The 576,716-nt window shown below is 41.2% G+C and overlaps 6 protein-coding genes, 1 long non-coding RNA gene, 1 other non-coding gene and 1 pseudogene across 11 annotated transcripts; 7 read left to right on the top strand and 2 right to left on the bottom strand.

Moving 5' to 3' along the window:
- The first annotated feature begins 3,577 nt into the window (after positions 1-3,577).
- LOC123648088 lies at positions 3,578-8,341 on the top strand. Its single transcript, XR_006738482.1, has 2 exons — positions 3,578-3,832; positions 8,168-8,341. It is a non-coding gene; the product is annotated as an uncharacterized LOC123648088 (long non-coding RNA).
- Positions 8,342-52,993: 44,652 nt separating this feature from the next.
- Positions 52,994-70,547, top strand: C1QTNF3 (C1q and TNF related 3). 2 transcript variants are annotated; one of them, XM_045565811.1, is made up of 6 exons: positions 52,994-53,524; positions 59,406-59,517; positions 61,574-61,728; positions 64,205-64,334; positions 66,841-66,940; positions 68,501-70,547. In XM_045565811.1, the coding sequence occupies exons 1-6, from the start codon at positions 53,222-53,224 to the stop codon at positions 68,658-68,660; spliced, it is 960 nt and encodes a 319-aa protein (XP_045421767.1). In that variant the 5' UTR covers positions 52,994-53,221; the 3' UTR covers positions 68,661-70,547. The 2 variants fall into 2 exon arrangements, with proteins under 2 accessions (XP_045421767.1, XP_045421768.1); XM_045565812.1 differs by having other exon boundaries at positions 53,113-53,305.
- A 6,890-nt stretch (positions 70,548-77,437) lies between these two features.
- On the top strand, positions 77,438-91,964 carry AMACR (alpha-methylacyl-CoA racemase). 3 transcript variants are annotated; one of them, XM_045565808.1, is made up of 5 exons: positions 77,438-77,782; positions 79,706-79,849; positions 80,834-80,994; positions 86,231-86,411; positions 91,201-91,964. In XM_045565808.1, the coding sequence occupies exons 1-5, from the start codon at positions 77,536-77,538 to the stop codon at positions 91,608-91,610; spliced, it is 1,143 nt and encodes a 380-aa protein (XP_045421764.1). In that variant the 5' UTR covers positions 77,438-77,535; the 3' UTR covers positions 91,611-91,964. The 3 variants fall into 3 exon arrangements, with proteins under 3 accessions (XP_045421764.1, XP_045421765.1, XP_045421766.1); XM_045565809.1 differs by having other exon boundaries at positions 77,449-77,596; XM_045565810.1 differs by lacking the exons at positions 80,834-80,994; positions 91,201-91,964 and having other exon boundaries at positions 77,449-77,782; positions 86,231-86,406.
- A 4,192-nt stretch (positions 91,965-96,156) lies between these two features.
- SLC45A2 (solute carrier family 45 member 2) lies at positions 96,157-130,619 on the top strand. Its single transcript, XM_045565807.1, has 7 exons — positions 96,157-96,651; positions 98,434-98,610; positions 113,358-113,680; positions 122,917-123,060; positions 123,767-123,890; positions 127,744-127,955; positions 130,363-130,619. The coding sequence occupies exons 1-7, from the start codon at positions 96,267-96,269 to the stop codon at positions 130,585-130,587; spliced, it is 1,590 nt and encodes a 529-aa protein (XP_045421763.1). The 5' UTR covers positions 96,157-96,266; the 3' UTR covers positions 130,588-130,619.
- Positions 130,620-137,001: 6,382 nt separating this feature from the next.
- Positions 137,002-138,807, bottom strand: RXFP3 (relaxin family peptide receptor 3). The gene has a single exon (XM_045565805.1). It carries the CDS (start codon positions 138,453-138,455, stop codon positions 137,079-137,081), a length of 1,377 nt encoding a protein of 458 aa, XP_045421761.1. The 5' UTR covers positions 138,456-138,807; the 3' UTR covers positions 137,002-137,078.
- A 22,892-nt stretch (positions 138,808-161,699) lies between these two features.
- Positions 161,700-407,356, top strand: ADAMTS12 (ADAM metallopeptidase with thrombospondin type 1 motif 12). Its single transcript, XM_045565804.1, has 24 exons — positions 161,700-161,826; positions 170,603-170,964; positions 254,002-254,152; positions 301,979-302,175; positions 302,977-303,060; positions 308,934-309,058; positions 311,286-311,435; positions 316,355-316,498; positions 317,098-317,242; positions 319,376-319,468; positions 320,887-321,032; positions 323,466-323,635; positions 330,565-330,698; positions 337,388-337,508; positions 343,167-343,411; positions 345,226-345,364; positions 359,809-359,935; positions 369,194-369,404; positions 376,431-377,552; positions 381,549-381,701; positions 388,715-388,891; positions 391,918-392,061; positions 398,478-398,637; positions 405,938-407,356. The coding sequence occupies exons 1-24, from the start codon at positions 161,700-161,702 to the stop codon at positions 406,114-406,116; spliced, it is 4,806 nt and encodes a 1,601-aa protein (XP_045421760.1). The 3' UTR covers positions 406,117-407,356.
- LOC123648712 lies at positions 164,747-164,853 on the top strand. Its single transcript, XR_006738734.1, has one exon. It is a non-coding gene; the product is annotated as a U6 spliceosomal RNA (small nuclear RNA).
- Positions 340,625-341,137, top strand: LOC123648372 (annotated as a pseudogene).
- Positions 407,357-427,110: 19,754 nt separating the features above from the next.
- TARS1 (threonyl-tRNA synthetase 1) lies at positions 427,111-449,397 on the bottom strand. Its single transcript, XM_045565803.1, has 19 exons — positions 449,206-449,397; positions 445,519-445,599; positions 442,042-442,232; positions 441,152-441,275; positions 439,862-439,983; positions 439,243-439,360; positions 438,925-438,989; positions 438,764-438,842; positions 437,909-438,055; positions 436,671-436,769; positions 435,490-435,656; positions 433,992-434,154; positions 433,762-433,899; positions 433,317-433,394; positions 433,047-433,147; positions 432,846-432,950; positions 431,495-431,567; positions 428,144-428,258; positions 427,111-427,637 (listed from the first exon to the last, which is right to left on the bottom strand). Exons 1-19 carry the CDS (start codon positions 449,260-449,262, stop codon positions 427,489-427,491), a joined length of 2,172 nt encoding a protein of 723 aa, XP_045421759.1. The 5' UTR covers positions 449,263-449,397; the 3' UTR covers positions 427,111-427,488.
- Positions 449,398-576,716: the final 127,319 nt, after the last annotated feature.

Raw genomic sequence — 576,716 nt, 5'->3', positions numbered from 1 at the left:
TATGGTCTGAAAGATTTACCCTTTGAAATTTTTTACATTGTTAGATAATTTAGAAAATCCTTCTCCACAAAGAGACAAATACTCACTCATACCTTATTTGTGTGTATGTGGGTTGACTTTTTAAATATGTAACTCTTTAATCTATCTCTGTTTATTATGGCATATGGTAATGGATAAAGATCTGATTAAAATTATTTTCTTTCAAAATAGTTATCTCATTGTCCTATTAACATTGCAAAAATATCCATTGTACACATTGAGGTTTGTCTTCTGGGCTATTTTGCATTTTTGGCTTACCTACCTATTTCTTGTCCCAATATTATATGTGTTATGTACCTGCTATGCTTTGGGCATTGTGCTAGGTACTGGGGAATAAAACAATTAGCAAAACAGGAAATGTGCCACACTTGGGGGGGGTTATAGTGTAGAAGATGCAACAGACATTCATCTAGTAATAATTTAAATATATCGTCTGTAATTGTGATGTGAAAGGAAGTATGAGAACATAGTATTTAGGCCTAATCTTTTTTTAGGAGGTGATGTTTAAGGGCCATGCTTTGGGCGTCACTATCCAGGTTTCAGTTCTGGATATGGCTGCCGTACCAGTTAACGTTCTAGCTGGAAAGAGCTGGCACATGGGACCAGGTAATTTAAGCCTGAAGGGGGAAGAGGAGGGATTGAGAGAGGACTCGAGCTGCATGGAGAGACCAGCTTGGCAGCAGCCAGGACCTTGGGTGGAGCAGGAAGAGAGCAGGCAGCCTGGGGATGTGCACCCCAGCCCTCTCCTCCCTCTCTCTGACCTCCTGGCCTGCTTCCCACCGTCTGAACCCACCTGGAAGCCAGAGAGCAAGGGAACCTGCTGATGTAGTTGACCCCTAGGGGCACAGAAAAGGGTGGAGCAGGGTGGAGAGTGGGTTGGGGAGACAACCAGAAGATCAACAGGTCAACTGCGTCTCAGAAATAAAGACCAGAAATAATCTGAGTTCTGTCTTCTGAGAAGTAATGACTACTTAAGCAAGACTTTTAAAAACTGAAAATGGAGGAAAAGACTCTCCTTAAATGTGGAAATTAAAGTGAAAATTGTGTGTTTGTCTATAAAGTCTACATTTTTCTGCAGACACACACACTCATACAAACACAGACACACACGTCACACACACACAGGCAGTCCGTATAAGTGACTCTGGCTAGAGAGTTAATGGGACAGTGATTACTCAGGAAATACGCTATCAGACAATGGGTGGCTACATCTAGGTCCATTTCCTGCCCCTGGATTATTTTCACGATAACCCAAGAACTTTTGGAAAACACAAAGCACAGTTTTTACTTTAGCAACTTCTTATCAGCTTCCTTGAAAAATATGCCCAATAAAACATCAATACAATCAAGCTGCGAACCTATTCTCTAGTCCAGCATCACCCAGGTGATCCAGGGGGTCCTTGTAGAACCATCTTGACACCTTGAGATGCTAGTGGTATGTTACTAGGCATCTGCAATGCCAGCCAGATAAAATCCACAACACCACTTTGCATTTATTTAGCACCTTACAGTTTCCAAAGAAGTTTAATAGGACATGAGTATCCAGGAGTATTCCTTTGCCATTTTAGGAAGTAGAGACATGACTGCCTAATTTGTTTCTCTAACCCATCGCCCAATGCAATTGTCCAACTTACAGTAAATGTTTGTCAATTTGAATTGGCCTAAAAAGCCCCAGCAGAAAGGGGAAAGCTGGAAAGTTGAGCACGTGAAGCTTTTGTTTCTTCTCTACAATGAAAACTATTATTCTACCATCCTTTAAAGTATTTCTTCTTCTCCATGGTCAAAGTCAGGCTCAGGCACATTCATGTTCCACATCACGGGTAGGAGAAAAGGAAGTAAGTCCAGGCAAGTCATTCCCTTTAAGCAGGTGAGGCAGAAGTTGGACAAAACATTTCCACTCACAATCTTTTGATGAGAACACTTCTCCCGACTTAACCAAGCATTCTTTCCCACTATGTTTGTACTCTGCTTCTGGCACATACTAGCTCCTCCATCACACTAGTGCTCCCCGTGTGCTTACTTTCCAGTTCAGCTGGTGTCCCAGGGAGCCTCCTCCTGGCCCATCCCTTCACTGGCTTTCAGGGTGGAAGGATGACAGAAACCACAGTGGTAAAATCAACAGGACTTGACAATTTATTATAAATACCTGGCGAACCACAAGGGGGAATTGAAAATTTGTTGTTGTTGTTGTTTTAATTTTGAGCCTGAGGATGACTTATGATTTTTATCACATGAACCAATATGGGAAATACTGAAAGAGAAGCAGATATAATGAGAATAAAAATAATAATAATGAAAATTGAAACAATATGTAGCATAGATTATGTACTGAGAACTTTGAATGTATTACTCCATTCAGTCCTCAAAACAACACTTACTGGGAAGTCCAAGTTCAAGGCACTGGCAGGTTTGATGTCTGGTGAGGTCCCCTTCTTCACGGACAGCCATCTTTTCAGGAGCCAGGGAGGGTCCTGGTACTTGGCAGCCATCAGCACCATTAGCCATAATCCTGTCGCAGGATGAAGCTACTCAGCCAGGCTCTGCCTTTTCCTTCACCCCTCCTCTTCCAGGCTGTCATTTGCTGTTAGAAAATCTTGCCAACTGGCCTGGAAACTAAAGCCTGTGGGGGACCCCTGGGGGAAGATGCCTATTACCAAGTGCATGACTTAATTACTGCTGTCACCTGAAAGCAGCCATAGAAACAAAAGCAAGTATGTGAACCCAAGAAAGCATGAATATCTGTATCAGACCATCTTGTGCCAGGAGTTCCTGAGTTCTCCGGGTCAGGGCTTTTCAACAGAGTAGGAAGGAGCCCCAGCTATTGTCTCTCATCCTGTAAATCTGCCCAGTGTCTGTCACATAGTTGGCAAAGATTCTGATTTCCAGGGGCAGCCAACACTGGCGGACAATCAGAATATCTAAAACCCTTTTCCTGTTGGGAATGGCAAATACTTCTATGCCTCACTTCATGCTGATCTCCTCCAAACTGAGTCTATTAGTGACATTTCTATTATAAAGAGCAGTTAAAAGGTACAAGGCTAATTCTTGGGCTATGGATGAACTCCTTCTAAGTACCATATCTGTGCTTTGGGTAGTTGCTACCTGGTGAATGCTAACATATACCTATCTGTTCAGGGCGATTTAGAGTGTGGTTTCTAAACCAGGCTGAATAGCATTTTATAAGTATAGATTATCACAGTGCTGGAAGATTCTGATTTTGGGTGGAGTGTAGAAACATGTGTTTTGAAAAGCTCTTCAGGCATAGTAGTTAGGTACAGTTCGTTGCTGTAAGAAGTAATATCCATATTTTAGTGACTTTGTGCAATCAACACGTCTTTCTTGCTCGTATAACAGCTTGATGACTGTGTTCTTGGTTGGTGGGTAGCTGTCTTTCACATTGTGATTCAGGGACTCAGGCTCCTTTCATCTTGTGCCAAAAAGAGAACACCATGTAATCATGGCAATGCCATGGCACAAAGAACCCACTTCCCCAAGGGCTGGGAAAACAAAAGAGGTTGACATCATTAAAACTTATGAGGGCTCCCACGGAGCAGAGACTCAAAACATCGGAGAAGGGGCTGCCACCAAGCTGCTGCTGCTGCTGTCCCCAAGCTTAGAGGAGGGCTCCCGCAGGGCTGGGACTCACTGAGAAGGGGTGGTGGCCGACTGCTGCTGGTGTCTCCAAGGAGGCATGATGAAGCTAGTTCTGCAAGTGTTTGAAAACTGCAGACTGGATTCAACTGCTGCTGCTAGAAGGAAGTGTCTTCTGCTGGCGTGAAGAAGCGAGGCAGAGGTGAGGTTGGCAGGACCTGGAGGCAAACAGGACACTCACAGGGAGCAAGCCAGAAGGAACAAGTCTCTTCTTCCTTGCCACACACCCAGTTTTCCTCTAGCGCCCCTAATAGCAGAAGCGAAGAGGGAGCCAGTTAGCAAAGTGGAAGCCCAGCCCCAGCATCCCAGAGCGGGCAACAGCTGAGTGGGTTTGAAGATGAGAGGCAGTAACTCAGCAGGTGGCACCGTGATGTGTCCTGGGGTTAGGAACAGTGAGTGGCCATTGCCACCTGTGCTGAGTTCCTTCCATTTGCCCTTTCTGATCTGCTCTCCACCCTTCCCTGCCTTTGCAGTGTCCCCAGCGGCTGCTTGTGCGATGCACGACAGCTGCCTGGTGGTCTAGCTTCTGAGCACCACTAAGAGATGGGAGGAAAGGAGCAGAGTGCAGATGGGTCACCCGTTTCCCAGCTGTGGGCTTGCCATGTCCTTCCCTGGAACTCCTCCTCCTTGCCCCCTCGGACCACAGTAGCAACACGGTCTTGCTGTCATTAGCGCCAGAACACTGCACCATCCTTAGTGGGTTCCCAATAGCCTGTTCCCATCTCTGTAAATAGTTTCTTTGTTAAGACTCTCTTCACAGCGTCCTAATCTCAGACTGCTACTGTTTTGCTGGGACCCTGACTCATAGGCAGTCTAGACCTGAGAAGAAGACGAGTGGGCACAATTACAGGGAACCAGAGAGGGTAGCTGTGGGCAGACAGCCACTTATTGGAGCGTAGCCTTCTGTGGAGGGGCAGCCAACTGGGTGACCCAACTGGGAGGCAGGTGGTAGAATAAATAACCCAACATCATCTCCCCTCTTCTGATTTCCTGACTTCCTCTGACAGCTCCCCATTGGCCAAATCCAAGAGGCAGCCTAGTGTGACGTTTCAGGGCCTGAGAGCTACAGCCAGGCTGCCTGGATTTCAGCCCTTCCCAGCTGTGTGATCTTGGACAGGTTATTTTAATATCTTGGTGCCTCAGTTTCCTCATATGGAAAATGAGGATATTAATATTACCTAATTCATGGAATTGTGAGGAGGATTAAATGTCTATATTTATCAAGTGCTTAGAGCAGTGCTCTGTGCATAGCAGGAGCTATGTGGCTGTTAAATAGATAAAATATTACCTATTTCCCCCATTATACTATATCTTTATAAAGAAGGTGATCGTATCTGTTCTTTCACTACAGTGGCTAGCACAGTGCCAGACCATGTCATTGTTGTTGTAGCTTTTGTTTTGTGCCTAGTGGTTATTAATACTCCTTGAACAAAAATGAATAAATAAATGAATAACTGAGTGATGTTCTAAATGCGGGAGGGGCAGAATGACCTGGTTACCAAAGCCAGCACTTTGGCCGGGCGCGGTGGCTCACGCCTGTAATCCTAGCACTCTGGGAGGCCGAGGCGGGTGGATCGCTCAAGGTCAGGAGTTCGAGACCAGCCTGAGCGAGACCCCGTCTCTACTAAAAATAGAAATAAACTATCTGGACAACTAAAAATATATATAGAAAAAATTAGCCGGGCATGGTGGCACATGCCTGTAGTCCCAGCTACTCGGGAGGCTGAGGCAGTAGGATCGCTTAAGCCCAGGAGTTTGAGGTTGCTGTGAGCGAGGCTGACGCCACGGCACTCACTCTAGCCCGGGCAACAAAGTGACACTCTGTCTCAAAAAAAAAAAAAAAAAAAAAGCCAGCACTTTGCAACCTCGAATGTTAATTAACAAGTACAAGTCTCCGGCTCAGTTGGGCGTTGAATTCTGAACCTGTCTCTGGGGTTTCTTAGAGACAAATCCTCTATGACAAAGCGTGTGACTGGCATGGACCATCACCCGGAATCATCCTTCCTCCTGCCTCCCTGCTTACGAGCACGGTGATTGCTGCCTGCACTGCTAGGTCTCAGATGTCGTGGAAGTGGAGACGAGGTTGCATGGTACCAAGGGGCATGCTCCACCCGTTTGGATGGCTGTGACATTGATTAGATGTTCGGTTTGCTGGCCCCACCCCCTGTGATAGCTGCTTCCCTGAGTAGCCTGAGCTCCGGCCCCAGTCACAACGCAGGGTTGTTCTGACCGTCTCAGAAGAGAATTTTCTAAACCTCAAACAGCAGTAGTTTATGGGCCAGCTGCATGGCGTTCCCTTTCAGAGCCAACCAGGCCTTTTCAATCGCACAGAAAGCACATCCAAACTGCACCCTGGGGACTCACATCAGACAACTGGCCGCTCTACTCATTCCTGTCCAACACTAGGTCTCCGAGGAGCCATTAGAAACCTAGTAAAAGAGACCTCGGTCAGCCTGGCTGGCCTCCAGAGCCTGACGCTCCCCTGCCTTCCCAGCCTTTGCAGAGCCCTTGACAATTTCCTGTGGCCTCTGCTCTCCCCAGCCGACAGTCAACGTTCAGCCCCCCTGTCTTCTGGGTCCCCCTTGTTTTTCTGTTTTGTTCGGTGAGTGGCCTCAGGGTTTCCCCATTCCTGCTCCAGCCCATCTGGAAATCTCTTTATTAACATTTTGTTTGCAAGCTCATGGTGGTCTATGAACTTGTCTGAAATTTCCTGGAAAAGAAACAACTGCTTGAGTCCCGGTGGAACATTCTATCAGGCTCTCCTCAGACAATTCCCGCTCACGGTATATGGCGATTCATCCCCTTTCACGCGCCTTGGAAACACTCCCATGCTCCCAGTGAAACCCTTCCATAGGTCCTGACAAGACAGCAGAGACTCTGTCCAACTCCCGAGAGAGTAGCCTGTCGTGGTACCTGTTGTGTGGGGGACGTTGCCTTCCAGGAGGCTCTTCAAGGATAGTTTGAGGAGAAACGTTAGGCCAGCTCTTGGATGCTACTTGCTGTTTGTTTACTTATAAACCAGAATTGCTGGGCCCCAAGGAGGTCTGGTCTGAGAACCAAGCCATTAGCTGGGGAGGAGGGAGAAGGACGACAGTGCTGAAGGTTTGCCTTGGCCCAAATGCCTCCAACAGGGCTTCTTCCTGCCATGGCTGCTGGGTCGCTCTGAGCTCTTCCCGGGAGGGCACCACAGAGGCAGCCAGCTCCTGAGATCCGCTCCCTACTCAGCGTTGGGCATCTCAGTCCTCAGCAGCAATCTCCACTTTCTGCAGGAGGCCCGACCTGAGAGAGCACCAGGCATGGCTGGCTGCCTCCGTGGTAGGTCGTGGCTAGGAGCGCAGGTGCTAACACCCCCACTTTCAGCCAAATCCCATAGAAGTTATCAACAAACCCTTGCATTTCCTCAACGTGAAGGGGATGAAACAAGCCCTAAAATGCAGATGGCTTTTTGACTAGGAAGGGAACTCAGAACAACCCAGTTTTCTGGGGTTCAGGCTTTCTGAGCCACAACAAGCTCCCCCACAATGAAATGTTACTGAGAAGCCCAGAGGTGGCCCGTGAAGAGGAGAAGGGTCCAAACCCCACATACTCGCCTCTTCATCCTCTTGGCAGTTGCTGAGGCTTTTGTGCCAAATGCCTAGAACTCTCTAGAGCCCACCTTGAAAGTCACTCATAACCATGAAGCAAAGTATGACCCAGAGAACCCAACGGAGCTGCCCAAGGTAACTGTTACTGGAGACCTGGGCACAACTGGACCCCGGTTCTCTTAGAACCAGGTTTATGCACTGAGAAGTGCTCTGCCAATGTACGACGTATTAACCACGCTTGCTTTAGAGTTGGTCCTATGGGAAAATGGTTCAGTGCTCATCCCTCTCTTTCTTCCCATTACTTTCAGTAATTTCTGCTGGTTGGTATATTAGTCAGGTAGGGCTGCCAGAACAAAGTACTGTTGACTGTGTAGCTTAAACAACAGGAATTTATTTTCTCACCACTCTGGAAGCTACAAATCCAAGATCATGTCGGTAGGGCTGGTCCCTTCTGAGGCCCCTCTGCTTGGCTTGTGGATGGCCATGATCTACCCCTGTAATTTCCTCTTCTTATAAGGAGGCAGCTGTATTGGACTAGGGCCCATTTATTTGACCTCATTTTACCTTAATTCCTGTTTAAAGGTCCCATCTCCAAATACAGTCACATTTTGAGGCACTGGGGTTTAGGACCTCAACATAGGAATTTGAAGGGACACAGTTCAGCCCATAGCAGTTGCCTAAACTTCACCTTTCCTTTAGTGGTTAATTCAAACAGAGCATCTGGAAGCTATAATATATTCCCCAAATTCTTGTACATTCAAAAACATATTTCTGTAGCCTTATTTTTAGGTCACATTTTTTCTCTTGAAACTTGGAAGACATTGCCCTATTGACTTCTAGTCTTGCAAGTTGTTATGGAGAAAGTCTGACTCCGGCTAAATTTCTTTTTCCAGCTCCAACTGCCGGCCATGTGAGGGAGGTCACATCCAGACAGTCAAACAACAGGAAGACGGCAGCCTCATGAGTGACCCCAAGCGAGACCACCCAAAGAACTGTCCAACTGAACCCAGCCCAATCCACTGACCCACACAGTCATTTGCAAATAAAATGGTTGTTGTTTTAAGCCACTATGTTGTGGGGTGGTTTGTTACACAGCAATTGCTATCTGACACACAGAGCTTGCAGGAGTTTTCTCTGGATCACAGTGTGGTTTCCTAAGACTCAGGGTTGTCTGGGTGGGTGAGAAGTTTAGCCTTTGTTTTTCTCCAGCCAGTTGATGTTAGCAGGTACTGGCTGCTCACAATGCAATGTGGAAATTCTTGCTTCCATCCTGTCTTACCAACAGATTGCTTCCCCAAAATACGGGGATCCTCTCTCAGTACCACATTCTCAACTTCTCAGAGGGTCAAACCTGGCTCTGCAAACTCTGGCACCCACATCTCTCTGGGCACCTCTCTGCTCTCCTGTTTGCCTTGCAGAGGGTGTGGCAGCCTTTTATCAGATGCTGCAGTCCCGGTTGCAGATATTGCCTACGTTTATCACAGAAAGAGTTGCATTTCGCTTTCTCAATTTTTTGGAGGTGGGGGCAGGGTGGAAGGGTGTGAGAAAAAGGCAGTTCCATAATTTCTGTGCCATTAAAAATATTAGAACAATAGGCATTTAAAAATATATTTGGAGACTGTCTTAGTCTGTTTGGGCTCCTACAGCAAAATACCATAAACTAGGTGGCTCATGGACAACAGAAACCTCTTTCTCACAGTTCTGGAGGCTGGGAAGTCCAAGATCAAGGTGCCGGCAGATTCAGTGTCAGTTGAGGGCTGCTCTCTAGTTCACAGATGGCACCTCTCTGTGTATCGTCACACTGTGGGAGGGACAAACAAGCTCCCCTGGGCATCTTTTACAAAGGCACTAATTCCATTCAGGAGGGCTTATGACCTCATCACCTCCCAAAGCTCCCACCTCTTTAAAACACTGCATTGGGGATTAGATCTCAACATATGCATTCAGATCATAGCAGGGACTAACATAAGATTGTCAACTTTTTGTTTTGTCACATAAGAATATTTAAAGAGTAGCTATTCTTTATTATCATCCTTTCAAAAAAGAAAGTCATTATAACACCTAAATAATTATAAGAGCATAAACTCAGAAAAAAGGATAATCCTTCTTAAGAGAGAATTAAGATATAATGTATCTTAATATTTATGTTTATGAGAAATACTAAGGTTTGTAGATACAGAAAAATTGCAACTTCAAATTAGATTTTACACAATTTTTTTTTTTTTACTAGCCTGTCAAAAAAGTGAGCTTACGAACTGTAAAGGAACATTAAGCTTCATGTTTAGGAAGAGACTTGTCTCTTTCCTTTCCCACATACAGTAATTTTTGCTATCTTAAAGTAACGATGATTATTTTGATGCTGAATTAGGTTTCACACTTGTTTATCTTAAAATAGTTAACTTTGATAATCTCCTGTGGCTCACACTATTTTTGACTTTAGACTCTGTATGCACTTTGACCAAGCTCCATCGTTTATGTACATGGGGAAGCTAGCAGAGTTGGGGGGCATTTTGAAGGATTTTGCTGCAGCACTAAGGTACCAGAACTCCACCACCCTTATTTTTTCCTTTTCACCTGTCGCTGCCTGGCCCCATCTCTGGACAGAGTTCGCTGCGACACTCGGGCTGAGCCTCAAGGCACAGGGCCTCAGATTCTCAAAGCTTTACCTCTGAATTCAGTCACCAAAAAGTTGTGGGGATCACATCACATCCCTCTCAAGCATCTAGTAGCTCCTGAGTAAATGTTTGTGGGACAATAAATGAACAGGTCGCTGCAGGACCTGCTAAGGTCTCCCTGGGGCTGCATCCTGAGCCGGAGGCCGCCTGCCGGGCTGGCCCCGCATCCCGCCCAGGGCTGGCCCGTACAGGCCTACGATGCACGCCTGCAGCATGGATTCAGTTCCACACAGGCAGAGCTCCCAGAAGGGGACACCGGTGTGAGTGCAACTGAGGATACTTTTCTCTTCTTTTCAGAGAAAAGGAATGAAGAGTCAATTAGAAACCTAAGAAGAAGGTCTAGGAGGGGCTGATAGAAGAATGGCCAGTGCTGCTGAAGACTGGCGAAGATCGTGCAGTTTGGAGGGAGCCCTGGGGAACTCCATTCTATCCTGTGTGTGATTGGAACCCCCATATCCAACACACACACACACACACACACACACACACACACACACTCCAGAGAAAGGCAAGCCCTGCCCTCACCAGGTGGGCCTCATGGCTGTCCCTCTGATCCGATGGCCTACCAGGAAGAAACAAAGAGACTAAAAAACAAAGTTTGTGTGTAGAACACAAAAGTGAGCTCTCCTGTGGGAAAAGAGGCCAGGATCTTTGGAGCTCCTCCAAAAGACCTAGCGTCTGGCTCAGCCTGTCCCAGCTGCTGCCTCCTGCTGCTGCCTTTGTCTCTGGCTCCACTCACTCACCCCGTCTGAAATCAGACCCAGGCTGATTGTCCTCAAACCCCAGGGGCTTGGTGCTCAGGACAGGGACATGGACAAGTGGGCTTTGAAGGCTGTGCTTCAATTCAGGCCTGCCTCCTGCCCAGTGTGTAATGATGGGCAAGCCACTAAATCTTACTGGATATTAAGTTCCCTGCTCTGTAAAAGCTGACCAAGCCTAGTACCTGGACTGCCACCCCACAGTCAACCTGATCAAGGAATCACAGTTAGTAATGGGATAACCAGGGTGCTAACTGCACCTACCTCTCCTCTCACCTGAACTTACCTTAATGACCAGTAGTCAAAAGGGAATGGGTAAGGAGGGAGAGAAGGAAAGGGAAAGAAAAAAGTAGAGTGATAAGATCATTCCAGAGTACTTTAAATAGTTTCCACTACTATGTGGTTTTAGCCACTGTAAAAATTACAAGCAACAAAAAAGACTGGAAGAAATCCTAAGAGATTAAGTAGTAAGATTGTGAGAGAAATATAATTTTCATTTTCTACTTTTATAATAAAAAATACATTTTTCAGATAATACCTGCCCCAATTCTTCCCCCACCCCCACCCCCAGTTTCCCCAGTACTAAAAAGATTTTCCATTAGAGAAGAAATACATATTCATTATAAAGTGAAAAAAACATAGAAAAATATAAAGATCACACAAACACCACCAAAACTCTATCACCCAGAGATAACCCACAGTTAACTTTTTGGCACATTTCTTTCAGTTTATTATCTATTAAAAATAAAAAGAGTCTGTGTGTGTTGGTTCACGCTGTAATCCTATCACTCTAGGAGGCCAAGGTAGGAAGATCACTTGAGCTCAGGAGTTTAAGGCTAGCCTGAGCAAGAACGAGACCCCAGTCTCTACAAAAACTAGAAAACTTAGCCAGGCATGGTGGCGAGCGCCTGTAGTCCCAGCTACTCGGGAGGCTGAGGCAGGAGGATCCCTTGAGCCCAGCAATTTGAGGTTGCTGTGAGCTATGATGGTGAGCAGATGGTGCCACTGCTCTCTAGCCAGGGCTACAAAGAAAAACTCTGTCTCAAAAAAAAAGTAATAATAAAATAAAAAATAAAAAGATAAAAAGCACATTATTGAGAGCATTTAAATTTCTTCTAAACGTAGACCAATTGCATATGTATTAATATTACATAACAAATATTTACTTATATCTTGAAGACATCTTTGTAAACAACATTTTTATTGGTGGCAAACATATTTTATCAAATGAATATATCAAAATTTATGTAAGCATTCCCTTACTGTTGGGCAGTAAATGGGTTTCAATTTTTTTTCAATTATAATAGTAATGAGAAAAATATCTCAGCATTCAAATCTGTGTTTATATCTCTGATAATTTCTGTATGATAAATTCCTAGAGTAAAACAACTAGGTCACTTACACACTTTCTATAATTTTTCTGTGTAGCTTAGCCACTCTCTGATCTCACTTACCTGCCAAACTTGGTTTCTTAAACAAAACAAAACAATACAAAATGAAACTTTGATAAATTAATAGACAAAACCAGTGTTGGCATACATTTATCCTACAATGGGTGACAGAATCAAAATCCAAATGATTTTGGCAGGCTGGGACAGCATCCCAGATGTTGCCAATGAAAATTCTCAGGGATGTGGTTTGGCATTTTTAGTCAACAGACTGAATGACTAAAGTATAAGGTGGAAGAGACGTAACCTAACAACAGCCAAGACGAGTACTATGAATTTTAAAAAAGCTCACTGTCTTTGCCCATCCTAATAGAAACATAGAGCCCAGGAGAGCGATCGTCCTGCTCTGCTCTGTGTGGTCAGACCCGCCCTCAGCACTTGGCCCCACTTTCAACGGAACATTAACAAATGGTCCATGTTCAGAGGAGAGATCAGAATAACAAGAAACCAGAACGTGAGTGTTCCCTCTTCTCTGCATTGGGACTCAATAGCCATGTCTAGGTTATGTGATGCAGGCCTTCTGCCCTGGGCTGGCCCATCCAGGGATGGGCCTTTGGTCCCAGGTAAGTCTTCAGTGTCTCAGTAGGAAGTTACATTTGGAGTCGAGTGGCACAGGCGTGACAGTCACTCATGAGTTACATGAGTGGCAGGACTCTAGTTGGAGGACCATGGATTCCTGCTCTGAATCTCCAGCCACTGCTTGCTCAAGTTGTAGATGTTCAGCTCTTCTCTTGACTCGATGAGACGTCTCAGGGGAAGCTTACCAGAGCCCATTTCTGTAACTTGCAACTGAAAAGAAAGAATCGTCATTAATAATATACTATGAGAAATGTTGAAACAATCATGCTGTTTATTTTAAAGACTCAGAGGGAGCATGAGAGCTGCAGGCAGATACTGGAAGGACTGGCCGTGGAGAAGCAGGCTCAGACTTGTTCCATGGGGCCTCGAATGGCAGAACTAGGAAGGTGCAGAGCCTATCGCATCTCCCAAAGATAGAAGTAGCTCTTGGGAAAGAGCTAACTCTCATTTAGTGCAAATGTCCACATGCTTTTGTGCAACCTCATGACAGGATCACTGCAGAGGGGTTCCAGCACTAAACGGTACGGCTTTCCGAGAACTCTGATCTGGGCAACCCGCTTGCTCACCCCTTAACTGAAACCCATCCTTGGAAGGCAGTTCCTGGGATTTTGGTGCCCCCTAGTGGATGAAGTTAAAGATATACACAAACGGTCCCCAATTCATCAAGGTTTGACTCATGATTTTTTCAGTGTTACAATGGTGCAAAAGCAGTATGTGTTCAGTAGAAATCGTACTTAGAATTTTGAATTTTGATCTTTCCCTGGGCTATCGATATGCGGTAGATGCCCCCTCATGATAGGCGCAGCTTTTCATCAGCCAAGCGATCAGGAGGACAGACAACCGACACTGTACTCTAGAGTTTACTGTAGTCAACAAATTACACGAGCTATTCAGCACTTTACCAGGGCATTGAAGCAGGCCAGCCCAAGCTCCGACGTTCAGGAGGCCAGGTGTAGTCAATGCATTTTCGACATAATGATGTTTCTAGCTTAGGATGATGGGTTTATCGAGACGTGGCCTCATTAAGTCGAGAGCATCTTTACTCTTGGAAGTCACTCTTATTTGAGACCGCAGGAAGAGAGCAAGCTGTTTATTAAATAGTTCTAAACATTCTGTCATTCTTGACTAAATGGAACTCAGTACAGGATGTTTTTATACTTCAAAGAAACCAGCCAAATGGTTTTGTGAATTTTGGAGTGGTTTGCTTTGCCTGCTCAATGCTTTGATTCTCTTCTGTATTTTCAAGACGGTTGACAAAATTGTTTGCCCTTCTCACTCTCGTGAGTGTGCCTACCCCTTCCTCCTACGTACCCTCTCCAAGCAGATGAATTTGTTCTGAATTGCATCTGATGAAGAGACAGTCCTACACCTGCTCCATCCCTGTTTGAGCTCACAGAAAAAAGAACAGCACTACCTATCCATCTAGCAAGGACTCTCAAGCTGATTTATTTTACTTATTTACTCCTGTTGTTGCAGAAATAACCTTGTAAGAAGTCACACCACAGAACCCAAATGACATAATCTGAATCGCCACTGACATTCTCTAAAAATCTGGAAGAATTAAACATCCTACCATCAGCTGGATAGGGTTTCTGAGGGTTGTTTCTAAAGGGATAGAGGCTTTTAATAAAATAGGCTTCTTTGACAATATATTATTCTCCAAGTTTACAAAGACTACCGATCAGTTGTTCAGTTGGGAACATTTTGAGAGAACCCATGAATTTTTGTGAATAGGGCATCACATTTTCAACCCAGAAGCCTTCCCAAAACTCAAAGGACAGTTTGGGTCTGGTAAGAACTTTGCTTGGCTAAAGAGTTGTTTAGCCAACAAATGAGAGGGAAAAACATACCAGCAGGCCTCTTGTCTTCAGCAGTTGCCTGTTAGCAGGTTGATGGATTATCCTACCGTCTTCTGCTAATGCCTGGGAATCGGTAACTGAGTGGGAAACTCAGTCACTTAGAAAAGAACTGTGCTGTGTCTAATATAGTATAAACTGTAACTGCTTTGGAAGTTACAAACGAAACAGCTGCGAGTGCAAGGGTAAAGTTCCTGTGCTCAGTTTGTGTACATATCTGGGGAGATTCACTGAAGTGTCTCAAGGGCCTAAACTATGATGATTCACAGTAGGGCTCAATAAATATTTGTAGACTGAATGAAGGGGCTGGGGTGGGGGTCAGCGTTGCAGGGAGAGGCAGGATCACAGACTCTCAGACCACAAGACGCTTTAGAGAATACATAGTCCTGGAGATTTCAAAGAGTGCTCTGGGAATCCCTAGGGCTCCACAGAGGAGCTTAAAGCCCTGTTCAAATGCTTTATTCCAATTTTCTTTTTAAAATTTATTTTAGCCTGTGATAAAAAGTGCTAATAAAATGCATACTCAAACTTATTGGTACAACCAAATGCATTAACTTATACTGCTTGGTTAGCTAGTTTTTTTGGATTTGTTTTGTTTTTGATGACTTCAGCTTAAAACATGCTATACCCTAGCCCAGTTAGTGAGTACCTTAGCTGGCAAGGCAATTATTACAAAAGAGAAATGTCAGAAAGAATGAAAGCAACTGTCAGTATTTGCAAGCACTCCCTTGTATCAATGAGAACTTTTTGTGATATAGGGCAACTAAAATAAGATACACAAACAGCCTTGTTTCATTATTTTGTAATAGTCAAATATGCATTTGAGGTTTATATATATGAACATATATTTTATATCTACATGTTTTTTTTTACATCTCCTTTTTAATATTAAAATTCTGAGGGGGGAAACAGGGGGTTGCCAACAAATAATTATAAAACCACCCTGTTCAAATTCCTTATTTTGCAGGAAAGGAAACTGAGTCACAGAGCCAGGATGAACTCCCTTAACCTTTCATGATGGATTAATAGCAAGGCCTAGAATTTGAACCTCATTTTTAGTTCTTTCTCCATGCAAATTGTCCTGATTTTTTTTTCTGTTAAATATAGTCTCATTTTGTATGTATCCTCCTGTTGGCAAATAAATTCAGTTCTCTAATGTGAATTTCCTTTTGTTTGGGGGCAGGAAAAACGTTAGTGAGCTGCTTTCATGTAATGTTAAATGGTTTTTCGAATTAACGCACACAGGCTTAGAGGACAATGGTTATGGACGCAGAACCACCGAAGCATCGCGCAGCTGGGAGAGAGTTTCAGCAGCAGCAAAATCACAGGTGTATTGTCGGGCCCCTGCCAGCCTGCAGCGGGCAGGGAGGCAAAGCAGGCTCCGCCAGCTGCTGAGCTGAAAGCCCTTTAGTGCTTTCTGGGTTCAATCATGTTAGTTTGTGTTTTTGCTCTCTGGCAGCGTGATTTTGAAGGATGCTGCAAACACATGCACCTAACACTCCCCCACCAAATACTGTACACCTGCCCACCTTCAGCCTATCAGGTGCTTGCTCTTTCCTTTCTTCTGAATCGCAGATGTGGAAACTGAGGCCGTGAGAGAGTGGGTGATTTCCCAGCTCACAGAGGCGCTGAGTAGGCAAGACAGGGCTGGGGTGTGGCAATCAGGTCTTCTATCATCAAATGGGCCCTTAAGCAGATGGTCTAACATGGCTTTTCAGAAATGGGAAGTTGATTTCAGATAGCCTGTAGGAGTCCTGTTAGACCCAGGTGGGCTACAGCAGAGTTTTGTAGGAACAAAATACATGTTTCTAATTGGAAAGTGGAATAGGTGGGGCTTCACTTTGTGTTCTGCCCCATCTGATTGGGACCCACTGACGCCAGTCAGACCCATGGATAGGCGTGGAAATGGATCCCACAGCCTTGAGACCCCTTCCCAGGAAATTTCCCAACTGAGAAGATAATCTCTGCATCCCAGCCCTATGAGTTCATCCCCCACCAACCAGCAAACCCAATTCCCTAGCTCTTTGCCTGCCAAACTATCTTTGAAAACCTTATCTTCCAAATTCTCGGGAAGACAGATTTGAGAAATTCCTCCCATCTCCTTGCATGGTACCTGCAATATAAAACTCTTTCTCTGCTGTGGCCCCTGCTGTCTCAGTGTATTGGCTTCCTCTCGAGCAGTGGGTAATGAACCTGATTGAACTGTAACACTATGACTAAATTCAGTCCTTATTTGTAACTACTTCTGACAAGCTGGAATGTTGGTATGATAGCTGGAGCTCACGGAGCCATTTTGAACCAAGAGGTGGAAGAATTTGTTGAAGTTGGCAAACCATCAAGATAGAAGTTTCTCGGGTCCTTGGTAATTGATAAGCTGCCATGCCAACACTAGACTTTATTTCCAGACTTACTTTCTACGAGAGAGAAATAAATTTATATTTTGTTTAATACAGCATTTGATACCTGAAAATGATTTTTTGCACAGAAACTAAGTTATTATTAATAGTAATGAGATATTGAAAATGGTAAAGAAGAGGGCAGTGAGGACTCTGATAATGCAGACTAAAAACACACTGATCTTTGTTCCAGCACAGCAAGAAGTTTAGTTAAATTTTCACCTGCTGCACTCTGAAAGGTTGCAGTGTGAAGTAAGGCTCTAGCATCTCCTATTAGGAATTCTCTGCCAGGAGGATCGCTTGAGCCCAGGAGTTTGAGGTTGTAGTGAGCTATGATGATGCCACTGCACTGTAGCTTGGGTGACAGAGTGACACATGTCTCAAAAAAAAAAAAAACAAAAACTTCTGCCAGACTATGGAAGTCAGCCCACTGTCAAAAATCAGCTGCAGGAAGCTGCCTTGCTACCCACACATCTGATTTCAGAGATTATAAGGTAATATCCCTCCATTAAGTTAAGAAAGACACAGAGTACAGAAACCAGTAAGTCAGAGCCAGAGTTCTCAGGCTTTGAAACTGTGTTTAGAAGAGTTCTAATGGGCCCTAGGATAATGGTAGCCCCTTGAATTTGAATATTTCCACCCATCCTTCCCCAAAACTATAAAGTCCACATGGAACATAAGTACAACCACACATGACCCCTACCCACAGAATTACTAGGGGACAGAATCTATCACAAACTTCAAATTGCCAAAAGAAATAAACACCTAATTTCAACAGAGATTCTGCGGGGCCTCCTGCTGCCCTTGTGTTCAGTGTGAGTGAAGAGGGGGTGCTCATGGGACTGAGGAAAAGAGGAGGAGCGAGGATGGAGACAAAGCCTAGACAAAGTCAGCCCCGCAAGCAGGATGTCCAGCACTGAGTGCTGACATTCCAAACACGGGTCCGGGACGTGGGGGTCTTACGGTGCCAGCTGCAGGGAAGGGCTGTGAAAGTCAGGGGGCCAGAGGCAGCAGCCTCAGAGAGGTTGGCTTCTAGGGAGAAAGAGATAAAGGAAGAAATGCCAGAGAAGGGAGAGAATAGTTTGGGTGTGAACACTGGAAAAGAAGAAGTAAAACTATCCATTTTGGTAGCTGACATGATAACGTAACTGGATAGTACTAACACACATAAAAAACAACTCAGCAATGTAGCAGGATGTCAGATTAATGTGCAAAGTCACTTCCCTTGAAGGGCACATCAGCTCTGCGATATTCTTCCCCAAACCCACACCACCAGTCGAATCATGCGAGAAATATCAGACAAACTCACATTGAAGGACATTGTACAAAATGCCTAACCAGTGCTCCTCAGAACTGTCATCATGAAAACCTCTCACAGACCAGAGGAGACTAAGGAAACATGAGAACTGGATGGCATGTGGTGTCTTGAGTGGGATCCTGGAACAGAAAAAGGACACTAGTGGAAAAACTAGTGATATCCAAATGAAGTCTGGATTTTGACAATAATAATGTGGAAATGTTGGTTTGTTAGTTTTAACAAATGTGTCCTGGTAATGTGAGATGCTGACCCAGGGAAAACTGGGTGGGCATGTATGGGAACTCTGTTACTTTACAACTCTTATGTAAATCTAAAACTAGTCTGAAAGAAAAAGTTTATAAAAAGGAATAAATAGCCTTCAAATACAGAAATAATAACCAGTTAGAAGAGAACCTCATGAACAACAGCTATAAAAAATACAAAATCCTTAGAATAAACTTAATAAGAAATGTACAGAGTCTATATAAACAAAACATTAGGCCCCCTCTGAAAGACACATTAGCCTCAATTGAATTAAGGCTGATAAATTCCATGGAAAGACATACCTATTCTTGAACAAAAGGACTCCACTTTATCGAGATGCCACATCTCCATAAGTGAATTTATAAATTTACCTCAATCTCAATAAAAATACCAGAAGGTTTTTGTAATGGAGCTCAACAAGTTGATACTGAGGTTTATGTGGAAAAATAAATGTGTGTGAATAGCCAGAAAATACTGAAAAAGAAAAGATAATGAGGGTGGTGGTGGTAGAGGGTTCTATCAAACATTAAAACATCTAATACAGCTTCTACAATTAAAATGCTGTGGTACTAGCGCATGCATGAACAGGTAGACCAATGAAATAGAATAGAAGGTCCAGAAATAGACTCACATGCATATGGAAATTCAGTGAATGATAAAGGTGGCACCTCACATCACTGGAGCAAAGATGGAACTCCAACACAGTATTCTCAGTATTCTTGAGCAAGTTACTTTGGCCTGATTGTCCTTGATCTGTAAAGTGAGAATGATAACATTGTTTAATGGGAAGAGAAAGAGATGTGTAGTATTGTCTACCAACTTTGAGTAGGTCCCCCTTAGTCCCTTTGATCCTCCTGTCAACTGTGAACTGGGAATAATAATAGTAATATCAAATCTACTTTCTGCCCAGGGGAATTGCTGATATCCAATGAGAAAACGTTTGTGAGCACCTTCTGGGGAGTGAGAGAAGCTGTAGAAAAATGAGAGACTAGTAAGTAGGCTCAACACTCACCACAAATCAGACTGGAGCTTGACTGTGCTGGTTTCTATTCTAGGACTTAGTGACATCATCCAAGCTACTCAGGTTGGAATTTGCCAGGAAAGTGGGAAGTAGTGGAGAAAATTTTCAAGTGAATGTTAACGAGTCTGGAAAAAAAAAAAAAGACTTTAACACCGTGGAGCTGGTGTCCTTGCTTCCCTGCACCAGCAAGGGGCCATCTGCACTGCGTCCTTGGTGGATAAAGGTCAGCTGTTGATCTCTAGCCAGGCAGGGCCTGAGGAATCTTGAGGTCAAAAGGAAATTTTTACAAACAAATCTCTAATCTTTTAAAGCTTCAGCTTCTAATTCAGGCAACGTGCTCAGTCATTTCGTCTGTAGTTTAGCTGAGCTATGAATTAAAGAAGGATTTCACTCAATGAGAAAGAATTTGGGAAAGCCAGGTTTGTGTAATTCTTGAAGACATACCAAAACCATCCATATTAAAATAATGTAGAGCCATAACGTATAAATGGTAATCAAAGTCTCATTTTTATAAAAGTATAGACATAGGCAGAAGTTAACCAGCCATTTTCCCCTAACTTCCTTACTGCTGTAACTGGTTACTGCTTAATGGCACTGTCCTCCCTGACAGGTACAAGATTTCTGACTTCCCCCACCACCCCTATAGATAACATTGCTATTGTAGAGCCCAACACTGGTCTTTGAGATATTTTTCAGACTCTGCATTCCCAGGGGATCCATTGATGCCAACTGGACCCATGGAGAGGCGTGGGAATGGATCCAACAGCCTTGAGACTCCTACCTAGGAAATCTCCCAACCGAGAAGATAATCTCTGCATCCCAACCCTATCAGTTCAGCAGACCCAATTCCCTAGCCTTTTGTTTGCCAACCACCTTTAAAAACCTTAGCCCCCAAATTCTAGGGGAGATGGCTTTGAGAAATTACTCGCATCTCCTAGCCTGGTTCCCTGAGAAATAAAACTCGTTCTCCGCTGCAACCCTGCTGTCTCAGTGTACTGGCTTCCTCCTGAGCAGCGGCAATGAACCTGGTTGGGCTGTAGCAATATCAGAATGTCATGATGATGTATCAGAGAGCACCGTGAACTCGCCAAGGGTAGCACCACGGAAGTCTCTGACTCTTAACAAGACGTTTTTCTGACATTGTTCACGCCCCATCACTGCAGAGTCATGGCTACCTCCTGGTTTTCACTTGAGGAACCTTTTAGAAGTTTTCTTCCTTTGGTCTAAGATCTATGATACTTCCCTCCCTTCTTTATGACCCCAGGTCCCTTCCTGTTCAGAGCCTCTGGCCAGACAGCAAAGGCTGGGCGTCTTTGTCTTAAGGAGATTAATGTCTTTGGAGGGATAAGGGAGCTGGGAAAGGCTCTTTCGTCTTGTTTGTATCCATCAGTTCCCACAGATGAATTTCTTCAATGATCCCACAGAGGCCCAAGGCCTTGGACCACAGTCTTGAGGAGACGAGGGCCGGGTGGGTTTCAGTAGGAAGGAAGGTCGTCACGTGGGTGGGGGAAGGAGAGGGACAGTCCCTGGTGGGAGAGGGGTGGGGGGAACTCGATCGCGGGTGTGGGAAGTCAGGGTCGCAGTGCTGAGGCGGCTGTCACAGGTGTGGGGTGACATCTGGGGACAAACTCCCTGACAAATGCCTGAAAACAAACCATTGGCGTGTCCCCACCAGGACCTTGTTGTTGAAAAGTGATATTTAGCGCCCCTAATGTTGAGCTCTCAAGAATGCTGTCTGCTTTCCTCAAAGGAAGCAAGAGAGGGCGCTGTCGCCCAACAAAAACGACATCCAACTCCTGCTAAACCACTTTCCCACTGGGCAAATCTTTCCCTTCCCATCCCAGTCTATAAAAATTCATCTTTTTGAGCAATCCCAGACTGATTTCTTTCCCCAGCATCCTGATTAGCCGTGGTGAGGTTTGTTTACAATAGGATCTCCGCTAAGCATGTGCTGAGCAGACAGGGTAATCTAACATCCTGCTCCAGCCCAAAGAAACCCATGAAGATGACAGTTTTGGCAGCATTATTTTGTTGTGCACTGAATGCATATGGTTCTTGTTTTTAGGAGGCCAAATACGCAAACATGTTCAAGGATGTAAAGGGAATTTGGATAGTGAGGGAAATAGAAAAGCAAAGTCTGTGTATCCTACAATAACAAACACATTAACACACACATGCACTCTCACACACATACACACTAACACTGGTATACACATGCACACTCACATACCTACACACTCACACTCACACACACATACACACATACACACTCATACACACACACTCACACTGATATACACATGCACTCTCACACACCTACACACTCACACTCATACACACATACACACTCATACACATACACACCCCTCAGTTTTTAGATTGGTCAGAACAGGCAGGGACTTTGGCTCCCTGCTGATGGCCCCATCAACAGTGGCATTTGTGCCCACCACACAGGAGGTGCTTGTGAGTATCTCTGAATCATAACTGATATGTTTGATACCAAGATTTATAGAAAAATGAGAAATGTAATCAACTGGCTGTTTAGTTTATGCAGCACTAAATGTTTAACTGTTTTAACAGACTTTTTAAAAAACTCAGCCAACTGAATTGGCTCTTTGTTTAAAGATTATATAAATATAGGGGAAAAGTCAGTAAATACATTGACTGAATGCTGCCTGTTTCACCCCAGCTTTCCTGAAAGCCTCCATATTCCCTATTCAACTGTCCTCCCCGTGGGTGCCCTCGGAGCCCGGTTACGGTGAGCCTCGCCCTGGCTGAGAGCACGGCCGGCCTCTCTCCCTGGGCTTCAGAGGGGACTGTGCACACGGCTGGTGCTGCTGGTGGTGCTCCAGGGGGACTTAATCTCCTCCCCCCATTAAGTCCTTGTCCTCGCTGCTTCTCCCCTGCAGGCCCGGCCCCAGGGAGGCGGCAACGTGAGCTGGGCATTTCAGAAGTGATGTCTGTGTTGGGTTTCCTCCTTGGAGAAGTGAGACCTGAATCCAAGACACTTTCCCCTCCACCTCCAGGGTCTCTGCTCCTAAGCCCCCCACTCCCAGCTGTGAGTCAGGAGGCATCTGGGCAAGGGGGCCTGAAGAGTGGTCCCCAACCTGCAGCCCATCACCTGGGGGCCTGTTGGAAATGCAGGTTCTCCCGCTCTCCCCAGGCCTAGGGAATCAGAAAGCACTGGGAGGGCATCTAGGAGCACAGCCCTGCCCCCCGCTGGCCCACGTAAGAGCGGATCGGCCTGGAGCACTTCTTTACCGAGAGACACGAGCGGCGCCTGTGTGGGAATGTCTCTCAGACTCAGTGAGTGTGTATCCGTGGCCCCCAGGCACACCCCTCTTTCAGTGTTTCAGACGCCAGAGAGGAACGGTCAGGTCCTTTCTCTGGGGCACGAGAGGAGAGTGCATAGGTAGATTGCCCGTCTACACTGATGCACACTATTGTGTCTTCTCTACCTAATAAAGTGTTGTCCCATTCAATGCTTGACTGTGCTGTGTTTTCCTTGTGATTCCGATACCAAGACCGACAGGTAGAAGTGTTTGGCCCCCACCCCTGTGCCTGGTAACCCGCGCGTGGTCTTCTTCCGGACTGACACTGCCCCCCAGGGGATTGTGATGCATGCAAAATTGAACCACTGGTTTAGCGCAGTTGTGCAGTGGGAAAGGGGATGTCCATAGACAGAGAACCACATGACCTTGGGCACCCCAGGCCAGAGGAGTGGGCTCAGGGAGTGGCCTGGAGTGGGGGGAGCTTAAAAGCCCCTGGGATGCCTAGGGCATGGAAGAGGCAGTTGCAGGTGGTGAAGGGCACAGGGTGGCCAGGAGCTCAGGCTCTTGCTCTGACTGCTTAAATCGAACTGTGTGACCCTGGGCGAGAGGCGTAAACTCTCTGGCCTTTGTTTCCTCATTTCTAAAACTAAGACGGGTCTCACAGTAGCACTGTAGCAGAGGCAGTCCGCACCCACCCACGTGCCTCAGTCCCTCCCGCATTCTCCTGCCCGACGTCTTGGCTCCAGGCTCTTCCTGGATGTGGAAGCTGCTTTGCCCGCCCAGCTGCCCTCCCTGCCCCCTCCAGCACCACAGGGCCTCCCCCAAACAACCTCCCACGGGACTGGGGTGTAGAACCCCAGCTCTCTGGCCCCTTCGGTGAGTAACCCTGAGGTGTGCGTTCTACGCCGGTTCTAGAGTTCCCTTGACAGGAGCAAATTCCACTCACCTTGGTGGAAACTGGCACCCATTGTCAGCTTCCCCCTTCCTTGTCTCACTTCCCCACCCCCAGGCCACTTTCTGTGACCACCTTCCAAATAAACAACTTGCACTTGAATCCTTGCCTCAGGTTTTCTCCTGGAGAACTCAAGATAACCCAAGAACTGACTTTCTAGGGTTGATATGAAGATTAGCGGAATTAATGCTGAGAGCTGGGCTTGGCACGTAACAAGTACAGTCACGTGCTGCATAATGAGGTTTTGGTCAATGACAGATTGCATATATGACAGTGGTCCCGTAAGATTACAATACCGTATTTCTGTTTAGATACACAAATACTTACCACTGAGTACAGTTGCCTACCGTATTCAGCACAGTAACGTGCCGCACAGGTTTGTGGCCCAGGAGCCGACCCATACAGCCGAGGTGTGCAGCAGGCTCTACCATCCAGGTTTGTGTAGTACACTCCAGGATGTTCCTGCGACAACCAACTGCCTGATGATAAATTTCTCAGAAGATGTCCCCGACGTTAGGTGATGCATGACTGTGCTCAGTAAATGGTCGCCGTTGTTATTAGAACTGAGCCCTGAGCTTGGAGTTAGGAGACTTGATTCCACTTCACTCTGCAGTTTACAGCTATGGGAGCTTGAGAAACTCAGTTAACTTCTCTGAGCATCAGTTTCAGCCCTTCTAGGGCTGTTTGGAGAATAAAACAGAACAGTTCCACAAGCACTTGCAAACTATCAAGGGTTACCCTGAAGGGAAGGAAAAGGACCAAAGGCTGAGAAACAAGTACGATTAAGTCCAGCTGTTCACAGAGGCAGGACCACCTTGGATCCAGACAGAACCTTCCTGAAACAAGCTCCCGACCAGAGGTCAGCTGCCACCACAGCTCCCAACTGACTTGGGGGGACAGGAGTGGAGATGCCGAAGAGGATTTCTCAGCCTTATGTCTTTGTCAAAGACAGCCTATGACTTTGACAAAGCAGTACTGAGTGCCATGATAAATCAGGCTCTTGTATCCATCCACTTCTGAGCATTTGGGACACAGTATCTTAGAAGTCATGACGCTCTTATTTTGGTGTACTTAAAAATGAGCATATCAGAAATGGGGAGCAATGCATAAATGGGGTAATGAATACAATGCTACAGTTTAAATATTTACCTTTTATGATTTAAATGCTGTAACAGAAAGAGTGCAATGCAACATGATTGTGCTGTTTATATCATAATTAAACTATATATTAAAGTGTTATTAACTCAGTGCAAAATAGGCCCAGGTGTAGCGGTTCAGGGTAAGTTTAAGAGGAAGTCTTCTCACCTGAATCCAGTGTGTTTTGTCAAGGAACACACAGGCTCATTTGGCCATGATGTCTGTTAAAAGGCAACTTTAGGCACATTAAATTTGTAAAGAGTTTATTTGAGCAGACAGCGCTTCATGAATTAGCCAGCACCAGACCACATGTGGTTCAGCTGCCCCCTGGCAGGCGAGGGTGAGAGGACTACTTTTACAAGGTGTTCTCCGAAGCAAAACAAACATATTTGACTGGCTAAAGCGGAAAGTCCCTGGTTAGAGGTTAATTGGTGGTTTCTGATTGGTTGAATTTAAGTTTCGTTTCACTGTTTACATTGGGCTTTGGTCTGCTTAAGTAGGAACCCAATGGGAGCTGTCTCAGCCTAATGATATCCTAATTAAATGTCTTTTTAACTTATCAGAGGTCTAATCGTGGGCCCTTTGTCCTCCACCTGAGTGGGGAAGGCCATTTTGAAAGTAGAGGTACAAGAAGGGCCTTCTGGGGACCGCATAGAATGTGGATTGCAGTGCGGAGAGACAGAAGGTGGGGAATTTATTTGGAGATAGTGGTGGCCATCTGGACCGACGGAGTCCCCAGGGCTCTAAAATAAAGCCACAGCAATGGCTGTGAAGAGGTGAAAGGGACAGAGATACTTTGAAGGGGGAATCCTGTGGTTTTCATTTTTTCCCCTATGTGAGATAAAAGAAATGCAATTAGAATTCACAAGGGCCCATTTTGAAAAATGAGCAAAAGGAATTTATGGTTTACACAGGCTTCCCTCAGGGTACTGCCTCCATCTGCTCAGGAAAGGAGAGATTTTCACTGGGGCCGACAGCATGCCATTCACTCCTCCTCCAGTCATGCTCACTGTGTATTTTCCCCCTGATGAATGTTTTTGCTAAAACATCCAGGCAAGAGCCACTGGGAGACAATGTGTCCCAGGGCAGCTGATGTTGCTGACAAATGTCCTTTCCTTTCCTGTGTTCTTTCAGCCTCAGTCCTAGATGGTGGGAAGACTGCGTGAGACACAGCAGCTGTAACGTTCCCCATCGCTCTTATCTGGTGCAGGAAGGGATGATTTGTCTGGAACAGGAAGAGGGAGTAGAATTCTCCTCTCAAAGGTTGAAGGTCAGATTGCAGCAGGGGCGGAGCCCTGTTAGGATTCCAGAAAGGCTGGCCCAGGCCCCTCCTCTCAGACACAGAGCTTTCCTCACTGCAGGGGAAGGCTAGGCAGCCTAATTCTCATCTCCTAGCAGCTGTTTAACCTTCAGAACCTCAGTGTCACCGACTAAAAAAGAAATAATGTGGCAGACAAATTGAGGTTTTGATTTTTGCATGTATGTTTTGCTTTGTTTTTGCACTTGCTTTGTAAGATATGAGAAAGACTAAAAAGTGTTTCTCCCTATTTCTACCCTAAGACAGTAGTCAAAACTTCCTCTCTTGAGTTGGGGACCCCTGAGGGTTTAACAGATTTTATGTCTTATAACTGAAGACAGAGATTCCTGGGCATGGGGAACAGCTCCCAGCAAGGCTCCTGTTGGAGGAGGGTGAGCCCCCAAGGGGGAGGGGGGACAGTCAGGTGCTGGGAGTGGAGGAGAGGCAGGTGGCTGGGCCCAGGGGAGAGAAGACAGGCCTTCCAGTGACTTCAGAGGTCACTTGGCTTTTGGGGGGTGTCTAAATTGGTGGCGGCTTGTGCCCCACTACCACATAGCTTGCTAAGACAAGTGATGGGGTTTCTGCAGGGGTCACGTGTGGAAGTGGGAGAAGAAAGCTTGGAGTGGAGGCCTTGGAGACTGAAGCAGAACATCCCTATTTCTTTGCTTGGCTCGGGGAACATGAAGGCAAGGCACTTGACCTTTCTGACTTCAAATGGGGAACGTAAATCAGAGCACCTCAGTGATGACCAGTGAGGAATTGTGTCTAGAGTTTCTGGTTTCCAAATGTAAGCTCTTTGGACTCTTAGATGACCCTAGGAAGGGGAAGGGATTCCCTAAATATGACTGGGGTTCCATTTCCCACCGCCTTTACACAAATAAAGTAACACGATACTGAATTTCACCTTGGTGTTGTGGGACTAAACTCATGCCTAAAATAGTAACAACATACACCTCCAGTTTTTATGGGGTCTGAAGCTTGTAAAACTTAGAGGGCCCTCTTTAGGAAAAAGAATACAAGGCTACGAATATACAATTAGGCATGGAAGTGATCATTCAGAATAAGAGCAAAAATCATAACAAATTATAACATTTTAAAAAGCTGACTGTATTAGTGTCCTGTGGCTACTGTAACAAATCACTACAAACCAGCTGGCTTAAAACAACAGAAATTTATTCTCTTACAGTTCTGGAGACCAGAAGTCTAAAATCAAGCTGTCAGCAGGGCTACACTCTTCAAATACACTAGGAGAGAATCCTTTGCTTCTCCCAGGTTGCGGTGCCTTGGCATTCCTTGGCTTGTGGCTGCATCACTCCAATCTCTGCCTCTGTGGTCACACTGCCTCATCCTCATCTGTCTGTCTCCCCTAGTGTGTCTCTTGGAAGGCCACTTATCATTGGATTTAGGACCTTCCTGGATAATCCAGGATGATCTCATCTCAAGATCCTTAGCTTAATTATATCCGCAAATAAAGTAATTTGCCAAATAAAGTAATGTTCACTATTTCTAGGGATTAGGGTTTGGGAATATCTTTTTGGAGGCCACCATTCAACACACTACACTGACAAATACCACTGTTAAAAAAGCATTAATTGGGAGTCCATCAGGCTGAGTTGGTTCCAGGGCTTTGGGTTCCTACATAAGTAAACTGAAACCCAACTCCATGTCAACAGGAAAACGAAACTTAAGTTTAACAAATCAGAAACTGCCAACTAACCTCTAACTAGAGACTTTACCAGTCAGACACTGACAACTAATCTCTAACTAGGGACTTTAACCAATCAAATATATTTCCTCTGTCTTGCTTCTGGGAACACCTTTTAAAAGTTTCCCACTTGGGCTCCCTCAATGGAGCCCTGAACCTCTCGTGATCTGGTGCTGTGTGATTCATGAATTGCTGTCTGCTCAAATAAACTCTTTACAATTTTAATGTGCCTAAGTTTATCTTTTAATACCACTAACATCACAAATGTCAAGGCAACAATGTAACATTTTTATTAAATAACAGTCTCACACACCTCCGAATACTTTTTCCTATACTCTTTGATTGCCTCTCCATACAATAATGATTTTATAATTTCATTTTATATAGTAACAATAGAAAAATTCAATATTTACTCTACCATGATCAATTCAAACATGTGTATTACGATTGCTACTTAGGATGCACAAAATATGTATTTCCATACATTTGCTGCTTATACTACTTACCACTATAGATTTGTGCCCTAAAACACAGGAATTTGGGCAAATTTTATTTCATGTGATTCCTATCAAACAAGGGAAAAAAGTAAGGTGTTTTATTAGTTTCCTAGGGCTCCTATAACAAGGCAACACAAATTGAGTGACTTGAAACAACAAAACTTTATTATCTCCCAGTTCTGGAGGTTAGAAGTCCAAAATCAAAGAGTCGGCAGGGCCATGCTTCCTCTGAAAGTCTGGGTGGAATCTTCCTCACCTCCTCTTAGCGTCTGGTGCAGCCATTAATCCTTGACATTCCTTGGCTTGCAGCTGTACCATTCCAATCTCAGCTTGTCATCGCATGGCATTCTCCATATGTGTCTGTGCCCAAATTTCCCTCCTTTTATAAGGCCACTGGTCATCTGATTGGGATGCACTCTACTTCAATATGACCTTCTCTTAATTTACTTCTTAACTATATCTCCAAAGACCCTATTTCCAAATAAGGTCACATCCACAGGTACCAGGGTTAGTACTTCAACCTGTCTTTTTGGGAGACGTAATTCAGGAGCATTTATGTCTGTACGTGGTGCATTATTCAGTATGTACTGAGAGAGACATCTCTTTTGACTATGCACCAATGAGAACTGAATCCTCCCTCCACTTGGAGTTTTACCCATCTGATGACCAGGATAATTTTCCACAGATTAGTTTCTGGCTCTGGACATTTTAAACTTGGTTTATTGTGGTTGTCATAATTTTTTGGAGGGATGGACATGTGTAATGAAATCCAGAAACCCTAAATGAAAACCCCAGAGAAGGAACCCCAGAAAAAGGCTGTGATGTAGAAATGAATGTCTTAGGTGGACTAGTGTTGTCTCTCTGTTAGGTAGCTCATGAGGGACTCCGACCCTCCTGGGGACAAAGGCAGTAAGGAGCAATTGCTACTGCTGGGGGAGGAAGGAATACCCTACGAATCTGCCAATCAGAACTTAGAACGCCAACTGCAAAAGAATGCAAAAGTAAAATAGGGTCTGGAAGGTGACCTAGGAAAACCTAAGGCTAATTATCATGACATTAGCTTAAATTTACATTGCAGTTCATCCCCCCAAATGGGCTTTCAGAGAGGCTCATGGGAGATCCTCATGTGCAGTAAGACTCAGGTCATATAACTCCCAACTGTCCATCAAAGTGGTTCATGGTGATGTCTGAACCCTGGGGAGGGCCAAATCCAGACTCTATGAAACAAGACCCTAGACCATAACCAAGGCCCTTTTGTTATGATAGAGGGGTCCATTCACCATCCTGTGGCAAATGTATCTTGTTCTTGCTTGTAAACCTATTAATATATCTTACTCTTGCTCTGTAAACCTATTTTGTCCATCCTCAATAAACTTGGTTTCACCCTTGTCTTGCTTTTTGTGTGTCTGGTCATTCGTCAGCTAAGAGCACACCAAGAACCAAGAACAGACAAGATTACCACCCCGAATCCTGACATCTCCATGGAAGACAAAGAATGGGCCCTTAATTCTTAGAGATTCAAAAGGACACAATCTTAATAATCTTAACTTGCTACCCAGTTTATTGTTTTGCAATGTTTTCAGTCTAGAAGTTCTTGACAATCCCATATGTCTCCCCACTTTTTGTGTTTAAAAGTTTTGAACAGACAACTGCTCAGCATGCTTGTCCTTACATCCTCTTATCTGCCAAGATGACACGGAGCCCAGACAGACTCCTCTCCAAGCCCGGGCTTCTGGGGCTGCAGGGGCTCCAGCTGCGGAATGACTTCATTTACATTGCTATTCAGAAGCAAATGGCTCAGCTCAATGGAAAGTCTTTCATTTCTAACAAGCAAGCCAGTATATGGCATTTTTCTTTTCCTTACTCTGCGGGGCAAAATGAATCTTGCAGATGTCTCTGTAATACCAGGAGAATAAGCTTCACCAGTGGGCTGCTGAGAGTGGCTTGGCTGCGCTGCCAGGCTCACCAGATGCCATGTGGCCTGTGGTCAGGTCAGAGGGAGCAGCTGTGAATCACATTTGGGACCTGACTTCATGGCCATGGTCAGAGTACCAGAAGGCCCATTTGTATAGAGCCTTCTTTGACAAACTGATGACTGCCTCCCTTGATTACAAGGCCTGAAACAACAGGGCTTAGATAAGAGCATCTCCTTGACCTAACAAAGCTGTGGGGAGCTTTCTCTGATGGCCATGGGTGGCGGAGGAGAATGGGCCAATAATCTGTGATGGTCACTGGGCTAGTTTCTGAAAGATGAAGAAGGCAGGACCCCTACCCATAAAAACTAGGGGAACCAGAAAAATAAAAAGACAATTATTCAAATATTGGTTCTTACCACAGGATGTGTTTAGGGGAAAGAAAAAACAGAAAACAAAACAGGCCTGGCGTGGTGGCTCACGCCTGTAATCCTAGCACTCTGGGAGGCTGAGGCGGGCGGATCGTTTGAGCTCAGGAGTTTGAGTCCAGCCTGAGCAAGAGCAAGACCTCGTCTCTACTAAAAAAATAGAAAGAAATTAGCTAGCCAACTAAAAAATATATAGAAAAGATTAGTCCCAGCTACTCGGAAGGCTGAGGCAGGAGGATTGCTTGAGCCCAGGAGTTTGAGGTTGCTGTGAGCTAGGCTGACATCATAGCACTCTAGCCCAGGCAACAGAGTGAGACTGTGTCTCAAGAAAAACAACAACAACAACAACAACAACAAAATATTGGTCCATAATCACTGGGGGCATGGCGATTATCTTGACAAGCAGGACAGGCAGATGCTGGGTTTGTACATTTCAGGGCACACCCATTTCACCAAAACACTGTCAGAGGAACATTCAAGCCAACCAATCAGCTGCCTGCCACCTGTTTCCACAGTGGTGTGGTCAGACCAACCCCAGGCCTCAAGCCCGCTATAAGCCAAAGTTCAACAAACACCAAGACGGCATATCTCAAGACAGTGGTTCTCACATTCAAATGTCAGAAAGGATCCCTCTGAGAAAGTTAATTTGCAAATAATCATTAGCTCTCTGTTCAGCAAATCTCCTTCTTCTCACAGGTGATACTGACACAGGTGGGTGACACTCCCCTTCAGAGATCCAGCCTGTCCTTTGCCCTTCCTTATTCCATGATGATTTTCACCTTTATTTAGTCATCATGGGACTTGGCCATGTGCTGGCACCTGACAGGTGGGCATCACAAGAAAGCCAATACCTGGGCTGTGCATTAGACATTTTAAATAATTTCCACAGCTACAGAGGCATTTGTTGTCATCATTGCCACACTCTTAATTACACAAAAATCCACTATAATTTAAATAATTCAATAAGAGCTAACATGGTAGCAGATTGAGCCCAGGAGTTTGAAACCAGCCTGGACAACATAGCAAGACTTCATCTCTAAAAAAAAAAAAAAAAAAAACAACAATTCAAGAAGAGAATGTGTAGAAAGTGAGTAATACAAGGCCTCAATTATCTTAAAACTGTATCTGCATGCACATATGCATATATAAATATGTCTGTAATTATACACTTGTTGAAAATGAATACCTGTCTTTCCACTAAAGTGTTAACTCTTTGAGTGCAGGGATAAACTCAGCTGGAGCCTGGAAAATGGGAATGACTTTCTGACCAAATGAACCAGCGAAGCATTTCCAGCAGCCACATGTAGTCTAGCTCCAACTCCTTATCATGCCTTAGCTATAAATGGCTTCTCAAAATATCTTGACCTCTTTTTCAATCTGGATGATGCAATCAATGCTTTGTAAATACTTTGGATCTTGTTATTTATCCCGTAAGTGACCAACAGCCCCAGCTACTGTGCTCAGAAATCCATCATCGGGTTCCCACGGAGACTAGTCTTCCGCCGGCTACTGCCAGCCCAGGGCTGAGTGTGGCAGGGACACTAGGCAGACCCATTCCTGGTGTGGGTGACTGTGATCAGAGGACTCCCCATCAACCCTGCCAAACTTCCCTAGAACTCTCCTGCAGTCTCAGGCTCTCACCCCCAGCCTTCTTTCCCTTGCTCCTTCCCAAAGCAGAGAAAACCTCCACCTCACTCCTAGGGTGAAGCACATGGAAGCAGCCAACTAAGAGACCAGAACATGCGGGAGAAACAGAAAGGGCTGCCAGGCACGTGTAAGCGGCCGAGGCCTGAGAGAGTCCCGCAAGTCTCCCCTGGCCCCCGAGGAGCCCAAAAGAACACTTGGGTTTTCTCTGGCCCCAAGGGCATAGCTTAGCTATGACCTTCAGATATAAACTTTCTCCCAAGTACTTAGTTGTCACCCTGGGAAAAAAGGATAGGAAAAGGCAGCCTCCTGAAGCTGAAAGTGTTCGTGTTTGAAGTGATTGAATTATTACTAAATTAACCAAATATGTCTTATGTTGACACTATTGCTCCTAGTTCCAAGGGTAATGGCAGCTCAAGATACAGATTTAGTTTAGGTTTGGAACAAATTAATAAAGTGAGGATTTGCACATTAGTTTGGTGACCTTTAAAAACTGCACACTGTAGACAACACACGCATGCTTACTGGGGCAGTGGAGGATGCAGACAGACACACGGGACCTGCCTGGCCAGGGATACACATAGAAGGGCGGGGAGTGCAGCAATGCTGACAGATGCAAGCTCTCTGAGAGAAGGGTGTTGACTTTGGTGTCCCCCCTGCCTAGAGAGTACCTGGTATATTAGGGGTGCCCAGTAAGTATTTGTCCACGGAACTGGTGGAATAAATGGATGGTACAGAAAGGACATTTGCCTATGGGGCAGCCTTACTGGCGTGTAAGACGTGAAGTGGAAGCGCTGAACACTGAGGCCAAAAACCAGCAGATCATGAAACTTGTGTTTTGAAGGGGAAGCTTCTAGAGGCCTTTAAGCAAGTATAATGGCTAATTTTATGTGTCAACTTGGCTAGGCCAGGGTGCCCAGATGACCATGTGTTTTATCATACAGCAGTCTGACGTTGCTGTCAAGGTATTTTTTAGGTGAGATTAACATTTAAGTCACTAGACTTTGTGTAAAGCAGATTACCTTCCATAATGTGGGTGGGCCTCATCCAGTCAGTTGAAGGCCTTAAGAGAAAAAGACTGAGGTCCCCAGAGGAAGAAGAACTGTCTTTGGGCTCGACCTACAGCAGCAGCTCTGCTGTGGGTCCCCAGCCTACCAATCTTCCCTGCAAATTTCAGACTTGCCAGCCCCCACAATCCCACCAGCCAATTCCTTAAAATAAATCTCTCTCTCTATTGGTTTTGTCTCTGCAGAACCTTGACTAACAGAGCAGGGAAGGGATGTGATTAGGCTTAGATTTGGGGATGGGCAGATCCTGCTGACACAGTGGAAAATTAAATTGATCAACAAGGTCAGAGTGCACATTAAGGAACGGATTTAAGAGGCCATGGTCCTAGTAACAGCAATAGAGCAGGAAAGAACAACTTTCTTCATTGGGCAGGTATTTATTGAACATTTACTATGTGCGAAGCATGAATAAATAAAATTCCATCATAAGGCATTTATTCTTTTGAGTTAAAATCACCATGTCATTTCCTCTGTAAAAACATAACCAGTGTGGGAGGCTTAATGCCTGGTTTATCGGCAAACACAATGGTTCTTTCTTCTCAGAGGAGGAAGGCTGCAGGGAAACATCAGACTCTGTGGGGAAGAGGGAGGAAGGAAACTCTGAAGTAATGACGGGGTCTGCAAAGGCCAAGGTACACGTGAAGAAGTACAGTCACGCGCTGCGTAATGACGTCTCACTCAATGACAGACCACATCTACGACAGTGGTCCCATAAGATTACAGTGGAACTGGAAAATTCCTATTGCCTAGTGACATTGTAGCCATCATAATGTCATAGCACAACGCGTTACTCATGTGTTTGTGGTGATGCTGGTGTAAATAAACCTACTGCACTGCCCATGGTATACATATAATTATGTGCAGTACATAATACTTGATAATGATAACTCTACTGGTTTATGTATTTACTATAATGTACTTTTCATCATTAGAGGGTACTCCTTCTACTTATTAAAAAAAAAAAATTAACTGTAAAGCAGCCTCAGGCAGGTCCTTCGGCAGGTATTCCAGAAGAAGACATTGTTATCACAGGAGATCACAGCTCCGTGCATGTTATTGCCCTGAAGACGTTCCAAGGGAGACAAGACGTGGAGGTGGAAGACAGTGATATTGATGATCCTGACCCTGTGTAGGCCTGGGCTAATGTGTGTGTTTATGTCCTAGTTTTTAATAAAAAAGTTTAAAGAGTCAAAAATAAATTTAAAAATTTTTAAATGGAAAAAAGCTTATAGGATAAGGATATGAAGAAAGAATATTTCTGTACAGTCGTATGTTTGCATTTTAAGCTAAGTGTCATTGCAAAAGAGTCAAAAAGTTAAAAAAATTAAAACATTTATAAAATAAAAAAGTTTCCATCAGTAAGGTTAATTTATTGTTAAAGAAGGAAAACTATTTTTTTAAAGATTTTAGTGCAGCCTAAGTGTTCAGTGTTTATAAAGTCTACAGTAGTACACAGAGACGTCCCAGCCTTCGCATTCCTCACCTCCCACCCACTCACTGACCCACACAGGGCGGCTTTCAGTCCTGCAAGCTCCATTCATGGTAAGCACCCTATGCAGGTGTACCATTTCTCATCTTTTACACCATATTTTTACTGTACCTTTTCTATGTTTAGATATGTTTAGAACCACAAATACTTCCTATTGCGTTACAATTGCCTACGGTATCCAGTCTGGCAACGTGCCACCCAGGTGCGTAGCCTAGGAGCAATAGGCTATACCACAGAGTCTGGGTGTGTGGCAGTCTGTACCATCCAGTTTTGCGTAAGCACACTCTAAGATGTTCGCACAAAGACAAAATCGCCTGATGATGCGTTTCTCAGGAATATCCCCTTGCTAATGGAAGCATGACTGTCCTTTGTTTGCTCTATCAATTTGTCAAGGCCAATCCTATAGAGCAGTGGTCCCCAACCTTTCTGGCACCAGGGATCATTTTCATGGAAGACAATTTCACGGACTGGCGGGCGGGAGGGGGAGGGTTTCACGATGATTCAAGCTCATTACATTTATTGTACACTTTATTTCTATTCTTATAACGTTGTAATATATAATGAAATAGTTATACAACTCACCATAGGTTGGGGACCCCTGCTATAGAGTCAGACAGTGATGTCATTTAAATTAGGGAGTATTTGCTTGAGACACTTCTTTGGGAAAGCTGGTATTAAATACCGTAGTCACATTCTATACAATGATAGTGTCTTTAGAAGAATATAATTTAATGACAAGTAACCCTCCAATCAGGCACTAGAGAAGGTTCCCACTTCCTTCTTTAGTAATACCCCTAAGGGGCCTGCCGTGTTCTGGGGAGACAGAGGGGCCTGAGCACAGAGGCTGAGGTGCTTGTGGTAGACTTGGCCGTACGTTGCAGCCAGAGATGCTGGGGCCTGAGGTATAGTTCAGGCTCTTCCTGGGCCATAGCTATTTTTATTGGCTAAACTGTGTCCCCCTCATAATTCACATGTTGAAGCTCTAACCCCCGTACCACAGAATGTGGCTGTATTTAAAGATAGGATCTTTAAAGAGGTCTTATAGACTGAATGTTTATAGTCTCTTAAAATTCTTTTTTTTCTTAAAATTATATAACTTATCTGCAATTTTCTCTCAATCACTCTTACAATCTGACAACCAGCCTTACTGAAAATAAATGTTTTCAGTTCATAAAGTGTAACTTTGGATTTCAGAGACAGATTATAATGAAAGTAGGAAAATCAGACGCAAGAGTTTATAAGTTTTTTTCCTTCATTTCCTCTCAATTCTGGCAAACACTGGAGATATATACACTATTCTCTTAAAATTCTTAAATTAGATCCTAATCCCCAAGGTGACGGTATTAGGAGGTAGTTCCCTTGGGAGGGCTCTGCCCTCATGAATAGGATTAGTGTCCCCATAAAGGAAACCTCAGAGAGCTCCCTGGCCCCTTCTGCCATGTAAGAACACAGAGACAAGACAGCTGCCTATGAGCCAGGTATGGAGCTTCACTAGATATTGAATCTGATGGCGCCTTTTTCTTGGACTCCCCAGCTTCCAGAACTGTGAGAAATAAATGCTCGTTGCTTAAGCCACCCAGTATTTGGTAGTTTGTTATAGCAGCCAGAACTAACTACTATAAGATAGGAGTCAATTAAGTTAAAATGAGGCTGTTAGGGTGAGCCCTAATCCAATCTGACTGGTACCCTTACAAGAAAAAGACATTTAGGCACACAGAAAGACACCAGACAGATACATGCACACACAGACAACCTCTGCAAACCAAGGAGAGAGGCCTCAGGAGACCCCAACTCTGAGACACTTTGATCTTGGGCTTCTAGCCTCCAGCACTGTAAGTAAATAAAGTTCTGTTGTTGAAGGCACCGGGTCTGTGACACTTGGTTATGGCAGCCCTAGGTGACCGGCGCAGCTATTAGGAGGGAGGAAACCTGCTTGGCATCTCCAGCTTCCCCACTGCTCTCCTGCACCCAGTTCAAGCCTCCCCCAAAACTTTTCACTTGGCGGAAATTCTTTGTTTCTCCTCTTGTCCGTGAGTCACTGGAGGAGAGGGACTATGTGTTGGTCAACTTCTGTTTTCATCACCTAATACTTTGATTCCATTGTGCAGACTTGGGGGAGGTATCACTGGGCATCTTTGTGGCTGTCTTGCTGAAGGTATGATCATTCATTCTCTTTTTTCAGTTATTCAAAATATATCCATTGAAAGCTGGCTTTGTGCTGGGCACGGTGCTAGATCCTAGGGAAGCAAAATATATAGCGTGAGTTCCTCACTTGAAATAATTTATGGATTCAGAGTAGTAAATACAGTCTTCTCTCAGTATTCATGGGGGATTGGTTCCAGGAGCCCCTCATTCCAAAATCTGCACATATTCAAATTCCGCTGTCCACCCTGCACTACCTGTGTATACAAAAAGTCAGTCCAGCATATCTGCAGGTTTTGCATCCTGAGAATACTGTATTTTTGATCTGCCTTGGTTTTGGATGGGGAATTGGTGGATATGGAGGGACGACTGTATTTATTGAAAAAAATCTGCCTATAAGTGGAGCCATACAGTTCAAACCCATGTTGTTCAAGGGTCGACTCTCTCTCTCTCTCTCCACACACACACACACACACACACACACACACACACACACACACACATATGCTATACATGTATATATAGCAATGCAGTATGGTAATGCTATTATGGATATAACAAACATCTGTGGCCAGAGAGGGAAAGAGAGTGAATGGTGCCCATTTTCCACCTCAAAGAGGGTGGGAGAGGACTCTGTGTATGCCTTAAAGGGTCTCCTCTCAGATGTACTGGTTGAAATAGACAGGGCAGTTGGCTGTCTCATGCAGAATGACAAACAGCATGTTAGGGCATTTGTGATTTCAACAGTGGCCTTTGAAAATCTACTTTCTGCAAGTTAACACATGGACAAAGCCTGTGAACTGGACCAGGTCCTAGTGAAAGGGGGGAACTCAGAGCTTGTCTGCCGGTGTCATTTCCACCTCCTTGCTCTCCAGCCAGCCCTCTCCTGCCAGCCCATCATTTGTCTTACTCGGGTTCTCGTCTGGGCTGAAGGCTATCATATTCTGATGAGAATGACATGCCTTTGGGACCACTGAGTGTGTGTAAGTGCACTGAGTAGCTGCCCAATGAGCCGTGGAAGCAAAATGTGTTAAACAGATTGATCTTGGCAGGAAATAGGACAGGAAAGCGATTAAGCAGGTCCCGGTCTTACTCCTTGCTCCTCCCTCGCTGTCTCTCCCCCATTCCTTCGCTCTACTCCTCCACCTCCACCCTGAAATCAGCAACTTTCGGTTGTCAGAACTCAGAAAACAATACTGCAAAATGAAGTCCTCAAAAGCAGCTTCAGAAGCGAAGGTTTTTCTCTGAACTTCTCCTGCCTCCTCTCAGTCCTATTCTCCCCGAAGCCTAGCCACAGAAACTATAATTTCTCTCCCCCAAGGGGGGTCATAGAAACCAGAACCCCTTTCCTCGAAAGTCAGCCATAAAACCTAAAAAGATTCTGTGTAAAAACTGGCCATAAAGAAATGACCTGACCTACCTTATTTGACAGTAGTTCATAAGATCCACCATTTCAGAGAACGTCCTGCACCATCCAGAGGGAAGGAACGCCTGCTCGGAGAGGCCAGGAAGAATCGAGACAGACAGGCCTTGCTGGGTTTCCCTGTCTACTAGCATTAGATCATACCCTTTTGTGCGATCCTATTTCTATACAGCTGTCCATACTTCGTTGAACCTAAGCATACACATGGATAGTTTCCCCTGTATCTTTGGATCTTCATTCTGAGGGCTCCTGTGTATACACGTTAAACAAAATTGTATACCTTTCCTCCAATGAATCTGCATCTTGTCAGTAATTTTGCTACGAACCTTCAGAGGGCCGAGGGGAACGTTGCCCCACACAGTTGATGGTGACAGAATGAGAATTCAAGAAGAGCACATGGTCTTTAGAGCACTTCAGAGAAAATGAGCAAACGTAAAGGGGTGGGCTGGGGAATTGGGCATGAAACAAAAAGAAGACTCAAGTGATCCACAGTGGGAAAGAAAATATGACGGGAAAATAAACACCGCTGAAACTTCCCAGAGGACTCCCTGATACCCTTCTTCATGCTGAAGCAGCGTGTCTGCAGACTTGCGGGCACATGCTTGGGCAGGCTGAGCCCTCGTAGAGAACCAGCCAGGGCAATCCCTTCCTTCCCATCAAAGATGATCCAGGACTGGAGCACAGGAAGCCGAGGAGCTGAGGCCCAGAAAAACAACCCAAGGCGCTTTTCCTGGAAGCATCCCCCAAGACTGGCATGTTTACAACGGGAAGAAAAGTGTTTACCTGGCTGTGCTTGAGGAACTGTGGCCTCTAGGAAATTGAGGTACCTCCTGGCTCACTTCATAGACAGAGATGCCTCATTACTGAATAAAGTTGGCCAACTTGGAAATATACTCCCGGCCTCCAGCCTTTCTCACTGCTGTAAAGCCAGATTTCCCGGACTCAGAGAAACTTACCCAGTCATCAGAAAGAGCTGTCTATTAATAGTAAAGGATTTTTGATAGAGTAATTAGAAAACACATTAAATATTCTAGAACTGTTGAAGGGCACGTCTTTCTGGAGAATGGGTTATAGGAACAAGAATTATGGGGAACAGACTGGAAAAAGTAAACTAGGAAGAAATGTCTTAGAAACAGTCAGATATTTTGGTCCCCATGGCATAATGAATGTTCCTATGTATCATCTGTCCCCAAGCCAACTATTTCTTTTGTTTGTTTGTTTGTTTTTGAGAAGGGCCCCGGCTAGAGTGTAGTGGCGTCACCATGGCTTATTGCAACTTCAAACTCCTGGGCTCAAGCGATCCTCCTACCTCTGTCTTCTGAGTAGCCAAGACTACAACCACGTGCCACCATGCCCAGCTAATTTTTCTATTTTTTGTAGAGACAGGGGCCTTGCTATGTTGCTCAGACTGGTCTTGAACTCCTGGCCTCAAGCAATCTTCCCCCCTCAGCCCCCCAAAGTGCTAGGATTACAGGTGTGAGCCACCGTGCCTGGCCCAAGCCAACTATTTCTCAAAGAACAAGGCCAGCCACGTCTAAAACTCTAACTGTTACATGTTCATAGTCATCCTTCTCTGCTTGACTCGGTTCCACACATTCATCCTTGGTGACTCTGAGTCACACAGCCTGCAACCTTCAACAGTGTTCTAGATTATCCTTATAGTCCCTTTCCACCAAAAGCCAGTGATTCTAGGGCTCAAACATTTCCACTTATATTTGACACTTGACATGAAGCCTGAGTACTTCTTAAAGTGTGGTCTTTGAACCACTCTTTGTCACATGTCAATCAAGTGGTTAGCAGGTGCTTTGATAGTTTCAGGGGAAAATACATTGGTGGGATTAAAGTTTGAAAAATTTGAAACATGAGATTAAGGGTTATCCCAGAAATTCTTAATAAGTCTTCTACTTTTTAAGGGAGTCCAAGGTCTGTGTTCAATTGGCCTCTGCTCACATTCCATTAAGGGTGTGGTTTGAGTCTGTTGATGGCATTAGTAGGTTATTATTTGAACTTGTTAAATTTGCATTTTTTCCTGTTATTTTGCTTTCTGTATTGTATCTCCAATTCATAAAAATGCATCAAGCACATAGATTGGTTCTTTAAAACATAAAAGTCATGATGAAAATTAATAAGCAAAATTCTTCAGTCAAAAATATTGCCAAAAATAAAAAAAGGTGAACTGCACCCCAGTGCCAGCATTGGGTACAAATATGTATGTTCTGGGACAGGTAAAACCAGAAGTGATAAATATGCATAAGCATAAGCATGTGTAAGAGACAGTACAAAGAAGATGGATCATGATAAACATCTAGAATTGTATGCTTTTGATTCTGTGTTTCCCCTTTCCCCCATCTTTCCCCTCCCTGTTGTGTTGTCTATTGTGAAACCATAAAATAATGACTTGGAATTCATCAAAACCTTGCATAATTTTCAATCAAAGCAGAGGACCTTTTCTAGGAAACTAATCAAATTTTTCTGGAACAAGTGTAGAATTGTGCATTTCAGGGTGAAATTGATAGATGCTGCTCCTAAATTGGAGAAGGGATGTGTCTGAAATTCTAGTGACAATGACCAGGTTAGGTGATACATCCCAGAGTAGCTTATGATCCAGAACTGCAGCTATTTGAACAGAGGGACCAGATTTTGAGGGGTGTCTGTCAGGGATAATGAACCCTATTTCCCCAAGGCTGAGCAGCTGTCCTCCAGCTGCTGTGTGTTTCAGAGCTGAAGACAAATATATGCAGATTTCCCACTGCATATTGGAAAATGTGAGATTTGCATGGGCATAACTGCCAGAACATTGCTTCTGTCCCTGGGGTTTCAATTTATTGGTAAAGTCCCCATGGACTTAGAAAACAGATGTGGGCCACCCACTCACCTTCTATGGGGGATAAAGCCATGTCAGTGATTAATCTGTAGCCTTATACTTGCTGCTATGAATTGAAAATCCTTCTACAGCCAGGGAACAGAAGTCTGATTAGGCTGGCAATTTATACTTCCCTCCCACGCCTGAGCCCATAGGCAGAACACGTGTAACAGTACTGTGGTCAGTTTAGAATCAGCCCCTCGTATGTTGGCCCTCAGATGTGAAGTGGGTGTTTCACACAGGGGTCAACTTTGGCTTTGAATTCCTCTTCTGTGCTGACTGACTTTTGTCACTGTGTTGGCCATGCAAATCTATATCCTTTTCCTATAGTGAGAATTCCCCATTGTGTGAGGTAGTAGTGGGAGTCAATGCCCTACTGTCCAGTGTAGAGTTTGATTTTGGAGATTTCCCCTTCTCCTACCCTGTGGAGCTATGCCATGGGCATGTGGTTTAGAATTAGTCAATCAGATAGTCAGATACTCCCACTGAGGGCTTGAATTTCGAATAAATGACAAAGAACAAAGTGTCAGTTAAGAATTTGTCATGGTGAGTTATAAGTGTCCAGGAGTATGCAGGGTCTGACTCCACCGGCAGTGGCATTACAGCCCAACTGTTCCTACTGAAAAGTAAGAGATTAGCTTCCTGTGTGGGACCTTCTATGCTGCCTTTCCTGTATTTTTCCAAGTCTGGTTCTCTAGCTGCCAGTCAATGCTGTGAGCACCTCGCAACTTTCCCATGCAAACCTTCTCTGCCTAAGATCTCCTGTGATGATTTCTGTTGCTTACATTCAAATCCCTAATTGATAGGCATGTTTTATGGTCTACAGATGGCAGACAGCAGTCATGATGATAATCAAAAAGGAAAAGGAGGGAGAACAGGGGGAGACAGAAGAGGTAATAAAAATAGACAGATGTAGAAGCTACAGACAAAAACAAAAAGAAGACAAATAGGGAGGATAGGAAATAGATGGAAAGAAACAGATTCCCACAGCTGTTGAGAAGCATCAACTATTGCCCTTTTTAATTAATTCTATCTTGCCATGTGCTGATAGGTTTTCTTAAGAGTTACAGAGCAACAACAGTGAATTCCCTGACAATCTCATCCATAATTCAGTCAAGAAGACCCTAGAGGGATCAGGCTTAGAATAGACGAGGAGTCTGCAAATTATGGCCTGTGGGCTGCCACAAGTTTTTATAAATGAAGTTTTATTGGAACACAGCCTTGCTCATTCATTCCTGCATTGCCAGTGGCAGATTTTGAGCTACAGTGGCAGATTTGAGTAGGTAAGACAGAGATTGCATGGCCTGCAAAACCTAAAATATTCGCTCTATACAGAAAGGTTTGCTGACGCCTGGGTAGAACATCTGAGTTTCTGGGAACTGAGGGACCGAAATGGATTTTCCTCATTCTTCACTTCTGTCTTAAATACCTTCCCTTCCCAGCTAAAGTTTCCCATGTTGAGGATTAACACAAGAGGCCTGCACTATTTCAGAGCACTGAGATCCATTTTCCCAGAGGATAGGCACAAACCAGGAAGAGAAGATGAAAGCAGCTCAACTCTCTTTCCTCCTTTTGAACATTCTGTTCCCCAGGGCCTCCCTGGAGGCCCTGTTCTGGGGAGCTCTGAAGGGCCTGTTTCTGGAGGAGTGTGCGGAAGCAAAGTGCTGAAGGCCACACGGCTGTTAGTAGAGCAGAGCTGAGACCCAAAGCCACGTCTTCCCATACTCAGCCTGTTACTCGCTCTGCCTCGTCAGGGAATTCTTAATGGGGGTGGTGGGATTTGAGTCCAGCTTAGGAACCTGAATGATATCCAGCCAGCAAAAACCATGAATTGATCTGCCTTCAGCCCCTGAGGGCTGAAGAGCGGCATTTCATTGTACATGACATATGTCACCCATTGTGAAGCAGGAAGATCTCTGGTCTAACAGTCATCAGACCTATGTTTTGGTTCTGGAACTTGCACTAACTGTATTACCTTGGGCGTGTTATTTCTTTCTGGGCCATTATTTGCTAAACATAACAGGGTGGGAAATGGATTAAATGTGCTGCAGCTGATTCCACTTTTCTTAAAATCCTTGGTGCTTTTTATTGCTCATAAAACAGGTGACCTCCCACATTCCAGTTAGGTGCATAAATACTGGTTAATTTTGCATCAAAGTCCACCCTACATGGGGCCAGGCAAGCATGCAGTCATGGAGCACGAGCATTTGATGGGATCTGTGGGAAGGCATGCAGGCAGATGAGGCAAGTGGGTCTGAAAGATGACAGCCCCATGTCACACCAGCAGACAGGAACCAATGGGAAATGGCTGGGTGGACTCCTGGCTTAAAATCCAAGAAAGCCTTTTCTCTACTGCCTAGTTTAAGGCTCAGAATAAAGAAATGCGTTTGGGATGCCAGCCCCAGCTCTGCTCCCTTTGTGGTTCGGGTGGAGTGTCTGGGAGCAGCATTACTCATGTGGAAACATTCTCCTCCTTAATATTTTCAGAGTCCTGGAATGGGCTGCGGCAAACCATGAAAGCAGGAAAGACAGAGCTGCCCCATTATTTGCTGAATCAAATGATTAATTTTCAAGGCAGACTCAGGTTTTATACGGATTATTCATGAATTTATAGAGCTTTATTCCTCCGAGATGTTTATCTCTGTTTCTATATAGGAATCTATCCTTATTTTTTCAAATGTGCCTTTGGGAAATAGAAGAAATTAAGGAAATATCTTTAAAATTACAAAATCTTCTCACATTATTTACTGGACACTAACACCCTATAGTACCTGGAGCTGAATTTAATGGAGGTAAAATTTCTTCTAGCCAACTGAAAAAAAAAAAAAAAAGGAAGAGATTGGTTTTATTGATCTGAAACCTCTTAATAAGTTTAATGATTCAAATCCTATTTTTTAATTCCTTAATCACTAGCAGGAATTATTAAAAAAATTATGTAGGCTTGATGTTTTCTTTCTACTAATTTTCTTTAGCTCTACTCCTTTTTCCTATCCCTCACCTGTAATAAGGGCCAACATTTGATAGGTAGTGAGTGCCAGGCATTGTGCTGGGAAGAGAGTGTTTTACTGCAACATGGTCTTTTTTAATCTTCACAACAATGATGTAAGACAGATATGAACCTCATTTTACTAATGAGGAACTGAGGCTTAGAAAGGTTAAGGTAACACAGCTAGAAGATGGAAGAGCTGGAACTCAAACTCAGGTGGGTGTGCAACTAAAGTCAATATGCATGCATGCGTCCATCCTTCCATCTGTCCATTCATCAGCAAATACTTACTGGCATTTTTCATATGCCTAGTTCTATGATAGGCATTAGACATACTGATGAAACCAAAGATCTCATCATGGTACATATTGTCTAGAAAGGAGAACAACACTAATAAAAGAATACAAGAGATAAATATAAACTTTAATTTGGAAAGTACTAAGTACACAGAAGACATTTTAGTACTCTGAGAACTTGTAAGAGAGGAAACATCTTGTTAAGGATGTATATTAGATGAGACATTATATAGACTGCCTGTAGTAACCAATTAATTCTGAAAGCACAGTGGCCTGACACAGTGAAGTTTATTACTAACTGAGAGTACATGTATTATAACAGTCAACACAGGGTTCTCCTCCACCTAGTCACTCAGGGACCCAGGCTGACAGAGGCTCTGCCATCATAGCTCCACCATCTAGAGCACATGGCCTCCAAAGTCACTGTGGGAGGAGAGGAAAAGGAGGGTGATCTCACTGCATGTTTTCAAAGGCTGAGCTCAGAAGTGGCTTGCCTCACCCACATGCACTGGCCAGAATCCAGCTGGCCTCGACTTAACTGCCAAGCAGGGAGGCTGAAAAGTGTCTAGGAAGAGAATGTGAAGTGAAACTATAGGGCATTGTTTCTGTTGTGAGAAGTCATGGAAGGCTACCCTGAAGAAAGAACTGGAGATATAGAGGAGGTACACTGCTTCCTCAAGAGGTGTCTTGGGACACCCAATGGGGACAGGATTTCCAGCTGTCTAAATCCCTCAGCTCCTTTATACTTACTTTATTTGAGCTCAGGCAGCCTTTAACTAATCAGTCCATACTTAATCTACTAATTAGGTTTATATTTTCCATTTATTCTACTAAGGACAGCCATTTGTGGAGTATTTACCATGTGCCACTTGCAGAACAAGATTCTATACAGCAGTACCCATGGTATTGTTATTTCTCTCAAGGATATTTAATCTAGTTGAAAAGATAAGACAGATATATAGAGAATACTAAGTAATAGCACAAAAACGACAATGTTGAACCACCTCAAAGGTGTAAACAATAGGAAATGTACCATCTCACAGAGAAGACAATTGAGTGGTTTGAAGATCGAGTGATTCAGCGGCTCATGGACACCACACAGGACTAGGTGCTTCCCATCCTTCTGCTCTGCCATCCTCAGAGTAGTGTCCCACTTTGTATGTAACCATGACACTATTCAGTGGAAGAAGAGACAGAAAAGGTGCATTTCCTCTTTGTGTGTTCCTTTTTAGGAGTGAGGAGTCCTTCCCCCAAATTCCCCAGCAGGTCCCTTCACACTGTATAATGTCAGTCTCTATGCCTAAAATAATCACTGGCCAAAAAGATGAGAGCAGTCATGATTTACTTCCTGTGATTAGGACTCAGCTCCTCAGAGAGATAGAAGAACAAAATTAAGGTTCTGTTACAAGGAAAAAAGGAAATAATAGTTGTTGGACCCCAACGAACAGTGTCTGCCATAGAGGTGATGCCAAGTGCTAAAGGAACAGCTTGGACATGTATTGCAAGAGAACTCACCATGGAATTATCTGAATAAGCCGAGCAAAACATCGTGAAGAGAGAGTAGAATACGGGGGCATTTTAGGCAAGGAGACAGGACCAGGAGAGAGGAACCCATCAGAAGGATTGATGGGCAATGAAGGTAGCTGTCCAGATGGGGTGGGAAGGCCTACAAAACTCTAGGGAAGGCTGGGCTTAGGAAAACTGGGGAGAGGGACAATGAGGTGACTGCAATGGGCCCATTCCAAATTGCTTATCCCATCTTCTACAGAATATTGAGAAAGTTATCTTCTGGAGTCACAAGTATCATTGGATTATACTTGATGGTTATCAAATGTTCCCAGCTCTCCTGGAATATTTATTTGCATTTCATAATGTGAATTTTATGTGTCAATTTGGCTAGCTTATGGTGCCCACTTGTTTGGTCAAACCCTAGTCCAGATGTTGCTGTGAAGGTTTAGTTGTGATTAGCATCTAAATCAGTAGACTTTGAATAAATTATATTACCCATCATAATGTAGGTGGGCCTCATCCAATCAGTTGAAGACCCTAAGAGAAAAGAATGAGGACCCTCGGAGAGGAAACAGTTCTGTCTTCAAGCTGCTTTTGGACTCAACACTGCAACATGGACTCTTGCTGGAATTTCCAGCCTGCTGGCCAGCCCTGTGGGTTTCAGACTTGCCAGCCCTCAGAGTCACATTAGATAATTCCTTAAAATCAATTTCTTTCTCTTTATGTATATGTATATGCATCCTATTGGTTCTGTTTCACTGGAGAACCCTGACTAATACAACACCTCTGATGACAACAATTTCCCATTTTGAGAAATTAGCTTGGATCTTGCAGGACCTTGCTGTAGCCCAGCAAGACCTTTGAGAAAACACTTGTCTCACTTACATTATGTGAACACAGTTTGCCTTGTCACGTGACTAGGAGGCCGGTAGAGCAGGGCCCCACTGGGAATCTGGGCTCCTGAGAGTCAGAGCTGCTTCTATTCCAGGCTTCTTCCGGACCTGGATCGAGCCTGGTCTTCACTCCATCTATAGACATCAACCTCAGTTTCTGAATGAGCAGAAGGAGGTTGGGCAGGCTGGCCCTGGAGAAGATGGAGAAGATCATTGTGCCCCAGGCTGAAGGAACAGAGGAAGAGGTTGACGTTATCTGAATTTAAAAGCTGGAAGAAGGGGCCCTGCAGAGCTGGGACTCAGACTTCTGAAGAGGGTGCACCACCCCACCAAAGCTGGCACCTTTCTCAGGGTACAATGAGGCTAGTCCTGGGCATAGAAAGACACCAACCTAGAACCAACTACAGCCACCAGTGCCCAACATGTAGTTAGCAGGTCACCTTCATGCGGAAGACTCAAAAGATGATTGTTTGTGAATACCCTAAATCCAATTCAGGTATTTCCGGGAGAAATAAGAAAGCTTTTGTGTAAGTAATTACATTGTCCTCCGTCTGAAGAAATAAATTGTTAGGACAAATGGAGATGATCTGAATAAATTTACAAAAGGAGAATTCAGACAGAACAACTTGGGTGATGTGTTCCAAGTGCTGCCACAGGAACATTCCTAGAGAGAAGACTGCTGCATCAAGTTACCAAAACCATGCTATTGTGTCTTGGCTCCAACCCAGCCTTCAAAATTCTGCCGTGGGATGCTGGAACTTGGAACCTGCAAATTACTTTCCTTCTTTGTCAATGAATGGTGTGTGCTGGAAGAAGGTGCTAGAAGGTGGGGGGCTGCAGAAGACACTTGCTCTTCCTTTTACTTGCTGTTTTGTGACTGTCAACTGAGCAATGGCCCTTTTCCTGGTAGCTGTAGTTGGTTCAAGGTGAACATCTTTCTATATTCCCAGAAGTAATCTCATTGTACCCTGATAAGGGTACCAGCTTTAGTTGGGCAAAGCCCCCTCCTCAGAAGTCTGAGTCACAGCTCTCTTGGGCCCCTTTTTCCACCTTCTAAATTCCGATAACATCAACCTTTTCCCTTGGTTCCCCAGCCTTAGGAGATGGTTACTTCATGCTGTTACTACCTCTGTGTTGTGTAATTTCTTATATTAAATTTTCTCTGTTAAAATATCTGATGTGGTTTCTGTTTCACCAGCCATTAATATTATCCAACAAATTCTCTTTCTCTCTCTCTCTCTCTCTCTCACACACACACACACACACACACACACACAATATCATACTTATCATACAAGTCTCTGATTAGAATTTGGCTTCCCGCATAGATTTGACTACTGAGAGAACTTGTTGTTCCGTAAACATGTAATCACTTTAAGAGTTATACTTTTCATTAAAAATGAATACATTTGGATGCTGGGTTTTGCACATCAGTCTCTGAAAGCTTTGTTTCGGCCATTGCAGATAGATCCATTCCTGAGACGCCGACAGTGGGTTTCCTGCTCTTGCTTATTGAGGATCTGCCCCTAAACACGTAATTCCACCAAAGTGACAACATTCTCACTAGCTGACCAACTTTCCTTTCATGTTCCTGCCATGATATTGTTCCATATTGGTGACAAGCACAAACCTATTTTTCTTTGAATGGCAATGGCTAATATCTACAGGCAATGTTCTCTTTCTGAACACACTCTGATTCTTTCTTTTAATTTTTCTTCAAATAAAACTTCTCTGGAAATGATCTGAAAAAACCTTCAACATTAAGACATAAACAACCAACACAGTTAAACTACCTCAACTTAGGGAGTATTTTAATTTTATTTGTATTTTAATAAATCTCTGATTCCTTTAAATCAAAGGGATTAAGCCTTGATCTTAGAATCCAGGAATTCAGTGCACTGAATACAGGGAGTATCTTACAGTGGGAAGAAGTAGGAGAGAGGAGGGTCACACTCCTACTGCTCCCGAAAGTCATGCAAACAGATGCCTTCTTTAGCTACTCTTTAGGTTGGCACTGATATAAAGACACGTTCAATCTAACACAGTTCTTGACTGTCCCTTGGCCAGACCATAACTGATCTCCTTCTTGCCCAGGCCACAGTGAAGCACCGTGGGGTAGGCCACAGGGCACCTACACATCTCATAACAGCCTCCCTTGTAAAGCTAAACAAATATTTGCCTCTGCCTTGCAAAGCTGAGTCATGGGACTGGGTTCTTACACGTATATCCATATGCATCTGCACCTCTGCCGCTCACATTAGTGGCTGTGCCAACATCCTGGCCGGACCGTTGGGCCCGCGGCAAGCCAGATACAGTAGCAGTCTCAGTCCCAGCGTGTCCTAGGAGACCGATGTCCACAGGAATCCTCTGTGAGCGCTCATAGCCAGAGATATCTATGCAGAACTGGGACTCCATGCCCTCCTGGGAATTTACCTGGCATAGATTCTAGATGTTTTTAATATTCAATCCATAGGCAAGAAATTACGTCCAATTCTTATTCACATCTTTGAAAACCAGATACAAGGGACATCCTAGATCATAACTCTAAGTTACGATAATCACACATAAGGTTTAATAATCAACTAACCTTTAAATTGCACTTAATGGGAAAGTACTGGAGGGAAGTAAAAGAGACCTGTATTGAGAGGCTGGGGACTCTTCCTCGGCCTAGGTTTGCCACTCGTCATCCGTGAACTTGAGCAATTGGCTAAATATTTTCAGATTACCATCTCCTTATGCGCAAGATGGTAGAGCCTGGAGTTGTTTTGTTTTAAGTTTTCATACACATTCTGTATTGTCTGCTAAGACTGTCATGGTAAAGTGTCACAAATGAGGTGACTTAAAGAAACTTATTGAGTTACAGTTTGGGGGGCTTGAAGTGTGAGATCAAGGTGTCAGCAGGTTGGTTCCTCCTGAGGGCTGTGAGGAGGTGATCTGGTATATGCCTCTCACCTACCTCCTCGTGGTTTGGGGCTGGCGGTCTTTGGTGTTCCTTGCCGTGTAAATGCATCCACCTTAATCCCTGCCTTCATTTCCACAAGGTGTTCTCGGTGTGTGCATGTCTGTCTCTGTGTCCAGATTTCCTCTTTTTATAAGGACACAGTCATATTGGGTTAGGGTCCACCGTAATGACCTCATCTTAAGTTGATCATCTATAATGACCTGTTGAAAAGTAAACTGAGGCACGATAAAATTTTAAAGCGTTTATTTGAATGAACAGCAATTCATGAATCAGGCAGCTCGCAACCAGAAGTTCAGGAGTGTCGCTAAGGAACCACAGACATGGCAGGGGGCCTTTTATAAAAAGAACAAGAAGTAAAGCAAAGAAAATATTTGATTGGTTACATTATACAGTCGTCTTATTTAGTCTATCCTGTTAGAAAGCATCTGATTGGTTGAGCTTGAGTTCTGTTTTTCTTCAATATAGGCATTTACAAAAAATAGCTCAAGTTACATTTTGCTTACGTTTGCAAATCAAGCAAGGTTAAGGTCACTTATGGGGCCTAACTGGCTTTGTCTGCTCAGGGATCTTTCAGGCCCAGTCTTCATTTTAATTTATTTCAACAGACACTATGTTCAAAAAGGTCACACTCACAGGCACTAGGTGTTAGGACTTTAATATCTTTTGGGGAGACACAATCCAACCCGGAACACTCTCTGACCCCAGATTCTTGAGAAAAGTCCCCTGGCAGGTCTCAGACCGGCCTCCTGGTCTCTGCTGCCGGCCTCTCACTGCTCTCCCCACTTCTCTGTAGGAAGCAGGAGGGTACCCGGAGGAGAGACGGAGTCCAACACTGGGCAAGTCACATTACCTCTCTAAGCTTCTGTTTGCTCATCTGTAAGACGGGGTGATAGATGGGTTCACCGAGAGCAGTCAGTGAGATTAAGCAAAGGAGGACTTGGCTGGTGCATGGTAAATGCTCAACAAGTTATAGACATTGTTATCATTTATGCCTTCGAGTCAAGAAGAGGACCAGTTGGTGAGTCCTAACCGTGGTGCACGCTAGAATAGCCTGCGGGAACTTTTTAAAAACTAATGCCCAGGCTGCACTAGTGACTCTGACTCAATTGGTCTGGGATGGGATCCAGGCACTGATATTTTTAGAAGCTCCCTGGTTTTTTCCCCTATGCAGCCAGGGTCGAGAACCACTAGAATAGATGACAGGACTGAAAAACACTCATGGAAAGTCTCAATGCGGTGGAAAGTCAGAGAGGCTGATTTGTAGTTACTTAGCCAGAGGGTCCATGTTGGGGGAGAGACCTGATGGCGAGACCCAGAGACAGCACTGAAAACACTTGTGAATTAGGTGACCTAGTTTTCGGAGCCATTGCTTGCATTGTGGCATTTTCTCCAGGCCTCTCTGATGAGGGAGCACACCCACTGAGACGCTGCCCCGGGCCTTCCTTCCCACAGCAAAGCCCTGTCTGCTTGCCTACCCTCCAAACATAGGCGCCATCTTTCCCCCATCTCTTGATCCAGGTCTGTGAAAAAAACCCTCAGTAGGAGCTAATGCCAGGAACAGCCTGATGCACTGCCCTTGCCCAGGTATCTGCCTTGCAGCAGTGCACATCACGGAACTCAAGGAATCCTCCAGGCAGGAGATTTTAGTCGCCCCAAGGTAGACTGGTGGAGTGGGGATGGCCTAGCTTTTTCTGCCCCCCTAGGCGGGAACTGACTGCTTGGACTAAGCACCCAGGTCCCCTACATTGTGGCCTGGAGGGCTTTTATTTCACAGAGTAACTCTCACTCTGTCTCCAGCACCGGACCCTTTCTGCATATAAACGGGCTCTGGGGACAGCTGTTCTGGCAGTTTCGGGAGTGGCCAGAACTGGCCAGTTCTGGCCACTTGTGGAGGCATCTCTTGGTTCTCAGGCCCTCAGCTGAGTGAGGAGGGCAGCTGTCCACAGCTCTGTGTCCTCTGCCCTTTCTCCAGCTGCTGTGTCTCTTCGCCAGCAGGCGGGCTTCTCCAAGCTTCCTCACAGTGCCACCCTCGCCCCGCCAGGCACTTGCCACTCATCCTTCTCAAAGTCCCAGGGTCTCTGTAATCCTCTAAGAGAGGGCCAATAACGTTTTCTCAAATGAGTGAATGAGTAATAGAAATATTATAAAATCATATGTAAATAGAAGCATTTTTTAATGACAAAGCTGTATAAATTCTCTTAATTTATTATTGTGAAGAAGTTAGGAATGTCCGTTTGGTTTTTGGCCAAATTAATAAAAGTATGGCAACTAAATCAGAGGAAAGGATCATTCTCTCGATCCTGTCTTGCTGTGTTGGGGACAGCGTGTTTGGTTGGGCGCTCTCCATTGCTTTGATTTTGCTCAAGAATATCTCACAAGGAACTGTAGCCTGAGACAACCTTCTCTTAACACAGAACAGGGCTTTGGATCTTCATCTGACAACAAGTGACTTGGTTAACTTCGATTTCACTTTGGCTTTCGAAAACTCAGAGGAAAAGGAAATAAAGCCTAGGAGAGGGAAATACTTTTGCTAAATCCAGACACTCTGCATCTGAATTCAGCTCAGTGTTTCGTAGGCAACCAACTGCCTTCTGCTGCTGGCATCCGGAAGGGGAAATGAGTTACTTTCAGTGTGCCAAAGTGGGGAAACGCTAACCGAACAACCTGAGAGCGAGAGCTCTCTTGATTGCCCTGAATGGGTTCCCACTGCCATTCCAGACGGAACTGATGCAGTTAAGCCCGAATTTCCTGGCAAGCGCGAGGGTAGGTTTTTCCAAAAGGCGTTTTAGACCACGCATACACAGCCTTTCCATGTCTAATCATGAAAGCAAACCACTGGACACATGCTCTCTGTTTCCAGCTGGTTGTGTATGTTTTCTTCACGCTTTAACAAAAAACGTGCCAAGGTGTGACATTTACGAACCCCGCCAACTGGGAGCTGTGCACACAAATCCGTCCTGCCTGTGGTGTGGGAAAGTGATGAATGGGGGCTGTTCTGCCCGGGGGGAGGGCTGCTGTCACTCTGGCGAGGCTGCAGCCTTATTTATTACACACCAAAGTATAAAACCACCCAGCTGCTGCAGCTCTCGGCTCCAGCCCTGGCATTTGCCCGAGGAGACCACGTTCCTGGAGCCCCGCTGTCTTCTCCAGGACGCTCTGTGGCTCTGTTGAGAGAACCATGCTCGGGAGGCAGCTCGTCTGTTGGCACATGCTGGCTTTGCTTTTCCTCCCATTTTGCCTGTGTCAAGATGAATACATGGAGGTGAGCGGAAGAGCTAATAACGTGGTGGCAAGAATAGTGCAAAGCCACCAGCAGACTGGCCGTAGCGGCTCCAGGAGGGAGAAAGTGAGAGAGCGGAGCCATCCTAAAACTGGGATTGTGGATAATAACACTTCTGCAGACCTAAAATCCCTGAGACCAGATGAGCTACCGCACCCCGAGGTAGATGACCTAGCCCAGATCACCACATTCTGGGGCCAGGTACTCGGAATTCTCTTCTAAGGGTTTCTGTGAAAGCTTGATGAGTTTTGTGGCTGCTGTTGTTGCTATTCTTTCTTTGGCTAAAGTTCTTAGGATCAGTGCTTTGGAGAAGTTTGCTATACTGCTTGTGGGTCTTCTTCCGGATTGCTCTGGGGTACAAGAGGGACTGCCGGCTTCTGTTAGAAAGTCAGCAGAGGTAGCACTGATGTGATGGCATAAAAAGTGGCCGTGGCATCCCCTGTCAGAAAGGGGAACCCAGGCAGCCAGCTTCCTGCCATGCTGGGCTTGATTTCTTTCTTGCTCTGCTGGTGAGGAAAGGAGTGCTGACCTAAACAGATAGACAGACAGATAACCATTTGCTGTTCTTGAGAGAACTAGGCTTTCTTAATCCTTTCCAACAGAGAGAAGCTGCTCTTTGAGTTTGTCAAAAGCAATCAAAGTTTTTTTTTTGTTTTACTTTGATGTGTGAGTTCACTGTGACATTTCAGGCCAGTCTTGTTTATTTGATTTATAGCATTCTAGGATGTTAATCCTCTATGTTGAGCCTGTTTAAAAAGATAAATCTGAAATAGACTATGTATTTAAACACAAACCTTATGATATGATTTTTTTTTCTGCTATGCTTTGTTTTAATTATTATAGTTTGATCTGATGCCTGATAGTCACAGAGGACATCTCAGGGTATAAGCTCAGCAGCTAAGAAAATATCTTTAACTCTTTTAGTGTAGCTTGTGAGTGAGTTAAGCTTTCAGTATGGTGAATTGCAAACTAGTGAACTCAATTTAATTTAAAACATTAAGAACAGGAAGAAACAGATTTGACTTGCCTTCTAGGCATTTAGTATCCTAAAAAACAAACACACGGAGGGGGGCAAGAAAAGTTACTTTGAATTATATTTGAATAAATAGGTTTGACTACAAAAATTGATAACTTTTAGGCATTAAATAGATCCTAAAAATTTCACATGGTTGAAATCTAAACCTCTCCTGCCATGAATTGGGAAGTTAAGTTGATTATTTGGTTATACATAGAATCAGACACAGATCTGGACTAACCCGGGACTTCTAACTTGACCACACAATGCAGTTGCTCAAACCATTCTGTGGGGCCATGTCAAGAGAAAATTGCTTCTTTAAGGAGCCATGGAAGAAATTATAAACTTGAAATATCCTATTTTTTGAAAGTCACTTTTAGAGATTCGTCCATTCATCTGACAACCTTTTGGCTAAAGGATGATTAATGTTAATTTGCATGTTCCTTAGTGGTGAAGATATCTTCATTTTTATCCCGGACTTGATCTGAACTTCCCATTTCCATAGATGGTGTCCTTCCTGGCTGCAACAGTGTGAGCCCCCAGAGAGAACAGAAGGCAGTCAGTTAGAGGTTGCCATTGGTCGTTATTTCCTAGCAACCAACACGTAGCAGGCAACTGAAATCCAAATCACAATTCTCCTTCCCCCTTCTAATTCTGGGTTCCTCAAGTATTTTCAAACAAACCCCAGTGGGAGATATTGAGGAGATTTAGAGTCACTGATATTCTAGAAGTTTTCAGTACAACTCTTCTACCCATGGATGTGGAGACAGATTCAGTTTAAAATTGGTCGTCATAAATTCTTCCTTCTTTGCCTACTTCCCCCAACCCTCTTCTTTTATTTTATTTCTCCTTTTTCTTCATTCATTTCTTCTCCAAGCATTCCCTGGGCTTCCACTTTGTGCCACCCTGTAGGATGGGGACCATGATGTAAAGATAAACATGCCTGCACTCCTATCTGCAAGCCATCGTCGTGTGGGGCTCTAGTGGGGATAAATTTTTGCTAAGTACATTAAGTTTAATTAAACACCGTGTGATGAACAAGGTCAATACACAAAAGGCAGTTAGGAAAAAGTCTCAGAGTGGTGGTGGTGCCTGAGTTGGATCCTAAAAGATGAGACAAAAAGAATGGCCATCCACAGCAGGGATTTAAAAGAAAAAATAAATGTGTTACAGAAGAGACTCAAGAGAGCCCGTGAGGAGTTGGCTGTGTGTGCGTGGTGGGGGTATATCACACAATGTTAGTGCCAGGCTGGGAAGGATTCTGCCAGCTGGTTAAGGAGCTTAGACTTTGCTTTGCTAGCAAAAGCTTGTTTGTTTGTTCATTCATAGCAGGGCAGCAAGGCAATCAGATGTGTGTTCTAGAAAGATAGCTCTGGCTGTAGGGTTCGTGGTGGAGTAGAGCGGGCAGAGATCTGGGGTGGGCAGACCTGGACTCCCTTTTCCTGGCATTTTCTTCTCCGCAGCGTCTTTGTCATTCACTTACATCAGTCTCCCCTACTCTTCCTGGACACCCATTCCTCTCTCCTACTTTTCTCCCTTTTTGTCCATCTTCTTTGGGTTAAAGAAGGAACCATGGACTCACTTTCCCAGCTGTCACTTACCAGTAGCAGACCTCAATTCTAGGTCACTAGCCCTAGGCCTCCACCTAGTAATACAAAATGGATGGAGCTTGTCCTAGACATACCCCTCTCCTCCCATGCCGCAAATGTGCACGCCTTCCATGTACAAATTCGACCTGATTTGGGGGAAGAGGCTGATAAACTTAAGAAGATCATAGATGGTAACTGTCCAACTTGTCCAACTTGTTCTGAGAGTCCAGCAAAAGACTCACAAGCATTGTTGCATTTGACTGAACTTTGAAAAACGAGGTCAAAGGGGGAAACGTGTGAGGAAAGGGCATAGGAGGGTCTCAGGAGGTGTCCGAATAGTAGTAACCAGCAGTCTCCCACTGTCTTGGTGGCAGCTGTATGCTCTTGAAGTGCCCTCAAGTAGCCTGAGCACGCACCCCCAGTCCTAGTTAGCTCTAGTACCAAGCAACCCCATTGGCTGGAGCTAGCTTCTTGTGTGCAGATACTAGGCTTTGAAAACAAAATCTTTCTAAATTATTATTTGAGGCTTTGGGAAAGACTTTAGTATTTTTGTTTGTATCATAGAACTGGAATGAAAATGCATGACCATTGTAAGAGGGAAGAGGGGAAGCTTCCTCCTTCATACTCTGAAGTTTCTCTGAAAATGGACTGAGAAAAGGCAGATCAATAGGAGAAAAAGGCATGCAGATTTATTTAACATGCATAGCACAGGGGAGTCACACCACAATGATAATCCATTTACCCAATGGAGTGCAGATGCAGATGCTTATATGCCCTTGTATATAGGAGAGGAGGGATGTGGGAATCCAGAAGTTCCTCTAAGCCCTGGGGAAGATGAGGGTGGAACCTCACGGTGAACAAAGGCTGTCTTAGTATGCATATAAAGCCTCCCCGGTCATCTCTCTGAACTGCCTCAGGAAAACAGATGAAAATTCTGGGCTTGGTGACAACTCCCAATCTCTGGGTGGTTAATCTTTCCTGGTTATTTGATGAGATTCCTAAAGAGGGGGTCTTAAAACAATTGCATCTCTTTTGGAAAGAAGCTTTCTCGGTAAGATTAAGGAAATTCCAGAGAGTTTCTCTTGGTGCTTCCAGACAGAGGATCAGAGAGACCAAGAGGCAGGAGAAGATCAGAGAGAGACCTTGTATCTGAGACTTCTTTCTCTCATTCTCTCTTTCCTTCTTTTTTAATAAAAGATTGGCCATAAGCCAGTTATCCCTGGGGTAACTTTTCTGACACCTCCTGCTTAAAACCCAAAAGTTCAGAAGAATTGTGGCTCCCGGCTTTCACGCTTTGGATTCACATTGAAAGTCAAAATCAAGCCAGTTTTTGCTCTTCTGCTCTGTGGGATGTTTCTGTCCTCCCTTCCCCTTAGATCTGAGGCTTGTTTCTGGGGCCTTTCCATTTTCAAAGCACTCAGCGTGCCAGAGCATCATATTTTGGGGAGTCAGTTTCTGTGCCTCAACACCATCTCATCCAATCCTCTAATTTAGTAGACAAGAAAAACGATGTCCGGGGAGCAGTGACTTCTCTGAGGTCATGCAGAACCGAGATGAGAATGCTGGTTCCAGTCTGGTGATTTTTCCAACATTCTTAAGCATCTCAGTATTTCCATTCTGTTTTACACAAATGGTTTCGCTTCAGGACTTTCCCTCTGTCTCCTCCCTTCTTCATCTCAAAAATTCATCATTGGCAGAGCCCTGAATTTCCGGGGTTTCAAAAACTGTATTTCACATTAGCAAAATCATAACAGGAAATATGGATACTTACTTCTCAGATTGCATTTTTGGATCGAATGTGGGGTGGTGCCGTGATGTCTTTCGCTTTCCAAGTAGCCTGAGTTCTCTCATCTCAGAGTGATTGCTGTAGTTGATTTTCTTTTCTCTACCAGTTTCACAAAAGGTTTTCACAGACTCTTACCTGTCCAGGGTTGGGCCTGGTAAACTGAAGAAAAGACTAGGAGTTAGCTCTAGATTATAGCTCCTGATCACTCAAGACTTGAATTCTGAGCTGTTGCAGGAGAATGCCTGGACTACAGAAGCTGTTTGGTGTTTTCCTTGAATAGTTTGGTGGAAAACTTTAGGAAAAGGGATGAGAGAATGAGGATAAAGTCCAAGCCCATTTTTCATTTTAAAAAAAGTAAAAGTAAGGCCTAACTGTTCAACAACGTGAAGCCTTGACCCAGTTTTGTGTTTGAATTTCTAGTGATAGAGAAAACTTGAATTTTAAATTTTTTCTTCCTCCCTTTCCTTTGTGCTTTCCCTCCTACCCTCCCTCCCTTCCTTCCCTGATGAAAACCCTTAGCAACGACATGCTACTTTAAAAAGACCATTGAATTATGACTGATGTCCAGGAAAGTTTTCAGAAGTATTTTATATGACATAATTAAAAGGCAAGTTGCCAATTTAGATGACAGTTCAAATTTCATGAGCAACTTGAACTCTTCTGCCAATCAGCTTCCACTAGATCTCTGGCTCCTTCATAGGAAGTACAAATTCTAGAAATTTATCTTTGTATAAATATGCATTTAGCTCACTGTCATATTTGAGCATACTTCATACCCACTAAGTGCTCATTAAATATTGGTTCAAACAGTGGGATTGCCATCTTACATTTTGAAGTGGAATGTGTGAAGCAGAACTCTTGTTAAATACTTATGAAGAAGTAAAAGTTGTTTTGAGATGTAGGTAATCAATAAAACTATATTGAACTTATAGTTAATAACAATGTATCGCATTCTTGAAAATTGCTGAGAGTAGCTTTTAAGTGTTCTCACTGCAAAAAAAAAATTGTGGGGTAATGCATATGTTAATTAGCTTGATTTAGCCATTTTACAATGTGTTCATATTTCAAAACAGCATGTCATACATGATAAATATATGCAGTTTGAGTTGTCAATTTAAATAAATAAATAACTCAATTAGACTACAGAATATTTTATTTCCCCAATTTCCTAAGGCATAAGTGTGTTGTGGCTGTTTTGAAAAACTAGTGTATACAATTCAGGGTTTCCAAAACTCTTAATCCAGCTCTTAACCCAGTATCAAGCAGGCAGTGAGTGCTTAGTAGCTATGTTTGAGGTAGATAATTCTTGTAATTTAAGGGTCATCTACTCAATCTAGCTCCATCTGAGGCTATTTGCAGTTGGGAAAGGGAGGAAAGGCTTCCAAGTCCACTTCTGAAGAAGTTGCCTCCTCTGCTGTCACTGCAGCAGCAGGAAGGAACTTTCCAGAAATACCACCCCTGCTTCCACCCCATGCTACTGACTTTCTTGTTGCCTCTTCCTGTGATCACTGACTCACCTGAGCTACTTACTCCCTGACCCTGTGCCATGGATACATCTCCCCCATCCCATCTTTTCTGATGTTGTTGTGGGTTGATTGAAGTTAAACTTACCTAAGGACCAAGAGGAAGTATAAAAATCCTCATTGCTCACAAGTACCTTTCCCTGAAGCTTCTCTTTCTATCTTTTTAAAGTCTCCACAAACTGGCGCACTGCCCCCAGACTGCAGCAAGTGTTGTCATGGAGACTACGGCTTCCGAGGCTACCAAGGCCCACCTGGGCCACCAGGCCCTCCCGGCATTCCAGGTAAGGATGAGTGAGACGTGCTGCCAGTCTAACTGCAGACTGGGCCAAAACAGGAGGCAAGGGCAGACCTAGACAATCCGGGCCCCTGTGTGTGATGCGAAGGGTATGCACGGCAAACCCAGCAGAAAGAGAGTTGGGTGGGGAGCTGGGTTTTTTAAGCTAGTGTAAGTAGAATAGTATAAACCCTGCAGTATTTATTCTCTGAACCACTCACAGAGTCCACTAGGCTCTAGGCCCCCTGGGGTACCAGGTTCATAGGCTGGGATGCTTTTCACCAGCACTGAGTCTGAAACTACTAGATCTTCACTGGGACATTGTCTTAGCTCCAGCATTTCTGCCATAATGGGCTGTATACAGTACACTGTATCTGTTAATAGCTTTCAGAGGATTTATGAAGCCTGGCAGGAGAGAGGGAAGAGCTTACTGGATTGAGCTGCGGTCACCTTCATGGTGCCGTTCACTGGGCTGTGCATCTTTCTGTGTGACTCCAGGTTCAGTTAAGCTTTTCTTCCACCAGTTTCAGGGGCTCCACGTACTCAGCTGTCTCTCAGTTGACTCTCGTGCCTCTCCTGGGCCTACGGAAACATTTTTCCACTCCTGGAACTCGTGGTGGCACAGGGAATGATCTGGAGCTACACTGGGCCCCTCTGGGCCAACATTTTGGCCATCTCTAATGCGCCGGTGTCCCCAGCTCAGAGGAATCCTGGGAGCTTGCTACTACCCTGGGTCAGCTGGGGAAAGGGAAGCCCAGGTCCTCTCTATCCTAGAACCCCGAAATCTATCTGGGTTGGATTTTTTTTTTTTTGTCCTCTTCTTTCTCAGGTCAATTCCTGGGGGTAGGACCTAGTCTTAGGGTTTGGCCAAAGTCCACCTGCTCTTCTCTGACTTACCCCCATTGGTGTTAATATTTATCAAATGTGGTTTAATTTTTTTGTAATTTTGAGTAGCTTCTCACACAAAACCAAATTTATGATCAGAAAATCCTGTGTTAGACTTTAAACTATGATTACTGGCTATGTCATTGCCCCCCATGGAGGGCCAGCAGCCAGCAGGTGCAGTGATGTAGAGTGGGGGATATTTAGACCCTTCTAAAATCTTCTCAGGTCTCATCTCTTCTGAGGCTGCAGGACAGGCTGGCCTTGGTTAAATGTTTCCCATCAGGAATGGCTTTGTTACTGAATACATTAACTTGTCAAACAGAGTTCACCCATTTGGAAAGATTGTAAGCCTAGTATGATGCCTGATCAAAGGTAGCATGCAAAATAAACAGCAAAAGGAACAGGCAAATATAAAAATAAGGAACAGGCACAGAAATCATCTCTTACTGGCAAATTGAAGAGTTGAAATTATATTGAACTCTTGCTTTCAAAATTATTGGTATGACTTTTTTAATCAATGAGTTTACTTTTTCCTCAGTTATAAAAATGATATGTATCCTTTGTAGAAAACTTCAAAGAAATAGAAAATATACATAGAATTGCATGAAACTCACTCACATTTTGTCTGTTTAGAAAGGAATCACTGTAAATATTTTATGTAATTTAGTTAATCTTTTTGCCTTATGGATGTAATATATACATACATAATTTTTCCAAATAAAAATAGTATTATGCTATCTCTATTTATTCATAGCATTTTAATCTAAAAATATCATGAATATCACTATATATCATTAAATATTTTTGCTTAGTATTATTTTTTAATGACTATATAGCATCATTTACTTGAATATGCCATTTAAAAAAATTTAGCCCTTCCAGTATTGGTGGATATTTAGGCTTCTAATCTTTGCTGTTTTAAATTATAATGTGATAATCAGTCTTCTACACAGTATTTCATCCAAGCTTTGCTTTACAGGCTGAACAGGCTTTGGAGCCTTAGGATCTCTAAGGCTATTTTCAGAGCCTAGTGCCTTGTTTAAAAGAGGTCCCCTAGGCTGCATTTGGGATTGTTTCAAATGGTCCGTTTTACAATTCCGTTTGGACAGTTTGTCTAAAAATAAATGGTGAGCATGAGCGACTGGGTTTTCTCACACGATGCTCTCTGGTTGTTTAAGGAAACCACGGAAACAATGGTAATAATGGAGCCACTGGCCATGAAGGGGCCAAAGGTGAGAAAGGTGACAAAGGTGACCTGGGGCCTCGAGGGGAGCGGGGGCATCACGGCCCCAAAGGAGAGAAGGGCTACCCTGGCGTTCCACCAGAACTGCAGGTAAACCATCTCCTGACTTCTAAACCTTCCTGACCACAAGTGGCCAGGAATCAGGTCTGAGTACTTCCAGGCACCACCATCAATCTTGAGTAAATCTGAGTGTGCATTCGCTCACGCACACCACGTTCATGCAGGATGTGTGCATGGGGCCTGTGCTGTCCAAAGAGACGGTTTGAGATCATTCTTAGGGAGGCGAGAAATTTAAGAAGAGTGAAATCCAACCTCCTCATAGAACCCAAATCCAAGGCATCCCTGAATATGAACTCATCTATTCTCCAATGAGAAGATATGTTAGATAAAAAGGATTTGGGCCAACTTGAATATATAAATATTTAGATACATAAATGAAATGGTGAAATGTCTACTTATAAAGTTTTATTGATTTTATTATATTTACATATTTAAATCACATACATGGATATTAATACATATTGTTTTCTGTCAACTCAGATTTTGTGATGCAATTTTTATTTAAACTTTTCTTGCCAGTATCTTCTTTATCAACTGGATACATTTTATTTTTGAGTTATCTACTCAGAGTGTTCTGGACAAGGTCATACTCACTTCAGGATAGCTTTAAAAATCCATTTATGAGGTTATAGCTGTATATTTTACCCCAAACTCAAGTAGCTATTTATTCACTGTCCATTGCTCTGTTAAATGACCTTTAAAATTCTTGTTGTCAACAATATCTTAAACTTGTAAATGAGAGGTTTGGTCACCAAGAAAAATTACTAAGTTTGTGTTAATTTTTTTTCTTTTTGCTAATATTTTAAAACTGATTCTTTCAGGGACTTCTATCAATATTGAAGACTAGCATTTTTAAAATTAAGTTCATTTTTAGCTAATGTCTTCCCAAAATAGTGACTTGTAGCTGAAACAAAGTAATTGAGAGAAAATCCTGTAACATGAGAGACTTCAGAAAAACTAGAATATGAAGTGATTCTTGTTTGAAAGCTCAAACAGAGGAAACTTTGCCTTTTATTTGGGCATACATGGTTGTTGTTTGACCTTGGATAAGTTTCGTCACTTTTCTGGGCCTTGGTTTTTCAAGTTTAAAATAACTTGAATAGTTAATGTGTTACTCTAATGCTTTTTTTGGTTTTTAGTAACTTTTTAATGAATGCCATTTAGTAATTTCAGCAACCTGGGATATATGTGCCAGTATAAATTTATAAAGAAAAGGGAGAGAGATGGCAGGTTAAGATATCTACTAAGGTGGACAATAAAGATCTCCCGGCTAGAAACTGTAACCCAGAATCTAGGAATAATGAAACCATGGCTAAAGGGCCCTGGAGTAGCCAGTTTGGTAGAGAACACTCTGGGCAATTATTAAATTTGCTCCATCAACTATTTTACCCTAAAACCACAATACAATCATTTGGGTTTTAGGCAGAATGTGAAGGAGGGGACTTCACATTCTTTGAAGACAAATAAATTCAGCAAGTTAAAGAATTTATTAATCTAATTCACACTCAGTCCCAGTGACTCATTTGGACAAAGGATTGGCACTGACTTTCAAAGTTAATTCTCCTGTGGAGGTTTTGAGCAAAAGCATTTCTTGACAGGTGATATTATCCTAAGGCTCTTCTATTATTGTCAATTTTTAATATTTGAAACTTCAACACTGTCTTTGGACATCTGTAGTACCGATGTAGTAACAATAGTTGTAGCAGTAGCAGTAGGAGGAGGGGGAAGAAAAGTAATAGTAGTGCCCCATTTTCCACTTAGGGGATATAAAAATTTGGTGCTCAAATACTAAATGACTTGCTAAGTGACAAAGAATTAATAGAGCTGGGACTCAATCTCATATCTTTGAGACATGCTATTAATAATTTTGTGGATATTGTTGCAGTTATTTTTCTCAATTTGCCCAAACAATAACACCACCCACACAGACATCCTTAAAAATGTCCATTCTCAGGCCATTAATGACCTTGTGTGCCCTGCTTTGTAAGTAAACAATGTATTAAAGATATTTTCCCATTATTTACATACATATGCTTAGATCAAAATCAAGAATTCTCAAAGTGCATTCAAATAATTTATTCCATAAGAATTAATAGACTTCTTTTGGGGAAAAAATAATGCAGGGTTAACAAAACTAAAATGATGTTTGATTGCTGGGTTTCTCCGATCCTTTAATATGCCAATGTGCATTTAATAGCTATCAGCGGAGAATTTATCTAAATTTCTCCAGTATTATTTGATAATAGAATTTCAAAATTTCCAAAAGCATTTCAAAGACTAATGATCTTGGAAAATTATGTTCAGAACTGTTGCTATACATTATCATTGTACTGGCTGCATGGCATAAAAATGTTAGGAATTACCATAATTTATTTACTTTTCTCCATAGATTGACATTATTGCCAATCTTGCTGTTATGAATAATGTTGCAATAAATTAACCTGTATAAAAACTTTGTTTCTGTAAGATAAATCGCCAATTAATTGGCCACCAATTCTTTCTGTAGATTGCGTTCATGGCTTCTCTAGCAACTCACTTTAGCAATCAGAACAGTGGAATTATCTTCAGCAGTGTTGAGACCAACATCGGAAACTTCTTTGACGTCATGACTGGTAGATTTGGGGCCCCAGTATCAGGTGAGATGTAAAAATAAATGAATGACTGAATTAATCAATCTAGTAATCAAGAAAAAGAAGGAAGAAAGGAAGGACAGAAGGAAGGTGGAAGGGAGGATAGGAGGGAAGTATGAAGGGAGAGGAATAAAGGAAGACATTAGGATAGTTAAACATTCTTTCTGTTGCAGGCTAAAACAAGCAGCTCATATAGGTTTCTGTTGGATTTCAAAGCAAATGAATTAGACTCTGAAAAGACAAAAACGCCTTTAAAAACTATGGCCGTGGTTATTAAGATTATTAGCTCTGATTTGAACTGAACCAAATAATCCCTAAGAGGGCATAGTTTTCTCAGCTTTTGAAAGTCCTTAGAATATAATTCTCATAGTATAAATGTCATAACTGTGTCCTCCCCTTGCCACCACCCCAAGGAGTGCCTGACCCTATTTTTTTGAATCGGTCATGTTAGATTTGTCACAAGCACTTTTAATGTGTGCCTGGATTTATTTTTCCCCCAGCTTAAGTCAGAAATGAACAGACATATGAAGTAGTTGAAGCAATTTTTCATCACATTTCAATCAGCTTTGAACATTCTCATATGCTCTGCTCTGAAGCTTTATGTTATTATAATTTTCCTAGAACTATTCTGTTAGACACCATCAGTGCCACAGATTATATTAGTGCCTAGCTATACCTGGTCAATGGTTTCACAGAGTTCAATGGCTTCACAATCACAGCCTAAGGGTTTAGTTTAGTGTTTTAGAACTCTCTTGGGTTGGACATCATTCTGACAATAACAGCCATCATTTGACTCTCATAGTTTTCTGTTTCAACCTCATCCAATAGATGGCAAAAAGGCCATTTTATTTTATTTTATTTTATTTTATTTGACTTGGGGAGTGATGAAACAGAGAAGGCTGATTTTTGCAGTGACAGCAATACACAGGCCTGGAACTACAGTGCAGGTGTGTTGCCTCTGGTTTCAGTACCTTCCCTTGCAGAGGAAAGCCATGTGTGGATGTAATATACATTCACTTCTGTATTTCCAACTCTAGACGTTTCATTTATTCACCATCTGGTTTCTTAATCTGCTCTTTCTAAAACGTTTCTGCAATCTATTTTTCATAGTACTCATCTTTCTTTAGGAAAACCAATATATTTTCCTGTCATTTTGATTCCAGCTGTATCTTCCTGAGGCACTGAAAATTGTCATGTGTGTGTCTAATATGAAATTGTAAAATGTGAAAAACTAAACACCTATCAACTACTTTCTTTGAGTTCTTTAATTTTTATCTGCCTTTACTTTTCATCTGTGGGCCAATCTCTAGGCATATGAATGAGCAAGATGAATTTTTATACCATTTCCTTTGATCCCAGCAAGTTGAATATGCATTTCTGGTACTAGACAAAGCATAGTCATACTTCCTCATTTGGTTCGAATTGACTAAGAACTAGATGGATCAATGTGGCACATTATAGCTTCTATCTTACTTGATTGCACTTTTGGAAAATAAATAAAACTGTTCAGTGCTTTTTTTTTTTTTTAGATGTTTCTGGGTTTTTCTCTTGAAAGGCCATTAGTTTGAAAATATAACATGGAAATCAAGAAGAGCTTGATGACTTATGTCCATTCACCTTTCCAAAATGCACACCCAAATCCAAGATCATTTAGAGTTGGAAAGATTTTTCTGGTGGGGTTGGGTGCAAAAAAAAAAAAAGATTTATCTTTTAGCATGTCTCTCTACTATTGGATTCTTCTTAATCATTCAGTAAAAGTATCTTCTGCATTGGCATTTAGAGTATATCAGGTCATATTAACTGCTTTCAATTAGGAACCCTAGGCTCTTATAAGAAAACTCAAATCTCTTAAAATGTGTTGGTCTTTTTCAAATGAGGGGGATACCAACTTTTCATGACAAGGTCCTATTGCTGAATCCAAGTTGGACCTTTCTGTTTATTGTACATAATTTCACCGACTTACAATGAATAACGAGAAATTACTGGAGCTATTTCTTTAGAACTAGTAAACATTTATTCTGTGCTTCAGTATTTCCTTATCTTTGGCTGGTTCCTTTGGCAAGTATAGTCATCTGTTATAGTGTTATACTTCGCTCATTTTGTCAGGCCATGGAGCATCACGTGCTCATCCACAAGGCTCTGTACCTTGCCAGTCTGAGTCCTGTGGTAGATGCTGACGGCAGTTAACCTATACCTGAAATAGCATGTACTTTGCTCTAAGCACTTTGTCAGGGGACAAGGCACTTACAGCTAAAGTAAAGTAGACTCCTTCCCTTAAAGACTTTTTAATCTTATTAGGGATACACAATGTACACATTGAGAAAGTCTCAAAAAATTTTGAAAGTGAGCAGAAAAAGGACACTCATGCACACAAAGGCCAAGAAGAAACTACACGCTATGTAGAATATCAACAAAAGAAGTATGAAATCATTTGGCCTATCTCTGTGCTATCTTCAGATACTCAAGGTAAAATATGTTAATAGAAACATGGATAAATACTTGCCTTTTTCAGGTGTGTATTTCTTCACGTTCAGCATGATGAAGCACGAGGATGTTGAGGAAGTGTATGTGTACCTCATGCACAATGGCAATACAGTCTTCAGCATGTACAGGTAGGTGGTCTCTTCTGTGACAGGTCTCATCGATGTCCCCATTGTTTGCTCAAAGAATGCCCAATGACAGGAAAGTGTATAGGAATCACAGAGCCTGGCATAGCCCCTGTCCTAAGTGAGAGCCTTCATATACCAGTATATGGCCACGTGCCAATCATTACTATTTGGGAAGAAATAAATCTGCTGAACTTGAGTATCAGCAAGGTGATAAGAGGCCTTGAATTGATTACTAGCAGCATTCCCCATGGCCAGTCATTTGGATTCTTTCTCAAGTCATTATTTTTTCCCTCTCTCTACCATTTTTTCTTTCCTACTGTCCTGCGCCTTTTGCCCCAGGCTTAGGCTTAGCTCTGTTGATAGCATCTGTTCTGGGCCAGCAGATTGAGAGAGCTGGGAGTAGGTTCCCTGCTTCACACTGTGCTACTGCTCTGATCCTATCAGCCTAGCCCCAGGGCTCCTTAGGGAACACATATTTCAAAAAGAAATATTGCACTTTACTCTGATGTTAGCTCAGGATGTGGCACAGAGGCAGAGAGCCAACACCTTCCCCACAGTTAAATGGGCTATGACTTATAATTGAAAAACGCTGTGGCTGTTACCTTTTCCCTATTATTTTTGATGACTTGTGACAATTGATATGTTTTCTTCTGGAGCCTGGCCTGAGTGGGCGGGTGTATTTGAAATGCCAAAAAAGAAAAGGCAACATTTTTAATCCATCAGAATGTGCCATAGCTGTGTCTATTTGATTGACTGAGAAGTCTTTATCATCTTTACCTCTGCTCTTCCAGGTATAAAAACACTTGGCTTTTCCAACCTTGTTGTGCCCCAGCTGTCTAGACTCGACTTCCTCTGCTTCAAACATGTCAGTTCTAGTCTAAGCTCATATTTTTCAGAAACATCTTTTCAAAAGCAGCGGAGAGTATTTTGGCTTTTCCAATCATTCCTTTACTAAGTGTACGGGCAATAGGCCTATCTTCCAAGTTATTGCGTTTTCCCAAATGTTTTGCCACAGCATAACATGGGTATTCTGCTTTCCAACACACAATATTTGTTTCCTTGCTGCTCCCTGCCTGACCATCAGCCAATGCAACATATTTTCATCTGGGTCATGGCAGCACTGTCCTTTAGTACCAGAATCTAGATTAGTTGGGGGAAGCCAAGCTGTTGTAACAAATACCTAACGTAATGGCTCAAACATAATAGAACTTTCTTCTCCTCAAACAGCCCAGAGTGGATGTTTCAGGTTGGGGCAGGGGAGAGAGAGTTCTCTTCTATACAGTCTTCAAGAACCTAGACATCAACATGTGGCTTCCAAGGTCATTCTAGTCATTGTCATTAACATTCCAGACAGTCATAATGAAGAAGAAGCAAGGACAGGTGTTTTCAAGAGTGTTATTGGCCAGCACTAGAAGTGGCACACGTCATTTCTGCTCACGCTCCATTTTGAGAACTTAATCACAGGACTATACTTAAGCACATGAGAGGAGGAAGACAGATTTTGGTGACGAGCTGGCTGTCCACTGCAAAGACTAAGTAGTTTTTGCCTCTTTTCCTTTCCAGCTATGAAACAAAGGGGAAATCAGATACATCCAGCAACCATGCTGTGCTGAAGCTAGCCAAAGGGGATGAAGTTTGGCTGAGAATGGGCAATGGCGCTCTCCATGGGGACCACCAACGCTTCTCCACCTTTGCGGGCTTCCTGCTCTTTGAAACTAAGTAAATATATGAGTAGAATAGCTCCAGTTTGGGGAAGCCTCTTAGCTGAGCTAGTGAAGTTATGATCTGAGAAACATTAAAGGTGAGGGTGTTACATGCCGTATTTAAAAAAAATGTATTAGTTACATTGATAATCATGCTACAGGTATATCAATAATGTTAGATGACTCAGGGGCTCGGAAGAATAAACCACAGAACAGTCTTCCCAGATGACCTTGACTAATACACTCAGCATTTTTATCACTCTTCCCTAGGCACCTAGAAGAGAATTCTCCTCTGACACAGGTTGGAAATAATTGTTCCCATCAGAGAAGTCATTTGCAAAGAATTTTGGCTGCTTTGTTTTTAATTTAATACCAGCTTTCAGGAACCCCTGAAGTTTTGGCTCATCATTCTTTGTAACACTTCAGAGATTGGGTGCAGTGATCACGTTGGGACTGGGGCAAGAGCAAGTGCACTTGCCAGGACCTAGGTACCAGAAACATTTGTAAAGCCTAAACTGGAAAATAACACTTTGATCCAGTGGGTCGATATTCATGAATAAAATATAGATTCTTTTAGTAATTCCAGATAGTCTTTAGATAGTGAAAGTATTTACAATGCCCACAAATAATTGGCTCCTCCTTTTTTTAAAATAAAGATACTTCTGTAATTAAATCTTGACTTTTAATATTGTATTTTTAGAAATAGTATTTTCTCATGATCCAGAATTGGATTTATCAGATCTGGCTTATCAGATTGACTCTTTGCTATTGTGTTTGTTGAATTACAATAGATCTTTGTTGACTCTGGCCTATGAAACCAGCTGAGGTGAGCTGAGGTCCATATAGGACAGATGTCACATTCTTTTCTCTTAATTTTGAAATTACCGCAATATATTTATACTTTAGACACACCATTGCATGTTGAAGGGGCTTTAAACTAAATTGTATACATTCAAACTAACGAATGCAAAATATAAGAGTATTTCATTGAAGAAACGTACAAGAAAATGTTTTAACCTTTTATTCAATAAAAAATATGATTTCCTTGATTACTGTATTTAACCAGTATTCACAGAGCAGCTTGTTTGTAACAGGCATTATAGGAGGTGCCACTTGGCTTTGGCTCATGCCTCCCCATTCCAAAATTGAAGGATTAAATTTGCTACCAGAAGGATATTCATAAGAATGTACCATAAGTTCTGAAGATAGTGCCCCAAGCTAATACCCCATATTGGTTTATTTTAGGCAAAGAAAGCATCACTGGAATATGTGTTTACCCTGATGTTGAATCATGTTTAAAATGCACTAGATAACTTCAGCTACACACTTTTAAAAATAATAAAAAAGCACTAGAGAGATGCCTATCTGAAAAATATTATATAATGAATTTCCTTTGAAGTAATGAGTCCTTAATTTATTTTCTATTACAATCTGAATTTCCACATAGACTTTTAAACTACAGGTTTACTTGTATTGATTACCCCTAAAGCCAGAGGCAGAGAGAACTAATTAGGGTTGCCCTATTGGCTAACTCAATGCCCTCCATACCTTTGACCCACAATTATTTTTAAACTCTTCTCCAATCCACATATAAAGCTGTTTTAAAGTGAATGGATATTACACTAGTGTTTGACCAGTGATGATTTTGTATATGCCCCCCACCTCCCCTGGGGTGTGGGATCATGGGGTTAAGGTTTACTATTGCCAAATGTTGTAAATATTTTGTAGAAGTATATTGCCAAGAGATATTTGAATGTTGCATGTTGACCAAAGGGATTCTGTATCTGAAGAGCATATGCTACTAATACGTGCCTTAGAAGAAGATTCTGAGCTGGGTTTAGATAAAACTATGGCAAGAAAAGTGTAATAAGCAATACATGGAAATAAACACACCTTTGTTAAATGCATTGTTTTTTTAATGTTTTTAATAGTCATACATTTGCAAGTCACTATGGTTAACACAAAGTTAAAATATTTTCATGCAGATGATGTGAACAGCCATGCAAATCTGTGACATGGGTATAGAGCAAGGTCATCTGTCTCCAAAAAACTTCACTTTTCAATTATTGTTATAATTTCAACCTTTTAAGACATTGATGTTTAGAGGATCCCCTGATACAATCTGAATATCTCCGAGGGGAAGGGGTTTTCATCACACACCTGAAGTCTTTGCATGTTTTCACCTTAGAAATGCCCAAGGTTTGGTTGTGGGCAACTGGAAAGCATCTTAGGCTTGCAAATAAGTCCCAGGTATGAGAAAAAGTGATTTACAAGCGTGATGGGAGATGGTCAAGCTGATATTCAATGCTTTCACAATTTTATCTATGACCAGAATTACACCTGGAAGGCTGATTTCACAAGTGTGAAATCAGGTGAGGTGCTGAAAGTGAGGGGCTAAAAAGGAGACAGTAGGTAAGTGGCTAGGAAATGTCAATGTCTCATCTAATAAACCAACTTTTAAATTCCAAACCTTAGGTAAAAGCAACCCTGCAAGCGAAGCACGTGGGTTGCTGCAGAAATGCAGTAACAGTGTAGAACTGCTTCATATAATGACCAGTGTGGGTAATTTTCCAGTGTAGAAATGCAGATATTTCCAGTCAAACATCTACATTTGACTTGTGGACAACGAATGGATAATATAGAAGGAATTTTATTGAGCATATCATGAATAAAAGCTGAAGTAAAAAATAATAATTCTGAGGATGGAATATGCAAATGTAAACTCCAAAGGACGGGGCTAGAATTGATAAACATCTATCTTATGCAAGATACTGTGCTACTTCAGGTGCTACTATGGCACTTAAAGTGCAATTCTTAACTTCCCTGAGTTTTCAGCCTCATAGGGGACAGTAGGTTAAAGGTACATGGATGTAGATGAGGTATATGGACGATATAATGTAAAGTAGATTGTTTTACCAGCTGTAGAAGGCAAAGGGCTGCGGAGTCGCAGGGGAGAGAAATAATATCCAGCTGAGAGCATTAAAAAAGCTTGTGGAAAAGGTAATATTTGGTGGCCAGAGACAATATCTTGCTTTGTTATGCTTGGAGTGTTATATTTTTTAAAATATCTTGTTCTTTTCTGATTATATAAAAATATCCAATATGGAAAACTCATATAATACATAAAAGTATTTAGGATAAAAATTATACTAAATTAATCATCCCACCAAATGTTAAATAATACTAACATTTTGAAGTATTTATTTCATTCTTTCTCTGCATATATTTATGACTTTTATCCTTAAGCATAGTAATGAAACAAATCATTTGACATTAGCTTTTTACATATTTGTTGTATCTTGCTCTCTGGTTTGGCCTACCATATTAAGAGAACCCTCAAATGCTATTAAGGACCATTTGTAAACATAATTTTAATGGCTGCATAATTTATTTAACATTTTTGTTTTGGGAAGTATTTTTGCTGTTTCTAGGTTTTTTTTTTTAATTAAAAATAATGTATCATGACTGTAAGGTTTCTTTGAAGTAGCCGGCGCCAGAGAAAGAAAGACGAGCCAAGTAGAAAGGGATAGTAAAGAGGATTTATTGGAGCGCTCCCGGGTGGGGGTAACTAGTCCCTGAGAGAGAGGGACCTAGGAGAGCCTTAGGGGACCCACGGAGTGGTACCAGAGAGGCCGCGCCACCCAGCAGTCTGAGTGGGTTTATATAGGTTCTTAGGACTGGGGGGTGGGAGTTTCTTCGGCCAGGAGATGTCGGTGCAAGGAGTGAGGAATTTCTTTGTTTCAGCTTTAGGGTGAGTATTCAGGAATAGGAGGGGCTTCTTCTTTTTTCATTAGGGAGGGGAGGGGTACCTGCCACCAGCCTTACAATGACCATTCTTTTGAAAAAAATAAATTGTATGCATTAATTATTTTCCTTGATTAAATTTCTAGAAGTGGAATTATTTGGTCAAAAAGTCTAGACATTTTTAAAGCTGTTAATAGTGTCAACTAAAAAACTGACTTGGGCCGGGTGCAGTGGCTCACGCCTGTAATCCTAGCACTCTGGGAGGCCAAGGCGGGTGGATCATTTGAGCTCAGGAGTTTGAGACCAGCCTGAGCAAGAGCAAGACCCCATCTCTACTAAAAATAGAAAGCAATTATATGGACAACTAAAATATATATGTAGAAAAAATTAGCCAGGCATGGTGGCACATGCCTGTAGTCCCAGCTACTTGGGAGGCTGAGGCAGCAGGATCGCTTGAGCCCAGGAGTTTGAGGATGCTGTGAGCTAGGCTGACGCCATGGCACTCTAGCCCGAGCAACAGAGTGAAACTCTGTCTCAAAAAGAAAAAAAATTAAAACAAACAAACAAACAAAAAACCCCCAAAACCCAAAAAACTGACTTGGCCTTAGGTAAGAAGAGACTTTATTCAAAAGGATTATTCTGATTAGGGGAAGGAGACTATTGCAATGGGAAGAAGGCTCTGAGATCTATGAGATCCTTGAGACCATGACATCTGCAGCTCAGAGGTCTGGCAGAAACTGGCTTTCTTTTATAGAGAGATGTAAACAAGGCTGGAAAGAACCAAGTGTGGGGGAGGAGATGAGTGGCAGGCATGAAGGGACAGAGGACCAGGGAATGCTTTTCCCTTAGGTCAACCAGTTCTCCAGAGGGGCCATTAAGGAGAGGTTGTTCCATGTCCCAATGCCCAAGGTGGGCCAAAGTTGAGAGGCCTGAGCAAAGGAGAGAAACCTTAGTAAAGTTTGGCCAAGTCAAGTTAGCTGTCATTTTGTTCACATTAAACTTTTCAACAAACATGTCAGCTAATGTTTATGAGACAAAAAAAGTAGGAATTTAGAAGGTCTGTGTCTGGCCCTGTCTTAGGCTAACAAGAAAGTTTTAAGTCATAAAAGGAAGAGTGATTTTTTGCAGCAAGCCAAGCATTTCTCAGAACAAAAGGATGGCAGGATTTCTTAAGTGCTTTTCCAGGAACACAGGGCTCAGATAACGTTCAACATTGCCAATAAATATTGCTGAATTGCCCTCCAAAAAATCTGCACTCCTACTAGCAATATGTGAGAATGCCTGAAAAACTGCAGATAAGTAGGATTTTGATTCATCACTATGAGACACAAAGTGTTCCACACAGGGGAAAATATTATGGAAAAAGACAGAGAAACAGGGAAACTACAGTCTATGTATAGAAAACAGCATACTGTGCAGTCTGTCTGGAATGAATTGCTCATGGACAGCTAAGGCACATAAGGCTAGAAGTAGGGGACAGAAAAAACATCATAGGCTTTTAATGCCAAGGTGAGGCCTGCACTTAAATTAGCAGCTAAGGAGTCACTGTTAATTTGTGATCAATGGATTGATATAATCAGGGCAACGTTTTAGGAAAATCAATCTGTTGAAAACTGGGGGGTTTTGAGGGAATCAGATTTTCCTTCTTTTGGAGCTAAGGATTGATTATGTCAACCTTATAAAAAATACTAGAGAAAATTATCTCTAAATATGTTGGGTTTACTTCAGAATAGAAAAAAGGATTATAAGTGGAATGCACAGAATGACAAACCACCAATCCATTAAGTAAGGGAAGGGTAAGGAGAGCTTTTATTATCAAAAAGAGTTACATAAGTTGCTTAGAAACAGAGGTCATTCCTTCCAGAGGTTCAAAGCCAGAGCTGTTGTCAGTTCATTGATGAAGACTCCTTTACTGGGCTAGTGTTCTTCAGAGATTTCTTATCTGAATTACAGGGTCCTAAGGAATGTCTAGTGATAAAACCTTATCAAAGCAGGAGATGTGTGAATGACATGAGAGGGTCACGGTTAGCTAATGCTGATTATACATCCCCCATTTCATCTCCAAATGTTTGTAGGACCCATGCAAGGTAAAGAAGCATGCCTTCTATTTGGATGGTAAGTGTTAACCCAGTGAAATGGACATAGTAACACCTTGCGTTTGTATACTGCCTTACAACTACTCTCTACCCTCACTTCCCCTGCATCAACACAACAAAAACACACCCATACCATCACCCATCTTGACTCTTTGGTGTCACAGCAATATTGTGGAGTAGAAAAAAAAGACCCTCCCCTGCTGGTGTAGGTGAGTTACTTTGGGCAAGTTATTTAATGTCTGTGCCTGAGTTTCCTCATTTGTAAAACTGGGCTGTCTATTAGCATGATGCCCAAAGCATTGTTATAAGGAATAAACTAGTTACTGCATGTTTTAATTATCTACTGATACATAACGATCACAAACTAGCAGCTTAAAATAACACACATTCATTATTTCACAATTTATGTGGGTCAGGAGTCCAGAATAGGTGTGGCTTAGCTGGAACTTTGCTTCAGAGTACCTTCCAGGGCTGCCATCAAAGTGCAGGACCAGGGCTGGGTCATCTGAAAGCTCGACTGGGGAAGGATCTGCTTCCACACTACTTAAGTCTGCTGGCGGAGTTCAGTTCCTTGAGGATTGTTGGACTGAGGGACTCAGTTCCTTGCTGGCTGTTGTCTAAGAGCTTCCCTCAGCTATTCAGTCATGTAAGCTTGTCCAAAGGACTGCTTACTTCATCAAAGCATACCAGCTGAGAAGGCAACAGAGAAAGTCTGCTAGCAAGACAGAGGATACAATCACTGAACTTAATCATGGAAGTGGCATCCTATCACCCTGTGGCATTCTACTGGTTAGCAGCAAGTCACTAGGCCAGCCCAGATTCAAGTTTCACAATGGCATGAATTACAGGAGGAAGGGTCATTTAGGGCCTTCCTAGGGTCAGCCTGCCACAGAACATAATGAGAAGCCAGGAAGAGTACCCTCATCAAGAACCGAATCTGCCAGCACCTTGATTTTGGACTTTCCAGCCTCCAGAACTGTGAGAAATAAATATCCGTTTAAGCCCCCCCAGTCTGTGGTGATTTGTTATAGAAGCTGAATGGACTGAGACATTCCCCCATTTGCTTTTTGCCTAATGTTTTTGGCAGCCATTTATAATTATAGCTTAAATCTACTATTTCATTGGGAGTTGCAAAATAGTGAAAATGTTAAAGAAAGACATTCTTTCATCAACTGGTTATCCTGAAATACTATTCATATGGGAGACAAGATAAATGTTTGATTTTTAGAATAACAAGTTGGTGCCTCTTGAACAGTGGGGTGAGGGGGCACAAGAAAGAGACACAGTTCAGCCATGTGTCCCATGCAGGAAGAAAGGATCTGAAGAGTCATGTGAGATTTCCCAGCCCTCTCTCTGCCTTGTCTGAGCCTTTTGATGACCCATATCTTTATTAGTAAAGCTTGATGCTAGGTAAGATATCTGATTCATATGCATCTGATCCTAGGTGTTAGCTCAAGCTCAAGCTATATCTGTACTATTTGGATGAAATTTTTTTTTTTTTTTTGAGACAGAGTCTCACTCTGTTGCCCAGGCTACAGTGCCCTGGCGTCAGCCTAGCTCACAGCAAACTGAAACTCCTGGGCTCAAGCGATCCTCCTGTCTCAGCTTCCCGAGTAGCTGGGACTACAGGCACACACCACCACACGTGGCTAATTTTTATATTTTTAATAGAGAGGGCTCTTGCTGTTGCTCAGGCTGGCCTCAAACTCTTGACCTCAAGCGATCCTCCCGTCTCGGCCTCCCAGAATGCTAGGATTACAGGCATGAGTCACCACGTGCACTTGGATGAAATATTAATGTATCAATCTGGGTATCTGCTGTATCATTCTTTGTAATTTTCTCTTTCTAAGTTTCTCAGAATAAAAACAAAAGAGGTGGGGGTAAGGAAACTTATGCATGAACAAGGGTAGAAACAAGAGATAGAGACAGGCAAGGAGGACATCAGAGATGGAGGAAAAGGGAAGGTCCATGCCTCTAGTGGGAGGCAACTCCTCATAGGGAAAGCCACAAGAGACCTGAAGTAATTCTAAAACGCATCAAGTCTTGGCTAAAAGATCTTGATTGCAATTGTGCCAAGTTTTGCTTTTGATTTTATCACCTGGCTCAAAATACATAAACCCATCAATACTAAGGATTAGTGCAGAGATTTTCTGGCACCCACTTCTGGCTCAGTTCAAATTCCTAGGGACATCAACAATTATGCTAGGCCACCTACACACACACTGTACCTACAAGAGAGAAAGTGATTTGTAAACGCAGTGGGACTACTGATTTGCGATTATTTATCTTATTGTGTTTTTTAAAAAGATCGTACATTAAAGTTGAAAACTGGAAATCGTTAATTATTCGTACACAAGGCAGATGACAAATCAAAAAAGATTTCTAATGTTCTCATTTAGCTCTCATGAGCATCAGCTACACCCTTTCAAGTTCTTCTAAGTTTCCCTAGTGTAGCTTGAACTTTTTTTTTTTTTAAATACATATAACCCGCAAAGTTTGTAACTCAATATGATCGCATCTAGGAGGGATCCCAAATTGCTTCTGGATGAAATTATAGGGTAGCTAGCTAAGAAGTAGGGGCAGTGAAGGAGACAACCTGCAATATGGAAAGAATGCCTTTGCATTGTTTTTACGTATTTATGTATTAATACTTTCATTTCTCTCGGGTCAGGCAGGAGTAGGGGCTCAAATGGCACAAGGGCTGGGAATCGCCACGGTGAGAATCAAAGCGTCTTGAGAAGGCGGTAACTGGGCAGAACTCCCCAGGTCAACCCCTGCGATTTAAGACTTGAAGGCTAGAAGACAAGGAAAGCAGCCAACGGCCTTAGCAACCAGCGACCAGCCTTGCAGTCAAAGACTCCGACAGGGGGCACAGGGAAGCGCGCCAGTGCGCAGACTCCGCGGGCGCGCGCAGGCGCACGAGGGAGGGAGTGCGCTAGGGGCGGTGCGCCGGGGCGGTGCCCCGGGGCCTGGGCAGGGCTTTGGCAGGCAGGCGGTTGCCGGGCGGCGTAGTGGGCGCTGGGGTCTTGTCTTTCAGGTGCGGCTGGAAGCCGCTATGGCGCTGAAGGGAGTCTGCGTCCTGGAGCTGGCCGGCCTGGCCCCGGCCCCGTTCTGCGGTATGGTCCTGGCTGACTTTGGGGCGCAGGTGGTGCGCGTGGACCGGCCCGGCGCGAATGGCGACGTGAGCCGCTTGTCCCGGGGCAAGCGCTCGCTAGCGCTGGACCTGAAGCGGCCGCGGGGCGCGGCCGTGCTGCGGCGCATGTGCGCGCGGGCGGACGTGCTGCTGGAGCCCTTTCGCTGCGGTGAGCCCGTGGCCCGACGCGCGCTGGACGAGGGGAAGCGTCCCGCAGAAGAGAGGGGACCCGGCCGTTTCAGAGGCTGCGCCCGCCACACATTTGCCCTGTTGCCACATGAACCCCTGTCCGTCCTAGCCTTTCTGCATCTTTCTGTCTCATTTGATATTGTTGGTGATCATTCGTCCCTTGAGACGATTCTCCAAAACAGGTTCTGAGATACTGTTGCTGTTATTTTCTCCTTTTGCCGCTCTGACTTCTTCCCAGGTCCCTCCATTTTTCTCATAACCCTTCTGTATTTGCCTTTAATTATTTGAGGGTCTTGAGCCCTTTGAGAATCTATTGAAAGCCATAGATTCTCTCCCCAGAAGGTTGTACATAGGCACATAGTCATTTAGCAATTGTTTGGGGGTGGTGTACCTTCTCAAACCACCCGGGAGCCAGGCTAACGCTCCCTGCCTTAAATGCTGGTGTTCCCAAGTTTCAGCATCAGCTCATTTCTCTACTTTGCGCTCTGCTCCCTGGAGCCACCTTATCCATTCCCTTTGTTTTCACCTATTATAGACATGATTTGATGGTCAAATCTGTAACTGTGCCCCACTCTTTCAGATCTGCAGACTGCTGGCATACACAGGCCCTGGACGGTGCCATCTGGCCCTCCCCCAGGCGATTTCCACACACCCCAAACCGGGCCTTTCCTCTTTCCCCCTAAAGTGGCATTTCCTCCTGCTGTGTAATTTATCTCAGTGAATGGAACAATATCCCCCAAGTTGCCTGAAGCAGAAACCTGTACTTCATCTTTGACTCCAATCTTCCTTTCACCCCCCCTGATTTTAGTGATCATTAATCCAGTCATTCTTTCTTACCAGACTTGGGATTCCTTCTTTCCATACCTGCTAAATCTGCCTTGGTAGTAGTGTGACAACATTTTAAAAACTGGTATTTGGGTTTAGTATCACTCCAGTTCTTTCTCAGACAGCTGCCAGAGTAATTTTGCTCCAGTACAAATCTAAAGCATTGCCTGGTCTATAGCAGGAAGTCAGTAAATGTCCAGTGAATGAATTGAATGTCTGCTATGAAACACCAAGCTTATTGAACTGTATTAACTCATCTAACCTTCACAACCGTATTTGAAGATTGTAACAATAATCATTTAATAATTAGGATTATATCATGATTTAATAATGCCCTGTTTGAAGAAGGAGGCTCAGCATGGTTAAACAATTTGTCCAAGATTTTATAATTATGAGGAAGGTAGAGCTGTGAGTAAGGATGTAGCCTCCAGGTGAGGGGTTGTAGCTGGTATTTATGTAGTTGGCGTTCTTGTGATTTATTATCGCCTTAGAAAGATGAAGACAGTTTATTATGTAATCTTGATTACCTTTAATGCCAGGAGACTTTAGGTGTGAGTTTCCTGGGTGTTTCGCAAATAAACGGCTAAATGCTTGTTAATAGCTTGAAAACTCTCAGGTGCTATTGTAGCGAACCTTTCCAAGGGTATGTACTGAGCCTTTTTCGGGAAGGTGCTGATTCTAGGGGCCTGTGTGCTGGAGGAGCTCCTGAGCTGATAGGGAAGATGGGTATGTGCATATGTAAGCACAGTGTGAGGTAGGAGGTGGTAGATGCTGATGGAGACTTAGGGGGAAAAGCTACTGACTAAAGGGATGAGATGGCTGCTCAGGGGATTGAGTGGGTTTGGCATACCTAGAGGGAAATAGGGAAGTGCCAGAAGAAATAACATCCTGAAACTACACTTTCCAGAAATGTTTTTTTTCTCTTTTGCTCCTTAACTGCTGGAAACATGCTATCAGCCCATAACCAATGTTGTTGTTATAATAGTATTACTTGCAAGAGCACTATTTTATGTTCTCCTCAGAAAGAAATTATTCCTATCCTCAATTCATCTCTTAAAATTGTTACTTTTCTCTTAAGGTGTCATGGAGCAACTCCAGCTTGGCCCAGAGATACTGCAGCGGGAGAATCCAAAGCTTATCTATGCCAGGCTGAGTGGATTTGGCCAGTCAGGAAGATTCTCCAGGTTAGCTGGCCATGATATCAACTATTTGGCTTTGTCAGGTATGGTGAAAGAAAAAATAATTTTTCTACACTTTATTTGTTCCTAGTCAGGATCTACAGGTACATTGATTAACAAAAATTTTTAAAGGTGAAGATTTAAATATTTATCAGAATCAATAAGGAGAACATGGTTGTTTGACATGGGTTGGTTTGGGTCTTGGAACAATCATTCTCAACCTCCCCACTCCCCTATCTTGACATATTTAGAAGATAATAAATTCTCACTAGTAGCATTTGTGGAGTCAATTCTCAGACAAGCCCCGGGGGGAATTAAGAGACTTAGTGGTAGTAGGGATGGTTCCTCTGGAGTTTGAAAATATCAATATAGTTTCACTCTGACAGCCCCCTACCACCACCTCTGTTGAGAGTCATTGCCTGAATCATCACTTCACACTTAACGTGAACACTGGATTGTGGTTTTTGAGGTCCTAATATCACTTTATTAGGATTTTTGCCTGTGAGAATGGCCTGATTCTAGAATTCTAAGAACTGTGTGTTGTTGACTAAAGGAAATCTCAGATTTTCTGTGAGTATACATTTAAAGGTTGAGGAAAGCATCGGGTCTAGAATTGGCTTTTCATATCTATTTTAAAATTTAATCCCTTTTTCTTATGTATGATTATTTTCTTACATCTTTTTCCAATGAGAATGAAAGTGCATTATACTGTTTTCAAGCCACAATATAAATTGACAATAATTATTTTTTCCCCAGAATTCAGTAAATGAAAACTTAGCAATAAGATTTTGAAAATGTCAGTTGGAATAAAGTTTTAGAGAGGAATGAACCAACAAAATAAGGAGCCTGTCTTGTGCGAAAGCCTATTTATAAGTTTGCTGAATAGATTCAGAGTTGGAAAAGTGTTATGTACTAGTTTTCACTTAGGTCAGTGACTAGAGAGACTGGTTATTCCTCTAAAATGTTCTTGTATTTATTTAAAAGAGACATTACATTTGAAAGAGACAGATTTATTTTTAATGATGTAGGTGTTCTATCCAAAATTGGCAGAAGTGGTGAGAATCCATATGCGCCGCTGAATCTCCTGGCTGACTTTGGTGGCGGTGGCCTCATGTGCGCGTTGGGCATTATGATGGCTCTTTTTGAACGCACACGCTCTGGCAGAGGTCAGGTCATTGATGCGAATATGGTAAGTATTAACTGGGGGAAATGATAGGCCTGCCACTTATTCCTAAGTACAATGTATGGTTGCCTCAAATCTGTTTTTGAACAAGAGATAAATGAAATTTGAAGTTTGAATCCAAGTTACCAAGGATGTCCTTTTCTTTAAAATAGCCTCATATCCTTTAATATATGTCAGAATATCATATTTTGATAATCTGTTTGTGGAGTCATTTCTCAAAAATTTTTGTGACTTACGTGATTCCTATATCGTATCGTATTATATTGTATTTCCCCCAAGTTATTTCTTGTGCTTAGAACATAGTTTTCAAGCAGTCCTCATTTAAAACTGAGTTCAAGAAGTCTCCCTTAGTAGGTAGAGAACATTCTTGAGGATGCCAAAGTAAAATGGCCCTTCCTGTCTAGACCTTCCTGCTGCGTTTTGTAGGGGATGGTCCAATATCATAATGCTTCTGTTTGTTAACTCATACATCAGGTGCTTGCCTCATGCTCTACTCAGCTCTTTCCTTGTGCGATTTCTTCTAATCCTTGAAACAACAGCTTCATTTGGAATACATTATTTTAAAGACGAGGAAACTGAAGCACAGTTATTTGCCCAAGGGCTCACAGCTAGTTGGTAAGAGAGTCCAATCCAGTACCACTACTTGTTTGCATTTTCACAGACATTTGGGGGTAGGATGGAGAAGGGATTTGAGGGAGATGAGGCTAGGGGCAGAACAACCAGTTATTGGGTTATTGTTGAAGAGATCAGAGCAGTACTAAAGCAGCTAATGGTAGGGTTGGTTTGGATTTAAGGGATATTTGAGCTGTAAAATTGCTGGGAATTGGTGATGGAATGTCAGGGAAGGAAGAGGGAGAAATTAGGGCTGGTGCCCATATTTCTGGCTTGGGTGACCTGGTGGGTGGGTGTTGCTGGCATGCGGCAGGAAGACTACTGCAGGACGAGGCAGCGTGGAGCAGTGGTCACAAGCACAGACTCTGGCAGCCAGCTGCCTTCATCCCAGCCCTGCCAGTTACCAGCCCTGTGATCTTAGGTAAGTTACTAAACCTCTCTGTGTCTCAGTTTCTATTGTAAAATGGAGATAATGACATCTACCTCATAGCCTTGTTAGAGAATTGAGTTCATCCATTGTCCGGTGTGTAAACAGTGCCTAGCATGGAGCAGGCACTCTGTACGAGTTTGTTATTGTGATTATTTTCACTAGAAGAAAGGGAATTCAGTTTTGGTCATTTTGATTTTGATGTGCCTTTCATATATCTGGGTGGAATCCTTGAGGTTAGGGACTGGAAATAGATTTTATAGTCATTTGGGAGTAATTTGGGAGCCATGTGAGACTGTGTGGCCAACTAGGGAAGAGGACAGAACACTTGTGTTTAAGGTGCACTGGGCAGAGAAGAGAAGCAAAAGCTGAGGAGAGTGAAGTAGACAACCAGAAGGAAGCGTTGTCCTGGAAACCAAGGAAAAGGAATGGGCATAGCTTCAAATGTTGGGGGAGACCTCAAGAGTTTTAAGACTGAGTTGGCCGGGCGCAGTGGCTAACGCCTGTAATCCTAGCACTCTGGGAGGCCAAGGCGGGTGGATCGCTCAAGGTCAGGAGTTCAAGACCAGCCTGAGCGAGACCCCGTCTCTACTAAAAATAGAAATAAATTATCTGGACAACTAAAATATATATAGAAAAGATTAGCTGGGCATGGTGGCGCATGCCTGTAGTCCCAGCTACTCGGGAGGCTGCGGCAGTAGGATCGCTTAAGCCCAGGAGTTTGAGGTTGCTGTGAGCTAGGCTGACGCCACGGCACTCACTCTAGCCCGGGCAACAGAGCGAGATCCTGTCTCAAAAAAAAAAAAGTTTAAAGACTGAGGTATCAGTTGGATCGGGTCATTGGTGACCTTTGCAATATCCATTCACCAGAGTGTCCTCATCTCTGAAGCCTTGACTCTGCTCCCTTTGTCTCCTTGTGGGTGAATCACGCCTAACCCTGTACTGAGTCTGCCTCGTGATACTGTCGTCAGGGCGCAGCTCTCGTTGCCCTTTGTGCCTCCTTCTGAAGTGTATTTCAGTAGTAGCAGAGTGGGTTTATCCCGTATGTGCAGCTCCTGGTGCGGTCCTGGCACAGTCTCAGTGTGAGAGAGCAGCAGAGCAGCACTGGCTTGACATCGCTCCCTGCCAGGCTCAAGGCTGGTGCCTTCCCTGTGGCGTCCCTCCCCTGATCCACACAACTTCCTGAGGGAGATGCGCTCACTGTCATATGGCATTGAAGACTTTACAGCTCAGAAAGGTCAACTGCCTTCTTGTAAAGCAGGTGGAGGGCTGGGCACGGTGGCTCACACCAGTAATCCCAGCACTTGGAGAGGCTGAGGCAGGAGGATCACTTGGGCCAGGAGTTCGAGGTTACAGTGAGCTATGATTGTGCCACTGCTCTCTAGCCTGGGTGACAGAGCCAGACCCTGTCTCTAAAAAAAAAATAAATAAACAGGTGGTGGAAAGGGTCAGAAGCACTGCCCCCAGGCAGTTTGACCCTAAAGCTCCAGCTTTGAATCACTTCCCTCTATTGCCTGCAGTGGGCATAGTCCCTGGAGTCCAGAAGGAATGAACCGAGAGCAAACCTTGTGTTCAAGGGAATTTAAGGCTAAATACTTATCTAGTAATAGTTTGAATAATTTACTAAATGCATGCAATTGATTATTTATAGTCCAATATAAATAGAAGGTGATTGCTGCTTTCATCAGAACATATCTAATCAGAATTAGATAGGCGATAGTTAGGTGTTAGCCTATTTGAAACTTTCTTCAGGTTCATGTTGGCTAATTAAGGCCAAACTGATCAGTAAATTGTATTAATTACTTCTTCGTCACTGGGAACCCTTATGACACAGTTGTAAAAACTGATTAGGGGAAGGTGGATACTTTCTTATAGGCCACTAGTTTTCAGAAATCCTTGGCAGCAGAATCCTTGACCCAGGCCTGCTTGTGAAGACTTTTTGTAGTGCTGTTTCCTTGGAAACCATAGTTAAGATAATTGTGGGATGTGGGGTCCATTAGCTGTACTTACCCCTGATCTAGGGAAGCACACCTGACCTGGGAGGTGCTGGGGCTTGGACTGCTGGGTGCTGGCCTACGTGCTGGAACAGTTTCCAAGGTTGGTGGGAATTGAGGGAAGTTTCCGTGCGTCAAGGGACTCTCGTCTGTGGTGTGTGGGCGAGGGGGCAAGAGAAGCCAGGTGCACGGGTAGCTACTGCCAGGCCTCACGATGAGATGGGGATTGTTTCTGCTATCTCTTGTCCTGTACCTTCCTGTGACGCTAAGTAAAGACAGGATTCAGTCACAGCCTGTTTTTGTCCTGAGTGGGCCAAACTAGACCTGTAACTGTTAGTGCACCTGCATCTCATCAGGACATCCAGGGTGCAAAAGAGGTTAAAGGGGTGTTTTATTAGCATTAATCTGTTTTATGTTCTGTTTACATATTCATTGTTTATATATTATGCTGTCAGACCAATGAACCTGTTTTGATGAACACAAACACTTGAAGTTAGGGCTTATGAGTGACGTTTTCATCACTTTCTAAGTATTCAGTTTGTTACTTCATTTTGTTTTGGACCCAATGTTAGGAAAATTCCGAGTCACAGGGATTAGTTAGAAATATCTATAGTCTTTAAGTAGCTTGCTTCAAATTTCAGATTATATTTCATTTATGATGAAGCAGAAGAGAAATGTCTTGTTTCACTACAGTATCTAAAAACTTCTCACATTGTTTGGCCTGAATACAAAAGTCCAATAAGCAGTATTCAGAACTCTCTGTCAAAACTCTCTCTAATATGACAATCTTCAAGTTTGTTTATTATTTCCCCATTGACTATGAGGCTTTGATGGGGGTAAGGCCTGAACAGAAAGCAGGTACTAAGTACGTACTAAATTATTGGGTTTTGTTTGAGCAGCCCCAAATTAATAGGGTAAAAGACATATGCAGAACAAAAGTTTTCCTTAATAGTGTTTCAAAGGCAAGGTCAAATTTATGCAAAATTGGAAGGAGAAGCTAGTAATAAATGTTAATAAGTTGAGGCTCTGATGTTTCGGAATTTGGTATAGGACACATCTAAATATATACTTAGTGTTAGACATAAGCATCAGAAAGCATCAAATATATTTAAAATAGTGTACATATGTATGCATATGTCTATGTGTGTGTATAAATGTGGAATGCTCTAAGATCTGTGTAACCCAGTCTTAAAAAAAAAGCACTGCCATAGGCCAGTTTTGTGAACTCAACTTTGGTGATGACAGATATCACAGCCATAAATTCAGGTGTGCATGAGATTTCAAGTTGCAGGGAAAATTGGAATGTATCCAAAGATATATTATTTTATGGTTGTTTCACAGCAAGTAACTGAGAAATTTCAAGCTAGCAGTTGGAATGGTGCCCCTTCTGTTGGTAACCTCTGAGACAAGGATGCTTTGATGGCCTTCTCCCTGGGGTACTGGACTCGTTAGGATCATAAAAGCCATAAAGATCGGAAAGTCTTTAGGTAGCTCAGTGCGTCCAGCCTTGGAGTTTGAGCCTTGTGGCAATCGTACCTGAGCGTGTGGATTTATTCCTGTTGGTTCAGGACTCCCTGGGAAGGTGACGTGCCCAAACTAGTTTGTCGGGACTCAGAAAACCTGTACACCTGCCACCCATATTGCTAAATTTATTTTGTAACTTTCTAGCGATTGTTAAAAATGAGGTATGTTAAATACTCAGATATGGTTTTCTTGGGATTGGAGTCAAGCTCGAATAAGCTAAATTTAACTGTAATGTGATTTCCTTTAAAATGTGATATGCTTCATGTATCTGTGTGTATGTGTTTATAGATATTAAGATCAGAAGATGGATTTTTCAAAACCCTTTTGCTTTATTTTTAACTTTTTATCCTGGCAGTTTTTAACATATATGAAAGTAGAGAATAATGAACTTCCAAGTACTCTCTCCTAGCTTCAAAAATTACCAACATTTTGCCAATCTTATTTGAAAGGGAGAACAAAATAAATTCCTTCTAAGTCTCACAGAAGGCTGAATAGAGCAGCCAATTGTTATTCTGCCATAAACTCGCTCTAACTTGCTTTCTAGAAATATCAAAGAAGTTGTATAATCTTCATATACTCCAAAATAAGCATTTTTACACAAACATTTTTTAAAAACCCAAATAGGAATTAATCATGCTTTTCACTTTAATTATCTTGATTCATATTATATTTTGCTTCTTCAAAGGTGGAAGGAACAGCATATCTAAGTTCTTTTCTGTGGAAAGCTCAAGAATTTTGGGTACAACCTCGAGGACAGAACATGTTGGATGGGGGAGCACCTTTCTACACAACTTATAAGACAGCGGACGGGGAGTTCATGGCTGTGGGGGCGATAGAACCCCAGTTCTACAAGCTGCTGCTCAAAGGTGGGTGACGTTGCTGTGGTTCTTTAGCCTCTATTTGGGGGCCTTTTAAAATCCATGATGTCTTTTATTGTCTTTCCACTTTCTAATTAACCTAATTCTATCCATCAATATATTATGGGACATTTTCCCCATCTTTTAAATTGACAGGTAATTTTACTAATCTATAAAACAGTTGAGGGTTTTGAAAACCTCTCCTTTTGAGACTCCCTTAATACATATTTTGGTATATTTGATGGCATCTCACAAGTCTCTGAGGCTCTGTTCATTTTTCTTTATTCTTTTACTTCCTCAGACTAGATAATCTCAATTGCTCTCTCTCTGATTCTTTCTCCTGCCAGTTCACATCTTCTGTTGAGATATTCCCCTCTAGTGAGTTTTTTGTTATTGTTCTTTTCAATTCCAAAATTTCTGTTTGGTTCGTTTTAAAAATAATTTCTATCTCTTTATTGATATTCCCTATTTGACGAGACATTGTTCTCATCCTTTAATTCTTTAGATATCATTTCCTTCAGTGTTTGAACATATTTAAAATAGCTGATTTAAAGTCTTTGTCTACTAAGTCTGACATCTGGCTTCCTTAGGGACAATTTCTGTTGATTCCCTTTTTTTCTGTGTGTGAATCATACTTTCCTACTTCTTTGCATGCCTTGATTTTTTTGTTGAAACTGGACATTTTAAATAAGTTAATGTGCCAACTCTGAAAATCAAGTCTCTCCTTTCCTCCCTTGGACTCCCTGGTCTTAGATTTTTGTTGCTGTTTGTTTGTTTGATGACTTCATTATACTAAATCTGTATTCTTTGGCATGTGCAGCCACCAGAGTCAGCTCAGTTAGCTAAGTAGTTGGCTAATGATGGGACAGAAATGTCCTGAGATGCCTTGAACCAGTAAATCTCCCATTGTTTTCTGAGGCATTCTGTGTCTTAACTTCTAGCTTGTGAAGAGCCTCAAGGTCAGGCAGAGGTAGGACACAAGGGCTTCTCAGCTCCTTTCTGATGTTCACCCAGCCCAGCACGTGTGTGTGTGTGTGTGCACAGCCCTCTCAGGAATTCATAATACATTCTCAGGAATATGTTGGCAGTTTTCAAAGCCCCCTGTAGATATCCTATTCCCCAGTTTTTTCTGCTTCTCATTAACCCCAACAAGTAACACCACCTCCGACAGCTGCTAGATTTAAAAAATTGCCACTTGTGTTTTATTTTAAACAAATGTTTTAGGGGTAGAGCAGAGTGAGCTTTGAGTTAGATCAAATAAAGACAGGCCCTGAGAATAGAGCCTTTCAGGGCACTGCCAGACAAGCCAAATAATGATGCTTCTCTGGGGATGGGGCTTTTGGGGAGCTCCAAACTCATTCTGCCCCCTCCAGGGGCTGTTATCCAGATGGTTTTCACATCTCCCGTAGTTGAGAGGTGTTGGTTTTCATGACTGCCATAGAGCTGGGGAGAGAGGGATGAAATTAACATAAGTTCCTAACACCACAAAGCTCACTGTCTTACCAAGATTCTGCTGTTTTTCTTGAATAAACGCACCTTGGATTGTTACAAGCTTTTAGTTAATTTCTAAAATTATGAAAAAGTTCATTCTGACAATTTTTGCTATTGTGCTCATTGCTTTTATGCAGGTTTTTGAAGTTCCTTATTCTGCCATTCTAGAAGTTATCTCCCCTCCTTGGTGTAATTTGTTATTTTAAAATATAGACAGTAGTCCCCCCTTATCTGTGGGGATATATTCCAAGCCACCCAGCAGATACCTGAAACCATGGATAATACTAGGCCTGATCGCTGTCACTCAGGACAGATTTCTGTTCACGTCTTCTACCCACAAATTTAATGCCTTTTCTATCTTCCACTAAGCACCTGTCACACGCTGTGGCTTTTGCAGTTCGAGGTGTGACAGCAGAATTAGCATGAATTTCTTTTTCCTTTTTCACAATTTTATGGATAGAAGATTCATTCTTATCATAGATCTTAGCAACCTCAGCATATAGTTTTCTTCCTTTCCTTATCACGTCAAGAACTTTTACCTTTTCACTTAAAAGAAGCACTTTACAGCTTCTCCTCGGCGTATCTGAATTGCCAACATCACTACTCTTGCGCTTTGGGGCCATTGTGAAGTGAAATAGGGTGACCTGAACACAAGCACTGTGACACCTCCACAGTCGATCTAATAACCAGGACAGCTCCTGAGTGACGAAGGGTCCGTAGTGTCTACGCTGTGGATATGCTGGATAGGGACAGGGCAGGATGGTGGGAAATTTCAACACGCTACTCAGAACGGCACACAGTTTAAACTTATGAATTGTTTATTTCTGGAGTTTTCATTCAGTGTTTTCAGACCTCCATTGCCTGAGGGTAGCTGAAACCACAGAAAGCCAAGCTGCAGATAATGGGGGAGACGCCTGTGTGTGTGGAGTGCTCATTTCCAGCATCCACGCTGCACCTCAGTGAATGAGCCTTTCTGGAAATACTGAAGAATGAAACAAGACGTTTTTCAACAGACTGATTGCTCCAGCCCCTCACCTCCTGATCACCTTCTCCTGCGTTTTCTCCTGCTGAGTCTAAGCTCTGTAATCCCCCTGATTATTTGTACAGCCACCTGTCTTTGCATCCACAGCCTTTCGTGGATAGGATGGGAGATTGTGGGCTGAGAAGGGATGATTGACAGTGGAAGACCTGGAGTGTCAGAGCTGGGGTGGAACCTGGGGTCTTTTGATTTCTAGTATTTTTCCAGCATATAAACTATGACCTGTGTAATCTCAACTATAATATTTGTTAGACAACATACTGGCTCCAGCTTTATTTAGTGTTATGATTGTGATTAAAAAATCTGTTTAAAAACCATGCAAAGATGTTTCCAACAGTAGCTATGATCTATATCACTGCTTTTAACTAACTGCTCATTTTATATGCTTTCCAATCATAGGGTTTGGGGCAGTTAGGAAAGAGAAAGCCAAGTGAAAGACATTCTTAAAAACATTTCTTTGTAAATTTTAATGATAACCTGAAACTATGGCTTCATATCTGTCCTGTTTTTTTTTTTTTTGTTTTTTTTTTTCGAGACAGAGTGTCACTTTGTTGCCCGGGCTAGAGTGAGTGCCGTGGCGTCAGCCTCGCTCACAGCAACCTCAAACTCCTGGGCTTAAGCAATCCTACTGCCTCAGCCTCCTGAGTAGCTGGGACTACAGGCATGCCCAGCTAATTTTTTCCATATATGTTTTAGTTGGCCAGCTAATTTGTTTCTATTTTCAGTAGAGATGGGGTCTTGCTCTTGCTCAGGCTGGCCTCGAACTCTTGACCTCGAGCGATCCACCTGCTTTGGCCTCCCAGAGTGCTAGGATTACAGGCATGAGCCACCACACCCGGCCCCTGTCCTGGTATTTGAATGGGATAAGTGGCTACAAAGGAAAATTTACTTATATCCCATAGGTGGCTGTTCACAAACATCCAGAACTAAGTGAGTTCTCCTTATTTTCTCACATCTCTCAAAACCCTGAGAAGAGGCTGCAGTATTCATGTCTTCTTACCTCTGGAGGGACTTTGGCATCTTCAGAGCACCTTACAATTAGCCATTGATCTTTAGCATGATAGAGAAGGACAGGATGATAAAAGTGAGAATTATTTGATTAACTTGGCTAAACTTACGTAAAATATTACGCGTAAGGAAAACGTCTTTTCATTATCACTTGACACTTAACCATCAACATTTAAAAACCCTTTTATATGAGGGAAGAAAAGTGACACTTACACCAAACTCTTGGACAGTGGCCCTTTGGGCATAATTTAATGAGCACTGGAGTTCGGGTATCTCTGGGGGGCTAGGCTCACATGGTCAACAAGGGAAGCACAGGTGGAGTCCTGAGCTGGAGGGACTTCCTGCTAAGTCCCCAGGTGGCTGCTTCCTTCTGCCCTGCACTGTGGTGTTGGTGGCCTTTCAAAGCCTTTTCATGCCGGAGAGGAAAGTCTGCATGCTCCGCTGCTGAGTGGCTGCTGATAATGTTCTGTTATATCTGCTGTGGGAACAGTTTACGTGAGTCTTTGGCTATCTCACAAGTCCTTTGTTAACATACAGCCTCTTTCAAGCTCTTCTTTATTTTTTTAATTTTCATTTATTACTTATTTATTTTATCATTTTGGAGATGAGAGTCTTGCTGTATCACCCAGGCTGGTCGCAAACCCCTGGGCTCAAGTGATCCTCCCGCCTGAACGTCCCAAGTAACTGGGACTGTAGACATGGGCCACTGTGTCTGGCCATGCCAGTTCTTTTATTTTACCAAGATAAAAAGAAATGGATACTATTTATAGAATTGCAGTCCTGAATTTATTCATTTGTCTTCAGGCTTCATCCTTAAAAACTGAGACAGTCAAGTATAAAATTGTTTGAATTTTATTTTTTATAGGGTTTGAGTGCATTATATAAAATATGAGGTTGCTTTAATTCAATAGGACAGATAATAATGTCCTGAGGAAATTTCTTTTTCAAAACCTACTCAGAGAGGAGAAATCAATTTCTGTAAAGTAGACCATTAAAAGTAGACTACTTTTGATGAAATGTAAAGAATAAAATCTTGGCAATGACTAGTCTGATTCGAGTCCTGCTGCACCTGCTACCTCCGTCCTCTCCAGCCTCGGATCCAGCTTCAAACTGACTTTGAACTGCTTTTCTTGACTCATTTGAGAAGCCCTCATTGAATATCTTACTCGGGATAGCATGGTGGGCTCAACATTCATTTTTGTGGACTGTAATCACTCTACCCAAAGCGTAGCAATTTAAGGAATTGTATTTTTCCCTCAGGACTTGAACTGAAGTCTGATGAACTTCCCAATCAGATGAGCATTATGGATTGGCCAGAAATGAAGAAGAAGTTTGCAGATGCATTTGCAAAGAAGACAAAGGCAGAGTGGTGCCAAATCTTTGATGGCACAGATGCGTGTGTGACTCCGGTTCTGGCTATTGAAGAGGTTGTCCATCATGATCATAACAAGGAACGGGGCTCCTTTATCACTGACGAGAAGCAGGGCGTGAGCCCCCGCCCTGCACCTCTGCTGTCCAACACCCCTGCCATCCCTTCTTCCAAAAGAGATCCTTTTGTAGGAGAACACAGCAAGGAGATACTTAAAGAATTTGGATTCAGCCAGGAAGAGATTGATCAGCTTAACTCAGATAAAATCATTGAAAATAATAACCTGAAAGCTAATCTCTAACTTCCAGGCCTGCAGCTCAAGTGAATCTGAATACTGCGTTTACAGTATAGAATAGCACATAAAATTGTATGCATGGAAACATGGAAGAACAGAATCACAGTGCTCCACCAACTATTCTAATCAAGAAACAACTAAAGACACTGATTACACAATAATGATTGAATGTTGAAAATGCTTATCATCAGGGCTTTTGATTTTGAAATGTTTTGTGTATTTATACTCAATTGTGGCAATTTTTCTGCCTTCCAATTTACTTGATAGAATATATTTGTTGTTATTAAGATACTTACGTACTTATTTTAAATGAATTAATATATGTTTTTATTAAATAAAACTCTTTTTCCCTGAAGTATACCCCTGCTTTTAAGTCTGTAAACTTTCAAGAAAGTCCTTTAAATACCATTTAAATATCATTTTGTCAGTCGTTGAAATAGTGTGGGCTCTATTGTTTACCAAAATGAATGTCCTTAGATAGAGAAGTCTGACCGTTTTAATTTGACAAGGAAATCATTCAGTTTGTGTCTTTGAACTGGAATATTAGAAAATGTTCTCGGGGTTTCCTTCACGTAAGTCCCAGCCCTCCATCTAGCTGGCTCTGCTGGGTGCCTGACCACCGACCCAGCACCGCCGACCACCGACCGTGCCTCTTTTTCTTGGCAGATTGTGTCATCATCCATTTGAAAGTCCTGCCAGGCTTTTCCTCTTCCCATCAGTCTCCTGCTTCCATTCCCCTGTGGGCCCTCAGCACACCCCTTGCTCCACTTAGGTGGCTGCCCAAGTGTCACCCTGTGGGGAGTCCTTTCCTGACCCTGTCTTAGCAGCGCCCTCGGCACTCACCATCCCCCGACCTGGCTTACCTTTCTTCATGCCACATATCACTCCCAACATCATGTTTGCTTGTTAACCCCAGCCCTCTTCCCCCAGCCCACCACCACACACTAGAATGGAAGCCTGGGGAAGGATTTTGAATGCTTTATTTATTACTAAGTCCCTAGTTCCTAGAATAGTGCCAGGGTCCATAGTGGAAACTTAGTGATTAAACGAGTAGATCTCAACAGTGAGGTCCACCTAAGCAGCTCTTAACTCCATCCCCCTGCCCTGCCCCATTGCTGATTCCACCCGGGCCCCTCATCTCTTCCTTGGGCTCCTGCTTGGTTGCCCTAACCTGTCTTGACCTGTATGTAGTATCACTGCCTTGGCTTTTTTCCCACCATGTTACTCTACTGGTAATCTTTGTGACACCATACTGGTTTTTTCCTGCAAAATTCTTCAGTGGTGGTCTTCTCCCCTACAGAATAAGATATAAACTCATTTACATAGCATGCCAACCCTTTATTTACAGTCTTACTTCTCCCTAGCTGTGTAGTCCCATCCCTACCCGCCGTTCCCCGCATTATACTGGGCTGCCTGAACTTTCTGAATGTGCTGCGGCCTCTCGTTTCCATTCCTTTCCATACATTGCATCATTTTCCAGGAATAACAATAACCCTTTTCTGGTAAATTCAGATTTGGCTTAAACACAGTCTTCTTTGTGAAACTTCCTGTGCTTCTCATCCTAGCGTAGTTCTGTACAGTGATTGTGAATGGTGGAGTCACAAGGGTCTTGGGTTGAAATCTCGCTCACCATTATGATGTCTAAGACAATGCTTGTGAGATGCCTGAACATCCTAGGTGCTCGCTAATTGTTAGCTCCTTCCCATTGCACTTTGTACATATCTTCAAGGATAGTAATTGCTTTTACTATAGTTTACAAAACTCTTCACTAGGTCATAAGTTCCCAGAGTAGTGGCTCTAGCACACAAAAGAATCATCTGGAAATACTGTTAAAACACAGATTCCTGGGCCCCATCTGCAGAGATTCTAATGCAGTGGGTCTAGGGCAGGACCCATGAATGTGCATGTCTACCAAGCTTCCAGATGATTATAATGCTTCCAGTTCAACGTCTGCACTTTGAGTAGCACTGTCCTAATGGATATGAACCAAGTCTTTTTACCTGGGCTACTGTTAGAATAGGTGCTCAGAAAGATACCTGTTGAATGGATTGGTGAGGGAAAGGATATAAGCAAGGTGGCAAAAATCTGAATAAAAATATGGGCTAGCTTAAAATACTGATTAATTGAGTTTACACAAAGTGTTTGAATGAAAAATTGGATTTTGTAGGTTGTGAACTTTTAAAAGAATGACTGTATATAAGCAAGGTTAATAGTTTTTCTAAGTAACCCATACTTCCCTTCTTCTGAGGAGTCTAAGATCCTGTGCAGAAAATACTACACATTCTCCTTTTTTTCTCCTGTCTTTTAACTGTAGATTTAGAAATGGGCAAGGGAGCAGGTAAGGAGGCAATAGGAAGCTTGCAGGAAGGTCGAAGAGAAGCAGGCAAGGGAAGATGGCAAATTCTAGTGGCAGAGGAATTATGTTCTTGAAGACATAGTTTGATATACATTTATTTGTACTCTTTACAATCTAGCAAGTGATGAGATGCCACAAACTGTATAGTGATAAGTAAAACAATTTACATGAAATGGGTGATTCGTTGCATCTGGGCCTCTTGTCTCTGTGTCCATGTTTTCCCTCTAAGCACATTCCAGGCTTCAGCAGCAATTACATTGCACTTCGTAATTTGCAAAATACTTTCACCTATATCAAATCAGGATGGCTTCAACTGCAACTAACAATGCCCAAACCAAGACAGACATGTTTTGGCTGGCAAACTAAAGTCCAGGGAGATGGTGAGTTGTAAAAGGGCTGCCTGTATCCAGTCACTCAGGCCATTTCCCTACAATTCTCTGGGCTGCCAGCTTTCCATTCTCCATGTGTTTGCCTTATCCTCAGGCTGGTAACAAGTTCTGGATCTTATACCCAAACATAGCAACATTCAGAAGAAGAGAAGATGTCAGGAGCCCTCAGCAAACATTGTCTTGTGTCTCCTTGGACCGAGTTAAGTTACAAGTCGCTCCTATACCAGTCTTGGGTGGAGAGCATCCTTAGATAGAGCCAGCCTGCTCCTGGAGCTGCCCCAGACTCAGCTTCCCAGAGCACATGGGCATGTGAGGGAGAGTTGGATTCCAGAATCTAATCCAGGTTCCATCAGGTTGGACAGAGTGGAGAATGGATGTTGGGTAAGCAGCCAATGAGGTCCAACACATACAGCATCTCAGTTCTTCAACAGTCAATCACAAGGGCATTTTTAAACTTCTAAGTATCCTGAGAGACCTCTGTGAGTTCACTGTAATGTCTGGGGTACCTTAACACATGGTTTGAGAAACACCAGTTGAAGTGATTTGCCCAAGGATAAGCAGCTTGGAAGAGGCAGCATCAGAATTGAAGCTTTAATATTCTGACCCCAGGTCTTGCTCTTAAACCATTTTTAGGGCCCTTCCTGTAAGATCATGTTTCCTCTACAACTCAGACTTTTCATCTGAAATCAGTGCCAGCAAGAAAAATACGACCCACTGGAAGTCTTTAAAACAGAGGAAGTTGAATATGGAGAATTACACTAGTGGTGAAAGAGCAGAGAAGCCTGGGGGATAGTGAGGCAACCCAGATGGGAGCAAAAACAGGAACCAGGACCACCCCTAGGGCTGCAGGGATGATGGGAAAGGTGGTGTTACCTGGACCCGGAAGCCCAGGTTACCTGGGGGAAGCTCTGGCTCTGTACCTCAGCGGGGACGCTGTTATATCAGGCACGTGGACTGCACAGGGTGGGCGGGCAGGGGTACGTGTCCTACTGTGCAACTCCGTAGCAGGAGAACGTGAATTTCTTTGACACCTCATAGAAATTGGTTAGAACAGATGATCTTGCCTAGGTTACAATGAACTTCCACCCTTGAATGAACCATGTTCTGTGGTGAGGGAGCCCTTACCTCAACAAGTTGATTGGCACCACAAAATGTAGTACATATATTTTATTCATTCAATAATCCCTTTAGCAAATATTTATCAAAAACTTACTAGGTGCCAGGTATCACACCTATCTTTCTAGGTGCTGGGGATGCCAAAATGAGCTAAACAGACCTGATCTCTGCTCTTAAGGAGATCAAAGACTAACATAGGATATGGAATAAGCACAGAACTAGCTAATTATAAAATGCATTAAGTGCAATGAGGGAAAAAACGAGGGTGCTACAGGAGAGCGAGTCATTTGAGGAAGGGTGTGGCCTCCCACCATTTTAAGTCTAGTTATTGGACTCCTGAGCTGTGTGTGTAGAAAACTTTGGAGTCAGGAAAAGACAGAATATCTATATCCATAAAAAGAAGTTTATAAAAAGATATCAACTCATTTATATTTTGACTTGACCCCTGTGTAATAAAGCTTTATTATCTCAAAGCCATGTGTGGGATCATGTGTCATTTTGAGAGAGCGAGAGAGAGGAGAGAAAGAATGGTGCAAAGGAAGATCCCTTTAGAAAAACATTCAAACTTTCAAAGGAGCCGGAGGGCTCACAGCAGCTAATCCCTGTCATGCTTTCCAGCACCCCCCTCCTCTCATCATAACTTGTGATCTTAGAAGCACGAAAGAATTTGAGCCCCTCCTCCAGCCCGCCCATCTCTGTTGGCGGCCCAGCCAGGCTCCACGTCAAATCCAGTTCAGTGCACAAACCCGAGAACCACGCAGGAGGCGGTAGGTTCGCAGGAACGCTCCACACCCAGTGGCCATGGGTGGCAACAGTGGGCAGGGTGACCTCCACACCTATAAATCCCTCGCTGAGGTCGGCCCCCTGGGCTCTGTGGAGCCACCTAAAAGACCCAGGAGCAGACTGATCATGCACAGCATGGCCATGTTCGGCCGGGAGTTCTGCTATGCGGTGGAGGCAGCTTACGTGACCCCAGTCCTGCTCAGTGTGGGTCTGCCCAAGAGTCTGTACAGCGTGGTGTGGCTCCTCAGCCCCATCCTGGGGTTCCTGCTGCAGCCCGTGGTTGGATCAGCCAGTGACCACTGCCGGTCCAGGTGGGGCCGCCGCAGACCCTTTATCCTCACCTTGGGGCTCATGATGCTCTTGGGCTTGGCTCTCTACCTCAACGGGGACACTGTTACGTCAGGTAAGTAAACTGCATGAGGCGGGCAGGCAGGGATACGTGTCCTACTGTGCAACTCCGTAGCAGGAGAACGTGAATTTCTTTGGCACTTCGTAGAAATTGTTTAGAACTGATGATCTCGCCTAGGTTACGATGAACTTCCACCTTTGAATGACCCATATCCTGTGCTTAGGGAGCCTTTACTTCTAGAAACATCAGCATACATTGTCTTTTCTTGTGAGGATTTTAAGATAGAATTAAATTATCTATTTTACCAAATTAAACATTTTTACATATTTATCAATTAAGTTTCTTTTTGAGCCCACTCTGCTCTATTTAATACTTCATCAAATTGACCAGCTGCCAAATAGCTCCATAAAGACTTACCACGAATCACCTGTGTGTCCAAATGAGTGTTAATTCTGTTCACAGTTTTATGTAGAGCCTTTGGTGGGTACAGGGCATCAACCTGTCAGCTCAGGGGAACATTTTTGCATTGTAGATTCTGGACAAAACCAAACCTGATAGTAGGCACTTTTCCCAGACATTAATCAGTTTCCAATTAACCAGTAATTGATGGTAGAACATAAAAGCTGCACTGAAAAAAAGAATCGTTCAACTTAAAAATAGCACACATTTTTAGATCATTAACTCTCAGACTAGCAGAACAGGTGATTATGAGGCAGGATAATCAGTCATCATTTGTATAGATTTAAAAGAAGGCATAAATGTGTAACTGTAGGATATTTTTGGAAGAATGAAGAAAAAGCTGATGAGAATCGTTGCCTCTAAGGAGGGGTACTAAAGACTGGAGGTGAGAAGTGGAGAATAGGCTTCTTTTTCACTTATTTTGATACTGTAATTTTTAAATGTGAATATTTTCCATGCCATTCTTAAGTTTAAAAAATAAACTGACAGCAAGGCTTCAATAGGAGATTGGGTGAATGAATTGCAGCATATCCGTAGGATGAATATGATTTAGCTGTTAAAAATTTCGAGGGAGCGCTTCGTTAACTGAAGTGAACAGGTATAAAGGGAGTCGGCTATCGATGAGCCTGTACTACATCTCTCCTGCATCAGTGCCATCGAAAAGCGTGGCCTCTGAGCTGCAGCAGCAGCGTCAGCAGGGATTATTGGACCCACAGTTTCTCAGGCCCACCTCAGACCTGCAGAATCAGAGTCTTGGGCACTGGGTCCAGCAACCACCCAAGTGACAGTTAAGCACAAAGCCTGAGAGGCGCTGCATTCGGGTACCGCCGCACGCTCGCATCTGTGTGTGCAGAAGTGCATGCAGGGATGTCTCAAAAGATGACCTTTGCCGGGGCTGCGATGGGAGTGTTTGCCTTGGCTTTTTCTATATTGTTGGAATTATTTACATAATTCTTTATTTATAGAGATATTTCACATACCAAAAATTGTACTATTTAGAAGTGTACAGTTCAGTGTTTTTTAGTGTATTCACAAGGTTGTGCAACCAACCATCACCACTCTCTAATCCCCAAAACATTTTCGCCATCCCGGAAAGAAACGCATTACCCATTAGCAGTCACTCTCCGTTGCCTCCTGTGCACCAGCCCTGGGCAACCACTAATTTACTTTCTGTCTCTATGCATTTGTCTTTTCTAGACATTCACTTGCATAATTTTTGAAACCTGAAAAATATACGTAAGCTGTTTTTCCTTGGAAAAACAAGGCAACATGAAAGCAAGGGAGATGATTTGATGACAGGCAGTTTAGGTGGAAATAAAAAAAATGCAGATCATTCTAAAGCAGGATTTAGGAGACTGATGTTTATTTCTCTTTTAGCTTTGATTGCTAACCCAAGGAGGAAGCTGGTTTGGGCCATAAGCGTCACCATGATAGGTGTGGTTCTCTTTGATTTTGCTGCTGACTTCATTGATGGGCCCATCAAAGCCTACTTATTTGATGTCTGCTCCCATCAAGACAAAGAGAGGGGCCTCCACTACCATGCCTTCTTTACAGGTAGGGAATATTCTAGAAAGTCTCTCCTTTGGCTCCCCAGACAGGGAGGTGCTTCCGCTGAGGCCATCCGGCGTCTCTGAACTTTTTGAATGAATGGATCAGTTGACGGGCTGCTCCCATCACACGGGCTCTGTCTCCCAGTGCATCTCTCTAAACAAAGTCAGCTTGTGACGAGGGCTGCAGAGTTTTTGCAAAGGAAGTTTACATAAGAGCAGTCTTAAGAAGGCTTTGTGGAGACAATTACAACTGCAATGAAAGGAAGCCTTGTGCACTTTACTTTTGCTTTAGAGCAGATCTCATAGCATCAGCAAGGTAGCATCAGCATTCCCTAGGAGATGGTTGAAAATACACTTTCCTGGGCACCTCCTCCAGCTATTATGATTCAGTGGGTCTGGGGTGGGGTCCAGAAATTTGCATTTTATTTAATAAGGACTCGAGATGATTTTGTGTCAAGTGTCCTAAGAATAACATTTAAAAAACAAAAATAGAAACAAACCACGCAAATAGAACCCCCCACATCTTAGAGATTTCTTGTTTATATAAAGAGTTGGCATTTCCTCAACTTTCTGATTTGAAAAAGTCCATGCCAGGAGAATACTGGGGGCCTCTCTTGATTTCTTGGGGCTGTTGCTGGCCTCCTTTGGTTGCTGCTGACCTTTCATTTAGAGCAACATTATTCTGAGCACCAGTCAGCACTGTGCTAGAACTGGGGGTGATGTATAGGTGACAGCGGCATCCTGGCCTAGAAGGATTTTTCATATGTAAAGGGGACTCTATCAGCCCACAGATTTGATTGTCTTCATAGCTCAGCCAATGTATTTGTTTTGTGTTTTGATGCATTCTGTATCCTTCCATGGCCAAGTAGGTCCATGAGAACCAAGATCTCGAGTTTTGCTCCCAGTTTCTATCTCTAGAGCCAAGAATGGGGCCTACACATGGAAGCCATCGGGTTAATATTTGTCATTTGAGCAAACATTTAAATAGTTGAAAAGAACAAGGGTCGCACCAGCGGGGCAAGTAGTTCCTCCTCCATGGAGGGAAGGCAGAGGGGCAGGAGGAGTCCAGCCCCATCTGTCCCTGGCCCTGGACCACCACGGCTCCAGAGATATTAAGGCTCATAATACATGGCCAGGGCTTGAGACGTTTCCCCACCTCACCTCTGCTGTTGGCTTCCATTCCCACACACTTTCCACCTGTGTCGCCTCCCGCAGGTGCTCCCACCCCGCTGGCCTCCTGTTGCCACTGGGGTATGCCCAGCCCACACCTGTCCCAGAGCTTGGCAGGAGCTCTCACCTTGCCTGGGACACTCTTCCCCAGATAAGCCCATGGTCATGCCTTCATTCCACTCAGGTTTCTCATTAAACGCATCCTCATCAGTGAGGTCTTTCTTGGCTACCACATCTAAAACAGTATGACCACTCCTCTTTCCCCTTATCCTTAACTGGTGTGATTTTTCTTCCTAGTACTTATCACTACCAGGCTACTGACTGGCTATCTACCTAATCTATTAATGTCTATCTATCTATCTCTACCTATCTATCTACCTACTTACCTGTCATTTATCTACCTGTCATCTATCTTTTTTCATTATTATTTATCTCTCCCATTTAGAACGTCAACTCCAGGTGAGCAGACCCCTTGTTTTGTTCTCTGTTGAATCTTTAGTTCCTGGAACAGTGTCTGCTACATAGTAGGTGCTCAGTAAATCTTGAATGAATATTTATCAGATACCTCATATCTGCTAATAACCTTGTATTGAGTATTTTCTCTTATATTATCTCAGTTTTGACAATGGCTATGTGGAGGTGTGTGATTCCCATTTTTCAGATGTGAGAGCTAAGCATTGGAAGCAGTGGTGTATGCTAGCGCTGGCTCATGCTGGCTTGTGAGAATCAATTGTTAAATTTTTAGGAAGTTAGTGAGATGGTTGACATCACGTTGGTGGCTTGAAATAGGCCACGATAGGAGTATTGAAATTACAGAAATTGGCAAAACTACAAATTATGGCCTTCTATCCTGGAGAGCCAGTGGGTTAAGCATTTAGCTGAAGCTTGCAGATTGGGATGGAAGACAGAGGTTAACTGATTAAGTAGCTTGTCCATGGCATACGGTTAGAAGGTCCCTAAATAGAGATTCAAACTTCATTCTCCTGACTTGAACCTCACAGTTCCTTCTGTTTTATCATAATTTGCTGAAATTAATTAGAAGGTCATAGGAGCCTTTTTGGCTTTTGAACCTGACACAGTGAGAGTTTATTGATCAAAGGACACTGGGTGATGTGATCACCACTTCCAGCTTACAACAGTATTAGGCCAGGGCAAATGACCTCTGCTTTGCTGCTTTGCTGCCTCTGATATTAGAAGATAGAACTCTGTATTTTGGAAACTTTTCCAAAGACAACACGATAGTATTTCTATGAGTTTAAGACAATATATCCATTTTGAGATTTTCTACTGATATTAGTATATGGTTTGATGGCAGCAAACACGTTTAATTTTGATGTTACCTTGGTTCAGGCTCTCACTACATCTTGTCTGAGCCTTACTATTTATCCTTCAACTGTTTTTCCAGTCTCTAATTTCTTCCCACTCCAATTGAACCAACTGACGGCTTCCAGATGCATATTCCTAAAAGCCAGCTATGACCAGGGCACTCTCCTGCTCAATGACCTGCAGTGGCTCCCTATTTGCTTTCTGGATAAAGAACAAATTCCTAGACAGGGTTTAAAGCTGCCACAGTCTGTTCCCATTCTACTCTTCCCATACTCCCTCCACATTCTCTGTGCTCTGAATAATTTCCCAACATGTTCCCAGAAGCAGAGGCCAGGTCTGTTTTATTCACTGTACGTCTCTCTCTACCATTGCCTGGCACATCATAGATGCTCAAAACAAGTACTAATGGAACAAACGAAGAAGCTTGCCCTTTCTCCTCTAGGTTCTGGGTCTTTGCTCACACTGAAAGTCCCTTTCTCCTTTTCTGCCCATGGAGACATATAACACATTTTAATTTCTAACTTGGTCAGGGGCTCCATCCACAAAATGATCAAAGCACAAAGTTTATCGAGTGGATGAACATAAAGGCATCAGTAAGGCAGATGGGTCCAGAAGGAAGAGACTGTCAAGGCTGTAGTTTACCATCTGAAGTTTCACCTCCCCTTTGGGCCTGTATACTCTGCCTGGGCTGCCATGGCAGAATACCACTGCCTGGGTGGTTTAAACAACAGACATTTATTTTCCTGCAGTTCTGGAGCGTGGAAGTCCAAGAGCAAAGTACCAGCAGGGTTGGTTTCTGGTGAGGCCTCTTTTTCTGGCTTGCAGACAGCCGCCTTCTCACTGTGTCCTCACATGGCCTTTCCTCTGTGCACGTGTTCATCTTCCTATAAGAACACCAGTCCTATCTGAATTAGAACTCCATGCTTATGGACTCATTTAACCTTAATAACCTCCTTAATGGCCTTACCTACAAATACAGTCATATTAGGGGCTAGGGCATTGACATATGAATCTTGGGTGGGGGGACACAGTTCAGTCTATAACAGAGCTCTTTCACTCTAACCCTCATTGCCACTGAGCCCAGCTCCTGAAGCTTGGGAAAGATGGGAGGTGGATGGAACATACCTGCTTTTCTCTCTTTTCCCTCCTCTCTCAATCCCTTTCCTTTTCCTTCTTTGCATACTAGAGATGTTCTAGAATTTTCAAATAAACAGAAAAAGCATAAACGTTCTTTTTGTGTTCATAAGAATTGCTAAAGACCCTGAATATTGCGTCTCAATCTAGCAGGTCTCCACTTCTCATGCATAGTGTTCCTTTTAAGGTCTTCTAAAATCCCCCTAGCCCCTGTCCTGGGCTGGAGGAAGTTGTTGGCAAGGGGGAATTTGGCCCACTCCCTGAGGAAACCATTCTACTATTTCCCAGCTTAAATTTACAGCCCAGTCCCAAAGGGCTATTTTCTTATGTCTTTCTTGGTCTTTGCCATTTTCTACCTTCCATTGTAGTTATTTGTATACATTTCTTTTTGTAAAATTTTAAATCAATTTATTTTGCCTGGAGTTTCCTTTTTTTAAAATTTCAGAATATTACGGGGGTATAAACACTTTGGTTACATGTATTGCCTTTGCAACGCCCAAGTCAGAGCTATAAGCATGCCCAATCCCTAGACATTGCACACTGTAACCATTAGGTATGAATTTACCCATCCCCTCCTCCCCCTCCCACCTTCCTGATGCCCTATAGATGTTACTTCCATAAAGCATTGATCAATTAGCAGCAATTTGATGGTGAGTACACGTGGTGCCTATTTTTCCATTCTTGTGATACTTCACTTAGAAGAATGGGCTACAGCTCCATCCTGGATAGTACAAGGGTGTTAATTCATCATTTTTTATGGCTGAGTAGTACTCCATGGTATACATATACCACATTTTATTAATCCACTCATGTATGCATAAGCACTTGGGTTGTTTCCACATCTTTGCAATTGTGAATTGTGCTGCTATAAACATTCGAGTTATTTGCATACATTTCTAATCACCCTCATTACATCATAAACTCTTTGAGGGAAGGACACGCTCCAGAGATAACACAGGTGTGAGGAGTGAGAGGATAAGAGATACGCGAGTGAGCGAGTGTGCTCTGTGCATATGATGACCTCTTTGGGGGACCAGCACTGCCGCACGAGAGGCCAGGCTGACTTCCTGGAGACCTTGCCGGGCCCCTGGCCCCTGCCCCATCGTCCCTGGCGTGTGCTCCAGGAATGGACTGGTTAGGAAGGGGTTTGGTTGCAAGTAGCAAAAGCCCACATAACAGCAGGTGAAAGACATAGGGCTATTTTCCTCACTGAAGAAATCTGGGAGTAGGCGTCTGCTGGCTTTCGGTCTGCAACTGGATGTCAGAGCTGGCAATTTTATCTTTCTTTGGCTGCTTCATTGGTATGTTGCCTCCTGGATACAAGGTGGTTGCCGCAAGTCCATTAATCATGTTGGTTTCCAGACAAGAGGAAGGGAGAGGCCATTCGGGAAGAAGGAAAGAAGATGGGGAAAGCCTACAGTGTAGGTCCTACACTCTCTCCAAGTGACAAAGCAAAGGCTTTCCGAGAAACCCCGCAGACTTCTGCTCGCTTCTCACTGGGCAGAATCAGGTCATGTGAGCATCTGGTGGCCTGGGGAGGCTGGAAAAGCGAGGTTTGGATGGGATGGGGACGGGGATGGGGTGGGGGTGGTCCTCAGACCAAACTAGGATTCTGTTAGCAAGGAGGAAGGGGTAATTATTTTTGAATAGGCAAAAGCTGGTAGCTATCACATAAAATGCAAACACAGCTGAGTATTAGCCTAATCAGAACAAAGACCAAGACTGCTTTCAGAAAATGACAACCAGAGCTTTCAGAGTCCTGTATATTAGTAAGTAATTAAAAGATAATTATATTTGAAAGTTATATGCCTGTTGAAAGTTTTAGATGATACACATTTATTCACCTTCTCCCCTGTATTGTAATTTACAGTGGATTTACCTCTCTCTCCAACAAGACTTGTAGACTCCCCTGTGAGGGTTCACCTGAAAATTCCCCATGGCTTCTAATTCCTTGCCTTGCTGATAACAGGCACTTAGAAATGTTAGTTGTGTAAATGGAGGCCTTAGGGTTTCATAACTGTGCTTGTATTTTGTGCATTTTTACATCAGATTAGATAAACTGCATGACAAATTGCATCAATGAGACCAATATGCTCATTTGATTACTTTACTTTGTCTCATGACCAGCTCTGAACGCTGAGCCTCAGCCAACTGTCTCCAGTGTGCGTCTGTGATCACATGTGAACCCCTGGGGTGTGTGGATGGCTCAAGGCAAGTTCCTTCCCCTACTATTAATAGAAAAACAACTGGGAACAACATCTTCCTCTTGTAGGACAGGGCAGTGTGGCCTCACCTTGTTTAAGGCTTAAATTCTAAAGTATTTAAGTGATAATGCCAGATAATATACATCTTCATAAACATCTCTCAGATCACTCATAGCATACAATGTGCCTAGTTTTGTGTGTACCAACATGCATACACATGTATTCATCTCTCCTTTAATGTTTACTCCTAGGCATGGGCTCAATTAATGGAGTAGAGGATAGGATCACGCTTGCTACTGAAGATGTTATTCTTGTCTTTCTTGCTCTCTCTGTCTCTCTCTATCGCTCTCCCTCTTTTCAAAGTGTGGTAGTTGAATTCTGGTGAGTTAAGTGTGGATATGAGACCCCAGTGTAGCTTCCTCGCTCTGAATAGAAGACCACGCTAAAAGATAGAGTGAAAAATAACAAGCAGGAAAGCAGGGCCTCATCGCTCTGCCCTGTCTTTGCACACATGCCAAACCTCCTGAATGTGCATGAACTTGGCAAAGAGATGCCTTCCGCATTCCACGTGACACAAGCATTTTCTGACAAGGGCATGTTCAATGTCAGGGCACATTTTGGTTTTTATCCACAGCAAGATACCATTCACCCAAGGAATCTAATCATCACAGTAAATTGAAATTCTGTTTATTTGTTTCAGAGCTGTACTTCTGGCCCAACAATTCCAAATGCTTTACAAATAAGGGTCAAAAGGTTCATTACCAAAATATTTCCCAGCATATTTCTGACATTTTGGGTTTTCTTTCTTTCTTTCTTTCTTTTTTTTTTTTTGTAGAAAAGGCTCTTTTTAAAGAAAAGACTCTACTGGCTCTAGGGAGACATTTTATTCCTCCGATTTCTATCTCTTATACTTAAAGGTAACTCCACCCTTCTCCATCCCTGGCATGTGTGGTAGCCATGGTGGGGTTGGTGGATCCACCTGCATCTTCTCACGCCCAGATCCTTTGCTGCTGGGTGCATCTGAGGCTGTGCAACCCCGGTGAGCTAACAGACCCACACTCACTAGGGAAGGCAGGAAATTCCTCCTTCGTGCCCAAACATTCTAACCCAGCACCTTTCTGCTACATTGAACCTAAGACCCTGCTATTGGCAATGGGCTGTATCCCTTGGCGGGAGGCTGGGATGAGGCACGATGGGAAAGGCCATTCCTGTTCAGACCCTGACTCTTCCTCTTAACCCTCCAGCGGGTTAGCATTTCTGAACTTTCGCTCCCTCACAGGCATGTGAATCTCTCCACCACGGCAGTTACTAACTACCTGGCAGATGGTCACAGGCACAGAGCAAGGCACCATCTGAAAGGATTAAACATAAAATGTTTAATTGACTTGATTTTCTCTATCCCCACCAGGCCTGCAAAAGTTTTATGTGTAAATGACTCAGTGAGGAACTTGCCCCACTTACATCTTTGGAAGAAGAATGGGTAACTTGTTAGGCTCAGTCTCTTTTAACTTTTGTTTTTGTAATACTTCCAAGTATGCACCAAAATGCTAACATGTAACAAATGCACCCATTAGCAAATCATGTAGGACTAAGAAAAGAGTCTTAAAAGTAGAATTGAGACATGAGACCCTTTGACTAAACTCTTTGCACAGCAGAGAGGAGCCGTATTTCATGTGTGAGGCTACTTTAAGCTTTCCTCATTCATGAATAATTGCTGGGTGAGCGGTTCCTTTCATCGGCTGGGTTCCCTTTGAAGTTTCTGCCAGTGGCAGACTTTCACATCTCCTCATTCTGCAGCTTGGAAAGAATGTGGCCAGGGCAGAAAGCAAGGATAAAGGAATTTCAGCTTGTGGGTGACAAGGGTGACTTAGGGCAAAATGGTTAATGTCACCAAACTACCATCTCCTGTCCGTTCAAATGTGATCAACAGGACTCTCAAAGAACTCAAAGGCAGGTTAGAGAAGAGGAAATCCAGAGGGCTTTTCCTCACCCTTTCCTCTGCTTGAAAGCTCTTTCCCACATGGCAATTGTCTTGGTTCATCTCCTTGCCTTGTGACCAAGTTACAGTGTCTGGTCACATAGCCCTCCTCACAGATGTACTCATCATCACCTGGCATTGTATCATTTACTCAATTGTGTATTGTTTACTGTCTGCCTCTCCAACAATATATCTTCTCTCCTGTTTGTTGCTCTATTACCACTACTTTGAATAGTGCTTGGAATATGGAAGGTGCCCCCAAAATACCGGTGGGATGAGTATTCTAACATCCCCCATTTTACCAATGATTAAGCTGCATTGCTGGGAGGTAAAGTGGCTAAACCCAAGGTCACACAGCTAGTTAGTGGTAGACTAGAGGCAAAAACCAACAAACTAACCCGCCAACCAGCCAGCCAACTAAAGATGTGGTTCATGTCTTAGGCTGGATTCCTCTAATAGTTGAGCCCACGAGAAGGTTTGTATGCAGATAGGTTATCTGGGGGCAGATTCTAGAGAGCAAGGGTAAGGAAATGGTGGAGTGGAACAGGCTGTTACAGTGCAAACAGGTTCATTGCCTGCTGCTCAAGAGGAAGCCAATACACTGAGACAGCAGGGGTTACAGCAGAGAAAGAGTTTAATATCGCAGGTGTCATGCAAGGAGATGGAAGAAATTTCTCAAATCCATCTCCTGGAGAATTTGAGAGAAAGGGCTTTTAAAGATAGTTTGGCAGGCAAAGGGCTAGGTAGGGAATTGGGTCTGCTGGTTGGTGGGGGATGAACTCCTAGGGCTGGGATGCAGAGATTATCTTCTCAGTTGGGAGATTTCCTGGGCAGGGGTCTCAAGGCTGTGGGATCCATTCCCACACCTATCCACGGGTCTGATTGGCATCAGTGGGTCCCCATGGAATGCAGAGTCTGAAAAATATTAATACTTCAAAGACCAGTCTTAGGCTTTATGTGGTAACATTATCTGTAGAAGCACAAGTCCTTGGGCTTTACAATAGCAATGTTATCCATAGCAGCAGTGGGGGAAGTCACAAATCTTGCCGCTGTCAGGGAAGACAGTACCATTAAGCAGTAACGAGTTACAGCAGTAAGGAAGTTAGGGAACAATGGTTGGTTAACTTCTGGCTATATCTATACTATAAAAATAAGACTTGGATTGCTATTTATACCTTGTGGCTCTCCAATATTTTAGTATAGATGGTTTCAAGGCCAATGAAGAAGCATCTGTCGAGCAGGGAGCAGGACCATTGCCTTGGGGACTCACCAATATGTGTGCACCTGTCACAAATGCTCTGCTTTGTCTGGAAGCCTTGTTCTTAAAGCACATTTTCTGCTGAATTAACTCTCTACGCCTTTGCAGCCTAAGGGCTTTGGAAACTTAGAAGCAAGGGAACCCATTCTTGTCTCTCTGCTCTCTACTGGCACATCTTGTCTCCAAAGCAGCGAGGCACCCTGGCCCGGCTTGAATGTGAAGGAAGGGCTCGATGGGAGGAGGAAATACTGGGGTAAGAGGGAAGTGGATGGAAATAGTGGGCAATATTTTAAACATACCTCACCATCTTTGAAAAGTTGCTTTGTAAATCTAAAGAAATATCAGATCAGCTCATGTCTTTCCTATTTGACCAGAGCACATGTATCATTTTGGTTGATTTCCCTGTATTCAGCCTCCAAGAGGACAGGGGTCATATCTGTCTTTGCTCACTGCCGCATCCCAAGTATCCAGCACAGTTCCTGGTGGGAGTAGGTGCTTCACTGCTTTCTGTTGATAAGAAAGTGAAGCCAAGGGCACACACACTCACACACACTCTCTCTCTCACACACACTCTCACACACACTCTCTCTCACACACACTCACACACTCACACTCACACACACTCACACTCTCACACACACACACACACACACACACACTCTCACACACTCTCTCACACACACTCTCACACTCACACTCACACACACACACACTCTCACACACACACTCACACACACACACTCTCACACACACACTCTCACACACACACTCACACTCACACACACTCACACTCACACACACTCACACTCACACACACTCACACACACTCACATACACATACTCGCACACACACACTCACACACACACACATACTCTCACACACTCACATACACTCATATACACTCACGCACACATACACTCTTATACACATACACTCACACACACACACTCACACACATACACAGCAGCTGGTACCTATGTTAACTCTCCAGGATTCGGTGTGTTTATGGTGGGCACAGGTAGGCACCATACACCTAATCTGACACTCTCAATGCTATTTCCTCAACATGGAGAGAAGAATCAGAATTGCCATCTCATGAACCCCAGGGATGTGCGGGACCTTTAGTCTGGCCGCCTTCAGAGTGCAGCAGCCAGCGGCGGGGTTAGCTCTCTCCACTCGAGCTGCGTCGCCATTGGTGCTGAGCTCACTAAGCCTGGGCAGGGAGGCAATTACAGGTGCATGGTCAGTGCAGAGTCGGACTGAGATAGACTCTTTACTCTGCTTGGTCCTGGCAGTTCCCCAGTTTCCCATTTTACCTATTATAGTTGCGGACTAAAGAAAAAAGTTATACGTATTTCCATATCCTTGGACGTTCCAGGATGAACCATTGTTCAAGTTGTATCCTTAGTTGCAAAATGTGACATCTGTCTACTGAAGTGGTCTATTCTCATGAGATTAGCACTGGTCTGAGTTTGACAACACAGCCTGGCTCTGTGCGGAAGCAGCCTGCTGGATCGCTTCTGGATCCTTCTTTGTAAAGACTTGTCATCTAAGGCGGCAGCAGGTGTCCTTTGAATGCTGTGGCTTCTGGCTTATTCAATAGCCTGGTGATTGATTCCAGGGACCCCAGTGAGGCTGATCTTGGCAGTAGAGATAAGCAGGCTGGATGTAGATGTGGGAGTCGGTAAAATGGTAAAACTATTAGCCTTTGTGCAGCTAAGATGACTGCGCTTTGTTTGGGAGACAGTCTGTGGAGATAAAATCCTTGGCTTAAGCAGAGGAAGCTAAAGGAAAGCCCTCCGTGAATTCACACAGCCCTCTACTGGCTGTCATCGTATCTGAAGGTGTAAACAGATAAAGTTTAAATGTTTCTTTCCAGTGCTTTAATATTCTGTTAGAATAATTTCCCCAGTGGCCCACTATACCTTCCTGGAACGTCCTGTTGTACTGTTGTAACTTGCAGCTACATTCCACAGTAGCTTTGGGACAAACAAAGCAGTTTTGCTGTTTTTTCCCTTCCCTAAGAGAAGAGCATGTTGGTAACGCTCTGAGTAACTTACAGCACATGTCAAGGTTTTTACTTAACTAATTAATGGGGAAGCCGTAAGAACCGTTTCCTCAAGTTCTTACCGGCAATGTGTGTGTGTATGTATGTGTATGAATGGGCAAAAGAAAAAATACTAGGTTAAATACAAACCTGGTTAACCTACAAGACAATAAAGCTGTAACTCCTCTGTGATACTTTAGGAGTAATTTCTCTATGAGACAACACAAACTTAATGCAAATCATAGAATCTTATTAATATTAATGTCTGCAAACTACCTTAATTTTAAAGGACTTCAAATTATCATGCTTTATTGGTTGTATTAATAGATTGTTGGTCAAATATCCTATGACAACAAAATCCCATTTCTCAAGAATGTCAGATGAGGGTGGAGCAGGTTTGTTGGGAACGGCTCTGTCACCTGGCTGCTCTTTGGGCCAGCAGCACTGGTGTCCCAGAGGGCGCGAAAGGGATGCAGAATCTCAGGCCCCACCTTACAGCTTCAGAACCAGAACTTGCATTTTAACAAGATGCTCACATGATTTGGATGCACATTAAAGTTTAAGAAGCATGCTCTAGAACGCTATTTTAAAGATTGGGCAGTTGCAATTTTTACCCCTTCCAAGTTTGAGATACATTTTGCTTTCACAATACTTGCCACATGCCATAATAGGGTCGGGGTAAGCCTGAGTCTCCACCCTCAGAATGAGCCACTGATTCTAATCACTGGTCCTGGAATGGCTATGTCTTCAGCCAGTTCCGTGCAGTAGCCGTCTCCCCCTGCTTCTGCGGGAGGCTTCGGAATTAGGATTTCAGTAGGAAGTTGACAGGGCGATTGGTCTGGGGCTTGGTTCTGCCACTATATTTGCTGGTGCTTGACGTGGATTATTGTATTAACCCTCACTAAACTCAGATAAGGAGGCATCACCACCCGCATTTGTCAGAAGAGAAGTGCCCAATGACTAGACAGCATCAAGGTGGGGTTAGATATCAGTCACGATTCCCAATTCCTTCTTCCTTCCATGCTGTCTTCCATCACTGAACCTGTGGCTTTCTTATCTAATTTTTCAAAACTCTTTCTACCTCTGAAATCTTGGGATTCAGTGATATACTGAACTCTTATAACTTTCATTGTTAATTAAGAGGAATCCTGTAATAATTGTCAAAAATCAACATCATCTTGATACCACTAACTGAGCACCAACAATTGACTCTTTGGAACTCTGCTATACCCTTCGAGTGCCCAGCTCACAGTTCTGGCTTATCGTTTATTATAGGTTTTTGAAAGTGGCTTCTCCCACTCATCTGCTTTTCCCACTTGAAACCATCTTCTGAGGAAGAGAATGGGAAACCATGTTTTATTTATGTTTATATCCCCAGAAACTAGTAGAGTCCTTCACATATATTAGTGCTCAGTAAATATTTATTGAACTAAACCAGTAGACATACAACTGGACGAGGAAAGCCTCCAAATGTAGAGCTCAATTGTTCAAATCAATCTCTAATACAAATCCAGCACCATATTTATATTATATATTTTTATCTATAAAATAAAATTACCATCCCATTGCACAGTAAAGGATTTATTTCACATATTGTTTCTTTCAGATGGGCAGGGGGTTTTCTGTTCTACATTCCTCCAACCAAAGGTGCTCAGTGGAACAATAAATTCAAAGATTGAGGTACAAGTGACAGGAGAATTGGATGGCAATAGGACAACCATTGATCTGGTTACAAACTATAAATAGTTTCAAAAAAGGAATGTGTAAGTTTGTCATAGGGTTGACTTAGCTCAGGAGTTCTCAACTAGAGGCCATTTTACACCTGCACCCTCCTACCCCTCAACTGGGACAATGGAGACATTTTTTGGTATCATAACACGGGAGAGGGAAAAGGTTTAATACATTCTTATTGGTTAATTGCTTGGCTTGACGCATGACTTCTGACATCTTCTGCATATCCACAGTTGAATAAAGAGAGTCATTGTCTAATAATAACCAGAGGCACCATAAGTCCCAGAACTTCCTTCCGAATCAGCCGTAGGGCTATGGCTGCCTTGGGGACCTCCCCTTCCTCTCAGATCCTGGCATTTCACCATCATCTGTCATGTATCTTTTTATGTGTATGCCCACCCCCCATAACTGGACTGTCAGCCATATTGCTTCCAGAGAATATATCCCTTGCTTTATTGCTCCCCCCTTGGTCACAATTTCTTATAATCTGCCTAAAAACACTTTTACACTCAGGCATGCTAATGGTGCTTTATTTTTGTAATCCCGTGATTAGATATTTGTCATCTGTAAATAGTCTCTATGTTAAATTGCAACTAACCAGAATGTAAAATGACCCAAATCATCCATTCTCCTAGTATTCTGAATAATTAGGATTCATGGTACTTGGCATTCAGGTTTGTGTTCTTGGGATCAGAGTTGATATAAGTTAAGGTGTTTGGGGTTAGAGATAGGAACTCCTTAAATTCTGTTCTCTTCCTTGATTCCCTGGTTTGTGAGGACATTGTCTTTACCTGAGAAATAAAATGGAGACTTCACTTACACAAGAGAAACAAAAATGAAAGCTGATCTGTTCAGGTAGATAATTTGTGTTGGGTAAGGCATGATGGGGGTTTGACTTTTAGCGTTTTGACAGGAGGATCAGCCCTACATAAGCTTTTGTTTGGCATTCAGTTCCTTAATTCCGTAGACACCCTTTGGGATGTCTCCCATGAGACATGCCCATCTTCATCAAAAGTCACTGATGTCTATACCAGAAGTAACATCTGAGGAACAATTACTACTTTAGTGCTGAGTAGTGTAATGTCTTACCCATACTAAGAACATATGTATTTTAAAACAGAATCTCAAAATGGGATTTCAAATATTAGATCATTAGTGTGGCATTGATTTTGAGAACCTCTCCTCAGTGTCCCTCCGGCAACACTGTATTTAAGCATGAGCAGATAAAACAAGTGCTAAAAAGACTTCAGGTTGGAGTCCTGTGGGATGATAGTAGGATTTTTAAAAAATTCATGTTTAAATTTTTGTTCTTGTTATTTCTGTAGCTATCAACTGGGAACAAGCACCTTGAGCTTCTAACAGCAGAAAATCTTTTGAGGCTGTTTGATCTTTGCATACTTGCACCACCCTAGGAAGATTAATAATAGATACGTTACAATACAAATAATTTAATTTTATTGCTGTCAGAAATTGGTTTTGGAATTTAAGTTCAAAAGCAGTATAGAAAGTACAATTGGAAAGGCCACAGTATCTCTGATGGTGGCAATATTTACTAAAAACTTGCCATGTGTCTGGTGCTTAGTAAGTACTTAGTAAACATTGATTCTGAACACTTCCTGTTTTCAAATCATGAACCTGCTAGTAGGTTACACTTTTATTATTACCCCTATGTTATAGACGAGGAAGCCCAAAGTCACAGCAAGTAAATGCTAGAGCCAGGACTTGAGCTTACACTACCTGGCTGCGGGTGTCTCAGCCTCTTGTTGTATTGCCTCTTCAATCATATCCAGGTTGCCCATGCAGTCCTCAGGGAGTTTTCCCACTGAAGGGGAGGGTGTGTGTGTGATGGGAAACAAAGATAGTTTGCTAAATATGCTAATACAGCTCTTTCTTGCTTTCCAGGTTTTGGAGGTGCCCTGGGTTACACTTTGGGTGCCATAGACTGGGCCCATCTGGAACTGGGAAGAGTGCTGGGCACAGAATTCCAGGTCATGTTCTTCTTCTCTTCCTTGATGCTCACTTTGTGTTTTACTATTCATCTGTGCAGCATCCCTGAAGCTCCACTTAGAGATGTTGCAAAGGACATTCCCCCACAGCAAGTCCCCCAGGACCTTGTATTGTCAGATGGAATGTATGAGTATGGTTCTATCAAGAAAGTTAAAAATGGTTTTGTAAATCCGGAGCTGGCAATTCAGGGAGAAAAACCCCAAAATCCTGCTGAACAGGTAAAGATACAGATTCTTTTTGTTTTTTAACTTGGGAAAACTATTCTTACTCTTGCTCTTTCTTCTCCTCCTCCTCCTTCTTCTTCTTCTTAAATTTCTTTGTTTTGTTTGCTTGTTTGATGTGAAAAGTTTTGTGGAGTCTAATTGAATCCTCACACCTTTAATAGCTATTATCCTTTGGAATTAAAATTTTGCACCTCAAAGAAAAAATGTCTGTATTTTCCTCTGGTCCTGCTGTCTCTTACTCCTTTCAGAGCATCAGACCAGGGAAACTAACATCAACTGTAAAAGGTTAGATCATAAGAGAAGCCTGGAACCATCCTCAGACCAGAAGAAATATCCTCTTAGATTAGGATTATAAATTATAAATTTGTTCCTCCAAATGGCAGTATCGCTGGGTTGGTGACTGTGTTGAACATGTTGAATTTGTGTATTGTGAGTTGATTGAATATTTCTTTTAGCCCATTTTCAGTGAACTGTACAATGAATTTGTTAGCTTAAAATTTTAAAGAAAACTCAACTAAATGCCAGAGAAATGGGACCAGGTTCAGAAGAAATGGCCAGGGAAGAGACTAGAAATTTGCTGACCAATATAATAGCTACTAACCTCGTGGGGCTATTTAAATTCAAATTAATTCACATGAAATAAAATGAAAACTTCTGTTTCTTAGTTGCATTAGCCACATTTCAAATGCGCAATGGCCCCATTGGGCTAGTAGCTACTGTGTAAGACAGTGTGGATATAGAACATGCCCATGATTGTAGAACGTTCCACTGGACAACTTGATGAAACAATTGTATCCTCCTTCAAGCTGAGTTTGAATGCCAACACCTCAGAGATATAGTATAATACAAAGGATTCCCTTATTGGCAAAGAGGTTGTAGAAAACCTGGGTTCAAATCTTGGTTCCTCTAGCTGTTGACCTGTGTTACTCCTTCAACAAATCACTACCAGTTACTTGCTGTAGGATAGACTAAAGATTAAGAGCATGGGTGTTCAAATCCTGGCTCTAGCACCTGTGGAATGTAAGAGCTTGGGCATTTACATTTCTATTAAAGGAGAAAATAATTCCATCTGCCTACAGGGGTTTTGTGCGGGTTACATGGGATAATCCATGTGAAGTTGCTTAGAGTGTTTCCCACCTCATAGTTAAGTGTTGTTATCACATAGCCTGACAAAATGCTGGCTGCTCTAAGCACAAACGGGGAACACAATCTGACCTCTTAACAACTTTCAAACAAGCTCAGTGAATCTCATCTCCCCTTTAAGCTGACTTCTCTTGTTGGCTTGGCCAGTCTATTTTTTAGGATTATTAGAATGTTCAGCTAAGATAAAGCTTGTAAAGGTGTTTTTTTAAACTTTACATAAGTATATAAGCATTTTATAATTATTATTCATTAAACACCTTTGGGTACTGAGTTTTTGCAAAGCACTGAACTAGGTATTTGGGAACCATAAAATTGACTAACATCCAGTCCCTGTGCCCATGGATTAATAGCCATTACTTATAATCCGAGGTGGAACATGGTAAATGCTGTAAAAGCGATATGTCAGTTTAGATCTTCTAAAAAGCAGGCACCAAGACAACATTTGACATGCAAGAGATTTATTGGGACAAACAGCATGAAGGATAACAAGGGATGACACAGAAATAGGCAGGGGACATCTTCATATTGTGATGCAGGTCAAATGCCTGTGAAAGAAGGGAAAGGAAGGAGCATGTGGCGGGAAGCCTCCCAGATGCAGTGCAGTTCTAGGAAGGTTTCAGCCTGGACAAGAGGGAGTCCTCCAGCCAAAGTTGCCCCTTAAGGAAGTGCCAAGTCTTATAGGAACGGGCTAGCACTAGTGCCCCTGTCTTGCCTAGTCCCTGCCTGGGAACAGCAGGGAAAGGTAGCCTTGGCAGGAAGGGGTGGTGGATCCAGAGAGGCAGCAGCTGGGGCCGTCAGCCAGCTGTGCTTTCTCCAGCAGGGGATCCAAATGGCACAGGTTTCCAGGTGGCCACACGCGGCATGATAACGATTGCTATTAGTTTTCACAAGTGGGAAAGGTTGTACATAAGCAAAGCAGAGGAAGACTTCATGGAAGAGATCACCTTTGAGTTGTACTTTGAGTGATGCTTAGGATTTGAGTAAATAGAGATTTAGGGGAAGAATATTCCTGATAGAGAGAAGGGCATCAGCAAGCCATAGATATAAAAAAAATTTTTTTAAAAAAAGAAGATATGAAGCATGTTTGGAGGATGCGTAAGTGGTATAGTCGATCCTAGAGTTTGTAAAGTTAGAAATATAGTTAGAAAAACTTTATGCCAGCATAGAAACTGAAACTTTATTAGGTAGATGACTGCAGTCCATCAAAACTAGTGGAACAGAGGACTCCTGGTTTTTTTTTTTGTTTTTTTTTTTAAATACTAATCTGGCTGCTGACTGTAGGAGGCACAGAGATACCCAGGAGGGTATCGTAATGTCCCCAGATAAGAAGTATAATGATAATGGGCCTGGGTCAGGGAAGTGGCAATGAGAATAAAAGAGAGGTGAAGCAGCAGCGGCATTTGGGAGGTAACGCAGAGGACAGGGCGACGGGTCATAGGCAGAGAAGCTGCAAAATGGAGGCATCAATGAGTTTATTTCTGCTGCGAGTGGAAGGAACACCAGGTGGACATGCCTCGAAGTAGGAAGAAAGGTAAGTTTTAAGCTCAAGGGAGTCAGTGCAATGAGAGATTCAAAGATGACACCTAAACCAGGGGAGGTGATTGAAATTTCCAAGGAGAAGTAGAAAGAGACAATATGGGAGGAAGGAGAAGTGCCAGCGACTGAGTCAAGGGAGGTCAAAGGAGGATGGGGTGTGTGGCTGCGAAGGTCAGGTGGAGGGGGTGGTCAGTAAAGAGCTGGACAGTACGAAGACTGCGAGAATCCCGTGGATTTGGTGATTAGGAGGTTGCTTCCAAATGCAGCAAGTTGTTTAGGAGATTTGTAGTTTGGAAGCCAAGTTAGTTGTAAAGGGGTTAGAGGGAAAACTGGCAAAAATCTGGGGGAGCCAGTGAGTGAGTATAGAAGAGATAAAAGTTGCCAGGAACTACGAAAAGTGTCTGCTAGTGAAGGGGCAAGAGCTTTGGAATAATCAGGTCAGAGTCCCCAGCATGGCTCCTGAATGAGTTAGGATACAGGAGATCCCAAACAGCAATGGCTTATACAAGCTAGAAGCTCATTTCTCTTCTCCTGTAAAGGTCCAAATGGCTGCTTCTGGGCTGCGGAACTAATGATTCCACAAGGACTCAGACCCCTTCTCTTTCATCGCTCTGCATTTTGAACACGGAGCTTTCATTTTGAGGTCCAAGATGGCTTCTCCAGTTATCACTGTTAAGTCTACGTCTCTGCCAGCAGGAAAGAGGAAAGGCAAGAACATGCTCCTACCCTTTAGGGACACAACTCAAAAGTTACAAACATCACTTCTGTTTACTTAGGCAATGGGCTAAAAAAATTTAGCCACATGGCCACACCAAACTGCGGGTAGCATAGGGAATAGAGCCTTGAGTTGAAAGCCATACACCCAACTAAAACTTCCATGACTCATAAAAAAAGGGAGAACAGCTATTGGAGGTCATTAGTCTTTGATGGCTCACTATCACCTCATCCTGGTGGCTGTGCAACCTTCAGTAAATTAACCCAGTTGAGCTCAGTTTTTTCATCTGTAGATTGAGGATAATTACTATCTCCCTTATAGAAGATTTTTAAGTGTTAAATATAATATTGCCGGTGAAAACACTTGGCTCAGTGATTTCCAAATAGGAGGTATTGCATAAGTCTACTTTCTTTTATAAAGAATCACAAATTCAGAATTAAAATCTAGGCAAATTTGGTGTGCTGGGGAAGACAGGATTTGGACAGTGCATTTTTAATAATTAAAAATGATGGAAAAGATGGATTACCAAACATTTTCAAATGAATGCGGTTCTATTATCTTCATACCCTCCCTGTATTGCCCTCCTAGGGAATCCCTAACCATATCTGAGGACTCTGTATTGCCTGCCCTGGCCCCCTAATGCCGGGCTCCTGTCCTGTGTTGGAGCCATTACACACCTATGCGAGTTTGCTAACTCGTCTGTGTCTTCCCCACTAGATGGTGGCAAACTCCCTGGGGGCAGACGTCCTTTCCCATCCGTGACATTTACCTCAATAACTGTTATGCAGGAAGCTGGCAACAAATATTCCATCACTTGTTTATTGAATGAATGGAGCAAAAATGGTCATGGCTCTTGCTGGAATTTATTCGGGTGCATAATAAGAATGATCAGAATAAGTCACACTGTATGCATGGTTCATTCATTTATTCCTTCAGTGACTATTAATTACCCCTGCTAGGCCCAGTGCTGAGCACCAGGAGACTGCAGCGAACACCACAGACCCTGCCCCTGCCCCGCCCCGCAGAGTTATTGTTTAGCAAAGTGTGACTACGTATTGTTTTACTTTCTTAATAAATGTTTCCATTTTAGATTTACAAAACAGTTACAATGATAGGAAAGTTCCTGTGTACCCTTCCCCAGCTTCCGCCTAATGTTAACGTCTTACATAACCACACACATTTGTCAAAACTAAGAAATTAAGACTGGTAAAATACTATTAAATAAACAGCAGACTTATTTGGATTTCATCAGTCTCTCCACTAATGTCCTTTTTCGGTTCCAGAATTCAATATAGGATATCACATTGCATTTAGCTAAGTGGTTTATAAAATTCGAAAACTGTACTTTCTTTCAGTGGTGTTTTAAGGAAATATTTTTGCTACTCATAGTCAGTAGGAAACTTCATTTCCTTTTATTCAATTATGTATATGAATAAAAGCAACAAGTCTTAGCTGCTAGTTATTAAAGTCTGTGAACAGTTTTCTCAAGGTTAAGGGCTCCCTTAAGTATTGTTTGCTCTATTTATTTGCTCAGCACTTTTTCAAAATTAATTCAAAAGTAAACTTCAACATTGCTTGTGTTTGAATTGGCAAAATGCTTACTTAAGTAGGGTCTACTGAAAGGAGGCCTCACTCTATTTTGAATTGAAATAAAATCTTAAGCACCCTAGCTGAATAAATAGATTCCCTCCTGACCAAGGGCACCCCAGAAAAACCTTAAAGCTGAGTTGCCCACCTTGAGGAGTAGGGATGCCCCCTCCCTTTTGGGGTTACTCTTTATAACAATAAGATTAATAAGACCTAAAGCCCTGCAAGACAAAGTGTAAACCACACCTGTAGGCCATCAATTCACTTAATAGATCATTTGAGTTTTGGTAAATGCTGGGAAAGCTTCCTGTCTTTAACCAATTACAAATCAAAGAATCTTTAAACCTACCTATAACCCCACCTTTTGGACCAAACCAATGTACACCTTCCACGTTATTGACTTATGATCTTACGTGTAATTCTTATCTCCATGAATATACAAAACCAAACTGTAACACAGCTACCTCTAGCACATTTTCTCACAACCTCTTGAAAACATGTGCTCAGCTCAGAATAAACCTCTTTAAATTATTTTACAGAGTTTGGGCTTTTTTCCGTTAGCACTATGAACACAACCGCCTGGCCTGGGAGTGGAGTTGCAGCAGTATACCAGCCTGCCCTCCCTGTGCCACAATGGAAGACAATACAATGGAAGAGAATAATCTTTTATTCATCGGATTCCACCAGTAGCTCCTATTTAAGGATGAGTGCAGTGTTTTTTTTATAACTGTTGCAAGGAAGAACTAAGAGGCCATTGGGAGGAAATCTTCATTTTATCTTTATCACACCACAAATAGAGAAAATAGGAGAATTTAGGTCTTCTGAGACCTTTCCCCAGGCTGCCTAGGGGAAATACCCACACTCCCTTCCCTCCTTCACAAACAAATCACAACTCTGAGACTCAGGTTGGCCTGGAGCCCTCTTGCGGTGCAATTCTGCAGGGCAGCAGAAGAATCATGGAATGTCCATATGTTAAAATCATTAAAAAAAATGTGTTTTTGAAGATTTTTTCTTAACTTTTCAGGTAAAACACACATATATATACATAAAACAATCTCCATTTTGGGAAAAAAGCTGCACATATGGAGAAAAAATAGAAAGGAAATCTACCAAAAATGAGAAGTCTGGGTGATAGACTAATAGAAGCTTTTAGTTTTCTATTTTTAAACCCTGCAGTAGTATATCCAACATTTCTATAATAGACAAAGACTTTTAAAAAATGAAATAATGAAAAATTAATGAGAATAAAGAAAAAATAATGTGACAGCTTAAGGAACAAAACAAGGAGGGGTTTTACTACAGATACGTACATATTACCCTGACAGATGACCTGCCTCTATGACTGCCCCTTTGATAGACTGTGACTTCCCTCCAGGTGTCACCCAGCGTGGCTTGTCTCATCCACTCAGAGGCTGTTGTGAGGATCAAATGAAATCAAGTGAGTGGAAGCCTTTTAAAAGGCACAAAACCCTCCACAACAGTAAGAAAATAAATACATCAACTGCAACTAACTTTCTAGCATGTGCTACATACACAACACTGTAGGCTCCGAATGGTTTTGTTATTTGGTTTTAAAAACAAAATAAAATACGAATAAAGAACAGAATAACATATCTTAGGCTCAAAGCCAAGCACCCAGCACTTCTCTTTCAAATGTGCATCTTTGGGCGGTCTCCAGCTAAGCAATGAAAGTTTGCACTTTGTCAGGGCCAGGTCCAAGGCTGCAAGGCCTGTCATTGTTTGTCAAAGTCATCGCTTTCCAAAATAAGGGTGGCTGTGCAATTTGAGAACTGAGATTTTTCTTTTTAATGGCAAGAGGCCTGAATTATTTCAGGGTTCAAACCGGATCCCATAAAATCTACCTCCAATTCTTCCATGCCTTCAGTTGCTCCCTCCAGCATTGAAATAGTCTCCTTCTGAGAATATTTTTGTGAAGTTCTCTTCCTCCACCCCCATGACTCTGCCTTTTTCTCTTATAAATCCATAACCACCCAATCTCCAGCTGACAGTGGTGCTAAGTAAATCCAGTAAAGTAACTCCCAGGGGCTTGGAACCATTGAAAGGGATTTACCAAGGGAATTGATGAGTCAGGAACAAGATACCAGCTGAATTTTCATTCTGAAATTTAAAATATCCAAAGGGGCTTTGAATATTTACATTCTTGGCTTTCATAGAAATCCTAGGCACATTTTAAAAGCTTGTATCTATTTTTGGGAGAAAGGAGAAATTAGGTTAACAATGAAAGCAGTCTGAAAATTATGTATGAATCACAAGCATAAATTAATATTTTGAATGAAGCTGAATCCTTACTGGCCAGATTCACTTCCTCAACTGTGCATTTTTTGGAAAGAGGAGAAGGAAAGTGAATATGAATCACTTAGTTTGTGGCATGAAAACCAGACTTTGCTCCCTGGGCTGTACCTTTAGCTGCTTCTTCCTGGAAGAAAAAGTAGTAATTCTGTGCTACATTTCTGTTATAATCATCACTTATTTTGACAGGTCCCATATTCTATGCAGAACAGTTGCTTTTCCTACCTCCAAGGGAATGTCTATAGTTTTTTAATATTGATTAAGTATAAGAAAATCAGTACAGTCTATAGTCAGTGGGTTACATAGTAAAAGACTGATGAAGTTTTAAGAATTGACTTATCCAACAAAACTAAAATGAGTAAATATAATTTTCTACAGCAAAGAAGTAAAAAGCATTATCATATAAGGTTTAAGAGTTATAAAACAATATGCTGTTCTAGTTATTGAAAATCTCAGCAGACTGTCTTATAAATAAATGAGCCAGGACTCAATTTCATGATGTCAAGATTCAGAATAAATAAAAATCTGACAAGAAAGACCCATTACCCCACCAGGTCAATGTTTATAGTCTAAGGATCTTTAGGGCAGCTGACTGATTAATATTCCTAAGGTTTTATTCTTCTCTCATATGACAAGATGCTAAAGGCTGTTTCATTCTTTGTATTTCAAAACAGAATGTTAATAGCTTAAAGTTTCTGATTTTCTCCAGGTTTCTGAAACCCAAAAATTGTAGCCTCTAGTTTTAACATAATTTAAATCTAATTTAAAGAATATGGGGCTTATGCATTTATATTTATGTGTGAGTCTGTGTGTGTATAGGTGTATATGTAAGTGTATATATTTAAGTTCTACATTGTTCTCACTTCTGACTTAACATAGGGCTCATTAACATGTGTCAGCTATTGGCAGGATCCAGAGAGATAACCTAGGAGGAGGTAGCTGGCCGAGAACAGGGAGCTTCTGTATTCTGATGGCTTTCTGTATTAATTTTCTATTTCTGCGTAAAAAATTATCACAAAACTAGCAGCTTTAAACAACATCCATTTGTTATCTCAAGTTCTGAGAGCAGAAGTCTGGGTGGGCTCCACTGGGCTCTCTGCTCAGGGTCTCACCATGTTGAAATCGAGGTGTCGGCAGAGCTGCGTTCTCACGGAAGTCTGCCTCCAAGTTCATTCAGGTTGTTGGCAGAATCCAGCTCCTTGTGGTGGTAAGGCTGAAGTCCCTGCTTTCCTGCTGACTATTGGCCAGGAGTTGCTCTCAGCCCCTAAAGGCCACTCTCAGGTCCTTTCCAGGTGGCTTCCTCCACATTCAAACCCAGCAATCCCTGTGCTTTGAATCACTCTGACTTCCCTATCCACTACCAGCTGGGGAAAACTCTCTGCTTTTCAAGGGCTTAGATATTGGGTTAGGGTTACCCATGTAATATCTCTTTGGATTAACTCAAAGTCGACTGATTAGTAAACTTAATTATAGCTGCAGAATCCCTTTGCTATGTAGGATATAATTGCGGAAGTGACATCAGGGGACAGACATCATGACAGCCATCCTGGATTCGGCCTACCATGTTCTCAGATCAAGAAATCTAAGAATTACAATCACCTAAGGCCTGGCTTAGGTCTGTGAACTTTGTCCTCGTGCAGCAGTTCTGTCATTCAAAGATAGGATGCTAGATATCGCTTGTATCTTGCCCCACGCTAGCATCATTCCCAGTCCCTTTGCCTTTAGGGTATCAAAGCCCCATTCTGGGCTTGAAACTGTGAAGCAGCCACACATGTCTTAACAGAATACCTCCCATGAGTCTACTCCATGGAAACCTAGAGCTATGCCTGGGAAAAGACAGCTGACTGACAGATATGTAGCATGGGTGTGTGCTCTGGCTGCCAGAGCTGGCAGAGTGTCTGCACTGAAGGTCATACCACTGTTTCATGTTTTGCTCCAGACTCGTAGGCGGATGACCATGAAGTCACTGCTGAGGGCACTGGTGAGCATGCCTCCCCACTACCGCTACCTTTGCATCAGCCACCTCATTGGATGGACCGCCTTCCTGTCCAACATGCTCTTCTTCACAGATTTTATGGGCCAGGTGATGAACTGTCTGTGTACACACTCACTGACTCACACATCAACCTCTCCATCGCCACCTGTTGAGCTTCTTTTAGGCTAACCTCTAGGATGGGCACAGTTAGAGTGTAGTAAAGAGTACTGTCAAGAAACTGGCTTGCAGGTTCTAGAAACACACTACTACACCCTGGACAACTAGAGGACACTATGGAGCCTCCTGCTCTTAACCTAACAAATAGGGAAAAATCAGCATGAGCTGTAGTGATCAGGGAAGGCTTCAAAGAAAGGAGGCACAGTATGGTCTGGGCTTTGAAGGATGAGTAGGAGTTGGAGAGATACAGAAGAAGGAGAAAGCATTCCAAGCAGGAATAGGAATGGTATGTGTGGAGATGAGTCAGAAGCCAGTTGGCTGTACCAGAAGATGGGTGGCAGGGTTGCCTAAGTCAAGTGGGGCCAGATGTTAGGAGGAAGGAGGGATGTTAAGGATCCAGGGGAGAGTTGTGTTGTTTGAACTTGAAGCAGTAGGCATTAGACTTCCTGCTCGTCCCCGAATGGAGGTGTGATAGGATGGAAGGGGTGGCTTGGTCATGACAGAATGAGTTCTGTGCCCTAGAAAGGGCCCTTCAGGCAGGGACATTTGCTCCCCAAGGGTGGAGAAGCAGAGTGCATGAGCAGTAGTTCCTACCACACTGCATTTGTACCCTAACAGCCCCAAACCTCTCTTTCAGATTGTGTACCACGGGGATCCTTACGGCGCACACAACTCCACAGAGTTCCTCATGTATGAAAGAGGGGTCGAGGTTGGGTGCTGGGGCTTGTGCATCAACTCCATGTTCTCCTCATTTTACTCTTGTAAGTCTCCCTCTCCTAACAGTGTCTTCTAAAGGCCTCTGGAATAGCAGAACTTGGATTGGATATTTCTATATTTATTAATATTTTCTGCTTTTTAAAATACCAGATTCTTGATAAACATACGGAGGTCAGGAAAAACTATTCCTTTAGAAAGGGCCCCATGAAGTATCCTTTTTCATAGTGAATTTTAAGTGCCATTTTCCTCAGTGATTTTTTTTTTTTTATACTTGGAATCAGTGGGTTCCTGATCAAGGTTTCTGGAAAATAAAACGGAATCTTGTAAACAAAATGAAGTGTTGGGTAAATGAGGAATAGAGTCCCAGCAGGTCCATGTTCTATTGGAGCAATTTCACTGGTGGCGTTTCAGATATGCTTATCAGGCTTGTAGATGACACAAAATAAGAATGGTTAATTATATGATAGGTGACAAAATGACCATGTAAAATGACCCTAGCTCAGATATGCAGGGTGGTATGTTACAGGAACACTGTCCCAGGATTGAAAAGAACTAGTTTTTCTTCTCAGGTGCCAGCTTTCCATGGGGTCTTACGCCGCTTAACCCCCAGAGTACCTAAGTCTCAGCCGTGGGGACACTGAACACAGCGATTTCTGCTTCTGATTTTCAATAAGCCCAAGCTGACGTGCTACAGCTCCAGAGCGTCGCACGGGCTCCTGTTGTGCTTCCTTTGCTAACGTGTATGGAAATCTCCCAGCTTCGTGGACGCTGAATTAAGTGAAAAATCTGGCCTGAAAAATGTATGCAATTCCCCTGCTTGCAGTGGAAATTTGGCTCCTAGTAATAAGGAGCTCTGCTCATCCAGGGTTGTGAGGAAGAGCTGACCCCCAACTCAGGGCTCTGGGCCTTAGGCAGGTGTAGGGACAGCAGGGGCACAGCCCAGGTTGGGGAGGTGCCCTGTTACTACTCTCGGGGGCAGGCACTCTGTCCCTGAAGTGCGCTTCCCTTGGGGGAAAAGGGTGAATTTATACAAGGGCTCCGTCCTACACTTCACCTACCCATAGCACAGCAGGAAACCTGCTTCAAGATCTCTTGAAAATTTAACACTGTTGGAAAAAGAGGACCTAATATAAACACATAAGAAGTTCATGATTCCCCAAATCATGTGACCGTAAAATTCATTATTCTAAAATTTACGATAATCAAGTGGTAGCTCAAAGCTTACATTTCTTTAGCAAACTCCTTTCTTACCCTCAAGAGTGTGAGCTAAGAAAATTCCAGGGGGATGATTTCCAGCACTTAAAATAGAAATCAAAGAGTGTTAGACCAAAAGGGTCTAATAAATTATCCATTCCATTCCTTTGTGATTGTAAGGAGTGAGGGGACAGTTTACTACTATCCTCATTCTTGTGACAGGAATACATTGTTCCACACATAATTAGTATTTTAATTTTGTGTCAATTTTAATTTTTTTTCATCAAAAAACCCCTACTAGGTAATGTTCTATTAGTCTAGTTAGAGTTCGTGCATGAATTTCATGGCATTTCAAAATTAAGAAGCATGTTATTTTTAGGCCCTTTCTAGTTAAAAGCTCTGTGTACAAAATAAATTATAATTTAAATAGTTTTCCAAAGTTATATTAATATGTAAATCTACAGGATCCCTACCATTGTGAATTTGAACCACAATTTTATTTATAAAATACCAACTGGTCCTGCTCCAAGACCTTCAGGCACTATGTCTGCATGTCCCCAGGATAAAGTCAAAGTCCTGAGCTTGGCGTTCAAGGCTTTTCACAGCTTGGCCTAGTTCACACTTTGGCCTCTCTCACTCCCACACCAATTAACTACCCCCGATGGATGACCACTACAGACTTTCTCATCTCTGTGTATTTGCTACTGCTTTTAGTTTCCTCTTCTACCTCTTTCTACTTTCCCACCTAGACAGCTCCTAGTCATGCTCTTAGACCCAGAATAATTTTACTTCCGCAGTGAAATCGTTCAAGTTTTCCCCCTGTACCCTAACCCACCCTAGGCAGAATCAGTCATTTCCTTCACTTCCAGAGCTCACTCTATTACCGTCTATTTTGGGCTCATCACACAACAGCAGGTGCCGATCCCAAGTTTCTGTCCACTTGGAGCTTGGCAGGACGATCTGGCTGCTGGAGTGGAGGATAGTCATGGGGACTTGTGCCCAAGCTCCTTTTGCATAGCGAGCACACGCACGCCCATGCGAATAGCGATGCCGAGTATGGGGATACAGACAATTGTTCATGTCATAGCCAGTGCTTACACCTGTCATCTCCCTCCAGTCCTGAAGAGAAACATTTGTGAGGATGTGACCACCGCTGAGCATCAGACCTGTCAGAGGGCAAGGCAAGCTCGGCCCTGAAATTTATTGATTGCTCTTCATGAATAAAGCACTCTTTGTCAGACATTCAGTCTTTGTACTAAAGTTTCTTAGGTTTCCAAATATCTCTTTATCCTTCTTTGCCTTCTTCTCAGTGGCCTACACACTTGGATAAGAGCATTTCCCTAAGGAGTACTGATGGTGTCGGTTAAGTACTGAGACACCTTAGATTACGTTTTCTGAAAGCAGAAACTGACCTAGCTTTACGCTGCTTTCATTCTCCACCTCAACAGCGGCCCTCCAGTAATGGGATAAATTTAATAGAGGAAGCAATGTTGCCCGCTTGTCATTTCCAGAGCTTTGTCTTCCATCAGATGACCTGAGACAGTGTTAATTTCATAGTTGATTCAAAGGTACTAAGACCAATAATTATTTGAATGGAGATATGGCAAGTTTCATTCTTGGATAGGCATCTTTCAAGTATCTATCATTTATTCCCCCAGTTCACGTGTTCCAGTAGAATGGGGCAGGGGAGAGATAAAGAATGTGTAGATTAAAAACATTCTGATTTAAAAAGAAGATGAAAGATTTTAGGGGATTTTCCTTACCATTGTGGAAAACATCGTAAAATGTTTTATAACAGAATTTTTCATTTTTTAAAAATCAGCTCTACCACTATACTTGTATAATCAAGCCAAGTTTACCGGCTGGGAGGGGAAGAGCCAGCCGTCTTCAGCCCAGCCTGTGTTGAAACAGCAATACCCACGTTATTTGGATGCCTTCTGTGTGCTGGCATTGGGCTGGGTGCTTTCACAGGCATTTCATCTCATTTGGTCCTGACAACAACCCCGAAGGAGGATCTTACCATTCCCAGTTTTCAGTTGAGGAAGCTGCGATGAGGAGCAGTTAAGGAGCTTGTTCACCGAGAGTGAGGGAACCAGCTGGCGAGGGGCCACGTGCTGTGGGGGCCCCTTACCAGCCTGGGAAAGTATCTTTAGGTAATTGCATATCCTTTAGCTCCTTCTTAGAAGTGTGCACTACATTCTGATGGGGGCTGAGAAACGGTGAGTGACTTGGATCATTCTGCCAGATCTGGTTGTTTTCATTTTCCACAACCTGAGTTTGGGTGGTAGGGCCACGACAGGCCTGTGTAATTATTTTGGTCCTGTTGGGCCAGAGCCCCTCTGCGTTAGCATAACCCTCACTTTTCTCCCATGTCTTGCAGCCCCTGGGGTCCCATAGCCAAGGTGGGCTTTTCTATTGCCTCTTTTGTGTCTTTTTGCTACCTGGCTGTCTGCTAAACAGGGCCAGGTCCTTCTTGGTAGAAAAGAGAGTCAGCCTAGCAAGGCAATTTTAAGCTGTCCTTTATGCAAAGGATTCCAAAAGCCAGCTGTTTTCAATCCACAGATAAGGAGGTTCTTTTGTTCCTGACTCAGTATCAAAGGAAATCTCCTAAAAAAGTGAATCTTAAACAGAAAGGGTTGTCTGAAATTATTAAATGTTGTGAGGCACTGCCGGCTCTAATATCTCCCTCTCTTCTCCCCACAGACTTGCAGAAAGCAATAGGATCATACATTGGATTAAAGGGTCTTTACTTCTTGGGATATTTGCTGTTTGGCCTGGGGACAGGATTTATCGGGCTCTTCCCGAATGTCTACTCTACCCTGGTCCTGTGCTCCCTGTTTGGTGTAATGTCCAGCACCCTGTACACCGTGCCCTTTAACCTCATTGCTGAGTACCACCGCGAGGAGGAACAGGAGGTGTGTTGTCATTTGAACCTCTGCCCTGGGCAACATCCAGACTAACCTGAAGGCCAGGGTGGATTTGGTGGGCATGTGTAGAGCAGAGCTGGAAGATAAGTGTTCTCAAAACAGCAGCACTGAAATGCCCCACCAGTCATAACTACAGTCTGGAGCAAGCGTGCCCAGCCCAGCCCTCCCCTCCACCTCACTCTCAACCCCTGTGCACCTGGGGAGCTGGAGGGGAAGGAGTGTTATTCCCATTTGTCTGATTAGGAAAAAGGGGCTTGGTGATGCTGAGAAACCAGCCAACAATCACATAGAGCTGAAGAAAGGGGGACCCGGGTTTTCTACAAACACCCCAGGTCTCCCAAACACCCCAGGTATCCAGCAGTTCTGGATGCCACAGTGAAGGTCCCCTGCCCCCAGCCACTGCAGAGGTGCACAGTGGAATTTCTGGGAGTTATTGATGAGGGTAGAAATTCCCAGGTGATGTTGTCCGTGGGAGTCCAGGTGTTGGTGCGTCAGACCCTGTGTGCAAGGAGGAACGCTGGAGCCACGTGTGTCCTCCCCCCTGTGCTGCTCTGAGAGGGCCCTACTCCATCTACATTCTGAAACTCGACTAGAGGGGAAAGCATGAGCAGTCCTTATAAGAACACTAAATCTCAGTATTTCTGCTAAAAAAAATTACCACCTCTTCTTATCAACATGTACAGCTTTCTCCCACGTGAAAATAGGCTTGCAGTTCCTTAACTGGAGCAGCAGTGTGTTAATAAAAGGCACAGAGATAACATCGCGATTAATCCATCCCAGTGTGAAACTGTAAAAACATTGTGCACATGTCCAGGTGGCTGCAATTCGGACCTTCTTTTCCACCATCTGATCTGGCAGCAGGGCAGAGCCACACCAGAAGTTAAAATCTTTCAAACAGGAGTTGTGGCTATCCACACCCCCTGGCAAACATTGTCACCAATGTTCCAGTGCATGACAGGCATGTTGCCATTAAAGAACTGTCCCTCTGAGGATGGTAAGGCAGAAACACCCATGCTTTGGACTTGGAGAAGGCTGGATTCAGATCTGGCCTCTCCCACTCAGAAGCTGGGTGACACTGGGGATGTAACTTGCTTGTTTGTTAACCAGCACCAAGAATGAGTTGTTTTTAGATGAAGTGATATGTTCACATGGTTCAACAACCCCAGTGACAGGCAAAGTGCACACAGTAACGTGTCCCCTGCACACTCTCCTGTCTCTCCCGAGCCCCGACATGCTGTCACTGGTTAGCTTTTTGTTCATCTTGCCAGGATTATTTAATGATAATCAAATAAGTATGATTTTCCTTTTTCTCCCTTCTTACTTCAAAGGATAAATGCATTTTTCTGCACAAAGCTTTATTTTTAATAACTTAATAGTTTAGAAAAACATCAAACTCTCAGAGCCTCAGTTTCTTTATGAGGCAAATAAAAATATTAATACCCACTTTATAGAGTTGTCAGAAAATTAAACAAGATAGTGTGTGTAATGTGCTTCCCGTAGTGCCTACCTAGCACCTAACACAGACTCAAAATATGGCAGCTAGTATTATTATTGTTGCCATGGGGATAATGATAATAACATGCACATCTAGGGAGGTGGTGAGAACGAAACAAAGTAACAAAACAACCTTGTACAGGCCTAGCACCTACCTAAGAGCTACCAATAAATGGAAAAGTATCAACCAGTTCAGACCAAATACCAAATATTACCAAATATTAGTATATTAACCAAATACCAACCATATTTTGAAAGGTTGAAATGCTTTTTGATGTTGCTTCTCTTAAATATCAGTGATTCAATATCCTTCTGCAAATACTTGAATTTTTAATACTAAGGAAGAAAAAGAATGGGATATTTATTGAGTTTCCAGTACATGTATTTATTGGTTTCTTAGGAAGAGATAATATTGCATTTATTAACCATTCAACCCTTATATGTGTTAATGGTGGAATTTAAGACTTTGTCACAGGTAGAGAAAACAGCATCAGGCAGGAGAGTGGAGCTCCCCCATAGCCCTAAGTCAGGGGCTGGCAAACTACGGCCCACTGACCATATGTGGCCTGCCACCTGTTTTTGTACAGTCTATGAGCTAAGAATTCCTTTCAAATTTTTAAATGATTGAGAAAAATTCAAAAGAAGGATAACATTTTGTGGCAAGTGAAAATAACATGAAATCAAATACCAATGTCCATAAAGTTATATCGGAATATCAGTTCATTTACAAATTGTAGCTGTTTTTGCACAGTAGCAGAGTTGAACAGTTACAACCAAGACTGGGTGACCCACAAAGTGAAAGGTATTTACTACCTGGCTCTTCATAGAAATACTTTGCAGACCTCTTCCCTAAATGAAAATTCCTTGTAGATTGAATACCGTTCCTGTGCTTCCCTTGCAGAGGCAGCAGCTTCCCGGAGGGGGCCCAGACGGCAGTGGGAGAGGGAAGGGCGTGGACTGTGCCGCCCTCACCTGCATGGTGCAGCTGGCTCAGATCCTGGTCGGAGGCGGCCTGGGCTTTCTGGTCAACATGGCGGGCAGCGTCGTCGTCGTGGTGATCACAGCCTCCACAGTGGCACTGATTGGCTCTTGCTTTGTGGCTCTCTTTGTTAGATACGTGGATTAGGTCAATAAAGAGACGTGGACCCTAACTTCAGACACAGTGGGGCACGTGGCAGGAAGCTAATCTTTTCTGGAGCTCTGCATCTTTAAGGTCTGCCCACTGGATGCCCAGTTTTGTGACTTCAGCCACACTATCTGCCCACCTTTCACTTTCAGCCAGTCTTCTGCACAACAGTCTCCATGTTTCAGGCATCATTTTTCTGGGCTGTGCCTCCACGCACTGGTGGTAGCACCTATCCACGCCTTCCTCACTGTATCTCAGTGCAGGGGTAGAAGAGGCCGGGTCTGTTTCCCACAGATCATGTCAGGCTTTCACGAGACCCGAGAAGCAGACTCATCTGACATATGATGCATGGATGTGTTCTATGACATGTTTTTTTATTTTTTTAACCAGGGATCCATATATGCAATAGTTGGAAAGTCATAAATGTCACTAAATTCACAAATATTCAAAATATTGCTAATTATTTATATTAATTTTTTCATATGTAATTTGCTTATAGTTAATTCCTATTCATTTATGGTACCCCTGACAAGTCTGCTTGAACACCTCATGCTGGTGGATTCACCACTTTAAAACAGTTCATTTCATTGACACAGTAAAAATACTTCTCTATATTTCCCTTGTTTCATCCTCTGGAGTTGACGTGAAAGTCCTCCTAAAAGCAGCCTCTCATTTCTCCTATGATCTCTCCTCCAAGCTAAGCAGTTTTTCACTAGCCACACCCTTCCACTGCTTCTCTCGTGGTGAGGGTTTCAGCAGCCTCGGGAGACAGCATGGTTTAATAAAAGTCATGAGCTTTGGAACCAGCAGGTTTTGAATCATGGCTTTGCTGCTCAGCTGCACACTAATAAGCCTCCCTAAACTATGCTTGCTAATCTATACATTTGGGATAAAAAATCCTATCTCAGAGAGTTGTTGACGATTGCAACATAACACTTACGGAGTGCTTACCACTATTCTAAGTGTTGTACCTGTGTTAGCACAGCAATCTTGGGGGTGGGTGCTGCTATTGATCTGCATTTTGTAGGTGAGGAAACTGAGGCAGAGGGGCATTGTATAACTCATCTGAAGCCACACAGCTTTCGAGAGATAGAGCCAAGCTTTGACCCCAGGCTTTTTGGTTCTGCTGCATTGTGTACAGATAGCATTTGGCCTGATGGCTGGCACCTAGTGGGAGCCAGCTATTGTCACTACAGTTAAGGCTCATTGTCCTGTTCCCATCCCTAAATCTGCCCCAGGCTTACCTGTTTGCCTACACAACTCCAGATCTGTCTGATCAGTACAGAATAGAGATTGGTCCACCTGTGTTTAGAAGTTAAAAGAAATTAGGTAGTTCCTTCTCCTACTTCATCCCGAGTCCTGTAGTATATAGTCATTGCCTTGGGTGAACTAACTGACCACAACCCTTGGTGCTGGAAAGGAATTGGGAGAAAGGACGTGAGCTACTTGTGAGAGCTGGGACATTTGGGATTTAAGGTATTGCTTTTGTTTGCCTAGTGCACAGTAGAATGGTGGGTTCAGTAGCATGGCCAGGCCCCTGCCATGTCAGCTCATTTGGGGTAGTGCTCCTGAGAAGAGAAAGGAGGCTCTGTTCCTCAGCAGGCTGTGGGTCCTCTTTCACACGCCTGTTGGGTGTACAAGCGGTGCAGGCCCACTCCTGGCATTGGCAGGGGCAGAGGCAGCAGTATGATTGGAGGCCACGCCCTCAGCCTATCCCTCGTCCCTGCTCCTCCCACCCTTCTTTGTCCAGCACTGGTTGAGTCCTGTGTGTACTTTGGTGTCCGCACATCCATAGACTTCTACCCCCTCCACCCTTTACCACCCCAACAAACGAACCCCCTTAGGCACCCCTCATACCTAAGTGGGCACAGATGCAGTGGTTGGTCTGCCCTCTGGAGGGTGGACTCAGGAAGGGACACACGAAGTCCTTGTAAATAGATTTGGGGCCATTTGGATGGGGAATTTTTGGATGGGGAATTCTGAGGTCTCAGGTACTGGAGCATAATCTAGAAGGTGGGAGAAGGTGCAAGGGCAGAGCAAGGTCCTCTAATGGTGAAACCCAGGCAGGGGCCTGGCTGCCCAGGTCTAAGGGCAGCTCTACCAAAGACTACCAGCCTAAGAGCTCAGCCAGGGAGTGGATCCACTGTCAATCTGGGCTGCAGCCTCCCTCCCCCTCCTCATCTCTCCCACAATCTCAAAAGGCTGATCCCGGATGTCTCACACTCACTGTTCCTCTTGCTCCTGCTGGGGCTCCCACTCTCTGCTGCAATTCTCCCGATTGCCTCCTGTTTGTTTAAGGAGTCTGCTCTCTGCTGCCCCCTGGTTATCACACCTGTGACTGGCGCAGTGCTCAGTGGGGCCGGGTATCTCGGGCTCTCCTATGGATCTGGCCACTTCTGCTGTGTGTGTGCAGGGGACGGGAGGGTGGAGGGCAGGGGACTTAAAATGGAGGGGCCACTTCTTCCTGCCCACCACTCACCCTTGTCACCAGCAGGACACACAGCGTCCTCATCCTGCACTAGGTGCCCCAGGCTCCTGCAGTTTACCCCATTCTCTCCAGATCCCTGGTGCTCTCCAGAGCAGGCTAGGCTGTCTTCTCAGGCCTGAGGGTGGTGACGTTTCACTTATCAACCTCCAAGCCTTGCTCCCCTCTCTGCACAGGGACTTGTCGTTTTCTGCCCCCAGTCAAGTCCCCCTATTCTATTAGCACAGTCACTCCCAAATGAAATCATTTCACTTTTCTCATGAAGCATATGAAAAACTATCCTGCCTCCCCCAGTTTTTTCCCCCTCCTTCATCCATCCTGGAAAAACAGTTCATGGCTGACTTAGAGGAGTGATCAGGAAAAATACCTGCTCCCAACCCGATAGCATGGGCAAATGCTCAGAGGACCCCACGTCACACAGCCCTCAGCATGACAAAGGAAGCAACACCAAACCAGCTCTGTTGCTTCTCCTACCTGTACCTGGCCTCTGCAAGGTTTAGGATTGGAATCATCTGTGAGGTTCTGTGTTTACTCACTGATCATTTCTCCAGATACTGTTCTGGTGTGTGAAGATTTGGAAATGAATCGATGAGCAAGCTGGGAAAGTGACCCACAGCTGAAAGCCTTCCTACCTGGACCCCCAAGAAATCAAACATAGCCATCCTTGACCAACTACAGGGCATGGGCTTTATTACAAGTGAAGTTATTTTTAGATGGAACATTGGATAGGCTATGGGGCTGAGGAAGGAGGCTAAAGCAGGCATGTCTCTCTCTCTCTCTCTCTCTCTCTCTCCCTCCCTCACACACACACACACACACGTACATGAACACACACATGCACACTCAAATATGCAAACACTTTACTTATTGAACTCAACTCCATAGAGTTTTGAATGACTGGATGGAATCCAATTTAAAAAGCCTTTAACCACCTTTGGGAACCCAAGTATTTGTTCTCAGTATACCACCAATAGCATGTTCTTTCTGGCAAAAATAAGTCCTGTTCCCAGACAAACAAAACAAATGCAGGGGCACATATATTCTCAATAGAAATCCCAGGAAATCCTAAGAGAAAGGAAAGCCACACAGCTTTGCTTCTTGCTTCCCCAACCAAGCATTTGACATTCTAACCTCAAAGCTTTGGTCACCACATTTCCTCATCTTCAAATGCCCCCTCTACCTCCTCAGCCCCAGCCTCAGCCCAGCCTCCATTCTGCCTAAACTGTGCCATATTTCCAGGCCCATCTCAAATAGTATTTTGACCAGGAAGTCTCTGACTCCCCAGCAGAACCAATCTTTCCTTCCTCTGTGTTCCCATAGTACTTTCTTTTAGCCTCACTATGTCACTCTACTCATTGTTCCCTGTCCTACAGTACTGTGACCATGGCTGTCTGTCCTACACGTAGAAGTCAGAAATGTGTCTGGTTCATGCATGTGACCTGAGCACCCAGCACAGGCTTTGGCATACAACAGGGACTCAAAAAGTAACTGCTGATTCCAACTGATTTGAGCATTTCCTTGTTGATACTTTTGTCCTTTAGGTAGACAGAAGTCATGGTCTTTGATCCCTCCTGTCATGTTCTCAGAAGCTCTCAGCTTTGGATTTGGACAAGGTGACCCTCTTCATAGAGGTTTTTGTTTTTTTCATGAAGACCTTGCCTCCACTCCTTCTTTTTTCTAGTGTCTGTGGTAGCAGAAGCAACACTTCAACACACTTCCCTAAGAATTCGGAGCTACCCACACATTACTGTATTGTCAGAATCGAAATGGCAAGTTGCTTTAATAAGAATCTCTCAGTAAGAGTCCAGTATCAGTGTTATATATGGATATGCTGCCATGCTACTGTTAGCTCTTTCCAGTGTTTGCTTTTTAGTTTATTTTGTATTTTGGGGACTTGCAGGGCTTACATTACAATCTTTCCTGGCCCAGTTGCTATTTAATATCAGTATCAATAAGTTTTCTTCCCAAAGGGCAAAGAAAGATGAATTTCACTATTTCAAGGCAAAAGCACTATTCTGTTTTCTAAAACAGCTAAACTTCTCAAGACTGCTCAGGATTGAGATCAGGCAGTTTTGTGTTTGTGGGAAGAATGAGTTTCAGAAATTGCACTGTGTCGTGTTACAGAAAGCAGGATAAGAGATGTGGGAGTTGAGCCTTAAATCTCAGATACTACAGTACATTTTTAACCAAATTACTAAACAGTTGTACTGTTCAAGAGGCAACTTAAATGGATATGTTTTTCTAATGATTATTTATTGTATTAAAATAACCATGCCAGTAGGTGCCTGCATTTCCAGTTTCTTGACCCCAAAGTTGCCAAAGAGAACAGTAGCACCTCTATCAAAGCTGGTGGATGGCCAGATGTTTGATCCTAGTTCCCAGAACAGCCTCAAGAAAGAACTTTGTGAGGGTCTTAACACCTTAAACTGTTGCAACCAGACCAGAGTAGTCATGAGAGAGATATGAGTCGCTCTTCAGAGACAGCCCCATAGACTGGAGGTTAGGGAAGAATTCATCATGTTTGCTCAATGTGCAAAGCACTCTTTAGAATAAATGAACTTCACGAAGGTAGTGTCCAATGAAAATTCTTATTTCCTACCTTCCCTTGTCAATAATATGAGCAATTAAGAACCCCACACCTGAAATTCTAGTGATACCCTCAGAACAGCTTCTCTCGTACTCTCTTCCCTCTAGGACAGATTTTACTTGAGTCTTCTATTCTATTTCCCACTCCACTCCTCCTCTTGAAAAATCAGACTCCAGCTTCTAGGAATTTGGCTTCCAGGAACCCCTTGTAGCATGCTTGCTCTTCTATCTAAGCCTACTCCCCCAATCCCCCACCCTCCCCCCGCCAAAAAATGATGGAGCCATTCCTCTACTTGCTGGTCCAGAGCCTCAAAAAAGGGGGATTTTGATTCCCAAAGAGGGAAGAGGGAGGAGCCGCAAAAGTGCCCCTACTCCCACTGGCGCTTTAAGGATGCTCCTGGGCCCAGCTCACCTGCAGCACGCTGACTAGAGCACACAGTGCCTCCAGGACCCCAGACTGCTCTCAGGAGAACTGGAGCTCCCAGGCTTCCGGGGCGCACGGAGCGCTCCACTTCCAGCTCTGTTACCCAGTGCGCACGTGAGCCCCCTTCTCCCTTTAGGGGCAGTAGCCTGCAGTGGTTTCTCTATTTAGCCCCTCTGAGCACACCGCACCCACTCCCTCCCTCAGCAACGCCACTGTCCAGAGCATCGCTCTCCCACGCTGGTGACAGGTGTTTTGGCCCTGGTGACACCAGCTCAGAGGCCGTGCAGTCTTGGTCGGGCTCAGCCTGTTCCCGCTCGCCCAGTACGAAATGATAAAAGATACAATGGCTCCATGGGAGGTGCCTCTCCTTCGCCATTTCTCCCAGGGGCCGACCAAGATGGTCACTCCTATCTTCCAACTCCGGAAAGGTTTCTTGCCTCCAGGCTCTAGGCTCCCGCAGCAGCCACGCGGCAAGTCAGACCTTGGCGCAGCGGCCTCGCACCCGCCAAGGCGCAAAGGAAAGTTGTGTGGGCGGCTCCCGGGCTGGATGCCCCTCGAACGCCCTTTCAAGAGCTTCATAGAAGTCGCTGGAACAAATGCCCTCAATTGTGTACGCATCGTTTGGCTACACTCCACTCCCTCGTGCCCTAATTTCTCTAATTCCTGATACTTCTCTCACTTTCGGGTGCCCCCACACCGTGGGCAGAGGAAGGAGAGGATGGGGGTGGGAGCGGAGGCTGGTGGCCTGGCCCTGTGGGGGCTGATCCCCCCGTCCCTTTGCCGGCTTCCTCTCTTCAGCTGATTTCGCGGCACGCCGTCTCCGGGGAAGGTCCTCCGGCCTGTTCACAGGCTGCTTCTACACGTTTCTCCCCATCCTCGTCCCACCTACGTCTTGATTGGGGATGCGAGGGGGCAGCGTCCCCTAGTCCGTTCGCCTCTTTCCCCGCCAGGGAGGGCCATCTTGCCCCGACAGCGCGCCCTCGGCGGCAGCCCGCGTCAGTACGCAGAGCTGCTGGGCAGCAGGTCGTAGCGCCCCCCACTGTAGACCACCACTCCTGGCGGGTAGTAGAGCAGGTCTGGTTCGGCGGTGGCGTGGAGCGGCGCCAGGGCCTGCAGCCCCAGATCCTCGGGCTCTGGTTTGGTAGAGGCGGTGAAGGGACGCATGCTGGTGAGCGACGGAGACGCGATGCGCCACAGCAGGCTCTTGAGCGCCTTGCGGAACTCGCGGCGCACGAGGCAATAGAGGATGGGGTTGAGGCAGCTGTTGGAGTGCGCCAGGCACACGCTCATGGGGAACGCGTACACCTGGCACAGGAAATACTCCTGGCTGAAGGGCACCGCGTTGAACTTGATGAGGATGCTCCAGGTGGTGAGCGCCTGGTTGGGCAGCCAACACAGGAAGAAGGATAGGACCACGATGGTCACCGATTTAGTGACCTTGGACCGTCTGCGGGCGCTGGCTCCGGCCGGGCCTCCCCGGGCTGCTGCGGCCCCGCCTCCGGTCCCCACCACGCGGCGGTCGGAGATGAAGCGCACCAACAGCAGGTAGCACAGACTAATGATGCCCAGCGGCAGCACGAAGCCTAGCAGCACTTTCTGCGAGTGGTAGAGGCCCAGCCAGAACTGCCTGTCGTGGCCCAGCAACTTGTCCGGGAAGCGCACCAGGCACAGCTCCTCGCCCATCACCTTGACAGTGGTGGAGAAAATGGCATTGGGCAGCGAGGCCAGCGTGGCCAAAGCCCAGATCAACACGCACAGCGCCTTGGCAGAGAAGCAGCAGCTGTCCCTCAGCCTCTGGCCGCAGCATCCCCCCCGGCTGTGTCCTTGGGTCCAGTGGCTCTTAAGAGCCGAAGCCACCGAGTGGTAGCGCGCCACACTCATGGCAGTGAGGAAGAAGACGCTGGCGTACATGTTCATGGACGTCACGATGGACACGATCTTACACATGGCCTTGCCAAAGGGCCATTGGAAGTCAAGCGCGTTCTCCACTGCCCAGAAGGGCAGGGTGAGCACGAACTGAAAGTCCGTCAGCGCCAGGTTGGTGACGAAGAGGTTGATGGAGGACTTGCGCCAGCCCTGCTTGCTCTTCATCAGGTAGAGCACCAGCAGGTTGCCGGCCAAGCCCAGCGCGCAAACCACCCAGTACACTACGCTGATCAGGATCCGCACCCAGGCCTCCGTGTCAGCGCTGGCTGCCCCGCCGCTGCCGGGGGGATGCCCCGGCTCCGCGCCGTCCGGCAGCTCCAGCCCCAGCTCCCACCATAAGTCCTGAAGCTGCAGCGACGCGTTGCCGCTCGTGTTGGCCACTTCCAGAAGGTCCGGGATCACACTGAAGAGTTCTGCGAGCTTGTCCCCTCCAGTGGCCTTATTCATGGTGGTTCTCGCGGCTGCAGCAGCCACTCGAATGCGCAGGTGCTTCTGGGGAACAAGACGTAAGGGAACACGGTTCGCCCGGGTGTTGTCCCCAGGTGAGCGCGCGGGGCGTGCGCGGGAGCTTTCAAAGCGGCTGCTGAAGAGGGAGCGGTCCGGGCGCGCAGCACCGCCCCGGGCGCAGGAGTGGAGCTCAGCCTCCGCTATCGAGCGGAGCGGAGGAGTGCAGCTTCTCAGGCGGGAGGTTGGCGCCCCCAGGCTCTCGGGCCACGTTCGGAGTCTCTAGGTTCCCACTCTACAACTCAGACTCCCCTCCCACCTCTGTTTCCGCTGTCACTTGGGCACTGGCACATAGCTCGCCCCGCGGCTCCAGAGCGCGTGGGGCCGCTCCTCATGCAAAAACCTTTGTCGGTTTCCTCCGCTGCTGTTGGACTCGGTTTCCGTCCTTCGAGAGAAAGAGCTCGCAGATTTCGCCCACCTCGCTCTGCTGCCTGGAGGTGTGCGAGCGTCTCGGTCTCTCAGCTGTTGGCTACTGCGAGTGGGCTGCGCGGGCGCTCGCGGGGATCCACCGGCACCCGCGCTGCCGAGGCGGCGGCCGCAAGGAGCATGCGTACCCCGCGCGGAGAGGGGCGCTTTCCGAGGTGCTGACCCAGCCGCGCCCCCGCCGGGGGAGGGGGAGCTCGGCGGCGGCAAAGCCCACTGGCGACACTTCCCTGTTCCTCGCCAAAGTTCCGGTAAGAAATGGGCGTAATCCGTATTTTCCTTTGTTGTGGGAGAAAGTCTGCTTTGACTCGCGTTTCCTCTTCCTTTCTTATTCCCAAGCATTACGATTAGAAAAAAAATTTTTTTCTTTCTTCCTCAGTCCCACTTATCATTTAAATTATTCCATTTGGGCCGGGCGCGGTGGCTCACACTTGTAATCCTAGCACTCTGGGAGGCCGAGGCGGGTGGATCGGTCGAGGTCAGGAGTTCGAGACCAGCAAGAGCGAGACCCCGTCTCTACTAAAAATAGAAAGAAATTATCTGGCCAACTAAAATATATATAGAAAAAAAAAAGTTAGCCGGACATGGTGGCGCATGTCTGTAGTCCCAGTAACTGGGGAGGCTGAGGCAGGAGGATCGCTTAAGCCCAGGAGTTTGAGGTTGTTGTGAGCTGGGCTGACGCCACGGCACTCACTCTAGCCCGGGCAACAAAGCGAGACTCTGTCTCAAAAAAAAAAAAAAAAAAATATTCCATTTGGTCAAGGATATTTCTAAAATTGTGGGGTCTCCTGCCCACTTTCCTTTTTAAAAAGCAATGACCGTGGCCTCTTTTCATTCCTAAATGTGATGGTCGGTGCTTACTGAGAACACAAACGCGAGCTCCGCGTTTCCTTCTTTAATTAGCTGATCGATTATGTGGTGTCTGTGATTGTCAGCATTTTCGAAGGCTCTTCATATAACAGGACTCTGGGTTCAGTGTTGCCCCCAGTTGGTGTATTCTGAGAAGTGGAGCTAAACAGCATATAATTGGCGAGCAGACGTCGTAGACATTAAATGCCACCTGTCTAGCCCAAAGCACTTCAACAAATTGATCACATATATCCCACTCTCTCTTTACCTAGACTCAGGTGGAACAGAGTGATACCATAGGGCTGGTTTTGGACCATCAGATCTCTATTTTCACTACTATTATACTCAGAACCCTTTATCAGATATTTCTCAGAACAACAGAAGTAAATTCTAAGAAGTCTTCTAAGGGAATGAGTGGAAACCCCTTTGGATTACTTCTCAAGTTACAGTTTATTTAAATGCCAGGTCAACTTCGCTAGTGTAAGTTACACTTCTAAGGATTTGCTTAGGAAATTTGAAATGTTTTCACAATCTGGGACTAAACTGAAACAAAAGTATCTTAAGCATAACTGTCTTCACTCCTGGGGTAATGCAGAGTTCCTGGCTTTACCTAGAGAGATGAAGAAGATGTGACCTTCAATAAGAGGAGATAAAAACACTTAGTAAAAAAAGAAACATGGTATCCAAAACTTATAAAGGGAAGCAAACAATTTTGATTGCAAAGCGAGAACAGTTCCGAAGAGAACACACTCCGCTACAGACACTACTCTGTCGTCCCGCTAGAGGGCGCCAGGGCTTTAGTTAAAACCAAACCAAACTCAAGACTGCTTCCTTCAATCAGTTCTAAAATGAAGATCAGCCCTGCCCTGATTATTCCTCCTAAACCACAGGTTACTTCTATGGACACCTCTTATCCCTGTTTTATTTGACTCACCTTTACACTCTTTTTTACTAGTTTTTATCTCCATGAAATTTCTCCCTCTCTCACTTTCTCTCTCACTCCTTCTCTCTCTCTCTCTCCATCCCTCCCTCTCTTAATATTTCAAGGAGCTATTGAAAAGCAAGAAAAACCTAGGGCGTACCCTGAAAGCCTTCTGCTGTTAAATTTTTGGTATGTTCACCCTAATAACCTCCACCCCACACATACACAGCTTTGATGTTTCAGTGCTTCTAGTCTTACCCAGGGACGTGATCTGCTCCAAAAATACATGTATACATTCACACATTATGAAGAATATTGTGGGAACTTGATTCAATTCATCTCACACTCATTGGCTACTTGCTCTTGCCAGGCAGGCTGAAAGACCAGCTATAATGAAAGTCCTCTACTTTGATCTTCTCTGGAATGCTCACTCTATTATTATTTATTTATTTTTAGAGATGGGGTCTCACTCTGTCACCCAGGCTGGAGTGCAGTGGTGCAGTCATAGCTCACTGTAGCCTGGAACTCCTGGGCTCAAGTGATTCTCCTGCCTCAACCTCCTGAGTAGTTAGGACTACTCAGGAATGTGCACCACCACACTCAGCTAATTTTTTTTTTTTTTTTTTTTTTTTCATTTTTCAAGAGATAGGACTTCACTATGTTGTCCTGGCTGGTCTTACACTTGTGACCTCAAGCAATCCTTTGTTGCTGGGATTATAGGTGTGAGCCGCCGTACCCAGCTGAAACCCTTAATCTAGATGAATGTGCAATTTACTAGTGTCTAAGACTATATTTTTTGTTTAGTCTTGTGCATGACTAAGTTATCTAGAGTGTGATTATTCATGCCAGATGTATGGACAATGATTTTAACTCTTTTATTATTTCTCTTTTATTTTTTAAGGGGTGAGTGGATAATAAGTGGTTATACCTTGATGGGATATTCCAGTTTTAGATTCTTTTTGTTGTTGTTGTCTCAAGGCTACTCTATGTTGGTATTTGAATAAACCATAAAGGTGGAAAGTTCAGAGTTTGTTATATTACATACATATTCTTCTTCTTTGTCCTCTTTCTCACCTAAATTGAGACCAGGAGGGGGCCTACAGGTAAATTCTGTTAGCAGTAAGAAGCACTGTGTCCTTCATGGTGGCAGAATATGGGGTCTTGAAACCTTTTCTTGGGCTGCTTTTGTGTTCCTGAAGCCATGTGGGCCATGTGAAGCCATGAGTAAGGACAGAGTAAAAGCATAGCCTAGCATATAACCACTGGGAACCCATAGTCATAGAATGTAAGAAGTCACCTGCTTTGGCCTGGCATTTTGCAGAGGAGGCCTGAAGAGATGAAGGGATTTTACCCAGAGTCTTGCCACTAGGAAGTAGCCACACCAGATCGAAAACCTAAGTCTCTTGACTCTCCTGTGACATCTCTTGGTCTATGCTTCATTTCCCTACTTGGATCCAACTCTTCCATATCCAGATTTTTCAACAATGGGGTGGGTGGTAGGCTGAATGATGGCCCCGCCAGGTATGTCCACATCCTAATCCACAGACCCTTGGACGTTACTTTATATAGCCAAAGGAGCTTTGCAGATGTGATTAAATTAAAAGTCTTGAGATGAGGGAGATGGTTGTCGATTACCCAGATGGGCCCCGTATAGTCACAGGCATCCTTACAGGAGGGAGGCAGGAAGAATCAGAGTCAGAGGAGAAGGCAAAGTGATGACAGAAGCAGGGACTGGAATGATGCTCCTTGAAGACAGAGGGAGGGGCCACAAGCCAAGAACACAGGCAGCCACTAGAAACTGAAAAAAGCAAGCAGATGGATTCTTCCCTAGACCTCAAGAAAGAACCAACTCTGCCAACACCTTGGCTTTACTCCAGTGAAACTGGTTTTGGACCTCTGATCTCCAGAACTGTGAGAGAATAAATTTGTCCTTTTTTAAGCCACTACATTTGTTGTAACTTGTTACAGCATCAATAAAAACCAGTACGGGGTAGGTACATGAGCCAGGCTTGCACATTATATAACGGGAAATTGAGCAATTCTGAATTATTTAATAAACATGTTGGTTCATCTTAGCATACTATTCACTTATTAAACACATATTTATTGAGTATCAACTTTGTGCCATGTGCTAGACATTTAGTGGTCAATACCGTCTATCAGAGCTCAACATTCTAACAGATGAGAGAGACATTTAAAAAATTAGAATTCTCATAAATTGTATTATTATAATTATAATAAGAAGGAAAACAAAGTAAAATAGAAAGTTATAAAACCATGTGAAAGGAAGTAACTTTTAACTATGAGCATATTTAATTTAATTCTAATCTAATCTTTACTTTTCAAAGTAAAGATTTTTAAGATTAATATGGATTTCCAATTGCTATATGTATATTTAATTAAATAGTATATTGTTCTCTAGGAAGCTGCTAACAAAAGGTGTACCTTATAAACTACAGTATCTTTGAAGAAAGGAAATTCAGTAGCCAGGTAAAGGGGGGAAGAAAAGGGAAGGGAAGGAAAGAGCACTCCAGAAAGAAGGAGCAGCCATGGTGAAGATGCCAGGCAGGAAGGAGCACGATGCTTTTGCAGGACAGAAAGAAGATGAAGTGCTTTTAACACAGGGAGGTGGAATGAATAGTGCTTTATAGTCTGGTGAGGTGGGCAGGAGTCAAACAATTCCTGACAAAAAATTTGATCTGTAACTTTAGAGTAATGGAGGACATTGGAAAATTTTAATCAGGGGAGTAATGAGATCAGTTTTGCATACTCAAACCATTCTGCTAGTTGCAGTATGGGGAGTTGACTGGACAGGGCAAGAGTAATATGAATCAAGACAGGAAGCCAGAGCAATAGTTCAGAAAGGAGATGATTGTCATCCAGTTGAAAGTGGCCCAGGGCAGAAAGAGGTTTAAATAAATGTTTAAGAAACTGACTTGACAGTCCGTGGTGGTGGATTGCATAGCAGGGTGAAGATAAGGAGGAATCAAAAGCCCTACTCTGTAGGTCTGGGCAGATGGGCACACTGAGAAAGTGAGGTGGGGGGAAGAGGACACCCCCCCATTGAACATATAAGACTGTGAATGCCTATGAGATTGTCAGATTGAGATGTCAAGTAGACAATTGGACACATGGATCTGTAACTCAGAGAAGTCTGGATCCAAGATAAAAATATGTGGTTCAGCAATATATAGTTGACAATTGAAGCTTTGATATTGACAAGACTGTCTGGAGAAAAAGTACAGATTGAGAAGAGGATGGATTCCTGGGGGAACTCTGAGGTCGAATGATCTGGTAGAGGGTGGCAAGTCTCTATGTGACAGTGAGAACTAGAACTTTGGAGTGGGGGAGGAAAATTAGGAGCATGTGAAATAGAAGCCAAGAAATCTAAGAAATGTAAGAGAAAAAGACAGAGGCTGTGTCTAATGAGAGGTCAAGGAAGAAAAAGAACAGAAAATGCTAATTGGGTTTAGAGATATGGAAACAGTTGATAACCCGGGGGGGGGGGGGGACTATGTCAGGAGGCAGAGGCTGGAAAAGGGGATATGAGCACAACTAGGAAGTTATACTCACAGACTTCTGACAACTAAAGAAACCAAGTTGGGGGGAAGTACAGCAGCTTATCCAAGTTCAGCTGGCAAGTCAGTGATAGAATTAGAAAAGAATTCAGAGATATTGGCTAACATTCCACTCTTTGGAAATCTATGGAGTAAGCTGAAAGAGTCAATTAAATAACAGCCCAACACACGAAAGAGCCTGAGCCTCTTGGGGTCCTCAGGCTGCATCGCTAACCTGAGTAGTCACTTCAGGCTAAATTACAATTTCTCAACCTTGGAACTATTGACATTTTGAGCCAGATAATTCATTGTTGTGGGGGCTATATGGTAGGATGTTTGTTCACCAGCATTCCTAGCCTTTACCCATTAGATGCCAGTAGCAACCCCTACTCCTGCTGTGACAACCAAAACTGTCTCCAAACGCTGTCAAATATCCCCTGGGGGCAAACATCTCCTTCCCCAATGTTGAGGACCACAGGTCTAAACATAGGCCATTTGTCAGAAAGGGAATTGATAGGAGACTATGAAAGGATCTATTATGAACCCAATAGCTGGACCCTTTATATTTCTTCTTCCCATAGGCACATTTGAATCTTTTAACCAAACCTTTTGCTTCATATTTCAATAACTCTGGTTGCTTTTTTTGTCTCCATTGGAATTAACAATCATCGTGATTTTTCAATGTAATTATAACTAAACTATTCCCAAACTTTCTTTGTGAAAAATCTTTTCTCAGTATTTTAAAAAGCACTATATTGCTCTCCATTGGAGGAGGTTAGCCTCCTCTTGCCTAAAGAAAGTGTGATGTCCTCCGCTGAGGTAGGTGCCTTGCAGGGGACTCTTGGTCCTCCTAAGGACCTCCCTCCACTGGTATAAGATGACAGTGCTGGCATAAGATGACTAAGTGCTGGCAGGCCCCAGGGAGTAAGACACAAAGTGTGACCCATGAGGAAGTGCACTGCACACAAAAAGACTTATAAGAGTTTGCCAATTTTATTGATGGAACTTGGGAGTATTTATGGGAATGGATCCTAAGAATGCTGGATCAGGGTAGAAAAAACATAATGTTGGTTTGGTCACATTTGTTGATATGAGTATACTATGCAGAGATTCTAGACTTGGTATGGTACCTCAAGCTCCAGGAAGTGCCTCTAACAGTATGCTTGTTGGTTGCCTGAAACAGGGACCCAAAGTATCCTAGATAAAATGAAATTGAAATGCCAGAAATTCCTTGTTACACTACAAGGGACAGTACTGTGAGGCTTGGGACAATAGGAATCATAAAGTAGATTTACCATGTAAGATCTGCTCACCCACCTCTAACTGCGTGCACAGGGAGGTTGAAAGGACACTCCTTTCAACAAGGCAGCAAGAAACATATTCATGAGAGGACTCTGGGCATCCTTAAAGACTTCTGTGGTAGCTGCTGTCAGCAGGACAGAGATGGAAGTGGGAACTCCCCTCATTGAACTAGACTCCTTGAATTCAGTGGCGATAGTGGGGCTCCAGGGTGGCAGGGGCCCACTGGTGACACTGGATTACCAGAAGTGAGGTAGGAAAAGTTAAGACGATGAGCAGCAAAGTGGAAGCAACAGTCAGAATGGTTTGACCTACAGAGGTCTTCAGTGTTGTCTAACTGACCATTGCCCTGAGAACTGAAATTGGTGGGCAACGTAGTATAAAGTCTTACTTATACGTATAAGCTTAGACAAACATAATAATCAATAACTCTCTCTCCTCTATACTGAATATTTCTTTTTTTCCACCAACTCCCTCAGATTAAATTTTTTTTTAAGAGACAGGGTCTCACTCTGTCTCCCAAGTTAGAGTGCTACGGCATCATCATAGCTCACTGCAGCCTTGAACTCCTGAGTTCAAGCAATCCTAGCCTCAGCCTCCCTAGTAGCTCGGACTACAGGCCTGTGCCACCACACCTGGCTTAAACTGAATACTTCTTGAGAACTATATTCATGTCTAATCCATTTTTGTATCCCCAGCTCCTGACTTAAGGCCTGTAAAATTATATGCAGCTTGAACCCACAAATGAGTCATTAATTCCTTTTCTGACCACTAACGTAAATTTAACAGTAAGAAAGCCATTCTCAGTTGGAATACCCTGCAGTATTCCGTAAGCTCCGTTTCAGACGTTTTTCTGCTCCTCCTCTGCACATTCCACACACTCACAACCTGGCAGTGGCCATTCTCCATGCGTGGGGGGGAATACTCCCGTGACCTTCGCCCCAGGGAAGGGGACCTCTGTAGTCAGGGTAACAAGCAGGGTTCCCGGTCAAAGAATAAATGGGGACTTGTTTTGGCAGAAGATATTAAAACGGGTCTGGATTACTTCACAGCATTCTGAGGGCAAAACTGATCACATTTCAGTATTTTTCGAAATCAAATTAAACCTGGCTTAAGGCTCCCCTGACTAAGTTGGAGAGGCAGTAAGACCAATCAACTTTGGTGACCTCCTCCTCTTCAGCTCTATCCTAGGGCTCACGTAGTCCAGAGAAGAGCAGGAAGGCCCTGGTCCCCTTGCCATGCTGGCACCCTGCCACTGTTGCTTGTCCAGGTCTGAGTGGCCTGACAAATTGGGCAGCTCCCCCAGCAGCCTCTCTCTTTTCATGCTGCGCTTAGCCCTGGGCCCCTCTGTCGAGTGTCTCATCGTGAGGGTCCCTGATGCCCAGTCGTCACAGACACCCACCCAGGCGTCCTCACTCAGGGACACTGCATGCAGGCAAGCTTGGAACCTCTTCTGGAATCTCCAAACTTTCTCCTACTCCAGTCTCTAAGGTTCATGATCTGGGCTTAAGCGTTTCCTTTTTTTTAATTGTTGAACTCCATCTCTTCTACTGTTGAGAAATGACTCAAGCTAATCATGGCAAACCCTCTAAAATAGTGGCTGTCAAAATGTGCTCCCTGCAGGCAGCATAAACATCACCTGGGAGCTTCCTAGACGTGCACATTCTCTGGCCACACCTGATACCTACTGGATCAGAAACTCTGAGGCTGGGACCCAGCAATTTAGGTTTTAACAAGACCCCCAGATGATTTTGACATATTGAAGTTTGAGAATCACTATTCTAAAACAAAGAAGTAGCTTTTCCCAACTCCCACTCTGAAACACATTCAGAAGGAAAGGGAGAGATAAAGAAAGAAAGATAGTTGTTAGCTCTTCTTCCCCTTTAAGAAAATCCTGATAAAAAGACAATAAGGATGTGGGAAAATTGGGGGAGGCGCAGTTATAGGGATTGACTACTTTTCCCTTCTAAGGTTATGGATGTGCATGAGAAAAAAAAAAAACACCACACAGTGACATTTCCAATTGGTAATTTTGCCACAGAATAAACTCTTGATGCATTGTTTCCTTAGCTGTTTTAGAATCTCTTGAAAAGCTTAAAAACATTCCAATCCCTGGGTTCCTCCCTCTAGGAATTCTGATTTAATAGGTCTGGATTGAGATCCAGATGTTGTTATTTTTGCAGAGTTCCACAGGTTATTCTAATGTGCAGCTGAGGTTAAAAAACATTGCCCTAGATCCCCTATTGTTTTTTAAGGACAACACAGGTAATCTTAACGCCCTGTTACCTTCTAGATTTGCATGTGACTCAATGAGGAATGGACTAGGAACATACAATCCTAGGTTCTTCTGGTTGTCTCATAGTCAAGAGTTGGCATTCCTACTCCTTTCCTTGCTTGTTTACAATGTTCAAAGGAGCAATTGTAGCATTCAGACGTAGGTCTAACAGTCTTCAAGGAATGGTTTTGAATATCAGCCCATATGCTGTTCCTTCCTCTATATTATTGCAGACTAACTTGGGATGACTTTTTATGTATAGCTTTTAGGTTCTGCTTTTTATTATTTTATTGTAATTTTTAAAATTTTATTTTTTTTAATGGACAGATAACATTGTGTGTTTTTATCATGTACCACATGATGTTTTGAAGTATATATACATTGTGGAATGGTTAAATCCAGCTAGTTAATAAATGTATTACCTTACATAGTTATCACTTTTGTGGGGAGAGCATGTAACATCCATTCTGTTTATGTTTTTCAAGAATACAGTATACCATCATTAACTATAATCACCTTGCTGTACAAGAGACCTCTTGAAATTTATTTCTTCTATTTAACTGTAACTGTGTATTCTTTGGCCAACATCGCTCCATTCCCCCTCTCCCCTGACCACCGCAGCATCTGGTAACCACCATTATACTCTCTACTGCTATGAGATCAACTGTTTTAGATTCTACATAGGAGTCTTTTTGTGCTTGGCTATTTCACTAAACATAATGTCCTCTAGGTTCATCCATCTTGTCCCAAATGGCAGGATTTCATTCTCTTTTTATGTCTAAAGAGTATTCCATTGTGTATATATACCACATTTTCTTTATCCACTCATCTGTTGATAGACACTTAGGTTGATTCCATATTTTGGCTACTGTGAATAGTCCTACAATAAACATGAGAGTGCAGATATCTCTTTGACATACTGATTTTATTTCCTGTGGATATATACCCAGTAGTGGGATTTCTGGATCATATAGTAATTGAGACCTGAGTAGATATGCTCAAAAGAAGACCTACAAATGGTCAGCAGGTATATTAAAAAATGCTCGGTAACCAATCATCAGGGAAATGCAAATCAAAACCACAATGAGATATTACCTCACCTTAGTTAGAATGGCTATTACCAAAAAGACAAGAGATAACAAACATTGGTGAGGATGTGAAGAAAAGGGAACCATTATACATTGTTGGTGGGAGAACAGTATGGAGATTCCTCAAAAAGTTAAAAATAGAATTACCATGTGATCCAGCATTTAGATTCTTTTTGATAAGTCAATAGTCACCCATAATTAGAAGTGGGAAAGTGATGATCTGGTTCCCTCTCTACCACCTCTTTACCAGGTTTCAAAGAAGAATATCCCATTCTAGGTTGATAGACTTTTTTTTTCTTTCAGTACCTCAGAGATGTTGCTCCATTGTCTTCTGGGTTGCAGTAAGTGAAAAGTTTGCTTCATTTAATTTTTGTTCTGAATGTAATATGTCTTATTTTTCTGACTGTTTTTGAGATTTTCTATTTATCACTGATTTTGAGTAATTGGATTGTGATATGCCTTGGAGTAGTTTTCTTTATGTTTTTTGTGCATGAGATTCATTTTTCTTGGATGTGTGGGTTTATAGTTTTCGTCAAATTTTGGCCACTATTTCTTCAGATAGATTTTGCTCACCTCAACCCTTCTGTGGACTTCAATTGCATGTATATTAGGCTGCTTGAAGTTGTTTCATAGCTCCCTGGTGCACTGTTATTTTTTTTTTTTCAGTCTATTTCTTTGGGTGTTTCATCTGGATAGTTTCTATGTCTTCAAGTTCACTAATATTTTCTTCTACAGTGTCTAAACAACTGGTAATACCATGAAGTATAGTTTCATCTCAGATATTGTTTTCTTCATCCCTAGAAGTTTGAATTGAGTCCTTTGTATTAACGTATCTCATGTTTCTCTTCAACATGCTCATGCTTTCTTCTACCTTCTTAAACCTATAGAATAAAATTATTATAATTATAAAAATATCCTTATATACTAATAATTATCATCAGTGTCATTTCTGGGCTGTTTCTATTGATTGCCTTTTCTCCTCTTTTTGAACTGCATTTTCCCTGTTTTTTTTTTTTTTTTTTAATATGCCCGATAATTTTTTTTATTGGATGACATGACACACAGTGATTTTTACCTTATTGAATGCTGGATATTTTTGTATTTCTTTAAAAATTCTTGCACTTGGTTCTGGCACTTTGGGTCATATTTTAGTTATTTGTTAAGCAGTTTAGTCTTTTGAAGGCTTGTTTTTTTGTTATGTGAGACCAGAGCAACCTTTATTGCAGGTTTAATTTTGCTCCATTACTGAAGCAATATTCCTCTGATTCCCTGTATATTACAGGTTTTTTTCTTTTGTTTTGTTTTTGTTTTTTTCCAATTTAACTTGTGGGAAAGCAAACACTTCTGGGCCCTATCTATTCACTGGAATTATTCCGCCTGAAGTTTCCAGTGCTTTTTTTCACCTGCTTCAGGTAGTTTCCTCACATGCATGGGGTGTGCAGTACTCAGTTAAAGGCTCAAGGGGAGTCCTCTGCAAAATTCTGGAACTCTCTCTATATGCAGCTCACTCCTCTCTGGGCAGGTCCTTCCTCTTCTGTAGTCTGCTCTGTGAACTCCTAGCCACCTTGGCCTCCTCCAATTCTTAGATGTCTCCTCAACTCAGAGAGATCATTGCGCTGTTCTGGGTCTCGCCTTCCCTCCCTGTGCTGCAACCTGGAAAGTCTCTCTAGAAAGTCAGATGGTCATTTCAGGGGTCACATCACCTGTTTGCCTTCTCTCTGGGATTAATGTCCTGTGATGCTTATTGCCCAATGTCTGAAACCCATTGTTTCATATACTTTACCTAATTTTTTTAGTTGTTTGAGTTGAAAAGGCAAATTGCATCCCTATTACTCCATCAAAGTTGAAAACGGAAATTCCTTTTGCTAGATATTGGTATCCTGTTTATACAAGGTTGGGGGGGTTGTCTCTATAATATCTTAATCAAGTCACATCTCTTGAACATTCTAGTTAAGAAACATCTGGTGTTTATCAGAGATAAAGATAGTTGAAGTACATTTAGTCGCTGACTTGTAGCATGAACGTTTGATTACATATTACCACCCTTCTCTAGGTTCTTATTCTTTTTTCTAGGGTATAAATGAAAAATAACACACACCAGTATTATCAATAATAAAATATCTTGAATTAAATTATAGATATTGTATCCCTTCTCCCCAAAATAACTGCTGGTGGACTTAGAATTGGATTTCAGTTGCCAAATCCTCATGAGCAGAGTGCCAGCCATTGGTTCCTTTTCCTTGTCTATACTCCAAGATTAATGCTGGAGCCAGAACCACATGAGGAAACAACAGAGAGGGAGCACTCAGAATATTGTGATAGTCCTTTGAGCAGTGACCAATGCCCCACCTTCTGCTGAGGTATTGGTCATGACAAATGTCCCTTAGGTCAATATTAACAAACCTCTTTTTGCTTAACTAAGTAGCTATTTAAATAGTTAGTTTTGCGTTCTGTAAATCTACAAAGTAGACTATTTATTCCTGAGGGCAAAGAGAGGAGGGAATAGTCTAATACTAAAACCAGAATCTACTTCCCAAGGTCAGGTAGGAGTTAGGCAAGGAAACCAACTCTTTTTAGAAGAGGGGTGTTTCTATGGGCCTCAAAGCAGGTCATTCCCCACAACATTCCCCAGTAGGTCATCCACCCACACAACCATCCTCTAATCAAATATTTATTTACCAGGGGCATCTTTGAGAGAAATGCAGAAATGAATAAAACATAGTTTCTGTACCGACAGTTTATAATCAAGTAGAAAATCAGTCATCAGCATCTAATTAACTTGACTCTCACTGCATGCAATGCAGCTCAGTTGCCCGCTTTCTAATTCACTACTTGATAGCATCACTTCTTTTTATGAGTCTTTCATAGACTTCTTTCTGCCTTACATACTAATCCATGCATTTAATCCACATATTCTGTGCGCCCAATTTTCTCACACTGGCTTTCAAAAATTTCATCAGGTTACTCATAGACATATCACCCCTCTCACCTTTGAAAGACGGATCACACACGTTAATCTGATCTGGCCACCGCTTTACTCCAGGAGGTAGTGACTGAATCAATATGTCCCTTTGATCTTGGAGGTCTCTCAGGAGACTCAGTGCAGATTTAGGGTGGCAGCAAAACAAGTAACTGATAGTGTGAGTCAGAGCATTACCTGTAACACACAGAGGGCATATAAAGCAACGACAGAGGCCTCCTCCCTGCCCACGCAGGCACTACTTGGAAAGCGTGGTGGCTGAGACGGATAAAGGTATTAGCAGAGGCTTCTAGCCCTGGTTCAGCTATCTCCTGGGCCTCATGAAAGGGTGCCTGAGAGCACAGAGTCTGTATTTCTGTGCCTCAAAGAATTAAAGTGATACAAGTGCTCATCTTGTGGCTGTGGAGACAACCTACACCTCTCTCTAGCAGTGTGGACAAGCTATGTTGAGACTGGACAAAACCTTAGGAAATCTTTTATCATAATCTATGGTTAACTTTAAAGCTGATTTTTTTATTTTAATATGTGTCTTTTAAAGTCACTTTATCCTGAGGAGAGACACCTAGTGTCTGTTGAAGTGTGATTGTTGGAGCACTTAGGGCCCTTGCTTCCTCGGTTTCAGGGAAAGATCTTTACCGTGAATGGGCATATGTACACATCTGCCTGCTTTTAGGCTAAGCATCCTGAACCAAGTTTTCCCTCCATCATTTTTCTGATGGTCAATAGATATTTAGTGACAAGATAAATGACTAGATCAATTGTGGTATGTCCATGCAATAGAATACAACTCATAAATAAAAGGGAGCAAAATATTGGCACACACAGCATCCACAGACCTCAAATAAGCATGCCGAGTGAAAGAAAGCAGACAAGTGAGTACATGCTGTATGACTCCATTTATATAAAATTCTAGAAAATGCAAACTAATATTTAGTGCCAGACAGCATAGTGGCTGCCTGTGGTTGAAGGCAATGTAGGTAACAATGGCAGGAAGGGATTTCAAAGGAGCAGGAGGAAACTTCTGGTGTATGTATATGTCAAAATTTATTGTGGTGATGGTTTCACAGGTGTATAAATCAACACTTATAAAACTGTACACTTTAAACATGTGCAGTTTATTGTATGTCAAATTATACCTCAATAAAGCTGAACAAAAAGATTGATATTATTATACTGCATAATGATGTTTTGGTCAACAATGGACCACATTTATGACAGTGGTCTCATTGATTGATTATAATAGAGCTGCCCTTTACAGATGTATCATTTTTATCTTTTATCCCATATTTTTGTTGTACCTTTTTTATGTTTAGATGTGTTTAGACACAAAAATACTTGCCATTGTGTTACGATTGCTTACAGTATTCAGTACAGTAACATGCCGTACAAGTTTGTAGCCTAGGAGCAATAGACTGTACCATATAGCCTAGGTGTGTAGTGTGCTATACCATTTAGGTTTGCATAAATATACTCTATGATGTTTGCACAATGACCAAATCACCTAATGAATACATTTCTCAGAATGCATCCACATCATTATACATGATGCATAACTGTACATTTTTACTACTACCTGAACTAATTTCATTTACTCACTTCGACGTTTCTTGGGGACACAGCTGATGTTCTGCTCTCAGCAATGCCAGGATACCAAAGAGCAGTGATAAATACCAGGCAGAGGTCCTCTGAGACCACAGCAGGACTCCTTGACATTCAGCGGGTATCCTCTAAGGAGGAGAAGTCCACCCCAGGCTCTTCTTAGGCTTTTGGTTGAGCTCAGAGGTTAAGAGAACAAAACAAGCAGGGTAGACTGGGGCTGTGGATGTTCTTTGGCACTCCCATCCTTCCTGCCACCACTGTTCATGAGGGAATTTCTAATCTGGTCAGATTTCAAAGACATTTATTAAGCTGCATTTACGGAAGGGTGGAGTTATTGTTTCTTAACTGAACAAACTCAGTCTTTAGTCTCTCCCTTCCATTTTGTCTTTCATGCAGCCCACTGTGCAGAGCTAGGACTCCTCTGCAGCCCTTACCTCCAGTTTGAGCTATTGCATCACTTCCCCAAAGCTCCTCTCACTCAATTTCAAAGATATCACCCTCTCTTGATTCTTCTGTCTCACTGGCCTCTCCTCACTCTTCTTTACTGGTTTCTTTTTATTTCTGGTAACTCTAAATATTGCAGCGCCTCGAAGTTCAGTCCTTGTGTCTCTTTTCTTGTCTGCTAAATTCACCCAGTACGTAATCTCATTCTGTTCCATGGCTATCAATAGCATGCACACACCTGTGATGACTGCCAAATGGATGCCTCCAACCTACACCTTTCTCTGAACTCCAGTCGTGTACATTCAATGGCCTATTTGACATTTCCATTCAGATGTCTAAGAGACATCCAAGCATATCTCGAGAGGAACTTCTGATTTTCCCCATCCTCACCAGATATTTTCCACCCTTTATCTTATCAATCTCAATTATTGGCTGTGCTAAGCCTTGTAACCATCCTTGACTTCTTGCTTTCTTTTGTATCACACACATACAATTCATTAGAAAGTCCTGTTGGTTTTGCCTTTAAAATAAATCCAAAATCTGACCAATTTTCACATGTCTTTGGCTACCACCTGATCTAATCCACCATTATCTCTTACCTGAGTTAATCCGATAACCTCTGAAGTGCTCTCTGTACATTTACTTTCTCTCTCTACAGTCATTCTCAATCCCCCTATCCAAAGAGATCCTTTTAAATCTGAATTCATTCCTGTTGCTCCTCTATTCAGAAGCCCCCACTGGCTTCTTAACTTGCTCGGAGCAAGATCCAAAGTCTTCACTATGGTCTGGAAGGACCTATGGGACTTTCTCCTTCACTAGCAGTCTCCCTTTGCCCATGCCCTCCAGTCACTCCAAACTCCTTGATTTTCCTTGAGCTCTTTGGGCATATTTCTACTTAGTCCCAATTGACAGTCTTTGTTATTACTGTTTCCTTAGCCTGGAATGTTCTCCTAGATATCTATGTTGCTCAGATTCTTATTTCCTTTAGATTTCTGCTAATACCATCTTTCTTGGAGAGGCCGTTCTTGACCCTCCCACCCCCATATAAAACAGGAACCTACCCCTCTCAATCACTCCCAGCCCTCCTTAGCCTTGTTATTATTTTCCATTGCTCTTGCCACTAGCTCACATATTATGCATTTACTGGTTTATCCTTTATCCCTCTACCTCCCACAACCCCAAAGTAGAGGACATGCATGCATGTATGAAGAAAAAGTCTCTGACTATTTTATTAATTGCTGTATTCTCAATGCCTGGACATAATAGGCAGTCAATAAATATTTATTGAATAAATAAATGAAGTATTCTCTTTTTGCTAAGGCAGTAGCACTCGAAGTTTGCCCGATACGTTCCATTTCTAATTTCTTACTCTCCTTGGGAACAGTAGGAACACTATTCTTTAATTCAGATTCAATCTTTAAGGCAGAGTGAAAGAAAGGGTACCCATGTGGCTGAGGACCAAAATAGGACCTGTCTGATAATGCTGAGGTCCACAGCTGCCAGCATGGAGGCTTTTGCCCAGCTGCACAGAGGCGACCATACACGAGCACTTAACTGGCTAAGTTCTACTGTACGTGTGTCATTATTATTAGGTTTTACTAATTTCCAGTTCTATAGCATTTACTATGTGTTAAATCATTATAAAGAATGAGAACAGCCTGCAACATTTGTTTTTTATTCAGAAACAATCTCAAACTTACAGAAAAGTTGGAAGTGGAGTGTAGAGTTCAAAAAAAAAAAAAAAAAAACACCAGAAAATTTTGTGGTCTGAATCACTAGAGAGTAAGTTGTCAACTAAATGCGCTATCACCTCCAAATACTTTAATGTATTTCTCCAACAAACACGGATATTCTTCTGTAACCACAACCAACACAATCAGAAAATTAACAGCAGTACAATACTAGTATCAAATACTCAGTTCTCTGAAGTTTTGCTAACTGTCCTGGCAATGTCCTTTGTAACAAAAGGATCCTATTCAGAATCATGTGTTGCATTTGGTTGTCATATCTCTTTAATCTTCTTCAATCTGGCAGAGGTTTTCAGTTTTCCTTTGACTTTCATAACCTTTTTAAGATAAAAAGTCAGCTTTTTGTAGAATGTCCCTCCATTTCAGCATGTCTGATGTCTCTTCATTATTAGATTCAGGTTATGTATCTTTGGCAAAAATATTACAGAAGTGACGCTGTTCTCCTTGCTGAATCCTATCAGGTAGCACAGGGTTTTGATTTCCCACATTACTGATTTTGTTTATGTTGTTAACTTGATTAAGGTGATGTCCACTAGGCTTCTCCACTCCAAAGTATTTTTTTGGCCTTTATAATTAATAAATGTTTTGGAGGATGTACTTTAAAATTATATATAAATTTCCCATTCCTCATCAACTTTTCTATTCACCTATCTACTTGTGTCAGCATGGATTCATGGATTCTTATTTTATTATGTGATTAATAATTTATTACTATTATTGTACATTTCTGCTGAAACTTTCCTATATTTGGCCAATAGGAGTCCTTTCATGCTAGCTCCTCTACCCTTTTGACATGCCCCATCTTTCTTTGAGTAGTTTCTTGGTTTTGGGGGTGTAACAAAATATTTTAGGTTTGTCTTCTATTTTCCAAGCCCTAGAATCAGCTATTTCTCTAAGGAGCCCTAGTTCCTTTAGAGTACAATGGTATTTGGAATCCAAGATCTGGGTGTCAGGTGTGTCCATTGCTTTTGGGGTGTCATTGCTCCAACATCCTCAAATGACAGGCCTAGGGAACATATGGGTGTATACACACATATACATATTAACTTATGCATATTTATGTCTTTATTTCTATATGCATCTACATTTACATCAACAATGACACAGGTTCATATTAATGCCTTCAGTTCCAATCCAACATTACTGGCACATTTTGCTTTTTTAATATTTGTACTTCTCTTCACTGGCAGTGGGAAACTTGACTCTTGTTATCCTTACTGTGTGTACTTATTTGATTAATCTCCTTGTACGCAACCAACCACCACCATCATTGCCATCACCACCCTACCTCTCCTCACCCTACCAGTATTTTGACACCCTGCACTTGGACATCCCCCCCTCAGTTGGATGCTGCCTTCTCTCTGCCAGGCTCTGGTACCATGCATTGTGCCATGATAGCTGCCCTCTGTACATTTTTGACACCTTGCAACAAGCTGTTCCCTCCCTATTCCCCTCTCACCTCACTTCGGATCCCTCTGACAGATCTCCTGTGTGGATCATCCCTCCACCAACTCTCCGAAGCTCTGTTACATTTCATTTTGAACCAGTTTAAGATGATCTACAAACTGACGCTGGTCTCAATTAACTGCAGCATTTTGATCCAAATGCTACACATTCTTTCTGTGGTGTGCTGTTTTCCTTCAGCCAGTAGTATATTTCATTAATCAGCGACCCATAGCCTTTTCAGCCCCGGCTTTCAAAAGGGCATTGCCATGACTTTGTTTCTTTAAGTAAATTGATTAATACAGTGTCAGAAGAATAGTCCGATAAGGCACCTACTTAAATGCAAAGCCAGATAACTTTACAAAATCTGCAACGAATGGATTCTAGGGTCCTCAAGCTGAGTCAGGAAAGTAAACTTTCTGGGGCTTGGAGATGTGCAGAATGGGTAGTGGTGATTATTGATCCAGTTACATATTTAATACCCTTGGATGGAAGAAAAAAAATGACTTGACACTCCTGAGGGTTAAAAATATCTACGTTCATTTTCTTACAAGAGCTGCAAAAACGTTTGAGAAAATAGTACATCTGACAACAATATTTAAATATTTCACTTTTGAAGACAATCCTTTTCAACTGCCAAGCTGAGTTAAGATCTAACTAGTCTAGGCCGGGCGCGGTGGCTCACACCTGTAATCCTAGCACTCTGGGAGGCCGAGGCGGGTGGATCGCTCGAGGTCAGGAGTTCGAGACCAGCCTGAGCAAGAAGCGAGACCCCGTCTCTACTAAAAATAGAAAGTAATTATCTGGCCAACTAAAATATATATAGAAAAAATTAGCCAGGCATGGTGGTGCATGCCTGTAGTCCCAGCTACTCGGGAGGCTGAGGCAGTAGGATTGCTTAAGCCCAGGAGTTTGAGGTTGCTGTGAGCTAGGCTGATGCCATGGCACTCACTCTAGCCAGGGCAACAAAGCAACACTCTGTCTCAAAAAAAAAAAAAAAAAAAAAAAGATCTAACTAGTCTTGAAAACCTCAGAGGAAGACTCTTCTCCCCTCTTCCCTCTGACCTGGCTTGGGAAAAGCAGCTTACAAACTATAATGTGCGATGCAATAATTTTTGTTATAAGATGGTGGTTATGGTATTTAGGCAGAATTAACAGATGTGAAGTCTCTTCTTGTGGCCTATTCATTTGTGATTTTTGGGACCAAGTCAGGTTTTTTTGGGTCCCTGTCAGTTTGTTTTGTCCTTCCAGTGTTAACAACAGCTCTGAAAGATGCATTGAGCTAATTTTCCTTGAACTTCAGCCATCCCTTGTGCTTCTAAGGGTTTATTAGGAAAGTATGAACATTTTTTATGCCTTATTTGCTAATGAAACAGAGGGAGCGCTTTGTGAAGCATCTTAGATCTTTTGTCACAATTTGTATTTTCACATGGAAAATACTTAACCATAATGAACTAAACAACTATACAAGGCACTCTGATAATTACTAGGGGCCTTCACTAAGACAGATTTATATTTGAATCTGCTTAGTGGCTCGGCTAAGTCTCTTAACTTCTCTGAAATTTACTACTTCATCCCGATTTTCCATCTCATAGCGCTATAATCCTAGGCAAGTTATTTAACCCTTCACCAACTGCTTCCCCAGCTATAAAATGGGGATACTAAGAAACCTAATGAGGTTTTTATGAAGATTAAATAAAGCAATGCTAATGTAATGGTTATCATAGCACTGAGTAGAGAGTCAGTGTGCAATAAAAGCTTACTGTCTTAGCTATCACTTAACTCTGGGTTCTTACATGGTTTTGTAGTTTTTCCTCAAGGGCAGCATGTTTACATAGCTCAGGGATAATCTGGCGACTCTGCAGTGATTCACAGTTCTGCTGTCTGTAGTGGACAGGGAAAGGTAGTTGGCCCTTTTCATTGCTATCAACTTCCGTCACCAAGGGAATTTGTTACCTTTTCTCTGTGAGCAGACAAAAAGTTAAGGAAGATTTAGTTTTCTCTTTAACCTGTGGAAACTCCAAGCTTTGGAGATAGTTTGTAAATTCTGGAGAGAGTAGGATGTATTATAACACACTCTTGGTGTTAGAATGGCAGCAGTAAGTATATTTGTGCTGAGCCACATTGATAACTTGCTGAAGTTGGAGACATAAACTGATGGCTGCACCATTCGGCGCAAATATGTTAGTTTCTTCAATAGCAGCTGGAAACAAAGAGCAAAGAAAATCAGCAGTTGGGGTAAAACAAAGTTAGATTTTGATGAGGAAGAAATGAGATGTTGAAAATGGTGGTTTAAGGAGATAAATCATAGGGTATGGCTGGGCAGAAAAAGAGATAGGGCCAGAGAGATGCTGATAGATTATCATGAAACCAAAGACGAGAGAGCAAGGGACTGGAAGTCCTTGCTAGGTTGGAGACCCAAGGTACTGAGTATAAAGGTTTGAAAGATAATATAAAACTTTAGTTGGATTTTATAATTTTAATATTTTGGTCTTAGGTGACTTAAGGATAATACATATTTCTGGTTATGTCTTGAGAGTTAGTGAGGGAGAGAATAAGGGGAATGCCATTAGAGTTGAAGGGATTAAACTGTGAAGCCAGAGTGTTCAATGGATTATCCCTGATCACTCCTAATATTGGTGGAACTCAGGAATACCCCAGGGTTCTTTGGGTTCCTGCCTGAGAGACAACTCTCTTCTCCAGGGATTGGGAGCCAGGAATGATCTTGCCCTTTGAATGAGATCCTGCTTGCTATTGAAAGGAGAAAAGGAAGAAAGGAAGAAAGAAGAAGACGAGGAGTATGAGGAGAAGAAAGAGAAGTAGGGGGAGGAGGAGGGAAGCAAAGAAGGGGAAGGAAGGGAAAGGAACAAAGAGTCCTAGCCCAAAGTGGTTCTTCAATTCCCTTGCAAATTTCTGTCAGGTCATCATGTCTGTTTCGTCTGAATCTCTTTTGACTCTGGCTGTGAGCCTACTGTTCCCCCTGACCCACTTATATAACAGGAAAAGGGGCTGTTACGTGGCAAGGGGGCTTTAAGGTTGCATATGGAATTAAAGGTGCTAATCAGCTGATAAGGAGATTACCCTCGGTCGGGATGGTCGGAGCAGGTCCAATGTAATCACAGGGTCCTTATAAGTGGAAAAGGGAGGAAGAAGAGAGAGTGATGTGATGTGAAAAAGACTCAAGTGGCCATTTCTGGCTTTGAAGATGGGGAAGAGGGCCGTGAGCCAAGGAATTCGGGCAGTCTTTGGAAAAGGCAAGAAAACAGATTCTCCTCTAGATCTCACAGAAGGGAATGCAGCTGTGCTAACTCCTTGATTTTAGCCCAGTGAGACCCCTTTCAGATATCTGATCTCCAGAACTGAAAGATGATAAATCTGAGTTGTTTATGCCTCTAAGTGTATGATAATTTGTAACAGCAACAACAGGAAACTAACACATACCCCTTGAAAAGTCTTGGTGTCTATATATCTCACTTTGAAGTCCTTTGGGCTATTCATCCCAGGCCTGCGAGGACCCCCTTGCATTTGGGCCACTGCAGTTGACTTGGTTGTCCTGTTCCCATGCAAGGTTGGGTGCGTTGGCATCCCAGACCTTTGCTGAACACATGCGGTTGGCTGGCAGCCAGAGAAATCTCAATACCATGGCCAAATTCTTCCTGAAGAAGAAGGAGGCTTGTGAAAAATCTTGGCTGGACTAGCCCAGTAAAATCTCAGGATGCCTGGCAAGCGCCCTGGTGTGCGGCATTCGCTCACTGATGTAAAAGCTTGAACCTCTAAATGAGTGGATGCCCCCTCCACCGGCAACCTGTTCAGGTAAATTGAGTAAATCCCTAACACCTTCTTGGGCTTTCTTCCTCCATTCTCCTGGTTTCCTTTCGGTGAAGGGAAGTGAGCCAGGAAAGATGGGGTTGTAAAACTAGGGAAGCCCCACAGAGCACTGCAGCCTCAGAGGGGCCCACACGCATTTGTTCCGGGGCCCTGGTCGCACAGGTGAAGGGACTTGTCCAAGGTGAAAGGTGCAGAACGGCTCAGACCACTTCCCTTTGTGCGACTTGGCATGGAGGAAAAACTGCCTGCAGGTTTTTCAGATGAAGTCTTAGCCTGCCCTGGGAGAGAATCCCCGAGCGGCGGCGCCGAGTGGGATTCTTGGTCGAGAGAGCAATGCCAGGGAAAGTTCGGGAACTTGGGGGAGGACGGCAGGGAAGGGGGCCGGCGGGGCGGGGCGGCGCGGCGGGGGCGGGGGGCCCGGGGGACGGTGCGGACGGCGGAGGGGTGGGGACCCGGTGGGCTGCGCCCTCCCGCCCTGACCCGTTCCCACCCCGCCGAAAGCGGACGCGGGCGGCCGAATCACGCCCCTCTCGGGAGGAGGCGGGGGAGAAGGTGTCTAGCCCCTCTCGCTTAAAGACGCCGCGGGAGCGCGCGGGCATCTGCGGCCGCCGCCTCCCCGCGCCGACCATGCCCCGCCGCATCTGCCTGCCCGGCCGCGGGCGGGCGAGGACTTGACTCCGGGAGCTGGGGGCCGGCACTTGTTTGACTTTTCTTCTCGCCAACAACTGAACCATGCCATGTGCCCGGAGGAGCTGGCTTGCAACCCTTCCCGTGGTGGCTCAGCTCCTTAACTTCGGGGCGCTTTGCCACGGGGGGCCGCCCCGGCCAGGCCCGCCGCGCTTCCCGGACACGAGGCAAGGTTAGTGGCTGCTCTTTATCTGCTTTTGAAACCGTGGCAGCGAGACGTGTGGAAACCCGCTCGCCTTTCCCCGCCCCGGGCAGAACTGGGCTCTGCAGAGCTGCGAGGCTGCGAGCTCAGGGACCGAGGCTTTCTCAGAATCCAGAGTTGAAGGTGCTGATCCCTTCATTCTTACGGAACGGTGAGCCCCTCGCTCTGTCTCCACAGGGATGACACTGCAGTCTTTGAAAGCCCCCGGAGGTAGCCGGTAACCTTCTCTCTCTCTCTTTTGTTTACTGTTTGTTGCACTGTTTCAACCTCCTATTTTTCAGATGCTGAGCACGCAAAATTATTATTTTTAAAAAAGTCCCAACTGGCCACTGGCAGTCATTGCAATGTTTCTAGTCAGTTTTAAACTTTTGGTCAGGAAAGGGGAAATGGGATTCCGCCCCCCTGCTGAGCCGGCTTGGCTGTGTTTGGGTTTCCTGGAAAGATTTAGGGTTGTGTTTTTAAAATAACAGTCCTGGGAGGGGGTGGAATTTACCTCCATTGGGGCCCACTGTTCTCTGTCCTGCATCGTTGGTTGATCGCAGCTGGCTGCTTCTCTTTCTGAATTTCATGAAACCCATAATGGTACAGAAAGCACTGGAGGTCTTGTGGTGGACAGTTTGTTATGATAATGATGATGATGATGATTATTCTTTTAAGGCCAACACTCTGAGCAGAGAGATACAGTTGTCTCTGGTTTTTATTGGACTTGGGTCAGAGACACTTTCCTGTTTGGTGGGAGTTCATTGTGGCTCTGGGGGAAAACAGGCATGGCAGCAGTAATGGCCCATGTGGCACTCTGTGTGTCAGCCGGTCTGACCACTGACGATAGCCTTATGGGGTGCAGGTACAGTCTCTGCTGTACACATGAGGAAGCTGATGCCTGGGAGAGTTTATGAGCTTAGCTAAGAGTGGAACAAGGTTTTGAGCGCAGGTAGCCTGACTCTTACAATCACACAGCACTGCCCTGTTGTAGTAATAGGGATTACACACACACACACACTGACACACACACTTGCAGAGGCAGAGCACTGGGTTAGCATCCATTAAGTCCTGTATTTGCTGACTATGCTCAAGTCTCGGGAAGTGTCCCCCATAGCTTTCTGACATCCCTTTAATTCCCAAGGCCATTTGGGTGACAAATATCACCAGCCTGTCCTTGTTTAGGATTTCTAGGCAGGGTTTTCTGCCCGGGGTTGCAAAGTTCAGATACTGCTGGAGAACTCCTCTGCTGCGGCTTCAAGAGCTATCAGAAGCAAGTCCCTCCCTTTGCTTTACTTGGAAGCCAGAGCAGGCTAACACTGGGGTTAGATGTCAATCAGCACTCGCTTGTGTAAACGTTCCAGATACAATCTCCCACCCCCAAGTTTAAAATAGCAGCGCTGGTTGTTCTTTGAAAAACAGTCCCTTTGTGAAAAGTCTCTCTTCTGGGGCAGCACAAACAAAGCCTGCAAGCACTTCCCAGGGCATTTGGAGATGATTTGGTTCAAAGACACACATTATCCTGGGTTGGTTTTCAGCTCTGCTTGCTCTACATCATTTTTGTAAGGAAATTCACCTTGGTGTGGAGCAGACACCGCTGGGATTTACTTTTTCCTTTCTGGAAAATGAGATATAGTTATTTTCCCTAGGCACCTTTAGGGCCATGTGCTGGGAGTATTCGATATTTTAAAATAGTTGTAAAGTGCTCCAAACTTATTAACGATGCATTTTTATTTAGGTTTAAAAATAATTTCAGTTTTTAAAAGGTTTTTTTACTAATCTTAGTCAATTCACTAGTGGATTTACAAGTAATCCACATTTGGTGCAAAGATAAGTTTCTAAGCAGACTTCCATTTAGAACCAACGGTGGGGGGGGTGGGGGTTTGGGAGTGATGGGGGAGAGAAGGAGGGATGGATGAGGGCAAAGTAGTAGAGAATGACATTCTAAGGCTATCTGGGAATAGGATGGCCTGGGTTTTCCCTCCAAATGACCTGCCTGCAGCTTCACAATTAGCCAATCTCCTTAGACTTTCATTTCCTTTTGGACAATATTTTTGAATTGCACCCAAATTCTGTACATTTAAACTCACAAATTACTTAAGACATCATCTCACCATCCTTTTTAGTTTTACACATGAGAAACAGGAGGTCTGGGGGTCAGTTTGTTAGTCAACATATATTTATTGAGCACCTACTAAATGCCACTTCACTAGTGGGGTGAAGGGAATTGCACAGGGTCCCACAGTTGGAGACAGATTTAGATACTAAATAACCTTCTAGTTCTAAGGGTTGGGCTCAGTCGGTCAGGTTTTGGTTCTCAGGAGTATGGAGATAAATCCAATTGTTTTCTGGGCCTAGCAACAGGCAGATTTGACTAATTTTGCCCAGTATTCTTTCCACATTGCTCAGTTGTGATGTAAGAATGTGCTGTGACTTCCACAAGATTTCTTGGTTCACAACCAAGTATCAGAACATTTAATGGGAAATACTAATCTTGCACAAACACACTGCCTCTCTTCTACAGCCAGTAACATCCCTTTGGGTTTGTTACCTCTGTACTGTTTACAAGGCACTGGTCACTTCCATGATCCCTTTTGCTCCTGACAACTCCCTGAAATCAACAGGGTAGGCACTTTTTCCTATGTTGCAGATTAGTTATCACAGGGTTGGTGAGCAATTCAACTTTCTGTGGCATATTTTACAACATTGAGGGGCCCAACACAATTCTTCACAACATTTCAACATGTGTAAATTCTATAATAACAATACAGTTGTAGGTTACAATGATCTTATATGGAAGATAATTATGAAAAGACCCTCTTGTAGGAATTTCATTACTTTTTTAGTAAGGAGTCTTAGAAATTCAATTGCTCTCTAAGAAAGAAAGAAATATAAGGTATAAGTATAGACTGTGCTCACTTTGGCAGCATATACACTAGCACTGGAACAATGCAGAGAAGACTAGCGTGACCCCTGCTCAGGGATGACGTGGAAATTTATGAAGTGTTCCATAAAAAAAAATACCTAGAGGTTTAACCTAAGCTTCATAAAAATTGGTAGGTAAATATTCTCTTACCTCTTTCCTTTCTTTCTAGGCTGAGGGTAAAAGATCCCTTGGTGTTTTGTATTTTCAAAAGCACTTGTGCCAACAGGCCTCCCTCAAAGTTTCTTATGAAGTACCATGGAAACTTGTGGCTTGTTTCAGATCCAATTTAAACAAGGCAAATCAAAGTATTCAGGGCTGTTAATTTATTTCTGCAAACCCAAGTGCAGATTGTGATGTAATTTCAGTGTGTCTCAGCCACTCCCCCAGCCATATTGACAGCCCACCTTGACATCTGGCTCTCAGTGGTGGACCCCTGAGAAGCAGTGAGGGCAGAGCTTGGGAGCGTGGGCTCTGGGGTGAGATTTCCCAGCTACAGATCCTCGCCATTAATTACTGTCACTTGATGGAGATGGGAGTGGAGGCTAAGCTGAAGGACATGGTCAATAATACCTCACCAGAGAAATGTGAGGATTGGACAAGACCAAGCTGATATACTCTTAATATGGTACTTGGCCATAGAAATGGTAAAAATTATGAGCTGTTGCTATTTCGTAACACCCATTTCTCCGTCCCTGTCATATCCCCTTTGAGTTGTGCTTTCTGTTGGCCAAGATTATAGCTAACTAACCTGCCAAACTAAATACCTACTGAGAGGAAGCCAAGGTGAGTGTGGGCTTCTCCCCACTCTCTGCTCTTGGAAGTTATATGTGTTTATGTCCACAGTGATCCCTGGTAGCCAAGTTTCTCTCTTTAATACCAACAATACTAGTGTTTAGCTAATGAATGTTATTTGTGAAGCACTATTTGAAGTCAATTACATATATTAATACATTGGAGCCACAACTAGCCTAGGAGGTCAACGCTATTATTATTATTCCCACTGTCTAGATGAGGTGGCTACGGTTGGGCCGCCCACATAAACCACACTCTGTAAATGACCTCCTGTTTCCATCCACACCTGAGGGCTGCCTTAGCATAGCTGCCACCTTTGCAATCAAATCAGGATGGAAAACTGATGCTGCCCCTTTACTCTGACCAATAAAGAGGCAGTTATTATCTCCGTTTATTGCTGAGCAAACTGAGGCATAAAGAAGTCAGTCAGGCAGTTCTTTTCTGGTCAGATCATCATCCCTAGGGACAGTGTTATTACCTGTAACTCTGTTATCCTCTCTGCCAAGGGCAATTGCTCTTTCTTATGGACATGAAGTGCAGCAGTTAAGAACATAATATTGAAATAGGAAGCCCAGGGTTTCAATCCAAGTAACGTTGTATAATGTTGCATAGTGACTTCTTAGACTCAAGTTTCCTTATCTATGGAATGAGGCCAACAACCGGTCTCTATTACAGGGTTGTTGTGAGTATTGAATGGGGAAAGACTTATGGTACCTGGCTCATAGCAAGAGGTTATTAAATGGTTACTGTAATTATTATCATTATGTTATTATACAGCCAACTTAATTTGGGTTTCTTAAAAGTTCATCAGTCAAAAAGCAACTGGGTCAGGCTCCATTAATTTTCTTTGCTCTTTTATTCTTTTGCCAATAGGTGCCGGGGCTTAGACAAGATTTAGTCTTTCATTTTATACATTCAAAAATCATGTTTAAATATTTGAGGTGTATCTTCAGAGGCAATCCTCATACGGGATAGTTTAAGTCAGTAAATTTATGGAAAAAGATGTGTTGTTCTCTCAATAAATTGAAATAATTCCTCTACCCAGTCCACTTCCTCTGTGCTCTTCCTATTGCAGTTCTTCTAACTTAGCTCTGGGGTTATCACTCCTCCTTGCTGGACAGCCCAGGTGGCTGCACGCTGCAGCAGGAATACCTAGCCCGCCACTTAGGGCTGCCTCTCCCCTCTGGCTTGCTTTGTCTTCCAGCCTTATCTCCTGCCAATACTCCCATTGATCTGTTACTCCAAACTCATTTTGCCTTCCTATTGCCTGAGAGGACACAGGCCTCACGGTAGCTGTACCGCCCCTTCTCCATGACCGTCCTCTTGGGTCAGTCATGGGGTGCCTCCTCCAAGGTCAATTCCTCCCCTGGGAAGCAGCCAGCTGTGATGGGCACAGTCAGCAGGGCACTGGGCACTGGGCATTGGGAGCCCCTGCTGTCAGGCGGCACCGCCTTATGTTGTGCAGCACTGGCATCCCTTGCTTATCTCCCCCACCTAGTGTTCTTCACAGACCTCTCGGAAGCCAGCACAACCCCTCTTGCATCCAATCCTTTTTACCTATTTATCTTTTTTTTAAAAATACTTTTTAATTCTGTTTTTTAAACTGAAACATAATAATTGTACATATTTATGGGGTGCATAGCGATGTGCCCATACATATAATGTATAATGATCAGATCAGGGTAATTAGCATATCATCTCAAACATTTATCATTTCTTTGTGTTGGGAACATTCAATACCAACTTATTTTTAATTGGGAAAAACAGCACAGGAAATACAATTTTCAAAAGGAAAAACCATACCTCAACTCTCACCACTGTGACAATTTTCACTTTTACAGATTATCTCAAAGGCTTTGTTCATATGCATATATACATGTATCTCACAGTTACAGTTATAGTGGAGACATTATTATACGTTTATTACCTCTTTATTATTAGATCCTAGTTTTCCACATTTCTGCATAATTGCTATAATTATTAAGTATACTAATACACCATGTTGATGTATCACTTTACATAAATTGTCTATTCAGAGAAATATTTTTTAATGTAATATTGATTTAAAATTGCACTTGTTCTCCATTTCACAATAACCTGAATTTGTTATGGTTTGTATTGTGGGTATAACAAACAAGACATTTTCAACTCTTTTCAATCTTGTTCAATATGTTATAGATCATTTAACTTGGAGGAGTATAACATTTTATTTAGAATTCAGTGTTTAAAAACATGCAGCTGCTTTTAGTTTGTGTTCTTTTTAAATCAGTCAGTATGACTTTTTGGAAAAATAATATGTTAGAAAACATGCTTTTTTTTCCCTGTTTTGATAGAGACAAAGAGACTTGCTTATGTCACAGAGTATTAAAATGGGACTTTTCCTTAAGTCTGAGGGGGGGAAAAAGGAGTTAATTTCCCCCTCATACTTAAAGAGAAATTTTAGACCATGCATGCGGGACTTGCAAGGTGATAGTGTGATTCTCATCCCTTCACCCTCTTGGTTCGTACATGAGGAGAGGCTTAAAGGTCAATGGAAAGATATAGAAGAGAGATTTCTTCAGCAAAGATTAGGGTGCTGGGGCATTCCCCCGATTGTCCCCCAACTCAAGGCAAGTGAAGGGCCTTTATAGATTTCAGAGAATCTGGTGTGGGTTTGGGGAGTATCAACTAGCATTTTAGCCTTAAAATACCGATGGGCAAAAGACTGGCTAGAATGGCATTTGGTGACAGAGCCAACCAAGAGCACTATGCTGCCAGGAGTAGCCTGATTTGCTTGACATTGGGGAACAGGACAGGGCTCATGGTTGTCTCCTGTGAGCCAGATTTGGACCGCTTGGAAGGGAACCAGATGTGGATCATCTTGAAGGGTTGCCAAAGAGGATGCCCTGCAGGGGTGAGGTGTCCTCAATAAAGAAGTGGAGGGGGGAAGGGCTGAGGGTGGCTATTGGTGGAGGAATTGCCTACATTGAGGAACCTGGATGGGGGCAATCCCAAGGGACAGGGCACCATTGATAGATGACGGCTATGCCCAGTTGAATAAGAGTATTTTTTGCCCCTAACTCCCTTCCTTGCTCCAACCTTGGAGGATCCAGAGGCATCACTGTGAGTAGCAGAGAAGAGCAGCAAGAGGGAAGTACTACAAGAACTGACTATATCTGTCTCACACGCCTGCCATTTCTCTCTGCAGTTAGGCCTGGACTTGGAAGATATTCCAATGCTAAATCCAGACGTTTCTTGGAGAGTGAGTGGGTGGTAGAAAGGACTGAGTCAGTTATACTCCTCAGTTCATGGCACACTAGCTTCAATAATTTGTGCAAAAACTTTTTTTGTTTGTTTTATATATTTATGCCTCTTTGTTCTCACTCCCTACTCCTCTTCCTCCCAGTGGAAAACCATTTTAATGTGTTCCATATGTGTTTCTTGGTTGTGTGTGCTCTGGCAAACTTTATATTATTGTTTTTGAGTATGTGTATTTTCCATTAATGTAAATAGCTCTGTATTAACTTGCTTTGTTTCTTATTTTTCATTAAGCATTATTTTTACAATGTGTCCATGTTGCTGTGTGGTCTCTTGTGCCTAACTGCTGCAGTTGGAAGCAATGGGTCTGGACTTTTTGTGCCTAAACATTAAGACTGCTTATTATTAATTATTATTGTTAATAGTACCTGAGAGTGAAAGCTCTGTGCTCAGCTCCATATTTCATCCAAGGCAGAGAAGAATGATTCCACAAAGTATATTTGGAAGCAGTTGTCTGGAAAACAAAAAAAGCTTTTTTGTAGTTGTACCCCATAGAGTCCAATTCTTTTAATTAACCAGCTATAAATGTGTTTACTGATACATCAACACATATAAATTGACCACCTATGATGTGCAAGATTCTGGCCTCCAGAGGATTTGAAGATAAATAGTATATATAATAAATAAAAGGAAATGTAAAATAAAGCCACTCTGGGGGGTACAGAAAGTAAGGGCAAGAGAGCTCAGGGGAAGGAGAGAGAACTTTAACCAGGGACATTAGGAGAATGAAGAGGAAAGATTTGAGTTGGGACTTAACACATAAGGATTTTGATAGAACGCAAAAGACATTCTAGTTGGAGAAGCAACATGAGCAAAGTAAAGCAAGTGAGAAAGTGCAAGGGGTACAGAGGGGAGGTGGCAAGTAGCATGTTTTCTGTTTTTCCTTTTTTTTTGCCTGAAGCAAAAGATTAGTTTATCTTACTAAGTAGTTAATGGTCTTCTTTAAGCAGTCTGTAATCCAGAGTGATGACTAATTCCCTGCTAGGTAGGTCCTTTGTTATTCTCACATATCAACATAAGGAGGTAGTCCATGGGGACTGAAATTTGGGTAAGTCAAGAGGTGTTTGCTCTTGAGTGTGGAAGGAACAAGTGTTCCTGTCTTGCATTTTTAAAGTGGCAGTTTTCACATTTTGAGCCAATGCCTCAGATGCTTATATGTTCCCTTATCATTTCATTTTGTGTGTTTTCTAAACGTTAAAAAAACTTAAGTGCCTTTAAGCACTCTTTGGTACATTATGGGACACTCTTATGCTGTAATTGGTATGAGGTTGGTCAGCGTGTAGATGATGGGTTTGCTGCGTTTTTGTTTTTTTCCCTTAACCTGACTTACCTGGAAGTTCCTGAGGCATTTAAGTTCCTAATAAGCAACAGTGGAGCTCTGCGATTTGTATTAATAAACTCTAAACTTGAAAGGTTCCTGTTCGTCATGTGGATCTTGTCCCTCTCCTTACAGTATTCGTCATGAATTAATTCTCATCTAAATTTGCCTCTGATATGACATCTGCTCTCCAGAGCTACACCTTAGTGTCAGCTCAGCCTGCTACATGTCACCAAGAAGGGAGCAAGTGTAAATTTGAGTTGTTCTGGGGATTTAATGTGTACAGTATTTGTATGGTGGAAAGGATCTCTAAACTTCAAGTTAATAGGATTTTGCAATCAAAAAAGCTAGAATCTGAGTTCCAAATGAAAGCGGTTTTCCTTGCTATAGACTCAACTTGGATCTCAGTTTCCTTCTGTCTCCTTTTCTTTCAGAGCATTTTATCAAGGCCCTGCCTGAATACCATGTGGTGGCTCCTGTCCAAGTAGATGCCAGTGGGCATTTTCTGTCGTATGGCTTGCACCTTCCCGCCAAGAGCAGCAGGAGGAAGAGAGATTTGGATGGCTCAGAGGACCGAGTGTACTACAGAATTTCTCATGAGGAGAAGGACCTATTTTTTAACTTGACAGTCAATCAGGGATTTCTTTCCAATAGCTACATCGTGGAGAAGAGATATGGGAACCTCTCCCATGTTAAGATGATGGCTTCCTCCGCCCCCCGCTGCCATCTCAGGGGCACGGTCCTGCAGCGGGGCACCAGAGTCGGGACAGCAGCCCTCAGTGCCTGCCACGGACTGGTGAGTGCTGGCTCTGCCATCTCCCTGCCTCCCCTCTACAGGCCCCTAGAGTCTCAGCCAGTGGAGACTAGTGAGAACCAATAGGTTCACAGACGCATTGACACATGGGAACCAAGCCCCTGTGCTGTGATAATGCTGGGCCCCAAAGAAGTTGGGGAGAAAATGTACAGTAAACAGAAGGGATCAGTTTGGGAGGTACAGAGAGTAAGGACACCGAGGGTTTAGAAGAGACAGGGAGAACTCCAACCAGGGGCATCGGGGTGGGAGGGGGAAGAAGAGGGTGGGTGTGACTTGGGTTTTCAACCTCTGGGGCAGCTCCGACGGTATTGTTGGCTGACTGGCTGGCCAGCGTTATTTTGAATTAGCAAAACCTGCGTTTGGACTGAGTGACAGCGGCAGCTGCTTTGATGGAATAGTGGCATATGTGTACTTCATAGTCAGACTTCATGTGGCATCTTGGGCTTCAGTTGATCCCTTTGTGCTTCTGTTTTCTCATCTGTAAAATGGAGATAACGATAGTACCTGTCTCACGGAGCAGGGTTTAGCAAACTGGTCCACAGGCAATTCTGGCCTGCCTCTTGTTTTTATAAATACAGTTTTATTGACACACAGATATGCCCATGTGTTTACATATTGCCTATGGCCGCTTTCGAACTGCAGCGATAGTTGGGATTGGGACTGTATGGCCTGTGAACCCAGCAACATTTGCTATCTGGCGTTTACGGAAAAAGTTTGCTGACCTTCGCAATAGAGTATTATGAGGATTAAATGAATTAATATATAATATAAATAATAAACACTGAATGTTGGCTGCTGTTATTATTTTTATTATTCTAATATGCCAGGCACTGAATTGTGTGGTTTATGATGTAGTTTATGTATGTTGTCTCTCCCATCCCTTTTTGAGCAGATGATAAAGCTTGGAGACATTGAATAACTTCACTGTGCAAATTAATTGGGTCCTAGTCTTTCTACTGTTATATGCTACATCTCAAGCCTGTGACCAAGCTTATTTTTCAGAATTTCAACCTGTATTTAAAAACAAACTTTGGTCCCTTTGTTCTCCTTTACTTCTAGCAACAGCAATAGTGATGGCCCCACTAGCAACTGCATGGCAAGCAATGCTTAAGGATTATGTTGAGATTTTTTGAGGTTTTTCTCATGCTTGAGTAGGAGGTGGGCACCAACCCTGATGGGTGTGCTCAGGAGTGACTGCATGGAGAGAGAGCCCAGAGTCCTGACGGTGGAGTCCAGTATGACAACACTGGCATTTGTGCCAGGACTGGTTTGCTGAGCAAAACAGCTAGTGGCATTAGCATTCCCATGGAAGGCACTTGTCCCAAATTCTCCCATCATTACTGCCGTTATGCTAAAAATTTCTGTTATTTGTAATTTGGGACTCCGTTTATTTTGCATCTGTACAGTTTGCCTTTGCTACAATACTGTGGAAAACATTCATGTAAAATCTTATACAGCAGTTTAAATTTCCTGAAGGACCTCTGGGGATGAATTGCTTTGTACAGTAAATGGAAAGTCTTGCTTTGCCTTTTTCTGTAAATCTGGAATTTCATATGTAGGTATTTATCATTTTCCCCTCATTAGATCATAACACAAAATCAATAATGGTGTCCTATTCTTCTGTTCTTCTCTCTGGGCCTCATATAAGTGCTCATTTGAACGGGGGGACATTTCCTGGCTCCGTGGAACTTATCCGCTAGGCTTGATCTGGGCTCACATCACGTCTTCCCTTTGCAATCCCAGCTCTCATTTCTAGGAGATAGCCCTGGAAACATCAGTGGCACCTGATCCTCTATGGCCAGAAGAACAGAAGAAAGAACTCCTGACATTAAAAGAGCTCCTGACAATGAAACATTATTATGCTCATAAAACCCTAGAAAGTTTAAACACGGGAGCCTTTCTGTGGGTAGGAGCAGTGCGGTCTGTGGACTTGCGCAATTAACCTGCAGAATCACCCGGGACCTCATTAAAGAGACAAATTCATAGGCTCCACTCCAGACCTGGTGTGTCGGAATCTCTGGAGGGGGGAGTGGGCAGAAATATATGTGTGTGTGTTTTAGCAGCTTTTTTGAGATATAATTCACATACGTACAATTCACTCACTTAGAATTCAATGGCTTTAATTATAGTCAATGGCTTTAAATACATTCACAGAATTGTGCAACCATCACAAAAAATTTTAGAACATTCTTGTTATCTCAAAAATAAACCTGTACCCCTTAGCAGTCACCTCCATTTCTCCAGACTTTCTTTCTTTATAGATTTGCCTATTTGAAACCTTTGTTTTAATAAGCCCTCCAGGAGATTCTGATGCCCACTGGGAAGTTTGAGAAGCACTGGACTAGAGCAGTCGTTCTTAACTCTGGCTCAACGTTAGGATCACCTGGGGAGCTTTAAAGTATACCCATGCCCCAACTCCATGCTCCAGATGTTCTTGATTTAATGGGTCTGAGGGTAGAGCCCAGGCATCAGCATTTTTTAAAGCTCCCCAGGAGATTCTAAAGTGCAATAGCTGTTGCCAACCACCGATTAGTGAGAGTGGGTGTTAATTGGCAGTATTGGCCAATATTAGTCTAATGTAGCAGTTCTCAGGTGATTCTAACCAGCACCAGGGGTGCAACCACCTCTCTAAATTGCTCCCTAATTTCATCTCATGCTTTTTAAGGGGAATTGCATACCGTTTAGCATTATTCCAGGCCTGGGAATAGAATACTGGTGCCTTTTCCATTTCAAATGTCCCCAAGGAGCAATGAGTACCACCCTGTGGGCATTTTCAGATTCAGATTTCAGATTCATAGAAAATATAGGAGCAAAAAGTGGTCATTAAGATGATGGAAAAGTTTTACACCCAAATTATGGAATGATATTGCCAGAAGAAACATTCCACTGGGATTATTTGGGAGCCTTTTATACATAATTGGACAGTTAATGGATGGTTATAAAAAAGGGCACCAAAAGCCAAATGAGTTTCTTTCCTTTCTGTGAGCACACCGCATGGCTGGCCTCACGTTTATTTGCCCATCTGTCAAAATTTGCCAGTTTCTACCTAGAGTGCTCCTAGTCAAAAGGGTAGTGGTTGGACTCATGTCTGACTTACGATCACATGTCTGGGGTCTGACCTCTGGTACAGTTGCTCTCTCTTTCACCGAGGGATGACGCCACACTCAAATCCACGGGATGGCAGGCCTAGGATGTGCTGGCTCTAAGCCCTGTCACCAGTCCTAGGGGAAGAGGTAGAATTTGGAAAGGTTTCCTTAGGAAGGAGACATTTTCATGTGGACCAGGACATCTGCCTGTCATCTAGGATGCAGGCCTTGCATATTCTTTGGTTCAGACGTGGTCATCTGAACGAGATGTTGGAGCTGTGTTCTCTTGGCATTGTCTATGAGTTGAGGCTCATTTAGTCTCCCCTGGATCAGACCCAGATGGTTTCAAACTGAAGACCCCAGAAAAGTCACCTATGGGAAGCTGGGGGACAACCTCCTTCCTCCACCTAATGTCCTCTCACATGGCTCTGGGCCCCGTCGTCTTGGAGGCTGCCTCCAGACCAAGTCAGCCCATGTCCCCAGCTTAGCAACTCTTGTCTGTTGTCTCCACCATTTTCACTACCCTTCCCCCTCAACATTTTCATAGCTTTGAAATCATGGAATTTGTTCATTTTGAACAGTTTAGTTGATTTGTCCCATTCTCTATTCTTTGATGGTCAAACTGTATTCATTAATCGGTTAGACTCTGAATTCATCCTTAGCAGGAATGAGACTCCCAGTAGGGGTGGTTTTGGGTTTGCTACTGCCAAGGGCCCTACAGCACTGGTTCCAGGTGAGTTTGTTATTAGTAGTTCAGTTCAGATTTCCAGGCTGGGAGAATAGTGGACAATGTTAGACCCCACACTTGTGCACAATACACAATTGGAGTTGTTATTTTTCTTGGGGCACTCTGCTTCTACCAAAGGTCTGCCCTAAGCACTCGGATTCTGGACTGTATACCTGGGTCAGTGAACAGTTTTCTGTCCTGTTCACAGACATTATTTAATTCCTGTTCACAGCATTTCTTAGCCCAGGCTTTATTAAAGCTCTTGGCTCTATCATCAACCCTAGCCTCAACTCTAGCCCCTGAAGGGAAATAAATTCCAATTCTTAATCTGAACAGCTGGTCATGGATCTCCCCAGGGCCTTCCAGCTTCAACTCCCACTCACTTTTCTGGCCTAAAGTTTGCCTTTCTCTTTTGGCACAATGAGGTTTCCTTTCTTGTTTTGAACTCAAATATGGATTAAACTTTTGAAAGAGGTGTTTTCTTTTTAAGTTAAACTTTTTATTTTGGAGTAGTTGTAGATTTATACACAGTTGTAAGAACTAATATAGAAAAGTGTTAGTAGTACCTTTTACCCAGTTTCTTCTGATGGCAGCATCTTGCAAAGTTACTGTACACTATCACAGCCAGGATTTTGACATTGGTATGGTCAAGATGACAGACATTTCTGTTACAAAAGTCCCTCATGTTGTCCTTTTATAGCCATACCCATTTCTCTCCTGCCTCTTCACCTCCTTATGTTTTACATTTAAGTACATGATCCATTTAGAGTCAATTTTATATGAGACTTAGAGGTTCTTTTCCCTCCCTCCCTCCCTCCTTCCCTCCTTTCCTTCCTTCCTTCTTTCTTTTTTGCCTAAAGATGTCTAGTTGCTCTGCACCATTTGTTGAAAGACTATTTTTCCTTTATTAAGTTGGTTTTGTCCTTTGGTAAAAAATAAAATTTTTTGTGAGTCTATTTCTGAGTTTTAGGTTCTGTTCCACCAATAGTACATAGTCTTCATTACAATAGCTATATGATTTGTCTTGAAATCAGGTAGACTGATTCCTCCCAATTTAGTCTCCTTTTTCAAAATTGTTTTAGTGATTCTGGTTCTCTGATTTTCTACATAAAGTTTAGAATAATCTTGTGTATGCATAACTTAGGGATTTTGATAGAAATTGTATTAAATCTGTACATTAATTTGGGAATAATTGACATCTTTCAATCTATGAACATGGTATGTATCTTGATTTATTTAGATCTTTCATTTCTTTCGTCAGTGTTGTGTAGTTTTCAGCATACTAGTCCTATATGTGTTTTGTTAGATTTATACCTAAATATTTCATTTTTAAAGCAATTGGATTTTTAATTTCCATATTCACATATTTATTGTTATATATGAAAATATAATTAATTTTTGTATGGTTATTTTGTATGCTGTGAGTTTGCTGGATTCACTTATTAGCTCTGAGATGGTTTTATTGATGGATTCCTTGTATATAATGATGTCATTAGAAAATGGGGCAGTTTTATTTCTTTGTTTCTTATCTTGTGCCTTTTAATTTCTTTTTCTTGCTTTATTACATTGGCTAGAAGTTTGAGCACTATATTGAATAAGAATGGTAGGAGCAGACATCTCTTGCCTTGTTCCCAATCTTAGGGAGAAAGCATTTAGGTTTTGATCATTGGGATTATATTAGCTATCAGTTTTGTTTTGTTTTGTTTTTATAGGTGCTCTCCATCAAGTTGAGGAAGTTCTCTGAGAGTTTTTATCATGAATGGGTGTTGAGTTTTGTTAAATGTTTCTTCTACATGAGTTGATATGATCATGTGATTTTTCTTTAGCCTGTTAATATGATAAATTACATTGATTCATTTTTAAAAAAGATTTTATTTTTTAAGAGAAATCTTAGTTTTATACCAAAATTGAGAGGAAGGTAAAGAGATATTTCATAATCCCCCATCCTCACACATACGTGGTCTCCCCCATTATCAACATCCCCCACCAGAGTGGTACATTTGTTACAACTGATGAACCTACGTTGACACATCATTATCACCCAAAGTCCATAGCTGACATTGGGGTTCACTCTTGGTGTTGTACATTCTATAGTTTTGGACAAATTTATAATGATATATATCCACAATTATATTTTCATATGGAGTGTTTCACTGCTGTAAAAATTTTCTGTGCTTTCATTTATTACCCCTTCTCCCCTACCCGTGGCAGCCACTAATCTTTTTACTGTTTCCATAGTTTTGCCTTTTCCAGAATGTCATATAGTTGGAAGCCCACAATATGTAACCTTTTCAGATTGGAATCTTTCACTTAGTAATATGCATTTAAGTTTCCTCCAAGTTTTTTCATGGCTTGATACCTCATTTCTTTTTAGTGCTAAATAATATTCCATTGCCTCTATGTACAGTTTATGAATCCATTTACCTACTGAAGGACATCTTGGTTGCTTCCAAGTTTTGGCATTGTTGGCTAAAGCTGTTATAACCATCCAGGTGCAGGTTTTTGTGTGGACAAGAGTTTTTAACTCATATGGGTAAATGCCCAGAAGTGGAATTGTTGGATCATATAGCAATTCTATTTTTAGTTTTTGAGGAAGCTTCATACTGTTTCCTATAATGGCTGTACCAATTTACATTCCCACCAACAGTATACAGGGGTTCTCTTTTCTTCACATCCTTGCCAACACTTGTTATTTTTGGTCTTTTGGACAATAGCCATTCTAACAGGTGCAAGGTGATATTGATTTGCATTTCTCTGACATTTAGTGAAGTTTTGCACCTTTTAGTATACCTGTTGGCTGTTTGTATTTTTTTTTTTTTGAGAAATGCCCCTCATCCTTAGCCCATTTTTATTTTTTAATTAATTAATTAATTTATTTATTGAGACAGAGTCTCGCTTTGTTGCCCAGGCTTGAGTGAGTGCCATGGCGTCAGCCTAGCTCACAGCAACCTCAGACTCCTCAGCTTAAGCGATCCTACTGCCTCAGCCTCCCGAGTACCTGGGACTACAGGCATGCGCCACTATGCCCGGCTAATATTTTCCTATGTATGTTTTTAGTTGGCCATATAATTTCTTTCTATTTTTAGTAGAGATGAGGTCTTGCCCTTGCTCAGGCTGGTCTCAAACTCCTGACCTTGAGACATCCACCCGCCTCGGCCTCCCAAAGTGCTAGGATTACAGGCGTGAGCCACCTTGCCCGGCCTCCATTTTTATTTTTTAATTTATATATTTTTTGCTATTGAGTTGTATGAGTTTCTTATATATTTTGAGTATTAACCCCTTATTAGATATATGGTTTGCAAATATTTTCTCCCATTCTATAGGTCGCCTTTTCATTCTGTTGATTGTTTCTTCTACTGTGTAGATACTGTTTACTTTGATGCACCTGTACTTTTGGTGTCATATCAAAAAATCATTGCCCAAGCCAATAGCAAGAAGCTTCTAAGTTTTAAACCTGTTACTTTCACTCTCCTGGATGACACGTGAGCTCTTCTTTTGTCTTCCCCCTGTTTCAAGTCACAAGTGGCCCCGGGACTTCTAGTTCCTACCATGAGAACTTTCTAGGTTGATTGGTAGAACTGAAGGCTCCATGATCTTTGTCCCTTCCTTCTTTACCACGGTGAGAATGATATAGCTCTTTTGGGAGGAATTTAAATCCCACTCTGATGGCATTTCTCACCAGGAATCTCCCTCATTATCCCTGTATGTATAGCCTGCTGGGTTGTCTGTTCTTGTGGACCACCAGGCCTGTCCCACCTATAGGGTATTTAGAGTGAATAGAGAATGAGGCTCCTAAGTAGAGTCAAATAATTGCTTATATCCTTTTCTCTTCCCTGGGTCAGAGAGTGTATTTGTGGAAAAATTAATGAAACTGTTTTGCAAATTTATTCCTTTGGATTTTTCACTCATATTTATTCCAAAAATATTTTGTTTTGGAGAGCTTTCTGATTCTAAACTAGACTGGGAGAAGGATAGCACTTTTTTCCATTGCTGAGGATGGGGGCTGGTTGGGGTGGCCACAATTTATTCACAGGGGAGAGCTGGCTCATTGATTCAGGGCCTGTTTGGAGAAGGGTCTGCTCTGTTATAAACTAAATTCGTATGCCTTATTAGTGTGATCTATGATTTCTTTTCAGTCTGAAGAACTTCAGTGCCCTTTTCATTTGACTTCCTTCTTACAGGCTATAAACTGTGCAGCCTGTCTGGAAAGTAGTAGCAAGAACCTTCCTTTTAGTGTCTGCCTGCTGTGGTTTGATTTTTTTGTCCCCTCCAAAACTCATGTTGAAACTTAATCCCCAGTGGTGCGGTATTGAGGAGTGGAACTTTTAAGAGGTGACTGGGTCTTGAGGGCTCTGCTTTCATGAATGGATTAATCCATTCATTCATGGATTAATGAGTTAATGGATTAATGGGCTAACGCTGGAGTGGGATTAGTGGCTTTATAAGAAGAGGAGGAGAGACTGAGCTAGCATACTTAGCTCCCTAAACATGCGATGCTCTGTGCCATGTTGTTCTACAGAGGCCCGCACCAGATTTGGCCCCTAGACTCTGGCTTTCTCCATCTCCATAACTGTAAGAAATAAATTGTCTTTTTAAAATAAATTTCCCAGTTTCAGGTATTCTGTTACAAGCAACAGAAAATAGACTAAGACCCGCCTTAACCCTGACAAGCCCTTTGTAAACTATTCCTGCATGGAAAATATAGATAAATCATGTTAGTCACTCGTGCTTACCTCGCACAGAAAACAGCTTGAGAATGCTTTAGAGAAGTACTCTAGTTTTCTTTTTGACTTAGCAAGAGCAGCCAAATCTCTTTAGCCAAACTGTTCGGACACTTTATTAAAACTGCTTTTTTCAAGTTATCAGTGAACTTCATGCTTCCAGTGGGCACTTTGTTATTGTATCTTATTTGATGATATCTTAGCACCATTTGACATAACCAATTATTCCTACTTGAAATATTTTTCTCTTGGCTTAAGTGACAACATATTATTATGGTTTTCCTCCTATTTACCACTGGTAGTTCTGTCTCAGTATCCTCTGGTCCTTTTCACACACTTAACTACAAGAAGTTTCCCGGGATTCTGTCTGTGATCATTCTTCTCCAACTTCACACTCTGGCTAGGTAACCTCAACCAGTAACAAATCTATCTATCTATCTAATCATCTATCTAATATCTGTCATCTGTCATCGTCACCATTATTTGTTTCCAACATTCATTTCTATATCTGTGTATGTCTGTGGATAACTACTACATTTAAATATCTAATTCTGATATTTCCTTGGAACTCCAGCAATCAATTTGCCATTTCCACATGGCAGGAATCTCAAATGTAACATGTTCAGAGCACCACTACTGAGCGCCCCCCTTCAGTCTTCCCTGTCGTTGCACATGTCAATTTCATTCCTCCAGTTGCCCAGGTCAAAATCTTGGAGATATTCTAATATTGCCTCCTCTTTTTCTTTCCCACTCTGTCTCTATTCTTGTCAGTATGTCTTGTCAGCTCTACCTTCAAAATATGTTCATACTCTACCACTCTTGTCACCTACACAGTAGGTGTAGATTGTTCTCAACAGGGATAATTTTACCCTCCAGGGGACATTTGACAATATCTGGAGACATTTCTGGCTGTCACCACTAGGAGAATATTGCTTCTGGAGTCTAATGAGTAGAGTCCAGGGATGCTGGTAAACTTTGTGTAATGTATAGGACAGCCCTCCATAATAAGGGATCAGATAACCCAAAGTGTCAATATTGCTGAGGACCTCCTATGTGGTTTCTCTGCCTCTTCTCTTATTTCCTGCAAGCTGTTTTCCACATAGTGGCCAGACTGGTCTTTTAAACACTTTTGTAGAGCAGTGATACCTCTTCTGTTTAAAATATTCTACTGGTTTCCCATCACAGTAGAATGAAATCTGAACCATTGCCCTGGGTTCCAAGGCTCTCTGTGATCTAGTCACTGACCACCTCCCTGCTCTCTTCTCCCACAACATTCCCCCTGGCATTGTGCTCCAGCCACATTGATCTCTCTGATTCTCAAATGTACCAAGCACACACCAGCCTCATAGCCTTTGCACATGCTGTTCCCTCTGCCTGGAACACTGTTCCCACACATTTCCACATAGCTACTTCTTCTCTGTAGATCCCCAACTTAAGGTCTTCCCTGACCACTCAATCAAAAGTGGACTCCTCCAGCATTCTATCACAATTACTTATTTTATTTTTTAAAAAGAACTTATAGTACTTGATATTTTCTTGTTTCTTTTTTGCTTAATTTTTCCCCTCACCCTGTCTTGTTGACACACGTTTAGCTACGTTCTGCCATAAACACTCAGTAAATATGGTTGAAAGGATGAATGTGTTTATTTCAGTATCTAGCCTTTATATTGCTCCAGGTTCCTATAGACCCTCCTAGACTGTGGCTTCCAGATGAGATTACATTTCCGTAACTACCCAAACAATGTCTTGAATCCCCACATATTAACTGTTATATTACTGTCTGTTTAAATGGTCCCTGCACTATTTCTGATGAGCTCTTGGGCGAAGCTTGTTATCATGGTACCATGATGCTGCCTCTGCTATGTGGCCAGCCTGGGCTTATCACTTTAAGAACACCATGACTGCCACCATCAGGCTGACTTTCAGAAGACACTGCTCCCACCTTTGGAGTTTATTTCTGAGCCTGGTTTAGGCCTTTCCTTAGTTCTGCAAAGCACATCAGTGTCCAGCCTATACTTTTTAGTAAGACTTTTTTGAAAATTTTCACATAAAGGAAAGGGAAGTACGACACAAATAATAACCTAAAGCTTTTACTCACCTTGGGTGTGCTCAGAGTCTAGGCTGAACTTTAAGAGGTCTCTAACCAAGCGCCTGGCCTTTTGATAAGTAGCAGGATCACTTTACCAGTACTCTTCCTGAAAAACATGTTTCGCTCCAGAGTTCCAGGCCCAATCAGGGGCAATAAGGAAATTTCCCCGTCTGTCTGACTATGTATCTATGTCTCTCTCCATCCAGTCCAGTCCCAGGCTCACCTTGGTTTCCAGCTCTTCTTTCCAGGCCTGATTTTTTTCGAAGAATATCTGTTTGCTTCAGGGAAAACCCCAACCTAAAGCTCTGGGTTGCGCCATGTGTTTATGTGTTGTACACCCTACTACATTGGTCCATTTAGGGGGGTATTGGGGGCCGAAATCCAGCTCAGGCTCTGCCAGCTGAGCCATGTCATGGCTCAGGATAGAAACCAAGTCCTGACTCCAAGAGGAAAAGAGAGCTTTTTATAAGTCTTTGTACAAAGTGCAGTACGTTTTTGTAATTTGTCTGGCTCGATGGGTACTTTTAAAAATTCATCTGTCTGGATGGGCCTCTTTTTATAATTTCATCTGCCTTTCGTGCATACCTTCTTGCAGTTTGCACAAATGTGTGTGACTACAGGAGCCACTGAGACCCCTACCTATAGGACTCGGTCTGGGTTTGTGAACCAGATCACAATCACCTGAGGACACAATAATCCGTCACCAGCATGTTTCCCAAAGCCTGAGTTATTCAGTCTCAAACAACAGTACAGGAAGTAAAGAGTGTGTATGCATTAATCAACACATCCTTCTACACTGAGCTGCAGAAAGTCCTGACTAATTCTCTTTTCCAATCTCTCCTTTTATTCAAGGTGAAGAACAAATCTCTTTCTATTTCTTGAAACCATTGGGGTCTTTGCCTCTGATCTCCAGTGAACAACTATTTGAGCTGAAACACAAGGGAGGAGGTCTTCTCAAGAAGATATAATTACATAAAGACTCAGATTCTTTATGCATTGAGGGAAAAAGAAAACACCCTCATTTATCCCATACAAATACCCAAAACTGCAGTGATACAGTTCTGCTGCAATATTAACCCAGTAGTCATGTTTGAAGGCAAACATGGCTATTGTTTCCCTGTTTAGCTACCTTTACATTGAGATGAAAAGTACTTTTATTTTTGTCACCAGAACAAATGGAATGTCTGCTACAGAAAGAAATTTAATCCTCCTTCTTTTAAGATGTAGGCTGCTATGGAGCTTTGGAAGTTTTCCAGCTTCTAACCAGCAAAGTATCAGTTTGTGCTAGGATATGCTGTTACAATAATTTGAATTCTTTAAAGTTTGTTAGATTCTACTTTCCAAAAATGCAAGGATGAAGTATTCTTTGCATTTTGCTGTGTGAATGCTGCAAACAAGGATTAGCAACATTTAAAAATCTGTGCCATTTGATGGCTCCTCTCTTTAGAGAGGGATGTGCTTCCTACCACGTCATTCCCTCAAGTGCAGGTCAGTTCTTGGCCCAGATGGAACGTCTTGCTGGATCCTTTCCATACAATCGAAGAATGTGACCGTTTCTGCCCTCTTGTTCTTGAAATCTGGCTGAAGCCTGGGGTGATGGAGCTGAGGAATGAAGTCCACCGGCAGGGCTGTGTGGGAAAGCCTGCCCAGCGCGGCTTCTTGCCTTGCTTCCTGATCCGGAACTTCGTGGCTCTTTGGAAGAAGCTGCTCATTTGAGTGGCAGGATGCCTGTGTGTCAGGGTTTGTTGTTCCTCACAGGGGAGGGAAAGGAATGCTCTGTTTATCCCCTAACTCTGCTTTCCGGATGAGGAATTCTCTGTGACCCCTGACCTTTGGGGGTTGCCTGGTAAGACCCATGCTTACTCAGACATGAGACTGTGGACCGGGGCGTCTGTCTGGTAGGAATTCCTCCCCTCGCTGTCAGTACTTTGTGCTGCAGGCTCGTAAATAGGAGTGAGTATTTTCCCTCCTTCCCTTTTTGTCTTTCTGCTTACTTTTTAGTTCATCAGGTTCATTTTGTGCGTTCCATCATTATGGCTTGGAGGTGGGAAAGAGAGAATGGGAAAATCTATACTTCAAGAAGCAGCATTGTTCCTTTTACTGGGTCTTGAATTAGCAGCTTTCCCTATGGTCCAGGAATGGTGCAGGAGAAGAATGGAGAATGACCCTCTACCGTTGTGGGGGAAAGAGGCCAGATGCTCTATTATAGAATTAATGACTCGGCTTAACGGTCTACACAAATGCAGCACACAGGATCTCCTTTCTGGAGACTTGACTTTGAATCTCAGTTCTGTTTTCATTACAGAAACTGAAGACTAAGTGTCCAGAGTCTCCCTCTAGATGTTCATGTATTAATATTTCTGTTCTTTTTGACCCAGAATGAATCAATCACAGGTCTAGGGAGCTTAAATATGAGGGAAATCTAGTTTCTTTTGAAAATATCTCCATTGCCTGACAGATACTAATAAGAACTTTGAAAAATGGGAAAACAAGTGGCCTGGATTTTATGTTCTATAATTGAAAAAATGTTTGACTTGGTTGTTGGAGGTGATCTTTCAGTATGACATGACTGATTTATTTTTAACTTAACCTATATGGAGGCTTGGCATATTTTTCACATAGAACGATTCCACTGGATTGGGAGTCAGAGAAGCTGAGCTAAAGTGCTAGCTTGAGTACTTACTGAGTAACCTTAGACAAGACTTTGCCTCTTTGGGTCTGTTACATTGGGTAAAATGGATCCTTGCAGCCTGTGGACCGGCAGGATGCTCATCACCTTAGAGCTTGTTAAAAGTGCAGATTCTCACATCCTACGCCCAGTCTGCTGAATCAGGCCTAAATTTTAACAAGATACCCAGGTGATTTGCATGTGCATTAAAATTTGAGAAGCATTGACCCATTAAACCCAGAGACACTAATTCTATTTGAGTTGACCCTTTTATGTCTTGCATCCTTTTGACAAATTGTTTGCCTGCAAGCCCAATGATGTTTAAAAACAGTAGCCGGGAGTTATACTGCTCTAATCGATGATGATGGGTGAAGCGGTGGAAGAGGAATCTTAGATAGCGTGATTCAGAAAAAGACTGAGAAGATACATGGGAACTTGGAAACCAAAATAAAGATGAATCATTTGGCCAAATGTACCCATTCTTTGTCATTCTTTTCTGCTCTTCTGTTCTCTGCAGTGTTTTATTATGTTTGAATCCATGTCCTTGACATGGAGAACTCTTACCACAACAGCTGGCGCTTCTCAGGTTCTTTAATTCTCATCTACCTGATGAGTGTGGCAGGCAATAATCTCTTGTTTTGGTGTCTTCATCTAAGCTGTTGGGAAGAGACAGCCTTTTGGACCCTGCAAGGGCTGGAACAGACAGTGACAATGGGCACTGTTTATGGTTTCGTTCCCACCCCAAGGGGATGGATGGACCTTATTGATGCTAAATTTGGGTTGAGAATGAGGAGACTTTGATATTATAAATATTCCTTTAAGAGATTGGAGATGTGGAGTTTTCTCAGATGGTACTCAAAGTCTAGGTATAAAAGGGCAACAGCAAAACAAGAATTAGGCTTCCCTCTCAGCTCTGGGAGGACGGTATCCATGCGGACAGGACCACTGGCAGCTGAGCACCCCATGGACAGCAGGAGCAGGAGACACAGCCTCTGCTCTGGGGCTGTGGCCACCTTACTTCTACCAAGTTCTATATCCTTAACTAAATGAATGGGGGATTTAGAGAAGGTACGCATATGTTTCTCACTTCCTGGCTATTTGCCTTCTTCATTGATTATACCTGGTTATTTGCTTTTAAGGCCTTGCAAATAGTCAAACACTGAAAATCTTCCTCTCAACAAACACATAAAAAAATGACCTTCTGAAATTTCTTTCCCAATGGTGTATGTTGTTGCATCTGCTCATTTCCCTCCTTGAGATATTTCAGATATTTATTTAAAAAGGGTGACTTTCATACACTAGTGCTTCCTACCTGACCGTGTCTCTAGCTTTCAGACAGCACATTCCCAGTTAGACATTCCCGCTAGTTCTGCAGTTACATTGGCCGGGAGTAGTAAACTATTTTGAGAAATAGATTTATTGGAGACATAAAATTTCATACTAAATGGTCCCATTTGATGTCATTGATTCTCTCTCTTCCCTTTACTGATCCATCCACCCACCCCCAGCACCCTGTTGACAGGTAGATTTTTTTTCTGAAATTTTTTCCCTCATTTGATTTCTGCTTTGGCCCTAAGGAATGAGTCATGCAATTTTAAAATGCCCAACTTCCACAGTTCTTGCTGGGCTATCAGATGTCACTATCTTTCCTCCAAGTAGACTTCCTTTCTTTTAGCAAGCCTTTTTAAAAACTTTTTTTTTAAGTTTACAATGGATTTTTTTTCTCTTTCTGATTCTTCAACATTCTCAATTCATCTCTAAGGACTGACTGACTTGTTTTTTGGTTTTGGGTTTTCTGGGCTTTCTCTTTGGCTTTCCTTTTCTGGCTCTTGCATTATTTTAGTTATTTTTACCATATACATAGAGCACATTACAGAAGAAACTCAGGAGTTTGAGTTGTTAGTTAAAATAAGACTTAGGGATACTTCACAGTTTATTATCTCTTTTCCAACTTCTACAGAGGTTGATAAGGAAAGAACATGGGAAATGGTCTGCTCATGGCAGAGCTTGCAGACAAATTGGATTTTACTGCACATAGAAGGGCAGGCTATGGGTGTGTGTGTGTGTATATTATAGGTAGGGGAGGGATAATCGGTAATCCTGTACTTGATCATTTGGGTATAATGATGCTGTTTTTTTTTTTTGGTTATGAATTGATTTTGAGATTTTATTTATTTTTATTTTTTTTATTTCAGCATATTATGGGGGTACAAAAGTTTAGGTTATGTATATTGTCCATGCCCCCCCACCCCCCTGAGTCAGAGCTTCAAGCATGTCCATCCCCTAGACAGTGCACATCACACTCATTGTGTAAGTATACACCCATCCGCTCCCCACCCCCTCACATCTGCCCGACACCCAATTGGTGTTATTCCCAAATGTGCATTTAGGTGATGACCAGAGAAACCAATTTGTTGGTGAGTACATGTGGTGCTTATTTTTCCATTCTTGGGATACTTCACTTAGTAGAATCGTCTCCAGCTCTATCCAGGAGAACATAAGAGATTCTATATCACCGTTACTTCTTACAGCTGAGTAATACTTCATGGTATACATACACCACATTTTACTAATCCACTCATGTATTGATGGGCATTTGGGGTGTTTCCACATAATGCTTGGTTTGATCCAGTCCTTGACACTTCCTATTTTTTATTCTAGCCCATGGGCAGTGAACATGTGGTCTGCCCAGGCTTGGGTGACACTGCTGCCCTTGAGTCTGGCTACAGGTAGAAAATGCTTGTGGATATGTGAAGATCCACGTATCCGTGAGGTAGATCTACATATCTATAAGACAGTACCTTTAAGAAAGCTTTCACTTAAGGTTTCCCTTCTCCCAGGGCACTTTGTGCTGAATTAGAACTTCATTCTCATTCATCTCACAGGCCAGCTTGGGAGTTCTGCCTTAGGACAGAGCCTCTCCACAAAGTCGCTTGTTCCCCTTTCTGTAACTTGATCAGAGACAGCTATTAGTGGGTGTCTTGCCTGGATAAGTAGCAGATGGGGGAAAGAGAGCAAGGAGGTATATGTGGCCAAGAGAAGCTCCTGTTGTTAATCTAGCACATCAGAAGGAAGAAGCAATATTGCTGCAGCTTGGTGAAGCCTAAGAACATGGCTTTTGGTCATTAAATGAACTAATTGGAGTAAAATTTCATTTTATCTTTTGTAGGACTCATTGCTCTATACTTGTGTCCACAAAAGCCTTCAAACCTCAGGGGACAAACATTACCTTAATCAAATCAAAACTCAGGAATTTATTAACAAATATTCACTGGGTACTCACTGCATGTTTTGCATGGTGTTTACTACTGGAGGACACAAAGAAATGTAAGATGTAGCTCTCCCACCCCCATGAAGGTATCGAGCCTCATCTTTGAAGCCTTCACACGATACACTTCTGAATTGTTGAGTTTTGTGGTGCTTATAACTGCTTTTCTTGGAGGAAAACATATGAGACCTGAAGTAGCAACCAGAGCTATCTTCCTAGAGGATGGGCATTTGACCTAGATCTAGAAAAATGAGTAGAAAGATTTTTAAAATAAGTTTAAACACTTGATTCTGTTACTAGCTTTGGGGCTATTACAGTATTTCAAGTGTTCGTTTTATTTTGAGAATGGAGGGACAGAGGGAGGGAGGGAGTCACTGTGAAAGCCTGATGTTTAGGTGGTTGTTCATTTTAGGGACAGATGAATTCAGTTCAACAAATACATGGAATGTCAATTAAGTATTAGAAATTGTACATGACATTGGGCATAAAGATGAATTAGAAACTTTTATATACTGCTTGTGGGAATTTAAATCAGGTCAAGGACTGAGGAAACTGCTTGACATCATTAGCTACATTTGAATGTATCCTGTTTTGCAGCGTGTTCACTCCTACAGAATTGCATGCATATGTGCAACGAAATACATGTAAAACAATGTTCATAGCAGGATCCTTAATAATAGCCCTAGCTAGAAAAACCAAACTTCATCACTAAGATGATGAATACATTGAAAATGAGTTACTACCACATGCAAAAAATGGATGAATCCCACAAACATAATGTTAAGCAAAAGGAACCAGGCATAAGAGGTCGTACTGAATGATCGATGTATATAAAATCTAAAAATGACAGAGCTTATATAATGGTGTTATAAGTCCCCCCTCTAGGTACCACCCCTCCCCAAGTACTGACTTCTAACACCAAAGATTAGATTTGCCAGTTTTAAAATTTTGTTTAAATGTAATCAGAGAGTAGGTACTGTTCCGTTTCTGGCTTCTTTTGCTTTGTGATCGTATGTGTTGGGTGGAAGGGTGTTTAATTTACTTAAATGGTATTTAAAGTTATTTTGAATTTTTCACTGAAAAAAAAAACGAGATTTAAGTGATACCCTCTTACTTGTGGTTTATAGTAATGCTGTTTTTCTTTTGTTTTGAGACAATCTCAAACTTACAGAAAAGTTGCAAGTACAGTACCAAGAATTTAATTTTTGTTTCCTGAACCATTTGAGCATAAGTTGCCTACCTGATACCCCAACTTCTCTGAATAATCAAATGTGTATTTCATACAGACAAGGGCAATCTTCTGCAAAACAATGGGCAGCCACCAAAATCAGAACATTAGCATTGGTTCATCTAATCCTACTACCATCTAACCCTTGGACTCCATTCAAGTTTTGCTAGTTGTTTTAATAATGTTATTTTAGCAAAAGGGATCCAGATTCACATCTTGCATTTAGTTATCAAGTCTCCATCTCCTTCAGCTAGCTAGACTGAAGGACAATTCCTCACTATTTTCTTAGCTCTACGACCTTGACACTTTTGAAGATTACAGGCCAGTTATTTTGCAGATTGTCCCTCAGTTTGGGTTTCTCTGATGTTTGCTCATGATTTACTTCATATTGTGTATCATTCTTTGGCAGAAATGGCCAGAAAGGAACCTGCATTTCCTCATTGTGTCCTATCAGGTGTTACAAACTTTTGATTTGTCCCATTACTGATGAAGCTTATCATGATTACTTGATTAAGGTGATGTCCACCAGCCTTGTCCACTGTGAAATCAGCCTTTTTCTCTTTCTAGTTATTAAGTATTTGGGGGAAAATACTTTGATACTATGGAAACTTTCTGTTCCTCATCAGACTTTGAATTTATTCATTCATTTACTTTTCTTAGTATAGACTTGTGCTTGTGTCCATACTCGTACTTTATGATTATTTGATATATATCATTATTTACTGGGATATAATATATCATTGTTTATTGTGATTCTCAGTGATCTCAATTTGGCCAGTGAGGGCCCTTTCAATCTGGCTTCTGTGTCTTTTTGACTAGCCCTGTCATGCTTTGAGCACACGCCTGCTTTCTGGGACAATAAGATGTTCTAGGCTCATTTTGTACTTTCTCAGCCCTGTAGTCATTTCTCTGGGAAGCCCTTTCTTCCCCTGGTGGAGAGTGGTATTTAGAGGCAAAGATCTTGGCGCCAAATGTGCTCATTGCTATTGGGTGGTGCTGTTCTACCTCAATGGACAGAGCTAGGGAATGTGTGTATACAGGCTTATGTACAGGTAAATCAATCCACAATCACATCTATAGTTATTAGGATATCTATTTACATATATATGAAAAATTATGGATTTACAGTAATACAGTATTCCCTCCGTCATGCATGGTTTTGCTTACCTGTGGTCAACCATGGTTTGAAAATATTAAATGAAAAATTTAATGAGGTCTAAATTGTGCACCGTGCTGAGTAGTGTGATGAAATCTTGTGCTGTCCTCCTGTGTCCCACCCAGGACCGGAATCATCCACGCTGTCTATGCCCGTTAGTCACTTAGTAGCCTTCTCAGTGATCAGATCAAAAAGCATGGTATGTATAGGGTTCAGACTATCCGCAGTTTCAAGCATCCACAGGGGGTCTTGGAATGTATCCCCATGGATAAGGGGGAACTAGTGAACCTGTGATTCCAGTTAAACACCACAGGATTCATTTCTCCCTTTCCATGTTTGTAAAAATACCTTCTCTGACAATGACAAAACCAGCTCCTATTCTTCTTAGCATTTGATCAGCCCCCCGTTTACAGCCAATATCCTATCCTCATCATTGCTACCTCCTCTCTTGTGTGGGTGCCCTTCTCACCAAAGCTGACATCCTGTGCTCTGGCTGGCTGCCCCTCCAGGCATCCTCCTCACCTGCCTGGGCTCTGCCCCTCATGCCAGGCCTCCAGGTTTGACTTCCCAGCCAGGCTGCCTCCCTGTGGGGCTGTCCGCCTTACTTGCTTGGGCTCAGAAACCCAGCACTGTGCCTCTTTCCTATCACCATGGATGCCTTTCTTCCCTCGCCTGGGCCCCGGGCTCTGTCACTCTGTACCACAAGTCTCTCCTGTGCAGATACTGTCACTGCTTGGGCTCTGCCATTCTGCTCTGGTGCACCTCAGCTCTCCTGCCAAGCCCCACACAGATGCCTACTTTGCTCTGCTCTACTTAAGGGCTTTAGGATCGAGCTATTCAGGAAGGGAAAGGTAGGGGAGGGAAGGGCACCGTGTTTGTCTGGGTGCTCACCAGAGGCCCTTCCAATTCTGTGTATTCTGTGACCCTAGGCTGGCTTAGCTGCATATTCTCAGCTCTACCATGGCGTTTCTCGGCACTCAAGTCTGGCTCTGCCTTTTGTAGTTGTCCTAGCCGTAGCTTCCTGCCTTTGTGTTTGTACCCCACTGTTACCCTGGCTCTCTCTTAGAGCTCACTGGCCTGGTGTCCTGGGGTCTTCTGTCCTGTGCGGGTCACCTACAGGGGCTCTCAACTGTTAGAGGGCTTAGATGGAGAGGCTGCCCCAGCGCCTGGCATCGTGCCTGCCTCCGATTTCTCTGTGTTTTTCCAGCTGCCCCTGGTGTTTTCTCAATAGTTCTTTATGCAGCACTGTGGATATTAAGTAACCTTTGTGCTAATTTCAGCATGAAAAGGCCTGTTTAAAAGTTGCAGTGTGGACAACTCCTGTTTTCAATTCCTTTTGCTCTAAAAAGCTTTTTTGCTATTATACTTCTGTTAACCCTCACTTTGTGGGTAGCTGGAACCTTGCAGGTTTATTTACACTGGAGCCACCCCAAAACAAATTCTATTTTACCCTGATTCAGCTGTAATCACTTGTAATGTGTTCCTAAGTAAAGAACTTTTAAATTTATGTAAAATTAAAAAGAATGTAGAGAGAAATGTACACTTATACACTGTTGGTGGGACTGCAAACTAGCACAACCTCTATGGAAAGTAGTATGGAGATACCTCAGAGAACTAAAAGTAGACCTACCATTTGATCCAGCAATCCCACTACTGGGTATTTACCCAAAGAAAAAAAGGGCATTATATAAAAAAGACACGTGCCCTTTAATATTTATAGGAGCACAATTCATAGTCACAAAGACATGGAAACAACCTAAGTGCCCATAATGAGTGGATTAATAAAATGTGGTATATATATACCATGGAGCACTACTCAGCCATAAAAAAAATGTTGATCTAGTATCTTTTGTAACAACCTGGATGGAACTGGAGACCATTCTTCTTAGTGAAGTCTCACAAGAATGGAAAAACAAACACCACATGTACTCAATACTAAATTGGAACTAATCAATCAACACTTACGTGCACATATGGAAGTAAAACTTAAGGAAAATCAAGTAGGTTGGGGGTGGGTGGCAAGGGGTGGGTGGGTAAATTCACATCTAATGGTTACAATGCACACTAACTGGGTGAAGGGCACACTTACAACTTTGACTCAAACGGTACAGAAGCAAATTATGTAACCAAAATGTGTGTACCCCAGTAAAATTTTGAAATTAAAAAAAAATGAAGAATGGGGAACGGCAATGGAGATGGAGGCATGAGGAGAGCACATTTCACTTCTTTGCTTGGGATTACCTATTATTTTCTTTCTTTTGTGAGTTAAAGATGACCATTCCAATGACCTGTTGGGCCTATCTACCTAGATGTCCTAACAAAATAAAATTATAATCTACTTGTTCTAGAGATTGGGAAGGCGTTACTGAGACATGGTTAAGGAGATAAGACCGAGGTGTCACTGCTTGCCTGGGTGGTGTCAGTGCCGATTACCTGGTGCAGGGAGATCTTGGAGGCAGCAGGGGGTAATGTAAGAGGAAAATGAAGAGGCGGTGTCAGGCTGTGGCATATCATGGTGAGATGTAGAAGCTACTGACTCACGTGGCCCTGGCTGAAAGGTTCCGGTGAGGAGGAAAGCATGAGTCTCCACACAAAATTCCCCTCTCCAGGAATACCCTGCCCTACTCCTGACCACTCGGTAACATCAGCGCAAATGTTCCCTTTTGCATGGAATGCCAGCATCTGAGTCTCATTGGTATGGGCAGGGCAGAAACCATAATGCAAGACTGGATGGGGGAAAATAAACTCCAAATGTAGGCTACTCTATTTGAAGAAAAAGGAAATACAGGTCAGTGAATAGAGGAGAGTGAAAGTTAAGTGTAAGTTGACCTTTTCTCTTTGGAAGTTGGAAGAGACTTGGGAGAAGCCACAGGGGACCCAGAGGTTCTCCACAGAAAGAGAGAGAGAGGATGGTTGATGAGACAAGGTCCCTGAGGACGTAAGGGGGTCCAGGACCCAGAGCGCAGTGAGAAGACTTTGCCTGAGACAGGAGTACAGACTGTTCGTGCCACAACAGCAAGGATGAAAATGAAGGTGGGTGTCACAGCAGACAGCTGTGAAGTTGGGGGGCAGGAGGTGGAGGGAGCTGCAGCAGGCCTGGAGCCCTGAGCTCCAGTAGGGGCTGTGGACACGAGGCCCTGAGCCAGCAGTGCGGGGTTCAGGGAGGGAATCCAGCGCCAGCAGGAGTGCTGGAGTATGGGGCGAGAGACTGCCTAAGGTGGGTCACATAGACTGGGTGGATGCGACAGAGCTAGCGGTGGGGCCTGGAAGGTTCTAGCCTCAGCTGGCTTGAGCAGTACCTCAAATTGAAGGCCTTAGTAGCTGGGCTTCTGAGGCTGATACACTGGCTGTATACACACTAAATGGGCTGAGTCTGCAGGTTGAAGATCCTTCCTACCCCCTCTAGTTGGTCTTGGGGATCTAAGGTTTCCTATGCTGGAAGACAAGGGCTGCCTTAAGGCTGCTGCATTCCTGGGGCCTTGGGCAGAGCTGAGTGCTGTTAGGATACCTCCCATGATTATGATTAGCTTGAACACTTGACCGTGCTTGCCAGGCACTGTTAGAGGTGCTTTCCTTCTTCATTTCATGTAACCTTCACGAGGAATCTATGAGATGGTGCTATTATGATGTCCACTGTTCAGAAGAGGAAATGGGCCACAGAGAACATAGGTCACTTGCTCAAGGTTACACATCTGGTAAGTGGCTGAGCTGTGACTTAAGTCAGGCTGCCAGTTTCTTGATCCTGAGTTCTTCCCCAGGGTGCCATGGCCAATTCAAGGGTGGGATAAAGAAACTGAGGCAAAGGGGTCTTGTTAGGAAAACTACCCGACACACAGAGAGTAAGGGGGAAAGAATTTGCCTATGTGCAGTGGGGCCCTAGAGCTCAAGCTCTGTAATATCTGTATCTAAGATCTTACAATGAAGGAGATGAAGATATAAAAGGAATAAAATAGGCTGTGCTGATCCTTCCACTCCTGATCCTAGATTATGGTGCTTTTGTAAAGTCTTAGAGAAAATACATGTAAGCAAACCTGCCTCCAGGGCACTTAATCCTTCCTTGAGGATTGGCGTCTTTCTGGAGCCTACTTAGGCTTTGCGAGGAATGCCAGAGAATGGGATATTAGTGAGTTTGCTGTGAAAATTCATCTTTTCCTCACAATACATTTAGGAGGATAGCTTTGAATTCTTCAATGCCTAAACCTCTTCAATGCCTAAACCATCGTCTTTTCCTCCCCAGCTAGTCACTTGATTCTACAGTATTAAGGCATAGGAGAACTTTCTTTTTCTCATTTCATGAAACCACCAAGCAAAATCCTGTAGTTTGTTTATAGTGAGCACCAATGACAGCATGGACAAACCCAGAGAAGCAGGGATAAGTCAGTATGTTTGCATTGCTTGTGTTTTAGTAAAGAATATCACACAGCCTTTGTGGGTGGGCATGGTGGGGTACAGGGTGGGGAGCACACCAGGATTGCAGAGGAGTTTTGAAGTGGCCGAATAGTCAAATCCAGGAGGCAAGAAGCTTGACTTTGGTGGGAACCAAGCCAGGAAGGACTCTTTCAGTCTGCTCCCCTCAGCAGGGAGCACAGACCTCATTGGGAGCCAGAGGGGCCAACTCAAAAGGAGAAAGGAGATTGACTGGCATCCTGTAAAGAAAGTGTGATTCAGTGATGTGCAGATGTGGAAAGAGCACATGCCAATTCATGTGATTATCAAATGGCTGATGGTAGCAAAATTCTGGTCTAAACTGTGGTTAGCCTCCCCCCTTCCATGTTGATTGGTCTATAGAGCACACTTGGGATTTGGGATAAAAGATCTCTGCTAATAACAGTTCACACTGCTTATGTTACCAGTCTCTGTTCTGACTCAATCCTTACTGGAATCCTATGGCATAGATACTGTTATCACCTCTGACTTACAGACAAGGAAACTGAGGTCCAGGCATGTTAAGTGAATTTCTAAAAGACACACATGGAGGGGAGATTGAAGAAACCTACTCCCAGTTCCTGTCGTCTTAACCTCAACGCTGTTCTGTCTCTTATTTAAATCACAGAAGGGCCAAGTTTGCAAAGCCCTGTTTTAGGAGCCTCACGTTTTAGATGAGGGAGCTGTGATGCAGGGAGGTGGGACAGAGAGTGGAAGTAGCAGCTCAGGTTGAGGCCAGATTTGGGACATTTGAATCTAGTTGTTTTTCATCCAGCAAAAAGGAGTAGTGACTACAGAACCTTGTTAATGTTTCCAAATTTTCAGTCCGTCTTCTGGCCTGGGGGCACATTTTCTCTTAGGAATGGCCTTCCTTCCTCTGTGTAAGCTCTTACTTCTCCCTGTTCTTTCTTCACGCTTCTGTCCTCCAGGCCCCTCCAGGGCTCTCCTCCTGCTGCATCTTTCCCCTGCCTCTTTCTCTCTCCCTCTCCCCTCTCCCTTTACTTCTGCTTCTCAAACACCTTTGTGTTCCACAATTCTTTTGGTCTGTATTCTTTTCTCTTTGCTTTCAAGACTCTCATATCCCAGGTTTTATTTTCCCTTTATTTTTTTAGTCCTTGGATGCCATTGAGTCTGGTTGTTGGCAATCTAAGGAACTGTATAACTGACATGGTTCTTCTGAACGTCTTTAGTGCTCTAAAGTCTTGAAGGATGGCCCCATTGCCTCCTATTCTCTAAACTTGCGCAGTCCTCGCTCATCATGGAAACCAGACACCCATGTGAGTCCACATGTGGCGTGGGGAGTGTCTGTGTAAGCACTTCTGTGCGGATGTTGCAGGGAGCAATGAAAACACGATGTGGTTCTTCATGACAGTTCTAACTTTAAAAAATGTAAGATGGTAAGCTGAACCACAAATACAGATTTAATGTAATTGTGACATCTTAATGTTCTTAGTAAATTACAGTTTGTATATTGTACCCTCTATTGTCTACAACTTTTAAATGTCTTAAAAGTAAGTTTTCAGAAAGGCAGACTTTGCTCAGAAGGAAATCTGTTCCTCTGCTCAAACATCACAAGTGAAGTTTCTTTAAATAACTAATTCTCCCCAGTGTTCTGATCGTAAGACGTGTTTACTGAGTATAACTCAGTGATTGGATCCAGATACTCACTGTTGTTGACCTGTCTCTTTGGTTTTGTTTTGTCATATTCCACAGATTCTTTTAAGCTTTATGTCACTAAATAATCACACAGTTCAAGAAGTACCAACGAGAAAAGCCACTGCAGAAGCTAGGAAGGTAATGGGAAGTGCTCCTAAGCCCAGGAATCCCACCCAGCTGGAAAACAAAGGCATCCCTGCTCTAAGGGGTCAGATTCCTATAAGAAATGGATGCTTCTCAAGAATTTCTTGGTGTACCCAAGTGGTAGATTGTCCAGAGGAATTTGTTTATTTGTGTGGGTGTGGCGAGCAAAGCTCTTATGATGACTTTCCACATAAGAAATAGCACATATTTGGAATAGGTGATTAAAGGCAGCTTCTCATCGGAGGCTGCCCCCCCCCAACCTTCCACCACTGCAGCTCAGTCCATCCCTCCTCCTGGCGATTCTGTCTCCAAAGTACATTGCAAGTCCTTCTCCCCCTGCCCTGCACCACCCCCATCCCCGTGTCAGTCCACTCCCCACTCCAGCCCAGCCCCCCACCTCTGACCTAGTCTCATCCCTTCCCATGAGTCCTTTTACATGGACCAGCCAGAGTGACCTTTCTAAAGCCTACAGTGGGGCTTGTCTGTGTGCTTAAGCCCCCTGGGTTTCCCGTTGTTTTCAGGCATGACCTCTCTCTGCAGACTCTGACCTTCCAGTCCTGTCCTACCAGCTGGCCCTCGAGGACAGGCTCCAGCCACCCTGGCCTGGATGCCCCATCTCTTCCCCACCCCAGGCCTATGTACATGCTGTTGCTTTTGGCTGGAACACTGGTTACCTGCGTCTGGGTCCTTCTCGTCCTATAGTTCTGAGCTTACCTCTCATCTCCTCTGAGAGTCCACTGAGTGCTCTAGGTCAGCCTCTGCCCCACTTTTCTCCATTCTGTTTTCCTATTTCTTTCCTCCCCAGCTCTTCCCACAGAGTGCACTTTGTGCTTCTTCCCAGCTCTGCCTCATTGTCTGCCTCCCCTACTCTAACAGAGCTGTCTCCCAGGGCAGAGAATTCCCCATCCTGTTCACTCTTGTTCATCCTGATTATATCCTTAATATCTAGTTAATGTTAAATAAAGATTTGTCAAATGAATTTGTTCCCAGCCTTCCAGGTTATACAGCTGGTTTTCATCCTTCCATCCCAGAAATGTAATGTGCTACCCCAATCTTGGTATTTGTATTTTAAAGGAGGTTGTTTGGAGAAGGCTGGCACCAACTTGGTGTGTGAATCACCCCCTGCAGGAGGTCAGAGTTTAGGGGAGGGACATAGTCCAAGGGTGAGGAGCTGTCTGGGGCCTTTCAAGCCATTCCAGGTTGGCATTGCCCCCTCCTCCAGCCTGAGGGAGTCTTCTCATGGCTGGTGAACACCCTCCACTGCCCCCTCACCCCACCAAACTGCAGTGGGTGTGGCCACAGGGTTTCCGGATTCTCTGCTCACATTCAGTGCTTTGTGTTAACTTAATGTGCTGAGGGTGTAGACTTCAAGAAAACAAAAACAAAACCTGTAACGTTTATATTTGTGCTGAACTTCTGCAGCACATGTTGCCTGTATCTCTCATTTGGATCTTAGTACAAACTGCTTAGATTGATAACAGATAGATGGATGTTACCTTCAATTTGATTCTGAATTTTTTGAGGGCAGAAAATCTTATACTTATTGTGAATTTTCTAATCCTGAGAACCTTGCACTTATTTAATTTCTCTAAGCCTCCGTTATCTCAAATCTGAAATGGGGATACTATAAATAATTGCTATGGTCTCAATGTTTGTGTCCCCCCAAATTTATGTTAAACTCCTAACCCCCAAGGTGATGGTATTAGGAAGTGGGAAGTGATTAGGTTGTGAGGGAGAGCCCTCATGAATGGGATTAGTGCCCTTATAAAAGAGGCCCCAGAGAGCCAGCTTGTCTTCCACCGTGAGAGGGCACAGCAAGAAGGTGCCATTTATGAACCAGGAAACGGGCCCTCACCAGACCCCAAGTCTGCTAGCACCTTGATCTTGGACTTCCCAGCCTCCAGAACTGTGAGAAATAAATTTCCGTTGTTCATAAGCTACCAAGTTTATAGTATTGTGTTATAGCAGCCCAAACAGAGTAAGACAATACTACTGATTTTGCAAAGTTAGTGTAAGGATTAGGGATAATGTTTGACAAGTCCTTACTTAGCACTGTGGGTTCGTAGTAAATGAAGCTGTTGGTTGCAGTCTGAAATATTGGTTCTTGGTGCGCTCATGGCCAAAGAATCACCAGATGCACAAAGTAAGGCAAACATAAAAATGAGGTTAATTGAAGAGAGAAAGATAGGATTATAGAGCAAGATACAGGTTTACAGAGCAAGATACATATGCCACAGATGACAACCAGACCCAGTGTCATAGCAAAAGAGAGAGAGCAAAAAAGGGCATGGTTATGGTCTGGGTCTTGTTTTATAGTGTCCAGATTGGAACCTCCCTCGTGGCTCAGAAGTCACTATGGAACCACTTTGATTGGACAGTTGGGAGGTATATAACCTGAGTCTTACTGCACATGCAGCTTTCCCATGAGCCTCTCTGAAAGCCCATTTTGGGGGGAGGTGAACTGCAGCGGCGCCCACTTTCATCCCTAGGAGACCGGGAATCCCTCGCTGTCTACCTAACAAAGCTACTTTGGTCTTGTTCTTTCATTATTCAGCAAATACTTATTGTGGACCCCACTGGAGATACAGTGGGTTGGATATGGCCTTCCTGCCTTCATGGAGCTTACGGTCCCAGGCGCTTTCAGACCAGAGCTCTAGAGATGGGCTTGGACTCTAACCCCGGCTGGGCCACTTACTAGTTGTGCAGTTCAGACAAGTAACTTCTCTGTTTCCTCATTTGTAAAAAATAGAACCGATTTTATAGGTTGTCCTGAGAACTAAAGGGATAGTATTTGAAAAATGTTTAGCGACATTCCTGGGTTATGGGGAGTGCTGATGTTTACAGTCTATTGATATTATCTGGCAGGTGTTGCCACAGGGTCAGGTGATTTTCCTGCTCCTTTCTTACTGTGCCACTGGGACTCCTCTGTTCCCCAGTGGGTCAGAATTAGTCCAGTCTTCTACCACTGTCAGTGAGGCCTTCTTGGGCCTTTTACTTGTGACCTAAATATGTGTTTCTAAGCAGGCATTTGAAAGAAGAAGTTTTGGCCAACAGCAGCATGTGTGTAGACACAGCTGGAACACAGTGTCCTTATCCTCCCGGAAACTGGTGACATCTGTCCTAAATTCGTATCTGTCCAGGGAACTCGGGTGAAGTGTGTGTGTGTGTGTGGTGGGGGGTGGTGAAGAGGGGGTGATCTGACTTTGGTGGGTGGGCTTTGCCCTTCCGACTCCTCCAGTGGGGTCTGGTGGAGAAGGGCAGGCCCCCTGGCATCTGGAGTCCAGGCCAAGGGCGTTTGCAGACGGCTGCGCGTTCCTGAGTGAGCAGTAGGTCATTCCTGAACGCATACCCGGCAGTTAACTCAGTCAGAAAGTGGCTTTAAGGAAACTCTCACTGTTTCTTAAGAATGCTAAAAACTTGTTTTTAATAAGTTTAGACTTATTTAAATAAACCTCATCATTTTTTCTAAATATAAAAATAACATATCTTATTGTAGAATATTTGAAACACTCATAAAAATACTAAGGAGAAAAATGAAAATTGCCCCTCATTCCACCGCTGAAAACACTTTGGTGCATTTTTAGTCCCTGTAATGGACTGTATTGTGTCCCTCCAAAAAAATTCATGTTGAAGTCTTAACCCCCAATAGCTCAGAATGTGACCATATTTGAAGATAAGGTCCTTAAAGAGGTAAGTTAAAATGAGACCCTAAGCCAGTATGACTGTGGTGCCGATAAGAAGAGGAAGTTTGGACACAGAGGCTTACAGAGGGAGGGTGGTATGAGACACAGGGAGAAGATGCTATCGACAAGCCAAGCAGCCAGGCCTGGGACATCCTTCCCTCACAGCCCTCGGAAGGAGCCAACCCTGCCGACATCCTGATCTTGGACTTCCAGCTGTCAGAACTGCGAGAGGATAAATTTCTGTTGTTTAAGCCACTCAGTCTGTGATACCTTGTTGTGACAGTGTTAGTAAACTAACATAGTCCCATTTTTTTTCTAAGCATGTATAGTTAATAATTTACACATTTTATACATATAGCTTTGAATCCTGTTTTTTGTTTGCTATCATAAGCATTTCCTGTGTCATTAAGTTTCTTGTAAATGTATTTCACTGAAGTACAAAAGACTTCATTGAATGGCTGCACCACCATCTGTTTAACTGTTCACGTAGGATTGGACCTTTTTTGGGAGAGAGTTTGCAGGCGGAGAGTATTGTAGAGTGAATTTATTTTTCTTCTTACGTTGTATCCACTCCCCATTGTAAAGCATTTAATTTCCTAACTGATACAGTCCGATGCACCTTTTGTGTCTGAATACAGTACAGTTTGAGATATAATATTTTAGCTAAAGAGTTCTAGGGAGATGTTTTTAGAAATGTAAAGACTTGGGGCTGGTCCTTGAAAGGTGAAAATGAATCATTCCTTGTTTCTGAGAAGAAAAGAGAGATGATACAGCTGACAAAGTCCCTGTACTCCTCTGAAGAGGTGGCTGTGAGACTCTAGGTTGCAATGACTATGACCTTGTGTGTCCTTGCTGTGTGGCTACCAGGTCAGACATTAAGAAATGCTTCTCAGAGCTTGGTCTTTTGAGCTTAAGTCTAATGCAGCTCACAATTTGCACAGTGACTTATGAACTAAAAAAGCAAGTACTGCTATGCAGTCTGAGGTGTGCTTAGAACTTACAGGAAAAAGGTTTTTCAAGTAGAAATTTTATTTCCTCCCCTCCCCCCATCATCCCATCACTCTAGTTATTTCTCTTTGTCATCTCACACTAATTCCTGTGTGCCCTTATGAAATGATGGGGGCAGTGACTCACATCTTTTGCTTTTATTTCATGGAGACTTATGCATAGCTATTGTATTACTGGAAAATCTATAATTAGAGAGAAACAAGGGTATTCCTGGAATCTGTGCTAAAAAGAAGGACTATATTGACTAAATTTAAAAATTAAATTCAAAGGATAGGAAATAAGCAAGTTGTCTTTCTTCCCTTCACTTTTTGATATAAGGCCAATTTTTCAGTCTGGTCTGTGGCTCTCATTGTTGTTTCTCATGCATATGTAGAGTCAGAGGGAATGAGCCTTATATTTATATTGATATAAATGGAAGCAAAGTATGGGTTATAGTTAAAGAAGGGGAAATGCAGCTCTTTATAACCATCCTTTCAAATACACCAATGTGTCATTGTCCTCAAACCAAACTATGCCGAGGGAAAACATCACTATTTCTCCAGTGCTGAGTGGAAATTCCCTTTTGAAACATGCACAATACCAGGTGGTAGAAATCATACACATGATATGTGTTGCAGAGTTTTTAATACCTAACACATTTGCCTGCACATTAGTTGAATGGAACTCAATGTGAATCTGAATTCAAGAAGAGGAAATTCTATTTTATGTTTGAGAAAATTCCAACTACACTGATTGTTTTCATATTTTAACTTTAAATAGATGTATGATGCCTATACCAAAAGTTTTATTTTTCCCTCACAAAATGTTCATTTATTTATTAGGTCACTCTCCTTGCAAAGCAAACAGTCAGGTAGAAATTGTTCTTATAGTGCCGATGAGGAAACTGAGGCATGGCAAGCTTGTGGACTTTGATAGAGCTCACACAGTGAGTCAGGGGCACAACTTGGAAATGAATAAAAGACCCCATTCCCATACAATGACTCCAGTCACCAGCCTACACACCCTCCCACAGAGTAGCAGATTTTGTCTTTGCAAAGTAAACTGCAGATACTGTTCTCACCTCTTCCATGAAACCTACCAGATAGGTTTAGCAACAGGTTGTGAATGACCGTCTTAGGGATCACTTGAACTATGAACCTGGAACCTGCAGAAAATACTGCATTCTTCAGAAGGGGGAAATTGTGCTTGGTACCAGCTGCCTTGCAGGGACCCTATAAATCGTCTGTCTCCTAATGTTAGCTCTCCTTGTTTCATCATTCCTGGAAGGACTCTCTCTGGGTGTCAGGAGGTCTTCGAGAGGACCTTCCCACTTCTAGAGTCTGAAGTAGCCTTGGCCATGGGGCAGGGCTTTCATGACTGTCTCTGCCACCTGGAGTTTTCATCTTTGAGAGCCGGTCATTTGTGATGGCAATATATTTTGTTCCCTGTGAAGGCAGGAAAGATGATAATCAGGAAAAGCAGCCCAAATGAAGAGGAGATAATTAAAGGGTCAGTGTAATTTCACCTAATAGTCTATCAGTAATTAAGCAGCACAGTAAATGTGCATTGAGCTTGTCATAATCCATGTGGTTTGGGGAGTAAGAAATTATCCATCATCCAGGATGAGGAACAACTGAAATATGGAAGCAGATACCTTCAGTCAGAATAAATGTTGCACCTCCTACTATTAGTATTTAAAATGTAATAAGTCAAGCAAAATATTTGTCTTTAGCAGCTGGACTGCTGTTTGGGCTAGTTCATGAAGAACCTTTTACAGGAAAGCTAGACTTAAGATCACTGTTTATTTTTGCTGGGCAGGTAACTCGCCATCACTGAAGAGGTAATATAGCAGAGTGGTTTTAGTGATGGGTTCTGGAACCAAAGTGTATGGATTCGAATCTCAATTCTGTCATCTTTTCATTGAATGATCTTAGACAGGATATTCAATCTCTATAATCTTTTTCTGCCTCAATGACCTCATCATTAATAAGGAGATATAAATAGTAGCTCATTTATAGGATATGGATTCAAAGAGTTAATATATATTACATGCTTATAAGAGTGTCTGGAACACAGTAAACATTCTCTATTGTTTTCTCCTGTTATTATTGTAGTTTCTTTTTCCACTTTCCTTCTGGTGTGTCATGTTGAGTTAAGTGTGTATTTGTTTGTCTTCTTAGCTTTGGCCTAGAAAAAAAATAGAAAGAAAAGTGTGTATTTGTACATGAGTGTGTACCTGATAAAGTAAGTGTCTGTTTGTAGAATACCCATGATGGAAATAATTTTTAAAATGAAGTTGAGTCAGGAACCAGAGGCATCAAATCAGCAACTGCCAACTGTTGTGATATGGGCTTCTTTTACAAAAGCTGAAGAAGAGCCAGAATTCTTTAACAAGTGGCTTTGAAGTTGTTAGGACCCCCTGCCCTCAGATCATTTTTGTGTTTTATATCAACTGGCTGCTTTGTTGGTGGGCTGGCTATTTTCTGATTATCTTCTTTTGAATCATGTAATTGGGCTGGCCTTCTACAAACTTGTGATATAGATCAAATTCACATTCCAGTTGTTCTACCCTTTTTGCCTTTTATCCCTTTGTATCACCTCTATCCTCCGAGGGGAGCCGGCTGCACCACGGCTCTCAGGAGCCTTCGCTGGGCCATTTCACTCAGGTCTACCTTCCTCGTAGACCCTTCATCTTCTCTCCAAAGTTGTCCCAGCGTTTCTTCTTTAATCCACCAGAGCCCAATTCTCAAAGTGTGGCCAGGAATGGCTGTCTCGTTCCCTTCCTAAATTTGATTTATATCCAGTAACCGTGACCTCTCCTCCAGTCCGGGTTCTCTGGCTTGCCTTGCTTCATCTGTTGAGGATTCTGACATCGCGTGAGTAAGAGGTATGGCTGACCAAGAAGGTTAGGGAGAGGGCTCCCTGAATGGCACTGAGGAGTCTTGGGCTGTTTGCCCTCCCTGGAAGGGCCTGGGTTTTCCATCTCTGCTGCCAGATGGATTACTCAGTACAGAGAGGGTGGATTCTTTGAGAAATGAGCAAGGCAGGTTGACATTACAGTGAGATTAGAAGGGGCCATTTTCCAGAGGGCTTTGTACTTGCTAACGATAGCTGCTTAGTTCAGTGGAATCTGCTCTTAGCTCTGTGGGGGAATTGTTTCCAGGGAATGAGTTCAAGGGAACAGAGAGGCCCACAGAATGACATGCCTCTGGAGGAATTAGTTATTAAGACCCAAGGGGGTTAAAGAAGGCAAGAGCAGCCCAAAGGCCAATGGTCAGATCCTCCTTCTATGTGGTTCCTGGGAAATCATTTCCGAGCTTCCAGGATGAATTAGAGAAGTTTAAGGGAGAGGTCATAGCAGGAAACTAGTTGTGTGCTGCCTTGGAAAGGTGGGGAGGGAAGGTCCTGGCTGGTGAGAAGAGAAGAGGGATAGAAAACCTTCCCTCAGATCTTTAAAAACCAGTAGTGAGTGTGCAAGGAAAAGGTCCTGTCTGGCCAAAGCCTGGCTAATCAGGCAGGCCAGGATGCCGCACCTCTGAGGCCAAGCCCTGCGGGAGACTAGAGCATCTTTCTTCAGGTTACACACTCGGGGATGCCAGTGTGGGCAGGAGACGCATCTCGTGGGTGTGAGCCTGTGAATGGGTTCTTCTCCCATTTGGCATGATATGGCCTAACTATGTGCACCATCTGTTTATCTCATCGGACCTTGTTAATTTTGTGAGGAAAGAGATTTTAAGGTGGAATGGGCCTGTGTTGGAGCAGAACGTGTCCAGAGCAATGTGGCTAATGCCAGCTGCCAATGTGACCAGGGCTGACACGGTGCACGGCAGCATGGCCCTTTCCTCTCATCCCCCAAGTGGGAAAGAACTCCAGTTTTCAATAGAAGAAGAGAAATCATGGGTTAGTAATTACAGCAGGGAGGCCAAAGAGGATGTTCAGGACAATATCCACTGCCAGGACTCTTCCTTTTCCTGTCACCAACCGTGTGAATCACTGCATCATGCTCTCTGCCCGAGGAGGGTGGAGTCACTTTGGCTTCCCAGCCCAAGCCACATCCACATTTCTCAGCTTACCTCTCCCCGAGGTGGACTGTTGAACAGATGTGTTAATAAAACTGCCCCACAATGTGGAGTAAAACAAAACCAGAGGGTCTCCTAAAAATATGGACCCTTGGGTGTATTAAAGACTGAAATGTGAAAGGTAAAAATATGAAGCCAATAGAAGAAAATACAGGGTAATATTTTAGTGACTTAATGGTAGGAAAATATTTCTTAGTAAAGATCCCAATAAAGTACAAATTGTAAAGCAAAACATTGACAAATATAATTATAGATAATTAAGGATGCTTGAGTTAGCAGAAAGATAACACAGTGGGAGATATCAGAAGAGTCTGGTATCTAAAAGACATAAGAACATATTAGAAATCAATAAGAAAAAGATGGAGGAATCTCTAGCGAAGTGTATAAGTAGGCACTTCACAAAAGGGGAAACCCAATATGTAAAGTGGTACTCAAATTCATTGATTCAGAGGTATGCAAATTAAAAGAACTAGATGTTGCTTTACACCTGGGAGATTAACAAAGATTAAGAAGTTGGTAATGTTAAATGTTGGCAGAGATAGAAAACAGGACCTCTTGCACTGCCAGGGAAGTCTCAAAAGCTCTCTTCCATTTGAAGGAGAAATCTGAGAGTGCATAGTCAGACTGAGTATTCATATATCCTATGACTCAACGGTCCTCTTCCTGGGTATACACCCTAAAGGAATTCTTAGATAGGATCATGGGTTAACTCATATGACGGATGTTTATCACAGTGCTGAGTTTGGCACAGGGAATTGAAGGCCAACTTATAAAAAGCATAAATAAAAATGCAGTGAATACACACTATGGAATATTTTGGAGCACTTAGGAGGAACTCACTAGATACACCTACAGCAAATGGATAGATGTTAACAAGATATATCTGAGTGAAAAAAGAGACAATAAATAGCATGGCATTTATGACACAATACTATTAATGTAAATTAAACTACATAAACAAAACAAGAATATATGGTTTATTTATATATTTTCCAAGGACACATCCAAAGTCAAGAGTACATGTCAAGCACAACAGAGCACTTTGCCTATGGGTAAAGGGGACTAAGACAGGGAAGTGCAGATAAAAGAAAATTTGCTAAAATATGTTCACTTAAAATTTTCTAGCCTGCCACGATCTCATCCTTATTTTAAATCTTGACTTGGTCTGGGAGTAAATATATCATAGTGTGCACCACGAGGAAACTGATACTGGCATGAATACAATGAACGGCAGGTAGTTCTTGCTATAGAGGAAGCCAACGGAGGCTTATCTAGCTGGAGTCAGTGTCCCAAACACCAGAAAACACCATGTTCTTGTGGGTGACTTGACTGTGTCAGGCTGCCTCATTGTTCCCCGTAGCCTGCCAAGGACAGCAGGTGCGTTTTCGAGGGGTGGGGTTGATGTTGCTCACAACTAGCTTTGAAGAATCCCCTTTCAGTTACATTTTCTGGGTCCTCCTAGCTTGGGGCTGTTTTCCTGGCTTTCTGGGTGCTCAGCCTTCTTCTGCATCATCTGCTAGCTCTGTCCTTGGCTTGGGATCAGAAATGCAGCCACTTCACTGTATAGAAGAAAGTTCCTTCCTGAGAGAAGTCAAGTTTTTTTGTGAGTCTGCTCTCCAGAGTTGTCAAACAAGTGCTACATCTGCCCATCTCTTTTTCTGCAAAGTAGTCCTTTTGGAAATGCATGGAGTATAAAATGTGAGGTAGGGGAAAGACCTTATGAAGCCAGAGTGACCTGAGAATTCATCTGTTTAACTCCATTTATTCAAGAAGTGATATCAGTAATTTGGTTACCTTATGCTGTTACTGTTAGTTGCTTTTGTGACTTTCTAGGGAAATAGATGAAACTGAAAAAGCACATGAGAACCAAAGAAAAAGCCCTCTGGCATTCAGACTTTGCACTTTATGGTTTCAGTTAGTTCCTAGAGGTTTTAAGAAGCACCTACCTGAAGTTAGAATGAAAATTCAAGTTGTCTTATTCTGTATCTCATACTACCTGCCATGGACTGAATTGTGTCTCCCTCAAATTTATATGTTGAAGCCCTAACCCCCCCAAAGTGACTATTTAGAGATAGGGCTTTAGGAAGCAATTAAGATTACATGAAGTTGTAAGGGTAGGGCCCTAATCCAGTAGAATTTGTAGTTTTGTAAGAAGAAGAAGAGCGATGTCTCCACCCTGTACCTGCTCTCCTACCCACATGCATGCACTGGGGAAAAACACATGAGGACAAAGCAACCATCTGCAAGCCAGAAAGAGAATGCTTGCTAGAAACCGAGTCCTGCCAGACCTTGATCTTGGACTTTCCAGCCTCCAGAACGCTGAAAAAATAAATATTTATTGTTTAAGCAAAAAAAAAAAAAAAAATTGCACCTATATAATTATTTATGTATATTTTCCTAGGCACCCCACCATGGCTTCAATTTCTCTTCGTAACGATTTCATATATTTATATTTCTGGGTAATTTTTCCTTGAAACCAAGCTTTCTGAGAACCCTGTGCCGGAATCTAGTTTTATTTTTAATTATTATGCTTCATATTTATGTATAGTTTACAAGTTGATTTTTATAAGTCACAAAATACAAACTCTCAATAGAAAACAATGGCTAAGTGTTCATATGCTAGGAGTTGTACAAAATAATGTATGTGGATAATAATCAGGGATGGGAAAATTTTGTGTGTGTGAAAAGCCAGATAGTAAATATTTCAGGCTTTCAGGGCCGTGCAGTGTCTATCACAACTACTCATCTCTGCTGCCATGGTGTGAAAGCAGCCCTAGACCACACAGATGAAGGGCTGTGACTCTGTTCTAATAGAACTTTATTTACAGGAGGGCCAGGTTTGGCCCATGGACCATGGTTTACCAACCTTGAATTATATCATTTAATCCTCATAAGAGCCCTATAGGTAGAAACTGTTATTATTATCCCCATTTTACAGGTGAGGAAACTAAAGCCTAGAAGGGTTAACTAATTTATCTAAGGTCACACAGCTAAGAAGTGGAGAAGCTAAGATTGGCTTTTGCAGTGTGACTCCAGAACTCAGTTCTTACTCCTTGAGCTGTAAAATTTTCCTGCCTACCACTAAGGACATAATTCAGTGGAAAAACATTGGAGATCTTGTATTCTAGTACTGTGGATGACTAGAAAATATAATCTTCCTGAGTGACAAGTATGAAGTTCCAGCTGTAACTTCTAATCCATTTCTCTGACATAAATAAGACCGGCCATTCCCTACTCCTAGCTCCTTAAAAGACCTGGTCCTGGGTGATGGTCAAGGTTGTGGTCTCATCGGGCTTGATTCTGAAAGTGCTGCCCCAGGCCCACTTGTCAGCCTTGAGCAGCCCCCCGATGGGCTGAGAAAGGACTCAGGTCTTTATGAGGCAAACGATGCACATAATTCCACAGACTTTAATTTTTGTGGATGACTGAGAGCTATTTAATAGCAACCAATTATGTGAGTCATTAAGTGTCATTCAATTTTAGTATTCACAAACCAGAATTAGTACATTACTGGAGCTTATTGTGGACTTTAATTTGGTATTTTACCAAGAAGCCCGGTTTCCCTGTCTGGCGGCACAGCAGAGGTCCCACTGCCATCCAAACACGTGGATGGCTGCAGCTCTGCGGTTTTGGGACAGAAGTCTACCATCAAGGTGGTACTTAGCTGTTTGTTTTTATTTGCTACTATTCTTGTTTTTTTACTTATAAATTGCTCTTAGTTTAGATTTGTTATTATTAATTTCATTTGTTATTTGTTGTATAGTTAACCAAATAATGCGTAGAGGTACATATTGTCATCAAGAATATTTTTGACATATGTTTTCAGACAATTAGACTTAAATGCATATATATATGTCTGTATTTTGAGGTGCAAATAGAATTATCCATACCCTATTGCTCAAACCTTTGTGTATAATCTCCCTCAAATTTGCTAGCATTATCACTATTTTTTCCATTAAAATTTTTTTTTAAAGTAGGTGTGTTAGGTGAGCAGTAAATCTTTTGCTCTCACTGAGCAGACTATCATTTAAAAGACTTTAAGTTCCATGGCTCAGGAAGAAAAATTCTTCTTTTCTGAGCACGCTATTATAGACCTCAGCAAGAGGCATAAATTGAATCTAAACTTTTCAAAAAGGAGAACTAGAAAAAATAATTTATTTCTTGATTTCCCTTAGAAATGTCTCTAACTCTTATCACCAAAAAATCATCTGGGAATACTAAGGTGAAAATGTCATGTATTTTCATCTTCCTGTTTTTAAGAGGGCCTTTAAAAAAAATGTCTCCTGACTGTAGTTCATACAACTGTGTCACACAAAATGCCATCTCCAGCCTAGTCAACTGTGGCAAGGTAGGGATCTGTTCCAGTCTGGAGTTTTCTAAATCCAGCTTGCAGAGGTGACCTTGCATAGCCATATCCTCTAGACCAAGCTTAATTAATTCTGGTTTGGAGTTTCTCTCTTCTGGTTACATAATCTGGAATCTTCTAGGAGATTTTAGAGGCCAGCCTAAGCATAATTGTATAATTTCCCAGAGCAGGGGATGCCAGGAGTTGTCTTGTGTGCCTAGAAAGAGGAAATGGGATTGGTGAACATCTAGGCTGTCTCAGCCACAAATACCATCACAGGGCCTTTCGTCCTCATTTGTAGTCTTCTCCTCCGACAACCAGCAGGGGCCTCTCCCTCCTGTGTTACCCCTGCTCTGGATGAAGACAGTGACTTAGAGTGGAGGAATCTATTTTCTAGGCACAATTATGTTATTATTGCTTACTTGTTTTTTATTTTTATAATGACTAAATTGCCTCATTAAAGCTTGCAAAAATGTAAACTTGGAGGCAGTTTCCTCTTCTAAAATGAACTGACCAAATGGTCTTTTAACAGAGAAGGGCGCCTACCTTCAAGGACAGTTGAGGCCCGAGCTCCTCACTGTGGCTGCTGCAAACCCATCAGTCACCCCACTCTGCTCCCTTCCTCTGGCACATGGCCTCATGGAAGGGTAGCATAGAGGTCATGGGTTTGAGTCCTGAATCAGGCTCAAACTGTGTGACCTTGAGGTTAAATGAAATTAACCATAGAAAGCCCTAGCCCAGTATCTGGACTATAGTTCTTAGTATATCTTAGTGCTTGTTATTATCCAGTATTATTGAGAAGGAAGAGCTCTCTTCAGTGAGTAAGTTGGCTCATGACCGTGATATGCTTGGATGTCTTTAATAATTTCAGACATTTCCTCCCAAGCTTTATTGAGGTATAATTGACAAGTAAAAATTGTATATATGAAATATGTACAATACGATGATTTGATATATCTATACATTGTGTGATGATTATCACAGTCAAATTAGTCAACATCCACTGATTATTTTTCTTCATGTTCTCTCTCCTCTGCCCCAATTCACCCCCGGTTTTTTATTTTAAGATGAGACCCCTGTTTCAATCAGATGATTCCTTCTCATTCTTCTCATTGAGGAATCTCAAGATTCTTTCTTCCAAACTGACTCACAAAGACATATAACATATTGTATTTGGCTTGCCCAATACTGAAGATAAATCAAACCCAGTAGGTAAAGTATCAGGAGTTTTCACCTAAAAATGTGAAGTTTGTATTTCTCAAAAAACCCCAGGAAATTTCACAGCAATTGCTCTGTATGCCAGTGAGGCCAGAGTCAAAGGAGGCTGAATCTCCCCCTCTTCACTGGGGTGAACCCTGACCGGTTCATGTAGCCCACACTACTTCCTGTCTTGTTTTTCTGACAGTGAGCCCAACATGGAGCAGTCACCATTTATCATTATATTTGTACCTTGTTTTCTAGTAATAATTGTTGAAGAATATTGTTTCTTTCATGGACAGTTATGTAAAAAAGAGGGAAAAACAAAAGTAGACCCATGGTGTTCAATGTATCATGAAAATGGGAGGAAGCACAATTCTTTGTGAAAGTGAAGACCATTCCTGCCTCTAATTCTAGAGCATGCACCAATTTTGGAAGCATAAAAGCCAGCATGCTTCAGTCATTTATGTTACTGGTTTGGCTCTGAAGGTAATTGAGCTTGCCACCTGGGGAGAAAAGCTCTCTACTAAGTGCCAGAATAAATAGTGCAGTCAACATTATGGGCAGTCTGAAGGAGGCCTTTGTAGTTTTCTTGATTGAATTTAATACCTGTGCAGTGACCTTTCTTAATTTTTTTTTAGAGCTATGGTTTCCTTTCTATTTTTTAGTAAGAAGAGTAGTCCTTTTAAGTGTCAACCAATTTTGTAGACCTCCCTTATGATAATACTAATAATTACAGTATCTTTTGGTTTGTGGATCAAAGAAATACATATGTGCGCAAAGATTTGAGGATTCTTTTAAATTTTGCTGCAACCCTCCAGTGTTTTGTAGCTGATACGTTAAAAAGCACATGATGTCCAGAAATTCCCTTTTCGTTGGGAATTTAGGGACTTGTGAAGAAGACCATAGAGATTGAAAGAGGTTTTATAGAGAATATAACCCAATTGTCTCATTTTCAGTGAGGAAAACTGAGGCCCAGCAAAAAGCGCATAAAATCACACAACCAAAGGTAGGACTCAAACCTACCTCCCTGGGCAGTGCTTGCAGGCTCTGGCTCTGCAAGCTGGCAATTGCATGTCCCCAGGATGAGTTCTGCCACTTAGAGAGCTTTCAGAGTGAATTTGCTACTCAAGCTAAGATACTGTGTGGAGCATCATGTGGCTTTTCATTTTCAAGGCGTTAAAGTTAAAGAAATCAAGGTTTAGGGCATTTCCCCAACATGCCATGGAAGAGAGAAATAGGAGCTCTGTAATTGCAGAAGATGGACTATTTCTTGATGATAAGTGTAGATTCCATGAATAGAGACGGGGCAAAGTGTGAAGGAAAAATATGCCACTTGTTTTTTATAAATAATATTTTACAGGACATTTATAAAAACAGAACATGACTTGAGGATGCCTAAGTCTTGCTCAAACACATTTGGAGTAGTAAGCTCCATCTTAGTCTAGACAGACAGTAAATAAACAGTTTCAGCAAATCTAAAATTCAGCAGTTCTAAATGAAGAGCTGGAATTTAGTAGTCAGTGACTTGGCTGGCAGAGATACATTATTATACTGAAAACTCTTCAGTAAGGGGATGGAAAGGGTGGAGTTGGGTAGTTAGGTCTGCAGAGCAAGCTCAGAGCTAGAGAAAAGAAGGAAGTACTGTCACATACTTGATAAAAGTACTACTTGGAGTAGCTAAGCCATGGGAATGATTTCTTTTTTATTTAAAATTTTAAGTAAAATGTGTTGCCTTATATATTTCAATTATTTTAAAGTTGACAGTACTGACAGAGTGGGGAGAGGCCACACTCACATACCACTGGTTGGAACAGATCATGACATGCATGTTCAGAAGGCAGTTTGTTAATACAGATCAAAATAAAGAAAATTTGTATGACCTAATACATAAAAATTCCATTTTTAGGATTTTATTTCTAGCATATCCATTAAAATTTAGCTAGTAGGATTGTTACAGAAACATTTGTTATAATAAAAAGAAAACCATATATTAGAAACAAATAAATGCTGAGCAATAGGGAAATGCTCCAATGATTGGAGTACCTTCAAACAATGGAAAATTATATAGCTGTTCTCAGTATTTGGGAAGATTATTTGATGATAAAGGAATTGATGGCCGGGCGTGGTGGCTCACGTCTGTAATCCTAGCACTCTGGGAGGCCGAAGTGGGGGGATCTCTCGAGGTCAGGAGTTCGAGACCAGCCTGAGCAAGAGCGAGACTCCATCTCTACTCAAAAGTAGAAAGAAATTATTTGGACAACTAAAAACATATATAGAAAAAATTAGCCTGGCATGGTGGCACATGCCTGTAGTCCCAGTTACTCGGGAGGGTGAGGCAGAAGGATTGCTTGAGCCCAGGAGTTTGATGTTGCTGTGAGCTTGACTGACACCATGGCACTCTAGCATGGGCAACAGAGCAAGACTCTGTCTGTAAAAAAAAAAAAAAAAAAGAAAGAAAGGAATTCATAATATTGATAAATGTGAAATGTAATACATGATATGATTCAAATTCTTAATTTTTAATTATTATAGATATAATGGTAGTAAAGCTACAAGAATGTCATCAGTGGTCATTACTGGTGTTATATTTTGCTCATCTATTTTCCCCAAATTTACGGTTTAGTAATTTAAAAAAAACTCAACTCCACAATCAAACTGAAATTTCCTCTGTCAGCTGAAACTGGCTTCTGTTCTACTGGCTACAGAATAATAGTTTATCTTCTTTACTAATGAACTATTTTGCAGTTGTCTTAAGCTCTTGTGCAAATACCACTCATGATCTAGTAAACACATTTTAAAATATGTTTACTCTGTTTAAAAATCTTTCTCTAAGAGGTCCAGGATAGGCCACGCATAAAGTATTCTTAGGAGGGAACAATCCATGTGGTGCTTTCATTTCAACACAGTAAGAACTCAATTACTGTTAGCAATTTGCTTTATGTTTAATTTAAATCTGCTCTTGGTTTCAAAGATGATGAAGTGCCCCCTGTGAAGAGTGAAATCCTGATATTTTACTTTACTCCCAAATAATTTTGTGATTCAATTTTTGATAGAAAGCACCACAACATGTAAATAATGTTAGAGTTTGAATGAACATTTGAGATTATATAACTCAGTCTGTATTTATAGATGCTACAATTGAGATCCAGACAAATAAAGTGATTTTGCCAAGATCACCATTAGTGCCAGAGATGCCTAAATAAATGTCAGCATCCCACTACCACTATGGCCAGCAACATATCTAAGATTCTTCTGAGTGGACCATCTACAATGTCCATGCTACCCAAAGCAATATACAGAGTTAACATAATCCCTATGAAAATTCCAATGGCATTCTTCACAGAAATCAAAAACCAGTACTAAAATTTGCATGAAACTACAAAAAAACTCGAATAGCTAAGGCAATACTGAGGAAAAAAAAAAAAACAAAGTTGGAGGCATCATACTGTCTGATTTAAAATCATATTTCAAACCTAGAATAATCAAAACTGTATGGTACTGGCATAAAAACAGAAGCATAGACCAATGGAATAAAATAGGGAGCTTAGAAATCAATCAATTAATTTTTGACAAGGGCACCAAGAGGACACAATGGAAGAGAATAGTCTCTTCAATAAATGGTCCTGGGGAAACAGGCAAAGAAATGAAATTTGACCCTTATCTTATACCATACACAAAAATTAACTCAAAAGAGATAAAAGATCTAATGTAAGACCTGAAACCATAAAATTCCTACAAGAGAGCATGGAGAAAAGCTCCTTGACACTGGCCTTGGCAATAGTTTTTTGGGTATCACACCAAAAGCTCAGGCTATAAAAACAAGAATAAATAAATGGGCCTAAACTAAAAAGCTTCTGTACAGCAAAGGAAACAATCAACAAAGTGAAAAGGCAACCTACGGACTGGGAAAAACAATTTGCAAACCACATATCTGATAAGGGGTTAATATCCAAAATTTATAAAGAACTCTTACAACTCAATAACAGAAAAACAAATAACTTGGTTAAAAAATGGGCAAAGGACCGGAACAGAAGACATACAGATGGCCAACACGTATATGAAAAAATAGTTGACATCACTAATCATCAGGGAAAGGCAAATTAAAACCACTATAAGATATTATATCACAACTGTAAGGATAGTTATTATCAAAGAGACAAGAGATAAATGTTGGTGAAGGTGTGAAGAAAAGGGAACCCTGGTACACTGTTGGTGGGAATGTAGATTGGCACAACCATTATGGAAAATTATATGGAGGTTTGTAAAGAAATTAAATTAGAGCTACATATGACCCAGCAATCCCTCCTTTGGGTATATACTCAAAGGAGATGAAATCACCACCTCATTAAGATATCTTCACTCCCATGTCAATTGCAGCATTATTCACAACAGCCTAAATGTCTACTGATGCACAAATGGATAAAGAAAATTTAGCGTATATACACACAACAAAATATCATTCAGTCTTTAAAAAGATGGAGATTCTATTTGCCACACATGGGTGTACCTGGAGGACATTATACTAAGTGAAATAAGCCAGATACAGAAAGAAAAATAACTGCTTGATTCTCACTTACATGTGCATGTGTAGAGATGCCCGTGTACACTTCCTCTGTCCTGACTCCAACCCCTCATCAACCAGCTGCAGTCTGCCTTCTGCACCTGCCCCTGCTACCAACAGTGCTTTTGTTAGTGTCCCCAGTGCCTCCTGGATTGTTGAATTCAGTGGACATACTTCAGTGTTTAATCACTTGCAGCCTTGATAGTGGTGGGCTCTGTGCACCACACCCTTCTCCTCAAAGCTTTTCCATTGGCTTTCTAATGACATCACACTCTCTTAATTTTCTTCCTAATACTCAGATCACATCATCTCTGTCTCTCTTACTGGCTTTTACTCTTTCTCGGAGCTTAGAGCTTAGTCCCACATCTTTTATTTCATTTTTTATGCCACCCTCTCCATCTCCTCTTCTCCCATTTCTACCTCTATGAAATAACTCGTATATTTCTATTTTCGCCCCGAATCTTGATCTTGAGCTCCAGTTGCTTCCTGATAATCTCTGCGTGGATCTCATACAGGCACAGCAAACTCACCTTGTCTAAATCTGAATTCATTTTCCTTTCCAATCAACTTTCTCTGAGTCAGTGTCCCTGTCTCATTAAATGACATCAACATCCCCAGTGGCACAAGCCACAATCCTGCACATCCTCCTGGCACCTTCCTCTGTCGGCTCCCACACCTCTTGACTATTACAGTCATCCATCCTGTTGCCGTCATCCCTGTGCAGCTGCCTCGCGGCGACTGCAGGTGCCAGATTGCTCCTGCCTGTACTCCAATGCCTGCCATCCATTTTCCACCTTACTGACTCTATGATATGTTTCAGAACTATATATATAATGGTGTCATTCCCCTGTTAAAACCCATTAGTGGTTTTCCATGCCCTCAGAATAAAGTCTGAACACAGCTCATGGCTCTTTTTCCTCTGACCCATTTGCGTGTCTCCAATCATTTTCCTCCTTTCTCCTTTTTCAACAATATTTGACTTTTCTCTCCTCCAGGTTTCCACCTTCCCTTCTGCCTTTGGGCCTTTGTACTTGCTACTTTTTGTCTCTCTCTGTCTGCCCAATAGTCATTTTCCAGATAAGAAAACTAAAGTTGACAGACAGGAAGTGACCTATCCTTGGACATTTCATCTGTTTGTTCATTAAGGAAGCATCTGGAATCCCTGAGTACCACAGAGGAAGGCAATAGCATGGTTCCAGAATCAGACAGACTTAGTTTTAGCTTTTAGCTCCATCACTTACTAGCTGTGTGATCTTAGTCAAATGACCCAACTCTTCTGTAATCTGTTTTCCTCATCTGTAAAATGGGATAATAGTAGAACCTACATCATTGGGTGCCTGTGAGGATGAACTGAGATAATGGATATAAAATTCTTACTACAGAGACTGGTATGCAACAAGCATTGAATAAAAATCTGGTATTGTGTTGTTGATTTAATTATTGTTATCATCATCAGTTGGTTTGATTTTTGATTCTTCAGATTTAAATCTAATGCAGCCATAAAAGTGATGACATGATGAATTCACCCCAAAATATGGAACAACTTCAAGATTGGACAACAAATTACTTATATCAAATGAAAGATCACTACATACCTACCAGGCCAAGGGCAAATAGAAAATTGTGTGCAATTCAGAGAGCCATCTTGAGCAATGATTATTCAGATTTAGTAGACAAAAAGAAGCTTGTAGCTATTTTTAACCAGTTTATTCTTATGTAATATTTGTGGTGGAAGAAATATTAAGCACAATTTGGATCAGCTTCTCTTTTATTAGATATTGGACTTGGGATTCAAGAGGAATTGAGCTACTTACCAAGGTGATGCCATTGTAAGTGACACAGTAAATTCCCGTGTAGAGCTGGGACCAGAGCCCAGGTTGCCAGACTCCAGGCAGCATTCATTCCTCCATATGACCCAGTCTCAAAGCCCCTGTCAGCTCCCATTGTATATAGGGAAGCACTAAATCTACTTAGAGATGTGATTTGCCCAAGATGACTCAGATGGCCCTTCTTTCTATAGGAGTTTAATCCAAATAATAGGATACATTGGAAATCCATAACATGAGAGTATTCATTTTTTAAAAAAAAGAAGTATAAAATTTTTCTTCTTTAAATTCTGTAGTTACCAACACATTTAGAGGATCTAGAATCTAGATTTAGGGTTTCTTTAAAAGTAGTTACAAGGTGAAAAGTCCCCTAGGTTTTTGCCTCAGTAACATGTTTTTGCACACGAAAAAGCTCCAGCAGAGCCTGGAATGTGCTCTTGGCAGGAACTATGGAGAAGGGAGGTATTAGTATCAGCTTCATCACTAGAACAGAGCTGAGATTCCTGGACTTGGATTTCATTGAACAGCTTGAAATGAGGTTGCTGATGTTTCTACTTTTCCACGTAAGGATATTAAAAAGTGACGACCACTTTCTGCTATAACTGGCCAACACCACTCCATTCCCTGTGCCAGTACTGAAGAACCACTGAGCTAGGTGGCCATGGCGAATGTTTCCATCCCTGAGGCTGTACTTCCAATAATTACATCTTTGTGTATAGATTGAATACATTTCTAGGTTCTTCATGACTTCTGTATATTGGGGTGAGGGGAGAGAGGGAACTCATACATGGAAGATGCACATGATCTTCTGTTTTCATGATTTCCCCTGCATCATCCTGTTAAGTACTTACAGCACTGCTTTAAGGCACATCTGACCTCTATTGCAAACAAGTAAGCTGAAGTTCATGACAGATTTATGGCTAGTATTAACAGATGGAACAACTAGGATTTATATGACTCTAAAGCATGAATTCTTTTACTGTTTATTCATGTTATCTGAAATTGTAAAAACATCTAATTTTAGACATCTGTACTTATTTGCCACTTAGTGGCAGATTCTAATTAAACATAATTATATTTAATTTTATTTTCAAGTGTTCTGTAATTTATAATCTTTACAAAGTCATTTTTTTTTTCAAATTAGAGAAGGCTTTTTTTTTCCGTTTTATGGCCTATGTATAACCTCTTTTTTCTGTAACACATACCTTTGTTAGACAAACTCTCAGTGGCAAGATAGGCAGAAAACAGTGCCCAGATGTGTCCTATAAGCTTCATGGAATCCTCTTCTGTCTCCTCGCAGGAGACCTTGCTGCGAGGGTGGTCTGCTCGTTTGGTTCAGACATGGTCACACGACCAGGCAGGATGCTGTGCAATCAGTGATCCTCCCAATCTGATCAGTAGTTGGACGCGGGTCTGACTGAGGATGAAGTCTCAGGTGCCCCAGGCAGGTTTCCAGCCTCGCTGGATCCTTGCACTTCATTCTTGCAGTGGAGGGTGTTGCTCAACTGTCTTAGCAGCTTGTGCCTCTTGAACATCTTTAATTTCCTCAGTGAGATTGAATTTCTAGTATTCATTATGCTCATTAATAGGACTCTACTTTCATCAATTCATTTTAAAATCCATCGTGTAATTAGTAAACTGTGGACTGTTGATGTTGACACACATGGTATAAGTATTTGCGTGAGCCCCTCCTGGAGTGTGGCCATTTTTAGCACACTGCTAGCTGACCACCCCAGGGCTGTGCGTCAAGCATAGTGCTTGCTGGGCCCATCTTAGAATTTAAATTTAAACTAACTGGTGCTTACATACCATCACACTGACCAGATGGAATTACTTTCCAGTATGTCACGCATTTCCTAACCCCTGCTCTCAGGAGTGCACTGGCGCTGGTCAGTTGTGTGGTTGGAGGCAACGGCCTGCAACGAATGGGAGCTGCGTCTTAGCTGTGCTGATCCCCACTGGCTTCCAGATATTTTTCTGTTCTGTAGCCCATGGTTTTCCTGATACGACTTACTGGAGCACTGTGCTCTGTCCCCTCCCCTCCTTACGCATAGGCTGGAAAATAGCCACAGGAGTGGAGGAAGTTGGGTGGTGGGCAGGTCAGGCAGGCATAATTTGAAATTTCTAAGTGGTCCTGGAACTACCCTAACCTCCCCTTTAGGCCTTAGGCCAATTCCTCCTTTTGTCTATAACACTCTTCCTTTTAACTCTTTAGGTTGTGAATTGCCTTGCAAATAGTTTATCAGCATGATTTCTAGAGTGCTGTCACTTTCCCAGGATCTCTTAGGCTGAGGAGGAAAGTAAGGGGCTATGTGTCAGTTGCATGTGCTGGGGAATACACCATCCTAAAACTCAGCAGCTTAAAGCAGCCACCATTTCTTGTTGCTCACGCGTCTGTGGGTCAGCTGGGAGTTGGCTGGCTGGCTCTGCTTCCAGTGCTGAGTGGGCTGGGCTTGGCTCCTCATGCAGGAAGGGCTCAGGTCTGCCCCTTGCATGTTCTTCCTAAGGCTAGGCTGGGGTTAGGGGGTCAGCAGCAGAGGGACAGAAGGTGAGTGCCATTGTGCAAGCATAGTTTGTTTATGCCGGGTCTGCTAACATCCCTTTCAACAAAAGAAGTCACGTGGATGAGCCCAAAGTCCTAGAACTCCACTCCTCAGCTGGGGATGGGGGGAGGAGGGACTATGAGTGGAAATAATGAATACTTTGGAGCAGTGTTTAGTTGGCAAAGACTTCTGTTCACCCTCATTCATTACTCCATTCAGTCCTTACAATAGCCTGTGAGATACGAGTTATATCTGTCTTCACTTTTAATGAGAAAATTAAGGCTTAGAGAGGTTAAAGACATTTGATAAAGGATGTCCAGCCAGTCGAGGGCACAGCAAGGCTGCTGTCTTCCTCTCCTGCGCTGTCTCATTCTTCACCTGACCTCCCACGAATCCTAGAGATCTGTGCTGGGGCGGGGGGGGGGGGGGCTGCCATTGGAGAGCACGAAAGTGGCTGAGTATTTCTCAGTGCTACTTGCTGATGGCATCCTAAGGAACAGGACACAACTAGAATGGTGCAGGCCGGGGTGTCCCACACTTCAGGGCACACAGGAGTGAACCTGAGTGCTCACCTTTGGTCTTTTCCCTGATTGTAGCGTTTACCTCTCTAGGTTGTCTATAGCATGTACTTAATGGACTCTCTAAATGTAAGTTTCTCATTAACAGGGCGTGTGTCCTGTCACCAGTAATGTTTCTGGTGCTGTCAGCTGTTTGTCCCCACTATGCTTCTTTTGGGGCTTGTGGTAGTTTTTTCTGTGGGTTTTGTTGTTGTTGTTGTTGTTATCTTAGTTTGTCTGTTTTCTTGGGGGGAATTTGGAGAAATTCAAAAGCAATGCCGTCACTGCCTCCATCTTCCCAGAATCTATGCACCTGCCAAGGATGAGGCCTTTCTTGGCCCTCAATAAGTGACTCTCCACCACCTCCCTTTGCCCTACTTGGACCCTGGGTATCCTTATCTTATAACACCAATGACACTTGCTGATTGTGGGTAAGTCTCCTTCTGAGGGCAGGGGTCGCTGTTTTACCTGCCTTGGATCCCCAGTAGCTAGTTCAGTGTCTGGTGTGTAGGATTCCTTAATAAGCATTTCTTACGTGAAGGAATAAACAGAATTTTGCCCCAAATAGATCCCACATCTGGAAGAGTTTTAGCCAATGAATTGAGAGCATAAATGACACATGTCACATCCAGGCCAGAGCATTTATACACTAGCATGGGCCTCAGAGTTCTCTTCCCTTTCCCAGGTTGATCTTGAAAGGATGTACATGTTGATATCAAGTCTCTGGCAACCTGGATCCTGGAAGGTCCTCATAGGAGAAGCAGATCTCCAATACTATGTGCAATATATATACATGCACATGGTCACACACACAGACTCTGGATACAAGTCTTCCATCAGATAAATGTTTTGAAAATATTTTCTCCCTGTCTACGTCATGTTTTTCATTTTCTAAAAGGTATCGTTTGAAGAGCAAAATCTGTAATTTTCTCGAAATTTATCTTTCTCTTTTCTTACAAATTGTACTTTTGTTATCATAAATCTGAGAAACATTTGGTCTTCTCCAAGGTCACAATGATTTTTTTCCTATTGTTTCTTCTCACAGTTTTTATAGTTTTAGCTCTTACATTTATGTCTATGATCCATTTCAAGCAAATTTTTGTACATGGTGTGAGGTAGCTGTTCATCTTCATTTTTTCACATGCAGATATTCAGTTGTCTCAACCCCATTTCCTTTCTCATTTTCCCTACCCCTTCCCCACAAATTGCCTTGGCAACTTCATTGAAAATTAACTGACCCACAAGTAAGGGTTAATTTCTGTGCTCACTATTCTTTTCCATCAATCTATATGTCTTTCCTTATGCCAGTATCACACTGTTTTAATTACTATAGCTTTACAGTAAATTTTGAAATTAGGCAGTGGAAGTCCTACAGCTTTGTTCTTCATTATAAAAATGATTTTGGGTATTCTAGGTATTTTTCATTTCCATATAAATTTTAGGATCATATTATTAATTTCTATAAAAAATACCTGGAATTTTGATAGGTATTATGTCAAATTGATGGATTAATTTGGGGAGAGTCTCCCAAAATTGTGTCTTCAATCCTTGAACATGGTATGACTCTCCAACTATTTAGAAATTCTTTAATTTCTCTTAGTAATGTTTTATACATTTCAGGGTGTAGATGTGACACATCTATTTAAAAATTGATTTGTAATTATTTTGCTCTTTTTTATTATTTTGGGTATGAAACTATTTTCTTAGTTTTACAAATATTTTTGGATTGTTTCTAGTATAGAAATACCATTAATTTTGCTATACTGACCTTGTATCTTATAACCTTGCTAAATTTATTTATTATGTTTAATAAGTTTTTAAAAGTTTTCTTAGAATTTTCTACATAAAGGATTATATTGTCTACAAAAGAAGACAGTTTTACTTCTTAGTTTCCAATTTGTATGCCTTTAATTTCTTTGGCTTGTCTTGTCTCATTGGCCAGCACTATTAGTACAATGTTGAATGAAAGTGGTGAAAGGGGACATCTTTGCCTTGTTCTCAACCCTAGGGAAAAGCATTCTGTCTTTCCCCTTTAACTATGGGTTTATCTGTAGAATAATTTTTAATATGCCTTTTATCAGGCTGAGTAATTTCCCTTATATTTCTAGTTTGCTGAGAATTTTTGTTATGTATGGTTAATTGATTTTGTCAAGGGCTTTTCTACATCTGTGATCATATGGTTTTTATTGTTTATTTTATTAATTTGGTGTTTTATAATAATTGGATTTTGGACTTTAAGTGAACCTTGCATTCATGGGTAAATCCCACTTGGCTGTCTATCATGTATACTCCTTTTCTTATATAGTTGAATTTGGTTTGTTAATATTTTGTTGAAGATTTTTACATCTATATTCATGAGGAATATTGACCTGAAGCTTTTTTGTGATATCATCTTGATGTCTTTGTAAACTTTGGTGTCAGGGCAATAATGGCTTCAAAAAGAGTTGGGAAGTTTTATTTTCTATTCTGCTTTCCAAAAGAGTTTGTGTAGGGTTTATATTATTTCTTCCTTAAATATTTGATAGAATTCCATAGCAATGCCATTGGACCTGGGCTTTTCTTCATGGAAAGATTTAAAGTTCTGATTCAGTTTTTTTAATCTGTTACGTATCTTCTTCTTGAGTCAGTTTTGGTAATTTGTGTCTTTCTAGGCATTTTCTATTTCACATAAATTGTCTAATTTGTTGACATAGAATTATAGATAACATCCTCTTATAATTCTTTTAATTTCTATAGGGCTTGTAGTGATGTTTCCTCTTTTATTCTTGGTAATTGGATTTTCTTTTTGTTTTTACTTGCTCAGTCTAGCTAATTAATTTTACTGATCTCGTCAAAGAACAAACCTTTAGTTTTTTGCTGATTTTCTCTATTGTTTTTCTATTTTTGTATTGTATTGATTTTTAATCTGGTCTTCATTATTTCCTTACTTTAGATTTGATTTGCTCCCCATTTTTAAGATTTTAATATAGATGCATTTATGTCTTTCCTCCTTTCTAATACAAACATTTAAAGCTAAAAAATTCTCTCCAAGCACTATTTCCATTGTAACCCATAAATTCATGTATGTTTTGTTTTCATCTTCATTTAGTTCCATATGTTTTATGGTTTCTCTTGTGGTTTCTTCCTTAACTCAGTGGTTATTTAGAAGTTTATGTATAATTACCCAAATTTCTTTCTGTTGGTGATTTTTAATTTAATTCTCTGGTGGTCAGAGAACTTACTTGGCGTGATTTTAACCCTTTTAAGTTTCTTAATAATTGTTTTATAGCCTAATGTATAGTCTATCCTGGAGAATAGTTTGCATGCACTTAAGAATAATGTGCCTTCTGCTTCTGTGAGGTGACATGTTCTGTAAGTGTCAGTAAGGTCAAGTTGATAGTATTGTTCAAGTCTTCTATATCCCTGTTGATTTTCTGTCAAGTTGTTCTATCAAGTACTAAAAGATAGATATTGAAATAGTCAATGATTTTTAAATTTTTTTACCCTCAATTTTGTCAGTTTTTACTTCATGTATTTTATGGCTCTGTTATTAAGTCCATGTACATTTATAATTATTATATCTTCCTGATATATTTGCCCCTTTTTTAATATGAAATGTTTTAATTTATCTCTAATAATATTTCTGGCCTTAAAATATATTTTTTGTTATGAATGTAAGCATCCTAGCTTTTTCATGGTTGTTTGCTTGATTTATCATTTTTTCAGTCCTTTGCTATCAACTTTTCCATGTCTTTGAATCTAAAGTATATCTTTTGTTGATAGATTTTTGGTTGTGTCTTGTTTTTTTGTTCTGCACGACAACCTCTGTTTTTTGAGTGGAGGGTTTGTTCACATTCAGTATAATTATTGATGTGGTTAGGTTTACATCTATTTGTTTTCTTCATGTCCCATGTCTTTTGTTCTTCTCTCTTTTACTATCTTATATTGTGCTAAATAAATATTTTTAATGTACCATTTTATTTCCTCTGTTGATTTTTAACTATATTTTTGAATTATTTTCTTTGTGGTTCTTCAGTAATATATAATAACTTTGCTTTAATGTAGCTCCCTTTCTTCCCCCACTTCTGTGCTATTATTTCTTACATATTGCCTCTATGTACATTGTAAATCCACTAACCCAGTGTTAAAATTATTACTTTATGTAATCTCATGTTTTTAAAAGAAATTAAGAAAGTAGAAAAATATACGTTTTATATTTATCATTTCAGATCTTCATTTCTTGCTGTAGATTCAAGTAGAGACAATCAAGATGAGGTTAAGTGATAGAGTTAGGAAGCCGTATTCAACTGAGCTTTCCTGGATGGATAGGAGTTTGCAGGTTGATAAGAAAGTGTGCAAATACAATAAAGAAAAACTTACTGGCTGACATTTCAATTGCAATCTCTGACTCCCGCTGCCTCAGCAGATTCTGTTCTTTGACATGTGGCTGCTGCAGCTCTTTTGTTTGCTTCTTTGTTTTCCCTGGCAGATTGGCAGTTGATCCTCTTCTACTTTGAAGTTTCCTTCAGATTGGCTTGGCCAGTGTGAGAGTCATGTTGCTCAGTGTGGTTCCTGGTCTTGTGGTATGGCCATCTCCTTGAAGCTTGTTAGAAATGCAGACTCCTATCCCCCACCCACATATTCTGAATCAGAATAGACATTGAGCAAGATCCCTAGGTGATTCTCATGCTCTTTAAAGTGTGAGGAGCACTAAGTGAGAGGACTTCTTGTTATTTCTCTCAGTTCAATAATTTTAAGACCCAGTAAAGATGTGTGTGTGTGCGTATATGTACATATGCTTGTGTGTATATATGTATGTACACTTATATGCATATGTACACATTTTTATGATGCATATGCACACACCTTACAGCATAAAGTCTGAGAGAATAAATGTCTGCCAAGAACTCATGTAGCTATGGCTGTGCTGTTCACATAATCCCAGAAATCACTTGCTATCCCTGATACATTGTTTTTTTTTTGTTGTTGTTGTTGTTTTGAGACAGAGTCTCACTCTGTTGCCCGGGCTAGAGTGCCGTGGCATCAGCCTAGCTCACAGCAACCTCAAACTTCTGGGCTCAAGCAATCCTCCTGCCTCAGCCTCCCAAGTAGCTGGGACTACAGGCATGCATCACCATGCCCGGCTAATTTTTCCATATATATATTTAGCTGGCCATATAATTTCTTTCTATTTTAAGTAGAGACGGGATCTCGCTCTTGCTCAGGCTGGTCTCGAACTCCTGAGCTCAAACGATCCGCCCGCCTTGGCCTCCCAGAGTGCTAGGATTACAGGCGTGAGCCACCATGCCGGGCCACCTAATACATTGTTTCAGCCAGTTTTGCATATCTACCACCATAGTATTCTTCATGAAAATGAAAACAGAAGGAGAAAAGAGAACACATTTGTCAATTTTTACCTGGAAACTTCACATTTTGCCTGGAAACTTCCGCCATCCCACCACTGAGATTCCATGATGATATTACTCCTGCTGCATAACTTCCAGCAGCTCCTGAAATATTGCTGTCAGTGAGAAGGAGGATGAATTTCACGTTTATTAGACTCATCTCAGGAGAGAGCTACAAAAGGAAAGAAGTCAGTTAGGAAGCAAAGGGTGCCTGACCCAGCGGAATGAAGTCAGCTGCTCTCCTTTTGAAGCAATATGATTTAGAAAGCACTTTGAATATAATATTAGCCTGATGAAGTCCCAGAATCAGTATTTGGTGGGATAAATGAAAGTTTAGGCTCTTTTGTAGAAGTTCTTTATATAGGAAACTCCCAACCCTGTTTCTTTTCATATCAATCTGCCTGAATCACCTTGGTTTACTCCCATTCAGTGCTTCCAGTCCTTGTGACCACCTCACCTTAATGATACACTGTTGGCTTTTATTGAGAGGTAGCAGAAAGAAAACAGCCATATGAAGATCACTCATACTTACTGTTTGTAAAACTGTTATTGAATCTCTTATCTTTTAAGTGTCTCACCATATCTTGTATGAGGATGTCAGATTTCTAGTGTCAAAAGAAGTCTTTCATTACGGAAAATTTGGTGTACTTCCTTCTTTCAGAGGACAAGGATTATGTAATTTATCTGATCTCCTTTTTAACCTCGGCTGATGGGAAGCTCAGGCCAAATTTAATTCTGATTTTCAACAATGCTTAATTTCAGTCTTTGTGGTTAAGGCAAAATTTTACTTCTCTTTTTGAATTTAATTTTCTGTCTCTATCTTATAAACTTCTTGTGTGATATCTTCCCCACCCTCAGCTTTATTGAGGCATAATTGACAAGTGAAAATTGTATATATTTATAGTATACAACATGATGTTGTGATATATATACACACTGTAAAATGATTACCACAATAAAGCTGATTAACATATCTATCACCTCACATAGTTTTTTTTTTCCTATGGTGAGAACATTTAAGATCTACTCTCTTAGGAAATTTCAAGTATACAATACAATCTTATTATCTATAGTCACCAGGTGATATATTAGATATCCTGAACTTATTCATCTTGCCTAATTGAAACTTTGTGCCCTTTGACAAACATCTCATCCTTTTCCCCACCCTCTAGCCCCTGGTGACTACCATTCTCTGATTCCGTAAGTTCAACTTTTTTAGATTCCACACGTAAGTGAGATCAGATAGTATTTATCTTTCTGTGCCTGGATTATTTCACTTAGATAATGGTCTTAGGTTAATCTATGTAATTGCAAATGATAGGATTCTTTCCTTTTAAAGGCTGAATGGTACTCCAGTGTGTGTGTGTGTGTGTGTGTGTGTGTGTGTGTGTGTGAATCACATTTTCTTTATCCATTTATCTGTTGATAGACATTTAGGTTGACTTCGTATCTTAGCTATTGTGAATAGTGCTGCAATTAAAATAGAAGTGCAGATATCTCTTTGAGATAGTAATTTTAATTCCTTTGGATATGTATTCAAAAGTGAGATTACTCAATCATATGGTAGTTCTATTTTAATTTTTTTGAGAGACTCCCATAGTGTTTTCCACAATGGTTGTATTAATTTACATCTCCACTAAGAGTGTACAAGGGTTCTCTTTTTCCCATCTGTGCTCGAAGCCTGTTATCTGTTGTCTTTTTGATAATAGCCGTTCTCATAGGTGTGAGGTGATAACTCATTGGGGTTTTGATTTTCACTTCCCTGATGATTAATGGTATTTAGCATTTTTTCATGTACTTCTTGGCTGCTTGTACGTTTATTTTGAGTAAGGTCTATTTAGATCCTTTGCCCATTTTTAAATGGGGTTATTTGTTTTCTTGCTATTGAGTTGTTCGAATTGCTTATGTATTTTGTATGTTAACCCCTTATCAGATGTTTGACTTACAAATATTTTCTCCCATTTTGTAGTTTGTCTCTTCACTCTGTTGACTGTTTCCTTTGCTGTGCAGAAGCCTTTTAATTTAATGCAATCTAGTTTTTCTATTTTTGCCATTGCAGCCTGTGATTTGGAATTCATATCCAAAAAATTCTGTGCCAAGACAAATGTCAAGAGGTTTTTCCCCTGTGTTTGCTTCTAGTAGCTTTAAAGTTTCAGGTCTTATACTTATGTCTTTAATCCATTTTGAGTTGATTTTTATGTATGGTGTGAGATAAGGGTTTAGTTCTATTTATCTGAATGCATATCCAGTTTTCCTGGCACCATTTATTGAAGAGACTGATCTTACCCTATTGTGTGTTCTTAGCAACTTTGTTGAATTTGTTTCTGGGCTCTCTATTCTGTTCCATTGGTCTTTGTATCTTTTTTTATGTCAGTACTCTGCTGTTTTGATTACTATAGCTTTGTAGATATTTTGAAATCAGGTAGTGTGATACCTCCAGGTTTGTTCTTTTTGCTCAAAATGGCTTTGACGGTTTGGAGTCTTTTTTGGTTCTATATTAAATTTAGGATTTTTTTCTATTTATGTGAAAAATGCCACTGAAATTTTGATAGGGATTGCATTGAATCTGTACATTCCTTTGGGCACTATGGACATTTGACTATATTAATTCTTCCAAACCATGAACATGGGATATCTTTCCATTTGTGTGTGTCTTCTTCAATTTCTTTCATCAATATCTTATGGTTTTCAATGTACTGATCTTTTACCTTCTTGATTAAACTTATTTGTAAGTATTTTTTTTTGTCTATGCTATTGTAAGTGGGATTTTCTTGATTTCTTTTGTGAAATAGCTCTTTAATAATTCTTCATTAGGGTATAGAAATCCCACTGGTTTTTGTTTGTTAATTTTGTGTCTGCAACTTTACTGAATTCATTTAGCAGTTGTACCTTTTTTTTGGTGGTATCTTTAGGGTTTTCTATATAGAAGATCATATTATCGCAAACAGAGAAAATTTTACTTCTTCCTCCCCAATTTGGATGCTTTTTATTACTTTTTCTTCTCTAATTGCTCCAGTACTATATTGAATAGAAGTGGTGACAGTGGGCATCTTTGTCTTATTCCTAATTTAGGGGAAAAGCTTTTAGCTTTTCTCTGTTGAGAATGTTAGCTGTGGGCTCACCATACATATTTATTATGTTGAGATACATTTTTTCTATACCTAATTTTATTGAGAGTTTTTAATCATGAAAAGATGTTGAATTTTAAATGCTTTTTCTGCATCTATTAAAATGATCATATAATTTTTTCCACATTAATAGATTAATGTACTGTATCACATTTATTGATTTGTATATGTAGAACCATTCTTGCATCGCTGGGATAAATCCTGCTTGATTATGGTGTATAATTCTTTTAATGTGTTGTTGATTTTGGTTTGCTAATATTTTGTTGAGGATGTTTGCGTTTATGTTTATTGGTGATATTGGCCTGTAATTGTCTTTTCTTGTAGTGGCCTTGTTTGACTTTTGTATGAGGATAATACTGGCCATATAAAATGAGTTTGGAGCTGTTCCCTCTTAGTCAGTTTTTTGGAATAGTTTGAGAAGGATTGGTGTTAATTCTTCTTTAAATGTTTGGAAGAATTCAGCACTGAATCCAACAGGCCCTGGGCTTTTCTTTTTGGGGAGATTTTTGATTATTGATTCAATCTTCTTACTCACTATTGGTCTGTTCAGATTTTCTATTTCTTCATGATTTGGTCTTGGTAGGTTGTATGTTTCTAGGAATTTATCCATTTCTTCTAGGTTACCTAATTTGTTGAGGTATAATTGTTTGTAGTAGTCTCTTATGACCCTTTGTATTTATGTGTTATCAGTTATGTCTTCTCTTTCATTTGTGGTTCTATTTGAGTCTTCTCTTTTTTCTTTGTCTAGCTAAAGATTTGTCCAGTGTATCTTTTAAAAAAACTAACTCTTAGTTTTATTGGTCTTTTCTATTATTTTTCTAGTTTTTATTTCCTTTACTTCTCCGATCTTTATTATTTTCTGTCTTCTGCTAACTTTGGACTTAGTTTATTCTTTTTCTGATTCCTTGAAGTATAAGCTAGGTTATTTATTTGATTTATTTTCTTAATGTAGGCATTTATTGCTATAGACTTCTTTCTTAGAACTGTTTCTGCTGCATTTCTTAAGTTTTGGTATGTTGTGTTTCTATTTTCATTTGTATCAAGATATTTTCTAATTTCCCTTTTCATTTTTTCTTGACCCATTGGAGTGTATTGTTTAAATTCCACATATTTGTGAATTTTCTAATTTTTCTTCTGTTGTTGATTTACAGTTTCATACCATTGTGGTTGGAAAAGATACTTGATATAATTTTAGTCATCTTGAATTTGTTAAGGCTTATTTTGTGTCCTAACATTTGATCTATCCTGGAGAATGTTTCATTTGCACTTGAAAGAATATATGTTCTGTTGATACTGGATGGAATGTTCTGTATATATTGATTAGGTCCATTTGGTCTGCAGTGTTGTTAAATTTCAATCTTTCCTTGTTTATTTTCTATCTGAATGATTTATCCATACTAAAGTCTCCTACTATTTTGTATTGTTGTCTATTTCTTCCTTTAATTCTGTTAATATTTGCTTTATATATTTAGGTGCTCCAATATTGGGTGCATGTGTCTTTACAATGGTTATAGTTTCTTCATGAATTGACTCCTTTAACATTATGTAATTACCTTCTTTGTCTCTAATGACAATTTTTGACTTAAAGTCAAGGGCAGAAGGGGTAACAAGTTCCCTTAAGCCCAATTTATAAGTGCACTAATCCCATTCATGAGGGCTCTGCTCTGATTACCTAATCACCTTTCCAAAGTTCCTACCTCCTTAAATCTTCACATCGGTGATTAGATTTCAATATATGAAGTTGTGGGGGGGGGCACAAATATTCAGACCATAGATCCCACGTGGAGGGTCTCTCTGTCTCTGCACGGGGCTGGCAAACTTGGGGAAGGAGTAATGTAGGTAGTGTGAAACTGTCCTGCCCTCTTCACTGTATCTTTTCTTATTTCTGTACTCCATCTGGCTGCTGTAATCTTTCACCTGGATTCCTTAGCTCTTATAAAGGTATTCTCTTTTGTCACTAGTTTTCTAAATTGATGTTTCTCCGAGAGGATGCATACTGAAAAGCCCTATTCCACCACCTTGTTCACATCATTCTTCTGACATCTTTGATTAGAAGAAACTTTGCATACTTTTGGACTCTAGTGGCATATAAATTAAAAAGTATTTATTCCTAAAAGTCACCATGCTCTGTCTATAAGGGCCATAGATGAAATAGTGAAGTTCAACAACCCCCTACTCTCTGAGGTTTTTTTTGCCCCTTCTGGGGGCCCTTTAACCACCTCAGAAATCTTACTCTTATATTCTCCCATTTGCTGCCCTGTTCTTCCACAATCCCAAAGTATACATGACTGATAATAGCTTTAGCTGTTACTCTTCCAGAGAAAGTTCTATTTTTACAGGGCTCTAATCCCTGAGATAAAGGGGTGAGACTTTGTCGATGAGATGTCAGCTTGTGCCCAGCAGAATTTCTCTGGGTATTGGGACATTCTTGGCACTTCTCTTCCAGCGGTTCCCAAACACTGTCACTCTGACTTTCTGTATCTAAGTCACCTGGGGAACTTTAAAGAAAGTCAGGATTCCCAGGCTCATCACCCAGAGATTCCGATTTAGTAGGTTTGAACTGGAGACTATGTATTTTTATGATATTCCTCCCTTCTCTTCCTCTAGGTGATTTTCACTGTCAGAGTATCATTTTCAAAAAGTTGAAAACATGTTTCTCATACTAATATATATATATTAGTGAGAACTTGGGAAAGTTTCTTAACTCATTAAAGAGCAAAACAACAGGAGAATAAAGCTGATCACAGCAGAACCCAGTAATAGTTAATGAAAGACACACTGCTAGGATAAGAATGCCCAGACAGATACAAAATAGGTTAATGTACCAAGTAATAAAGATTAACCTTTTATACTGGATAATAATCATTTGCATTTCTACTGGACAAAAATAATTTTCAACCTTTCAGTCTTCTGCAAGTTAATTCTAACTTCACAGAGTTCGGACTTTCATCAAAGGTAAATAGTAACTCAAATAAGAGTACAATTCTCTAGAGGATTAGACAGCCTTTCAGTGGGCCTCTTAGACAATGTTCCAGTATGAAGTCAAAAGGACATGCTTTCATCCTTTTGCGTTATTTCAAAGTTTTGAATGATTTGTTCATAACACTATGTGCAACTATGCTTAGAAAAAGCTAGTTTAGTTCACATACATATGGGAAAACCCAAAATACATAATTTGGTGCCAAATTAGCTTAGATGTCAATTCCTCTAGAGATCCTTTACTAGACACCTGCACTCTTCTCTTATGTATCCTAAACTTTCCTTGTTAGGGTTTCTAATTCTCTGTATTCTCCACCAGACTGTAAGGCCCATGAGGGCAGGGATGTCTGGTTTGTTTACTGGCATGTTCTCAGTGCCCTAACAAAGAAACTGGCATGTAGAAAGCACCTAATAAATGCTTCTTGGTTGGATGGGTGAAAGTGGTGGTCTCACACCAGGTGAGTGTGAAGTGAAACAAATAGTGGATTTAGAGCAAACTCAGCCAACTGGTTTCCTGGGGAAGTCCCTGATGGTCGGCTGCTTCTTGGCCATGTTTCTTTAAATGAAGGGCCAACTCAGCTTTTTTTTTCTTCAACATGAAGAATTGAAGGTTATATGTACTTATTTAAAAAAAAAACAGTCATCATTACCCTTAAAAAGCTACTTTTTCAGTAGCTCAGTGCATGTGGTATCGTGCTAGGCTCTTGGAGAGAAAGCATTCAACATCATCAAGACCCACTTGGGATTAAGCAGGAAATAAGGTGGAGGGTAGACAAAGGAAACTACTGTACAGGATCTTTCTTCTTCCCAGTTGTATGCACACTGGGAAGGTCCATGCCACTACTGGGAGTCAGGGTAATTCTGAGTCCAATGACTAAGAATTCACAGAGAAAAACAGAACCTAGTTTATCATCTTGACTGCCACACTCTGGCCTGTGACCAGCCATGAAGGAGGCTAAGCAGATGACACACATGCACGTCTAGAGCACACACCAGGCCATAGCCTGTTTGGCAGCAGGTTTTCATTTTATAAAGAACATAATTCATCTCTCAGCAGCCAGTTCTCACTTTAAACTCCCTAAATGGGAAGTGAAAACTGAAGATAGCATAGTTCTTAAAGCTATGAAAACTTCTCTACCTGCTATCTTCTAAGCTCCAACCAAAATACCAAGAACATGGCCATACTTAGAGTCAAGTAGACCAATTATTGAGGAGGGTCCAAAGAGTTACTGTGCTGAGCCTAAATTCAGAAACAGATAAGTCCTGGATCCTGAAATGTCACTGAACAAAAAAGATGAGCACATGCTGTTCTTAGAACAAGGAAGAGGAGCAGAAAATTCAATCAAAAGCAGCTCATGTGTTTAGGAGTCTTGGCTAAGCTTTGCGCCTTCTATAGCTAGGCTTTTTGCAAAGCCTTTGCAGCTGGCTAAAAGATTATCTTCCCAAACTTTAAAGTACTGTTCATTCTCCAAGGCCCAGATCACAAACACCTCCTTTCTGAAAACTTCCCAGATGGAATTGATTTCTTTTTCTGTAGTGTATCCACAGTGTGGGATCTGTTCCTTCTCACTGCCCACTTTCTATTAGAATTATTCATGCCTGTGTCTAGAAGGCAGAGTCCAAGCCTTAGTCACACAAATACCACATGTGGTGTTGCTTATCTTAATGTGCTTTGAATAGTAGGTGCTTAAAATGAATAGAATCCAGTGAAAACTCATCCAGGATTAGCTCAGTTTTTAAGGGTGGTGCCGACCTGTCTTTAACATAGAACTCTCACTATGCCAAGGGTGTGTGAAGCATAGCCAACTGCCTCCTTTGCAAGAGCCCTGAAAAGGAAGGATTTCATTTTTCATACAGGCACATGCTTTATTGTGTATGCATACAGGCATGTATGGAAACTCTCTTCATCTCTTTTCCTCAACTTTTTTTTTTCTTTTTAATTCTGGCATTATTTTTGCTCAGTCTCCCAACCTCCTAGATTTCTTCCAGTGAGTAATACACCACCTTAGGAGGAGCTATGCCTGGATCACAATGGCGAATTAGTTTTATCTCACATTGCCAAGTTGGATTCACTGGTAGAAGATGCCTGGACTGCTTGTTGACAGGGACTGTGAGGTGGGTCGAAGCTGTAGGGTGAGAATGCCAAGAATAGGTGACAGTGTCTGCTGTGAGCACAGAATGGGGCCATGTGGGTGAGGCGGGTGGCAATGTGTGTACATGTTTCTGCTATCTCTGGACTGCATGAATTACTTATGGTAGCTCTTATGCAAGGAAACTGCTCTTGAGAGTCTAGAATTAAAACTTCATAGAATTTACTTATTGAAAGGACATCTAGTATGCAGCATCACTTTATTACACAGTGTTATTTTAAGGACAGTGGTATTTAATATTGTGGTACAATACACTTGCTGTAAAATTTATCATCTTAACCATTTTCACATGTACAATTCAGTGACATAAGTGCATAGACATGGGTGTGCTACCATGATCACCATCCATCCACAGAACTCTTTCCATCTTACACAACTGAAACTCTGTACCTTCTAAAAAAACTCCACACCTACTTTTCCTGGATGGATAATTCTTTTTAATAATACAAAACTAATGATTTTAGGAAATTTAGACTATCCAAGAAAACAAAAAAGAAGAAAAACATCATTCAGAGTGGGGCCATCAACGTCTTGGTGAATGCCTCTTCACCTGACCACTGAGGCTCTGAGCTTGTTTTTCGTTGGTTTTTCAAGATCTGCCCCTAGGCAAGGACTATGACCCACTCATTCACACAGATTGAACAACTTACCATGGTACTTCTTCCAAGGTCATTGTAATTATTTTTTCAGAAGACAGCATCCTTTTTTTACTTTAAACCAAAGGAGTAAAGATCTAATTATGGATTTTCAACATCATTTATTCAACAGTCATCACTAAACAGATATTTGTTTTGTGCCTACCAAGTGTTGGGCAGTAGTCTAAGCAATACAGATATAGTGTTGAATAAAATAGAGGAAAACCTCACCCATCATGAGACTGATATTCTAGTATAGTGTGTGACATTAGCCAAGATCAAACTTGTAAATATATGCCTATGTGTATGTAAAAAGTCCTCTGAAGAAAAATAAAGGCAGCAAGAAGGAGAGGGAGTGGCGGGGTGGGAACTGAGTACACTTTTAGTTGTGTGGTCAGGGAAGGACTTTCTAGAAAGTGATATCAGAAGTGTGCATGTGTGCGTGTGCATGAGGGCAGAATTTGAAGGCAGTGAACTTGAAATAACACCATTTCAATCATCCCCTCCTGGGCCTAAAGCAAAGCTAACTCTCTGCCAAGACCCCTGAATTTTTCTGAATTTTTATTTTAGATGTGTTTAAAAAACATTTGTACTTTGCCACACAACCCTCAGATAAAGCTATGGACATATAATTGATGAGAGCTGGACTTATTTGGAGTTCCTGCTATATCCTTGGACAAGCTGATTCACAGGCATTCGAAGATTCCTCCCTGACCTCCAAACTTCATACCAGTTACAAATTAATAAATGGTGAGAAAAGATAGAGCATGTCCCCACTATTTCCCAGTAGGCTCCTGAAAGGTTGAAACTTGATCCAAATGGGATCTCTTGCTCCCCACAGATTTCAAGTTTTCCTATACTCACTTCAAAATTGGAAGCAACTGCCCATCACATGAGGCCATTTCCTCTTTAATGCCCTTGAGATCATCAGACTGTTCTGGGAAGATCTCTTTGGAACCTTTGGAATGAAGACATGTGTAAAACTATGAGCTCATGCTGTCCATGGATGAGATGGAACATCATGTTATAAAAAAGCCACCAACCACCATCCCTAGGCATGAGATTATTTGAAAGAAAACTATTAATAGAGCATAATTGTGATTTGTAGCCAATTTATTGTGATTAGTAAGTTGAAAATGATAGAGGGATAATACACACATAATTACCAGTAGATTCATGTATATAGTTTTATTTGCCTTTCACTATACCCATGGGAGGAAGGTAGGGCAGGTTATAATTTCCATTGTTTCACTACAAATCCTAAGGGTCAAAAAATCAGTGACTTGGGTAGGGTCTCATGCCAGGGTACAATGCCTCTCCTGATTGCTCTACCAGTTTCCTTTTGGTCATTCCTTTTCACTCCTTACATTCCACCTAAGTGTCCAAAATCAACTGAATATCTTCATGCTTTCTAGTTCTAATTTTTCTTACCATTAGAAAAAGAACTGTGTTTCTATCTTAACAAACTTGGCATTTTCTTCCAAGTAGTTACTGTGCTGGTTTTGGCAAAACTCTTGGGGCTGAGCTGAACTCACAGCATCACTGTTTGTAACTGGCTTAAAGTGAATAAAATGGCCTCATTTTAAGTTCTTTTAAAGGCTTTAGTCTGGACCAAGTAGTGAGTTAGACCCTTCCCTCCATCCCAGGGTATGATAATAGCTTTTGTCTAGATTAAGGGATTTTTTTATTAAGAGCTGGTGCCCCAATTCTGGTTGGCACTGTCCCACCTTTTGCATGTGATGTACGGAACCATATTGTATTGTTTTCTTATTGCTGTTTTAACAAATTACCAAAAGCTGTGTGGTTTAAAACAACCCACATTTATTACCCTACAGTTCTGGAAGTCAGTAGTTTGAAGTGGGTCCCAGGGAGTCAAAATTGAAGTGTTGGCAGGGCTGCATTCCTGCTGGAGACTCTCGGGGATAAACCGTCGCCTTTCCAGCTTCTAGAGGTCACTGCATTCCACGGCCCACGGCCCCGTTTCTGCCTCTTCAGAGCCAGCAACATCGGACCAAGTCCTTATCACATTGCCATTTCTCTGGTTCTCTCTGTTCTGCCTCCGTTTTCCACTCATAAGGATCCTTTTGATTATCTCAGGCCTACCCGGATAATTGAGGCTAATCTTCCTATCTCAAGGTGAGCTGATTAGCAACTTTAATTCCATCTGCAACCTTAATTTCTCTTTGCCACATAATCTAACAGTCACAGGTTCTGGACATTAGGGCATGGACATCTTTGCAAGGCCATTATTCTGCCCACACACATTTGTTGTCTTATATTATAGTTGTCTCCATTTAACCATATGCAGTTTAGTATAGAACAATTCAAGTAGTTTCTTATCATGCCACTAAATGTTCCTGAGCGTGGTAATAAGTGGAATCCTACTTGCCCACAAAGAACATTTGGACAAAATAAATTACAGCTAAAACCCACAATGTGCTAGAAAAGAAAAGGCATGGACATTAAAAACCTTTTAAATTATTTAAAATAATAAAATGAAACTATATGCCCTATAAAATGAACATGAATATGTTCTGTACAATAATTACATATTGTATTTTCATGTACCTAAAATTATAAAGCATGCAAAATACAATTCTGCTGCATGATTTCAATATGATTGGAAACTAATATTCTGGCAAATCAAACATCCATAAAACAGTAAGAATTTAATGGTTTAAAAGGGCTTTTGAAATAGTGAGTTTGATAACCCCTAATCCTCTAAAAGCTTACTGGTGTTATTATTTCTCTGTAGCTAGCAGATGTATTAAACGTCACCACTCTGGCTTTAGAGATGTGCTTTTCACAAATTACATGTCTGCCATAAAGTAGATGAGTGAGTGGCTGAATATGGGAAGTGGCGCTGGAAGGGGAGACCTGCAGCAGCATCAGTGAGCAGCACAGCCCACTTGGACAATGTGACCTCTCACAGGCAGCACTGTGCCCTTGCTGGCTCCTGTCTATCAACTAGCATGTGTCAGTGGCTACTTTCCCAGACCATTTTTTTTTTACAGCCTTAAAAATTTTTAAATAAAATAGGTGGCTGATCTAACCCTCTTGGTTTATTTACTGATTATGATCCTCCCTTATCCTGTACTATTAGTGAGTTTATTTCATATGATTTCCCACTTCCTACTTCATAGATTTGAAAGAAATATGTTCATTCTTCCTTTCTCACTTTTTTTTCCTTGCTCTTGTTGTGTCTTTTCCTCTCTCAACCTTTCTTATGTTTTCTGTTCATTTCTCTTTTTCCTTCTCTTCCGGTGTAGTTTCCTTTCTCTCTTCTTTCTTCCTTCCCCTCCTGTTCTCTCGCCCATGCACCCTCCTCTTCCCTGCTGCTGGCTGCTTCACCTGGGCACCTCTAATTAACACTGTCATTAGAAAAACTGATGACTGGATATTAGGAATAGAATGTTTTTAAAAAAGTACTTCAATTAAAATCATGTTTTCTAAACCAACAAATATCCCTAAAACATCCGGTCTGTGTATATCATTTAGTATCCTTAAAAATTTCTTCTAGCTAAAACATATGTTACCACTTAAATCACTGAATTTACAGAAGCATAATAAAACATTTTAATACATTCTGTTTGACTATAAAAATAACACATGCTAATAAAATAAAGATTTGAAAAATACAGAAAGGCACAAAGAGGAAAATAAGAATTATTTTCAATCTAATCATGCAAAGAAAAGAACTAGCAAAGGTGTTTAAAATAACTTTATTTTTATTATAAAAGAATATATATCTAATGTGGCAAGTTTGTAATTTTCAGTGGAAGTATAAAAGAGAAAATAACCATTATCTCATTCAGGAATGACTATGATTAATATTAAAATATATATATTTCTTTCCTGTGTTTTCTATATATTTCTACAATGTTGCATTCATGTAGAACATACAATTTTGTTTCTTTCATTTAATCTCTTAAAATGAACATTTTTTGTATATCATTAAAAACGTATCACATTTTTTATTTGATGCGTAACATCCCATTGTGTAGATGTTGTGCATGCAGTTTGTTTCCTGGTCCATTATTGTTGGTCATTTAGGTTGTTTCCTGTAATTCATCATTATAAATATTACAGTGATGGCTATCTTTGTACACAAACTGATTTCGTTATTTTGGATCAGTTCTTTCAGAAATAATTTTACAAGTGGAGTTTTGGGTCACAAGTATGTATTTCTGAGGCTCTCAATGCATATTGTCCAGAAAGGCAGACACAGTCCTCACTTTCCCAGTGTCTGCCTGACCGTGATATTATGACATGGCCAGATGGATAGAGTAATTGCACGGTTTTACGATGGAAGAATTTAAAATTTTTGTTTCCAGATTTTAATTGGGATCAATCTCCCATCAATTTTAATACTAATAAAAAAAAAAAAAGAATGAACGAGTTTTTCGTACTTTTTGTTTTAGACCAGTTTCAGATTTACAGAAAAGCTGCAAATATAGTACAGAAAGTTGTATACTTGGCACTCAGTTTCCCCTATTGTTAACATCATACGATATTAAGTTATATTAGTCAAAACTAAGAAACCAACATTGGTACATTTCTGTTAACTAAATTATACACTTTATCTAGGGTTCACTAGTTTTTCCCTGATGTCAGTTTTCTGTTCCAGGGTCTTATCCAGGGTATCACATTACGTTTAGTTGTCATGTCTCCTTAGCCTCCACTGGGCTATGAAAATTTTGTAGACATTCTTTGGTTTTGATGACCTTGGCAATTGGAGGAGCACTGCTTAGGTAGTTTGTAGAATGCTCCTAAATCTGGTTTGTCTAATGCTTTTCTCATGGTTAGACTGAGGTTATGGGTTTTGAAGAACACAACAGTGGTAAAATGCCATTTTCATCACGTCATATCAAGGGCACATGTATCAATATAGCTTACCACTATGATGCTACCCTGGATCACCTGGTTGAGGTAGTGTCTGCCATGCTTCTCCATTGTAAAAGAAATTTTTTCCTTGCTTTTTTTTTTTTTTTTTTTGAGGCAGAGTCTTGCTCTGTTGCCCGGGCTAAAGTGGGTGTGGTGACAGCCTAGCTCACTGCAACCTCAAACTCCTGGGCTTAAGCGATCCTCCTGCCTCAGCCTCCCAAGTAGCTGGGACTACACTTGCATGCCACCACACCCAGCTAATTTTTCTATACTCCATGGAACCAGGTCACTAAACATAGCCTACAGGAAAGTCAGAGTTAGGGTTGGGGGAGTTACGTTTCACCTCCTGGAGGGAAAATTATATAAACTACTTGGAATTCTTCTGTACAGGAAGATATTTGTAGACGTCTTCAGATGTAAATTTAGATTTGTAGACTTAGGTGGGATATAGATAAAACAACTGAAGACAGCTTATTGTAATGACCTGTAGCAAAAATAAGTGTAGCGTTTCCTATTTTATCTAAACCAACGATACCCAAGACAGTGAATACTTAATCCCATCATCTGAAAGAGATTCAAAGTACTGTATTTTAATCTTATGAAATTAAATGTATCACATAGAGATAACCACTGGCAAATGTTCTTTTGTTTGAGAGAAACATCAAATGTAGCAAATTTAGAAATTATAGAAAAAGTATAAAAGAGACAGTAGTCATTATCTTTATATTTTTGCTATGGTCAGATTTTTTGATTATACCTTTGTGCTTTGCTTAACAATACTATTCATCAGTAATTTGGGGATCATGGATTAAGTGTTAAACAAGTTGGCATTTGCATCAGGAAAACTCATCTCCAAGAACATTGCCCTGAACAGGGGTAAGGTTACTGAAAAATGTGGGGACATTTCAGCTGTCATTCAGAGTGCTTCAAATGTTCCATAGTACTCACCACATACTTTGCAGGATTGAGTAAATTATTAGTGCTGTTTAAATTTTGACAAGAATGGTATATTGTTTTAGTGTATAATTATTCCATTGGAGATTTTTTAATATTCTGTGTCATTTATCATTTCTCTTTTATGAATTATTTGAGGCATAAGCATTTTTAAGTGGTGAATTAAAATAGAAGTAGACATGTTTCTAAGTTTGAAAAAGACTGAATTCAATGTTATAATCTCTTTGATATTGATGAGAAGGTTTCTCATTGTCTATTTAAATTTGTTAAAAGTGGCCGGGCGCGGTGGCTCACGCCTGTAATCCTAGCTCTGGGAGGCCGAGGCGGGTGGATCGCTCGAGGTCAGGAGTTCGAGACCAGCCTGAGCAAGAGTGAGACCCCGTCTCTACTAAAAATAGAAAGAAATTATCTGGCCAACTAAAAATATATATACAAAAAAATTAGCCGGGCATGGTGGCTCATGCCTGTAGTCCCAGCTACTCGGGAGGCTGAGGCAGTAGGATCGCTTAAGCCCAGGAGTCTGAGGTTGCTGTGAGCTAGGCTGATGCCACGGCACTCACTCTAGCCCGGGCAACGAAGTGACACTCTGTCTCAAAAAAAAAAAAATTAAAAAAAAAAAAATAAATTTGTTAAAAGTATGTCTAATTAATGTAGTAATTTTTATTTTCAATGTTCTTGAAACCATCAAAAAGTTTTCAAAGGTGACAGATGGAACGACATGTTTCCTCTCCTTCCCAACGATAACAGAACAAGAGTGGAGCCATGTTAGGATAGGAGATTTGGACACAATTCTAGAGGATGGGAAGTGGGACAAGTAATAATCATGTTCTTACTTGTCCTATCATGTTAGGATAGGAGATTTGGACACAATTCTAGAGGATGGGAAGTGGGACAAGTAATAATCATGTTCTTTGGCCAGGCAAGCCACAGCTCGGAGTGTGGATATAGACACGAAGAACATTGATTTGACCCAGGAACCCCAGAGGGGCTTGAGACTTAGAGATGTTAGGTACGGTGCCAGACACAGAAGATGGAGGCATGGATCTCAAAATAGAATCACTCTCTGCTCTCACCACCTCTGGCAGAATTATGTTCTCCAGGTGTCTATGCCTTAAGCAGCAGACTAGAGTTTTCCTCTCTGCCTGAATTAAATGACCCAGGAAAAGTGATCTTTACATTCAGACATGTGGGAAATCCTCCAACAGTAAAGATCAGGTACTCACCACATCCTCACCTGAACAGTCACAAGCCCCATATACATACACAGAGTGCCCAGCCAGCTTTTCTGTACCCCCTACATACATATGGACAGACAGACAAGCATGTCAAGACATTTTAGGAAAACCTCCAACATGAAAGAAGCAGAGCAAGGTCAATAAACAGGAAAAATCAACTCTGGAGAAATCAGATAATGCAGGAAGCAGAAAGGAATGTAACAAACCAACCAGCAAACCTCAAAAATTTTAATTAATATCCTTAAAAATATTCTTTAATATATTGTGTCCATAAAGCCAGAAGAAGATATTGTGAAAAAGAACAATAGAGACCAAGGAAGAACTCTCTGGAAAAGTAAAAGAAGAAAAGATTGATGAAATTTAAAAATAAATCAATAGAAATATTGGAAGATGAAGCCAAGAGAATCTTTCAAAAAGTAGATCAAGAGGACTAAGAATTGGAAAGGATAAAAGAAAAAAATGTTGAATGTTAAAGGCCATGCTATATATTTAAGTAGATATTATGTATTAAAAATATTGGACATATTCTGGTATAGCTGCAGCAGCAGAACTCAGGTGATGAGGGGAAGTTATGGGGACACAGATTTTTCACGCCATAAAGGCAAGAAGTTTCTAATAATTAAAACAGTTTAGCAGCAGGGGATGCCTTGAGAAATAGTCTTTCCTCCTTGGAAGTGCATTTGTGGATGTGGATGAATGTAGCTGAGGAAGCAGTTCCTGTATCAGCTGAAAATGGAACCCTGGAAGAGTCTTACGGTGCTAAAGTTCTCCGATTTCATAAGGAGCTGGTGTTGTTTCTGGAATAATGCTGTGTGTCAGGCACTGTGAGGGGTGCTTCCTCATGTTTCATTTGTTTTTTACTAACAGCTGCATCAAACATGTATTCCTCATTTCTCATATGAAGAGTCCGAGATTTAGCAATCAACCAATTTAACCAGGCTCACACAGGAAGAGAGCATAGAATCAGGATAAGAACGCAGATACAGATTTAGCTGTAAGCCCAAGCTGTCCGCACTGTATCAGTGTTTTTGAATGTGCAGGCTGCTGGTTACTTGGAAGTGAAATTAATTTTATGTATTGGAGCCAGAATTTAAAATAAATGAGATAGAATAACACGGAATGGAAAATATTAATATCAGAATGCCTCCAACATGGGGAAAGGTAGAAGCATTGCTTTCTGAAACATTTATTTGGGTACGTACTGGGGTCACAACGTGAAATGCTCTTTACACTGTGAGTCACAGCCGACACCCTAATGTTGCAGACCCTTGGCCTTCCTGGCTTCCCTTCCCTTCACTTCCCGAGTGCATCCACTTGGTGACCTGTTCCCATGACCACCCCCCAGGTATGTTAGTTTCCTGGGGCTGCTTTAACACATTACCACAAATGTAGGGCTTAAAACAACACAACTTTACTCTCTTTCAGTCCTGGAGGCTGAAAGTCAAAAGTCAAGTGTCGCCAGGGCTACCTTCCTTCTAGAGGCTTCAGGGGAGAATCTGTTGTCTGGCCTTTTTGAGTTTCTAGAGGCTACCTGCATTCCTTGGCTTCTGGCCCCTTCCTCATATCACCGTAAGGTCTGGCTTCTGTCAGTACATCTCCTACTCACTCTCATTCTCCTGCCTCCCTCTAACAAGGGCCCTTCCATTACACTGATCAGCCCTGACAGTGCAGGGCCATCTCCCCATCCCAAGATTCTTAATCTGCACACTCCCTTTTACCATGTAAAGTAATCCAGGGATTAGGCTGTGGACAGCTTTTGGGGACCATATTCAGCCTGCCACACCAGTCTTGCTTTCCAAACTCTGAATGTTTAAACTTTAACAATCACTTTCTGATCACTGCTCCCTCTGCATTTGCCGTCATCATTTCCCTTGGCTGGCCTTTCAGTGGATCTCAATCTCAGCTGAGCCTTCGACCCCGCTCCTGAAAAGGTTGGTTCCTCCCCTCATTCCTTAGAGAAGTGTCCCATATGCCTGTCCTACTTGTGGTGAACAGGAGAGCTTACCTTCAACTTAAAGAGCAAAGGGAGTTCCTGGTGTGTATTGCGTCAACTGCTCTCCTCTCTTTTCTCCCTGTGCCCTCCTTGAAGGAGGACATAATATTTCTAGTCACACTGAAGTATTAGAAAACAGTGGATGGTTTTCTGAAGAGTTCATAGGTGAAAAAGATAAAGGAGTTTATGTTGTATATTTCCTATCATGCTCCAAGAATCACATCCCCATTTCCTTTCTGCAAATCTTTCACTTTAGCAGCCAGTTGGTGTATCTGCCCCCATGCATCCTTCCCCTTTCAGCATTTTCATTTCCAGGGTGCCCCTTTCTCTGCACCTGGATTATCTCTTGGCTTCTGACCTTTTCTCTTCTTTCTTAAACACAATTATTTAGGACTCTCTCAGCTCCCCTCCACCTACCATTTTAATGTTGTCTTCAAAGATGTAAAAGACTATTATACGAAGTAGGAAGATTTTGTTTGCCCTCAGCCAAAAAATGCGACAGTTCCTCAGCCCTGCTCTCCTTGGAGAGTGGAGTGGGATTACACATAACCAAAATGGATTTATTCTGCCAAAGCTGTGACGTTAGTGGGGCATAGAAAGTGGAAACACTGAGTGTGAGCATATTCTTTAAACAAGGAGCCTGAGGGAAGGCAATTCTTTGTCTTTTTGTTTTAGAGATATGAGGATATTAATATTTATTAGTGTCTCCATTCATATCTTTAACATCTCATTCCAGACTTCCTCTTCATTTTGCTACCCTTTCTCTGCTGTCACTCGTAGTGAAGTTGACATGCTGTCAAATTTCCTCATGGCATTGATGGGCATTTGGGTTGTTTCCACATCTTTGCAATTGTGAGTTGGAACCCATTATATTAAGTGAAGTATCCAAAGAATGGAAAAACAAGCATCACATGTACTCACCAGAAAATTGGTTTCCCTGATCATCACCTAAATGCACATCGGGGAAGGATACCAATTGGATATCAGATTGAGACGGGGGGGGGGGGGGGGGGAGGGGATGGGTGTATGCCTACATGATGAGTGCGTTGCACACCGTCTGGGGAATGGTCATGCTTGAAGGTGCTGACTCGGGGAGGTGGGGGGGAGAGGGGATGGAGGTATGACTACATGGTGAGTGCCAGGCGCACTGTCTGGAGAATGGACACGCTTGAGGCTCTGACTCAGGAGGATGGGTGGGACATGGACAATGTATATAACCTGAACTTATGTACCCTCATGAAGAGCTGAAATAAAAAAAAAAATTTCCTCATGGTTAGCCTCTGCCCATCACTGAGCCATCAGAGGTGGCAGCCCCTTTGCCCCAGGTCATCATTAAACATTCCTCCTGTGCTGCATGTCAGGCTGCCACGGTGAGGAGGAGATTCATCCTTGTGGCCGCAGCCACAGCCTTGTCTCCAGGGGTGGGAGCTCTTCCCTGTCAGAGAGCCTCACCCTTGAGGGTGAGAGAAGAGGGGGTCCCAGGAAGGGCTTTGCATCCTTACAGGGGAGAACGGTTTCTGGCTTGGAAAGGATGGCCTGCTGGGGCATCCTGAAAAATCAGTGCTGCGTCATAGCCAAATCTGCCACAGTGGCTTTCTGCTTCCCATGGGGAAAGTGCTTTAGCCGGTTCTCTCCCATTGTTCTCCCTAATAACATGTTTCCTGGGCTTCCAGTGTGCTAGCAATTTTTACTTCTTCCTTTTAGTTGGACGCCTACCTCATTTTCTGGTGAGACATGGCAAACGTGGGTACATGGATTGCTGCTTAGAGGGACAAAATTAAAAAAAAAACAACACAGAGAGAAATTCTGAGAAGCAGAAAACCCTTCTGATAGAAGATGTTTGGGAGCAGGAGAAGTAGTCAGAAATGACCCGAAAACTCTGACACCCCTGTTTTTGCACAGGACTGTAAAGACCGTGTTGTCAGGTGGGGCCATTTATGAGGCCCCGCCCTGTTCCTGAGGACAGTATTCAAGAGAAGTTCTGAGGAGACTTTTGGTTGCTACAGTGTCTCTTAGCTGATGCTCCTTGATTTTGTTGGTGTGTCCAGGAATGTATGGTTTGAGATGTCATGAAAATTCCTTTCTTCATTTTTGAGAAGGGGTTCTATAGAGTTCTTCGGCATGTATGTCAGGTCAGCTTGTTTCAGACTGTTCTTTTTATTCTTGACATGAAATGATTTCCCATTCATTTCACATTTCAAACCTGAAACATTTATTCAACTAGGGTACCTAGTTATTGGAATGTCTTTTAAGTTTTATTTTTGGCACCGTTAGTTGCTCTGATCTGCCAATATGTTATGGACCTTCTCTGTGGACCTCGAGTTCAGGGAAATATTCTTCACAAACTGCAGTCAATAATTGTCATAGTTGAAACTTCTTTTGATTAAGGTGGACTAAGAGTTTAATTGAAGCCATTATTAGTATTTTCCCATTTCCTCAGTGCTATGCCGGTTGGGGGATGGAGAGATAAAAACAGTCAAACATTACCTGACGGAAAAGTTCTGTGTTTTTCAAAATGTGAAACATGGATTATCTGTATTAGAAACCTCAGGATGCTTGCTAAATTGCAGATTCCTGGGCATCACACTAGACTTACTGAATCTCTGGGCAAGGCTCCTGGGCATATGTTTTTTTTAATAAGCTCTCTATGTGATGTTTTTGCACACTAAAGTTAGAGAACCCCTGGACTATTGGGTCATCAAATACTTCATTTTCTTTGGTGGTTGTGTTTTTAATTTCTAAAGATCCACTTTATTGGACTGAATGGCTGTCTTCCAGTGACTTACTCTTTCTTCTATAAAGCCATAGTTAGTGAATCTGTGGGAACAGCTCTTGGGAATTATAATGGAATAAATGCACTCAGTTCTAAGTATTATCATGTGAGAAACAAAGATAAACCATTAAGAGGCAACTTTTCTACCGTTATGTAAGGAGATTTTCTTCTAAAACCCAAGACTGAGTACTTCCAGAAATAAAAAACAGTGTTAACCAAACCGCAAGAGGAGGAAATGATTGATTGAGTCACAGGGAAGGGTTGAGATGCCATCACCATGAGGACATCCATAGAGATGGCAACGTTTACTGAAGGCCAGGCACTGTTGAGGGTCATTTTCATGTATTAACTCAGTCAGTTCTCACCATAACTTGTCAGCAAAAAACATTTTGCCATCACCATTTTACAGATGAGGAGACTGAGGCTCAGAGAGACCAAATTACTTGTGCAAAGCTACACTGCTTGTTAATGCTGGAATTGTGTGTTGAACTTGGCCTGTATGCAGAGTCCGACTTTTCCACTAGAGGAAAACAAACTGTGCTGCAGATTCTGTTTCCAGTAGAGGAGGCTGAGACTTGGCATCCATGGTTGATTTAGACACTTGGAAGTTAAGTCTATTGAAGATTTCAGCCCTGATTCATTTGAAGAAATCCCAGTGTGGGAACTGTGCTTAATTCTGCCTGAGAGATGCCCTGAAAACCAAACTCTCAGGCTGAGAAGATGCCTGTGATGTGCTGGAGGCTTGAGTAGAGGCCCCGGCCGTGGCTTCCAGCTCTCAGACTCTCTCAAACAGGAAGAAAGAGAATCTGTCTCCTTTCAGAGTTTTCCAGATAGCTCAGTCACCACTGGTTTTCCCCTGGTTAGTGTGGTATCGGCGGTTGCTGCTTTGTGTTAACTAAGGACAGGCCTCTCTGTAGAGAATGAAGAAGATCCTCATCTACTCCCGGCTCACTAGTGAGACCCGCATATTTCGTGATCGGGAGAAAGTTACTTCTGTGGCTGTGAGGAGAGGGAGCGTTGGAATTGGTCCTGCCAAGAATCTTGGGTGTAGACTGTGAGGGGCTTTAGACGGCCTCCTCCTTATCCCACCAGTGCCTGAGCCTGGGCTGCGATTTGGGTGTGTTGGGACGTGTCTCATGCTTGAGCCCTACCCCTCTCCCCAGCTCTATCCACTCAGGGCCTGACAGTGCCCCTGACAGCTGTAGCAGTTCCTTCTTGCTTCCTTCTCCCCACCTTCTGCGTCGGATCCTGCCCACCATATCCACGGGTTCACACCTCGCCCTTCCTCCTTCTGCTCAGAATCTTAAAGACACTGACATCTGGAAATGTTAGTTTTACATTTGTAGGAGCCTCTCACCCGCTTGCACAGATACACAACCCCCTCTCTTCAGCAAACCCACTGCCATTTTTTCTCTGGGAACGACTCACTCCCTTGCTTGCCTGCCATCAACTTCACTTCACGCCCTGCTGAAGGGCTGATGCTCTTGTTCATTATGCCAGAGTGTGGGCCCCTTCCTCCAGCCCAGAGATGGCTCATAATCGTTTCCACTCCCTGGCATTCCTCCCACCTGGCTGGGTGGACAGCACCTCTCTGCCTGTTACAGCAAAGGACGAGTTTCACCAGCGTGGCAGGTGGTAGCTTCCACAAATAGGCCTTTGTCAGTTTCTACAGAAGCTCTGAACTTCTGGTCCAGACATCTGGGGCAATGTCCCTTAGGCTATCATAATAGCTAATAGCTGACACTTATTAGGTACTTACTATGTGCTGGCACTCATCCAAGCACTTTATGCTAGCTCATTTAATCCACATGACACCCTTTAAGAAGTGAGTTAATAAGTTACTGTCACTAATCATATTTATCAGACAAGGAAACCGAGGCCCAGAGAAGTTTGAGTCACTTGCAGCTAAGAGATGTATCAAGCAGATGGACTCAAGTGCTTACTTTCAAGCACCACCTTATATCGTGTTTGTTGTGGGTGATGCCATGATAAAATGAGCTGTTGTGCATTATTGAGTACCCACTGTATGCCAAGGCATCTGCCTTTTATGTACAGTGTCTCTGATAGTCTCAACCCCACAGTTAAGATAGATTTTGCCCATCTTACAGATGAGAAACCTGGGGCTCAATGTGGTAAGCAAATTGACCGAGATCACACAGCTCATGCTGTTTCTGTTAAACCCTGTCATAACTTTTTGATCTTATCTTCTTTTGTCCATTTTCCAATGAATGGATTTTTTTTCTGCTATGTAGACTCTAAACGGCCAGCTAGAGAGTTGGGTGTGGTGTTTGTATGTTAGGGTTGCATCAGGCTCCTCCAGAGAGCCTCTGAGAGGGGTGAGGACATGTAGGTTGATATTCTGGGACTCCTGGGACTCCTGGGACAAGTCCCTCTATAAATAATGCTGAACTTCTAATTCTGTGTGATCACAGCACCCATCCCAGGCTCCCGTTGGGATGTCCGCGCCCCCTCCGTTCTGGCCTCAGGACAGCTCTTGTCCTGTCACATTTATTCCCAGTGATTCATTTTAATTTTGGTGAATGTTGCATTTTTTATATCTAGTCGCTTCTGCGTATTCCCTGAGGTCTGTGTATAGTACATTGGTGTTCTTGATCTGGCTCCTGATTTACTCATGAACAATCTGCTGTAGTGAGATAAGTCATATTTTGCACTTTGTTTTCTTTTAAGGCAAGTTTGCTCTTGATCTGAATTTGGTGAATATGCTTATGGATCTCTCTCCTTCCCTAGTTGGCCAGTTTCTATAAATAAGTTGTCTAATATCGGAGCCCCTAACTACCTATGGCTGTTTCAATTTAAAATAACAATTAAATTTGAATAATATTAAAAATTCAGTTCCTCTGTTACATTAGCCACATTTTAAGTGCTCCATAGCCACATGGGGCTAGTGGCTGCCAAATTGGACGGTCATCATCACAGAGAGTTTCATTGGACAGCACTGTTTCAGGACAGAGAGACCAAGTGTTATATCCCTGACACCTGCCTGGCACATGGCAACCACCAGGTGGAGGCCCCGGATGCCTTCCTACCTTGAGCCCATATTTCCCCAAATCACATAAGTTACTAGGGCTGCCAAGACTCATGTGTAACATCTTCATGAACTGATGACATCACCAGTCACTCTCCTCTTTGGCTCCACAGAGGCCAGTCAGGGAGCTCTTGCCATCACAGCAGAGGGTGGGACACGCAGGGGGAGCCTTCCCACTGATTGCACCCCTGCTTCTCTTTATTCTGAAGCTTCTATAATCTCTTGACTTCTACTTTCTACTGACTTACGATCCTGGCTACGTGCGAAATGAGAACAAGTTGTCTGTCTCTTGCAAACCAGCAAGAAGAAAGTTATTAATAATAATTCTAGGAGCCTCTCATGGCCTTAGGACTGTGACAAGCGTTTTGGAAGCTATAGAAGTTCAATCTTGTCTTTGCTCTCGGAAAGCATCTGCCCTCACTGGCCCCTGTGAACCACAGCACTAGCATCAGTAGCACCTATGGAAACGACACTATGTGACTTCTATGGAAGTGTCACCCCTGTGGGTGCTGTGTGCAGTGGGGAAGGGACTCATGATACAGGACTCCAGGTCTGGGCTCCAGGCCCAGTGCTGCCAGAGCCTCTGGACTGGTCTCTTGGGCTGTGTGAACACTTTTCCAACATGAAAACAGCAGGGCTTTGCTGTTCCCTTTCCTACTGTTTACTGAATATCAGCCTTGTCTTCTTGGCTGTGTTGTAAACCTTGAGGGCAGGGGTCAGTACCTTTCTTAGAGCTCCTAGAACAGGGCTGACCTGAAACAGATGCAGACTGATACTCTGTGAGGGGGTTCTGGGGGGGCTATTTTATCTCCTCTCTCATCTATGTGATGGGGAATAGGTGGTATCTTCCCAATGCTCCATGCACTATAATTGGATATCTTGGCTACCTTTTGATCCCAAACTATTTTTTTCTGTTCTTGATTTCAGAATTTGTTCATTATGTTGTCTTTGTCGCTATGTGAATAAATAAATTGATCTGATAACTTCTGAGATTTTCAAATGAAAAGAAATTTCCAGAGCAGGGTGAGTTTTGGAAGCACTGTTCCATTGTACAACAACAGGGGGCGCCATTCGCATGCCTTTTACATATCATTGGCTCTCCCTTGAGGCTGCTAGGCTTTACCTGTGGTACCCCTGAAGGCACAACAGCACAGGGTAGGTGACTCTTCAAGAACTCTGGGCTCTGTGACTCTAGAGCATTCTATTCACAAATTCCTTGTAAGATACCTGCCATTTTCCCACTGGATCCCAAATCACTGTCACTAACTGAAGTATACTGTCACATACATTAAGATAACTAATACTTTGATGCAAGTTGAGGAGGAGGCAGGAGAGGTTGTGGGTAAACTACTCTCAGTTTGAGACTGTTCTGAAGGGTGTTGACTGCCCTTCCCCACCCTCGCTCAGCAGAGAGCAGTGGAGGTTCAATGCCACCCAACTCTCACCAAGGCATCTCAGCCCTTTGTCTTTGTCCTACCGCCTGTGCTTGCCGTATCCTACTGAAGTAATGTCAAGAGTCTGATTTAACAGGTCTTGGGAAATCCACCCACCTTAGCAAAATCTTTTCCATTGGCCAGTCCCTAACCCTTGAAATGAACTAGTAGACATTTTGTGTTTGCGTGTGTGTCAAATAATTCTTCCCATAAAGAATTAAGGATAGGCTTAAAACTTATGAGTGTTAGAAATCACGATTGTGGTTACCCTTGGGGGATGTTACTGACTGGGAGTGGGAAAAGGGAGTCTCTCGTCTGCTGGTAATGTTCTATTTCTGCATCTGGGTGTTCCTTTTTATGAAAGATTTATGAGGATTTATAGTTATCATTTGCATATCTCTCTGCATATTTGTAATACTTCAAAATGAAGTTTATTTACACTTGATCTTAGCCAAAGGGCTGAGAAGCAATAAAAAATAAAGTTTATTGAAAATAATTTTTAGAAGATATCCTTGGGAAGCATTCACAGATATTTATAACTTAGTTAAAACAAGCAGGTGAACTTACTTCCACAAGAGAGTCAGCAGTGTGCCGAGACTGCTGGATGCCAGGAGAAGAGTAGTTAGTTGACAGGGGAGATGAAGGGGAAATGGATTCTCTTCGAGCTTCAGCCTGGGCCTCATTCTGCCCAGGTTCTTTGGAATACCCAGTACAAGCCCTCACTAAATTGGATGTTTTTTCCTCAATTCCATTTCCATTCTCCTTTAAAGGTGTGAGAGAAGTGAGCAGGTTGTAGAGAAGACTGAAATCGAGAGTGCTTGCTTTGGTTCAAGAACCAGTGCAGAGGAAGGTGATTCTCTTGAGCAATTAGCTTCAGGGAAAGTGTGGGGCCAGCTCTTCCTTTGGAAAGCAAACTGTGGACAATTTATTTCAGCATGACCTGGCTGTGGTTAGACGAGAAGAGAGCAATAAACCAGGGCCACATGTGTACCAGATGCACAAAACTCCGTGTTTATGTGTTGGGGGAGAGAGGAGGTGCAGAACTCACCAAGGAAACCCCCTACCTCACTCTCCCCACAGTCGGCCGATGTCTCTTCACCCCCTTTCCTGTCTGTTCCCTTCCCCATGACGCACAGACAGGCCCCTGGGGCCGGCAGCCCGACTTGCACGTGAACAGGTCCTCCGCTTGCCCTCTAGCTGGTGAGTCCGCCGCTCTCCTAGGTCTCCATCCAGCTTCTGAGAAATTCTGAAGCTGAATGGGAGATTTCCGTGTGCACGCTGGCAAGGCCCACCTTGCTGGGGGATGCAAGCAGGGTAAGCCTTTAGGAAAATGCTTGTTTGGCTCTCAGGCATTCTCATTTGTGTTGCTCATAAACTAGGTATTCTGTTCTCAAGTGGAGTTCCATCTGTTTCATTTGGGTCCAAAATCTGAGGCTGAAGAAATACCGCTAAATCCTTCTTCTTGGTGGTGCCTTCTGTTGTTTTTTTCCTTCAAGGACATCAGTATTGGGTTGATAGCTGTTGCACAAAGGGCCCCCAGGTCTAGCCATCCCTGGGGAGTCCTGGACTTCCATGGAAGAAATGAGCTTCATGAGCAACAGGCTCACGCTCTCCTCTCACACCTGGTCTCTGACTCAGAGAAGAAACGGAACCAAATCTGAGCATTGCACGGAGTCTGTTTCCAGCTATTTTATTGCAATTATTTAACACCTCTCTTTGAGCCTTGCAGTTCTTCCTGTCCCAGAGGTTTTCCTCAGAGAAAGATTTGGAGGAAAAAATGTCATATCTCCTAAGAAATGCAGGCACAAAAGCAAATTGTATCAGATGTGACCACTATTGCCGTGGGTATTACCCCTCTGCATTTGTAAAGCAGTTTGCATGGCACTTTTGTAAGCTTTGTTGCATTTGATGCTCCTAACAGCCCTAGGAGGTAGTAGGCACTGCCCCCTTTTACAGATGACCATATTGTGGCTTAAAAGTTGCAGACCCATTTAGGGGCACACAGCTATGCTTGTGATGCCCAGAAAAGTGATCTTTTTTCCTATTGTCCTTGTAATTAAAGATATTTTAAAATCAACAATCAAAATAAAAAACCAGTTGTGAGATTTACGTTAAGATTGGCTCATACACTAGCTACAATGAAGCAAGCATTTGGAAAGACACCCAAGTCCAGGGCTGTTCAGTAGAAAGCAGCCTCCTTCTTGGCTAGAGCCCCTCTGGCCTCCTAACTGTGGGGGCTGCTCCGCGAGTCTTCAGACTCATCTGTGGAGCAGAGCAGCCTTGGGTTGCTGAGCTGCGGTGAGGGGAGCTGGAACTTTGGAAACCTTTTGCAGTTTCCCTAAGCCTCCAATGTTTCCAGGTTTAATTTTGAAAACTTAACATTCACTGAACTGCTAGATTGACTCTGGAGTCCCTAATACAATGCAATGACATAAAATCAGAGGTCTGGAAAGAGCCTGGTAAGGTTATGACCCAGGCCCTTTGCTAAGAGCTTTCCATATATTAACTCATTTGCTCTTCATAGCAAGTCTTGATTATCCCATTTTTCAGCTGAGAAACGTGACATAATTTGCTGAAGGTCTCAGGGCTAATGAGTGGAAGACCAATTGTAACTTGAACTGAGTTGAATTCCAGTGTCTGAGCTCCTGGTCCCTCCAACGTGATACTGCAAGCAGGCTGGCTAGGGCAGGCCCTTCGTTTTGTAGATAAAGCGTTGCGATCCTGAGAGTCAAATCCATCCAAGTGCCTCAAATGGGCACTAAGAAATTTTTCTAAAAGGACAAGAAAGTTATGGGTTATACCATTTCTAGATCTGATCTCTAAAAGGAATTTCTGATCCACCAGAGATCTCCGTAATATCACTGATTCCCATCTCTGTGAAATGAAAATGCCCCTTTTCCCTAGAAGCTGACAGAGGGCCTTTCACTGCAGACCCCTGAAACTCAGCCTCAGATCAAGGACTTAGCATTGTCTTTCTTTGTTTTCTTGAGTGAGGAATGGCATTAAACACTCCGGTCAGTCAGTTGTGTGAACATGTGGCTGAAATACCCATATACGGTAAGTATTCCAAGAGTTGTCGATGGAGTGTGGGTCACAGTTACCCACTCGATAATAGGGCAGCTGGGAAGCACTGGCTCCTAATTTGAGATCCACAGATATCCAGCAGGGCTGTAGAGCAATCTGTGAACCTGAAACATTGTAGGCTACATTTTGGACACATGGGTATATGTGCACTTTTTTCATTAGAGTCACGAAGGGATCCGTGACCCCAAAACATTTCATAATCATGACTATAAAGATATTTCATTAAATTATTTGCATGTAGCTCTTCTGTGAGAGCAAATGTCAGACTATGAAAGCACTGGTCTTCGGAGTTTCAGAGATCATCATGATCTATATGATTTTTCACTTTACTAATTTTTTTTGTATAGATGGAGTTGATTCAAACTAACCTTCTTATTGAATATATTTTACAGACTGGATTTTTCCATCTACCCCATGGAGACTTTTTCATTGAGCCTGTGAAACAGCATCCACTGGCTGAGGAAGGGTACCACCCACACATCGTTTACAGGAGACAGAGGCGGAGGGTTCCAGAGGCCGAGGAGCCAACCTGTGGATTGAAGGGTATTGTGACTTAAACATCCTCATGGGTTGAGCAGTTTTTTTTTTTCTTTTAACACAAAACTTATCTATTCATTCATTTGTTGGTGGAAATTTGGGTTGCTCCCAGTTTTTATCTAGTACAAATAAAGCTGCTATAAACATTCATCTATAAGTCTTTGTAAAGACATAAGCTTTCATTTCTCTTGGGCAAATATCTAGGCGCGGACTGGGTCATATGCTATGTATATGTTTAACTTTCTAAAGAGACTGTTAAACTGTTTTCCAAAGCAGTTGCATCATTTTACATTCCTAGCAGCAGTGGGAGAGCTCCAGTTCCTCTACACCTTCACCAACACTTGGTGTTGGTCTTTTTAATTTTAACTATTATAATAGGTGGGCAGTAGTATCTCATTGTGGTTTTAATTTGCATTTTCCTAATGAATATTATTTGCCATTTGTATATCTTTTTTATGAAATGCCTGTTTGAATCTTTTGCTGGTTATTTTCACATTAGGTTGTTTGTTTTCTTTTTATTTTATTAAAAAAATGTAGGGGTTACAAATGTTTTTTGTTACACAGATGATAAAGTCAGGGCCTTCAGTGTACCCGTCATCAGAATAGTGTACATTGTACCCAACAGGTAGATTTTTATCCCTCACTCCCACCTTTCCCCCTTCTTAGTTTCTAATGTGCATTATGCCTCTTTATGACAGTATATATCCCTCATTTAGCTCCTACTTATAAGTGAGAACGTATGCTATGTGTGTTACCATTCCTGAGATACTTCACTTAAGAATAACGGTCTCCAGTTCCACCCAAGTTGCTGCAAAAGACATTATTTCATTCTTTTTTTTATGGCTGAGTAGTACTCCATGGTGTGTGTGTGTGTGTGTGTGTGTGTATGTATTAATATATACGTGTGTGTGTGTGTGTGTATGTATGTATTAATATATACGTGTGTGTGTGTGTGTATCTCACATTTTCTTTATTCACTCATCAGTTGATAGGCACTTAGGTTGGTTCCATATCTTTGTGATTGTGAATTGTGCTGTGATAAACGTTCAGGTGTAGGTGTCTTTTTGATATAATGACTTCTTTTCCTTTGGATAGATACTGAGTAGTGGGATTGCTGGATTGAATGGTACATCTACTTTTAGTTCTTTGAGGAATCTTCATGCTCCTTTCCCTAGAGGTTGTACAAGTTTACATTCCCACCAACAGTGTATACGTGTTCCATTTTCACTGCATCCATGCCAGCATTGTTTTATTAAAACATGCTCTATACTTATTTAGGTCTGTTATCTCCTCTGTATTCTGTTTCCAGAAAGTATGCACCCTTGTACAAATTATTTCACTTGTCTATACTCAGGTCTTTTCATATTCTTAATGGGAAGAGAAAAAAAAAGCGTCTCCTACATCTTCACCACATTAGTTAATGGTACTCAGAAGACATTCATAATGGCAAATTTTTAAAAAACTCTTTTGAACGTTCTAGGGGAAAATGGTTAAAGACATCATGATTTTCAGTATTAGCAGTGTTATAATACATTAGTGTGAAATATTACCAGACAGCTTGTCATGTCTGCATGGGTAAGTGGATTTAAATGTTTGATGATACCAATAATAATGTGTGAGGAGAAACCAAAAAAAATATCAACACATTGTCAGCTGATGGATTCATCGAAGCTTCCTTTGGCTGCATGGTGTTGCGTCTGTAGTTGGCGGGGCAGTGTTCCCGGCCCTTAGGCTTCAGGAATGATTTGAATTGCTCCTCTCAGCCTTGTCTGAAACAGTTTTTGGTAGTTTTCAGAAATAAACTGACCCAAGTTACTTCCTTGAAACTACCACATTCTCTTTAATGTGTAGGAGATAACAGACTATGCATAAAGGGCCAATGAAAATTGAGACATTTTCTTAAATATTGTATAATTTCTTATCTCTTCAGAGGAAAAATCAATGCCAGAGGGACATTTGACAAGACGAATCCATAATATTATTTATGTGTCTATTTATGTGTCATAAGGATTTGAAAATCATGGCATTAGGGAAGGTGTATCGTGATAAGGGTTGGGGGGACTCAGAACTTGAGCTTTGCAAATAGAAGAATGAAAGGACGAGAGGACAAGGAACTTCTACAGACATCACCCCAGCCCTACACAAAATGGCAACTTTCCTGGAAGAGTCTGCTATAATCTTAGCAAAATATATACAGTAAGCAATAAGAAGCTTTTGAGTCTAAAATGTTTTCTGTGCACAAGAGCAGCTGCTTTAAATTCTTAACTTCAGTAAGCTATTGCAACTTCCTCCTAAATTAGATAAGTTATTGTCTAAATCTTCTAAAAGACACTCTTTCCTGTTTTCTTATCACCTCTGAGTGTCAGAATCAAACAGCTTTGCTTGGAAGGACCTTTAAAGTGGTTAATGCAGCCTCTTTCCTTCACCAAAGAGACAATTGTGGCTCAGAGCAGGGAGAGAATTTTCAAAGCATCAAGGTAGTTGGTGTCAGAATATAGCCAAGCTCATGAGTCAAAGTTCTAGTCCCCCCACACCCCAAGCTTTATACTGCCTCATGTTTATTCTTTAAGTCTCTCTTGAATATAAATCTTGTTTTATCAACAATTCTTGTGAACCTTGTTAGAGTGGGGACCCTCCTCCCCCAAACAGTGTGTAGCAGAGTGTTGGGTAAAAGGCAGAAATTCAGCAAATCATTGAAATGAAACTGCCAAGAGTATTAGTAGCTGAGAAGATGAACCTAGAGTATACTTGTGTCTAGTCTGTAGACACTGATAGAAAGACAAAAGAAATGTGCCTTTTCTATTATAGATACTGAGGACGTATCAGTTGTTTGTGTTCATGTCTCTTCCTCAGACAATAAGCACGATTCAGTGCTGAAACGGTAGATAGAAATTCAAGAATATCTGGTGTTTTTGTAAATATGCTTAAACTACACTTTTAGAATTTTAAAATCTTGTTAAGTGAAAGGTACTTGGTCTTGCTGAAGTAGGTAATTGCAGTGTTCTTATGCAGTGTTACCCTGCAGAAATGATGGAATTAAGTGACAGTATTGGTGTCATTAGCCAACATTAAAGTGTGCTTCATGCTTAGGTCAGTTAATGTTGTGAAACTGAATTACTGTGATTATATTTAAAAAAAGATCATCTTTACTATGTGGAAAGCATTTTACTTTTGCATTGCTCAAAGCAGAAACATCCTAAATATTGAAAAAAGATGTACTTTAAAAGTGCCCTAGTAAGAGAGAAAAGGTATCAATTAATTTCTGCTAAACCCTGCCCTTTGTCTTATTTTTATTTCCCATGTAGAAAGGTGCCAGGAATTCACAATATGTTCCTTATCCATATGGCCCATCTTTTTTTCCAGGAATTTAATGTGATGCTATTTTGTTTTGATTTGATTAATTTTAACTATATTTCTTTAACTCGTTATGCTAGTTTTGTTTGCTTTTCTGAGCCTTATATTTGCTGAGCCCTCCTGAAGTTCTTATTTTCTCTCAGGTCAACTTTGGAATCTATGATGAATACTGGGAAAATACAGCTTGCCTGCATTAAACACAGAGCAGATTTCCAAACCGTATTTTATCAACAATGATAAGCTCCTTTATCTTAGGCTTTTTGATGAGAACATAATCACACTGGGATTTGAGTGGTGTTAGATAGAAGTGTCTGGGGGAACTTTGGTTCCAGAAAGCTGGGGATGGAGCGATAACCCTAGTCAGATAAATTGGATGACAACAGCTTCTGGGTCATCCATGGCAGAAAGCATTCTGGCAGGTCAGATGGGAGTCTGGGATTTCACGCGTCAGGACTCCAGGCTAGAAACAGGGTCTGGTTCCTGGCATGCATGCTTGTGTTCAAAATTTATTCATGTATTCATCAAGTATCTGTTAGCTACCTTCTTTGTGCCAGGTGCTTTCTTTGGCTCTTTGGGCACAATTGTGAATAGGATATAGTTCTCGGTCTGAAGAGCTGACAGCTTGGATGTGGGACATAACTAAGTAGGGATCCAGTCTTGGTTTTATCTTTATAACATATGGTAAGACCAAGAAGAGCTATGAAATCTTAATTCATGTTTTGGACTTTTTGTTACTTCACATTATGTTCATGCTAGGACATGTAGCTGTAATTTATTCATCTTCTCTTCTACACAATCTCCATTATGGGAATCTTCCACACTTGATCCAATCTCCCTGTGAGTGGATCTGAACTGCTTCCAGGCTTGGGCTCTTATACATTATGTTAAAAGGACCATTCTTGTCCATGTTTCCCAGTACACAGGTTCTTAGGGACTTTATTGCACCTAGTAGTGGAATGAAATCAATAACTAATAGGATATATACATCTACGATTTTACCAGGTAATGCAAAATTGTATTCCAAAGTTGATCTTTAAGAGCAGTGAATGACAGTTCCCATTGTCCCATATTCTGTCTAATACTGGTATTCTCACTTTTAAATTTCCATGGTCTGGTGGATGTGAAGTATCTCATTATGCTTAATGTTAAAGTTACAGATACCCTGTTGTGAATTTGGGCCCTGAATCTATGGCTTGTGGCTATAGATTCTCAATGAATGATTTTCTTCCCTATACCCAGACAGCTAAGTGTAGGTTTGCTTATTTTGTTTATGGTTTTCTGATTTACTTTTTCACTTAGTCTTTAATCTGACTTTTCACCTATGTGAGTCCTAAACTTGCCTCTTTTCCCCAGAGCAAAAGTAGGGAGTGGCAGATGCTCCAAACTAGCAGCTAGTGCCATGTATCAGTCAGGGTTCAACCAGAGAAGAAGAACCAGTAGAAAATGTATATCAGGAGATTCATTGCAAGAAATTGGCTCATGCAATAGTGGGGGCTGGCTAGGCAGGTCAGGAACCCACAGGCAGGCTGTCCAGGACAGGCTGGAACTCTGAGACACAGAAAACCTCAGTTCTGATTTTGCCTCAGTTCTGACTTTTGACTGATTGAGTCGGGTGTACCAGATTATCAAGACTAATTTTCCTTACTTAGAGGCAACTGGTTATGGACTTTAATCATATCTACAAAATACCTTCATAGCAACACCCAGATTAGTGTTTGATTAAATAACTGGGACTACAGCCTGGCCAAGTTGGCCCATAAAAAAGATCCTCACACAGCATCCTTTGCTTTTCTTTCTGAAGTTTTGCTTGCACTTTTTATTTTTTTTTTCTACTTTTCGACTCTATTGTTAGAGGCTTAATATTTGAAGAATTTTTCAGAATATCTAGTCTACTCTATTGCAAGAAATCAAAGTCTCTAGTGGATTTCTTATCTAAGCCATTTGGAAATTTTTGAGTTGCTTTTTAAAATGACACACAAACATTATTAAAGATTAATAAATGTAAATGGTAAAATAACATGAACACTAGCTCATTGGAATTAATTAGCATGTCATATCACTAATTTGATAAATCAGAACAAAGTTATAAACTTTGGGGTGTTTATAAGTTTGTTTTGATTTCATGGAAATCCAGTTAGTTGAAGATTCTAAATGACCACCATACTGCCTACTGAGTCGGATCTAAAATGTTCTCAAGAGATGGTACCATTAGTTTTTCTTGGCTAACACAAAAATTTTTTGAGACAACCCACCTGAGCCTTGTCTTGAATTTCTTGATTACTTGATTGCCTTATGATTGGAGATGGTTCATGCTTTGCTTTGCTGTGAGATAGTTAACATTTTCATTATTGTTCTATACTTGTTTCTTTTTAATTTTTTTCCTTTATTTTTTTGAGAGGTGGCATATATTAATACATACGTGTATACACACACACATATAATTAACTACTTTAAGAACTGGCAGGAGGATTGGTAAAGTGCTTAAAACTTTTACTAATGAGGAGGATGAGAAGACTGTTGGAAAGAATTTGGAGAAATGTACAGGGAGGCAAAATGATAACCTTGCTGGGTTTATTTGCTTAATGAAATCCAAGACCGAGACTTTAGGAACTCAGAGTGCCAGAGACCTCAGCACAGTTGCCCTACAGCTCTGAGATACTCATTTATCAAGTCAAAAGCCTTTTCTCACCAAGCAGACCTCACAGTGATGATCTTCTTTATGTTTCCTTAGCCCTGGACAGTCTGTTTCTTTGCTACTTCATCATTCCAGGTGCCCAGGTTTCCACACCCCAGTCAGGAAACCGCTCCCCTGGGAAACACGGCATCTGCTTGTCTTGTCCCCTCCAGGACACCCTGGGCTGAGCACTTGCTGTCATAGTGGCCAGGGCTGCACTGAAGTGCCCAACTGAACCCCCAGGGCCGAGAGCACTGGGGGAGGCATTCTGGGTGGGGAGGGAGCCACATCAGTGACACCTGATGGATGGTTCTTTCATAGGGCAGAAAGTCCTATTCTAAAGAAGCGTTACTTGACATGTTACCTACCTAAGCTCTGTGGCACTTCTCACAGCTCCACAGAGGAATGAGTAAGTGCCTCTCAGCTTTGCCCTCGGTCACTCCTGCGCTGCCATCTGCTTTAGGTGGAGGCAGGAGGAGGCTTGTCCTACTCTGACCAACCTCTGGCTTCATCCTGCTGCCTGCAGAGACCTGAGAGCACATCTGAGCTTTCTACCGCACTCCGGTTTGCTCATCCTTAGAGCCATCAATGGCCCTGCTGGGAAAGTGATATTCCTCCTAAAGAAAACCCCAAACAAATGACTCAACTGCTAGCTTCAAAGCTCTGTGTGGCAAATAAACCCCTGGCAAAGTTTTTCTTCTTTAATCCATGCTCTCAGTCAACTCACATCATTACCAAGTCCTGCCACTTCTGCTTCCTAAATAGTCTTATGAAGTGTTGGCCTTTCCCCAGTGCTGTCACTCTGTTTCAGCATCTGTCGCCTCTCACTGGGATTATCGCAACAGCCTCCTAACTAGTCTCCCTGTGCTGGATCTCTCCATTAGAAGTCAGAGAAATATTTCTAAAACACAAATCAGATCCCCATGCCTAGAGCCTGTCAATGAACCCGTTACCCTCAGGATAAAGACCCAGCTCTTTAATGAGTTCTAGGAGCTGCTCCTTGATGTGATGTCTACTTCTCTAGTTTCATCTCTTGTCACTCCAAATATAGCCTTGTGTTATCCTGAACTCATTTTTATTCCTCAAAGAAGCCTTGCTTTTCATTGCCTCCAGCCCTTGCACTTAGATTCCTTCTTGAAACTTGTGCTCCCCAATGCTTTGCTAAGTTACTTCTATTCATCCTTTAGGACTCACACGTGGCTTCCATTAGAAAACCTTCTTGTCTGCCCCTCAGTCTGCATCGGATGCCCCTCCTGTGATTCTTAACACCAGCTACTTTGTACCCTACCACAGGCTTTATCATACGATGAGTATCTGTCTGTGTCCCTCTCTACACAATAAGCTTGATAAGGACAGGAATCATGTCTTCCCGTGCCCAGGGGTGTCCCCCAGATCTGACAGAGCTCCTGGCCAGGGCAGGAGCTCACAAATGTTGGACTTATAACTATTGAACTTACTGAGCATCTATGATACATTTGTTAGCTTATTGGATACTTACATTTTATCTATGTGGAGCTAGTTTAGTGCCTGAGAATACCCACACTGTCCTGAAGAAATTTAGTGTATGCTCTGAATGGCCTGCTAGCTGCTATACCTACCTCAGTCCTGAAGAGGACGATGCAACAGAGACAAAGGTGTGGCAAGAGTTGGGGCCTGTGGCTTGAGGTTGTAGCTTTAAAAAAGGCCTACTTAAAACTCTTATTTTGAAAAAAATCAGATTATATGTAGGGTGTGTGTATGTATAGATGGATGGATGGATGGATGAGTAGACAAAGAGAAAAATAAAGTGAGTGACTTTATTTACACAGCAAGCTCCTACACAGTAGCAGGCACTAGGTACTCAGGATACAGGGGTAAACAAAATATTGAATCAGGCAGAAATGTAGAGATGGAGGCCTGGGAGAGTTTTCAGGTGCAGAGGAGCAGGTCTGTTCTTTAGGCAGCTGCAGAAGACGGCAGAGGCCTTGGAGGATGATCATGGAAGTTGAGGCCCTGAGGGCCAAGTCAGTTAGCCACAGCAACCCTAGCATGCAGACTGCTGCTCCCTGAACCTAGAGCATGCATAGTTTTCAACTTCCTGTGGGCAATGGGAGGACAAATTCTCATTCTGTCCACAAAACATATTTCTGTCATTCTTCCAGTCTCATTTAAAATGCTGCCTCCTCTGTAAAGGTCCCCTTCTCCCACACTGGACTGCCCAGGAGGACTGATGTGCTCCTTTCTTGCACTCATTCTGCATTTTGATGTGGTCCCTGTTTACCTTCTACCTCATCTCCTTCCACTCTGCCCTTCCTTTTCCACCTCCTTGAAATGGGCTTACCACAGGGCCTTTGCACTGGCTGTTTTCTCTGCCTGGAATACTCCTCTCCCAGATTTCTTCATGGCTCACCATCTCATGCTATTCAGGTGCTTGCTCAAAATCGCCTGATCAGAGAAGCCTTCCCTGACTCCTATCCAGGATAACTTTATTTCCATCATGTTGTAAACTCTTTATCCTGCTTCATGACAGCACTTTTCATCACCTGATGTTACAAGTGTTTTATCTACTTATTTGTATTGGATTACTGTCTGTCTTCCACCAACTAGAAATAAGCTTCACAAACGAATATTTCCTCGCTTTGGTTCTCTGCTGTATCCCCAAGTGCCGAGCAGAGCCTGCCACAGTAATAAGCACCGGGTGAATGATGAATCATAGCTTCATTAGTGACTATCCTGTTGAACTTGTATTTTATTTCTGCCACTAGACTCATCTTTGTATTTTAAGTATCAAAACCTAGTGTCTGGTGCGTACTAATTGTTTGATACATGTTGGTCCATTGATTGCACAAGTAAACGATGTGTGCTTGCAGTGGGGTACTGTAGGTGTGAGGAGATACTGATCTCACCTGGGCCAGGATTCTGAGCGTGCCAAGAGCACTCTGAGTCACTGAGGCAAGGCAAATGTGTTCTTTTGGCGGCAATTAATGTTAACTGTGTATTTGTCCCACAGCTTGATTAATGCCAGTGGTTGGGAAAACAAACATTCCCACTCCCACAGAGGCCCATTTCTGTGCAGCAGCTGGAAGTTTTATAAATAACCACAAAACTGTTTCTTTACGGGGAAGGAAGTTTACTTGTTAGATTTGAAATCAAATATTTGAGGAAACTATCAATGCACTTTATGCTCCGGTCCTCCTCTCCAGGGGCAGAGAAATGGATCCCTAGGGTACTTTTTGGGCCAATAAGCCAAAGATTCGAAAGTTCTAGAATTTTGTTCACATTGCTTTGTGTGTCATTGATTGACCTTCCTTTCTTCAAGAAATATTATTAATAATTTGGTACTTTCTGTGGACCAGATACTAAGGGACACAGCTCTGAACAATGTCCAGTTGAACCCTGCCCTCAGGGACTTACAATCTAGTGGCAAAAGAACTTCAACAAAAATTACAAAAATCATATACATGAACATTGTGACAAAGACTATAAGAGTGCATAGCAGAGGAAATTGATGTGATTATGAGGGTTAGGGATGGCTCCCTAAGGTAAGCCATGAACGTGGTGGGTATAGATTTGTAGAGAGCAGTTTCCCTGAGATCAGAATATCCAGCACTTGAGGAATAGTGTCTGTTATTGGCTGAATTGTGTCCTTCCCAAAATGCTTATGTTGAAGTCCCAAGCTCAGTACCTCAGAATGTGGCTGTACTTGGAGACGGGGCCTTTAAAGAGGAGATGAAGTTGAAATGTGGTGGTTATGGTGGGCCCTCATCCAGTATGACTTTATGCTTATAATAAGAAGAAAGCTGGACACAAACACGTACAGAGGAAAGACCACCCAGCGAAGGTGCCATCTTCAAGCCAAGGAGAGAGGCTTCAGACACCTTGAGCTGGGACTTCCAGCCTCCATAACTTTGAGAAATAAATTTCCATTGTTTAAACTGCCCAGTCTTTTGGTACTTTGCTGTGGCCGCCCTAGCAGATTAATACAGCATCCACTGGTCATCCTGCCTGCCCCGTGTTCCTCTGTTTCCTCCAAACTCTGTCCCTCTGCTTCCTAGGAGCAGTTAGTTATGCTGTGTGAAAGAAGATTGTACACGCGTCAGTAAGGTTTCCTCAGGGCTGGCTTCCTGGGCCCGTGACTAGTGGAGCCGCACGGATTCCCATGCTCAGAAGAGTTCCAGGCTTGGGTTTAGTGCTCTGCAGTAGCGTTTTGAAATTCTCACTGGTTTTATCTCTGAATTTGCGCTTTGTAAGGGAAGTCCGACAGGTCACTTGCCTTGCCGGGCCCTCGCCTCACACACACCCCGCCTTCTGGGGTTGGATTCCCCATCACTTTCCCCTGGGGCCCCTTGGCTCCTGGGGTCCCACCTGGCCTCTTCCTTTCTGCTCTGATCCCACTACCACTGCGACCCAATGTCTGGAGCAGTGACCGGGTCACATCAAAGGGGGGAAGGCTGTGTTCCATCATTGCTCTCTGCCCCCAGGGGGAGCCTGGGCACAGACATGGGGAGCGTGGGGATTGGGTAGATGTCCCCCAGTGTCTTAGAGTGGGACATGGTGGCCATCCTCCGCATCCCAAGCTGGCATTTGGCAGGTGGCTCAGGGGCCTCTCACCACCCCATCCAGGTACCAAACATATTCCAGTGCAGTTTGCAATCCTTTGGGGGCTGCCCATCTATAGCGGGTTGGAGTGGTGGCCCCCAGGATGGAAACACTGACTTCCCTGCCCCTGGCTAAGGCCCTGCATCTTCATTTTGCATTGTGTTCTGAAAATTATGTAGCTCACACTGGAGTCAGAGTTGCTTTACTTGCAAAAAATTAAAGTGAGTCTGAAACATATTAATGATATGCCTGAGATTGCTGCATAATTAACCGTAGATGGACAGCAATTATTATTGATTATTCTTTTTTGTCTTGCTTATATATGGACAAATGCATTTTAAATTTTTCTCTTCTCACAATAGAGTTTAGAAAGCAATGGACTGGAAACCGGGAGCACCGTGTTCTGGTGCCGCCTCTGTCATCCCTGACGTTGGCAAGTTACATAAACCCCGGCCCGTTTCCTCATCAGTCTGATGAAGGGACTGGAAGAGCTTTGTGGATTCTCTTCCCTCTCATAAATTAGGAGGCTCTTTCTACTCTTATTCTGCAGTGTCTAGAAACAAAGCAATCTTGACATTCTTCATCCACGCCAGTGTGGTTTGAATTCTGTCAGGTGGGTTTGTTCACACCGGCATCTCACACTGAAAAGGTAGATTTTAACCCATCTTTCCAGTAACCCTGGCCTTGGGCGCCCGGGTGCTTTCTCCTTCTGGCTTTTCTGCCTCTTTTACTTACTTTCCCCGTCCCAAACAGCCACACCTAAAATGTAGGAGCACAGGACACTGTTCTCTACACTCTACCCTAACCCAGGAGGGCCAGCCGGGACCTCATGCCGAGGAAACAGAAGTTCAGGGTGAGTTGGTGGATGTGTCCCGTCCATCACCGCGGGCCAGAGCATGGAAGGGAGGAAGTGGCAGTCCCAGAAACTGGAGCTGGACTCAGGATCCCTAATATCTGTGGGGGAGGGAGGTGAGTATGACATTGTGGACATATTTGAGTGCCTGTTCATCCCGGACATGGCTCCTTATCCCACAGTCACATGTGTAAGACCACACACACACACACACACACACACACACATACACACACACATGGGCACGTGCACTCAGTTTCATTTGAAATGTGATACTTGGGTAAAAAGACTCTATATGTGTTTGAGTAGTGTCAAATACTGTGGGGATGTTATTCTAGATTCAGGACCTGGTGTTTTAGCTACATTCAGTCCCAGTGGTGTATGTGTGGTGTGTGTGTGTGTGTGTGTGTGTACGAAGGTGTGTATGTTTGTTTACATGTGTACATGTGTGTATCTCTGTACATGTGTGGTGTATGTGTGCTGATGTGTGGGGTGTGTGTGTATGTTTAAACATTCATCATATTCCACACTGTTAGCTCCAGCAGGCAAAGATGGCTTGCTCCATTGTGATGGCTTGGGGATTTATGGAAGTTCTTTCCATTCTCCTTAAATATACCATGTTGAAAGACTGAAGTATTCTCTCAGTTGACAGAGGAGCTCTTTGTTTAATCTAACTAAGAAGGGAGAGTCCAAGCCCCTCGGAAAGAAAGGCTTTCCCTTGCTGGAGAAGTTGCACTGAGAATAGCACCCATGTCAACACCGCCAGTGGGCAGCCAGCATCCGGCTGCACTTCTGAGGGAGTCACTGTTGCTGAATTGACAACAGAAAGGGGCAGAGGGCTCATTTTCTACGAATCATCTCCTCCCCACTCCCCCTCTCAAAAGACATTTTGTTGTGAACAGCCTTGGCTCCAGCTCCATTGGAACACTGGCCGTGGGATCAGGCCAGGCCAGTGCCATGACGTGGAAACTGGCGACTGGCTTAGCAGGTTTGCTGTGGTGATGACGTTGGTGTGCAGAGGACAGGCAGCAGCTAATGCGGGTTCTCCTGTGAAGATAGATTTTGATAGAATATCTGCAAATATGAACTGTCCTAGCCAAAGGACAGGGCAGGTGGCCCAAGACGAGAGATGAGAGCCCAAATCTTCATTATTGTTAGCTCTCAGTCAAGCTCATTTGCTCTTGTTTCTCCTAGGAATATGCAGGAGGCATCAAAGACACTTTTAATTTGCACACCTTCATCTCTTGGGAACAGTCTCACTCGAAAGCAGTTATTAGCATGGAAGAGAAGCAAAAGCTCACCTGACTGGAGATGTTCCCTACTTTAAGCCTGAGTAACAAAAGGTCAAAGGACAGTCCCCACAGGGACAGAGCAGGGGTTTATCCTGCTCCTGCTCCTGGCTGGGAGAGTGACATTCATCATTGGCTGGTGAGAGGGCAGGGTTATGGCCCTCTTGAGGGGTGGTGAGGCCATTGTCATCCCCCCAGGTGGCCCCATCCCACCCACCTTCCACTAGCATCTGTATTAGAACAAGTCCTCTGGGATTCTTTCTTCAAACTTCAAGGGACCTCCTTAGGCTTCTGTAGTGGGTGAGCATGTCTGTGTCCACTGGAGCCTGGAGTTAAGGTGAAGGCTCCATGGTGGAACCAGGCAGATGTGAATCCCGACTACCTGGCTGACCTTGGGGAAACGATTAGTTCCCTGCTCCCGTTACTTCCTGCTTCTATTTTCTCCTCTTTAAACTGTGGGTGATGAAAATGTCCTGTGCAGGTGGCTGGGCTGGGGTCAGTGGCAGCTGTAGGTTCATAGTTCCTAAGCTGCAATTCCAGATTCCAGAGCCCCCTGAAAAGCAAAAGTCTTTTAGTGAGTGTTCAGCAAACTCACTTGGCGGCAAAATCTGACCTGAATTGATGTGAGGCTATTGATTTTTATTTATCCCAATGAGTAAGACTAGTTATACATTTTGCTGCAGAAATATCCATGTGTTTGATTTCAGGGTACTACCTTAGACCATGCTAGGGGTGTTTGATAATATAGAATATGTGAATCAAATGGATTTTTAAAAATTGTGGTGAAATACAAATAATTTAAAATTAACCATCTTGACCATGTTTACGTATGCAGTTCAGTAGTGTTGTGTATAATATAGTCACACTGTTGTGCAGCCAATCTCCAGGACTCTTTACATCTTGTAAAATCCAAATTCTGTACACATTAAACCACAGGTCTCCACTCTCCCCTTCCCCCAGCCCTGGCACTTTCCAAATTACTTCCATAGTTGCAAAAGTTTTGAATTCCAAAGCACATCTGGCCCCAAGCATTTTGGATGAGGGATTGAGGACCTTAATTAGGGAAAGGGAATGGCTAACATTTGACAGAGTCACAACCTTTTGAGGCAATCCTGGAAGAGCAGCTCTTCTGGTCTTACAGGGATCTGCCCACCACAGCACACTGCCTCCTGATACCTGGTGCCCATTTGTAAAAGATTGCAGGGCACCAAGAACAAACACCACTGGATTCTGGCTCTAGAAAAGAGAATTCACGTGCTAGAATGGGATGTTTGATACACTTTCCTTCTTTTCTATCATTCCCTTGATCTCATTTTTTTCTCAGTGAGTAGAAAGGCACACATTGGCAGCTAGTTGTGGCATCCACTTTTTACTTCCACCCCAGCGAACATGATATAGGATGCTTTTACAGGGAAAAAGCATTAAAACCTTCATATAGACTGAACTTGTGGGGAAAATGCTGATAGCTTGTTTAGAACTTGCTGGAGGCCATTGAAGTTTGGATTTATCCACTTTGCAGAATTCTCCAGGGATGTCCTGAGAAGCAATAACTCTTACCCCACTGCTCCCCCACAGATCACAGCACAGAGAATGTTTCTGAGTTGTGTTCTTTATAACTGGAATAAGACAGAGAAGTCTTGACACATTTCTGATCATGTGTAAGCGGAAGGACCATTCAGACTTATCAGAAAACCCAACAGTGGTCAAGCATCGTTACTGGCATGTCTTCTGCACAGCACTCACCCTGTAAACATCCTGGGGAGACGCTGAGGCTACTCTGCAGGAGGCTCGTGTTTTCTTTCCCCGTTTGTAAACATCAGGAATGAAAGTGGATGCTTTAAGAACTGGAAGCTCATGAACACAAAAATCCTGCAGAACATGAAACCCTCTAATGAACAGTTCCTGATAAATATAAAATAGCCTTAGTACTAGAACTTCCACTTTTGACTTATCTAAAATATGCCAAGAATTATATGTTTTAAAAACAAATTACATTAGTTTGGATGCCTTTATAATCATCGTTACTATTTTTCAAAAGCTATAAAGAATCCTTCATTCTCAAAGAAAACAACACAAAATAGACAACTTTTAACGTTGTGTGGCCCTGGAAAAATCAATCAAATGATGGGTATACAATATCATCAATTAATATGAAACATTCCAAATTCACAGTAAGGAGGATGCCACCGGGCACCAGAGGTTTGGGGTAAGCTGCAGAATAGGTTTTCTTTCCTTAGTGGCATCTCTGCCGCTGTTTCTATCATTTCTTGGTCCATTCCAGACACTCGCTGACCTCTCCAGCAGCTTGGAGCTAAGATATACTTCCCTGCTTAGGCCACTAGGTAGCCCAGACCTTGGGAAGAACAAGAAAATGGTTGTGGGCTGGGGCGTCACTTGGGACCAAGACCAGGAATTGGTCTAGGATCTAGACCAGGAGCCAGCAGTCTACCGCCCACAAGCCAATTTCAGCCGGCCAGCTGTTTGTGGGCCTGAGAGCTAAGAATGGACTTCACATTTTAAATGGCTACATTTTAAGTGATTATATAAGTACCTACATAATACCCCCAATTTTGCCTCTCAGCCTGCAAAGCCTAAAAGATAACAAAAACATTGACAATCTGGCCCATTAAAAAAATGTTGCTGATCCCTGGTCTAGACCATTGGTTCTCAAAGTGTGGTGCCCGGAGCAGCCGTGCCAGCAGCACCTGGGAACTTGTGAGAAATGCACATTCTCAGGACCCACCTGGCTTACTGAACCGAAAACTCAGGGGTGGAGCCCAGCATCAGTGTTTTAACTGGCCCTTTGGACAACTCTAACGCACGCTGCAGCCTTGAGAACCACGATCTAGACTGTTTGTTAGCTCAATCATTCATCACTCTAGTCTACTCAGTTATCCTTAAAAAAAGACCTGGGGCAAGTTCTGTAACCTCTCTGTGCCCACGTCTCTGGATTAAGAGCCAAATCATGTGAAACATATTAAGATAAATGCTCAATGCATGTTAGCTGTTATGTCAAATTTATTATTGTTATTAAAAAACATTATATTAGGTTTCAGGTCAGTTAAAAATCAAGAGAACCTCCCAGAGACCTGAGATTTTAGCAAGAATCATTAAAGTGCATGCAGGGTCCCTTGCAGCAAGGCCCACCCGGGTGGAAGTCAGAAGAGCAGGTCTAGAAAGTGAGTGCCCCAGAGGGCTACAGACCCCTCTACAGCCCGCGTGGCCCAGAGGGTCCTCCTGCAGCCAGGCTCTGGGGCGTTTCCCAAGCCCTGACCAGACAGTCAGCTGACCTTTCTGCCAGTGGAGCGCCCACCCAGCCTGCTCTCTGCGTGTGGCCCCAGCGTCCCTCCTCTCAGGCCTCTGGGGTTTCATCCTTTGCAGCAGCTTCCCACTTCCCCACTGTCCCTGAGCATGGGTGCAAGTGCTTTACTCATGAATCATCCGGGAAGTCAGGGTAATAAAAGTCACCGTGGATCTGGTTTTTGCAAGGAATTTAAAAAGCTACATATGTTTCTGTACAGTAAATTGGATGTGCAATATGTGTTAGCTATTATTGTTGTTATAATTTTTTAAATTTGTGATTGTTACTCAAAAACTTGTGGTTAACTAACTCTCCAGCTGGTTAAAATCTAGAGAAGCTGCAAGTTCTCTTGGTCGGCAGCAGAAACTGGTTGATATTGCTGCTTCCCTTTGGGGGCTTTCAGCCTCTTTCTTCTGGGGCAGTTATTCCTGGGGGCGGGCTTTGCAGAGCTGTGTCCTCACCTCTGACCCAGGCAGCTTTTGTTCCAAAGCACCAGGAGTGACAGGAGGATGGCCACTTCCCTTGAGAGACAGAGTGGGTATTTACCTCTGGTTGCTAACAGGAGAAGCAGGGAGCACATCCCTTAGTTAGAGAGTGGAGGAGAGAAAGGAAGAGAGAAGGGAGGAGACAAAGGAGGAGCCCAGGGCCTCTCTATTCCCACTGATGGCTTGGTCACTGCTTTGGGGCTGCATCCCTCCCTGTCTGCTGCTTGGTGCTTCCCCAGCCATCCTGAGGCTAAGAGCTTGTGTGTGTGTGTGTGTGTGTGTGTGTGTGTGTGTGTGTGTACGCGCGTGTGCATGTGTGGTAGCCAGGAAGTCTAGGCTTTGACATCAGGCGGGATCTGGATGTGAATCTTGGCACGGAACAGCTCTGTGAGGTTGGGCAAGTTTCTGAAGCTCTCTGAGCCTTATTGTCTTCATCTGTAAAATGCACATGGCACTTGCTCAGCTGTTCCTGCATGAGTTGGAGAAGATTCAAGTGCTCAGCAAGTGCTCACATTACTACCAGGGCTGGTAGCCTTTGAGTTTCACTGACAAATTTCTGTGGCTACATAGAATGATGGTTTATAAGGTGGAATTCAGGAAAACTCCAGCTCACAAGGATGCTTTCAGCCAACTGCAGAGCTAACTGGACTTGCATAAAGCATGGCCATGTGAGCATTCGTTTGGAGTATAAGGACCCAGGGGTGCCACAGCCAGTTGCACTGGCTGAGACCAATCCAGCCAAAACTGGTTGCCAGTTCCCTTCAGATTAGCTGGGTATCAGTATTTGAGGACCACCTATGCTCCACGATGCTAGCAACGTAACAGTACCTGTTACTCAAGCCTCACAGCTATCCTATGAGTACACATTATTATTATCCTCGTTTCACAGATGAGAAAACTGAGGCTTGGAGAAGTTAGGGGACTTGTCATAGCTTACATTATTAAAAGTAACAACAGTTTGTGTCACTATAGACCCTGTGTTCTGGACCACTGTGCTCAAGGACTTTTTCCCTATGATTGATTCACTTGAAGAAAGTTTCATGTAACAGTTTTAATCAAACTGGATTTAACTTTTAGACTTAAAAAATAATAATCTTATATTTTTTACTGGGAAAATACAGAATAATATGAAGAAAATAAAAATTACTCATAATCACATAACCAAATATAACCACTATTTGTGATACTTTATTTATATCCTATAACATTATGTAATATGACATAATATAAGTTAACGTACTATTGAATAAAATATAACACATGATGAAATACACAGTTGGGGTATGTAAACTCATTTTGCACACATTAAGTTGTGAATATTTTCCAGAGTTATAAAATACTATTTCAAAACATTTTTATGAACTGCTTAAAACTCTACTATTGAATAAATCAAAATTTATTGACACATTCCCCTAGTGTTGGACACTTAGATTTTTTTCTCAAATTTTGTTATTATAAAACTCCTTTGTGATTATTATTCTAATGCCACAAATTTTGCCCATGTTTTACAATATTATCTTAGTTTAGATTCCTAAGATGAATTTCTGGAAATATTTTCAAGAATTCTCAAAAAGGCAACACTAATTTATATTCCCAATGCAACATATAAAAGTATCCATTTACCCTACTTTTACCAGCATTGAACAGTGTATATTTTTTAATCTTCTTTAATGTTTTGTGCAAAATACACAATCTCATGAAAGCTCTATTGTTTCTGTGAATATGAATATGTACATTTGTAACCTAAGCTTTTGAAACATTTGTAATTCTTCCTTAAGAATCATCTCTCCATGTTCTTTGCTTATTTTTTAGGATTATTAGCAATTTCTTTATACTTTATAAGAGTGCCTCACATATTAAATATATAATATTTTTGCCATATTTGTGAAAAAATACTTTTTCTATTTTCATCTTTAATATTTTTTGATCCCTAGATTTTTGTTCAGATGTTTTTCTTTCTGATTTCTTCTATTCTTTTTATGTTTACAAAGTCTTTTCCCATGCTAATATCAGATCAATATTCACTTTTTTTTGTTGGTACTTTCTGTATTGTGTACAATTGATTTTTTTTTTTTAAGCCAGGGTCTTACTCAGTCTCCCAGATTGGAGTGCGGTGGCAAGATTATAGCTCACTGCAGCCTTGAATTCCTGGGCTTAAGTGGTTCTCCTGCCTCAGCGTCCTGAGTAGCTGGGACTACAGGCACATGTCACTGTGCCTGGTGAATTTTTAATTTTTTTTTTGTAGAGATAGGGGTCTCCCTATGTTGCCCAGGCTTGTCTCAAACTCCTGGCTTCAAGTGATCCTCCTGCCTTAGCATCCCAAAGTGCTGGGATTACAGGCTACAGTTGGATTTTGAATGAGAAGGGAGATGGTGAGTATATGGCACATGCATTGCTGCTGCTGGTGCCTGGGCAGACATCACTGGTCTGTCACCGCACCCTGTTGCGATCAGCCTGGATGCAGCCCTAGAATATTTCTTAAGGCAGCTCCAGCTCTAGCCACTACCAGCTGGTCAGAGCTGAAACATGAGATAATGCCTTTTTGCCATCTCTACTGAAGAACAAATTCTCTAGTATTGACAATAAGGATGACTAGTTTTAAAATCCTCCATATCCTATAAATCTTGTGTATTTTTAGGATATTTATAGTCTTGTTTATAATGACACACTTAGTCTAATGAGATGCAGTCTTAACATTTCTTAGAGTTATGAGCCATCTGCAGACCTCTGGCATCTTTGTAGTCAATAGCCTCTGCCTAGGACAGAGCATCTTATTTCTGCCATGAATGGTGCTTTTTCTAACTGTCCTCACTGCTGGATCTCGTTAGCATAGTCCCTGAGGAGGTGTTTGCACTTTTCTGCCTACCTAACTTCCTAGGATTGAGCTGGAGCTGGAGTCCATGTCCCACCCCTGCTGGCTGTCTCACCTCATTATCACTCATACCTTCTCTGCATTTGATAAAGACCATTCCAGAGCACATCTGCATGAAGTTTAGGATTGCTCTGACAGGGCCAGCAGGAGAGGCTCCTATGCCGTGTATGGTGTATGTGGCTGTGGCCTTTGATACTCACTTTACTGTTGAGAAAAGCAAGGTAATAAGCAGGGGGGAAGCTGAAACTTATTAATTTGCATATTAGTAACAGTGATTAAAAATAAGTTGCCATTTATTGTATGCACAACATTGAGCTAAATCCTCCACAAACATCATATATTTAATACTCACAACACTTGAAACTATTTTTAATATCCCTCTTTACAGATGAGAAAACTAAGGCAAGTCAGAGCTCTTCCAAACAGTAGATAACCATGGAGCTGGGATTTGTATCCAGGTCTGTCTGACTCCTGAGCTAGTCACCCTTCTGCTGTCTCTCCTACGGTAGAGGCCTCTCCGTCACTGAAGAGCTTCAGGGAAATAAGTGTGTAACTCTAAGCGAGCAAAGTTAAAGGACCATGCAAAGAGTTGTCTATCTTTCAGGGTCCAATTAGGAAACTTGTTAAAACGTTATCAGTGGAGTTAATGACATCACACTAGTGTGGAAAACAGTAGATAAAGTGCGATGAAACAATGCTTGCTGTGTAATTTGGTGTCAAGGGACCTCTGTCTCTTGCCACTGCTTCCTGTGTAGATCAATGGCAAGAACCTGCCTTTGGAAGACCACTGATTCTAGTATATTTTCCTGTCATTAAAAACAAAACCAATAAAATTACAAATCTTTATTCATCTTCTTAGAGATTAAGAAAATTAATCAAAATTCTATAGGAAAAATAAAAACAGGCATTTTATTCTGTATTTTAACCATATAAAGGAGTAAATACAACAAAAGCAGAAGATACAGAGAAAGATACTGAGGAAAAAGACAGATTTTTTTTTGCCCCTCCTGCCTCCAACCTTTCCCTCCACCCTTCCCGTTCCAAAAAAGGATTGATCTTCCTGCACTTGTGTGGTTAGGCACACCCAACACACACACACACACACACACACACACACACACACACACACACACACACACACACACACACACACACACACGCAGGCACGCACGCACACACACCCCCCAATGTACTTTGATAGCTTAGTGATGCCATCTTGTGGCCTTGTATAACATTGTTACTTACACAGTGTCACAGGCTGTTTTTGCAACTATTGGCATAAATTGTGTATAATCCCATTTCACACAGAAAGATTCAGATTGATCTGTAATCCCTGCAAGGAGGGTCTCCTTTCTACCCCTTGGCGGGTTAGTGGAGGACTTTGTCAAAAGCCTTGGGGTAAGAAAGGAATCACCTAGTCTACAGCTTTTGCGTGGAACTTCGTAATGGAGCTTTTGCCCATAGACATGCTCTTAATTATTATTATATTTGGAAAAAGTTGGGTGTTTAGTAAGTAATATTTGAAAAGCCACACACTCTGTATCAGTGATTCATAACACACACACTCAAATTGATTTTCAACCCTCTTGCGCTAACACTTAAAACTGGGTGTTATCAATCTCACCCACTGCCAATGTCTCTTCCTTTATTTAGAGGGAAACTTTGGGAGGCTTTTCCATTTGCCAATAAGTAGGGTCTACCTGACCTGTCAGTCGCCAGAATCCCAGACCTTCATTTGGATGATGTCTCTGCTTCTTCAGAACATTTCAGAGTACAATCACACTGGGTCTCATGTCTACCCTCTGCAGTCAGTGGGCTGGAAATTATTTTCCCATTAAACTCTTTGTCTGATTTTATGTGTTACATCTTGTTAAAGCAAATTGTAATGGAGATCAGGCTTGAGCATCCCTGCACAAAGCCAGTTAGGTCTTGAGAATAACCTTTACCCTTACTTAAATTACAAACATAAAGGAAACTTAACTTGGGCATTTCTTATAAATGCTAGTATTAGAGAAAAACAGAATTTAAGCTCAGTCAATCAGAAGCAAGCAACTAACTTATAATTGTATCACTGGGGACTTTCCAGTGGGGTAGATCAAATATGCAACTTTACAATTGTAACCAATCAAATGTTTTCTTTGCATGACTTCCTCATTCACTCTATGAAAGCCTGTCCCTTACACTTCTTCAGTGGAGCTCCTGAACCATGTCTGGTTTTGAGCCAGCCAAGTCATGAATTACTATTTGCATAAAGTCTTTAAGAATTTTATTTTGCCTCAGTTTACCTTTTTAACAGTCCGCATAATATAACATTTGGAATGTTTCTAAAAGTATAAAGAATATAAAATACAGATGTACTCTCATACAGAATTAATATTATAAACATTTCATATTTGCTGATCATCAGTTTTCCTACACATATTGTATATATGTATAAATATGTACATATACACATGTATGTATGCACATTTATATTATATATACACATACATATATGTATGTATATATGTTATGTGCTACTTTGCAATGGGATACTTTATAAATGAGAGTAACATAACTGAGAGGCTAAATGACTTGTTCAGCCATCTCTGACTTTAATGGTTTGTCATCTGATCCTAGAAATCCTCTCTCCTGATGCCTGTTCGAATTGGCCTTTCTCTCTCCTGCATGCTGGCAGAGCTCTCCACAGAGGCTGGCCTTTTTCAGCCTGGACAGATAACAGGTTTTCTGAAAGAAGCTGGTGATAACCTGAGGCCTGAACCCCTGACCCAGGGACACTGTCTCCCTCCACAGGGGGAGGTGAGGCTCAAAGGCCAAATGGTCTTGGCAGAGAAGGTCCAGGGACAGGCTGATCCCACCAACAGCCCAGGCCCGGAGCTCACACCAAGAGGATGGTGAGGGCTTTGTGAGTCTACAGGCCATAACTCTGCAGAGGGGGCAGGGGCAGAATTGAGTGTCTGACTCTGGCAGGAGGGGAGTCACTGTCACCATGGCCCCAGGTTTAAAGTCTCATCCGACATCCAGCTGTGCCCTGGAAGGAAACCAGCTCTTCTCCAGGCTCTCCTCAGAGTGTCCTTTTCACATTCAGTGCTCTGACTCTGCTCTCCCCTCTCCCTTTCCGCTTCTCTTTTGGCCTGTGGATTGTTGGCTGTGATGTGTTATTTCAGTAAACATCCAAAGCGGAATAACTCCCTCCTGCCTCAGGGAATCCAGCAGCACACAGAGAGATTGGGCCTCTTTGCTGGAGGAGGACGGTCTCAGGGCTGCCTGGGAGGGAGGCAGGATGCCACCTGTGCATTTCAGGGACACACCAGGACTTTGAGCCAACTTGTGTTCCATATATTTGTTCTTTCCCTTAGAAAATATGAGGGGTTACCATCTTGGTGCTTTCACTCAACTTGCTTGCATTTGAGCTGCTGAAGGTAGAATGTGGACGTAAGTGGCACCATCCCTCAGGGAGCCTATTGTCTCCTCTGGGAGACTGGTAAAGAAACAGATAAATAATTATAAATATACATAAATGCAAACCAATAAATACCAGGAACAGAAGTAGCAGGATGAAGTAACAGAGGACAAAGGAGATAATAGGATGGTCTGTAGGACTTTCGGGCCGAAAATGGGAAAATCAACCAGAGCTGTCCATTCAAAATCCAGGAGAAAAGTCTGTTCCAGGGAATAGGATGTGTGCAGGCCTTGAGTATAAACAGCTTGGCTTGTTTGAGGATTGAAAGGCGGCCAGGGTGGCGATAACGGAGTGAGCTTGGGGGAGAGCCAATAGCCCCTTTGCACCGGGCTGAGCTACCACTCAGGGCCTGCATTCATGGAAGCCCGTGGGAAGTCTGGAAGGTAGAAATGCTGAAATGGAGACCTCAGTCAGGACAATCTGTACAGCTAATGCTTGATGTGCTTTGGGTTTGCTCTCTCTTCAAAGCAGAGCTGCCTAGAGTCAGAAAACAGCAATCTTAGCTCCCTCCTCTAGAGAGGCAGCTGCAAAGCTATGAAATGCCTGCAAGGAGGAGAGGAAAAAAGGAGGAAAAGAGAAAAAAGCAGGTAAAAGCCTGATTAGTACTCTCTTGGATAACTGAGAATTCACTCAGAAATGCAGGGACACGTACAGACGTCTGTCACTCAGGACAGACCTCGGTGGTGAGGCCTGACCCTGACCCAGACACACGAGCAGTGCAGCCCCAATTCATCGCCTGCACCAACGCTGCCTTGCTTTCCTGCTTGGTGGCCCTGTGTCCCGTGGGCAGCAGCGTGGGGCAGAAACTGCGGCACCCCTCCAGGCAGGCAGAGGAGAGAGGAATTTTGTGAGAGCCTCCTGGAGGTGGTGCGCTGACGTGGCCGGAGACTTGGTTAGCCCTGGACTTTCCTCTGGAGCCAGAAAGAGACAAACAGCAGCTGTTGAAGGTCCAAGCCAAGGAAATGCCTCATCTTAACTGGCAGATTTCTGGACCCGGCCTTCCAACAGGGTGAATTCGTGTGGCTGCAGAGAGTGAAGGCATTTTCTAAACTGCAGGGCACCAAACAAATGATTCTTATTATGGTACCATTAAATCAAATTAACTTTGGCCTGAGAAAGCCTCTCTGCTGACATACTTGAGTTCTTATGTATGAACCTAAATTGACATGTAAACAGCTGAGAACCGGACTTAGGAGTCTGCTTCTGCGATAATAGCCGAGTCTCAGAGGGTCACAGCCCCCATAGCTCGACCAGTCGCAGGCAGCCAGCTGCTCCAACTCTGTTCAGATAAGGCAAACGCCAGCTGTGCCCAGTGCAGCTGTTTCTGTACTCACTCCTGTTTTCTGTCCTGACTTTCTTTTTTTCTGTCCACAAATGTTACCCAACCACAGGGCAGCCCCGGAGTCTCTCTGAATCTGTCCTGGTTCTGGGGGCTGCCCCACTTGCAAATGATTTTTTTGTTCCCTCAATTAAGCTCCGCTAAATTGAATTTGTCTAAAGTTTTTTCTGTTAACAATACTAGAGATGAATTGGTGGTTTTTGGTGGTGAGTCAACTGACCGGAAACTTGAAGGTCAGCCAGTGGATTTCTTTAGAAGCCCTCTGCCCCAGGCTCCTCAAATGAACCTACGATGGGAGTAAAATTAGCACATTCACCGAGTAAAGGGAGCTCCAAGGTTAGTCCCTGGACACTTCCCTGTCCAGCCAGATTTCTGCTTTTAAGGCCCACACAGATCTTTTCTGGTGACCACTGTACACCCAAGTCTTTCGGCCATTGCTGAAGCCATGTAGTGGAAGGTGACCTAGAACAGGACACAGGAGACCTGGGTTTTCGGCCTGGCCCTGGCACTAATGAGTTGTGTCGTCTGAGACAAGTGACTCAGCCTCTCTGGTCCTCTTATTTGTTTCCTCAGTTGTAAAGTACAAGAGTTAGGGATGCACTTTGTAAGAAAGCAGTGGCTTTTGAACTTGAGTGTGCATCAGAATGCCCTGGAGACCTTATAAAACAGATTGCTGGGTGTTGTCCCCGCTTCAGTTTCTGGCTCAGTAGGTCTGTGGGGAGCCTAAGAATTTGCATTTCTAACAACTTCCCAGAGGATGCTGATGCTGCTGGTCCTGGGAGCCTACTTTGAGAACTGTTCTTGTAGCATCTTAAAGGTGACTTGTAGCTATGCGTGCAGACGTCACAAAGCGAGGGCAGCCGTTTGCAGCTGCAGCTGTGCAGCTGTTTCCTTGGGGGCTTCACACTGTGCCCAAGTCCTGACTCTATTGTTTGGCCCATGTGATCTACTCTCAGGTGCTTCCTCATGGTTTCTGTTGGACCCCTTTCCTCCCTCTCCTAGCTTGGCAAGTCTACACACAGAGCTTTAAATGTTCCAGAGAGTTTCTAAACTCTGGGATGGCAACAGTGTTTAGTATCATAAGTGGGAAAAGTTCTAGGTACTGCAACACTTCACTCTGTAGGGCTGGGTGAAATGATCAGGCAAGGAAGGAAGGGCTGGCTCTTGTACCAAATGCCTTCCCTTAGTATTTGACCTTGAACTATTGGAGAAAAAGAGAGTGTCTAGAGAGCTAGGAAACCCCAAAAATGCACTGGGAAGAAATTTGGATTGAAATTAAAGTAGAATGTTAAAGCTAGTGGGACTTTAGCATCATCCAGCTCAGCGGTTTTTGAAAACTCAGTTTCTGTGGAACCACATAAGGAGCTATTTCAGGATATTGATTGTCAACGTCTCCAAAGATTGTCAGAAACACCTGTTGACCAAGGGTGCTAAGTTGAGGGGCTGTGCTGCAGTCAGGGAGAAATTAGCAGCAAGAGAGCTGTAGTAGTACCACAATGGGGAAGTCAGGGAACGTGTTTACAGGGCCTCGGGGCCTGGGCTGTGTGATTTTAAGGACCATCTTGTAAGCGGTAAGGGAGGAAATGGCTGGGATCAGGAAGAGTTTTGGGTATCATAGCTTTGGATGGTGGGCTTGGCAAGGCAAGGGTCTTGAAGTGCTCCCTGATAAGCAAGCTGTTAGCCTTGATGACTACGCTGTTTCCAAGGTCCTCAGCCTTATCCTTCAGTAAGGGGAGCGTCCAGAACACACAGCTAGTGCATTCTTGTGTGGGCTTAGAATGGTTTAAGATGGGGCAGAAACGTCGGTCTGTTTGCAGTATTATTTAGCATAAAGAAATAAGGGAATTATGTTGGCTTCAGTTCTCAGGGATGAAGGGGAGGGGTTGACTGTGTGGGTTCCCTGCCCTTTCCAACCTCCCTATCAACTGGAGCTTCTCCACATTTTCTATTGTGGGTCTCTATGTCAGATTTTGTTGAAAAAAGTCTTCCTGTTTTAAAAAAGGCTTGAAATCCAGAACTAAATAAAAAATCTCTGTTTGGAAGAGAGAAAACTGAAGTTCAGAGGGGTGATGCAGCTTGCTTAGGGTAGTGCTGTTGGTCAACAGCAGAGGAGAGGACCCGGGAGCCTGGGGCAGGCTCACTCCAGATCCGCCGTGTTCCTGCCTTGGGGCAGTCAGGAGACGGATGCTAGGCAGAGCCACAAACCACCAGAACCTCAGTGGCTTTGCCCAGTAAGGATGTCTTTCTTCCTCACATCACATCTGAAGGGCCAGGCAGCTTTCCTCCAGCTTCCGTCTTTACTGCCCGAAACATGTGATCTCCAAAGTACTGTGGAGGTAGAAGGGGAGGGAAGAGGAACATCAGCTCTGGACGGTCTCAGCTTGGAAGACGTGCAGCAGGTCTGTGCACTGGCTGTCAGCTCCAATCTGATGACAGGGGAGGCTGGGAAAGGTAGGGGGACACATGAAACATCTGGGAGCTCCAGCTACCTCTGCCTGCCCCAGGATATGGGGTTGCACACACTGCTCCACCTTGTGCTGCTTTTATTCCCCAGTTCCTAGAGGAGAAAATTCAAGAACAGAGAGGATAAGTGACTTGGCCAGTGTCATGCAGGTGGTATCTGATGTGGCCAGTGCTTGCACTCAGATGTTCTGATTTAAAATTAGTGCTTGCATCTCTCCCTGGCCATGCTAGGGACAGAACACGTGGAGAACCCTGAGGCCAAGCCAGGTCACTGGGAGGTGGGAGAGAGCCGTGCACATTTGGAAGTAGAGGGACAGAGGCAGATGGGCAAGGAGAAATTGTCCTCATTATAGGAGGTTGAAAGGAAGGCTGAGAAGATCTTAGAGAGATAAATTGGATTAAAATGTTAGCAGCAAGAAAGATAAAGGGATCATTTCTCTTCCTCTTACACAAAAGAGAGAACAAGTGAGTAGTTTATAGACAATGACTATAAGGATAAATGGAGTTTAGCTCCCAAAGCCTATGATGACAAATGACAGTAAAATGGGAGGGGAGGCACCTGCCTACGCTGAGAAGGCAGGGAAAGAGCAGGCATTTAGGGGCTCTGGGTATGCTAGACAGGGGAGGCTGAGCTTCCTGAGCTCGCCACGTGGCTGCAGCACTGTCCTGCCTCGACTCCTGGACTCTGCACTGTCTTGATCACCTTGCCCTTCCTCAGCATCACTCACCCTACCTTCCTCGGGCTCCTGTGATCTGTTCTTCCCCACCTTGCTCCTGCGGTTGTGTGTAAGGCACTTCCCCTTCGCTCACAGCCTGCCCTGCCTCAGTGTGGTCCAGTTTGCTGTTCCAATTTAGTCAGACCCCAGTGGTCGCTGCCTGGACCCCCTTCCTGATGTTGGACTGTGGTGTAAACTTCGCCTTGCTAGCGAACCCTCCGCTACCTGCCTTTGACTCGCCTGCCTGGAGAATTACTCTTGTTGAATTCCTCTCTGCTCCCTTGGCTTGTTGGTAGAACAGCTGTCCCCTGTATAGTCTTTTCACCCTTCCAGCTAATGACAATCCTCATATCTGCAGAGCCAAACTGTGTTTAAAGGAATCAATCTCATTTTATTATTTGGTCTAAGGACAACTTAGGAAGATTGTTCTTAGGACAGTCATTAAGGCTGCTTAGGGTCACGTCCCAGCTCCACCTCTAACCAATTCTGAGACTTTAGACAGATTATCTAATCTCTCTGTGCCTCACATTCATCTGTGAAATATGCATATTCATAATGTTTACCTTATAGGATGATTTTGAGCATTAAAATGAGTTAATATATGTAAAATAACTTAGAACAATAGTAACACTAATGTAATTATCTATCATCATCATTATTGTTGTTAAGTATACAAGTAACACAATACAGAGTCAGTAGTGATAATGGTTTTACTATTTGTCCATTGGAAAGATCTAAATCCCTGCATTGCTTTATTCTGAGAATAAATAATTACTGGCAGACCTCATGCTCTTTCGGTTATAATAGCATTTCTTTAAGTTCAAATATAAAAATGTATTATCTGAGTTTGATGGAAATGTGGTTGCAGTGTTAGTCACATTGCAGTTTCATACTCTTTCCAAGAGAAATATGGCAGCCAGAGGGGCGCTTTTATCTCAAGTTCTAAAGGAAGGTTTTATTGAAGCCAGGATGAGGGAGAAATCTTGGCACACTGCCATCAGAATGAAAAGGAAAGTCTTCACATACTGATCCTGCTTCTTGTTTATATAAAGAAATCTCAAGCCCAGATCATTGTAATCAGAGACAATGGCATTTGGTGTTAGCCCTTTGGAGGCTCAGAAGACCACTGGAAGAAAGCCAGGCTAATTTATGGAAGATGCCAGGTTGAGCTGCCGAGTTTCACTCTCAGCAAAGCCGTCTCCTTGTAAGCAAACAAAGGAAGAAGCAGGTGGTGAAGGGAGAGGCTGTGAAATAGACCCAAAAAGCTGAGATAAATCCAACTCCAACTCAGGATGCAGGATTAAAATATTTACTCTGGCATTGGCAGGAATGGCTTAGGGTGAATGTTTGCTCTGTCATCTCAGAAATATCTTCTATCCTGGCCGCGTCGCAGTGGAATAATTCACTATGCACTCTTTTGTGCCTGGATTTTTTCCTCTCACATTGCATTGGTGAGATTCACCCATAATGCTGGATGTAGTTGCAGATCATTCTTTGCTATATAGAATTCCATTGTGTGAGTATTTCACAATTTATTTTTCCATTCTACTATTGATGGGCATTGGATAGTTTCCATTTGAGCGATATGACTAGTATTGCTATCAATGTTCTAATGCATGTCTTTTGGTAAACAAATGCATGCTTTTTTGGAGTACCCACTCACACACGCACACAGCCCTAGGAGTGGAACTGCTGGTTGTACAGTGTGTATATGTTCAGTTTTCGTTGAAACCACCAGCTTTGCAAAATGGTTGTACCAATGTCCACTCTCACCAGCAGAGTATGGGGTTCCAGCTACTCTTCATTTAACTTTTGCCTCCCATGAGGATGACAGATTGTATATGGAATAAGCACACAACATAACAGGGAACATACAATCCCACTTCAAATAAACAACTTAACGTTTTCAAAGCAGAGCCAATACTCTTGCTGCTCACCTCAGCTGCTCTCTGTCTGGCTGAAGAGATTTATCTCATTCTTCTTCCTTGAGCCAGCAAATCCTTACTGATACAAACACAGATCAAATTCTTGGTTCTGGTTTTCCTATGCTCCTTAAGAATACTGTTCAGCATCTGTTATTGATGGTTCCCATCAAATAATTGAATCTCTATGACTTATTTATGGTTGAACTTAGAATGAACTTGGAATGTTTATTCCTAAATCCAGGAAAAAATACTTGATGGAGTTGGAAAATAAAGCTACTTTTTGGAATTGGCAATCATTTTTTTCCAGTGGTGGTGGGAAAATGGAAGCTATTATGATTTGATTCAAAAAGCTTAGTACATTGATGCCACAAATTTCTTTTATTCTCACCAATAAATTCATCTTAACCCCATTGTCCAGTTGAATCAGAATTGTTCACAATTTTCGAAGTTTCTGGCTAGCTTCCATCATGGATGTTTATTTGGATGTTTTTATAAGCAGTGTATTTTCTTGAGGAATGTTTGGCAAATATCTGTAATAATGATATTGGATTTGAGATTGCAGATACAGATGGATAAGGTCACCATACAAATCAACCAACAGATAAAACTTAGATATTTAAAGTAGATTTATATGAGTACTTTGAATTCTTGACCCCCACCCCTGGCAAGTATTTCTCCTTGGCTTCCATCTTTCAATAATTTTTAGATAATTTTTTATTGAGCTGGGGAAAAAGATTTCTTTTTTTTTTTTTTAATATAGTGTCCATCTGTTATAGTAGCTTCTCCACTTTTAAGAGAACTGGTAGGATTGCTTCTTTCCTTGCTGCCTTAAAGCTCTAAATAAACTTAAGTTCTAGCGAGTAAAGATGACAAAAATCGTTGGCTAAGAGTTGAGGAAAGTTGGTCCAATGGGTAAAATATTAGGCTTAGGGGTTTTCAATGTCACTTTGCAAGATGAACCTCCTTGAGATTCTTAGAAGCCGATAGTGCTATGAAATCACTGCACTCAATAGATACTCATTGGACGGCTGAGCCACCTGACTGTCTTGCTCTCTGGTCAGAGGATCAAGTTAATCACATACAACTATTTTTTAGCTAAATTGCTAGAAACGAAATTGCTAGGTCAAGGGGTAGGTACATGTAAACATTTTATAGATATTGTCAAATCGTGGTCCAAAAAGGTTGCATCACTTTTCACCTAACCCAGAGTGTTTGAGAGTGTCTGTCCTTCTCATCCCCTTTTCTAAAACCTCCCACAATAAACAAGGTCCTCTGGCTTCCCTCCAGAGCCCTCCCCCTTCACAAGTGCACTCTGTGTTTCTTTAGCATCTGTCTTTTTCTTCTCTGTTGCATATACTTTATATATTTTTTCAGCTTATCAAATTATCTATCTACCCCATCCACCCATCCAACCCAACTACCTTCCTACCAAAGAATCAAAACATAAGTGGATCATTAAACTCTCAGAACTCCAATTTCTTCAGTGACAAAATGGTACAATTACACCCATGTAATGGCACAGAAGAATAAAAACCTGAACAGAGACTTCAATTATTAATACTTTTGTCACTCCTTGATGCTTACGTGGTACACCACAAGTGTAGAATACAGTAAGGATTTTGCTGACTGACTCCCTCTCCACTGTTCAAGCCAATTATACATCAAGGACCTCGGCAAGTGCATGCAATATTTTCAGGTGCCCTTCAGTGGGAAGCACACTGCTGTCTTGGATAAAATGGCTCTTTAGCCGTCACTTTGTGAGTCATAGAGTCAGGGAGGCCTCCAGAAAGTGTGTTATTTACACTTGGGCATTCCTCTAGTTCTAGTATTAAGTACTATCAATCCTTTACAGCAATTTCTTAAATTCTTCTTGGAAGCTGTGTGATCTGGCCAAAGGAAATTTGTTTTATATGTTCTCATATAAAGTCTAATACAATCTATATGGAGCTAGATGGTCTTTAATGTCCCCTCTTTTATTACGATCTGTGATTCTGTGGTCCAAGTTAGAATATACTGTATTCATAAATATTATTTATCAATATTATTACAGAAATATCCTGGGTAGCACAAAATTCAACCTAGGTGCATTAAACCTGCTACGTGAGGGGCACAATTTATTAATTTTAGGATTGTGGAAAACTTTTGCATCACAAATGGGACACACAGAATATAGAGTTGAGACAAATATAGGAAATGAGATCTTAACGTGGATCACAGCTATGACAAAATGACTTTCACTTCCAATATCATTTTCTTTTCTTACCATTGCAAATTTTCTGTATCAACTTGTTTTGTTGTTTCAATCTAATGTGGATAGAAATATATAGAACAGCATGTGTATCCTATTGTGTGTCATTTATGGATTTTGGCTTATTACAATTTTAATTTCTCAATAACTTCTGGAATAGACAATCATATAAGTTGAGGAATGCATGTATAAATGATGAAGATATCAAGATATTAGGACCACTAAGTTCACAGTGATCAAGGTCTCTTGGTGCAGGGTGGTTGGTGGGGGAAGAGAGTATTTTTAAGAGACATACGTTGCCATGGTTGAGAGACAAATTGCCTGTGTTTAAATCCCTGCTCTGCCACCTACCATCTGTAAAATGGGGGTAATAATAGTACTTATCTCCTAGGGTTATTGTGTGGATTATGTGAGTTAATATATGTAAAGCACCTCTAATAGCATCTGGCACAGGAATATCACTATTTGTTCATTGCTTCCTTTTTTTCAAGCCACCTAACTATTCCATTAGAAAAGAGGTTGTAAAGTCTACTCTGAGTTCCCTTCATAAGCCTGGATGAAATTTGGGTGCAGAGAGAGGTGGTTTACTTGAAAGGACTGAGCTTCCCTGCCTGACAAAATAGGCAAAATGGTGCTGAAAGAAAGTGACAACTGATGGGTGCAAAATTGGTCTCATCTGTTTAAAAATATTACATTACTCCTGCCTGTAATTAAAAAAAATTAACTCCTGCAAATTAACAGGCCCTGAGAATAATCTCTCACCCTAAATTTTTTTATTGATGCATAATACTTATATGTATTTATGGGGTACATGTGATATTTTGATACATGAACAGAATGTGTAATGATAAAATTAAGGTATTTAGGATATCCATCATCTCAAACACTTACCATTTCTTTGTATTGGGAACATTTCAAAACTACTTTTTTGGCTATTTTCAAATATACAATACATTATTGTTAACTATAGTCACGCTACTGTGCTATCAAATACTAGAACTTATACTCTCTATATAATTGTGTGTTTATACCTATTAACCAACTTCTCTTCATTTTCCCCCACCTACCCTTCCAAGCCTCTGGTAACCATGATTCTACTTTGGACCTCCATGAAATCAACTTCTTTAGCTTCCACGTATGAGTGAGAACATGCAATATTTTTCTGTGCCGGGGTTTTTTTCACCTAGCTTAATGTCTTCCAGTTCCATCCGTGTTGCTGTAAATGACAGGATTTTATTCTTTTTATGGCTGAATAATAGTCTGCTGTGTAAATACATCATTTCTTTATCCATTCATCTGTTGATGGACACTTAGGTTGATTCCATATCTTGGCTATTGTGAATAGTGCTGCGATAAACTTGCAGGTGCAGATATCTCTTCAATATACTGATTTCCTTTCCTTTGGATAGATGCTCAGTAGTGGGATTGCTGGATTATGGTGGTTCTATTTGTACTTTTTTGAGGAACTGCCATACTGTTCCCCATAATGGCTGCACTAATTTACATTTTTATCAACAGCATATAAGAGTTCTCTTTTCTCTGCATCCTTACCAGCATTTGTTATTTTTTGCCTTTTTGATAATACCCATCCTAACTGGGGTGAGGTCATGTCTCCCTGACTCACCCTAGATTTTTTTAAAGGGACTTTTTTCATTCTTTACCCTAATATAGATGGCTATATTATTATTATTTTATCTCCTATGTTCCCCAATTTATAAAATTCTTTAAAAGAAACACTAACTGATGAAAGACTCTAATTTTTGAATTGTTCAGATTTTTAGATATAAACAGTAGTATCACAAACCCACGTGTAAGCTTTCTACCTCTATCCACCGGACAGGTGTCCAACTAAGTCTGTCATGCTCTCATTGGGAAAGAAAACCAGTGTCAGACCAGATCTTTAGGACTCTCTCTCTGAATGATAATAACCAGAATAACTAGTCCTCAGTATTTTTTTCATGTTTCAAAAATAGATTTATTTCCATTGAGCAGTGGGTTTTTGTCTTATAAACAGTCTGACTTGAGTAACTAATCACATTTCCCTTTTCTCAGTAGTGGCTAGAGCTGCAGTCAACTTTGTGGACCAATCAAAGCAAGTAAATAGAATATTGTGACTTATTTTTGTATTAGTCTCATTATTTTTTGTTTATTTTTACCTTCTCCTTATGTTTCTTTTTTTCTTGTTGTTTTCTACTTTAAGTTATCTGGCTATAGTATCTATATTTGGGAGCCACATTAATTGTTTCATGAAATAAATCAGGCTATATATTAAATATAAATCAAACTCCCAGACTGGGTCCATTTCCAAATTTCTGTTTGTTATGTCTTGCACTTTTGAGGATCAAAAGTGCTTTAGAACCAGCAAGAAAAGTTGTTCCAGCTTGAAATCTGTGTTTTAAAAAGCTCTTGTTAAAACTTTTGAGAACTAGTGAGGACATTAGTTTATATGTTGGTAGTTTACTTAGTTCTGTTTTTGCTTCCTGGAACTTTATTTCCTCAGCAATGAGCTAATAGCACTCACTGCTGTTGCTGACTAGACGCATCTGCATATAATAAATCTTGATAAAACAATATGTACTGAGCAGTGTAAGTATAGCTCTCTGATTGGCACTTTTGATAATACTGATTGTTCCCTTTGTTGTATTTCACATTATGAATCAAACTTACAGTTTGATTCATAATGTGAAAAATTATGATTGGGAAAAATCTCCTTAGTTTCAGAAATATAAATTCAGAGCCTTAAGGGATCAGATTATGGGCCTTCCACAGTTACATATCCAGTGTGGAATTTGGAGTATTTGGCTTGTATTTGTTAAAATCAAAATGCAAATCCTACCAAGTCTCAAATTTATTTTAAAATGTGGCCAGGCTACACGGAGTCTAGCCAAATCCCATGTTCTGCCATAAAGTGAATTGTCGTTGGGTCCAGGCCATGACACAGTCAGTGGTTCACTGGCAACTTTGCAGTTCCCCGAACCAGATGTTGGGTCAAGTAAGTCAAGGTCTCAGTGTCTAGTAGGAGAACATTGCATGAACTTATCTCAGATGGCTTCACTTCTTTGTACAAGCAGGGCTCAAGAGGCTGAAGAGGTGTAAAGTTTGAGTTGCGAGGCCAAACTAGTTCATCTTTGCCAGTTTATCATGTAGATAATCACAGCTTCTCACCTACACCCGTGGTCTTGGACTTGGCCTTGTCTCCATCCTTTACCTCGTCAAGCCTCGCCAACTCTCTTCCCCACCTCAGTCACTCCTAAAACCTATAGTCACTGCTTTGCTCACACTCACACTCAACTGAATCCGTGCAGATTACTGCTGCAAATGCATCCAACCCTGAGAGAGAGAAACCCACTGTAAAAATAAGGGTTTTATGACTTTGTTCTTACAACCTGCTTCCCCTCCTCTCTCTGCAGTTCTTCCCCATGCCAAAGCTTTTATTACTTGCCTATATTTGAAGTCTACCTCTGAAGAGCATTTGAAAACTTGTTACCTTTCAGGGGTAGTATATGCTTTTGGGGGAAATGTTGGGACCTGCTGCCATCATCCAAAGCCCCGATGTTGCCTTTGCTATTAATTAATTGACAGTGGTTTTTTTTTTTTTTAAGTTTTCCAGCCATTTTTTATTTGTTGGATCAATAAATAGAAGTAGATAACATTAATTAAGTATTTATAGTGTGCCAGCTACTCTTACATGTGGTTTATGTATCAACTCATTTAATCCTTATAAGAATTTTGTAAGATAAATTCTGATATCGTCCCCATTTTATAGATGAACAAACTGAAGCAAAGCAAAGTCAAGTAAGTTATCCAAAGTCACTCAAGGGCATTACTCAAGGGTACAAAGTTTCAATTATGCAAAATATACAAGATCTGGAGATCTACTGTACAATTTAGGGCCTAAGAGTAACAATATTTTATCACATACTTAAAAATTTCCTAAGAGGTTAGATTCTACATTAAGTGCTTGTACCACAAAAGGAAAATTAAAAAAGAAACAAAACCCACAAATTGGGTGGGAGGAAACTTTTGGATGTGATGGATGAGTTTATGACCTTGATAGTGATGATGGTTTGATGGTACCACGGGTATGTACTTATCTCCAAACACATTAAGTCGTATATGTGAAATATCTACAGCTTTTCATATGTCAAGACTACTTCAGTAAAGCAGTTGAAAAGAAAAGAAAATTTACTCTGCAGGGGTGGTCAGCTGGTACTGTACCAGAAAGACTGCAGATCTTCAGATCTCAATCATCGCCTGAGGCTTTGAAAATTAGCACAGTGAGTGTCAGAAATGGTTTTATTGGTGAAACAAGAGACTCGCTCATTTGTGATGAATACCAAATCGGCTCTCAGTGGTAAAATTCAGGGTTTTCAAGTTTGGGGACTGGGTATCATCAAGGTGTTCCCCACCCGTGCATGCACAGGTTGTAGGAATCTGCTGAGACCCGTGGCTGTGCCTAGAGGATGGCACTGAGGAACTGTCCACAGGGAGCTGTTTCCAGCCGCTGATTAGGAGAATGTCTGGCTGCCCAGTGCCAGGGCACTAGAGTCCGACTTCTGCAATATTGTGGCTTCTGTCCCAAGAGAAATTTTCAGTCAAGAGGTAGAATCCATCAAGTTCACAGTTGTGTGAACTGTCCTGGGCCTGCTTTCTAAAGGAATGTTTGTTTAAAGAAAGTTCTGTTTTTGTGGCAGAAAAAGAAGCATAGTTGGTTCATAAAAGAAAACAGTTCTGACCTAATAGAGTTTGGGGTGACCGAGGTGAAAAATAGGTGCTGTGCCATTTGCCATTCACGAGCACGTTTGTGCTGTGAGAGTGGTTCACTTGGAGCTCACTGTACGGTTGACTCTTCCTTATCCAGAAATATTAGCTAAGGAGGGATCAGGGAAGTTGTGCCTTCTGTTTTCTCACACTTTTATCTATGCCACCACACATCCCCAATGTTTAAAAACACAGAAGACGATGGAAAGTATTCAGTAGGATGACTCAGATGGGCACAAGGATGTCACTGATGTTTGGGAAGACATGTGTCCCACCTTCACAGACCCATGATCACCATCTATACCAGGAGATACTGTAGCAAAAGAAAGTGTCTTGTAGTGAGGCTGGGCTGATTCGAGAACAATGCTGGAAGTTGCTTTATATAAATTGTAGATATCAATGCCTATATCATCTAGTCAATTCTCTTTCTCTTGTAAAAGAGCGTCTAAAGGGAATGAATGACTTCCTAGCTATATATTAGATTGGGCTTTGTGTTTGTTAAGGTTCTGTGAACACAGTCATTCAGTGGTGTTAATAACACTCTTCTATGGGATGGCCTGTGGGAGACTTTAGTTTTCTCGCCATCTGTGAATACTCAGAAAATTCACATTTTCTCTATATTTTTTTCTAAAAAGTTTATCATTTTACATTTTATGGTTAGGTCCAAAATTCGTTTTGAGTTAAGTTTTATATAAGAAATAAGGATTAGGTTAAGGTGATTTTTTAAAAATGTTTTGCCTGTGAATGTCCAGTTACTTCAACATCTTTGTTGAAAAGGCCATCCTTCCTCTATTGAATTGCTTCACACCTTTTCCAAAAGCAGTTAGGCATCTTTGTGTGGGTTTGTTTCTGTATTCTATATTCCATCCCTTTGGTCTAGGTGTCTGCCCTTTCTAACTCTAGCTTTGAAAAATGTAGTTGTCCTATCTGGGAAATGAGGTCAGTAATGCCTGTTCTCTTAGCCCAGGTTTTAAGAGAAGCAACTTTTGTGTTAAAGACACTAGCTCTGTGAGCTGCAGAGCAACACATGAATGTAATGTATTAATATTGGGAAGAATAAGGAGACTTCACTTATTCCCTCCTTTAAATTCTTTTAGCTTATCTGGTTGGCATTGTTCAATTTTCATACTCATATGCTGAGAACCATGATGAGTCACTACTCAGTTAGGCACATGGGAATGGTCTAATTTATGGAATCTTTGCAGCAAAACTAGAATCCCTGCCCCATTTCCATCTGCAACCCTTTTGCAGGCTTTTTGGTTTCCCTCTCATTATCCCAGCTTGTATAGGTTCAGAAATACAGGATGATTTTAAGAAGCAAAGTATAACATAATTATAAAGGAGCGTTAATGTTCCCTAGTCATTTGGCAAACAAAAATAGCTTAGAACTGGGCAATTTGGAATTATCCAGGTCATTGTGAATTCTCAAAAGGCCACACATTTGTTCTTCTCTCCACACCTTTGTCCATCCTGCTTATTCAATCTGCTCTCCTCTGTCCTCTGCCTGGTTACAGTCAACCCACCCTGAAAGACCTGCTTCCCACCTCGAGAAGTGTGTCTGTTCCATCTGCTTCTCTAGACTGTGAGTCCCACAGTGGCAATAAAGTTGATTTTATTCATCCCTGTAATTTCAAGGCCTGGCATGGTGACTGGAAAAAAGCAGGTACTCACTGAATCCAGCTTTCTTTGATTTCTTTTTCTCTTTAAACTCCTCTCATCACTCTTAGTGACACTTAATCATTTATCATTTGTGTGATTCTGTTTCTTACTGATGGTTTTTGTCTTCTCCAATAAATAAGAAAACATCTTGAGAGTAAGAGCTATATTAATACTTTATCTTTCCCTAGAGAACCTAGCGCAGGCCTGGCAGTTTCTGAATACGTGCCCAGTACCTTATGCCTAAAATTACATAGCACAGTTTAAGTATATCGAGGTCATTACCCCATTTTTGAGAAGAGAAAATTCCAGAGCCCCTATTTTAAAGCCTGAAGGCTCAAAGCCACATCTCAGGAAGGAGTTATAGGTGGTAGATGTGTAATGAGAGCTTCCTCCTTGGGCAAACAAGGACTTAGTGGAGAAGAAAGGTTGGACGACAGAATTTAGAGGCTTGGAATGTAGAACCCAAAAAGCAAGCAGTCCTACAAAGGACAGGATCTCAGGTTGATGCTATTAAGCCAGAAAGAGCTGCCTAGGAAATCCTAATGTCCCCAAGAGGGCAGGAATGGGCAGAGTCATAGAGGTTAAGCCAAGACTGGTTTGTCAGTATCAGTAGGTGAACGGCAGCCCTAGGAGAGGGGGAGAAAGTCACAGAGCTTATGAAGCTTTAATAAATAATTCTATTAAAAATTAATTCAAACTTGGGTCTTTCCATGGTTTCACTAATCCTGGAAGCAAGTGGTTGGGGCAGATTTACTTCCCTTCCTTTGCTTTTCCTGGAAAGCCAGCTGCATAGTGTAGGGTGTTCCTTGCTGCCCCCCCAAGATGTGGCACCATTCCTGGCCTCAGCCCCTAATTAGCTGAGGGCAGGACCATCCAGGCTGCAGTCAAGGCTCCAGGAAGGGTCCAGGGAAAGAACTTTTAATGACTGTTATTATTAAACTTCATTTAACTGTAATGCTTTGGACAATGGAATTTCTGGCTAATTAAAATTTGTTAATTGAAGGTTAGTCAGAAAAGCCTTATTTTGATAATTCCAATTATAGGTATTGAAATATTAATGGTTTAGTAGCACATTTTAGTGACTGTGAGACAGTGCTAGGTGATTGAGTCTTTTTAGGGACCCCAGGGTCATTATGGGACTTGTCAACACAGCTACAGAAAGTGCAAGAAATTGGATGGATCTGTATTCACTTCAACATCTGCCATCTTCCATAGAAGTTACTTTTAAACAAAAAATCATTAAAAAATTGTGGGGAAATACACCTAACATAAAATTTACCTTTTTAACCATTTTTAAACAGTTCAGTGGCTTTAAGTATATTCACATTGTTGAGCAACCATCCATCCATCTCCAGAACTTTATCTTTCCAAACTGAAACTCTAGACCAATTTATCAGTTACTCCCATTTCCCTTCCCCTTCCAAACCTTCAGCCCCTGGCAACTGCTATTCTACTTTATGCCTCTATGAATTTGACTCTGCTGGGGACCTCATGGAAGTGGAATCGTGCAGTATTTGTCCTTTTGTGAAGGGTGTATTTCACTTAGTGTAACATCCTCAAGATTCATCCCTGTTGTCGTATGTGTCAGAATTTCCTTGTTTTTAAGGCTTAAGGTCCATCATATGTATATACCACATTTTGTTTATCTACACATTCATTTATGATAGGAGATTGCTTTTTAAAATAAATCTCTGTGTCAGGACTTACTGATCTACCTCTCTCTCTCTCTCTTTCTCCTCTCTTTCCCTCTTCCTCTTCCCCTCCCTCCTGAAAAAAGAGAATGGAAAAACAACTGATAAAAATTACATATCTGAGTGCTGCCTCCTTGTCACTTTGTTCCAGTGTAGGGAGCCAGGCAGCCATTTTATATTCATAATAGAAGGTGAGGATGGGCATAAGATAGCCAGGCTGGTTAAAGACATGGCTCTCCCTAATCAGAATTAAATCAGCTTTAACTGAAAACAAGAGGAACTAGAGTTTTTATCTATAAACCTCATCTCTTTCATTGCAAATGAGATAGAGGAAAACAAAATAGTAATTACTGTGACTCTGCTGTGTGGCCAGCATTGTGCTTGCCTTCTTCCTTACAGCAATTCTGAAACCCGACTTTAGATAAAACAGCAAAAAATTAGGAGACCCTGGATTAATCTCCAAGTGTCTTGAGCTCTAAACAAGTGCTCTGCAATAAAAATATGTGAGTCACAAATGCAAATCACAGATGTAATTTTCAACTTTCTACCAGCCAAATTAAGAACAGGAAAAGGAAATGGTGAAAATTAATACTTCTCTTAGCCCAGATTATTATTCTTTCAACATGTAATTAATGTTACATTATGAATATGATGGTTTACATTCTTTTTTCATACCAAGTCCTTGAAATCCAGTGTGTATTTTACACTGACAGCACATCTCAGCGTGGATGTGGCACATTTCAAGAGCTCCATCCCTGTGTGTGGCGTGTGCCGCCAGGTTGGCTTTGATTCCATGGACCACACTGTTCTTTCCAGCACCCCAGGGAGCGTGTTTATCCAGCTCTCTGAGTTCAGTCTCTCTTTTATACTTTATGTGTCTGTAGTTCCTTAATAGAAATGCTGGCTTTTATTTTTGGAACCTCTCTACCAATCACATACCTTCATTGAAGAGTGGCTGGCTTATTACTTAGAAGGGTTTTTTTCTCCTTGATTTTTGTATTTTTCTCAGGTCTACTTTTCTGTCTTTGGAGAACCAGAAAATGAATGAATAGTCCAATGGGGTAGATTTATATTTCCGGATAATTATATAGGTTATTATGTGATGGCTGTTGCTAGGGGAGATCGTTTTAGATGGTTGGGGAGAACAGCTTTTAGTTATTGTGTTAAAAAGGCAGACATTAATAAGAAAATTGGAGAAGAAAATTTAAAAAATGCTGCCATAAAGTTATAAAACTGTGGTGAAGGAAATAAAAGTTCACTACATTTTTAAAGTTTACTTTTCTAATGATAAAAGTAATACAGAAAATACAGTAAAGTGGATAAAAGAAAAAAATTACCCATGCATACCTCTTTCTTTCATGTGTTTCCAAGAAATTTCAGAGCTGAAATGGGAATACCTTGTTATTTCATGGGTTCCCTTGCCCTTTAGAGGCAGGAGAGGACTGTAGTCACAGAACAGCGTTTCCTGTAGGAAACAGCACTTGCCTGACGTGGCATGTGAGCATGTTTGCTGTTAGCATTCGATTTCAGGGGCTGCACAGAGCTGGGGAAGGAGCAATAAATAACTCTCTAAGTTAACACTATGACTGGCTGAGCCTTGATGTTGGATGACATGTCCCTTGAATGAATGAAGGGGGCCCTCAAGGAAAGTTGGGGAGGGGTCAGTGCAGTATTTGTGGGACTTAGACCTCCCATCAGAGCCACACTCTGACCATCAGCTTGTGGAGTTGGGTGTCTGGGTTGTGGCCCTTGTCCACATAGGTAGGCTCCAGTTCTCTCCGCAAGTGACTGGCTCTTGCCAAAAGACACTCTTGCTAGCACTTCCCAGATAGTTGTTCCTCTTGTGGGCACTGATGCCATCAGCATTTGAAATGCACACCCTTCTTCTGGTAGGTAAGGGGACCCTCCAGGGTGGGGTGATGAGTCAGAGAAGGGAGTCTCAGGGACCTGTCCAATGCCTACATGGCCCTTCACCAGCGTCTGTCCCCAGCCTGGCCCATCCAGCAGGGTGCAGGGGGAGTCCAAAGGGCCTCAGACCTGTGAAGGGCCCAGTGTCCTGCCGCCCTTGACATTCCCTTTATTTTCAGATAACTGTTTAAGACCAGCTCAACATTTGCAAATTAGTGAGTTCCATGGAGCCCAAATGAATCCTTTGGGTGTTTATCTACTTCCAACTTTTTCTAGAGAAGTCATTTTAGATATTGTTTCCAAGTCAGTCCCCAAAAAGTTCATCCTTGATGAATGAGTGATCAAACTCAGATAGATTCACTAGAATGTGAATACCACTTTTTTGTTTACTGCTCTATATACACTACCCCAGCCCACAAACTAATATTAAGTGAATGAATCTATGCACTCATTCCACAAATACTTACTGCATCTTTAAAAGCCTCCAGGTTCTATGCTGAGTCTTGAATTACAGACGACTGAGACACAATCAGTTCTCCCTTGTAAAAAAACGTTGCCCTGTCAAGGAGAGGTGTCTAAAACAGTAGGCAGATGCAGACAGAAGAAAATTAAATGAAACACAGAGGTAAGAGAACTAACAGTGACAAATCCATTTTATTTGCTACATTTGTTAAGAGATAAAAATCCTGCCTTTGGTTCATAACAAGAATATCATTCTGACCTTTATTAGAAGAAAGAAAACTGCAGATTCTCTCTTTTTGACACTTGTTACAAAAGAAAAGTGATCCATGATTGCAGCTGATATAATGTCCCCTAGGATTATATTAATAATTGTTGTCTCCTGACTTCCTCCTGCCCTGAATTCCCTTGTCAGGCCTGTGATGCCACAGAAGGCTAAAAAAAAAAAAAAAAAAAAAAAAGATATGTTCAATGTCTTTAGACTATTTAGAAAACAAATTCTTATAGCATATTGGGAAACTATGTTTATAAAACCATGCTTGTAAATAAGTACATATTTTGTAAGTATAGTGACGCTAAATTTCACTATGAAAAATGACACAAAGATATTGTAGACTAGATAGCTTGCAGAAACCCCTACCTCTCTTCTCCAATATGGAAAATTAACAATTCTGGATGAAGAGCATTAAAAAAAATATTTCTTTTCTTCAAATGTGGATAGTGGTGTGGGCAAGAACTCATGAGCAAATTCTCTGAAGCAGAGAGAGAGAGAGAGGGAGGGAGACAAAGAAAGAAAAGGGAAAAAACGATGGGAATGCAGACATCAGAGGTAGCCAAATGCTGAAAACGATGGCTTCCTTGGGCCCTGAGGTCTGGATCTTAAGAACCTATGTGTAGGGGACTGATGACAAGTTTCTGAGCCCCTAGAAGGGGAGAGCTGGAAGCAGACACCTACATAGAGCTGAAACTTCAGAAAGTGTCATTTTCAGTGAAGGGGTGAGCTAGAAACCAAATAAAACCAACCAACCTACAAAAAATACCCCATAGGGGAAAACTGTAAGGAAATGGACCTATCTGGCCTAGGTTCTGGGTGTGGTAGGGCTGTATATGATAGGAGGAAAACAGACCATTTTGAAACCTGAATGAGTATAAATACTATTTTTATAATAAATGGCTGTGCAACACTCTCTGTTTTATAAACTGGAGTGTTAGATGGAAAGAACTGTAAATATGCCCACATGTATGTAGGTATGTAATAAGCCCACATGTATGTAAATATGACCACGGGTAGATAGAATCCCATCCACCTTCTGTAAAAATGAAGTCTGGTCAGCATGAAATCGCTTTGTTGCTGTCTGTTGAAAGACGGGGCAGATGGTTTCTCAAGGTCTCTGTGCTGTATAAGATTGATTTATTTAAAATATTATTACTGAATGCAAAGATCTATTCTAAGTAGTAGGGATAAAAGAAATGAACAAAACATCCCTCTTCCATTTTAGTTGAAAAGTAGACTTTTATTTCTCTTACACATAAATGAAATTTAAAGATAAAACATCCAAAGTTTTGCCTCAACAAGCATCAAGAACTCAGGCCCCTTCTGTTGCCTGTCTTCTATTTTGTTATTCTGTTTTCTTCAACATCTGGATTCCACTCCCTTGTCTACTCTGGACCATCCAACTTTAGTTCAGGAAGGAGGAGAAGGAGGAGGAGGGCCCCTGCCCTCCCTTTAAGTTTGAAGTTGCATGTGGCATTTCCCCTTGTGTCCTATTAGCTGCAAGGGAGGCTGAGAAATGTAGTCTTGATTCTAGGAAGCCAAGCACCCAGAAAAAAACCAAGGAGGAATAGGGGAAGAACAAATACTGGGGACAGCTGGCAGTCTAACATAGTTAGTGTAAAAGAAGGCACAAATTGCCCCAGGTGTGTTCAATATTTGACATAGTAGGTTTTAAGGACTTGATACAGACAACAAAGGGGGGACCCAAGCATCTGGCGAAGGGACACTGAGAGGGTGCCCAGCTTACATGGCCCACCTGAGGGTGGCCTAGATCTATTTAGACAGCACTAAATCATTTTTTCTTCTTATGTCAACAGTTGGCCTTAGGTCTGTGTGAGCAGTTAGCACTGCATTTACTGAGCACACGCTGTGTTTGTAGCACTCAGTGTGGCCAGAATGTGTAAGGAAGTAGATAAGGAGTCCTGGCATGCGCCTGTGTTTGGAAGGTGCTGCTGAAGCTCAGGACCAGCCCTAAGGAAATGCTGAGGTGGGGCTCTGTGCTCTTCCATCACCCACACCCATCTCCCCGCAGATGGAAGATAACTCCGTCCTCCGAGAGACCCTTCTCTTGTCTCTCCTGCTTCCTCGGGGTCTTTACTTAAGTTATAGTCTTTCTGATCCATCAGGATATAAACTTTCCTTAAGGCCATGAGCACTCTAAGAAGAAAGCATAAGCTACTTGAATAAACAGGTGCCCTGGCTTTCTGTCCCCACTCCATAGCTCCTGGACAAGACTTTTCATTCTTCACTCCCACACAGAGCACCATAGAATGGCAGACTTGGAATATGAAGAGACTTTAGCAGTCATTTAATCTCCCTTCCTGAGCTAGCATCCCTCAAAAGCTGTATTTCCCAAGTGATGTGCCACAGAACAGTAGGTATTATCGGGAGCTCCAAAAACAATGTCGGACTCACTGGCAAGTGTACTTAGTTTCCCACTTGGAAAGTCACAGTATAGATAGTCTTTTAGAGGCTGGAAGAAATCCATACCTTGTATGAAGTGTAACCATGCAGGAGTAAACTCTTCGGACCCTTTCAGCAATGTAGAGCTCACCACTGAGGATGTAGAGACCATGAAAAGCATTTCATGGAGCCTGGGGTGAAGCGTCAAAGTCCCTGGGTTATTCACCAATCCTCAGTCACTAACTGAGGGAAGTGTGTCAGCAGAGTTCTATTAATGTTGACGCATGCTGGGACCCATTATCCACTTGGTTGTTTATTTAATTTTTTGTTTCCCTTCCTTCTGCCCTTAGCTGCCTCCTCCACATCTGGTCTTCACTGGGAGAAATGCATCAGCACATTCCTATCAGAGAGTAAGGAATGGAAAGAAAGTGCATGGGGTTAGATCTCAAATCAGTGGAGTTACTTTTTATTACAAGTGTTAGCAATGAATTAAATGGATGACTTAAAATAAACTAATAATAGATCAAATTATTATTTAAATTCATTCTGTTCATTGACTTTCTGGAGGAATCTAAAAACATCCCTTTTACTTACACTTGATTTAATTGTTATTTTGGGGGAAGTTTCACATGTCCCAAATGACCCATCATGCCCTTCCTCTTTTTTGACATATTCTGAATGAAGCGAGGACAGTGTCAAGCAGGACTATTCAGCTGTTAGAGAATACGTTTCACTTTGATATTCTTTTCAGGTGTTTACACTTTTTGTGTCCATACCCTTAAGCCTGGGGAGTATGTGATTTTGCTATCTGCTAGTTGCCAACACTTAGATTCATGTTGCTTCACTTGTTTATCATTAAAAAAAGCTGTTTTCACTTCAACAGTGGCTAGTTTTGAGAAATAGATAGTCTATTACCTAAATGTAAAAATATTTTCAGTTCACAGTGAATGAGGTAGACTTTTTTTAGAGTGAAAATGAGCTTCATAGCTGTGGTACTTCAAATCTAGCTAAAGCTGGCCCGAACGGATAGACACCTCTGGCTGCTCAGCCACTGTTGCTGACAGACGTGCACATCAGCATTGGCTTTTGACTCTGCTGGGAAAGGCCACGATGATCTGGCAAGAAGGGGGTCTGGTTGCAAGTGTGTGGTAGCAGCAAAGTGCTGACAGGAACGCACGGGCAGTGGAAAGGTGTGTTTGCTCACCCTTGCTCAGCTCCGAGAACACTAGAGCTGGAAGGACGCTTAGAGGTGGTGTCAGTTGGTAGTTTAAAGCTGCACAGATGGAATCCCCCTTGAGGCCATCTGCCACACTTCGATGATCACAGCAGCTTTGGGGTTCTTTCTTGTCCTTACTTTCTGCATAATCTTTGTTTGAAGAAAGGGTTCCATGATCCTTAAAGTATTGAAAGTAGGAATTCAATTCAGTTTCTTCATTAGACAGAGGAAGAGATAAGAACACTTGTCCAAGGTGACAAGTGGTTCAGGCCAGGCCGACAGGCACTGGGAAGTGAGCCGCTGTCAACAGTGGACCTGGATAAATGAGTCTTGAGATGTCTTCCTTCTTTTTTCCTGATGACATCTCTCTAGTGCTTGCCTAGGACATCTTCCCTGAGTTGTGCTCATATGGGTTCTACAAGAGAAGCAGGGCATTGTCCCCCGGTCGCATATTACCTATTGAGCTTCTCCTGGACAAACGTCCTTCAAGCATTGCTTAGGACTGGTGGGGACCTGAAGGGCTGGGACTCAGACGGTGTTTGGTCCGGCTTCTCCCTTAGATGATTCTTTCCATTCCTCACATTGCAGTTTCTAGGCAGGTGATACCCAGCAATCCCACCCCATCTCCACACTGCCAGCTTACATGAGATTCAGACTAACTCAGCTGGTTCTGCTGCTCACTGGCTGGGAGACTTTGAACAAACTCTTTGATATCTCTGAGTCTCATTTTTCTTGCTTTAAAATGACAATAATTTCTGAGAAAATATGCAGAATATAAAAAATAAATAAATGAATGAATAAATAAAGTGTCAAGACTTAACCTCATGTCCTTACTATGAGAATTAAAAGATGAATGATATAGTCCAAAAGCATGTTCAGCATAGGCTGGGCTCTTGCTAGGCATTCCGCTACAGGTGGCTGTTAGTGCTTGTGTTGCTGTGTTGTTGCCAAGGTGTTATGTTTTGTGTACCTCCCTCACATGGTGGCAAGAAGGTGGGAGTCAGGGTGCTGGGTTGTACTTGTCTGGAAGCTGCAGCGTGTGGGCTGGAGAAGACCAGCTTGAGGGGTTCATCTTATGGGAAGCTGGACCTCAGACTAGGTAGTAGATGTCATTAGTGGCCAATTTCCAATGAGTGGTCAATCTTTCCAATTTTCTGCATAATTCTTTGGCCTCGCCTAGTTTTGTCTTCCAAACCATGATCCTCAGATATCAAATCTTTTTCATACTGAAACTTTAGTCACCTTGATAATTCTACTGTCCTTCTTTGGATTCTTTCCAGCTCTTTTTATACCTTCTGGAAGTGGGGTGCCCTGAACCTTCTTCAGGCTTCCCAGTTTATATATACTCCAGTTTTATGCATGTTTACTCTGTAAGAGACAGAGTGCATGATTTTAGGGCACAGAGAATCCTGGATCTTCTATGGACTGGATGGACTGTGTGACTTTGGGGAAATTATTGAATTGAACCAGCCACGTTGACCGTCAATTTCCAGATTTGCAAAATAGAGAGACGAATATGTACCTCAGTTATTCATGAGGATAAACAATTTGGCATTTAAAAGCCTAATATGCTGCCTTGCATACAGTAAGCACTGAATAGTTTGGAGGAGAAGGAAGAAAAAAGTTCCCACTCTTGATTATATCTTTTTAGTAGTGAAAGCATAATTTAATGAAATAAGTAATAATTATTTTAAAGAAGTACTTTTTGAACCTCTGTTAGATTCAAATTTGAGTTACTTCAGTCATATTAATTTAAAATGATCTTCTATTTCAGACGTGTATACGAACATTGCACTCATATGTTATTAAACATAAACGTACAGCCTTGCATCTTTACAAACATGTGGATAATGTATGAGACACATGTAGAATTAGGCCGCTATTTTCTGTTTAATGTTTAGACAGTGTTGACACCTCCCAGAAGCAAGAGCTGCAGCGGGAGAAGTGGGAGAGGAACAACTTGCCAAGCAGAAGCCTCTCTCGGCGTTCCATCAGCAAGGAGCGATGGGTGGAGACACTGGTGGTGGCTGACACGAAGATGATTGAGTATCACGGGAGTGAGAACGTGGAGTCCTACATCCTCACCATCATGAACATGGTATTCTAGACTGCATGGGGGAGGCCTGGCTGGTGAAAGACGTCATTGGAAATGCTCCCCCAGCCAAAAAAATAAATAAATGTTTTGTCCTTTTAACTTATTTTTATAAATACATATATTTATTTACATATGTATGTATAAAATAAATATATATATATATGTATATATATATATATATAGAGAGAGAGAGAGAGAGAGAGTCTATTCCTTGCTTAAGGATGAATAAGGATGGAAATTCAGCACAAATTTGTCTTTCTGTTAAAAATGTGTGTCCAGGGAAAAATTTGTAATTTATTATTTATATTTCTACTGGGTATTTACCAAGTGACTCAGTCCTTTTAGTAAGACTTTGACTTTGTCTCATTGGTTTATGTTAACAAACAAATGAGAAAACTGAGTCAAAGAATTAGAATATAATTTCCTCAACTAGTTAGTGTTAGTTAGAGCTAGAATTGGAGTAAAGTTCATGTTCCTAATTTCAAGCATTATTGATGTTTTCTGCCTTCCCCAAGAGAGTGTTAGTCCTGTTGAGATGGGGAAAGGTATTTGCCTGAGTAGCTAAAAATAAAAGAAATACCATTTGTTAGGGAAAGAATCAAAGAAAAGAAAGGCCTTACTCCCTCAAGCGCACAGCCAGTCACTCACCCTGAAAGACTCTCTTTAAATATCTCCTTAGCACACCACCAAAAATTTCTGATCTATAAGATAAACTTATACATGCATTACAATGCTATTTCCCCCCCTGGCATTTATTTATTATCTATTCATGTGGGGCTAATGGTTTTCTATTTCTGACTCTAGGTCACCGGGTTGTTCTATAACCCAAGCATTGGCAATGCAATTCACATTGTCGTGGTTCGGCTCATTCTACTTGAAGAAGAAGAGGTAAAAAAGTTTCCCCTCTACTCTTCTGCCCTGTGTCCTTATACTTTCTACCTCCTTTCTTCAGGAGAGCTCTTTGTAGACAAGAAGGAGGGCATCAGAAAGATGTTTGGAAGCCCATTGGAAAGGAAAATATTATTTCTATGTTATTTTCTTAGGACTTTAGTGATACTGAGTGGGAGATGGAGAATATTTCCACAGGTGGAATCACCTGACAGTCACTGCATCTAATAACACACAAATCAGCCTTACAACAGTCACTAACGTCCTGCAATGGAAACAGACGAAATCATGATATGGTTGGATGGTTTCTGTAAAAGTCGGGAGAGACATTGAAGTGTTGACCCTTTTATACTATTAATTTACCTTTTGAATATTAACACAAGTTTCTCAGACTTGGACCCTCTTGTCCATCTGCACTTTCCCCTTGGGGATTTCATCTATTCTCAGAGTCTTACATACCTACATGCTGAGATTCTCCATTGATACTTCAAGCCCCGACCTCTTCCTTGAGTTTCAGACTTACAGCCAGTTGTTTACTTGACCTCTCAACCTGGATGTGTCATAGTCCATTCAGTCTTGAAAATGTAATAAGTCCAAAATGGAATTCCTGATTACTCCCTGCCTAAGTAATCTCAATTCTGCCTCCTCCATTCCCCAAACCACCCATTTACCCATCTCAGTGAATAGTGCTACTAAGCATCAGTTGCATAAGCCTGGAAGTCATTCTTAGTCCCTTTGTCATATCTTCCACAACCAGTGGCAAGGCCCACAGTGGTCCTACCTCCAAAATACATCTCCCAGCCATCTACTGTTCATCCTGTCTGCAGGCATCACATTGGTTGGCCTGATCATATCACACTTAGGCTGGTGCAGTGAACTCCCAAATGGTTTTCCTACTTTCAGCCTTGCCCTCATGATCCATTCTCCATGGATGATCATTTTGCGTACAGCCATAATTGATCATTTTAAATACAAACTGAGTTGCTGCACTGCACAAAACCCTTTAATGACTTTCTGTTTCTTTTAGAACAAATTCAAAATTTCTTACTGTGGCCTGGAGAGATTTTCCTGATCTTGCCTCCATCCACCTTTCCTGTTTTTCCTTATGTTTCTCTCTCCCTTGTTTCCTTACTCTCACGCTCACTGTACTTCGGACGGGTCCTAGAACACCCTAGGCACTTTTCGGCCTCAGGGTCTGTGTACTTGTGGTTCCCAATGCTTGGTTCCACCCGTGGCTGGAACCTTCTCATCCCTTGGGCCTCTGTTTAAATGTTGCCCCTTCAGAGAGGTCTCAGCGACCCTCCTGCTCAAAGCCAGCCCCTCCTACTGCTCACCATCGCAGAGTGACAGCACTCTCGCAGTTCATTGTTATTCCATGTTGTTTATTCTTTTCTCGCTTATCTCAGCCTCTACCAGAATGTGAATTTCCATGAGGGCAGACGCCATGTTTCTTTACCCCGTTATATCCCCAGCACCTAAAACAGTGCCTGGATGTGAATGAATAAATGAATGAATGCATGAAGTGAATGTTATGAATGAAGGAACCAGCCAACCACATAAAATGCCCTTGCGATCGATCTACAGAGCTTAGCCAGCAGCCGGGATATGTGGAGAAGGGCATCATTCAGCCGTCTGTCAGCAAGAGACCTGCAGCCAAAATGCCAAGGCAGAGTTTATTGATTTCTTAACAGGAAAAGTATCTATAATCAGTTAGAATATTATTTTTAAAATGATCTCTGGAGTCTGGATCTATTTCCCTTTTTTCCCCTATCAGCCTCATTTTCCTTCATTACACAAGACATACTCTGGCTATCCTGGAAGACCAATGGGTATGTTATTTCCCTGCCTATGATCCTTTGGTAAAGAAAATTTATCCAAAACTTGGAAACCAGGCAAAATAAAAACCATGTATCCTTTCAGTGTTCAATATGACCTATCTGACTCTATGGGAATGTACCTTTAATTATTATTTTCTACTGATTAGAGCCCAGATGTGGTAAAGTTACATGTTAACATGTAGTAAACTGATAGTTTACAAATGCTTTTTGTCTAGTAGAGGTGAAAATTATATGTGTCCAGCAGAAAAGATAACCCTGAAGGTTATGGTTTTATTGGTCTGTGGAAGCAGAATAATAAAAATTGGTGTCTAATTTTGTATCTAACTTAGCAATGTCATTCCAGCAGTTTTTCCCCACGGGCTGTAGTTGCATCTGTTTCTTATATTTGCCTTTGAGCCAGCTTTGCCATCTTGCCTCCCTCCTCAGTAAATGAGTTACGTTCTCTTGCCTCTCTCCTTGCTAATGAGTTAAATACATCTTTAACATGAGCTCACTACACATTCGTATGAGAATTATGTTTTTAACTTTTTAAGAAATTATACTTTGATACCTTGGAGAAAATAATTGAATTTTTCATAATGGTTGAGCACATGTTCGTGCTTAGATACAGATATGAAGAAACACTTAGGGTTTTCAGACCAAAAAAAAAAAAAAAAACAAGGTTCTTTTGGGTGTAAGGAGGAAAAGTCTTTACCCTCTGTAGTCCCAGCAGCACCACTGGTAGGACTTCAAAATACAGCTTCCATGGACCGGGTACTTAGATCTCCATATCTCTTCATTGCCAGGAAACAATGCCACCGGGGCATCTCCATGGCATCTTGCTGCCAGTGAAGTTGTTTGGAAAAACTTGATTAGCCACTGCTCCCCTGACTCCAACACAATTACATTGTTTTTATTCTTCCAGACCTGGTTCTGCAAGTACAAAGAGACAAATAATTTGCTTCAGAAAGCCATGGCTCTCTATCTCCTATTTACCAAACATTATCCTCATTCCAGCTTTTGTGGACTCTCTAATTGGAGCAAGGTTTGCAAGTTAGCAACAGGATTTCAGTTCACAATTCTCATTGTCCTGATTCCCAGAAAATGGCTCAAGCCATTCTTAGGATCTTTGACTAATGAGCAGCTCCAACAACAGCAGACAGCGGTGATTGCAGCCCTTAGCTGACATCACGGTGGCAGACACAGGAAGCAGAATGTGAGGTGCTGCATGGTGACTACTTGGAGTATGTTGTTCTGAGTTCAGCAACTCACTAAGTCCCATCATCTCTCCATGCCCATTTTTCTTCCTCCATAAATGATCAAAGTTGTGGCACATCAGCCACAGGTCAAACCCTGTGCTGGCCACAAGAGATGCAAATAAGAAGACAAGTCCCATTTTCTGGCTCTGAGAAGCTTAGAGTCTACTGCCCCAAAGCACAAAAACAGAAAATTTCAAATTGAGATCGCCATGAGTATAAAAATACTGGAAGAGGGAAGGTCGTCTAAGCTGGGTTTTAGAGAATGAGAAAGAATTACCCAGTAATGAAGGACTTCCAGGTAGAGTGAACTGCTTGGGCAGTGGCTTTAGTCTTAAACCAGCGCTGTGCATATCAGGGGCACATCACTGACGCTGGACCACAAAAAGGGAGGCTGAGAGATCTTGTCGTGATAGGAAGGAAACAGCATGATTGTGCTGGAGGCAGGAGAGAAAGCAGGCAATCAAAACCTGCCTGCCTCCACTCACACCCGGGCTGGTCCCAGGGTTGCCTGTTTCTGTGCAGGACATCGTCATCCTTCCGGTTGAAGATTCCACAGAATAATGACATCCATCTATTCTCCCAAGCTATTTATCTATAGGTTGATTGAAATTTCTATCAAAATCTCAGCAAGGTCTTTTGTAGACATACCCAAGCTCATTCTAAAATTTATATGCAAAGGTACAGGCCTTAGGTTAGCTAGAACTATTTTGAAAAAAGAGAAATAAGGTAGGATGAATCACTCTACCTGATATTAAGGCTTACTATATAGCTATAATAACCAAGACAGTGTGATCTAGGTGCAGGGATTAGGTCTTTGACTTCTTTCATCTGCATTTTATAATTTTCATGATACAGGTCTTATACATGTTTTATTAATTTATACCTTAAGTATTTCATTTTTGGGGAAAATTATAAATAGTAATGCTATTGGTATTTGTAAATGGTATTTGTAAATGGTAGTGTTAAATTACTGAATATTCTCTAAGACAACTCTTCCCCCAATGCAAAACAGAGAAATATAGGGTTAACAACAGACCTAAAAGATATCTGATCATAGTTGATGTTTTATTTGATAATCTGCCTTCCTGTCTGGAGCTAGGACCAAGGCACCATTCTAACTAGGCTGGTGACCAGTTGCAGCTTTGTTGTAATAGTCTTTGATTCAATATCTGAGCTAAGTAACCTTAAGCTAGTTCTTCACTTCTCTAAGGTTTAATTTCCTCTGATTATAAAATAAAAATAGTAATGCTTTCTCTACAAATAATGCTGAATAGGTTCAATTAAACAAGATGGCATATGTGAAAGTATCTGACACATAGTAAATGATCAAGAAATATTTCCTACCTTCCTTTTCTCCTTTCTTTTCCTCCCTCCCTCCCTTTTCTTTCCTCCTCTTTTCTTTTCTTCCCTTCTTTTCTCTTTCCTTCATTCCTGATTCCTACTACCTGACCAGTCCATCATGGTGGGTAGGGATGTTTGCCCCTGTCTGGGTAGGGTCACCAGTACAGTACAGCTTGGCTGGTTGCATTGGAGGACCACCCACACCTGGTCCACCTCCCAGATTTCCTCCTCTTCTCCCACCATACATCATGCTGGAGGATGTAATAATCGGGATTATTAAATAATTAAGTCTGTTTCTTCTATTTGAATTCTTTGTGCTGAGCCATTCAGTGAATTTTCATGCACAGGAAGCCACCTAGCTGTGTTTTCCTGAGAGAAAGGTGGTCTACGGTAGTTAATCAGCATGGGTGGGGAGACTTGGGAATGTCTGTAAGAGGCAACTGAAGCCCCGCAAGCCTTGTTTGATTTGGGTGTGGGCCTCAGCAAAATACAGAAGGGTAGAGAAGCAAGTTCATAATTTAATGCAGAGACGATCCTAAAGTTCTTGGGCCAAGCCCAGAGTAAGACCTGGATTAGAGTGGGCCAGCAGGCTGTCACCCTCTTGGTGGAATCCACCTTATCCCAGGGGCAGCTGTATATGGAGGCCCCAAGAAATGAGACAAGGGGGAAGGGATTTCTCCTTTAGAAATTCAAAGTAAGGTAGAATCCCCCTAGAGCTGATCATCCCTTTTTTGTTCTCCCCCAATTGATAAACACTCACCCAGGTAAGTTGGAATAGCCCTTCCCCCTCTATCTCCAGGGGTAGTTATGGGCCAGAGGGATGACTGGGACTGAGCTGGACCTCAGAAGCCCTTGACACTTGCAGGCTGGGGCACCTGCTACAGCACCCTAGTTGTTGTCGGATGACCAGTTCTTCCAAGTGTTCAGAAGCCTGGAGAGATTATGTCACCTTCTGTCTCTCACCCACAGGTGTCAAACCAAGATGAAAACCCCGGGTAAGAAAATAGCCAGTGCAATCCCAGAATAGTGAGATACCTCATGAGAAGAAGCAGCTTTTTATTGAAAATCTATTTATTTTACATTAGAAATAAAAATGCCTCTTTGGAATTATATTGGCTTAAGATACAGAGAGCCACTAGAAATAGAACTTCAAACAGCTATTGGTCTTTGCTTATGTATTTTTAATTTTTCTTCAAGGGCTGCTTGTCCCAGTGATAATTTCTGTTCTGGAGTTCTCCCCTTCAGGTTCTTTTAGTGGAAGTCATAAGACTGATAGTGTTTAGAGCAGAGGGTTAGATCAGAGGAGTAAGTTGGCCTCTGCCAAAAATGCCTGTCAAATGTCTGGTGCAACCTTTCTGAGCTAACCTCTGTTGGATCTCTAAAGACTTACACCCGGTGCATGGTCCCTGACCACAGTGAGCTCATCTGTGCCAATCTCTTCCTCTTCTTTCTCCAGCAAGGACTGAAAATAGTTCACCATGCAGAGAAGACACTGTCTAGCTTCTGCAAGTGGCAGAAGAGCATCAATCCCAAGAGCGACCTCAACCCTGTCCATCACGATGTGGCCGTCCTTCTCACCAGGTACCCCAGAGACTATGTGGAGCCCAGGGGCAGCAAGGTGGGGAGGGATGGCAGGTGAAGTGTCTGCCAGAATCACGAGATTCTCACTACTGTTTGCTGTTCTTGATCATTTATAAAGGCAGCATCTATGATTTAGTCAATTACTGACTTCCACACTAGTAGAGGGGGCAGGTTAGCAAACTTGCTAATACAAAAAGCTATTCCTATTAATAAACTGCTTCTGTTGGCCAAATGCAGGCCTCTTTCCTATCCCAGTGATGATTTTATCTCTAAAACTGGCTTCTTCGTGTGGCTGTATATACATACACTCAGGAAGCTCCTTTGCAGATCCTTGTTAAAGATGCCTGCTACTCTTAACCAGTGGGATTTCCAATCCTTTATTTTTATTTTATTTTTCTCTAATTTAGAAACAAAAAATATCTCTACAGAAATCAGTCCTCTTTTTAACCCATCCATGGCTGATGTTGAGGACAGGGTAAGGGAACAAGTACCCCTGAGTAGGCAGACTGGTTTGGTTACATCCCTTTTACCCCCATGGAGATATGTGTTTGCTCTGATCACGGACAGGCCCTATCGTGCAAATAAGAACCATCAAACCTTCCAGCACTCACAGCTGTGGAAAACCAGTGAACTTTCCTCATCAGCCCTCACTCTTCAAAGCCAGTGTTTGACATTGAGTCAATATATATTTATTGAGCACCTAGTATATATGAGGCATTATTTTAATCTAGACAAAAGAAGGCTTATTAGAATGGGAGAGAGTAAGTTCTCGTTGGGCACCCGACGCAGATTCATCCAGAAGTCCAGGAATGTCTAGTAGAGGAGGCCCCTTGGCCCGGGCCTTCAACCACAAAGAACCTCATGCACTGAAAGGCCCTGGGTGTGTGTATGTCCCTGTGGAGGATAGGCTGCTCCTGAACATTTTGGGCCTGTTATACGTCTCTTTGAGAGAGAAAGTCAGTGGACTAGCAATGAGCACCTTTCATCCTTTCCCTGCAGCTCCATGGGGACCTGGACTTTTTGAATGAAACTGTAACAAATTCATCCTGCAGCAGGGGTGGAAAAGCATTTGATTGGTTCTCCTACAGACCCAGAAATGATTTAAATGATTGAACTGTATGACCTATCTCTCCAAGCCTGAACCACTGAGCAGCTGCTGCCCTTAGTGAGAGTGGGGGCTCACATCTATGGCACACGAGCTGAGACGGCAGCCACTCCCTCCAATCCCGCTGTCCCAGCCATTGCCATCTGGAGAATTGAAAATGCACACAAGTTCTCAAAGCCTGGACCTTTTCCATGGCCCAGTGGACGCAAAAAGCAGGAGACCATTTGTTGCTAGAAATGGTGCCCACACAAACCCCGTGAGATGCAGGTTTGCAATTAACTAAAGCTCGGAACCTCATGGGCATTTATGTTAGTCATTCTTGGCGAAGAGCTCTTCTGTACCGAAGAAAATCAAATGACTAATTAATGACTCTTTCAAAACTCATGTCAGTGATCGAAATAATGTCTACCAGAATGTGGGAGCATGATTTTGATTTAAAAACTGTAACTAGCATTTTCTTAGATCCTCGGATATTTCCTTTCTTTTTCCAGGGTCAGGCAACACTGAATTCCTAGTGAAAAGAGGAAATGTCTCACCTGTGTGTGTGTGTGTGTGTGTGTGTGTGTGAGAGTGTGTGTGTGTGTGTACACATGCATCCTCTCACATGCTATGTTGTTAGTGTCATGGGGCTGCATAGACAATTGATTTGATCTCTGGATAGGCTGATGACACCAATTGCCTTTTTTATGAATGAGAAAAAGTTCTCAGATGTGTTTTGAGGACAGACCTCAGAAAGACCAAAAAGGAGTTTCATATTTAAAAAACCCCAGTCACTGCTGATTGTCCCTGCCCTATTTAAAAGTTCAAATTAACTTTAATTTTCAATAAAATCCTCTGACGTTGGCCAAATCGTATAATTTGCCCTCCTGAAATCTAGAGCAAACACAGTTCAAAACAAGACATTTGCCACATTTTCCCACATTTTGTGTTAGTTAAATTCAATTATCAAAAGATAAAATCAGAATCATAATAGTGAATTCCATATTGCTCCCTACATTCCTAAAAAATTTTAAGTGTGCTTTACAGACCATATTGAAGGTGAGTTTATACCCAGATTTTTTTCCAGGAGGTTTTTCCATATGTCCCTTTGGGGACCTGAGCATCTCCATTCTCTGCTTTCAGAAAAGACATCTGCGCTGGTGTCAATCGCCCCTGCGAGACCCTGGGTCTGTCTCACCTGTCAGGAATGTGCCAGCCTCACCGGAGTTGTAACATCAACGAGGACTCGGGACTCCCTCTGGCTTTCACAATTGCCCATGAGCTCGGACACAGGTAAAGGGCCGAGGAAACAGGGATCTTCCTCTGGGTTCATGTGTCAGCATCAGCAGAGGGAACAGAAGGCACCTTTAACTCAGGGTTGGGAGATTCGAGTTACACTGTGGCTTAAGACTCACCCTCCGCTTCGTCATCGGTAAAGTGAGGATCATAACCCCCCTCCACAGCCTCTGCCCTGCCCTGGCCACTTGCACCCACACACAGCACAGGACCGCAGAGGCCACTCCAATGCTCTGGATTGGAATGGGGGGAGCAGAGGCAAGGAGATAGGCATTAACCAGTTGTTTGCTTCTGGAATGACCCCTGGTTAGTTCTTATGAAAGGATAGTGTTAATATTACGAAAAAGTCACAGAACCTAACGTTTTTGTGCCTTTATTCCATTGTGCTTCTTATTGTGTCATTGAATCCTTTCAATAACCTTTAGAAATCGATATGATTGTTAGCCCCCTTTTACCTATAGGTATTAAAGGAGAACATTGAATAAATAAGAAATTGAAAACTGCTGTAAACTTGGAAAGACCACATAAAGCAAACACCAGTCAACAGGATGTCCGAGTTGTTGCAAAAATGTGTGAATTTGATTAGGTGAATTCCTTGACGGCAGGTTTCAGAATGTTTGAGTACAATGAGGATTCTGAACTCACTAGGGATCAGAGGTTCCCATGCAGGAAAGAGCTTAGCTTATTTGAAACTTCATTTGTCAGTACATTTGCTAACCACTAATAAGAGAGCATCATACTAACTGGAAACGCAGAGTGGGGCGTCACATAAACCACTGCACTGCACCCCCTGCCTGTCATGTACCCACCAGCCTGGATCTCCTCCCCAGAAAGAAGGAAGAGAGCAGGGCACACTCTGACTGAACAACTAGAACAGAGGCAGGACTGAGAAGAACCCTGGAGACTGGATTATTCCAGGCCTGGCCTCTTCAGCCTGGGCTTATTAACCATTTTTGTCATAAAACATTTGAACTTTCCAAAATAATTTTACAAGCCTTATATTGCGTTGAGAATTAGAGAAAATGACTGCTTTCTCTGGCTTTTCTATAGACCAATATCATGGCCTTAGATAATTCCCTTCACCTGTCAACACCTGTCTTCTCATGTATAAAATGGGTAAGTTGAACTAGGCAATTTCTTAGGTACTTGGATCTTCTCAAAAAAGCACTGGAAATAAATGTGATATATTCTAGTATCCTTAGTTGTCAAACATTCAGAGACAGAGCAGTTAAGTGACTGGCTTATAGGTAAATAATGATGGGAGATGTAGGGGAGCTAGGAAAGGTCAAGAATACAGCTGCTGGCATGTTGATAATATAACCTGACAAAATGAAAGTTAAACATATAAACATTCCCAATCCTGAAGTGTGGAAGGACATGGCCCCCTTAGGCTCCAGTCAAGTCACTGGTGTCAATAGCAATGACTTTGCACAGGCAACGCCAAGAGACTACAACTGGGTCAAACTGAGTGGTGATTGCTCAAGACCTCCCAACAATGGTGGACTCAAGCTAAAGAACAGTTTGAAAGACTTAGCTTAATAAAAGACATTCTCAAATTCTTACTACTTGTGTGCAAAAGCCAATCCCAAAAGGTACATCCTGTAAGATGCCGCTTATATATAGCATTATTGAAACAACAAGATTGCAGAAATGGAGGACATTTTAGTGGCTACCAAGATTTAAGGTGAGAACGAGGGAGGGAAGAAAGTGGATGTAACTATGAAGTGCAGCATGAAGGATCCTTGCGGTGATGAAAATGTTCTGTCTCGACTATATCGATGTCCGTATCCTAGTTGTGATATTGTGCCATAGCTCCGCAAGATGTTACCATTGGGGGAATGTGGGTAAAACATACAATTATTTCTGTATATCATTTCTCACAACTGCATCTGAATTTACAATTATCTCAAAATTAAAGTTTAATTTTTAAAAAGGGCATTAGGCCATGTAGAGATAACCTAAATAAAATAGTATCTTTTAAATGACAAAAATAGTTTAGAGTTACTGGTAAGTAAGAAAATGTTGAGAAGAAAGACCCATAAGCTTGATTTTGAGTGACAGAAAAAAATAATAAGACACAAAACCAAAGGATAGAAGAATTTAGGAGCTTCTTGAGAAGCTTTTGCTCATAATGAAAGATGCTTCTGAGGTATTTAACTCTTTTTTTTAATTGTATAGTTCTAATTAGCTGTGGACCAAACTGAGAAACATTGGGCAGATGATTGAAATGGCCTGAGACAGCCCAGAAAGAGGAAACTATGATAAATCAATATCCTAAGAAGACACTCATTACAGTTTAATAGCAAAGGTACCCCATCATTTCTTGGAAACTTGTTTGTTTCATTACTGATTACATATTATGCAGGAGAGAAAGTACACTAACTTGTGCTATACCCTAAGTGAATAATTTTACTTTTATTTTGAGAGAAAACTTAAAAATCCATTTGTGAGGGAACCAGATTATATCAGGCATCTATATTAAGGTCTCATATCACCTTTATTAGGCCCCTAAGTGAGTTACCAAAAATGAGGATAGAATTCCAGGAGAATTTTTTAAAACCTATCTGAGACCTAAAATCCTTTCATTTTAAGTAATGAAAGTATCATGATGTATATGAACATGTAAAAGGCCATATCCACCCAATATCCTCCCCTTTCTGGATTGCAGGATACTTCATTTATAGAGCTTTGCTCATTATATGTACAAAATTGGTATTTCCTGAATGAGTTAGAAAAGATTGTGTTCATATTTCATGGTTCTCATTCTCTGCTTCTTCCTGCACCATAAAATAAATCATAAGAAGCATGAAATGAATGTATTCCACCAAGTGATATGCTGAAACCCAGGCAATTGCTTAACTTGCTACTTCATGTCTATAATCTGGCAAACCTACTTTAAAGGAATTGAAACAATGAAGATGAAGTCAAGTTGGCTAATCCACAACTCAGTACACTGTTTCAGACCACACTGGGCTCTCTAGTCCAAATGCTGTTCAGGTTCCATCTCACAGGCTAGAGAGTACATTATTAGGTTATGAACACCTTAGAGAAACAAGCCTCTTATCCCTCATTCCCCACCATTATTGACCCACTGCTCCCAAGTGACAGGACTGCGTCACCCATTTGGAGATAGTAGATACAGACCACAGGGACATTTCTTTAGTAGTGCTGCTTTATTCTTGCAAGATGGAATTACAGAGGGGTGATCAAGCTGGAGGGGAAAAATGCTTTAATGAATTAAAAACTTTAGATAGAACGAAATGAGCTTTTGGGGAACTGATATATTTTAAGTGTAGCTTTGAAACCACCTAGTGTATAGGACCCAGCCATATGACTTGCTGTATTACAGTATTCACAGTAAGACCATTATTCATGCAGACTTATAGAACCTTGCTTTGTAGTTTAAGATTTTTACTAACTTGAGCAGTTGAACTTGTAGAATACCTCATGAGCTGAATAGGACTGGATTTGCAACAGCCCAGGGAAAACCTGCTCAGAAGGAAGCTTTCATTGCCTCACATTCTTTGTGGGTGGGTGGTAAGAACTTTGTAGATTCATTCTTTGACTCCTTGGTGAGAGTTCTATTCATGTGGAATGTAATTAGAGTTTGTAAGTAAGTCAATAATATCATAGTGCAAAAAAAAATAAAAGAAAATCTCTAAATTCTCCAAAGACTGTTCTTTGCAAGAGTTGCTAATGCTAATCAGACGATTTCATTAAAGTTGGATGTGAGCTTCCCAGTCAGAAGAGGTGAATTTCACTTTGAAGAGTACAAGGCCATACAGATTTGGAAATTTGAGCCAACATCTCTAGGTTTAAGACCACAGCAGAGAGAGTTCTTGAATCTCAGAGTGCATCTGGGGTGATCCTGAGAATGCGGCTTACAAACAGCCGCTTCTGAGTGGGCTTCTTTCCCGGGCACCCCATGGGGGACAGTTAAGCTTGTCAGGGCCCCTCAAGGCTGCTTCCCCTGGTCAGTGCTGGCAGTGGGAGGTCAGGGGACAGACTGAAGACACATGGACGAAAACACTGAATTAGAGCACAAAGATCTGCATCTAAGACCTAGTTTTGCCACTAATGAGCTGTGTGACTTTTGACAAATCTCAAAGTCTAAACTTTCTCATCTGGGAAAGGAAAATAAGCTAGACCATGATTTTTTTTTTTTTTTAAAAAGCAACAATTTAAACATTTCTCTATCATTCAAAGCACCTATTATGTGCCAGGCACCTTGCCAAGTGGTTTTCAAACTGTATTCCATTCAGACCTCACCCTAGCACTGGGACGACCGCCCCATTTTCCAGGAGAGGAAAACAAGGCAAGTCTCAGTAACTGACAGGTCATTAAGTGGCCAAGCTGGAATTCAGCTCCAGATCATCTGTCTTCAAAAACCCTCCTCTTAACCACCGAACTAGGATGTCTCCCTAAAGTGTCAGCTACGGAAGGACTCTTGTAGCAATAGGAGAAAGAAATCCATCCCGCAAAGCTTGTGGTCTTTGACAAAGTTTCCCAGAGGCTTCCCCTTTCATGCTTTCTCTTAAGTTGTGACGAAAAGGGAAAAGGGAGGTTTTGTACTTCTGTGCTGTGTGCTGTGGTCGCTGCAGCAGGAGAAAGCAGAGAGCTGGGGCAGGATCTGCCCTCCTGACTCCCGACTCAGAAAGCCAGACTGAGAGCTCTTAGCACTTTTGCCAAACAGAGGTTTCTGAATTAGCCACGTGGCCCCCTCGGCTGCATATTTGAGGCAAAGACATGCCTACAGAGTTCCCTGTGCCCCTCCAACTTCAGAGTTTCCCTTTGTTACCAGTTGCCTCTGTACAAAAGTGGCTCTCTGCAGGTTATTATCGCTTTGAGAAACTAGGATTTTTCTTCCTGTTTGATGCCTGCTGTTGCTACTGTTGTGCTCTGTGCCTCCTTGCCAGCTTTGGCATCCAGCATGACGGGAAAGAAAACGACTGTGAGCCCGTGGGCAGGCACCCGTACATCATGTCCCGCCAGCTCCAGTACGACCCCACTCCGCTGACATGGTCCAAGTGCAGCAAGGAGTACATCACCCGCTTCTTGGAGTAAGTGACAGTGTGTTTCGTGACGGCCTCACTTGAGTCTCTTTAAATTGGAAGCAGCATGGAGTTTTACATAGAGGAGCTGAAGCCTGGAAAGGGCTCAGCTCCATCCCACAGGCCATGGTGTCAGGGCGGCATCAGAAGGGGTGGATTTCACTTCTGCTTTCTGACCCTGAGGTCTAGATGGACTCTGCTCTCCATCCATAGCTGGGTGAGCATCCTGTCCCCTCCCTGATTGCTCTTGTCTCCACGAGGCTTTTTAATGAGCTAATTGTGAATTAAGTCCTTGGAGACTGGCAGAAACAACCAGGATAGGTCAGATGTGATCACTCAAACCCCACCGGGGGGAGGATGATAATTTTCTAATTTTACCACTGCTCATATTTCCTTGATAACAGTTAAACTTATGCTGTAGCATATGATTTGCATTTTTAAAAATTAATTCCCCCCTTGGGCCCAGAGCACTCTCTCCCTTGTACAAATAAAGTTGTCTTGAAGGGCAAATAATAAACCAGAGGGATGGAAGTTTCTGTTGAATGAAAGACTAAAGATGAAGGGACTTAAAAGCAACTGCTCTCATTTCTGTTAATTTGTTTTTCCAGCCGAGGCTGGGGGTTCTGTCTTGATGACATACCCAAAAAGAAAGGCTTGAAGTCCAAGGTTATTGCCCCTGGAGTGATCTATGATGTCCACCACCAGTGCCAGCTACAGTACGGACCCAATGCTACCTTCTGCCAGGAAGTAGAAGTAAGTGTCTTGGTGCGTCAGGTGGGTTTATGTAGGGCTTCAGATCCCCAGAATGCTGAAGAAAGGGAAATCTTGACTCAGACACAGAAATGGAACCTTTTTATTTATGGTGAGGTGTCTACAAGGCAGAAGCATTAAAGCTGGGGTCATTATCCACCTTGACCCTGCCTCCTTGGTGTTCTGTGGAGCCTGCAATCCTTTGCAACCAGATGATGGCTGAGATAGTTTGATAGTGATTCTCAGGATTCGCAGTAATTCACCCCTGCAGACTCCTTAGCAACCAGCTTAATCCCTAAAATCTCTCCCTTTCTTGAATCTCCCATTTAGTTGAAGACTACCACCAGCTCCTAAGGTAGAAATAGGATTTGTCCCCAATTCATCCTTCTCTTTTATTTTCAACATCCAAATGGTAAGTTGAGCCTTAATATTGCACCTTTGAAATAGTTTGTGGCTCTGGCCTGTCTCCTTCATTACCACCACTGCTGTCTGGGTTCAGTCTCTCCTCAGCTTTCCTTGCTGTTGTCATTACCCCCTACCTAGTCTCTCTCTCATTTGAATTGTTGCTTAAGTTATTTTAATAAAAACACAAGCCTGACCATGGCTCTACTCCACTGTTAGGATCCCTGCTAACCACAGGATAAAGTCCCAACCCCTTGTGTGACATTCCTTTGTGATTTGGACCCTGCATACTCCGTGAACTCATCCTTTTTAATGAAAAACTGTCAGTGTTAGCTGATATTGACAAGGCAAGTCCCTGCCAGTGAATCCCTGCCAGACTCTGTGCTATATACTGAATAAGACAAAAAAGATAAGAATTCCAAAATTAATAAGGCAAAGTCTGCGCCCTCAAGGAGCTTGGTGGAGAAGGGAGACAGACACAGATATTTCAGTACAGTGAGCTAAATACAAAAAGAGACAGAGAACTAAGAGGAAGAAGTAAATAACTGGGCTTAGAAAGAGGAAGCAAACTTAGAGAAAAAAGTTGGTGCAAGAATCCTCACTCCTCACTTCTAACTGGTTACCAAGTTATGTCAATTCTGCCTCCGAAATATCTCTCAGATCCATCTGTTCCTAGATGATTGCAGTAGTTCCCCGACTGGGAGAATCGGATTGCCTTTCCTCAACTCTGATCCATTTTTCAAAATGCAGGCAAAGTGACCTTTATAAATGGAAATCTGATTGTGTTCCCCTGTGATTACAATGTTTCATGGCCTCCCTATTCCCCTACAGTAAAGTTCAAATTCGCTAATGTGGCCTGAAAAGGGGCTTCAGAATTCATTGCCATCTCTCACTCTCTGGCTTTGTCCCTTAGAATATTGTTTTAACCCTTCAGTCTCCAACCTGGTATTCTAATTGTATATACGTGGAACTTTGCCACTAATCTTCCATATCTTGGAATCCCTCCTTCCTATTTTTCATCTCTTTGTATCTTCACATTTTGTGTACTCTCATCTTTATTTTCTAATTCACTAGTTCTCTCTTCAGATATGTCTAATCTATTTAACCTATCTATTGACTTTTTAACCTCATTTATTGTATTTTTTACTTATAACAATCTACTTGGCTGTTTTTACAAATTTTCTCTCATTTTTATGGTATCTTATTCCTAATTTAGCCTTCCAATAGGATCTTTTATTTCTTTAATCATATATGACACATTTATTTTCAAATTTATTCTGGATAATTCCAAGGTCCAGAGTCTGTGGGGGTCTGTTTCATCTATTTGGGGTTTCCTCTGACTCTCACTTATTATGCATTATTTCCTTTTGCCTTTATTGTGAGCTCTTAGTTATGAAACTTCACGTCCGGTTTTCCTTTAGGGCTTAGATAGTTGGCCCATTCTTTCAGAGAGAATTTTCACTGCCATCCCTGGGTCCATTTAAAATAAGCTATTGGTTTGATGTGTTGACTGCATGAGTGAAATGGGGGATAGTGTGGGTACAGACTCTCTGGGATAACAAGTTAAGTTTGAACCGAGAGCTCGAATGATTCGTTTCCATCACTCTTGCTCACTAACAATAGTGGCATTCATTAAGTGTGTGGATGAGTGTGTGTATTTTACCATAACTGTAGAAATGCTTTTGTGCAAGTTTTGAAAATTCAAAAAAGTGCAATCTCACATTCATTTTCCAGAACGTCTGCCAGACACTGTGGTGCTCAGTGAAAGGTTTTTGTCGCTCCAAGCTGGACGCTGCTGCAGATGGGACACGGTGTGGTGAGAAGAAGGTGATGTGTCCGGCTAAGGAAGGAAGGTGGGAGGCGGCGGGCAGAGAGTTCTTGGGAGGAGCTGGAAGAAGGCCCCGGAAGGTGGCTCCCTCTGGGTGGAAAGCAGGAATTGGAGGTCACAGTCAGACAGCCAGAGGAAAGGATCCCCCCCCCCACCTTGTGAGCCTCCACTGGGAATGAGTAAAGAGAGGGCTGAGACCTGATTTCAAACTTCATTTTAAAAACACCTGACCCATCTTTCCCTGATGAACTTCTATAGCGCTTGTGGTCAACAACATCTGCTGAGCTTATCAAACTTCATTTTTACTTTTTTCCCTCCACATTGAAGATTGGGAAAAACAAGCCAGTGCCTTCTTGTTTCCAAAAGTGCAGGATTTAGGCTCCTTATTATCTTTCCTCTCAGCACCTAACACGACTGCATTTCTTGCAGTTCTGCCCCGTTACTAAGAACTCAGAGGTGTTAGACGTCCTCCAGGCAGCCTGAGAACAGGGTTATATGTGCGGCTCCACTAAGCCAACTGGGTTTGTTGTGGGCCCAGAGGTGTTTCGTGGGTATCTTTATGCAGCTTGAGTGTGACATGACTCATCACAGAGATTAGAGAACCTCGTCAAAATACACAGTGACCAGAAAAAATGAGGAAAAAGAGACCAGCAGATAAAAGATGCCTAAATCTTCCAGGAAGGGTGGACATTTCTAACAGCCATGTTGCATTTCCTTTTGTTTTCATTTTTGTATGTTCACTCTCCTAAGTTGATAGTTGTGGAAGGATTGCCTTGAAGAGGGAAAAAGTGAATTTTTTCTGAGTCACTTAAAAGGCTAGAACTGTAAACAATGGGGAGAATTATATAGTTAAAGCAGAATTTTTTCTTGGTATAAGAACTTCCTAACAACGAGCTGGTTTTGGCAGTGAAATGGACTTTTTACAGGAGCTCGAGTTCTCTCTTGCTGTCATTAAATACCCACAGAGGCTATAAAGAACTGCCACCCACTGTCCAAGTCTGTGAACCTTTACGGTAGGCAACAAGATATGGGCAAATCAACTATGTTACTAAACAACTATGTTACTAAGCATACTAAGTTGACCTACTTTTCACAGCAAGACTTTCTCAGTGAGGGAGGAAGCGGCGTGTTGATTTACATTCTGGCAAGCAATCTGCCAGCCACACTGAGTAGCACTCCTACATTAGCTGCCACTAGGCACCACACATTTCCCTTCCTTCCCTGAAAACTCTCTCATTCTAAAACCCAAGACTCTTGACAGACACTCTTTATGAGCCCTTCTTTGTTTTACATCTGATAAGTGACTGTAGGAGGCCTGTTTGCGCAGGGAGAATTGGGTTTGGAGTTTGAGAGCCCTTGGCTCAGCTTGCTGTGGGAACCTTCCTGACACACGCATCTCTGCCTCTTCCCTGTGCAGTGGTGCATGGCCGGCAAGTGCATCACAGTGGGGAAGAAGCCAGAGAGCATCCCTGGAGGCTGGGGCCGCTGGTCACCCTGGTCCCACTGTTCCAGGACCTGTGGCGCAGGAGCCCAGAGTGCAGAGAGGCTCTGCAACAACCCTGAGTAAGTCCAGCCAGGTATATTTTTCTGCCTTCCATGAGTGCTGGGAGGCCAGTCTTGAAAGGCATGATCTCAGTGACCCCAGGCTTCTGAGGGAAATGAAATGGATTCCCAAAGACCAAAAACCCCGGAAGATTCACAGAGGGTGAAAAAAAGAGTGGTTCTGTTTTGTTTCATTTGGGCTGACACTGGATTCTTACTAAAACTCAGATGAGTAAGCTGATTCTGTCATTTGGGGAAATAAGCAAATTTCTTTTAAATTTGCAATCTCTATGAAAGCCTCTGGGAAATTATGTAATTTAATCCTTCTAGATAACTGTGCTCTACCAGTAGGAGATTAGTTATGCCCAGTTTTGCTGATAAGATTGTAGCTTGCTTTCAATCACAATGAATGTACAATTTCATAAAAATATTTTTCCTCCCTAAGGTAACTAGTAAAATAGCTAGGTATATTTTTGAGGATAATTATTTTTAATGTTTTAGATAAGGACTTTTGTAAGCTCTAGAGTTCCATAGTAGCCTGTTAAGGATTCTGCAGGTGGTAATTCATAGCTGGCTTTCAGTTTTTTAATCAAACTGATTAATTTTCCATATATTACATTTATATGACAATATTATATATCGATTAAGTTTAAATTTGCTTGTTTTCCAAATATACTTTATACATTGTTTGGTGGGACTACGTTACATTCTTAATTTCATTATTTCCTGATATACTGGTTCCCAAGTAATTTTTACAAAGTGTACACGTGATGCCTCCTTGAAGTGGAAAATGTATTAAGCTTCTTTTACCTAGATTTACATTCTTCTGCTTTGAAGAGTAAAAGATAGATTTTTAAATGGCAAGTGATAATGTTACCAAAAGTTCGGCACTTGTGCTCAAGGCTGCATGAGAAGAATGAGGACAGGCCAGGCGCAGTGGCTCACTCCTGTAATCCTAGCACTCTGGGAGGCCAAGGCGGGCAGATTGTTTGAGCTCAGGAGTTCGAGACCAGCCTGAGCAAGAGCGAGACCCCGTCTCTACTAAACATGGAAAGAAATTATACGGACAGCTAAAAATATATATAGAAAAATTAGCCAGGCATGGTGGCGCATGCCTGTAATCCCAGCTACTCAGGAGGCTGAGGCAGTAGGATCGCTTGAGCCCAGGAGTTTGAGGTTGCTGTGAGCTAGGCTGACGCCACAACACTCTAGCCTAGTCAACAAAGTGAGACTCTGTCTCAAAAAAAAATAAATAAATAAAAATAAATCCTCTCTGGGGAGACATGGCTCCTTCACTTCTCTGAGGGCTATTTTTCTATGCTCCACACGCCCCTTTTGACTGATACATTGATCACTGGCCACTGATGGGGAGGTTGGTATGCCTGCACATTATCAGGAAAAAATAAAAATTTGAGAATGATTATTTTAAAATAAGATTAATTTATTAATATTTACTCATTGAATGTTTATTAAGAGACTTCTATCCTCAGTACTACTAAGGTGCCATAGAGGACATAGATCTTGGATTGAGTCATCAGAGAACTATCTTTGGGAATGATGAGTTCAGGAAGTGCATACAGTTGGTACATGATGTGTCATTTAAGAGGAGAAAGACACTACTTCTGGTAGGAATCTGGGAAGGATTCATGATGGAGGTAGTATTCAATTGGTCCTTAAAGCATGGGAAGTACATATAATAGATGTGGAGACCATAAAAGAGGGAGAAGCTATCCAAAGGCGCAGAAAACAATATTAAATAAGGCAGCTTGCACCCCTGGGGCAGTGTACAGATGAAGGGGAGTGTGGGAGGCAAATCATCAGGCGAGTTAAGGCAGGAGCATGAGGGCCTTGAATGCCAAGCTCAGGAGGTTGATGTGACCATTGGATGCCATTAGAGGTTTTTAAACAGGAAACTAAAATAAGTAAGGTAATCTGAAAAATTAAGCAGACAACAGTGTGAAAGTGGGCAGGGGCAAGACAGGAATGGAGATAAGAATTGGACTGAATTGATGGCTGTGGAGTTGAAGGGGAGGAAACAAATGTAAAGAGACAACTGACGACCAGGCAGTGAATGACTATGGGGGTCTATGGAAGGCCAAGGAGGGATGATTCTGAAATCTGACCACTTCCAACACCATATAGGAGTCAGAGAAGGAGCTGATTTGAAAGGAAAATGATGTATCCCTTTTCGGCATATATTTTGCCTGGAGGATATACAGGTGAAAAAAGGTGTACAAACTATTTCAAAATAATCAGCTATCCACTTAGGACTGAAAATGTCAGGAGGAAGAAAAAAAATGTGTAAAATTGGAAGCATTTATATAAAAAGTGCGTTTTAAGAGCAGAGAGAGACATGGTTTGGCAAGGAACAGGCATGGCCAGATGCCAGAGGAGTTTTAAAGGAAAATGGCCTTTAAGGAAACTAAAAGAAAAACGTGTCTATTTCATTTGTAGACCAAAGTTTGGAGGGAAATATTGCACTGGAGAAAGAAAACGCTATCGCTTGTGCAACGTCCACCCCTGTCGCTCAGACACACCAACATTCCGGCAGATGCAATGCAGTGAATTTGACACTGTTCCCTACAAGAATGAATTTTACCACTGGTTTCCTGTTTTTAATCAAGGTAAGGAACTGTAACAGTGTATCTCAGATCTAGGTCCCCATTTGTTTTTAGGAAGCATTTGTATGTCAGGGTTTCTGTGATCCATGCAAAGTTTAAGGAAGAGAATTATTCCATCAGGAGTTTTATATTTCAGAATATGGAAACATTAACCTGGTTAAATTGATTAATAAGTATTGAAAGCTGAATATGTCCAACTCTGTTTGTGCTTTGTGGGAGATAAAAAAGAATGTTATGAAACGTGGTTGACTCAATTCAAACCAGCTGAGGTGCAATTTGGTGATAAATGGGGCATGTAGGAATTCAGTAATTAATTGCTTGTTGATGGGCATGTGGAACTGACTGTGATTTCGGCAGAAATTCAGAAGAGAAGGTCATTGTGGATTTGGAGTAATTGCAAAAAAGGCTTCCAAGGAAGCAGCTGATGATTCTTAAGCATGAGTAATCTTTAGTGAGCAGCATGAGTAGTCTTTTTACTAAAAGAAGGAAAAAGGAAACCATTCAAAATAGAATCTTTCCAAGTAGGAGGAGAACAGCATGAGGAAAAGCAAGATAATGGGAATGCCTTCGTCAGAAATGAACCAGCACCAGCTCTGGGCCAGAAATCAACATTTCATATACACAGGAGTATGAGAAGGGTAAAAAGTAAAATCAAACACCTAAAGAATGCACATTAGGGATGGGGACATAATGGAGGTGGAGAATGGAGCAGTGGCCTTGGCAAAACTTTGTCTGAGTCAGGACTGTGTACACATTCTCTCCTGAAAATGAAGAATAATTAACCATTAGCAATAGATCAACATAAAAACTCATCTTATTTGTGCTGTTTGTTTTATTTGAGTGGGAAGTGAAACAGAAAAGATTTTCTTGAACTAAGGAAATTTGAGTCAAGGTAATAAAAAAACAGCTAATCAAATTTTTCATGATTTTTAAGTTCCTGAAATTCCAGTGTGATAGAACATGAGAAGAATCATAGATTCGACAATCATGTAATTTGGGCTGTTGGAACAATGGTATAAGCAATAGCTTTTGAAAGATGACTCTGCAGTGTTTTGCCCACTTTGCGTCTCTAGAATATCCTGATGGTTATAGGTTGTCAAGGACAACAACTGCTCCTTGCCCCCAATTGTTTGGTGTCATTCATGCTGTAGGAAAGTGAGTCATTTAGTTATTGGTGCAATTTAGCTTCCTGTGTCAGGCAGCTGACTACAGGAAAACTCACAAATATACTCAGGTGGACTCCAAAAATAACTAGCGATGAAAGGTACACCCAGTCGGTACTTTCTATACCTATATTTTGCACATTCTCTATTTTGATAAAACTATTTGAGTCAGTGGCCTGTGGACCCTGAATGAGCCAGTCTTTCAGAACGAAGACGGCACAACCGTCCCAGTGGTATGATTAGTTTGGGGTCCCCCTCCCAGATGTAGGGTTAGATTTGTATGTACCTAACTCTGATGGCTCAAGTAGCTGGACTTGGAATAAAGATACTTGATTCAGCTTTGCATTTTATTTGTTTATAAGGATTTATCCTGCGTCTACCTTTCACATAGCATAGCAATAGGTGCTAAAGAAATGAGAGTTGTAAGAGCAGACATAAATTTCATTCCTTACAAAGTGATCAGTTTGCATCTATAACTGGGATTAAGTTTGCCACCTGCTGAGGTCATTGGCTATCTTGGCTGTCAGCATCCGTTCTCTCTCCTGGTGATTTCCTTACAGGCTCTTGTGCTATTATTTGGGCACAGTGACTTATCTACTAACTGAGTAGCTACTACCTTGACCAGCACACTGATTTCTCTCTCCATGAAACTCTATCCTCCAGTATTGCTATTTGCTTTGTTAACAGGCACCCCTGGTGGTAGCAAGTAGGTCACTTATGTCAACCACAGTGTATGGAGCACTTATTCTGTGCCAGGTACCAAGCACCTTACACCTTCCCAGGCTTTCTTTAGAAATCACCAGAAGATAAAATAAACGCGCAGCAGAGTTTTCTGCCTCCTCAATGGACCATGATACTCACCTGGTAAATGACCTTTGGCAGATTTGCTAAGGAACCAATGACAGAAGAATCACAGATCAAATCTTTGGAATGAGCACGTAAACTCCGCCAAATCTGGTAGTTTTCAGTCTCTGTTCCATGGAATCCCAGGGATTGTAAAAATGCTTGATTTTAACTTTAGTTTTAAAGAGCAATTTTTAAACTATTTTATTTAGTTTGTTTTTAAATATTTTTATCGATATATGTTAGATGTACATATTTTCAGGGCACATGTGATAATTTGATACATTCATATAATCAAATCAGGGTAATTGGGAAACCATTGCCTTAAATATTTATCTTTTCTTTATGCTAGGAACATTCTTCTCCAGCTATTTTGAAATGTACATTAGATATATGTTAACTGTAGTCACTTTACTGATCTATCAAACACCAGGTCTTATTTCTTATAACTGTATATTTTGTAACCATTATAAACTATTTTTAAGAGTGCAATAAAGAATAATACTTACACTAAAAAAATATTATATATCAGGTTTTAACATATCAAAGACCACCAATGCATTAACTTAGATAGTCAAATCAATTTGGTTTTCTGAAGACCTTAGAATAAAATTTCTACTGCCAACTCAAGTGAATTGAGAACATCCTGAGGTTGTAGATTGAGTTATTCTAAACTGTTACTATTTGCAACGACTTGTTTGCAGGAATCAGGATTTTTCAGTACTGTGCAACTGAAAACATTCACATAAAAAAAGTTGCGGATGAAATACACCTATAACTGCCATCCATAGCCTGATTCCAAAATTTCCTATTCATCTTAATAGTCTCTATAGATTCCACACTTATTTTTAACTGTTACATGCATGAACTTAGAAAATTTATGCTTAATAAAATCCTGATATTTACCTGCTTTATTTACTTTTCATTTGAAAAAAGAAAAATAATACTCCGCTTAAAAAGTTTGAAAACTACTGATCTAGACCAACCTACTATCCAACATAAACATTTTCTTCACAGTGTTCCTAACAAAAAAAATTTGTCCAAACTCCACTTGATCACATTCATGTAGGCACCATGTGATGAACTGCTATGTGTTCACCGCAATTTCTGAGCCAGTGTCAATACCAGGCATTTGACTATAGATGATGTCACTTGCCACTTCCCCATCCTTTAAGGTGAAGAAACTGAGTCTCAGAGAGGACAGTAACTTATTCAAGGTTACAGATTGTAGATAGTGGAGCTAGAATTGAAGTACAGATCTGTTTGACTAAGATGTATTTTAAACTGACTTATGTGGGCTTGAAAATGCACTTTATATGCATTTTCCTAATCTTATCTCCACAAGAAAATCCTTCAAGGAGAGCTATTTTTGACCCAGTTTTTATGGATGAGCTAATAGGTTTAGAGAACCTAAGTAACTTGCCCAAATTCAGACTATGTGATAGAACCAAGAGTTAGCCCAGTTAACTTTGCAGCCTAAATCTTAGCCACTAAAACAAACAGGGACTGGGTTAAGCCCATTTCCAGAACAACAATGCAGTGACCTTTGTATTCACTCTAAGACAGTGTTCACATCTTTAAAGACTTAGATTTTTTCATGTCCAAGGAGCTCTGGTAAAAGCCCCAACAACCCTTTGTATTATGACTAAGGTTCAGTTTATTAAATTTATCTACCTTGCTCTTGAAAATCAGTGTTTTCTGAACATTTGAACAGTGGTGACAAATTAATTACTATATTTCTTAAGCAATTTAAATTGCAATTCTAAATTTAATGCCACAGTTCTTAAACATCTTAAACAAAAGACAGAACTTAAAAATATACAGTACATAGAAAACTTATTACTGACCTTAACCTAATGTAAAACTTTAATGACATGGGTTCAATTCATTTTTTAAAATTAGGTTACCTTTCTGTGGATATAATAAAATATATTTATTTTAATGTCTTCCTATGTTTATCTAATATATGTTTTTATACATTGTGGGGATTATGATAATATCACCATATTGGAAAATAAAAGAATACCATTTTTAGACCAGCCAAAGTTACAGAGTCTTGGTGATTATTTGACTGATTTTGTTTGTGATACAGAGTCGAGACTTTTCATTTCTGTTTTTTCCCTCAAGGTGATTTGATCCTAGTCTTTAAACTGAGCTTCCTTTATATGTTAAACATAATTTGTTACGTCAATAAAACATTTTAAGTTATGCCTTTTGCTTGAGGTTTAGTATTTCTTGGAATCAGACAAGGAACAGTAAGGGGCACACCGCAGGCCCATCATCCCATGGGACTTCACTTACAGAACACAAGTTCAAAGACAAAATGATAAGAATATCGAGACAGCAGCCACGGAGCATTCAACAAGCGCGAGGTCCGGGGTGACAGCACAGGTCTCATGCCCATAAAGGCCTGCCTGTAAATGTATTTTAGAAACTGTGGTTTCTTCAAATTGGTGAAACGCAAATTGTAATCTACTCACAAAATGTGGAATGCATCAGAACTGTTCCTTAACCTAAGAAATATTTTTATCCCTCTAGCAAGTTTGAGCTTTCATTTCTAACCATCACTTCTTAAGATCATTATCCTTATGGTAAGCCATCCTGTTTCAGTAGAGTTGAAAATACAACCTTTGATTCAGTAAGTCCATCCCGTTTGCTAAGCTTCCTTTGAGAGGATTAATCAGTGTGAGGGTGAGTTCACTAGCGAATTGGTTTTAGAGCTTTCACTTAGCTGAATTATAAATGGACCTGAAAGCTAGAGGGGGAAAAAATCACATGACCCAGGGAAAAGGATATGTCAGGGCAGGTGAATGAATGTGAGACAATGAAAGTACTCAACTGCACAGAGATGATGGACTCTGCGAGGTTGATGGCTAGGGGAAGGAATCTCTGATACCCTTGATTACTGCTGAGAATTAAGACCACCCATTGCCACCCGTACCTCCTCCTGCAGATCCCCGTATCACAGGACAACCTAATTACATACCCAGAGCCCCTCCAGAGCACCAGGAAAAACACAGGACAGAGAAGGACGGGACAGGGATGCAGTACTCAAGCTCAGCCTTATAAACTGCTTAAATAGCACAGAACCTTCCATGTGCGATGGCTGCTTTCAAGCACAGAGCTCGTTCTGATAGGTCATAGTGGTTGGTGGGAACTCTGGCAGGGGCACGGCAGTGGGTCTGCGTGCTGTTATTGTTGTCACAAAGGGTATTTACTAGGTATTTCTAAGACTCCATAGATTTCTGCACTTATATTCAACAGACATTTATGTTTCCTATGGGCAGTGTGCTTCAGTTAACCTGTCTAACCCTGAAGCATGTACTAGCTCTGTATTGTGGGAACATGAGGGAAGGGAATTTCAAAATAAGGGTCTCTCTTCATGGGGATATGTCATGATTATCACCGGAGAAAGGAGACTTCTCTAGTTTTCTTATTTGATGGACAAGACTTACTATTTTTAAAAGGCATATATGTGTCTTAGAAAAATGCAAGTGTACAAAATACAATGAAATAAAAATAAATTTTTATTATTCCCCCTCAGAGCTAACCGTAGTAGCAGCAGGTTTTGGTCTGCACACAAATAGAATCATACTTTGCTGCTTCTGCAACTTGCTTGATTCAGTGAACAGTAGTAGCTCCCGGCATCATAGTCATTTTGACTTTATCCATCGTCTCAGACAACTTATCCCCTGCACCTTATATAAAATCAGCTGGTATTCTTTATTTGCTTTTACCTTTCTCCCTTAAGCTCTGAACAGATGTTTTTGACCTCTGTCTCAAGTTTGTCCAGAGTTTCAGTGTTTGGAACTTTTGCTCTTAGTTACGTTTGTGTGAGTTTGACACTTTTATTTTCCTGCCACATGGATCGTTGCATCCTCAAGCAGAAACAGCTGTCACTGTGCGCTCTGGCCATGAAGTTGGTGCCCCTCCACACTGAGGTTGGCCGTGCCAATGGCCCTCAGCTGGTCACACTGCCAAGAAGCCAACAGCCCTGCCTACAATAAACAGATTGAGGAGAGACCCCGAAAGGGCCCTTTCGAAGAAGATATTCTCGAGGTTTTCACTTAAAGAAAAACAACACATAACATTCAAAAGAAAATTATTATTTGAATTATTCTTACCATATATCTGTACTACCTGTTAAAATTTTAAGGCAATTTGTTTTTTTAAAGTTATCTATCTTTCTGGTTATTCGGTGTACATATGTATGTGTATGTATTTTATTAAGTAAAAGTTTCTGTATTGTAGATCATCCTACCTTCATTCACAAGGGAGTAGAAACCTGAGCCTTAGCATGTATTCGATGTAGGACCCAGGATGATGGGATGGACCACTGTAATGAGCAGGTTGGCTTCAGCAAAAAAGCGGGTCCTTTGTTTCTATGTGGTTGTCAGTACGTGTCTAAGCCCTTCTTGAGCTGCAGGAGAATAAGGGAGAATATTCATCAGGGGCTGGGTTATGCCGGTGGTGCTGGTGGTGGAGGCATTAGTAATGAGCTGGCCCTGTGAGAGGGCCTGACCTCTCCCCTGGAGGTCTGCTTATTTGCTGCAAACAATGAGCAAGCATCATGCTTGCCTGGAGTCCTAGATGCTGGTTGTGATAACTTATTTTCTAGGCTGACCTCAGATGCTCAGCACTTTATTTTTACAAGCAGAATTCAACGTTGAATTGGAAGTCTCATCATTTATAACAAAAGGCACAGCATTTTTAAACAATCTTACAAATTTAATTCATTATAAAACCCTTCAAATGAAGAAATAAAAAAGCCTATGTTTCAGCATGTGTCTCAGAAAGGTCAAAGGTGGCATCACCAGATTAGACGACACTTGGGAGTCATTGCACACAAAGAAATCCTGGACGGAGGGTGCTGAGCTAAAACACTGACTTGCAAGGATTTGTCTGTCTTTTTCTCTTTTCCTTCAGCACATCCTTGTGAGCTCTACTGCCGACCCATAGATGGCCAGTTTTCTGAGAAAATGCTGGATGCTGTCATAGATGGTACCCCGTGCTTTGAAGGCGGCAACAGCAGAAATGTCTGTATTAATGGCATGTGTAAGGTATTGGGTATGTTTCCTTAATCTACAACTTTTATAAAATCATGACTTTTACTCATCCAGGCAGTCAGATATTCTAAGCTTGTGCTTTCCTGGCATTTACGTCTTGTCTGGGTTTATACATGGTCTGTGAGACAAAAAGATGAGACTTCTTAGTGCTCATCGAAGTCAGTTTGGGACTGAATAGTTTTTTCTTCCTGCTGTCATCTTCATTTCTTAATTTGTTGATGTGCATTATGACATTATTTTAGGCACTGACCAGGGTCACATTGAATAAGAACCAAATTAAAGGGGGAATTATTAGGATAAGGCAGCCCAGGTTATTTCAGTGGCATTAAGTTTGAAAAAAACTGAAATTAATAATAGTTTGTATAGTGCTTTTCACAAAGCATTTTTACATTTAATCCTCCATTTATTATCAACAGGATCTTCTCAGAAAGAGAGATGGCATAAATCAGGCTTCTGATTAACTCCGTCTTTATATCAATTATTTAGGTCCAATTTGTTAATGCTTTTAAATGTACAACCATTGAAGAATTCTTTCTCATTGATTATAGTTTATTTTGCAAGGAACTGAGGAACAAGTTCCTGGACCAAGATCCAACACCCAAGCATAAATCTCACTTTAAAGAGAAGGTATTTTTCATCAATTAAAAGAAACCTTTATAGAAATATATAATGAGCTGTTGTTGGTAAAGCACAATTCTAGTGCCAGAGCTCTAGAATATGAACTGAACACCATCATTGATTAGCTGTATGATCCTGTATATCTTTCTAAGACTCTCTTTACTGTCATAAAATTGGGATGTTAAGGTATCTATCTAGTTGGGGTCAAAAATATTAAATAAGATCATATAGGTTAAGCCCTTAACAGAGGCCCTAGTGTACAATACTCTTAATAAATTTTGTTTTCAAAAATATTTATCATAATTTTTTTCAATAGGACAAATTGTACCCCACTCCCACCCCATGAAAAGCTCTTGTGCATAAATGTTCAGCACCCTATGAAGGTGCATATATTTTCTTGAAGTTGCTTTTTGATTTATTTAAATGGTAACCAAAACCCAGGAGGCAAAATGATTCCCAGGAACAAGAGAGCTGATGACAAGCTAGAATCAGACTCTAAAATTGAAAGAGCTCAGGTAAAATTATCTTTTAAACCAACTAATTATCATTGTGGTTACCAAGAGCCAAAAATAATTAATATATTTTATATTAGATAGATCTGTTTCCCAGAGAAGAGGGTCATTATTTAGATAATTTATCTGCACCGGAGCACAGCAGGATGGAGGGAAAAAAATAGATAATTCAGGTAAAAATAGCCCCACCTCTGTCTAAAGCAGTGGTTCTCACTCCTGGCTACATATTAGAATCTCTCTGGAGAGCTTTTAAAAATTACTAACTGTCTGGGCTGTGTCTCAGACCTATGAATTCAGCATCTCTAAGATTTGGGGCCTGGGTATTGATAGTTTAAAATTTCCCCAGGTGATTATCCTATGTGGCTAGGGTTGAGGACTTCAGTCACAGAGAAATGAATGTGATGCTAAAATTATCTTTTAGACCTAAATAACTTGCATGTATAGAAACAGCATCTTTAGCTTGCGATGGAAAACAGGTGCTTAGAACAAAATACGAGGGGGTCTTCGGTGCCCTTCTTGAAGCCAATCAAATGAGCCTGACAGAATAAGCCAGATTGTCTCAGCTGGCTGTCCTCATTCTGGGAGCCAGTTAAGGCCTTTTAAAAGCTATAAGTGCCCACTTTCTGTCTATACCACACTGAGTTAAGTTTTTAGGCTGAAAAATGGTGTGAAATCAAATATACTAAATATCCCAGATACAATTTATCTTCCAGGATCCAGACTGTAGGTAGTTTCAGTCTCTGTGTGTATTTTTTAGTCTTATTTGTTATTCTCCTCATTCATTTACTACAGTTTTTCCCTAAGGAAACTGAACATGTATTGCCATAAAAAGATAAGCCTTCAGAAAAAAATGTATGCAGTGTTTGTCTAATCCGCTTTCTTTGTGGATATGAAAATATATTTTCTTATGTTCATGTCTATTTTGCCTATTTTGAAATTATGTTATTTTCCAACATTTTGGTATGTTAGAGTTACAGATGATATTGCCAAGGAAATTATCGAGCCCTTATTAGAACTGAATTTGTTCTGGGAGGTAACTGTCTGTCCCTCCCACCCCCTGCCCCGGGCAATGTTTTTTAACTAGTACTGACCTCTCTTAAGCTCGTTTATCAAAGATATAGATTTAAACTTTGACTTCTCAGGATATCTACCATTTTAATCACAAGTATAACATAGAATAAGCTTTTAAATTTAAGAGCAGATACCCCACTCCCATCCTCATCCCCTTCTGGCTCTGAAATCTCACGCCCATATCTACTGTCTTAGGCTGCCACTAACCTTCCGGCTCTTTCCTGTTTCCCCTGGTAACCAATTCTTTGATGTCAGCTTTTCTCTGGGTCCGCATAACCTTGGCTTAATTTCCTTTCCAAGCAGCCCAGATGCCGTGGTCTATCTTAGCTACTTCCCCCTCTTAGCCTTTCACCAACCTCTTACCCAGGCCCTGCTTCTGGATCAACCCACCATAACTCTTTTTTGATCTTATGATCAGCCTACTTAAAAATAAAAATAAAAATTTAAAATTTCAAAGAATTTTAAAATAAAAATTCAACCTTATGAATCTGTGCCCTTATAAAGTCAGGGCAGCTGACTCTTAAACTTACCTGGCAATCTTCCTGCTGTTCAAGTTAGCTCCCTCTCCCATTCCTCCCAGAAACTATTCTGAAACTTCTTTGCTTTTTCTCAAGGCCGTTTTGGCCATCTCAGTGATGTGATAAACACCCCTAAATTGATTGCTTTGAGGCCTACCTCTCTCTAGAATGCCAGATACGATTTCCTGGCCCTAAAGGCCCAACAGTTACTTCAATCTTAACATTCCTAAATTAAAATTATACCCCATTCTTATTCCAATCTGTTCTCCTGTTGTGCTTCTTTTTGGAATGATGCTAATACCACCAATTTAGATACCTAGGCTATAAACCAGTAAGTTGTTCTTGGTTCCTTGTTAACTTTCCTCCCTCATTTAATTGGTCACTATACCACCATCGCCCCACCTCCACCCCTACCATCATCATCACAGTCCTCCATAACCACCCCCGTTATCACCACCCCCACCATCATCATCACCACTCCACCACCACCACTACCCCCACTGTCACCACCACCATCATTGCCATCGCTAACACCCCCATCACCACCTCCACTGACACCATCACTACCACCACCACCACCACCACCATCACCACCACCACCATCACCACCACCGCCACCATTAGCACCATCACCACTACCATCACCACCACCACCATCGTGACCACCCCTGCTAGCCACTCTCACCACCATTACTTCCCCCACCATCACCACCACAACCACCACCACCATCACTCCTACCACCCCTCCACTTTCACTATCCCCACCATCATTACCACCACCACCATCATGACTGCCACCACCATCACTACTCCTACCATTACCATCACCACAACCACCACCACCACCATCTCTGTCATTATGATGCCCTTTATATATATTATTTAATTGGAATTGTCTCTTTATTTAAAGACTAAATTCTCATCAGTTACACTCCATGGCCACGATGTCCTGTTGATTTTTCTTCCTACGTTTCTTCTAAATTCATCCTTTATTTACTTCTCTTCATTACCAGTACTAGTGCCTGGGTTTAAACCCTATTACTTTTTGCCTAGACAACTATGATCATCTCCAGTGCAACAAATATATACTATGTGCCTAGAGGACATACCCTGCTCAGGCACTGAGGATGTCGCAGTGGACAAGACCCAACACCCGCCCTCAAGAAGCCTGGAGTCTTCCAGTCTCCTAGACTCCAGGCCTGCTTTCCCTATGGGGAATTCTCCACTTTGGCCTAAATATCTTTTGAAATATAATTTTGATTGTTATGTCCCTGTTCAAATTCCTTAGGTGGTTGTCTATAACAGTCTACGTTAAATCTAAGCCCCTTAACATGACACTCACAGCTCATTGTTGTCCCTTCCCTTCATAGAAGCAAGTCCTATTTCTTATCTGCCCCTATCAGGAAGCAGGAAGGCAACATGAGATTTTTGAATATGACTTTGGGAAAGCCACCTAGCCTCTCTGAACTAGTCTCCCCATCTCAAAAGGGCAAAATAATACTGTATTAGTTCCCTACGTCTGTAGTAACAAATTACCACAAACTGGGAGACTTAAAACCAAAGAAATGTATTATCTCACAGTTCTGAAAGCTAGGAGTCTGAAACAAGTTGTCAGCAGGGCCATGCTCCCTCTGAAGGCTTTAGAGAAGGGTCCTTCCTTGCCTCTTCCTAGCCTCTGGTGCCTGTAGACAATCACTGGCGTTCCTGGATCGTAGCTGCATCACTCTAGTTTCTGCTTCCATCTTCACCTGGCCATCTTCCCTCTGTGTCTCTGTCTCCAAATCTCTCTCTCTTTATCAGGACACCAGTCTTTGGATTTAGGGCCACCCTAATCAAGTATGATATCATCTTAAATTAACTACATCTACAAAGACCCTATCTCTAAATGAGGTCACATTCACAGGTACCAGAGGTTAGGACTTCAACCTATCTTTTGGGGGGACCTAGTTCAATCCACAACAAGTACCTACTTTGAAAAGCTGTGTGCAAGGAAAGCCTTCTGCTCCTGTCCCATTCGTTAAATGGCAGCATCATTTACCTGTTCTTCTTGGCTAAGCATAGCTCTGCCACAACTGTCTTCACATTTAAAGTTTCATTGGCTAATAATGAACCAGGAATTCTCCCAGTTTCTCTACCTTTGCCAAGGACTTTAGAAAGAAATTATCACATTCCAGTTGGATTAGGTCATGGCAACAGTTGGTATTTCAGTTCTTAATCACTTGACAATTTGCCAAGTGAAACAATGTTAACTCCTATGTGAAAATGAAAAACTGGTAAGAATACCTGTTACTTATTCACTCATGGAGAGCTGACTACCTGGTGAAAGTGCGGGACCCGATTTTCCTAACTCATGCTCCAGGTAGCATACTCTTTAGCACAAATTCTTTCAGGGTCAGGAATTGGTGATATTATGGGAAATGAAAGTGATTTTTTTTCCCTGAACACACTACCCAGTGGAGTGGCTGTCTAGCATCCCCACATTTGCAGCAGAAGAGAGCCATGCTGAAGTCATTTTCCACATGGGTAGCAGCAGCAGAGCCACCTCTGATTCTGCTGAGGGTAGAAGACCTCGATGTGGGCCCTGTTGCCAGAGCGCGTGTATGGAAAGAGGAGAGTGAAATCTGTCTTTTCCCCTGAGAGCCCCTTGTGTTTTATATCCAACAAGGATGACTGGTTTATGCCTTCATAGACCTTCTGTTATATACTGAATGCAGTTTTTATTGTATTGTGCATAGCTGACAGGAAAACCAAATTGGGTGAGATCTCTGCAAGAACCCCTTTAACATGCTGTGGGACAGCATATTGGGGACATAGGCGTGTCTCCTTCCCTGACTCTTGCCCCTCAGTTATGCAGGCAAATATTGCCGAAGAAATATGACCACCCACTCAGGAAGAAAGACTTGGGCTCTAGGTGTTTGTTTTTCTGGATTTCTTTCCTTTATTCTTCACATTTTTTTTTTAAAAAATCTATTCCCCTCTTGGCAGAGATTAAAGAAAATGCTTTAAAATTAATATGTCTTAGAATAAGTTTCTCTGGCTTGTTCCAAATCAGTGAAGGAATGAAGGTTGCTGGGAATGTGATTATAAAGGTGAGCATATTAGAAGACACCCTAGCTCGACGTAAACATATCACTTGTGAAGGGTGGCATTTACTCATAACCACTGAAGGCGCATGTCCACGGCATTGCCTTTCTTTCTGTTATGGTTAGCATAATTAAGTTTTGGTTTTTAAAAAATCTCTAAGCACTTTATTTTTTTTCCCCAACTAGATCAAGTAACACAGTCTTGTGCTAAAAGCAATTAGAAACAGTTAACCTGAGCAATGGAGCTATTTTCTGTCAGTGGGCATTCGCTCTATGTTCAGCTGGTTCAGGGTGTATTTAAAGACTTAAACTCTTCTTCCTTTCTGTAGATTTGAGGTGGCTTTGAAGTTAGGAAGAAAATGATATTTGAAAATCAAAAAGAAAAAAAAATCTACCAGGACATAATTCTTTTTCCCAAACAGGAAAGGAAATTGTGACTAAGCAAGCAACAGAGAAGGTCAATCTAAGTGTCGTGATTCTATGGTACCTGATGCTCTAGAGCACCCCAAGTTTCACGGCTCCCCTTTTCCAGGCTAAGAGTGCATCTGAAAGAGACTTGCTGCTCTACCAACTTTGATTCTAAGACGTTGTCATAGTTAGACTGTTGAAACTGTGTTCAATGCTACCTCTGACTCGAGAAATCGGAAACCTCGCTGTTTGTCCCGCATTTCCCCTGACCCCTAGCAGTATTTCTTTTACCATTCGCAGGCGCTTTGCTTATTCCTCTGGCTGCCACCAGGAACAAGCGTTTGTTCTTGTACCCTTGTACCTCCCCGCCCACCCAGTCTTCTAAAGAGCAAAGCGGGAAAGGAGATGTCACAGGTCAAGGCAGGAGTGGCGTCTCCTGCGTGGTCATTCACGTTCACCTCTCTTCCCCGCAGATGGTTGGCTGTGACTATGAGATCAATTCCAATGCCACGGAGGACCGCTGTGGAGTGTGCCTTGGAGACGGCTCTGCCTGCCAGACCGTGAGAAAGATGTTTAAACAGAAAGAAGGATCTGGTAATAAACAAATAAATAATCAAAGTGGCAGGGGACTGAGAAATGGGGACAAGATACATGGCTGATTGATTCCTACCTGGAGGGATGTGATTGTTGAGAGATAGGTTTGTTTTTCTGCATCAAATCCCCACAGCCTTCCTATCTTTGTTTATAACCTTTACTGTGGAAGAACCCAGTGTCTCCTTTCTGAGGGAAGTAAGCAACCATCAGGCAACACCAGAAAACAATGCACGTGGGAAACAGGTGCAGATGAGCATTCATGGCAGAATAATCCCCGTGACTAGGAAATAAGGGGAATGAGTGCGTGGTCAGCCACCGAGAAGAATTCAAAAATCCTGCAAATCTTGCACAGCCAGACTAATCCATGGCTTCTGTCTGTGTTCTTATTTTCCTTTCATGCTTTCCTTTGGCTCATGGCTCTTTTTAATGTAGTAGTTACAAAAAAAAAAGCATAGGTGAAAAAGCCTTTGTTAGGGATGCCCACATTGGCCAGGCCCAAGTTCTCCTCCTCCTCCTCTCTGAAGGAATTGCTGCTGCTGCCTTTGGCCATGGAGACATGAAATATTAGCCAAATCATTTTTCTATTATTTTGTTAGTCCTCTTAAGAAAGAGATAAGAGGACTTATCTTACAATAGGCTGGAAGGCAAGAGACCGGGCCCTGGTCTAGATGACCATTGACCTTGGGGAAGTCACCCCTCTGAACCTCATCCCTTTCTGACCCCGAGTGAGGTTTTCTTGTCTTCTCCCTCCCACTAGCCTGAGGGCTGATCATGTTTGTTGATATCTAAATGTTGAAGTTGGGCAGAGTTTCCAGGAGAAAGTGTCTGTACCCATGGCTTCCTGTGGAGAGGAACTCTGTTTAGTAGATTTGATGCCATGCGACAGATGGCAACAACTGGCCTTTTAATTAGTGCCACACTTGGGAAACTCAAGGCCCACCTTCTTGTAGACTCCCCATCATAGCTTCCATTTCCTCTCTTAGAGAAGGGGAAAATAATTAGCAATAAGTACATCTGGAATTAGTAGAACTTAGGCCCAGAATATAGCATGTTACGTACAGAACTGTCTGGTTCATTCATTCATTCATTGACTATATTACCTGCAAGAAAATTAATTTTGCTAAATGAATATATTCATCATTAGTACAGTTGACCATTGAACAACACAGGCTTGAATTTCTTGGGTCCACTTACAGGAGGATTTTTTTCAATAAATGTATTAGAAAATTTTGTGGAGATTGTGACAATTTGAAAAAACTCACAAACTGTATAGCCTAGAAATATCAAAAAAATCAAGAAAAAGTTAAGTATGTCAGGAATTCATAAAATATTAATATATGTAGATACTAGCCTATTTTGTCATCTACTACCATAAAATATGCACAAATGATATTATAAAAAGTTAAAATGTATCAAAACTTATGCACAAAAACACTTACAGAACATACATGGCATCATTTGCAGTCAAAAGAAATATAAACAAACCAGAGATGCAACATTCAATTACAACTGCGGAAAATTGACTGTAGTACATACTCTACTACTGTAATAATTTTGTCTCCTATTGCTATTGCGGTAAGCTCAAGTATTGTGAGGATCTGCTTAAAATTCTGTGTGATATTAATCATCTCCATGCAACTAGTCATTGGTTCAATAAATTCCATATTGCAGTAAAATGTGATCTTTCACAGTTCTCAAGTATTTTTCATTGTGTTTAATGCAATACCATAAACCTTCAGTAACACTATGGGATCCACAGGAAGTGCCACTAGGGATGCTGGAAGTGCTACCAAGAGGGAGAGAAAAGTCATGACATTACAAGAAACAGTTGAATTGCTTGATATGTACCCTAGATTGAGGTCTGCAGCTGTGGTTGCCTGCTATTACAAGATAAATGAATCCAGCATTTTTCTTGTAAAACAAAAAGGAGAAGGAAATTCATGAAGCCGTAGCTGCAGCTATGCCAGCAGGGTCAAAAGCCTTGCACTTTTTGCAAAATACCATTTTTTATCTTGTACTGAAAATACAGGTTTTATGTGGGTGCAGGATTGCTATAAGAAAGGCATATCCATAGACTCTAGGATGATTCAAGAAAAACAAAGTCATTGTATGACAACTTAAAGCAAAAGGAAGGTGAAGGATCTAAAGCTGGAGAATTTAATGCCAGCAAAGGATCTTTTGATAATTTTAGGAAGAGATTTAGCTTAAAAAGTGTCAAGATAACAGGAGAAGCAGCTTCTGCCAACCAAAAGGCAGCAGATGCGTTCCCAGATGCCAGTAAGATAATCAGTGAGGAGAAAGATCTGTCCAAACAGATTTTTTTTTGGTTGTTGCTGTTTTTTGAGGTTCCCGCCCCCCATTTGCTCCTTCTACCATGTAACGAACAGGTTTTGAATGCAGACAAAAGTACCCAATTCTGAGAAAAAAATGCCAAAAAGGCCATTTATTAGTAAGAAAGAGAAGTGAGCACCAAGATTTAAGACAGGAAGGAATAGGCTAACTCTACTGTTTTGTGCAAATGCAGTAGGTTTATGATCAGGACTGCCCTTATCTGTAAAGCTGCCAACCCCCGGGGCCTTAAAGGGTAAAGATAAACACCAGCTGTCAATCTTTTAGTTGTACAACAAGAAGGCCTGGACAACAAAAAGCCTTTATCTGGATTGGTTGCATCTATGCTTTGTCTCTGCAGTCAGGAAGTACTTGCCAATAAGGAACTGCATTTTAAAATTCTTTTGATATTGGACAATGCCCCTGGCCTTCTAGAACCCCACAGGTTCAGCACTGAAGGCATCAAAGTGGTCTATTTGCCTCCAAACATGTCTCTAATTCAGCCCCTGGATCATGGGGTCATAAGGGCCCTTAAGGTTCATTACGCACAGTACTCCATGGAAAGGACTGTCAGCACTGTGAAAGAGAACCCGGATAGAGAGACTGTCATGAAAATCTAAAAGAATTACATTGTCAGAGATGTCATCATTGTTATATAAAAAGCCATGAAAGCTATCAAGTCTGAAACAATAAATTCCTGCTGGAGAAAACTGTATCTAGATGTTGTGCATGACTTCACAGGATTTACAACAGAAATAATCAAGGAATTCATGAAAAAGATTGTGGATATGGCAAAAAATGGTGGGGGATGGGTGAAGGGTTTCAAGATGCAGATCTTGCCTCTCTTCCTCGGCTCTGCCTGTAGAGGTAGGAGCCATCTCTTACTCGGCATCGTGGCCACATTCAGACCCCTTGTGAAGCCTAAGATCATCCATAAGAGGACCAAGAAGTTCATCTGGCACCAGTTAGACTGATATGTCAAAATTAAATACAACCGGCAGAAACCTAGAAGTATTAACAGCAGGATTTGTAGCAGATCCAAAGGCCAGATCTTGATGCCCAACATTGGTTATGGGAGCAACAAGAAAACAAAGCACATGCTGCCCAGTGGCTTCTAGAAGTTCTTGGTCCACAACATCAAGGGGCCGTAAGTACTGCTGATGTGCAACAAATCTTACTGTATGGAGATTGCTCACAATGTTTCCTCCAAGAGCTGCAGAGGCACTGTGGAAACAGCGGCCCAGCTGGCCATCAGAGTCACTCATCCCAGTGCCAGGTTGTGCAGTGAAGAAAATGAATAGACAGCTCACGTGCACACTCCAGTCAACAGTGCTCTGACAGTAATTAAGGGTTTGGGGGGAGTCAAAAGTTGGATTGAGATTTTCAGCTGTGCAGGGGATTGGCGTCCCTGACCCCGATGATGTTCAAGGGTCACTGTGCTTTGGAGCTATTCTTACCAATCTTTCTTCTATCTACAAACTATTCAGAAGCATAACTTACATTCACTGAAAGCTTTTATTTTAAATTTATTGTGCTATTCCTCCCCTCTCAATCTGCCCATGACAAATATTTCTAATTTTGGATTTTTCTCTCTTAAGTGGAAGAATAATTTTGTTTATTGTTTTTCTCTGTCTAGCTTTTTTAAATGCTTTTAAAGCAAGGAACAAGGTGGTGGACACAATATGTAATGCCAGTTTGTTTTCCTGCAAGAGTTCTGCCATGAGAAGGCATGCAACATCCCAAGTCAGAAAATGGCTGCAGATTGCAGCACTCCAAGGGCATTTAAAAAATCGCATTAGCCTCACATACAGGTGACAAATATCTTCCCTGACGTATTATACATCAGTGGTTTTAATCAGCTGTTTTAGGCAAGTGTGTGAAAGCCACGTAGAATTTAATTAAATACTATAAGATTCACATTTTGGTTTCTCTGGATGGGAGCTGCCGATTTGAAACATGAGGCTGAACTTGCATATCCAGTTTCTGGGCAAATTATTCCTGCTGGATGGGCCAGGGTTTGACTTCCAGGACCCCATAACTGTAGTGTCAGAGGAAGATGGAGCAGTCAAGGCACTTTCAGGTGACAAAGACAATCGTCTTGCTTGTCAGGCCACAAAACCGAGTCCAGTGGGAAATGACCAGATTAATCAGGATCATAAAACTGTGTTTTGTATGAAAAAGGTCAAGGAACAAAGAATGGTTAGCTTAGAGAAGAGCAAAATTATGGACTCTTAGAGCCAAGAGAGACCTCAAACATCATCACTCTATCGCCTTCATTGTGCAGATGAGATTCAAAAAAGTTAAATGAGGTGATGGAAGTCATGGAGCTCATCAGTGGTAATGCGGAGACTAGAGCACTAGTCTTCTGACCCCCCTGCCCCAGGACTCCTTTCACAGTGACATCCCCAGAGTCCGTGCTCTTTCCATTCTACAAGGTGAGGGTTCTCAAGAAGCATAAATAAGATGAAGGAATGAAGTGCTTAGCACAGAGCCTGGAGAACGCTGGCAACCACTGAGTGTTCATTCCTTTTGTCACCAGTGTGCCTCCTGCCATAACAGCCATTAAGCAAGGATAAGACTGTGGCTGGAGTTGATTGTCATTTTGAGATGTCTACATATGCTTTTTAGGAAGGCTGGATTAGAACACATGAGAATAAATTATAAATTCATATTTCAACAAACCATAAAAGAAATAATGAGAAGAAAAAAACCCTTTCTAATGAATAGAATTGTCCAACAGTATGAAAGGCTGTTCTCAGAGCTGAGTGTCTCATCACGGGCTGTATTCAAGAGAGCCAGGTGGCAATCAACCCAAGTTTCCCTCCAGGATTTTCTTAATGAATAGAAGCTAGGATAAAATTACTTCTAAGAGTCTGTCTTTAACCTGCTAGAAACGGGGAAGAGTAAAAGTACGTAATGTATCCAACACAATGGTTTAAGAAGACTGTTCTGATAGCAGCAACAAATGGGGGAGCAGAAGTTCTAGGAGGAAGCTAGCTAGGAGCTTTAGGATTTTGAACCATCAACGTAAAATCACAGAAAAACAAATGCTGGATCAACCGTAAAAGCTTCAGAGTGCAATTTGCATTGATTTAACCTCTCCTCACAAAACTGTTTACATGCTGAGTCATGAAGCTCCTGAGAATTCTGCTCTTGGCCAAGCTCTATTAAATTCCCCATAATGAGTGTTTCTGCCAGTCCCAGGGGCCACCCAGCACGGGCACTAAATGACGGGGATGCCGGGAAGAGGATGAGCAGTGGGCCAGAAACAGATCGTGTTCAGCTGAGAAGCTAGTGTGTCTCTTTCATCTCCGTGTCCTCTCTCCTTAGGTTATGTTGACATCGCGCTCATTCCGAAAGGAGCAAGGGACATAAGGGTGATGGAAGTTGAGGAAGCTGGAAACTTCCTGGCCATCAGGAGTGAAGACCCTGAGAAATATTACCTCAATGGAGGATTCATTATCCAGTGGAATGGGAACTATAAGCTGGCAGGGACTGTCTTTCAGTATGACAGGAAAGGGGACCTGGAGAAACTGATGGCCACAGGCCCTACCAATGAGTCCGTGTGGATCCAGGTAAGCGAAGGGGAAGAAACTGCTGGCATGTGCACTAGCTAGGATCTTTCTCCCTTCTTTTCCAAGGTATTTACTAGGGTACATTGAGTAAGAATCTTTAATACTTCTTTTAGCAAGGAAACAGGGAGGGGAGCAAAAGATCAGTTTGTGCTGTTAATCCTTTATTGCTGAAACCACCATAACAAAATGCCAGGGACTCTAAAACCACCCATCAGCTTCCAGGCTGATGTATTTGAGGGTGATTGTTCTTCAAGGATATTGTCAGTGTGAACCAGTTTCTAAGCTTTCCAGCAGCTGCTTGTAACTGACTGTTAACTGATGAACTGACGTGTTATCATATGCTGTCCTCAGGCAAAGGGTTTGACTTTGTGAACTCCTTGGCGGAAGCATGGGTGAGAATGCAGTATGTGCTCTTCAAAGGCAGCAGGGGCTTGTCTCTCACATTAGGCACAGAACTGTAGGAAAGGAGTGGAATGCTTGTACCAGTAGAGGCAAGGCAGTTTGGGGGTGACAGATGGCCTAAGAGAGTCAGATCTAGCCATATTCGAAAGTTAAAGGGAGGTCATTTCCAAGCCAGAAGTCAGAGTACTCACAGAAGCTGGAGATCAAGCTTGGCAGCTACGCTCCATGAATGTCAGGAGACCTCACATCTGACCTGGCCACAGGGGCAAGGTTTTACATCTGGGAACCCCCAGCCCCAGGGAGCAACCAATCCGCTGCCTCTAAATTTGAGATGAATGCTTTTTTTTTTTTTTTTTTGAGACAGAGTCTCGCTTTGTTGCCCTGGCTAGAGTGAGTGCCGTGGCATCAGCCTAGCTCACAGCAACCTCAAACTCCTGGGCTTCAGCGATCCTGCTGCCTCAGCCTCCCAGGTAGCTGGGACTACAGGCATGTGCCACCACGCCCGGCTAATTTTTTCTATATATATTTTAGTTGGCCAGATAATTTCTTTCTGTTTTTTTAGTAGAGACGGGGTCTCACTCTTGCTCAGGCTGGTCTCGAACTCCTGACCTTGAACGATCCACCCGCCTCGGCCTCCCAGAGTGCTAAGATTACAGGCGTGAGCTACCGCGCCCGGCCTGAAATGAATCCATTTTTAATGTGTAGTAAGTAGACTGTCTGCAGGAGAGGAAAGTGAAGGGAAGATCCCAAGAGTGACCCACCTTAGCTAAAACCCATGACCATTTTTATCCCAGAAATACTATCTGTTAAAGGAACTAAGAGCCTGAGAGCTAGGGAAAGGCATAAGACAGCACCACACATAATAAAAATTGGCATTCATTGAGTGCTAACTCCATGTCAGGCATTGTTCTAATCACTTTGTATGTATTTACTCACTTCACTCTCACAATAATTGTATTAGTAGGTATTATTATTACCCTCACTTTGTATTATGGGCAAAGGACAGCACTTACCTGTATTCACAAAGTTAGTAAGTACATAAGCAGGCAAGGTGACCTACCCGTCTATTGTTGGAAAGGACACTTTTGACTGTACCCTCAGAGTGGTCCCCATATGATTAGCCCTCCTGTTTCCGTGAACTGGAATTCCCATGGGAATCTAGCCAAGAAATAATAGAATGGAGAATATAGAGCTATAGATAGATATACAGGTGTAAATATAGGTGTAGATATAGAGGTAGCGGTACATATGGAGAAGCAGACGTAGGCATAGATCCATTTAACGGCATTTGTTCCAATGCGTGCTCCCATAACTACTTTTAGATGATAGACATTGTGTGATGTTTTTACATGACTGTGGTTTACAGTATAAAGTATGACAGAGTTTGACGTGACCTCGCTCTTGCCTTTCAGCTCCTATTCCAGGTGACCAACCCTGGCATCAAGTATGAGTACACAATCCGGAAAGATGGCCTTGACAATGATGTGGAGCAGCTGATGTACTTCTGGCAGTACGGCCGCTGGACAGAGTGCAGTGTGACCTGTGGGACAGGTGAGAAACCGCTGCTCTTACTAGGAATGCGTGGCAGCTTCCACGCGGGCCACGGGCGATCTGAGCCAGTGGTTTGTACTCAGTGCCCGTGGATCCACAGAGTTCCACGGAAACGGAGAGATGGCCCTGGGGCCTCTGTGGACTGGGAATGCACAAGGGCATGGTTTAAAGGGAGAAACAGTTTTTCTTTTGTGAGCTTTATGTACCGGCCCTCATGAAAGGTTTTGTTTGAAGAGAGGGTTACATGTCAAGCAAAAAAGCTTAAAAAAACCCCTCTGGTTGAGGACCTGAGGGCTGCAAAAGTGGAAAAACCTGCCCAAATACATACTGTAAATCATGCTCAAATCCAAACCACAACAGCTCTTCTGATTCCTAGCCCAGGGTTCCTTCTCCATCTCCAATTTATCAATTTTGTATATCTAATAGGAGAGTTTAGGTTTATCACACGGAATCAAGCACTGGAAAGATGCATTTGCTGCCAAGTATCAGTCAGGATGGGATAGTCTTTGCTACCATAACAAAGAAATGGAAATCCTAGTAATTCAACACAATGAAAGTTGATTTTTAACCCATCACTGTATGTGTGAAGGAGGATGGAAGGCCCTGCTTCATCTTATAGCTGAGACTTTGAATCTCATGGCTTCCAACTTGCCCCATAAGGAAAGAGAGCTGAAAGAGGCAGACTGGCTCTGTTGACAGCCTTGGCCCAGAAGTGACAAATCACTTCCACGTACATCTCACTGGTTAACCTCAGTCACATGAGCACAGTCTAACTGCAAAGGGAGGCTGGGAAATATGGAGGCTTGTGTGGACATTTGGGAAGCACAGACTCCCTCTGCCGCAGGCTAAATGAATTTTCCCAAGGCCTGTAAAGGCAGAGGTTAGGACCTGTTGGGCACTTGGGTTCTGTCACTCATTTAGGGGGATTTAATAATGGCACCATATGTGAAAGCTTCTGCCTCTGTTTCTCCTTTTGAATCAAGTCTAAGTCTGTTACAGAACTTTTTGCTTCTCGCCTGTAACTACTGCCTGTAAAACTAGGGCAGCTACAGGGTGAAGTTCCAGAACTGGTGATGGAGCAAAGGGAATAAAAGTGAAGCAGTGAGTGGGCTAGAAGACGATGGTTTACTCTTCCGGGGGCTTCCCCCTCACATACCTGGTCACTGCACCACCTGTTCACTGGCCTCCTCACTCCCAGGAGGTAGTCGTGCAAAGAGATCTAAAAGTTGCATCATGCACTGTCAAACTTACAAACAATTTTTGTATTATTAACTTCTTTCTTTCCTCACTTCAGGGCAGAAAGCCAAGGTTAGGTTCTAGAATTTATAAGAATAAAATGTTCATTTTAAAACATGTGCGATTTTGAGATGCTAAACCTCTGGAAATATATCTAGGTGGCAGGTGCAGTGTGTGGCAGCAGCCATAAGCGGTGTTGGCGGGAGGGCCAGTCCTGCAATTCCCAGGGCTGCCTCTGGCATTTCCAAGTGTACTGCCCACCGTTGCTTGCGGGGGACTACACTTGCAATTAAGCAAAGGCAGTTTAGGCAGAAAATAAGTGGGTGAACAAACTTTCCCTAAGGAGCAGTGGGAGGAAAATGAAGTCACCGTGACTGTAGTTACAAGTACTTTGTCAATTTATCATCTTCCGTGTTCTCATCTTTCAGTGAAATGTGATTTTAAGCTCTAAGCTTCAATCATTTGTCCCAGGACACCATGGAGTGAAAGTGAGCCAGCACTGATTGGGCAGGGACTCCCAGAAACAGGAGAACGTCCTCCACCCTCTTCTATTTCAAGATAGGACGAGCTCTTTGCATTGCATGCACTGTATTTCAGAGCATCAGGAATCGAGAGATAAGTGGCTGATTTGTGCAGTGATCATAAAGACACATCTGAAGTTAGCTAGGAAATTGAACATTCTTACCAGATAGGAATCAGATATTTCATTTTGTTACAGCCTGAGCCTTCAGCAGCACCTCTACCTGGGTAAATGTCATTCTGATTTTTAAGCCTTAATGGGAATGATCAGAGAGCTTACATGCTCACCTGAACTTCAGCCACATTGCCTATTTGAGTGATACAGAGTTTTCTTGCTCTGGCAAAGAAAGATAACATATCTACTTAAATACTCTCAAACACAGAGGAAGAAATTGCTAATATTCACACAGGACACATTGCTCAATATAAAGATGAAAGACTGCCTAAAACACTGAATCATTCAGTGATGGATTTTTATTTTCTTTAAGTTGAAACTTTCAGTATTATAAAAATAAGTTAAGCACATAACTAAAAACTGAAAAATAAAGTCACCACCCTGACACATGTACTTTTGCTACTTTGCTTTATTTCTTTTCAGTGTTTTTCCTTTCATCTAATCATAGATGTATATAGTTGTATGCATATGGATGTACCGATGTACACATACACACATATGTCTTCATTTATCATAACAGGGATAGCTTTTCATGTGTTATACAGTCTTTGTAACTATAATTTTTAAGGAGGCATTTTGTTCTCTGGAAAGACAACATTTCCTTAGCCAATTATTTATTGCCATTCTTCTGATGAGCATCTTTGGGCCCATGTGAAAAATGATATCCTCAGTTTTCATTTCTATGTGGAATTTCCAGGTTAGAAAAATATAAATATTATGATAATGTTAAGGAACTTAGTACTAAATTGATTTCCACAATAAAAGGAAGTAGTAAATAGGTAGTAACATTTTATTTTTAAATTGTTATATTATTTTAGTTTTACACTTTCTTACTGGGAAACATTTTAAACATACCAGCAAAACACAGAATGTAGTAACAAATTCTGAACCCAACTCCACTTCCTTTGCTTTTCTCCCAGAGTTAACTAGGGTCGTGAAGCCAGTGTTTATTATACTCATGTTTATTGTTAAGTACTTTTATTATACATGTGAGTAGCCATATTATATACTATTGTTTGTCAGGCATTTAAACTTTCTATAAATAGTATCATACTCAATGTATCATTCTTTATCTTGCTTTTTTTACTCAACATTAGGCTTTTGAGATAAACCCACACTGATCAAAGAAGCTCTAGTACGTTCATTGTAAGGGTTGCATACTATTCCATTGTATGAATATATCACAGTTTATTTATACATTCTACTATTTTGCAATTGAATATATTTCTGCAATGGTAGCGGTCCCCAGCCTTTTTGGCACCAAGGACTGTATCCATGGAAGACCATTTTTCCATGGACCAGGGAGCTGGGGGTGGGGGTAGTTTAGGGGGATGATTAAAGTGCATTACATTTATTGTGTACTTTATTTCTATTATTATTCCATTGTAATATATAACAAAATAATTATACAACTTGCCATAGTTGGTGACCTCTGCTGTAATGAACTCCTTGTAATTATTGCCTTATTATCTCAATATTTGATCTTCTTTAATATGTATACCTAGAAGTAAATTCCTGGACCATACAGCCTGTGCATATTGTAGGGGTAGATCAGTGAACTCATAGGGTTGCCATGGAATATTTGAAATTTTCCAGGAAAACAGAGAAATTTTAAAGGTAAATAGCTATACTTAACATCTCTTGGACATCATGTGAACTACTAGCTCAAAGTATTTCAAGGTTAGGTCACACTATATTCCTTTCAATGACATCCTATCTTCATGACAGTGGTTTTTCAGTGGTTGCTGTGATTAAAAAACCAAGTACCACTTGAAAAATCTATGTGGAACAGGAAATGTGGTATCCAGTCTCATTCCAAGATTTGAAAAGTTGTGTAGTATCCAATAGATGCACACATCTCTTTAGTATTAGTAAGTTAATTTAAAATGAAACAAATATTATTTTGTCTTTCAATTTATATGTATTATTTTTTCAGATGACTACTGAGTTGTTAGGTCATAAATACTTATCAAGTTGGGTCCTAATTATTTAATGAATGGAATTGTTAAATGTTTTATTTGGCCTGAAGGCACCATAAAAATTACTGAGACGCTAAGAGCACTGTGAACTGAGAAAGTTAGAAGCCTCTGTTCTAGTCTTTGGCTTGTCTTTTAAACTTTAAATGTTGTCATATTTACATGAAGCAGAACTCAAACAGAAATGTTAGATTTTGATATAATCAGTTTTATCAATTTTCGCTTTATTGTTTGTGTTCTTGGTGTCTTCTCTGAAACTACTTTTCCATCTCAAAGTCATAAAGATATGATCCTACATTTTCTTCTAAAAGTTTTAAAATTCTGAATCTCCCATAAGGAGTTTAACCCACCTAAATTTACTTTTATGTGTGGTGTAAAGTAGAGATCTAATTTCCTTATCAATGAGATCAATTATTCCAACCATATTTATAAAATAAGATATCCCCTCCTCATGGGCATTTTTTAAAGCTGTTATCATTTTGACATCTTTGTATTTTTAAAAAATTGCTGAAAATGTGCTAAAACCAATGTGGATGGCTGTAATTGAACTTGACAATATCTATATGAAGGAAACGGTGAAACCACTATACAGTATTTAGAAACGAATGCTCTCATCTAACCCCAGCTACATACTCAGATTAAATGTGTGCACATCCTAGTAGCTGGAACATTTGTTTCTAGCTTCGTATTCCTCTTGGCTGCTTTTCAATTGGATTTCCTTGAGGGGGTTCCAGGCTTGTCACCACTGCCCGGGTTTGTTAATGGTCACCGCTGGTCCTACATTAAATAGGAGATCATGGCTAAGCTCATAACTCACCTGCATTTCTTACTGATCACAGCAGTGCTCTCTGTGGCCACTTGTCATTTGGGCTCCTTTGGGAGAGTGCTTTTTTTTGTCTGTACCTTTGGGTAGAATTGATTTTGTTTCTTCTTGTCCCTGGAGTTACATGTGAAAAGACAGAGTTCAGCGTGGCTTCTGTGGAGGGGCTGTGCAATGCTTTGCCTATGCAGCTAACACCAAACTCACTGTGTCCTTTCTGCAGGAAGTCTAAGTATGATGATATGTGATGATTCTCTCTTCTTCTCCCTTTTCCATTCAGTTTTATAAGCACCTCTGAAAAAGGACCCAACTTTTAGGAATTGTGGTCATTAAAATCTTCTTATTAGCTAGTTTTTTTTAAGCACAGAATTCCATGTTTAAAGTGGTGTGAGCTCTCTCTGCATCTGGCTCTGATTATTTGCTGACTTGTAATTTTATCCCCTTTGCCAGATTTAAAACTCCAAGATGACAGGTTCTGTGCTTCATGCTTTTTGTGGCTTCCCTCCTTCCCCCGTGTGGCCTGATGCCATTTGCTGGTTTATTGTAGAGAATATTACAAAGGATACAGATAAAGAGATGGACAGGGCAAGGCGTGTGAGAAGGAGGTGGAGCTTCCATGCCCTCTCCAGGCGCTCCACCTCCCAGGAACCTCCATGTGTTTGGCTATCTGGAAGCTCCTTTATTGGCATTTATGTAATTTTTTTTGGTGTGGGTCTGTTTCCAGGCTGCTATTCTGTTGCATTGACTTAGCTCTATAATTTTTATAGCTTTATATATAATAAGTGTTAGCATTAAAATTCCTCATCTAGTTCTTTCTCTTTAAAATCTTATTGCCTCTTCTTGGCCTTTGCTTATTTATTAAATTTTAGGATCAATGTGTCAAATTCTAAGAAAATTCCTCTTGGTATATTGATTGGAATTGCATTCAGTTTACGGGTTATATATGTGAGGACTGATACCTTTAAAACAATGAGTTTTTCTAGGTATGAACACAATATATCTCTCTTTTCAGGTCTTTGGGGTCCTTTAAGATTTATTTGTTATTTTCCCCTTAGAGATGTATAGGAATGCTGTTGATTTTTGTGTTTTAATTATGTATCAAGTAACATTGCTGAAATCTATTAACTCTCAATTTATCTGTAAAATTTCTTCCATTTTTGTATTGTTTAATAATAAGGAAAGTTTTGTCTCTTTTCCAATTGTTTTACTTTGTTTTTGTTTTTTGGATTCATTGCATTGACTTGGGCCGCTAATAGAGTGCTGAATGGAATGATTTCAGTAGATAATAAGGGGCATCCAAGCCTTTCTCCTGACTTTGATAAGAACGCTTCAGATGATCTCTATCAGGGAAAATAAGTTCCCTTCTATTCCTAGCTCATTATATCTTTCATTATGAATGAATGTTGAATCTGTACCAATATTTTTCTGCATCTGCTGAGATAATCACGTTTTTTCTCTATTAATATGCTAATTGGTTATTCCATGAATAGATTTTATGTTACTCAGCTATACTGGCATTCTTCAGATAAAGTTTACTGAATATGATATAAACTTGTACATATATTATATACACTCTTGAGTTCTGTTTGGTTTATTTTATTTAGGACTTTTGTATGTATATTCATGAATGAGATTTGTCTTTATTATTCTCTTCTTGTACGTTCCTTTGTCCTGTTTGGTATTGAAGTTATACTAGCCTTATACATAAGTTGGGTTACTTTCCTTCTTTTCTTTCTTTGCAACTTTATATAAAATAACAGTAGTTTGTATTTGTTGCTGTTCTTGCTTCCTAAGAAGACTGCCCTCTGGTCCTGTCAGTCCCACTGTGGTTAAGTCAGGGAGATTCTTCGCTTCTTGTTCTGTCCTTGCAAAGGACTCTCGTACACATTAAAAGGTAAGTCGCCTGCAGGTCAAGTGGTTAGAGAGGGCATGGGGCAGTTGATGCATGAGGATGGCTCATTCTCAGAGTTTGCTCATGCTTCCTCTTGATCATATGGGTCAAAAAGTACTCTTCATTTTCTAGTTTATTTATATTATTCTTTCTTCCTATTGAGTGACCACCATCTTCCCTTAAAGTTGAATTCAGGTAAGTGTCTCCTTCAATTGTATAAAATCTTCCCTGACCCCATGATTCTCTTCTTCATTCTTAAGTAATAGACAGTCCTGTTAGTATGTCACAGTAGTTAAGATTGTGGACTCTGGAACCTGACTGCTCAGATTCAAATCCCAGCTTAACTAGTTACCTACCAGCTGTGTAACCTTGTGTAATTTCTCTGTGCTTCAGTTTCTTTATTTATAAATGTGAGGAATTATAATACCTACTTTGTGTGGTTGGTATGAGAATTAAATGAGTTAATACTTATAAAATGTAATTGCTAAAAAGCAATTCCAGAAAACTCTTAGTAATTATCTATTTAAATATTACTTTTTCACTATTCCTTTTATTATATTTTCTGTAACTTCTATTATATGAATGTTGAAACTTTTCAGTCTATCCTGTATACCTCTTAACTGCTTTTTCATAATTTTCAAATTTTTTTCCTTTTGAACTGAATTCTAAGTTCTTTGATACTGTATTCTACTTCACTAACTCTCCTCTTCAACTATATCCTGTCTATTATTTATCCTCACCACTGCGATTTTTTATTTCAATGACCCTGTTTTTCCCAAGTTTTTATTGCTTCTTTTTCATATCCATTTATTTGTTCTTGTTTCTTTTTTCATATTCTTCCTAACTTATTGTGCTTTATTAATGGAAATTTTGTCTTCATTTATTTATTTGGACTTCCTCCATAATTATTCCTGTGTGGGAAAAATGCTAGTGGTAAGAAGCGACAGAAGGTCTTTGCAGTAGTCAAGGAATAACAGTGGCTTAACTAAAATTGAAGTAGCACAGATGGAAAAATTGTAAAAATATGGAGCTATGTAGGAGATAGACTAGACCAGACTTAGTGGTTGATTCAATTTATCTGTTGAGAGAGAGTGATTTGAACCTGAGGCAAGATTGAAGGGTAACATCCTGTGTTCACCCTTGAGTAAGTAACTAAATGGTGGTATCATTTACTGAGATAGGGAATATGACAAGAAACATGTCTGAAGAAGAGTTTACGATTACATATGTTCAATTAAAGTGCCCATGAAATTTCTAGGTGAAAATACCTAGAGGCAGGAACATCCTTATTTTAAAGTTTTTGTCAGGTTGCCCTATCAAATTCATTTCACCCAGAGTGGATTCCTGTTCTAATTATTTTGTTACTTTTCTAAGTATTACATTTATTTATGTATTTTGGAATTATAACTTACAGGCTTGACTGCAGTGCGATTTCCTTTTGATTTCTTTTTCTTTTCTGTCTCCTGCCCCTATCCTCCCATCTTCTCCCTGTGTGCACCTGATTGTTTCTAATAATTTTGCAGTTTTACCTGACCACACTGCATGACCTTATTTCAGGACCAGGACTTGTCATGATTCCTTAGAACTGCTGTCTCATAGTGACATTGAAGTTATGCTAGATATAGTCATGGAGCCAGCACATAGCTTGGCTGAGCTCCTGCTTGAGAAACTGAGTCCTTGTCTTGCCACCTTCTTACGCCTAAAACTCATCAAGAGTGAGTGTGCTAAGCAGTTTTCCATGAGATTGGTCTCATCCCCATTTCATGCGGAGCACCTTCAGTCCTCGAACTCCACCGGGGCTGCCCACGGGGCCACCACTAACTGCTTCTGCCCAGAGCCGGACAGAGCCTTCATTAAGTCCTGCTCACTGTTTTGCAGGGATGTTTACCTACATTTGAGCATGGTGCCTTTTTTGTTTTTTGGTTTTCTTATATTTATTTGTATATATTTTATAATCTAATATTTTTTACATGTCTATATGTTATATATTACTGTTTCACATTTGAAGCAAATGATTATTTAAGCATAAATTCACTAAGATTTTTTTTAATTTTCAATATTGAAAACATTGTATTACCTTTGTTCTAGATCAGAGATCCATGTGAAAAACTGGCAAGAGAATGTTATATTAATAAATGTAGCCAACAGGCATGAAAGCCAGTGTGTTTTCCACAGCCCTCTCTCCAGGAGTAAAGGGCTGTCTCTCAGAGAGCACCAGTGATGGTCTTCTCTCCATGCCAGACTCTGTCCTCCTGTCCTCTCAGTCATTTGCTTTTACTCCCACCTTACCCAGGGGACTGACCCTATAACTGCAGGACAATTTGGGACTAGCTTCTCAGGAAATTTGGAAGGGGATGGAATAATAACAAGTGCTACCATCCCTTACAGAAGGCTTGCTGAAAGAAATTTATCTGAGTCACCCATTAAAAGATCATCAGCGAAAGATCAGCCAGCGGATTACCTGTGAAGAAACACCTGCAGAAATGGCTTGACACAGATACTGATCCAGTAGGAAGCTTCTGCACTCCTTGTTAAATACGAAAATATTTTGGCAAAAGCTCTGAATCACTTTCATGAAAATATAAAAGTCACATTTTTGCCTCATTGCAGCCCTCGTGCTGTAGAGTTCTGTCAATTATAATAAATTCTAACAGAACTTTCCTTGTGTCCTGTAATGGCACTATTGTTAGAAAAGAGCTCATCGCTTCTGACCATGACCTTGGCCAGTTTTGTGCTCAGTGATCTCCTCAATTGTGCATTTTTAGGTCTGTGGGTACAAGAATGGCCTACACAAAGGGGAGAACATTTTCCCCTGCCCTACCGTGGACTTCTACTTTTTCTTTACCCCACATGGCTGAATTCTCTCTGGGGTTTAGTCACTGTCCCTTTGTTCAAGGTATGTCATGTTCTAGTAGGAAAAGCAAATACTAAAAACTCCAAAGACTGTGCCCTCAAAGTTCCTGGAGAGTGTTCAACTATTCTTCTAAACTGACTTGTAAACTAGATCACATTCATTGGAAATAAATTTATGTAGAGCAGATACTTGTGTTTAATGAACCAGTTCCTACAGGGTTTAGCCAACAGTATTCCTACTAAAGCTCAATGTAACCATGTTTGACATGTGCTCACACAGCCTTGATAAGGCGTGAGAATCGTGCATAGGGGCACATGTTCCACTCTAACCCTGATGTGTGACCATATACAGATATTTAGAAAATGCAGTTCACTTCTTTGGAAAATCAGAGTCAGTTACCTCTTTGACATTTGCAAAGTGCACTCATCTTGGTGCTTAATCCATCTGATTTTGCCTACCATAATTCTCAGAATCAACCATATCCAGATACAGATGTGTAATAAGACCTGGGGGATTCTTTTTAATCTAAGATTTCATAAAGATACTAGAAGAATTTATTGAGATGGATTTAATGGAATTAAATTAATGGAACTGAGATGGATTCTATGGAATGAGGATTACATAGTTTGCTATATGCATAAATATTTAAAATAAACTACAAGTAGTATGCAACGGAGGTCTGATAACCTTTCAGTTCTAGTTCACTAATGAAAAAATGAGAACCCTTAGCCAGGGTGGCTAATCTAATTTTCTCTTATTCTACTGGTCTTCCTCATCCTGTTTTGACCCCATGCAGCCAGCAGGGATTAGTCCCTGCCTTATTTCCAGGCCTTTAGTTTTGTTTTCTAATAATGCAGTTGCTTGGATTTTCTTAGTTGGTCTCTATGAAAGTTTGCTTTGCTCACTGTGCTCTATGAAATGCTGACCGTCTGCTTTTCTTGTTAACCCAGGAGTCTTATAAGATTTTTCAAGCTTCTGATTTTCTTTAATTGGGTACTTTGCTTGATTTGCACACAGTGGCTACAGAAAGCGAGTTATAATCAGGGAGTCCTTCTTGATTGTGGTAAATTTTGAAAATGGTTCCTTCATAGGGCAGAACCTTTTCCTACCTAACACTAGTAAACATTTTTCAAGCACCTTGTTTGAGCATTTCTTATATAATTTCTTATGTTACCCCTGCCCACCACAACCAATTTATGAATTTATGTAATCATTTCATTGACATTTCAGGGAGAGAAAAAACTATTGGCTTTGAGTCTTACTGATATTGTGAGATGTATGGGTTTCAGAAATGAATAATAATCATATCAAATCTTATTGACTGATAATCCAGTCAATATTTGTTGTTAAAGTATGTGTCAATAATCTTTTGAGCTAGAAAAAATGTGAATTGTATAACCAAGGGTTCAGTTGTTCAGGGGAAGGCAGGTGCATCATAGGAGTCTGAAGACTAAGGCTCCAGTGGACAGGATGAGTTGTTTGTTTTATCCCCCAGCCTCAGAGTGTGAAGCCAACCCTGACCTTATGAGGTGCAGGAAGCAGAGGTTCAGAAGGAGTTAATGCCCATGATCGGGTGAGTGGATTACACAGAGGCTTTGGATTTGGGTTCAAAAACTTTTCTTAAGGGCCTACTGGGTACATTAAGCATTGTATCAAGGCTTAAGGTACATATCAGGATACATGCATCATTTTTGTCCTCACATCAACCCTGTATTATAATCTTATTGCCATCATGAACATGAGGAAGAGACAACTGAGGTTTGGGAAGGTCGGCACGAGTGCCCAAGATCACTCAGCAAGTAAATGTTGAAAGCAGCTGTCAAAACAAGTTCTGGTTCTTATGGTGGTGTTGGTGTTGATGTTCATGTTGTGATTATTGATCACTCTCTTTCTGTCATACACACACACATGCACACACATATCCATGTGTTTGAGTTTTTGTAGTGATAGAATCCAAACTGTCCTTATCCGAGCCTTCATTATTAATGGTAGCTCTGAACTCATTAAGCAGGAAAACAGAGATGAAGGGGTGAAGGGGTCCAGGGAAAAACAAGGTAAATATTTAGTGGAAACTGAAATTGAATATTGGTGAAGGATGGACTCGTCGGCAAGACAGGTGGTTATAGAATTTCCACTCTTCTCTTCTTCCTATGAAGTTAATGTTATTTCCATTTATTTAGGGGGATTATAGTGATAAGCTCTCTTGTCACCGATTCACAGAATTCTTATAATTTTCATTATTAAAGTCAAATATCTAATTTTGGGAGGATTATAATTTATGTACTAATGTAAAATTTAACTTGTACTAATATTCTCAAAGATTGAATATACAATACTTTGAAACTCTTTCACATGATATCATTAAATATCCACTGTCTTTAGTATCTTTGATAAGTTTATAATAATAGGAAATACTGCACTTTTTTGCCATAGGTCATTACAATAAGCTAAGTCTTCAGTTGTTTTATCTATACTCTTCCTAAATTGAATTTTTGAATCAAACTAAATTAACCATATAATAGGTTCTCTGTATTTTACAATCTCAATATTGGATTGAGAATATGATAAGCTATGTCATTGTGGTTTTTTGGACATAAAAAACTTTACTTGATTCTTATATTTAGCATAATTTCCACTCAAGATGATCAGGTTTAGAGTATAGAAAGACAGTTCTTTTAAAGGTAGTTAATTGACATTTCACTGCTAGTATCTGATAAGATTTAACGAGCATTTGCAGCTGCCTGGTGACATTCTCATTGCCACATGGAGAAAGGCATTCAGAATCCTCTGGAAATAGCATTTTGAATTTAATTCTCACATATTTTGGAATGTGATTGATTTCTACTTCATGTCTTTTAAAGTAAATGCTTCCAGATAAGCAGGTATCTTAGCATGGTGGCAACATATTGATTGACTAGCATCTTTAATTAACTAGAATTTCTTTGGGGACTGTGTTTAGTTTACAAGAGAAAGGAACAAATGACAAGCCAGTTAAAAAGCCAATATCATTTTTCTTTCTTTACTTAACAGGGAAAGATCAAGGTTACACAGATTTAGCCTCATCTCTGAGACTTTCTGCCTTTGCAGTGTCACATAATAACTGCTCTTAACAGGATGGCCTGATTCTTAACCCCCTCCACATGAGGTATTGTAATATTCTACACCAAAGGAAGATTCTGTTATTCCAGCAATTGGTTTTCAGAGTTAATGAGTATGTCACTGAAGATTAATGGTTTGAGTTTTTTTTTTTTTTTTTTTTTACGACAAAGGAGGTGTCATTCCTTAGGGTCCACGCAGGGGTAGGGGACCCGTGTCTTTCTGATTTCAAGATTGTTCTTTTTTAAGCACCAAAGGAGGCAAGAAAAGCCTCATCTTTCTCTGCTGCACCCTTTTTAACAAAAGGATTTGTTATGTAAAATTTGGATTCAGTCAAAAGGCAGCACTTAAGGACCAGGAAGGCCATATGTTTCCTTGCGGCTGTAAGTCCCCCACCCCTCCAGAAACCAAGGAAGGTAATTCATTGCCCCTGCCCATTATCAGTGGAGGGTGAGGGAATAAGGCCACCATCCCTAGGCATAAAGATTGAGGAAAAGAGAGAGCACCTCCATTGCCCAAACCTAACTGGAAGCCACAGCAGTCAATAGGGTCGGCTCCCCAAGGCCCAGAGCAGGGTGGGGAAAGGGGCAGAGTGGACCTGGAGGGAAAGCAGAACTGTAGCACAGGAGAAGACGAGATGAAACTCAACGAAATCAGTAGTGGTCAGACTACAGCAAGCCAAGCTGGATTTTAGCACTGGTTCTTGACCAGAGAGAGGAAGAAAGCTCACATGTACTGAGTGCTGTTCCAGTTACTACTATTATATAACAAACTACCCTCAATTTGGTGTAGTAAAACAACCACCACTTTATTGTGTTCACAGATTCTGTGGGTCAGAAATTTAGATAGGGTGCAGAGGGATGGTGTGTCTCTGCTCCACTATGTTTGGCACCTCAGCTAGGAAGACTCAAATGCCCAGGGGCTGGAGCCACCTGGACACTCCTTTATTCACATAACTGGCACCTGGGCTGGGTGATCTGAGGTTGGGCTCATCTAGGACGGTGGAACCAAGCACCTACATGTTGCCTCTCCCATGGTGTGGGCTTCTTACACCATGGTGGCTAGAGTGTCCTGAGAGTGAGAGATACAAAAGAGACCGATGAAGCTGTATGGCCTTTTCTGATCTAGCTTCTGTAGTCACACGGCATTCCTTCCACATTTAACAGTCCAAGGCCTGGGGAAATTTTTGGTTAATTATATATCATAATAAATAATGGGTAATACATTACTTATATAGATACACACACAGCTTAGAGCAGGGCCTGGGACAAGGCTTTGTTTGCCTGCAGACCTTGCCACCCTCCGCGTGCATCCCTTACTTACATTATCTACCTGGTCTCAAAAGGCGTTATGATGTCCAATCTTTGTATATCAAAACACTGTATTTAAAAAAAAAATAACATCTCAAACTTCACAATATTATTTTTAATTTTATTCCTGTCTTTCAGAGTTTACCAACTTCAAATAATACAAAGGTCTCTGTCTCCTTTATTCTTTGATTAAGCTAATAATATAGCAGTTGCCTGGTAACAGCTGGTGATGATATCTACTTTCATTATTTAGACCTCACTTTGCTCCCTGCTGGCATGTGTGTGTTAGTCTTGTCTCCACAGCTGGATTGTAATCTATGGAATAGATCGTTGATCTACCTATAAGACCTGCAGTCCTTCCTAAGCAAGATTTCCTCCACCTGTTACCAGCTACAGCGTGAGGGTGAATAGCAAGAGGTCCCTATTCTTCATCCTTACTTTACAAACCAAATAACTTTTGAACAATTTTCCTATCAACATGATCGTTTGACATGAGTGGGACCTCACCTGGTCATGAACATGTGGGCTCAGGATTCAACTGTGTGAATCTTTCTGTCCGACCCCCAGGTATCCGCCGGCAGACTGCCCATTGCATAAAGAAAGGTCGTGGGATAGTCAAAGCTACATTCTGTGACCCAGAAACGCAGCCCAATGGGAGACAGAAGAAGTGCCATGAAAAGGCTTGTCCACCCAGGTAACCATTGCTGACAGCTGGAGCTCTGTGTGTCTGCCTACAGTGATGTCTGATTGAAGGGTAACCAAATACTTGCTGGTAAGGAGAGCTATGCAGCTTTGTTATGAGAACACATACAAGAGATCTGTTAGAGGTTTCTGTGGCTATGCTATTGGAGCCTGTGGCAAGCTGTGAGAACATTTTCTCCCAAGAGCAGTACTTTTTATAAGATGATGTGTTCTGTGTTTAATAATTTGGTAAGACTAAGTCCCAAAGCCTTGTTGAAGAGAAACTATGTAGATGACACAAATTTTGTTTAACTAACGGGTTTGGCTTTTCCAAGAACACTTTACCAGCATAACTGTAGCCTTTGGACAATACGTTGGCACCTTCGGGTCACAGTGCCCACTTGTACTCCAGGCTACCTGGGAGAGCAGGCTTATAGAGCAGGCTTTCCCAACCCTGGCATTATTGGCATTTGGAGCTGGATGATTCTTTGTTGTGTGGGGCTGTTCTGTGAATTGTAGGATGCTTAGTAGCATTGCTGGCTGGTATTTACTTAGATTCTAGTAGCACCCCCTTTCTACCTATCCAGGTTGTAACAACCAAAAATGTCTGCAGACATTGCCAAATGTCCTCTAGGGGGCAAAATCACCCACGGTTGAGAACCACTGTTACAGAGATACTCGTTTGATAACCATATTCATTCAAGATATTGGGATCCTAAAAGGTATCTGGGATGTTATCATGAGGGACTTATGTTAGAGACAGAGAAAGACAGAGAGAAGAAGAAGAAGAAGAAGGAGGAGGAGGAGGAGGAGGGAGGGACAGACAAAGGGAGGGAAAGAAACAAGGAGGGAGGGAGGGAGGAAGAAAGGAGGGAAGGAAGGAAGGAAGAGAGGAAGATAGGAAGATTGGAAGATTTCTGGATAGAGTCTTCACTCTCTGGTGACCTTAAACGGGGATGTGTTTAGGTTACAGATTCCATCAGATGTTTACTCCAGTTCTAAGCAGATACACTAAGAGTTTAGTTAAACAAGAGGGGACTAGTTGTTACAAATCAAACAGGTGACAGTTTAGATCCTAAAGAAGAGCTAGAATGTGATAAGTGCCAAAGAGCTAAGTAGGAAAGAAGAGTCAGACTAAGTGAGTTAAGGAAAGCCATGTCAGTGTCTTGGAGTTTCAAGCAGGCAGGGCCTGGGGGTCAGGGAGTTCCCGTCTCAGAGTCAGAGGTTTGTTCTCCAACCAGTTCTGAGGTTTCTTCTGGGTAAGAGGCAGGTGTGAGGTCCAAAGCTGGACCCCACTCTATCAAAACAGGGCAGAAATGCTGTGATCACCTCACCGTGCTGTAGCTCTTTCCTGTGACTCTTCTGCCAGGAAGAACGTGGAACGTCAAGGGAAGGTTTCTGTGGCTATGCCATTGGCTCCAATCCGCCAACAGCACTAACAGCCACACTAGGTTTTGTACGTAATTGCAGTTACTATGTTACTTTCTCAGGGAAGAGTGAGCCAGGAAAGAGAGCCTTTCTTAGAGCTGATCAATCACCCACTTCCCCACAGGGTTCATGTGCTTCCGCCTACCTTCCCTCCCTCAAAGTTAACAGGCATCTGCCCATAACTCCCTTTGCATTCCTTACATTCTTACCTCACTTTCAAAAGTGCATTCTCTATTGGACTGGCTACCTTCTTAAGAACACGGCTGTTTCTTTGGACTAATTTTATCCCTGGGGTTCACATTCTTATTTTTATGGCTCTATGTAGTCTGCCTTGGCCTCCATATGACAAGCAGTTAACTGCTGAGCACCTGCTGTTTCCCACGAGAGATGCAAGGGAGACAATAACCAAATAACAGTTACCGTCTATTGAGCACCTACGTCACTCTTGGCCACGTGTTGAGAAACTTTATATATTGTCTTTATTATTCCCAACTACCCGGAAAGATTATTATTGTGCCAAATTTCCAGAGGAAGAAATATTTGTCGCTTTGCTCAATGTCATGAAACAAGTAGGCAGCAGAGATCTGAATCCAGGGCTGTCTGTGGTCTCCATCACACTCAGCGGCCTCCCACAAGAAGCACACACTTCCCTCCTTATCTGGGCTGTGTCTGAAGCGAGGCAAACTCTGAGCAAGACGCGGTGGGCTCCAACGATCCTCCTGCAGGCGCTCACCTGTTGAGGCCCAGGAGGAGCTGGGGACATTGGCCACCTACGTCAGAGCAGCACAGTCAGAGAAGACAGTGGATGCAGTGTCAGCTCCCTGTTGTAGGACAGACATCAGCCTGTACCTGACATGTTCTTGTTCACTTGTCCCTAAAAACTTGACCTATTTCCAGAATTCACTTCCCATAAAAGTGGTTGTCTTTACCTACTTCTATACTCCAATTACCAGAACTTTCTAGCTGGAGGAAATCCTCTACTAAAATGTAGCTAGATTGATGGAGGGAAATGGCTACTGAGGCAAGAGCCCAGAGGCTGGAGGACAGGAGGTGAACTGAGGCTAAAGCCTGATGAGACGCAGACCCAGAGGAGGAGCCGGATAAAGACATTCTTAAGAGATACGGGCCAACCTCTGTGGACTTGAAGTCGGCCAGAGTGCATAGTAGTAGGCCGAAAAATGGCCCCCAAGATAGCCGCATCCTAACCCCTGGAACCTGTAAATGTTACCTTATTTGGAGAAAGGGTCTCTGCAGATGTGATTAAAGTTAAGGGTCTTGAGAGGAAGAGATTATCCTGGATCATCCACGTGGTCCCTAAATGCCATCACAAGTGTCCCTGTAAGAGAGAGGCAGAGGAAAGTTCAGCACACACAGGGGAGAAGGCGATGTGAAGACAAAGCAGAGATTTGAAGACACTGGCCTTGAAGATTAGAGGGATATGGGCACAAGCCACAGTGTGCTGGCAGCCACTACAAACTGCAAGAGGCAAGAAAAGGAAATATTCCTTAGAGCCTCTAGAGGGAGCACAGCTCGGCTGGCACCTTGATTTCAGCCCACTAATGCTGATGTTGGATGTCTGGCCTTCAGAGTTGTGAGAGACTACATTTCTGTTGTTTAAAGTCACCACGTTGGAGTAATTTGTTACAGCAGCCACAGGAAACTAAAACAGGCAGCTTAATGCAAACGTGATGTAAAGGCCAGGGAAGGGCAAAGGAGATCCCTCCATCAGCTCACAGAAGGTTCAAAGCTTGGAAAACCAAATGATTAGGGTTTCCATAGGGTATGTGGCAAAGGATTTTTTGGAAAGGCACAAATATGTCACCCCCTAAAGAAGCTTACAGTCAGGAAGGCAAGGTGAGATCCATACACACTGGCAGAGAGAGGCTGTTGTCCTCAGGTCAGGGACCAGCTGCCGACTGTCTGGATCCGTCGCCCAGGGCCCTGCCTCCTGCCTGCTGTCCACGTGGTCCCTGCCCTTCCTGAGGCTTTGAGCTCAATTGGCATCTCTTCATCTCTTGCCTCTGAGAGCAGCCTGTTAGAGCGAGATACATGATACCCTTTTCTGCTGCGATGCTTCTTAAGCTGAGCACACAGATGTAGCTTGTTGATTCAGAGCAAAATTTTGAAATGGACAATTATATAACCTCTCTCTCCTGAAACCAGTAATGAAGCTCTGGCAGCCAAAATGGAAGTGCCAACAGCCATAGACATGAGCTGGGCCACCAGACAGTCACATGTGGTCCCAGCTATGCAAACGTGACATCTAGTGCCCAGCTCCCCTTGGTGAGCTGGTGACCACTTCTGCAGCTGCCGTCTCTGCCATTCTATAGTCACACTTCACGGGTGGAAAACAACCCGTCCTATCCCCGAGCTTCCGCTGTGGTGTTGGAAACAATGTCCTCCAAATGATTTGAAGCATTTACTTAAGGAAGAAGAGCAAAGCATAAACGATTTGACAACTCTTGAAATCTTTGTCATGTAGTAGCATTTTTTTTTTTTTGCTTTGATTTAAGCTACTTTTCCCATGGCTGGTATCTATCTCCCAAGGTCTGTGTTTCTTTGAAGCTATTTCTGTACATGATTAATGTCTGTGCCCCAGTTTGTGGTCATTAAAGATCAACAGATTTAGCAAATAAAACCTGAATTCACCCGGTTCAAAATTCAAGCTAAAGACACAGTCTTCAGAAAAAGATCTTAATGATCTTAATGGTGTTTTCTTGAACACCAAAAGCAAAATGTTTGCCCTTGTTTTTGTTTTACTCAAGGTAATACACACATGCATGTTACACACACGTACACGCATATATACACATATATACATACATACATATATGTACACATTTATGTTTAAAGTCTATAATATCTGTATTTAAGGGATTACTTGACACCAGGTAGCTAATTTTATTGAAATTTAATTTTAAAAATTTATTTTGTCTTCATGCTATATATAGATATAGATAGATACACATTCCTTTCTCTGAATCCATGTCTGTTTATTTAATTCATCTGGACTAAAATATGGACTAAAATCTTTAGCAAAAGTAACAATTACAGAGTCTCACATGGTGATTCTATTGTGTAGTCCATTTTTGTTGAAAGAGATAGGGCTCTCTAACTTGGTAAAGATTTTGACTCCTGCAAATGTTGACTAAATATAAGATGTACAGGTACAATTTCTGAAAATGTGTTCTCAGGTGGGATATGATAACCTAAATAGAATTCCATAAAACATTCAAACAAAATGGTTAATTTACAAAAGCCCTTCTTATATATGATTGCATTTTAGCTTCTGCAAATATTTATGAAGTAGTCAGGTGACAGAGGGTAACTGTTACCCCCAGGGGGTGTAAGAGGAGATAATGATTCAGAGAAATTTGACGCCATGCCCTAGGGGGAAAGGCTGGAAAGGAAACTGGCAATTCTTAAGCACCCACTATTTGCCAAGCCCTTTCCATATTGCCATATCATTTCATCCTGTGAGCAACCCTGACTGGTAGATATTTTTATGCTCGTTGTACAGATGAGGACTCTAAAGCCTTCATAAAAATTTTCGAAGGTGACTTAGCTACAAGTTCTAGAGTCTGGATAGGAGCCCAGATGTCTTCTGAGAAGGCTCTGCTTGTGCTGCCACACCAGGCTGCTGCCAGGATCTCAGACTAGCAGGTTTCAGGGCTAGAACCACAACTCCCAAACTAAAAATATTTCTTTCAAATTAAAACACAATGAAAATTGAAAAGCTAATGAGCAGAAAAGTCTGACTCCAAAAGTAAGTCATACATTCATGCATGCAAATTTACAAAGTGATCAAAGGAATTTAATTTGCTTATTTTTTACAGACAGGGTCTCACTCTGTCACCCAGGTTGGAGTGCAGTGGCGCGATCATAGCTCACTGTAACCTCGAACTACTGGGCTCAAGCGATCCTCCTGCCTCAGCCTCCCAAGTAACTGGGACTACAGGCGTGTGCCACCATGTCCAGATAGATAATTTTTAAATTTTTTTGTAGAGACAGAGTCTTCCTATGTTGCCCAGGCTGGTCTTGAACTCTTAGCTTCCAGTGAACCCTCCCACCTCGGCCTCCCAAAGGGCTAAAATTACAGTCATGAACCACTATGCCCAGTCTGCTTTTTAAATACTAAATAAATAATAACTGAAGATTGCTCTATTATATTATTTGTTTCTGCAAGCTTAGTCTAATAGTTTTCTTATATATGAATTTCAAGTTGCAGCATCTTCTTTTGTCATCTAATTTCTATAATATCTGAAAAGTTCATACCCATCATTTAGAGCTGTCCTTTCCCATCCCTAAAGAACTTCATGTGCAACGTTTAATCTTTTTATTTCTAGATCATTTTTCTTCAGTAATATCTTATTTTTACATCCAACTTGAACATTCTGTGTTCTTCCCCAAAGGAGTATTCAAGACAGATTTTTCTAAAGATTTAATGAAAGCTTCTGATTATCTAAACATAAGAAATATGTATTCCATGGCCAATGGCTTTCAGGCTAAAAGCCTTGCATGGCATGTTCCAGGACAGAGTAGCCTGTCAAGAAAGAAATTCTTTGGAATTAAAGTGTAGCTGGCTCCAGACAGAGGTCATTTGAGTCTCTTCTCCCTCCTGACTCCTCTCTGAACTTTGGCTCTGAGCAAAACAAGGCTCTGCTAGGCAACAGCTGTGATGGTGCCCAGCATATCCAGAGTGCTCAATAAACATCTGATAAAGATTCATTTGACTCTGGCAGCTGCATGTAGGTTTCAGTGCACTAAAGAATGGCATATGATTTAAATCAAGGTTTCTCAACCATAGCACTATTACCACTTTGGGCTGGATAACTCTTTGTTATGGTGAACTGTCTTGTGCATTGTTGGAGGTTTAGCAGCATCCTTGGCTTCTACCCACTGAATGCCAATAGCAACCCCTCCATTTGTGACAATGAAAAATGTTTTCAGACATCCTTAAATGTCTTCTGGAGAGGGACATGTAGAAATCTCCACTGCCTGTGAATTTCTGATCTGAATGAAAGGAAGACTGGGAGGAAAATCTCATGAAAGAGGAGTGAACATAGAGTCAAGTGTGGGGGTGGGGGTGTGGGTGGGCAGTGGATGGAAAGTTACTAAGAAGAAACCTCAGGGGGATTCTGGCTAAATCAACTTACAGGATTCTTGTTGAGACAGCCCAGGGTAATCAGACACCACCTGGGGGTTGGGGGAGGATGAGGAACCCAACCAGATATCGAGCGTGATCAGACATCAAGAGTGGGAGTTCTTGCCAAACTGACTTATCAGGGTTCTTTGCTAAAGAGAGATTGCACAGGAAGTGCACAGACAGGCCTGGGAGAGGGTTCAGGAGCCTGACTCAAGTTTCGCCAACAGAGAATCTTTGTCAGTGCCGTCACCATTCTTATAAGAAAACGATCAATGGCAGGAACAGAAAAGGTCATGTGAGGTTGCTGTTAATTCTGGGTTGATTAAATCCGAGAAGTCATCTTGTTGAGGGAGAATAAATGTTTGGGCTGGGTCTTTTGTCTCACTGAGTTCTTTGCATCTTCTCACCAATCACTCAGAGCACTTTGAAAGTCTTCTGTTATAAATCTGTAGATATAAACACAAAACTCCTATAAATATAAAAACAGTATTCTGTTATAAATATCCTAGAAATCTGCTAGAAGAGGTGAGATTATGGCAGACACCCAAAAGAATGAGATAGACTACAGAGAACTCGACCATGGCTTCTGAGTCCTAGGCCCACAAGACCTTTACGGGCTCCGGGGAGGTGGGGGGGTGGGGGGGTGGTTTTTCACTTTAAACTACTGACAAGCAGTCTTAGTCCCTTTTGTGCTGCTATGCCAGAGTACCACAGACTAGGTAATTTATAAAGAACAGAAATTTATTTCTCACAGTTATAGAGGCTGCAAGTCCAAGATCAAGGTACCAGCATTTGATCTGGTGAGGGCCTTCTTTCTGAACCCTGATGGCAGAAGGCAGGAGGGCAGCAGAGGACAGATATTGTGTCCTCACATAGAAGAGTGAAAGAGAGGGAACCCACTCCCAAAGGCCCTTTTTATAGCAGCCATGATGAGAGTGGAGCCCTCATGACCTAAACACCTCCCATTAGGCCCCAACTCCTAACACTGTTGCATTGGAGATTAAGTTTCCAACACATAAATTTTGGGGAACACATTCAGATCATAGCACAAGCACATGCAAAATGTCCCCCAGTGGACTACAGAGAAAACTCCAGGAAGAGAAAACAGGAAGTTTCAGTATCACTTGTGGATAATTAGATGAATTAGCCTTGCAGTCAGCTCAGATTGAGGCCTTTTCAGAATGGCATTTTATATATTCCCTTGGCCTGGTCTCCCTTGGAAAAGTCAGAAGTAGGACAAAATAATTAGATTAATACAGAGGGCATTCATTTAGTTTTACATCATACTGTTCCAATATTAGCTCTTTATCCACAGATGTTAAACACAGAAGAATAAATAAATAATCATAACTACTTATTAACTGGAGAGTATTATAGAATTGAGGAATAGCTTTCTTCTGATACTTTTAACTTGAGATTAAAAGTATGAAAATCGAAAAAAGTTCTGTTTAAATCAATCCAATATTTAGTAAACAAAAACGATAGTAAAAAGTTTGTCTTCTTGAAAATTACCCAAATTCAGTACTATCTCAAGGTCAGGAGGCTTTCTTCAAGTCAGTAATGAAGGACTTCCCCTGGTATACTGTTTTCCCATGAAAAATAGAAATATCCCACTTTTTCACTACGTGAAGGGACGAAGAATCAGGCCGTACATAAAGCAATGGGAGGTCCAAACCACACTGCGTAAAGATACTTTTTCTGTCTTCTGTGTTGGGGAAGATTTGCACAATCGTGGCGAAGGAGGACAAGAGACGGCTTCCAAGACTGCTCCCTGCCATTTTCAAAAGCCACTTCTTATGTAACCAGTGGGCCCACATCCTAGAATCTTGAGTCAAACATTCATGATAATGGGGTAGAGAAAAGGCACACATAGCAGTTTTTCCACTGGTGAATATCCAAAATATTCATTTTGCCAACAGTCTCAGCTGTTCAATTTGTCAAGAACAGCTGACAAATAAGAAATTATCTTATTTAAGTTTCTTCTGTTTCTAGTTCTTTCTTATCAAAGGGACCAGTGAAAATATTAACAAATTACCTGCAGGAGATGGGAAAAATGAAGGCAATTCTCTTGATTGATAATCTCCTAAATAATTTAAAAATTAGTGTTTAAGTGCCTGCTTCACATTGGAATAGAAAAACATTCAATTAAGAGCAAGGAGACCTAGAGTCTAATTGGATTCTTTCACTCCATAGCAACAGTCAAAATCACAATAAACCATAACAGATGATTGAGTTCTTATTATGTATCCGCCTCTTGACTATGCGCCTTACATGAATTGGCGTTTCATTTAATCGACAATACTCATATAAAATCGATATTTTTACACCCATTGAATAGATGAGGAAGTGAGACTTGAAGTCGCACAGAAGAAATCTTGACCTCAGTTTTCTTGGCTGAAAAGAGAGGGTGTGTGTGTGTGTGTGTTTATAATGAATATATTAAATGAATATATATATACTCATTTAAAAACATGAATTTTTAGCAGCTACTTATGCCAGGTGTTCTGTGGGGCTCCGGAGCTCCGATCGAACGAGTCGCCACGCCACCGTCTGCAGCGCGCCCCCTAGCGGCTGGGGCGTCTGCAAGGGCCTCCTAGCTCTGTCCTCTGCGCTCCTGCTCCTGCTCTCTCAAGTGGTTGAATCGAATGTGCCTGTACTCTTGGTGAGGTTCTCCGACATGTCCATGTCTGTCCGTAGGTGGTGGGCCGGGGAGTGGGAAGCGTGTTCGGCCACCTGCGGGCCCCATGGCGAGAAGAAGCGAACGGTGCTGTGCATCCAGACCATGGGCTCGGATGAGCAGGCCCTCCTGCCTACCGACTGCCAGCACCTGCTGAAGCCCAAGACCCTTGTGTCCTGTAACAGAGACATCCTGTGTCCGTCGGACTGGACAGTGGGCAACTGGAGCGAGGTGAGTGCAGGGGCCAGAGGGGAAACTGGCATTACTGATGCTTCAGCAGCACCCCCCCCCCAACTCCTCCTCATTGTCCAATCCAAAGTGACCCTACCTCGGTAAAATTGCAAAAATGGTCAGCGTTCATCACCTCTGGCATGTTTCTTGCATTTCCCACCACCCAGTGCTTGTTTTCCATTCCTACAGGATCTTGTTCTCACTTGCTCAGTGGTTCTCTAACATAACATGGATGTGGTTCACCCGGCTGGTATGAGTTCATGACAACTAACTGATAAATCATCAGAATTCTTGCTGTGTCCATTGTTAAACCATTGGCAGCAAATCAGGGCTCCCCCCCATACACCCCAAAAGTGGTTTGTTAAACATTAACCAGCACATCACTGTAGTTAACTAAAACCAAAGAAGTGTTGCTCTAATGGTGGAATGATGGTAGAACATTTGGCACTTGTAGAAGTTCCCACAAATTGACTGCCTATGCAGCATGTGTCGAGGTCAAACCCACCCAAGGTTCAGGACATCTACTATTATTAGCTACATAAATTCAAATAAGTGCTGCATGTTCCCAAAATTAATTTGATATAATTCTGAGTATAATTATAAATTAGTAAGCTAGAAGGTTATGAAAAATTCTGGGGCTTTAATTTTCTTTGGATCACTATGGAACCTGGTTCAGTCAGGCCTTGTTGTGTTCCCGGAGTGATTACTGGAAGTAAAGCTCTTCTTTCCCCAAGAGCCCGGGAGTCTCCCAGGGCCTCAGCTCTGCTGCCCTACATGCATTTCAATCAATGGCCTAAGGAATGACTAGAAAATAAATATTTTTTAAAATGAACAGGCCTGAATTTAGACATGAATGCTGGCTTCATCTTATGAGCTTCTTTGAGAAACCACATACTTTCCATCACAATGCTACCATTGACCAGAATAGTTTAGGAACTTCTCTGAGACTCATCTTCAGAGAAAATGGAAAATATTTTATTCAAGAGAATGCCATCAGTTAGAACTAAGTATGATGGATAAGTGAGTAATGTGATCAAAACCTTTGTGTTTAAAAAGTAATATTTGATTATAAATAAGTGAGACTGCTTTTCATGTATAACTTATAAAGTTTCTCTGAAAGTACTGTCTGTCTAAAGAAGAATTCTAAAATGTGTATAAGCAAAGGCACCATCTCTAAAGATATCTATTTGAAAGCAGAACACTCATTTGAATATGGCAACTAATATAACCTTATTTATAAGACTATTTCATTAGCTCATAGTCACAGTTTAGGTTTATTTAGCTTCTGATTCTGTACAGGATGTTCTCTCGGACATCTAGGTGAAAATAAAAAAAGAAATGGAAAGTATGGTCCCTAGATTATAAGGATTTCCTATCAAATAGGAGAGAAAGGACCCTGAAAAGGAAAAGAAAGGAAAGCAAAGGAAAGACAAAGGTACCCTGCAAAGAAAATATACCTACACACTACTACAGGTGTATTGCTGAGCTGTGCACTGAAGTGTGTGCACACATCAGTGACAAGCTGAAAATTCTCCCTGCTATTCCAGGGGGGTGGGAATAATCATAGCATGTGGCCTGGCCACAACCTAGATTTCTGTAAATTACAGTGTTGTCAAAATAAGGCTGAATGGGATATTGTGACTGGTCTACTAAATCTATTTACCAAAAATGTGTTGGCTGCAATGAAAACTGTTAATAATTTTTGTCATGTAAAATTTACTGGTTGTATGCGTTTTAATGCTATTTCAGAGGACTGCAATCACAGATTTGGCTGAGAGTTCTTATTGCGTTCCTGTTTATGGGAAGTATAATAACCTGTCTTCAATGCAGAACAAGGAACCAAAAATTTGGCATGATGTGACAAGTACGTGTGTGCGTGGTTCCAAACATAGGCCATTGCGTAGTCGATTGACAGCACCTGCAGAATCTAGTTTCTAGCTTCCACTTGACAGCGCTGAGCAGGAAGGCTGAGCTGGTGTCTTCCTTTAGGAGATGTTATTAGGAGAAGTGCTTTTAGTTAAATCAGCATCAATATATTCATCGAATAGGTCCTCCTTTCTTTCCTGTGCTGTCTTACTAACAACCTTCTAATGAGCCTTGCTAGAATATGATGCAATGTCTTTGACATTCTAACTATGCCCAGATACGTTTTTAAGAGTGATGATATAGTGATTCTTTGTACCCAGTATTCATCATCTGGATTTGGTCTTGAGACCACTATTATTTGGTGCAGGATGTTGCTCCAGCAGTCATTGAGTCTGCACTGAGTAGTTTGAGTCACCCCAGATGAGTCTAAAGTTATAAGGTACCTTTGTTTGAAACAATTACTCACAGACAACCAGTTGGAAGCCATGTTGATTATGATTTTCTTTTTAATTATATAGACTACTGTATTAGTTTCCTAGGGCTGCCCTAACCACAGACTGGATGGCTTAAACCACAGAAACGTACTCTCTCACGGTTCCGGAGGCTGGAAATCCAAGATGGAGGTGTCAGTAGGGTTGGCTCGGTCTGAAGGCTGGAAGGGAGAACCTGTTCCCTGCCTTTTCCCAGCTTCTGTGGTTTGAAGTCAATCTTTGGTGTTCCGTGGCTTGTAAATTCATCACCCCAATCGCTGCCTGTGCTCTCTGTGTCCAAATATCCCCTTTTTATAAGGACACCAGTTATATTGCATCAGGGCCCACCCTAATGACCTTATTTTCACTTGATTACCTATAAAGATCCTATCTCCAAATAAGGTCACATTCTGCGGTTAGAGCATCAGGACTCTGGCATATCTTTTTTTTTTTTTTTTTGGTGGCGGGAACACATTTCAGCCTATTAACAGATACCTAAGTGTTTTAGCTTACTTTCAAAGCTGGTTTTAGTTTGAGATCCAATAATTCACTTATAAATTGCTAAGAGTGTACATTAAATGTTTTTATTCCCCGAACAATACAGTATTAGTTGTTCCCTCTACCCAGCCCTTTAGCCCAAACCCTCTGATAAACTGCAATTGTGTTTTTGAGCAAACTCTCTCTCTGCACTGCAGCTCTGTGCCAACTGTGGGCCCCCACCCCCACCCCCACCGCTGCAGTGCACTCCCGGGTGGGTGAAGTTGACAAATTTGGCAGCAAACCACTTTGTCAGCACCCCACTCCCCACCCAGAGGCCTGAGTCCAGGCGTGGTGGAGAGCAAGAGTGGTATGACTCCCAGAGAGGACATTGACAGGTTGACAAGCTGCTTGCCTGGCCCAGGGTTCAAAATCACAAGGTAAGGGCATATGGTAATCATAGCTGAAACTGGTTTTGAGAATTCTGAAACTACCAGTTGAGATGGATTTTAAGTGTGGTGTTGTGTAGTGTGTTTATCTCATCTGAAGGGCTTGACAGCTCCTAAGGAGATAAACACGGTCGGAAGATGTCCTGGAAGAAGCGTGGGGCTGGGTACAAAGTGGCACTGCCGGTGCTGGCGTCACCAGAGAAAAGGCAACTCAGCTTTGAGACCCAACGTACTTGCTGGACACCTAATATTGTCCTGCTGGACACAAGACGCCCTGGTGCCAAGGAACGGCACCCGTGGGTAATTTGGAAGATCGGTGTCCACTGGCTAAGGACAGTAGACGTGGGGGCAGGCAGGTGTGCTGGGGAACACAACCTCCTCCAGACCCCAGGCCTCCATTAACGAGGTTTTGAGTTGCCGTTTGGAAATGCCACCAATAGATGCAGATCATCTGCTTTTCCAAGAGAAGCCAAAACTCTAGAATTTTATTTATATAAAACTACTCATTTTTATAATGTTGGCCACTAGCTCAGTTTTTGTATTTTGTTTGTGTGTTTGGTTTAAGACTGAACAAGCCAAAGAATACGTGTCTGTGAGCCAAATTGAGCCAAACTGAGCCCTGGGCTGCCAATTTGGAACTTCTGCTTGAGAACAATCTTCTGTTTTAAAATATCAAAATCTAATGTATTTTAATTAAACAACCAGCTAGATAGCTATTATTTGCTCCTCCTGCCTTAATCTTTTAGGTTGGGCAAATTCACACAGTTAATAAGATTATTTAGTACTCATTATTTGTAAATTTAAAACCTATATATAGCTATCTGTTAGCGCCCTAGGAAATGTGAATCTGAAAAAAATCCAGCAATAGACCAGTGTGGGTACATGTGTCTCTCTAGACAGGTGCCTGCACCCAGTCTACCCAGACAGCTGCTCACCTCGCCACCCCACCGATAAGATAGTTCTCTGTGCCACCCCCAGGCCAGTAGAAATAGGGGACCCCCAAGGCCTCTGTTATTATTATCACTATTATTATTATCAGCATCATTATTACAACAGTGATAATAATAGCTTTAATTACTAACTGTCGTCTATATATTATGCCACTCTTTCAAGAGTATTGTCTCATGTAATTCTCACAGTAGCCTTGAAAAGTAGGTGCTCATTTCTTTCAATTTCCAGATGAGGAAGCTGAGACTAAGTCATCGAATCATGCAGAGAGTTAGCAATGACAGATCAGGGAATGTAAGCTATTTCCCAGAGCTTTTATAATCGTTTGACTTCATAGTTCAATGTGGGCGTGGAGGGCATACACCCCTATACTTCTGCATTTTAAAAAAGGTTTGCACTTGTAAAGGTATGCAAATAAAGTCTAACTTCCCTGGAGATATTAGAAATATTTCAAGTCAAAACAAACCACAAAAAGGTGGAGAGGGAGGAGAAGAAGAGAAAGAAAAGAAACGTGGAAGAGTTTCCTATTATGTTACTATCTAGTCTAATACTTCTTGGAAAGAAAAACTGAAAGGGAGACCACCTGCTGCCTGAGAGCAGTTGGCATTAGCCGGGGCCTCGTTTATGAATCCGCTCTGAGAACTGCGCCTGCCCGAGGCAGCCAGTGTGGAAACGTCTTCAGACGTATATTGAGGATTATTTGCTTGGGCTGATAAATTTTGTGAAGTGGAGATTTGAAAATCCAAGGAGCTTGGATTAGAATGTAACAAGTGGGGAGGGACTTGGGATGAGCCAAATAGATGGAACATAAAGTATCTTCATACACAAGAAGGGCAGAAATACTGTGGCAAACCAAAAAAATAAATACCTCCAGCCTGCCTTTTCCGGACCACAGTGGAGTCATGGAAGGTGCCAGAAGAGACATTTTCTCCCTGGTGGGCTCTAAGACCTTAGTTGATAGCCTCCACTTGGGTGGGAAATGAGTGTGTGTTAAGCACTGCTTCCAACAAAGATGATGGTGATTATTGTCTCAGAACAGACCTTGGCAGTTCAATCTTAGAGCAGGACCTTTGAGTATGTTGTTAAGATCTTAAATCCACAGCTCTACTGGTTGAGTCTCAATCTGCGGTTGGACACTCCCCCTGCTGTACGTTCTCCTGTGCTCACGAGTATCTCCCGCTTTTCAAAGGAGCTGATTTCAGAGCTATTATACATCAGTGAGTGATTGTGCTTGATTGAAACAAAATAAAGGGGGAGTTTTGTACATCAATATTATTTTCCTGCACAGACAAAATTTAAAATAGGACTAGAGAAGGTAAGGAACTTCAGCTAAAAAATGAGCAAGAATTTTCCCATATCTCATTTTTTTCCAGGTAAAATAGCCACTTAATAAATACGTACAAAGTGTTCACTGTGTTCTAAAAGCTATCCTGGAGTTCAATTATGAATAAGAAATAGTTTCTACCTTTGGGTAACTTTACAGAAATCAAAATTTTGGTGAAGTCAAGAAGTGAATTCCATGGATAGCTATCTGTACAGTTGTTGTACTAGGTTTTGGGGTGAGGTGTGAAATAGATCTAATTCTTATTCTGTGACTGACTTGCAGCCTTTTAAGCAAGCCCCTGGGCCTCAGATTCCTTTCCTGTGGAAGGCAGAACAATTTCTTCCTTTTAAATCTCAGGGATGTTGTGAGTATCACACGGAATAATGTCTGTGAAGTCCTCTGCAAGCCACTGAGCGTTAAACAGTGCCTGTCCTTAAGAAACCTGCTTTGGGGTCAGGGATAAAAGGCAGAGAAATGTAAAATGACCAGCAAAGACCCCTGGGTGGTACATGTTCCAATGTGAATTGTTTGGTGGTTGACGTTAAATGTCATTGGAAAGGAAAGCTACAAATAGTATAGTTTGGTAAAAGTATGGATTTTTCAAAATATCTAGAAATTTAGTGTTTTATAGCAACTACGTGTGATTCACAGCTGCTGAAACTGATGAAGTAAACATTCTTTACAGTGAACCCAGAGCAAGGAATGCCCTGTTGGAATTCCCTCAAAGGCAATCTAGCTGCCTGTGCTTTGCATGCCCTACAGAATGTGGAAGGAACATTGGGGAGGGCGACCTGCCCCTCCTCCAATGTGTGTTTCAGTGTCATGCTAAGGGACTCACCTAACTCCCCAGGAAAGGACATCTCCCACCTTTGATTAACTACCCACGTTTAAATTTCAGAAAAGTTCTTGGATCTGTGCACATGTGCAAATATGGTGATTGTCTAGCTTTCAGTGTGACTCCACCTGCCCACAGGCAAGTGGGAATAGAATTTAAGGTACCTGGGAGAAACTATGTGATCTGTAACAGTTGTTTTCTAAATATAAACGGATGGTTCATTAAAACTAATTTAATAGATCCCAGAGAATATGTAAACATTTTACATTAATTTAATAGCATCACAACCCTAGGAACGAGATAATATGACTTAACTATCTTTTCAGAAGATCGGTGACTTGTTTAAATCATTGCACTCTTTGTGGATCCCACCACCCAAGTTTCAAAGCCCAAAGAGACTTTGGTTTGACTTCATCGTGGCTTGTATTTTCAGTGTGTGAGGAATCAGTGGTTGGTCTTGAGCCTCACCTGGTCTCCAGGAGAAACACATTTCCATGGAAATCTAAAAGGACACAAAAACCAAATGTAGAGATGGAAGAAGACAATTTTAGCTACAGAGTTCAGTTTCCATCAGGCCTGTCCTGATCTGTTATAAACCTGTCCAAGAGAACAGAAGCATCTTTGCTCACTAGACTAACAGCTGTCTCTCTTTTCTAGTGTTCTGTTTCCTGTGGTGGGGGAGTGCGGATTCGCAGTGTCACGTGTGCCAAGAACCATGATGAACCTTGCGATGTGACAAGGAAACCCAACAGCCGAGCTCTGTGTGGCCTCCAGCAGTGCCCATCCAGCCGAAGAGTGCTGAAACCCAGCAAAGGCACAATTTCTAATGGGAAACATCTACCAACACCTGAGCAAGACCCCTTAAAGCCCACCCCTCCACCTCCACCCAGGCCCAGGGTGCTGACCACGACCACAGTGCCTGAGTCTGTGAGCACAGGGACTCCGACAATCAGCAGCCCTAGTCCCAACACAACCTCCAAAGGAGGAGACCTGGATGGGAAACAGTGGCAAAGTAGTTCAATCCAACCTGAACTGGACCCTCACGATCTCATTTCCACTGGAAGCACTGCCCAGCCTGTCCTCACTTCCCAGTCTTCGAGCATCCAGCCACATAATGAAAATGTGTCCAATTCAGATATTGGTCCTACCTCAGAGGGAGACCTTTTAGCTACAACAACAAGTGGTGTTGACTTGTCATCTTCTAGCAACTCTGTCACTTGGCAGGTGACTCCATTTTATAATACCTTGACCAAAGATCCAGACATGGAGATTCACAGTGGCTCAGGGGAAGACAGTGAACAGCCTGAGAACAAAGATGGAAACAACCCTGTAATATGGAACAAGATTAGAGCACCTGAAAATGATGCTCCAGTGGAAAGTACAGAAATGCCACTTGGACCTCCACCGACACCTTATCTCCGGGGGGAGTCCTGGTGGCCACCCTTGAGCACAGCAATGGAAGGACTCCTTACCAGCCAAAGGCCCAGCACTCTCAAAAATGGGACACCCACCATGGAGGGGGTGGATTCTGAGAAGCCAGCTAACACTCCACTCCCTCTGGGAGGAGACCCCCAGCTAGCACCCTCAGAAAAGCCAGTAAACCATAACCACCTGGAACTTTCAAACAACATGAATCTAACACAGAGTTCTGGGCCAGTCTTGAGTGAGGAGGATGCAACAAGTCTGATTGCTGAGGGCTTTTTGCTGAATGCCTCCAACTACAAGCAACTCACAAACAGCCACAGCCCTGCATACTGGATTGTTGGAAACTGGAGTGAGGTAAGAGTCCTATTTCCTACCCTGGGTCTGATTTTACACAGATAATAGCTAGGAATGTTACATGTCTGTGCAAATGTTAAAATGAACTTGCATTAAAATATAGTCTAATGTGGAAAAAAATGGAAGCAATCAGAACCATGCCCTCATCTCCCTCCCTACTAACACCTCAAATGGAAAAAGTATATATTTTTTATATATTAATACATATATAATTTATTATATATATATGTGTATGTGTGTGTATGTCTCACGGGAAAGAAAACAAATGTAGTGAGATACAGTGTAAAGAACTCTGACCTAAGTCAAGAAGCCTGAGTTAGGCTGGGCATCCTAGCACTCTGGGAGGCCAAGGCGGGAGGATTGCTTGAGGTCAAGAGTTTGAGACCAGCCTTAGCAAGAGTGAGACCCCACCTCTACTAAATATAAAAATTAGCTGTGCCTGGTGGTGCACTCCTGTAGTCCCAGCTACTGGGGAGGCTGAGGCAAGAGGATCACTTGAGCCCAGGAGTTTGAGGTTGTTGTGAGCTAGACTAATGCCACGGCACTCTAGACCGGGCAACAGAGTAAGACTCTGTCTCAAAAAAACAAAAAAAAAAAGAAGCCTGAGTCAGTCTGCTGTGTGATTATGGAGAATTCAGTCCATCTTTCTGAGCCTGCTTTTTATCTGCAGAATGACAGGGCTAGCATAGATCATCTCTAATGTCCCTCCAGCTATAAACTGCAATGCTCCTATGACAAAGGATGACCGAAAGAGCCTGAGTTCACATTTCAGTCAGAAAGCTAATGTTGCAACTTAGTTTAAACCTGTGAAGTAGTCACAGTTGGAATGGAGACCTAAGACAAAACTTGTTACAAGAATTCTTTAGCTCACTGTATCGATGATTTTTTTTTCTTGTTGGTATGTTTCAGTGCTTGCATTAAAAAAAATTCATTTGGGCTCATTGAAGGAATTAAAATATAGAGGAAGAAGGAAATAAGCATGGTGACAAAATTTGGCCCCTATTTTCCTGCTTCAGAAATTTGGCTAGATATTTGTTTTTCCTTTTCTAAAACTAATTGCCTCCTTTGAAGCATCAAAATAATTTCTCACCTATTGGAATTTTAAATATACACTGTGCAAACTTGTCAAAATAATATGAGAACTCAAAAGAGAACTTTGTGGCAAAGTAATCACGTGTTCACATAGTTCAGCATCTTCATGACATTCCATAAAATCATCTCCCTAGATAACAAGAAGTGAAATATTAGCAGCTAATATAAAAATAACAATGCAATTATAACAATTTATAAAGCATGTTAATTTTCAAACCACTTTCACAGGTGATCTCCTATATTTTCCTTTTGACAGTTCTGGGTAGTAGGTAAGGGTCTCATTCATACCAATTTACAAGTAGAAAAACTAGGATTTTTATCAGTTAAGTGATTCGTCTAAGGACACATTCTTCAGTTGAATGATGAACCCTCTCTTTCCAATCTCATCTTCTCTCTCGTGAATTTCAGCACCAATTGACAACTTATCTGTATAAAATTCTTTCGTAAAAATTAATCAGCGTCATTGGTCATGGAATGATTATGTAGCAATAAGTAAGCAAAACTGTTAACTTAAAAAATTACACAATTGTAAATTTGGAAAGGAGAGCTTTATTTCTTATAAAGGGTTGCAGCCTGCAAGGTGGCCATGCTGACAGGCGGGGACGCGTAGCCTCCTGCAAAGACCAGAGACTGGCACTTTGAGGGAGGGATGGGTAAGATGGGAATTTAAACTGAACAAGTTGGCCAAATATACATATTCAACAGGTTATAGGATGAGCTATGAATATTCATGAAAGCGGTCCTGATGGATGCATATTGAAAAAACATGCATGTTACATATGACCCATGTTCGATTTGGGATGGAGACTTATCATCTAAATGTATTACCTAGGCCCCATATGTTAAAAGGTCTTCTCAGGATAAACTCAAATTACTTAAGCGCACAGCCTCTGTGAACTGGCCAGAACCAGTTCATGATCAGTGGTCTTAACAGAAGGAAGTTACTGAAATCAGTCTCTTGCCCAGTTAAGGCTGAAGTTATGGCTTGTGGAACAGAGGGTAGGGGGTAGAGGATAGCTTATTCTTTAAGTGTAGGGGTACATGACTTAACACTTGCCTGGCATGGCCTTAGGTCCTGTGTTTAATTTGCTGTATTATTGCCACAAAGAATTCCTTCTGTCAGTCTTATGAACTCTATTTTAATGTTAATGCTGGTCAATTTGTCTAAAACCCCAAAAGGGAAGTGGTGTAATGAGGGGTGTCTGACCCCTCTTTCCATCATGGCCAGGAACTCAGTTTTTAAGGTTTCTCTGAGGTCCCTTTAGCCTAGAAGAAGGTCTGTTTGGTGGTTGGTGTCGTATATATATTTTTTTTTTTAGTTCACAATTGAAACCTCCAAATATTTTTGCAGCAAATGCTATAATTGTTTCCATTTGAACTACACTTACACACTGATTTACGTTTGATTCCTAAAGTGATTTATCATATTTCCTGTCAATGGAGCAATATCTTATTATCTCCATTTATAAGTAAAAAATGCAGCTTCAAGGGTAGAAAAGATCTTCATGCTTACAGTAATCTAATTTATGGAAAGAAGGACATGGTCCGCTCTGTGTAGGTAGCTTATTCAGAGGCAATGAGGATGAGGGATCCGACCTATTGTGAGGTTTATTGTAATATAGTGCAGATGAAGAATGAGAACTATGTCAAGAAAGCTCAGGTTGAAGAGGGGAAAATAAATTTAAGATACATTTAGAACTGAAAATCAGTAGGGATTTGTGAATAATTGGATGTGGGGTGTGAGGGGAGAAGAGAGGTCTGTCGTTGACCATTCAGTCTTCATCTTGGGGGTCCGCTGTGCCTGTGGGCTGCGAAGGTGCACACTGCCTGGGAGGAGTGAGTCTCAGCCGCCAGAAAGAAAGAAAGAAAGAACTGATGAGTTCAGTTACAGATCGAGTTTAATCAGTGGTGCCTCTGAGATACCTAAGGGATAACCGGCAGGAATTCGGGTGATTCCTATGGTCCCTAAAGTCTGAGAAGCACTGCTATAACAGACATTGTCCTGGGTTTTGGAGACAGAAACCCCTGGGGCAAGCCAGCTCTCCAAGCCTCAGTTTAATAATACCAGTCCACATCACAGGTTTGTCATGGAGAGGATTGAGATAGTGTCACTGCAGTATTAGATGGATAAGAGAGGGTAAGGGGCAAGGCCAGGTGCGGTGGCTCACGCCTGTAATCCTAGCACTCTGGGAGGCCGAGGCGGGTGGATTGTTTGAGCTCAGGAGTTCAAGACCAGCCTGAACAAGAGTGAGACCCCGTCTCTACTAAAAATAGAAAGAAATTATATGGACAGTTAAAAATATACATAGAAAAAATTAGCCAGGCATGGTGGCATGCGCCTGTAGTCCCAGCTACTTAGGAGGCTGAGGCAGTAACATTGCTTGAGCCCAGGAGTTTGAGGTTGCTGTGAGCTAGGCTGACGCCACGGCACTCTAGCTTGGGCAACAAAGTGAGACTCTGTCTCAAAATAAATAAATAAATAATTAATTAAAAAAAAAAAAGAGGCAAGGACAGACACTTGGCTCTGACATCCACTGTGGACAGCATGGGTATGAAATGGGCAGTTTGCCTGCAGCCCCCTGGGCATTCATGCCAGGACAATTTTTAAAGGGAAGCAAATTTCTATTTGCATTGGATTTTCCTCCCACATATGAATCAGGGATTTTCAACTCTGGCTATTTATTAGAATCAATTGAATTATCGTTAATACTGATCCCCGGGCCCTACCCCCAGAGATTCAGGTTAATTTGTGTGGGTGGGGGCCTCAGTGTTGGTAATTTTTTAAAAGCTCTGTGGGCAATTTTAGTGAGCAGCACAGACTGAGAACTCCAGGGCCCCAGGGTGGGGCGTGTCTGAGAAAGTGGCCCCCAGCCTCTGTCTTCTCTGCCCTCCCTCCCGCTGCAGTGTTCCACCACGTGCGGCCTGGGGGCCTACTGGAGGAGGGTGGAGTGCAGCACCCAGACAGACTCTGACTGCGCGGCCATCCAGAGACCTGACCCTGCTAAGAGATGCCACCTCCGCCCATGTGCCGGCTGGAGAGTGGGAAACTGGAGCAAGGTAATTTACCAGCTCGGTGGTGCCTTGGCTGGGCGGGCAGGGGCGCGAGAGCAGATCTTACATAAGCACTTGCTAAGGTTGTTTTCCTTCTTCCCTTCCTACTTTTTTGCCTCCTTTCTGCCTCTTTTCTTTTCTAAAATCGTGGATAAATCATAGGCATTACCATAGGCCTGCTTCAAGTTACACAAACGTCTTCGAAGTACAGAGTTTTTATTAACACATGTTGTAATCCGCCTGTCCTTTCCCCTACAAGATAAACTGTAATAAAATGTTAAATTTGCAAAATTAATTGCTTGTCCAGCATGCAACACTATTTCTAAATTACTTAAATTTAGCATTCTGATGAATAATCGTATATTATCACATATATAATTAAATCATGGCTCAGCTGCTCTTCACAAAGCAAATATGCGGTTAAATGTGCCAGACCCAAAATGAAAAGAAAGAAAGATATAAAGAATAATTTGGTCTTTAAAAGTATATTCCCCGTACTGATCTTTCTGAAGTGCTATTTTACCGGCTTGGTTAATCTGACTGTGGTTACTCACTTTGCTGTGCTGTCTGCATAGTCCCTTTGAAAAGAATATGTCACGTTTTCAGATTAGTTAGCCTTGGTGCTTTGGGGCCCTGACCCGGCCCAATCTTCCTGTCACCCTGGACTAGCTGAAGCAAATCCGAGGGGATACTCCCGGCTGCAAGACACCGGTCAGTGGCAGGGCTGAGAGCCGGTTTGCAGGTAGGGAGTGCAGAGGTGTGAGCTGTGTATAAACCTTCTGTTTGCCACACATGCCCAACCCAGGAAGCCCCGTAGGCCCCTCTCCAGTGAGCCAGTTCCCCTCGACAGCTGAGATGCAGGGGAAGGAAAAGAAAGGGCTACCCCTCTACCAGGAGGCTGGTGTCCCCTCTAGATGTTGCCTCCTGCATCTAGTAGAGAGCTCATGTCCCCAGACAGAGAGGACCATGAGGTGCTGCACTGGACGTCTCTGGTTGTCCTGGTAGGCTTCCCATCAGACAGGAGCCGAGGATGTCATTTGTCTGTTTTAGGGCCCTTTCCCCAAAGTAAGGCTCTGGTCTATGGGAAGAGAGATGATGTCGGGCTACTTGAGAAAATGACCACCTCCCTTTCTCTGTTTCTATACCATTTTTCTTTTAAGAATGGTATTTCTCTTTCAATGCATAACAAATCAGGATCCAATAAGGACTAAATACTTGGCTACAAATTCTCTTTCATATCCAGAAAAATCTCAAGAAACATCTCATATCCCTGACCTTGGCAAATGTTGACCAAGTCCTAAAGTTCCACTTTCTCCTCACTGGGAATAATTATTTCCTTGGAAATTACATGGCTCATAAAACGGACAGACGTGTGAAGCAGCATGCACTTTGAAGGGGTCAGCTCCAGCCTGAGGGATTCTAGCTGGTGTCAAACCCTAGATGAGAGACTGGGGAGCTTGTCTCTGGGGTCAGGGCTCCTAAGGAAATCCCTGCTTGCCTCCCTCTCCCTCTCTCATGGCCTATAGGGTTGCAGATATACTGATTAGCCACTGTAGCACCCCAAGTGGTTTTGTAGGGCTGTCTCTGACATACCATCAAATTTTGCCAGAGTATGGTAACTGCCACATCTAAAATCTAATTCCCAAAATCATTCTATTCCTACCAGTAAAGAAAATGTCTGTTCTACAAGGATGGTAGATAAACCTCATGCCAAAGACACTATTCACTACTGATGGTCAATTGCCCTGATTTTTTTTTTCTGATTACTAATATGGGTATTACATATATGACTTCTGTATTTCCTAGAGATATTAATTTAGATTTTATCTTAAATCTTGATTGTTGAGACTCCTTTTTGATTACCACATTGCTAAACAGTTCATATGGATGTCTGAAATCCAAATAGTTCACTAGGAAAATTCGAGGGCCTTCTTTCTCAGCTTCACTGTTAGGCCTTTTAAGCTCTCATGGAGGCAAACCTCCAAATCTAGAGCAGGAAAATTGACCCCTGGTTTTACCTTTAAATATCCAGAGTTTAGATTCTGCCAAATTGACAATTTGCCTTTTCACAGATACTTTCTCAGAAAGAATTCTCATTTTATCTTGAATCTTCTGTGTTATCCCAGCAATCTCTACTCCAGATCCAGAGACACTTTAATTCTCATAGGGTATGTGGCGGCCTCACCTGAACCCACAGGTATCATACCTGAGGCATCCGGGCTACTCACCACTGTGGTTGCTGCCTGGATTGCAGCTGTTTTACTGATGTCTCTAATACCACTCTTCTCCTTAGTGAAGCCTGATACAGCTGCTTGAACATTCTGTCACATATATGACAGAAGAATGAGACTGTACATTGAGATCTCTACCTGTACAATGTCTACAAGTAGTTTGTCACAGTGGCTTGCTTCCTCTTCATGCATTAATCTATCTGAAGCAAAATCAGAGTTGTAGTCCTCAGGTTTGTCCCAGAGGCAGACTTGGGAAGATGCAGTTCTGCAGAATTAAATCCTAGAGGCAGAGCTGGGTTTGGAATCAGACACATCTGGGTTGGCAACCCCAGTCCATCACTAATCAGTATGTGACACTGGCCCATTCATCTAACCTCTTAGGAGCTGTAGTTTTCTCACCACTGAAATGAACTGGATGATATTGCCTCTACTTACCTCATAGAGGTGTAGGGATCAAAAGAGAACGTGTGTACAAAATAACTTTGCAATTGGTAAAAAAAACTATTCAAACAAAGCCCTGGGCAAATGTTGAGCTCTGGGTAAATGTTGGGGTTGGCTAAGAGGCATTCACTAATCTCTGCCTTCCTGGCATTGGGGCAGGAAGCCTGTGGGCAGATTAGCAGAGTAACTCCCGTCAATGCAGCAACTGGCCCCAGAAGATGTTCACTCACCAGTACTAAGCAGACAAAGTGCTCCAAGTGTCATGAACTCTTGTTGACCTACCACGGATGCTAGTACTACAGAAGCTTTTGATAAACAATTTTGTTTTTATCCCAGTACAGGACTTTTATAATTCCCACTGAAGACACTAAGGCTCGAAGTGTTTAAATCACTATCACACACTTGATCATGAAGCTAGTACCTAATAGTTTCAATTCTAATAGACTCATCAACTAGAGGATTATGCCATTATAATTAGAGCTTTTCAGAAAGAAATGAAACACTGTGCAGTAAATGTGTACATCAGTTGTAAGATACATGCCAATTCCAGAATGTTAAAATTTGTATGGGGGAGAAAGAAGTGGTTCTTGTGATGGAAGATACGCCATGAGTGACAGTGAGCTTGGAAAACCCTCAGTTGGGTTTGACAGCAAAACCATGCATCATCTGCAGCTCCACACACTTCCTGAACATTTTGTCTGTCCCTCTGAAGTTTTGCGAACTGCTTATTTGACAACCCCTTTATTATCTTTCTCAGAATGAACATTGTCCTTTTCGTAGGTAAGTCTAATTTATCTTTATTATTTCTGAAATAAATCAGAAAGATTTTTACATTTTTTTCTTGAAATTACCTGTCTTCCCACATAGGGAATGTTGCAATTTTATTTTACCAGTTGTTGACTTTATCATCTGATCATATTTGCTAGAAAATATAATAAGAGGAAGTGACAGTCTTTCCTTATGGCCTTGGGTTTCATATATTTGTTAACTAGTCTTCTGTCTTATTCTAGTTCTGGTCTCCAAGTTTACTGAATTTTATAGATTCTCTGTGGCAGTGCTATATTTTATAGATCTGGATTTTTACAAATAAATACAATGAGGAAATAGCCCTTATTTTGCTAAATACAGACAGTCCCTTACTCTCATACTCAGCCTAGAAATATATATTAAAGTTTAGTACGTAAAAGTCAAAACCTAGAATTGCATGTTATAGGGGAGCTTCTGTCTCCAGAGGGCAAAACTGAGTTGCAGAAAGGAGAACCATACACTGAAATTCCAGTGAGGGGTGGGAACCTGCAGCCTTCTGATCTCAAGGTTGTTCTTTTTTAAGCACCAAAGTTGGCAAGAAAAGCTTCGTCTTTCTCTGCTGCACCGCTTTTAATAAAAGGATTTGTTCTATAAAATTGGGATTCAGTCAAAAGGCCGCACTCATGGACCCAGAAGGCCACATGTGTCCCCAAGGCCACAGGTTCCCCACCACTCGTCGAGTGTTTCAGATGACGAGATCCCTAAGATGAATGCTTAGAGGAATGGCAATTAAACGGAAGCCTTTAGGACCACAGAGAGCATGACACCAAGACTACCAATATCCAGACTCTCTGGGTGGTCTTGGCCCATCCTCTCTGTCCACCCCCACCTCTGCAGAAGTGTTCTGACCAACGCACTGTTCCTGGACAAGCCACGTTGGTTCACAGCACCATGCATGCCACTCTCTCCACTTCCAATGTCCCCCACCCTATTTTGCCAGCCAGCTGAGCATCCACTCATCTTCTGAGATTCAGCTCAAGTTTTGACTCCTTTATTCAAACCTTTCTTGACTTCTTCAGGCAAAATTGCCCACCTCCTGTTTGTGCCCTCGCTAGGTCATGAACAACTGTGGCATACAACCTTTATTGCTTCTGCGCATGTATGTGACTCCCTTGCCCCACCAGACTGCACACCCCTTAGAGTGCGGGTCCAGAGCTTGGGACATAGGAAGTGCTCAGTAACTGGGGGAAGGGAGGTGGAGCTGGGGAGAGGACAGAGAGATGAATTTTGGTGCTGTTCAGCTTAGAATTTTTGCAATGAATTATTTGATTTTTAAGGGCCTTATGAATGTGTTTAGCATAGGGAAAATAACAGAAAGGAATTCTTTCTGTATCCTGGTTTAGAATTTGGCATGTGACTTTGAGAGCAAGTAAGTGTTCTGAAATCAAAACAATCCAAATCCAGTGATCCCATACGCTTATGACACTCAGAATGTTGGGCTAGTTTAATCATCTAGTTTATCCTCCTTTTAATACTGAGGGAGAAATGGAGGCTTGGAGAAATGAAGTGATTAATCCATGGTCGCACAACCACTTAGTGCCAGGTCACAGATGAATGTGACCTCCCAATCCTCTGTTCGTTAATGGCACTATAGTTACCTGAACATGGAAAGTGTATCAGAATGACTTCATAAATAAAAAATAACACAAGAAAGCAAAGGTGGTGATTTCATTCTATCCCTTCACGTAGCTCCTATAAGCTAAAGGTATTTTTCATTCTGTCTTAATTTGGTTTCCAGGTTACATCAGTTAAACTGTTGTGGTAACTGAAAAACTATCAGGCCTGTTTGGTTTCAACAGGGCCTTAGCCAGTCTTTCCTTATCAGTAGTCTGGCTCCTGTTCTCGGGCTGGTTCACAGGCTTCAGGTTAGGAAAACAGGAATACAGATGATTCTTCTCTAGGACAATAAGACAATGAATATGACAATTGCCATTCAGCACACAAGAACAAAACAGCATTAGTAGTGGAGTGATTTAATATGTTGCCACTTCCCTCTTAGTAACTGAATCAGAGGCCCTTTTGAAAATGCAATAGAAAAATTATAGATTTAGTGAGCGTCTTCCCTTATTACTGACTTCGGTATATTAATAAATTTCATTTCCCATTGAATGTGAATATGCTCTTGACAAATGAGTAAGGCTAATTTGAAAATTAAATTTAGGAATACCAGATTAGAGCAACAAATGGAAAATTAGAAAATAAAACCCCATTTTACACTCATGTCTTATAAAATTCCCTTTTCCTAATGAAGAGCCCTCTTGTTTTAACCGGGAGCTATTTCCTAGAAATTTATTTTGTCAGACAAATAGCTGCTTTGGGTGGAAATTATTAGCATGCTTTTTCATTTGTCTGCAGTTCATTTTAAGTTCACAGTTACTTTTTTTTCCCTCTGTGTGCTTACTGTAGGGCAGGAAAATGCAGTTGTTAATTTGTATTTCTGGGGGGCTCTCTGGAAAATGTTGCTGATTTCTGAAAAGCGAAACACCTTGTTCATGGAAGCATCAGAGCGTCCATCTGCTCCCTTGTGCCTTGGGCCCGTGGCTTTCCATGTTACAGACCAAGGTTTGAAGTCGCAGAAGGAGGAGCAATATTTTGGGATCTGCTTTGACTAAAAGGGCTTGAGGAATTTTCTTTCCTCGACTACAGCTGTACAATTATGGCTGTCCCACTGTAGCCAGAAAGAGCAGGATCTTTCACCCTGCAGAGATGAAAGCCAGGTGGGAACATACCTCACTACCGTGGGCACCCTTTCTTGGTGGCCCATTTTCTCAACCCAGACTGCCCATAAGATCACTGATGGAGGGACTGAGAGGGTGAAGGAAGATGCTCTCCATTCTGTGGTCGCCAGAGAGCCCTTTAACCCCTGGGGAGCCCTGCTAGCTGCCATTTCCTCATGATTCGCCTGCCCCCGTGCTGGGTGCTCAGGATACGATGCTCCACAGGGCGGGCCGGGCTCCGCCTTCATGCCAGTGACGGTCTGATAGAAAGGATGCACAAAACGAGTAAAAGCTGTTTTACATTTCAAGTTTCTGTGACGGAAACAGAAGGAGCTGACACAAATAGCAGGAGAGGCACCTCCTTTGGATGGAACGTTGACGGACACCCTTCGGGAGAGGTGCCACCCAGGCGGAGGCCTGAAGGAAGAGCAGTAGCAGGGAACACAGAGCGTAGAGGAAGGGACGGTCAGGACTTAAGGCCCACGGGGACACAGTGTTGGCCCAAGGAGAATCTGGGGCAGAGTCTGTGACTTGCCCAGGGGCTTGTGACTAGTGAGTGACAGGACTGACACTGTCCCCCACTTCTGTCAGACATCAAAACGCTCACACTTGCCTGCGTGTTTCCTGACCCCGGGAGCCCCATCTCAGGGAGCTGCTTGTGTGACTCCCTCCCCGCCGTGTGGGAGGGAAGCAGGATTCACTTGAACTAGACCTGACCCCTCTTCCTGACCGGAAGCCTGGAGCCTCCAACCCCTCGGCCGATGGGAATGGAAGGCTGATGCCCAGGACCCAGGGGTCACCTCTGCTTTTGCTCTCCACACAGTGCTCCAGAAACTGTAGCGGGGGCTTCAAGATCCGCGAGATTCAGTGCGTGGACAGCCGAGACCGCCGGAGCCTGAGGCCGTTTCACTGCCAGTTCCTGGCCGGCATCCCTCCCCCCATGAGCATGAGCTGCAACCCCGAGCCCTGTGCGGAGTGGCAGGTGGAGCCCTGGACTCAGGTATGGCGCCTAGCGAGGGAGGGCTAAGCCCTGGCGCAACCGGCAGTCACGACTCTGCCTTGCTGCGCCTTGCCGTGACGGTGACGGGCCTGCGATCAGCGACCCCACGCTGTCTGGGGCAGCTAAGCAAGTCAGACGTTTTCAGGAGCTGGAAGAATTCCACTGAGAGGACAATGTTGTCTAGTTTCAATCGTGACAGTTCAGTGTTGTATTAGCCTGGTCTCCCAATGGATATATTGGGGAATTGGCGTCCCTGCTGGGGAAATGAACACAATGGGATGATTTAAACAAGGGCCCCTTTGATGAAAGCCATTTAGGACAGAGCCTGACATGCCTCTCTGAGGCTTTTGCGTTCAGGCTGGGGGAGATAGTCATGTCTTTTTTATACACAGTATCATTTTAGAGTTCCATGTCTCAGTTAAATGTCCAGATCATTGTTTGCACAAATAAAAAGAGCGTGTGTGTCCTCTCTTTTGTGAGGGCCCTAGCTCTGCTGGGTCTTTGTTCTACTTTGGCACATGAAAACAGGGTTACTCTCCTTTGGTAAAGTGTGATGATCTCATTTTTCAACAGACAAATGTTTTAATAACTAAAATACACTCCAACTACATCCATGTACGATGGAAAGAGGACCAAGAAAAAAAAAGAGTCTAGCATATTCCGAGTGTGTCCATGAGCTAGGCACTTTGCTTACAATACTTGGTTTAATTCTCTCAATGACCTGCTGCGTGGTAGGCCTTATTAATTCCATTTTATAGGTGAAGAAATTGAAACCTAAAGAAGTTGAGAAACCTGTCTGAGACACTCAACTAGACAATAAACAGTGGAGTACTAATTCAAACATGAGGCAGACTCCCATACCTGTGGCTCCTTCTGCTACAGAACCTAGCCGATGCACACTGCGCGGGGTGAGCTGAGGAGGAAGAGTGAATCCATAACTACCTGGGGAGCATGTACCATATGCCAGGAAAGGGTCGGTAGAGAATCCCTGCCTGAACATGCAGAGTTAGCGTTGAAGCCAATGGAAGCCTGAGCCCCGAGCTACTTATAGGTCAAGCACCCATGCTGAGTCCTGAGGCTCTGGACAACCAACTGTTTTCCAAGGCAGCAGCCAACACTGTCCCCTCTTTCTCCTCCTTCCCCTGCCCAGCTCCGGAGTACACGAGAGGCCTGCTACTCCCATGCTCGGGACCCAGGCCGCCAAGCTCCCCATATATGCTCAGCCTGGCCTGGGCCTGTTCACGTGATGGCTTCCAAAATCCAGGAATTCACAGAGGAGCTTAGATTATCTTGTCAGAGAAATAGCATTTGCAGATTATCACAGATTACCAATCAAATCTCCTCTCTGGTTATGAGAAAGATATATTCTTTATGCTTCCTCAGTAGCTTCTGGGAGCCCCAACATAAGCCTCTTCCTTGAAGCCCTTCCATCACCCCTTTTCTAAATTGCTCTGTTGTGAGCAAACCTCAAACTTGGCCGACTTTGTAAAAGTCGGTTGAGTACCTGGAGCTGCTGTTGAAGGATTGGGCATCCTTAGGTACCTCCCTAGCTCACCATGCTGCCTATACACACTCTCTAATGCACTGCCATCCCAGGAATGTTCTGGACCCATTCAGTAAATGTCAGCCATCCCAGACTACCTCTATGGCAGATGCATTTTTGCTGTAAGAACGTCTCTACACCAGCAGTGGTCAAACTTTAGCATGCTTCAGGATCACCTGGAGGGCTTATCCACACTCGGAGGGTTGGGCCTCACTCCCAGAGTGTCCAATTGTGAGCCTGAAGTTTTGCATTTCTAACAAGGACACAGAAGATGCTGAAGTTGCCAGTCTGAGGACCACACTTTGTGAACCACTGTCCTACACTTTCCTCACCCCCTTGTCCTGGAGATTACTTGGCCAGGTGGTTTTGAATCTGTATGCACACACATAGGTAGGCACAAGGATCCCAAATGTGAGATTCTTCTCTCTCTCTCTCTGTCTTCTCAGATAGGGTTAAAAACAGATTGAATAAATGGGGAAAAAAATCCATGTTGATTCTCAAAGCTGGAAAATTGTGAAGGCGATACATTAGTTCTTTTATTGAGTACAAAAGGTTAATTGCACTTAGTTTTCCTGTTTTCTGTGGCACCACACACATAGTGCCCGATGTGATGGGCATGAAGCTCACAGGACAGCCACAATTGTTTTGTTGTTGTTATTGTAACCATGTGGTAATGAAGATTTCTCAAAGTGCTTTTCAAAGTACTCAGAGAACTTTTCAAAGATTCTTGGTGAATTATTTCATTTCCTCTCAGAAACTTCATGAAAATGAAACAATATATCTTATAAAATTATTCCTGTGAACAAAAATCTGACATGTTTTAGAATTGTATCCCTTTAGGAATCCAACTTGTCATCTTGGATTTGTTTTGTAAGAACTACGACTCACAAAATGCATCAGAATCTCAAGCAAATCCATCAATTCCACTACTCCTAATATGGACAAATTTAATTGTAAAACTTTATGTTGTGGAAAGGGAAGACAATCCCACTTTAACAGGAGGCACACAAAAATCGTGTTGTAAATGTGTGCTCCTCTTTTGGGCTGTCAGAGATAATCACTATAAAAATATCTAAATTTTACATTTTTGTTTCTAGACACTTGTGCCAGATGGCAAAATGCAGATAACATAATATCCATTCTGGAGTGACCACTCATTTAGGTTTTTAACAAAAATTGCTTCCTTTTGACATAGTGTTTGACATTGGACTATTTGGCATCTTCTGATTTTTCTCCTCCTCTTATCCTCAAGCGATTTTTCTTCAACCTTCATCCCTCTCATTAATTCTTGTGTCACTATTGTTGCTTTAAATAACTAGAGTGGTCATTGTAAGGAACTTGCAAGGATGCTACAGATTCCAGTACAGATACCAGTACTCCTACTAACACTGCACACAGTAAAGTGATCGCAGAAAGTTCTTCCCTTATCATTGAACATGTCACCACCTGTGTTTTACCGATTCTTATCATTAGCGTTTATCAGTGTTCCAGGTCCTGTGGAGGTGGAGTTCAGGAGAGAGGAGTGTCATGTCCAGGTGGCCTCTGTGACTGGACAAAAAGGCCCACATCCACCATGCCCTGCAACGAGCACCTTTGCTGTCACTGGGCCACTGGGAAATGGGACCAGGTAAGACTCAGTTATAGATGCTTCCTTTTGCTTTAGCTTTAAAAAAGAAAATAACATTTATTTTCTTTTGATTATAAAGTAATATATATTGATTGTAAATGTTCAATGTATGCTTTGATTTACAGTGTGTTTCTGTACATTAATACTTTAGTTTTAGTATTCTTCTGCCAACTAATATCTTTAAGTCTGCTAAGAGTTGACTCATAGCTACCATGGGTCAATGTTTACTGTCTTGAGTTCAGAAGAGAAATGGTCAAATACTTTCAAAAGAGAAAAGACCAAATACCAAAATTATTCCAGAGGCACAAACCCTAAGGAAATGCTATTTTGCACCCCAACACCTTGGATCCTCTGGCTTTTCCTAGAGCAAGGAGGAGTTGCTCTAGGAACTATCTACAAAAACTATTAACACTTTTATAAAGTAACTCTTTCCTGTGCACTTGTATTTTGATTTTTAGAATTATATTTTGATGGCTATTATTAGAACACAGGCCAATGAAGTATTTTTCCCAACATGATGTCCCAGATATTTTTAGGTTGCTATATTCTTAGTAATTCTCATTATTCATAGGTGCATAGTTGCACGGCCACAATCAACTTGAATGCTGGTTCAAAATGGCAGTCCGTTGGCAGTCAGACACGTGAGGCACAATAGATGTGAACCTAACATTCAGGTGTTCACTTAGGTGTTCGCTTAGCTGTGTAGAGCGTACAAACAATACTCACCTTCGACACAACAGCCTCATCTCTGCAGGAGGCTGCTCCCCAAGGACAATGTTCATTTGCTTCCTTCACAGGTTCACAGTATGTGCAGTTGGCAAGGACTGAGATCCAAGGTGCACACAGATCACCCTGACCCAGAGAAGCCTCAGCCTCAGTTTCCTGCCAATATTTATAACTGTTTTGGTCGCACATGCCCAAGGCCACATACCAGCTCACAGACCCCCCAACTAGGGGAGAGTCCTACACATCAGGAATTTCCCAGTGGACAAGGCATAACTTTCCATATTTACCTTAACTCTGTACCTCCTCAAAAAAACATACTTCAAGATCATTTTCTCCTCAAGTAGGCTGAACCAGGCCTTTAGATCTTTTATTCACAATAATATTCCATCAAGTTGATTGACCATAATTACTTAACATAGTCTCTTTGTTAGAGCATCTATCCATGGGCACCCCTTAAATAGTTATCTAATTAATATCATGGCCACAGCAAGATTTGAGTGCCATAGTCCAGCCATAAGCTTCACAAAATTATTTATTAACATCAAGGCAGCTCAGAGATCAAGACAGCAGCCACCTTGTCCACCCATACGGGCCAAGCAGAGGCTATGCTTACTACTGGCAGGTGTTTGCCCCAGCCACCTGGATGTGCTTCAGAACTAGGCTCTTCATAAATACCTTGGAGCCCTGCATAAAAGTATAAGTATCACTAATCTAACCAGATGTGACCTCTAGAAGAGAAAATCGGATACGATGTGAAGTCATGAAAATGCTATAAATTTGGGTCCATTTGGGAACACAAAATCTCATGGAAGATTAAAACCACAAATGAACATTTTTAAATCTCACCATTAATTCCCTGAGGGAGTTAGAGGTGCCAGTCTATTGGAGGTGGGCATGGGTTGAAGTTTCCCTAGAAGAGCCGTGTGTCAGGAATTCATCAATGGTGCACAGGGGCGGGAGTGGCCAACACCTGCCAAGGCAGCCTTTGGAATCACTCCTGACCACCATGACCTATTATTAAGTGAAAAAGGCAAGCTATGGATTGAACGTGCCCATTTGCCTCTGTTCCCAAAACTCCACTAAATAAGCGGAAGGGATAAAACACCAAAAGTGGTGTAAACCCCCAAAGACAAAGATGGGGGCAGGAGATGACAGCTGAGAGAGGGGCCAATAAAACTCTGGAAGCTGGAAACAGATGACTACACCTCCAATGGACTTAGCATGCCAGAGAGAGCTACAATCTGTCTGTTGCAGGGATGCCAGGAAGCAAACATTGCAGAGGTGAGGGTGGAAGGTTGGTTGGGAGTTTATAAGAGAAGCAGATTCTCTCCTATGTCCCAACAATCTCCCAACTGTAGCCTGGAGCTCTGTTCTCTGGAGCGGTACCCAGAGACACAGTAGGATGAGACACAGCTGGTGAGCACAAAAGGGCTCACCTCTCAGATAAGCAAGTGAAAATACACACAGTGAGTAATATGATGTCCCCTTTCCCTCACAGAGCTGCACAGAGGCAGAGGACTAGCTTAGTCTCTAGAGAAAAAAAAAAATCTTACATAACAGATCTCTTCCTAATCACTCTATATAAAACCACTTCTCAATAATTCACTTCTCAAGAAGCCACCCGTGGAGCTCGCAATAAGATCTTAAGTGCCTCATTCTGAAATATAAACAGATAGCCTAGGACTGCCAGACATTCGAGAAAACCCCTCCCACCGAAGGCAAAACAACAAAACAAATAGCACAAAAGGAACTCTGAGGAAAGAGAGGCCATGCAAGAAATAGATGAACTCCTCCCAAAAAACTATAGTTATTGTCTTCAGAGAAATAAGAGACTGCATTCATGACGTAGAACAAGAAGCTATACAAAAGGAATATTCAAGAATAGAAGGAGACCTTAGAAAACTTTTTAAAAATAGCCAAAATAAAACATTAAGTAGAAGGATTGGGAAAGTAATTTGAGGAAATCTGTCAAAAAAGGAGAACAATGACAAAAAGAAACTGAGACAAAAGATAGGAAAACTAGAGGATCAGGCCAGCAGGTACAACATCAAAATAATAAAATTTCAGAGAGGATGAATGGGAAAAAGTAGAAGTGAGGACATTATCAAAGAATTAACACAAGAAAAATTTTCCAAATTGGAAGGACTTGAGTCTCCACAGAAAGGGCTACAAATGCTATAATAAAAAGAGAAAAAGCTGGGGATCAGGGAAAAGATTTGTTTCTACATCAGTAAAACCAGAAAATAAATCTTATTTTACATGTTGTTACAAGGATTTAACTTAAGAATATTCCCTATGCAGACAGAACATGCCCTGCCATATAGTTAATAGTATATGCAAGAAAATTATTCAATGAACATGTTTGGGCCGGGCGTGGTGGCTCACACCTGTAATCCTAGCACTCTGGGAGGCCGAGGCGGGCGGATCGTTTGAGCTCAGGAGTTAGAGACCAGCCTGAGCAAGAGCAAGACCCCATCTCTACTAAAAATAGAAAGAAATTAGCTGGACAATTAACAATATATATAGAAAAAATTAGCTGGGCATGATGGCGCATGCCTGTAGTCCCAGTTACTTGGGAGGCTGAGGCAGAAAGATCGCTTGAGCCCAGGAGTTTGAGGTTGCTGCGAGCAAGGCTGACGCCACGGCACTCTAGCCCAGGCAACAGAGTGAGACTCTGTCTCAAAAAAAAAAAAAAAAAAAAAAAAATGAACATGTTTCATTAGCTATAAAACATCAAAGGATTTCTCTTCTTCATATTTCTCCATTTGATCTATGTTAGTTGAAAGGTCGCAATAACAGACTTCAGTCTTCTTATATCTGTTTTACAGCTTCTTGCAGAGCAAGTATTTGCTAAAGTATTTGTTGACTTTAGGAATCAGCTTTTCCAAACAAACCAGTTGAAGCTTAAGAGAACCCTTGAAGTCTTATTGGACAGAGCATCTAGGACTGAATGAGACTAGCATAATGAGCAATTGAGTGAGTCAGTCGCCTTAGCTAGGAGTTGATCATGTTTAGTCCCATCCCCATTTGGGGTGCTCAGTTCTGCACAAGGACCCCTGGTTTTATTGGCTCCAAAGGAGTAGATCTGAGCCCTAAGAGTGACATTTATTTTCCCTCTAAAACCCCAAATTCACACCATTACCACAATTAGCAAAACTCGTTAGCAGCCATGCTTCCTCCTTAATCCCCCAATTAAATACAGCACAAATTCATGATTCTTAATCTTAAATTACTTTAATTGGCTAATAAATGCATGGACAGTGACTTCTACTTATTTTTGTGCTTGGCTTGGAATTAGTGCTTGCATCCTAATTTGCCCTGCCCAAGAGGACCTGCATGACTTCAGCACTCAGGACCAGCCCAGCTTAGACACAGACACTTAGAAGCAGAAATCAGGAAAGGAAGTCATTTGATCTTCAAATAACAATCTTATTTTACAGAGGAAGGGTGGGGGGAGTGAATGACCCAGGACAATATGCAGTGAGCAAGAAAGCCAATCTCCTAAACCCTAGACAGTATTCTTTATCTTATTCTGGCCTGGCTAATTTCCATTGTTTTTGCCTCTGTCCTCTGTTGCAGACTTTTATTTACTCAAGATCAGTTGAGTAGTTACTTTTTACTCTTTGTTTCGTACCCATGTCTGTAGAGAATTTGAGGTGAATTTACTGAATAAAATTACCTTCAGGTTTAATCACTGAAAACTCTGACTTCGTAACGCAAACATGAGGCTCCCTGCTGATCACCATGCTCTGGGCTTTATAAAGTAAAATAAAATAGAGTGATGGATGTTAAAAAAAATATGATGCTTCTCCTTCTATCCTCTCTATAGGAAGTTTCTATGGTAAACAGGGTTTTGGTGGTGGTATTCTGATTTAATTGGTGGTGTCCCCATGTGGGTATTGTCTTATCTAGCGAGCTGAGTGTCCCATAATATCTCAAATGACAAATGGAATTTTGAGCCTAGTGATTTTTCAAGAATTTTCCATGCAGTTGTCTTTTCCAGCTAATCAATCAGTGAATATTTATTGCATGTCACGCTAATGGCTGTGAAGCATGAATTAAAAAACCCTGGTTTCTGTCATGGGAGGTTTTGATCATATAAGCAAAATGGGTCTAAAAGTAATAAAATATGATATAAAGTGTAAATCTTAAGAGTCTGTGTGATTCACAATAGCCAACAACACAAGGGATGAATAAATAAAATGTGGTAAACACATATAATGGAATATTGTTCCATCTTAAAAAGGGAATAACATGTTACGACATGGATGAAACTCAATGACGCTATGTTAATTGAAATAAGCCAGTCCCAAATGGACAAATACTGTGTGATTCCACTTACATAAGGTACATACAGTAGTCAAATGAAAAACAGAATGGTGCTTGGCAGGGCTGGGGGTGGGAGTGGAAGACAGGGAGTTCTTGTTTAAATGGGGACAGAGATTCAGTGAAGATGAAAAAGTTCTAGTGACGATGGTGGTGGTGGTTGCACAGCAAATGTCAATGTTCTGAAGGTCACTGAACTTAAAAATGGTTAAAGTGGTGAATTTTACCTTTTATATATTTTACCACAAAAAATAATAATTAAAGAAAGAATATACGTGGTGAATTCAAACACATTTTCTTACCTTCTCAAAAGTCATCTTATATAAACTGATACCACAGGCCAAGAGAATCTCCCTCCTGTGGCCAGGTGGCCAGTCGTGACACTGCAGTGGGACCTTATCTGTCAGAGTGGCTCAAGACCACACATGACCCAGCTGGGCCCACCCCAGGGGCCACTGCTGCTCTGCCCCTTGCCCAGTCTCCTTGCTCAGCCCTGTCCCTATGTCTCTTCCAGATTCTCTCCATTCCACCGTGGTCTCCCCCTCCCACTTCTCTTTTTACCCTACTCTCAGCTTGCCCTATTCACCCCTTTCCCTCACATCTGATTCCCCAGCCCCAAATGAAAACTGGTTCAGACTGAGGCACCAGGACCCAGATGTGAAATTTTCTTCTATTTTGCCTGCAATTCAACCTCTCTCCATATGTTTCACTCCGTATATTCATGATGTAAAGGCGAGTGTTTTGGTCGGGAGTTTTAGCTGGAACCCAGGTCTAAGCATGTCTTGCTCATCCCTATTTCTCTCTACGTATGTGCTTCATTCCTCTCACTTTTTCTGTCATCTGGTTTGCTCTCCTTCTCCAACTTGGCAGGAAATGTGGCCGACAACTACACGCAGGTTTTCATGTTTCAGCCTCAGAGGGAATCTCTTGCTGGGTCTCAATTCTGAATTCCCAAGGAAGTGACCAGTTGGCCCAGCTTGATCCAAGGACCCTCCCCTGGGCCAATCCTGTGTGGCCAGGTGGCAGGGCCCATGGGACTAACATGGGGCTAGATCCCAATGTTGCAGCCATGTGGTGGGAGGCAACAGGCTATTCTCACATGTGGGAAAGAAGAGGACATTCTTCAGAGAACCTAATAGTAGTAAAATAAACCAAATTCAGTCTACACATCCTGTAATTTAGGACTCTTCCTAAATTCACATCTCCAAATTATTAGTGCCTTTATTCTACAACTCTTTCAGAAATGTTTCTGGTAATGGAGTCTTTCCCATACTTGGCCATAGTGGGGTTAGGGGTGTTCTGCTGCTGCTGCCTTGGTGGTCCTGGGGAAGAATTCTGACTCTCTCTGTATCCCTATCTTTCAGTGCACCGCTGCCTGTGGAGGTGGCCTTCAGAAGAGGACTGTCCATTGTGTCCCCTCAGAGGACAATAAAACTGAAGACCAAGACCAGTGCCTGTGTGATCATGAACCCAGACCTCCAGAATTCAAAAAATGCAACCAACAGGCCTGCAAGAAGAGTGCTGGTGGGTGAATGGGTTTTCCCAGCGGGGAAGAGAGCTTTCCATAACTAAGTCATTCTGCATGATTCAATTTGTAAATAGGTTTACATCCCTTTTGCTGAACAAGAGAATCTTAATGCTGAAAAGGCCAGCCAGCAAGCCTGGGAGCAAGCTGTCTGATTTGGTGAGGTTTGATTTTAGTTCCTTGAGGGATTATCTCATTCATTCCTTTATTTCTAAGCATGTTCACAGTGACGTCCTCTCACATGGATAAGAATTACTTCTATGTTTTCAAAGACATCTGAGAGATATTCCAGCCTTTCTTGGGAATCCAAGGAAGTATGGAATGGTCCTCTCTATAAATATAGTACCACCATCTTGGGCCAGGTTCCCCAGAATCAGACATGCAGATGAAGGTGTGTGTGCAAGGGATTCATTAATGAAATACTCCCAGGGAAGACCATTAAGGGAGTGGAGGAGGCAGGAAGGAAAAGGGAAGAGGCACAGCCAGGGTGTCCACCCAGGAACCTGAAGTCCTAGCTTCAGTTGAGTCCCACAAGGGAGCTCTAGAGTTTAAGTTATGCCTCAGAGTTGTCCACTCCTGGGCCAGTAAGCTGGACTTTCACATTCCCATGGTCTTCAGCCGTTGTCGAAGTGCCACCTCAGAGGAAGTGAATCTTTAGGCATTTAAAGCTCTCTACGTGGAGAGACGAAGGAGCTCCTGTAGGCTGCATGGGTTCAACCATGAACCCAAATGTCCATTCCACTGATATTTTGGGCTTCATTGACATGCAAGATTTCCAAATTAAATATAAAACCCAGAGAGAAAGTTTTCAGACAGGGAGAGAAGATGTTTTTGATAGTTTACTTACATTAGTTACAAAGTAGAGAATGTCTCATGTAGATATAGTTCAGTAACTGGGGTCTAGAGTGTCAGGATGAATTACTTCTGCCCCTAATGAAAGAACCAACTATGAGACATCAACTAAGTGTCATGCTGCTCCTGAAAAGGTATCCCGTTGGCAGTGCACAATGGTAGTCTTTTTCCAAAGATTCTTAAAGATGAGAAGTAGTGAAATGTATGGTTGCCTCTTCCGAGTACCGAAGCACCCAACAGAGACTGCCCTTAAAGTTAATGTCCTCAGAAGACTTTCCTAGGTATTTGTTTACAGATCATGCCTTTATTCAACAAATATTTGTTGGGCACTTACTGCATGCTAGACATGGGGTCAAACAAGAAACAAAACCATAAACGAGTGACAGGCTTTATGAGAAGGGAGGTAAGGGCTGTTATGAGAGAACTTGGAAGGGCATCGAACCTAAACTGGGAAGAGCAGGGAAGGCTTCTAGAGACTACAAAGGTCAGGCAAGAGGGTCCAGGAGAAGCTTTCAGCTTCTGGAATAGTCAGAAAGAAGATGATGACATGGCACATAGATCTAGCTCCAATACAAAGTTCAAGGGAAGCAAGGAAATGATAGAGTTAGGAGAGGTAAGCTGGAGTTAGAGGATGGAAAATCTTGTGAAACATGCTCATGAGTTTGAACTTTATCCCTGAGGCCGAAGGGGGCCCTTGAAGAATCCCAAATGGGAAAGTGAATATAAGAAAGTCATTGCTGGCTGCAATGTGGAGAACAGAGAAGGCAGACCAATTAGGAGACTGCAGCTCTACCCAAAGCAAGAGATGTACTATATGGCACAAACTGGGGCAGTAGAAGTGCAGATAGAGAGAAGTAAGTAGATTCAGGAGCTACTTAAAAGAAAAACTTGACAGGACTTTGTGCTAGGAGAAAAGAGAAGAAGGCTAATGCTCATGTGTCTGACTTAGGCAGCTGAGTAGAAGCCACCATGCGCTGAGAGAGGACGCCCAGAAGTGGGTTTGGGAATGGGGGAAGGTAGTGAGTTCTGTTTGGGACATGTTTGTTGAAGGGCCTGTGAATCATCTAGGTAGGGGTGTCCTATGATCCTTTCGTTCCACAGGTGTGGAGGCCAGGAAAGAGATATGGGCTAGAAATCATGACCAGAATGCACACAGGAGGGGGAAAATGCATTAGGCATGATTATCACATGTAGCTTCTGTCTGACCAACTTGCATTTGAGTAGCTTTCATTGGCCCTTACCTGAAATGCCAAAAGAAGTCACCCAGGGCTCATCATGAGAGGTATTTTTAATGTTTAATCTTCCAGACTCTTGCTTCTCAAAGTGTGGTCCCTAGACCAGCTGAATTAGCATTTCCTGGGAGTTTGAGGGTCTCAGTCCTCAGTCCAGACCTACTGAGTCAGAATCTGCATTTAAACAGGATCCTTGGTGCTTCAGATGCACATGAAAGCTTGAGAAACACTCTGTTCTAGACCCTCTTCCTTTCATTTCATCTTATCACCTTCTATGGTACCATATTTTAAAATATTGAGGCTACAAAATCCCTTCTATGTTGTGTTATTTTTTATATGACTGAAACAGCCACCCAGTCTTGGTTGACCATGCCTAGTATTGTGGGTTCTTATTTTTAACTATATGTAGATCATCTTTAAATGTCTTATTGTTGGACAGTACAATCTTCAGTAATCAAAACTGAGTTAAGTGTATAAATAGTGTCTTTCATCTTAGAATTTCAAGCTGAATAGATGGTGACTACAGTTGGCTGGCAATTGATGTACATAACAATAAATTTCACTCACCAACAGTTAGTAGGGCAATAAAAGTTATAGCTTCTCTTGAAGGCAGAGCCATGCTTACTCATATGGAAGCAACATGAAAGAGCAGTTGCTAGAAATTCTATGACTTAAGGAACCATCCAGCCACCGTGACCCCTATATCCTCTAAAATGCTTTGAAAATATGCATTCAATGCACAGATTCCTATCAGTCAGCCATCACAGCAAACGTAGCCCTATGTCCATCTCCTAAGGTCAGGTATGAATTCCTAAAAGGTTTGCTTTCCTCCAGTCATTTTACTTCTTTTAGAAATCATCTAAGTTTATAATGACTTAAAACCTAAATTGGAACTCCCACTTCCATATTAGTGACTACAAAACCCTTTCCAAGTATCTGTGTGGGAAAAAAAAATATCAAGAAAATTCATTTACTGAGTATCAGCTATGTTCTAGGGATTATAGTCATATTGTTTAACAAACAAAAACAAAAGCACAACCCTTCTGCAGGCCATTCCTGGGGTTGTTTTGTTGTTGTTGCTTTTAATTTGGGGAGTAAGGTCTAGAAAAGGCAAGATAAAGAATAAGAACAGTATTTAGATCCAGTGTTGATACAAATGAACATTCGAGTCAGTAAATTTCTACTAAAGGATATTCTTCCAGATGAATAGGATTTCATTCATTCATTTATTCAGCAAACATCAGTGATCACAAGATGTCTCAGGCAAGTGCTAAAAGCTGAGTATAAAGAAATGAGTAAGACACAGCTCCTGGCCTCAAGGAGCCCAAAGTCTTATGGAAATTGCATTTGTCAACAACATTGTAATTATTTTTCAACCTTCTTTCATGGACAAAACATTATTCCTTCAACACAATCCAGCTGACAGCAAGGGAACAAGCCTATAACTGTCCCTTTAAATTCCCAAGTATGGTTTCTACTGAATAGGCAGAGGCAAATTCTGGGTCTCCTCTCCAAGTTGCCCCTAATTATAAGCATTGTGTGTACTTCAGAACTGGGCTCCAGTTGGCTGATGAACACAACAAGCCTTCATTGTTTTACAATAATAAGTAGGACTGATGCAGTTAAGCTCTGCCATGATGTGGGGCTCCCAGTCATTGTCTGAATGAGCTGCTAAACATAGGCCTGGAACACAGACCTATGTGAGGGTGGCATGGGCCACCTCCACTCTTCCTATGGTCTCACCCCAGGACCTAGCATGTTTCCAGGGTTCTGAGGACCACTGAAAAGCAAGGATCTGGATCTCATGGTTCTCAAGATCAGGTAAGGATGCAGGGCTTGGTTGAGTCTCTTTTAGTCATTTAGATGTTGACCTAACCTGACAAGTGGGGCTTCTGTGTTGAGCAAATGAAGATGTTCTGGGCAGAGAAGACCTGTCTGCGTGATCTCCTCCTCCCCATCACCAGTACAAAGGATTCACTGTATTGGAGGCGAAGCTGTAGGGGCACTGAGACAACATTCAAACTCCAGCAGCACCATCTATGTACCAGCTGTGTGAGGCGGGGCCAGTTGCTAAGCCTCTCTGGAACCCTCAGTTTTTAAAAGGAGGAGAACAGATGTGCCTACACTCAATTTCTATGAGGATTAAATGGTAGAGTATGCATCAGGCGTTGCCTACCCCATGGTAAATGGTATCTATATTGTTGTCACTACCTTCATGGAGTAAGGGGTGTATTAGTTTTCTAGGGCTACCATAACACCATAAACTGGGTGGCTTAAAACAACAGCAAGTAATTCTCTCACAGTTCTGGAGGCTGGAAGTTCAAAACAATCAAGGCTTTGGCAGGGCCATGCTTGTTCCCCTAGTGTCCGGCAGTGGCCGGTGATCATTGGCTTTCCTTTGGCTCAGAGCTGCTTAACTGCAGTGTCTGCCTCCATCATCACGTGCCGTCTTCCCTCTCTGTGCCTTCACATGGCTTTTTCCTCTGTGTGTGTGTGTGTGTGTGTGTGTGCGCGTCTGTGTCTGTGTCTCTTCTCTTTTTATAAGGACACTGCTCATCTTGGATTAAGGGCCCACCCTACTCCAGAATGATCTCACCTTAATTTATATCATAATTACATCTGCCAAGATCCTATTTCCAAATCAAGTCACATTCACAGGTTCCAATGGTTAGGACTCCAACTCTAGGGGACACCTAAAAGGATAACAGTTCAACGCACAACAGAGGAAGACTTTGGGGGCTTTCTAGAGGCCCTTTTTACAATGGCAGACACCCGTGAGAGAGATCACACTTTAGCCCTTAGCTCACCTACAGAACAGCTGAAGATAGAGGGTGGTGGCCTGTGGGAGCAAGTGGTCAATAATAATGCCAGTTTGGAGACTGGGACAGAAGGGACCCATGTGGGTCAACACAGCCAAAAGACACTTGGTGGAGAGGTGAGGTGCAGGCTGAGCCACCACACTTCCTGTCTTCCACCTTCCTTGCAGCAGGACTAGAGCACTCACATACCCAAGCCAGGGAGAATTGGGAGCAGAGACCTACCCCACATGCACCTTCTCTATCCACATCCACTCAGACTTCACAAGACGCTGGCTAAGGAACTGGGCAGCTGTGCAATACTCAGGCTCCCATGCTGGGCCCTGTGCCAATGCCAGAGCCACGGAAGGAAGCCTTTGCCTTGTCCTGAGCAGCAGTACACGATGCACGGCCACGCCCCACGAAGAACACCCGCTGCCCTGGAAGAGCTCAAAGGAATATTCCACAACAGGAATGCCTGGTCAGTGCCTGATCCCATCTGATCTTGGAAGCTAAGCAGGGTCAGGCCTGGTTAGTACTTGGATGGAAGGAATGCCTGGTCAAAACACATACTCTGTCTAGAACTTCCGAGGGATGAGACAATTTCCTTGGCCAGGAGCGGTGGCTCACACTGTAATCCTAGCACTCTGGGAGGCCAAGGCAGAAGGATCACTTGAGGTCAGGAGTTTGAGACCAGCCTGAGCAAGAGCGAGATCCCGTCTCTATTAAAAATAGAAAAAAATTAGCCAGGCATGGTGGTGTGCACCGGTAATCCCAGCTACTCAGGAGGCTGAAGCAGGAGGATCGTTTGAGCCCAGGAGTTTGATGTTCCTGTGAGCTAGGCAGATGCCACGGCACTCTAGCCTGGGTGACAGTGCAAGACTCTGTCTCAAAGATTAAATAAATAAAGACAATTTCCTGTGGGATTTTTTGAGAGACTGTTTTTTTTTTTGTTGTTGTTTTGTTTTTTAATAACATCTGAAAGAAGAGGCCTGTAGAAGAAGAGAATCAGTGATGAAGACTGAGGTCGTAGGTCCTAGGAGCATTATATGTTACCTTTCCCTAAATGCACTTACAGCTCGCACACCAAATGGGATTCTGGCAGCTAGCAGGAGACACTCATTTCTTCACGAAAAAACAAGGCACAGTCAAGGGAACAAAGAGTTTTGAGGTGATAAAAGGCATTATTTTTGCCTTTATGATCTAAAGCATAGGGAGGCAAAAATACTGTCCAGATTTGGGGTAAAGAGGATATTACTTCAGTTTCTCCTTTTTCTGATTGTTCTATTTACAAAGGACCATGGCCTGTTTATAAAAGTATTTTTCTTCAGAACTATGAAAATCTTTTCTCTGGAAAGGCAACCAGAGCTCCAAGAAGCACTCAAGCCAAATTTGAAACAATTTCACTTTCTACAAAGAAAATCTAATTTGAACCTCATTGAATTCCTTTCATGCCAGGAAGACATGGGCCAGTGCCGTCTGGGGGTGGGTTGGGGTGTACCTGAGCAGTCTAGCCTCATGCCCGGATTCATGTAAGAGGAAAGCAAGGCCAAGAAAATTAAGGGACATACGTGCCCAGAGCTAGTTAGAGTAGAACAAGGATTGGAACTCAGGCCACTAATTGTATACTTACTATGGGAATTATTTATACACGTCATCTGCCTTCATCTACATGGTGCAACTTACGTATCTGAGTCCTTCACTGTGCTGCGCATTGCTCAGCAAGCACCGTTTAGTGGGCTGCCTGGCTGACCGTCTGGCACCCTGCACAGTGTGGTGGGTAACGCATGAGCACCAGAGTCAACACTGCCAGTGTTCAGATCTGGCTGTGCCACTTACCAGCTGCACAACCTTGTACAAGTTCTTAACGGGTCTAGGCCTTACCTTCCTCATTTATGATATGGAAAAAAAATATTTACCTGCCAGTACTGCCGTGAAGATTGAATGAAGTGATACATGCAAAACGCTGCATTCGACCATTGCCATAACAATACTGCATAGTGGAGCACCCCCCCACACTCAGGGGTTTAAAACCAGTCATGCACTTCCTGCTTAGCATCTGCAGACCAAAGTTCAGCTGGTTGAGCTTGGATTTGGTTGGCCTTGGCTGCAAGCTGTAGGTTGGGTCTAAGTCTGCCCCATGTGTCTCCCATGTCCCTTGGTGGCTGCACGAGCCAGCCTCTCCCTATGGTGACGGCTGACGTTCATCAGGCAGGCTACTGTGACTGATAATTTTAACACAAACACTTTGCACAGTGTCTGATACATAATAAACATTCAGTGGATATCAACTGCTGTTACGAATTGTTATGCATCCTTTCTAGGTAGACATTTAAAGTCTTACATTAATAGAGGCTGTGCTCATTCACCTGCAAAGGATAATCTTTGAATTTTGTTCTTTTTTTTTTCTCCTCCCCCAGATTTACTTTGCACCAAGGACAAGCTGTCGGCCAGTTTCTGCCAGACGCTGAAAGCCATGAAGAAATGTTCTGTGCCCACTGTGAGGGATCAGTGCTGCTTCTCGTGTCCCCAGACACATGTCACCCACACCCAAAGGCAAAGAAAGAGACCGTTGCCCCCAAACCCCAAAGCACTCTGAGTCACTCTGGAAGCCACCCTCCACCATAGACTGCAGCAGCTGCTGACCCGGACCTTTCGCCCTGGGGGCCGCCTCACTGAGGTTTTGCCGTACATATTTCAGGTTCAACTTTGGGTCATACCAAAACAAAATTCATTGTGTTCCTCTAGCCACAAAATGTCCCTCCCCAGAGGCCTGGGCTGTCATACTTGCTGCTCCTTATAGGAAGGTAACTATCCAGGAGAATCAGGCATCACCTGGGATCGGCTCCTGGGGAAGGTGCCAGACTAGGCAGGTCTGTGAAATCCTGTCATTTTTCCTCCCTTAAAGACAAAATCAAAGAGACCAGACTTTTCCCAGACTACCTCAATAGCATCAGGAAACAGCCACACTCACCCAGGGAACAAATAATTTTGTTCATTTACCTTGATGAATATTTTTTTCTCCCTGCCTGCTGTTTAAAATGATATGGAGGAGTTTTTAGGAAATTGCCTTTAATTCACGCAGGCAGAGGAGCACTTTCTCCACCCAGTGTTCACCTGGGGCAGGAAGAGAAAGTGATGGCTCCATCCTTCAGTCTCTTCCTCCGTCCCTGCAGGTATCTGCCTACCCTGAGACACTAGACCACTGGAGGAAACGCGCACAGACAAGCAGCCTGAGGGATTTAGGTTAGTTACACAGAAAATATTTCTGACTTGAGGATAATTTCTGTGAAAATTCTTAAAAAGCAAAGGAACAGAAATCCACTTGCTAGTATAAGAAAGGAAATGTGGGCCTTTGTTCTTCCCCCTTTTCTGGCAAATACCTGTTCCTTTGCAGAAGAGCCAGTGGGTCCTCCTGTCTGCCTGTCCCTCCCTGCACAGTCCCCACCTGAGGCAGGAGTCAGGTCCCCCCACCATCCTGCTGCAGGGACATTATCCCCAAAGATCCTACACCCAGGTCCATGGCTGCCACCTGCCCTCACCTCAGAAAATGGAGCTACAGATTAAAATATCTTAAAGAACCAGGTAATTGCACTAAGTACAAGAACTTAGTACAAACTAGTACAGAAAAGATGATCTACTCATTGTACTCAATGCGTAGTTTTAAAGGTCTTTTACCTTGGGGGACACAGGCAAGTCAGGGAGTCCAAAACACTGAAAGTTAGAATGCTCATTTTGATGTTTCTACCACCCATCGGAAGTCAGAGTAGGCTGTGGTCTCAAATTCAGAGTAAATTTCCAGGCTAACTGATTTCTAAGGGGAGGTGCTTATGTGAACTGAGCCCAAAGAGGGTGGGTGGGTGGAGGGGTCTAAGCCTCAAGGGGAGGAAGACCTCAGACTCAATTCTTGACAGGGAGGAAGGCAGGTATGTGGCCTTCGTATAAGGGGCAGCATATTTTCAGACTCGTGCACAGACACATTTCATATTCATCATGGAACACAATGTCCCATATCGCCTTTAATGACCTATCCATTCAGCAGACGGTGCTATTGAAAAATGGTGCTAATATCTAGATGGTGGCAGAACTAATATAAACATGTAGATAGGCATACAGATGGGTAAGTGTGTGTGAAACTCATGTACGTATGTATACACCTCTTCTGTAAATGTATAATGGTGTTGCTGGCCAATGCCAGTTCTATTGCTTGGGTACCTTGAATTTAAAATTTTGTATTATGTGCCTTTTATTTTTTTCAAGCCATTAATGTGTATTACTCTGATAAATTCCTGTGGAAAATAAAACACTGGGATTGAGATGAAATTCAAGATAGACCAGAAACAAGAGGAAGGTAGAAATGTTTACCTAAAGTCAGGGAATTCATTTCTAGATAATTACATTCTTGTATTCTCTGCCTTTAAATATAAACATTGCTGGCTGATGATAATCTCTGGTGAAGTGACAGTTTTAGAGAATAGAAGACACTTAAATTGTTAGTGACATGAGTGGAGGAGAATCGGATTTGTTTTAGTGAAGCAATTTGCAAAGACTATCCTTACGTGTGGGGTAGGCTTTCAGAGGGATTAATTTAGTAAGCTGGATTGATTTAACTTAATCTGGTACTGTACTAGCACAGGGTCAAATACACATCATCAGAGACCTAGGTCTGACCAGGCTTACAAAGCTCAGGAACAAACCCAGATTCCTACTGACCTCAACAAACTGAACTAGGCCAAATTTCCCAATACACAAAATGGACCACATTATCTATGACCCACGTGGTGGAGTAGACGGTAGACATGTGGAAGGTTTGGCCATGTGATCCATTCTAGGTCTTTTCCAGTTTCTCAAAGGCAGAGAATTGGCCCCTAATTGTGCATCATGGACATTTGGCTCCTGTATTGAGGCTGTGTTGTAAGACAGTTGCGTGGTGTCTATTGTGCTGGACTCCAGGATGAAGAAAGTGCTTGCTAGAGGAGCCCTTTGTCACCTTGCCTGTTGCCTTGGCAATCACTCAGCTATGGGTCGTCAGCATTTTGACAGGTCCCCTTACTTGCAACAAGAAAGAAGCCTCAGATCAACAGGAAGACTCTGGATGGTGTCTTCATCTCTTTGAGGCTCCAGGGTTGACATGAAGCAGAATTGTTTTACTTTATCCAGGTCCTCCTTTCTTCCCACGTGCAGTGCACAAGTGAGAAGCACATCCAGAGACACTGGGTACAGGTCTACCGTGAACCAGAGAAGGCCACCACAGCATCTGGTGCTTAAACCCATTAAGGTTCTAAAACCCAGTTTGGTTTACACTGCCTTTCACAGTAGTAGAGTTAGCTGTTCTCTGAAAAGTTGTGGGTTAATGTAATTCTTGAACATAAAGACATAATTAAACATACCATAAGAGAACACTATCCCAAGAAACTTAATAGTGAATACTTTCTTAAATCAGGGAATCGTTTCGTGGTTCAAGAATTGCCTCCTTTTGTAGGAATGCTTTGTTTTGTGATGGGTTTTCTTGAACAAGAGCACACCTCCGTCCAATCTCCTGGGACAGCCAGGTTCCCACTAGCACCTCAGTGTGATGCTTTCAGATAGTCAGTGAATGTTTCTGATAACCTTCACCAAGTACCTGAAACACAATTTGAGGGATTATACTGTTTCAGACCATAACTTCCCATTCAACTGACTAAAATCCTCCAGACTCTAAAAGCCACACATTGCACATATTGCTACCCCAGAGAGTGCAGGTCTCAGCTCTTCTCCTTGACTTCAAGTTGAAGCTCTGGGATGGGGTATCTGGAGCTCAGGCCACAATGATTCACTTTCAAGGTAGAGACCACGTAACATGAACTGCCTGGTGCTACAACTTAGACAACATATTTGATGCTACTCCTGTTGTTTGTATTGCTAACTCAAGTATTATTAAGCTATGCCATTAAAAAAACATGGTGGGGGAGGCACAATTCTACCTATCATTGTCCTCCAAAGTGGTTGTTTGCCACACACAGCCCAACCCATTGCACTCCCTGCATCTCTGTGCTGCTTTGCCAGGCTCCCTTCCCCAGCCCCCTTAAGGGTACCTTGGTGGGTATCTCAGTACTTAAACCCAGAGTGTAATCATAGCCTGCCTTTGTGTGGCACCAATAAATGGTCAAACTCACCGGTGTTTCCATGTGATTCACGTGTGCTGAGAGACTGCCCCACCCCCAGCGTTACCTTGGGTTTTAGCAACCTCGAGGAGGGTGCTATCAATTTCTTTCTCCCATACTGCTTCCAGATTTCCGCCTACTTGACCCCTAGATCAGTACATCATGAGATGAGTCACATCCCAGGTGAGGTAGAACTTAGGTCTCTTCTCATGAATATGCAGCAATTGACACAATCCACAGTATGATAATCTGAAGTGATGCCTGAAATTCCCCATCACACTAAATCCACTGAAATTCATGCAGCTCACAGCATAACCTACTCCGTCATCCATCCAAAATGTAGACATAATGCTTAAGAGAAAAGGGCCCATCTCTAGAGGAAATCCAATCCTTTTTCAAAGATGGTGCAAAGCACAGTAAGTGCAACCAGCAAAGGTAGAATATGTACATATGGCAATGGAATCCACTCCTGGAATAAGTAAAACGCACTGAGGGAGGAAAGAACCAGGCATCTTGTGGGGACAAGAGTGACTTTATTTTTTTAAAGTGATTATTTATTTATTTATTTATTTAGAGACAGAGTCTTGCTCTGTTGCCTGGGCTAGAGGGCTAGAGTGCCCTGGTGTCAGCCTGGCTCACAGCAGCCTCAAACTCACAGGCTCAAGTGATCCTCCTGCCCCAGCCTCCCAAGTAGCTGGGACTACAGGCACACACCACCATGCCTGGCTAATTTTGGGGGGTTCCACTCTTGCTCAGGCTGGTCTTGAACTCCTGAGCTCAAGCGATCTTCCCACCTCGGCTTCCCAGAGTGCTAGGATTACAGGCGTGAACCATGGCACCTGGCCTCATGACTTTATTTTTAAATGCTAAGCAGCCTGACTAACCCTGAGTCCAGGAATGCCTCCCAAATGTCTAGTTGATGTATTACTCTTTTTGTAGGAACACTTGTTCACTGTAAGTTTCACCTTTACTCCAAAATAACCCTTAATGCTGTTACAGAAATTATAGGCTGTGATGCCAGCAGCACTCTCTCAGCCACCTACACATTCCTTCCAGAGCACATATACTTTTCCCCAAGATATAAGTCCTGGGTGTGGGGGTGCTGTGGAGTGGAGATCTACCTGTCTTGCAGCCAGCCAAGACCACACTTCTGTAACTTCCCCTAATAAATCATCCTATACCGATAAACTAGATCGGTCTGCCTCATTCCTTGGTTTTTGGGCTCCTTCAGCATTTGGGGGCCACTTTGCATATATGGCCCTTTTATAGAAAACCTCTCCAGGTGACCCCTAGAATGTTTGAGGGCATGAATGCAAGTGGTAGGAAATCTGTTTCTGGTCAAGGAGGCATCACAGAGGACCATGAACACCTCCTTATACATACATTAAAAATGCTTCTTTCTACAGCCACTAGGCAACTCTTTCTTACCCTGCAAAGTTTAGCTCAAATGCTACTTCCCCTGGGGCACCTACCCTGACCTTGCCAGAAAGACTGAGACACTCCTCTGCTTCTGCTATACCTTGTACATTTTCTACCAGAAAAGTAGCCCTTAATTAGGGGTGATTTTGTCCCCCAGGAGATACTTAACAATGTTTGGAGACATTTTCTTCTTTTTTTTTAGGGAGTGTCTCACTCTATTGCCCAGGCTGGAGTGCAATGGCATGATCATAGTTCACTGCAGGTGGAGAGATTTTTTGTTTTCACTGCTGGGGAGTAGGGAGGGAAGGAACGTTACTGGCATCTAGGGAGTAGAGGCCAAGAATGCTATTAAGCATCCTACAGGATGACACCCCCCAACAAGGAAGAACTGTCTGGCTCGAAATGTCAATAGTTCTGAAGTTGAAAACCCTGCACCAAAATAATTATCACCTTGGAATGAGTAGCAGGGGTTCTGGGTTGAGTAAAACTGAGCTCACCCTAAAATTCAGACATCACACAAGGACTGGTGAGGTAGGTCAGAAAACCTGAAAAGAGAAAAGTGCATCAGGAATCAAAGCACACCAGCTTGATGAAAACATCTTGATGTTGGAGGGGAGGCGTGATTATGAGCATAGCTCCAGAAGAGTCTTGGACAAGTCCCTGGGGACTAAGCTGCCTCTATCCTAAAGCCAGGGCCATAAGTCAAAAGCAAGTAAATTAGAAAAGTGATATTTTAAGGGCTCGGATTAATCATCCTCCTCCAATTGAGATTTCTTAATTAAACTGAGACTAGACATAATCAGCCAGATGAAAACATCAGCCATGCTAATGGTAAAGCTAGCTTGGAAAGCCTGTCTTGGGTACAAATGGAAAAAGGCTTCCCTCCCATTGTCATCTCCATCCCCCTAGGGCAAGTTGCCCAGAGCTTCAGGCCTCATCCAGGGCTCTTCCAGCTTGACTTTTGAGCTCAAGAGAGATGGGGGTGGGGGAGGGGAAAGAAGAGAGAGACAGAGAGACAGAGAGAGAGAGAGAGAGAGAAATGGACCACTTAACCCATGCACTTCAGCTAACAGAGGTCTCATGGCCATCAAACTTCCACTAGTAGCAGCACCCCCTCCTGCACTGGAAGTAGCATGACAGGGCATCATAAAGACCCCAAAGGGATATCCCAATACTATCTACTCTGGAAGTGGAGTCATCTTGGATCTACAGGGAAGAGGTAAGATTAGCATGAGGAACAACATGGGGGAGCAGAGGAAGCATTGATTAAAAACCACCACATGGGCCAGGTGCGGTGGCTCATGCCTGTAATCCTAACAATCTGGGAGGCCGAGGCAGGTGGATTGTTTGAGCTCAAGAGTTCAAGACCAGCCTGAGCAAGAGCGAGACCCCGTCTCTACTAAAAATAGAAAGAAATTATATGGACAGCTAAAAATATACATAGAAAAAATTAGCCGGGCATGGTGGCACATGCCTGTCGTCCCAGCTACTGGGGAGGCTGAGGCAGGAGGATCGCTTGAGCCCAGGAGTTTGAGGTTGCTGTGAGCTAGGCTGACGCCACAGCACTCTAGTCCGGGCAACAGAGTGAGACTCTGTCTCAAAACAAACAAACAAACAAACAAAAAAACCCACCACATGCATCAAGTTCTAAGTTCTAAATACAGTAGGTCTTCACGCCTTGCACATTCCGTATGGGCAGAGGTGGACCTTGCTTTCCTGGGCGTAAGTCACTTTGCCGGATCCTGGTCATTCAGGAGAAGGGTTGGTTAGAACGGCACTTCCCAACACTTCATGCATGGCACACAGCAAGATAACCATACATGTGTGCCCCACTGCAGTAAACTGGGAGGCCACCAGCACCAGAGGTGACCAGGCCTGACCACTCTGAGCATTGAGGGGCTCAGTGTCTCTGGCACACCTGTAACCCACTCTTGGCACATGAGTTTGGAAGGTTGGCGTTACATAAGCCTTCACCACATCCAGCTGTGTGGTTTTGACTCTGAATCCTTCCTGTCTTAAATGCAGAGGACTCTGTAGCCCACAGGCCAAGCCACATGGTTACCATAAAGTCTGGAAAGCGACCTAGAACCCACATGTGTAGTTAAGGCTCCGGTCATGTGACTCCCAACTGTCCAATCAAACTGGTGCCATGGTGACCTCTGAACCACAAGGGAGGTCCCTATCCAGGAATTATAAAATAAGATGCAGACCATAGCCAGGCTCTCTTTGCCCTTCCTTTGGCCTGCCCTGCTCTGACAGTGGGTCCCGTCGTCATCTGTGGCATATGTACCATGCTCTGTAAACCTGTATCTTGCTCTTGCCCTATAATCCTATCTTTCTCTGCTCAATAAACCTCATTTTCATGCTTGCCTACCTTCGGTGTGTCTAGCCTTTCTCCGGCCATGAGCGAGCCAAGAACCCACGGTTTCAGGCTGAAACCTAACAAATGCCTTTCAGATCAGGACTGAAGGAAGGGAGGGTGGGGGGTCTTCTGTCCTAGCCCCCATCTATGTTCCAGGCAAGCTTACTACACACCCCAACCCCAAATATGATACTCAAACTATCAAAACTCACCAGAAAAAGAACAGCAGTGCTCTGGAATCCAGGGAATGGAGTACTGTCAACCCAGAAGGAGCCGGTATTTGGGGACAGTGAGTGCAGCCTTGGGTGCCTTCCATTCCCTCGCATCCTGAGGGGCCAGCCTGCAAGCTCTCCCCTTGGCTCCCCTCGCGGTCTGCTCGCAGCGCTTCCCGGGAGTCCGAAGCCCCGTGTGAGGAGAAATTATAGAGTGGCAGACAATGGCGGTGCTGATTAGTTAACAAGCAGGAAATAATTGCAAACGGGGTCGGTTGAATGGGTGGAGCCCCGGGGGCCAGCTTAAAGGCAGTTTGCGCAGGGGCAATTTGTTTTCTGCTGATTGTCTTGCAAATGTTTTAGATTTCAGACAATGGACGAGCTAATGAATTGTGAGATTAAATTAGCTCTCCTTGGCTCTTGTGGATTGAAAAAGGGATGGGTTACATATTGCTGGGAGGTCGATGTCCGTTTATTGCCTTTATGATCCACCAAACAGCAGAACATTAAGAAAACTCTTTTCTTGTCTGGTGGTTGGGGACAGGCACATGTCCTACATCGGCATCTGAACCTCAGAAAGAAAGGCAGGAAGACACAAGCTGGCAGACATACTACCATTTCTTCTCTCCTTACTTAGGAGATACAACTCCGGGAGCAAAAGGGTTATTTTTAAACTAAATAGTAAGATTATTGGAAGCAGGGAAATCAGAGGTGAAGGTGGTGTAGCTGTGCACCTCCCTTGTAGGGATTTTTTTTTCCCTAGATAAACATTTCAGTTAAAATCTTGCTAGTAATTTGCACCACAATATTCCTAGTCTTACATTTATACATTTTAATAACACAATTTCAAAGGCCATATTCCCCCAAGATACATTTGCTACTATTTCTCATGGCCTCTGAGGTCCCAAGTGGGAAGGAAAATATTGCCAAGTAAACAGAGATGGCCCTTCTGGGGGCCCTTAGCAGGTTATTTGACAAATGACTCTCTGGGCCATGTCTAGTGTGTCATCACATGGCCCAAACGGAAGACACACAGTCACTCCAAGCCTGTCTAACGTCTTTGGTGAATGAAAATTGACACCTCCCCACCCCCAGCCACCTTCTAGGACTGTTCAGGTGAAACCGTGGAAACCTAATGTTCCGGTTTTTATTCACCTGTTCACTAAAGATGTTATTGACTTTGCATTATGCAATTAGCACTGTGCTTTAAGCTGTGGTGAATTTAAACAAGTTTAAGGTATGTCTCTGCCCTCAAGAAGTTTACCAAGTAGCAGAGAGCTAACCTATGCATGTAAAAAGAAAAATTCAAATGCAAAATAACAGTGAAAGGACATTAATTCATAAGATGCAAAAAGCAGACTAGCTAGCGGGTAGGGAATCAGAATAACAAGCCAGCAGATTCATAAAGGAGATGACCCAAACGGAGAAAATAATCTGCCCAGTCTCAGCGCAGTGTCTCATCCCACAACCAAATGCAAGTGGAAAATAAGCCCACTCTCTGCTAGCCTCTCCTGAAGAATGTGAAAGAATGCAATGCAAAACCTACAGTTATAGTTCTTTAAATTCTTTTTTCTCTCTTCTAGTTGTCCTACATGTAGAGAGGCTAATTTTCTTAAACCCTAATTCTTCCCACAGCTGTCGGGAAGCCCCAAAGCTCCCTCATTCCTCCGACTTCTCTAGGCCTGTGCCTGTGACAATGTTCTCCTCATGTGGCAGCCCAGAGCCCAGGAACGGAGCTACCAAAGGCAGATTTCTCCTTAGAGGGAAAGGAAGGGAGGGAAGCTAGGCAGGCAAAAACAAAACACAAATTCTCCTTAGCAGTACAGAGTCCAACAGGAAAAAGGGACACAGTGACACTGACAAGCTATGTCCCCATCACTAGTAAGAGCACCAGAAAGATGCGATCTGCCACCTGTAGAAGCCGCTTTACACTATTTGACATCAGATACGGTCAGGGAGCCATGACACTGGCAGCAATGGGCTCTTAGAAGAACATCCTGAAATACTCATATTTAATCCAATTTGAATTGGATTAAATTCTGTGATTTAGCCAAACAATCCTAAATCTACTCAGATTTTATTTAATGGGCTTAGGGATGTTAATCAAATCAATGCATGTTCTATAACACATGCCATAAAATTACAATCATGTGCACAAATGTCTAAGTTGAACAGAGGATCATCCGCTTCTAGATTCCCTGTCAATATGTGTTTGCTCCATATGTATTTGTTTTGGCTTCTGCCAACGTTTCTTTGCAACAAAGGAATGGTAGTCACTGATGTTTCAATAAGAAAAAGTTTGGAAAAAATATGTATATTTTAGCTTATTTTCTTCTAAATTGGGGAAAGTTTCATGAAACACTGATAAAATGTGTGCACATTCTTCTAATAGAAGCAGGAAGAGTTGGAATTGGAAATCTGGTCTAGCCATGTCAACCTGTGAAAGTCAACTGTGGCCCAATTGACACAACTGATCTCTTGAGGGGGAAACATGGGAAAGGCAGCTGGATGCTCTTCCTTGTTCCTAGAGAGGCAAATAAAGATAAAAATTTGCATTTGCTTCCCCTCTCCCCCCTAAAGCACTTTCCAAAAGAATCATTCCCCACCCTAAATAATTATCACTACTGGCAGAGAAAGTACCCCTGGAAGGAAATTGATATTTGGGTTTATATATCAGTCTCCTGTGAGCTTGGTTAGTGTAAGTCAATTCTTATAAATCAGATAAAATATCATTTCTAAAGCTGCCAAACTGAAAGTCAGACTTCATGTTTGATCCATCCCCCAAAATGCCACCTCTTGAGACCTAGTGCAAACAGCCAGCTGACCAGCCACCGAGGCATCGCAACCTCTGCTCTCCCTGGTCTCACTCAGCAAATGACTGATACGTATGGTCAGAGGATTTCAATCTCTAGCATAGTTCACAACATATAGTAAGAATTCAGTAACTTTTGTTTATAAATCATATTTTGTTCATTCATAGGAGAGATGTCCATGGTCAAGAAGTGGGAATTTGGAGGAGGAGGAGGCAGAAAACATAAGGAGTGGGGGGCAGGGAGGCAGGTGAAGCTGGGAACACACAAGAGGGCAGCCTGTGGGATGGAGAATGTAATGGAGGGGCATGGTGGGGTCACAGAGTGGAGATGAGGAGTAAAATGCCAGACACTGAAGTGCAGAGATAAGGTGTCCCACCTTGTCCACCCGCCATGGCAGGAGTCTGGGGGCACAGCTGAGGCCATCTCAGAATGGACTGCGATGGGTGCTTCCTCCCTAACCTGTGCCTGTGCTAACTGGAACCCTCCTCCTGTCTCTGCTACTCCCAGCACGTTGCAGCCCAGGGAGGGGAGGAAGGCATGTGCTGGTTTCTCTAAAGCTGCCTGTGGTTTCTCCATCAGGCAGGTTGGTGTCCTCCTGCCCATTCTGCCACCTGAAAGATGCTTGCTCCAGGCTGTCCCTTAGCATCTGTGGGGGATGGGGTAGGAGTACAATGGGAAGTCCACACATCAAATGTCTCCAGGTTTCAAAGTCATAAAATAAGCAGTGTGCTGGGTCTGGCCCCCTGTTCCTATCCAGCATCCTGCAGCCATCTCCCCAAGGATCACCCCTGTGACCGAGAGGTCGAATGAGCCAGCCCTGGGCCAGCCCTGCTTCCTGAGAGCCTGCTAGCTTGCACCTGGGACTCCTGAGTGATGACTAGACCCAAAGCCATGATGGAAACTGACCTGGCCAAGCTCCCCAAGGAGCCTAGATGGGTAGGTTCCCTGCCCTCATGCCTCGCTTTTCCAACTCATAATCTGCAGCAGTTTTGAAAACCTTCCAAAACAATATGTGGACAGAGGGAGGGGAGGGAGCACAGTTACCTGGGAACCTGGTCTGCTCAGGCCCTAGACACTCATGTTGGGTGCTGTTGGTAGCCACCTGTAAGCGAGAGACCAGGCTGTGACTTTTGCCCTTCCCCGACCCCCCAACCTGTACTTACAGGCTCTCAGGCCCACATCCTTCTCCGGCCTGGGGAGACCAATGTGTGTATCCCACTCAGGTAACTCTTGTTCACTCAGTCATTTACAAAACCCCAAAAACTTTCTTACTGGACCACAAAGGCAGAAGTGTTAGCATTTCAGTGTTTGCGACATGCTGACCCTTCTAAAGCAACGTTCAGGGCAGGGGTCCCTGTTGCCCAGGCCTAGGGCTGTCCTGCCCACTCCAGTGTAGCTCATGGGAATTTGCAACCGTGAGCAGAGATTCTTGTGGGAAAGGGACCTGTGGCCAAGTAGGATCCAGGCTTATCTTGGACCATGGGGTAGATGAACACCTGAGAAATGGTGCCCCAACAAGGTTGGTGTGCTCCAGCCTGGAAGCCTGGGTTTCAGAAGCCCACTGAGGAAGACAGGCCGCTAAGCTGTGACTGTGACTGGCCAGGACGGGATCGACAAATTAGAACCAATGTATCCTGAGCTTCAGCCCTAACATGTGCTCCCGGCCCACCTAGGCCCTCAGCCTCCACGCCAGCCTGCGGCTCTGCCCGCCGCTGCCAGGCATGTGACTCACAGAAGACCAAGAATTGAAAGAAGTGGGCAGAGGGGCGATGTGGGCAAGGCCCATTTCAAATGAAGCCAATTATCTCTCCTCTGCACTCAGACAAAGAAGCTAATTCTCATCCTGATTACAGGTCATCCTGAATCATTAACGAACTGCTGGGATTTCATAAATAGCTCCCACATTTCTCTCTAGGAAGCCAAACTCCGGCAGTAACTCCAAGCATACTGTACAGATTTGGGGATACAAACAACAGCAGAACCATCTGGGAGTTTGCCATCTGCTGTTCCCACCTGTGGGGGAATGGGATGCCCAGGAGGGAGCTCAGGACCAGGAGCCAGGAGACCGCACGTCTGTTACCGCTTTCCGTGTTGGAAAGATGGTGTTGACAATATTGGACCTGCCCCACTGTATTCTAATGTCAGAGAAATCCCAGTTTCACAATTGGCCCCTTGGCGTACTGGGACTGAACTATAAGCATTAGTTTTGAAAAAAAAATTCTTAATGGTTTGGCATTATAAATTAGACTGGGTTGGGGGGAGAGGGAGATACATTTTCGTCTGTAGCCCCTGTGGTACTAATATTCCTGTATCTAAATGGTAGATTTGAAATGAACAATGGTGGCATGGTATTGTAAAGATAAAGAAAGAGAATTTGAATTACTGCAGTTCTATTATTCTGTGTAAACACTTGGAGTCTTTGAGTTTAAAATTTAGAATGGTGAAACAGAGCACAAACTGCGAGGTGAAGTTTTTTGTCATTTTATTTTTCTATTGTTATATAATAGTTGTACATACTTTTGGAGTACATTTGATATTCTGATATCTGTATACTGTGCACAATGATCATATCAGGGTAATTGGGTTAGTCTCATCTCAAACATTTATTTTCTTATGTTGGGAACATTACATTTACAACATTTTCTAAAATCCATCTTAGCGTGGCTATGGGGCTCAAATGAACCGATATATAGGAAAGGGCCTGGAAAAGATGGTGGCCCAAGACCTCATGATCCTCGTGCCTCAGCCTCCTGAATAGCCGGGACTACAGATGTATATTGCGAGACCCAGCTATTTTAAAAACTTTTTGTAGAGATGGGGTGGGGGGTCTCACTTTTGCCCAGGCTGGTCTTGAACTCATGGGCTCAATCAATCCTCCCACTGTGGCCTTCCAAACTGTTAGGGTAATAGGCATGAGCCACTGCTCCCGGCTTCCTTTATCATTTTATAGGAATTCCTTTTCACCATATTCTGCGAAACTATTGATCTGGGACAGTTGGAAATTAAAGAAAAACAAAAAACGAGTCACTTCCCACAGAGTGTTTGAGAAGCACTGACTTAGAACTCAGCCTGGCACATTGTATTGTAAAGCACATTAAAAAGTGCCAGATACATAGGAAGTGTTCACTGAACGTTAACTATTATTACTTTACCTGATAGATGAGGAATCTTAGGTGGAGAGAGGCTCACGAACTTCCCCAGTGCCCCAGGTCCACTGAGGCAAACCACAGAGGACCTGCAAGTACCTGCCTGTCTACCTGGGGGTGGGGAGTGGGGGTGGGGGAACGACAGAAGGAGTTGTCTCTACTGGGACAAGATGGCTCTGCAAAAAATCCTGCATGACAAAAAGCAGAAGCCAAAGACAAACGGGCATCCTAGCAAGTCCTCAAGGTGCTGATGGTGCCACCGGGAGCTGAGATGAAATGGAATTGCCCAGAAAGCACCTTTGGGAGCATTGCCCAGGCAATAGCAACAGCCCTGAGTAACACCCAAACGTCGGCTTTGTAGGCCAGCAAGGCACCTAGAAACCCAGCAGAAAAGAAACATCCAGAAACCAGGAGATCCACTGGGCAGCACAAGGTCGCCAGGGATCCCTGGGCACCTGACTTTCCTCCAAAGCCCCGAGATCAAGTGAGTTACATCCTACCCGAATCTGACACAACCTTAGAGAAACAAAGGAAGAGAGGATATTCGAGGTACTAAGCATTTTTAAGTAACAGAAACTGAACTCCACTTGAAGGGAATAAGCTTTCAACTGGATAGGATATGTAGTTAATTTTCTCCCAGTATCCAGCGAGGAGACTAAGGAGTGGGGTTGAGGAGAAAGTTCCAATTACTGAGAAAAAAGTCTTCTCACTGCACCTCTGAGTTGTGACACGAGTCGAATTTTCCTGTCTTGCTGCAAGGACATCCAGAGTAAGCTAGAACATGCATTAAGCAACCTGTGAATCTTGTGGGCAATGATCCAACTCCTTCCCTCCAAGCCCCTGTGGGAGCCAAGCACAAGCAGTGTCCTGTCCATACCCCGCTTCCCAGCCCATTAGCCAGATTTAGGACAAGGGGAGTTAAATGCCGCAGCCCACAGCAGAGCATGTAGGTGGATTCAGAATCCCTGGAGAGCGTGACACCTCAGGGACGGTGCCAGCAACAGCTGAGGATCCAGGAGGCAGGTGGGCAGGGCTTCTTCCCCCGGCTAACGAGGCTTTTCCTGGAAGCAGCACGTCTCTGCCCACAACGTTAATGGGAAAGGAGGGAAAATGCAAGCAATTTTCTTCTGTGAAGGCCGGATCTTGTTTTATGTCTTTTTGTTTGCTTGTTTTATTGTAAAACTTTTAATCTTTTCAAGTCAAACATTTTAGTATTATAGGTTATATAGCTGAATATTTGAAAGAGAAATGCGATAACAGGTTTAATATTTATACCTATAAAATAAACGAAAGCATTTCTAAAACCCAATAAATTCCTTAACAATTTTAAAAGTAAGAGGCATTCACGACTAAGGTTTCCATATGTTGTATGCAGTGGTTACATAAGTGTATATGGTTTGTCAAAACTCATTAAACTATGTGTCCAAAAAGCCTGAATATTCAGCATGTAAATTAGGCTTCCATATAAAAAATGCTAAATCTCAAAAGCAATTTTAAGGAAATATATGAATATTATAATATAGATTTTTTTTTTTTGGAAATAATTTCAAACCTACAGAGAAGTTGCAGTATCTGACCAAAACCTACTGTGTGGACGCAACCAGAGAGACAAGCCGCCTGATTAGGCTGATCAGTCACAGCGAGGGCGGGAACTGCCAGACCAGACTGCACGACATCGACATCGACATCGACATCCAGGGCACCTCAGCTCACCCCAGCTCACCTCGCGGTCTCCGGGGACATCGAGGCCGGGGATGAGCTCTTGTATGGCTGTGGGGACCGCAGCAAGGCTTCCATGCAAGCCTACCAGCCGTCGACCTCCGTGCCCCCCCTCCCTTCTTCAAAGGACAAAGTGGCCTTAAAGGAATTTTTTTTTTTAAGCACTTAATCTTAGCGGCTGACTTCAGATGTTTTTAAAAAACATATTAAGATGCCTTTTCACTGTAGTATTTAAATATCTGCTACAGGTTTCCAAGGTGGACTTGAACAGATGGCCTTATAGTACCAAAACTTTTATATTCTAGTTGTTTGGGTACTTTTTTTTGCATGCAAATCGAGCGTTTGTGCTTCCCGTGAGTGCAAAGACTCAGCACAGGTTTCAGAGGCAAGAGCCGTGTTCGCACCAGGAAGCCGGAGGGTCTCCCGCCCCGTGGAAGAGCCGGGACCCCCGCACTCCCGGCGCCCAGAAACCGTCTCCCGCCCCGGAGGAAGAGCCGGGACCCCCGCACTCCCGGCGCCCAGAGACCGTCTCCCGCCCGGGTGGAAGAGCCGGGACCCCCGCACTCCCGGCGCCCGGAGGCCGCGCGCGCGAGGAAGACGCTGCCTCCCAGCGGCCTGGACCGGGAGTCTCCAGGCTCTTGTTCTGACGTCTGGACAGGCGCACACTGAAGTGTATGAATGTTTTTGAAAACGGTTTCGCAGTAGGCTAGCCTTCCCCTCTGCTTTGCTGACGGCTTGCCGAGCGTGCGGCCGGGCACGGGCTTACCTTCCGCGGGCTCCGCGTTTCCGGCACCGTGAAGCGCGAGGGCGGGAGCGAAAGCGGATGCGGGCGGGACGGCGTCGCTTGCCTTCCCCGCCAGGGCAGGCTTTCCTGAAACCAGGTTCGTTGTTTCTAGACATGGGAACACTGAACTTATTTTTTTTTAAATAACAATCGAAAAAAGAAACCAAAAAGAAAAACCACAGAAAACAACTTGCACGTTTATAGGTCTTGAAGCGAGTGAAGTGGCTGCATTATTTTGGGGTTTTTTTGTTTTTGTTTTTGTAGAAGAAATTTGAGATGGTACTCTATGCTAATCAAAAATAAAGTTTTGTAGGGGGACAAGAAATTACTTACCCGACACCCCCCGACCCCATTCCTTCCACACAGCCCCGGTTCTGCTGGGTTTAAAGTTCCAGACCCGCTGTCGAGGCCTTCGGTTTCGTGGGGCCACGTGCTGTCCTTCGTGCAGACGCAGCCGTGACTGCAGGGGCCGCCTGCAAGCCCAGGACCCCGCCCCAGCCGCCGCCGCCGCCCTCAGAAAGGCGCCCAGGTGTGCCGGGGTGGGCAGGACCCCGCAGCCCCCAGGGTCAAGGAGAAGGCTGAAGTTTTCACCTCGACCGTGATGGCAGGAGGAGTGAGTGGCTTTCTCCTCCCTCCCTAAACACGCACTGTCCCTTCAGCCCAGGGGCCGGGGCTCAGGAGCGCAGGGGGCTGGGTCTCTGGCTCACCCTGGTCCCAGGTAATGTGAATGGAGACAGGTGTGAGAGCCTGTCCTCGTCCTTCATTCACCCCCACCCCAGGCTTCACGGGGTGCTACCTAAGAAAGTCTTCCCCCCACCCCACGCCAGCCTGGCCAGGGGTCAGCCAGTGGAAGGAGGATCCCACGGGAGTGTGTAAATGTGAGATAAAATGTCTTGATTGTACCTGTTTGTGGTTTAGCTTTGTATTCAAACAAACAAAAAAAACTTGAAAATTATTTGTCATCATAAAAATGAAATAAGAAAAATTAAAAATTAAAATATTTATTGCCAGGCAAGGCCAACAAAAAAAAATTAAAAAAAATAAAACAAACAAAATGAAAAAAATTAAAAAATCAAACAAAAAGAACAAAAAAGAAAAAAGTTCCAAGAATACTACAAAGAACTTTTTTTTCTCTAAACCTATTTGAGAGTAAAATGCCTATTTTGTTCAGTCTCACCTAGATTAAATATCTAATTATTTGTACCTAATTACTCAGCAAAGGAGGATCGGAATGGGAGGGCAGGGGAGAAGTGTGGGGCTGGTTCCTTTCTGGAGAGTCTAAGAGTGAATCCGTTTTCTTACCTTCTCTAGCTTCTAGAGGCCACCTGTGTTCATTAGCTTGTGGCCTTTTTTCTCCATTTTCAAAGCCAGCAATAATGGATCCAGTCCTCACATCACATCACGATGACCTCACTCTTCCACAGGTAATCCAAGATAACGCCCCCATTTCCATTTCAAGGCTGTTAATCACATCTGCAAAGTCCCTTTTACCATATAAGGTAACATATGCATGAATTCCAGGGATTAGGATGTGAACATCTTTGGGGAATCATTATTCTGCCTGCCTCAGGAAGGCAGGCAGGCAGGGAGGGACGGAGGAAGGGAGGGAAATTTTACCTAAATGCTGATGTGTGGGTTTTTATGGTTTTTCTAAATCATCCCAGAGCATAGCTAGAATTAGTTCTCTTCTACCTTGAGGTTCTAGCACTGGAGGGGTCTCAGGTGGCTGATGCGCCAAGTAATAGACGGGGGTTTTCCTTATCAATGAAAGGTATAAAACAAAACTGTTCCAGTCAGATATTCAAAGAAAACATTTTAAAAGAAAGAGAATTATTCACTCCAGTAACACATACAAAAAGTTGTACTACAGAAAATGTAATCATAGTGTTATTGAAACTGCAGTGTGTTTTCAGCCTGGGTCCAGTTCCTCATCACACAAAGTTCCAGTTATTGAGACAAGGAGGATTGCCAAGGAAGAAAGGAATTTTTAATACAAAAGACTTGTCCTCTCTGGAGAAAGGTAGAGGCTGCCTCAAATCCCTCTCCCCAACAAAACGGCTTTTTAAAGAGAGGCCAAGTGCCTCTTGGAAGGTTGAAGGGGATAGTGAGTCTTCACATCAGGAAGTCTGCCCTGGGGCTTTCAGACTCTCAGCTCCTTTGTCTTGCAGAAAATCCATCATTTCTGGAAAACAACTCAAAATGTCAAGTAGTTAGTTAAAGGAGGGAATTATAAAAAACACACAGGGGTCATTAAAATTTGTTCCTGGAGCCGGTTACGATAGAATACTAATTGGTTTATTAGAGCGTAATATTTATGGACATAACAAAGACACCTAATACCAATTTAACAAAAAGTTGAAATATGACATTAGAAGAATGGAGGGAGGAAATGAAGGGGTATGAAATAAATCCCTCATTTTCTGAAACAGGAAGTCAATAGAGGGATTCTAAAAGTGATGAATCAGGGCTGGGCATGATGGCTCATGCCTATAATTTCCAGCACTTTGGGAGACCCCGGTAGGAGGATCGCATAACCCCAGGAATTTAGGATTACAATGAGCTATGATCAGGCCACTGCACTACAGCCTGGGCAACAGAGTCAGACCGTCTCAAAATAAAGAAATAAAGTAATTAATTAAGTAAATAAAAGTGATGAATTGGCTGGTTGCCGTGGTTTACACCTATAATCCCAGCACTTTGGGAGGCCAAGGCAGGAGGATTGCTTGAGGCCAGAAGTTCAAGACCACCTACTAGCCTGGGACAACATAGCCCAGCCCCATCTCTCCAAAAAAAGACAAAATACCTGGGTGTGATAATGCACACCTGTAGTCCTAGCAACTTGGGAGGCTGAGTTGGGAGGATCGCTTCAGCCCAGGAGTTCAAGGCTATAGTGAGCTATGATTGGGCCACTGCATTAGACCTGACAGAGCAGGACCATGTCTCTACAAAAAAACAGCAAAAATATAAAATAAATAAAAGTTATGAATCAAGAGATAGAAATAGTACTTAGAAACAGGAAGAGAACAATACACCAGCATGTCTAAAAGTGGTTGCCTTGGCAAGTGGAAGTCAGGTGAGGGTCAAAAGGACAAGAGGTTGGTCTCCTTATGAGTCTTTTATCGCTATTTGATCTTTTAAGGCAGAAGAGAATAAGGGTAGAATAGAAAATGAGAGCCTTCTACTCAAAGTGAGTAGACACAAAGTCTACTCTGCATCAACTGGGAGCTTGTTAATTGCAGTATCCCCAACCTGACCCAGACCTCTAGAATAAGTCTGTATTTTGACGCCATCTCCTGGTGATTCATATGCCCATGATGAGAGGCACTTACCTAGTAGTTAGGATGCAGGAGGCTTGAAGAGATGCAGGTGTCCATTGCTGTAGTAAAGGTGAGGAAGTGAAGCAAGATTGAGGGGCACACAAGGTTATCAGAGGGTTCAAGTCTGAATTCAGCCCAAAATTCCAGGTAACTTCACCCCTTTCACTTACCTACAACTTCCTAACATCACTGCTCTATACTCCTGACAAGTCATAATCCTCCTGATTGTTTCCCAAATTTCTTGCCCTGGTCATCACTTCCTTCACCATTTGGTTTGAGTTTTACTTCTTTCCTTCACAAAATCTGTCTTTACAAATTTTGTTACACAGCAGTTGCACATGTGTTATTTTCCCAAACTGTTCCTGTATATTGATTACTAAGACCATATAATAGGCTAGATGCTCAATTAAGTTTACCAATTGTGTTCTTTCAGTCTTCATGTGCCAGAACATCTAAAGATGCATATGACAGTAAACAGTAGTCTCTGCCCTCCAGTAAAGAGAAGAAAACAAAACACTAGAGATAAGAGCTTTGGTGGGGCAAACCCCATAATTCTAAGGGCTCTTTCATGATTCCTCTAGAAATGAGGACTACGCTAAGCAGGTGTTAAAGAGAAATCTTTGATTCCCAGTCCTGCCAACCTGTTTTCATTATACTTTCATATCCTAAGTTTCGAAAGATCTATAAAGCTTCTCTAAATGTTGCAAGGGAAGTTATTAATGTATTACAGAAGCCATTTGTTGCTTTAAGTGGAAGACAGGTACCAAAACCAAAATCTAAACCATAGTTGTTCTTTGGACCACATATAATGGAAACCACTCAAAATGATTCTGCAATATTATTTTAAAACTGAAGAAAAACCACTAAGATACACAAAGAAATAAAAATAAAAGTTTTAAAATTGATCCAAAATTGTGGTATGAGAATGCAAAGTCTAGTTTAAATATAAAATTGTTTCCCTCAAGATAATATAAAAATTACAAATCAAAGGCTAAATCTTAAAGACATTCAGAAGCAAGGCTTAATTATGAAGTTTCAAAAGACAACTCCCTGTGATTAAAGATCTTATCTCCTTTATTAAAGTGAGGATTAATCTATGCAAATTGGCTTCTTTGAAGTGGTCCTTGCAAACAAGCTATTTGTGGTTATTATAGAACAGACAAGACGTTGTCTTCTAAAAATGATTATATTAAGGAGGAATTAATAAATACCCACATGAGGAATTCCTTATTTTGTGTTGTTCTCAGTCACCATTTACTGGCAGAAAAATTTGAAAATGATCCCTTAGGGGAGAATAGAGTATTTGTATAACAAATTCTATGGCCCAGAACTGTCTGTCATAAACAGGTATTTCTTTGAAGATTCATCCTTTATCTTAAAAATTTGTGCTAATCTACTCTACAAGAGATCCATGGTAGTTTTTGTTTGAAAAGGTATTCATTCAAATAGAAGTAAAAATGACACTAAAAAAAAATGTTTATCCCGTAACTGATGAGCCAGCACTTAGCTCACATCCCAGTTTGAGAAAAGCATATGCTGTAGACCTACCTCCCCTCCACCCAGCTGCATCATGTTTGTTCTGAAACTGTAAGGATAAATACCAATCACACAATTTGTTCTGGGTGTGTGTGTATACATGTGGGGGACAGAGCAGGCTTGAAACTTCCATGAATGAAAGTTTTTATTTTTACACCATGATCCAATTCTAGTTTTACTTTTTTATTAACTGAATTTTAAAAATTTTATTTTTCAACCACATTAAATTTACAAAAAAGTTCTCTCACATTACACAAAAGCATTCCTCACGTTTTATTTCCAGTGCTCAGATATTTAATGAATAAAATCACTTTAATGGGTCTCTTTTTAATTAACTCCGTCAAATACACATTTTCTAAAATCTGTCCAGCTCAAAAAGGTTGATCCTGCAGTTACCTATGTAGACTCTGCCAAGCTATTACAAGTTCAATATAAATTGATGTCTTCCAGAGTACAAGGTTAATATAACGGTAACACAGCTCATCCGTTTCCACTAAGCCAATCTGGGCAAAGTACTTTGTTAAAATTCTTCTTCTGCCTGTTTGCTGCGGCACTGCTTGAGCTGCTGCAGCCGCTCAATGGTTTCAGAAATGGTACGTTCCCCATGGACTTTATTATCTCTTGTGCGGATATTAACAGTGCCACTGTTTTTTTCTTTTTCACCAACAACTAGAACAAAAGACATAAAGCTTTGTTAGACTTAATCTAAAGATATGGAAGGATTCATATTGAACATCTGAATAGAAATGATCCTGGGACTCAAAAGCTACCCTGCAGCCTCTAACACATTAAATAAAATGTATACAGGAGACCATGTGTAGTTGGGCACATGATTTAAAAATCTATTCATTTAAAAAAATAGATAAAAACCACTTTCCAATACCTAAAACTACTGTGCTTATTGAGTCACTTAATCCAGCCAACTTAATAAAAACTTACTGTGTAAATAAATATAAGGTGAAGGGAGAAAACTTTCAGACAAACCTTTGAAGGTTTTTTTTTTCCCAAACCAAAATTTTCCTTTGTTATATAATTGAAGAAACATAATAGTTTAAGAATCAGGACAGGAAGGAACTAAATAGATTCTTGAGCACAATTCACTTTAGCTTGCCTCAAGATTTCAGTAGATTTCCCTAAGGTTTGGCAAATTTTCTTTGGTAAGTTTCCTTTCTTACCTAGGATGAAGTTATATTGTGCTAACTGTGCATTTCTGATCTTCTTATTCAATGTACAGCCTGGATCCAGATCAATATCTGCCATAAATCTGGCATCGTGGAATTGTTGCCGTACCTATTTAAACAGAGATATAGAATTCATCAGATCTAAAATTAGGATTATATTTTGATTTTAAATGATTTCTTTCATTCAACATAGGATTTAGATAATCATGCAAGCATTAAAAAGGAATGCTAACAGATACATTAAAGTATGTATTACTAATTTGTGACTTGGGCCTACATTAAAAAAAATCAAAATAATCTATTTTGCTCGAGAGAGAAATGTTTTAGAAAATCCTTAAAAATCAGAATTTAGGCAATCAACTAAATTCAATCAGCTCTCTTAAAACATACATTATAAAGGGAAAGGAATCCTTTGCAAACATATCTCAAGTTCCTGATACTGTTGCCAGAAAATAGTTTATCATCTTTCATATAACATCCAATGATGGATTTACAGTTTAATAGAGAATACATTATTTCTGATCCCACAAATAGGCTGCAAGTTGGTAACAGGGATCCATCCATTGCTGCCATTTATGTGTGCAATAGTTTTTATAATAAAATGTTGATAGCACAAACAATAGGTTAAAATCATCCCAACAGCTTCTTTTTTGTTCCTAAAAAATGGAATATAAATTGCCATATAAAATTGTCTTTTAATACTGTGCATAATGACCTAATTAAACAGAATTATTTAAGAATAATTTAAAGATCAGGTTTGAGAATAATTAAAAAAGCAATACACTAGATCAAATTTTAATTTAAAATTAGATTAAATAAACTAGATTAAATTTTCCATCCACCTAAAAACCAATTACCATTAAAGTGACAAAAAGAGCTAAATGAACCATTTTATTCCACTATCACTTCACATGAACCTCAGATTGCAGAAATGAAAAATACCATGTAATCAACACTTCAAAGAAATGGTCTTCAAGTGCATAAATATTAACTTCCAAGTATCAGAAAGTTTAACAGGTTCTCCTGGGCATTAATTAGTTCCTTAAATTTAAAATAAAATAATAAAGATTTAATAGTCTGAAAATAATTTAGAGCAAATTAACAATGAGTGACTATGAAAAAATATATTTCTGCTCATAAACAATGTGCTTTGAGAGTTTGTCATTTTACATTCAAATCACCCCACATCTGGTTGAAAACAGTTATAGTGGCCAATAATGCAAAGAAAGGACAGGAAAGTTGGAAGCCGAAGTTCCTTCCTCATCTCTGCCATTGAGGCAGTATCCTTGGGTTTTAGCTTAAAGCCATAGGTAGTGACCAAACCTGTCCATTTTTTGCAAACACAGAGGTTACAAAGTTTCTGCTAAGCAGAATCACTACCACAATTCCACCCAGAGCACTAAGGAGAAGGGTAGGAGTTTCTGGAAGTCTTGGTCAAATGCAGAATCAATTTTCCCATGAAAACATCTTAGGTAAGGCTGAAAGTGAAATAGTAACTATCAGTACTCCACTAAGTACCATGAGTAAAACTAACTTTCTTGGGTTGACCTAGGTACTCAATTATTTCTTTCAACTTTCTATGGAAAAATATTCCAAGTAATTTAGAACACACTAATTTTTCAAATCCAAGTTATATGTAAACTTAGGACTATTTGTGAATGCCAAAGTTTATGTCCTTGGGGAATATCTTTTTGAAACAATGTAAATTACCTTTATCTTTGACTGTATTGTACACAAGCATTAGTTTAACTAATAGGTTTTTATGTCTTAATGATCATTAACCAATTAAACTGCTATGATTTTAAAAGTACACAAATTTCAGAAGGGTTCTACAGAGTTTAACAATTAGAGGGCCAGGATAAGTCTATACCTTCAACTGTAACTTTAAAGAATAAAACACCAGTTTTTTGGTTTCTCAATATGTGCCTTGTACGAGATGGGCAATTCTGCAACCAGGGAATGGCCCAATAATTGCAGTATTTAACATTTCTGGTCTCTAGTCATTAAGTATGAATAGTGGTGTCCTGTCTTTCCTTCTCCTCAAGTCAAAATAACCAACCTCCCTGCCTCCAAATGAAAACCTCACCACCACATAATTCCAAATACCACCCCACCCCCAGAGGGAGGGGGGAGGTCAGTACTGCTCCAGTTGCGAACTCAGTTAACTAATACAGAACTTTTTCCCACTGTGTGAGCTTTTATAATGCAAATAAATGCAATCAATTAACCATGGAACACTGACTCTCATCATTTATAAATAAAATTACTGTCTGCAGTAATAGAAATACATTACTTATTGGCTGGTTTAATTTCCAATTACTTCCTAAAGACAGTTAAGACCTGAGTGCAATTTATTTAGATAATCTGAAAACATCATGGTTTTGATGTTACAGTATTGTTCACTGATCAACTTTTAATCATTTGAAATTCCTTAGTATGGAGTTACCACTATAGCAGAACAGATTATTCTAGCTTTTAAGGTGAAGTGTAAACGGCTATTTAAAAAAATTTTTTTTTCAGCCAGCCAGCAGCTTACAGTAAATTACTATACATTTGTTAGTAAGTGAGTTTTTTGGCAGAAAAGCAAGACATTGGTCTGTTATGCAACTAACCTGAGAAAAAGATTCAAATAGCTAAATAAATTTGCATTAAAAATGAAGCAAGGCTGGGCACGGTGGCTCACGCCTGTAATCCTAGCACTCTGGGAGGCCAAGGCAGGTGGATTATTTGAGCTCAGGAGTTCGAGACCAGCCTGAACAAGAGCGAGATCCTGTCTCTACTAAAAATAGAAAGAAATTAGCTGGACAACTAAAATATATACAAAAAATTAGCCGGGCATGGTGGCGCATGCCTGTAATCCCAGCTACTCAGGAGGCTGAGGGAGAAGGATCACTTGAGCCCAAGGGTTTGAGGTTGCTGTGAGCTAGGCTGATGCCATAGCACTCTAGTCTGGGGAACAGAGTGAGACTCTTAGCCCAAAAAAATAAAAATAAAAAAATATATAAAAATGAAGCAAAATTACTCTTTGATAAAGAGCACCTTAAATTGTATCTTGCATTTGAAAAACATATCATACTGAGGTACTCAATATTTGCTAATTTAGTTTTTTAAAATACTAAACACCAAAACATACAAGTATATATAAAATATTACCTAAATATGTCTTCTGATCATGAAACAATATGGAAAAGCATTGAAGAGGTAATATCTATTCAGGCTTATCACAGATTGAAAATAGTTATTTCTTGATATCACAAGCTTGATTTACTAAGAATACAGGGCTTATAGGATTTGAAAAGCTTCAATAGATATTAAATTGAAAGAAAAGTCATATCTAAAGATTACCTTTTGGGCATATTCATCACATGTTGGTCCAACTGGAACAACCATTACCTGGCGAGGGGACAGCCAGAAGGGCCTTTAAAAGAAAAAAAAATATTTAACGTGGATCTGGGAATACTCACTAAACAAGGACAGTACATTTCTTAGTCCACTCTTCAATATCTTTCTCCAAAAACATGTAAGGGCTACTTTTAAAACTTAGTTTTTTAAAAAATGATTCAATAAAAATTAAGGGAACAAAATTCAGAAAAAAACTAACTCTAACACATAAAGAAAATCTATAACTATGCTTTGCCTTGCTGAGCATATAGCAAAGCAAACTGAGGACAGATTAGGCCTCACACTTCAATACATCACACAGCAAAACCCCATGTACTGGCTACGAGAGGGGTTAAACAAATTGTTAAACAGCTGCACGTAGTGATGAATTATTCAAGATTATTTTATTACTTATTCTTTGTTGGGGACATAGTGCCTTCAGTTTATTCAAGATCATTTTAGCAGCATTCAGCAAGTTGTAATTGATAATAACTGGTGATGGTACTTGGTAACAACTAGAGTTTTTTACCTCTTACATAAAAAAAGTTATCTTATTTCATTGACCAGTACGAAAAATTCCCCTAATGTATGAACTAACCAATTTCAAATAAAACTGAAATGACAGCAATGTGTAAGATTAAACCAATTCAAAATTTATAAAAGTTTTAAATCAATACAATTAATATGGCAGGCTCTACAAATGATTAATTTATAACCCTGTGCTGCTGTCAACTGTGTTGTGGGCCCAGACAAAACTGCTTAAAAAATAAGTCATTTTGTCATATTGGCTCATGTCTTGCCAATAAAAACTTAACCTTATAGAAACGAATCACAAAACGCTGATCAGTTTAGCATGTTTTTTAAAAAATGCTTGTCTTCTAAAAGATGCCAAAATACTTGCTTAGGGTGATCAGCAAGGCTGAACAAAAGTAAGTCAAAAGACAACTCATTTACTCAGTCAAAAACAGCAAAAGCCATATAAATCCCAAAACAAAGTTAAGTTACTTGAGAAACAATCAAAACAACAAATACACTTCTTATTCAATAATAATTCCTAATTAGAAAGTATTACATAACATTCAAATAAATCAAGTTCTGAAATTAAAATAATAATAGCATGGCTTATAACGAATATCCTTAATGCTAAAAAATTTGAGTTTAGATTGTGATTCCTTACTTTTTAGTGAACACTTGTCATTAATTAGAAGTGACCAACTGAAATCATTCTCCCTTTCTATCTCCTAACTAAATTGGATAGTAGACATTTCTTCTAGCTAATTTATACTGATCAGACAAAAACAATGACAAAAATTACCATTTTCCCCCATAGTTTTCAGTGAGGATAGCAATCATTCTTTCCACTGACCCCAAGATGGCTCGATGAACAATCACTGGCCTTTTCTTATCGTCACCATCGTGGCTATAAAGAAAAAAAATTTGTTTTGCCTTATTATATACATATTTTCCCTTATATGTCCCTGAAGAAGAATATTTAGGGCAGACACCAGAAACTCACCTTACAAAAGTAAGATTAAATCTGATGGGCAACTGAAAATCCAGCTGGATTGTTGCACACTGGTGGTACCGACCAATCGCATCTTTAATCTGTATGTCAATCTAAGAAGCAAAGACTGGGTTATTATGAGATGCTGTTGATATTAAATCTCAGCTCATTAGTTAAATTAGGGCTGATTTTCCTTTTTTCTTTTTTTCAACTTATTTTAAAGTAATCTCTTCTTCACCCACAAATGAAAATCACATTACCCAAATATATTTTGGTACTGACCTTTGGACCATAGAAAGCTCCATCTCCAGGGTTTAATTCCCACTTTTCACCAAATTCATTCAGACTGTTTTCAAGTTGCTAAGGATAAAGCAAAAGTAATTTATTTCTGTTCATCTGTAACTTCCCTTCTTCCAGCCTAATTTCAAACTAAAAATACCATGATTACTTTCATGGATCACTATTCTTTGCTTTATAATTTTGTCCACCTAAACATTCTTTCCACAAAATCCCTTTTAAAGCTCAAAACCTGAAAAAAAAAATTAAAACATTCAATCATTTCTGAAATACAAAATCATACAGAAAAAAACTAGCTTACTCAAGCCTAGGAACCATTTCCAATTTTCTTTTGCTTTTATCCATTTAAAGAGATTTGGCTTTCTTACATCTCAGAACAAGCCAATTTCAGTCAAACAGTATTCGAAGAATGCTGAAAAATACCACTTACTTTCTCAGCTTGATTCCATACTTCAATATCTCCAAGGAATTTTTCTGGGCGAGTAGAAAGGTTCAGTTTAAAAGAAAATCCAAATACGCTATACACAGTACGTAGAAAATCCAAACAACCTTTTATTTCATCCTCAATCTTTAAATTAAAAAAAACAAACAAACAGTGGTTATTTTCTTTGACTTTCTTGACACTTCTTTCAAAGTATTTTATTCCGAGGGGTCTCATACCTGCTCCATGGCACAGAATATGTGTGCATCATCCTGCTGGAATCTTCGTACCCGGGTGAGTCCTGTGAGTGCTCCCGACAGCTCGTTCCTATGAAGCACCCCAAAATCAGCTATCCGCAGAGGCAACTCTCGCCAGGATCTTGGCCGATGATCAAACATGAGGCTGAAGAAAAAAGAGAAGTAAAATCCACTGATACTTAATTTTATAAGAATAAAACTGCTTTTCTAATATTACATTTAATTTCATGAAAAGCTGTGAAAAAGCCACTGACTCCACTTGCCATACAAATGACATTCCTCAAATTCTGGGCTTCATATAGCAACAGAAGTACTTGCATGAATAAAACAGCAAATTATAATAAAACCAACAGCAGCTAAGAGAGAGTAAAAAATGTATTCCCATAAGCCTGAGGTCAAATTCTTGTGCTCAATATCTCCATTAATTTGAGGACTGCCTTTAAGGGCTCATATTAAAAAAAAAAATCTTAGCTCTATACAAATCATTTTTAACACTGGAAATTAACGTTAGATTTGCTCTCTTGTCAATCCCAAAGGTGCTTCAGTTTCCTTGTTAGTCTGAAGGTGCTTCAGAAACTGAAGAATTTCAGCTAGGCTTGTGGCTCACTTGAGGCCAGGAGTTTGAGACCTGCCTGGGCAACATAGCTGGACCCTGTCTCTACTCCAGAGGCTGAGGAGGGAGGACTGCTTGAGCTCAGGAGTTTGAGGCTGCAAGTGAGCTATGATCAGGCCACTGCACTCCAGTCTGGGTAAGAGAGCATATCAAAAAAAAAAGAAAAAGAATAATCTGGTAAACAAAGAATAAACTCATCTGGCTTCCTGACCTATAACCCAGCCGTTTCATGGAGATTCCTCTCTTCCTCCCTCACCTCTTCTGCCCTATAGACCTGGGTCCTAGGAGCTGCGGACACTGAGCAACCTGTATCCCCGAAGTTGCTCTTTACCCAACATCCTGGAGCAGCCTCAGGCAGGAAAGATTTTCCAAGGATGTTAATTCATCAGCAGTAGGTTTTGATAGAACAGGTTTCTTTTTTCCTTTTTTTAAAATTTTTTTACACAGACAGGATCTCACTGCTATGTTGCCCAGGCTGGTCTTAAATTTATGGCCTCGAACATCCTCCTGCCTTGACCTCCCAAAGTGCTGGGATTGCAGGCATGAACCACCATACCCGGCCAGAACAGGATTCTTAAAACAAAAAAAAACAAACCTAGATAATTAACTACACTCTATATCCATTCTCCCTGTTTTATATTCTGCCTTCTACATTGCTATAACCCCAGTGCCATTATTGAATGTCTAAAGATCTAAGGAACTAACCAGGCATGGAAGATATTATAATACAATAATAATGTTACATTTAGATACTCTTCTGATTACATAATTTGTTTTTAACAAAAATTCTTTTAAAGGAGACAAAGTAATCTAGGACTAATTATAGCATGTGAAAATCTTCAACAGAAACTCAAAGCTGCTGAATACCAGTGTCCGGGGCAGTTCATGGGTTTAAGAGCAAATAGCTCCTTCTCCACCTCAAATGAGAACATGTTCTCACTATAGTGCTGCCAGTGGCCTGAGGTCATCCAGAGTCGGCTGTTGTAGATGTTCGGGGTGATTACCTCCTGGAATCCTCTTTTCCTATATTCACTCTGATAGAAAACAAACAGAATACATACGTAGGCAAATAAGTGCTCACATTTCTAGTGGGAGTAAAAATTTAAAGAGTTATTTTATACCATCTAGTGAAGTTTGAGATGCATATACACCATGACTCAGAAGTTCCATTAGTAGGTATACACCAAATAGGAAGCTCTTGGCATATGTACATAAGGAGGCTTATAAAAACAATGCTAGTGCAGCATGGTTAGTAATGTGGGACAATTACACATCAGTGACCAATAATACAGGAATGAGCCCACTGTGGTAGTTATGTAATGAAATAATATATAATAAGTGAAAATAATCTGGATTTCTAAGTATCAAAAAAAAACAGTACAATCTGATACACAATGAGGCTTCATATGTTAATCAGAAATGGATAAGCATATAAATAATTTGAGAGTACATATATACACGGAGTAAATGTAGGTAACATGGACAAAAGAAATCCATGCCAATTTCAAAATAGTAGTTTCTTTTAGAAAAGGAGAGGTATGAATCAGAAAGGGGTCCTAAAGAAGGGCTTTTTAAAAACTGTACGTGTACTTTTTTTTATACCTTTAACAAAAAATCTGAGACAAATATAGCCAAATGTAAATATTTGTTAAATCTGGGTGGTGAGCACATAAGATATTGTTTATACTATTTTCTATAAACTCATGCTTGCAACATTTCATAATTTACAAAAAAAAAAAAAGCAATGTAAAAACTAACTTGTTTTTTTCAAAGAAAACACAAATGAACGGTCAAAGTCAAAGAGGGCACAGAGCTTCTATGTAAAGGACTACAGGTGCCACTTCAACCTCACCAGTTTCCCTCTGCAATATCTACCCATGTATATGGACAAAATCACATATTAGAAAGTCTGTGAGACCTCAGACTTCTACCTTTATTTATTGTTTCATATATTTCTTCTCAAATAGAGATTATCTTTCCTTTCACAGACCTATTTAGTAAAATCATCCTATATCCTAAATCTTCAGAAGAAAATGAATATGGTTTACCCTAATGAATTCAATAAGCGTATTATAAATGTAGGCTCCCTTTGGCAGGAAAAAGCAACTTCCAGGGCTGAGTTCATGGAAGAAATACAGTTCTTGGTCCTGGGTAGAAAAAAAAAAGCAAAAGAATGTTTACATATAGGTACATACCATCAACATAAACTGCAGTGTTCTTGAGTTCAGAATATGGTCATGATATCTCATATTTCAATTATGCCAATCCTGAATTAAAAAACCCATGTCAATATTTCTGGTGTACAATTTAATGGCACAGAACAGCAGCTGATTTACAACTTAGCACAAGTACATTCCCTATTACGTTCCTCAATCCTGTCAAGCTTACCCAAGAGTGACGTGGAGCAAGGGACTCAATTCTCTTACTACCAGTAAAGTAGCTCTCAAGGTTTTTAATTCCTCAGAGCTCCAAGATCTTAGTGTTTTTTTTTAATTTTCTTTCTTTCGTTCTTTTTTTAATAGGAGGGGGAGGAAGGAGACTGGGAAAAAGATACTGGTAACAAAAAACAGATGATGGAGATGAAGTTGGCTGGCTTTGTGTGATGGTGGAAGAATCACAGCCTCCTGCCTCCTTGCTCACCACCTCCCTCACCAAATACCCAAAGCTCTCAGGGAAGGGCCCGACAATCGTTGCTGGCTGGAATGCCAGGCAGTCAAGGGAGATGGCACTGGATGCTGCCTCTAGCTCAAGCTTCATGACCTAAGAGCCAAGGACCCCTGGCAAAGAGAAAACCCTATTTTAACGGAGAATGTTATCAAACCTGACTTCCAGTTTAGAGGCCATTCAGGGATAGAGAGATAATGGGTAAAGGAAATGACAGCACAGAATCCAATACTTGCTGTGTTGCCATGGGCAAAAGCAAATTAAACTACCTGGGACTTTGTTTCCACATCTTTAAAATGGGTCAGTGAGACTAGACAGTTTCCAAAGTCTAGTTCTCCCAGCTCTATGAAGCTGCTATACTTCTCTTACAGAAAACTGTAGGTCACCAGCATTTGTTCTCAATAAAAGTAGTTTTTTGTAGTTAAAATGTATTTTTGTGTGGTACTGAGCACACTTCAGAAAGATAATGTGGATAATTAGCATTTATAGCTCACATGGGACATAGTACCATAGTTACTTGAAAGCTACAGCATCACTTCAAAATGAAAACCCTAGTTAATACAGCTAAATTCCAAATGAAATTGAAGAAAACTCAGTCTAGACACATCAGACTTTAACATACCCTCCCAATTTTCCTATGATCTCGGTTTTTAGCTTCCTCTTGAAACTTTTCCCATTCTTTCAGCATTTTAGGATCTGGGAATGAAATGCCATAAATTCTCTGGAGAGTCTCCATATCTGCTTTGCCTTCCCAGTATGTGGAGGAATTCTAGGGCGAGAAAAAAAAAAGGATTAACCATGAAACATTCATATTTGTAAACACTGCACTTATTTTAACTCCCAATTGCTTTGAGGCCTAACTAGGGTGGGTCAGACTCATTCTGCAGTACGAAGTTGGCTGTTTTCTTCCCTCAAAAAATGCCCACGCATCAATACCCCTCAAACCACAATTCCACGAACATTACTCTGACAGCAAAGGCATTTCTCACAAAATGACTAAGGAAAAACGGAAATGAGCCAACAAACAAACTTTGAAATGACTCAATTGCTATCCTGATTTAAAGTACATTTGTAATAAACACTATAAAATGTTTATGAACTAGTATAAAACTGGCAGGATTAGTTTCATTAAAAAGAACAACTTGGGTAATATTAATTTAGACATATAAAGGGCAAAACCACATATTCCTACAGCAAAGTCTCAAAGTTTGTAGAGCCACGATGGCCCACCAGTGCTTGATTTTGTGACTCCCCCAAAGCTCCATCCCTCTATGCCTGCTCTGGTGATGGTGAAATACTTTGAGATAAAAAAGACTGATGACATATAGCACCCAGTTAGTAGACAGCATGAGAAAAGACATCATCCTTGCATGTGCAAGAAAAAATAGTAGAAAAGAGAAACCAATGGAAGTTTAAACACACAAGTATATGAGACAAATACGTTTATACAGAGAGTCTTTAAAAGTACATTGCTTACTTTATGTATCTTTAAAGTCTTAATTTTACCAGTGTGTCTGACGTGAGGACCCCGGCAGAGATCTATCAAGGGGCCACACCTAAAGACAAAATGAAAGAAATTTTAATAGAGACAAAATAACATACACACCAGATGCAATTAATGACATTTGATATTCTCACCTATAGACCGTGGTAGTTGGAGTATTCACTTTTTCATTCAATATCCGGCACTTGAACTTATTGTACTGAAAACAGGAAAAATGATTTTTTTAAAAAAAACCTTCCTTTTACCTCTAAATACTATAGCTAAAATATAACTCAAAGTATTACTTATCAGAGCATTGTATAAATATAAATTATCAATATTTCATGTTTTAAAAACATTAACTTTTTCTAAAGAACAAAATATTAATAGTACACTAAACCCTAGTGATACAACTTGAAGCAACATTAATAAATACTATAAAAGTGGAGGTCATACATTATGGTTCAATATACCTTAAACATTTCCAGTAAAGTTTCTTTCTTAACTTCCAATCTTTCAAAAGCTTGTTTTTCTTTAATGATTTTCTTACATAAAGTCTCCAAAGAAGAGAAATCATTGCTGGACACACCCCTGAAGAAGAAGAAAGTATGATCTTTTTCCATTCTAATCACACCATGGCTTAAAGAAATGTTTATTTGGAATATTTTAAGGGTTTTAATGTAAAAAAATTAGATCTTTACATCATATATTAGAATTTTAAACCAAACATTTTTATAAGTTATTTTTATATTTTATATCTTCAGTGGCTTCTACGTTGGTCATCATGGAGACCTTTCCCATTAATGACCCCTTAACTTTAACCAGGTTTAAAGGAGAGGAGTGGACCAGTTTCATTTTATTTCATAACATAGTTTAGGGCTCTACCTTCATCAAGCTAGAGCAGAGATCTCATTAAAGCCTCTACTACTTCAAGTAAATTGCAACATTCCAACTTTTGATAATGGGAATACTTGGTGACTATGAAGCAATGAGCTCTATATCATTCTTCCTTTATTAAGAGATCTTTAAAAATAAGTTATGGACCTACAGTCATTCAGACTTTATTTTTCTTCATCCAGTTACATAACATACCCTTCTTCAAGGTACATGTCATAATAGAATCCATTTTCTATTGGTGGACCGTAACATAAACATCCACCGTAGACTCTTTCCATGGCTTCACCCATTATGTGAGCACTTGAGTGCCAATACACCTGAAAATTTAAAGAAATATGGGATGGTTTGAGTCTTGGCATATAAGTTGTAAATTAATGTGGTTGCTTGAAACTAGACAGATAAAATTATAAATAAACTCAATACATAAAAATCTAAATTTACAAATCTATAAACTACAGTGTGATTTTATCCACAGCCAAAGTAATTTAAAAGGCTTCTAATTACTAAATTGTATTTATATCTTAGAAATCATCCAGTTTAGTTGTTTTCAAGCTAATTATATTCAATCCAGCATCATTAATTAAATGGGATGGATTTTGTTCCCTGAAAACAATTGCTACTCACAACTTAACTGTCTTATTGACTACAATGGCCCACGTTCTTTGAGTCAATATGCCCATAGCCTCACGTCCCAGATACCATGACACACAGTTGGCTATGGAACATGACTTAAGAATTAGAGTTTTTCCTTAATCAGCCCCAAACAACTAAGGTAGTACAACTTGACCACACAACACAATGATAAAACACAGAGAAGATGAAATCAATAGCAGTACTTGATTTCATTCAGATGAGTCAGAATATATCCAAAGCAATGTTCTAAGATTTATTATTAAGATACCAAAGTGATATTAAAAAATTCTCATCAACAACTTATGGACTCCAGAATATACTTGAAAACCACTGATCTACATCACTAAAACAAAATACTTTATTTTCCCTTTATATGGTAATATAGTCATAAGGAAATAAGAAAAATTTGCCATCAAATGCAGGTTGATTTTTATAGTTCTGTCCAGCAGATCTGCACTCTTGAGAAAAAATATGGAAATAAACTGTCCAATAAGGGGAGTATTTTTAAATAATGTTCAAATTTATCTGTTAAATATATGCAACTTGCTGAAGTGCTCACTGAGAATGTAGAAAACAATTTTTACTTGCTTACTCAATTTTTAATAAAATTCCCAAAACGTTTTCCCCATTGAAGTATCTAGTAGTGAAAATAAATTTATTCAACTTTACCCCTTAATTTTCTAAGACAAGCACTTTTATTATGTTGTCTAAACAAAGAACACAACAGAAGATTTTAAATATGACAAGACATCAATAAATTTTAGCCACCCAGTGGCAGTGGTAATAAGCTTGAGAAGATTGCAAATGTGCATCTTCATCCTAAAATTCAATGACTACTACATAAAACCTTACTGCTTGAGCCTCCTCATCCTCGAACTTGAGCAGCTCCAAGGTACAATCTTCCTCCAGGGGGCGGTCCAGGTCCCAAACAACTTCATTCACTTTAGCAATAACGGTATTGTCAGCCAAGCCTTGACTTAAAAAAATATACACAAATATATAAAAACAGAAGACTCTAAATAATCTCTTGTAGCACAACACTCACTCTAAGAACAGAAAAATAAACATTATATTATATACTAGTACTATATATCCTTTTTATATAGATGCATCTATATCTTTCCAAAATAAAATGGAAAAAGCAACAAAATCCAAAAAATGTACCAGAAAGACCCTGAAAATTCAGAACACTATTATTTGACATTTAATACTTCTTATTTAAACAGACACGGCAACTCTGATAAATAAGCAAAATCAATTTACAGTGCTTTGATTAATCTTTTAATTTCTCCAAATCAATTTTCTACAATGCCAAGATATTTAAAACCTAAAAGGGAAAAAAAAGGCCTATTAAATAACCTCTCTGCTCCTCCTCCAGCTTAAAATGTGTACCAGAGCCTTTCTTTGAGAAGCAATGCTAACCTCAGAATAAATGCCTAAGATGACAGTATTAATAACATATAGCGGTAAGTGAAGGACTATTTAATAAAACTATTTTTATAATATGGTTAAAAATATTACTTAGACCCCTAGTACACAGTATAAAACATAAAGTATCACCAATGGATGAAATGTCGAACCTCACAAGTGTAAAAGCCACAGGAGTTCTAAGGAGGGGAAAGCAGCAGAGGTCAGAGCAGTTTGAGTGGTTTTGAAGTTAAAGAAATAAAGGTTGGAGGATCAAAAGTTTGGACAGGAAGAAAAGAAGAAACGGCATTTCAGATGACCAATGTAGCTTATACCTAATTCCACAAGCAATTTGATATGGGGTAGTTTTCCAAGATTCCGCATCGACCTGTTTACCATCAGGCAACGTGACTTTAATTGGCCTGGAATCTTTTTCTGCCTTTTCTGCTAGAATGGAATCATGTTCTGCTTTTAGTGTATTATACATCTCAAGACGTGTGTAAATATATTCAGGCCAAGGATTCAACTGCAAGACAAAAAACGAGGAAATAATCAGTAAATATTTGCTTTCCTTTTTAGAAAAGGGAAAGAAATAATTAAAACAGATGATACACAAACCCACTATTACTTCAACATGTTAAATGGGCTGCCAAAATCCCCAGCAGGCACTACTTCAATCTGGTCCTCAATGAAGGTTTAAAAAAGGAATTAAATATCCTCTTCTCATAATTTTTATTTTAAGAAACTTTTTAAAAAATAGAAAGTGTAAATAACATAATAAATACCTGGGCTGCTAAAATGCTGAATTGACAACAATTACCATTTTGCTATCATTTATACCAAGTGGTTTTATTTTTCTTTTAAGATGCCCTCTTCAGATCTTTTCTAACTAAATGATCTTACAAATAGAGCTATAAATACTCCATTTTGTTTCAATATTCTTCAGATGATGGTCTGGTCAGCCTGTTATCTCTACTCACAACTACAAATTCATTTGACTTACGGACTCCCATTCAAGTAAACCATTTGCTGAATTCAAAGAAGCCATGATTACCTTCTTTCCTGTAGTATTTAATCAGCAAATAAACAAAATAGCACCATACTACTTTTATAGTAGATAACATGAACCAAAACACTTTGTATAAAACACCCACTGAGGTTCCCAAAAGTTTGGAACAGAAAGAAAAAAAGAGAACAATCAAAGATCTGACTTCCTCTACTGTCAGAGACTCTATGAAACATTTTAAAAAGCAGTTAGTGAATCTGTGGTCACAAAATAAACTACTAACATCTACAGCATTTACAATCTTCAAATAACATGAATACTGATAGTGTGAAAAGGAGATGGCTTAATTTTACCATGAACTTCTATCTGCATATGGATTTAAATTAATCAGCCATAACATGATTTATTCAAATGCTTTAACCCGTGTTTAACATTTTTTCTTTTAAGAGACACCCTCACTCTGTCACCCAGGGTGGAGTGCAGTGGTCCAATTATAGCTCACTCCAGCCTGGAATCTTGAGCTCTTGGGCTTAAGCAATGCTCTTACCTTGGCCTCCCAAAGTGCTAGGATTATGGGTGTGAGCCACCACGCTTGGCTGCCAACACTTGTTCAATTTTGATGATGCTACCCAAAATTCTATATATATTAACATAACACACTTAATCTGAAAGGAGTACAAACTAGTATCTAATCCTGAGAAACTGACTTGAGATAATAGAAAACAAAAATCAGCCATACTATATAGATTCACTGTCTGGCCAGCTTAGGAATGGTGGTTTCTGGTGGTTATGGGTCATGATTATCCACACATTTCCTTAAATATCATAGCAAAAAAAAAAAAAAAAGAATAGCCACAACATTAAAAAAGTACATATTTGTATTTTCAACCTGTTCGAGACAATTTCTGTTTTTCAAATTTTATTTATTTTTTAATTTTCTTTTTTAGAGATAGGGTCTTAATATGCTGTTCAGGCTGGCCTTGAACTCCTGGGTTCAAATGATCCTCCTACCTCAGCCTCCCAAGTACCTGGGACTAGAGGCATGAGTCACCGTGCTCGACGAAATACAACTTCTTAGAAAACAGTAAGTTTCCAATGTGAAGTAGTTCTTTTATTTTTTTTCCTCCTTATACAAAATTTCCTTCCCATTTCAATCATGTCTTTTGAAACAGAAGGCCCTAATATCTTTACAATTTCTTCCTATAGCAGTCCTTCCCTTTCTTTAGTCATTTATTTGCTCTTTGGGAACTTTTCATCAAAATTTCACAGGGTTCCACAACCCTCAATGGTGAGGAACCAATGAATTAATGAAAAGCCCAGAGCCTGTCACTCTACAGTCAATGTTAACATCTCAGCCCAAAGCACATTACCTGGGTCTATCCATTCTAAAGCACCAATACAGTCCTACCCACCTGCACAATCCTCTATATCCTACTACAGTTTATCATCATAGCCACTTGGCACTTCCTAGTCAGAAGAACTTAGTGTCAAAAATTATTCAATATTCATTAAGCAGATACTCTCTGTGTCTGGCTCTGAGATTACAGAGATGAGTAAGATCTGCACATGGCCCTTAGAGGGGAACAAGACAGGTAGATAAATGACGGGAGCACAGAGGAGGAGACAAGGTCTTGGACACTTCACCGTACTCTCTTTTTTCCCAGACTGATCATTAAACATACATAATCACATGTCCCACTCAAACTTCTCTGTTCAGAAAAGTCCTCTAATTGCATTCTTTGTTTCCCATTTCCAGGCTAATTCTCAAACTGTGACAGAACATCATGTACAATTACATTGAAAGTATAAAAAAAAAATTAGGGAACACATGTATTTTTCCATTTACTTGCAAATTAAAAAATTCACAATCAACAATTTCCCTCACAATTATAGGGGGGTAAAATGGGCAAAAGATCGACCACACATAAGAGAACTGGTTAGGCAGGGCTCCAAGCAACACTATACTTGATCATCTTTAAGCTTTCCTAAGTAAATGGAAACACCATATATTTAGTAACTTGTAGCATTCATAAAAACGGCTCTTTAAAGTCAGTTTATTGTGCTACTTCTAAAAAGCCTATTCCTTTGTGATTTTTTCTTCTGGTAGTTTTCAAAAGAGTCTCCAATAAAATAGCTGCAATGACTAAAGCAAAAAGTGAAGCACAGTTTATAGCAGGTCAACTTCAAAAATAGAGTAGAAAGACAAGCTTAACTACCTCCTAGAGCAAAACACCCAGGAAGTTGATTCTGGGCTGGCTCTCAATGGGTCAGGTGTCAGCCTAGGGAACTGAAAGCATTTCTCTAGACTTGAGAGGCCCTTAGGGGACTTGTCCTGGCTTAAAACCAAACCCCAGAGGCAGGTCCTCTGGATGGAAACAGTGAGAAGGAGTTCGAGGAACTGAGCTTTCTTTGGTTTCTGTTGTATTCAGACACTCAAAACACCCAGTCTCTATTCCTTAACATCTCATTTAATGAAATGATCAGAGAGTAGGCATCCAATCCGACAACTGAATATGCACCACAGTTCCCTTCTCTCCAACTTTTGTTCTTTGATTTTTATATTCAACCCCACAATCAGATCATCTTGTAATCATACTCCACTTGCTTTCTTTTGCAATAACAAATAACTGCAAATCTTTTTTGCCCCTCAGACTATTCTTTCCTAATTCTTTCTGATTTTTCCATCTAGCACCATCTTACAAACCCACGTACACCACTAGAATCCTTACACACAGGGTAAGTCTGAGACAGTTCCTTGTCACTGGCTATCCCTTATACCAGAGCCCTCTAAGATGATAACCTTTACCTCTGCTCGACCTCCATCTCCAGATCCTTCTTTGCTTTTCTTCTTGCCTCCTTCCTTTCGCTTCTCCTCACCAGCATTGACCTAAATAAACAAAACAGAAATGAAGGTTTCATATTTTAATACTATTTGACACCATTCTACCATACCATGATGGCCCCAGAACAGTTTTGAAGATGTTATTCTAGCATCTGTTCATCCATGTAACCAAAAACCAATTGTACCCCCTAAATCCATCGAAATTAAAAAAAAAAAAAAAGGAAATCTGATTTTGAAAGATTGGCACTGGCAAAGACAAGTTAACAAATGACAATAAAAACAAATCCTCAAAAAGCAGAGAGGAGTTACTGACACTGTTCAGATCCTCAATTTTCATTTATTTTATTTCAACTATTCTCAAGACTCTTGCTTCAGGTTTACTTGGACCATATAATAAATATATGGCCATAAAGAAGCATGCAACTTATCCAGTAAGAGTATTGCCAGAAGAAAAAAAAAAAAACTAAACACAATATTTATCTATCCATTCCACAAGTATTACCAAAAGTCTATGTGCTCACAGTATTTTGTTAAACCCCGTGGAACAAGCAAATATAAGACATAATCCCTGTGCAAACTTAGTCTCTCCTGGAAAACTAAGGGCATATATGTGTGAGAAACTCCTGGAGGAGAAAAGACAGCAATAGCAGCCCTATGATTAGATGTCAAATAAGCAAGGACCACAGAAAGTGTTAGGGCTTTAAAGGACTTTAACGGATGGAAAAGATTTCAACTGGCTGGATTTTGAGAATGAAGGAAATGTACACATAAGCTTGCTGTCAGAAATGCTAAAATTTAAAAAGAGAGAAAGAAAATTACTAAACTAAGCTGACTAAAGTAAAAGGATTGTTTCAGGAAGCGATGCAAGTTAAGACAGACTAGGTCTCAGACAGAAAAAAAGCACTTAAATAGTTACCATAAGGAATGTGGACTTCAATTAGAAGCAAGTGATATCATTGAAAGTTTTAAAGTAGTAAGTCCTATATTGGGGATTTATTTGTAACAGTTTTGTATGTTTGTGATCTTTGATTTTTTAAAACATTCTTAATAAGATATAATTTATATACCATATGATTTACCCATATAAAGTACACAATCCAATGGTTTTCAGTGTATTCAAAATTGTGTAACTATCACTACAATTTTAGGGCATTTTCATTACCCCCCAAAAGAAACCTTGTACCTATTAGCAGTCACTCTGTTTTCCCCTCATTCCTGAGACCCTGGCAACCACTACTCTGGTTTCTGTCTCTTTGGATTTGGCTATTCTGGGCATTTCATATAAATGGAATCATACACTATGTGCTCTTTTGTGATTGGCTTCTTTCAATTAGCATAATCATTTTAAGATCATCATGTGGTAACATGTATCAGTACTTCATTCCTTTCTTTAGCCAAATAATATTCCATTGTTTATCCATCTATCAATTGATGGAAGTTTTGATCATTGTCTTTTAAATCTTATAAAACATGTTACTTGTATAATTTAAAAAAATAAACTAAATTTAAAAATATAACTAATTTTATGCTAAGCTAAAACTTCCCCCACTCCAGGAGTCTGGATTTAATCAACTCTTAAGGTTCATTTATAATCAACAGATGAATTATGAACATAACTTAAGTCCATTCTAATCAAATGAGGTAGTAACCAACAGGGTTACAGGATTCCCCACCTGCCTTTGCTATACTGTAGAATTGGTGTAACTAGTCAAGAGTACCCAGTAAGAAGGATAAAAATTGTAGGTCTGTCTGTGCAGGTTTAAAACGGAAAGAGAATTAAGTAAGTTTACATTTCTGATAACACATTTTTGGTTTTGATGACATGATATTTGCCAAGTGAAGAGGAGTAGTGAAAAAGAGGAAGAGAATTAACAAAAGGGTTTTCTGTGTTCTAAATACATTTCCATTTTACAAATGAGAATACTGGCTCAAAGAAGGTAAGTAACTTGCCCATGCATATACAGCTAATAAGTAGTAGAGCTGGGACGTTAAAACAGGTCCCTCTGGAACCCTGAGCCTACTAACTCTTTACTGTAACAATTGGGAAGACAGTGGGCAACTGTTCTCTATTTCTGAGTTTATGTTATGTATTTACATAAAAGCAATCTAAAATTACCGTTCTCAGGGATGTTTAAGAGTTGACAGAAAAGTATACACAGAGTGTAATATAAGTAAATTCAAACCAAGACTGACAGCTGAGATAGGTATGTCCTGGAATTCCAACAGTTTGATGGACTATATATCCCTGACTCACTCAGGCTAGCGTCAGGGTTATGAGTACTGGCTACAGAATACATGGTTTGAGCAAGTTACTTACTGTTGCTAGGCCTTACTTCATCTATACATTGGGAATAATAAAAAAAAACCCAGTTCATAGAGTCATTATGAAGACTGAGTTAATGCAAGTAATGTATTAATACAGTTGTCAGACCCATATTAGCTAGCACTCAGTAAATATTAACTATTGTGTAATTATTACAAGAAGCAGAAATCATATATTCGTTAGCCACACATCACTGCCAACAAAGAATGCATAGAATATTTATGGACATGGCAAGTTGTTGATCATAGCCTATCAAGGAAAAAAAAAGTAAGTAATATTTTTACCTGAAAAAAAAAAGATGGAAAAAAGTCTATATATAGACATCATTTATCATCTTAAGTTAAATTTACATAGCTTAGAATGTACACAGATACAATTCACCCTGCTGTGCCTTATCACTGCCTTCCCTACATTTACCCCAGGAGCCCTGCCCTGCCTGGTTTACCTGGTGAACTTATTCTTCCAAACTCAATTCGAGAGCCCTCCCAAGCAGAGTTAGGTGTTTCCTCCTCTGTAATCCCACACGGCTGATCACACAGCACTATGACTGTTTTCCTATCTCCTACAGATTGTGAGCCCCTTAAAGTCAGGGGCTGAGTCCTATGCATCCTCCTAACCGCATGGCGCAGCTCAGTGCTGGGAAGAACGAATACTTAAAACGTGACAGCGTGAAAGTGACCTGGGAGATGTTCCTAAGCAATGGATGACACCAAAGAGAAAGTTCAAAGGCGAAATGATTAGCATGTATGACTGTGATAAGGCACGCCCCAGAAAGGGAAAGGGTGTAACTTCTCTGGAATTTGTCAGGTGGGGTCATCAGGCCTCCACCATTTATGTATAAACCACCCAAACTTGGGCAAGTTGGATCAGATTTCGGAGTTTCCATTTTTCCCTTCCTTAAACCGGAGCTCTTTAACCCCCAGGGTCTCAGGATGGATTAGGTAAATAAAGCTCTGCCATGATCTCCCCCGCCTAAAGTGAGCCAAAAACACAAGTCTGGAAGTCCCAAGCCTAATATCCTGATTCTGTCTCAGCTTCTAATGGGTGGCTCTGAGCAAGTCACTCATTCACGGTCTCAGTTTCCTCATCTGCAAAAACAAGATAGACTCAAAGATTGAACTGCAAGGCCCCATCCTACTTTATGAATGGGTGACTCCTGCCCAAAGGGGGCTCTGACTTGTCCGGGAGCTCCACTGGCCCCCCGAGTTGCCCCGCCTCGCGCGGCCCGGGCCCCCGGCTTCCCGCCCCCCGGCTTCCCGCGCCCCGTCACGCAGCGTCGGCACCCAGGAAAGCCCAGGCCGGCCTCCGGGTCCCACCGGTCAGCTCACCGGCTTCTCCACGTCTTCCATCTTCTCTGAAGGACTGCTGGCCTTCTCCTCAAACATTGGCGAGCCCCGAAGAGAAGACAAAAGCCGAAAGCAACGGCCTGATAAGACGAGCAAAGAAGCCGGTCAGATGTAGTGTAGGGCGCCCAGAGAAAGTGCGCATGCGCCTGCGGTCCCTGAATGGACCAGCTGATGCAATCTGAGAGCGTCCAAACCCCGCCCCTAAGCTGCCGGCGGAACGGGCAGCCAATTGACAGTGGAGAAGGCGGGCCCTTCCTTCTCTAAACCAATGGGAAAGTTTGTTGAGTGACGGAGCTCTTCCAGGAAATTAGGGCGCGGTGCGAAGGCAACTACGGACGCTAAACTAGTACTCTACGCCTAGGGTGATTGGACCTTTCCCAGAACGAGAAGTCCTCGATGCGCGTGCGCATTTCTTCCGGCTGACTTTACGCCGCGTAGCCAAGGACCTTTCCAGCCACCGTAGAAAATGAGCGTTTTGATCTAAGCTTCCAGGAAGCGTTCGGCGAGCTGGATGCCATCTCTGGCGCTGGGGCGAGTCCCGGTTTCCTGCGGCTTTGCCGCCACCTGACCTGGCGTGAGTGTCGAGTGCTGGGCACTCCCCAGTTCCCAGGTCCCCGGTCTGTAGCGATGGATCGAGCCTTATTGGCAATCCAGGCTTCCCAAGACCCGAGCCGTGGTGATGGGGACGAAAGTTTCCTCCAACATTCTTCGGTACCTGCCACCGCCAGTCTATAATGCATTAAGGAGCATTTCCATAGGGTCCCCGAAAATACAATAAAATTTTTATTTTAAAATTAGGGAAATAACCACGATGACACCCAGGGTTCTCATGCGTATGGGTCAATGTTTGGAATCAAATGGGCCTTTTTCATATATTTTACTAGCCAATTGGTAATAAATGAATGTTGAGACAAAACTTGCTTTAAAAAGTACCTCCTTAAAAGAAAAAAGTCAAAACCCTTTTACTAACTAGATCTAGAAGAAGGTTTATAATAGGAGCAGATTAGTAGTAGCACTGGGTGAATGTTCTCTGGAAAGTTTCAGGAGTTATATACAATTTAATAGGCTTAAGTAGACCAATCTGATATCCCACATTTAAATTAGATTGAGGATTAACAGGATCTAGTCTTGCCTTCTAATGAAGAACAATTTAATTATGCTCATTAGACATCTTTGCATGAATTGTATCTTAATTTTAAATGAGGATAATGAGGACCAGAGAGATCAAGATGACTAAATTTGCTAGAGGCAGAACAATATAGGCTAACAATGAAAGATTGTTCTAATTCCCATGCAACATGGTTTCTAGCAGTTTCTCTCTCTTTATTTTTTTACAATTTCTGAAACATTTATGTTAGTAAGATACATTCATACAAATATACAGAAGGTTTAGCATCATTTTTTACTTGCCAGTGCTTCTCATGTAATTTGACATATCAAATAAATATAATTAGTTTAACCGCTCTCTTTTACAAGGTGAGAAAATAAATCCTTTGCTATTTACCAGGGCACTCTGGAAAATCTTAAGTTAGTTCTAGGTCAAAAAGACTTCATTTAGAATTTGACTTGGGAAAATTTATCAAAAATGTCAAAAGGTTTGAACACTTCATTAAGTAGGGCCATAGATCACTATGAGACAATAGTTATCTATTAACTAAAGTGACAATTAAAGATTTTTAAATACAGAAAATTACATAACTGTGAACAAAACTTAAGCTATTTTTTAAAATTTCAGAGTATTATGGGTGTACAAACGTTTTGGTTAAATTGCTTTTGTAGCATTTGAGTCAAAGTTATAAGTGTGCTTGTCCCCCAGATAGTGCAGATAGTGTGCATTGTACTCCTTAGATATGAAATTTACCCCCCTTGATTTCCGATCCAGCTTCTCTTAACCCCTTGTTCTCTTTCAACCTCAGAAGCAGTCTTCATCTAAGGACCGCAAAAAGAAAAAGCAGAAGGCTTTTCCAAGAGGTTGACTGGTATAGGAACATAGGAGAAGGAAGCTGTTATGAGTTGCTAGTGTGGGACCCTCTCAGAGAGGTATCCCAATGGCACAGTGCCTTCTGGTGTGAGGAAGGTGTTCTTTCATCTTGTGTGCATTTAGAGCTAAACAAAAAGATCCTGGGAGCCTCCAACGGATCTCAGATCTGGAGCACAACCCACTGTTATAAAACTTTTGTCTATTCACCAACACAAAATCTGTTGATTGATTCTCAGTGTTATAATTTGTGCCCACTACCCTGCATACTTTACAGGACAGTGGCTCTCAACAGCTGTCTTGAGAAGTGGACCAAAATCATCTGTGAGATATACCAAAATAATGTTACAAATGATAGGAGATTGTACATAATCCACTTTAAGAAATAGGAATTAGAGAAGATTCAAGATTATTCCTATGATAACCTGTGATAACTCTCTGTGAATTTGAGTCCTGACTTAGAAGTGAGTTACTCCAGTTTGTTTAGAGACCTTGCTTCCCCTACAACCGTATGTATATGTTGTACAAATACTGTTGTATTTGTAACAAGATTTCAGTGGGTCTTAGATATTGTTGTGATGTAATAACATCTACCATATTCCTTTTTCTGCTACCTTTTTGAAGGACATCCTACTTCTTTACTAGTTTTTAAAATTACTTTGTTTTACATCTGTCTATCCTTAAAGATATTTTTCTTTTCTTGCCTCTGATGTTTATAAAAACATCACAAATATTTTCTTAAGGCCACCTCTCTCTTCCTCCAGCTTAAGTTTCATGTGTCCCTAAAAGTTCATGTGTTGGAAATTTCATCCACAATGCCACAGTGTTGGGAAGGTGGGGCCTAATAAAAAGTGATTAGCCCTCATGAATGGATTAATGTCATTATTGGGGGATTTGATTAGTTATCATGGGAATAGGCATGTATAAAAGCAACTTTGGGGCCCTCTTGCTCTTTTACTCTCTTAAGCTCGCTTGTCCTTTTGCCTTTTGCCATGGACTCATGCAGTAAGAAAGACGTCACCGGATGCAGGCTCCTTGACTTTGGACTTCCCAGTCTCCAGAACTATAAGAAATAATTTTATTTTCTTTGTAAATTTCCCAGTCTGTGGTATTCTGTTATAGCAAAATAAAACGTACTAAGATATAAAACTGGTACCGAGAAGTGGAGCTGTTGCTGTAACAAGTACTTGCAAATGTGGAAGCAGCTTTGGAACTGAGATGAAAGAATAGGGAGAAGCAGGCTAGAAAAAGCCTACATTGCTGTAAATGAAGTGTTAAGCGTGATTTGGTGAGGGCTCAGAAGAAGAGGAGAGCTGTAGAGAAAGTCTGAAACTTCTTAGCGATTACTTAAGTGGTCATGATTGGAATGCTGGTGGAAATATGGACAGTAAAGGCCATTTTGATGAGGGCTCAGATAGAAATGAGGAACAAGGTGTTAGAAACTGGAGTAAAGGTCATTCTTTTTTATACAGTTGCAAAGAACTGGCTGAATTGTGTTCATACCTGAGGGCTTCACGGAAAGTGGAATTTAAGAGCAATGAACTGAGATACATGGTGGAAGACATTTCTAAGCAAAATACTGAAGGAGCAGTCTGGATACTTTTAACTATATTACACTATGATGCAAGAGAAAAGAAATAACTCAAAGACAGAACTTATGGCCGGGTGCAGTGGCTCACACCTGTAATCTAGCATTCTGGGAGGCTGAGGCGGGAGGATTGCTTGTGGTCAGAAGTTCGAGACCAGCCTGAGCAAGAGCAAGACCCTGTCTCTACTAAAACAATAGAAAGAAATTAGCTGGACAACTAAAAATATATATAGAAAAAATTAGCCAGGCATGGTGGCGCATGCCTGTAGTCCCAGCTACTTGGGAGGCTGAGGCGAGAGGATTGCTTAAGCCCAGGAGTTTGAGGTTACTGTGAGCTAGGCTGACGCCATGGCACTCTAGCCTGGGCAACAGAGCGAGACTCTGTCTAAAAAAAAAAAAAAAAAAAAAAAAGGACAGAACTTAAAGGAGAAGCAGAATGGAAAGATTTTGAAAAAGATTTTGAAACATTTCAGCCTGGCCATGTAAAGAATGAAAAAGAGTGTTTGGTCAAGAACCCGTTTGCTAAGGAGATTAGTACTGATAGAAGGGACCATCAAGACAATGGAACATTGACGCTGAAGGCATTTCAGAGATCTTGGAGGCTGCCCCTTTTATCACAAGGCCATAGCTCTCGGAGGGCTGAATGGTTTCAGGGGCTGGGTCCTGGGGCACCTTCCAGAGCTTGTTGCCCAGAACCACCTTAGGTCTCTGCTTCCCACATTCTGGTGAAGCACTTCCCAGCTGCCCCAGTTGTAGCCCAAGTGGGTCTAGGTGTAGTTCAACCCACTGCCCTGGAAGGTGCAAGCCATAAACCTTGGAAGCATCTTGTGGTGATAATCCGAAAGGCATGTAGAATGCAATGACTGTAGGGACCTGGCTTCCTCCACCTAGATTTCAAAGGATGTCACAGACATCCTGGGGACCCAGGCAGAGACTTCTTGCAGAGGTAGAGCCACTACAGACAGCCCCTACTAGGGCAATGCCTAGTGGAGCCATGGGAGTGGGGCCACTCCCAAGACCCTAGAACTGTAGAGTTACTAGCCTGTAGCATCAGTCTGGGTGAGATGCAGGCATGGAACTCCAATTTGTAAGGGCTACAGGATGTACTGAACCCAGCAAAACCACAGGGGCAAAGCTGCCTGAGGCCCTGGGGGCCCAAATCCCACTCCAGTTTACTGATGATGTGGGACATGGGGTCATAAATCATAATCCAAAGGAGATTATTTTGGAGCTTTAAGACTTAATGCTGTTTTCCCTGTTGGGTTTTGAACTTACTTGGGACCAGATACCCCTTTCTTGTTGCCTATTTCTCCCCTTTGGAATGGGAGTGTTTATCCTATGCCTGTACCACCATTGTATTTTGGAAGCATGTAATTTGGTAATTTCACAGGTTGACAGCTGGAGAGGAATTTGCCTCAGGATGAATCATGCCTTGTGTTTTACCCATATCTGATTTAGATGAGACTCTGGACTTGATAGAGAAATAAAACATTCCATTAGACAGAAAACCTCTCCCCTTGGGTCCCATGTAACTGCTAAACTGCTGCTGCTCTTGCTTCTGTAAACTGTTGGCAGCAGCTTCCTGCTATGACAAGATAGCACAGAAAGAAATTTCTATAGAAACCCTATACCAGGACTTAAGGTTGTTCAAAACCCTGCCCCGGCTAACTGCATTGTAACTGTGCCCTACACCCTCCCTAAGAAAAAATGGAACGTATAAAAGACTGCTACACTTTCTGTTTGGGGCTCAGAATTTGATGGCAAGGCCCTTCTGAGCCTGCCGGTGTAATAAACCTGCTTTTCTGCACTCTTTAAATGCCACTCTGTTTGTTCTCGGTCAATTCTGCTGTAACAGACTCAAAAGCCCAGACTTTTGAGGTGATGCTGGAACAAATTAAGACTATAGGGACTATTAGGATGAAAGAAATATATTTTGCATGTGAGAGGGACATGAAGTTTAGGGGCCAGGGTGGAATGCTATGGTTTGAATGTGTCCCTTGAAATTCATGCGTTGGAAATTTAATCCCCAATGCCACAGTGTTGGGAGTTGGGGCATAATAAAAGGTGATTAGATCATTAGGGCTCTTCCCTCATGAATGGATTAATGTCAATATCATGGGAATGGGCTAGTTATTGTGAGAGTGGGCATGTCGTAAAAATGAATTCAGCCTCGTCTTGCTCTTTTGCTCTGTTGTGCTCTCTTACCCTTCCACCTTCCACCATGGGATGATGTGGCAGGAAGGCCCTCCCAGATGTGGTCCTCTTGATCTTGGACTTCTTAGCACCTAGAACTGTAAGAAATGATTTTAAAAAAGTAAAATTCCCCAGTCTGCGGTATTCTGTTATAGCAACAAAAAACAGAATTAGGCAGACTTAAAATGGCTTTGAATTGCTTAGCATAATAGAAATATGTTCTGAATAGCTGTTTGGAAGTTCTGAACCTTATCTTTAAAGGGCTTTTTTTCCCTCCAAAGTAAGTTGTAAATTAATAAAATTGTGCATCTGTCTTTGCTGTCCCTCCCTTCTCATTTATTTTCAGGGCATCTCTGCCGTTCCCTAAAAATCCTTACGGACCTTACACTTTTCTCCATCTATCTCCATCTATAAAAACCAGCTTCTGGGAAAGGCTGTGAATTCATCTTCACTAAATAAATGACTGCTAGATTTTGATATATTACGTCACCCAGATATCAAAAGCTCTTTTCTAAAGGAGGATTTTTACAACCTCAGTACTTTTGATGTTTTGGGCTAAATAATTATTTGTTGTGGGGGTCTGTTCTGTACACTGTAGGATGCTTAGCAGGATCTCTGACCTCTACCCACTGGATGTCAATAGCACCACTTTCCCAGTTGTGCTAATGGAAAAATCAGACATTGCCAAACGTCCCATAGGGGAAAAATCAGTCCCAGTTGAGAACACTGGCTTAAAAAGATAAAGTTCTGCATGTGCAATATTTTGGGCATCATCACAGCAAAAGGAAAAATTCATATTAGGGCAGTAACTGGGAGGTTCTTCTTAAAATACAGACCTTGAGTGCTTGTTGCTAAAGGACTGCCTGGTTCTCTAACTGTGTCATATAGTCAGATAGTTTTTCCTCCACGCAATCTTCTTCACACCTCTATGTTTCTGAACATTTCCTATCTACTAATACATTACTGTGATTTGTGCTTATGAGTAAAAACATATTTTCCAATCCTGTTTTGCATAGCAATATTTAGCGATTTATATATGCATTTGAAATATCCTCTACATTAGTCCAATTTCTCCAGAGAAACAGAACCAATAGTCTATCTATCTATCTATCTAGAGAGAGAGAGAGAGAGAGACAGAGAGAGAGCGATAAGGAATTGACTCAGATGGTTATGGAGGCTGAGAAGTTACAAGATCTGCAGTTGGCAGGTGGGCAAGCTGGAGACCCAGGAGAGCCCCTGGTGTAATTTCCAGTCCAAAATTCAGCAGGCTCAAGATCCAAATCCAAGAAGAGCCAATTTTTCAGTTTAAGTTTGAAGGCAGGAAAAGACTGATGTTGCAGCTCAAGCACTCAGACAGGAATAGTTCTCTCTTACTGAGCCTTTTTTTAAATTTAGGTCTTCAACTGATTGGATGAGGTCTACCCACATTATAGAAGGCAATCGCCTTTACTCAATCCACCTATTCAGATGTTTATTTCATCCAGAAGCACCCTCACAGATACAGCCAGAATAATGTTTGCCCAAATATCTGGGCACCTATGGCCCAGTCAAGTTGACATAAATTAACCATCACTTCCTCCCACTGACTTTTTGGACTATCTTTAATTATCTCTCAACAACTGAGTTCGGGAAAGTTGATACTAAGATTTCATTCCAAGACATTGCGTTAGTTCAAGGTCATATATAGTCAGCTGATTTTTTCAATGAGAAGAGGCTTGGAGCTTTAATTAAAGTGGAACCCTCTGCTGGTATAACGTACCCCTGGTGTTAACAAGATCATAGTGTCACATTCAGGCTTCCTCCTAGACATAATGAGCCCCCTATTTCTGGCAATAAGATGTAAGATAGAGAGAAATCCAAATTCATAAGGTTAAAGGCTAAAGTGAGGTAAATGAGAGGCTCCAAATTACAATGACTTAATAAGGTAAATGTTAAGTTATTTTTCTATTACAATCATTTAGGGACACAGGCTTATTCTATCTTTTTGCTCGTCCACCTTCTAGCGCAGCAGGCAGCAAACTTTTTCCAAAAGGACCAGATAGTAAATATTTTAGGCTCACAGGCCAATATGGCCTCTGTTGCAACTACTCAACTTCTCTGTCATTGCAGTGCAAAAGCAACTATAAACACTTTGTAAAAAAATGGGCATACCTGTGTTTCAATAAAACTTTATTTATTATACAAAACCAAGTGGTTGGACTATGGGTGATCGTTTGTTGACCCCTTCTCTAGAGGGTTCTCATCTGCATGATTGTACTTGGGTTGCTGACAAGTTGCAAGTCAACTTGAGAAAATGATCATGGAATTGCAACTTCCAAGTGTTTTAAGGCCCATACCCAGAAGAGCACTTAGTCACTTCTACTCATATCCTATTGGTCCAACCTTAGTTGCTTAGTTACTTCCAGGGAGGCTGTGGTTTCTAGTATCTAGCTGGAAAGTCACATACCTCACTTAATTTATGTCATTTTTGGGAATAATAGGTTTTGATGGACAACTAGTAGCCACTGCTACATGAGACCAACCACTTAGGGGATAATTCTGCAAATTACAGGATTCTCTCTTATTGAAAATTTAATATAATTAAAGAATTATTTTTCTTAGGAAATAATTCTCATAAAACATATTCTCAGAATGTAATATATTATTCTGTATAGTCACATGCAGTTTAGACCTTATATGCATAAACAAATATTTACTAGTGCCTACTTTGTTCTAGGCTGTTCTGTGATTTGTGTCTTTGGGCAGTTCACTATATGCTTGAAGAAACAAAATATCTCAACATAAAGATTACTGATAAATAGTCAATTATTGAATCAGATACTGCCTTTTACAAGCATTGAGAAGAGGAGAAGGAAGAGATAATTCATATCTCATATCTAGAATATGAATTTCTACCTTCACACTGAGTTTTCCACATCTTGTTTTGCATGGAAACAATTGGGAACTGAATTTAAAAAACTTGTCTTCAAAAACTTGCTTTTGAGTTATATATTTTACTATTATCACACTTGATTTCAAGAGACAGAAACTCACTAAAGCTAGTTTAAACAAAAGAAAAATGACATGGCCAGATTCAGGGGCTTCAGTGATGCCGGCCAGACTCTGTCTGTCTCTGTTTCTCTTCTTGTGCTGGCTTCACTTTTAGAAAAGCTCTTTCCATGTGGCAGGAAAACTTGCCACTGACTATTCTAAGCCTATATCATCTGACTGACTATTCTAAGCCTATATCATCTTTACATCATTATAGCTCAAGATCCTAGAAGAAGAGGAGGATTCTTTCCCAGTGACTTTGGCAGAAAAGTCCCTGAGCCAGTCACGGTAGCTGGGGGGAGACAAACTAGCAGTGGCCAAGCCTTGGTCATGAACTTACCTCTGGGGCTGAGGAAGACTGCGTCAGCCCCACCAAAATGATGCAGAAAGAGGCAGTTTTCCAAAGGAAAGGTGGGCAAAAATAATCTGGTAAATGCATTTTCTTTTTGACCACACATATCATATACAATTACCCATGCTCATTTTATAAAATCACACACTCTCCACTACATGTTAGAAAGGATATATTGGCAATACACTACCAATCCTTGCTCAGTAGAGATGACAGACAGTTAGATAGATAGTTACACAGGTTTGAGCATTAGTAATAGGGTCAATATAGGTCTGGGTGCTGGAGCTACAAAGGTGAGGGGGACCTGGGGTTTCTAGCCTCATGAAACTCATGGGAAAAGTTAATTCAATAAATATTACAAAACAGTGTGATAACCACAAACAGGTACGATGACAAATAATCATTTTACACAAAGGAATAAAATTCTTCTTGTTTTTTATGATATTATTTCTTGCTCTTTTTGGCTTTTGTGAGGAGCACAAAAACGTAGATAATAAACACACTGGATTTGGAGTCAGTAGGCTTTGGGTAACCACTAGCTGTGTGACCTTAAGCAAGGATATACATGACCACTTTCGTATTCAGTTTTCCCAAGTGTAAAATGAGAAAGTTGAACTAGATGATCTCTTAGATTCTTCGAAGTTCTAAAATTTGAAATGTTTGCATGTATGAGATTGTAGTAATCAATGATGACTTCACTGGAATTCTTAATTAGTCAGGAGGTGTATAAACTGAGAAGCCACTAGATGTCATCCTTGTCACAGATTTTTGCTATTTAAGCCATTATTTTAAATGCCAAGAACTGGTAGTTGAGCAGGACCTTAAAAATCATATTTGTTCAATCATGTCAGTTAATTTCTTAAAAATAGACTATTTAGACTAGATAGATCAAAAGATTTAGCTAAATTCACATAGCTATCTAGCATGAACACTATACTTCCTAATTTCTATTCTGGTAGAGTCATATCTCATTAAAATGAATGATACCTAAAATGATCAGTTATCAACTTTGGTAATGTTATTTTATTCTTTTTCTTCTTAAACTCTTGCTCAAAGTAATTTTTGGAACTAATCTTTTAAAATCTCTGTGATTCAAAATGTCAATAACACCAGACAGAAAAGTTACATTACTCATAGATTACTACACTGCCTTGAGATCTGGTTGAAGATAATCCACAGTAGGATGTAAGAAATTGGGTAGATGTGAATAAAAGTAGAAATTAAAGTTTACAGACCCCTAACTTATCTGAAGTTCAGACTTTGACAACCTCAGGTTTTCCTTTCTCAATGTGGCTCTGGATGGAAAATGAGTTTTAAAAAGCTTTCTTTGAGAAGTAAAATAACTTTTATAAGGTTTTTGCACCAAATTCATTAACATTAATTTTTATGTTATCCCTTGAGCTTTTTCTAACATGCAGTTCTTAATAAACATGGTTATCTCAATTTTGATTCCCAGTATCTAGATTGTGCAGGGGATTTGAGACAGAAACAGGACTGTAAGAAGCAGAAGTACAGCAGAGAGCCTGACAAGAAGAAGGAGGAAAATTGCTAGACTCAAAGAAACAAAGCTATCTTACATCATTATAAAAATAACAGATGTTTATAATTACAGCCTTTTGTTTTCAGGAAAAGTTTCAATTATGTTGACAATCCTTTGTGACATATAAGCTTTTTGAGAATAATTTTCTACAAAATGGTCAAAATGAAGCTTTGGTGTCCAAGAGCAGTAAGTATTGCTTATATGGGAAAGTCATTTATGTAGTGCTTATAAATGTGAGATTACAATGAATCCTTTTTTTCAGAGTGGAGGTGAGGATGGATTATGCATATAAATAGTGAGTCTGTCAATACTGGCTTTGTTGCCTTAGTAAACTGAGAATAATAGTACTACTGCACAGGGTTGCTGTGGGATATTTGAAAGACTTGTGCAAATGGAAAGTGCTATATGACTGTAGGCTAGCAAGATGAGGACAGTTAGAAAAAGTGAATGCACACTTCCTCCCAAGAAAAGCTCTCTCTCTGGAGATGAGCTAAGGAGAAGGAAAAGGTCAAATTTAAGGAGATAGAGGAACTTAAGGAAGGGCTCTGTGAAGTGGTGAAGCGGCAGGATTGATCTTCTGCTTTCCAAAAGATAAGTGATCGGAGAGATTCTGCCAGGGATGAGATAATAGGAACATTCTCTGAACCAGGGCTGACATATGACCCACCTCTGCTCATGAATGCAGGTAAAGCTATGGATCTCCAAATAGGATGGAGCTTTGTGAATGTGAGGGACCAGGTCTTGTATTCTCTCTCCCCGTTGTTTGTTTTGTTTTTGCTGCTTAGTTCTAACATGAAGGAAAGCCAGGACCTATATAGAGTCTTCCTTAAGCTATTTTCAGGTTTATTTTATATCTATCCCTGGGTTGGACAACTGAGCTGTTCTGCTGTTTTCCTATTTTATGTGGTCAGGCTTCAGTATTTTTCTTCCTCTTTTTTAATCTTATTGATGAACTTATGCTTAAAAATGAAAGTTGCTCGTTGCAGGAATATTCCAGTTGGTTTCAGAGAGGGAGCAGGACAAGTTGGCCAACACATGTGTCCACACCTCTCATGCTTGTGCTGATCGAATTTCTATATTCCCTTAAGTCACCTCATGGTTTGCAAAATTGTTATGATGTTAGAATCAGTAAATAACCAGAAAATGTGCTTTATTTCCATGTGGGAATTTCATATTCTCTTGTCTATTACTGGAAAAAAATTATTTCCCACATATTTTGATTACATTATGGTGGCGCCAGTCATGTTGTTGTGTTAAGGTGGTGTCAGCATTCCCATTATAAACTTTGTTTGTCAGGCCTTTATAACTTGGCTGTAAAATTCTGCCTCAAGTCTGAGACTTGCTTTTAATTCTAGAGGCATTTAGGAAAGAAAATAAATTTATCTTAAATTGAATAAAATGTTAAAGAGACAAAATAATTAACAGCAAAACCTCCCATTGTTCAAATCTAGTTGCTATTTTTCTAACTCCAAACACAAAAGCATAATTTTTGAATTTAGTACGTTCTCTCATTCTATGTGACTTTTTAGCATAACTCAGAAGTTCATCTTTAGATCAGAGAAGGACATTTTATCTCTACGAATGAGCCAATTCAACATCTGGGTAAGAAGATTGTATTTTTTTAAAGTTCTTTGTTTTTAACAAAGGAGTTTCCTAAGGATTGTACAATGGAAGGGCAGAGTGGACAGTGAGAGCCCTGGAAGCACCAATTGCTCTGCTGCTGTCTTTCAAGTAGAGAGAGAACCCTACAGAAATCCTGCTTTACTCTTGACTGTTTTTTTCCTTTCTAAAATTTTAGTTCAAATTCTACTTTTTATTTGAATAGAAAGGGAGTTCTGGTGATAGAAGTGAACAAAACATAGCTACACATCAAATTCAGTTTGTAAAAGTGTCTCTTTATCGGTAAGTGAGCCAGGGTGTTGTGGAAGTGAAATGCTTTTCAGTTGAACTGTCTTCTGGAAAACATTAATTTTTTTAAACTGCCAATTTATCTGCACTCCTCGATTTTTAACCTACCCGCTCAATGATAACTTGGGTGACCCCTGAGGCTTTTGTTGCACTTCCATCGGGAGATCAAGGCTCTGCTCAGGGATGCAATCTTTCTGGGGATGTTTTCTACTCTCACTGACTTCAAAGCAAACTGCCCAGAGAAAAATAGGGGATATGTGAGCCAAACTTTTTATGAGATATATTTTAGGTAGGGTTCTTGGGATGAACCAAGCTATGCACAACTTTTAATCACCTTCGAAGCCCCTAATGATAATGTTTCATTTTAGTAAGTTCAATTTGAATTGAAAGCCAATCAGTTGGAAAAATAGCCGATGTGTTATGGGACCCCCAAGCTAAACATGCTCCCTGAAAAAAATGACCTCCTTCAAGATTCTACAAGCCTAGTAAGGAATATGGGGGGAGAAAGGGGGTAGCAGAAGCCCGCTCACCACCTTGTTGGGTGATTCTCACCAAGTTGCTATAATTTTCTGAAAGTCAGTTTGTAAAAGTTTCTCTCTATATAAACAAAAGAAAAGCTAGCTAACATAATAGGGTTTTTAAAAATTGTTTAATGAAGGGATTAGCAAACTTTTCCTGGAAAGGGGCAGATAGCAAATATTTTTGTCTTTGCAGGCCACATGGTCTCTGTCACAACACCTCAACTCTGCTGTTGTAGCATGAAAACTGCCGTAGACAGTACGTAAATGCATGGAAGTGGCTGTGTTCCAATGAAAGTTTATTTACAAAAATCTGGTGGCTCACAAGCCAAAGTTTGCTGACCTTGGTTGGATGTTTGCATTCTCATCAGGTGACAGGTACCATAGTAACTACTTTACATACATTACACCTAATGAGATAGTTACTATTATTGTCATCAGTTTATGAATGGGGAAGCCAAAGCTCAGAGAAATCAATCCATTGCCCAAGGACACACAGCTAGTAAATGGCAGAGCTGAGTTTTGAAATGAAGTCTACCTTCCTCAGCCTCTCTTATTCTTTTCTTTAGACAGACTTGCCTTTCTACCTAAGAACTTCCATCAGGGACTTGCAAAGCTCCAGGAGTGAATACTAGGAAATGTGATGCAAATCTTAGTAATTCCAGCTGATGAGTGACATAGAATAGTATTCAGAGTAGTTTGTCACAGAACATTTTTTCCAGATGATTCTTTAGCTTGGTAACATGGGTCAAAATAATTTGCTTTTTCTTTTCTGTTTTTTGTTTGTTTGTTTGTTTTGAGATAGAGTCTCACTTTGTTGCTGGGGACAGAGTGCCATGGCATTAGCCTAGCTCACAGCAACCTCAAACTCCTGGCCTCAAGGATCTTCCTGCCTCAGCCTCCTGAGTAACTGGGACTACAGGCATGTGCCACCATGCCCAGTTAATTTTTTCTGTATATATTTTTCGTTGTCCAGCTAGTTTCTTTCTATTTTTAGTAGAGATGGGGTCTTGCTCTTGCTCAGGCTGGTTTCAAACTCCTGAGCTCAAGCAATCCTCCCGCCTTGGCCTCCCAAAGTGCTAGGATTATAAGCGTGAGCCACTACGCCTGGCCGCTGCTTTTTCTGATATTCATCTATACTTGTTCCACCCATATTTTAGCTTAAAGGGGGGACTCCTCTCCAAATGTATTTAGTAGTTTTTCTATTTTTTTCCTTCCTTGAAAGCAAGAGAAGACCTATTAAGGTGCACTATTTATTTGGACTTCAGTTTTCTTTTTAAGTGAGAAAAATCCAAAGTATATTTTTTCCCATTCCCCTCACCCAAGAGGTAAAAACAAAAAAGCAGTGTTTCATAAATGGAAACAATGAGAAAGGCTTGGCAAGTATCACAGAGTTGGTGAATAGTAATTCAACATGAATGTCCTTTCTTTCCTCTTATGTGATTTGACAGTCACTGAAGGGCTTGCATCTTTAGCTGTACGGTGTTTGTAATATGGAAAAGTGTATGCATTTTTATAACAAGATTGTTGGATTGTTACTAAGGCAGAACAGCTTATTTGGTGAGATTTAGAAGTATATTGAGAATCCAAGTTGGTTTATCTCCATTAGGGAGGGGAGAGCTCCCCCAGTACCTTGTGTCTTCCAACTGGCTCTGCCTGTCTCCCAGAGCAGGCTAGGACTGAATGGGAAAACAGTGGAGTATTGACTGGAGCGTTCCCCACATTTTCAATGTAGCAAAACTGACTGTCAAGGCTGGGATCTGGGTTGCCCTTCACAACTCCTCTCTTAGATTTCACAGGAGATCTTTTCAGAGGGTCTCTGAAAGGGAACATGGGCTCCAAAGGAAGGTTTGTAATGCATCAAATATTCCCAATGAACCTGACCTAGGCAGTGTGAACTTCCTCAATTCAAAGGTTACCTCTAGCTCAATCAGATCTGGAAGGGCACAAACAGCTCCCAAGGTCTGAGCTTCCTTGGTACCTTTTTTTTTTTTTTTTGTGATACAGGCTTTCTGGCTTCTGAAGCTTGCCCTAGCATTTGGGTTGGAGTATGAAATGTTTTGTGGACAATAAACCTCCTTGACAAATCCAAGGACTTCTTGGATTATGAACTCTGTTAAAGGTCCAATTCAACCAAATCGGCATTTGTAGTTTATTTTCTGGGAGTAATGCTGCAGGCATATGGTTGCCACTAACATTGTCATTATCACTTAGTGATTAGTGACTGATGGAGGACAACACTGTACTAGGCATCAGTGTCACACAGCTCTTTCCAGAGTCTCTCATTTCTAGGAACCTCCACATTCTGGTGTCTCCATGCTCATCCCTCATTCCGTACCCCACCCACGCCTGGCCTCTCTAGGCTTGTTACATATCTCTTTATCTTACTCATTTTTCTAACTCTGATATACACATGTTGCTTGTGTTAGAATAAAGTCTCATTGTGTTGTTCTTAGGAAAATTAGTCTTCCTTTTTTATTGAAATTAGGATTGAAAAAGAGAAAACTAGATTAAATGTCTTTTTAGCTGTGTTTTTTTCTAACTAACAAAGGAATACAGCTACATCAGATATTAGGTTGAATTATAGTTCTCCAGGACAAGCAATTTTTATGTATAATATTAAAGTGCATGGTTACAAAAAGGATAACATTAAACTTTTGAAGACCAGATGTTTCAAGGGGAAACTCCTTAGAAATGAACTAGCAAGTACATGTTTATGATACTAGGATATAGAGCAAGCTGCACATGTCAACCATTTCAACTCTTTTTAGAGACACCAGGGCAAAGACGTGATATTTGAATTCTTGAATTGTCTGGGGAATTCAATTAATTATCTACTTATTGATGTGGAATTGATCTTCTAGGAAACTATGGAGCTTATTTTTATAATTATTTCCAGAGAAAGATAATTACAATCTTCTTTTTCATTTCTGGTAAAATTTACTTTGCTGGAAAGAGTAAAAGTCGCAGTAAGATTAAAAATTTAATTACAAGCCAGCAGCAGAGAAATTTGTCAATTCTTATATCCATATTGTTCTTTAGAAACACATTTCTTTTTAATCTATTGTTTTGGTATGTTGATCCCAAATACTTTCTTCTAAATATACAGCAGGGTCAGAGTTTTTCCTAGGAAATCATATTATCCAAAGCAAATTAATGACAGCATAACACAACCTCCTGCTCCCCCCACAAAAAGTTTTATGTTTATAAAAGTAATATATGCAGTACCCGTCCCCCCATCTGTGGTCTCACTTGCCACAGTTTCAGTTACCCGTGGTCAACTGTGGTCTGAAAACATCCAATGGAAAATTTCAGGAATAAATAGTTCATACGTTTTAAATTTCATGCCACTCTGAACAGCGTGATGAAATCTCGTGCCGTCCTGCCCTGGATAAGAATCATCGCTTTGTGCAGCAGATCTACGCTATAGATGCTACCCGCTTGTTAGTCACTTAGTAGCTGTCACGGTTACCAGCTCCACATTCTCACAACTTTTATTACAGCATATTATTATAATTGTTTTATTTTATTATTAGTTATTGTTAATTTCTTATGTGCCTAATTTACAAATTAAATTTTAGCATAGGTAGGTATGTATAGGAAAAAAATGTAGCATATATAGAGTTTGGTTCAGGCATCCACTGGGGTTGTGGAACATATTCCACGATGATAAAGGGAGACACTATATTCACTCTAGAACATTTAGAAAATAGATAATAGTATATGAAATTATGTAAAAATGTCATTCATAATCCTATTGTCCATAAATACTCACTCTTACTATTTTGGTATATTTCCTTCCAGTCTTTATCCATGTAGATATAAATCAGCGTGCACATAACGGTGGGGTCACAGTAAGAATTTTAACCAAAATTTAACCGGTTTATATACTCATCTGCATAACTCTAGCCTCCAATTGCAGCCTCCAGTTCCCCATCACCCCAGATATTTCTGGGAGTCCCTAGGATGTCCCACATGAGCTCATAACTAGTTTTGCATGTGCGGCTCTGTTTCTCTTATTGCTTTCTTCTGCCCTTGCTTCTTGTTCACTGTAGTATCCTCAGCATCTCGGAGGATAGCTGGCACAGAAAGCCACTCAATAAATATTTACTGAGGTGCTCAACAAATAAAAATAAAAAATACTTCAACAGGGTTCCAAGTGCTGGTGCTTTCTTTGAGGACGCTGTTGTCTCACTAAGGGAGCAGTCTCCCCATGCTCTTCTTAAGGTCCTCACTGTGATGGAAGTGTGCTTCATACAGAGGTGTGGAGAAGGCCCCACTTTCTAGCTCTGTGCCATGCTTCGTCACCCATAATATCAACGCACTGTGTAGGTGCCCATGTCTCACATTTGAAAACATTTTCTTTGGCTGAGGTTGGGAGCCATATCTAAAACAGACACTATGTTGTCGCCCCCAGTTTTTTGTCCTTATTCTCCTCTTCTCCAAATGTTTTCATACAAGTGAAATTTGGTTACCAGGGAAAAAGAAATTACATAGCTGGTACTCAGCAAATATTTTTAGAAGGTGTGAATGGTGGGCAAAACATTGCAATGTCTCAGTGGGGAGTTTTGCCTGAGAAATATCTGAGAAAGTGGGAGAAGGATAATACTATCTTACTTACTTTGCAAATAATGGTGACAGAGGTAGTAAATTAGAGATGGCTGTGTATGCCTAAATTTTTCAAAAATCTCAGCAGACCATTTAGCTGCTTCTTCATGTTTTTCCTTCTAAAATCAATGCCAGTCCTTTATCATGGAATCTCTCTCTCTCTCTCTCTCTTTTCAGGCATATGCATGTGTATCTATATTAGATTACCTTCATCTCTCTCTCTCTCTCTCTCTCTCTTTTTCCCAGCCAATTTTTCTGAGAAGCTGATGATGTTATTGAACTCTCTCCCCTCTGCTCTTTCCTGTAGCAGTCTTGCCAACCGATCTTTTTCAGATTTTCATGAAATTTTTGTGTTTTAGGTTTATTTATGTATTTATTTGTTTTGGTATTGATTAATTCAATTTTTATTGTAATTTAATAACAGATTAGGATTAATGCAACTTTTTGACTCATATAATCATGATCACTTTTTTATGATTTACATAATCTGTTCACTGATGCCAGACTTTTCCTTTGACGCAGAGGAAAAATTTAGCTTGTGCAAGAGAAAAGGAATCAAGTCCATTTTGATATTCAAGGTCAATACCCAAAGGGAGAAAAGCGATGAAAGTTTCAGTTTTAGAGACACAATGATTGTTTCTGTTCCTAGGACTTTGATGTGTGAGTTCATAATTTGAATCCCAAAGATAATGCCTTTCCGGGACTGAAGACTTGGGAATGCCTTTCACTGCCAGCAAAGCTAGCAGGACAGAGGAGAGTTTTGCAGTTGAAGAGCTAATATGGGGACAGTACCCAGGAAAGTCATCTGGGATTCCTCAGAATGATTTTGAAAACTATCCTGAATCTTATTTTTCTTCTTTCTCGACATGAACTTAGTCCTTGGCTCATATCAGGGTCTTTCCTGCTGCTCTGTCTCCTCTCATGTTGTTCCCAACTTGGTATCAGGGCCATGGGAAAGGTACCGGAATGGCCCTCCAGATCCTTTTCCTGAAGCTGCCTGTGTTCTCCAAGGCCTGGCTTGAGTCAGACCTCTTCCTTGTTGCCGTCTCTAACTATCTGGCCCTTGTTGAGTTTCCTTCCACTCTGAAAGCCTCCAGCACTTGTAGTCTGCCTTGCACTATTTGGCACTTAGCTGATATTTGGTATTGGTCAAAGTCATTGACTGGGAGTCAAGATGCTTATGTTTTAGCCCAAAGTCCATTTAGTAATAGATGTTTTTAGGTTGTATCACATTTCTGATTTTCTGAGTCTTAATTTTTTTTAATATAAAAACATAGAGGAGTAGGTAAATCCTCTCTAAGATGGCTTTTAGTTTAATGCCATCACTTCTGCTGCTCAGGTAGACTTGGATTGCACACAGGGCCATCTCTGACACTTCTGTCTTCTCCATGCCTGGCTGAGAGCTGGATACAAAGAAAAGCTCAAGAAGTGAATGCTTAGTGGCTGATTCAAACCGCCAGAAAGTACAAATATTTTAATTATTTTAAAGTTTTCTATGAATAGGGGAAATAATATAAAACATTTATTGTTATGCTTTGGACTCAGTCTAAAATAACCCCAAGATTTTTTACATTTTTTTTTACATCCAATAGGATGGTAAAATGAGAATTGGTAGTCAGAGGATTACTCTTAAATCTATTGATTTTAAGTATCTCTTCCTGTAGCATAGAGGTTCCCAGCTGGGGCAATTTTGTCCCCCAGGAGACAATTGTGGCAATAACTAAACATTGTTTTGATTGTCACAACTGGGGAAGTGCTACTATCATCTAGAGAGTAGGGGCCAAAGATGCTCTTAAACATCCTACAATGTACAGGACAGCCTCCTACAACAAAGAATATTAATAGTGCCAAGGTTGAGAAACCCTATTATATAATAAGCCTACAGAGGGTAGAGATTGTGTCTCAATTATATGTTTTTTCTGGAGATCAATACTCATTTCTCACATTCTCCAAAACGTGATCTAATTCTTTCAGCCTAATGTTAACTTTCGGTACATTTTAGGGACTGAAAATTTTTGAAAATTGATAATTTATGTGGAGCGCTTATTCTGTAATTTTTAAATAATTAGAATATTCAAATCACCAGAACAATCACCATTTTACTTAATAAGTTTCAGCATTAGAACTTATAACACCATAGTTCTCTGTATATTTAGCCTGCAAAATGTTATCCATAAATAGTAATATAGTCACACTATAATGAATTCCCTGAAATTGACATTTTCCCCTGAAGTCAAGTTTAATTATGATAAATAAGTTGCATGAATGGCTGAAGCACATTTCCAGATGGAGAGATGAGAGTGTGATGATATCCTGTTTCTCAGAAATTGAATTAGTGAGTAAAGAGAGATGGAAAGGAGAGACATGTGGTGCTTATACCTTTACTGTTAATATTTTCATTTTCCCAACTTTAGCTTTGAGCATAGTACAGGCTTTAAAAAAAATGATTTGAAGATTTCATTGTTATTTGACAAAAATGGTGCAGACATTTAAAAGCTATTAGTTCCTAGATTACTTGATCCATTCCATTGACCAATCGTTTAACCAACCAATCAAACATGTATAGATTGCTCTCATGTACAAGGTGTTCTATGATAGATAAAGACTGAGGATCAAGGATTCTGTTCTCTAGCAGTGTACAGGCAATATATGTATATCTCTAATGTGAAAATTAATTTAGAAGTTTATAATACACATGCATATAAATGGCTATTATAGTTCAGAGGAGGAGAGGTGATTTCAAACTGGTATTTATGGTGGGGAGACTAAGTCAAGGAGGAAGTTTGGGATTGGCAAATATGGACAATGTGTACAGATACACAAAGTGCTTCTTTGGCTCTTCCTGGCCAATAACAAAACCATTATTTATTGTGTGTGTAACTTCTCAGAGCCTTTGATATGCTGAGTAAACTTCAAGAGAAGGAGAGATTATGCAGCACATCCCAAACTTATTAGTACATGTATTACTTGATCTGTCAGGATTAGAGTTCCATAGGACACATTCCAGAAAATGCTATTCTACTCTAAAGGAGCTGGGTGAATGTGGAGGAATACAGGCCTTTTGCTATTTCTGACATCACATTTGGGGAAGGAGAGGGGAGGTAATGATTCTCAAGTGATAGGAATTGTGCTGTGTCTTGTACATAACTGATTTCATGGGCCACCAAAAAGCTCCAGCCCAAAGAAAGAGTAGGTTTTGAAACCAAGTTAGCGCAGGCTGTTGGGTACTGTGTGCAAGTGTTTCACGACTCAGGTGTACACCAGGAGTCCCTTTAGCTCCATAGTAACAGGCAGACTGGCCAGCTCACTTAGCCTGCTCATTTTCTGTTATTAAATGTGAACGGTATATGACGAGCAGGTTCCAGACACTCCCTCTTTTTTCCATTTTCAGGATCAGGAATTTAATCTTTGGAGTTATACTTTTTTTTTCCTTTTCAAAATAAAACAAGGATGGCCGTTTTGAAAGTGATATGGAATGCTTCTTTAATTGCAAATAACTGTTTCATATATTTGGCAATGGGGCCTACTCAGAATTGAGGTGTCCCCAGGTTAAAATGTGGAACCCATTCAGACATCAAAGCCTTCTCTGTCCTCTCCAGAGGGCAGACAGCAGATCCATCAGCTTGATCCAACATACATTTTTCTTGCAACCAATCAGTCATGTATTGTTGCAGCACATGCTGACAAGCAGTGGGATAAGGGGGGAGGAGAGAGGACGACTACATTGGGTTGTGATTTTAACTTCATCTAGAGGGCCTAAAGGACCTTTAAAGGATTTAATGACATCGGCATCAAGAAAATAAAATCACCAGCAGTGAGCTCTGAGCTCCATTTTACCACTTAAAGACCCCTGCTTAGTCATCTTTTCATCTGGCTTTATCTTAAAAGGTGGGTGTCATCCCAGACAATTGTTCTTTAGGCCATCAACTCTTATCTTTTTATCAGGTCAACCCCATAGTTAATGCTTGGTTGGGGAATCTAATAATTTTTTTTTTCATATTTTCACGCAGACTACAATGGTTGGTATCAGAGTTGATTTTTGCCCATCACAGAATGAGTCTCCCATTACTTGATATCCTGCTGTTGGTAATAATAATATAACTCCTCTCTCCTCCTCCCTTATCCCTTAAATTCAGAGAGCTCAGCACTTCAGGCAACTCTGGTCACTCCACATTTGAAACTCACCACTTGCATTCTTGAACTTCCTCCAACCAAATTACTAAAAGAATGTATTCCTGAGGCAATTCCTCCGGTCATTATCCTGGTTTTACTCTTTTCTGGTGACAGGTGTTAGGACCATGGTAATTATGACTCACTGGGGCAAAACAAAAAATCTTAAATAGAATGCAGTGCAGGAACTAGGCACCCAGACTGTCCGGAGCTTACTGTGTTTAACAACACTGCAGGAAGGAGGTCTTGTTATCTCAGTCACCAGCTATATAATGACGTTCCCTCTCCAGGTTGTCTATCTGGCCTGCCTGGGGACCAACTCTTAAGCCGGGGATTTGATACATTCATTCATTTTATTTATTTATTTATTTATTTATTTTTCTCCTCCCCACTCACTCCTTGATATATTCATTTAGATCCTTTCTGATTGCTAAGGGCAGCAGAGACCATGAGTTTTCCCTGATTCAGCTAGCCCTGCAGAGCAGCACAGCCAGGCTTGCACTCATGGGTGTTATTTTCTTCATTATGAGGGAGGTTTCATTATTAGGGAGGTTACCAGAGAGCAAATAACACTAAAACTGTGAATACTTCAAATTTCTCTGCCCCTTGCAGACAAGATATTTTGGAACAATGTGCCTTCAAGAATTTACAAACCCATTGGGGAGATAAGAGGGATAAGCAACTAACTACAAAAGAGGTTCTCAGTCTGCATTAAGAATCCTTAGGGGAAATTTGAAAAAATACATGTGATGAAATAATAAGTAATGATAAATGAATAATAAAAAATATAATGATAATAGCTAATATTTCTTGAACACCTAACATATGCTGGGCTATAATAAGTACTTTAAAAGACTATTTCATCATTGTTTAAGGTGGGTGCTGATACCATCTCTATTTTCAGAGGAAGAGACTGAAGCTCAGATAGAGTAAGTGACTTGCCCAAGGTTCTGCTGCTCATGGGTGGCATAACTGGGATTCTGATTGTCGGGTTATATTTTTCCCTCTCTGTGATTATTCTACAGACAAATGCCTACAGGAGTTTGAACAGGGCTGGTGATTGGGGAAAGTTTTGGAGAAGTGAAATGGGCATTGCAGGTAGAAGAAGTAACGGACAAAGGCTCCATGAGCATTGTTTTCTCTTTCATCTGGGGCCTTATCTCCCCAGTACCTGCTGCCTGCTTGTATATCCCGCACAGGTGTACATTCTATTGTATTATGCTCTGATGGGGTTGTTGTGTTAAGGCCACTTCACCATGACTAGGTAACGGGGGTCCCTTCTAAAGGAGCATGTCTCTGAGTACATCTTTGGAAGAGATCAGTCTTGTGACAGGACATTGATTCTCTTAATTTGGGGGAGGAAGCTCCTAGCCAGGGAGAGAGCATCTGCTCCTTTTAAGTCTGTTTCATTGTGAGTCTGGACTTTGAGACAGATTTGAGGGCCCTACTGAACAGTGGGGGAAGTTTCCTACTTCTATATGGAGGGAGGAGGGCACACTAGGAGGCATCCTTGTAGAATATATTTTGGAAGACATAGCTGAAGATTTTCTAGAAGATAGATGATCTTGCTTCATATAACTTTATTTTTCTTTTGTGATCCAAGAACCTTCAGCAAATTTTTATTTGAATGCTTAAACTTGATCTTAGCTGTATTATGCTATTTGAGCCAAGAAAAACCCAGTAATGCCCCCTGAGGTCAGGGTGGTGGGGCAGCAGTAATTTATTCACTTTACCCTTCTCTCTTCTCTCTCTCTCTCATTATTACTCTTTCTTGCCACCTCTATACTGCTAAACACTTTTGGAGTGCAGACTATGTGCCACGCACAGCACTAAGAACTTCATGCATAATGTCTTAATTAATGCTCATGCCAACCCTTGAAGTAGGTGCCATTATTATCTCTACCTTATTTTTGAGGGTTACAGAACTTGTAAGTGGTAGTTTCAGTTATCTATTGTCACAATAACGCTTCATAGTGAACAATCACAAAACCTCAGTGACATACAACAGTAAACATTTGTTTTGCACACAAGTCTGTGGGAGGTTAGCTAATCTAATCTGGACTTGGCTTATCTCAGCTGGTCTCACCCTTGTGGCCAGCTCTGGGATGGCTTGGTGGGTCTACTGATCTTGGCTGGGCTTGCTCCCATGTCTGGGATTATTGGCTGATTGAGGATGACCTTGGCTGGGATGACTGGGAGTTTTTCTTTTTTTCCATTGCTTGTTCATCCTTGCTAGTCTAGGCATGTCCATCTTATGGCATGGCAGAGGGCAAGAGCAGCGAGCAGAACCATGCTTGGTGCATGTCTGCTAGTATCCTGTGGGCAAAGCAAATCACATGGCCACAGTAAGAGGGAATGACAAAATTACATGGCAAAAGGCCTGGATAGGTACAAACTGGGGCCATTAATTCAATCAACCTGCCATAATGGTGGAGCTCATGCCCTCGCTCATGCTTCTGCCTCCCCTTAATTAGTGAGGTAATTATCCGATACTTATCCAATTGTTCTTTACTTACCTTCCTCAAAGAGAGGATGAACCCTAGACAAGAAGATTTGGGGCTGAAAGGTCAAGCCATCTCTTCTCGTGGAGCTTCTCCCCACACTGGTAATTTCAGAAAAGCAGTTTGCTTCTTTGTAATGTGTGTATTCACATCCAGGAATTATGATGACTCATCAGATTCCAGGTTGAAGAATTTTCCTTGGTGCAGTGGTTATTAAGATTCCAGAGGATTAAGACTCTTTTTCAATAACAAAGCACTCATGGGACCTTACGTGAAATGAGCTGTGTCAGACTGAAGAAACATAACAGCAAAGAGTTATTCTAAATTCAGTCCATGTGTTTAGACTAACATGCATTTTATTAATCCCAACAATATCTCTATGCATTTTGAAAATAGTGCAAAGTTATTTATGTATTTGACAGGTAGTGCAGTTTGTGCATTTGAATTCCCTGTTTCTTTGCAACAACTCTGAGGCTTCCCTTTCAAGGGAAGACACACACGCAAACACATACCTATCCGCCTCCTAGCCTTAGTGACAGAGGATTTCTTATTACATGTTTTACAAAATACCTTATAGTAAATGTAGGGCTAAAGTTGCAAAGGGGGCCCATCAGCCTTTCACGAGGTGCAGGAAATGGCAACCTCCTGGCTTTCTACAAAGATTCTTCATCGCATACAGGAGAAAGACTTCACTCTTTAGCCAGGGATAAAATTGTGCATAGACTTCCCATTCCAGCTTTTTCTTTCACACTGCCTTTACAAAGTGCTCCTCTATCCAACATACATGTTGCTCATTTCTACTTTTTGCATTACACGTAATACCTTGTACATGCACCTACCTGCCCCTCAAAGCCAAGTTCCCCCTTCCCTGAAGCCTTCTCTGACTTTGTCCCCAGCCTATCTTTTACTTCTTCATTCTTCTGTTCATCTTGTTCCTTAATTGTCTTCTTCCATTTAATTTGCTTCCATTCCATTCATTTCACATTCGTTAAGCACTTTCAGGCACCACACAGCAGGCCAGCCCCCAGGATTACAGAGTAAAAACTCTGTCTCTGCTATGAAGAAACCCAGTTGTTTCCTCTTGTACATTTTAGATCCCCCAAGTCTATTGCGAGCACTTTATTTTTATATACTCTATAGCAACAAGCAAATAGGAAATGGTTTAAAAATACATCTTGAATTGAAATAATAAAAAGGAAGTCACTGATGAGATTTTCCCTCGGGAACTGTGAATCTCTTGGGTCTAAAATCTAAAAAAGACCAACTTCTGTGGCATCAGAATATTTTCTTCTAATGACGGCAAGGAGGCTGATTATAAGACAGTCAAGCCAAGTGCTGGCTCAACACTGAACCTGGACTATTATCTGAGAATTCCACTTCAAGATTAGATGGAAAGCAGAAGGGCAGGAGCTCTTTCATTAGGGGTTTGATGAGGAAGAATACCAAAGGATACCTCAGAACGAGACCCTGGAGGCTCTGGGCACCTGGCAGTGGTTCATTGTGTTGCTTATACTGTATGTGTGTTGACAAAGTCAGAAAGGAAATGACTAGGTTTGAGGTTTAAAGAAATGGATGCCTCAGTTAATTCTTGGCCCCATGACCTGTATGTCAAAACTTGGACTGCTCCTCTTCCATGTCCTCTGTTGGGTGGAAGCAGGACAGAGCAGAATCTCCCAGTAATCTCTATCTGGGGTGGCAGGAGGGACTGCTGTGAGAGATGCCCAATAAATATTTCAGTTAGCTTTAAGTTTTCCAATGGAATGACCATGATGGGATCAAGTGATTTCCCTGCCAACAAAAAGCACAGATGTCAATGGAGGAAGTGAGAGAAAAATAGATGGAACCTGGCAACAAGCATCTCATTTATATCTTATCTTTGATCAATAAATCCCACTAAGAGTCCTGTGTCCCACTTATGGGTATACCTACCTACCAATAGCTACTGAGAAAACCTGCCTTGACGTTCTAAACCTATGTGAGAAGCTGCTGCAGAATCAGGAAAAAAAAAATGCTGACATTGCCATGTCTAATTAGTGGAATAGTGAAAACTGGAGTGAGGCCATTCCAAATTACTGCCGTTCCTGGCTATCTGTTGTAATGGTTTTCAAGAGCTTTCTGTTCTTCCTGTGGCCTTGCAAAAATCAACAATATGTCATTGTATAAAATGTCTATAATGTTCTATGCACTAAACAATGGCCAATTTATTTTGTGCAGTAGAGCACAAATCACATAACTGACTGGCAGTCAATTTTGCACATAATTCTGACTTTAAGTTTGACCACTCATCTAGTACTCTGCTTTATTGGTTGATTTTTGGTCCCTTGGGATGGTATAATGAGACTGTTAGGAGGAGAGCTTGACAGATTCTTTGCTTGACTTAACTTTAGTTAGGCTCCTGAACCTTTTAGGTGCATCTGTGTACTTCCTTATAAAATCCAGTTTTAGCAAGAACCCTACTAAGTTAGTTTAGCAAGAACCCCCACCTTTGTTATCTGATTACTGTCAATGTCTGATCAGGTTCCTCAACTTCCACTATCTCCCAGGTGATGTCTGACCACCCCGGCCTGTCTTCAGCAAGAATCCTGCTAGGTCAGATGAGCCAGAATCCCCCTTACCCCTGATGTTTCCTCTTGGTAATCCACTGACCCCCACCCTGCTCCTTGGCTATAACTCCCCACTTGCCCATGCTGTATTCAGAGTTGGGGCCGATCTCTCCCCACTGCAAATCCTTGTTGTAGGGGTCCCTATACCTACTGTGATGGCACTGAATGAAGTCTTCCTTACCGGGCTTTAGCAATAATTTTTTCTTTAACAATACCCAAATTCTGGACTTTTTTGGCTATTTATTAGCTGTATATCCTTAGGCAAATTGTTTAAACTTCTTGAATTTCGGTCTCTTCTCTTCTAAAATGTGGATGGAGTACCTTTGCCACTGGACAATTTACTGAGATGTTCCCTGGCATTTTGTTTTGTTTCCAATGCTATAAAAAGATAGGAAGGTTGAAAGGTAATTTTCCCTTTCTCTGACAAGCTCCCCACTCCATTTTTCCAGGCCTTTAGTTCTGTGCTTCCTGGACCCTAAGGGAATTAAGTTTCTTTATGTAAAAGACATTCCCCTCCCTCAAGACTTCCACTGCTCAGAGCTTTGTTTGTAAGCCAGGGATTTGCTGTGAAACAGAAGGAGGGAATTAGTGGTGGCTAATTTTTAGCCATCTCAGGTGAGACTAAGCCAAATTTTATTTGAATTAAAAAAAAAAAACGTGTGATAACTTTTGCATGTTGGTGTTGTGGTGGAAGATCACACATGCTTCATCTTTCTTTCAGAATTAACGTGAGTACTGAAATCACATAGCATATGTGAAAGCACCGAGCCCAGCGCCTGACATGATCTGGGCTCAAGAAATGCTTATTTCCCTTTTCTGCCTGCTTTATATCCAGGAAATGCCTATCACTTGAGCCATTTGAAACCCAAGTATGTACTTTCCTTAGACCAGCTGTCAATAACTGTATTACTTTTACCACTGGTGTGCACAGACCCTTCCATGGGGGTTGAGTGGGGTGGGAAAGGTTTAGAGAATTATTTTCTAGATCCTAAAGGTCTATGTTTATTACTTTTTCCTAAAATTGATCAACCCAAGGTGAATGTCATTCTAATTCCCTTTTCCAAACTTCCTTTTACAATCACCTTTCTACCACTAGATGTTATGTTAAGTGAAATAAGCCAGGCACAGAAAGACAAATATCCCATATTCTCTCTCGTATGTGGAAGCCAAAAAAGTTGTTCTCATAGAAGTAGAGAGTAGAATAATGGTTACTAAAGGCTGCGAAGGTTAAGGAGAAGGGGGATAGGGAGAGGTTGGTTAATGGTTATAAAATTACATCGAAGTGGGAGGAATAAGTTCCAGTGTTCCATAACTCTATAGGGTGACTATAGATGATGTATAGACTATGGCTAGCAATAATTTATCGTATATTTTCAAATAGCTGGAAGAAAGGATTTTTGAATGTTTTCCAAACAAAGAAATGATAAATATTTGAGGTGATGAATTTGCTAATTACCAGTATCAGAAGATCACATTGTACCCCATAAACATGTATAATTATTGTGTCAGTTAAAACTAATAAAAAATAAGAAAGAAAAAAGTGTACACTTTCCATCCATTCCTGATCTTACTATGCTTCATTGCCTCAGGCTGTAAAAACTCCCTGGGGATCCAAACAAAGAGACAATTTGAAATATTGGAGTGTGCACAGCCTTCTTTAAACAAAGAATCATACGAGGTCTTCTCAAGTTATGTCTTCTTTCTTTTTTTATTAAACTAAGAAATTATGAAGAATATTATATGTATATGAGGCTTATTTATTTATTTTTATGCAGGATTATTTTCAGATCAGGGCTATTGAGGTCTAATAGACAGACATACAACAAATATTACCACATTTAATGTATATTTCAATGAATTTTAACAAATTTATATTGTCATGCAATAATCATAAAGTCATAGAACATTTACACTGTATCAAAACGTTGTCTCTTTTTTTTATTTCAGGTTATTATGGGGGTACAAATATTTACGTATATTGCCCTTGCCCCCCCATCAGAGCTTCAAGCATGTCCATGCCCCAGATGGTAAGCATTGCACTCATTATGTATGTATATACCCAACTCCTCCTCCCCTGTCTCCTCTGCCTGATGTCCGATGAATATTATTCCTATATGTGCACTTAGGTGTTGATCAGTGAAAACCAATTTGATGGTGAGTACATGTGGTGCTTATTTTTCCATTCTTGGGATACTTCACTTAGTAGAAGGGTTCCAGCTCTGTCCAGGATAATACAAGAGGTGATATATCACCATTATTTCTTTTAGCTGAATAGTACTCCATGGTATACATATACCACATTTTATTAATCCACTCATGTATTGATGGGCACTTGGGTTGTTTTCACATCTTTGCAATTGTGAATTGTGCTGCTGTAAACATTCAAGTGCAGATATCTTTTTTATAGAATGTCTTTTGTTCTTTTGGGTAGATGCCCAGAAATGGGATTGCTGCATCAAATGGTAGGTCTACTTGTATCTCTTTGAGGTATCTCCGTATTGCTTTCCACAGAGGTTGCACCAGTTTGCAGTCCCACCAGCAGTGTATGAGTGTTCCTATCTCTCCACATCCACGCCAACATTTATTGTTTTGGGACTTTTTGATAAAGGCCATTCTCACTGGGGATAAGTGGTATCTCATTGTGGTTTTGATTTGCATTTCCCTGATGATTAGAGATGTTGAGTATTTTTTCATATGTTTGTTGGCCATTCTTCTGTCTTTTTTTGAAAAGTTTCCATTCATACCCTTTGCCCACTTTTTGATAGGGTTGTTTGATTTTTTCTTGCTGATTTTCCTGAGTTCTAAATAGATTCTAGTTATCAGCCATTTATCAGATGTGTAGCATGTGAATATTTTCTCCCATTCTTTAGGTTGTCTCTTTGCTCTCATGATAGTTTTTCTTTGGCTGTGCAGAAGCTTTTTAATTTGATCAGGTACCATTTATTTATTTTTGTTGTTGCTGTGATTGCCTTTGGAGTCTTCTTCATAAATTCTTTGCCTAGGTCAATGTCTAGAAGAGCATTTCCAACATTTTCTTCTAGAATTCTTATAGTTTCATGCCTTAGGTTTAAGTCTGTTATCCACCGTGAGTTGATTTTTGTGAGAGGTGAATGGTGTGGATCCTGCTTCAGCCTTCTACATGTGGCTATCCAGTTTTCCCAGCACCATTTGTTGAATAAGGATTCTCTCCCCCAGTGTATGTTTTTGTCTTCCATGTCAAAGATTAGATGGTTATACGAGAATGGTTTTATATCTGGGTTCTCAGTTCTGTTCCATTGGTCTATGTCTCTGTTCTTGTGCCAGTACCATGCTGTTTTAGTTACTGTACCCTTGTAGTATAGCTTGAAGTCTGGTAAATTGGTGCCTCCCAGTTTGTTCTTTTTGCTTAAGATTGCTTTTCCTATGAAGGATCTTCTCTGGTTCCATACAAAGCATAAAATTATTTTTTCTATATCTGTGAAAAGTGATGTTAGTATTTTAATAGGGATTGCATTGAATCTGTATATCAGTTTGGGTAGTATAGACATTTTAACAATGTTGATTCTGCTGACCCATGAGCATGGTATGGTTTTCACCTGTTTACGTCCTCTGCTATTTCCTTCCTCAGTGTTTCATAGTTCTCCCTGTAGAGGTCTTTTACCTCCTTCATTAAATATATTCCTAGGTACTTTATTTTCTTTGTTGCCATTGTGAAGGTTATTGAGTCTTTGATTTTGTTTTCACTTTGACTGTTACTGGCGTATACAAATGCCTCTGATTTGTGTGTATTGATTTTGTATCCTGAGACTTTACTGAATTCATTTGTCAATTCCAGGAGTCTCTTGGTTGAATCCTTGGGGTTTTCTAGATATAATATCATATCATCAGCAAAGAGTGAGAGTTTAATCTCTCACTCTTGTACCTGGGCTTCTTGTACCTGTATATCTAGATTTTTAGCAAGGCCTGGGAAATTGTCCTCTGTTATATCCTCAAATAGCTTATCCAACCCTTGTGTATTTTCTTCTTCACCCTCAGGGATGCCTATGATTCTCACGTTAGGCCTCTTCACAAAACCCCACATTTCTTGTAGCTTTGCTCTTTTCTCTTATTTCTCTGCTCTATCTCTGTGACTGACTTTTTAAATTGAAAGGTGTTATCTTCAATCCCTGAGATTCTTTCTTCTGTTTGATCTACCCTGCTCCTGAGGCTTTCCACTGTGTTTTGTAATTCCTTGAATAAATTATTCATTTCCAGAAGTTCTGTTTGATTTTTTTTTAATATTCCAATTTCTTTAGTGAATTTTTCTTCTGAGTTCTGGATTTTTTTTTTTTTCGTGATTTGTATTGGTTATCCATTTTTTCTTGCATATTATTGAGTTTTCCTACAATTCATGTTCAAAATTATTCTTCTGTCATTTTAGTGTTCTGAATTTGGTTGATGTTCCTTGCTAGAGAGCTGGTGATCCCCTTTGGGGGTATGCTTTCCATTTTATTCTTTGTACTTCCAGATTTCTTTCACTGGTTCCTTCCCATCTGGATCAGCTGTTGCTTCTTAACTTTAGATTTTCATTTGAATAATGACAAACCTGAGCCAGCAGGTGGTGTTTGTGGGTGATAATCGACCACACTCTGTAATGATGAGTCGAGTAGATGCACTTAAAGTGTGTGCAGAATGACCTCCCTGTAAGTAGGTGGCACTTGCTGGGAGGAGCAGGCTGCAGTGTTGTTTTTGGGTCCTGTAACCAGCTCTTGTTCCTCTGGAGAGGCACTCTAGTGCCTCAGGTGGTGGGTGATGCCTTGGGACTTCCAGGTGTGTCCTTATTCTCCTCCTCAGTAGGGGCAGGTGTGGGAGGGAGTCTAGGTGGAGCTGGGTTGGGTGAGCCTGCCCTCAAGTACCACAAATGCTGTTAGCAGGGGTCAAAGTTCTATTCTCTGCTTCTGGGCAAAGCTGCCAGGGAGGGGCTGAAATGGCCCCATTCAGTTGAAAAGTCTGCGTGTGGGGATGGGGCTGTCTGAGACCTGCAGTCTGGAGCAGGCCTTGCTCATTTCACCCTCCCCTATTCAGTGGTTTCTCCTGGGTCTCTGCCAGCAGGCAGGACCTCCAGCCAGTGGATCTCCCCTGGCTGTGATGCTGGTTGGGAGGGTCTCTGCCCAGGATTGCAGCCTGAGCTGGGCACACAGCCCTCCCGTGGGAGGAGGGCTGCCCCTCAAGCACGCTGATCTGCCCCTGAAGGCACGCACACCTCAGTAGGCTCGTTCACAAATATCCCTTCTGTGGCCTGGGACAATGTGATCGAGACCTGGGTGTATGGGATCTGGTCTGCAGGCCTGTCCCCTGGGCCCGGGAGATCAATCTCTGACCCTGCCAGGGAGAGGAGTGCTGGTTTCCAGTCACCCATGGGGTGCCCAAGCTGGATCAATGTCTCTCCGCCTTGGGATTTGCCCCACTCTCCAGGAGTCACCAGGTAAGCGGCGCCTGAGAGGGTAGTGGGTAGGTAGCTCACAGTCTGAGTACCCCTCAGTCCACTGTAGGGCCCTAAAAGGAAAGGTCCCGTTCCTTGCAGATGCCTCCGGGTGGTGGCTAAATTGTCGCTCTCAGCAGCCTCGGGTAGGGAATGGGAAGGGGAGAATGAAGCAATATGGCTCCTGCCCATCGGCTCAGGTCTGAGGGCCAGGAGGTGCCCTGAGGGAGCTGGGAGCCTGGTCCCCTGTCTACAAGAGGCTCACTGCTCACTGGCGGCAGCCATCTCTCGGCTGGAGTTGGCAGGTCTCTCCAACCGCTCAGGAGCCCACCAGCAGTCCGAGAGTCAAGGGAGGGGAAATTTAACTGCTCCACCTACCCTTGTTGCTGGTCTCCAAGCCTCTTGCGGGCCTTTCTCCTTCCAGTTCTCCTCCTCAACTTCTTCCCTTGGAGTCTCCTGTATTTACAGGCATACTTCCTTCGGACCCTCATCCGATCTGTGTTTGTCTGCCTGTTTATTTTTTTTACTTTCTTCTAAAATCTGTCTTTCTTGCATAGACACTCTGGCTGGCAGTTTTTCTCGTCCACCATCTTTCCTCAATCCCACTACTCAAAATATCTTTTCATTGTATCTTACATCAGCAAAATCTCTGTGCTAAAGACACTGTTTTAAGTGACACTTTGCAATAAGTTATAAGTATTGTTGTAAGTGTACAAATGCAACACAGCATCATCAATTTTGTAACATGCTAAAGTTGAACAATGAGGTATTCAGTGTGGATTTGCCTTATTATTCTAAAGTGCATTGGCTATCACCAGGAGAGGTGTTAGCCAAAATTTGCCTCTGTGAGAACTGATGGTTAAGTTTTATGAAGAACAGAATCAGCAATATGAATTGTTGAAAGAAGATTTCTGTAAGAATGCAGCATTTCTCTGTGATATTATGTCAAATCAAAATGATTTGAATATTTCTTTGCAAGGTAAAACTAAGTCTATATATGATATGTGGCAAAAAAATCCATGCATTTCAAAAAAAGCTATCTTTTTTCAAAACACTTTTTCAAAAGAAAATTTTGGATGAACATTTTCCCTAGTTAGTAAAGGTCATTGATGAGCAGGCTGATATATGCGAATCATTTGAAAAACACACAGATGTTATAGGCCTATTACTTGGAGAATACAATGAAAAGCTCACAGACTTTGCAAATCATGACATCACACTCAAATTAGCACTTCAGTCTTACCTAGTTGATATCACCAAGGCACCTAAAGAACTACAGATGGAATTCATTGAGTTCTCAGTAGATGACATTTTAAAGTCATTGTCTGATGTTAAGAAAGATGCGATTGAAATATTGAAAAATGTAGCAGAATACCTATGCCTTCGGCAACATGCCCCAAAGATGTTTTCTTGCTTTTCAACCACTTAATTGATGTGAATCTACTTTGTCCTACCTAACCCAAATGTCTAATTGACATTTCTTGAATGCAGCCTTATTTGATTACAGCTAAATTAACGTGGCCTTCCAACATGAAAATGTTGCCCCCCCCCCCCCCGCCCCGCCCCGATCTAGGAGAATTCTTCCAAGATTTCACAGCTCATGGTGCTGCAAAGACTATTTCCCAAGACCTAATGATTCAGGTACTTATTTGTAATGGAGCTTATTTATTGGATTTGAAGCAAGTCTAGCAAGTCAAATATAAATCTAAAAACATATCCAAGACAAAAATAATTGTTTAGATTATCTATCATCTCACATTATGCACACCCTGATTTCTACTCCACCTTCAGTAGCACAATTGATCATACGACTATAATTGTATTTTGTAAATACTCCAGTTTCTCAGCAGCTGCTCTTGCTTATAGGGGAAAATCTAACGTTTCAGTCTGGAATTTAGAAGCCTTCAGAATTTTCCTCAATTTGTATTTCTCATTTTATTTTTTAACATGTCCCTATGTGGAGTCCCAGCAGTCTGGCTGTTTCCCTGCCATGTGTGACTTCAGGATACAGTCTGTGCCATATTAAGATACAAACAAAATATGATCTGTGATCACTTTTCATAGGGCAATCAAGGAAGTTTTTAATAAAGAGATGACATTTGAACTGGTCCCTGATTTGTTGGATTGCAAGGCATGGGTTGAGAGGGAAATATTTATTTGTTGATGAGAATTTAGGTGTGCCCCAGTTTTCTAGAAAAATTTATTCCAGTAAAAGACATCAGGAAGCCAGGTACTATTTGTTTTGGTCTTTTCTTATCATGTACTGTGCCAGTCTGGTCAAAATGCTTACATTAGATGTGTGCTTAGGCATCTTTTCACACATAGAGTTGTGAAGTAGGAACTTTCTGAAATTTGATCCGCTGGTAGAATTTGGTATGGGGCATTTCTATATAGTTTCATGTTCGTATTGTTTATTACTTCTATAATCATAGAACAACTGCATTCTTACATCTTTCACCTAGAGCATTTTCATATAGGTGTTATCCAGGAGTATCTCTTAGGCAGAATGGTGATTCAGGGATCTGGTTCTTTATTGTCAACCTGGGATTAGGGAAAAAAAACCCCAAAAAACCCCAAACCAAAACAACAACCCTGAATCAAGAATCTGAGCATGCAGATTTTAGATCTGGCAATGCCACTGGATGCTAATAAAAACAAAAATAATAATTTTTTTCCAGCCCTAGTTTTGCCACCTGTCAATTTATATTGTAATAACTTCCCCTCGTACTTATAAGAGTGCAGTGGGAATTAAATCTGCTAACATATGCAAAAATTTTTCCAAGGAATAAAAAGTCCTTAAATTACAAAGGATCAAATTCCAAGCTTTTTGTTCTCTCTGAGGGTACAATTAAGTAATGCAGAAAAACACAGACATTCAAATGTGTTCAATGGTACAGGTAATGTCCAGGAGAGCCAGACTGAGTTTTGTGTTGTATTTTCAGTGCTTAGAACAGGGGATGTCACATAGTCAGTACTCACTGTATATTGGTGGAATGAAGGGATAAATGAGTGACTAGAGACATTCAGGGGCCTTTCTGGAGCTAGCTGATCTGGCTGCCAAAGCTCTGGGTGGCTGGCTGAGTGGAGTTTCCAAACTGTGTATTTGCTTAAAGATACCCTGCTTCCAGCTGCTTTTCTCCTTGACTATTTTGATAATAGTATTAGTTGACATTGCTTGAGTGCCAAATATGTGCTGGGAGCTGTGAGGTGCTTTACATAAACTACTGGTAATCTTCACAACCCTGGAAAAGTGTGTATCCCTATTTTAAATAACACAAACATGCTTAGAGAGGCTAAGTAATTTATTAAAAGTTATATTGGTAATGTATCAGTTTGGCTAGACTAGATGATGCTGTAATAATAAATCTCCAAATCTCAGTAATTTTAAAACACAATGGTCTATTTCTTGCTTGTGTCACATGTTCACAGGGAGTCTGCAAAAAGGCTCTGTTCATTATATTAGTACTTAGGGGTCCAGGCTGCAGAGCAGCAACCATCACAAATATTGCTGTACCAGAGGAAAAGACATCTCTGCAGAGTGTCGTACCAGCAATAAATGGTTGATTTAGAAGTGACATACATCCCTTCTTCTCATTATCTATTGGGTGGGATTGGTCATATGACTCCACCTATCCACAGGAGGACCAGAAAGTATAGCTCTACCATGTGCTGGAGGACAGAGCCAGACATTTTGGAGGTGTGCAAATGACTACCAGAGATGGTAAGTCAAAGACCTGGTTTCTGAATCCAAAGATGTCTTACTCCAAAGCCAGGTTCATTTCACAAAATCGCATTGCTTTATTCAACTTGCCCAGGGTGCTGTGAACGGGGACCAGCCATATCGTTTGGCTTTCTGGTATTTTTCAGTGAGGGTCATCTTCTTGAGTGTTGTCTTCACCCTGAGTCTTCACAGGCTCAGCATAACTCTTCCCTCTCAATTGTCACACCAGGAAACTTGACCACTTTGGCCAATGGCAGATGAGGGCTCAAAAACTGTCCCTGTTCCTGTTGTCTTCTGCCTGCTTTATCTGTAGCTGAAACAGTGTCATTAATACCACTTTCTGCTATTCCAGTCCCAGAGTTGCTGGAGTGATCTAGCAATTGGATAGGTACACCCTGAACTACAGAACATGTGTGCTGGGCCAAAAGCAGGACTTCTTCCTGCAGACTTGGATGGAGCTGTTGTCAGTGGCATGCCAACAGTGCTGGGACAGTAGTTTAGGATCATTCATGTTTCTGTCTTGTAGGAAGCCCATGATATGAGTTTGGAGGCTGCCCAGCAAACAGCTCTGAATTGGAAGTAAACACCTTTGCAATCAGTCCTGGCTCTATCATGACTAGCTGTGTGACCTTGGCTAAGTATTTAACCTCTGTGAAGTCTGAGTTTTCTCCTTATCTGGAAAAATAATTCCAGTTCTAACATTTACATTTTTAAGATGAAAGTGCCAATCTGTAAATAATATGAATGGCTAACATCTGAATAGCACTTAATATTTTACAAAGCTTTCTTTCAACTATGCTGCTATGTTGACATAATTACCATGATTTTCCCATTGAAAATCTTGTCTTGTTGGATCAGGTGAATTGCCCAAGGTCTCATGATTAATAAATAACTTATGTTCAAGTAGGACTTGAATGTAAGTCTTCTGTCTCCAAATCTGGTATTCTTTTCCCTGGTTTGAGTCATTGACTAGGGTAGTCCATAGGATTTGAAAAAGAACACACAAGTAAAGAAAGTGGGTAGCAGAGAGAAAACAGTAGAGGATTTGAATCCCTGAAGACCAGGTTTGAATCCCAGCTCTGCCACTTACTGGTTAATAGTCCTAGAAAAGTCACTTCATCCTTTTTTTTTTTTTATGTTCAACAAAGGTAGACAGGAATGACAGTCATCTAGTATACACCGGCACAGCCATCCTGCTTATTAAAATATTGAAATCCTTCCGTACTGTTTGGTGAATAGTCATTCCAACTGATCCTTGCTTTTGAGGTCCCCCCCCAAGCTCTCCTTGATTTAGTGACAAAAGAGTTAACAGGCTCAGCAGGGGGCATTAAGGACCCACCTCATTCCAGGGCTATGATTAGTCCCAAACCATATTGGTTGTTAAATATTTTGAATATCACCAATGGTTAGGGATAATGGTAAGTCTTCTCAGCTTCAACAGGCTGCTGTGACAATCAGGTAATATAAAGCTACAAAGACAATAGGGTCAGCCACAAACCTTAAAGCAGTATTTTCTAAAATGCGATAGGGATGCCCTTTGGAAAAAGAATTCTGTTCTGTAGAAAACACCACTTAGGATTTTGCCTTGCAGAGACTTGTTGCACATTAGCCTATTCAAGATTCTGAGACGGCCTGCTTTAAAGGAACTTATTTTACATTTTTATCTTTGAATTTTCTAATATTTGTAGAACTCATTTCTTCCACCATATCACCTATCATATCCTCTGTTAATTTTGGTTTTTGACTCTGTGCTTATTGTTTTCTATACCTTTACATATTCTCTTATATTAATAGTATGTTTTCCTATCTGGTGGCTCAAATAATTCGCTACTCAGATGCCCTTCAGTCCAGGGTTAGAGGCAGTCAACTCCCTGTGGCAGGTTTATTACAGAGCTGAGGTCTCTAGAACCCAACTGTCCTAGAATAACAAGAACAAGAAAAAAACAACGGAATCAACAATAGCCGCAAGTATATATTGCGATATATTGAGTGCTTTTTACAGTGGAGGACTCTGCTGAGTGCTGCCTGTGTTATACTGGTCATGGTGCTTGACTCTCCACCCATTTCACCCCAAAGGAATAGTCTAACCAGGGGATCGGTAAACTATGGCCTGCAGGCCATCCAATCCAGCCTTGCTTTTGTAAGACCCATGAGATAAGGATACTTTTTACATTTTTAAAGGATTGAAAACAGAAAAGTAATATGCTACAGAGACTATATGTGGCCCATAAAGCCTAAAATAGTTACTATTTTGCTCTTTATAGAAAAAGTGCTTTACATGATAATCCCACTTTGTTTTCTAGTGGTTGGATTAGATTTAGGCATGTGGTCCATTCAAACAACAAATAGCTATTAAGTCCTAACCACTGTGTTGGGTATTGAGAGTACAGAAGTAAGCAAAATGGACATCAATTCATACTCTTGTGTATCTTACATTCTAGTTCTAGTTAATGAGATACGAGTCTGTTGCTGTTTGGTCAAAGTTGCTCACACTTTAATAGGCAATAGTGCAAATGATGTTTCCTTTCCATATATAGATGTTTCTTTCTTTAAATATGATACTTCCGACATCTAGTTCTAAGAGGAACCAGTTCAAGATAGAGTCAGCACTTTGATGGTGACAGAGGAGAAAGTTGGAAAGAAGTTAATTAAGCTGCTGAGTCAATCAACCTTGGAATCTGCTGTGATTTAGGATTTCCCAGTATATTAGATAATATCTTTATTGTTTAAGTGCTTTTAAATCAGTTTTCTGTTTCTTAAATTAACTAACAGCATACATATACATGTGCATTACCGAATTTAATTCTCACAACAACCCTCTGAAATAGTTATTATTTTACAGAGGAGGATTCTAAAGATCAGAGAAATTAATTAATTGCAGAGTCAACACAGTAAATGACAGAGCCAAGATGGGAACTCAGGTCTCTCTGACTAGAGATCAATATCTCCCTCTTACCAAACTTCTAGGCAGTCAGAATTGTTATAGGGAAAGACAGGAAGTCAATATGGGGATAGTTTTTCATGTCCTCAGCCTGTGTATATGACTGTGTTACTGAGTTTCATTCTTTTTCTTAGATGATCTAGAACAATGTTTCTTGGGTACCATCTCACTATGTCAGCAGCATCTTTCCATTTGTTGGGAAGTCATTGCCCTGAGACAGATTATATAATGTACATAAAGAATGAAGGATTGGCACATCACCTAGGGAGGGGCAAATTTGCCAATTTCTCTTCATTTTCCCCACCACTATCTGATCACTTTTCACCTTGTTTGCTGCAATAATAGACCTTCACCTGGTCTATGGTCATCCACCTGGGCCTTCCAGTTCAATCTCCACATTGCAACTAAGAGATAAAGACATTTTCAGTATGGCCTACAAAGCCTCTTCAGCTTCATTTTTCCTCAAGTGCCCTCCTGCTTTCTCTATTCCTGTTCTACTGGCCTTTATCAGCCATCAGCTTCTGCCTAGAATGATCTTTCTTGCCTCCTATGCTCAATAAATGACTACTTTTCCTTTTGATATCTGCTCACATTTCCCTTTTCCATACAGGCCTTTCTGATCTCCCTGACTGGATTGACTCCTGTCATAGTCCTCACTGGGCTGTGTGCCTCTCCTTCAAAGGGCATGGCACAATTCTAGTTTTCCAGTAGTTTGTGTGATTATCTGCTTAATCTAGCTATCCTACTATATTTTATGTCCTAGGAAAGTAGTGGCCACATCTGTTACCATTGTAAACCATATGCATGGCACATAATAGGTGCTCAATAAATATTTGTGGAACGAATATGTAAATATACACATGAAATGACATCTTATATTTGATCAGTGATTCAAAGAATAAATTTCAGAGCTCAGGTTGTAATCAGTCTGAGTTCCTGCAAGAAATATATGAGATCCTCAAACAGAACAATTGAGGAAAGTTTAACTTAGGGACTATTTGCATAGGGTAACTAGGTATAAGTAACAAGGGATGATAAAGTACTCTGGGGCTAGCAACAGTGCGGAGAATTTAGTACCCTTAAAACTGAATGGGCAAGAAGGGAGCAGTTTCACTTCAAACAGAATAGCTGTGGTTCTATTATAGAAGAAAGCCACAGTTTAGGAGCTGTGGCCATTGTAGAGGAACCCACGTAATCCAATGAAGCCCTCCAATGTCTGGCTATGTCAGAATTATAAGGACAAGAAAAACATTGTTATCACCACCACTCTCTTTCCTCCCTTGACCTTCATCGAATGCCTCCTGTTGAAAGCCAGAGGGCAGGGAACTGAATGATATAGTCCTTAAATGCTGAACTTTTAGGGCGCAGAGCTGGGTGGAAAATGGAGAAAATAGATCTGGCAGGACAAATTAAAAATATCCAGCCATTGGTCATTAGACTATTCCCAATTCTAAAAGAATTGCTAAGACTGATAATGCAAAAGGGTAGCTTGGAAAATTTTAATTTTTAATATAATAGAAAGGAGTCCCTAAAGTTTGAGAGTTATACATGTAATGATAGATACACAAGTTTTCTTATCATGGAAATGTCATGAGAAGTGTGGATTAATGAAAAGCACATGGGATTTTAAGGTAGATGTAGATCAAATCTTAGCTCTGCCACTTCCTAGTTCTTTAGCCTTGGTTGTCTTATTCATAGAGTGAGGAATTCTAATGCCTGTCTTACAGACTAATTTTAAGAATCTAATGTCCAGCACATAGAAGGTGTTCATGAAATTGTAACTATTGTGAGAAAGGTATGTAGTTATCGTTTGCTAGAACCTAGCACTGATAAAGTCTCCTCCTGGGAGCTTTTGATGTAATTAGGCAAGCAAAGCCACCGGGGATGGAGCAATTAGAGACCAACAGGCCAGGGAAAAATCAAAGACTAAATTGTATATTAAGATCCACAGGGAAGATTCAGTTCACAAGCTCTGCAGGTCTGTTATGTAACTGGACCACTCCTCACCCTTGACCCATCCCCACCTCCTCTCCCACCCATACCCCTGGATCTTTAAAGATCCTTCCAGCTCTAAAAGCCAGTGCATTGTAGATCATGAGAATTGTATACATTAATGAACGACTGAGTCACTCAGCTACGTGCAGTTAAACCACAGGCTAACAAAGCCAATAAAAGCAAGGGCAGTTTAGAGCTCCTTAGTGGGTAGCTCTACCTTAAGACTGTAGTGACATCACGCAACCCAGCTCAGATGCATTGTGTGAAAGTGACAACTTTCCCCCCTTTTAATAAAACCGCTGTTTGCTTACTTGGTGCCAAATGGCTCCCATGTAAACACTAAAGGACAGATTAAAGACCACATTGTACTTTTCTTTGCCATTGCGTGGAGGGCACTATTTTCCATGTTGATAAGATCTAGAGGGAAGTATACAGCACAATGGACTTTTATTTTAATCACTAAACAGTTACCCTATCGCACAGAAAGCCTGGGACTTTGTTCTAGTATTCCTGGTCTCCAGGCTTCTCCCATTAGGAAAAGTAAAGTCAAATGGCTTAGAATTTATCCCAAGGGGATTGAAGAGTATCCTGGGAACTCAATGGGAAGGGGTTGATAGGAGGGATAAAGTAGAGAATTAGAGGGCCCAGAGAACGAGCTGAAGTGACAGTATTTATGCCTGGAGCTGACTGCATGCAGCTGCCATGGGGCCTGACCAATGTACTTCTTGCTCTCAAATAGCCTGAGACATCCTGGCAGAGGGGCAGATGCCACTTGGGAAAGTGAGTCAGAGCATTAGCAACAGACTCAGATGATGCCCCTTCACCCACACAACCTGACCTGATGTGTGTTGCTCTATGTCTTCTCCAGATTTTCTCCAAACAAGGCTAGCAATTCCATTGCCCTCTCTCTTCCTAGTTATATTAGTTCTTTGGGTTGTCTCAGTTTACTCTTGCATTTGAAGTCACATTGTACCAGGAATCAAAAGGCCTACTTCTAGCTCTAGCTTTGCTGTAGATCATTGATCATGACCTGTTAGAATTTCCAATTTTCTCAATTCTTAAGACATACCTATTTACCAGAGGTAATAGTGTTGAGAAACTAGAGACATACATGTAGGCAGAAGCAGTTTTTAAATTTTGAGGTAATATTTATATACAGTGAAGTGCATAGATCAGATCTTAAGTATACAGCTTTGATGAGTTTTAGAACATATACAGGCATATCTTATTTCACTGCATGTCACAGATATTATGTTTTTTACAGATTGGAGTTTTATGACAATGCAAGTCTACTGGTGCCATTTTTTCTGATACCATGTGATCACTTTGTGTCTCTGTGTCACACTTTGATAATTCTTGTGATATTTAAAACTTTTTCATTATTATATCTGTTATGGTGATCTGCAATCAGTGATCTTAATGTTACTATTTTAATGGTTTTGGGGTGCCACAAACTGTGCTTACAGAAGATGGTGAACTTAAAAAATGTGTGTTCTGACTGCCCCCCTGGTCAGCCATTCCCTGTTTCTCTCCCTCTCCTTGGGCCTTCCTATTCTCTGAGACACAACAATATTGAAATTTAGACCGATTAATAACCCTTTAATGGCTTCTAAATGTTCAATAAAAGGAAGAGTCACATGTCTCTTACTTTAAATCAAAAGCTAGAAATGATTAAGTTTAGTGAGGAAGGCATGTTGAAAGCTGAGATAGGCCTCTTGTGCCAAACTCTTAGCCAAGTTGTGAATGCAAAGGAAAAGTTCTTCAAGGAAATTAAGAGTACTACTCCAGTGAACACATGAATGATAAGAAAGTGAAACTGAGCCAGTCTAGTTAGCAGATCAAACCAGTCACAACATTCTCTTAAACCAAAGCCTAATCCAGAGCAAGGCCCTAACTCTCTTCAATTCTATGAAGGCTGAGAGAGGTTAGGAAGCTACAGAAGGAAAGTTTGAAACTAGCAGAGATTGGTTCATGAGGTTTAAGGAAAGAAGGACTTTCATAGCTACAGAGGAGAAGTCAATGCCTGGATTCAAAGCTTCAAAGGACAGGCTATCTCTCTTGTTAGAGGCTAATACCACTAGTTACTTTAAGTTGGAGCCAGTGCTCATTTATCTTTCTGAAAATCCTGGGGCTCTTAAGAATCATGCTTAATTTACTTTGCCTGGGCTCTATAGAGCCTGGATGACAGCACATCTGTTTACAGCATGATTACTGAATATTTTAAGCCCACTGTTGAAACCTACTGCTCAGAAAAGAAGATTTAATTCAAAATATTACCGCTCATTGACAATGTACCTGGTCACCCAAGAGCTCTGATGGAGGTGTACAAGGAGATTAATATTGTTTTCATGCTTACTGACAAAACATCCTTTCTGTGGCCATGAATCAAGGGGTAATTTTGACTTTCATATGTTATCATTTAAGAAATACATTTTGTAAGGTTGTAGCTGCCATAGATAGTGATCTGTCTAATGGATCTGGGCAAGGTAAATTGAAAACCTTCTGGAAAGGATTCACCATTCTAGATGCCATTAAGAACATTTGTGTCTCATGGGAGGAAGTGAAAATATCAACATTAACAGGAATTTGGAAGAAATGGATTCCAACCCTTGTGGATGAATTTGAGGGATTCAAGCCTTCAGTGGTGGAAGTAACTGCAGATGTGGTGTAAATAGCAAGAGAACTAGAATTAGAAGTGGAGCTTGAAGATATGATTGAATTGCTGCAATCTCATAATAAAACTTGAATGAATGAGAAGGTGCTTATTATGGATGAGCAAGGAAAGTGGTTTCTTGAGATGAAATCTATTTCTGGTGAAGATATTGTGAACATTGTTGAAATTACAACATGGAATTTAGACTATCACATAGACGAGGCATGATAGCTCACACCTGTCATCCTAGCACTTTGGGAGGCAAAGGCAGGAAGATCACTTGAGGCTAGAAGTTCAAGATCAATCTGGGCAACATAGCAAGACCCCATCTCTACAAAAAATTTAAAAAATTAGCTGAGCATGGTGGCACATGCCTGTAGTCTCAGCTACTTTGGAGGTTGAGGCAGTAGAATCACTTGAGCCCAGCAATTTGAAGTTACAGAGCTATGATTATGCCACTACACTCCAGTCTGGGTGACAGAGAGAGACCCTATCTAAAAAACAAACAAACAAACAAAAAAAGAACATCACATAAACTTAGTTAACAAAGCAGCAGCAGGGTTTGAGAGGATTGATGCCAATTTTGAAAGAAGTAAAGTGGGTTAAAAAATGCTGTCAGACAGTATCGCATGCTACAGAGACATCTTTCAAGAAAGAATCAATTGGAGGACGTTGGTACTTTGAGACAGGAGTTTGCCAGCCTCCTCATTTTCTGGCAGATTAATAAACTTCTATTTCCTTCTCCTCAAACCACTTGTCTTCTTTCTTCTAATGTGGACTCAAGGACAAGTGCCGAATTTTTGGTAACAGAATTTGGCATCCTTGGGTGGGCCCAATGGTTTCCCAGTGGAATGGCACCCCATGACTGCTGGAAGGGGCAGGGAGCAGCCCCGGGTTAAAGCTGTGTGTCTTCATGGGTAGGAGTAAGTTCTTTTTGAGGTGAGAGAGCAAGGGATGGCCCCAGCAGCTGCTGGATCCTGTTTCAGCTCTAGGGAACTCCTGTCTTTGTCCCCCTGAAGTAGACACAACTCCCTGCAACCTGAACTGAGTTGAGGAGGAAGAAATGGATTTAGGAAGTGTCCGGATGCAAGGCCATTTGTTGGGTAAGTTCCAACCCATTGGGGAAAGGTTTTGAACCCTCTAGTCCTATGGCAAGGCATTTTTCTTTTTAGGCCCTATCAGCATATTTGCTTTGAGGTGCCTTAAGGGTGAAAGTCATGAGGTTGAGCAGAACTAGGCAACCTAGTTTGAATTCAGAGCTCATTTGCTGTTCCCAGCGAATGGCAGCAATAGGTCACCCATTTGCCAGGGGGGTTGAACATTCCAGCTCTATGGTAGGGCATTTGAGGCAGCATCTGAGGTGCCACTTGGGGTGGCATTTGTCCCCTTTGGATTCCCATTTGTTTGATAGGACCTGGAAATTTTGTGTTGGGGATCACCTGTATTGTATGGTTTTTATTTGTGAGTTTTGTTGCAGTATAAGGAAGCTCCACCTCCCATTTGATTGATAGGTCATGGCATTTTAGATTGTGTTGGGAATTCCCTATATTGTTTGTGTTTGCTAAAGATTATTGTCTGGCGTGTGAGGAAAAGTGGTGGTTGGTACTGCTTGCATAAAGTGTGAGGAAAAGTGGTGATGGATGGTCCTCGGTTTACTCTGAGCTGTTGGTTCTTTTAAAATTCAGAATTCAAATGGTTGACCTGCCACTACAGAGTTAAAAATGTTGAGTCTCAAGTTCTCTGCTTGGGATAAACTCATTGTTTATGGTATACAAAATGATCTGTGTTTGCAAGATTTCCGATAAATGGGTCTTCCCACCCCCACCAGACCCCCACAGCTGGCCGGGGCGAGGCACTAGGAGGGGCCATAGCTGGGGAGTGGACAGAGCAGGAGGGAGGACTGACGTATGAGTCCTGCCGCTGAGTCATGCGAAGCAAGGGGGAAGGAACGCCTACCGCCACTGCCATCCTGGCACCGTAGGAGGGACTCGGGAGGGTACCGCCTGAACTAACTCTTCAGTCCTGTGCCCAGTAAATTATGACATGGGGTTCGGAATTGTCTCTCTCAAGCAACAAACTCAATTTGGGCCAGAGGGAACCCATAGCCAGGGTGGGCAATTTGCAGCAATATCAGACAGGGGGGCTTAAATGTGCAAAAATAGCTGGCAGGGTCCTTTGAGAGAGTCAAAAGGAATGGACGAAAAAGCCACCCCAGACTGAACTTTTTGTAAAGAAGAAGGACCTTGAAAGGAACAGTGCCCAAAATTACAAAGGACTCCACGTGGCAGGAAGCCTCCAGGAGAGGAGATAGTTTTTTTTAAGTCCAGGACTCAGATGGCAATGGAGGGGGCCTGGAGCCCCCTGCTTCCAAATATCCCCACTGGAGCCCTGGGCAAAACTGACAGTGGGGATTCAATTGGCACTAGCCACATGGACAGAAGTGGTCTGGGAGACCCCTTTCCCCGGCCACCATCCCGATCCCCAGCACCAGCTGTGCCTGGTGCTCTGTGAGCCAGGCAAGGGGTGGTGGGGGAGGGGGCGGGTGGCAGTGGGGCAGCCATAGACAAGTGGCGGCTGAGAAACTCATCACAGTGGGCACAGGAGGTGGACCTGGGCGAGCAGCAGGAGCACCAGAGGTTGTTTTAGTAGCAGCAGAAGCTCACCTCTGGGGGTGGGGGGTACCACCAAGCTTCTGCTGGATGAATACCAGGGCCTGGTGAAGTATACAGGTGACTGCCATTGTGCTTTGAAGTTTGGGCCTCAACAAGTCTGGACATCGTTACAGCACTGGCAAGAAGAAAGCTACCAAAAGTGAGTAAGGATATTAAGCATGCCACCAAAATAATGGCTGTAATACAGCCCATGGCTGAGCCCAAATGGGTGGCCAGCATGACAAAAATAAATCAGACCACTGGCAGAGTTGCTAAGGAGGCCACTGGAGACGATCTGGTCCTCATGTCCTTGATACCCCAGCTATATTTAGATCCCTTTTAAAACTTAAGATTGGGGCTCTGACATTTGGGATAGCACAGCTAAGTGGAGACAGAATTCTCATAGCCTTGTCTCCTACCCAAAGCTTGGTTTGGCCTCTTATGAGGCACTTGCATGAAAACACTCATTGGGAGCATGATGCCTTGATGGATTTGGGGGGATCTCATTTGAGAGGACCCCGTTTGCAACAAACTGTTTATGTGCTTGGGGTGGTCCAAGGACAGAAAGGCGACCTGCTACACAGGGAGCCCAACATGGGCTGGGGGGAGCAAGCTTTCGATGATTGACAGCTTCACTCAGATGCCTAGGCTTATATTGGTAGATAATTTTTCAGGCTGGGTAGAGGCTAGTCCTACCCAAAGGAAAGTAAAGAGCATCTGAGGTTACTGGGATCCTTCTGGAGAAACTCACTCTGAGAGGAGCTCCTATCCGGAGCTGACAGGGCCTTCACTGAGTTCCTGCACCTGTACGGGAACAGGCCTTGAAAGACTACAGTATGATGGGCATCAACAGTCAGAAAAAGGCCAAGCAAGCGCAAAATAACATGCTGACGATGGAGGCCGTGGACAGATACCCTATGATCAACAGGACCCAGGAGCACACTCCACAGAGCCCTGGGCATTTCACAAAAGTGAAAATGGACCCTCCTTTGTAGCAGAGGTAACAAGTAAGCAAAGCCCTACACCTAAAATAGAAATTACATACATCCTAGAATTGATACAAGAAACTCATCTAGGCCGTGCACAGTGGCTCACTCCTGTAATCTTAGCTCTATGGGAGGCCGAGGCAGGAGGATTCTTGAGGTCAGGAGTTCAATACCAGCCTGAGCAAGAGCAAGACCCCATTTCTACAGAAAATAGAAAATGTATAATGTAAATATAACTTTTATATGTACTGGGAAATCAAAAAATTCATATGACTCACTTTATTGTGATATTCACTTTATTTCAGTGTTCTGGAATTGAACTCGCAATATCTCCAGGGTATGCCTATACATCTGTGTAACCAGCACTCCAATCAGGATCCAGTATATTTCTGTCACCCCAGAAATTTCCTTCATGTCCTTTTTATATCCCTTTTCAGCCTATCCTTCCCACCCAGAAGCAACCACTGTTCTAATTTCTATCACTGTACATGTTTTTCTTGTCCTTGAACTTGGTAGGAACACTTTGAAAAGTGAACGCTGCCATACAAGGTCCAGTATTATTATCCCAACTAGATGATATATCATTTAAGAGAAAAGATCTAGTCTTTTATTAATACTTAATACTGAGCAGAAAGCATGGTAGACACTGACTCAATTAAATATTGAATATATCGTAAAGTAAATAAAGTATAGGGAAAAGTCCTCTAGCTTGGGTTCTAGGAAAGCTGAATTCTAACCTGCTCTGACTTATCTAACTTTGTGACTTATCTAACTTTGTGACATTTAAAACAAAACATTTTTTACCTTAAATTTTTCTTCTATTAAGTAAAGGAATTGGAGTAGATGATATTGTAGAGTACCTTCATGCTTTTAGAAGTTACTTAACTAACAGTGATAATGACTAACATTTATTGAATTAATATATACCAGGCACTATCTAAATATATTTTATTAACTTATTAATGTTAGTAACAGTCCAATAAGATAAATCCTGTTACAGTTGACCCTTGAACAACATGGGAATTAGAGGCACCAATCCTCTTGTTGTCAGAAATCCACATACAACTTTTGGCTCCCCCAAAACTTACTATTAATAGCCTACTGTTGACTGGGTTGACTGGAAGCCTTATTGATAACATAAACAGTTGATTAACATATAGTTTGTGTACAATATAATATATGTATTATATACTATATTTGTACAAAAAAATAAGCTAGGAAAATGTTAAGAAAACCATAAGGAAGAGGATATACATTTGCTATTCACTGAGAGTGGAAGCAGAGCATCGTAAAGGTCTCCGTCCCCACTGTCTGTATGTTAAGCAGGCTAAGAAGCAGGAAAAGGAGGTCTTGCTGTTTCAGGGAAGGCAGAAGCAGACCAAAATCTGTGTACACGTGGACCTGTGCAGTTCCAACCCATGCTGTTCATCTGTGCTTACATTGTACAGATGAGGAAATTTAGGCCCTGAGAGGTTAATTCTCATAAGGTCACAGAACTCCTAAGTGAGCCATAGTTTGGACCCAGACAGTATGGCTCTAGAGCCTGCAACTTAACCACTGTGCTGCCAGTGGCTAGGGTGATAAATCAATATAATGGGTGAGTGCGAAAAATAAACACGGGTTTGTGGTTAGGTTTAGGAAAGCGTTGCATTTCAAAAGTTTCAAAATAAACTTTTCATTTTGAAAATTTCTAAACACACACAGAAGTAAGCAGTTCAGCTAAGCTCATCATTAGCATCAATAACCATCAACATTTTACCAGACTCATTTTCTACCTATAAAAGAAAAACTGTTAAGAAAAAATTTCAAATCTAACCTTGTAGGTAGACAGCATAGCACTTCACTCTGAAATACTTCCGTATGCATCTTAAAAAAAAAAAAGACAATTTTGCAATGCCACGTCCTACCTAACAATTAAAAATCATTCTTGAATATTATTTATTTAATACCAAGTTCATATTCAAATTTCTCTGATTGTCTTAACATTTCTTTTTTGTTGTTTTTCTAATCAGAGCCAAAAATGGTCCACTCATTTTATTTGGTTGTTGTGTCTCTTACTCTCTTTGACTCTAAAATCCTCCCTGCCCCGCGGAAGGAAGATTCAGATTGTTGTGAATGAGGGGAGATCATGGGGAGTTCCTTCTACTTTACTTCTCATACACAAAAAAGTGGTGATGGGGCTGCAGAAAAATAAAGTAAAATCAACACAATTTCTTTCTATTCCTCGGGCCTCTCACCCCCTCTGTTATTTTATGGATGAGCATCCCTGTTTCTGTAGGTCACTTTCTTATTGTGAGTAGCAAAGGGTTGCCAGGAAGAGGCTGGTGGATTTCCTTACTCTTACCAGAAATAGAGGGTATATCACTACCGGCAGAAATTACTATGAATAGCTCTCAGCAAAACACTTCCATTGTAACAGGGGCATGGTCTCAGTGAGGAAATTGACACTTGAAGGTAGGTCTTTGTACACTTTTTTTGGTGCAGGAAGAGAAAACAACAACATGCGGTTGTTTGCATTGTGGGGAAGAACTCTTCGAGGTCAGAAGTGGCTCTAGTCAGCCTGCCTAAGGTTCACGGGCCTGTGATTTCTGAGATCGAGTAGGCATCCTGAGAACCATCTCTGAGCCACTTCTGTGAACCACTTCTTCATAGTCTGGATTAAATGTGGAGACACTTGGCTAATGAGTAACTGGAATCACAGAAATATACTGCTAGGAAAGGCCTGAGAATAGCCAGGCAAATATTTCCAAACTGTGTTCCATAGGGTTCTATCCATGGAGGCACTTTAGGTATTCTGCAAATGTTTCATTTGAATGTCCTAAAAAAAAGTGATAAATAATAATAAATAATACATAAAATATAAATAACGTAATAAATATGATAAATGATAAATAACAATAAATAAATTTTTATCTATTTGTCATGAAATCTCTGAAGTTATGATTCCCAAACTGCCATGGAGAAAGTATACATTCTCGATGCCAAAATAAGTTTTTGAAAAGCTGCTTCTTGTATAGCTTGTGTAAAATATTAATCATTTTTTGGAAGTCCATTCTCTTTGGTGGATTCTGAAGCCTAGGAAGACCCACTTTGGAGTCAGAGAATGCCTACATGGAATAGGAGGTGGGTAAATCAGGGTTTAATTTTTTTGTTTGTGTGTGTGTACAGCAAAAGTCACTTATTCATTAATTAAATATAAAAATATTATATATTTCATATGGTTATATATTTCTATATGTGAATGTATTGTTAAGTCTCTGAAAAGGCACACACCTAATTCAACATCAGTTACTTTAGAGGAAGCAGGGAGGGGACTAGGATTGGAGAAAGATGGACAAAGAGGACTTATCTATCTATAATATTCTGATTCTTTTTGTTTTTTTAGAGATGACATTTTGCTCTGTCACCCAAGCTGGAGTGCAATGGCGTGATCATATAGCTCACTGCAGTCTTGAACTCCTGGGCTCAAGCCTCCCGAGTATGGGACTACAGTCACACATCATCACACCCAGCTAACTAAAAAAAATTTTTTTAGGAACAGGGTCTTGCTATGTTGCCTGGGCTGGTGTTGAACTCCTGGCCTCAAGTGATCCTCTTGAATTGCTGGGATTACAGGTGTAAGCCACCACACACGGCAATGTTCTGATTTCTTTTAGAGGAGAATGATTAATTTCTATTTGATATTCTTAAATATTAATAATGAATTAAGGACTTATTAGATCATATGTAAAACAGAGTTTTGAAAGAAGGAAAGAAACTGAGATGATTGGCACAAGATAGCCTTCTCTACCTCCTGCTATAATCACCCTGACTGATCTCTCCCTTTGTGCTTCCCCTGGCTCCTCACCACAGTCCCTGATTTACCTACTACTAAGTGAAAACAGTCTAATCCTTTTCACAAATGTGGTTACTCACCCTGACTTTGGGAAGAGCTGGAAATGGAAAGGTGAAGAGACTAATCTCTGTGGTGTAAGTGGCGTGCCCCAGCATGCGGTCACCTAGGCATGGATCCTGCCCACATCATTGGCTACCTTTGAACTCTAAGTGAATCGCTGAGCTTTCTAGGATTTAGTTTCCTCATCTCTTAAACAGATATAATTTTATTTACTTTGTTGGTCTTGTACTGAGGATTAAGTAGTGTAGGAAAATGGCTTGCACAGTATCTAGTATATAGTTAGGTTCAATAAATATTAAATCCCTCCCTTTTGGTTCTCTTGTTCTGCTATACCATCGGGAATGGTAGTAGGAGATGATGATCTATATCTACATCTATACAAAGATATATATTTTTACAAATATATGTAATATTGGAAAATTGAGAATTTACTCCATAGGCAGTAGAGAGTTAGTAAGTATCCCAAGAAAACCAGTTCATTAACATAGAACCAACTCCAAATGGAGTTACCACGCTTGATCATTCTCACTCGTCAGAGTTTATGAATAACATTTGGCAGTTTTTAGAAATTTAATCCAGTCTCTGAGACTGAAGCTTTAACTCTATAGAGGCTGATGGAAAGAATGTTCCTCATCTTGTAAAGACTATTCCCAAGAAGGAGTTTTAAGAAATGATTTGGATATTGGAAGTATGGCTCGAATACGTTTTCATCTTGAGGGATAGTTGCCAGATTTAGTATATTAAAATATGGGATGCCTAATTAAATTTGAATTTCATATAAACAATAAATGCTTTTTTTAAAAGTATGCAGTGTTTGGGACATACTTACATTAAAAAATTATTTGTTGTTTATCTGAAATTCACACTTATCTGAAATTTGTTATTTATCTGAAATTCAAACCCAGGGTATCCTGTTTTTCATCTGGTGATGTCTTGAGTTGGGTACTTATGTCTTATATGTTTGAAATTCCAGATCTATTAATTTATAGTCAGTCCTCCTATAACCCCTTTGCCCAACGTGCTGAGGTCCTCCTGCAGGAGTCGGAGCCAGGAGGAACGTGTGCTGTGTACAGTGCCACTGCTACTTCCCGCACATAGTGACCCGAAAGAGGTTGACCCCAGGGCAATGAGAAACAAACGAGGAAAACGAAGGCATGGGTCCCTGTGAAGTCTATTCTTTCAGGGCTGACCTTGGATGTTTTGTAGCCTCCCAGTACCCTGGCTCAAGTGGTTTCGTGTTGAAATTCTTTTAAGTGATTGTGTTAGTTTCCTTTTCATAAACCTTATCTCTTCCTTGGAGTGTGTTTTAGTTTGCCTGGATGGGGTCGAGTATTCCCTGGGCTCCCTGAGTCCTCACGTCGAACCTGGTTTCTGTGGGATTTCTTTCTTTGCTTATTTGCTTTAGGAAGAGGCTCACTGATAAAAGAGGGCAGCCATCTGGGGGCGGGAGAATCCTCTGGTGCAGCTGCCCGCTGGGACCCTGCCTCCTTCTCAGGCTGCAGGGAGTTTACTTGTAATCATGGAACATTTCAGCCAAAAAGCACCTTAATGTGAACTATGATCATGGAGCACGGGAAGGGGTCCCCTCCATCCTCCTTCGCGGTAGTTTCACTTTTTTTCTGTTATACATTGTAGGGTCCCCTGAAAGATATCATTTGATGAAAAGATTCTGCAGCTAGAAAAAGTTATAAAACCAATTCTTATTATAGCCTTAGCCCATTACAAATAAGGAATCTGAAGCCCAGAGAGGTGAAACAACTTGCCAAGGATAATACAGCAGGTTAGCAGCAGAAGGGGGAAAATAAGAGCCCAGTTCCTTGAACTTCCACATGGTGCTTTTTATTCAGGACTGTGGGAGATAGCCTACCAAGTCCCTAACATCATCGCATGAGGAATCTATAGTCAGACTGTGCCTTTTTCAGGCCCAGGAAAGAGCTCGTTGGCTCTGCAGTTCACATCCCTTCCTCTCCTAATCAAGGAGGGCTGGAGATTGCTTTGATTGCTGCTAGAGTTGGTAGGAGTGTGTTAAGGCTTAAAATGTAAATACCTGGGAGAGGCTAGACAACCAACCGTCCTGTTCCATCCTAATAGGTAAATGTAGATATGAGTTTGTTGCCTGAGAAAAATGTTTCGGAGGGGGAAAGCAAAGAACAATCTGGGAATCTACGACTGGAAGAGTAGATGGGTTGCCTTCGGGGTAGAAATGGATTCCAAGAGCAGGAGGATGTGACCATGGCATATACCTGGTGACTTCTCAGTTTTTCATTAGCTAGTCCTTTTGGTATTTCATCACCTTTGGATGTGTGGGAGATATAGAATTCTCTTTTCTTTCTCTGGCTTCTTTGCTGAAATGTGAGGCCAGGTACAGTATTTTCTTTCTTGTGTCATGTACTTGTATTGTTTCTAACCCTTTCTCTGAGGGATTCCCTGCAGTTTTTTTTTATTAAATTATTCCTCAAACACTCCAGACAACAATAGGGAATCACTAATGCCAGGAACCATAGCCACAAACATCCCTTTATGCTTGCCTTATATGTAGAAAGGCCTGCAGTGTCACAAGGGAATATAATAGAATAATGAGATGTTTAAGGACCTGGGATTTGCAGTCTAACAGATCTGGATTGCAGTCCCAGCTCTGACTTTTACTGGCATATGTCTCTTGACTTTCTACAAGTTATTTGAATTTCTCTGAGCTCAGTTTTTTCAAGTATGAAAGGGGTGGGGATTGGGGGCCAATAATAGTCCATTCTTCATAGGATTGCTGTGAGGCCTAAATGACAAATATAAACATGCTTTGCATAGTGCCTGGCAAGTGGTAAGCACTCAATTGCCAGTTATGCTATTATTATTATTAGTAGTAGTACTTTTATTATTATTTTCCCATAAACATTAATTTCAGTTTCTTACACCATGATCTGGGTGTTGAGGAGTTATTCCTACCTTTCTTTTAAAAAATATCTCTCTTAATCAAAATCCTATTTGTCTTATTTTTGTTTTTAGTTATGATTTCTCAAGTCCTGGTTCCATTGTCCCCTTGTCATTGGAATCTCCTTACACCATTCCACATCATTCATCTTGTTCTTTACTTTTCTGATTTACACATTCCCTGCACCAAGTGATCTAGAGAACAGTTTCTAACATTTTTCACATAAAGAGTCTCTTTTTATTATTTCCCCTGTGAATGCTATGGTTGAAAGCATATTTTTAAAGGTATTTTTTATTATGGAAATTTCAAACATATATAAAAGTAGTAAAAATAGTATAATGGGCTCTATGTGTCTCCTATCCAACTTCAGGAGCATTTTGTCAATCTTGTTTCTTCCTAATCCCCTGCTCCCCTTTTATTTTGGCCAGAGTATTTTAAATAAAATCCCCAGATATCATATAATTTCTTTTTTTTAACAGTCTTGTCAAATTAAGCAAATATCATATAATTTCATATATAAATGACACATGTATGTTTGACCAATTGATAATGATTTTTTATGACTACAATGCCATTATCATTTCTAAGATTAATGATAATTTCTTTTTATTATTTAATATCCAATCAATATTAATTTCTTTGATTGCCTCAAAAATATTAACAATTAGTTTGTTTGAATCAGGATTGCATTTGGTTGCTATACCTCTTAAGTTTCTTTTAATCAATTACAGTTTCTTTTTTCTCTTTTAAAAAATGTCTTATAGAAACCCAAAATTTAGACAGAAAAGCAAACCAGACTGCATTTATTATAAAGAAGTCACTTACTTAATAAATAAGACATATATGATTATTAGAGGGTGCAGCCAATATAAGATAACTAAAATTAACACACTGAATTGACATCAGTCCAGCCTAAAGCAAAAAAAATTGATATTTTAGTTAGCTTGTGCATCTTTATCTCAGGGCATATTTCCATTTTGGCTTTTGTAAATAATAAAAATAGCTTGAGAAATTTATTCCTAAAGTGTGCAGTTGGGACCAACTGATATTTATTATAGAAAGACAATTCTCACTTTTAAATACTTAATATTAAGTAATCCCCCTCCCTCTCCCCTTCACTGATGCTGGTTGATGATGCCTTCTTGCTCTCAGGGTCTCAATCTTTGCCTTTGGCCTGTTCCTGGGCTACTCTCAGCCCCGGTGACTTTGCCTTCCCCAAGAGCCTGGATAACAGAGGGGATGGCAGGAGCGTTTCACCTTTCTCTGGGTTCGTAGGAGGGGAGACCATGAGATCAGTGGAGAGGGAAAAACACTGAAAGAGTTGGAGACCGAAACCCTGAGAGGCAAGAGCCTATAGCACTAACTTAAGAGAAAGGCTGATAAGGGGCATTTAGCTTTGATGGCTGTGGAAATTATGTTGTATTTAGACTGAAAGTAGAGAGGGTGTCCAATCCATTTATAATCCCCATAGTGAGCTTAATTTTTGAGTTAGAGGCAATGTGTGATAGTAGGTAGGCTTTTGCAAAAATGAAAGCAAGTAAACTAGACAAAATGTTTAAAACTAGTAGAATTACCTGCTGAAGCCCTTGAAGGCATCTAGAAATTCCACTTAGATATGCCACATCCTTTTAGTTTCCCCTATTAGCAGATTTCAACTGCAGCTGCATATTGGAATGACCTAGGAGCTTTGTAAACTACTGATACTTGGCCCTACCCCCAACCCCCAGGTGCTGATTTATTCTGGGATGGGATACAGGAATGAGTATTTTTCTTCTTCTTTTTCTTTTTTTTTTTTTTCCTGTTTTTCTAAGACAAAGTCTCGCTCTGTTGTCCAGGCTAGAGTGCTGTGGCATCATCATAACTCACTGCAGCCTCCAACTCCTGGACTCAAACAATCTTCCTGCCTCAGCTTCCCGAGTGGCTGGGACTACAGGTGAGTGCCACCATGCCCAGCTAATTTTTCTACTTTTTGTAGAGATGGGGTCTTGCTCTTGCTCTTGCCTGGTCTCGAACTCCTGGGCTCAAGCAACACCTGCTTTGGCCACCCAAAGTGCTAGGATTACTTGAGTGAGCCACCGCATCTGGCCACAGGAATCAGTATTTTTTTTTTTAAAGCTACTCAGGTGACTCTAAATGCACGAGCATTCAATGATGAACTTTTAAAATTCTTGTTTCTCTATTTTTCCTAGTTTTATGCTGTGAAATTACTTTTTGAAACTTCTTTGGATTCTGTAAGATCAAATATATTATTTATTTATTTTACCATCTAAAAATTTCTAAGCATACAGTTTTTTAATCACATGATGTTACTGATTTTTGTAGGCTATCTTGGGACTCTATCACTTTATTAAATTGTTCCTGTGGGAAGATGCATCCCATTTCAAGCTGAAAACTTTTATTTAACTAGAACTCAGCTGGTTTTTAATTTGGTCCTAGCTGTGTGTTTTATGTATTGTTTCTCACAAACAATTTTTATACTGAGCAGCATAATAAGCTCTTTGAGGAAGATAGGGTTTGGATGCAAGTGATCAAACACCCCAAATAATACTGGCTTAAACAAGAAAGAAGTTTATTTCTCTTGACGCTCCATGATGTTAGGGGCCTAGGCTCCTTACAGTTTGCTGCTTTGCCATGTGATTCTGCGATTTCCATGGTTATTACATTGTCCAAGATGAATGCAAGAGCCCGGTCCACAATGTCCATATTGTGCTTTAGGAAAGAAGGGCAAGGCTGGGAAAGCTCCCTCCCTTTAAAAACACTACGTGGCCAAGCATGGTGGCTCATGCAGTAATCCCAGCTCTTTGAGAGGCTGAGGTAGGAGACTCACTTGAGGCCAAGAGTTCGAGACCAGCCTGGGCAACTCAGAGACTTCTTCTCTACAAAAAAAAAAAAAAAAAAAATTAGCCCATGCAATGTTGTGCACCTGTTGTCCCAGCTATTTGGGAGGCTGAGGCAGAAGGATTGTCTGAGCCTAGGAGTTCCAGGCTGTGGTGATCTGTGATTGTGCCACCACACTCAACCCTGGGTGATAGAGCAACACTGTGTCTGTAATAAACAAACAAAATACTTTTCAGAAGTAGTACAATTCACTTCTGCTTATATCCAATTGGCCAGAACTTAGAGCTTGATTTCAAAGGAGGCTGGGAAGCATGGTTCTTATTCTGGATGCCTTAAGGCAAAGTAAAAATCAAAGGTTCTTTACTAAGGAAGGAAGAAAGGGAGATGTATGTTTAAGGGACAGTTAGTAATTCCTGTCTAAAGAAGAATGACCAAGTTTTATATATTCTTCTGTGTACCTGATATACTTACCCCAATCGCATATACTATAAATACCCAATAGTTAATTATCAATTGATTCCTGCTAGCAGGTATTATTTTCTACTATTTAAAAAATTTTATGTATGCACTATTTTACCCACATGATTTATTGATTTTTGTGGCCTGTCTTGGGATTCTAAGCACCATTTTACTAAATTATTTCCATGGGGCATCCCATTTTAAGCTGCAAACTTCCATCCAGTTGAAAACTAACTTCTAGATATCTGTTGGTTTCAATTTGTTTTAATATTGGTCACAACTCAGTTACCATTTTTTGTAAAATCCTTGTAAAAGTGTATATGTATGTATGTATCTTCCTGGAGGTAGGGGTTTGTTCATAGCATTCGTTAGATAGATTCCTGAGTAAATCTACATCCCACGAAACATTAATAATCATTGGTGTGAACTAGGAGAGAACATTGGCAATTTTATTCCTAGCCATTGACTCCTCAGTTACTTTAGTAACCTGATTTTTAACATATCAAATTATTTAAAAATTTTTAGAAGGGTTCACTATGCAAAGACATATTCTTTTTTTTCAAAGTAAATTATAACCTTCTAATTATTTTTTTACAAGTTTGGGTTATTCTATTTTGACATTTCTTAAAATGAGTTCCAGTTAGATATTTGGGAAAATGAAAACAGTGGCATTGATGTTACTTAGGCTACAAAAAGAAAATAACATTTCTATTATATTCAGTCTAATATATCTGTAAGAGATGCCAGATACTCTAATTTTTGGTGACATTCAAAAGTTCAGTGGAAATATTTTTGACTGTTTTCTGGATATATATAAACAGCTTAAATATATTAAATATATCATAACTTTCATTTTTCCTAATAATGGAAAATTAAGTACACAAATATATGGCAGTCATGTATCATTTTATAAAGGGACTCTAAAGTGAATAATAGCTAATAAAAAATACAAGGGACATTACAGCTACTTTGAAAATATTACAGGGAAAACAATACAACCATCTTTGAGGATTTCTTGTTAAAATTTGTTTAGTAAACTTTCTCCTTAATTTAGGTTTGGTTATATTTTAGTTAATTATGTTATAAATTAATTGATGGTGTCAAAAGTATCATTAAAATGTGCTAAAAAGGTATTGATTGAACACTCTCTGTATAGACTCAATGTTACCAGGAGATGTAGTTGGTTTAAATGAAATCTGAGATATTTTTGCTCTTTATTTATAACCTCATTAGGAAAACAAGAGTAATGCACATGAAATTATGAGAAAACAGTGAGTGGTGATTGAGTGACATATCATACAATCATTACTGTGGTAAAGAATCAATTAGTATGAGCTTAAGTAGTTCATCTTGTGGTTCTTGACAGAGTTTATGAAATTACTCTTCCAGTATCTTCTTGGACTAGCTATTTGGTTAAAGGTCAAATTCCTCTTTCTACATATTAGAAATTCCATCTGTAATTTTTATTTGAACATTTCCCTTCCTTTTCCAATAATGTAATCTTACCCTAACCACCCACCAGAGAAAACAACACAGGATTCTTTTGTGTGGTGATGACATTTTGAGAACAAAAGAACATGACACATGTGATTAAACTGAATATCTGGATGTCAGCATGATGCTGTAATGTGGCCCTTTGGACAAGATTTGCACATATCTATGTTGGGAGTCACTGTACCAGCCCAGGAGTGAAGAAATCCTTGGATTTTAAAACCAGTCCCCTTGGCAGAATTCTGGTTTTGGAGGGGAAAAAAATCTGAGAATGAGGTTTGTGTGTGTGTGTGCATAATGGCAATAATGGTGAATTTCACAGTTAGGGCAATAGTTCTGGAGAGTTCTTTCTTAATAACATTGAGTAAGGGAGGAACTCTGTCTTTTAGCTTTCAAATTATATAAGAGGGCCAGAGTGCCAAAACCTAGTATCTGGTGCCTATCGAGTCAGCTGCTATGTCGTAAAACTTAAGGTCTTTTATTCACCAGGCCAGGCCAGACTATAGTGACAAGCCACACCAGAACCTGAGAGGCTTAAAACAATAAAGGAGTATTTCTTGTTCCCACTACATGTCCACCGTGGGTCAGCAGAGGACTTTGTTCCACTATGCCTTTGTCCCTACTCTGGGACCTAGGTTGACAAAGCAGCCACCCTCTGGAACATTGTTGGTTATAGCGGTAGAAGGGAAAACAAAACAAAACACCTCTCTAGGTTCTAGTGTCTGCATTAGACATTTGCTTGGAAGTAACACAAGTCGATCTTGAGAGTTTAGGATTTAATTCAGCTTCACAAGATAAAATTCTGCTGAGATAAATACAAAATCTTACATTTAGGACCTCTAAGTCACTCATCTAGGATGAGCATGCGTGCAGAAAAGACTGAAGGCTCAACGTGAATTGGTCAAGTGTTATATGATGGCTAAAAGAGAAGTTAATTGATTTCAGGTTGTAGTAATAACATCCATAGCAAAAGAGGTAATGGTTTCTAATTGTCCCAATATACTGCCTACTGGTTAGACCATTCCAGAAGTATCTGTTTAGATTTGGTATTATTCTTTTTTTTTTTTTTTGAGACAGAGTCTCGCTGCGTTGCCTGGGCTAGATTGAGTGCCGTGGCATCAGCCTAGCTCACAGCAACCTCAGACTCCTGGGCTTAAGCAATCCTACTGCCTCAGCCTCCCCAGTAGCTGGGACTACAGGCATGCGCCACCATGCCCGGCTAATTTTTTTTTCTATATATATTTTTTAGTTGGCCAGATAATTTCTTTCTATTTTTAGTAGAGACGGGGTCTCGCTCTTGCTGAGGCTGGTCTTGAACTCCTGACCTCGAGCAATCCACCCGCCTTGGCCTCCCAGAGTGCTAGGATTACAGGCATTGAGCCACCACGCCCGGCCAGATTTGGTATTATTCTTGAAGAGAGATACTAATAATGTAAAATGAGTTTAGCAGAAAGTGAACAGGAGGCCCAGGGGGCAGGAAAACTCTAATATGAGTAATGGTTGAAGAAGCTGAGGCTATTGTACCTAAGTGAGATAAGACAGAGAGGTGATGTCCTGGCTGCCTCTGATAATATGGAGAAATCCATGTACACAGAGAGTAGAAGGGGACCCATGCATGGAAGTTAAAGAGAGGAGGATTTCAACTCAGTGTAGAGAACTCAGTAATAGTTAGAACAGTCCAATAATAGCAGGACTATAGGGTGAGGTCCCTTGTCTCTGTGAGAAGTTCTAACTGAACATGCTTTGTTACAGAATATGATTCCATTATTGTCTCTGATTGATTTTTATTCTTATGTAGTTAGCTACATTTATGTTTTGTACAGTTAGGAGGCTATTTGGATCTTATTTGGGATTTTTGAGACTGATCATTGGTCTTTAAAAAATGTTTTTGACAAATAAAATAATGAATTTTTGGAACTCTTTCCAGGGTTATTAAATCCCATATATTGGAATGAGAATGACCTATGTTCGTATCCTAGCTCCTCCCTTACAAGATTTATGAATTTGGCAATTTAGTTACTTAATCTCCAAGCCTAAATATGTGCCTCTGTAAAATGGGGATAATAGTATTGCTGCGAGGATTAAATTAAATGATGTAATACACATGGAGAGATTTTCATGGTGTTTGGCACAGACTGGGCACCCAGAACACGAGGCTATCCCTGTTATTTATACTTTCTTTGGCCCTTGTTTTGCTAGGGCTAACATGGTGCTCAGTAAAGGCTTTTAGATTTCTTAGTCCCAGCTTCTTTTCACGGTTCCTCTTGATTAAGGTTTCAGGGTTAAGAATGTTATTGGTTTTAATGACTGTTCTACTCATTTACTTTCCTCACACTCAAACATTCTAGAATCAGATTTTTCGATAACCTCTGCACCTGCAGTCACTGATTATCTGAATGAAAAGCCCATCAATCTGCAGCATCCAACTATTAATATTGGACTGATCTTTGAACCAGTCTCCTGTTGCTCTATGCACACTTCAGATGTTGGACCCACACACCCACTCATGTTTCTTAAGTTTTTCCTCAAGGCTGAAGGCTTTTTAGTTTTTCTTTGACAAGTATCTAGAGTGTGAGGCTCAGATAATCCCAATAACTTGACATTTCCATTAAGCCACAGAAAATTCAAAGAAATCTCATCTAAACCTCTTTTGGAAAAAATAAGCTTTAGAAACAATAGCATTTGTAAGCATCGGAATTTGTATTTTTTATTGGCTCATTTTATTCCTTGGCATTGAGCAAAAGAATTGGTACCTCAAAGTCTATTGGAAGCAGCTGGCTTTTAAAATCCTGTATTAGCTTAAAATGTGAACAATCATATTGTATGCATGTTACGCTCTGCGATGCTATACTGCAAAATTACTATACAGGCGTATTCCTGCACATGCATGGCAGACTTGCAGCCAGCTCTTTCTCACCTGTTCTGGTAAGGTGCCAAGCTGTCTTTATTTCTTACTGAGTCTGAGCTGATGGCTTTATTCCTAAGGCTTACAAGGAATTAATTCTCTACCTCTCCACAGGGACTGGTGAAACCTAACAATGTTGTGACATGGGGAAGCATGAGGCCTTTGGAATTTATGCATCATAGCAATCAAATCTGGCACCAGTCATGTAGCCCTTTCCCTGGAAGCCTATTATTGAACATTCGGTTCATGGTTATAGCTTTTCCCTAGCGCCAGTATGTAAGTCAGTTAAAAAAAAACTGTTCACGCAGACATTGTGTGAGGAGAGTTATGCTGGCAAATGCTTCAGTGTGACAGACATTTATTACCAAAGCAAGCAAAACATTTCCATCAATGTTCGGGTTTTTTTTCTTTACAACAGTCCTCAAAGGGCTTATTGCACATGGCCTCCCCACGTACTCACACATTCGTGAGCACTCCCTTGACTAATTGGTGTTAAAGTGATGATGGGGACATGTTTTCAGTTTTGCTTTTTTTTTTTTTTTGGGGAGGGATTCACTTTTTTTTTTTTGCAGATGGATTTCTTAACTTTTCTTAGCAAACTTGAGGTTACATGCTAATATTCATAACTGGATCACCCTAATTTTTAGAATGAGGGAAAAATTCAGATAATCAAGTGTCTCACTGTGTATAGGCACCCTCATATGCAAGAATGAGTTACTAGAGACAGACGTTCAGGTAATTTAATGTTAATAACTTTCATATGCAAGTGATTGAAAGCATTAGAAAATGCTTTCATTTAGAAAATGGGGCTGATAAGAGTACTATCTCACAAGGTTGTTGCGAAGTTCCGAGGAGACTGCATGCTAAGCCTTTAACCCAGTGCCTGTTGCAAGTGGGTATTTGATTCTTGTGAGCCTGGGAGCTGGAGGTGTAATGTTATCTGTGCTTTACAGGTGAGAAAACTAAAACTCCCAGACAGTTAACAGGGACTTGCTCATGTTCCTATGCCTAATGCCTGGTGGAGAGCGGGGTTTCAGTCTTAGATTCCTAACTTCTAGTACAGTGCTTTTTCACTATACGAAGGCTCAGGAGAAATTGTAATAGGTGAATTGCTTGACATGATCTTAGTACCATTTGTTCAAGTACTTTTTCCTTAACTCTTAATATTAACAGCTCTTTATTGGGACCTTTCTCGAGGGGTGGTATCTTGTCCCAGAGAAGAATCTTCTACTTTCCTGCTCTAGAGATATAATTTAGTTTTTGGCATTATAAGCAAAAGTCCTGACAGGAGACGTTTACTTAACACGCTGTTTTCCGTATGGCACTGCTGCCTTCAGCTGTGCCTGACGTCTCTGAGACCACAGTCTTTCAGTTTCAGTCTATGTGTAAAAATCAATATCCAGACTTCTGCTGGGATGGGGGAGAGACAGTCTCCTGGTTCTGCCTGGTAGGAAAGAGGGCCTGGCAGGAGTGCCACTGTTTTTATGGATCCTTTACCAATCACTTCCCATATTTGAAGCTACCTGGTTCCTCTGGTTTCTGATTCTTTCTGGGGATTCACAATGTGAATCTGCTTCCTTGTTACCCACCCCCACCCCTAGCCTACCACTTGTAAGTAGTTCGCTTTCTGCCTTTTCCAGTATGTTTTCAGTTTCTACACCTGCTTTCTAGCTTCTACAAATTTTGATGTGGATCATTTACTGTATTCTCTCCTGTTTTCATGATCCTTGTGGGTTTATGAGTTTTTAAAATTTAAATAATTTTATTATTTTTAGAGAGATTTTTTTATTTTAGAGATGGAGGAAACCTAAAATCATGCATTCAATCTGCCGTGTTTAATAAGAATTATTCTATTTATTATTTTGAAAAATTTAATAAGGATTCATTTTCAGGTCACTCTATTTCTTTGAGTGTGAATTATCCTTTTAGGCTGTTGACTGCCTTTTGTGGCACTTAACTTTCTCGTATTTGTAATTATTATTAAATAAATATTATCTTCTGTGGCTTTATCTTGGCCCTTCTCTCCCCATGATCATCCTTCATCTTCTTTTTCATCTCTTTCCTTGCCCCTGTAGTGAATATGTGGCTTGCTGGGCTCTTCCTTCCCCACTCAGATATTGGTTCTTCTGTTTACTGCAGTTGCAGTCTAGGATTGCAAGTGTCAGGACTGGTGGCTGCAAGAGGGAAGGCCATGGAGCTTTCTTTTTCTTTTCCCTCTTACTCCAGTTCTGCTTTCTAGGATCTTCCTTTATCTACTAAGATCTTTGCTTTTCTGCTGACCTCAGTGCTAATTCAGAGCACAGCTGCAAGCAACAGAGATTATGACTGCAAAGGGCAAAATGAGAAACCCAGAATGTATACCACCAGCTTCAGTGCATCCAGCCATGTTCCTGCCCTGTCCAACAATCACACCCCAATCCCAAAAGCTCAGGCCTCTTTGTAAACCTTTAAGGACTTTTTTTGTGTAAGTGGGTAAGTCTTCTTTTGTAGACCTGGAGGGATGTTAAAATGTCTTAGTTTTCCCCTTAGGATTTAAGTAAAAAGAGAGGAGAGAAAACATAGGAAGGAGTTTCTTAACCTGCTTTTGTGCTCACTAGCAATTGAGAAAAATTTCTGAAAACTAAGATTAGTGGTAAAGCTGATGGAAAATTTGGTATTGTTCAGGGGACAAGAGTAGAAAGAAATTGGTCAAAAGTTATAAGTGATGGCTTTGGAAGTAAAAGGAGGCAGAACAGATTGATCCTAAATTTCCTTGGGACAAACACACTCTGCTCATAGACCTTCCCTTTCTTCCTTTATTGTTTCAAATTCTCCCCTTCCTCAAATTCTGGGTAATAAAGTGGTTCAGAGAGGAAATTCTAGAGCCAGACTGTCTTAACTGTCTTTTTTTTTTTTGATACAGATTTGATGCTTTTTGGATATATAAACTTGAACACAGTCATAATAATTATAACAGTGTTGATACTGGTGCAAGCATAGACAAATATACCGATAGAACAGAATAGACTTAAAAACAGACTAATTTATGGCTTATGACAAGCGTGATACTGCAACTCAGTACTTAACCTCTGAGTGTCTCAGTTTCTTCAAATGTAGAATAGGAATAACTGCATTCCTGTAGTAGTGTTTGTGATGATTAAGTAAATTAATCCAAATGTGTTTAGAATAGAGCCTGACATCTAATAAATGCTTAATAAGTTGTAACCATTATTTTTGTTATCTTTTATTTCAAAAAAATTTTGCCTGGTCCTAGGCCTTAATCAACTTCCTCTGAAATTTTACAGTCCTCACTCTTCACCACTTATTTTGGAACTTAATTCTTCACTGTTTTGCTTTGCTACCAAATTATTTTGTGTGCAGTAGTTGTGTGTTTCCAGCTATTGTAAACTCTTTGAGGATAGAGACCACATATACTGCATGTAATCGATTCTGTAGTTCTCATGGTACCCAGCACAGCATTGAGCTTAAGGTGGCCTTCAGTTTGTGCTTATCAGTTGATTGGGCAATAGGTCACTTTGGGGTTTAAGTGACATTTCTTGGGAAATCCACATTTAGCCTTCCCAAACTGAAGTTAGTAGCAATTCTGTATTTTGCAGCCTTAATTGGTATCAGAAACATTTGCTATTTTACCTTTTTAGTGTCCAGCCCTGGATTTTATGAGTTCTTAGGGATTATACCTGATAAAATCCACCCAGAAGTAAATACACTGCAAGGAAATGTAAAACCTCATGGTTCTTGACCTCCCTTTCACCTCCAGGGATTCTAAAGAAGACAGAAAAGAGTTTATGATTTTGCTTATCCATGAATAAAATTTTCTCATCCATATTGTTCTTTTGAGTTGGCTCACTTTGCATATTTTATATTTTTTCCCTTCCATTTTCACATTAACTTTTGGCATCCCTAGAAAATCTGTTTTTTTCAAGGTCCTTCTGCTTTCCTGAGAAAGATCTGCTGGTTACCTGGAAGGTGGCATAGAGCTCTTCTTCCTGTTTCAAACTAGTCTCAAGGTGCTTTACTCCCCAAGAGGTAGCCAAAAACTGCTGTGCTGAAATGGTCATTTGTGAATACAGTAATTCTCAGGAGGCATAAATTCATATCCTGTTCTCACTGTGTATTTTATTAACTGTTAGAGTTATTCTAGTGCCAGACTCTGGCTAGAACCTGACTTGGTGCCCAGTGCTAACAACTGTCTTTAAAGGCTTATGAATAAGGTCATAAACACTATTTACATTAGTAGAAACATGTACTTTTAGTATTTACACCAACCCTTCTCCCTCCTGCTCAATCCTCACATGCATGAGCAATTCATAATGAGTACATAGGTACTTCCCCTCTTTTTTAAATCACATGTGTATAAGTGCATTTGTTTAAAGTTTATTTTTCATAATCAAGTTGCTCTTGTATCCTGGTCTCTAGTCTTCAAATGACATGAACCTTCCCAGATTATACATACTAAAGTTTTTTCCCTTCTTTTTAACTAGGGCCAAAAATAATAAACCTGGGTTATGATGCAAGCAACCAGAAAATAAAACCGTTATTTAATGAGCATTAGAAGAATTTTTGACTGTGTCAGAGCCTTGTCATAGGCATAACAAAACCATGGAACACTCTTTAGTTCAGTGGCAAACTTAATGTTCACTTTCCAGGTGTCTAAGATGTTAAATATTGATTTCACATCAGAGAGATGTGAAAATAAAAGAAAGGAAACTCATCTTTGTGTTTTCCCCATTTTTTCTAAGAGGGAGGCTAAATAGTTGAAAAAAGAGATTGTTCCTGGTCTTTCAAGATGTGAACGCTATCCTGTTAAAACATATATTAGAACCCTCACCAAATTAGGCATAGAAGGAACATATGTAAAAATAAAAGCCATGTATGACAAACCCACAGCCAATATCATACTAAATGGGGAAAAGTTGAAAGCATTCCCCCCATGGAATACTACTCAGCCATATAAAAAGAATGAAATAATGTCTTTTGCAGCAGCTTGAATGGAACTGGAGGCCATTATCCTAAGTGAACTAACTCAAGAATGGAAAACCAAATACTGCATGTTCTCACTTATAAGTGGGAGCTAAGTTATGGGTATGCATGGTCATACAAAGTCACATAATAAACATTAGAGACTCAGAAGGGGGAGAGAAGGAGAGGGAGAGGGTGATAAAAATTACTTATTGGGTACAACGTACACTATTCGAGTGGGGGATACACTAAAAGCCCAGACTTCACCACTATGCAATTTATCAATGTATTAATAACAAAAACCCACTTATATCTCCTAAATTTATAGAATTTTTTTTTTTTTTTTGAGACAGAGTCTCGCTCTTTTGCCCTAGCTAGAGTGTCGTGGCATCAGCCCAGCTCACAGCAACCTCAAACTCCTGGGCTTAAGCAATCCTTCTGCCTCAGCCTCCTGAATAGCTGGGACTACAGGCATGTGCCACCATGCCCAGCTAATTTTTTTCTACATATATTTTTAGTTGTCTAAATCATTTCTTTCTATTTTTAGTAGAGAGGGGGTCTTGCTCTTGCTCAGGCTGGTCTCGAACTCCTGACCTCAAGCGATCCTCCTGCGTCGGCCTCCCAGAGTGCTAGGATTACAGGCGTGAGCCACCATGCCCAGCCTATAGAAATTTTTTAAAAAGGAAAAAACCATAGGTGACAAATCTTGGAAAGAAGCAATATCATGGAAGGGCTACTTTGATGGTTACCAGTTTTGCTTTAAGACTATGTGGTAATATGTGGTGCATATCTTTCAGAAAGTTTCCAAGTATCTGTAGGACACGGCTTGAATTCAGTTCAAGCAGACAGACGAACATTCACTCATTCAACATGCCAGACACCCTAAGCGGTGAAGTCAAAATAATGATAACAAGGATTAGAGCTGACAGAGCTATAAAAAAATACATGGCAAGGAAATATAAAAACTCATGTTTCCTTGACCTTCATGTAGAGGTAAGGAAAACCAAGGGAAGATTGCTAATTATGAACTTAATTTTTTCTCATAGTCTAATTTTTCTCATTCTATTTGGCTCTGCATTTTATATTGTGTGTCCTTAAAACTGACCCTAGTATTAAATTGGACCTGAAAATGCTGTTTAAGTCTGTATAATATTTCTAGCAAGAAGTTCCAACAAGCCACCTATCTGATAGAAGCAATTTTGAGTAATGCTTAAATGCACTGGATTCAGAAGTAGAGCTATGGTATATCTTTGTAATAGAAACTTGAGCAAGTTCTCTATGAATTTCAATATTTTTATTTGTAAAACTTGGATAATAGTGGTATTTATGTGATAGTATTAGTGTGAGGATTAAATGAAATAATGCATGATAGTTTAGTACAGTACCTGAATCATAGTAAGCTCTTAATAAATATTAGCTATTATTATCTGATTATATTTGTTCTCTTATGAAGCTCTTCAAAAGAGAATAGCATGGTAGTCTCTTTTATTTATCTCTTCCAACTTCTCTGAACATTCGGTTGCTTGGAAAAAAGAAGTTAGTAGAATATAGTCGGCCCTCTGTATCCGTGGGTTCTGCATCTGCAGATTCAACCAACTGTGGGTTGAAAATATTTGAGAAAAAAAAAACCAACAAAAATAACAATATAAAAAATGATACACATTAAAAACAACTAATACAGCATAATAACTATTTACATAGCAGTTACATTGTATTAGGTATTGTAAGTAATCTAGAGATGATTTAAAGAATATAGGAGAACATAAATAGGTTATATGAAAATACTATGTCATTTTATATAAGGGACTTGAGAATTTGTAGATTTTGGTGTCTGTAGGGAGTCCTGCAACCAATCTCCAACAGATACTGAGGAATAGCTGTATAGTGTTGTTGACCATTACTTTGATTTTGTACTGACAGAAGATGTCAAACATCCTGTTGGCTGGTTTGGGTAACCTCTTCTCTAGACAGTGCTAGAGAAACACAATGACCCGGGTTTCATGTTTAAAGTTCATTTAAGTCTTTTAAGAGTTCTATTTCAGTCATTTTATTATAGCATTGTGTTATTTCTGCTAAGTCCTCTTTATAGAAAAAGACTATTCCCAGTTGCTTTAGGAAAGAAAGGTGACCAGTCGGTAATAATCTCCTTTTTAACATGGCGGCCTCTATCTCTAATCAAAGAAGACTGGGCTCGTATCTCACCATAAAGATGGTAAGAAACAGTGAAGATTTGGAGGGTAACATTAATTGTAGTGCCCACTGTAGGATGGGCTCTGGTTGGGGGCCTCTATAAAGGAGAAAGGATTGATCAAGTGAAATATACAGATTCAAATAGGAAAACCTGGAGCATTTTTTTCTGACTCTAGTAACTTCCCCAGGCCTCAACATTTGTGGACCTTTATGCGCAAGGTATGAAGAAGGAGAATCCATGTTTTATTTTGTTTTGTTATTTCTTTTTAACTACTACAAACTTTTCCCCACAAAGCTATGAATTTTATGTCCCTGAAATAAATTTTACTCCATGAAAATTGAATCTTCTTTTCAGAAGGTCTTTGATGGCTCTTCTTGCTTTGAATATTCAGTGGAAAGAAGCTCTTACATTTCTGTGCCAATATTTTCTCCATTCTGGAACTACTTGAGTGAATACAACACGTCATTTTTTCAGAAATCAAAGGTTCCTCATTAAAATTTTTATTTGAAATTCACATACAGTTTAATAAAGTTTCCAAGTTAAGTATGAAACTAATAGTCCATTAAGAATAACGAATGATTGGCTTATATTTTTATTAACCTTTGGCTGTAAATGACCTTAAAACACCATCTAGCACATTCAAAATCACTAGGCATGACTGCCCAGTGCCCCACCTAAACTAGCCTCTCATTTATTCTCTTATTAAATCTCATATTAAATCTCCAGTGGAAGAGATTGTGTCAGAGCCTTCTTTACTAGCCTGTTCCAGCATCTCACAATTCACATAGTGCTTCAAAAGAGAAATAAGTAGCATTCTTTAAGTGTAAATGTTTTGATGTTTGCTCAGGTTGAAGCCCTTTCCTACTCTGTTGGCTGTCTTATTCACGTGTGGGTTGTTACTCATGATGCAGATGGCTGACACTGTACTCAATGTTATTGTATACAACAGAGTTGTGCCACAAAGAAGTTGAGTGCCACGAACCACACAGCAATGATTTTAAATCATTCTGAGTATGAGAACCATTGTTAAATGTCAAAATGTCATGCCGCCATCCCCCACCCTCCCGCATATACACAATACTAGTTTCACTCTTAGTACCTGTTATTTAAGAAAATCTGTGGTGGAAAACAGCTATTATGAAGGTAGTAAAGCTTTTTAGTGAAAGTGTATTTTATTAAACACAATAGCATCTTCATACATCTGAAAAGTAGTAATGCATATATGAGAAAAAGTTTTTCATCTAAAAAATGAAAGTACCATATGTGTCCTATTTATCATTCTGAGTCACTTGGGAAGAAAATTGGTGGCATTTTACCCACAAAATTGCTCAATTCATTGTGCATATTTTTGGAGATAATTAAAATTAAAAATGACAAAGATTGGCACACATTTAACTTTGTTCGCTCTGCATGTCCATAGCCCACAGGAAGGGTTCTGCTAGAACACAGCAATCACAAAGACAATGAAGCACAATAAATTTGGATGCTTTATACTATGTTCTGAGCTTCAAACCATGCTGCCTATGATTAAATAAGATAATGTTTATAAATAACAGCAAAGGGCTGTACTCTCAAAAAATGTTCTCTATGCAAACTTCCATATAGAGATACTTTTCTCTATACAGAGTTCCAAAATGTCCTGATTCGTGAGTCTTCTTTAATTTAAAATAGAAGAAATATTAAATAATTGCCCTCTCTAGTATATATTGCTCTATGGAGGATTACCTCAGAATAAAACAATCCATTAACAAAAAAAGAAAAGTATTTTTTTGAGTGTCTACCATGTGGCTGGCAAGAAATTAGTGATTTTTCTCATCCATTTGCCACATGTTATCTATTGGCCTTCGATGAGTAATGAATATCTATTTCTACAGATGCAGAAAGGAATTTTTATATTGGTGAGTTGCACTTAAATTTAGAACATTGACCCAAGTTCTGTTGAAACCTAAACAAAATAGAATGATCTTTAATAGTTTTTATTTTTATTTTTTGGCTAAATATAAAAGTGCTGCTGTTTTCATTCTTTTTTTTTTTTTTTTTTTTGAGACATAGTCTCACTCTGTTGCCCTGAGTGGAGTGCCGTGGTGTCAGCCTCGCTCACAGCAACCTCAAACTCCTAGGCTCAAGCAGTCTTTCTGCTTCAGCCTCCAAAGTAGCTGGTACTATAGGTGCATGTTGCAATGCCTGGCTAATTTTTCTATTTTTAGTAGAGATGAGGTCTCGCTCTTGCTCAGGCTGGTCTCGAACTCCTAAGCCCAAGCAATCCTCCCACCTCGGCCTCCCAGAGTGCTAAGATTACAGGCATGAGCCACCATGCCCAGCCCATCATTTTTATGTATGTGAAGGACAAAATATCATTTGTATCTTTTCTGGGATGGTGAATATTTTCTGCCCATATGAAGATCAAAGATTACACATGTGGTTCAGTGTCTATGCTAGACTGTGGGGGATAGGAATGAAGGGTTAGAACATTGGAAAATGGTATACCAGAGATTTCTTGTCTGGATTTGGTACTGATGGAGAGAGAGAATGCCCTTTCAGATCCTAGGAGGCCTGGTTGTTATTGCATGTGGAAATGGATACATCGAGATTCAATTTGAAAATACAACATAGTCAAATCACTGCTAGAAGACTTTATAGAATGGCTACTTTGGGCCATTGATATTTCTGGTTATCACAGTGGTCAAACTGGGTATTTTTAAAATAAGACACAAGGACTGTTTCCATTGCTGTGGGAACCGTTCGTGTATCTCCTCTGGTAGCAGTATTTTGGTGGGAAAGATTGATGATCACAATTCTTCAGTATCAACTTTACTATAAAATATGTTTAAAATACTTTCATGATCATGAACCACAGATCTTTCTTGGGCATTTACTGTGTTCGGGGCAATGCAGTTGACAGTGAATATGCAAATATCTGTGGTGTGATGAAATGTAAAGGTTAATTAATGGGCTTGTTTTATTCTTCCAGTTTAGTAACCTAAATGAGTTCACTGCTCATTTGGCAGCTACACTTTGGACACCTATTGCTTTTGTGTTACAAACAGCACATGCCAAATATGTAGCTTCTAGTTTCAAAAAGACCGATTGGGAGTAAGATAGGATGATTTCAGAAGAGAATGCCAGCAAACCGAATGGGTTTCTTATCCCATTTCCATACTAGGTAAAAGACTCTTTGACTTGGCAAAGAGAAAGAACATTTAGAGGAAGAGTAGAATCAGACATAGCCCTGTGCTTGGCTTTTAGCATCCCAGAGGGGCTGGGGCCGGGCGGAGAACTCAATAACATTTGCCTTGAGGTTTTCAGGAGTCCAAGAGTAGGAGAGATTTGTGCTGTAGATTCCTCTTGGAAACTTTGAAAGTGTTAATCTCTCATAAGTGTCTTGTGCTACCTTTTTACAGGTGAGTAGGAGAGAGATGGTGTCCTGTATATAGGCCAAATGACTATTTTAAAATGGTATGGTCGATATTACAGATGTGAAGAAAAAGAAAGAGAGGTCACTGTGGCTTGGGTTTGTTGGAGAAAATTTAAATATTTTCCTGTCTTAGTAACTTCAGTATGGGGAACATAATATTATGTTGCTGGTTAGAATTAATAAGCTGTTTATTATCCCCAGAATATGAGCAGTAATAGTCTTAATTTCTCTCTTTTTTGCCCATATGGATAATAAAAATATCTGCCTCTTATTGGCCAGAGAATAGATAGAACAAACACACCTTTTTCTTGACTCTTTGGGTACTTTTTTCTTCTTTTAATTATTAAATTACTTCAGACCCATTGGTTAATAATTTTCTTTTTTCCTCCTACAAGAGAAGCTGAGGTAGCAGAAGTCTTGATCCAGTGCCATCCGTCTAATAGGCAATATAGGAGAGCAATAATAGGCTCTGATAGAACAAATTCCAGCTATTACATTTTGCAAATAAACCTAAATCCTAATAATCACTCAGGTCACAGGGCACACATCTCTGTCGAGGGTTTTCCCCTTCAGAACTCACATTTCTTCCAGATATTTCTCGTCTCAAAAGTCACAGAACAGCCACCACGAAGGTAACACTACCATAAATTTTACCTGCCCCAGACAACCTTCAGGTAAGAGCCTCCTATATACAATTTCCATTCTGAGAGTGAAGTTATAAACCAAATTATAGCAAGTCAATACAAGCCCGCCCTCACTTTTTATCCCATGCGATTTGACCTGACAGAGACTCAAAAAAAAAAAAAACAGTAAAAAAAATTATCATTGAACTAAGTACAATCTGTACTATAGGAACTGGAAATAAAAACTTTAATGTTTGCAAAAGCCCTTAGGAGTTGTTGCCTAGATTTAATTACTGATCCATTTGTATTGAATTTAAGTCCTTTAAAAACTATTAGTTATTTGATGGATTTGGAGGATCTAAATAAAAATCTCAATTCAGAATTTACATCATACAACTATTTGTACTTACATCTGGCCCTTTAGTTCTTCATAAGAAAAATAGCATTTCTAACAGTTCTATTCCTAGTAAAGTTACAAACTGTAGTGTGACCTTTCACCTTGAGTAGACGATTATATAACTACTTCATAGGAATCACTTTGCCATCTACAATCCACACTAAATTAAAGACACCTGATCCTCAATTCTGGCATGTGGCTCCAAGCCCTACCTTTCTTTTCTTTGTTCATTAATGAATGATCATTTCTATCCTGATGACTGTTTGACTCAGTCAGTTTGATGGATGGGAAAACAGAGAGCTAAATGTAGCCCTATTTATTCTGAACTGATAACCTCCACCCAGCTTTGCTTCCATCCCTCAAAGCTCAGTTCTTCCATAACCTAGGCTTTCATGTTTCTTTCTTTTTTTATGAAACCACTTTATTGAGGTACAATAGGCACACAAAAAGCTGTGTGTATTTGATGTATACATCTTCATGGCTGTGTGCTTACCTCCAGGCTTTTGTGTTCCTTCATCCCGTTTTGGTCCTAAAAATGAGATAATTTTCATTTGTATTAATTATCCATTGTGAGATATTTCTAGTCTTAAGTGAGATTCCGATGGGTTCTGGACAGGTAGGGGGCACAGAAAGGCCAAACACTTTTCTGTAGACGTAGCTTGCTTTCCATGTCTCCATGGAGAGACAAGCCTATCCCTTGATGGGTGTTAAACTAATGCAAAGTTCCCACCTAGACCTGGTTGTGAGAAAAGCATTTGCTGTTGTTCCAGTGTGTAGCAGGCTTTTATAGCAGAGTAAAAAAAAAATCATATTTCCTGACAGTTTAAACACCTTTTTAATGTTTTGCTCATTGCTGGTGCTGAGAATGGAGGGAAGGGAGTGGAGTGGGGATGTTGGCAATTGTGAGACTCCGAATTATTGGCCTTTTTTCCAATTCCACAGATGTTCTGGCCTGAGAACCCTTTACTTTAAGGCTTTTAAAAAAATACCCACCACCACCTTTTTCTGATAGTTACAGATGAAGAATTTGAATTCAATCTCTCTTTTCTTTTTTCCTCTTCATCTAAGTGCCTGTTATACTTTTCACATTTTGTCTTTGCTTTCATTCCTCCCAATTCTCCATGTCATCCTATTGTCTTTCTACACCAAAGCATCTACTTTGCTGGACTTAAAAGATTTGAACTTACAGTCAATGTGAAAATTATCCGTGCGGTATTTGGCCTATGTCTGTGACTTGTGCGGTATCCTACCTACAATTTTCAGGGTAAAGAAAAGGGTGGTCAACATAGAGGTAGTGACTTGCTGTTTCTGGAAACTCATCTTTGTGAACTGGATTCATTGCAATTTGAGAACCTGCTCTCTGAAGGTCACCTGGCTGTTTAACTACACTAGCCTGGAAGATTCTTGTTAGAAATGAGCTGTTAGTACAGAAAACAGCCTTAATTAATAATGCAGAATTGACTCTGCTGCCAGCCAAGATGTGATTATGGAAACATTTGCAAAGATTGTGTGACTTCAAAATAAACTCCCTAAATATTTTAAGAATACTTATAGGGCCTGGGTGTGCATGAAACTTACATACACACACACACACACACTCTATCGTCTATCTATCCTATAGACTGTATATAGAGTGTAGTTAGATAGATAATATCTGTTATATATGTTGTATATTTTCTTCTCCTAGGTACCTTTAGGGAAATGGCCATCTCCTCCGAAGTCAGCCTTGAATGCAGGGGTAGTAGACGGTCATTTTTATGGGATTAACTTGTATAAGGCTACAAACATCTCCCTCATACCCATCATAGAATCTCAAATTCTATCAGTTGGGTTCTATTACTTTTAGTTATGAAGACCTTTCAACATTCTTAAATAAGCATGAGTTAAAATGTGAATGTTCCTGGGAATACTTGTCAGCTTGAAGTTGCTTGAAAGGATGGGGAAAGAGAGAATGGGTGTCAGCTGATAATTAGATGACAGCAAAATCTTGGCAAAAAGAAGCCAGGCTAGATACCTGTGTTTTGCAAGAGGACAGCTAAGGGTAGGGGACTGGGCTTACAGCCAAAAGGGGTGAGAGAGAAGTGTCAGAAAACAATTCACCTATTTAGTTCTGCAGAAGTCTGGCCCTGCCCCTCTTTTGTGTGTAATGGGTGTTCAAGTACTTGGATGGTCTCTGAAGGGAGTTAGAGAAATAACTTTTCTCTCCAAGCTAACAGCCAGAACTCCACACACCTAAATAAACAGCCTTCGGTGCCAAACATCACATTAGTTTATAGCGAGATGTCAGTGGTAGAGCTAAAACATTGCCTTAAAAGATTTCCTGTTGGAGGGGTCTGACCGAGGAGCTGGAGGACAGTTTAGCTGGGCTGGGCCAATAAATGCTCCTCAGTGTTTTTCCCAGTGGCTTTGTTGAAGTTGTAATTCTTCATGCACATTTAATGTGTTTCCTTGAAAGTAAAATGGCTGGGACCTGGCTCAAGAAAGTCAAAACTTGCCCCAACTATTGGATTCGATGGTGATTGGGTTAGTGACAAAACCTTTAACTACTTTTGATCTCAGTCTGTCCCCATTTTCAACCTTTTAGGATGACCCAGTTTCTTTTGCTAGCAAAGTTTGACAGTCGTACCTTTGTCTCGACATCACTGATGAATCCCAGGCTATCTCCTCGTTTCGGCCAGTCTCATCTGCACTCGCTTTCCAGCACTGTCAGTTGTCCCTGTGTTCGCCAGGTTTCAGACGTAGCATCTTCTTTCTTTCCCTTAAATTTTTATTGGCATAACATATTGACCAGACCAGAGGGGTAGGGGTCAAAAAAGTAATGAAGATAATAGTAAGTACCTATTATGTGTCAAGCACCGTGTAGGGTTATTTATACACTTCATTTCATTTAATCCTCAAAGAAATGTTGCAAGATAATTATTGTTGTAATTTTTATATGTGTAAAAATTGTGGCTCAGAGAGGTTGACTTAGATACTACTTGAGTCTAAAGTCAGTTCTGGGTTCTAATTTTGATTCCACCTATTTGCTATTGTTGATGTCTCAGTGTTTCCATTTTCTCGTGTGTAGGCAAGTATGGAAATGCACATGCATTTCGTGTGCCTCATATCATAATATTATATTATGTAATATAATATATATTATAGAACAGTAATTTTCAAATAACAGTCTCTGGAACCCTAGGTGATATAGGGCTACCAGGGGTTGGGGTGATTTTGGAGGGAAGTTTAATTGGGAGGGCTGTGAACTCTGCTCTCAACAGCTGTACTTTTAGCTATTTTATATGTTAGGAATCAAAGTAATGTATATATTTTTCAAACCAAAGGGTCCATTGCTTACAAAAAACAAGTTTATAAGTCTTGATTCATTTATAAGTTTGGGGAGATTTGTGTGAGGAACTCGGGGTGTCAAAGTTAGAACCACAAGGTTGATCGAATTTCCTAGCAACTTCTGGGGCAAAAAAACTATGTTTATTTGTGAGTCCCATTATCTTGTTTGGGAAACAAAAAGAAGGGAGGGAGGGAGGCAGGGAGAGAGGAAGGGAGGGAGGGAGGGAGGAAGGAAGGAAGGAAGGAAGGAAGGACAGAGCAAGGGCAGAGCAGACAAATCAGTATGGCAAAGAAAATGTCTTCCTGGTGTTAACTGGGGGAGGAATTTGTCATGTTTCTTATATGACGGGCATAATGGACAGTGATGGTTTCAATTGTGGCTTTATATATTATTTATTTATTTATTTTAAAGACAGGGTCTTGCTCTGTCACTCAGGCTGGGGTGCAGTGGTGTGATCATAGATCACTGCAGCCTCAAACTACTGGGTTCAAGTGATCCTCCCACCTCAGCCTCCTGAGTAGCTGGGACTACAGGCATGTGTCACCGCACTCAGTCATAAGATATTCTTGTGATAGATTTTTCTTACAACAACCTTCAATGAAACGTAAAGCCATAGGTGTTAAATCGAAAAGCATTCTTGGGAGGGGGAAACAAAACAGCGTGTAAAATGGGTATATCAGCCTGCCTAGCCTGCTTTACAGAGTTGTTGCTGAAAGCTCAAAAGAACCACACATGTGTGAAAATGTTTGGAAACCTGTCAGAATTATACAACTTTCAGATAGTTAGATCATTCATTATACCACACATACTATCTTTTTATTTATTTTTTATTTTTTTCCAGGCAAGTACATTCCCAAATACACCACACATACTATTGAGCTCCCTGCTCTGTGCCTGGCTTTGTTCCAGGTGCTAAGAATGCTCAATGCCAGTCATTTGTATGTTAGATTTTATTTGTCTACCCATGTCTTTAGCAAACTATAGATTTAGTTATCTTGCTACTTTGAAAGTTAAGATTGGTCACACAAATAAATTGAGTGAGGATTGATCAATGCTGCTGTCAGAACAAGCTGGAAGCTGAAAAGGGTTTCTAGAGGTTATCTGATTCATCTTCCCAACATAGGAATCCCTCTCATAGAATTCCTGAGGGAGGGCATCAGACACTCTTGAGATATTTCTAATTCCCAGGCAACCCAGTCTATCATTACACAGCTTTAGTTTTAATTTCTTCTTTATGTTGAATAGCCTAGAAGGTTGGAGAGCAGTAATAGAGATGGGTATTAGAAAATTCTTGATGTTCTTATGTTGATTCTTTGCCTGTTTAACTTGTATTCATTGGCACTAGTTCAGAAGCATGAGGAGAAGATCCTGCTACCTTTGCATCTGACAGCCTTTGAATTTAAAGACATCTATGGTGTCAACCCTACAATTTCTTCATTTATAGCCTAAACATTCTCAATTCTCCCTTTTGCCTTTTGAGATAATTTCCAGACGTCATTTTGTTATGACAGTGTTCCTTTTACAGCACAGCATTCAGAAATAAACACAGTGTCCTAGATCTGGCTTGACTAATACATTGGATTCTGTTCTGGAGAGTTTATTTTATGTTTTCATTTCTTTTTCTTTTTTAGCTTCAGATCAGCTTATACTTGAAATATGTGTTTATGAGTGACCTTTGATCATATGCTGTCTCAAACTGTTTACCAATGTCATAAAAACTTGATATACCTAAAAATGATATATCACATGAGGAATGCTTGGGTGAGGTCATAGAAACAAAGGGTATTTGTGAGTCATAAAACATTGTACAAATATGAGACACTGTAATTAAGGTCTCCATGTTTTCAACATGTCAGTTCTGAAATTGTTGTTGAAATACCCTTGCATCCATAAAACTTAATTCTGGTCATTTTATTTAGGCAAATTAACCAAATGTCTTTCAATTAACCAAATGTCTTTTTCTGACCTTTTTTTAAAAATAAACTAACTAGGCCTACTTTTTATAAATTAATCAGAAAAATAGTGATTGAGAACAGATACATGTACTACTAAGCACTTCAGTAGATACAAAATAATCTTGTATACTCTGTCACCAAGAAGTCTCATGAAGGCATGGGGGCTTTGGGTAAAATTGTGAACTGGTCTTTGCTGCTTTCATTAAAATATAAAAGGTGCTGATTTGGTGGGAAGGAGAAACAACTTCAGCCTGTGCAGTTGGAGAGGAGTGGTAGATGTTAGTGTATATAGCAAATGTGTGTTTAAATAGCATAAGTGTTTAAATATTTGCATTGGGGTGACACTGTGGACTTGCAGAGAACTCTTGGTTTCTGGAAGTGAAGGAAGAAACAGAGAGAAGCTAGGATCTGGAGGAGTGAAGAAAAAGAGAAGAAAGAAGACAGGGAGCCCTGTGTGAGCAGAGAGCATCCTGGGAAGAGTTGATGGAAGTGAGTAACCAAGCACAGGGAAACTAAGTGGATGTTTGCAACTGAGGGAAAGTTAAAAGACTTGCTCTGCTCTTGATATAGTCTGGGGGGACTGCAAGACAGAGAGCTCTAGCACAGAGGTTTCAACCAGAAGATGACACGTATCTGTGACCTAGCAGATCAGATCTTGCTGTTCCATAACTGAAAGGAAGATGTAACTCAGTCTTGAACTGGAATGAGGGCATTAGGGAGGATGATCATAAAGGTCATCAGTCAAATGGGCTTTTTATTATCTCACATTAAAGCCTGGAGTTAGGGGTACCACAGGTACCACAGTTCATTCAGTGCCTCCGTGATGTGATCAAGGGCCCAGGTCAGTCCTTGCCATCCTTCTGTTCTGCCAGACTCAACATACTGGCTTTTGTTCTCAGACTAATTCCTTATGGTGTCAAGACGGTTTCAGTGTTACCAGACATCACTCCCTTGTTACAAATGCATACAAATATACGAAGTATAAAAAGTGCCCCTAACCCACTTCCCTCCCTCTTATTGGGGGTAAAAATCTTCTCCAAAAACCCTGATATACTTTCCTTATATATTGGCCAGTAGAAATCCACTTTTAAATCTACTGGCAAATGTAGCTAGAATGATCAAGATTGACATGGACCAATGATGGTTTATCTTTTGGATATAGCAGAAGCTGTTGATGGGCAATTAGCAATATCTGCCACAAATGATAAGATCTCATTCAATAAAAATATCCTTTTTGTTTTTGTTTTTATTCAAAAATTTGTGGTAAGGGAACAAATACTATACAGCACACCCTAGGAGGGATTTATATGTTTTTAATGTTTGTGCCTACTGTAGTACTGTGGTGTGATGCTAAGCTTTATATTTTTTAAACCACCTTATTCATAGAGTATCTTAGAATTTTGGATTTTTGTAAATTCAACTTGTTAGTATGAATTCTGATCCTTAGGGACTATATAGATATTACTTTTACTAATTTCTTTTTTGTATATATAGGGATTCTTTATTCGACTAAAAAATGGCTTTATCTGTTTTGTGTTTATAATATATTCCTCCCAAAGCAAAATACTGCCAAAAGGATTTCAATGTTCAACAAGTTTGCCAAGATATAAAAGTCCTAAGCTGACAATTTCATTCTATAGTATAATTTGATCATGGTGATATAGTGAAGGAGCATTTGATTGCAATGGAGGAGACCTGGGGTGTATTACTGGCTCTTCAACAAACCAGCTTGTAGTCTTAATTCAGTTATTTCACTTCTCTAGGCCTCAAATTTCATCACCTCTTCCTTTGAGGGAGTTATATTAGATCAATAATTCCTACACTGTGTTCCACATAAAACTAGCTTTCTGAGAAAGGTTTATTGATATATGAAAACTGGAAAATTTGGTCAAATAACTTTGGAAAATACTAGGTTAAACCAAGTTAATCACATTTCTTTACTTCTGGATTCTCAGGGTCTTTACTATGCTAATATTCACTATGAATCTCCAAGAGAAGGATAGAGTATACAGGGTTTTCTAATACTATTTGACCATGGACTGTCTTTTGTTTTTGTTTGGTTTTGGTTTTGGTTTTTTGAAGAATCATGAATCATTTTTAATTGGAGCACAGTTTGTGAAACATTGAGCTGGATACTATTTTACTCTGCAATTCTGTAAAAGGGATGTATTCTTTGCCAAGATCTAAAGTAAAAGTCCTTCCATAACTGACTCTACTACCAGAGGCTTTCTCTGGGAATAACTGGATGGAGGGAATTGTTCAATTAAGTCAGTTATGGAAGGCATTGAAAAAGGAGAATCAGAACTAGAATCTGCAGAATGGATAGAACTTTCATGGCTGAAGCTGAGGGGAGCCACTTACGGGTGAAAGGAATAACATGGATAAAAACATGAACAGGGGGCTTCGGGAAAGCCTCCGGCATCTTCATTTGTAACTTCAACTTTCTGCAGTCCTCGCTGTGCAGAATGGGTTGAGAGGAGTGCACAGCAGAATGAATGAACTCTTATGTGTATAATAGGCCATGATATTTGAGCAGAGTCTGAGAGGTTTAGGACTGTGATTCTCTTGTGACCTATTGGAATAAGAGGCCCTTAGAAGTTGTTTGTGCATGTGCGTATGAGTGTTATGTGCCATGTGTGTTCATGTATGTGCATGTGTGTGCATGAGTGTGTGTGTTTCAAACAGATTTGGATCTAAGTTGCTATTTATATATTCTTCAGCTCATTTTAATATTCTTTGCTCCTTTTTCCTTACAACCTTGGGATTTCTTGGTTATCTTGAAAGAAACCAATGCAGTCATGCATTAGGGGTGGAAAGAAAGCAGCTTTAACATTGTAATCTTCCTGCTCTTCATTCCTTTGTCACCTGACAACTTTTGCCTCCTGTAACTCCTGAATTCTGGACCCAGGATTTTTAAAGGTAGGAACACATTTCTAGAACATTTTGAAGTTAAAGAAAAACATGTATTTTCAACACTGCTTAGAGTCCATGATAGTTATCATACTTGCCATCAGGGAAATTGAAATCCCACATGATTCATGTCCTAGAATTTTTCCCTTGGCTTTTATGTCCACTGAAACGTTTCCTGGCTTGCTTGAGCTCACGTCCAGCCTGGGAGGTTCCTATCAGAGCTGCCCAAGCAGGCTGTGTAACATGATTTATGATGCTCTGATGATGGAGTTGTAGATTTTTTTATTAAACACCAAGAACAACAGGGAATAAAAAGGGAAAAACATAGATCATAACCACTGCTGACTGATATCTGGGCACTGGGCATGTGGAAGACAAAGAAACAAGAGGTCCAAGCCCTACTGCATCCAGAAAACTTGTGTGTGGATTTGCTGGCTTCCTCCTCTGGGGTTTTCTGCTTCTTCCCCTTTGGCTGCCTCTTTGGAACAACAACCTAGGAAATATTGTCATTCACAAACATTTTATTAAAGTGCATTCATTCAGTCAATAAATATTTATTGAGCAACTATTCTGTGCCAGGCACGGGTTGAGGCCCTGAGTACACAGCTGTGAGCAAAACAGACAAAAATTCCTGCCTTCATGGAAACTATGTTTCCAGTGGGGAAATTTTACACACACACACAGATATAATTATACTATAGGTATTATTTATTATATATGCATAATGTACATATTTTATTAACATATGCATAATATGTACATACACATATATATTATATGCATACTATACATATCTACATAATATACATACATATATGTGTGTGTATATGTATATAGCAAATTAGACAGTGACGAGAGCTAAAGAGGAAAAAATAGTAAAACCAGAAAGGGGACATAGAGAGTTTTGGGAAGGGGAAGGGCTGAAATTTTAAAGGGGAAGGCCTCAGAAAGAAGATGCCTAAAGACTCCAACACATTGAGTCTTTCCAGGTAGAGGAATCTCAAGTGCAGCGTCCCTGAGGGGTGTGAGGCAGAGGAGGAGGCCATTGTACCTGTGGCGCAGAGAATGGAAGGCGGGAAGGAGATGAGGGTGTGGTAGCACAGAGGCTAATGATGGAGGGTTTTGCAGGTAATAGCAAGGCTTGGGATTCTACTCCATGTGCCATGGAAAACCACTGGGAGGTTTTGAGCAGAGGAATTACATGCTCTGACTTATGTTTTAGTGGAAATATTTGACTTCTGTGGTAAAATACACCGAAGGGGGCAAGGACAGAAACAGGGAGACAAATTAGTATTCTACCTGGGAATGTGAGGCTTTCTCTTCAGTTTCTTCTGGGCAGTTCTTTTGACCAACCTAGATTGCTGGCTCTCACTTGTATGTGCCCCGTATCTAGTTTGTGGGAATCTGGAATCCTGCTTAATCCTGCCTCGGTACAGGCGGTAAATGCAGCATCACCTTCTTTCCTCCGACTGCCAAACTATAGGCCAACCTGTCTCTTTTCAGAATTTCCAGGCAGGAGTCAGATGCCAGTGCACTGGGTTCCCCTCTATCAGAAGACGATTAATGATAAGTTCTCTGAGTGCCCTCTTTGTACTGGGGTCAAGAAAGAAGCACTCTCTTCTCCCTTAGAAAGGGATAGACTCATAAAACATCAAGAATTTTCTCCACTTCTCCACAGAAATCCTCTTTAGAAATTCTCTGAAGAATATGCTCAAAGTCTCTCTCATTAGCCTTTGTTTTGGGAGCTAGTACCTCTCTCACACTTCTTTCTTGGAGGAAAAGAGATAGGAGAAAGCATAGCATTTCCTAAGGAAATCTTTTTTTCCCAAGCCCTATCCTTCTCCCATTTTTTTTATGCCCTGGATGCAAATGAGGGATCCCAGAGTTTTTTTTATCATTTTTTCAACTATTGAAAATTTGCATCTTGGTCTGACACTTTGCCTTGCAATGTCATAGCTATTATATTTTGGTGCATTGGTTGCAACATCCTGTTACAAAGGGAAGGGCTGTTTGCTAATTAGTGAATTGTGTATTTCTGCCTTGATAACAGCTATCAAAAAAATGAAAATGTGTTTGGCAGGGAGGAAAAAGAAAATTCAGGTTGTCTTATATCACTGTGTATTGGCATGGCAATATGCACGTAGTAGATACCTAACAATATTTGTTGAAAGAATGATTGAGCTTTGTGGTTTGAATGGAAACTGCAAAGTGAATTCATATTAGGAAAGCAGTTCATGGTCAGAATTAAGTCCATCCCTCACAAGGATAGTGCAAATAAGGTAATCGTGTCCTCATTCTACATCAGACTATCATCCAAGATATTGTTTTGTTTTGTTTTGTTTTTTCCTGCACGGGAATTGGTCAGCAAGCTCTAAGTCTCAAAGTCCTTATGAGTCCCCAGAGGAGCTGCCACGTAATTGAATAACAAGTGCTTTCATATCACCACCAGTGTTTGGGTCTGTAGAGGGAGTAGGAGAGTTTTCTGATCAATAGAAGAGAGGTGTGAGGTTTCATGTCTAACACTCAGAGCTGGACTGGAGAAATGTGTTTTAGAAATGATGATAAATACTGGAACATTGCCTTAAGATGACCTGTTTGGATATGGGATCCACACTTAAACTCTTTATTGCTTCTTGTCAATAAATGTGCATCACGGGGACTCTGTGTGCCAGGCTGTGAGCTGGAAGACAAGGCATACAGATGTGAAAGGAAAATAACGGTACAGGAATGGTGGTGAGGCAGTTCATAGTTAATTGCCACGGAGAGGTCTAAATGATGGGTCCCCTTCGTGGCATGGGGAAGCATGCTTTTTGGAGGACTAGCGATGCTAGCTTTATCCTAAGGCTCTACATTATAAATTTTGCACTCAACATAACACATTTCATGCAAGTGTGAAAAATCCAGATCACTTAAGCACTCTGTGCCTCCGATTTTCATCTACCCTTTATTTTACCACCTTCTTTCAAATCAAGAAATATAACACATGTATAGAAAAGCACACACAAAATAAATGTGCAGTTTAATGAATAAATAAAATCTAGCCACGTGTGTAATTATAATTACACAAGAGAAATGGACGGTTCTCTCGAAACTCTCTGTGTGTGTCTCCTCCCAAGCACTACTCATTCCCTCTGTCCTCCAGGTAACCACTGTCCTGCATTTTATGGTAGTGATTTTCTTGCCTTTCTTTTTAGTTTTGTGCACTACATACTGCAAAAGAAAAGTTGCCCAAGCCTGGCCCAAAAAAGAACCCTTCTATGTGAAATTTATAGCCACTTTTTTTTTCTTAGAAGATCAGCATTCCAGTTAGCGTGCGTGAACAATTTTCTGATGAATTTTAATGAGATTAAGGCTTATTTTGGAAACTAATTCTCACCCACTAATTTGGCTCTCAGTTGACTACCAGTCAAATATCTACTACCTTTAACCAGACTTTCGTTCTTTATATATCTAGACTTCCCCCACATGTGCACAGCCTGCCCCCATCAACATCCCACTTCATTGTGGTACATTTGTTACAATTGATGAACCTACAATGACACATCATTATCACCCAAAGTCCATAGTTTATGTTAAGGTTCACTTTTGGTGTTGTACATTCTATGGGTTTAGACAAATGTAAAATGACATGTATCCACCATTATAGTAGCTTTACTGCCCTACAAATTCTCTGTGCTCCATGAATTCATCCCTTTCCTTCAACCAACTCTTGTGAATCACTGATCCTTTTACTGTTTCCATAAGTTTTCCTTCTACATAATGCCATATAGTTGGCATTATACAGTATATAGCCTTTGCAGATGAACTTCTTTCACGTAGTAATATCATTTAAGGTCCCTCTCTGTCTTTTTATGGCTTGGTGCCTCATTTCTTTTTAGCAGTCAATGATATTTCTATTGTCTGGGTGTACCAGAGTTTATTTATCCATGCCTCTACTGAAGGACATCTTGGTTGCTTCCAAGTTTTAGTAATTACGCTATAAACATAAAGCTGCTATAAACATCTGTGTGCAGGTTTTGTGTGAACATAAGTTTTCAGCTCCTTTGGGAAACAGCAAGAAACATGGTCACTGGATCGTCTCATAAAAGTATGTTTAGTTTTGTAAGAAACTGCCAAACTGTATTTTATTTTTATTTTAATTTATTTTAATTTATTTTATTTTATTTTATTTTATTTTATTTTATTTTATTTTATTTTATTTTTTGAGACAGAGTCTCTCTCTGTTGCCTGTGCTAGAGTGCTGTGGCATCAGCCTAGCTCGCAGCAACCTCAAACTCCTGAGCTCAACCAATCCCACTGCCTCAGCCTCCCTAGTAGCTGGGACTACAGGCCCCGCGCCATCATGTCCAGCAAAATTTTTTTCTATTTTTTAGTAGAGATGGGATCTCACTCTTGCTCAGGCTGGTCTCCAACTCCTGATCTCAAGCGATCCTCCCTTCTCAGCCACCCAGAGTAGTAGGATTATAGGCATGAGCTACTGTGCCCGGCCCCAAACTGTCTTTTATAGTGACTATATGATTTGCATTCCCACTTGCAATGAACAAGAGTTACTGTTGCTCCACATTCTTGCCAGCATTTGATGTTGTCACTGTTTTGGGTTTTGTCCATTCTCATAGGTGTGTAATGGTATCTCATTGTTGTTTTAATTTGCAATTGCCTAATGACGTGGGATATGGAACATATTTTATATGCTTGTTTGTCATCTGTATGAATTCTTTGGTGAGGTGTCTGTTCAAGTTTTTGGTCAATTTTTTAATCGGGTTGTTTGTTTTCTTACTGTTAAGTTTTAAGAGCTCTTTGTATATTTTGGATGGCAATTTTTATTTTAATCAGATATGTCTTTTGCAAATATTTTCTTCCAGTCTGAGGCTTGTCTTCTCATTGTTTTTTAGCCCTACGCATATTAATCATAGTTATTTTAAATTCTCAGTCTGATAATTCCTACTTTCCTGACATATTGGAATCTAGTTGTGATCCTTGATCTATTTCTTTAAGCTGTATTTTTTTGCATTTAGTATGGCTTGTAATTCTTTTGTTGAAAGTCAGACATGATATGCTGAGTAAAAGGAACCACAATGAATAGGTGTTTTTCATGTGGTGCTAAGGTGTGGTACTAAGGTATGGGGGAAGGAGAAGTATTTATAATCCTATGATTAGGTCTCAATCTTTTTAGTGAGTTTGTGGCCCTGGGCTGTAACTTTACAAGTGCTTCTCAGGTCTCGTTTCTTCAGGTGAGACAGGAAGGCTAGAAGGGGCTGCAGTTGTATAATTCTCTCCTTCCCCGCATAGAAGGCTAAAATGGGCTGGAGCCAGGTATTCCCTTCCCCCACAACACCTACCAGAATTTTTAACTCTCAAACTTATCCACACTGAATATCCAGTAGGTCATCAATTACTGTTGATGTTTTCCTACGCTGGTGCTATTCCCTCAGAGGTTTCTGCTTCTGGATTTCTGCTCCAGTTAGTGTGATTCTCAGTATCTGCCTGTCTGCATCTCAACATTTTGGGGTAGTGGTTTGGTCTGTGACCTCAGTTTTTCTCATGAATCTAATAAAAGTTGTCAATTTTAACTATGTGGATGGGAATGATGACTTTAAGTTCTTTTACTGTTTCTATAGATTTCAGTCCATGCTAGACCAAAGTCTTTGAAGTCTTTTTTTTAATCAACTCTATCAGTTCTATAATAGAATGCTATAAAATTTTATTTTATCTTGCAACAATTCTATTTCACCCATTTTCAGAGTCCAAGAAAGGTTAAAACAAAACAAACAAGCAAATAAAGTAACACAGTTAGTAATAGAGCTGGTATTAGAACTGAGGATTTGCACTTGTCCATAGGTATTTACCCGAGCAAAGTAAGCACATGATAACGTTGACTCCTCTCAAACAGAAATCCAGGGATGGATGGAACAATAAGCATGTGATTTAATAGGAAGCAGAGAAGATGTTCTAGATGACGGGCTAATACTTTTTGATTTCAAGCCTTACCACAAAACCACAATAATTAAGACACTGTATTACTGGCATAAAGGTAGACATATAGATTGATGGAATAGAATTGAGAGTCCAGAAATAAACTCAAGCATTTATGATCAATTGATTTTTGACAAGGATGTCAAAATAATTCAATGAGGGTAGAAAAGTCTTTCAACAAATGGTGCTATGACAACTGGATATGCACATGCAAAAGAATGAAATTGGACCCCTACCTCACACCACACACAAAAATTAACTCAAAATGGATAATAGACCTAAATATAAGAACTATATCCAGGGACAATGGCTCACACCTGTAATCCTAGCTACTTGAGAGGCTGAGGTAGGAAGATTGCTTGAGGCCAGAGTTCAAGACCTGCCTGGGTAACACAGAAAGACCCTATCTTTAAAATATTTAAAAAAATTATCTGGGCACAGTAGTGCATGACTGTAGTCCCAGCTACTAGGGAGGCTTAGGCAAGAGAATCACTTGAGCCCAGGAGTTTGAGACCAGCCTGGGTGATATAGTGAGACCTCATCTCAAAAAAAAAAAAAAAAAAGCTACAAAACCTATAAAACTTTCAGAAGAAAATATAGGAGTAAGTCTTCATGACCTTGGGTTAGGCAAAGCCTTTTTAGATATACTGAAAGTATAAATGACAAAAGAAAAAAAAACTAAATTGGACTTCATCAAAATTAAAAACTTTTGTGCTTCAAAGTATATCTTCAAGAAAGTGAAAAGACAACCAATAAAATGAGAGGAAATATTTACAAACTATATATCTGATAAGGGATTTGGATGTAGAATATATAAAGAATATTCTTACAACTCAGTAAGAAAAAGACAAATAATTCAAATAAAAAATTGGCAAAGATTCTGAATAGCCATTTCTCCAAAGATATACAAATGCCAATAAGCTTATGAAAAGATGGTCAACACGATTAGACAGCAGGAATGCAAATAAAAACTACAAAATACACCCAAAAGATGGTTGTAATAAAATAGACGGATCATAATTATAGTTGGTGAGAATCTAGATAAATTGGAACTCTCATATACTGTTGGTGGGAATATAAAATAGCACAGTCATTTTGGAAAATAGCCTGGCAGTTCTACAAAATATTAAACCACCATCAGGCTACTCCTAGGTATGTACCCAAGAGGAATGAAAATATGTATCTAAACAAAAACATGCACGTGAATGTTTAAATAAGAGTTATTCATAATAGCCAAAAAATGACGATCCATAGTCCATCAATTGGAGTTTCCTTTTGAGGTGATGAAAATTTCTAAAATTGTGGTGATGGTACACAATTCTGGAAATACATAAAACCATTGAATTGTACATTTTATGAGTGAACTGAATGATATGTGAATTATATCTCAATAAAGCTGGGTTTGTTTGTTTTTTTTTTTTGGAAAAGAAAAAATGAGAGGGGCAACAGAAGAAATTTACATTCATTTCCTAAGGCTCCTGTAACAAATTATCACAAACTAAGTGGCTTAGATTGATAGAGATTTATTCTCTCACAGTTTTGGGGGCCAGAAGTTCAAAATCAGTTTCTTTGGGCTGAAACTAGGGTGTTGGCATGGCTGCACTCCCTCCAGAGGCTCTTGGTGAAAATCTGTTCCTTGCTTCTTCCAGCTTTTGGTGACCTCCAGCATACCTTGGTTTGTGGTTGTATCACTCCAGTCTCTGCCTACATGGTCACACTGCCTCCTTCACTTCTATGTGTCTCTTTGTTAAATCTCCCTCTGCTCACTCTTTTATGCATACATGTGATTGCATTTAGGGTCTGCCAGGATAATCTCTCCATCTCAAGATTCTTTACATAACCACATCTGCAAAGACCTTTTTTATTTATATTAAAAGAAAATCTTCAAATTTAATACAGTTTATTTGAGCAAAGAGTGATTCATGAATTGGGCATCTCTCAGAATCAGCAGAGGTTCAGAGAGCTCCACCCAGCAGTGTGAGCAGCAAGCTTTTACAGGCCAAATAAGGAAGCAAAGTAGAGAAATCATTTGACTGGCTACAGCCAGGTGTTTGCCTCATCCAGGCATTGTGTGATGAGGCATTTGCCTTAATGGATAGCATCTGATCCACTGGCCTCCTGTGATTGGCTGAAGCTTGGCTGTTTGTGACTGGCTAAAATGGCTGCTACAAAATATACTCCTAAATTAGGTTCACTTTGTTTACTACTAAATTAGGTTCTAGTTAGTTATGTAGGAACTCAAAGTACAGAGACAGACTCTCAAGCTAAAGGCTTCCTGTGGATTAGGATCTGATATCTTTGGTGGGGCATTAACTGGCCTGCCTCAGAACCCAACAGGCCTATTTTTTAATGCCTATCCTTTACAGGAGATGCCTTTAAGGGCCACTTCTACCATAAATTGTTTACATTTGGTAGTAAATTTGAGGAACAAAGGCCAAGTGATCTCTTAGTCTCATGGTGTACTACCTAGTAACATTACTGGATTTCCATGTTTTCATGTTGTATTTAATAACCAAGTCAAGAATTTCAAATATCATTACCTGACGGACTTCTCAAGTTTCAGGCTATCCAAGGTTTGGTCTCAGCTTTCTGATAAACATGGTGTGTATTTGCAACTGGCTGAGATGCCTCATTTTGGCTTGGTTCATACCAAGTGCTGATATTTCCCAGAAACCTTATAGTCAGGAAACATTTCTTTTTGTTCCTTTTATAAGTTCCTGTGTAAACTGTGAATTGCTATAAACACAAGAGATCATTTTATTGGACACGTTCTCCTCTGCTAGTTCTCACTGCAGTACCTAATCACTAGTCCCCTGACATGACTTTAGGTTTCTAGGGAGAAGGAAAATAATGTCCCATAAATTGAAAACACAGTATGAGGATGTACAGTTTAAAATACATTCTCTAAAAATTCAAAGAGAGTGAAATTCATGTAAACTATTTTAAATTCCCTTTTAACTCTTTGGTGAAGAAAATCTGAGACTTATGTATAAGAGACAGAGGCAATGAGCCGATTTTTTAAATTATAATTAGAATTTTTGCATGAAGGTGGCAGTTTTCCCTCTGAGTAGTTGAAAATGGCTCACTTATGATGATATTGCCACTATGCAAAAATATTTGTAACTCATTTTTTAGAAGTGATTGTCTTCAGTCCCAGGTTCTGAATAATTGAGCTCTTATTGCCTTATGGTCATTCTTCATATTGGACCACAACTCAACTTATTCACTTCACTTGCCATCCTTTACTCTGAGTGATTTGGGATTATTTAAAAAAATCAAATTCACCTATATTTGCTACAACTGAGACTATTCAAAAACGTTTGAGCTGATGTCAGTAATAAAATGGAGTTCTGGCAAATTTTAAGCAATGGCAACTTAATGAAAATAAGTGAATAGGTGAATAGAAGACTTTAAACAGGACAATACACATTTGGATATGTAGCTTTTGGTGTGAGTGTGTTAAGAATAAAATAAATCACATTTCTTATACTCATACTTTGCATACTGCAACCAAAAGTACAGAATCCTTTGTCTTTGGTACATCTCACCTATCTTCAGCCAAGAACAAATACTTTTTGTGTATTCATTATTTACTGGGACTGGTATAGACTCTGAGGAACAAAACAGACATAGTCTGATTTCATGGAGACTGATGTAGGTAGAAACACAAATAAAAATATATAATATGTCATGGGTAATAAGTGCTTTGGAGAAAAAGTAAGATCAGAGATAACGAGAGTGATGGAGTGGAACTACTATTTGGATAAGGTGATCAGGAAAGACCCATCTTATATGATAATGTTTAAGCAGAGATTTGAAGAGTAAGGAAGCTAGATTTATGGATATTTTGGGGAGTGCCATGGGTAGAGAGCATTCCCCAGAGGGAACAGCATTTGCAAAGAAACCTGCTTGTTTGACATTATAAACTGTGAGCGAACATCTTGTCTTAAGAGACCATTCAGGACAGTTTAAGAACTAAGAACAAACATACAGAAGAGAGAAAACCTGATTTTTACTGGAACAAAATATCATCTCCTGGTCAAAGCTCAGGTTAAAACATACTCTGTTTCTCTTTGTGTCTTCTGCCCTCCATCCTACTCATGAGCATTTAGATTTGCTCTCCCTTTTAGTTTTCTGGTCTCAAATTATTTGAACAGAGTAAATCTAATCATGCTATTCTAGATACATGTTCATGCATTTAGGATGAATCATTCTGACTCAGTCATTGTGTTATTTAGCTTTTATTAGCACATTATAGTCAAAGCACATAGCTAAGGGAGAGACAGGCTTAGATAGAATAAGGAAAGATATTTTTTGAGCAACATTTTTCATCTGAGATATCTTTGCTGAATTATCTGTATGTCTATCACAATCCTAATTTTTCACTCTTGATTTCACCTGTGCACACCCTGTTAACCAGATGCCTTTGACAATGGGAGGTACATGTCAGAGGGTGGGGAGGGAGAGATGGCATGGTCTTTATCCCTCTAGCTCCTGGCTGGTCAGAGTCATGATTTAATGGTGACGGGCAAAAATTGATTGGATGAGAGGAAAGAATAGGATGGGAAATTCAGATAAGAAGCATAGATGTTTTTTCTAGATCTGGGGCTTTTTGTTCTCTCCATTTTTTAAGCATAATTACATATTTGAAGTTTCAGTTCTATATCTGGATAGGAGTGTAATATATCTGTATCTGTTTGATTAGAGGAAAATCTTCTGAAATTTCCCAACATACTAAGCTTTTCTTCAGCTTTGGCTTAGCATAAATGAATAATTTAGTTATTTGACTTAATCATGGAGACTTCTTTCTTTCTTAATAAACATAATGCAGTGTGTCTTTTGCCTATGGGATCTCTTAAAATGTGTGTGGAATTAAAATATATATATATATATATACACATATATATATATGTATGTGCTATATTCACCTAACATTTAATAATTTTGTCATAGTTTCTGAATGTGTGGAGCTAGGATTCTAAGTGAAACAGTAAAGTGAACCACGGCCAGAATGGTTTTAAAGTATGCTTCTTTGCAATTTTGAGAGTAAAGTCTGAAAAGAACTGCAAAAATGATATATGAATGTAATCACTCTGTCTCTTGTAACCTTTGTTTTTTGTTCTTTTTTTCTTGACCTTGAGCCAGTTTTTATTCTGTTGTATACAACTCTTTCCAGTAGACTGGATTTACATTGCTTGCAGCCTAGACTTGGCCCCTGAAGAGATATTAGAGGAACAGTTTAATGGTTAGCAAGTTATGTTGGGAGCTGAGGCAGAACAGGACACAATTGTCCAGACTAGTTGCTTGGGGAGCAAGGTTGTCTGGATGGTGTAAGTTTAACTTAATGGCTTTGGCAGTAGCCAAAGGCAGTGGTTAAAGAATGTCTTAGAGAGGGACAGAGTAAAGGGGCTGCTGTCTGGAGTTCAACTGTAGTTCAGTTGCTCACAATTTCCATCTTATCTTCAGCTAATTTAGGATCCTATTGGAGTTTTGGGGCTTATAGAGCCCTGATAAAGGGAATATAGGAAGGTCATCAGCAAACTAGTGGAGAGGTAAGCGTCCCTGAGCAACAACTCTAGTTGGCTGTGAATATAATATAGAGCTGAGCTAGTTATCCTTAGCTATTTCAGTGAAATACCTCATGCTCTTGCTTCTTCCTTCTCAAGAAGGAGAACTCCATTTGCAATAAATCAGCTTATAATGTCCAGAGAGGAGTTTTGATTGTAAAACTCTATGACTTTGCTTTTATTCACCATAAATATTTATATTTTAAGATGCACTGCAAACGCCATAACAAAAGATTTTAAAAACCATCAAGCCCCCAAAGAAGTATGTGTGAAGATAATGGAAACCAGGCTGTTGAGCCTAAAAAGAATTTCATGTGTTCTGTCTAGCTTATCTTTTCTTTCAGCCCTGGTTTTGATGGAAGTTTGTTAAGAAATACATGTGGTTGGGATAGCAGAGGGAGGAGACTCAGTATATGAAAAGAGAATCTGTTATCTAGCGATAGGCTGCCTCTACAGGCGGGGCGGGGGGCTAGACTATGACCTTAATTAAGGGCCAGATAGATTAAAAGGGCCTGTTATTGATCCTAAGAGGAGCCCTGGAGGAAGTGTTTGGATGGATTAGGAAGATTCATCATCTTGACAAGGGGAAAAATAACTTGACAAAGCATGCATGCACAGGTTCACTAGCATTATCTCAAGTTATAGGGGACTTGTTAGGAGGCCGAGACTAGCATTTGTGACAAAATTCAGGAACACTTTTGAGGACAGAGTAGAATTTCTATATTTGAATGATTTCTATTTTGAATGATTTCTGAAGTAATTTTCAAAGGCATGCTAATGGAGGTAATTCCAGGGGCTGTATCATAATTGTAGTGTGCTAGAGGACCCCAACTGGAATCCCAAAACATTTGTATCTAAAAAGTTTTAAATTTGTTTAAAAGGAAAGGACACTGGGATCTGATTATATCCGTTTACCTCAGGTGGGTTTGTTCGTTCATTTGTTCTATAAACTTTTGTTGGGAATAGACTATGTGCTAGACTTTTCAATAAGTACCTTTTAGTGAATTGCAAGAATGTTTCAATTCTTAGAAGAAGATGGGAGTTTTGATATTTGGGTCTCTCTCTCTCTCTCTTTTTTTTTGAGACAGAGTCTCACTCTGTCGCCTGGTCATGGTGTCAGCCTAGCTCACAGCAACCTCAAACTCCCAGGCTCAACTGATCCTCCTGCCTCAGCCTCCCAAGTAGCTGGGACTACAGGCAGGTACCACCATGCCCAGCTAATTTTTTCTATTTTTAGTGAGGTCTCACTCTCGCTCGGGCTGGTCTCAAAGAGTTTTGACATTTAGGGAAGAAGCTTTCCTGGCAGAGAGTTTCTGGGTCTTGGTAACAAGCCCGTGCTGGTGAAGGCCAGGTAACCCTCCCATGTGCAGAGATACAGGCTCTTCTACAGGCCTCTGACAAATGTTCCATGGGCCTTTGGGGATGTTTCCACAATTTGCTTATTTGAAACATCCTTTTTTGAGTTTTAGCTCCTCCTTTACTTTATTTGCCAGGAAAGTTCTTCAATTTCTGTGTGAAATGCAGACATTTTAGCTTAGAAAAAAGCAAACTGTACCATTTTCTCCAGTAAAAATATTCTTTGGATCTCCCACTTTTAGTTCATCAGTCTCTACCTCTACATTTTCTAGGGGTCTCCATTTCCACGTATCTCCTATTTTCCAATCTTACATATTGATTTATCTCTTTTCCCAATATATTCAATGTTTGGGCAAATTTGGTTATGGCTTTAAACACAGACGGAAACTATTTGAGTTTTTAAATATCCAAGGCCTGTGCTGTGGTTTCTAATGTGTCTTTCCCAAGTTTCTAATAATAACTTCCTCTGATCTTTCTGGTGGCAGCCAGGAGCTACGTGGGTGATTGAGTTGCTCTTTCTAAATGTAATTTATTGAGTTTTCCTTCACTGGGAGAGATGGCTATTCTTGGACAGTAAAAGAGTTGTAATATAATTGATTTAATTTGATATTTTAATTCTCTTAATTAGTCATTGTGCATCAGCTTTCAGGCCTTAGGGTAGGAGGTTGGTATAAATAGCAGTTTTTTTTCCTCTGATCCACTTGCTCTAAGAATTTTCCTGATTTATGGAAATTTAGTGACAGTTTGGAATAGCAGTATATCTTTTCCCAAGTATGTTTATACCCTTATTTTAATGCCAGATAGACAATGAGGGTGCTTTTTTTTATAGCCAACTTCTTTGTGCTTTAGTCTTCATTCCTCTTAGACAATGGTTTCTCTAACTAAAAAAAAAAATGTTTTCTGAATGTCAGTTAATTTGTTTACTAAATGTTCATTTTAAAGTGAATCTTAGAGTTGGAAGGAATCTTAGAAATTCTTTATTCATTTCCCCCACCCCCATTCAGTGAAGAAATACATTCAAACTCTGCTCGAGTAGTTCTATGGAAGTGAGTATTGTACCTTCACGGGTACCAACTCATTTGTAAAAGTTCTAATTATATACTGAGCAAAAATGTATCTCCAGTAATTTATACTAATTTATTCTAGATGATCTGTAACCAAATTTTACACATTTAAAAATGGTCACTCTGTCCCACAAGCCTGTCTCATAGAGCAACCATCATGGTCAATTCATAGGACATGGATTTAGGTCTATCATTGTCTATTTATTTTTTCAATCCACAAAAGATTTTTGAGCACTGATCTGTGCTGGGCACTGTGCTGTCCCCTGAGGTACAAAGGCAGCAGATCACAATTAGAACCTAAACTCAAAAAGTTTGGTATGTAATGGGAAAGACAGGGAAATAAACATTAAGAGTTTAGCATGATTGGTGCTCAATAAAAGCATATACCAGATGCTATAGAACATACATAGAGGCATCAAAGACATTTTGTTTCCTTAAAGAGTTACCGAAATTGAGACTTGAAGGAAAAGAGATATTTGGACTGAGCAATAGCAGAAGGCACAGAAATATGAAACTGTGACACGTTCAGGTGAAATACGGCAAGAGTGAAAACAGTGTATGGTGTAGTGGTGGAAGAGAAGATTAGGGAAGGACCTATAGATGATAGGCCCCAGATCATAAAGAGTCTTGTGTGCTTCATGGAGTTTGAACTTTATGCCAAATACTAGGGGTAGTCATCGAAGTACTGTTAAGTAGGGGAGGTACTTGATAATACTTGCATTTTAGTCTGATCACCTTGGCAGCAGGTAAAGGGAAGTGGGTTAAAGTAAAGCAAACCTGGAATCCAGGAGCCTATGTAGGCTACTGAGGTAGTCCAGGAAGAACTTTGCGAGGGTGTATATTTGGGTGGGGGGAGAAGAAGAAAGAGACATAGACAATAGACAGAGGAGACAGGTAGAAAAAGGTTGTATCTACTGCCCTGGTTTTCAGCCTTTGCTGTACGTTAGAACCTGGAGAGACTTTTTGGGTTTTGTTTTGTTTTGTTTGTTGCCTGAGCACCTCTCCTGCCCCCAGCTTCTGATTCATTACTATGGGGGTGTGTGTCCAGAGCCTGGGCATCAGGATTTTTAAAAGCTTCCCAAGGGATTCTAATTATAAGGCAAAGTTTGAGAACCACTGATCTATCCACTTCAGTAACTGAATAGGTAATAGTTTTCAATAACCTATTCATGTGACACCAAGAAGTAGAAAAAATGCTATAAAAGATGTTCTGATCAAGTAGGAAAATTACTTTCTTGGATTAGGACATTATTCTTTATTAATAAAGCCTAAGATGGAATTTATTTCCCAGTTGGGTAGTTATGTTACATTGTTTCATATAGTAAGTTTATAATTAACTAACCTACATGCCTCTTTCATAGCAATTATGCTAAACAAGGTCTCCTCTTATTCCCATATTTGCAGTTGATATTTTAGACCTAAATACTGGTCTTCACATTCAGCCATATTTCATATTACCTTGTTAGATTTAGATCATGGTTCATCAAATCTTGGTCCTTTATTTAAACTCTCTTAGCTTTGTCATGCATAGATATAGACATGCATTCTAAATATTTAACCAGGTAATCGATAAAAGGTATTAAGCAGGACAAGGACAATAATTATTGAGTTTCAACAGAGCATAGAATACTCTGCTAGATGTTCCTGTGTGTGGGTGAGTGTGGGGATGGGTTTGCATGAGCTTACAGAGTAAAGTTGGGGGTTACAAAGATGTACTTACCAAGCTTTAAAGCTTATAGGCTCACATTTAGAGCTCAGAAGAAATATTTTATTAAAAGATTCTTGGAGGTCTAGTTGGGTGAATTCTGCTTTGTGAGTGCCTATAATATAATATCCCAGGAAGTGGTCCTCTATTTAGAAAAATCTGATGCATCTTTTCACTACATTACAACCACTAGAGATAGTGTGAGAAGTCTTAAGCTTTTGATTTATAAAAATTCTCAAAGAAATTTCTTGATAAAGGCCTGATAGTCCTTTAAAAGGTATTTTGGTCAGAAGGTCTTCTAAGAGCTGTAATTTACAATATGCTAAGGATAAAGGTTAGGAAATGACCACTAATATCTCTTTCTTAGGAGAAAAATGCTTTTTAAGCTTCTAGATGAGTTGAATAAATGCTGTTTTGTTTACAGCATTTTGACTTTGACCTCAGGGATCTGAAGAGGTCAGAAGTCCAAATATCACCAAACAATAAAGCACTTGTTAAACTGACTAAGTGATTTAAATGTCATTTTCTGAAAACTGATGGCAGGCCACAGATAAACTGTGAAACTTGCTCCACACTTTCACTGGATTGCATTTAGAACTCTGCTAAACAGAGGCCTTTGAGTCAAGAGCTTTTATTACAGACTTTCTGCCCAAAGTGAATCTTTTCTGAGTTACAGCCTTTAGCAAAAAAAGGATTTGTTGTATAAAACCCAGACATGTTTAACGATACAAGATGAACAGGATTTACCGTGAATAAAGAAGGCATGTGGGAGTTCTGAAGACTTCCTTTGGAAAACAATTATTGCAGAATTAAAACAGTCACCTTGAACTTTGAAAGTTGAAGTTTTTATTAGGGCTGATCCTAATCAGGAATTTTGAAAATGAAGTTTCTTTTCTGGTCCTGCCATCCCTGTTCCATTCTCTGGTCCCCTCTACCTTCTGATATGCCTTACCCCAGGATGTCTCATGCCCTTAGGTACTGGGTCCAAGGCTGCTCTCCCACCCCCCACCCCATTACCATTAACACATCAAACCTAAGCCTTTGGCCAGCATACTTCAGTGGTCTGCTTTGAATATTCTTCTCTAAGCATCCTCATAAAAAGCTATTTCATTTGTTTCCTATAAAGAGTTCACGTTGGGGACATATGTCTTTAATATTTGAATTCATCCTGAGGGCAATACACAGAAGAGAATATGTGCATGTCAGATAAATGTATGCTTGTAGGATATATCACTAGTAGGCAGGGGTATGGGAGGGTGAATGACTCCAACAGAATCTGACCTGCCCACTTTTCCCTCCCAATCTTTACTCTTTTCCTCCATGTTCATTCTCCTTCCACATGGCTTTGCTGCTGCTGTTCTTTGAACATCCCAAGCATGTTCCCCTTCAGGGCTTGTGCTGTTACATTAAGAGTGAAATCTTCCCTGATTATTCTATTTAAAATTTCATCCTCTCCTCCCAAATACTCCCTAGTCCTCTTCCCTGCTCTATTTTTCTTATGACATTTATATGAAATGCCACTATCACCACAATCCTATTGATCAATTGATTGTCAATGTACCATCTTTAAAATTAAGCTATATCAGGGTACAGGTTTTTGTCCGTTTTGGTCATTGCTTTATTCTATATCTGGAACAGTGCCAGACAACTAATATCCCTCAAATATTTACTGAATGTATAAATTAACCCTTTTAGAAAAGAATCTGGGAATATTTCTTCATACTAAAAATGTGCATACTTTCACTCAGCAATCCTACTTGCAGACTAAAGTTGGTTGCATATGATTTTGCTACTCCTCCCATTGAGATGCTTATGTCCCCTCCACTTGAATCTAGGTGGGCTCTATGACTGATTGGCAAATAGAATATATTTGAATGAACACTGCCAGTTTCCAGGATCAGGCCTTAAGAGATTAGCAGTTTTCATTATCCATCTCTTGAACACTTGCCTGTGGAACCAGCCACTGTGCTATGGGGAAGTCTAAATAGTCCACAGAGAAGCCTACGTGGAAAGGAATTGAAGTCCTTGATCAACAAACAGCACTATCTGAGGCCTCAGCCAACAGCCAGCACCAACCTGCCAGCCATGTGAGTGAGCTGTCTTGGAAATGAATCCCCCAGCCCCATTTGAGCTACCCCAGCTGCACGAGTTGTTTTCCTGAACTCTGCCCCATTTTAAAGTCATGAGCTTTCTTGGAATGGTTTGTTTTCTAACAATTAGTAACTGTAACACCACATTTTATGAATCTATCTTATAGAAATAAGGATGCCAGAAACAAGAATAGATGTATATGGGAATGTTTACAGCAATATTCTTTATGATTTAAAAATAAAAGGAAAGAAAGCAAATAAACTAGAAACAACTTGAATGCCTATCCTATACATTGTGGTTAAAAGTACTACATAGCTCTATTAAGGACTTTATTTAGCTATTAAAACAAATGAGTTAAAGTTATATATATCAACATGGAAAGATATCTAGAATATACTGATAAATGAAGCAAGTTTCAGAGCAAAATGGTTAATCTATTTTCATGTACATAAAAAGAAAACACTATAAGTATGTATACTTTACATATGTTTATATAAGCATAGAAGTATGAAGAGTCTACGCACCAAATTATTAATACTAATTTTGTCAAGGGAATGGGATTGAATAGAGAAGTAGGAAAATATTTTTCTTTCTCTAAAAACTTCTGTATTGTTTAGGTTGTTACAAAAAACAATCACAAAAAAGTTATCATTGTAGTTAAAAAATAGGGTGGGTCTCAAGGAAAGTGGTGGTATTATGTGTGCATGAGTGTAGGTATGTATTTGTTGGAGAACTTTCTTAGAACTGCTGCTCTGTTCTAGGAGAATGATTGTTCCATGGATGTGAGGCTGGGGAGAGGGTCTCAGGGGCTGGTGGCATTGCACTAATTTTTTCTTTTTCCATTTCTCCTGCTAATATTGGGCTTTGGTTGGAGCAGGAACGCAGGAATGATTAGAAGGAAAAGAGAAAGGAGTGCTCCTACTCTAAAGCAGATAGCCTTCCCAAGTGTTAGGAGAGAGGAAATCTTCAAAATTGGTATGACAGGGCCAGGACTTTTGGTGGTTCTGGAACCTGGTTATAGAGATTTTCAAGTAGAAAATAAAATCTGTCTAAGTCACTCTCTTTGGAACTTGTCAGACATCTTTGAATTCTTTTCTATGGGATCTTCATCGAAATAGATTCTCAGAGGATGAGTAGTGAATAACTTTCCCATGTGTGTAAGAAGGGGAGCACACTTTTGGTATGCAGTGGTTTATTGGCTATGTGGAGAGGTGATGGTGAAGCCTAGGGACCTCTCTCTCATTAGTGGTGAGGAAGTGGGAAGAGCTAAGGGCTGGGAATCCAGAGAACCAGGCACTGATCCTGGTCCTCCTAGTGACTGGCTGACTGGCTGACGTCTTTCTGCCTCTGTTTCCTTTTCTATATGGAGACATGACATAAGAAAGAAAGATTATGTCTTTCACTGCCTATTAAAATGGTTATGATATTTGCTTTCCTATGGTAGTTTACAAAAATAAGCAATGTCTTGTCATTACAGTAGCTAGATGGCACCACTGCCTCTAACATTTGTTTTAATAACTCAACCTTCATTGCAGCTGGTGCCGAATGTTCTGTTTCTTTCCTTCCGTGATAGCATTTGTCAAAAGGTATGACTTTTACATTGAAAGGAATTTAGCTATGTTGCTTTGAGACATTATGGATCTCTTCATAAAAGATTCATCATAGATAAACCTGAAGTATTTGAGAAAACCAAAAGCCAGCCTTTTGTAGAGGATATAATCCCTGTACTGTAATCATCCCTTGGGTCTTTGTTGCTCTATTTCATCTCTGTATCCCAGGAGACATGCTGACAGGCCCGGCCTGAGGGCGTGACATGATGTGAGGAGGGTATGCTTTGTTGATTGTAGAATCATAGATATCAGCAAGCCAGTTCCTGCATTTTACAACTAGGTATATGAAACACATAGAGGTTAAGTGATTTGCTCAAGTTCACGCCCCAAAATAGTATGTAATAGTCTCCAGACTCCCATCCCTTGTTTTTCCACCTGACTGCTGCTGCCTGTTTTGTTTTTGCTTCTGTTTTCATTTTAAACTTAGATGATCTGCCTTAGTTGTTACAACCAAATGGATATTTGCAGGATTGCTTCATATTTATAAAAGAAAGGGGGGGCGGGTAATTGAATCCCATAAGCAGGATAGAATTTTAAACTATTTCTAGCTCCCTTATCACCAATGAGCTGAAGAGCAAGAGTGCTTTGGGCAACTGGGGAATCGGGTGTGATCAAACCCTCTATGATTAAAGTTCTCCATTTCTTAAAAACAGGCTTAAGTAATATTTTGCTTAATTGTACAATATTGCACTGAAAATCGTGTGAGAATTAAGAGAGTAAAAATTAGCAGAGGAGAAATTTAGAGTTTTCTAAAACAATGCTTAGAAACAGCCCATTATTATCACTATTTCTCTGTCAAAAGAAATTAGTTTTCCTTCATTTAAATTTATGTCCTAGTTATTTATAGTGGTTTTTATCAGTTTGCAAGATGCTAAGCGTACACTTTATGAGCCTCTCCCTCCTTAGCCTTACCTGTGTTGATTTAAACAGAATCGTGCATTCAGCCTAGTCCACGTGCTGGTGTCCTGCACAATTACAGACGTAGTGATGTGCTAGCACATTGCTCATTTCCTTGGCTTTTCTTTCTTCAAGTGTTAGGTTACTGAATTGTGAATTCCAAGGAGTTGCTAAGATTTTAGAAATCTGCTTGAAAGAATGTTGCAGTTTTATTGGATAGCACATTATCCAGTAGTCAGATTTTTTCCCCCTCCATTCTTCAAATCTATTCCTTTCAAAATAAAAATTACATAAAATTTAGTTCATATTTTTCACTTTATGGTTTTGTTTACAAACTTTTTAAGTCCCTGTGTACTATGTTGCAACTATAAATCACTTTTCTCAGATATCGGAGATAAGGATAGTGAATAGTTTTAGGAAATGATACTAATAGTAATTTGATATTCTGGGGGCAGTGTTTCTTAGTCTGTCTGAAAACTTTAGGATGAAGAAAATAAATTGAAGGGACTTTACACAAAAATAGTTATATGTACAATGTGTGTGGACTATGAAAATACACAGCGACAAAAAGCAACTATGAATTCACTAGCACTATTTACCTGAGTTGGTATCTTCTTAGTCACAAAAATACACATATGTTTAAAAAATAGGAATATTTTTGTAGCAAAATATACGATTTATTCAGTTAATAGATAACACTAGATGCACTTAGGAATTTAGATGCGATTTCTCGGCAGCTTCCCCCAAACTCCCAAACTATAAATTGGGAGCCATTGTTCTAGGAGAGTAAATATCTCCAAGTGAATCAGGTTTTAACAATTTATATTCAGCAGCATCTAAAGTGTATTTGGAACTTAATAAGTTCTATGAAATATGCAAAATTGCTTTACATGTATTAACTATTAATAACTTAATCCTCTTAACGGAGCTATGAGGTAAGTGCATCTTTTTCTCTATTTTATAAATGCAGAGAGAAGCTTAGAGCATTTAAGTCATTTTTTCAAGGTCACATGTTTTCAAAGACAGCAAGATGCTGAGATGAGTTTCCTGTATATCCTTGGTGAGGAATCACTGATCTAATTTACCTTCCTCATTTTATATTTGAGGAATTTGAGGTCCAGAAGGGGAACAAGTTACTCCTGTGCCTGATCTAATATTAAAATCTTGGCTGTCATTATAATAATACAAACTTATTTTCTGTTTTCAGAGATTTACAGAGACAAAAGACTCTGAGTGGCTTGCAGTCTGAATAGGAAGATAGGACTTAGGCAAAAAATGTAAATAACAAAAATAACTTATGCTATGTGGAAAAACAAGTCGTGGCAGAAAGAAAAGATATTTAGTGGAGAGAGACATCTCTAAGGTGGGCTTGAGAATGGAGGTGAGTCTTTTAAGAAGAGTAGAACTTAGGGAAGCAGAGAGGAGTGGGAAGCTTTCCAGGCAGCAGTAGTAGTGTGAGCAAAAACAAAAAAACCAGGGAGTTGGGAAGATGAACAGAAGTTTGGGATCAATGAACAGAACCTTTCTTTCTAGGTCTTTTAGGGGACAAATAGAAGACCATTTAGAGAAGTGAGTAGGGTCTAGAGAGTAGCCTTGGGTGCTAGACTAAGAAGTTTGTACCTTTTCCTATAGAAAGTGGAAAACTATTGAAAGTTCTAGAGGATGGGTGACTGATAAAAATATTATTTTCACATCTGGTGGCTGAGTTTTAGGGTGGGGAATTGGATTCACCTGATGACTTTGGGCCCCTGCTCCCTCATAGTAGTAGAACTGGCTTTGAATTAAGAGCTGGAATGGCATGTATACTTGCCTGAGATGAATTGTCAATATTATTGTCTATTTCCAGATATAGACTATGATACTAAATAGGCAAGGAGAGTCCCACTTAGGACCCTCAAAATAGTACCCTGAACTACTTTCCGTGGTGAAACTTCCAATATCAGTGTTTAAATAGGTTAGCGTTCTTAAATTTCAAAGAGAGTTGAAGAGATGTTTAGAATTTAGTTTGAGGTTTTATAGTTTGCTCACTACTTACTGCTTTCTTCTCACTCTAGCCAAATAAGCCCGTTTGTCATCATATGGACCTCAGGACTTTTTGACACAGTGAAATCGATTCTGGCTCAGAAAGAGAAGTCAATTAGAGGTCCAGAGTAACTCTTCAAGAAGAATTTACTTATTTATTTTTGTTTATTGACCTTTGTGGAATTTTTAAAATTGAGCTGAGATAATTATAGATCCACATGTGGTTATATTATAGAAAATAATACAGAGAGATCCTGTATACACTTTACTCAGTATCCCCCAATAGTAACATTTCAGAAAACTAGAGTTCAATATCACAGCCAAGATGTTGACATTCATACAGTCAAGATACAGAACATTTTTATTACCACAAGGATGTGTCATGTCTTTTTATAATAGCCACATCCAGTTCCCTTCTGCTTCTGATTCCTCCTTAACCTCTGGATCCCTCCTTAACCACTAATCTGTTGTCCATTTCTATAATTTTGTTATGTTAATATATATAATATATATAAAATGTTAGGTAAATGGAACAATGCAGTATGTAATATTTAGGGACTAGCTTTTTTTTTCTTAATATAATTCTCTGGAGAGTCATCCAGAGTGTTGCATGTATCAATAGTTTGTTCCTTTTTATTATATTCCATAGTATTTTTAGTATATCTCTATGAACAGCAACCATTATGTGAAAAAAAAATGGTATATTAGTAAAGATAGGTTTTTTTTCTCTTGATGCTGGATGACTTGTTGAGAAAAGTTTGCTAAAGGAGGGTTTTTAAGTTATCTATTGCTATGTAGCAGACCACTCCAACTCTGTAGTTTAAACACAAGTATTTATTCTCTCTCACAATCCTCTAGTTTGGCAATCCAGATGGTACTTGTGCTGGTCTTGCCTGAGATCACATGATTGCAGTCATATGATGACTTGAGCAGGGCTGGCAGCCCAAGACGTCCTCCCTAATACTTCTGGCAGTCCATGCTGGCAGTTAGCTGGGGCAACTTGGTTCTCCTCCACATGGCTTCTCATCCTCCACTTGATGAGACCAGGCTCCTTCACAGCATGTGTTCTCAGGGGTCCAGGGGAGAGAAATGGAAACTGTAAGGCCTCTTAAGCTTAGCCTTTGAAGTCACACAGTGTCACTTCTACAAGTCACAGGGTCAGCCCAGATTCAAGTGGAGGAGAAATAGATTCCATCTCTCAATGAGAAGAGGGGCAAAGTCACACTACACTGCTAAAGGGCTTGTGAGTGGGGAGGAATCCTGACTATCCTTGCAAATAATTGACCACAGGAGACAGAGATGTGAAATGGCAATGAAATAGAAGAGGTTGCAGAGTAGTAGGGTGGCCCTGACACAGGTCCATGTATCCTGGAACAAATTCAACATATAAACAGCAGCCAAAGAAAAGAGTGTGAAGCAGTTGGCAGGGAGACTTTCTGTGATGATTTTAGATAGCTCTAAGGACTGCTCATTTTGATTTGGCCAGTGGACAGAACTATACTTTTTTTCCCTGGAGTTTTTTCTTTATTGGATGCAAAGACTGAAATCAACAGGCTACAATTCAATCTGGATATATAATAAGCCTGGGACAAAAAGATTTTCCCAAGCTAACTAACCCATGGGCTTAAAAAATTCAACTATGAACTGAAGCAGTCTTCAAAATACCTATTATGCGAACATTTTGGCTGCTAAAATAATGTTGCAAGCAATAAAAAAATGAAGACTAAGGGTTTTTCAAAAAAAATGATCTTTTTGGTGCTTAAAAACCCAATGGATTAGCAACATTAGTTCAGCAAACTAGCTCTAAAGGGGATATAGTGGCTATTTCTTGATAAAGGTGGTGCTGCATCATCCAGTAAGTACTGCACCGGCTCACTTGCTTAGGTGAAGGTTTATATCAGGCGTTCACTTCTGGAACAAAAGCTGTGAGTAGAGACGTGACTGTGCCTGGGAGGCACAGTGGCTGCTGAATGAGCTACATCCAGGGGAGACGTTCATGTGGTTAATCACATGGCAGCATTCCAGTACTCAGTTAGTATCCAGTCCTGTGTCTCATAGTGCTAGCTTTTGAAGTTTCACCACTTGGCATGTCTGAGTTCTAGGTATACAACGTTACTCTAACACAGTAGTAAGGAACAGCCTAGTAAATAAATGTGACTAAACCATGGCAGTCATCACAGAGAGATAGCATCAAGAGCTACTTTATTATTCTATGTGTATTTTATTCCTTTAATTGAAATCTATCGAGGGTGTTGGCAATACACAAGCCATTCTCATGGAAGTTAACCAAAGATAGTGCATGCGGCTGCTTTTATACATGTATGGAATGCCAAGTGATCTGAAGGATTTTAAGAAAAACTCTAAAAGAACATCCTTTCTGGCTCATTTCAAATGTCTGAACTTTTACCACTAAAGCAATTCTTCCCCTCCCCTCCTTTTCTTTCTAACATCGTTTTCAGTATGCTTTCTCTTTTGAAATGAAAACACTCCTGATAAGCTACTGTATTAAGCTTCATGATATAGTAGAAACCATACAGGCCTTGATTTCTGACCCTGTCTTTACTCACTGTGATTGTTGGCAAGTTACTAAAACTCTGTCAGATTCATTGGGTCTTGTGAGGATGAGGATTGAATGCTACAAAAAAATTATATGTGTATATAATTTTTATATATAGTATATATTATACCATTACATATGTTATAGTTATATTATTTATATATATTTAGAGACAGAAAGAGAGAGAGAGTGTGTTGGTAAATAGTAGATGTTCAATAAATTGTATTTTCCTGCTTCTCTTAATAAAGCAAATTAGCAAAATACTTAAGTAGTACTTACTTTCACTGTGCTTTCCTGACATTAAGGCAGAGGTTTTTAACTTGGGATCCACAAGTAGAATTCAGGGGTGTCTGTGAACTTAGATGGCGAAAAATCACATCTTTATTTTCATTAACCTTTAACTGAAATTTAGCATTTCCTTCAATTACAAATGTAGGTTACAAACTCAGAAATATTGGCAATACCAGTGACTTTGTCACCAATAGAAGTCATAGATACTTTCATGTAACATTAGACCAGTTGCAGAAATCTTGAAGCATGATTTATTTTCATGACTACTATGAAGTTAATGATAGCTATTAGACTACCTCTAGATCTTGTTATTTAATGCATTAATAAAGATGCACACATCTTATTATGTCACAATTTATTTAGTGATTTGATAAGTGTGTTTTATTATAATGGTTTCATTTTAAATTTCATGTATTTTATTTTATGTACTTAAAAACATTATTCTAAAAATAGGTCCATGTGCAGTAAAGGGAAAAAATAGTAACATTTTAAAGATGTTGCTTGTGTTTGTTCAGTAATGGTGTTTGTGGTATCTACTTTTATTTATTGTAAGGTTTAATCATTTAATCACTTGCTTTTGGGGTTTTTAATCTTTACACTGTAGACATGACTGCCTTTTAGCAATTCACAATTTTATTATTCAAAAAATTTCTGTACAGTGATTCAATTTATTATTGAACAATTAAAATTTTTATGTATACAAGACTTTAATTAAACTATTGCATATCTATGCAATGGAATATAAACTAGTATAAAAAGGAATAACTATATATACTGATACAGAATGATTTCCAAGATATGCTGTTAATTTGAAAGAGCAAAATTAATACATATGTGTATAGTATGCCACATTTGTTTAAGAAATAGGGGATATAAATATAAAATTAAAATATATACTAGTTTATTTTTATAAACATGGCCTAAATGCAATGAGATACCCTGGATCCTAGAACAGAAAGAGGACATTAATGGAAAAACTAATGAAATCTGAGAAAATTTCATAATTTAGTTGATAGTATTATGCCAATGTTACTTACTCATTTTCGACAAATGTGTTATTGTATCATGGTTATACAAGATGCCAACATCCAAGGAAGCTGGGTGAAGGGTACATAGACCTCTCTATACTATCTTTGTGACTTTTTTGAAAGCTTAAAATTATTCCAAAATAAACAGTTTTTAAAAAGAGTAAAAAATTAAAAAGATAAATAAGAAACTAATAAAAATGTTACTTACTGAGGGAGAGAGGGAACAGGAGACAGGAATAGAAACTAGAGGCCTCTGTTTTGTGAATTTACACTGTTTGTAAATTTAACTCTGGAAGCATGTGAATATTTTACGTAATTGTAGAGCAAAAGCAAAGGGAATAAAGTTCCTAAAACCCAAAGCAAAATGAATCTAAAATGTAAGTACACTTAGCATCGCTGGCTTAATTACCTAGATAGGAATTCTGTCAAGTGATTTGAAAACAGAACACGCCTAGTGGGATGTACTGTAAGGCCAAAATAAACTTCCAAAAAAAATTCTTAAACTGTTTTGAGTAATCATGTTGTAATAATATTAGTACTATTGTTTTGAATCTATTGTGTGTGTGTGTATGCATATATGTGTGTGTCTGTGTATATACAAATATCAGCGGCAAACATGGTTTCTTAGTTTGTTGGGGATTAAAAGCAGCAAATTAGATGGTGTGAAAAAGAATAGTCTACTCACTGCAGCTACTGTCAAATGGCAGGAAAGGCTACTTTGGAAGTAACGATAGAGAAAAAAATCATCCCTCATACTTTGTCACTGAGGATTTTGCAATAAGTAAATGATACACATAATCATGATTTGAATCAAGAAAAGCTCCAATTATGACCATAACCTCTATTGGAGAACAATGTTTTAATATATTGGAAAATAAGTAAAACATATTTTACATTGAAACATAAGTTCAGGTAAGTCAAAATTTATTTTTATGGCTTTCCTTATTCCCAGATGATACTGAAAAATGAGGAGTGGTTATATTTGGAAACACCTCCCAATGTGAGCTAATGTCCCCTATTGATTTGCACCATGTGATGCTGTAAAGTATCTTGGTAGGAATAACAAGCATCTGGTCTGAGTCTGTAATTATGACAAGAATTGGCTGATAAGTAGTTATATGAATCCGTGTGTCTCTCAGAATGGAAGCGCTGCCCGAATAGGTCATTGCAAGATGATCAGGGCTGTCTAAATACACAGTTAATCTCCAGATGAATTTGGAGTATCTTGTCTCTTCCCCACAGGGCCTCGTACACTGGAGACCACTATGCTAATTTAATTAAATATTTTTTCAGTCTAACTCCTTCTCCTTATTCATCTCTTCATCTCTTAAAAACTAGTAGCACCATAGTTTGCTTCACATTTTAAACTTGGAATTTATTGAGTCACTAGGCTTAGCTATCAATGGCATAGAATAGAGTTAGTGGAACTTGTTCTTAAGTGAGGTTGTTAAGTGAATTTCTTCAGGTATTGATAAATTTCTTTTTTGGTAGAACAGTTAATTTCTTTAATTACACTTTTCTGTCATCTGTTTTCTAGGATCAAAAGTAGAGAAATATACTGAATTGACTGATCACATGGTAAGGAGAAGAAGTGATCTTATTTTTCAAAAAAGGACAAAAATATACTCAATTGTATAAAATGTATTAATTCATTCTTTCCTAAGTACCAGGTGCTATCCTAGATACTGTAATTTACAGGGGTGAGTTATACTATACATACAGAGTGTTCCTCCTCCTACTCTTGCCTTATTCCTGCCTACTATTCTCCCATATTGTCTAAAATTCATTGTATAGCTGTATAAACTTTCTCAATTGTTATTCATGTTTTACCAAGTTTTAAAAAATGTTTATAGAGTTGTTAGAATACTGTCATCTTAGAGTTAGCAGAATCAGATTGCTTCCCTTCTAATACCTAGATGAAATAAACCTTACTGATGGAATAACTTTTTTTTAAGTGGGAGTTTTGGAAGAAAGTATTGATTATTTGGCACATTACGCATACACACTAGTGCAGACATTTAGCCAGCTAGAAGACAGATGAGGGCAGTGGGTACTTAAGGAATCTAGGGTAAGGGAGAAAAAGGGATAAAGAAAGGAAGATCCATTTCTAAGGACAAATTGCTTTTGTCATTGTGACACAGACTGGCCATGTAGCCTATTTCAGAGCCAGTTCTCTTGGCATCTCTCCCCTTGCTCCACTCTCCCTCTCATCCCTCCTGTGACCTTCCCTTTGTTGAGCCTGTTCTTTATTTAGGATGTGTCAATCAGAATATCCTCACAATTTCCGTATCTACAAAACTACCAGACGAGCTTTTAAAAACATAAACCAAATAATATTATTCCCCTGCTTAAAACCTTCCAATGGCTTCCCAATACATTTAGGATAGAAGTCAAACTCCATACCCCATACAAGGCCTACTTGATCTGGCTTGGGCCTGTTCTATGACATTGTCTCCCACTGTCTTAGTCCCTTTTATGCTGCTAACACAGAGTATCTCAGACTGAATAATTTATAGTGAACAGAAATTTATTTGGCTCACAGTTCTGGAGGCTAGGAAGTCCATGACTGAGGGACCATATCTAGTGAGGGCCTTCTTGTGTTATAACACAGTGGAAGGCATCACATGCATGAGAGAGAATGAGAGATTGAACCTCAATTCCTTTTATAATTGGCATGAATCTGTGATGAGGGTGGAGCCTTCATGACCTAAACACCTCCCATTTAGGCCCCATCTCGTAACACAGTTGCATTGAGGATTAAGTTTCCAACACATACTTTTTGCAGAACACATTCACACCATAGTGCCCAGTGTTTTGTCCTTGTGCTTCAGCCACACTGCCTTTCTCTCTGTGAATTAGACTGCTATTCTCCCCTATTGTCTAAAATTCATTGCATAGTTGTATAAATTTTCTCAGTTGCAAAATTTTATTTTGCTCCATTTGACTTTTTATTTTAGGGGAATACTCTCCATAAAAAATACTTAACTTTCATTTAGTTTCCCTCTTCATAAAAAGCTCAAAGCTTCCAAATAATATGCAAATATATACACAAGCTGAAAGAAACAAACCTTGCCTTATGTTGAAGTTTCTCCAATATGGGTGAAGTTGCAATGATAAAAGAGCACGTAGGTCTCTTTTACTTACAGTTCATATTTGTGCTGAAAGGCAGAAAAGTATTCTTAAATTCATGGGGTGTGTTTCTGAGAGCTTAATTGGTATTAGCCAGAGAATATTCTCTGTTATTAAAGAATAAAATAGGCAAGATAAGTGTCAGAGCAGCAGTATTGCTATTTTATGTGCTTTTATTCCTATTGTACAAATATCCTTCTCACCCCCACATACTGCAACTAGTTTCAAAGCTCTTTAAGGATGAAAATTGGATTATATATTTTTATTTCCCAGTAGTGTCTAGCATAGTGCTAGAGGTAAAGTAAATAACCAATAATCGTTTTTTATTAAGTAATAATAAGACTTCAGTTTTACATAAATCTTTACAGTCTAGTAAGAAGTAATAGAACATCTTTTCCTATAAAAGTCCAGCGAAGTAGCAAGGCAAATATTAATTTCTTCCTTTTACAGTTTGAAAGGCAGATTGCAGGGCTTACCAGAGTTACCTAAGTTTACTCAACTAGTGGTGGCTGGGTTGGGAGTAGAGAGTCTTTGGAGAGTGTTCTGTTCCCTCTAAGGGCTCACATCTATAAGTGACACATTGTTAGTGATGATAATATTGCACAAAAATTAAAACGAGTAAATAACTTCAGGTAAGATTTAAGGAAATACTGTTCATCTTTTGATAATGAAGTGAATATGTGAATTAAGTACTGGAAAAAGAACTCGCATACAATCTTTCAGATACCAGTGAGGCCTCTGAGAATACGCTGGCATTTTGGATGGACGGTGGAAGAGCAGCTGATTCCAATGGTCCTGAGACTTCAATCCTTATTGTCCTTTGTGAACTTGCTTATAACCTTCTCACCATGCCACAGAATCACTCCACCACTGGAGAATGCAGTGGTATCAAACAATTTTACTCTTTTACTTCTAAGAGAATTTTGAAAAGCTATTAACCTCCTTGCACATTTTTAAATTGGCATTGAAAATTTTTATTATAAGGGAAATATTTGCAAATGATGCAATTGCCATTGTATTATAAATATTGACATACTAAAATAAAAGAACTGTATCACTTTTTAAAATATGTTCAATGGCATACAAATGCAATTATCTATTAAAATATAATAACCTATGTTAAAATACTTGAATAAGCTCTTCTTAACAGTTGGAAATTTTGTATCCCTCTTTTTTTCCTAGACCTATAATTTCCATTCCATTCTTCTCTGAGAAGTCATAATGTAAATAGCTTTATTGTTTATGTCCTTTATGGATCACTTATTACATACCTCTTAAAAAGATATCCATCCATTATCATAAATTTTTAAAAATTAATTTTCTATGACCATAAGGCTCCAAGTATTTATAAACATTCTCCTGGATTGCATTATCATGATAATATTTTTACTACATGATTAATCAAAACAAAATAAATACTTACAAATTTTGATAATTATTAGCATAAAATGCAAAATTTTATTAATGAGATAGATGGGACAGATCTTTTCCCAATAAATTCATTTATCTATGGATACTATTTAAATATTGCTAGGATGAAACAGGATTTAGCATCAATTTTATTTCTGTTAATGTTTAAATATATAAATGCTGATAAATCTTGTTCATACAAAAAAGTAGATAAAAATGGAATGGAAGAAGTTTGTTATAGCAATACTATTCAGTGTGATATTGGATCAGTATTCACTCAGTTCTTTGATTTTTTCCCCTGCAATAAATGCCAAAATTCACATAAGTATTTTTATCAAGATTAATTTTAATGATCTACCAGCTGATAAACTGATTTTGGTCCTCCTTCAATTCTGCTAAAAGCAAAGAATTTGAAACCACCTGATTAGCAAAAGGTTTTGTTACACTGTCATTGGAATAATTCATTTTCTCAACACTGATGCTGATATTTGAAAGTTTTTATTTTTCTTTTTATTTGGTGCCCCAGAAGTTTTAACATTTATGATCCAGGAACTATGTTAAGATTCTGAATGGGTGAAATGTTTGTCTATTTTTTGTGAGGAAGGAGAGGGAGATGATAAAAGAGCACCACAGGCATATGCTCAGGCAGACTTAGTAAAAAGAATGTGTGGAAATTGAGGACCTGGAAATGTAACTATCTGCAAATGCCATTTTGGACACCACTGGGTTAACGGACCAGCTGCGGGAGTGGAAAGAAACACCCTGATTAATTGGATCAGAAGAGGATGATCACAAGCCACCACTATACACGTTTTATTTATTTTTAATTGTCCTACTTTAGAGGAAAACTCCACAGTTGATCAAATACGGTGGCTTTTCATTGATCTCTCAGAATAGTGCTAAGTCAGTGGGAGAAAATAAGACGTGTCTCCAATTTTTATCATTTAGGGATGTTTTGCTTATTGTTTGAATACAGAAATGTAGTGTTTGCTGAAGGCAAACAGGTTTGCATTTTTTTACAGTGATAAATTACGCAGAGGGATGGTTCGTGGCAAAATTATGAATAGGCAATATTGATTTTTGATGATTTCTCTCATCTTCCTTTAGCATATGCCTTTCCTTTCTCAGTATCTTCAATTCTTCAACTCTTGAGCTGCTATAGTTATCCACCTACCATCCCCTCCTGTCTCCCAACCCCTGTCTCTGGCATCTGAATGTTAAGGGAAATTCCTGAAGAATCCAAAATCTTCAAGACACACACAAAAATGCAAGATACAAAAGAACAGTGACAGGCAGTGAGAAGTGTTCTTTGGGAATAAAAAGTTACTGTGTCCGATAGATAATGCTACCTATTTCTTTCTTCCACGGTCAGGTCTGGGGTACTGGGAAGGCTATGTAAAGGGTAGTGTTAGTTCCTGTGTGCTGGACCAGTGTTTATTCTGTAGGCCAAGTAGTATTTCTGTAAGCCAAATGACTTCTTTCAACTGATTTCCAAGCCTGGGTTATTTAGATCAGATTCACGTGCTATAAATATTGCATATCATATGAAACTGAAGACCGTGACCAAATACTGACCTCCCAGGATGTGGCGCCAAAAGATTAATGAATGGATGAAGTTTGGGTTTCTGACAGCAATTTGGCTTCTAAAAAAAGTTGTGAGCAATGGTAGTGACAAGCAAGCAAAGGACTGTTGTATCTAAGTCTAAATAAACAAAAAGATAAGAGCAGACAGAAAATAAATAGATGAACATTTTCTTTAGAGTCAAGATAAAGCACACAGCAAAGCAGAATCTTTATTTACAATGATTATAGAGTTTAGTTTGGGTTCATTGCCCTTAAGAAGAATAAGCAAATCTGTGTATTTTATACATCATCCACGCTAGATTTTATTTTTAATGAAATCCTGTGCATCAGTTTAAAGAGAAACAGTATTCTTGAGTCTGTATAACCCCGTAATTTTTTGACATGAAGAACTTGGTTATTAAGACATTATCTTACTGTTTTTTTAATGGAGTCAGTTTTTCCTTCAAAAAGCAAAACCATTCTTGACTCTATGAGAAAATGATAAGCTGTTGTGTTTCACATCCCAAAGAAAGTTCTTCCCGCACAGCAAGCTGCAGCCATCATGATAAATCTTTGAGCCGATCCCCAGAGTGTTTCTGTATTGCCCACGAAGCCTTAGCATATTTTATATCCTATGTCGTGTAGGGGATAACGTTAAGCCTTGCAACAGCTATATGCCACTAGAGATTTATGCCAGGGTGACCCGCTTAAATAAAGTCATTTGAAATTCTGTAATAAAAGGGCCCGAGGAGATCCTCAGTCCATTTAAAAAAAAAAAATCTAGAGGTCTAGAGATTTGTGAAAGATCACATCATGACTTGGTCCCAGAGCTGACTCCCAATCTAGTGCTCCTCCCACTATTTCAGTCGTCCTCCTGAGACAGCCTGCTTGGCCGTGTGGGCATACACAAGGCGGTGCAGGGCAAAGCAGGAAACGACAGTTAAACACCTTCCATTTGTCCTTCCAAAGAGAACTTGGCTTCAATGACTGAATCAAAGTGAAATCTTCAGAGATATCAGAGTATTTATTCTTCACTCTGATGACCAGATTTAGACCTGCCTAAGACGTAAAATGTTTAGTGAACTCTAACAGCAATGGTACTTTCTCTTAAATTTTAAGCGAGGCAAACCAAAGAAGTGCTGGGAGGCAGCGGACATTTTCTGGGCAGGATCTGGGTATAGGGACACACGAAGCAATCTGGGTGAGCTGAATGTTCGTGGTAAACATTTGCAGGTTTGAAAACCCTATAGACACTCTGATTGAAGTCAGGGGTGAGAGTTTTGGAGCTCTGTCTACATGTCTTCCCCTTTGCTCTGAGTGGCTGCCCCCTCAAAGATCCTTGGGCTTGTGCAAAAACACCTCTTGGAAACCCCTGGGCAAGTTGACTTGCAAAGGAAACCTTTGTTTGAAGTTACAGAAATATCACTTTATTCCTTTATTCTTTCTTTAATTCAGCAAATATTTATATAATTAGGGTAGTTTTTATGCAAACTTATGATGTGCTATTTTTCACTCTAAATTAATGTGAAGTGAGCTGGATCCTCAATAATAATAATTTATTCTTCCATGCCACTTATTGGAGGTAGCAAACCATATTTTATTAAGGGTTTTCATATATGTGATTCACTTGATCTTCATAACAATTCTGTAAAACAGATATTTTTAATATTCATTTCCCAGGGGAAGAAGCTAAGCCTCAGAAAAATTAAGTGAGTTGTCCAAGGCTGTATAGCTAGTCATTGGTGACACCGGGATCTCAACTTAAGACTTCTGACCACAAGTCTGGGCTTTTTGGACTATTTTCTGTGGTGGGGAATTAACTTAGGTTGGTTTGCCCATTATCTTTGGTACACTTTGTGAAAACACTGGTATAGTCTGTAGTCATGGGATTAATCAAATCCAGATTTGGTTTATAAAGTACTGAAAAACATGATCTGTCTCACTGGCACTCACTAAGTAAGTTAATTGGCCACTGAGAATTAAAATCTCCATGGTAATTATCACTGCAGTTTAAGCATGCTTAATTGTAAGCTGAAAGCTTGGATCATTTTCATTAGTGTCTGTTTCAAGGTTCACTCTTATTGAAGCATAGTAGTGTCTATGGGTCCTACAATCAGAGCTATGTCTAGATATTAAAGGAATTTCCCCTAAACTCTATTTGCTCTCTATTCTTTCTGTTAGTGACGGGGGGATGACTCAGGGAGGTGGGTGATGGGGGAAGGATGTCATCGTGCCAGCAGATGCACCAAGGGACTCACAGCTTCTATCAATATAACCAATCCATAATTTCTCCATCTCATGCCATCAGGGATACAATTTCTCTCATTTCACTCTCAAGCTGCCCTTTTATGACATCATTTTAAAATTTATCACTGCCCATGATATTCATTTTATCAAGCCTTTTACCTCATCAAATTAACAGCGATATGGAGACAGAAAAGTAAACTCACACTGATTTTCTTCCCTAGCCCTGTCCTCCTTAGGAGGGCTGCTGCCAAGAGGCAGCAGTGGGCGCCTTTTGTGTGCTCTTACAGACTACACGGCCCGTGCACTCAGCACAGAGAGGGGCACAGCATGCAAAACCAGTCACCTGCTGGGCAGAGAAGAATGGAGGGCTCGGAGAATGTAGCAGTGAGGTTTTGGCTGTTTCTTCTTAAGACCATGTCTCGCCTACCTAAAATGTGAGAATGGAGAATTTTTGGCTCCAGTTTACAAGTCTGGCCAGATTTAGGGAATCCTTTCCACGTGGGGAATCATTCTCATCTGATAGGCAGCCACACACGTGTCTTACTTGTCTGGGAGCCCATTCATCTACCCTCTTCCACTCTTGCACTGGAACTTTCCCACCATGTGGTGAGGAGTTTGAAAATATGTGGTACGGTCAGACCTCCAGGGTCTCTGCAATATGAGTTTGTAATTGACACTGAAGTTCTCAGCCCCGGGGGATCAGTGGAGATGAGCCAGGGTCTCCTGAGGTCATTTCATACCATGGCAGACCACCCCCAGGCTTCTGCACCGGATAGTCGTTTGGCAGTGTATTTAGACCTTTTCCCCTTTCTTATTTCTTATGGAAGTTTGATGCCAATTAGATGCCACCACCATGGCATTTTCCTCAGATTCACATCTCCAGGTGTTGGGAACAAGTGTATCCAGTGCTATATTTGAGCACAATCCAAATACATATTTTCTTTCTCCCCAGGAAAGCCTGGAAGCACTTTAGCAAGCTTTTCTGCACATATTTTTGAGGAGATCCTGATGAGAGGGTACAAGTTCTGGTTTTTGTGTTGAATTTATTGCCTTTCTCATTAAACAGTAGTAAGAAACGGAATCTCATAGTTTTCATCTGTGCAGAGTTTCTGGTGCAGCTTTTGATGTTTTCTGATTTATAGCCTCGCGTGGATTTCCTGCAGTCAGCAGGCATTTGATCTTTTTCCCACCCCCCTCCTGTTTTTTTAAGCACAGGAAGATTGAATTCATGGGATGGCAGAATAAAGTAGCTGATGCAAGAATGTGGTATTTTAATCCTGTCACACATTTGGCGTTAAGTAAGTGTTAAAGACCCTGGAGTTGGGGAATACCACCGCCATCCATTTATTCACACAGCATGTATTTATTAAGCCTCCGTTTGGAGGCACAATGTCCTGGACTGGGCAACGAACCAGAATAGATTCTCTTAATTAATTTCAAATATTTTATCTTGAGAAAAGTCAAAATGCTTCAAAGAAAATAAGACCAGAAAGCACTTGGATTTATTTGCGGCTGTTGGTTGTTTTTGAAAAATGACTGTGCTGATTCATGTGTGGACTAAATTAATGCACTTAGAGAATTTTATTATGGGCCCAGTTACTAAACAGAGATAGCAAATGATTCTCATTCCTTCTTCTCAAGTCTTTCTCTGAGAGGCATGGTTTGCGTTTCCAAATGGAAAAAGCAGTGTTAACTGGCATGATTCATTTCTACAGGAATGGTGAGAATTCAGCCCTTGGATCTTTAATGCATTCCCTGGTTCTCTAGCTCCTGCCTCCTTAGAATACGATATGTAAGAATGGATTTGTAAAAAAAAATAGGATATAGTCAGGAAATTTCTGATTCTTTATGGTAATGTCGAAGTTTAGCTTCTGAGATAATGAAAAAGAAAGAATTCAAAATCATTTATTAATTTTTACAATTGATTATATGCATACAGTCACACTTATATATGAATAACAACCTTTCCAACAATGGTGGACCACATATACTACGGTGGTCTCATAAAATTATAATGGAGCTGAAAAATTCCTATCACCCCTAGTGATGTTGTATTAACAGCTGTTGTAATGTCACAGCGCAACACGTTACTCCCGTGTTTGTGGTGAAGCTGGTGTAAACAAACCTGTGCTGCCAGTTTTATAAGAGTATAGCACATACAGTTATATACAGTATATAATTCTTGATGATGCTAATAAAGGACTATTACTGGTTTACGTATTTGCTATGCTCTTTATCATTATTTTCTAGTGTACTCCTTCTACTTATTAAAATAAAAAGTTAACTGTGAAATAGTCTTTGGCAAGTCCTTCGGGAGGTGTTCCAGAAGAAGGCGTTGTTATCGTAGGAGATGACAGCTCTGTGCACGTTATTGCCCCTGAAGACCTTCGAGTGAGACAAGTTGTGGAGGTGGAAGACAGTGATATTGATGATCCTGACCCTGTGTACGCCTAGGCTAATGTGTGTGCTTGTGTCTTAGTACTTAACAAAAAAGTATAAAAAGTAAAAAATAAAAATTTTAAAAATAGGAAAAAGCTTATAGAATAAGAATGTAAAGAAAGAAAATATTTTTAAATAGCTATACAATGTGTTTGTGCTTTAAGCTAAGTGTTATCACAAAAAAGTCAGAAAGTTAAAAATATTAAAAAGTTTATAAAGTAAAAAGGTTTCAGTAAGGTAAGATTAATTTATTATTGAAGAAAGAAAACATTTTAAAATAAATTTAGTGTAGCCTAAGTGTACAGTGCTCATAAAGTTTGCAACAGTGCACAGTAATGTCCTAGGGCTTCACATTCACTCGCTGCTCACTCAGTGACTAACCCAGAGCAACTTCCAGTCCTGCACGCTCCACCCATCATGTGCACTATACAGGTGCACCATTTTTTGTCTTTTATGCCATAGTTTTATTGTATCTTTTCCATGTTTAGATATGTTTAGATGCACAAATACTTACCATTCTGTTACAATTTCCTATAATATTCAGTAAAGTAACGTGCTGTACAGGTTTGTAGCCTAGGAGCAATAGGCTATACCATATAACCTAGGTGTGTAGTAGGCTATATAATCTAGGCTTGTGTAAGAACATTCTGTGATGTTCACACAATGATAAAATCACTGAATGGCGCATTTCTTTGAACGTATTCCCATTATTAAGTGATACATGACATTTATAAAATCAGATATGTCTTCACTAATTTGCTTTACTTAGACTGATATTAAAATGTTTTTCCCCAAACACACTAAATGATGATTTGGAGGTTCTTACACAAGTGTTTTTAACTATATTCTGACCACTCATAATGGATAACAGATAATCTTTCTTCATGTTTGGTGATTTAAATGATCCTTTTCATTTCTACTACCATGCAAACAAGAATGAGTTTAGCTTGCTGCTTATAAGGTGTCGCAGGTGTGCTGACTAGCATGCATTCACCTCTCCACATCTGTCTCTTCTATTCATACCTGCTTCATCCTGCTTTGGGCCCTGGAGGCTTGACTGGTATAGACTAGTCAGACTCTGGTGCTTCTAGCTTCTGGATGCTTTTGGCCAATGGGAGCTTTGGCCCTATTTCAGGGCGTTCTCCCTCTAAGTTTACTTTTGGTGGCTGTGTCTTTCTTTGAAAGGTGGGTGGGTCATCTGATATGACAGGTTCCCTCTGGGATTCTGGTCATCTCACTCCTCTTCCTTTGCACTTGGGAGCATTAGCACATCCTTCAGTATTAAAAGCTTCAAGTTACCTACTTACTACCTCTTTCCTCACATCCTTCCACACCTTTGCATATAGTGTCTTTTTAAATAAACCATTCTCAAATTATCCTGCTTTGAGTGTGCCATCTATTTCCTATAGGGATCCTGACTGAATAAAAAAACCAAAAGCACAAACGGAGCTCAGGGAGCAGGGCAGCCATGCATTCCTCTCATTTGCAAACAGTGAGGGAACTGACGGAGGAGGAAGAGTAAAAAATTGCTGCTTACCTTCAGAATTCTTAGGAAAAGTACTTAAAGCCCCTAGGATAAACACATTTACTATTTTCTTTCTGTCCCAGATGGATATAATTTATCTATATATACATTAACCTTGTGTTTGCTTGGTTTTAGACACAGCTCAAAATTTCTTTTTTTTTAATTCAGCATATTATGGGGGTACAAAAGTTTAGATTACGTATATTGCCCTTGCCCCCCCTCCCCCCCATCAGAGCTTCAAGCATGTCCATCCCCTAGATGGTGCTGCACATCGCACTCATTATGTATGTATACACCCATCCCCTCCCCCACCACATCTGCCCGACACTCGATTAATGTTATTCCTAAATGTGCTCTTAGGTGATGATCAGTGAAACCAATTTGATGGTGAGTACATGTGGTGCTTGTTTTTCCATTCTTGGGATACTTCACTTAGTAGAATGGGTTTCAGCTCTATCCAGGAAAATACAAAATGTGCTATATCACCATTGTTTCTTACAGCTGAGTAGTACTCCATGGTATACAAATCCACTCACATATTGATGGGCACTTGGATTGTTTCCACATCTTTGCAATTGTGAATTGTGCAGCTCAAAATTTCAGTGAAGGTGAATTTATTAGTGTGCAGGTATGGGTGAAGAATAGCAGTTTAGGCGTGCTCCATGGGTAAGACAGAAGTCTTTATTCCTAAGGATCTATATAAATTTGTTTCAACTGGCCCTGCAATGATCCTTTATTATGCATAGTAACCCTGCTGATGGAATTTCTGAAGATGACTAACAATTCTGTCAGAGCTGATTGTAGTTAGAAGTCTTTCCTTTGGCAAGTGACTAAAGGTATGGTTTTATCTGTTATTCCTTATAGCAATGTCTCCTCTGTTCAGAGGCTACATGGACTATAGCATCCTAAATGTATAAACTCAAAGCACTAGTACTGTAGGTAGGCATCTGGCATGATGAATGACAAAGGACATAATCTCCGCTCACTCAGGACTTTCATACATAGCATACAGGACAGGGTAGATGAAAAGATAATTCTTTATTTTTTAGCTTTTTATTTTGAAGTAATTTTAGATTCACTAGCAGTTACAAAAATAGTACAGAGAATTCTTGTGCACCCATTCTTTTTTTTTTTTTTTTTTTATTTCAGCTCATCATGGGGGTACATAAGTTCAGGTTATATACATTGTCCATGTCCTGCCCATCCCCCTGAGTCAGAGCCTCAAGCGTGTCCATTCACCAGATAGTGCGCCTGGCACTCACCATGTAGTCATACCTCCATCCCTTCCCCCCAACCCCCACCTCCCCGAGTCAGCACCCTCAAGCATGACCATTCCCCAGACGGTGTGCAATGCACTCATCATGTAGGCATACACCCATCCCCTCCCCCCCCCCCCGTCTCAGTCTGATATCCAACTGGTACCCTTCCCCAGTGTGCATTTAGGTGATGATCAGGGAAACCAATTTTCTGGTGAGTACATGTGATGCTTGCTTTTCCATTCTTTGGATACATCACTTAATATAATGGGTTCCAACTCTCTCCAGGAGAACCAAAGAGATGTCGTATCACCGTTATTTCTTATAGCTGAGCAATACTCCGTGGTACACCCATTCTACAGCCTCTCTCAATGATAATATCTTATATAACCATAATTTTATATTTTATTTTTAAGAAATTTTTCATAGAATAGATTTATTGATTTTTCCTATACTCTGCTTCAGTTTCTTCCTGACCTAATATTAAAGAAGCTCCATCTTTTTATTTTTATTTTGGGAAACAAATTTAGGATGCATTTTAAGAGGGAACAAACAGTATTATAAACGACATCCCTTTGTTAGAAAGTATTAGCTGGGCAGGGACTGAAAATGCTGCTTTGCTGATAGAATTTTTAGCAACAACTAAATAAATATTGATTTTTTTAATTCCATAGCAGAACAATTGGATATGATTTGTTACATACCAGAAATGCTTTCCTAGCAGTGCCAAACTATATTTTGGGGAAGGCTGTGTAGTTTATAGGCTGCCTTTGTTGAAAAAATAAAAGAGAGAGAGATGGGGAAGAACTGCTTTTTCCAATATTTTGACTTATAGCTAACACATTTTTTTCCTATTTATAAGGCCATTGCCAATGTCTGACTACAAAAAAAGTCTGGTACAGTGTGTTGGGACATTGTATTTCTGGACAATGTATTACTTATTTGAATATTTGACAACAGTTTCCATTTCACGGTAAATTTCTACTCCTAGACCTTAGGACACCTAGGCCTATGGGCCTGAAAGACCTCTTTAACATTGAAAGACCCTTTAAAAGAAGGCTTCAAATTGCTAAGAGTTGAAAATTCAGAGTCATAATTTTCATGTTAAACTTGACTTTCTGAGTCAATAACCTATAATGGTGGTTATCATTCCTGATGTCTAATTCCATATGAATTTTTTAAATACTATAAAATAATTTGTACTATTTTATGACTAGAGAATGGCCACACTTTTGTTGAGACAGCCCTGCAAAGCCCAGGACGTGGCCCTGGTCAACCAAACCCTATTCACTTAAACATTTATCTCAGATTCTGCATTCACTGAGCAGATGAATGTAAGTGAAAACAAATTGCTCTCTGTAGCATTCCTTCAACTATAAAGAGGTAGATCACTGGTCTTTCAAGAAATTGTTGGGTATTATTAATAGCTACTTTTCACTCAAGGCGCATCAATAAAAACTGATAACTTTGTAAATGACCCATCTGCCAGTTTCCAAGCATTATTTGAAATATTTGGATTTAAAATTGGAGAGAAAAAAGTACTTTTAACTATCCATAAAAATTGATTATTAATTGCAGCAAAATTTCAAGGTTCCACTTATATAATATAAAGCACATTCATGCTATATTAAATTATGCATTATTGTGCTACTTCCAAGCACTGAGTGGTAATCGCCATGGGGAAGACTGCAACCTGTTTTACTATACTCAGTAACAAATCAATGCATAGGTTGCATGTCTATTCACCTCCAATTTGAAATTCTTTATACAAGTATCTTTCTGCTGAAGGGCAAATTTTAAGGATAAAACTAGAAGACAAGAAACAAGCTCAATTTGGCCAATACTTGGTTCATTTAATGTGAACCTTAATTCTAGGGTCTACAAAGGGCTCAGCCACTCAGTGGTATGTTCTTGGGGAACTGTGCATGACATGAGAGCCGGACTTAACTTCTTACTCATTAGCTTCCTCTTCATCCCTCCTCCTGTGGTTTTTGGTTTGCTGAGATTGATGCTATTTATGTTACAAATGAAGAAGTGTTTTTAATTAATAAAGCAAATTTCTTACGTCCCTACCTATGGTCACTTCATTGGATGAGTTCATAATGACCCTCACACTTTTGTATTCTCTCAGGCTGTAGTGAAATTAGCAGATATTGTTAATGACCCGAGGAGAGCTGTGCAGGATAGTTGTTTATTCTCTTCTGTGGTCACAAACTTTATTCCTAACCTGGCTTGTATATTACTGGTTATGAAGAAGACTGGGTAACAAAGAATAAATCCATCACCGCTACAAGGAAAATCCCCCTGTTGGGATTCAAAGATGCATGAGACACATCCTATCCTCTTGGAGTTCATAATCTGATGAGTTTGAAGTAAGCAAAGAATTACAATGTGATTTAATAAATAACATAATTAGAGTGTACCAAGCATGGGAGCACATAGAAATAGATCTTTTTCAGAGGGTAGAGTTGGGGTCAGGGAAAGCTACCTGGTGCAGGTAACCTAAGATGTGAGTTCTGGAAAGGGAAGCAAGAGGATAAGTAGGCAAAGGGCAGGGTAGGTAAATGGGGGAGTTGGATGTGGATGTGCGGAGTGGCATAGCAGAGGCAGAACGGTTAGGTAGTTGGGTTGAGACATAATCATGAACAACAATGTGCATGAGCTTTGTAGTTCTCACACACCCTCATTTCAACCCATTCTGTAGGCAAGGCAAAATATTACTACTATTTAAAAAATAAGAAAAGGCCAGAAATGACAAGTGAATTATAGAAAATCTTATTACTTATAGATCGTACAGCCAGGATTTGAATCCAGATCTGGTGACTTCAAATTCTGTCCTTTCAGTATGTCATTTTGACCAAGGCTCTACCAAAATGAACAGTGAGTAGGACTATTTTTTAACTAATAAAATGTACACTTTTTCTGAGATTATATTTTTTAGATGTACTATGTGTTATTTAAATTTGTACCCACAGCCATGCTAAGCACAATGCTAGACTGGCAGTAGATGGCCAATCATTGTTTTGATTTGAATTGAATTTATGTATAGGTATTGGAAAAATTTTCTCGAATGAATGAAAGTCTTGGCCGGGCTTTCCACTTTTTGCTCTCTTCATTTAGTTCTTTTCCAGTCTATTCTTCTCTTCATAGGTGTCAACATGCATTGGAACTTCACTTTCAGATCCTAAACTTGGAACTCCAACTTTCTTGCCCTCACCCTCCTTTGCACATAGTATAGGGTTCCTTTTCAAATACATTTATGTAGAACCCATGCCACATGTGTTGTTTTTTTGTCTTCATATTCTCCACTCCAAACAAAATCTTGACCAAAAAAAAAATTATGCCTTTATCTTGGCAAATGATTTTTGTGACATACGCACTCAGGGCTTCCTGTGATGACTTTAGAGTGTGCGTATACTATTTCTCACACTTGCTCTTGGCTAAGGAGATGATGACATTTTTGGTTTTAGTGGCTTTTATGTTTTACCTCTACTTGAAATCAGTGAAAAAAGAAACTATATGGATTTTCTGGAAAGGAAATTAGAGATCATTTGACGCCGGCCTGATGTTAACTGAGGACAGGGCTGAATTTAAGCAACAGAACTGGCATACACTGACTACTCTCCACTTTCCAGCCTTTGAATTGTGTTGACATTCACAGGAGCTGTGTGGGGCCAATTTTGTGTCAAAAAATTTTAATTTCCAAAAAAATGTACAGAGATAAATCTATGAAAATAATTATATGATTCTAATGGCTCATCTTCCCCACTGTAATGTGAGAGAGAGGTCCTAAAGGACAAGCTGCATCAGTCATCACTGGAAAAGCCTGCTGTACCCTGTCCAGTGTTGGAGTGGCCCCACTATCGAGTGTTTCTAGTGGGGAATCCACATTTCTCTTGGCAGCCCTTCCATTTCTCTGTCCATCACAGGTTTTTCCAGACAGAGAGGCTTGTTTTTTGCAGCTGTGTTTGGCCAGATGGTCATGGGCCATTCTCCCAGGCTCATCTCCACCATGCCCAATTATGTGTGGGCCACAAAGCCCTGATATGGATTGGGGTGGGGGAGCAGTATGAATGCTGTTAGTCATCTTAGTGATTCACGTTTTAGTGTTACACTCTTGCTCTTCGTTAAGGCTCCAGGATCCATATTACTTGTTCCTTACAAATGAGATATCAAACATAGTGACAGTTAGCTTTACTTTTTTATCATCACTTAGTTCCACAGTGACAAACCAGTACCTTCAACACCTAGTCTTCACCAGTGTGGATACATCCTCGTAGGGACTTAGTATCACAAGTCAAATGAGACATTCACTTACCCAGTACCCCAAGTGTTCATGGCCTCACTTTCAAGCAATGCTTTATTGGAAAATCATCCATAATTTTCTGGCTGCTGTCATTCCTGGGTCTATGCTTTCCATAACCTCTCATTCCTGTTGAACAGCTGTGCTTCTGATTAGTTTTCTCTAGAGGTATTAACTTTTCAGCACTCTGCACAAGGAAACTTTTGAAGTAATGGGAACAATGGGCCCATCCTTGCTTTGTTCCTGCCAGTTAGTCAGCTGTGCTTCAGAAAAAAATTCTTGGAGAGAGACATGAAACTAAACAAAAATAAGAATTCACTTAGGCATTTCTTAAAACAAATCTGAGCCTTAACATCATGAAAATCATGGTTATCCACTTGGAGTACAGAACAATCTCATGTTTACTTGTGTATATTTCTCTTGTCTAGTTTTTCCATATATTCTGAGAGACAAATATTTAGTTATCAGTAACACATGCCAGTTTTCTGAAGATGTGAGCAGAGAGTGAGTGACCCCAGTTGCTGAAGGTAACTATACATAACCACTTTCACCTTTTTCTTTCGGTTTTTTTTTTTGGACCATCCGTTTAGGTCGGATTCTATTGTTACACAGTCTCATTGAATGATATTTCCTTCATAGCATTTACCATTCATTTATTAAAATAAAATCTGCCTTACACAATTCTTTAAAAATAGTATATTATGATTACTAATAAATGAAACTTTTAATTTCACAAATGCTGCTTTCTTTCCAGGAAAGCAGATGAGAGAATATATTTACAAGCTAACATATAGAATGCAAAAATACATCACTACTTGAAGAAATGCTGAAAAGCAACTCTATGAAGCTTCATGAATTTGCTAAAAGAGCTTCCTTCCTGTGAATTTATATTAGGATTTGATATTTAGCCCTTTCATCTATGACCAATAAAATGTCAAATTCTATTATGAAGAAATGACTGACCCAACATTGATTATACCAACTATATGTTGGTTAAAAAGAAGGGGAAATGTACTTCCTAATTATCAGAAAATATTTCATGGAGAAGGTGGGATTTGTGCTAGATCTTAGAGATTGGTAGGATTTAGTCTGGGTTGAGAAAGGCAATCTAATACTAAGAAAAATCCAATATAGGAAAAGAGTAATATGGATTAAGGAGAGAACAAGATTTCTGAGTTTATGGAGGGTTTATGTAAGGGAACAGAGGGAAGTAAGACTAGAAAATTAGGATAGAAGGATGATCAGATTTGGCAAAGTTTAAATCCCAATATAGGGAGTTTGGCTCTTATTCTATAGGATACAAAAACTATTGAAGAGATTGAAATAGGAAAATATTATCAATATGGTGTTTTAAGAAAAAATTAGCCCTCAGCTAATAGAAAAGCATAATTATAGAGTCAATTAACTGAAAACTGGAAAATCATTTAAGTAGAGTTTGCTAGGTGTTTAGTGCCTGGAGAAAGGTAGTAAAGTATAAATGGAAGAGAGAAAGAACTAGGTAGTGGCAAGCTCTTTGTTGTGTCATTCACTCATTCAAGGCTTCATTGAATATCCCAGATACTGTTCTAGGTACTACAGGGAATGCAAAAGAAACATATGGCAAGAATATTTCAAATGTAATAGCTGGCCTTACAATTAATTACAAATGAGTATCTTTTATAATTTTTATTTTCTGTTTATTGCTGGTATATAAAAATTAATTGATTCTTATATACTGGTCTTATATCCAGCTACTTTGATAAACATATTTACCAATTCTAAGTATTTGTTTGTATATTCTTTAGCATTTTTA

The sequence above is a fragment of the Lemur catta genome, chromosome 12 (genome assembly GCF_020740605.2).
Source record: "Lemur catta isolate mLemCat1 chromosome 12, mLemCat1.pri, whole genome shotgun sequence".
In the NCBI taxonomy this organism is placed as follows: domain Eukaryota; kingdom Metazoa; phylum Chordata; class Mammalia; order Primates; family Lemuridae; genus Lemur; species Lemur catta.
This window is presented reverse-complemented; position numbering and strand designations above follow the sequence as displayed.

Coding starts and splice junctions, on each gene's coding strand:
- AMACR (XM_045565808.1), top strand. CDS start 77,536: ATGGCGCTGAAGGGAGTCTGCGTCCTGGAGCTGGCCGGCCTGGCCCCG. Junction 79,850..80,833: donor CAACTATTTGGCTTTGTCAG/GTATGGTGAAAG, acceptor TTAATGATGTAG/GTGTTCTATCCAAAATTGGC. Junction 80,995..86,230: donor AGGTCATTGATGCGAATATG/GTAAGTATTAAC, acceptor GCTTCTTCAAAG/GTGGAAGGAACAGCATATCT.
- SLC45A2 (XM_045565807.1), top strand. CDS start 96,267: ATGGGTGGCAACAGTGGGCAGGGTGACCTCCACACCTATAAATCCCTC. Junction 113,681..122,916: donor CCCAAAATCCTGCTGAACAG/GTAAAGATACAG, acceptor GTTTTGCTCCAG/ACTCGTAGGCGGATGACCAT. Junction 123,891..127,743: donor GTTCTCCTCATTTTACTCTT/GTAAGTCTCCCT, acceptor TTCTCCCCACAG/ACTTGCAGAAAGCAATAGGA.
- ADAMTS12 (XM_045565804.1), top strand. CDS start 161,700: ATGCCATGTGCCCGGAGGAGCTGGCTTGCAACCCTTCCCGTGGTGGCT. Junction 161,827..170,602: donor CTTCCCGGACACGAGGCAAG/GTTAGTGGCTGC, acceptor CTTTTCTTTCAG/AGCATTTTATCAAGGCCCTG. Junction 398,638..405,937: donor GGCCTGCAAGAAGAGTGCTG/GTGGGTGAATGG, acceptor CTCCTCCCCCAG/ATTTACTTTGCACCAAGGAC.
- RXFP3 (XM_045565805.1), bottom strand. CDS start 138,455: ATGAATAAGGCCACTGGAGGGGACAAGCTCGCAGAACTCTTCAGTGTG.
- TARS1 (XM_045565803.1), bottom strand. CDS start 449,262: ATGTTTGAGGAGAAGGCCAGCAGTCCTTCAGAGAAGATGGAAGACGTG. Junction 441,276..442,041: donor CAAATTGCTTGTGGAATTAG/GTATAAGCTACA, acceptor TATTTTTTTAAG/TCAAGGCTTGGCTGACAATA. Junction 436,770..437,908: donor ATCATAGGAAAATTGGGAGG/GTATGTTAAAGT, acceptor TTTTCTACCCAG/GACCAAGAACTGTATTTCTT.
- C1QTNF3 (XM_045565811.1), top strand. CDS start 53,222: ATGCTCGGGAGGCAGCTCGTCTGTTGGCACATGCTGGCTTTGCTTTTC. Junction 53,525..59,405: donor TCACCACATTCTGGGGCCAG/GTACTCGGAATT, acceptor ATCTTTTTAAAG/TCTCCACAAACTGGCGCACT. Junction 66,941..68,500: donor ACAGTCTTCAGCATGTACAG/GTAGGTGGTCTC, acceptor TTTCCTTTCCAG/CTATGAAACAAAGGGGAAAT.